Raw genomic sequence first — 492,068 nt, 5'->3', positions numbered from 1 at the left:
CTGGCCCCTGCCCTCGCGGAGCTTACAGTCTAGCATTCGGCAGTGGCTGTGGGTCCTGCCGCACCTTGTCTTTCCCACTGTGGGGAAACTGCTTTTTTCTGGGCTTGGTCTCAGCCAGCCTTTGTGAGACCGCCATCTGCCCCACATGTCTAGTCCTACTGTCTGATTCCACAGTTGGCGTGTGCCGGCCAGTGGCTGAGAGGAGGGACGTGTTAGGGCTGTGAGTCAGGAAGACTGGTATGTCTCGGGGGAGGCAGGGATGGAGGACGGAGGGAAACAATAGCAACCCCAGAGGCAGCAGCGGCAGCTCCCTCTGTTGAGGTCCTGCTGTGCCTGGCGTCAAGTCCTGTGCTTTATGGATACCCCTGTTTTTGTGTGCTGGCATTGCTGTAGCAAATCACCTCCAACTGGGTGGCTTAAGACAGAAACTTATATCTTTCACAACTCCAGAGGCCAGAAGTCCCAAATCAAGGTGTCAGCTGGGACACGCTCCCCCGAGAGGCTCTGGGGAGAATCCTTCCTGGCCTCTTCCAACTGCTGGTGGCTTCTGGCATTCCTTGGTTTGTGGCAGCGAACTCCAATCTCTGCCTATCTCAATCTCAGTCTATCTTTACATGGAATTCTCTTTGTGCATATTTGTGTTTTGTCTCTGTGTCCAAATTTCCCTCGGCTTTTATGTTTTTAATTTATTATTATTTTTTATTGAGATGGGGTCTCTCTACATTGCTCAGGCTAGTCTTGAACTCCTGGGCTCAAGCCATCCACCGTCCTCGGCTTCCCAAAGTGTTGGGATTACAGGTATGAACCACCACATCCAACCAAATTTCCCTCTTTTTGTAAGGACACCAGTCACATTGGATTTAGGGCCCACCCTAATCCAGTATGAACTAATTTTAATTGGATTACATCTACAAAACTCTGTTTCCAAATGAGGTCACATTCACAGATTCTGATGGACGTTAAGTTTTTAGGGGACACTATTCCCCACAAATCCCTTAGTCATCACTTGATCAGAATGAATTTAGTGCTGTTAATTTATCCCACTTTACAGATGAGAAAACTAAGGCACAGGCCAGCCCAACGTCACACAGCAAGCTGACGCAAACCCAGCTCTCTGACCTACAAAGGGCAGCCTTGTCCCTAACCAGACACTGTGGCGCTGGAGGAGTACATAAGCCGCACTCAGGAGGAAGAAGGAGGCAGAAACAGGAAATTCCTTCACAGGGCAGCGTCCAAGGCTGCTTATCAGTGCAGGGACTGGACTTCAGCCTCTCGTCCTTTCTCCCCTCTTTCTCTACAGACCCCAGCGCTTCCCTGTGGCAGGCAGGAAGTGGCTTAGCTTAGTGCTCTGCTGAGGCCTGTTTTGTGCTGATCTGGCCCAAATTAGCCTGCAGAGGCAGCAGCAACTCAGGAGGAAAAGCACTGGCTGGAACAAGCTGGAAAGAATGTGTATCTGGGGTCAAGCAGAGGGGAGAGGGCGACAGCCTGCAGCCAGAGGCCCATTGCCAGGGAAGGTCCTTTATCTCCTCTGAGAGGCTGGGGTCTTTCATGTATCGGGGACACGGAAGCTCAGAGTGGTGAGGCCCAGCCCTGTGGCCTGGCCAGAGGCCCTGCATTAGCTCAGAGCTGCTGACTGGGATCGGAGGGGTATATTCCTCAGGGCAGGGGGGCCCTTAGAGACCTTGTACAACTAATCGAACATCAGACTCCCTACCTCAGAATCCTCAGGACCAGGTGAGGGGTGCACACCTGTCATCCCGGCACTTTAGGAGGTCACGGTGGGAGGATCACTTGAGGCCCCGGGTTCAAGATTACAGTGAGCTATGATCGCACCATTGCACTCCAGCCCGGACGACACAGTGAGACCCTGTCTCTAAATCAATCAATCAATCAATCAATAAGTCAATCAATACAAGAATCCTCCTCAACACAGCTCTCCAGACAGCCACTATCAATCAGTTGGAGCTGGCACAAGAGTTAAAAATTACCCTGTGGTTCTAATTCCAGACCCAGAAGTCAGCCTTGGTGGCATCTCGCAGTATACCGAGGCCCAGAGAGGTCCCACGGCTGGACGAGAGAGGCAGGTTGGGACCAGGTCTCCCCATCCAGAGTCCAGGCACTGTTTCATGAAACTGGGACTTTTTTTTTCTTTTTGAGACGGAGTCTCTCTCTGTTACCCAGGCTGGAGTGCAGTGGCACGATCTTGGCTCACTGCAACCTCTGCCTCTTGGATTAGCAATTCTCTGCCTCAGCCTCCCGAGTAGCGGGGATTACAGGTGCCTGCCACCACGCCTGGCTAATTTTTGTATTTTTAGTAGAGATGGGGTTTTACCATCCTGGCCAGGCTGGTCTTGAACTCCTGACCTCGTGATCCACCTGCCTCAGCCTCCCAAAGTGCTGGGATTACAGGCGTGAGCCACCACACCCAGCGACACTGGGACTTTTTACACAGGGGCGACACCCAAACCTTCCTGCCTTCCCCCTCACTGTGAATCACTCCTGGCTGCTACCAACAGCCAGGTTTCACAGCTGCTGCAATTGCAGCCCTGGCACTGGGGTCCGAGGACAGCTGCTCCTGTTGCAGGATCCGCCCCGTCCCCGGGCTGCGTGACCTCTTTAGTCAGGAAGCTTGAAATTGTTCTGAAGTACAAGTAGAAGTTTGCCTGGGTGAAAAAGTTCAAGGAGGGAATTCTGGGCAGAAGAATCAGCATCAGCGAGGACCAGACCCAGCAGAAGGAAGAGGGGATAGAAGGGGGCTGAAGGGGCTGGGAGGCAGCAGAGACATACGAAGCCATTGCTCACAAGACCTGGGCTCTAGTCTTGGTTTAGCTACGAGCTTGCTGGGATGCTCGGAGCAAGTCCCTGCCCTTCTGGGCCTCAGTTTCCCCATTGGTACAGTAGGGAGGCAGGGCTGGATGCTTTGTCAGGGTTCCCTAGTACCCTTCTCCTCACTTTCCTGGCCAGTGCAGGGGATCCAGATAGTGATCTTCGGAGAGGCCCAGCCTCACCTGGAACTCCGCATTTCCTGGGCCTCTGCCTGGCCCAATCTGGGATTGCAGGGAAGAGAGACACTGGTGTCCTTCTCTCCTCTCTGTGCCCAGGCAAAGGGTATGAGACACACAGTGCTCTGTGACCCTGGGAGAATCATATACGCTCTCTCTGGGTCCTTTCCTCCATGGTACAGCTAGCCACTGGCTGGGACCCAAGGCTCTGACAGCTGGGAGGGTGGCTGGAGGCAGGGACGCTTGCATAGCCAAGGAATGTGTTTACTTCCCCCATGTGCTGGAAGGAAACTGAGCAAGGCCCCTGCTGGATTCCTTCCCAGCCAGGCCTGCGGGCCTCTCCACCTCCTCCCCAAGCAGGCCCCATTGTTCTAGGCAACCCCTCTTACAAGATACATTTCTGGGACCCTCTTGCCTCATTTTACCCCTCCATGGATAGAAACCCTGACACAGTTGGGGTAACCCATTGGTGTCAGGCTCTTGGCCTGGACCCAGGACCTGGGGCCCTCCCCACCAGCTTTGTATCTAACCACTGTGAGGCCCTGACAAGTTCCTTGCCTGCTACAGCCTCAGTTTCCCCTTTCTATTATGAGGGGATAGGGGGAAGTGGGCTCTAAAGGCTCCTTCGGTCCCAGGAGTCAGTGCCTCAGCGACGCCTCCTGGGAAGGCAGGGTCATCCGACAGTTGTGAGCACGGGCTGCCATTTGCCGGGAGGCTCCAGCACATGGAAGTGCCAGGCTCCATTCCAGGTGCTGCAGACACAGCAGCAAATGAGACAGTGCAGTCCGGTCCTCAGCGAGAGGGGCCATGTTGAACAAATACTTCATGGTAAACTGGGTGCATGTTCCAGAGTAGACTCGTGATGAACCAGTTATGAGAGAGGGAAGAGCCTGCTCTAGATTGGGGTCAGGGAAGGGCTGGCCGGGGAGGTGACATCTGGGTTGAGATGTGGAGGAGAGACGGTACCAGTGTCAAGAAAGGGGTGGGGGAGAGTGCTCCAGGCTGAAGGCCAGTTCGTCCAGTGGAATGAGGGGCAAAGACTGAGTGGAGAGCATGGGGGTCAAGGAAGTGGTTCCAACATTTACAGCCTGGGGGACCTGAGAAAGGGCCCTTAACCTCCCCAGTGTCATTTTCACCATCTGTAAATCAGTGATAGTATCCTGAGGCTTTAATCATGTAGCGCCCCCTGCTTGCTTCAGGGCCTCAGGAAGAAGAAGCACTAAAATGGCAGCGAAGTGTCTAGTTACGCTGTGTGCAGGTGTGATTTCTATTAGTCTGCTTATATTTTATAACCCGCTTCCCTTTGCTTGTGCATTTTTTCTGGTCTCTGGAGCTTGATTTAAGATCTTTGTTTTTTTATTCTTTTGCTCCTATTTTTTAATTTGTACTTTCATGTTACGTTTTATGCATTCCTTTACACTTCTGTTAAGGTGACATTATTAATATTATTATTACTGCTATTATTATTATTTTCCATGAGTCTATATTACAAGCAGAAAATGGAATTGTGGGAGAATGCTTCCAAGTGTGTAAGCTGCTGTGCAAATGTGAGGAATTCTTATCACATACCCAAACTGTCTTGGAGCTGCACTGATATATAACATATTGCATCATGGAATCAAAAACTCCCTGCAAACCTGCAGCCCCAGCCCTGTGCCAGGGAGAGGCAAACATGAGGCATTTTTCCCCATGTGGCTTTAGGGACTAGAGTGAAGGATGTCCCAAAAGGAGACAAGTCCCATAGGAAAGGCTGAGGAAACTGGGAAGAGAAGCTCTGGGAGCCCAGAGCACTGTCTGAAAGACTGGGTGGCCCTCCTGAGGGAGAGAACTGGGTTCGTATGCAGAGTGAATGAATGAATATGAGGCAGAATTTTCTAACACTTTTCTGGCAAATCTATTCCAAAGACAAAGTGACCTGAGAGGTAGCAAGCACCCTGTCACTCTAGCTGTGTGAACTGTACAGTTACTCTTTCTATTAATACAGTGGTTTGGAGAGGATTCAAGCGTTGGGTGGAAGATGTGTGTATTGGGGGTGGGGGATGGGAGGGTGAAGGCTATGGGAAAATGAGAAGAAATAATGTGTCATCAATTAGGATTAGATTTGACTGCAGGAAACAGAAGCCCAAAACAGTAATGGCTTATATAACATGGATACTTTTCTTTCTTACTTACGTCTTTCTCCCATGAAAGTCTGAGGATGAGTGATCCGGGCTGGTGTGGCAGCTCTTCTCTGCCTGATTGCAGGGGTAAGGGAGTGGGAGGGGGCTCATGGCTCCTGTCTTTCAAATCACATTCCCTATCGTGTGGCCTTCATCCTCATGGTCCAAAATGGTGGCCAGCATATCCACATTCCAGGGAGCAAGATGAAAGAAGGGACAGTGACAGAAGGATGAAGGGGCAAAGGTGGAAAAGGAAAAGGAAGATTCTCAGAAGCTGCCAGGGGTGTCGATGCTCTCATCTCATTGGCTAGACTTAGTCACATGGCCATGGCCAGTGGCAAAGGAGGACGGGAAATGTTGTCTTCATTCTGGGTGGCCGTGGTCGCAGCTACCAAGTCCATCTTTGTGGAAGGGGAGAACGGATGTTGAGGGACAATCAGCAGTCTCTTCCCTAGATGATATTCTTGATCTCTTTCCATTCTAAAAGTCAAGTCCATGCGTTTGTTGTTCTCAATTCTCTATCACTATAGCCAAGGTCTGAACACTTGCCGTTGGCCCAAAGCAGGGATCTGAGTGACATGGAATGGTGAGACAGGTGAGGGAGGGTAGGAGAGCTCAGAGAGATGCCGGATATTAGAGAAGGGCAGCCTCTCCATTCTTCTTGCTGACTAAGCATCTTCCCAGTGTTTGGAAGTCTGTCCCTGGGAACATGTGAGCTGAGCAACCTGAAAAATTGCCTTCCCTTGGGGCAAAAGGTGTTCTGTCCTTGGCTTTCAAAGCTGGGCAAGTTGTGAAATGGGTACTTGAAGGATGTTTCCAAATTTGTACAAAAATGGAGGTGAAGCTATTGTTCACTGTGTCAGGAAGGGCCCTGGATTTAACTGCTTCTGTGAAGGGATTCATTCTGGAATTCAGAATCAGGAAAACGCTTATCTCCAGCTGAGCTCATATGACTTTCTTAGTCTGCCGACACATCAGATAGTGCAGTGGCCCTCTGTTGTGTTTGTTTCTTAGCATTATGCCTTTCACCTCCTTTTGGTAACATCACCTGCTTTTCTTCTGTGCAACCCATCCCCTCCCCACCTCAGCTTTCAGTCCATGTGGTTCCGATGGGGCTGATTCCATCCACTCTTCTCCTCCAGGGGGTGAGCACAATGCTCAGGCCTGTCTAATTGGAGTCATGGTGATGAATCTGGATTTGTTCATGGTTCAGTTTGGGCCATTAAGAGACAGCCCTGGGACTTTTGCTAACTTAAGTGGTGGGGCGGTGGGGAGGGGTGAGGGGAAACACATCTTTTCCAGTGTGGGTGCTAAGCTGATAAGATGTAAATCTGGAGTTGCTGGTGGCTATTTTTGCACCTTATAGAAAGAGTTTTCCTGGGAATGAGGGAATAAAATCAATACACAGGACAGCAGAGCAGAGAATGGAGAGTGTGACACATTACCAGTGACATTACTGGGCCCCTGGAACCAGCCATGCCTGAAGCTGTTATACCCCTGAATTTCTTTCTTTTTTTTTTTTTTTGTTGAGATGGAGTTTCACTCTTGTTGCCCAGGCTGGAGTGCAATGGCTCCATCTCAGCTCACTGCAACATCTGCCTCCCGGGTTCAAGTGATTCTCCTGCCTCAGCCTCCCTAGTGGCTGGGATTACAGGTGCGTGCCACCACACCCGGCTAATTTTTTATTTTTAATAGGGACAGGGTTTCTCCATGTTCGTCAGGCTGGTCTCAAACTCCCGACCTCAGGTGATCCACCCACCTCAGCCTCCCAAAGTGCTGGGATTACAGGCATGAGCCACCGCACCCAGCCTACTTCTGAATTTCATAGTATATGAGTCAATGTTCTTTTTTGCATAAGCTGGTTTAAACTGAGTTTCCATCACATACAAATGAAATTATCCCCAATAATACATTAACTAAAACATAATTCTGCCAGGAAATGGAAATAAGAATTTTGTGATTAAGAATGCTAAGTCTGGCCGGGCGCAGTAGCTCACACCTGTAATCCTAGCACTTTCGGAGGCCAAGGCCAGTAGATTGCTTGAGGCCAGGAGTTCAAGACCAGTCTGGCCAACATGGTGAAACTCCTTCTCTAACTAAAAATACAAAAATTAGCTGGACATGGTGTCACTTGCCGGTAATCCCAGCTACTCAGGAGGCTGAGGCATGAGAATTGTTTGAACCTGGAGGCTGCAGTGAGCTGAGATCCTGCCACTGCATTCCAGCCTGGGTAACAGAGCAAGACTCTGTCTCCAAAAAAAAAAACAAAAAATAAAAAAAGGGCTGAGTCATCTCAGCCCGATGATATATCTGCTGTTCTGCTTCTTCTATAGACAACATGTTGGGAGTCTAATGAGCTTGGACACCGTGGCAGAGTGTCTGTGAAATGGTTGCCAACGATTCAACCCTGTGCGTGTGTGCTGTCTCCCAGTGGGAGGTGAAGTCCATTCCCCCTCCCCTTAAATCATGACTCATAGCTTGTTTTATGACCTGCTTTGACCAGTAGAGTGTGGCTTATGTGATGGTGTGCTAGTTCCAGGCTGAGGCCTTACGAGACCTAGAGCCTTGTGCTTTTACTCCCTTAGAGCTCTGAGCTGCCATGTAAACAAGTCCAGCTACCCTGTGGGAAAGATTATGAGGCCACGGGAGAGTTGAGGCCTGGGCAGACACCGATGTTTCAGCCACCATAGTGAAGGCATGACATGTGAGGGAAGTTATCTCGAACATTGCAACCCCAGCCAACACCATGCATAGCAGAAGAATGGCCCAGGTGAGCTCAGCCAACCCGTGTGTGGGATATGATGAGGTTTCCCTTGAAATAATCTGCTCAATCTTTTATTCTTTAATTCATAGTATCCCCCCACTCCTTCTCCTCCTTCTTCCCCTTTTTCCCTGTTGCCTTTTTTAGATGCTCAGGCACACCTCAGTACCAGGCGTTATCCGTTCCAGCTCACATTCCTTTCCTTATTTGGAAAGGGGACTAACTTTCTAGCTCATTACAGACACCCCTTCCCCTTCTTTTTTACTTTCTTTTACGTGCCCACCCTATCTAAAAAAAAAAAAAAAACCAACGTTTAGCCAACCAAGATTAGTTTAGATTGTAAGACCCGACCCTGGCCAATGGGGAAAGGGTACAAAGGCAGGACTTGCGTCAAGAATAAAAGCTCTCGTGACCTTTGTTCAAGTGTGATCTCAAGGCAACTAGCCGAGAAGGCACTCCCCTGCGCAGAAGTAAAATTGCTTTGCTGAGAATCCTTTGTTCGAGTGTACAATTTCCTTAGGATTTTGAGCGTTATTCTTAACACGTGGAAATCATGAGAAATAATAAATTGATATTTTAGGCCAAGTAATTCCAGCACATCGGGAGGCTGAGGTGGGAGGATTGCTCGAGCCCAGGAGTTTGAAGCCAGACTAGGCAACATAGTGAGACCTTTCTCTACAAAAAGTAAATAAGCCAGGTATGGTGGTGCATGCCTATGATCCCAGCTACTTGGGAGTCTGAGGTGGGAGGATTACTTGAACCCAGGAGGCTGAGGCTGCAGTGAACTGTGATTGTGCCACTGCACTCCAGCGTGGGTGACAGAGCAAGACCCTGTCTCAAAAAAAAAAAAAAAAAAGCTATTTTAAGCCATTAGATTTTGGGTTGGTTTGTGTTGCGGCAAACCAAATGTTACTGCATTAGCTGACTGAAACACCCACTTGAGCAATTTTGGAATATCAGGATGTGTCACTGTATTAGTTGGTTCTTGCAGAGCTGTAAAGAAATACCTGAGACTGGGTAATTTATAAAGAAAAAGAGGTTTAATTGGCTCACGGTTCTGCAGGCTGTACAGGAAGCATGATGCTGGCATCTGTTCAGCTTCTGGGGAGGCCTCAGGAAACTTACAATCATGGCAGAAGGGGAAGGGGAAGCCAGCACGTCTTACATGGCAGGAACAGGAGCAAGAGAGAGAGGGGAGGTGCTGCATACTCTTGAACAACCCAATCTCGTGAGAACTCACTTACTCTCATGAGAACAGCACCAAGGGGGATAGTGCTAAACCTTGCATGAGAAATCTCCGTGCATGATCCAATCACCTCCCACCAGGCCCCACCTCTGACACTGGGGGTTAGATTTGGGTGGGGACACAGATCCAAACCATATCATCACTCCCTGGGTGTCTTATCTGAATAAGGCCCTCACTGAGAAACTGTGCTGGGCTGTGTTGGGACTGAGGGTCAGATGGGTAGAGCATCAAGACTAGGACTCTGGAACAATGAGACAAGGAACTCTGCTTCAGCACTGGAGGGTCCTGGGTTGCTGGGAGTTCATCTCGAGGAAAGACAGAGGTAGAGCCAAGATGTTTGCTTGGCAGCCTGACCGATGTCGGGGAACACCATTTGTGAGGCAGTCATTTGAACTGCCTTCAGCCCAGCCCCCTTTCAGGCAGCTGAAGGGAGACCAGAGACTGGTGCCCTAACCCCCCAAGCAGTGGTGGGCATGGTGGCAGGGGAGAAGCCCTCTCACAGCCCGCCTTGGGACAAGTAGAGAGGCCCACAAGGGCTGAAGTGCCGTTGACAGAGGCCAGGAAAAGGTGGCCTGGGGCAGGGGCTCTGAAATCACAGACCACTGAGTACTTCTGGGCTTAGAAGGCCCTGGGCCAGGAGAAACCGGGGTTAAGATTTTAACGTCTCTACCCTCCTCTGTTTTTCTTTTTCATTATCCTGCTTCAATTGGGCTTTGCCTTTCTAAACCATCTGAAATCCTTTTCAGAAGTGGGTGGGAGGCACATCAGATGCCTGAGAGCTGGGATTATCCCTGGAACCCCGGCAGGAGGCAGCGGAGCTGACAGTGCCCCCTCGGACTGCACCCGACCCACTCCAGGAAGGCCTCGAGTGTGAGTGCATGAGTGTGTGTGTGTGTGTGCGAGCATATGGAGGGGTGTGTGTGTGACTGTGTGAACATATGTAAGTGTGTGTACACGAACACTTGTAAGAGCTGTGTGAAAAATGAATGTGTGTTAGTGTATGAGAGTATGAGTGTGTGAGTGTTGTGTGTATACATAAGTGTGGGCGAGTGTTCGCGAGTGTGCAAGCTGTGTGGAAATGGGTGAGCTCTGGTTTGTATGAGTGTGTTGGTGTGAAAGGGTATGACTGTGAGCATGAATGTGTATATGTCTGTGTTAGCATGTGAGTGTGAGTGTATCTGAGTGTGTGAGTTTGGGGTGATTTGTGTGAAACGTGTTAGCATGAGTGTGCATGAGAGTGTGCATGTGTGAGAATGAGAACATGAGCGTGTGTCTGAATGTGAGTGCTAGTCTGTCCTCCTCATGGCACCACGGTGATCTTTAGAAAACGTACTGGTATCGTTCACTACCTAGTGGAAGGCGCTGCAGGGTGCCCACTGCTCCTAGGACCAGCCCATGCCCCTGGTGGCGGGGACTTGCCGTGGCTGATGGGGCTTCTCCTCCCCAGCCTTCCTCAGTCCTCAGTACCCTCCTTCCATTCCCCAGAGCTGGCCACAGCTGGTTGAAAGCAGCCCCAGGACAACTCTTCCTGGGGGGCAGTGCACAGGCCAGGGTGTCAGGGCCGGATGCTCTGGGACTGGAGAGTGCGGGGGTGTCGGCCGCCCAGGGGTCCAGGACAAAGAGAATGCTAATGTGCCAGAGGTACCTCTGAAACTTTGTCCTGACAACAGTGAGGCTGAAAAATCCCCAGGCCTTGGCCTTGGCCTTCCACGACTGCCAAGGTCACAGGCTCCCTTTCACTGGGATTCAGCCTGGGAGGCTGGAGACGCGCTCTCTGCTGCCCTCTTCTGGGCACCTGCCGCCTTGCGGATGCAGAGGGAAGCCAAGCCCACTGGCCCTGCAGAGCAGCTTCTAGTTTTGTGCGTGGGCACAGGGCTGCAGACGAGCCAGGCTGGGTGCTTCCCAAGGCTAAGGATAGGGGTTCACTGATGCTTGATGCTTATTGCAGGTCTGACACTTGGTAGATGCCCCCACAAAGGGAAAATGAACACACGGATTGGTTGAGGTGGTAATCAGAGGGGAAACTGAGCCCCAGAGAAGGCAACTTTGAGTTTGTTCCACAGGCGGGACTGGAACCAGGCCCTCTGGGTCCCCAGGGCTTGCCCAGCTGTGGCGTCATTGGGGCGTGAGTCCTGGCCTTTTCCTGCTTGCTATGAGCAGAATTTCCCAGGTGACTGGGCTGCCCCAGGAGAAATTGGAGGCCCTCCTGTTGGGGCAACTGGGTCAGGCTGGGCAGCGAGGGGCTGGAACCCAGCCTCCCTCAGCTGGTGCCCAGGCTCGCCCTGCCAGATTGTGCTGAGTTGGCCCACGCCTGGGCGGAAGATGACACGGACGCAGACACGCCCGGGAGCCGGAGGGTAGGGGGGTGCCCCAGATCCTCCTCTGGGCCTACCCCCTCTGCCACGCCATCATTACCCCCCAACAGAGGAGGATGTCAAGGTTCATAGAGGCTGGCGTTGCCCAAAGCCGCAGCCCCGGCATGTCCAAGCCTCTCTCCCTGCATCCCAGAACTTGCCAGTGAGTCCTGCTTCCTTCCTCCAGCTGCACAGGAGCTCCTCCGTGCCCTGCGCTGAGATGCGACCCCTTGAGTCTCATCCCGGGGCTCCCAAACAACAGCTGGCCTCATCTCTTCTGGTCACTCCATGTAGAAAAACGGAAGACACAGACACGCAGAAAGAAAACAAAATCACCTGAGACGCCCCTGCAGTGATCAGCCGCACCCCCAGATAAGCTTGTTAGCCCTGCCCTTGGTTGAGTTTAAATGGATTCTTCCCCTGCTACTGACTCCAGGACCGAATCCCCTCCCTAACGTCTCTGTGTGGCCTCCCCGAGTCCACCTTCAACCCTGTCTGAGCCAAGACGCCCCCATCCTGGCCTCACAGGCCCAGTGCCTGACCCTCTTAAGCTTCCCCTTCTCCCACCACACCGTCCTCAACGATGGCTCAGGAAGCGGGTGGGCCGCAGGGACCGAGATCCCACTTCTACATGAGACGACTTGGTCAGCGACCCCTGCTCTAAGACCTTCCGTGGCTCCCAGGCCAACAGGAGAAGGTTCAGATAGCTCAGTCTGGCATTCAAGGTCTCACCTCACATGGACCCCTCCACCCTGGTGGCCTCCAGGAATGGTCTGCCTCTTTCTGGGTTGGCCTCCCTTGATCGCTTGGGAGCTGTGTGAGAGCAGAGCTCCATCTACTTTATCACAATATCCCCAGGGCTTACCCCAGGCCTGCACATAGTAGGCACTCAGTAAATGTTCGCTGAAACCAAAGGGAGCTGCTTTGATCAGATCAATTCAGTCTTGTTAATAACAAGAAGCAGCACTTATTCAGCAGGCATTATGTCCAGGTATTGTGCTAAATGCACTCTAAGGATTCCCCACTGAGTCCTTGGAACTGCTCTATAAGGTGGTGCTACTGTAATGCACGTTTTCCAGATGAGGGAACTGAGGCCCACAGACACTAAATGATTTGATCAAAGCCATATCCAGGATTCTGATCCAGCCCATACCCACTTTTTTTTTTTTTTTTTTTGAGATGGAGTTTCACTCTTGTTGCCCAGGCTGGAGTGCAGCGGCATGGTCTCGGCTCACTGCAACCTCTGCCTGCCGGGTTCAAGCAATTCTCTTGCCTCAGCCTCCCAAGCAGCTGGGAATACAGGTGCTCGCCACTACACCTGGCTAATTTTTGTATTTTTAGTAGAGACAGGGTTTCACCGTGTTAGCTGGGCTGGTCTCAAACTCCTGACCTCAGGTGATCCTCCCACCTCGGCCTAAAGTGCTGGGATTACAGGCGTAAGCCACCTTGCCTGGCCCCTACCCACTTTCCTAGACTGTAGGGTTTGCCTGCCTGTGCCCATCTGTGTGTATGCTAGGGGTCTGCCCCCTTTTTGTCTCCCTTTTACCCACGCTTCTCTGTCAGGACCCAAAGCGCCCTTCCATTCCTCTCTCTCAGGCTCAGCCCCAGGGCCAAGGCAGTGCAGGGAAGGGCTGAGTGCCTGAGGCTGCAGGGATGGGCTCTTCAGAGAACAGGCGCACATCTGCTGTTTCATGTGGCTGAACAAGATCCAACAGGCCGATTTTAGGTAGCAAACCTCAGGTTCCTGAAATGAGCTTGAACTGATGCAGCATTCAAGAAGCCTGGCCTGGGAATTTGGGCCCAGGCACAATCGCAGACATGCTATGTGACCTCTGGCAGGGAGCTTAGCTTTGCTGAGCCTCAGTTTCCATGTCTGTAGAATGGGCATGAGAATAGCTACCTCACAGCATCATGGGGAGGATTAAACATGAGCTGGCACTGGAGGCATCCCATAAACCACAAGCCACTAATAAAGGTGAGGGGGAGATATTATTGCCCTGGGATTAGCGGTGGCCCAGTTCAACCACTAGGAGGAGAGACGGGAAGGACAGACGCAGCCGGCAGGAGCCCAGGTTTTTCCAGTTAGGGTGTGTGCATGTGGGTGGGGAGAGGTGGAAAGGAGCACAGGAAGGAAGGTGGGGCCTCTGTTGCCAGCTGCTGAGTCACCCTCCTCTTTATTCTTCCTTTTACGTTAAAAAAAAAAAAGGTCTTAATTACTTTTTCTGCTTACAAAAGTGGCACATGCTCATCGTATAAAGTTCAAACAACATCAAAATATACAGTGTGGAAGGTAGCTCGTTTCCCATGCTTATGCTCCCCAGATGGAACCACAGTTGACATTTTGGTGTATGTTCTTCCAGATTTTTCTCTGGATGAACAGATGTCTATTTACTAATTAGAGAAGCAGATTCCTTGAAGATAATTTAATTTAATTTAATTAATTAATTAATTAATTTATTTTTTGAGATGGAGTCTCACTCTGTTGCCCAGACTGGAGTGCAGTGGCACGATCTCAGCTCACTGCAACCTCCATCTCCTGGGTTCAAGTGATTCTTCTGCCTCAGCCTCCAAAGTAGCTGGGATTACAGGTGTGCGTTGCCATAGCCAGCTAATTTTTGTATTTTTAGTAGAGAAGGGGTTTTGCCCTGTTGGCCAAGCGGGTCTCGAACTCCTGACCTCAGGTGATCTGCCCACCTTGGCCTCCCAAAGTGCTAGGATTACAGACCTGAGCCACTGTGCCCAGTCCTTTGAAGATAATTTAAAGTGAGGCAGAACTGTGTAATGGGTAGCCTCTCACCACCATCTCAGAACTAACCACTGTTAACAGCTTTGTAGGTATATGCTTGAATGTTTTATATGCATTTGTATCTACAAGTGGGCGTAAAGGTGGGGGGAGGCGTTAATGATTATAGACACAAAGGCCAAGACACCAGCGTACAACTCCCAATAGGTCACTAGTTTGGGCGAGTGACCTCTCTGAGTCTCATTTTCTTCCTCGGAAGATGAGAATTCCACCTTGTTTAGAGTGTGGCTGAGAAAATGAAATGAGATAAAGTATGCTGAGCTCAGCACAATGTCTGGCTCAGCCAGGATTAGCTATTGTTATAGGCCCACACAAAGAGTCTTTTCCTCCTGCAAAAATGGGATCATACTATGCATACACTCCTGCTTGGTTTGGAGGCAGAATTACGGGGAAAGATTAGTCATAGGGATCCTGAAATTTACATTGGAGATGAGAAGTCTTGCATTTAAATTCACAGAATTGGTTGTGCAAATGTAGACTGGGAGAAACCTGGATTTCACAAGCTGAATCATGGCCAACTCTGCCAGGTGGCTGCATCCCCAGATGCTGAGCTCTCTAAGGAGGGAGATGATGGGGCTTCTGTAGCCTGGGTTGCTCAGTCATCTGAGGCTTCCATTCCCCCTCCCTTGCCATGCGGTCTTCCAACTACCTACTTGAAACATTTTGAAACTTCTAAAACTTTCCTCCCTTCCCAATCCCCACCTCCTGCAAACCCGCTTTGTCCTCCAATCTCCCCAGCCACAGCAGAGGCACCAAAATGTGCCATTTGCTTAAACCAGACAGGGGAGGGGTGAGGAATGCTACATTCTGACTTTTCCCTCCCACAGATCACTTTCTCTTGGCCTTTCCTCCCACACGTGCCCACTCCGCCTCCATCCCACCACCCTATAGTTCATTCCCCACCCCACAGCTAGAAGAAATGTTTCAGTTTACTTCGGTCTTTTTGAGTAGGTAGCATGATGGGTTGAATGGTGGCATCCCAAAAGATATGTCCAAAGCTGGATTCCTAGGATCTGTGGGACTGCGACCTTGTTTGGAAAAAAGGATCTTTGCAGATGTAATTAAGTTAAGAATCTTGAGACGAAGAGATCATCCTGGATTATTTGAGTGGGTCCTAAATTCACTGACAAGTGTCTTAATCAGAGTCACATGGGGAAGATTTGACAGAAGGGGCCAGGTGTGGTGGCTCACGCCTGTAATCCCAACATTCTGGGGTGCTTTGCTTGAGCCCAGGAGTGTGAGACCAGCCGAGGCAACATGGCAGGACTTTGTCTCTACAAAAAAATATAAAAGTTAGTTGGGCACGGTGGTGCGCCTGTAATCCCAGCTACTCAGGTGGCTGAGGCATGAGAATTGCTCGAACCCAGGAGGTGAAGGTTGGAGTGATCAGAGATTGCACCACTGCACTCCAGCCTGGGCGATAGAGCCAGAACCTGTCTCAAAAAAAAAAAAAAAAAAAAAAAAAAACAGAGAGAAGGGGAGGAGGCCCTGTAACCACACAGACAGAGATTGGAGCAATGTCCTCGATGCACCAAGAAATGTGTGGCGCCCCAGAAGATGGAAGAGACAGGGAAGAGAAGCTCCCCACAGCCTTGGGAGGAAATGTGGCCCTGCCCACGCCCGGATTTGAACTTCTGGCCTCTGGAAATGTGAGAGAATAAATCGCTATTGTCTGAAGCCACCCAGTTTGTGACAGTTTGTTATGGCAGCCACAAGACAGGAATACAGATGATATCTACATATGGTTAAGATGTCAAAATGATGCAAGAGTGGGTATTGAGAAGTTTGCTTTCATAGGTAAACACTTTTATTAGGTCCTTTTGTATTTTTCCTGGGTTTCTTTATATAGATATAAAAAAGTATACAAGAGGAATACATTTGCTTTCCCTCCCTGCCCCGTTTAGGAGTGATCTTTTAATTTTACTTTTTTTTTTTTTTTTGAGACAGAGTCTTGTTCTGTTGCCCAGGCTGGAGTGCAGTGGAACAATCTTGGCTCACTGCAACCTCCCGAGTAGCTGAGATTACAGGCATGTGCCACCCTGCCTGGCTAATTTTTGTATTTTTAGTAGAGACGGGGTTTTGCCATGTTGGTCTTAAACTCCTGATATCAAGTGATCCACCTGCCTCAGCCTCCCAAAGTGTTGGGATTACGGGTGTGAGCCACCGTGCCTGGCCAGGAGTGATCTTTTAAAATGTGTATCTGACGCTGTCAGTCACGCACTTAGATGAGATCCAAACTCCTCAAGTGGGCTACGCGGCTCCACCCAACCTGGCCTCTGTGCCCCTCTGACCCCATCCCATGGTCTCCTCTTGTCCTCTAGGCTCCAGCCCCACTGTCCTCCTGCATGAAGATCCCACTCTTTTTCTTCTTCTTCTTTTTTTTTTTGAGATGGAGTCTCACTCTGTTACCCAGGCTGGAGTGCAGTGGCGTAATCTCGGCTCACTGCAACCTCTGCCTCCCGGGTTCAAGCAATTCTCCTGCCTCAGCCTCCCAAGTAGCTGGGATTACAGGCTCCCGCCACCACACCCTGCTAATTTTTGTATTTTTAGTAGAGATGGGGTTTCACCATGTTGGCCAGGCTGGTCTCGCACTCCTGACCTCAGGTGATCTGCTTGCCTTAGCCTCCCAAAGTGCTGGAATTACAGGTGTGAGCCACTGCACCCGGCCAATCCCGCCCTCCTTCTGCCAGGTCTTGGTGCCATCCTTGCTCCTGCCTGGACCCCCCAGACCCTTCAGTCCCCACTGTCTTCCTGTAATTCCTACTGAAATTTCATCTCCCCCGAGAAGTCCTCCCTGAACTCCCAATTTAAAATAGCTCCTTTGTTTTTGGCTCTTCTTATCATACCACCCTGTTTACAAAGTGTGAATTCCTGCATTTCACCGAATGTATGCCAATATAAAATTGTCTTGATGATGTTTTATGTATTTTTCCTTCTACCTAATACTATAAATACATCTGTCTCTTTGTTTGTTCCTGTTCCCCGTACCCTACTCTAGACTGTAAATTGAACTGGAATCTGTTTTGTTCACCCCTCCATCCTGGGTGCTGGAAATGGTGCCTGGAACATAGCAAGCCTTCCATAAACATTTGTCAAATACATAAACGAATACTGAAGGCCAAGTACTTTATGGAAACCATGACATACACTAAAGAAAGAGTTCTTAGGTTTTCTCTAAAATAGCTCTCAAATAGCGGGCAGCATTTTGTGTGTGCATGTGTTATTCAGGACCACGGCATCCTATTTCACCTCCTTTGTGTGGGCCATTGAGCCATACCCTGCAGCCATTTCAGGGTGCCCTTCCTGCTGTCCCCTTCTCAGAGAGGCAGCTCTCAGGGAGCCTTGGGAACCTTTCTTTCTGAAGCAGAAAAAAAGTCTCTCTCCTGAGCCAACTTCTTCAGGGCACAGAAGGAGGTGGAAGATGGTGCCTCCAGAGGGGCTGCTGGTTCCAAGGCCAATGGCATCTTGGGATCCTTGTTGGGAACCCTGAGTCAATTCTGGTGGGTGACATCTCCCAGGGCCTTCTTCCTGGCCAGAGGCAGCTGGGGGATCTCCCATAGGCTGGAGGACCAGATTGAACACTGCTCTTACCAAGCTGGTATGGAAGGTGGCACCCTGGGTTTGCTTCCTGATGTAGCTACTTACCAGTTAGGGGGCCCTGGGCATGTTTCTAACACTTTGAACTTGTCCTCCATCTATAAGGACCAGAATATATACCTCACAGGTTGTTTGTTGTTCTATAAGGACCGGAATAGCCACCTCATAGGTTGATATCACAAATGAGATAATATGTGTAAAATAAATTAACAGAGCTGGGCACAGAGTTAAGGGCCCAACAAATTATCGTTACTTTTGTTATTATTATTATTATTTTTTGAGACAGGGTCTCATTCTGTTGGCCAGGCTGGAGTGCAGTGGTGTGATCACAGCTCACTGCAGCCTCCATCTCCCAGGCTCAAGCAGTCTTCCTGCCTCAGCCTCTAGAGTAGCTGGGACCACAGGTGCATACCACCACACTCTGCTAATTTTTGCATTTTTTTGTACAGACAGGATTTTGCCGTGTTGCCCAAGCTGGTCTCGAAATACCGGGCTCAAGTGATCCACCGCCTCGGCCTCTCAAAGTGTTGGAATTAGAGGTGTGAGCCGCCGCACCTGGCCATTATTATCTTAATAACAAGTATTGTCTGACCTCTCTGGCTCTTGTAAAAGCATAATGACAATATGCCTCTCATAGCAAGGATCAAATGAGGTCATGGGATGGAAAGTGCATTTTGTGCTGGGTTTGGGTTTGGTGGCTCACACCTGCAATCCCAGCACTTTGGGAGGTCGAGGTGGGAGGATTGCTTGATTGCCCAGGAGTTTGAGACCAGCCTGGGCAACATAGTGAAACCCCATCTCTACAAAATACTCAAAAAATTAGCTGGGTGTGGTGGTGCCTGTAGTCCTAGCTATTTGGGAGGCTGAAGTGGAAGGATTACTTAAGCCCAGGGTGTGGGGGCTGCAGTGAGCCGTGATTGTGTCACTGCACTCCAGCCTGGGTGACAGAGTGAGACCCTGTCTCAAAAAAAATTAATTGAAAGTTCATTCTGAAATGCAAAATCCTACAGAAATGTGTTAGGTAATAGTCCCTGATAACATTAATCATAGAAAGTCTTTGTAAGCAAGGAAACGTGTCCTTTCAGGGAAGACCACAAGAGGGCACCCTCTCCCCCTGCCAGTGCCATGCCTCATCACCCACTACTCCAGGAGGGTCTGGTCCACCCCTCCCTGTAAGTAAAAGGAGGTACAGCTCCTCCATCTGGGAAGAGCCTGGGCCCTAGGCTCTGTCCTGGGGACTTTTCGCTGGACTTGTCACATGGGGTGCCCATTCCTTCTCTATAGAATGGAGGCCCATGTGGTGGCATTGAGGGATGTGTTTGAAAGTGTTGCTACTTATAGAGCTGTGCTCAGAAATGGTCTCAACCCTGCATTTCTGCACGTGGGGTGCAGGATCTCATATTTACATGCGATGATGGAGTTTCTTCTCCAATGCAGGAGTTCTCTGGCTGTCTTTTTCACAGCTGTCTCTCCAGCCTCAAGCACAGGTAGGCATGCGTAAGTGCTTTAGTGGCACTGGGTGAGTAAAGAGGCTGCTCCTTTACCTGGATATTTACCATTATTCCTGCCCACTTCCAACCCCGATACCCCCAGGAATCTCAAACCACAGCGTGCCACCTGTCTGTGGGATTCGAGAAGCCCCATCTGACCTGGTGATCCATTCCCCAAGCATGTGGAAAGGGAGTTCTGGAAGGAACCATGGCAAGGACAAGGACTGTGAGCTTTGAGAAAGCCCCAGTGTCTGGTTGGGTCCTGTTTCAAAGCTGAAAAAGGAAGAGGTGCAGTGGCCAGTGGATGGGGCCTGGAGTGCCCCGGTCTGTCCCTGCACTCCCTCCCTGGGCTCCTTGGTGGCCTGTGGCCTTGTGGAATCTCAGGCCCCTCAGTAGGGAAGTGCTGCTACCCAGGCCTCCTCTCAGCTCCTGGGATGCACAAGAGAGATGCGGGGACGCCCTTTGCATTTGAGGATCATCAGGTGAGAGGCAGTTGATATGGTTTGGCTCTGTGTCCCCACCCACATCTCATCTTGAATTGTAATCCCCAGGTGTCAAGGGAGGGGCCTGGTGGGAGGTGATTGGATCATGAGGGCAGTTTCCTCCATGCTGTTCTTGTGAGAGCTGGTGAGAGTGAGTTCTCATGAGAGCTGATGGTTTTAAAGTGTGGCACTTCCTCGCTCTCTCTCCCCGCTGCTGCCATGTAAGACGTGCCTTGCTTTCCCTTCCTCTTCTGCCATGACTGCAAGTTTCCTGAGGCCTCCCCAGCCATGCAGAACTGTGAGTCAATTAAACTTCCTTTCTTTATAAATTACCCAGTCTCAGGTGGTATTCTTTATAGCAGTGTGAAAACGGACTAACACAGTGGTTTTTCAGGTGGTGTTTTTTTTTCCCCTCAAAATATGGCAGTTTGGAGGATCACGCCAAGGCAGATAACCATGTGAAAAGTGTCCTCATGTGCTGGCCACGCTGCCTATGGCACAGCTAATGTCCAGTGTTACTGCAGGGCCTGGCTAATGTCCAGAGGCCACTGTGAATCCAAACACCTGTGTGAGATGTGAACTGGCTTCACATTTCACACTCTTTCTTATTTGACCTGGTCAGTCACACCATTGTGACTGACAGAGAGGGGTTGCCACATGGCTAGATCCCAAGTGCCCCAAGAAGCCCTCACTGAGCTTCAAGGGACACTCTCCATCCCCTAACCCTCCATACCAGGGAAGCATCCCCAGACATGGCTGCTTCCTGGGGCCTCCAACTGCCAGGATGTGGGTCCTGACTGCTATCTATGTGGCCTCCCAAAGTGGCTGTGTGGAGCCACTTGGGGGTGTTCAGCTGGGCCTGTCAGGTTCTTTCCCTGCCTTCGCCACCTCCCCCCTTCCCCAAATTCCCAGAAAGAAACAGGACAGGAGCCAAGGGCTGGAACTTTATTATTGTCACAGAGCACAGGAGAGACCGCTTGGGTCTCAATGAAGGTTTGCTTTTCCTCTTCTCCAGGGGAAGCTACTGCAAGAAGGCCCACCAGCCAGGCTAGGTCAAATGGGGTTGGGGCCACAACATGATAGTTAAACCCATAAACACAGACTTGATTCGATCCCAGCTTCACGACTTCTTAGCTGTGTGACCTTAGGTAAGTCTGTTAACCTCTCTCAGCCTTGGCTTTGTGGAGTGGAGTGAAGAGCAGGGCCTGCTTCACTGGGGTGTTATCAGGATGGAGGGGGACAAGGCCTATGAAAGTGTTTAGCACAGCGCCTGGCAGATCGTGACCAGTCACGGAGTGGAAGCTATCATGATCAAATCTGATTTCTCCACGGTCAGGCCAGCCCTGTCACTACGGATGAGGAAGAGGGGGTCTCATTTCATAAATGCCTTCAATGCGGCCTGTGAGAAAGACAGCTTGGGACACCTGTGTGAGCTGCCTAGTCTCTGGCAATGTGGGAGTCGGACCCAAACATGAGGGTTCTGGGGCCTTGGCACTTACTACCATTTCTACATCTCCATGAAAAGCCCTAGCAAGAGTACGGGGAAAGTTCTAATTTTTTTTTTTTTGAGACAGAGTTTCGCTTTTGTCCCCCACGCTGGAGTGCAGTGGCGCGATCTCAGCTCACTGCAACCTCTGCCTCCCGGGTCCAAGCAATTCTCCTGCCTCAGCCTCCTGAGTAGCTGAGATTATAGGTGGCCACCACCATGCCCAGCTAATTTTTTGTATTTTTAGTAGAGACGGGGTTTTGCCATGTTGGGCAGGCCGGTCTTGAACTCCTGACCTCGTGATCCACCCGCCTGGGCCTCCCAAAGTGTTGGGATTACAGGTGTGAGCCACCGCGCCCGGCCGGAAAGTTCTGATTTTGCACCTGGATTACATTAGGTCTTCTGTCATTCAGTTAGTTAGCATTCTCTATAGGCAGTCAGAGAGGCTGACTTTTAAAATTATTTAGGTATTTTTTAGAGACAGGGTCTCCCTATCTTGCTCAGGCTGGAGTGCATTGGCTATTCACAGGCACAATCATAGCTCTCTGCAGCCAGGAACTCCCAAGCTCAAGTGGTCCTCCCCCGTCGGCCTCCTCAGTAGCTGGGACTGTAGGCACTCACCACTGTGCCTGACTTTTTATTTTTGTAGATTTTGCTTTTGGCTAAGAAATTGCCATAGGCCATTGGACTTGAAATCAGCGCTGGCCCTGCCTTTTGCTGTCTGGGCGACCTTGGGCTGGCCACTTTACCTCTCTGAGCCTCACTGATCCCACAGATCTACGTAAGGAGGGCTTTGAGGATGAACCAGCCTGTGGAAGTAAATGAGAGGAAGTGATGGGGGCATTGCTGGTGGTGCAACAATGGAGAGGGTTTCAGTAGTCACTGGCTCAAAAGTGAGGGGGCAAAAGGAACCTCAGTGTGTGTGTGTGTGTGTGTGTGTGTGTGTGTGTGTCCAACGTCTTGTAGCAAGGTTAGCAATCACCATGTGTAGGGGAAGAGCCATAGTGTTCCTAGGGTGGGTAGAGATGCCACAAGAGGGCGTTCTGAGTTTTCATCTTCTCTACCTTGAAAAATTTTCCATTTGTTCTCTGGCTGCATTCCAAATCGAACGAAGACTTAAGGTTTTTAGTTTACCTAACTGATTGAATACACTTTTAAAATGAATTCATGTGTGTTTACTAGTTTATCAGTCATGTGGATGCAATACCGCAGCCCCTGTCGCAAGGCGCGTTGGGAAGTGGGTTGAGGGTGTGGTGGAGACAAGAAACGCATGCCTGATGGTGTCCTGGTTCAACCGCTGCTCAGCCGGGTGGCCTTGGACAAATTTCCCAAGAGTACGGCAGTGCTGAAGTTCCCACATCCAGCCTCACAGGGATGTTATGAAATAGACACGATGGAAAGAAAAGCAACGCAAAGGTTTGGAACATGGTTCATAAGCCCTCTTACCTCCAGGGACAGCCTTCTTCTTGAACCCTCATCCTGTGAGCCAGCCGAGGCCCCATTGGGGGGCAACTGTGGGGTGGGAAGGAGGCAAATCCAGCTGTGAAACCATGACCTCAAGAACAGTATTTCCAGGAATCCCCATCTTAGCATCTAAGGGATTCCTGGGAAAACTGGACCGTGAGGACAAGGTGGGAGCGAGTGGCCTTCAGCGCCAAGGCCGCCGTGTCCCTAAGGACCAGCTGGAGTTCTCTTCTGCATCCAGCCCCATCTGTAGCAGCCAGGGTGGGGTGCCACACGTCGCCGGATGTGGCTTATTGCTCTGGGGGGGAGTAGTGACCGGAACTTCAATTGCCCTGAAAAGTACCGGAAACCCTCTGGCGCCCCCACCCCCAGGACTGCCCTCTGCTGTCTGCACGGCTCATGTGTATTCCCCAGTCTCCTGCCAGAGGGGTGGATTTAAACCAACCATTCAGTTCCTAGCCTGGGTTTGGCAACTTCCTCTCTGATAACCTCCAGTAAGTCACTTAACCCCTGAGCCTTGGCCTTCTTTAATTATAAAATGCATGAGTCCACGACCTACTGGAGAGGTGAGATGAATAAGATTGGGGGAAGGGGGTAGGAGGAAGGAAGCCTGTAGTATTAATGGCAAGTGTCCGGGTCTGTCTTTGCTAAAAGTGACCTGAGATGTAAAGACAAGATGGGAGCAGAATTTAGAATGTTCTCCTCCTGCTCCTCGGTCCCAGGTTCCATAATCACATGCAATGGGTAAAAACATGGATTTGAAGGCAGATTAGGGTACAATCTCAGCTCAGCACAATCAATATGTGACTTTAGGTGAGCTGCTTAAATAAGCCTCAGTTTTTCTCATCTGTAAAATGGGGCTATAACACCACCCACTTCCCAAGCTTTTGGGGAGGTTAAATGAGACTGTGCTTGGCTCCATGGCTCTCCTCTGCTGCTCATTGTGCTTCTGAAGCCTCTGGGAGAAGTCAGACATTTGTGACGTGCCTGGACTGGTTTCGGCAATACCCCGGAGCCAAGGTTAGAAGTACAGAGTGAAGACCCTGACTCAAAGGCCAGAATTTTTATCTTCAGGGCTGAAAGGGTTTTTAGGAATTGTTTGATCCACAAATGATGAATGAGTTTCAGCTGTGAATCAGTACTAGTGGCTTTCCAGGGCTCATTGTTGAGGATTCTGAAGCTGCATCTGAGCACTTCAAGAATGGATGCCTGGCGGGGCGTGGAGGCTCATGCCTGTAATCCCAGCACTTTGGGAGGCCGAGGCGGGCAGATCACCTGAAGTCAGGAGTTTGAGACCAGCCTGGCCAACATAGTGAAACCCCATCTCTACTAAAAATACAAAAATTAGCCAGGTGTGGTGGCGCACACCTGTAATCTCAGCTACTTGGGAGGCTGAGGCACGAGAATTGCTTGACCCTGGGAGGAGGAGGTTGCAGTGAGCTGAGATTATGCCACTGCACTCCAGCCTGGGTGATGGAGTGAGACTGTGTCTCAAAAAAAAAAGAATATATGCCTTTACTGATTAGCTGTGTCTGCCATGGGCTCAGAAAGAGAAAGCAGAGGCAGGGTGCTGGGGAAATGCTAACGCCTCATGCTAAGATGGACACACTGGGGTACACAGAGGAGTCAGGACATGCCCAGACTCGTGAAGCAGATCGTGGCACCAGGGGAACTTGTGTAGAGGAACTTCCCCAGCATCACAAGTGGCTGATAGTATGGAGTCTGGAAACACTCTGTCCTTCCTGTTATGGCCCCCCACAACCCCCCAGCACTTACCACTTCCAGGCTGATGGCTGCAGAACAACTTCTCTCTTCCTGAGCTACAGTGCTTCATCTCAGACTCCCAACTGACCAGAGATGCAGCACTGCACCTCAGGCTGGGAGACAGGGCGCTGCGCTGCTCCGCTCTGGTGGCCTGTGGCGGGACTCCAACCTGGCCAGGAGAAGGGGTGTTAGAGGGGACCTGGGCTCCACCTCTCCAGCTCTGGCCGGGAGGCTGTTGTAATTCCTCACAACTGTGTTTCCTGTCTGTGGCCTGCCATTTGAGCACCCAGGACCAAACCTTGACCTTTTTTCTCTTCTTTTCTTTGTTTCTTTCCTTTTCTTGTCAAGAACAGCTTAATTTAGAAGGAGGACATTTAGTGAGTACAATTAACAGGTTTTTAATATATTCACAAAGTTGTGCAAACAATGGCACAATATATTTTAGGTTATTTCACCATCCAAAAAAGAAGCTCCTTATCCTTAGACAACCCCTAGTCCTGGGCAGACCAGTTTCTATCTCTATAGATCTGTCTATATATTTTCTGGATATTTCAATACATGGAATTATTTAATATGTTGACCTACCTTTTGATGCCATGCCCCACCTTTATGCTTGGCGCATTCCAGCCTAACAGCATCATTCATGGTACTTAACATTTTATATCATCGAGCAATCAATTGTCTCCAACCTATCTTTCTTCTGCCACTCCTCCTCTCTTCCCAGCCATCTTCCCATAATGATTTTTCAAGATGCAAATATGCTCATATCTTACTCAAGTTTAATATCCCAAAAGGGCTCCCCATTGCCCTCAGGCTGAATTCTGAAGCCCTTCCCAAAGCCTGCGAGGGTCTGCCGCATCTAGCCCCAGTGACCTCTTCCTCTTGGGCTACAGCTCATAGATGTCCTTCCATTCTCCTAGGGAGCCCTGTGCCCACCCACTTCGGGCTCCCAGGGACTGTGCTGCTCCCCGTCACTCTCCCTGCCCATCTCTTCCTCCTGTGCTAGGTCTCTAATCAAGTGGCCACTCTGGGAAACCCTCCTTGACTTTTTTTTTTTTTTGAGACAGAGTCTCCCTCTGTCGCCCAGGCTGGAGTGCAGTGACACGATCTCGGCTCACTGCAAACTCCACCTTCCGGGTTAAAGCAATTCTCATGCCCCAGCCTCCCAAGTAGCTGGGACTACAGGCGTGCACCACCATGCCTGGCTAATTTTTGTATTTTTAGTAGAGACAGGGTTTCACCACGTTGCCCAGGCTGGTCTAGAACTCCTGACCTCAGGTGATCCACCCGCCTTGGTCTCCCAAAGTGCTGGGATTATAGGCATGAACCACAGTGCCCAGCCCCTCCTTTACTTCTTTAGCCATCAGCACCCCCTGCTTCATGTTCTCGCCCACCCGGTGCCCTCTTTCTAACCCTTTACCATGCTGGTAATGTGGTTTTCACTTACGACCACCTCCACTTGTGGACTACATGGCTCACCTGTGAAGGGAAGGGACCCTGTCAACTGTGCTCACTACTGAAATCAGGGCCAGGTGGTGTAGATGCCACATAAGCCCAGGTTGAATGGCTGAATCATAATTCCCAATCTCATTATCTCTAGTATCAGTGTTATTTGTGTGTGGGTCTGACCTGGCTAGATCTCCACTTCCTGAGGACAGTGCCTGTGTCTTGTTAATTTGGGGGGCCCTGGGTCTGACCTGTGGCTTGGTACATGATGATGGACCTAGGTAATGCCATTTGGTGGCTGATTGGATGACCATGTAGATAATTCATTTTGTTTTCTGGGCCCGGCTTGGGTGGGAACTTTCAGGTGAGCAGGCAAAGCCCCTTCTCACTCTTCCTGCCCTGCCAAGATCTCAGGGCACCCCAGAGGACCTTCTTGCATTGCTTAGTGGTCACTGTGGTGGCCTTGATGTTGGATGACATATATTTTCAGGAATGTCTGAAGGGGATGGGTAGCCTTTCTTCAGGGCTGAGAGAGAACAGAAAAAATATACCTCCTTAAAAAAACAAAAACAGAGCTGGGAGCAGTGCTCATGCCTGTAATCCTAGCACTTTGGGAGGCTCAGGCAGGAGGATCGCTTGAGCCTAGAGTTCAAGATCAGCCTGGGCAACATGGGGAGCCCTTGTCTCTAATAAAAAAAAAAAAAAAGGCTGGGAGCAGTGGCTTACACCTGTAATCCCAACCCTTTGGGAGGCCAAGGTAGGCGGATCACCTGAGGTTGGGAGTTCGAGACCAGCCCGGCCAACATGGTGAAACCCTGTCTCTACTAAAAATACAAAAATTAGCCAGGCGTGGTGGCGGGAGCCTGTAATCCCAGCTACCTGGGAGGCTGAGGCAGGAGAATGGTTTGAACCCGGGGAGGTGGAGGTTGCAGTGAGCCGAGATCTTGCCATTGCACTCCAGCCTGGGTGACAGAGTGAGACTCCGTCTCAAAAAAAAAAAAAAAAGTCTGTCTCTTACACTCAGTCTGGGAAGAGTGGAAAGAGTGTTTCCCTCTGGTCTATCATGCCAGCAGGCAGGTCAGTAGGTCAGTTCTGACAGCCTGTGTAGAGGACAGCCTCTGTCTAAGGTATTCCCAGCCAGATAACTGCTTTCCTCTTCTGTGGAATTATCTTGCAGAAACTCTTTTCAACTGCATTTGGTGGCTGGGCACAGTGGCTCACGCCTGTAATCCTGAGCACTTTGGGAAGCCGAGGCAGGTGGATCGCTTGAGCCCAGGAGTTCAAGACCAGCCTGGGCAACACGATGAAATCCTGTCTCTATCCAAAAATACGAAAAATTAGCCAGTCTCATAGCCTGGTCTCTACATAAATAAATAAATAGATTTTTTAAAACCGTGCATTTGGCTGGGGAGTGATTCCGACATTGGACTCCCTCGCAGGTCACAGACAGCTGGTCTATTCCACTCTCCACGGCTCCCACTGCCCCTGAGAGAGAAGAGCTTAGTGTGGTCAGCAAAGAGATTTCAATAAGAATCAGGGAGGGTTATCCTGGAAAAGAGATGATTTGCTGCTGAGAACTAAGCTGACAAGGTGTGTCCTCTGCCTTCACTTGGTGCGTGATTATTTCCAAAGCCCTTTCACATAAACTACCTTTGGCTTCTCACGTGCAGCTGGTGGGTAAGTGGTTTTGGGGAGTTTGTAGTCTCTGCTGGGAGACAGGACACAACAGAATGGAAAGCGAATTGACAGGGAGCATTCTGTTGTGGAATGGATCAGTTGCTCCCTGTGAATTTGCTTTCAGTCCTATTTACCGTGGGGTACAAAGCCTCAGTTTGCTGCTATCATGTCTTTGACACCTTTCTAACTCTCACTTATTGCCCAGGCTTCAGGCCCAGGGCCTTGCAAGCCACACTATCAGGTTAAACCATAATAACATTGTTTCATTTTTACTGTATTTATGGTTACCTTTATTTCCTAATTAGGCACAGTGTTAGAGTTTGCTATTTACAGTAGCTATTTCTATGTGTAATAAAAAGGACTCATCCTACATTTAAAAATATTATAATCATTTGCAGACATGGAAGAAATAAAATAGGGGGCATCTGAATGACTGAGTTTGGAAAACAGAGTCCGATACCATTTAATCATCAGAATGGCTGGTGCTGCTGGCAAGGGAATGTTATTGCTCCTACATGGAGGACCAGGAAGGGGATTGTTCCAGGGTCACAGGGCCTGAGCTTGGACCAGAGGAGTTGAAGACCATTTCCACCAAGGCCATTTCCATTCCAAGATGTAGGCTAAGATTATTGCAGCAAAGATAGCATCTCCCCTAGGTTTAGAAACGAGAACTAGATGGGAGGTAGTCCCATGCTTCTGAAGGAGAAACTGATGCAGGGAGAAGGGCTGAGGCACAGCCTCTGACCAGGGGAAGGTGTTTGCCTCCATCTCCTCTGTGGCCCTTGAATCTGCTTGCCCCTTGCTGTTGGTGCCTCGTTCTGTTCCTTTGTGTCTGGAATAATCATCGTGATAATGAATGTAATAAGCACAATCATTTGTGGAATTTTATAGTCCTGGATATTGAATGTTTTCTTTGTGCAAGTCCTTGTGCATCCACAAAGCTCCATGGGAAGGGAATTTTCCAAGGGTACAGAGCTGAGAACTGAGCTGGGGTTCCTAACCCAGGGCCCTCGTTTTAACCTCTACGCTGAATGTCTCATGCCCTGTCCAATTGGCCAGGCCTTGGTTTGGGGGCAGGGTCTAATCATTTCACCTGTCCCTTCAGCGCACTGCCTCTTCTATGTGCCAAGGGGAAGTGGGACTGAGAGCCTCGCTGTCCTTGACCTGGAGGACCTCGGTCAGATTGAGTAGAAGGAAAATTCCCCTCACAAGGTGAATAGGGGGCAGACTCAAGTGGGATGAGGAGAGAGAGAGAGAGAGAGCCCAAGAAAGGACAGCCAAGCACACCTGGAGGACAAAAAGGTTCCCACCCCTGGGGAAGCTGAGAAGGCTTCCTGGAGGAGGAGTCAGTGCAGCTGGGCTATGAGGAGGGGCAGAGGGGCCGGGAGGGAGGTGCTTCTCCTGGCTCCAGCAGCTCTTCCCTTGAGTCTTGCATACTTAGCACTTGTCCCAACCCCTGCCTCCTTCACATGAGGGCCTTACTGAGAAGAGGGGTCTATGGCCACCCCCCACCCCGCCCCATTCCACTTACCCCACCAAAGGCTCCCTCCTACTCTGGATCCCCAGTCAGGATGAGAGACACCGCTTGGGGGTCCCAGGTTCCACTTCTTAACGAGGCCCTTCTTTCTGTGGCTGCTTCCCCTTCTGTGAAAGGTGATGTTGAACCAGGTGGCCTCAGTTTTACCTGGCGGCTCTGGGTGCCGGCTCCCGGCAGTGTGGGGGACAGCTCCTGGGTGGATGGGCTGTTTCTGCCTCTGTGTTCCCCATGTCTTCAGGAAATGTCTCTGGCTGTGGGGGACCTCTGTCTTCTGTTGGGAGGCTTGGAGAGGCGTGGGTGAGCTGGGGAGGAGAAAATAAACAGTGGCTGTCTGGGTTTTCTCGCCAGGCCTGAGCCAGGAGGCCTCCCTGAGCTCCTTCCCTTATATGGCCAGGCTGCTCTGGGCTGGGAGCTTGCTGCAGTGCACCCCCACCCTCCACCACCACTCAGAGGGCCAGGGGCCACTGCTGGTCACCCAGGACTCTGCTGCTGCAGAAGCCAGAGCAGGGCTAAAGGTGGAGGGCAGGCCCCAGGACGTGTGCCAGGAATCGCCTGGACAACCTGGGCAACTGGGGAGGATTTATGTTGAGATAAGGGATGGGGGAGAGGAACACCCAGAGAAAGAGGGGACCTACCCCATCCTGACTTAACCCCCAACTCATGGTGTGATCCTAACCAAGCCCTTTCCCTCTCTGGGCTTCTGTTTCTCCCCCTGTCAAATGAGGGTGTGGAAAATAAGAATTAATTCTCACACTCATTCTGTGAGGTGGCAGCTTGTGTAACCTCATTTTGCAGAAGGGAAAACTGGCTTGGAGAGGCTAAGTAATTTGACCACAGCTTTCCAGCTGAAAGGGAGCAAGGCAGGATTTGAACTCGGGGCCTTCCGATGTCAAGGTCTGTGTTCTGAATTGGCTGGTTGTCAAGGCTCCCGTTGCGGGTCACAGTCACTTTCATGTGCCTTATGGAAAAGGGATTCTGTGAAGTTGCAATCCTGGAAGACCAGGGAGGCCCCAGTGCCCAGTGACCCAGCCCGAAGGAGGCTGTTTCATGAAGGAAGGGGAACAGGGCCTGTAAGTATTCACCCTGGTGTCCCCGGCACATCACACAGGGCGTGGCACAGGCTCAGGGATCAGAAAGGAGTGATGTGGAATCACCAAGAAAGGAAGTTTCAGCAGTCACACCCGTCCTCTCACCCCCAGACACATTCTGAGGATGAAAGAAAACAAGGCATGAGAAAGCACCAAGATGCCACCTTTAAGACAGCATTGTCTGTTCAGAAGCTCTTTCTTCCCTCTGAAGCATGCCCCGAGTCTCATCCCCAGGCCAGTGTCTTCTGAGCTGACTCCCCGCTCAGCCCAGCTGCAGGACTGAAAGATGAGGTCAATCTGCTCAAGGACGGGGCTCTGCTCACAGCCCGCAGCAGTGGCCATGGGAGAGGCTGCCGGAGGGGAGGGTGAGGGGGGAAGTGGGGGCGGGTCTGGGAACAGCTCGGAAATGTGCCTCGCAAAAGCACTAACATCCTGTGCGCTGTTGAGCTAGCCCTGGAACCTCCCTCACCCCATCCATCACTGTGGCATCCTCTCAGACCCCAACCCCCTTCCTGAGGCCCACGGGTGGGGTGAGGGAGCCAAGGACCGACTGTCAGTGTGTCCGAGAGACCACAGCTGGCAGTTCTGCAGGTCTGTTTAGTGTCGGAGCCGGACAGTCGGGGGGAGGAGGCGCCTGTAGCCCTCCTAATCCAATTTGTTTAAACCCAGTCTCTGTGGCTTATTTGCCAGTGAGGGAGGACTGGGTGTGCGCTGTGCCGGGGTGCACGTTTGCACACATTTGTGGGGCCTGCAGGGGTGAACAGGTGGACCATGTTATGTAAGACAGGCCTGGGCCTTGTCCCACATCCCTGGATGTCAGCTCCTTTCCTGGAACCCGGCCTCCTCCTCCCTTCTCCTCTGCTCACCTCCAAATCTTCCTGCACTTTTTCCATCCACATGAGAACTGGTGCCAGAATTCTCCTTTGCAACTGACTCTACATGCAACTCTGAGTGAATGCTTTCACCTCTCCAGGCCTCAGTTTCTCCACTCATCTTATGGAGCTGGCACCTCACCCTACCTGTTCCACCATGTGCATGAACTTAAAAAATTGGCAAGTGTGGGAATAATGTGATGAATGGTAAAAACTGCTCTGTTTTCTTGAGTTTCACTATGTGCCAAGGGCTGTGCCTGGGGACACCAGCCCAACCTCACAAATCCTCTCAAAGCCCTATGAGCTGGCTCTTTATCACTAGGCTCAGAGAGGTTGAGTGACTCGTCCAAGATCACACAGCCCCAGGTCTTCCTGCTTTGGGAGCTCAACCCTGTTTACTCCTTTCTAGGGAAGATTACTATTATTTTCCACATTTCTTTCAAGTCTGTTATTCACCGAATCAAGTTGAGTAACAGAGGCTTTATGTCCAAATCACACGGGCTTTGCATTGCTATTTCGTAAGGAGGATGGGGTAGACCGGATTCTTGGCTCCTAGTTGGATTTCCCTTCTTGGGTTCCATTTCTTTTTACCTACAACCCAGACGCTGACAGCCCTGAACTGCCCGCACTGCCACCAATCAGTGGGGGGTCTTCCTTTACCAAGGCCCATTCTGCTTCTTGTCATCCTCAGGCCCAGTTTCTTGGTCATTCTGAGGTTAGGGTGGGGAGTTTATCCTGAGGGACCCAGGATACTCCAGGAGCCACCTGCAGGTGGGCTGGGGTGGGGAGCGGATGTGGGTGCCGGAAGGGTGGAGGTGGGGTGGGCTCACAGTTCTGTCTCCGGGCTGCCTGCTGCTGGCCCTCCTCTGGTCCCAGGAGGCTGCTTCTCCAGAGTTCTTGCTTCTCTGACATCAGCATGGCGGGGTGGCTCCCACCAGCTAGCGCCCTTGCCTGTAAGAAACAAAGATCCCACCTGTCAGAAGGACACCAGGGTGCCCTACGGGTACGGTCATGGCCTTTGAGGGTCCTGACCAGGCTGCCAGGCTCTGAGGGATGGAGAATGGGCCTGGGCCACTTCTGGATACTCTTGGGCTAAACCTACTGAGATCTTCCGGGCCTCAGAGATCCTGCCCCTTGGGCCCTGAGCAGCCATTATCCCTTCTTGGCCTGCCTGGCTTTTAAGGGAGAGCTTGTGAGAAACTCCAAGCTCCAAGAGCAGGAGGAGCCACCTTCCCTTCTCAGCACACCCAGGCCCCTTAACAAAAGAACTGTCCTGAAAGGAAATTTCCCAGAGGCTCCTCTGACCAATGCCCCCACCTCAGCCTCACACATAAGAAAGGAGCATGTAGGATTAAATCGAAACCTGGGGTTAACATGATGACCAAGACCAAAGGGACAGGCTTGTGGCTGTCTTTGACCCCTTCCGTGTACACAAAGCTTTCAGCCTTCAAAACACTCCCGTAACTCAAGGCACATTCGCTGATGTCGCCAGAGGCAGGAATAATTCTTCCCCTTTCTGAAGTTCCAGGAGCCTGTGCGATTTGCCCAGGGTCACCTGTGGAACAGCTTGAGAGGCAGACTTGAACCCAGGCTCCTGATGCTCAATCCAGCTTTCTCTTGGGTGTGGGCAGTGGCCGGCTGGATGACCACACGTCAAAGCTATCATCGCCACGGTCGTTGCGAAAGCCCCTGTGCCCTTTCCTGGACTTTCTCATTTCCAAGAAACACGAGGGGCTGGGAATGGGCCACATCTGCGAGCCAGATGGCACCTCAGTGAGAGAGGGCTGAGGCCAGGGCTCCAGGCAAGCTCACGAACCCATGCTCACACCCAGCTCTTTCTGGAGGGACCTCTTTGCCCACGGTTCCCCTGTCTCAGCGCACTCAAACCTGTGCACTTGTTACAGCCGTTGCTCTCCTTGGGCTCCAGGGCCGTAGGGTTTCCACCACATGTCTGGAAAGAAAAGACACAGGCCTTGGAGTCATGCAGACCTGTGTTTGAATCTCGCCTCTAGCACTTCCTGGCTGTGTGATCTAAAGCCGGTGTCTTCACCTCTCTGAGCCTGTTTCCGACCTCACAGCCTTGTTTGTGAAGGTCAAATGAGGCAGATGTCAAGTGCGAGCATATTTCCAGGCACATCATAAACCTATGATAAATGGCTGCCATTTCTATTATTAGCATGGGGCTGGGGCCATAGCAAAGCCCAACCATGGGAGGAACAGCAGAAGCAGGGAGAGAGCAAAGGTCTGAAGAGGCATCTGGGGAAGCTGTGGGAGCCCTTGCGTGGCCCTTTCCATGTCCCCTTTGTCGCACAGCTTCCCTGGGCCTCTGTTCCCAGAGTGCCCTCCCACCCCCTTGACACCCCAGCTGAGTTCACCAACCTCACACGCTCCCCACTTCCTCCCCAGGGAGGGTCGCTCTGGGGAGTTTTGAGCAAGCTCTGGGAACGCAGTTTGAGGCTGAAACAAGAGCATTGCAGGGAAAAGGGAAGAGAGGAAAAAAAAAAGACCTGCCCAGCCTAGAATCCCAAGCCTTGCCTCGAGCAGCTCAGGCCCTGCGGGCAGGTGGGGCATAGACACCAGGATCCCTGTGAGTCTCTGTCACTTGGCCCCTCGGTGAGGGCAGAAACTGGGAAAAGAGTGACAAAGGTAAGAACCATCACCTGTCCGGCTGACTGTGCAATAGGCACATTGGGACACGCTGTAATCATAATGAGAGCTCACATGTCATTGGGTGCTTCTGATGCACCCCACACTTGCCAAGTGCTTTATTTTACACAGCTTTTCTCATCTGATCCTCAAAGTCACTTATGAGTTAAGTACCAATAATTTTCTTTTCTTTTTTTTTTTTTTAAAGAGACAGGGTCTCACTCTCCAGGACCTTGCTTTCCAGGGCAACACCTATTGCCCAGGCTGGAGTGCAGTGGCACAGCCAGCTCACTGTAACCTTGAACTCCTGGCTCAAGCGATCCTCCTGCCTCAGCCTCCTGAGCAGCTGGGACCACAGTCACATGCCACCATGCCCAGCTAATTTTTTATTTGTTAATTTTTTGTAGAGATGGGGTCTTGCTATGTTGCCCAGGCTGGTCGTGAACTCCTGGCTTCAAGTGATCCTCCTGCCTTGTCCTCCTGAAGCACTGGGATTAGAGGCATGAGCCACTGTGCCTGGCTGAATTAGGTACCATTCTTTTAATTTTTCTTTTCTTTACTCAGAGATCCTTGTTTTGAAGAATTAGGTACCATTCTTATCTCCACTTTACTGAGGCGCCAGTGGTCACAGCACTCCCTCCTGGTTACACAGCTAGTAAAGATTGGCTCCAGGCAGCCCCACACACATTCTCACGGCTCCCTTGTAAGACCAACTGCTCATCGTATCATTTTTACAGAGTGATAACCGGAGTCATTATCTCTTGGCAATATTTAGGTGTGTGTTAGTCTTTCTGGAGAGGGGTTTGTGAACAGAGAAAGCATTGTTAGTATAAGTGAAGACCATCTGAACCCTGGAAAGCCATCTGTCTCCAGAAGCAAGGGGGCTTCTCCTTTTGGTGGTGGTGTTCTGCCTCTTTCCTGTGGTATTTTTCTCTTCTGTGCTGCTTGTTAAAAGAAATTCACATCATGTTAAAGGCATTGGTTCTCGGCGGGGTGCAGTGGCTGACAACTGTAATCCCAGCACTTTGGGAGGCCAAGGCTGGTGGATCACCTGAGGTCAGAAGTTTGAGACCAGCCTGGGCAACACGGCGAAACCCTATCTCTACTAAAAATACAAAAATTAGCTGGGCGCAGCGGTGCGTACCTGTAATCCCAGCTACTTGGGAGGCTGAGGCAGGAGAATTGCTTGAATCCCTGGGTTACGGAAGTTGCAGTGAGCCGAGATCACACCACTGCACTACAGACTGGGTGACAGAATGAGACTCTGTCTCAAAAAAAAAAAAAAAAAGGCATTGGTTCTCCCTCTGTCCTATAAGCTTTGCAAAGAGCATGGACCTCCAGGGTTCCAGGGGCTTCGCTGGGACTAGGCAATGCTTTCTAGAAAATACAAATGTTGGTTTCTTCTGGAATGTGTTGGGTGGGAGGAGCAGCAGGCTAGGTACCCGGTTTTCTGTAGATTTGCTGTGTGATTGTGGACAAGGGTATTCCCCTCTCTGAGCCTCAAGGGCCCACACCTACATGATGTGGTGGGGACACGACTGGACTCTAGAGTGTCCAGAGTCCTTCTAGATCAGACACGGAGGGACAATCTGACCCCACCCCATTCCTCGGTGTGAATGTGGGTGTGAATGCCGGTGAATGGCCGGCATAGATCTCCATGGAGCGAGAGAGAAACTGGTGCATCAAGGAATGAGGATGGCACTCCCTCATTGCCTCCCACTCCCTTGCCCCCATCCTACCCTTCATTTCTCAGCCCCAAAGTAGGCCCCAGTGACCTGGACCAGATGGATTTTCTGCACCAGGACTTGAAGTCTTGGAACATCAGTGCTGGAAGCACTCTAGTCTTGCACCCATTGTTCAGATGAGGAAACTGAGGCATGGAGAGGAGAAGCAAGGAACTCAAAGTGATTTAGCCAGTCACAGGTCCAGCTGGGACTCCAGCAAATGTCCTGACCTCTTCTGCTCACTGGGGGATCCTGATCGGCCAAATACTAAACAAAGGGGCCTCGGGAGGAAGGTGGAGAGAAGAGAGCCTTTAAGTTCCTTTTGCTTTGAAGATGGAATAATCATGACTTCCTTCTCCAAATATCTTTTGGCCCTTCCTAGAACCAGATGGCGGATGTTTGGAATTTATGTTGTAAATAGTGCTTAAGAAGGGGTGGGAGTGCAGATGTGTTACTTTCTTCCACCACCAGAAACGAGATCTGAGGGAGAGAAGTGGGGGAGGGAAGCTGACTATGAAAAGATTTTGGGAGAAGGAAGAAGTGAGGGGGAAGGAAGACAGAACAGCGATGTGAGATGGGAGGAGAGGGAGCGAAAATGGAAGAGAGATGGATGGAGTGAGACTGACAGCAAGACAGAGAGGAAGAGAAAGGGAAAGGAGAGAGCGATGGGAGAAGGAGGAGGAAGAAAGATGGGGAGGGGGCTCTCAGGGTGCAGGCGCAGAGACGCCCCTCTTGAGTTCAGGAGCAAACCCTTGAGTTTTCTAAAAATAGCTCAGTCTTTCCCCTAGCAGGGTTGGCAGCAGGGACCAAGAGAGGCACGCTTGCCCTTTTATGGTAAGAAAAAGTCCAGATCCTCAGAGGGGGAGCTAGGCTGGAGCCTGTAATTCTGGATGAAGTCCAGCCTCAGGGTCTGGGGTGGGACAGGGCTGAATGAGGGGGGAAGACTTAGTGGGATTTCCTGGCCTGAGTGGCCCTACCCTTGGGGAAGATAGGGCTGAGGTAGGTGTTGGCATGGGCCTCCCAGGAAAGCACTGGGGTCCTGGTAGATCCTTAGTGTTATGGCAGAAAGTCTAGAGACATTTGGTCCACGCTGTGTCTCTGTTTTATTTTGTTTTGTTTTGTTTTGTTTTCGAGACGGAGTCTCACTTTGTCCCCCAGGCTGGAGTGCAGTGGCGCGATCTCAGCTCACTGCGACCTCCGCCTCCCAGGTTCTAGCAATTCTCTTGCCTCAGCCTCCTGAGTAGTTGGCATTACAGGCGCCTGCCACCACGCCTGGCTAATTTTAGTACAGACAGGGTTTCGCCATGTTGGCCGGGCTGGTCTTGAACTCCTGACCTCAGGTGATCCGCCCTCCTTGGCCTCCCAAAGTGCTGGGATTACAAGCATGAGCCACCGCACCTGGCTGTCTCTGTTTTATAGAAGAAGAAACTGAGTCCCAGCCAGGGGAAGAGATTATAGCTCCCTGTGTGGGGGTGTAAGCCACCAAGCTAAATCGATGCCGGGGTCCACACGAGGACAGCTTATGTGCCTGTTATTCTGGAGAGCAGTGTGGTCAGTGGCAAGAACACTGTTGGGAGCCAGGAAACCCAAGGCCCATTCCCAGTTTGCTGTGTGACCTTGAGCCATCTGTGGACCCTCTCTGGTCTCAGCTTTCCTTACTGGGGTGATCTTAAGGGTTTTCTTAGCTTTTTGTCTCTCTGGGAATTTCATAGCTAGAAAGCAAAGCCTGGGCATAGAAGATGCTGCTATGAGGTGAAGGGGAATCCAAGAGCTGCTATTTTCTTTCTGTGCCTGGCTCACTTCCTGTGCTGAGCTGGGCAGGTAAAATCTAGAATGGACTGAGACTGATGGAGAGGAGTCCTTGCAGGAGACAGGAGATCATGGCTGGAATCCCCTACTGCCCAGCTGGTTGGGTCTAGACTCTTTTTTTTTTGGAAAGAGTCTTGCTCTGTCACCCAGGCTGGAGTGCAGTGGCGCGATCTTGGCTCACTGCAACCTCCACCTCCTGGGTTCAAGTGATTCTCCTGCCTTAGCCTCCTGAGTAGCTGGGATTACAGGCATGCACCACCACACCTGGCTAATTTTTTGTATTTTTAGTGGAGGGGGTTTCACCAAGTTGGTCAGGCTCGTCTCAAACTCCTGACCTCATGATCCGCCTGCCTTGGCCTCCCAAAGTGCTGGGATTATAGGAGTGAGCCACCAGGCCTGGCCGGGTCTAGCCTCTCGCTGGACACACTGAGGCCAGAGGAAGCTGCATGTTCAAGGTCGCGTTGAAGGTCATATGAAGAGTTAGGGCACAGCCAGGAATAGAACCAAGGGTTTCCATTCCCAGCCTTGGGCTCTTTCTTCTGCAGGAGGCCAACAGCATTGGAGACCATCTCTGGCCATTCAAAGGGACCTCCTGGGCAGAGCAGCCAGAACTCAAGATAGGCTGCCATCCTCTAACTATCTCTTGGAGATAGTTGCATCCTGCCTGGGCACCGCCTCTCCTCTGTCCCCTGCCCTTGGCTGTGAAGAGTGTACCATAGTCTCCATCTTTGGCTAGAAGGCAGAGAAGAAGCAAAGGATGTGGTCACTCTGGCAGCATATTTTGGCAAGTCTCTCCCTGTCATTGGGCCTCAGTTTCTGCATCTATAACATGAGGAGATAGGCCCTGATGCTCTTTAAGGTCCCTCAGCTCTAAAAGGACTATGATGCAATGAGTATGGGATTTAACACCAGGAATATTTATTAATCATCTACCAGGGGCGCCAGAGGGAATGAGATGGATATTGTATGACTGAGCTCTGCAGTCAGTGTGAGGTGGGGGCACATTGCCTGAGATTCCTGGAAGCCCCATTTCCAAGATCCTTCTGTCTTTATTCTAGAAAGCCCTGGGCTGACTCTCTGACCCCAGCTTGAACCCAGGTTCTGGCAGCTCTGGTCTTGAGCATCTAGGGAAGGCTGCTGGCCCAGGCGATGTAGTTGCCCACTGCTCCAGGACCCTCACAGGCGGTTTGGCCATGCCCTTGACTTCTTGGTCCTCTCCATCCTCTCCCACACTGCTGTCCACTGCCCCAAGCCCTGTCTGGTGGGCCTCCCAATCTACCCCATACCCTCCGTCTCTCCATGCTCTTTCTGTGACTCAGCCCAAGAGGATGCTTGCTTTCCTTTCCCAGACTTCTATGACACCCCCACCGACCATGAGGGAAAGGATGGAACAGAAGAGAAAAGGGGAAAAAAATAAAGCACTGTGGTTCTAAATCTGAAGCTTTCCTGTGACCCTCCTGGAATTTCCACGCAGACTCTCTGGAGCGTGTGAACAGGGCTCCCAGGGTCCCTGGCCCCCTTTGTCTCATTCCTGCCGGGCAGAAGGCCATCAGCTGAATGTTCCCCGGGGAACTCCATCTCACAACCAGGCTCCAAGTCTCTTTGGTCAGGCCTGGTGTCCCCTGGGAAGGCAGGAGGCAGCAGTGGAAAGGAAGTGGGAGGTAGGAGGTAGGAGGTCCAAGAGGCCCTTGTGCAAAGTCAGGGCAGAACTGATGTCATGTCTGGCTGGGAATCTGACATCCAGGCTGCAGGAAGGCTCAGCTCATGATTGTCCTAAAGCAGTTAGAGCTGGCATGTGAGATCCGAGGCTGGTGGTAGGAAAGGCCATGATGCCCAACCTTTTCTGATGTTTGGCTTCTCTCTATGGTGTCTGTACTAAGCTTACATACCTCTGGTGATGAGGAGCTCACTACAGATGTTCCTTAAGTTACTTCCTGATAAACTCATCGTCAATGGAAAATATTGTAAGTTGAATGTGCTTTTTCTGTTTATTTTTTGAGACAGAGTTTTGCCCTGTTGCCCAGGCTGGGGTGCAGTGGTGCAATCTCAGTTCACTGCAACCTCCACCTCCCAGGTTCAAGCAATTTTCATGTCTCAGCCTCCCGAGTAGCTGGGATCACAGGCGTGCGCCAGTACGCCCGGCTAATTTTTGTAATTTTTTTTTTTTTTTTAGTAGAGATGGGTATTTGCCACGTTGGCCAGGCTGGTCTTGAACTCCTGAACTCCTCAACTCCTGATCTGCTCGCCTCGGCCTCCCAAACTGCTGGGATGACAGGTGTGAGCCACCGCGCCTGGCCCGAACGTGTATTTTTGACTTGCGATATTTTCAATATAGAGTTGGTTTATCCGAAGTAACCTTATAACCCCATCACAACTGCGTCATAAGTTGAGGAGGGTACCAAATGCATATAGCTTTCATAGCATTTTAAAATAGAAAATTGTAACTCAGGATATGTCTGTACTTCCTAATCCCCTCACCCTCTTTGGACAGACTATTGGAGGTGTCTTCCTAGTATTCTGCTGCCATCTGCCTTTCTGGGCTTCATGGCCTGTCCTCTGTTCCTGCTCCCCAGGAAGCTCTGGAGTGGTCTGAAGATGGTGACTGCAGCCCTCGGGCTTCCTACCCCTCCTAGTCCCACCTGAGCTCTCCTTTCCCCATTGCCTGACATCTCAGAGTTGCCCATTATCCAAATTCCTAGGTCTCTGCCCTGCACTGGGGTTCTTGGCTGATGGTATTTTGGGGAGGGGGACAAATAGGCTAAAGAAAGGCACCCCCTCCCAGGGACAGACAGATACCAAGGAGAACTTTTCCCAAGCTCTGAGGCTTTGGTTTCTGTTGCCAAAGCCACCGCACACTCTAGGCCTTCTCTGCTTCGCCAACCTCCAGCCTCACTGAGCTTCAGACCAACTCTCGGTTCCAGCCAACTGGGCTTCTCTGCTGTTGTCTGAAAATGCCTCTGCAATCCTGCCTCCATACCTTTGTACACAGAGCTCTCCACCTGGAATGCCGTCTTCTTCTCTGTCTATCCAGGGCGCGCCCCCAGCTCCTTAGATTTTCCCTCTCTGAGAATCCAGGTGTCTACTATCACACATGGAATGACCTCAACTGTCCCCTCTGTCCCAAACCAGGGAACATTATGGCCTGAGGCCCCAGAGGAGTGGGACAGTTACCCAGTTGTGCTGGCTGCAGAGCCAGGGCCTGGTCCTAGCCAGCCTCTTTCTCCTTCACCCTGCCTTGCTCAGCTCATCGGGGTTGTTGGGTCACATGCCTGGTGGCTGGCAGGCTCTGGGCAGGCTGACCGGGGGCCTCTGAGCCCAGTAGCCCAGCCAGGGGTGGTGTCATAGCCTCTGTGGATCCCTCCCCAGGCCAGCAGGCAGCCTCCCTCTAGACACTCCACCCCCATCCCTGCCTCCTTGGAGGGACAGGAGGAGTAGAGTATGTGGCAGCAGAGCAGTTTGGAGCTTTCTTTTTTTTTTTCTTTTTGAGACAGAGTCTTGCTCTGTCGCCCAGGCTGGAGTGTAGTGGCGTGATCTTGGTTTACTGCAACCTTCGCCTCCTGGGTTCAAGCAATTCTCCTGCCTCAGCCTCCAGAGTAGCTGGGACTACAGGCACGTGTCACCATGCCTGACTAATTTTTTGTAATTTTAGTAGAGATGGGGTTTCACCTTGCTGGCCAGGCTGGTCTCGAACTCCTGACCTAATGATCTGCCAGCCTTGGTCTCCCAAAGTGCTGGGATTGCAGGTGTGAGCCACCGCACCCGGCCTGGAGCTTTCTTTTCTCCCTTGATGCACAGCTAAGGTCAGAGGAGGAGCTTTTAAGGAGGGGGCTTAGGCTTGTGGCTGGCCGGGGGTTCTTGCAGAAGAGCCATGGTGGGGTGGCTTTCTCCAGTCTGGGCCTAGCCAACTGCCCCTTCCTCAAACCTCAGGCGGGCTGTGCAGGGCATGGGGCAGCCCAAGACTGACGAGGCCCCCAAGGTTACTCAGCCCACCCTATGGGGTGCTTCTGGGTGAGAAGGACTGTTTCGGCAGGGTCTGCATTTTTGAGCCTGAGCAGGGGTGGGGGGCCAAAGGGTCTGTCTCTTCTCTTACTGCAATCATGCCTAATCTGGAAGGGGGCTTCGGACTTCCAATGGCCTCCTCCCCCAAATGCCAAAGGCCCTACTAGGCAGGTCAGAACCAGAGCTGGTTCTGGTTCACAGATCCATTGCGGGTGGTCCTAGAGTGCAGCAGTTAAACACATGATTTTAGAATCAGTCAGAACTGAGTTTGAGTCCCAGCCTGGCCTCGTACAGGCTGTGTGACTTTGGGCAAATGACTAAACCTCTCTGAGCCTCTGTGTGCCCAGAGGGATAATGGTATTTATCTCAGAGTGCTGGGTAAATCTCCAGGTACTTGAAAGGACTTGATATATGGCAAGTGTTATTTTTGAAGGTATAAGGGCAGTTTATCCTCCAAAGAGTTGGTACTCAGAAGAGCATCTCTTTGTACTGTGAAGAAGCTGTCTTTAGTAATCACATTTTAGTGGTTATTATTATTATAAAAATTTAATCTAAAAATGTATAGTAGAGACAGAGTCTGCCTATGTTGACCTTTAGGCTGGTCTTGAAATACTGGGCTCAAGGGATTCTTCCGCCTTGGCCTCCCAGAATGCTCAGATTACAGGTGTGAGCCACTGTGGCTGGTCTTAGCAGTTATTTTTTATTGAGTACTTACTATGTGTCAGTCACAGTTCCAAGGGCTTCATGAGTTTTAACTCATTTAATGAGTTAATCCGGACAACTCAGTAGACCAATGAGACAGGTACTCTTATCATCTCTATATTACAGATGAGGTCACTGAGGCATACAGCACCTATGTAAGTTACCCAAAGTCCTACTGCTGCTATGAGGCAGCTCCAGGATTCAAACCCAGCAGCCTGGCTCACATCTGGCACCTTTAACTGCCAGCCTACTACATCTGAGCCCCACTCCAGCCCTGCTCCAGACCCGCCTGGTCCCCTCATCACCTGGGCACAGGGACCCACTCCACATCTGAAAGCCCCCAGGCTTCGGAGTCAGCCTCAGTTTCCTCATCTGAACAAAAGGGGGCCTGAATGAGTCAACCTCTGTGGGCCACGAGAGTGGGTAATTCACACTGTGCGTTAAGGCATGTTTCGAATTGGAGTAAAGGTTTCTAGTGGTGAAGTGTTGCTGCCAACAGCCTCTTTTGCAAGTGGGCAGGGGGCTGGCCAGAGCTCTCGCAATGTGCGGTGAAGCCCCATGGGGCCTGTCTAGACAAGCTGTTAGCAGGCGGCAGCCACCTTGGGCTCTTTTCCCCAGATTCTTGCAACTCACCCTCCCAGGCGACCTTTGATTGGACCCGGGCCACTGCATACTGCTGGGCTGGGGGAGGGCCACATAGGCAGTGCCCATCCCACCCCAGGGCCTTCGTAAATGTCCTGATGAGGGTGCTCTGCAACTTGTGCATGGAGGGCAAAGTTCTAGACGCCCTCGTGCACAGGAGCGTAGCAGCCTACAGAAGGCACACCTACGTTTTTATTTCCATGGCTTCCTTACATTTTTTATTATATAAACTTGATACATGCAAAATGAAGTGTGCAACCCATATGCTTCAAGGAAACTGATGGCTTCAAGTGTGGTCAAGAAGATGGGGATGCTCATACACAGCTGATGGAAGCATAACCTGGTTCAGCCACTTCAGAAAGCAATCTAGTGCTCTCCTGTAAAGTTGACAGGCCTGCACTCCAGGACCCAGAACCCCTTCTAGCTATAAGCTCCAGAGAAACTCTGGCTTATGGGTCCTAGGAGATGTGGACAAAAATGGTCATCACAATTCGAACCAGCCTTCATCATGGTTCTTCGAACCACCCCATGGCGCTGAGCCCCCCCGGAGAGTTTAGTTGGAAAATTGCAGGAAGAGGCCATGCCCAGGCACGGCCCAGCAGTGAGGACCTCAGAGATTACCTCCCCGAACCCCTCAGGCTCAGCTGGGAATCAGAACAGCCACTTGAGTCAGTGATGGTGTGTGGTGTGGAGCCTGGATCTTTCTATTCCTCAAGGATAGGTGTTGGCTGAGTGCAGTGGCCCATGCCTGTAATCCTAGCACTTTGGGAGGCTGAGGCTGGGGGATCACTTGAGCCCAGGAGTTTGAGGCCAGCCTGGATAACATGGCGAAACCCTGTCTCTACAAAAAAACACAAAAAATTAGCCAGATGTGGCACACATCTGTAATCCCAGCTACTTGGGAGGCTGAGGTGGAAGGATCACTTGAGCCTGGGAAGCAGAGGTTGCAGTCAATTGAGAAGAGTCACTGCACTCCAGCCTGGTTGACAGAGGGAGACCTCATTTCAAAAAAAAAAAAAAAAATGGATAGGTGTCAGGTGTCAGGTGTCATTTTCCCCCAGAACTGGCCAGGCTGGGAAGGGGCTGATTTTGCCCAAAGGGCTGTGGTGTGGCTGTGAGGGACCAATGACAAACTTTCTGTTGCGGGGCAGCAACAGGGTTGAAGGGAGAGCAGTGGCCTCAGAGCTAGAAGGCTTGGGCTCAGGCTCCGGCAGGGCCTCACTCCTGGCCTCCGTCTCCTCTGTGAGGTGGGATTCTTCATCACTGCCCTCAGAGGTGTCGGGGTGGGCAGCCCAAGAGTGTGCGTTCTGCAGATGCATAGACTAGGTTCAAATCCCCTTCACCACTTTTTAATTGCGTGACATTGGGTAATCTGCAGTGGTTTCCTTCTCTAGAAAGTGAGGGTGATGGAATGATGCTGATTCCTGCCTCACAGGAATCCTGGGAGGATTAAATGATAATGCAAGCTGTTCAGCACAGTGTCTGACTCCCAGAAGTCTCCCATACATATTCTGCCCCCTTCCATGAGGTCTGTTGGAGGGTCTCCAGGAAGTTTTGAGGTAGCTAAGAGGCAGGGCAGGAGGTGGGAGACTCCTGGGGGAGTTAGCAGCCCCAGGGGCAGCTGGCACACACAACTTAACAACTCATGAGCTGTGTGACCTCAGGCAAGCCACCTAAACTCTCTTTGCCTCAGGTACCTCATCTGTGGAGTGGGGATAATAATTGCCCCTTCCTCACTGGCTCTTGTGAGGATTAAATGAATTAGTTCATGTGAAGATCTGAGGTAGTGCCTGGACCTCATAAGAACTCCACAAATAGTGTCATCTATTTCTCCTGATTTGCACCACCTTATGGAATCCCTGGCTGGGCAGAGAGGCAGGTTCTGTTCCACCTCTGCCATCAGCTCGCTAAATAACCTAAAGCAGTGCTTTCTCTCTGTGGATTCCGTTGCCTCGGCAGTTTGTGAGAGTCCTAGGCCGCCCTACAGCCTGGCATTTCGCAAACTTCCACATGCATGGGAATTCATGGGGTGCTTGTAATGCAGATTCCTAGGCCTCACTTGGGGTCCCCCGTCAGTGGGTGAGTGCACAGTGGTTCAGATACATTGCCCACACAATGCCCTAGAAAGGCAGGAAAGGAGATCCCCCCCAGTCCTTCAGGCATCTCAAGCTGATCACTTTCCTGTGTCCCACAGCCTCTGACTTTTGATTCCTCCTGCCTCTTTCCAGAGCCTGTTCCAGAGCTCTTCAGCAACTCTGGGCATTCCCTGGCCGGGTTTCATTCCCACTTCTCCCTCAACATAGCTCAGGGTATCTTGCCCGCAGGAGGTGTGGGCTCTGACTGCGATGTAACATCAGCCCCATTCATCCTGCTCTATGTGCCTACATCCCTCACTCCTCATGACAACCATGCAAGCTCAGAATTGTACCCATTTTACAGAGGAGGAAGCTGAGGCTCAAACAGCAAGCAACTTGCCCAGGGTCACTTGTCCAGTAAGTAAACAAGCCAGAATTGGACCCAGGCAGTTGAATTCAGAGCCTCCTTCTGAACCATGATGGCCTTGGGTCTTGTGTGACAAGAAGCGGGAAGGTGGAGGGTACAAGACAGAGGCCGGTGCTAGAGGACTGTTCTGTTCTGGGCTCCGGATGTGGCCAGAGTGTTTTCAGAGGAGCCCGACTCCATGCTGTCTGTACATCTTCAAGTTCCAATCCTAAGCCCCTGCCTCTACCCAGCCCTGCCTCCCATCACAAGCCTCCTGCATTCCTCTAAGTCCCCTGGCCCCACTGCTTCATCCCGCGAAGCCCTCTGCCATCTTTTCCATCCCTTACCTACTTCCATGTCCCACATTCCTGTGTGGTTGAATCCAGAGATCAGTCCTTTCCCCACCAGAGGCTGGTTGCAGCCAAGTTCATCTGGAGGGCTCGGGGCACCCCTCTGGCCAAGCCTTCAGTCACAGAACCTTCAGCTACTCTCCCTCACTCAGGCTCAACCTCCAAAAGCTCCCACAGGACTTCATCTGCTTGGACTCCAAGCTTGTGGTCAAAGTTCAGACTCGGCTCAGGGACCTCCTGGGGGAACTTCCCAACACTGGCTGTCCCTCAGGCACAAACAACTCAGAAGCCACATCTGCAGAGGGACCATTTTGTCCAATGGCCTTGCTATACAGATGGGAAAACTATGGCCCAGAGAAGGGAGGGGGCCAGCCCAAGACCACAGAGCCGGGCACTGAGAGCAGAGCTGGGGCCGGAGCTTAAGTGCCCCCGTCTCCTCTCACCAGCATCCCTTCCCATTGCTCCATGTGCAGTCAGCACCCAGCCTTCCCAGGATCTCTGCCTGCCTGCCAGAGCCTGAGCTTACATTGCCTCTTCCCCAGCTTTGTTTCTCGAAACCATTATTTGAAAACCATTTTCCTTGCCAGGAGCCCCAGGCTCTTGGAATTACAAAATCAAAGCCCCACACAATGAGGAAGAAGCACTGCCTATGTAGAAGCCAGGGAGACTGCCTGAGACTCGGGTGCCGAGGTGAAGCTTGGGCTGATAGGATGTTAACTCTGTGCACTCCCTCTGCACCTTCTTCCCCCAATTGACTACAACAACAAGGAATCCTAGAAGCCAACAGGACCATAGAACTAGAGCCGATCAGCTGGATGGATGCTTAGAGATCATTGACTCCAGCCCCTGTACAGATGGGGAAACTGAGACCCAGAGAATCTGTGTCCAGAAAGGGACAGAGCCAGTTAGCAAGACAGCAAGACCCCCAGATGCAGCATCCCCCTAGGGAAATTCCCAGAGGCCCCCACCCACGGATCCCAGGTCTGCCGTTGGTGCTTACCTTTCCTGGGGTCTGGTCCAGGTGTGGCTCCTTGGGGCCTGGAGACGGGAGCCAGCCTGTTTGGGGAGTGGTTGGGGGTGTCACTGCTTCTCAACTAATTAGACCCAGCCTCTGGTGCCCCTCGCTGCCACAGGGGCATTTTTAAGCAGCTGGCACTGAGCCCCCCTCCCCTTAGTCCCTTGCCTGCGGCTCCCTGGCCACAGAGGCCACTCTGCCTTTTACCTTATATGAGCTGAAGAGGCAAGCCCCGTATTGGGGCGAGGCGGGTGCTGAGCCCTCCCAGGGCCCCCCATTGGCCCAGGCACCCCCCACGTGACTACCTTGCCTTGACCTGCCCCCGGTGCTGAATGTTGCTTTTACCCCCTAAGGAAGGAGTGGTTGACAATTTTCATATTTCTTCTAAATTTGGAGATTTCAGACAATGCTGGGAGCCTTGGCTCCAGCCACCAGAGGCCCATGTGGAAGTCATTAAGCCTGAGAAGGGGGGCAGGGGAGAGAGGGAGGCAGGGAGAGGAGGAGGAGGAGGAGGAGGAGGAGGAGGAGGAGGAGGAGGAAGGGGGTGGGGAACAGAGTTCTGAGGGTTGCCAGTTGTCAGCCTGGGAACAAGAGCAAACTCCCTGGGAGAAAGCTGTGTGAGAATTTCCTTCCTCCCCCAGCCCCTGTGTCCCAGGACTGCAGTGGGAGTTCTGAGACTTTCTGGGAACCTCCAGTAGGGGAGACACCAGTCCTGGCTCCTGGAATCTGGGTGATGGGAATTGGGGGAACAGGAGAACATGGGGAAGGAGAGCCCAGACCGTGGGAAGCTACTCCCATCATCATGCAAACGAGGCCTGGGCCTGACAGGGAAGATCCTGACCCAGCCACCTGGCAGGGTCACCACAGGGCAGGGGTTTGAATGTGGAATGTCCTTCAGGGGGCTCTCTTTTCCCTGCCACCGCAGTCCTGAGAAATGCCCATCTCTTGCCGGAGTCCCTCTTTCTCCTTTTGCTTGGCCACCTTGGCCTCCTACAGATTCTTTAGTGTTTTTCATGCCTCAGGGCTTTTGCACTTGCATTGCTCGCTGCCAAAAATGCCTTCTTCCCAGAGCTCATGCTGCTCCTTCCCCTGCTCCTGTCTCCCACTCAGAAGTCTCCTCTGGAAGAGCCATTCCCTGGCCCCCTCAGTATTCTGTCACACCCTCTGCTTGCTTCCCGCTTCGGACTCGCCACGCATGTGCCTATCTTACATGTCCACGGTTCTAGTTTCTTGCTGGCTAGCTCTTTCATGAGAGTGTGACTTCCCCTGGCAGGCTCTGTGTCCCCAGGCTTCCTAGAGTGTCTGTGAAGAAAGGTCAGAAAACACAAATCAAGGGATCACGTGAACCAGGCCTCGGCTGCCAGCCTAGGAGTGTCGTGCTGAGGCCCATGGAGGTCTTCTCCCAGGGGCCAGCGGGGCCTGCTCCCAGGGCTGCCACCGGGTCCTGCCTTCCACTGCGCAGAGCTTCCCTTCTGCAGCCAGGCCTGCTGGACCCCAGCGGTCTCTGTTCACGGCCTCATTCACAGTTCCTCAGACCCCCAGCCTGGATGGGCCTGCCAATCCCTCTCTCCTCCTTCCAGGCCAGAGGCTGTGGTCTGCCTGTCACCGACCCTGGGACCCCCTCCAGCAGCACACGGGGCCTTGTGACATCCTGAGTGGGGCCAGTTGAGGGCCCGAGGGGGTGGGGTGCTGAATCAGACACTGTCCCTGACCTTGAGAGCCTCCCAGTCCAACAGGAGGATTAAAAATGCCATGTCCTTACCCCTCCACCCTCCCTCATTCCTTCTGAGGAAAGAATTCTGTTGGTGTTGAAAGGCCGGTGGGCTTCTTCCTGCCTTGGCCACTTCCTAGCTGTGAGGTCTGCCGCTCCCAGCCTCCCTTTCCCCCGGTGCCTCCCTTTCCCCTTGGGTAAAATGGCGAGAATCACACCTGCCTTCAGCATTGCCATGAGGGCTGGGCGAGGTGGCCCGTGCAGTCCTGGAGGAAGGTGTGAGCAGGACTCGAGTGAGACTGGGCTCAGCCCTGCCCCTCTGCTCCCAATGGTGGGGCTGGGGAAAGCCCTCTGGGAACTAACTTCTGTGAAGATCACTGTCTCCTCTGTAGCACAGAGTCAATGGTTGTGAAGGTTTAGCCCCGAGCCTGCTTCAGAGTGAGTGCTTGATCGATGTAAGCTATGACTCAGAGTTGCGGTGCGAGAGCTCTACACGGAGGTTTCGCCACTAATGTCACCCCCTTCTTTTCCAAACCAAGAAGATGAATTCCGTTCATGTGCATGCCCTGGGGTGCAGGTCAGAGATGGTGGGTTAGGGAAGGCTTGTGACACCACTCCCCAACCCTGCACAGTGGCCCAGTCGAATACTCCAAAGCACCACTGACAGACTCTAGAGGGAAGATAAAGCCGGCCTAACAGAAACATCGTGTTTATGTAAAGTCCACTCTGGAGGCTGTGAAACGTAAGTTATGCTTCTGTGAGTTCTGCTACTGTATAAACAGTAGAGAGTTCGTCATCAAGAACAAACAGAAAAACTAGCAGTGCAAGCTGTGGGGAGACCCCCACCATTGAAATGCCCAAAAACTCTGCACCTGGCCGAGTGCTTTAGTCGGCTACGCCCATGAGTCAATGGGCTTGGTCAGCAGAAAGCCCATTGCGAGAGGCAAGACAAGGAACTGAAGCGACCTGGAGACAGGTCCTTGAATATCAGGAGAGAGGTGTTCTGCCACCAGACTAGCTCAAAAGGCGAAGTATATGGCAGCCATTTGTGACTCAGTGTCCATAAATCTGTCTCAAATATTTGGAAGCTGTTTCTATTTCCTGCCCATACTGTCTCTTGGGAGTTATGAACACTTTACATTATGAACAACTCATTCTGTGAAGTGGCTTTTCTTTCCAGACTGGGAGAGGCAGCCTTGAAATCCCTCCATTCCTAGAGAAAACAGGTCGACAGACTGCGGCTTGGTATGTGTGAGTAAGGCTTCTTGGGAGGTGAAGGGAGGTTCCTGTTAGGAGCTGAGTATGAGAGTGAGTTTGCATCGTTGAGTCCTGTGTTTTCAGATGGTGTATTTAGTCAGGGGGAGGGGGACCCTGTCCAGGAGAATAGAGGACTCATGGGCCCTGGGAGAGCCGGCTCTACTTCTCTACAGAGTGACCAAGGAAGACCTTGAATTGGTACAGTTGGAACCTTTAGGAAGATGGAATCTAGATCCACATGGGAAATACTTTTTAAGCCAGTGGAACTAACCAAGGATGAAGTGGGCTAACAAGCTGTCTTGGTAAAGTGGTGAGTTCCCTGTTATTAAGGGAATGCAAGCAGAGGCTGGACAACTTGGCAAGTCCCTTCCCAGCCCTGAGATCGTATGGGCTTCACTTCACCCTTTCTGTTCTCACCTCCCAACCTGTCCCTAATCTCCAACCCTGAATTCACACTAATTCTACCCAGGAGGCTCAGCTCAGAGGTGGCCAGTTGGGAAACAATTTTATATTGAAAAGGCCCATAACCCCTGAGTTAAAAATCAAGCCCCATATGTTCTCTTCAATGAACATAAAACTTTTTTTTTGTTGGTAGAGTTGGTATGTGGGAGGTGGGAATATGGACAATTAGTGATGAAATGCCTATAATTATTTGCCTTGCAATCCAACCATTTTCTCAAAAGCATCATACCATGGAAAGCTGCCCACATGGCTAGGCGTGGTGGCTCACACCTGTAATCCCAGCACTTTGGGAGGCTGAGGCAGGAGGATCTCTTGAGCCCAGGAGTTTGAGACCATCCTGGGCAACACGGTGAAACCCCGTCTCTATAAAAAATACAAAAAATTAGCTGGGCATGGTGGACTGTGCCTGTAATCCCAGCTCCTTGGGAGGCTGAAGTGGGAGGATCACTTGAGCCTGGGAGGCAGAGGCTACAGTAAGCCGAGATTGCATCACTGCATTCCAGTCTGGGCTATAGAATGAGACCTTGTCTCAAAACAAAACAAAACAAAACAAAACAAAACAAAACAGAACAAAACAAACAAAAAACTGTCTACAACTTGCTATTGAGTTTTTTTTTTTTTTTTTTTTTTTGAGATGGAGTCTCACTGTGTAACCCAGGCTGGAGTGCAATGGTGCGATCCCGGCTCACTGCAACCTCTGCCTCCCGGGTTCAAGCGATTCTCCCACCTCAGCCTCCCAAGTAGCTGGGACTACAGGTATGTGCCACCACGCCTGGCTAATTTTTTGTATTTTTAATAGAGATGGGGTTTCACCGTGTTAGCCAGGATGGTCTTGATCTCCTGACCTTGTGATCCGCCCGCCTCGGCCTCTCAAAGTGCTGAGATTACAGGCATGAGCCACCGTGCCCGGCACGAGTTTTTGTTCTTTTTTTTTTTTTTTTTTTAAAAGCATGGTATTAAAGAAGATAAATTGTATAATCCCTTTTAAGTCAAATGATGTGTACGTATGTGTGTGTCAGGAGAGGGTAAGTGTGAGAGTAGCAAGGCGCCCTGCTGGAGGTTGAATTTGTGTGTTGTCTCTTCCCTAATCTACTTCACAGATAGGCCAGGACAGGAAGTCACTGTGGAGTGCCCAAAGGTAGTATCTTTGGGAATGGCAGGGGAGGGTGAATTAACTCATTGTCCTGAGAGAAGGATGTAACACACCTTTTATGTTGATCGCCAGGGAAGAATGGTTATGGGAAGGGGAACAATGGTGTAGCCCAGTCCTCCCAAATCTTTGTGGGAAAGGCTTGCATTGAAGGGCCCTGGGTGGTTGGCTTGGAGCCCTTCTCTGGTCTAGGGGGAGCACCGTCTTCCACTACCGTGGCTGCTTTGGGAGTAGTGAACCTGACTGACAACTCGAATATTACTCACCAAGATTAGCTCCTGCTCGGTTATTCATGTCCTTCCACCATGGTCAGTGCACTGATACAAGACCACATGGGTCTGGACACCTCCTTCCAAGACGCCTGTACGGGAACCCTCTGTGTGTAAGAGGGAGGCAGTGAAAACCCTGTAGAGAGCAGCTGGGCTGCATGCTGGACTTCCTGCTATCACCAGCACATGGGGCTTGAACACTTGAAGTTTCAAGGAAAACCGGGCCACACTAATTGCACCCTGAACAGTGCAGGGTAACACATGTGACCGTGCATGTAAAATGCACCGTTCGATGTGTGAAAGAACGTTCAACAAAATAAGAAGAGAAGTTATCTCTGGGTGGAGGGAATTTGGGGTGATTTGGGCTTACTTCACTATAGTTTTCTGTATTTGATTTTTGTCTTGATTTTCATTGAGCATTTCTTGTTTTTAGGCAATTATCACATTTATTTATTTATTTGAGAGGGTTTCTTCCTCTGTCACCCAGGCTGGAGTGCAGTGGTGCAATCTTGGCTCACTGTAACTTCCGCCTCCTGGGTTCAAGTGATTCTCCTCCCTCAGCCTCCCTCAGCCCCCTAAGTAGCTGGAATTACAGGCATATGCTACCACACCTGGCTAATTTTGTACTGTTAGTAGAGATGTGCTGCCACACCCGGCTAGTTTTGTACTGTTAGTAGAGATGGGGTTTCACCATGTTGGCCAGGCTGGTCTTGAACTCCTGACCTCAGGTGATCCACCCGCCTCAGCCTCCCAAAGTGCTGGGATTACAGGCATAAGCCACCATGCCCAGTCCAATTATCACTTTTAAAAAGGCATACCACGAGACCTTGACAGCTTACTTTGTTTTAGAATTTATGTATGGCAACTGTGAAAAATTGAAAATTTAATTCAGTGTCCATTGTCTAATCAAGTCTTACCAGTCAGGGTCCATGTGCAGGAAAGCAATTATTCCTGCTCATTTGAGCAGAAAGGGATTTACTACAGGGAATCGGAAGCTTATGCAATTAGGAAAATTAGAGAAGTGGGCCCTAGAAAGGACCCTTGGGAATGACTTTGAAAACCACAAAATTGTCCTGTCAAGGCAGATGCTACCTCTACTGCCATCAGAAGTGATGTGATGGTTAATTTTATGTATCAATTTGATTGGGCTATGGGATGCCCAGATAGCTGGTAAAGCATTGCTCCTGGATGTGTCTGTTGGTGTGTTTCTGGAAGAGATTGGCTTTTCAATGCAGATCGCTTTTTGCCAATGCAGAGGGGCAGCATCTAGTCCATCGAGAGCCTGACTAGAACAAAAGGGTGGAGGAGGGGTGAATTCTCTCTTCTTGAGCTGGAACATGTGTCTTCTTCTGGCTTCAGACATCAGAGCTCCTGGTTCTTGCTCCTTGGGACTCTGGGACTTACACCAGTGGCACCCCTGGCTCCAGCCCTTTGAACCTGGACTAAGTCATACCAGCAGCTTTCCTGGTCCTCCAGCTTGCAGGTGGCAAAACGTGGGACTTGCTGGCCTTTATAATCATGTAAGCCAATTTCCGAGATAACTCTCCTCTTCTGTGTCTCTATATATCCCGTTGGCTCTGTTTAGCTGGATAACTCTGACTACAGTGGACTCTGGAGGGGGAGCTCCACTGTCATGTGAAGAATACACTGCTGCAGCTGTGTCCAGGGTTAGGAGGTCACTCCTGCCTCTGCCACACCCACAAAGCCAGCGACCGGTTGTGTCAGTCAGGCAGGGCTGCTGTAACCAAACACTCCATCCAGACAGGGTGGCTTAAATGATGGGAATTTATCTCACAGCTCTGGGGGCTAGAAGTCCGAGATAAGTGTCAGCAGAACTGGCTCCTTCTAAGGCTGTGAGAGAGAATCTGTTCCAGGCCTCCTAGATTCTAGCGGCTTGCTGGCAATCTTTGGCCTTTCTTGGCTTGTAGATGTATCGCCCTGATATCTGCTTTCATCTTCTCATGGTGTTTTCCCTGTGTGTGCTGTTTCCAAAGGTACTCTTTTTATAAGTCATATTGGATTAGGGGCCCACCCTAATCCAGTCTGACCTCATATTAACTAATTACATCTGTGGCAACCCTGTTTCCAAATAAGGTCAAATTCTGAGGTGTTGAGGACTGGGAATTAAACATAGAAATTTGGGGAGGGGGGACATAGTTCAACCCTAAACATGTGTAAGGGACCACTGATGTGGACAAACCCATATAGGGGTGCTTGCCAGTAGCTACTGTGAAGAAGCAGGAAGGTAACCTCCCTCCAGAACCACTGGAAGTCTGGGAAATGTAGTTTTTAGCTTACAAGGCTCTGCAGTAATGAAGGTTGGAATGGATGCAGCACCAATCCACCAAACCCCTGACCTAAATCCAACATCCTCTGTCTGCCACCCAACCCTGGTCATTTTGCAGCTGGCAAAAATTCCTGCCACTGAGCACATGCACCTGGGGTATTAGAAACAACACTGTCCTCAGAAACCAGGAGGTGAGGACTGCGGGAGTCCCGGCCCTATTATTAACTCACAGGGTGACAGCCACAGCTAATCAAACCCACCTGACACAAAATCCCACCATCCACAATTCACTCAACAAACACAGCAGTGTTCACAGTCATTAACACACTCAGGAACCTTGTGCCACATGCTGGGAACTAACTTCGTAAATTTGTTCCACAAGGCTGTCCCACCCACCCAAATTTGTTTCTTTATTATTTCTTACAGAGATTAAAAAAAAAGATAATTGTCTTCTCCCAACCATGATCAACTTCCCGCCACTACCATTTTTCTTGTTTATGTCCAGAGTATTGTGTGCAATTGTGTGCATGCGCAGTCCAAACCCAGCATTCTTCCTGAATGATAGGTAAAGGATTTAGAAGGGAACTGAACCAGGAGGCCAAGCTTTTGGCCCAGTTGTGCCACTAACTTGCTGTGTGGCTGAGATCCCTGATGCCCCAGCTGTGAACAGGGTTGCTACTCTCTGCCCACCTGACAGCACCCGGGCAGGGCCCTGGAAAATGTTAGGGGAGTGATATGGTTTGGCTGCGTCCCCACACAAATCTCGTCTTGTAGCTCCCATAGTTCCCATGTGTTGTGGGAAGGACCTGGTGGGAGATAATTGAATCATGGGGCCAGGTCTTTCCCATGCTGTTCTCATGATAGCAAATGAGTCTCGCGAGATCTGATAGTTTTAAAAACGGGAGTTTCCCTAGACAAGCACTCTTCTCTCTTGCTGCTGCCACGTAAGAAGTGCCTTTCACCTTCTGCCATGATTGTGAGGCCTCCCCAGCCATGTGGAACTGTGAGTCCAATAACTTCTTTTTTGAGACAGAGTTTTGCTCTGTCACCCAGGCTGGAGTACAGTGGTGACATCTGGGCTGCAAACTCTGCCTCCCTGGTTCAAGAGATTCTCCTGCCTCAGCCTCCTGAGTAGCTGGGATTACAGGTGCCTGCCACCATGCCCAGCAAATTTTGTATTTTTAGTAGAGATGGGGTTTATCCATGTTGGCCATGCTGGTCTCGAACTCCTGACCTCAGATGATCTGCCCACCTCCACCTCCCAAAGTGCTGGGATTACAGGCGTGAGCCACTGGGCCCAGCCCCAATAACCTCTTTGTTTTGTAAACTGCCCAGTCTCGGGTATGTCTTTATCAGCAGTGTGAAAATGGACAAATACAGTAAAGAATTGTGCTGCCTGGGTCTGCCCTCCTCCATCACTAGCTCTGTAAGGGCTGTGTCTGTGTCTGCCGCTCTCTTTTCTCAAAAACGTATGAGTGTTTATTGTGTACAAAATGCTGTGCTCAGCACCATGGTGGCTAGGAAGGGAAATCAGACCCTTTCCGATACAGTTAAGGGGAAGTGTTAATTCACTGGAGTTTGGATCATTATCTTGCAAGATACAATCTCAAACATGATAATCCTGAATGTTAAAGTCCCAAAAGATTAAAATCCCTGAAGTCTAAATCTCTAATATCTAAAGTCCCTAAAATCACAATCATGGGATGGTTGCATTATGTTAGACAAAACTATTACCTTGTTGTTGTCTTTATTTGGAAATTAGATATGGTTTCTGGAGATGTGTCTTGGTGCCAAGTTGACAAGGGGTGGACTTATGGACTTAATTTTAGGTATCGACTTGACTGGATGAAGGGCTATCTAGAAACCTAATATAGCATTATGTCGGGTGTGTATGTGTGAGGGTGTTTCTAGAGGAGATCTGTGTGTGGGTCTGAGTGGAATAGGTAGGGAAGATCTGCCCTCAATGTTGGTGGGCATCATCTAATAGGCAGGGGGCCAGGAGAAAACAAATACAGAAGGCAAATGGTCTCTCTCTGAGAGCTGGGACAGACTTTTCTGCTGCTTTGAGCATCAGAACTCCAGGCTTGCCAGCTTTTGGACTCTAGGACTTACACCAGTGGCCCCTGGGTCCTGGGGCTTTCTGCCTGAGTCATGCTACCAGCCTCCCAGGGTCTCCAGCTTGTAGACGGCCTGTTGCAAGACTTCTCAGCCACTGTAATCATGTGAGTCAATCCGCCTAATAAATCTCTCATATATCTACATGCGCATCCAACGGGTTCTATCTCTCTAGAGAACGCTGACTAATACAGATTTGGTATTAGGGAAACAGAATAGCATTTCTTTTTATTGTGTTTCTTACAACACAATGGAAGGGATCTGTGAAATTGTTCCCTCGCAAAAAGGCCATGATAGTGAAGTGTATAAGGCTACTTAAGGTAAAAGATAAAAGTTTAAAAATGGGCCAGCCACGGTGGTTCACGCCTATAATCCTACCATTTTGGGAGGCCAAGGCGGGTGGATCACCTGAGGTCAGGAGTTTGAAACCAGCCTGGCCAACATGGCAAAACGCTGTCTCTACTAAAAATACAAAAATTAGCCGGGCCTGATGGCGGGCATCTATAATCCTGCTACTCGGGAGGCTGAGGTGGGAGAATCGCTTGAACCCAAGGGGTAGATGTTGCAGTGAGCAGAGATCGCACCACTTCACTCCAGCCTGAGTGAAAGAGCAAAACTCCATCTCAAAAGAAAAAAAAAGATTAAAAATGAGTTGTTATTGGTGCTGCAAAAGCAGAATATCACTTAATTGCAATGGCCGAGTAATAACCACTCAAATGTACAACATATACTTGCAGAATGTGTAGACCACAACCACTCTCCAAGTACAAGTGCAGAGAGTATTTCAAATATCAAAGAAGTGAAGACACAGGTGAAAAATACAAGAACCCTCTCCTGCCAAATTATTCAATTGTGTACAACTTCTGCCCCTTCCCATATAGCGCCATGCTTGCCTTAAAAAAACGCCCTTCGTCAGAGAATGAGAAGAGTTCGACCAGTTCAGCGACCTTCTGAACCAAAGGCACTTGCTGATATTGAGATGTCTTTTCCTCCAGTGTTACAAAACACATTACATGGTGAACTATTCTTACTTTTATTTTTATTTTTTTTGAGTCAGGGTTTCACTCTGTCGCCCAGGTTGGAGTGCAATGGTGCGATCATGGCACACTGCAGCCTCAACTTCCCAGGCTCAGGTGATCCTCCCGCCTCTGCCTTCCGGGACTATAGGCTGGAACTATAAGCGTACACCGCTGCGCCTGGCTATATTTTTTGTATTTTTTGTAGAGATGGGATTTCTCCATGTTGCCCAGGCTGGTCTCAAATTCCTGGACTCAAGCATTCCACCTGCCTCAGCCTCCTAAAGTGCTGAAATGACAGAGCCACTGCACCCAGCCGAGCTATTCTCAATAAGAGGTTTGACTGTCAAAGAAGATAGACTTCTTATATTAACTCTAAATCTAACAGAATACCTAGCACATGCTTCACTTTGGCCAATGAATGGCACTTTCAAAATGTCCTGACTGTTTTTTTAAAAAAGATCAACTATATACAATTCATGTCCCTGTTAGGTCTGAAATTTCTAGAATATATCTGCTTATGTGTATATTAATGACTGGAAAAAGTGAAGCACTTTATCAATGCTGATTTGAAGATTCAGTGGACTTTGCAAAAGAAAATGGATTTCAACTGAATCTTCAAACCATACTGACAGATTTGGAATTAGGTGTGATCAAGCTTCTAAAAGTGAATTTCAAGGTATTAGCAATGCAGTTTATTTTTTTTCATTCAGCCCACTGCATTTGGCAGAAAATTCAGATGAGTGGATTGGCCACAAGATATGGCAACAACGACAACTTCAGTTTAAAAATATGGGCCAGGTGTGGTGGGCCACCCAGGTGTGGTGGCCCAGTAATCCCAGTACTTGTAATCCCAGTACTCTGGGGAAGCCGAGGTGGGTGGATCACTTGAGGCCAGGAGTTCAAGACCAGCCTGGCCAACATGGTGAAACCCCATCTGTAGTAAAAATACAAAAATTAGCTGGGCATGGTGGCATGTACCTGTCGTCCCAGCTACTCAGGAGGCTGAGGTACGAGAATTGCTTGAACCTGGGAGGCAGAGGTTGCAGTGAGCCGAGATTGCACCATTGCACTCCAGCCTGGGCAACAGAGCGAGACTCCTCCTCAAAAGAATAACAATAAAAAATAATAAAAAAATAAAAATGCATCATTTGACTGCATTGGCATTCCTTCCAGTTGATGACATTTTAGGAGCGTTTCATGAATTAAAGTCGCATTTGCCTGAAGAAGCTAGTGAAATCACTGACCTGTTCAAAAGTAATTATGTGCACAGTAGGATAAGAAGACACTTACACAATGGTGTTGCTGTTCAATCACCAGCGTTATTTCTACCAAATCTGTGGTCTGTATATGAGTGGGTGTGGAATGAATTTCCGTGAGCCCAAGACACCATAAAAACATGGCACAGAAGATGGGAAAATTTGGAATATAAATAGTTCTACCATAAAGACACATGCATGTGTCATTGCAGTGTCATTGCAGCACTAGTCACAATAGCAAAGACATGGTATCAACCTAAATGCCCATCAATGGCAGACTGGATAAAGGAGATGTAGCACATATACACCATGGAATACTATGCAGCCATTAAAAAAAGAGAGAGATCATGTCCTTTGCAGCATCATGGATGGAAGCTGGAGGTCATTATCTTAAGTGAACTAATGCAGGAATAGAAAATCAAATACCACATGTTCTCACTTATAAGTGGGAGCTAAACACTGAGAACACATGGACACAAAGAAGGGAACACTAAATACTGGGGCCTGCCTGAGGGAGGAGCAAGAGGATAAAAAAATGTATCTATCAGGTATTACGTTTGTTACCTGGGTGATGAAATAATGTGCACACCAGACCCTTGTGACACAAAATTTACCTATATAACAAACCTGCACAGGTACCCTTAAACCTAAAATAAAAGTTAAAAAAAAGATGGGAACATTTAATAGGGAAGGTTCATGGCCATGTATATAGAATCACAGAAGAATTTCAGAAAGAGCAGTGCCACATAGGAAATGAGTGTGATGTATTCTCCAAGCAGAGCCATACGCTAAAAGAAAGAAAAAAACAGCTTTTCATTTTTATGCAAGACGTCAAAATATAGTGAATGATTGTGAAAGTTGGCCAGCTCTTATGGACTACCTCTGTGTAATTGCCCATAATCTATCCCTGTAATACAGTTTTCATATCATCTTCACATCATTTCCAATACTGGAATTATGTAAAGACTTTTAGAGAGTCCTAATTAGTTTCATGTGTTTTTGCAAATCTGACTCCACAGAAGTGCATTATCACAACGTGGACTTTGTAAGCATAATGCGTGTATGTAAAAGCATTGAAACTTCCTCAATAAATGAAGAGAAGTCCTTTTTGTACATGTGCATTTGTGAAAGATAAAATTTCTCAAGATCTCGGTTCTTTGGGTGACTGTATATGCAGTGGTGACCCATTGCAGTTTTTTATTGATCTTGTCAAAAGACTCAGATTGTCTGTCATGGTATTTCAGATGGCCGCAGTTAGAAAGCTGGGTGCACACAATTAACAACCATAGCGATATGCATTTGTAGATTTCCCTTTTTGACCTATTTCTTCATGAATATAGTTCATCTGCGCGTAACTGTTACACTCGTGCGACTGTCATTAGTGTACCTGAGTGTTTATGCTTGCAAAAATGTGTACGTTTTTATTGCCTATCTTACTGTGGCAAGTGACCTGTAAAGTGTCCTGACATGTTTTGATATGTCTCTCAATTAAACTCCCTTTAAATCTATAAATAAATGTCTTTTAACGAATTTTAAAATGATTTTTTCAGAATTCTATTTTCAGGATTTTGATTTTTCAGGATTTCAACATTCAGAGTTATGGCATTTGGTGTTGTGTCTTGCAGGATTATGATCAGTTCCCAATTCACTACATTCCTCAACACTCTTTTTCAGAGAAGAATGGAAACTCAACTCTTAGTGGCTTCAAAATAAAAGGGAGTTCATTGGCTCATGTGACTGAAAAGTCCACGGGTAGTTCAGCTTTAGGTATGGCTGGATCCAGGGGCTTAAATAATGTTCTCAGAATCTATGTCTGTCTGAGGATACATTGTGGAGGAAGGAAGAAAAAAAAGAAGGAAGGAAGGGAGGAAGAGAGGAAGAGAGGGAGGGAGTTAGGAAGAAGGTGTCCACTGCAAATATGCCCAAAAATAATTACACTATAAGGAAGACAGTGTTAAGTGATATGAGAGAGCTCAGTGAAACGAGGGTTTCGGAAGATGCAGGAATTAACGCACTCATGTATTTATTCATTTATTTATTCAGGTCTTAAACACTGAAGTTCTAGGCTTCACACTGAACTAGGCCTGGGGCTCTAGAGATGAAGACCAAGTCCTTGCTTTCAGGGAACGTCCACCCTCTGTTGGGGAAGGCAGGTAGGTAAAGAGCCAATTGCTAATTTGTACGGAGCCACAGGGATGCATAGGGCACACTGAAAGCTCATTTCCTACTGAGGGATCTGGGAAGCTTCTTGGAAGCGTGCACTGCGACCTGAAGAGTAAAAACGGCAGAGAAGGGCATTGAAGCAAAGGGAACAGCATAAGTCAAAGCCCAGAGGCTGGATTCAGAGCCACTCAGAGGATGACTTTCTGGGTGACATTGGGTGGGTGATTGGGCCTCAGTTTTTCTATTTGTACAATAAACGGGTTAGGTAACTTGCTGCTGAGGAAGGAAAGGGGAAAACAATCTCACACACGCAGACACACATGCGCACACACACGCACACACACGCCCACACACACGCAGACATGCACACACGCAGCACACACACGCACACACACACGCACGCGCGCACACACACGCACACACGCACGCACACACGCACGTACACACACATGCACACACACGTACACAGATGCAGAGACTGTGGTTGTTTCAGCCTTAGAGGGTAAGACATGACTCACTTCTAGATGACGTTATTGACTCAAAGGTAAGGCCTCTTGGGCCCAGCCTCCAGAGGGAGAGAAAGAGAGAGAATGAAATGATCCACAGCATACAGTAACAGCAATTTATGTTTTCATTTAAAAATAGTATTTATTGTTTGAATAGATAATATCTATACATTGTCACCATCACAGAGGTACAAAGGGTGTTCTGTGAAGAGTAACTTCCCTTCTAACCCCACTCCCTTATCAACCCATTCCCCTCCCCAGAGAAAATCACTCTAAATTTTTATATAGACTTCCAGAGAGTCTATGCAAATGCAAGCACATACACTTACAAGTATACATATGTACAGTCCCTGCATTTTTGGGGTACAGATTGGGGTGTACTATTCACATTCTTATGCACCTTACTTCATTTACTTAATAACAGCTATTGGCTATTGGAGTGTATCATTCTACAGCGGGCTGCCTCATTCTTTGAATGGTTGGATAGGGTTCCACTGCACGGAAGTGCCATAAGTCATGCAACCCATCCTATAAGGATGAGCACTTTGAGGATGCTATTGTACTAACAGATTCCTTTAACACAAATACAAGATAGAAATTAGAAAAGATAGAAGTAAAAGTCCTTTGTGATTACAAACAATGCTGCAAAGCCTGTCCTGGTCTTTGTGTCATTTCCACATGGGGCTGCCTCTGTTGGACAAAGGCGTAGAAGAGCGATTGTTGGATCAAAGTCCTTGTGCATTTGTGATTCTCATAGATATTACTCTATCCCGTTACCCACCTCCCTCATGGAGGTTGTAACCATTGTGTACTCCCACTTGCAATGTACAAGAGGCCTGTGTCACAGAAATTTTGAGTTTCTCCAGGCAGCCTGGGAGAGAGAGTAAGGGGATGAGAAGCTGGGGAAGAGGGCAGGGCATGGGGAGAAAGGAGGACATCCTTTGAAGGAGGAGGCCTGGGAACTGTAGGAGGCTGAGGACTAATGTGAGACAAGGCCGATGAGAAGTTCCTGGGGTCACGACAGTGACCTTTAGGCTTGCAGAGCTTATAGCCAATGGTGAAGTCATGCACACCAGTCAGTCACCCTCCTCTATTGCACACCGGCCAGTCGCCGTCCTCCATTGCACACAGTTCAATCACCCTCCTCCACTGACAGCTCAGTGACGGGCCTGCCATGCTTCCAGAATTGCATTCCCAGGAATGACACTTGAGAGATGAAGGAGAGGTGCTTAGGGGGCCCAGTGGTTGGAGGAATGGGTAGTAGCCTCAGAGACAGGAGCCCAAATCAGGAGCCAGCACTGTGAAACAGCAGGCTGTGCCAAGGACTAATTTAGGAGAAACTTAAGCCCCCTAAAACTCTAAAATTGGGAAGAATTCCCTGCATTCTCTGATTGTGTGGGTTGGGAACTGAAGCCATTTTATCCTGGTGTTAAAGGAAAGAGACTTTGTGCCTGGGGCAGGCAGTCACTTGGTGACACCCCCGTGGCTGAGGTTCTCCATGCCTCTAAGCCTGGGTGTCTTTCTCCCTGCTCTTCCCAGTCCCGACAGGCTGGGACCATCCCACCCAGAGTTAAGAGGCTTTGTGTTCAAAATCCTGGTCCAACGCTGGGCGCAGTGGCTCACGTCTGTAATCCCAGCAGTTTGGGAGGCCAAGACGAGCAGATCACCTGAGGTCAGGAGTTCAAGACCAGTCTGGCCAACATGGTAAAATCCCATCTCTACAAAAATACAAAAATTAGCTGGGGATGATGGCAGGTGCCTGTAATCCCAGCTACTCAGGAGGCTGAGGTGGGAGGCTTGAACCTGGGAGGTGGAGATTGCAGTGAGCTGAGATAGCGCCATTGTACTCCAGCCTGGGTGACAGAATCAGGTTCTCTCAAAACAAAACAAAACACAAAGGAAAAACTCCCCACAAAAAACCAAAATCCTGGTCCAGGGGTCCCAACCCTTTTTGACCATAAACTCCTAACAATAAATAACAGTTTATTAAAAAAATTTTAATTTAAAGTTATTTTTAAAAATAAATATTTATTTATAAATTCTATAAAGAGCTATTATACTAATATGTTCCTTTAACACAAATAAAAAATAGAAATGAGAAAAGACAGAGGTAAAAATAGAAGACCTGATAGTCTTCCTAAGCCTCAAATGACACCCTACTTTGGAAATCACTTACCTAGCTTTAAGCGTTTTCAGAGCTGGGTTGGCGAAGGGACTTGGAGGGCCTTGTGTATCTCTGTGTGTGTGTGTGTGTGTGTGTGTGTGTGTGTGTGTGTGTGTGCTAACTCAGGGATGGAGGTGCTGTGAGATTTGGAAAACTTGGGACATGATGAGGGTTTGGGGGGGTTTCCTTAAGTGGTGGGGGCCCAGGCTGAGCTTGCAACAGAGCCCTGAATGAGGAGGGGGGTGTCACTACGTGGTAGCTGGGCTGGACCTTAAGCATCTGGGCGTGGGAGAGTCTTCACAAGACCCTTGTATCCCAGATTGGCTGCATGAGACTGGGAGCCTTTCATCTTCATAATGATCCCATTCTGTCCCCGACCAGTCCCCACCTGTTGCCTCCTTAGATCATGAGCTTAACTATAGTGACGGACAAAGAGATGGAGCCAGGCCCCTGACCCATCTTTCCCCAGGGACAGGGAGGGGGGGGGTCACTAATACCAGTAATAGCAGGGGAATTCAATTTGACATGGATGACTAGAGTAACATGATAATTATTTCACCTGCCTCCTGTAGAACAAATTCATATTCACCACCCATGTATGAAAGGGTTATGGCACCAGAGACGTTATTAGAAATGATTTCCAACTGGGAGCAACTCGGTTAGTGGGACTAGGGAAAATTAAATATCCCCTTCCAGGCCTTGGCTGAAGTTGACTCTGTTTGTCCTCGTCTCCCCTCCCTGCCTTGAGGCCCCAACCCCTGCCCATGTCTCCCGGTCTGATACTCCTCAGCCATGCTCAGGGCTGCAGGCTGACTCCAAGCCTTCGTAAACCACCCAGGACCGTTAAACAAATCCTATAATTAGAAGCCAGGTTGCATTAACGAAGTGAAAAATGTAACATTACCATCTGTTTGTTCACTGGATGCTCAGCTCATGTCCCATGATCCAGAGGATTTGTGACCTTGGGTTTCTAAGAAGCCTTAATAAGGTAATGTTTATAGGACTCTTAACTTTACAGCTCTGCTGGAGTACAACTCTGTGAAATGAGGACAAGCTATAATTCCAGGAGATCCCCTCCTCCCCATCCCAGTGCTGAAGAATGTTGTCCCCTTATGTAGTACATGGAAAGCCCCATGACTGGGATTAAAGGAAGTAGATTCTGGTCCCAACTCTGACACTGAATTGCTGTGTGACACTCTATCAGTCTCTTTTCCTCTCTGGACTTCTGTTTTCCCATCTGTAAAAGAGAGGAGATGATGGCTCTTGTTCCAAAAGTCCCCTCCAATTCTGACATTCCAGTTTGATTTCTCTGTCTCTCTGCCATTGAGTTTTATATCAAGCAAAGTTTCTTTTCCAAATTTGATCTTCCTTCTTTGGACTTCTCACAAAGACTTGGTAATGAAAGTTGAACTGGATAAATCTAGTTTGGGGTTAGCAAGACACATAGACCTTTTTCTGCCTCAGCTTTGAATCTCTCTGATGGGATAAAAATGCATCAAAAATAATATGACATTGACAATTAATTAGGAAGAGACAATTCCTTAACTCTTCAAAGAAATTAAACTGGTTAAAGCAAGGAACAGTGGAAAGAACCAGGGTTGTTCTCTCTGGAGATGGTAGCCACAATTAAGTGAACAGAATATTCTGCCAACTTCCTATCAGCCGACATTTACTGAGTTCTTCCTGTGAACTAGACTTTACGTTATGGCCTTACACCCATCCTCTCAGCCTCATAGCAAACCTGTGAAGTCAGTACTTTCTCATTGTCCTCATTTAACAGATGAGGAACTGACAATTAAGGAGATGAATTTGCTCAAAGGAAATATGTGGCTGGGGCAGAGACTCCAGAACCTGATTTTTGACCTCTGCAGATCTGTTGTCTACAGACCTCTGACTCTGTTTTTGTACTTGTGGAAGCAAGTGTTGTGATGAAGTTTCCATCACCATGTCTCTGCATGATTCTGATAAGCGCAGCATGCCCTGCTAGCCTGCACAGGCTATGTAGCATAGGGATAAGGACACTTTTGCTGGGTCGAGCCTCTTAGATTTGGGGGTTGCTTGTTACTGCAGTGCAACTTGGCCTATACTGACCGATACTGCTTGCCTTGGGGCTGAGGGAACAGTTTTGCTCTGTATATTCGCAAAGAGTCAGTTTGCAGTCAGCAGATGGAAGAAGCAGGGAGACAGACATTTAAAACGCTAATAAAAGGCTGGGGAGCATATACAATAGTATCACTGAGAAGCCAGCACAATGATCCTGATGATCCTGTTGAGCTTGAGTCTAAGAAATTGACTAAAAAATGAGAAGATTTGTAGGTGATTCTGGAATGCCAGGGTCAGAGCTAGCTCTGTGGTTGAGATAATGGGATAGAATACAAGGGAATCCCAATATGGAAGACAAGAATTTATGAACATAGCCATGTGATGGCCAGACTGAAGGGCCAAACAATCCTAGGTTTTTCTAAGAGCACACTGCTGGGGAGAGAAAGATCAGGGTCAGCCTGACCCCTGAATTCTCTCCAGAGCTGACTCAGAAAACTTATCCCTCTGGCATGGAGCCCTCTCACCAGACACATTTCTCTCCAATGTAGATTTGTCCATAAAGCACAGCTGACCATGGCAGAAATAACTTGGATATCCTTCGGTGCTCTGTGTCTGCTGCCTAATGACAGGCACCCACCTCTAACTGCTGCTGGTTCCAGTGCTCATTCACTTTCCCTAAGCTGGGGCAAAGGTTAGGGTAGCTGATGGTTAAAGGGACCTCAGGGGCCCAACTTACATCCCAAGCTCTGTCCCTTTTCTCCTCACTGTATGGCCTCAATTTCTTCTTCTGTAAAATACTTACATTCACGTGTTGATCCAGCAAGTAAATAAAAGTCATGGATGTAAAAGTGTTCTTTTTCTTTCCTTTTTTTTTTTTTTTTTTTTTGAGACAGGGGCATGCTTTGTCACCCAGGCTGGAGTGCTGTGGTGTGATCTCGGCTCACTGCAGCCTTGACCTATTGGGATCAAGTGATCCTCTCGCCTCTCAGCCTCCTGAGTAGCTGGGACTACAGATGCATGCCACCACGCCTGGCTAATTTTTAAATTATTTTTTTGTAGAGACGAGGATCTCGCTATGTTGCCAGAACTCATCTTGAACTCCTGACCTCAAGCAATTCTCCTGCCTCGGCCTCTCAAAGTGTTGAAATGACAGGCATAAGCCACGGCGCCTGAGCTAAAAGTGTTTTTCAAATTGTAGAGTGCTTCAGGGGTAACCCTTTTACCATCACGCAATTGTCATCAGCATCTGCGTGGGTCCTTGGCTGGACACCTTCCATCTCCCACAGCCATAAACCTTGAAGCTGCCTTCTCACATTAGAGCAATTACCGAGGCTTCTTTCCTGGGAACCAGACTTTGGAAATGGTCAGATTCCACACTAGCCATTTCTTCCTCTTTCCTCACAGTATTTATGAGAACTGACCTTCCAATGGAAATTTGGCAAGATTTCACATTCTGGAGACATTGTACCTTCCTCCACATGCCCCGAGGGCTGAGGTCATGGGCTTCCCAGAAGATCCAGCAGTTCCCATGCATGCAGGAGGTGCACAGGACTGAGAGGAGAGGGGCCCAGCAAGAGCCCCTGAGCTGTGGGCTGGTCCTAAAATATCGATACTGTTAGATTCCTCATCCTGCATTAGAACATAAGCTCAGGAATAGGCCACGCACAGTGGCTCATGTCTGTAATCCCAGCACTTTGGGACGCTGAGGCGGGTAGATCACTTGAGTTCAGGAGTTCAAGACCAGCCTGGCCAACATGATGAAACCCTATCTGTACTAAAAATTCAAAAATTAGCCAGGCATAGTGGTGCATGCCTGTAACCTCAGCTACTTGGGAGGCTGAGGCATGAGAATCGCTTGAACCCGGGAGGCAGAGGTTGCAGTGAGCCAAGATTGCACCACCGTGCACTCCAGCCTGGTGACACAAGAACTATTTTAGTTGTTCACCACTATATCCCCAGTGCCTGGCACATAGTAGGTGTTCAATATATATTTGTGAAATGAATTGGAATGAACCCTCCTCAATAACTCTCAAAGGTCCTTCATCGTCCATAGGCTAATTCCTTGAAGGTCACAGCTCCTAGAAACTTATAGAACATCCTAGGCAAGATATTTAAACCTCCACCAGAAGCAGCTTGTCAACATTGCCTCCTAACAGTTCAGGCCACAGAGATAAGCTCCTGCAGGGAGTCCAGGGGGAGATTCACGCCTGTGAGTTTTCTAGGGGTCAGGAGGATGAGGATAGAGGCCTTGGCTACGGCCATCAAGGGTGATGTGATGTGTGTCAGAGTTGCTGCCTGTGCTCTAAGTGTTGTGTTGTGCACAGCTCTCAGGACGTTCCTCTGCTAATCCTGCCCTAATCGCAAGCCAGCCCCAAGCTCCCTGAGCCAGGTGCTGAGAGCCGCATCTGTGAGTAAGACATGCTTGCTGTCTGTGAACAGCTCCTACCTGATGGCTCTTAAAACAATAACAAAACACACACATACAAGACACCACCCACAAATTTGCACTCACACAATACACCAAAACAACCACAATAAAAACAGCACTCTCTGACCCAACAACAGAGGCCAATATGCAAGGCAGACTTTGATAAGTACCATCGGTTTGTAGCTTAATGTTCGGGGTGCAGGCCTTTGAACCCAACCTGCAAAAGAAGTCCTTTCTGCCCCACCCATGAGCCCCTGCCACCCATGAGCCCCCAGGACTCCTCTCCCTACGCAGCTGCTGGGAGATGTTGACGTTTTCTTCTCACGTCCCCACAGATGTGGCCTCTTCCTCTGCCAGGAGCGGCTCTGGGGGGCTGAAGAGGACTTTTTTTGTTCTGTACCCGTTTCCTGCTTCTGCTGAGGGCAGGGTTGGGGCCTTCCACCCAAAACAGACCCAGACCCACCCAGCCAGAGGAGACGCTGACAGCTTTGGGGGAAAAGTCAGAATTCCAGATCTTGTGAATCCAGACGTCCTGTAAACTCTGAGCAGAGGATAAACATCCCCCGGGACTGAGGGGAGGACACTCCAGTGGGCAGGGGGCCTGGCGCCTCTGTCTGCCCTGGAGACAGGCTGTTTATTCCACGTCCCCCACAGGCTCTCTCGCACTCCTTCCTGTCCCAGGTCTGGGTGAGTTACAGCAGGCCTGACAGCCCCACATGGGGGCCTGAGGCCTTGGACATCAGATCTGGACCTCTCAAGGCTAGAAGGGAACTTTAAAAGCTCAAAAACTGGCCGCGTACGGTGGCTCACGCCTGTAATGCCAGCACTTTGGGAGGCTGAGGCGGATCATGAGGTCAGGATTTTTTTTTGTTTTTTCTGAGATGGAGTTTCATTCTTGTTGCCCAGGCTAGAGTGCAATGGCACGATCTTGGCTCACTGCAACCTCTGCCTCCCAGGTTCAAGCGATTCTCCTGCCTCAGCCTCCTGAGTAGCTGGGATTACAGGCATGCGCCACCACGTCCGGCTAATTTTGTATTTTTAGTAGAGACGGAGTTTCTCCATGTTGGTCAGGCTGGTGTCGAACTCTAGGTCAGGAATTTAAGACCAGCCTGTCCAACATGGTGAAACCCTGTTTCTAATAAAAATACAAAAATTAGCTGGGCATGGTGGCGCATGCCTGTAATCCTAGCTACTTGGGAGGTTAAGGCAGGAGAATTGCTTAACAGGGACCTGGGAGGCGGAGGCTGCAGTGAGCTGAGATCATGCCACTGCACTCCAGCCTGGGCTACAGAGCGAGACTCCATCTCAAAAAAAAAAAAAAAAAGCTCAACAACCCCTCCACCCCACAACACACACCTGGGCCACTCCTTCCTCTTCTAGAATCTCCTGGCTAGTGTTCTGCTCTCTGCTGATAGAGAGATCACTCTTTTCCAGGGCAGTCCATTTTATTTCTGGGACTCTCTGGCAGTTAGAAAGTGCTAGAATTGAGCTGACTAGAATTGCTCTGTGCCACCTGATTGGGAAGAACTAAGGACAATGCATACAACAAAATAATAGCAGGGCCATTCCCTGTGCCAGGCACTTGCCACATATAATCTTGTTAACCCCCCACCTCTCTTTCAAGGACATAGGCTCAGGGAGGTTAGGTCACTTGCCCAAGGTGACTTAGCTGCTACATAGCAGGGATGAGGTTCAGAGCACTCTGGTTCATCGTCTGTGCTTTAAATATTAATCTATACTGGCTCTTCATAATCAAAAAGCAAAAATAGCACATACACCCACAAACACACTATACATCAAAATCAGGCACATATAAAACCAAACCAAATTACAAAATATCAGCCCGAACTTGCCAAATATTAAGTACCATTATGTGCCAGGCAAACAATAATTTTAATGATTAATGCATTTTAACAACCCCGTGAGGAAACGGAGGCCCACTGAAGTGAGGGGGGTGGACATGACCATATAATAAGGGGCAGGGCAAATGTCCAACCACCATTGCCTGAAGTCTGCCGTGCTTTCCCCACAGGAGGAGGGCTTCTGCAAAATAAAAAAGAAAGCTTTTATAATTATAATTATTTTCAACAACCAGAGTTTTAAAAAATGGACTGTGCATCCTCAGAGAGAAATGATATTCCTAGAGAGATGATACCCAGCAAAGGCACTTAGAAAGCGTTCCCGCTTTGCTAAGGGCTGGATGAGGTATCCCCTACCTCTGATGGCCTGTGGGTGGTGAGTGCTAACAAGAGACTTGGTACAGTGTAGAGTCAATTTGCAACCCAGAAACACAAACTTGGTGTTTTCAAGTCTGGATGCTCTGCAGAAGAGAGGCCTAGGCGACCCAGTCTCCAGTGAACAAGACCACCTCTTGGAGTCCTACCCCAACTCACATTTCTTTGACTTCCCCCTGTGGGGAGGAGACGCTGGCACCTGGCCTGGGCAGAGGGTCATGTCGACGTGGCAGCCCCTCTGCACACCCCAGAGGCCGCCCATTCACCCAGGCCTTTCCCTTTTTTGAGAACTGGGAGCTTGCTGGCTGGGGCTGTTCCCACCAACAATGTTCCCGTCCAGGGATCTTAAAATAGCACCTCTTGGCTGGGGCTCTGGAGTGAGCAGCGAGGCAAGCATTTGTGCAAATATGGGCCTGGGAGAAGGACTCCTACCAGGGAGGGAGGGGAGGGCAGCATGGCAGGAGAGCCAGGACCTCCCTAGGGGGCTGCACCCTCCTGGTCGCAGCCAGCAAAGGCGCCGACTAGCCTCTTCCCGCCTTCCCTGACCTTACTGGGTCCACTTGGGCAAGTTCTTAGACCAAATCCTTCAGGTCCCCCTGGCCTTGCCAACGCTCTAGGGTGGGCCCGCTGGAAATAGGCACCTTTGCATTCTTCTGCTGGTTCTAGCCTTGTCCCCACTTCGTAATGCCCTTCCTACCCAGGAACGTACTAGAAGCATTCTTGAAGGCCCAACTCAAAACTCATTTTAACTGTAGGAATGACAGTTGCAGCTACCATTAATGGGGTACTTACTTTTGCCAGGGACTGTGCTAAGCGCTTTAACGTGCATTATCTCATTTGATCCTCACAACAATCCACTGAGAGCCAAGTTATTATTATCTTCACTTTGCAGAAGAAACTAAGGCTCAGAGAAGTCAATTAACATTCCCAAGATGACACAGCAGTGAAGGGGCAGGGGCAGGGCTGAAACTCAGGCCAGCCCATCTGTGGAGGCTGACCTCTGCCCTCCCGGCTGCACTTCCTTCTCCAGGTCCCTCTGCTCTGGCCTCCTCCTCTGTCCCAGCATGGCCTCCCTGTATTATAGTCAGTTTGATTCAATGTATCAATATTTTAGTTCACATACCAGGAATGCTGTTGGGTGCCCCACGAGCACCCTGGGAGCTCTCGGATCCCCTTGATGACTTGGGCTTGGGCGTGGGTTTAGTGAGCACCCGAACCTACCGGGTTCAGGTTGTTTGAGGCCATGGGTCAAGGCTGAGGCCATCACAGACCGTGCTCAATGACCAGCTGACCAACTGGACATTCCCCCTCCACCCCTGGCTGCCGCCCCTCTCCTTACTCCACCGCAGGGAGCAGTGTGTGCAGGAGTCAGACAAACTTGCTGTGAATCTTCTGTGACTTTGGGCAAGTGGTTAACCACGCTGAGCCTCAGTTTCCCCATCTGTAATTCAGAATAAAACTAGGACCTCACCCAGTGTTATTTGGAGGATTTCATGAAGCATTTAGCTTATGGCCTGGCAGTCAGTAAGTGGATATTAAGTAGCAGCTATTATTGTTACTGTTATTTTCTGTGAATTAAGGTGTCCAGGTGCCAAATGCCTGAGGCCTGGCACACAGCAGGTGCTCAAAGTAAAGGCAATCACTCACTCAGCAGACAGAAGCCCTCACCCGACCCCTGGAATCGGTGACCCCGACACCTGGAATCGGTGACCCCGACACCGCCTGTGTCATTCCTGGCCGGCTCTGATGTCTCCTAGGCTCTGGTCCTCATCAACAATAGGGTCACTCTGGAAGCCAGGCACAGGCGCAGGGCCCCACCCACTCGCCCCATCCCCTCATTCTCAGTCCCGGGCCGCTCTTGGAGAAAGAGGTGGCAGAGTGCAAGTTCCCTCAGGGTCAGTACATTTTTCAGGGTTGGCTGGCTTTCTAGTGGCGCCATCTGCTGGTGAGTGCAGCACTGCTCCTGGCGGGGCCTGCTGCAGAGGGCTCTGAGCGAGACCGCGGCCACCCACTGCCCCTTCCCCTGTAGCTCATCTGCCCAGTCCTTCATTCACGCATGCTGACCACCCTCTGCGTGTTAAGACCCAAGGACCCCAGCCTCACTCGTGGGGTGGGAGCCCTGGAAGCCCAGTTCCTGCACCTCCCTCTCAGGCCTGGCACTGAGTCCTGGGGCTGGGTCCCACAGGCCTGCCTGGGTTCACACTCAGGACATCAAAAAGGACAGATGACCCTCCAGGGGTTTCTAGAAACCAAGACTGGAAGAAGGGGTCTCCCTCCTGGTCTGAGATGGTCCAGGAATGGGAAACCCAATGACTGTTGCTGGGCCCATGCCTGACTCCTCACAGCACCTGCCAGGGGACCCCAAAGCTCCCCTCCCCACTGTGAAGGATCTGGGGCCCCCACAAGGACTGGCCTGCCTCTTTGGTCTCCACCAGACCAGCAAGGAGGCCCAGCCTGGCCCAGAGCTGTTTGTATAAAGTCTGAGGGAAGAACAATGAATGACTTAGGAGACGGAGTTCTGCTCCCAGCTCTGGCACAAACGCACTGTGTGAGCTGGGGTAGGACCCTCCCTTATCCAAGTCTCCTTGTAGTAAAATGGGTGGGAGGAGGGGGCCAGATGATGGGTGAGGACCCGTGTAGCTCCCAAACTGGCCTCGTGCTAAGATGCAGATTTTTGCGCTGCTACTTCAGCATCTCTGGGGCTGGGACCCTGAAATCTAAAGTAGCAAGCACTGCAGCTGGAGCAGGGGAAGCTGACAAGTCAGTCCTGGCTTGGGGAGGCAGAAGTGAGGGGTGCGTATTTCCAGCAGGTAAGGAGAATGTGTTGGTTTCAGGGGTCCCCCATACCCCAGCATCCATCTTTCAGTTTGCCACTGTTCTGTGGATATGGGAGGGTCACCCCAGTTGCATGTCTGTGGGACCCCACTGCTAGCAGCAGCAGAGTGTGTGCAGAGAGCCAGCACAGAACACAGCCAGGCCGCCCGGCCAGTGGGGCTGGGGCTGGGACAGCCTGCGGTGGGGGCGGGGCCCTTGTTGCCTGAGGAGGTATTTTCAGAGTACCCCTCCCTCTGGAGTTTCCAACGGTAGAATAGAGCCCTGTCTAGTATTTGACCAAATATGGTGGCATCTCTCATGCTCGAGCCCCAGCCAGCATCTCAGTTATGCTGTGGAAGCCTGCCCCGGACAGATTAATCTTGTGACATTCAGGAGCGCCTCTCACCCTGCCTTCTTCCCCTCGGACGATTCCTGTAAATGGCCAAGACCGGCCCTCAGCACGACAGGGCCGTCCTCAGTATCTGTTCACAATGCCCCTCCTCTGTCCTCCTCACATTCCCTCCCGCCATTCCTGCCTCCCTGGGTGGATGTGCCCGCTTACATTGGGCTGGGCTGTTCACCTGAGGTGAGAGACATTGGCCAGAGGAGGTGGTCAGTTGAGCATGTGATTCCAGGACCTTTGGACCCTGAGGTCATCCGACCTCACAAACTTGTGGCCTGAATCTTGGAGGCCTAGACCTCTCTCAGCAGCCAGGAGGGTGGGCCTGAGGGGGTTGAAGGGAGAGTCAGTAGAGAAATGAGAACCATGCTACCTCTAATGCTAATTAGAACAACTAATGTTTATAATAATTATACAATTATTTTATAATAATCTCTATAATAAATAGCTAAGTGTTTATTGAGCACTTACTATGTGCCAGGTACTGTTGCCAGCTATTTAACATAGGTGATTTCCTTTATTCCTTATAGCAGTTTTAAGAGGGTGCCATGATTCTTCCCATTCTAGAGATGTGGGAACTGAGGCTCAGAAAGATTTCAGGAGGGAATGGGCCAGGCCACCGTCTACTTCTGGATACACCCACCATTTTATGGAGGAGGGAACTGAGGCTGACAGTAAAGCTCACATGCAGCCACACAGTCTCTGAGAGCGGAGACCACCCCAGGAGGGAGAGTGCTGTGTCAGGAAGGCCAGGACAATCAGCCGTAAGTCCTCATGGATCTGAAACTTGGCCAGAGTGAGGGCGTACAGCTTCAGAAATATGTTCACAGCAGGCTGAAATTGTGCGGAAAGTCTCCCAAGAAAAACAACATGGGGTGGTGGATAGAGCCCTGGATGGGGACAGGGTGAGAATAGCAGCTCTGACACCTCTAACTCACTGTTAATAGTGACAAGTCCCTTTCTGGCTCCAGCCTCAGTTTCCTTGACTGTGATCTAGAGGGGTGGGGCTTTGGTCTCCTAGGGCTGCTGAACTCACCTGAGGCCGGCAGAGGCTGGAGTGCCTGAGGCTGTTTCCCTGGGAGATGGGGCCTGTGTCCCACTCCTGGCCAGCACAATTTGAGAACATTTGCTCTCCTGACCAACCAACGGCCCATCCCTCCTCCACCCTCAACCCCTTGCCATCCCCTAAGCAAACGAAGCTGATTGTCTTAGCTGGCCCTGTGGGTGCTGGCTGGGCGGCCGGCCGCAGGCCACAGGCGGAGGTGCCACCGGCCAGAGCCCCACCAGACACACAGGGCATTGTCCCTCGGTCAACAGCCCCTGGGCACCTCAGCTCGGCTCCTGGCCTGCCCCCACGCCCCTCACCGCCTGCCACTGCGCTAGGCTCAGCCAGCTGGGGGCCCAAGGCTCCCAGCTGATGACGAGCCCACCCACTCACTCCCCCAGCAGCCCCCAGTTGAGCTATAATTGCTTCGCTCCATCCTGTTGCTGCCATTCTCTCGGCGGCATCTGGGGTTCCAGGCGGGCAGCAGCTGCAGGCTGACCTTGCAGCTTGGCGGAATGGACTGGCCTCACAACCTGGTACGTGGCGCTTCCCTGCCGCACCCCCACCCCTTTTTAAGAGCCCAAATATGTCAGTTTTTCTTTCCTATTTATTAATGGCTGCCTCTGTTTGGTTTAGAATCTGCAGAGGCAACTTCTCTGTCTTCTCCCCCAGGACTAGAAAGAAACAGAGACTGGTCACTGTAGCCATGGCCAGCAGTGCAGGCTCCTGAACGGGGCTCAGCCGGGGCACACTGAAGCCTTTTCAGACCAGAGGCGTCTGGGGAGATCCCGGCAAACTCAGTTATCGGGGTTTTTCCAAAGAGACCCGGCTTCTGAGGTCCTGGCTGTGTGACCTTGGGCAAGTCCTTCTGTTTCTCAGTGTCCCATCTGGAGAGTGAGGGAGGGGGACTTTGATTCTATTCTACGTTTCTCCGAGTGGAGAGCCAGAGTTTAAGAATGCCCTGTGAGAAACTCTAAAGAGAGAGCCTATTGTTAGGGAGACATTTTTTCTGCACTAGAATCTAGGACCAAAAAGGAAGAATTTAGCACTTGAATCTCTGTTGCAGATTTTGTGCCAGCAAATACCTCTGCCAAGAGGGGCTCTGCTGAAACTTGTTTCCTAGGGTCAAGACTTGCTGGGTAGCCTGGATAAAGCAGGCATGGGCCATGGGGCTGTGGGGCTGTGAGGTGAGGCATACAGGGAACATATGGAGCCTATCTCAATTTAAGAGGAGTCAGAGGTGCCTCCATCCTGGGAGCTCTGCCTCACACGCAGGCACTGTCCCTTCTCTCTGGATTCCTGGGGAGTCTGGCTTCTGCCGGGCCTGAGTCCTCTTCCTTGTGAGCCAAAGGCTTTCCTGATACTCTGGTGCTGGGAGGGAGAAGTGGATGGCAATGGGTGAGGGTGTGTGTGTGTGAGGAGGGCTTGGGGGATGGCTGGAAGAGGGAAGGCTCAGGGGAGAAGGGCAGTGCAGGCGGACAGGACATCCTTAGCCCATAACTTGCCCATCTCCCCAGCTTCATCTCATCCCCTCTTCCTCCCACCCACTCTTAATCAACATTCCATTCGATTCAGCAAAGTTCTTTTTTCTTTTTTTTGAGAGGAGTCTCGCTCTGTCGCCCAGGCTGGAGTGCAGTGGTGTGATCTCGGCTCACTGCAAGCTCCGCCTCCCGGGTTCAGGCCATTCTCCTGCCTCAGCCTCCCAAGTAGCTGGGACTACAGGCACCCGCCACCACACCCGGCTAATTTTTTTGTATTTTTAGTAGAGACGGGGTTTCACAGTGTTAGCCAGGATGGTCTCGATCTCCTGACTTTGTGATCTGCCCGCCTCGGCCTCCCAAAGTGCTGGCATTACAGGTGTGAGCCACCACGCCCGGCCACAGCAAAGTTCTTAACCAGTTCAAACCTCCTCTCTCATCTTCCCCCAACCCACCCCTCCCACACCTGCAAGACTTCAACTCCCTCAGCCCATGCCTGCCATGCCTCACCTGACATGTCCCTTCCCCAGAAAAGTTTCCCAGGCCATTGTCCCAGCACAGCTAAGCAGGAGGCCCCACTCTTCTCCAGCCACACCCTGAATGGGCCCATCCTGGACTTGTCGCTAGGGAGACTTGGGTGTTTGTCTTCTTGTTCACTGTCTTCCTTCTTAGACATAAATGACAGAAGGGCAGCGATGGGGACAGCCATTCATTTACTCAGTGAGTGTTCACTGAATGCATCACGCAGACACGGGAGATATGACAGTGTGTGGAAACTGACACGTGCCCCCACGGAGTCCATGCTGAGTTGGGGGCAGACACATAAAAGAATTGTATACACAAACTTTAAGATTGAAGTCATGCAAGAGGTGTGTGGGTTATGAGAGCCCAAGAAAGTCCAGAGGCATCCCTAAGAAAGCGATGCTAAAGCTGACACGAGGGGTGGGAAGGTGTCCAGGAGGTGAAGAGGCAGAATGCTGCAGGCAGAGGCTGTGCAAAGTCCCTGTGGCAGGAAGGAGCATGCTGAGTGTAAGACTGAGAGAAGACCAGAGGCTGGAACACACAAGAGAGAGGAAACAGGGGGTAATCTGAGGAGGGAGAGCTGGGGGATGGTAGGCAGAGTCAGACCTGAGCCTGGGAGACCCCTAAGAGCAATGGGAAAGGACCATGGACCCCAAGTCTTGGCCCAGATAGAGACTTGGCTCTCCCACCTTTGACCTGTGGCTTTCCTCCCCAGCTGTTTCTTCTTACCATTTCCATCTTCCTGGGGCTGGGCCAGCCCAGGAGCCCCAAAAGCAAGAGGAAGGGGCAAGGGCGGCCTGGGCCCCTGGCCCCTGGCCCTCACCAGGTGCCACTGGACCTGGTGTCACGGATGAAACCGTATGCCCGCATGGAGGAGTATGAGAGGAACATCGAGGAGATGGTGGCCCAGCTGAGGAACAGCTCAGAGCTGGCCCAGAGAAAGTGTGAGGTCAACTTGCAGCTGTGGATGTCCAACAAGAGGAGCCTGTCTCCCTGGGGCTACAGGTAGGCTGGGCAGTGGTGGCAAGCTGTCTTTGGGGGGTGGGGACCTTTCCTGTGCCCCAGTCATTGTAATGGTTAAGATCTCAGATTCAGAGGTCTGGGTGCTTGGGTTCGAACCCTAGCTCTGCCTCTTACTTGCCTGTGAGGCTTTGGGCAAATGGATTAGCCTTTCTGGGCCTCAGTTTCCTCAATGTAAATGGAGGCAACAGTAGTACCTCAGAGTCTTGTTAAGTGAGATATCCATGCAGAGCACTGCCCTCATTGTTCTTCAAGTCTCCATGGAAGTGCCTGCAAGGCTTTCCCCAGATGTCACTTCCTCTGCTCTGTGGGCCTCGGACGCCCTTCTCAGGTGTGGCGCTTCCATGCGGTGTTCCAGTCTGTCTCTTATGCTGGACCTGGGCCTTCCCAGTGCCGGCATCAGAATCACCTAGGGATTCCCATGCCCAATCCAAACCTCCAGCGGTGAGGCCCAGGAAGTGCTATTTCTTATAGCTCCACGTGATCAGGGCGCACAGCAGGCTGCGATTTGGGAATCAAGACCCATTGCCCTGGATAACGATGGCAGCAGCGTCCTCTCTTGGTTGTAGCTCCGCTTCCTTGCTCAGTGCCTGACCCATAGTAAGGACCAAAGATGAAGGAAAGGGCTGACCCTGAGGTCCTCACTCACAAACCCAGGCCAGAGATTTTTCAGCCACATGACATATACCCTGAGACTCTAGAATAGCACTGTTCACCAGAACTTTCTGTGATGATGTAAAGTCCAGTATGGTAGCCACTAGCCTCATGCAGCTACTGAGCACTTGACATGTGGCTACTGTGACTGAGGGATTAACTTTGATTAATTTTTTTATTTTTTGTTTGAGACAGGGTCTCACTCTGTTACCCAGGCTGGAGTACAGTGGCATGGTCTCGGCTCACTGCAGCCTCTGCCTCCTGGGCTCAAGCAATCTTTCCACCTCAGCCTCCCAGTAGCTGGGACCACAGGCATACCTGGCTGATTTTTTTTTTATTTTTTGTAGAGACAGGATCTCACTATGTTGCCCAGGCTGGTCTCACACTCCTAAGCTCAAGCAATCCACCTGCCTTGGCCTCGCAAAGTGCTGAGATTACAGGCGTAAGCCACCATGCTCAGCCCGATTAATTTGACACATGAAGCTAGTGGCTACTGCATTGGACAGTGCAGCTCCAGAATGTGACCATTGGAAGGGTCGGTAAAGATCCTCCAGAACGGAGCTTTTCACATCTGATTGTGCCAATGAATCACTCAGGGATCTGATAAAAATGCAGCTTCAGATTTAGGAGGTTCTGCATTTCTAGCAAGCTCCCAAGCATAAGGTGATGCTAATTCTACATGTCCACAGGTCCAGTTCACCCACTTCCTTGTCCCGTATTTAGCAGATGGGGAAACCGAGGTGCAGAAAAGGAGAGGTCACAAAGCAAGTCCCTGTATGCAAGGCTCCCTGAGAGCACCAGGAGGGAACTTGTCTGCTTTGTTCATCAATGAATACCTAAAATCTAGGACAGAACTGCTCATGTGGTGAGCATGTAAGTGTTGAATGAATGGAGATTAAGTCAGAATAGAACCCAGACCTCCTGACTTCTTTGCCAGTGGAAATTAGGCATCAATAAAAATAATCCACACTTTATTTCCGTGGATTAAGTTTCCCAACAATATAAACACAGTGGGGGTGGGGCAGGCAGAGGGAGGCCTTAATCACTTGAGCCTGGGGAGGCTGATGCTGCAGTAAGCTGTGACTGGGCCACTTCCACCCTGGGTGACAGAGTGAGACCCTGTCTCAAATAAAGGAAACACATGAGGGCCCTAGGTGGTAGAGGGCTACTCCACAATCCCCACAGCGCAACCTAGTACTGGGATGGGCATCTGGCTGCACGAAAGAAGGAAGCTGGGTGACTGGTGACCTTGAAGCTGGATAACCTTGGGGCTCTCGACTTGCCTTCCATGATCTTCAGTTTCCTCACGTGGAACATGGAGTTGATTACTGCCTTTCCTCCAGCCCAACACAGTCTTGCTGTGGAAATTAAAACTCTGATTAGGAAAGGCAGGGGTGTGGAGTATGGGTGCTGACTGGCCCTTTCCTGATCACCTTCCGCTCTGCTCTTTCTTCTGCTCCCTGCAGCATCAACCACGACCCCAGCCGTATCCCCGTGGACCTGCCGGAGGCACGGTGCCTGTGTCTGGGCTGTGTGAACCCCTTCACCATGCAGGAGGACCGCAGCATGGTGAGCGTGCCGGTGTTCAGCCAGGTTCCTGTGCGCCGCCGCCTCTGCCCGCCACCGCCCCGCACAGGGCCTTGCCGCCAGCGCGCAGTCATGGAGACCATCGCTGTGGGCTGCACCTGCATCTTCTGAATCACCTGGCCCAGAAGCCAGGCCAGCAGCCCGAGACCATCCTCCTTGCACCTTTGTGCCAAGAAAGGCCTATGAAAAGTAAACACTGACTTTTGAAAGCAAGACTTTGGGTTTGCTTTTTGTGGCTTCGAAGTCAAAACCAGGGTCAGGGTAGGAGGTTCCTGGGAGGTAGATTTCAGATTAATATAAAGGAGGATTTTTCATCACTCTGAGTTCTCCAATACTGAGGTGGCCTATTAGAAAATAATGTGTTCACCTCTACCACCTAGGGCCATCATGTGTTTCCTTTATTTGAGACAGGGTCTCACTCTGTCGCCCAGGGTGGAAGTGGCCCAGTCACAGCTTACTGCAGCATCAGCCTCCCCAGGCTCAAGTGATACTCGCACCTTAGCCACTCAAGTAGCTGGGATTACAGGTGTGTGCCACTACACCAAGCTAATTTTTGTATTTTTTGTAGATATGGGGTTTCACCATGTTGCCCAGGCTGATCTTCAACTCCTGGGCCTCTCTGCAGATCAGACTTCTGCCCACCTCGGCCTCCCAAAGTGTTGGGATTACAGGTGTGAGCCACCACACCCGGCCCATGTGTTTCCTTTAATCTGGGTTTATAAGTCTATATTTCAGCCATGTTAATGTAGCTTGGTTGCTATAAACCAATATAGGAGTTAACAAGAGTTAACTCTACCCACTTAAGGGTCACTGGAAACAAGCTCTTTTGAGGCGGGGAGCTCCCCATCTCTGAAAGTGTTAACTTAAAGCCAGGCTTCTCAAAGGTATTATGGAGCAGACCCCTGCTCTGGTTGGAGTAGATGATCTAAAAAGTCTTTTTCAGCTCTGAGATTCTCTGCAGATCAGACTTAGACCCAAAGAAAGGCCTCCAGGTTGCCAAAGAGCAGGTGCATCAGAGATAGTGCATCCCTGAAATTTTTATGTATGCACTTTTTCTGAGCTGAGGATTCCTGGTTTTGAACAGACACTCGTAAGTTGAGAAGTGTCAATGTAGATCATTCTTTCTTCCAGCCCTGTCCAAAAGGGGATCTTATTAGATGGTTTGCTGATATCAGTGATTCTCAAACTTTAGTGAGCATCAGAATCTCCTGGAGGGATTGTTAAAACAGCTTGCGGGGCCCCACATCTAGAGGTTCTGATTCAGGTGGAGGCTGATACTTTGCATTTTTTTGCAGTGTTTTTCTTGCATTTCTAATATATAAACAGTTGTTCCCAGGTGATGCTGGTGCTGCTGGTCTGGGCTCTGCACTTTGAGAACCACTGGCTTATATTAAGATACTTTGTTGATCAAAAATGGCAGTGTGTTGGCTTACTCCTATAACACCAGCACTTCGGGAAGCTGAGGCAGGCGGATTTCTTGAGCCTCAGGAATTTGAGACCAGGCTGAGAAACATGGCAAAACCTCATCTCTACAAACAAAATACAAAAAATAGCCCAGCATGGTGGCATGCGCCTGTAATCCCAGGTGTTAGAGAGGCTGAGGTGGAAGGATCACTTGAGCCTAGGGAGGTTAAGGCTGCAGTTAGCCATGACTGTGCCACTGCACTCCACCCTGGGTGACAGAGTGAGACTGTCAAAAAAAAAAAAAAAAAAAAAAAGCCAAAAACAGCAGTGTGGACTAATATATCCTAAAGCCCATGCTGACTCTTGATGCAAGAGTCCCCTGGATGCAACTCCCCACTTCCCATTTTGTCCCCTAGCAATTCAATCCTCCCCCTGGGCCCTCTAACCCCTGCAGCAAATCCCAAATCAGCTGTTCTAGGGTCTAAAAATACCTTCCCTCCCACAAGACAGCTGAGGGGCTAAGACTATATTCTGAGGGTAAGAATAGCTAGCACTTTAGAGTTAACTTTAATAAAAGGGCCAACCGCCCAGGACAGGAATATGTGGCTTGGCTGCTCTGACTTTAGTGCTTAAAGCAGCTTTAGCTCTGAATGTCTTAAGGGTCTAATTCATGAAAGGCCAGTGATTAGGTATGTGCCTGCCTGGGATGGTAAGTAACTTACCTTTTTTGGTATTGTTCTAGAGTGGATACTGGTTAAAATTACCCCAGGAAGCTTCGGCTGGGTTCCAGACACATGGAAAACAGACTTCCTGTGCCAGCGCATGCTGATCCCTTCAGCAGCCGCTTCTCCACCCTTGGGGCTGCTCTCCAGGTCTTAAGACTTCAGCCCCACATGAAGGGCCCACAGCTTCCAAGCCTTTTCTGTGGGGTGAGGGTGTGGGAAGAATTGAGCTGCAAGAGGGTTGCTTGTAGTCCTGGGAGACCCTAGGTGCTCTGGGGCATAGGGGCTGGTGGGGAAACCCCTCATTGTGGTAGGAGGGGGGTGTCTTACTTCTACCCAAGCATCAGGAGCCCCCAGATGCTCCATAAACACCAGCTAGTCTCATACGGATGATGCCTTCTCCTCTTTTTGGGCTTTAGATTCCTCATCCGTGAAACGAACAAATGGGATTTGGGGGCCTCTAGGGTCTTTTCCAGGCTTACCATTCTGTGACTTAGAAGCTTGGCCTTGGTGGCTGGGCTGACCACTGGCGTAGCTCCGAGTCCCAGCTGGCTCTTCCCAGGCTCCCAGTTTAAAGGCAGCAGCAGGGAGCTCAGGTCCTTTGGAGAGCTGGCTCTACACAGCACCCTGGAACTTCCTTTGGTCTGAGTCTAAGTGTGTTTCATGTTTGCCTCCTCTAGCGAGAAGCTTGCACTCCGTGGGACAGGGGCCTCATCCCTTGCTCAGCACTGCACCTCCAGCACCTGGCAGTGTCCAGAGCGGATAGGGGCGCCGTGTTTGGTGAATGAGTGCACAGACGCCTCTAGGGGGAGCCCAAGATCTGCCTCCTGCCTCCCTCTATTATGCCTTCATAGGTGGGTCAGAACAAAGAATTCCTTATCAACCTCCCGGGTCCCCCACTGCCAATCACCCACCTCCATTCTACCCTCTACAGCTGCCCCTTATCCCCCAAAGTCCTGAAATTTTGCTTGGGTCACCTGCTCCAGGAGGCAGAGTTCCCATGAAGGGTATTAAACGTCTACTACACTGCATCCAGGACTGAGGATGTGTGGCCCTTTACCTGTTTTGTTTGGCTGTCTTTGCAAATGCTCTCTTCTTCCAGGGCTCCGTGAACTGCTGGGGGCTTCTGTCCAGGCCTGAGAAGGTTGGGGTGAGCCCTGGGGCAAAGGCGTCCTGTTGGTTCTTATTTCTGGAATCTGTCCTTTCCTCCCTGCCTCCAAGGAATCAGGTTTGGGCTTGGGGAGGCAGGGATTGTGGGCATTTTGGCTGGCTTTAGTTCTGAGCTGTTTGGGCCTACCCAGGTAAAGAAGGTTTCTGAAGGACATAGCCAGTTCCAATGCAGTCATGCTTGGGCATGGAGCCAAAGCCCAGACAAGGACTGAGGATCAAATGTAACTGCCTTGGTTTGTGTCTTCTGTGCACAAATTCTCTGTAGGGATGCAAGGGAGGGGTGGTTATCAGGGATAAGTTTTGTATTGTCCAGTGCTGGGCCAATACCAATTATTAATTACACCATGACAGCGCATGCCATCTTCATTTCAAACAGACCATGAAAAGATGCCATTACACACTTCGAGTTCACTGGACTTGAGAGCCCCATTTGCATGTGGCTGACATTGTGGCTCTCTCTCCAATACCCTTTCCCCCTTTGACCTTGAAGTCTGGATGAGGCCACTTCTGCTCCAGGGATAGGACCTGACTGCTTTAAGCCAATCAGCTTAATCTCACACCCTCCCTGCCTGCATCATGGTTACTAGTCTCGTATCTGAATCCCAAGCCAATCAGCATGTGGCATTCCCTTGACCACAGGAATTGGTTCAGGGGTGGTCCAACTGGCCCAGAGTCCAAAATTTGGTTCAGTGCTTATGAGAGAAGACCTTCTCTTCCTGGGAGCTGTTGGCAGCCATCTTTGACTATGAGAGAAATCATGGAACTGTAAGACTGCACAGTGCTCTATGCCTGGACTTTAAAGCCATGATAACTAATAAAAACTTTTTATTGCTTAAGTCAATTTGAATTTGGTTTCCTACCACTTCATCAAAAGCCTTCTTACTTGGCTGGGGGCGGTGGCTCACATCTATAATCCCAGCACTTTGGGAGGCCAAGGCGGGTGGACCACCTGGGCTAGGAGTTTGAGACCAGCCCAGCCAACATGGCGAAACCCCATCTCTACAAAAAATACAAAAAACTAGCCAGGCATGGTGGCAGGTGCCTGTAATCCCGGCTACTTGGGAGGCTGAGGCACAAGAATTGCTTGAACCCAGGAGGCGAAGACTGCAGTGAGCCAAGATCATACCATTGCACTATGGCCTGGGCAACAAGAATGAAACTCTTAAAAAAAAAAAAAAAAGCCTTCTTACTGATGTGTCAGTTTCATAATTTCTATAGTTATCTATAAGTGCATGCTACTTGTACTTTCTTTCACTGCCATTACCATCACCCTGGCACAGTAAAAACCACCTCAGAGCCAGTTTGGGCCTCCACCAACTGGAAGGGTATTTTGCCCATGCATTTGGCAGTGTTGTTACTCTGGGCACCCAGGCCCTTTCCCTAAAGCCTGATTTAGCAAGGCTGGTAGGGCTTCGGCATCTGCATCTTTCTCAAGGCTCCCTCCCCTTCCCCAGAAGATACTAATGTAGTGGTTGGTCCCCGGGAACCTAAGACTTAGTTCTTCCATTACAGAAAAGAACAGGTCCAAAAGGAATGAAAAGGGCTTTTACTTTCTTTTTAAAACAAGTGATTTTTAAGGGTTTGTAGAAAAAGCAAAGAAAAGCATAATTCTCCTCTTACTTCAAGCTAGTGTCTGATGAGAAAGTACCAGGCTAACCTCTGAAGAATCCTACCCCAACACCTTCTTCTTTCTTCTGCTGGGATGAACATCTAGGGGTAAGATATGACTGCTCTCTACCATCTGGGGACTTCTCTTCTTTATATTGTTGCATTCCTCAATCTTTGCATAAGGAAGAGAATGGCTAATTCCTCTAGGTGCCAAGGAAGAGCTTCCCTCTTCCTACAGCCTCGCATGTTTCTTTTCCCACTGGTTGCCAGGAAGCTTGGAGATATGGTGACGACTATTCAGGCACACATCTCTTCCTTGGGTCCTACCACAGTCATCTCCTCCAATATGCAGTGATGTTGACAGGCTTGGAGATGGTGACTAGGGAGTTCTGAACTAGGTACTTCAAATCCATCAAGTCCACAGTAACCAGGAGCTATGATCATTTCTTAGGTTTTCTGATCTTCCCTTCTACTTTATTTGTAACCATCTGGTTGTAAATGTTTTCTTGTAGGTTGCCTCAATTGATTGTCCATTGTGGGAGTAGGTAGTGAAAAACAGTAATAAAATAAGACTCATAGTTCTCTGCCTTATATTCCCTCCCGTAGTCTTCTGGTTTCTAGCTAAGAAACCAAGTCTGAAGCACCTTGTGAAGATGAACTTTTTTCTTCTTAAAAAAAATAAATAAAACAAATATACTGGCTTGGATTTCCTTCTCTTTTCTTACTTTCCCCCTTAAAAAAAAGCAGCAGCCGCCGTGTGGACCCTTAATATAGGCAGACAGTAGGTCACCTGGAGATGCTTGATACATGAGGGGTCAGAAAGAAGCCTGGTGGGCGAGCATGGCTTATTCAGTCCTGGGCTGCTGTGGGATGATCCATCTTCAGTGGGGGATGAAAGTTCCCAGGCTCTCCCTAGAGCCCTCACAGTTCAGTCTTGACCTTGTGCATCAAATCTTTTTGATCAATCTTGTCTAGGTCCTGGTACCAGCGGTTGTAAGCCAGCAAGGCCACATTCTTGGCAGCCACGGCCATCACCTCCACGGAGCTGGCCGCCCACTCCAGGGCATTGAGGTAGAAGAGCTGGTCATGGAGTGCAAACCTCGGGAGCGTGGGGCGGGAGCCATAGAGGGGATGGGCCTGCCACTCAGCTGTCTGCACTGAGTAATAGGAACGGAACAGGGTCTTTAGCTGGGTCCGAAAGAGGGGCTTGGGGGACTGGACTCGCCAAACAGCTGCCTCCTGGGGCTGCTTTCGCCGGAAGCTGGCAGAGATGTTGACAGGGCAGATGTTGTCCAGAGTGCAGAAGAAGCTGGGGAAATCTGTGGTAAGGATGTTGGCAAAGGGGAAAAGCTTAGGGTCTGGGAAACCGAAGTAGGACGAGTTGAGGTAGCCGTGGACCAAGGAGACGACGGTGGGCTGGAAAGAGCCCTGCACGTCATCAATGGGCGGGTGGAAGCCTGCAAAGGTTAAGTTGCTGCTGCTGTTGTCCAGGTGCAGGGGGGTGGCGATGACCACGATGTCATAGAAGTCAGAGCTGTTGCCTACCTCATTCTCATACGCCACCTGGTACAGGGCTTTCCCCTCTGGAAAGAAAAGAGCACAAAAGTCAACTTTCCCTTGGCTTCTACCCACTGAACTCCCTACTGGGGTCCAGCATTGAGGTACAACGAGACCCTGGTGCTCAGGGTGCAGCAGGGCTGTCTAAATGGTGGGTCCTGGCCTCTCCATGCTGATGCGGCTGCAGAAGAAGCAAGGGGCATGGAGTCAGGAGACTCAGTTTCTGCTCTGCTTCCGCCGCTGGCCAGTTGGGGGAGCGTGGGCAAGGATGTCATTCAAAGTCCTCATCGGTCAACAGAAAAAGGCTGGGTCGATGGAAGTCTCAGCTTTCTGGCTGACATCTGAATTGGGGAAACAGCACCCTCTAGTGTCACCTGGCAGGGTTGGGGCTTCTCAATGCTTTTTCGGAAATACTCCCCAGGGGGATCACAGACCAGGGCTGAGGTACAAAGGAGGCAGAAGTGTCTGTCCACTGGCTGGGAATGGCATGCCTGCCCACTCCCGCCCTGTCTACTCACCTGTGCTGTGCAGGGTCACAGAGGTCACTGTGGCATGGATCACATTGGCCTTGGTGAGCTTCAGCAAACCGGAACAAACCAGCTTATTGCCTCCTTCCACAGACCACAGGCTGCCTTGGGCCCCGGCTAGTGACATGGCTCCTGGGCAAAGCGGGAAGTGGGTGCTGATAGGTTGTCAGGGCCGTGGGGCAGGAGGGCTGGGGAGTCCAGTACTATTCGACTGGGCCTCCCTGCCAGAGCAAAACTCTCCCAACCATGGGCATGGGGAGATGGCAAACATACAAGTAAGTACAACAAAGTGCACAATGCTATGGGGGGAAGACACTGTGCTCAACGAAAGAGCCAGCTCCCAGAGACCACATATTGTGAGGTCTATTTATGCAGAATGCCCAGACTAGGCAAATCCACAGAAACAGAAAGCAGATCTGTAGCTGCCCAGGGCTGGGAGGCCGGGGGGTGTTGGGGAGGTGAGGGCTAAAGGGCAAGGGGGTTTCTTTCTGGGGTGATAAAAATGTCCTAAAATTGATTGTGGTGATGGTTTTAGAACTCCGAATGTGCTAAAAACCACTGAATTGTGCAATTTAAATGGGCGAATTATATGGTATGTGAATTCTATATATCTCTACACAAAAATGCTATGAAGGAGACACACAAGATACTGAAAGAGTGAGCAAGGAACACTGAGGGGACACTGAGGCAGGGCCTGAAGGCTGCGAAGGAGCCAGCATGTGCAGAGCCAGATGAACAGTATCGAGGGTACGAGGGAGGTGCTTGTTATTGTAAACCTTTGCATTCATTTATTTAACAAAAATATACCCAGTGCCTAGTATGACTTAGGCACTGTTCTGTGTTTGCAATGTATCAGGGAACAATAGACAAGGATTCCTGCTCTTGTGAAGCCTACATTCTCCACTCCTGTGGTCTGTGCTAGCAGACAGTGAGCTACACACAGGCCCAGCCACTCCCGTGAAGAGCTGGGAAGAGGAGGTGCTCTCACAGTGGCTCAAAGGCCTCAACAGGGCAGTTCTTGAAACCAAAGTGTAGAGAGCAGAGCATTATCTCAGCTCTAACATTTACACACATGCAAGGGATTATGAAGCAATTGGGAGTGGTAGAAACACACTGGACCTGTGATCTGAGCCTTGCTTTCACTGTCTGTGAAGTGGGGTGATACTATCTCCTGCCAACTCATGGCCAGTCCCAGAATCAGGCAGGATGGGGCAGCAGAGTGCCTATGTGACTGCAATGAGCTGGATAAAAGTGAGGTTATTATGGGGACCCCCAGCCCATTCTGAGCACCTTGGGTGGAGGAGGGGCAGGTGGGCAGGCCAAGGGTTGGACGCTTACCTGCAAAGGCGGGCATCGCTGCTGACTGGCCATAGCTGGCCCGCAGGACAGCAGAAACGACATCATCAATAAAGCGCTGCGTGACGCCCACCTGCAGCAGGGACTCAGCCACAGAGTGCTGGGTCATGTTAACAAAGGTGGACTCCCCCAGTGAGTAGAGCAGCTCCTCCACACCCGAGAAGGCATAGCCGTGGGCCTGGTACTTATAGATCCTAGAAGACACATAGAGCTGGAGTCCTTGTGCAGGAAGGCTTTTTGCCTGACCACCTGCCCCTGGGTTATAGTGCCTGGGAGGCCCACCAGGAACCCATCACTTCCTCTACATGGAGTGGTGGCAGAAGAGGCTGGTCATGTTCCCTGGCACCTGTTCTCTGACTGTGGCGGGCCTGTCCCACCTAAAGGGAGTGTGAAGGTATGGAATCCTTCTAGGCCTGGCTTCACATCACGGCTGTGCTGAGTAACAACTGTATCACTGCTCTGAGCCACTCCCTGCCTGAGGTCATAGTTCATAACCCTTTCTTCACCCAGCTGGGGCTACGGCCCACCCCTGCTGACACATCTCCTTCTCCAACAGTGTCGGTTCTGCCACAGCTTCTAGGACCTGATGACACACTGCAACTTCATGCTGATACTGTCACCTTCTCTGCCAGTCCAGCCTGTCCTCTCCTCTCGCTTCATCTGACAGGGCTCCCACTCACCCCCAGGCTCATGTCCTGTCGCTCTATCACTCATGCAATCTCACTAGCATGGATTGGAACCATCGATGGATTTCCTGACTGGCTGGCCTTTGAAATGTTGCCCATTCTAGGGCTTCTTTTGTAAACATGTTGAGTTTGGTTATCAATAGGACACGAGATGGAGGTGTCCAGAAAGTTGAAATGTGGGTCTGGAAGTGAAGAGGAAACTAGGGCTGAGAGGGAGAAGTCATTTCCCATAAAACGTAGAAGTCAACATTATTGGTCTGGATATAATTGATAAGGGAGAAAAATATCAGAAAGAGAGGTAAGGAAATAAGCTTTGGGTGACATCTGGAGAATATAAGGAAGAAGTGCTATAAACAGCAGAGTTATAGAATGGGAAGGGAGTGGAGAAGTGCCAGGAACCAGGGCAGGAGGGCACAGGCCACACTTGAGTGACACTGAAGGGAGGCAGACAGTGATGGGGTCCGGGGAGCAGCCCCTGCGCCTTAGGCTGGAAGCAGGGAGCACCTTCAGGAGGGACTTTGGGGAAAGGTGGAGTGACAGCTTGGTGAACAGGGAGGGAACAGACCACTTGCCCTCCACATCTGGGACCAAAGGTGATGGGGAGGGGGCTGGAGCCCAGGGATAGGAGGAGTGGTGAAGAAAGGTGTTTATTCTAGATGGAAAAATGAGGACAACAAAGTTTGCAAATGAGTGGTCCACAGGCTGCATCTGCCCTGCAGAAGTGTTTCATTTGGCTTACAAGATGAATTGGTTGCAAATGTTGAAAAACTGAAAAGATTTCACACACGACTCTGGATTTCCAGCTTCTTCTGAAAAGTGAGTAGATCTAGCCACATGAGGTGGGCATTGTACACGGCTGGCTGCAGATGGCTGCGGTGGAGGGCTGGCTGCCTCCTTCAGAGGGGGCCTTGTTCTGCTCTCTTCCACCTGCTGATTCACTGACTCGCATCCCAGTTCAGCCCTTGTTAAGCGACTGAGTTTGCAACCCATGCTTTTATTAGTATCAGTGTAGTAGAGGGTAAGAAAATGAGAGTCAATGTGACAATACTAGGGAGACCATTACTGGACCAAATACGGCCATTCCTCATGCCAGGGGCTTGCTCTGAGCCTGCACTGAATTGTGCTGGCTCAATTCAGCAAGGACCTTTTCCTTTTTCACAAAGTACAGGCAAGCTGGTTCCTCCCCCACCTCTTCTCGGTTCCCCTGGAACGCCATCCCCACAGCTCTGCCAGCCCTACCTCATGAACTTCTCCATGACCTCCTCCACCCACATCTGCAGCCTCAGGAAGCTGATGCCATAGTGCCACCAGAGGCGGAAGAGGTTCAGCAGGTACCAGTCAGTCTCCTCCAGCATGAAGTGCTCCCCGCCGAAGATGGCGCTCCTGCCCACCACCTCGCGCCGGTGCCTCAGCCCTGCAGAGACAAAGAGGAGCCCCTCAGGTCCCCTCCAAGACTTGGGGCCCTCTTGATGCAAATGGACTGGTCCATTAAAGGAAACACAAATGCTATGGTTTGTTCATTTGTGCTGCTTGTTAATAAACAGTAAACAGATGCACTGGGAAAATGTTTGGACTACCAAGTCAATAAAAAAATGAAAATGAAAATAATGTAACATTTTACATTTTTTTTCCCCAGGAGGATCCACAAGTGAGGGAAATTCAGATTTTATCCCAGAATGTCCAGGGGGTGACAGCCACTGGGCTTGTTTGGAGATGGTGGCCTTGGGCACTGAGATCACTTGGAAGTTATCCTAGCTCCTTACAGCCATCCTGCACTCTGCAACTTGACAGAGCAGTGGACTCCTAAACACAGACAGAGCTGCTATGACTTGTTCCTTCCCCACCCCCACATACTACACACACTGCTCTCCACTTTAACAATACACTGTATCTTGGAGATTGCCCTGTATCTGGGCATAAAGACTTCCCCATTCTGACTGCTGAACAGCCTATTGTGTAGTTATACAATAATTTGTTTAACCCCAGGTCCTAGTGGATAGGCAGCTAGGATACTTTCAGCCTTTTGCTATTACAAACAATGCTGTAGTGAATAACTTGGTATCTATGCTACTTTGCACATCTGTAAGACCACCTGTAGCATCACTTCTGAGAAGCAGAGTTTCTGCATCAAACAGAACGTGTATTGGACAGATGCTGCTGGGTTTGAATCCCACCTCTCGCTGTAATGGCTTTAGCTTAAATCTATACATTTTCTGAGCCTCAGTTGCCTTAAGAGGAGATATAACACTCATCTTGCAGGTTGGTAGAGGGGAGCTGAGGTAATGCCTACATACCACCCAGAAGGTGCCTGGCAAGCACTAGCATGTGGAAGGTGATATAATCACGATTATTTAGAGGCAGCAAATTGAAAGGGAAAGAAACTGGCCTAGGAGTCAAACCTGAGTTCTAATCCCGGCTCTGCAACTAACTCACTGTGTAACCTCAGGCAAGTTCCTTCCCCTCTCTTGTTTCTGTTGCTCCATCTGTAAAATGAGATTGGGCCACATGACCTTCTGGCCTTGATGGTCTGGGAAGTCTGAGAAGGGCCCAGTGCTGTCACCAGCCCCAGGGCGCTGGGCACTGGAGCCCCAGGACTGACCACTCACCCAGCAGCTTGACGAAGTCCTGCATGTGCAGGCTCAGGGAGTGGAAGGAGGCAGCCCCGCTCTCATAGTGCTGCTTGTTGACTGAGATGGTGGCCAAGCGGCCACCCACGGTTCCCTTCTCGTACACGTCGATCTGCACCCGAGGTCCAAAGTGCTGCTGGAGAAAATGGGCCACAGCAGAGCCCCCAATCCCAGCCCCAACCACCGCTGTCAGCAGGCCCGGGAGGTAGGGAAGAAGAGAGACAGAACATGAGAGTGAGAGGCTGTAGTTCACACTTTGTATCCTCCTGCGCTGGTGGTTCCCAGGTGCTTAAATTTCCTAGGCTTATAACATTTCCAAAAGGAAATCTGCGGACTGAGTTGTCAGTAGAGCTATTAATAAGCAAAGGCAAACCTGAAAACTGCTGCCTACTATACTTTCGTTTCATAAAGAAAAAGGTATTTTGCAGCAAAAGACCAGCAAAGAATACTGAAAGTCAGGATGACCAATTAAAGAGAATAAATTTAGTTTTATATAAAACTCACTACCTTGCTTCTAACTTTCTTATTTCCCTATGAATTGTTAAAAGTTACTGACCAGTTCTGTTCAGTGATCAGTGTTTGGAAACCAGGCCTTAATCCAGGGATTGGCAAACTACAGCCTGCAGGCCAAATCCAGAAAGATGCCTGTTTTTGCAAACTAGAGTTTTATTGAAACACAGCCATGATGCTCTTTCTTTCAATTATTGTCTATGACTGTTTTCATTTTAGGCAGAGTTGAGTAGCTGCAACAGAGACTGCATGGCCTGAAAAGCCTAAAATATTTACTCTCTGGCCATTTACAGAAAAAAGTATGCCAACTCCTGGTCTAGTCCAACCTACTATCGGACACCTAAATCATCCTTATGTCTGTGTTTGTCAAGACTGGAATGTATCTGCCAGGCGCGGTGGCTCACGCCTGTAATCACAACACTTTGGGAGGCCTAGCGGGGGCAGATCACCTGAAGTCAGGAGTTCGAGACCAGCCTGACAAACATGGTGAAACCCTGTCTCTACTAAAAATACAAAATTAGCTGGGTGTGGTGGCGCATGCCTGCAATCCCAGCTACTCAGGAGGCTGAGGCAGGAGAATCGCTTGAACCTGGGAGGCGGAGGTTGTGGTGAGCTGAGATCGTGCCATTGCACTCCAGCCTGGGAAACAAGAGCAAAACTCCATCTCAAAAAAAAGAGACTGGAATGTACTCTATGATGGATTGTTCATTACCCTACAGGACACTATATTCCAGTTTGAAATCTTGTTACAAAGTTTCAGCTTTTTTGGGTCTTATCATACACTGTCTTTACTGTACCTCCTGCCTTCCTGTTATTTGTAAACTTGGTTTACATGCCATCACTATTCTCATCGAAGTCACTGATAAGAATGTTTCCTGGGACAGGGCTTGGAGGTGCTGCTAGGAAACCACTGCCTGGACAGACATCAATCAGTTTTTTTTCAAACAGGATCTGGCTCTGTTGCCCAGGCTGGAGTGCAGTGGCATGATATTGGCTCACTGCAAACCTCCCAGGCTCCCAAGTAGCTGAGACTACAGGCACATGCCACCATGCCCGACATATTTTTCGTAGAGATGAGGTTTCACCATGTTGCCCAGGCTGGTCTTGAACTCCTGAGCTCAAGTGATCCTCCTGCCTTGGCCTCCCCAAGTGCTGGAATTACAGGCATTAGCCACTGTGCCTCACCTGACACTAATCATTAAACAGTCCTGTGAGAGAACTATAAACCAGCTATGAAGCTACTGAACTGGACTACCACCCTACCTATAATTTTTGCTCACCATGTATCTGAAACACCACTCTCTTCTCATCAGACAGTCCAGAGGCCTTACCCCAAAAGAAAATTAAATAAATCTGGTGTAATTTGTCCTTACTGGACCCATTTGGACCCACAGAGTACCAGTTCCTGCCAGAAGTCACAGGCAATCCTCAGACAGCACCAGGTTCTCTATGATCTGGCCTCTGCTTACTTATTCCATTTCCTGCTTTACCCTCCCAAGATGCCACCTTCTTGTCTGTCTAGGCTTCTCTTATTGTGGGCACATAGCTTTGTTCTCTCATGCCTGGGCCTTTGTCCGAGCTGTTCCCTTTGATAGGAGTGCCATCACCCTGTGTCTCACTGGCTTCAACAGCCCTCAGATGTCACCTATAACTTGGCTTGACTGACCCACCTGAGGTGAGTCAGGTGTTCCTCCTGCATATTCCCACAGCACACTCTGCTTAGCCGTACTGTAGTCAAGTTATTTAAGGACAGAGAGAGAGTGCATGATCACTATGTCCCCAGATCCTGGTGGACAGTAGAGTTCATGAAGTATTTTTTCTGTGTTGAAAGAATAAACCACTTCCTCTCACAGTACTTACAAAGCCACTTCCAAGACAGCTTTGGATTTTATTTTAACCAGTGTGCTCCCATCCCCTCCATGTGCAAAGAGTCCCAAATTACCCATTTTTCCAGAGAAATTGATATTAAGGCCTAGAAGCTGCCCAAGATCAGGAAGCAGAAGACACCACTTCATTGTGAACCAGCTCATTTAACACAACTGACACCAATTCTCTAATTTACAGTAAGATGTCCTGGGGCACAAAGAAAAATCAAACAGGCTTCTGTCCCCCAGGACCCCAGCATGGAATGGGCAGACAGACTCCTGCGCAATTAGCAACGACAACCCATGATGAAGTGCAACAGGGTTCCAGGGAGTCCTGAAGGGGAAGCAGTGAATTCTGCCCCAGAGGGTGTGGGGACACAGCCTTCTTGGGGAAATAAGATTTCATGCAAGATGCTGGAGGACAATCAGCTTTGTCAGTGAGAGGACACGCACACTCTGCAAAGAGACCAGCATGAGAAGGGCAGCATATGGAACTATATGGGTGGGTTTAGAGGGTCCTGATGCCACTTGGGGGTTCTCAGATTTGGTCCTGCAGAAGCACAAGCATTAAGCCATCCTAACAGGAATCCGCATTCTTGTTGTGGGTAGAGTCCAAACCACCAAGGATGAACAGAGGCTCCCGTCAGAGGGCTGAGGAAAATCTAGAAAGCTGAAGGGCAGTGAGGCATTGCCAAGTGTCCTGCTCTGGATGACTCTTGGATGGGGCCAGAAGGGCCAGCTGGGAGGAAGGAGGCAGAGAGCTCCATGTTGCCACAATGCAGCAATTCTGCTGGGTGGAGGTCCTGCTCCTTCCCCAATGGTGAGAAATGTCCTGTCCTGTTGCCTGTTCCTAAGAAAACGGGGAGTGCCCTGCATATTCCCACAGCACACTCTGCTTACTCCTAGCCACACTGTATTCAAACGATCTAAGGACAGAGAGAGAACACATGGTCACTCATGGATACTGCCTGCCTAACTCTTCCACATCCTTCAATGCCTGGCTCAAACTCCACCTTCTCCATGAGGGCTTCTCTGGCTACTCTAGCCTCAGGATTCTCTTTTCTTGGCAAGCACTAAACTCTCAGTCTCAAACTGGTTTCTGGCATGCTTCAGTCTTCTTAACCCTGTATGGCCTGGGCTGTGGTTCTGCTACACAAGAAGCTTTAGCACTGCACTGGACCCTGTAAGTTTGTGATGCTTCTATCAGATGTTCCAGGCACTCCTGCCAACTGGGGTGCATGGAGAGTGGCCTAGCGGAATAGAGTCTTTGTCCTCCCACCCCGAAGCCCAGGATCTCTGCCTGTGGGAATATCACGTGTGAGGGACTTGAAAATCTTCACGAGTCATGTAGTTAAAATGACAGTTGTTGAGGGAGGAAAAAAAAAAGCAACTGTAAACACATATGACACTCTAGTCAATGATATGCACGATGACGTATTTAGTGAGGTGTCCTGATGTCTGCAATTTATTTGGAGATGCATCAAAATGTAGGCTGGATTCGTGGATGTCTAGAACAGTGCGTGATAGTTATGTGACACAGCAAGTATAGCAGCAGTTAATGGCAGAATGTAGGTGGTGGGTATACAGATGACCACTATAAAATTCTTGCTGTACATCTGAACATTTTCAAAATAAAGTATTGGGGAAACCACACACACAATAAACAAAAAGACTGTTGTTAAAAGTTCCCCGTTCTGTCAGCAAATCTCCAGCGGACCTAGTGTTCTGTCTCTGCCAGGACTGTCTCCTATCGACCTGGGGGTGGTTTGGCTTAGATGTTACTTCCAGGAAGCCCTCCCAGGGCCGCAAAGACAGGGTGAAGCGCCCCTCCTCTGCATGCACCGTACTTCCTCAGCTCAGCACGGACTTCCCTGTACTGTGAGGGCTCTACCCCAGCAGGAACTACAGCACCACGTCTGCTACACAGAGAGCCCTCAACCAACCTCTGTGAATGCCATCGCCCAGCCTCTCTGTCCTCTGTCACCCGGGCGCCTAGCCAACAGCCAGGACCATGGCAGATGCTCAGCGACCCTGGACCTCCCGGTGAGATCCGCGGCCAGTCCTGCCCAGGCCTCTTTTCCGTCCTAGGTGGCCCTCTTCACATGCCATGCCCCGGCCCCATCAGGACCTTCCCTGCCGCGTCCCCTTCGGCGCCTCTCCTCCACCCAGCTCCTTTTCCGAGGACCCCTCCCTCACCCAGCCGCCCTCCTATACCCCACCTAGCTGAGAACTGAGAACCCTTTACCCGCCGGCCCTCCCCAGCTGGGAACCCCACCGCGTCCTTCCCGCACCGATTTTGCCCGGCGGGGCATCTCCGCCAGCAGCGGCGGCGGCGAGGAGCGCGGTCAACGCGGCGAGCAGCGGGGCTGCGCGGGCCATGGCGGGCGGCGAGCGGGCAGCACGCCGGATTCAGGCGCTAGCGGGTTGGCGCTCGGCTCTCCGCCCCGCCCCGGCGCCCCACTGGCAGTCCCGCCTTCCTGCCGCGCCAGACCCAGCTCCGCATTGGCCAAGCCGCCGTCCCTCTCCAGCACGAGGCCCTCATTAGCTCCATCTCTCTCGGGGTAGGCTCTCTCATTGGCAGCTTCCCCGTTCCGCCCCGCCCCCCGCATGCGGGCTCCTCATTGGCTGGGTTCATTCTTGCCCGGCGCAGGTGTGCCCGCTTCGGGTCCTCAGCATCAGGACCAGGGCCCAGCTGCGGCAGAGGGATGAAACAGACCAAAGTGAAGCTTTGAAGACCTCGGTTATGTCCAGCCTCTGCGTTATTAGCTCTGTATCTTCTCTGTGTCTGTTTCCTCTATTATAACACAGACGAAGAATCCTGCTCCACCTTTCTAGGTGGTTGTAACCATCTTATGAGATAAGGGAAGCCTTTTGCAGTGTCTGCAAGTGCTGGAAATTGCTGACCAAGCATGCGGCCAGGGTGGTAAGACGCTACCTCATTCATATGCTGACACAAGCCCTATGCTTTCTATACTGCTGTTATTTATGTGTTTGCAGTTTTTATATAGTTAATATCTCTGCTTTCTGCTTCCTAAAAACCAAAAGGCGGGGGAAGGTTTCATCTACTCTCTTTTCAGAAAGGAGAAAAGGAGGGATAAACTCCCATTTTCATCCTCTAAGAAGACAAGAGCAGCAGCTCAGACTTGCTAGTTTATCACGCTGTGAAAAACAGACTTCCTCTGGCAGAAAATAAAGTTAGGGATGAGTTTCAGAATAAAGAAAATCCGGAGGCTGGGGGTGGCTCAAGCCTGTAATCCCAGCATTTTGGAAGGTCAGGCGGGAGGATCGCTTAGGCCAGCAGTTTGAGACCAGCCTGGGCAACATAATGAGACTCTGAGACCCCGTCTCTTAAAAAAAAAAAATTCGCCAGGAGTGGTGGTGCACACCTGTAGTCCTAGCTATTCAGGAGGCAGAGGTGGGAGGCTTGAGACCGGTAGTTTGAGGTTACAGTGTTCTATGATTGTGCCACTGCACTCCAGCCTGAGTGACAAGAGTCCCTGTCTTTAAAAATAAATAAATATATAAAAATAAATGAAATCCATATTTACTCAGTGAGATTATGGCTAAAATAAGAAACTGGGCCGGGCACAGTGGCTCATGCCTGTAATCCCAGCAGTTTGGGAGGCCGAGGTGGGCAGATCACTTGAGGTCAGGAGTTCGAGACCAGCTCGGCCATCATGGTGAAACCTCATCTCTGCTAAAATGCAAAAATTAGCTGGGCTTGGTGGTGTGCGCCTGTAATCCCAGCTACTCGGGAGGCTGGGGCAGGAGAATCGCTTGAACCTGGGAGGCACATGTTGCAGTGAGCCGAGATTGTACCACTGCACTCCACCGTGGGTGACAGAGCGAGACTCTGACTCAAACAAAAACAAAAACAAAAAACTGAAGTGATTCAGAGAATGGTGAAAGAGCTTATAGCTGGGGTTCTAACTCAGCACTGAGACTTAATTTACTTGGGCCAAACTGGATTACTACTAGTAAACTGGTAGATGAATAATCATGCATTTGTCATAATCTTAAACTTTTTTTTTTGGCAATGTTTGTGTCAGGATGCAACACCTTTTAAGTTCATTTCCAAAGGTTCAAGATACTCCCTTAAACAGTTTTTAAAACAAGCACTCATTGACCACTATGTGCCAAATTCTCTTATGAACTTATTCTGATTCTTGTCATTTTTTTGTAGGGTAAATCATGTTAGTGTTCAAATTCATCTTCTTGACTATACTTTGCTTGTAATTTTAGGGTCCTTTGTAACTCTTAAATCTAGAGCTGTTTTTTTCTGTTAGGAAGCCCTTCCAACCCTACTAGCCCATTGACAATGTGTGCGCTCATCAACATTGTAAGAGAGGTTCGAAAGAGCTGATAAGGGAAAAGCAAGTAGGCACAATTCTTGTGGCACAAAGGTGCCAGACTGGGAATGCAGTGGGGTGACTGTATCATTTTATCTGCTGTTGTGTAACAAACCATTAAAAAATGTAGTGGCTTAAAGTAACAGTCATCTGTTTTGCTCACACTACACCTCAGGCAGGACTCAGTGAGATCAGCTCATCTGTTCCATGTGGTATCATTTGGGGCTGCTCCACTGGGTGTGGGAGGATCCACCTTCAAGATGGCTCACTGGCTGGCAAGACAGTGCTGGCTCAGCTGAAAGCTCAACCAGGGCCCTCAGTTCCATTCCACAGGCTACTTCAGTTTGCTCTTGGCACGATGGTAAGGTTCCAGGGGTGAGCATCCCAAGACAGGAAGTGGGGATACCAGTTTCTTAAGATCTGGGTCCAGAAAATGGCAGTGTCACTTCCACTGTATTCTATTGGTCAAGCAATCACAAAGCTCCAAGGAAACTCAAGAATGGACATGGGCCCTACTCAACAAAGGTGTCAAGAAATTCTGGAGCCATGTTTTAAAACTACAGTGAACTTGAGAGCATGGACATCTGAGTGGATAGGAATAAGAATATACTCACTGACTAGCACTGGGAATATGGGACACATGGTTTATGGAGCTACAGTGTACAGACAGTATTGGAAAGATAATGAAAACGCAAGACCAAATCCCAGGGAAGGCTGGCCCAACAGAGGGCCATTCAGCCAGGAGTCTAGGTATATGGAAGCTAGCTGAGAAGCAGAGGTAAAGACAAGGCCAGGCAGTCACAAGGTGGGAAGGACATGGGGAAGCTGAAGGTCAGAACAAGGCCAAGTGTCTGTAATCTGGTTAGGAGAATAGTCAGCAGTAGTCAAAGGAAATAAGACACCTAGAACCAAAAGGCGAACCCAAGAAAACAAGTCAATGCCAGAAAAGAAGGCAGAAATAGGGCTGGGAACAGTGGCTCAGGCCTGTGAGCCCAGCACTTTGGGAAGCCGAGGCAGGTGGATCGCCTGAAGTCAGGAGTTCAAGACCAGCCTGGCCAACGTGGTGAAACTGTCTCTACTCAAAATACAAAAAATTAGGCGTGGTGGCAGGTGCCTGTAATCCCAGCTACTCGGGAGGCTGAGGCAGGAGAATTGCTTGAACCTGGGAGGCGGAGGTTGCGCTGAGCTGAGATCGCGCCATTGCACTCTAGCCTGGGCAACAAGAGCAAAACTCCATCTCAAAAAAAAAAAAAAAAAAAAAAGGCAGAAATAGGAATCCAGATCTAAGAAATATGTAGCAATCAGAAAGAGGCAAGTCAAGGAGGAATAAAACAGACAAGACTTCAACACGGAGGCAGGGTGGGGAAAGCCCACAGTGCATCCACTTGGCTATGCTGCTATGAGATCTCAAGGTACCTCTCCAGAGCATCAACAAGGCAGGTCAGCAGTCATGAAGTGACCATAATGTTCCATATACAATACGAATAGGCAGACAAAGACTCTAAACACCAGAGCTGCAGTTATTTCAATTCAGGTTTTATTAAAGTTGTTTCTGAATATTTTTTCTCAGTGATCCTTGTTCTGATGAATATTACATTTCATCCTTAGTTTTGCTCATTTGATTTTGCTTTAGTGTTTAAAGAACTTTTATTTATCAAATCCTTTGCCATGAATGAGAGCACCAAATAACATATCAATACCCAACTGCCTGATTCCTTTACAGCAGTAAGAAAAGTCAGTAAAACATTTGTACAGTCCAAGTACTACAACACCAAGATCCCCTCTTCAAGTGAGAGTGAGCCAAAGCTTCCTTAGTATCATCTCAAGTCAATGTCTTTTCACTATACCATTAAGATGAAAATAACTAAGAGCACTGACACAATTTTCTTGCTCTTTCCATCTAAAAATGTGGGTTTCCTGTGGTGTGGCTAATTTTAAAAACCAGAAAATGGAAGGAAAATAAGTCAGTGAATGATTAGCTTACAAGTTTTTTCTACTCATCATTAACCAGTCTTCCCTTTTCCCTAGACTTTAGACAGCCATAAAAAGGCAGGAAAAACAATGTGCATAATAAAAAAATAAAAATAAATATCTGAGCACCTACTGTAGTAGGCATTTAACACATTTCACTTAATCCTCACAACGCTGTGAAAGAATTATTATAATCATTTTACGAATAAAGAAACAGGCTCAGAAGGGTGAAATCACTGGTGCCTAAAGTCCTGCAGGTGACTGAGCTGAGATTTAAGTTCAAGCCTATGCTCTAATATGCTGCTTTGGCTCCCCAAAGCCCTTCAGCTTGAGATTCTTACTACTATAGCTTCATCTTCTAATTCTAAATTTACACTTTTAAGTCTGCAAAACTACTGAATAACAAAAGAACCTAAAATTATTCTGAATTTACTTGCCAAAACGGGAGGTGTAATAGACCATTAGAAAATTCTTCTAGCCTGGACAATATAGTGAGACCCCGCCTGTAAAAAACAACCAACCAACCAAAAAAAAAAAACCAAAAACCAAAAACCAAAAACCAAAAAACAAAACTAGCCAGTCATGGTGGTGCACTTGCCTGTGGTCCTGGCTACTTGGTAGGCTGAGGTGGGAGGATCACTTGAGCTCATTAGGTAGAGACATCTCTTTAGGTAATCATAACATTCCATACCTAAAATTATTGTTAATTGTAATTAATGTTAATTCTAACTGGTAATGATAGCTAGCAATAAAAAAACACACAGAGAGTAATTACAATCAGCTCATTTTCTTATTGTCACCATCTGTCAAATCTCACAGAATGGAAGGCAAAAAAAGACAACTTCCTATTGTGAACCTTGATTGTTCATTAAATTTACAATATATACTTAGTGGAATGCCAAAAGATGTTCTGGTTTTACAAGCTTAACCACCAGTCTTTTGATTGCATTTTAAAAGTGCATATTTACTTGTTTTTTAAGGGTCTAAATCTGATGAAGATGGTAAGGCCCACAAGGAGATGGCTTTATTGATAAGTTTGTGTGCTGTCTTAGAATTATCTATAATGTATAAGAGGTTAACTTTCCACCACTCCACTGAATGTCATAGAGTTCCAGTGGAAAATGAATTTTATTTTATTTTATAACTTCAACCTAAACCTATATAATCTAGACATCCAACAACATCTGATTGTCTGCTGGAGACTTCATTGCATGCCCATTAATCTTAAATGGAGACTTAATTGCATGCCCATTAATCTTAAATGATTGACATTAATATCTAGTTGTTCTTCATTCATACTCTCACTGGAATTTAGTCAATAGTTTAGAGATTATTTTCCTTGTGTCCAGTCCTAAAAAGACTAGATTTTCATACTTCAGAAGCAGAAAGGGTGAGATTTGATCATTAAGGCCTCTTCCAACATTAAAATATCCATAATTGACTGCCTTCCTAAAATCTGACTGATGTATCATTCATTAAGTCGTTTATTGGACAAATCTTTTACAGAACACCAGCTATAAGACTGAAAAAAAACCACATAGGCCCATTAATTCTAGAGGTTAATATATAAAAGGTGAGCTCAATGTTTACACAGATGTGACTTAACAGATACAAAGAATAGGAAATAGAGCTTGTCAATATAACAGAGGTAGTGATTTGTGAGTACCAACTTAAAAAAAAAAACAACAAAAAAACTTTGCGGGCGCAGTGGTGAACGCCTGTAGTCCTAGCTACTTGGCAGGCTGAGGCAGGATTGCTTGGGCCCAGGAGTTGGAGGTCAGCCTGGGCAACACAGGAAAAAAAAAAAAAATTGCCAAGAGGAGAGAATACTTATGTTAAGTGTTCTTATCGCAAAAAGTAACATAAATAGAGCCAGAGGAAACTTAAAAAAAAATTCAGCATTAACTATTAATAAATGAAATGAGAAATCATGGGAACCTAACACTTTTGTCCTGATCACCACCTCCCATCATTTAATAAAGGATTATAAGGTAAAATTGACAAAAGGGCAGAGGAGTAAAGGCTGGTGGAATAAGTTGTAGGTAAATTACCCAAATAGAGCCATCTGGGTCATTAGCTGTTAGTGTTGCCTCAGTTTGCCTGAAATGATTATATGACAAGGAGGCTGAAAATAATTTGAAGAGCAAAGACAGCACAAGGCTTTTTGGCCATTCTTGCTTGAAAGGGTCCTGGGTATCTCAAATTTCGATGCTCCTTGCCTTCCAAGTCTCATCTAGACCTTTAGCCCCTGCAAATGGGGATGAGAAAGGGGTGGGTATGGGACAATGATGTGAGCATAAAGCCTATCTAGTTGGGATTACAAGAACAAAAGATGGCTAAAAGGAAAAAAACAAAACAAAAGGTAAAGTCCTGAAAATCTATGTGTATAAAAATCAATCCAAATGATCTAAATTTATACGACCACGAAGCTTTATCCTCTAAGTACCCAAATGTTGAACCAATCCCTACCATCTCCTTTTTCCACAAAATACAAGATACTACACAATTCCTGTTATAGAGACCGCTAGGAAGAAACATGTAGTTGAAAACCCATAGTTAAAAGGATTTTGGATTCAAATTTATCACAGTACCAATTTTCCTAAACATGTTTTGATAAAGGCCATTGGAACACCTGTCACACTGTTCAAATGCCCAATGGTAAGACTTCTGATGAGACCAAACAGGTCACATTAAATCAATAGAATATCTTAGAAATAAAGCCAATATGACTAAATCCAAAACATATCACATGAAGTACCTCATGTACAATACAAACCTAGTTTAATAAATAAAAGAAACATAGGTGACTGCGCTCTGGGAGAACATCCAGTTCCTGATGGCCTCTTCACAGTCTTCTCTGAGACTCCACTGCCACTTCCACTCGGGCAAGCCTAATGGTGCGGCCATGAAGTTTGTAGCCATCTTGTCTTACTAATGCCACGGTGCCAGGCTGCACCCCAACACCAGCTGGCACATGACAGATGAGTTCATGCTCATGGGGGTCATATTTGTCACCAATGGGTGTCAGTTTCTCCAGGCCATGCTTGGCAAACACACTTTTCAGCTTTGCTTCTAAAAGCAACAACCCTCGGAAGACCTTCTCCAGAGTGAGCTTTTGGTCCTCAGGCTCCGATTCTTCAGAAATGCACTCTGTAGTCTTCTCCAAAATGTCAGCCACCTCCACCAAGTCCTTACAGAAACTCTGGATTCCTGCAGAGAAGCCAGTTATTTTTATTGTTTGTGAGGAAATCACTCTGCCCGTGGGCATAGAGTTTGGGTAAGGCCTAGATAGACGGCTAGTATGCTGAGTAGTCCAGCAAGTGGAAAGGTTGCCACACAGGACTCAGAGATCATCACTGATTACCACCCCAACCCAACTGACAAGTCAGTGTCTCTCTCAGAAGGCATATATGACTAGGAACTTGACTAGGAAATGGAAAAGACAGAACCCAAGAACTAGGTAAGACTATACACAACAGGCTTAAACCTGTTCTTTAAAAACAACTATTTTTATGTACATGAATTTTTGTTGCTATTTGCTTGTAGTATTATGTACATTTTGAAAATTCCTGCCTGTCCCAGTTGTGCTATGGCATACATTCTCAACAGGGACAAGACATTAATATTTCACGAGAAGGGCACTAACAATAAAAAAAGAAAGTCAACAACACTATGCTAAGGGGTGTCATGAATGGTTTATTCTTGAGGACTGGCTAAATAGGAACACGAAAGTAAGACACAGCCATAGATGAGGTAAGTTGGCTATGAAGTTGCTAGAGATGGACCACAAAACTTGTCTGATTTTTTAAAAGAGTCATACGAACTGTTACAAGACAAAAGTAAATTCAGTTGTTGAGAAATCCCATTACGCTCAATTCTAAAACTTGATTTTTCTTACAGAAATGAGGGCAAGAAAGTCATCATTAGAGAGGTCTATGACACGATACCAAAGCTCCAGTGGGGGCTGGTGAGAGTCAAGGACTTTGTTAATCTGACTTTAATCCAGGGACAGGCTTAAGGCCTTGTGTCAAAACAGGCTAGGTCTTTGACTTTGAAGTCAAAGACATTTTTCATTTTTTTTTTTGAGACTGAGTCTCATTCTGTTGACCAGGCTGGAGTGTAGGGGCATGATCCTGGCTTACTGCAACCTCTGCCTCCTGGGTTCAAGTGATTCTCGTGCCTCAGCCTCCAGAGTAGCTGGGATTACAGGCGCCTGCCACCATGCCTAGCTAGTTTGTATTTTCAGTAGAGACGAGGTGTCATGTTGGCCAGACTGGTCTTGAATCCTGATCTCATGTGATCTGACAGCCTTAGACTCTCAAAGTGCTGGGATTACAGGCATAAGCCACTGTGCCCAACCAAAGACATTTTTATTGTAAATAAATCTCTCACCAAATATCTTGGCGTCTTCCACACATCTCTGGGTTCGCCTCCTTATGTTTTCACAATCAGCTATAGCTCTCTGGTATCTCACCTGAATATCAAAAGCAAAATCAAAAGGATGAGAAAACAAATACTTATTGGTGGAAGAGAATGTTTTTGCTTACTTTACAAATTTCACCCTTTTGATAGGTTTTTATAAAACAAACTAGGAGTTACAGAAATCTTAGATCAGCTACTCCAAATCCCCAGTCAACGCAGAAACCCACTCTTTAGCAGCACTGCTAGGTAGTCATTTAGCCTGACAGTTCAAACTCCTAACGGTTTCAAGTTCATTATCTTGAGGAAAAGCTTTCTTTTTCACATTCAGCCAACACTGCCAACCTCCAACTTCCTTTCATTGACTTGAACTTAAGGATAACTGAGAATAAGTTTTAAAAGTATGTCATCTAGGCAGGGCACGGTGGCTCACGCCTGTAATCCCAGCACTTTGGGAGGCTGAGATGGGCGAATCACTTGAGGTCAGGAGTTTGAGACCAGCCTGGCCAACATGGTAAAACCCTGTCTCTACTAAAAATACAAAAATCAGCCTGGCATGGTGTCAGGCACCTGTAATCCCAGCTATTCGGGAGGCTGAGGCAGAAGAAGCACTTGAACCTGGGAGGCAGAGGTTGCAGTGAGCTGAGATCATGCCATTGTACTCCAGCCTGGACAACAAGAGTGAAACTACGTCTCATTTAAAAAAAAAAAAAGTATGTCATCTATTTGGAGGCAGTTATTTTACCCTCTTTAGTCCTTTTCTCTCTCATTCTTAAGACAATTCGTGGTTCTTTCAATTGCTGTCATAAGGAATGCTTTCCAGCCTCCTTACCATTCTATCTAGGTGGTTTTGCTTTGGAATTCCTCTAGTTTATCTATCTCCCTCTAAGTGTGTCTATCAACCCAGGACTGGGTCCAGTATGCCAGACATGGTCTCATCAGCAAAGAACAATGGTCAGTGACCTCACTCATTCAACAAATATTTATTGTCTACTATATTCCAGGCACTGTACACCTCCTTTAATCTGCTGAAACATCAGATATCTAAGTGCTGTGACATAACAGGAAACCGAAAAGAGATGACTATCTTTAGCCAGTGGTGTTTTTCAACTACTACAGTTTTTTTCTGCCCAGTATACCTAGCAAGGAGTGGAGGAGGGATGAGGGGTAGCAGATAAAGAGCCAATTAAAGAAAACTTCATTTTGAAAATTGACATAAAAAACTTTATGTGGATATTTAAACTAGAGAGAGGATATGAAGAAGAAATATAAAATTGACTCACTGTTAAATCTTGGACTTCTTTCTCCAGTTTAACAGCTTTTACCCTTAAGGCTCGTTCAGCAAGAGGGGGCCCAAGCTCATCAGGAGGGTCCTCAGAACGGCAGTCCTCACCAGCAGTTCTCTGGGTGGCAGTGCTGAATGGAAGCGGCCATCCCCTAAAACAGGAAGGAGGTGGCACATAATGAAGAAATGCCATCATAAGCCAAAATTACAACCAAGTTTAGAGACCAGAGATCTTCCCAGATGGAATCTCTGGAGAAAGTGTTTTCAGTTATAGTAACAAATGAACACTTACGAAGTCCTTACCATGTACCAGACACTGTTTTACTTGAGTCATCTTTTCCTCTCACAACAATATGTGAGATAAGTCCTATCATTATCCCTATTTTACAGATGAGAAAACTGATGCTGAGAGGCTTAAGGCATAATGGCCTGCTCAAGATCACATAGTTGGTATTCCGCTGGGTCAGGACACTAAGAACCAGGCAGCAGAAATAGCCAGAACTGGGTATACAAAAGTCAGCATAAGGAAACCAAATGCTAGTACCCAGAACCAGAGGAGCATTGTCAGAAGTGGGCATTCAAAAAGTCATATAGTTCTGGTTCAACCTTCTAACTTACAGATGAGGGAAATTAAGTCCAGTAAAGGGACCTTAAGGCTTAGAATTCTAAGCCTTCCTCACCACAACCTGTAAGGCTTTTAGGAGACCTGTGCTGAGAAAGAAATTCCCACCTATAAATAAGATCAAGTCAATGAAATACTTATACAATACTATATGTTACTGCCGGTGAATAGACACAGGTGAAAATAGATCTTTGCATTCAACTAGTTATGTAATCTAGAATTTTGTACAGCTAAACTGTTTTGACATTTAGTTCAGTTTACACAGAAATAAATTTAGACTAGGGGCTAGTTTACAGCAAATCTTGGGCTGTGGCAGTCCTGACCTGGCCCAGTTCAAGGAAGTTTCCACTGCAACTCCTGGATCTTCGTAATTTGACTGTAAGTAAAATTATCTTGAAAATCAATCTGTGAGTACATGAGTTCTTTAAAACAATTTTTATGGACTGGCATATACTGTAGAGTGGTCCTCACGGAGACAGCTGAGCAAAGGCTTAAAGAGGGTAAAGGAGTCAGCTTTAGAAAAGGGAAGAGCATCCTGGGCAGAGCAAATAGCTAGTTTAAAGGTGTAAGCAAGAGGACTTTTATCTCTCCTACTTTCCAAGCTGATCTTAAATTCAATTATTATAATCCGGTGTGTGATTTTATAGACAGTTCCACATTTTGGGGTCAGAAAATATGGTCACCGTAGATCTGGGGCTAATTACACACGGTGAAACATCTTCTCCCTAAAAAAACCACATTTATCCACTTGAAAAAGCAGGTCAAAATATTCTCAGGGGCCGGGCGCGGTGGCTCACGCCTGTAATCCCAGCACTTTGGGAGGCCGAGGCGTGCGGATCACGAGGTCAGGAGATCGAGACCACGGTGAAACCCCGTCTCTACTAAAAATACAAAAAATTAGCTGGGCGTAGTGGCGGGCGCCTGTAGTCCCAGCTACTCGGGAGGCTGAGGCAGGAGAATGGCGTGAACCCGGGAGGCGGAGCTTGCAGTGAGCCGAGATTGTGCCACTGCACTCCAGCCTGGGCGACAGAGTGAGACTCCGTCTCAAAAAAAAAAAAAAAAAAAAAAAAAAAAAAAAAAAAAAAATTCTCAGGGCCAGTTCAAAGGGAAAATGGCCAAAGCTTAGACCAAGAAATAGGGTTGGGGAGTTGTGGCCAATCTCAATTCCTACTGCTTCAGAACTGGAGTAGGGAGACAGCTTACCAGAAGGAACCATTTTTCTTCTGGTCATTTCCTTACATCACCAACAAGCTGCCAAAAAGACTTGAGAACGGTAAGCAAAACCAAGTCCCGAAACCCTGAATGCAACCTCTCACTTAGGTGCTAGGGTAGGATGTTGGGTCAGGTGTGTTAAGGTAAAAAGGGTGACATATGTAGTTAAGCACATTTACCAGATTCTCCCGTAGCTTACTTTACTATTCAGAGGTCCAACCCTACCTCGTACTCAACTATTTTTATTCTCTATCCCAGGAAGAAACAGTGTAGGGGCAACAGTCTCTGAGAAAATTAATTAACATCGCTCATTAAATAAGAGCGCCGATTCCAACGCCCTGACTGGTTTCCAGCCCGGGTTCCACCACTTCCCAAATATTTAAGTTTGGAAGTTACTCAACTTTTCTAAACCTCACTTTCCTTAACTACTAAATGGGTAATAATAAAAAGAACCACCCATAATTCTGCAGTCGGCCTCGTAAGCGACCAATAAAAGCTGCCGATGGAACTTGTCTTCCGAAGGCTGATGCAATGGCCGTTTGGAGAAACAAGTTCAGCGGCCTCCTTTTACTGACAGGTACAACAGTGCCCGGATAACGGAGAAAGGACTGGCCTTAGGTCACACGGAGTGAGGGGAGAGAACCCAAATTTACCCACAGGTACCACAGGCTGGGAGAAGAGGCCGGGAGAGTGGTACATCCCTCCCTTGGGGGCTTAAGAGACTTCTCACCTTCCAGGCCATGCATGACCTCGGATCTCCTTACCTTCCTCGGCCTAAGAAAGAGGCACGGCTGATGGCCTCAGTTTCCCCGTCTGTAAAATGGGGCCGTGAGTGCACGGTCGTAGAGGCCGAGAAGCTTGGTCCCCTGGCCTACGCTCAGATAGCTCTCGCCTTCCAGCCCACAACCACCCCGGCTGGCTCGCTAGCCCCTCAGAGTCCTCACGCTCCCGACTCCCCGCCTGCAATGCTTACTTGCTCTCCCACGCGGCACTCCAGGCCAGTAGGCGCTGCACCCGCAGCCGGCCCGCCCACAGCGACCGTACGGCCATGTTTCCAATTTGGGCTGAGAGGCAGCGCACGCGCACTTGCTGCGAGTGAAGAGATGCTCCCGCTTAAAAACCAGCCTTTGCGGGCGTTTCCCTCTCAGGACTTCCGGACAGGAACGCTATGCTTCCGGTTGCCCGATGGGCCGCGCCGTTCCCCATCCGGTCGTCCGGAGCTAAGGCAACACTTCCGGCTCTCAGTGTGTTCCGCGGGTAGGCGAGGTCCTAGTAGTAACTACAGTCTCCGTGCTGGGCGCAGGGTCGGCAGCAAAGAAAGCAGATCATAGCTGTGCCCGCATGGAGCTTACTTGATATTATGAGCGATAAACAGATACAAGCGGGATGTAAAGTCAGAATATGAGCGGTGTTTGAAGGTGAGGGGCAGGTGTCGCGGAAGCCTAGAATAGAAATCTAGCCTTGTGGAAAGTTTTCCCAGAGGAAGGGGGTATTTGAGCTGAGCTGAAGAAAGGGTTCAGGCAGAGGGAAACATCTGCAGAAGCCTAATAAAGAGAGAAGAGTATTGCATGTAAGGGACTGAAATATACTGAGGCGGGAGGGCAACAGGACTGGTGGTTAGGAAGGGCTAGATCACGTGAGCGGTTTAAAACATCGCAGCCTGAACCATTGCCCATCACTCCTCCCAGTCTTTTTCTCTAATGCCCTTCTTATCGACTGAATTGTTTTTTTAAATAGTGTGTATTTTCTCATTTCCTCTCACTAAAATATAAGCTCTTTTAAGGCAGAGATATTGTCTATTCATTCCCATTGAGCAGTGCCCTAATGTAGGTGTTCAAAATTATTTTTTTTGAGATGGAGTCTCACTCTGTCACCCAGGCTGGAGTGCAGTGGCACGATCTCGGCTCACTGCAACCTCTGCCTCCCAGGTTCAAGTGATTCTCCTGCCTCAGCCTCCTCAGTAGCTGGGATTACAGGCGCCCACTACACCCGGCTAATTTTTGTATTTTTAGTAGAGACAGGGTTTCACCATGTTGGTTAGGCTGGGCTTGAACTCCTGACCTCAGGTGATCTGCCTTCCTCAGCCTTCCAAAGTGCTGGGATTACAGGCATGAGCCACCGCCCCCGGCTTCAAAAAACTTTTTTGCTGAATGCAATTTAGTCTGATTCTGATTGCAATGGAATGTGAAAATAAATAAAACCTAAAAGCTGTTGGAACCTCCCAAATACTTGAAGCTTTGAGAGAGATGTGGCTGTGGTCTGAGTCCATGTAGCATGTTTTGTAGTTCTGCTTCTTAGAATTATAGCTTAATTCTCTTCCTCATTGTTCTTGTTCTGTAATGACTAGGAAAGAGCAGAGACCAGATTTCTTCCCTCTCAATTACTGATGTTTGTAATAGACAGCCTCCTTTATTGTCCTGCACCTAACTCAGACTAGATGGTGCCCTGAACTGAACTGACCCCATGACAGTTACATCTGCAGGATGTGATGTTAAATGTACCTTTCTTGAAGGAAAAAGACCACCTTAACTACTCAGATCATTGTAACTGTGCATTAAGCCTTGCATAGAAAGATGTTGAAATTCTGTTAAACCTCACTGAACCCAACCTTTCACACTTTGGAACACTGACTTCCATCTTTTTTAAGACAGACATATTTTTCCATTCTGTGCTTCCTGGGCAGGCCATCCTCAACCTTTGTGCTTGAATAAACTCTCTTTAAACTAGATTCTGACCTTTTAAATTATTTTAGATTGACAGGGAACATGTGACAAAGGCTTTCATGTTTAAAGAGTCACTTTGACTGCTGTGTGAAGCAGATTGCAAGGTGTAAGAAAAGAGGTAGGGAAGGCAATATGTTGCAGTAGCCCAGGCAAGATGGGGCTATATTCTGTCCTGGAAGAACAGAGAGAGACCTTCCTAACCACTGTAAAGTAACTGTGTCCAGCACCCTTTTAGTTTCTTAGTATTTTATTTCTTTTGCTTCCTTGTTAAGGTTTTTTCCTCCAACTAGAATGTGAGCTTCATGAGGTGTCTGTCTTGTTCACCACTGATTTCTGACATCTAGTATAGTAGGTACTCAAGTATTTGTTGAATGACTTAATTAAGTTGGATAGTGTCAGTGAAGATAGGAAGATATGGATGAATTTTAGAGATTTAGGATGGAAAGCTGACAGACTGAGAGGATGGATTGGTGACTGGGGTCCAGGGCACTTGGAGTTGCCAGCTTAGTTACTGGATAGTCCCTTAATTTTTTTTTTTAAGGGAATGGGAAGTGTTCCTTGAGCACTCTGAATCTTGTCATAACATGGGTTATTTGTACTGTAGTTATTTGGGTCACATTTTCTTTCCTGCTTGTCTCTGAGTTCCATGAGGACAGAGCTGGAGTATTTTCATCTTTTTATCTAATCCGAGGTCCAACTCAAATGTGTCATGACCAATAACTTATATTTTCTTTTTGGCCTTATGAAAAGGGTGATATGGTTTAGGGAGGTATTATGATTCTCTTTTACATATGAGAAAATTGAGGCTCAGAAAGGTTGGTAAACCTATGCAAGATCCCGCAATAAGGAAACAGTGACAGTAGAATTCTGACAGACTGAACACTTGGCAGTGTTGGGCTTAGACCTGTGGCTTACACTTTGAAAAAACACAACCAAATAAGGCATTTTTTTTTTTTTGAGATGGAGTCTTGCTATTGCCCAGGCTGGAGTGCAGTGGTGCGATCTCGGCTCACTGCAACCTCCACCTCCCGGGTTCAAGTGATTCTCCTCCCTCAGCCTCCCAAGTAGCTGGGACTACCGGCATGTGCCACCGTGCCCAGCTAACTTTTGTATTTTTGATAGAGATGGGGTTTTGCCATGTTGGCCAGGCTGGTCTTGAACTCCTGACCTCAAGTGATCCACCCGCTTCGGCCTCCCAAAGTGCTGGGATTACAGGCATGAGCCACCATACCTGGCCTAAACAAGGCATTTTAACAACCAAGAACAAGTGGCATCTGTGCCTTAGCCATTTTGCTTACATTTCTCCTAGCTGCCTAACGTTCACCAGGTTGCTGCTTGCATCCATGCATTCATTCGTCTATTTATTAAGTGCTAGTGTGCTTCTGAATGTTGCAGTACAAGGGGAGGGAGATATATGGATGACATAGAGCTTTAAAATTAAGAATAAGGCTCTAGGGTCAGACTTCTTATATTCACATGCTGGCTCCACCAGCATGTAAATATAAGAACTATGGGAGCTTGGACAAGTTACCTGACCTCTGTGAGCTTCCATTTCCTGAACTGTGAAAACTAGGGCAATATAACTTATCTCAGGGTTTCAGTGAAAACTAAAGGGATAATACCTAGAAAAGTGGTTAGTTAGCACCAGGACTGGCTATCTAATTTAAAGGGCAAAAGGAAAAGCAGAACTCCTTGTTCAAATATGATTAAGAAGGCAATAGTAGAGCATTAAACCAAGAACAGGGCCCTTCTAAGCATGGGGCCCTGTGTGACTGCACAGGTTGCATGCCTGTGAAGCTGGCCATGGCTGACACAGTGCCTGACATATGGTGAGTGCTTGATAAATGTTAATTATTAATTACCCCCAGCCACTCCTCTGAGAGTTCATCTGTTGGTGAGAAAAGACACTTAACCCCAAAATAACTGCATAAGAAAGAGTATGACAGACACTGAAGACATAGTTGGAGAGTTAGGTGACATTTCAGGATCCACGTTTTAAAAAAGAACACTGAAAAGTAATTTCCTCTTCAGTGGAAAGAACACAGGCTTGTGAGTCAGACATTTCTGATATAGCTAATAATAGCCACTTTTTTTTTTTAATAGATGGGGTCTTGCTATTTGCTTAGGCTGGAGTGCAGTGGCAATTCACAGGCGTGATCATAGTGCACTACAGTCTCAAACTCCTGGGCTCAAGCGGTCCTCCTGCCTCAGCCTCCTGAGTAGCTGGGACTACAGGCGAGTACCACCATGCCTGGCTAATGAGAGCCACTATTGACTGAGCATTTCTTATTTCTCAGACACTATGCAAGATGCCTACTATATATTATCTTATTAAATCTTCCCAACAATCTTGGGAGAAAAGTAACAATTGTTAGTCCCATTTCACAGATAAGGAAAACAAGAATCAGAGCAATCAAGTGACTTTCCCAAGGTCACCCAGCTGGTCATTAGAGGCATGGCTCAAACCTAGCCCTATCTGGATCTGGGCTTATAACCCCTAAGTCCTACGCTCTGCCACTAATCAGTGGGTGATTACTGGTCAGGTTATTTTTCCTGCTGTGGTCTCCAGCTACCTCAGAGGGTGATAAAGTTTGAGTGAGGCTAAAGTCTGTAAAACCTTAGGTGGGTTAAAATATGTAACCCCTATAGCAAAGTGGCCACGGTTATTCTGGGATTTTCCTTCTTTCCTCTTGAGCTAAGCACTGGCACTTAAGAGTTAAGTGGTTTTATCTTTATTGGAAGGAAATGTGTTAAAGACAGACTCACTACAGTGTTGAGACAGTAGTGAGTAGCACAGTAAGGAGACTGCCCAGGACTTGAGGTCCTTGGTCCCTCTATAGAAGTATCAAGTGTTTGTAAAAGGTTTAGCACCCATGTGACAGAAAGAAGCCATCATCCTCTTAATTTCTCTTGGTTTTACTTAATATATAGAAGGGCAAACTAGTGGGCCTCTGAGTGCAAGATGAGGACTTCATTAGAATAAAGACATATTGCCTCCTGGATTTCTAACCCATAGCTCCAAGAGCCTCAGTGTCAGAACATAGGTAAGGGACTTGATTTACTGAGAGACCCTACCCTACAACATCCTGTGGACATTAGAGCTCTGTGCTCCTGTCACTGAGTATCACTGTGAGCTTAAAATATGTCAGCTGCTCCATTTCTCTTTCCTTTTGTGTATTCAGAGCTCTGATTTTAAAACACTGAAATCTGGAAGATTCCAGTAGCTGCACTCTGTCTAAAGCATATGAGGAATGACTGTAGAATTTGCATGTCCTCTATAGCTTTTGTTCACATGTATGCAGGCAGGGATAATGTTATTGATTGTTCAACCTATTTACCTTGACCAGGGGTTGTTAGTAATGCCCAATATGAATCAAGTTGGCACAAGTGTGATCAGATGATCAGGTCTTGTCTCTTTACACTGCACCACCAATGCTTCAGCACTGCCTCCCTTTGCCTTAAGGACTGGGAGTGCGATGCTGTGAATGGGATGGAAGGGGTTATTCACATGTGCTTTCATTACTTCTTCCCTTCCTCAGAAGGGAAGGCAAAGACATCTATAAAACCTTTACAGCTGTGCAGACTTCTGTATCCCTCCATCCTCATTTCCACCCTTTGTAAAGTCATAAGGATGCTCTCCATTTCCCTCTTCCCTTCTACTTGTTCCCTCCCCATATCCCCTAAAATCATGCAGACAATAAAGGCTGGTATTTTGGGTGCCCTGGAGAACGAGGGCTACTTCCTAGTCTTCTCTTGGTGTCTCCTTGTGAAAAAAGCATTTCTTCCTCAGGTGGACAAGCTGGTATTTCCTTTGGAATGAAATCCTCATCCTCTTCCTAGGTCTTCTTCATTTCCCATTCCTGAAGCACAGAAAGAGAAGACAAATCAATTTGCTGAATGGTCTAGTGTGACATGGATAAAGAGATTTCACGGCACCTAGTTAGATGAAGATCTCCACTAGCCAGGTTGCGTTGGGTTCTAACCCCCTCTCTCTCTTTCTGTGGCCCTGAGTAAGTCACTTCTCCATGCTGGTATCTCTTGTCCCTTCATCCATTCTCAACATAGTTGCCTGAATGGTCTTTAAAAAATGTAATTTATATCCAAAACCCTTTGCTCAAAACCTTCCATCATGTCACAACAAGATCCATTATGTTAGAACAAGATCCATGGTTCCTCAGTGGCCTGAAAGGCTTTAGATGAAAGGCTGGTAAATGATAGTCTGTGGGCCAAGTCTGGCCTATTGTCCATTCTCATATAATCCATCAGCTCCTATTTCTAAATGTTTGGAAAAAAAAATCAAAAGAAGACGACTATCTCATGACACATGAAAATGATACGAAATTCAAATTTCAGTGCCTGTAAATAAGTTTTATTGGGCTAGGTGCCGTGGCTCATGCCTGTAATCCCAGCACTTTGGGAGGCCGAGGTGGGCGGATCACGAGGTCAGGAGTTCGAGACCAACCTGACCAACATGGTGAAACCCCCCGTCTCTACTAAAAATACAAAAAAATTAGCCGAGTGTGGTGTTGTGCACCTGTAATCCCAGCTACACAGGAGGCTAAGGCAGGAGAATTGCTTGAACCTGGGAGGTGGAGGTTGCAGTGGTTGCAGTGAGCCAAGATCATACCACTGCACTCCAGCCTGGGTGACAGAGCGAGACTCCGTCTCAAAAAAAAAAAAAAAAAAAAGCTTTATTGGGACACAGCCATTTTCATCATCATTTTCATATTGTCCATGGCTATTTTCATGCGACAATGGCAGAGTTGAGAGGCTGTGGAACAGATCATATGGTTCAGAAAGCCTAAACTATTTACTCTCTGGCCCTTTACAGAAAAAGTTTGCTGACTGCTGCTCTAGATGATCTGGCCCCTCACTGGTTACTTCTCTGATCTCATCTCCTAATGCTCACTCTTTGTTCCTTTCACTGGAATCACCTGGATCTTCTTGATGTTCCTCAAACATGCCAAGCTTTTTCCCACTTCAGGGACTTGACACTTGCTCTTCTCTCTGCCTGGTTCGTCCTTCCCTCAGCCCCCTGCATGGGTTTCTCCCTCACACTCCATTCAGGTCTCTGCCTATGTGTCACCTTCTTGAAAGGGTCTTTGCTATCACTGTGCTTAAGCCCCTTTGGGACGTTCATCTTCTCTGGCATCACATTCTTTATTTATGTGTGGTATTTAAAGTCTTGTCTTCCCAACTCTATGAGACCAGGGACTTTTTTGGGTTCCCTGTTATGTAACCAGAAACTAGAACAAGACTGGCATATGGTAGGTCTTCAACAAATATTTGTTTAATGACTAACTGTAGGAAAGAATAAAGACTCTTCCCTCTTAGGCTCTGAAATTCAATTCCAACCTGAGGATGCAGCTCCAGCCTAGACATAGAGCCATGCTTTTTTTGAGACAGGGTCTCACTTAGTGTCATCTAGGCTGGAGTGCAGTGGTGTGATCAGGGCTCACTGTAGCCTCACCCCTCCCACTGGGCTCAAGTGATCCTCCCACCTCAGCCTATGGAGTAGCTGGGACTATAGGCATGTGCCACCACACCCGGCTAATTTTTTTGTAGTTTTTGTAGACACAGGGTTTCGCCATGTTGCCCAGGCTGATCTCGAACTCCTGGGTTCAAGGATCCTCCCACCTCAGCCACCCAAAGTGCTAGGATTACAGGTGTGAGCCACTGTGCCTGGCCAAGCCATGCATTTTAAAAGTCCGTGCTGGTGTGATCCTAGACAAAATGTTGCCGATTCCCACAGCAGTGTTGATATGAAGCTAATAAACAGCTGTCCTTTAAATGTATTCTAATATGATATGCAATTTCAGCTCATAAATGATCAGGCACTGCCTGCCTCTTCCCCCTTCATGGTTTCCACGCTCGCTTTCCCTCTTTGCTCCAGCTGCTCTGGCCTCCATCTGGCCATCAGGCACGCTTGAGAGCTTTTGCACCTGCTGTCCCCTCTTGCTGGAAAGCTTCTGCTCTAGATCTTCTCATGTTCCTTTCCCATCATTTGGGTCACTGCTAGGAGAGGCCCTCTCTGACCACTGTGTATATTGCTCCAACCCTACTCCCAGTCTCTGTCCCTTTCTATATATATGTATATATATATGTATATATTTGTAGTTGTATCACTTTCTGGAATTATCTTCTTACATTAACAGGGCACTTATGTATTATCTGTCTCCTTTCACTGGCTTGGAAGTTCCTTGAAAACCAGGACCTCATCTGTCTTGTTCACTGGTTTATCTACCACTTAAACTTCAGTCTTCTCCGCTGTGAAATGGGGCTAAGAATGCCCACTTTACTTGGTTATTGCAAAGATGGAATGAAGGAACATGTTCAAGAGTGTTTAGTGAAGTGTCAAGCATTTAGCAGGTGCTTAATATGTGTTTCTTGAATGAACGAAATTGGAGTTTTCCACTACTTTAAATAGGGTGTTCCCCCTTTTATTATGTTTCTAATTTGAACTATTTTTTTGATTTGACATATTGTGAAATGATTATCACAGTCAAGTTTAGTTAACACATCTCACCTCACCTAGTTATCATTTGTGTGTGTGTGTGTGGTGAGAACAGTAAAAAGTGACTTTTTAAAACAAATTTCGAGTATGCAATATGGTATTGTTAACTGTAGCCATGATTCTGTACATTAGATCCCCAGAACTTAGTCTTCTTAAAACTGAAACTTTGTATCCTTTGACCAACATCTCCCCAGTTCCCCCAGCCCTCAGCCTCTGGCAACCACCATTCCATTCTCCCCCTTTTATTTTAAATTAATAAAGATTAATTTTATATTTTCATATTTAAAAAAGAGATTGTTCCTTGAAAACTCATCAGTCTCCACATTTCTTAGCTTGGAATTTAGGTCCTTCTATATCAAACTGTCTTTCCAGTCTCATCTCCTACCAGTTTTTCAGACATTCTGTGCTGCTGCCAGACAGGTCTAGAAAGGCTTCCTGAGCATATCTGATGTGCCTGGCATTTGTTTTTCAGGTCCTGCTATGATTGGAATGTCTGTCCCTCCAAAACTGATGTTGAAATTTAATCCCTAATGTGGCAGTATTGAGAGGTGCAGCCTTTAAGAGGTGATTGGGTCATGAGGGCTCTATCTTCATGAATATGGATTAATCCGTTCATGGATAAAGGCATTAATGAGTTAATGCATTAATGGGTTATCATGGGAGTGGAACTGGTGGCTTTATAAAAAGAGGAAGAGAGACCTGAGCTAACATGTTCAGCCCCCTCACCCTGTGATGCCCTGGGCCGCCTCCAGACTGCAGAGAGACCCCATCAGCAAGAAGGCCCTTGCCAGATATGGCCCGTCAACCTGAGACTTCTCGGCCTCCCAAACTCTTAAGAAATACATTCTGTTTCTTTATAAATGATCCAGGTTCAGGTATTCTGTTATAAGCAGCAAAAAATGGACCAGGACAGGTCCACACTTTTATCTGCAATTCTGAAATCCAGAAAGCTGTGAAACCAAAATATTTCTCCATTGTTTTGGTATAGACTCATTTGGTGGCAAAACTTGACCTGACCTGATATGACTGTTTATAATCTTTATTCACTCCATGTGCTATATATATTCCTATGTCTTGCCGTAGAATTATTAACATGTTTGCTTACATGGTACCACCTGAGGACATATTGAGGTTTTCATCATGTGTTAGTGTAGGTACCATATTACCTTTATAAAATCCAAAAAGTTCTGAAACACAGCTGACCCCCAAGAGTCACACAGAAGGGACTGTGGACCAGCATCCTGGAGGGAGCCATGGACTTAGAATTGGAAGAGGTGGGTTTGCTTCTTTGCTTTTGCAGTGATACCTTGCATAGCCCTGGGCAAGTCCCATCGTCCTCGATTTTCAGTTACCTCATCAATGAAATGGAACCTGTCCTGTCTGAAAACACATTGTAGGCTCAGAAACCAGATGATTAAGCTTGTTAGAAATATGTGTTAACAAAGAGTGAATAGGTTCTGAATAAGATCTGAGGATTACCCCTTCTGAGGAAGGTTCATGAGTTTCATTGTATAAATGCATTGGCAATTCTCTACCTTTCTCACTAGTTGATTTTTTGGTTTTGGGTGAAGTTCCATAGAAAGGGGGCTACCAGATCTCTGATTTTTGAGGAGCAGAACTATGGCTCTACCTTGGCTTTCTGTAGCACCCTTCCTTGGTTGGAGGCTACGATGGATGGGCTCCTCTTCCTCAGCTCAGAAACACAGTTGACAGGGAGAGGTTGCTCTGGAACGCTGTTCTGGGGTTTATTTGCAGTTTCCTGTTGATGGCAATAAATAATTATATAGGTGAGATCTGGTGATGGCTACCTACACACCCAGCCTGCCCTCAAAAGCATGAGGACACTTTATTATTTTTATTTTTATTTTTGAGACAGAGTCTCTGTCACCCAGGCGGGAGCGCAGTGGCACGAGCTTGGCTCACTGCAACCTCTGCCTCCTGGGTTCAAGCGATTCTTATACCTCAGCCTCTCGAGTAGCTGGGATTACAGGTGTGTACCACCAGGCCTGGCTAATTTTTGTATTTTTAGTAGAGATGGGGTTTCACTAAGTTGCCCAGGCTGGTCTCAAACTCCTGGGCTGAAGCAATCCACCCACCTTGGCCTCCCAAAGTGCTGGGATTACAGGTGTGAGCTACTGTGCCTGGCTGCATGAGGAACTTTAAAATAAAAGGCACCTGGCAAACATGACAGCATTGAACAAGGTGAGAGAAGATACTTGAGGACCTTCAGATAACGATAATGACAACTAAAATTACTGAACCTCACTACGTACAAAGCATTGTGTGAATTAGCTCCTTTAGCTTTTCAACAAGCCTATGAAGTAGGTACTATTATTAGTCATTCCATTTTATAGGTGAGGAAATGGGGAAGGTCAAATTACTGTGCAAGGTCATGTGGCTAGTGAGTGGGAGAACCAGGATTCCAATCCCATAGCCCTTTCTTTCTTTCTTTCCTTTCTTTCTTTTTTTTTTGTAAGACAGAGTCTTGCTCTCTTGCCAAGGCTGGAGGTCCACCTTCCAGGTTCAAGTGATTCTCTTGCCTCAGCCTCCGGAGTAGCTGGGACAGGCATGTGCCACCATGCCCAATTAATTTTTGCGTTTTTAGTAGAGATGGGGTTTCACCATGTTGGCCAGGCTGGTTTCGAACTCCTGGCCTCAAGTGATCTGCCCATCTCAGCCTCCCAAAGTGCTGGGATTATAGGCATGAGTTACCATGCCTGGCCCCACAGCCTGACTTTTAACCTCTCTCCTGTATTCCTTCTCATTTTTGAAATTAACTTTACCCCTTACATTTTTCCAGATAATTGCTTAGTATTAATATCTTACTAGATGTAGCTCCTTAAGGGTGACATCTTAACAGCTAAACCTGCAAGGAATTTAGAGAAAGCTTCTCTTTATCTCCAAAGAATGTTAAAAGGATCCAAAACCCAGGGAGAAGTGCTCTGGAATGGGAATATCAGGTCATGCTGGTGGGAGGAAGCAGCTGGGATGAATGAACTAGTGCTAGCTCCTCCACCAGCCCTCTGTGACTCTGGGAAGTTGTTTTGTCCTTGGCTGTCATGTTTTTCATCTATACAATGAGGTTGGAAACACCCCATGGAAAGGAAGTGTAGGGATGTAAGACACAGCACTGGCTCAATCAGGTGTGGTGTGACCAGGAAATGTGACCTGGGACAACAATAATAATGACACATTGCCTCCTGACAAGTCATACTTAACAGACAAGTTATTTCATCTCTTTGAGTCTCAATTTCCTCACCCGAAAGCAGGCAAAACATTTATTCATTTGACAAATATTTCTTATACTCCTACTATTTTTCTGTAAAGGGTCTGGAATGTAATGATAAACAAATGGATGTAGTCCAATTCTTAACAAAAATACAATCTAGTGGAGAAGACAGACATTGGACAAGCAAGGACACAAATATATATACACACACACATACACACAAATTGTGGTTAAGTGCTATGAGGAAGAATAATAGAGGCAGCTGTTGGTAATTTAGACCAACCAGGGTCAGTTTTTTGCTCTCCCGAGGGACATCTGGCAATTTCTGGAGATATTTTGGTTGTCACTGGAAGGGAGGTGCTACTGGCAACCAGTGAGTACAAGCTAGAGATGCTGCTTAACATCCTACTTGATATCCTTAGGTAGGACCTTAACATCCCTAACATCCTGCTGGTGCACAGAATAGTCCCTTATAAGAAAGAATTACTGGTCCAAAATGTCAGTAGTGTTGGGGTTGAGAAGCGCTGGTGTAGATGAGGTCAGAGAAGTTCTCTCTGAGAGAGCACCATTGGAGGTGAGCGTATCTTCCTCAGAGAGTTGCTGGGAGAATTAGAGATAATGGATGCAGAGCCCTGAGGACAGGGCCTGGTACCCTGGAGATCTCAGGAGAGGGCATGTGAGACCGCTGTATTTTTTGTAGAGACAGGGTTTTGCCATGTTGCCCTGGAGGGCTCTGGAGCAGGGCTCTGGAGTTAGACTTCCTGGGTTTGGAATCCCGTCTCCCACTTCATGGAGTGACCTTGAGCAAGTCATTCGACATCTCTGAACCTTAGCTTCCTTGTCTGTCAACCCCTAAACTACCTCATAGGACTGCCATGAAGATTGTGTGAGATAATACAGGTTAAGATGCCTATAGTAATGGATCACACATGTTTGTTATTCAATGTATGCTGGCTACTATTATCATCAATAACTCCAAGGCCATTTCTAAGATCACCTTTAGGGTAAAAAGTCAAATGGTGCTGCTGTTGTGGAGACAAGAACAGGCCAGAAACCAAGAGAAATTGCTCCAAGAGTCCTCTTCCTAGCTGTGCCACCCATGGCATGCCCTTCACCTCTTTGGACTTCAGTTTTCTTGTCTGTAAGTGGGCATAACCCCTACCTCCAAAGAATGATCATGAAGAAGAGATCTGTAGTGAGTGGAGGGACATAGGAGTAGCTGCCCCTGGCATGGAAGGGCCTGGACTCACCCCACTCTTGGGCTTGCTGCTCACGGAGAGCCCCAGGGCTGGCCCTCCTGCCAGGGACTGCTGCAAGCGCTCCTTCACAGCCACCAGCTTCAGCTCCAGGTCAATCCGGCGCTCCTCCTTTGCCCGACACTGAGCTTCCAGGGTGGCCACGGCTTCTTCCAGAGCCTTTAATTTTGCTCCTGAATCAAGAGACATTGATAAGAAAAAGCTGAACCTGACCTGAAATGTCAGGGAATCTGGCAGGGCCTCAGGCCTTTGTCTGCCCCTCCTAGAGGGCCCTTCCAGCCCCCAGTCTTGGTTAAGAGATGGACTCTGGGTTTGGGGTTCCAGCTCCATACTAGGATTCCAGCTCCATAATGAGATGAGGTCTCATTATGTTCTTCATATGTCTGGTTCCTATTTCACCATCTCCTGGAAATAGCACTCTGAGTTTTCGTTGGGAAACCACCTTCCCCCTCTCATTCTGTCTTTTTTTTTTGAGACGGAGTCTCGCTCTGTCGCCCAGGGTGGAGTGCAGTGGGTGATCTCAGCTCACTGCAACCTCCGCCTCCTGGGATCAAGTGATCCTCCTGCCTCAGCCTCCCAAGTAGCTGGGACTACAGGCACACGCCAGCACACCCAGCTAATTTTTGTATTTTTAGTAGAGATGGGGTTTTGCCATGTTGGCCAGGCTAGTCTCAAACTGCTGATCTCAAGTAATCCACCAGCCTTGGCCTCCCAAAGTGCTGGGATTACAGGCATGAGCCACTGCACCTGCCCCACTACCCCCATTCTCTTTAGTTTGAGTGGGGCTGACTCTACTTCTAGTTCCAGGGTTTGGCACATAACTTAGGTCTGCCCCATAATCACAACTCATCTTCTGGTGACAGTGATTGGATTAGGGATGAAAGTCGGACCAATCAGAGTGAATCCAGAGGGCTCTGCGGTGGTCATTGGGAGGAGAAGCTCTCTCTGCTTGGGTTGGCTGGGAGGGCTGGCACTGTGCAGCCATTGTGGCATCACAAGGGAAGAATGAAACCAAAGGAGAGAAGGGTAGAAGCATGAGTGTGAGAAATAAGCTTCCTGGTGACATCATTTAAGTCCCTGGACCCCACTACACCAGATCGCTCAATTTTCCAATTACATCTTCTTTCATTTCTCTGCCAGTTTAGCTTTGGTTTCTGTTACTTGTAAACAAGTGTCATAGCAGGGCTTTACAGACACCAGAGTTTTCAGTAGGATTTGCTGCTTATTCAATTTTTTTTTTTTTTTCTTGAGACGGAGTCTCGCTCTGTCACCCAGGCTGGAGTGCAGTGGCGTGATCTTGGCTCACTGCAAGCTCTGCCTCCTGGGTTTATGCCATTCTCCTGCCTCAGCCTCCTGAGTAGCTGGGACTACAGGCACCCGCCGCCACACCCGGCTAATGTTTTGTATTTTTAATAGAGACGGGGTTTCACCGTGTTAGCCAGGATGGTCTCGATCTCCTGACCTTGTGATCTGCCCACCTCAGCCTCCCAAAGTGCTGGGATTACAGGCGTGAGCCACCGCACCCAGCCTCAATTTATTTTTATTTTTAAATTTTCTTTAAAAATTTTTAAAAAATTTTCTTTCTTTTAGAAAAATAGAGATGAAGTCTCATTATGTTGCTCAGGCTGGTGTCGAACTCCTGCACTCAAACAGGCCTCCTGCCTCGGCTTCCCAAAGTGCCAGGATTACAGGCATGAACCACGGCACCCAGCCCACTTTTTTGATTTAATCTAACAAACCTATATTAGTACCTTTCTCATGCCAAGTGCTGTGTTGGGTCTTACCAGGTTTAAAAATCAGTTCCATTCTTTGCCCTGAGGGAGGCTGTGCCGGAGGGTTTTCCAGTAATGTTGAACTCTTTATATTCACCATTCACCATGTATTTAATGCATGGTGCAAAATTTAAAAAAAAATTTTAATGCAAAAATTAAAAAAAAATTTTTTTTAAAAATGCTTACCATGTATCAGGCATTGTCCTTGGCCCTAGATATATCAGTGAACAAAGCAGGCAAAGATCCTTGCCCTTATGGTGCTTATATTTGTGTGTCTGTGGCAAACAATAAATAATAAATATAATAAATAATCTGATATGTTACACAGTGGTAGTGCCATAGGGGAAAAAATTGAGCAGGACAAGGAGAGTCAACTTGCTCCAAATCCTGGTTCTGACTCTCAGAAAATTCTTTATATGGAAACCAAACTGCCTTCCTGTGCCTTCCTCCTATTGATTCTGGTTCTTGGCCACACAGAACAAGTCTTCTCCTTTAAACCAGAAGTTCTTAATCTGAGGTTCATGGAGTCTTAGGCAATCTATGGATAGGCTCCACAGGCAGCCACATGAGCTCCTGAACTTTTTTTTGCAGCATTGTGAACTGTGGTGTTTCTTCTTAGGAAAGCGTCCATAGGTCCACCAGATTCTCATAGGGCTACATGTTTGTGGACATGTTATATAGAAACAGGACTTCTGCTCCCTCCAGCATGTGAAGAAACCTTAGGCTTAAAGTGTGTCAAACTACAGTTAGAGAGAATGCAAAGGAAACACAGCAGAAAATAGGGTGTGGAGAAGCCCAAAGCAGGCAGGGCCTGCTGAGGTCCCTGGGTTTCAGAAGAGGATCCTGGGAAAGTGTCATGTCCATTATTCCCTGCACTAGGACCAATGTCTCACATATATCTGTGAATGAATGAAGGTGCGGTTCAAAATGACATCTCTTATTTCCTTGATTCTAAGGCACACTTCTGTGCTTCATATTTCTAAAATCAGGTTGCTTCTTACTACATTAAGTGTATACATTATTGTGATGCTTTTTCATCCTCCAAAACAAGTTATTAAATTGATGGCACTTTCTTTAATTGGGAGGAATGATGATGATAATGATGAAGAGGAGAAGAAGAGGAGGAGGAGGAGAAGGAGGAGGGGAGGAGAAGCCCACTTCTCTTGGGTAAGAAACCAGGTGACTTGTGCAAGAGACCTCCCTTTACTGTACCCAAGGATGAGCTGGCCACCCATAGGTGCTCAGGACCACACCCACATAGGTACCTGGGCTGCTCCGAATGGCTTCCTTCAGTTCCCTCTTCTCCTGTCTCAGTGCTATCAGCTCTGTCCGAATCGTCTCTTTCTCTTTCTCCAGCTTCTCTTTTTCTACCAAGTACCTCCGGGCATCCTCCTCGGCTCGGTTCTTGCCATACTTGTATTGATTGGCACCTGCAGAGATATGGGGAAGGGAAAGGCCCTCAGTTCTGACCTCTGGCAAAGGTACTTGTGTGGTGTCAGCTTCTCTTTCAGCCCCAACTTCTCCATCTATGAAATGGAAATATTTAGACCTAGTCCCTTAGATATATTTAGTGTGAATCCTCTAAGGAAATAAGAAGCAAAAGGGAGGCCACAGGGCACACGGACTAGGAGCAAGGCCTTGGAACAGACAGTCTGAGATTTGGGCATTTTTGACCTTCAGCTGGTCAAAGGTTGTGTGACATTAGGCAAAAGTGACTGGTAGTGTGACATTGGTTGTGTGACATTAGGCATAAGTGACTGGTAGTGTTCTTCTGTGCCTTTCCCCCTTGACCTTAGTTTCCTTATTTGTAAATAAGGATACAGATACAATTTACCTCATAGAGTTGTGGTAAGGGTTAAATGAGATGATTAATGAAAAGCACTTAGTATAGTACCTGGCAAATAGTAAGGGTTAGATAATAATGATAATATTATTAAAAAACAAATTTGTGATGTAGAACATACTTTGGTTTTAAAAGAGCATATTTTATAGTCAGTTTTCAGATATCTATAAGTCAAGGAGACTGTTCCATGTAACTCAGATCTCCAGAGATTCTAGACTTTGGACTACAGTCAGGCATTGTCCATTTTATTACTGGGGAAGGGGTTGGGGGAGCGAGGAACCTGGTGTTCTACTGCAGGTTCAACACTATGATGGACAATAAAAACAAATAATTATGGCAAAAATTATTTATTATTTACTACACACAAGGAACTATATGCTGAGCCATTCACTTGCATTTCCACTTAGTCATCATGAAACTTATTTTTTTTATTTATTTTGAGACAGAGTCTCGCTCTGTCACCCAGGCTGAAGTGCAGTGGCGTGATCTCAGCTCACTGCAACCTCCACCTCTGGGGTTCAAGCGATTCTCCTGCCTCAGCCTCCCGAGTAGAGTAGCTGGGACTACAGGTGCCCGCCACCATGCCTGGCTAATTTTTGTATTTTTAGTAGAGATGGGGTTTCGCCATGTTGGTCAGGCTGTTCTCGAACTCCTGACCTCAAGTGATCAGCCTGCCTCAGCCTCCCAAAGTGCTGGGATTACAGGAGTGAGCCACTGCGCCCAGCCCACAAAACTTACTGTAATTAATTTTCTTTTATTGTTGAGGAAACTGAGGCACACAGAGGTTAGGTCCCACTGCTAATGGTGGCAGAGCCGAGGTTAAACCCATGTCTCCATGTCTCTCTGACTCCAGGGTCCATGCTGTGCAATACTGCTCTAGCTGGGCCAAGGCCATAGTTCAACCTCTTAGGGAAAGTTTTACTTTTTTTTTTGTGCGCTATACAGAGGCGCACACAGCTTTATATAAGTCGGTGCAGAATAATTCCTGCAGTTTATGGATAATTGGGGGTCTTGTCTAGCCAGCTGCTGCAGGGATTGCAGTGGTCACCCAGTGACCCATGCAAAAATCTGTTCCTGACACAACTACCTGCAGTTCAAGCCTGATCATAAATACAGCATGGAGGGCCTTCTGGCTTTCATTGTTACTGATGAGAAGTCAGCTGTTAATGTTACTGGGGTTCTCTTATACATGATGACCTGATTTTCTCTTCTGCCTTCAAGATTTTTTCCTTGTCTTTGGTATTAGCATTTTTACCATGATGTCTCTTTTGTAGATCTCCTTGCCTTTATCTTACTTGGATTTCACTGAGCTTCGTGGATGTATAGATTAATGTTTTTCAATAAATTTGGCAAGTTTCAGCCATTATTTGAATATTTTTTATGCTCATCTGTCTGTCTCTCTCTCTCTTCTCCTTCTAGTACTCCCTCTACACATATGTTTGTGCACTTAATGGTGTTCCACAATCCTCTGAGGCTCTGTCATTTTTCTTCATTCTTTTTTTCTCTTTGTTCTTGGTTTGCATAATCTCTATTTTTCTGTCATCAAGTTCACTGATTCTTCTACCAGGCCAAATTTACTGTTGTGCCCATTGAGTGAGTTTTTCGTTTCAGTTATTGTACTTTTCAGCCTCATGATTTTTATTTGGTTCTTCTTTTTATAATTTCTATCTTTCTATTGGAGGCCCCATCAATATATTATCAATAATATATTCCATATGACTATACTATATAGTATAGTATAATATAGTAAGCATATAGCTATATTCCATATAACTGTAGTGTAGTTCCATATACGTATACTGTAGTGTACAGTCTAGTGTAGTGTAGTACTCAGTATAGTCTATTTCCTCCTGCAGTATGAAGCCAATTTCTCTAGAACAATGAGAAATACATTTCTGTTGTTTATAAGTTACCCAGCTTATGGAAGTTTGTTATAGCAGGAGGAATGAGCTATTATCAATAATATATTGATAGAGACTACCAATAATATAGGCTATCAATAATACAGACTATCTGTTAATACACTGTCATCTTCTGTTCCTTTATTTCTTTAAGCATGGTTTCCTTAAGTTCTTTAAATATATTTATAATGGCTGCTTTGAAATCTTTGTTAAATTCTACATTTGGGCCCTCTCTCAGGCAGTTTCTGTTGCTTGATTTTTTTCCTTCTGTATGGGTCACATTTTCCTGCTTCTTCATGTGTGTCATAAATTTTTGTTGAAAACTGGTCATTTTCGAGAATATATTGTAGTATCTTTTGATATGCATCCCCCCAACCGGGTTGTTGGGTTGTTATTTTCTTATTTGTTTAGTGACTTGTCTGAACTATTTTATTGTAGTCTACTTCCTCTTGAAGTATGAAGCCACTGATGTTGCTCCTCAGAGGCCATAGCCTTGGCATGTGTACAGTCACTCTGGGGTGACAGCGTATTAGCAGGGATTTCTGACTCTTTTCCTAATCTCCTGTTAAGCAGTCGGCCTCTGTTGCTATTACACCCAGCTCTACTAATTGTCAGGTGTTTGCTCTATTGATTTTGACAATGCATCAATTACTCCACAGCCTGATCCAATTAAATTCAGCCCCTTTACAGGATAGTTCTGGAGGCCCATCTTTGAGATTTGTTCTAACCCTAGGAGGGCTCTTTTTATTTTAAAAAATTTCTTTTTAAATATATATATATTTTTCTTTCTTTTTTTTTTTTTTTTTATTTTTGGCGACAGGGTCTCACTCTGTCGCCCAGGCTGGAGTGCAGTGGCACCATCAGGGCTCACTGCAACCTCTGCCTCTTGGGTTCAAGCGATTCTTGTGCCTCAGCCTCCCGAGTAGCTGGGATTACAGGTGCCCGCCACCATGCCTGGCTAATTTTTGTATTTTTAGTAAAGACAGGCTTTTGCCATGTTGGCTAGGCTTGTCTTGAACTCCTGGCCTCAAGTGATCCACCTGCCTCAGCCTCCCAAAGTGTTGGGATGACAAGGGTGAGCCATCACGCCCGGCTGAGGGCAATTTTAGCTGTCTCTTTCTGTGGTTCTCTCTGATAAACTAGCCTGTGGTTTAGTTTATTGTTCTCATAACCACCAAATCTCCATTGTTTTTGAGAGCACCCTTTGGTTTACACTTTCCCACACTCTGTTCCAACTAAAGTCAGTTCTTTCGAGGAAGAGCTTTGGAGTTCTCTGTTCTTATGGCCTGCCTTTCCCCACTCGGCAAAATCTCTGAGTCACTGCTCTGGATCCAGGGGTGGGAACAATGGCCTGTGCTGTGGTTTGAATGTTCGTACCCTCCAAAACTCATAATGAAATTTAACTGCAATTGTAACAGTATGAAAAGATGGGACTTTGAGAGGTGATTTAGGCCATGAGGGCTTTGCCTTCATGGATGGGATTAATGCCATTAAAAGAGAGCAAATTCAACCCCCTTTTGCCTCTTTGCCCTTCCATTTTCTGCCATGTGATGATGCAGCAAGAAGGCCCTTGCTAGATGTCAACACCTTGATCTTGGATTTTCCAGCCTCCAGACTAGGAGCTAATAATTTCTGTTCATTATAAATTACTCAGTCTCTGTTATTCTGTTATAGCAGCACAAAACAAATTAAGAGCCTGTTTCTCTTGGAGTGACATTCCTGTTATGAGCAGGGTGCTGGGTGGGGGCAGTAACCTCTGGTCTACTCTGCTTGCCTCTCCCAGCATGGAACCTCTGCCTTACAAGTGAGCTAGGATGAGGGCAATCAGGGCCCCAGTATTCTTGGCTTACCCTACCTGGGGCAAAGCCTTTGCTCTATCATCTGGGTAGAGGAAGGGAGCTTCCTACCTCTTGGCTGCAATCACCTAGAATTTAGCCTCTACAGCATGGAGCTGGGTATGACAAAAAATACTGGCAGCCTGCCCTTCCTGGGGAGATACTGTAGCCCTTGACTGGCAGCTGGGGGAAGAAGGAGCCCTGTTTTCTTGTCCAGACATGCCTGGAGTGAAGATTCTTTCAAACTGAGTTGGGGAATAAAGGGGTAGGTTGTGGCTCAAATGCCACAAACTCTCACTGTTCTTACTAAGATTTAGCAAATTTTCTAGAGTAAATGTTTCTTCATTTGCCCTTAGGAAAATTTCCAGACTTTAAGTAATTGTTTGTTTTAATAAATTTCACCAGCTACTGCTGTTTTGCTAGGGAGTGGGTCCATGCAGCTTCTCACGCCACCATTTTTCTCAGCAATCATCTACTTGGCCTCCATGATTCTTGCTTCCTGATATTCATGCCCTTTTATAGTCCCCTCCCACACTAAACAGTGCTGACCTGTGTAACCATTAGGATATTGGAGAATGACAGAGTGTAACTTCTAACCATAGGTCATAAAAGACCTTGCAGCATCAGCCTTGCTGTTCCTTCTTGGGTTGCTTGCTCTGGGGGAAGCCAGCTGTCACATCACAAGGATAAGCAACTCTATGAAGAAATCCCCATGGCAAAGAACTGAGGCCTCCTTCCAACAACCAGCACAAACTTGCCAGGCATGCAGTGAGCCATCTTAGAAGTGGATCCTTCAGCCTGTCAAGCCTTTAGGTGACTTCAGATGACCGGCCAACGTCTTGAGATCTCATGAGAGACCCCAAGCCAGAACTATCTATCCAAGCCATTTGGAGATTCTTGACCCACAGAAACCGTGTGACATAACACATGTTCCTGCTTATTGTTTAGAGGAGCTAAATTTTGGGTAATTTCTTATGTAGCAATAGGCAATTAATACATGATCGTGGGCAAAATCCTTTGGCTATAGACTAGATGTTTACATCCCCCAAAATTCATATGTTGAAACCTAATCCCCTTCGAGATGGCACTTGGAGGTGGGGCCTTTGGTAGGTGATTAGGTCACGAGGGTGGAGCCCTCATGGGTAGGATTAGTGCCCTTAGGAAAGAGACCCCAGGGAGCAAAAAGATGGTCATCACCAGGAAACAGGCCCTCACCAGACACCAAATTGGCTGCCACCTTGATCTCAGACTTCCCAGCCTCCAGAACAATGAGAAATAAATTTCTGTTATTTATAAGTTCCCCAGCTTATGGGATTTTGTTATAGCAGGAGAAATGGACTAAGATATCTTCCCTTTTATTTTCTTCAGTTTCTTCATCTAAAAAACAACCTTGTTGGAATTCATCAGTAGTTTTCCACTGTGGTTTCCCACTGCCCTTCAAGGAAGCTTATGACCCCACAGTGATGGCTAACAGGAAAAGTGGAGGCCAAGTGGGCCTCAACCAGAGTAGCTCCACTTTTATTTTTCTTTTATAAACTGGGCTTTCATATAAGATTTGATTTGAAGAAAGGGTCTGCTTTTTTGTGTGTGTTTGTTAGTTTTTTGTTGTTGTCGTTGACATTCGGTGATTTCTTTAATCTTACATGCTTTTTTCAGTTTAGATTTCCATTTTAAAATGGGCATTTCACAAGGCCCTGCATTTCCAGTGCCTCTGAGAGTAGAGTGCAAAGTTACACAACAACCTTCTGATTGTTCAGAGAGGAAACTCAGGCCCAGAGAGGGGAAAGGACTTTTCCCAGAGGTACACAGTAATTCAGTAGTCAAGGGAGGAATGAGGAATGGAATACAGATTTCCTGACCCTCAGAAGGGATGATCTATACAAATGAAATGGAGCTATAATACAGAAAAGTATTTTTTAAAAATAGGTATTAAAAAATAAAAGTAGATTTTCAAAAAGCACAGAACAGAACTTGACTCTGTTGAGATGCAGGGGGAAGAAATGTAAAGGAACAAAGAAAAAACTTTTGGAACATGCTGTCCCACAGGAAGCTGGCTTGTTCATAAAGATAAATCACACAGAAGCACAGATTACTGTTGGAAGTAAAAGAGAATTTACAACAGAGTTGCCTGGTGTACTTAGTCATTATTGTGCAGTGTGGTAATCAGGCAATTCACTGAGCTCCTGGGGGGTGCTAGGCAGAGCTAGGGTGGGACACCAAGGTGAGCTGTGGCTTTCATGGGAGCTGGCTCCAGGGTATTTGGATAGGTTCAGTTCTCCACTTACTACCCCAGTTCAGAAATCACAAATTGTTAGCCTCTGAAACAGATACAGCTTGTCATCAATCTCTCTCTCTCTATTTGGCCTCATTTGGTGCTAAATTAAAAAAAAATAGTTGCTGATATTAAAAAATAAGTAGACTTCACCTAAATTCTAGATTTCTGGCCTCTTTTAAGTAATTGGCAAATCTGGTGTTAGGGGCCTGGTACTGCTGCATAGGGATCATCTGCTGGAGCTGAGCAGCAGCCTCCCCTATAGTTGGGACCTGAGAAAACTGGGTACCGGTTTCCTACAGTACCTCCCCACCCCCCAACTCCCTGTCATTTTCCCTCTGAGGCCACATGCTAGCTGCCCTTTATCATTGTGCTTGCTCTGTGATTTTTCTTACGGTAGAGTATTTTCTTGCATCTCACTTTGCTCATTTATTTACCCACCAGGGAAACTGATTTTGAGATCCCTCCTATAGACTGCTTCCTTTCCTTCCTCCCTAGTCAGCAGGGGAGGCCCACACACAACTCACTGGAGGCGTGGCGTTTGACTTTGACCTGCGGGTCCACACGATGGGACTTCTCACTGCAGGAGGAGGCGTGACGCTTCACCTGGGCCCCTGTGGGGCGCTCGGGCTCCTCGTCCTGGTGGGAGATGGAGGAAGACAGTCAAGTTCAGGCAGGCGCAGACTCATCAATGCAGGGTGTATTGCGGTCTTTGCTCAGTATGGAGTCTTCTTGCTCTGAGATCTTGGTCTTACATTTTTAGACTTGCATAGCACTCAAAAATCATAAAGCACTTTTGCTAGCAGTATATCATTTGAACCTCATACCTTTCTGCTGGGGGGCAGCAGAAGGCAACCCTAAACTGCAGCACCTGCTGAGAGGAAAATTAGAAAGTCTCAAAAGACTGTGGGTGGCTATATTTGATTTATCATCGATACTTTTGTCTTTAGAACATTTGGAAGTATCCTGATTTTCTGAATTGCCTCAAAAAGAAAACAGTCTTCCCTCAAGAAGAAAAGTCCTGGATGAGATGAGCCAGTGATAGAAGTGACATAACTTAATAGATTAACTATACATTTGTGCATGAAGAATATTAAGAATACTAAAAATCCAGTGAAAGCTTAGGAAACCATGAGTTAAATATGATAATAATGTAATATAATAATGATGTTGTCAACAACAGTACTATCTACTTCTCTGTATAGGACCTTCCAATGTCTAGGCACTGTCCTAATTTCTTTTTTTGAGTGCAGCGGTGTGATGATGGCTGACTGCAGCCTCAACCTCCTGGACTCAAGTGATCCTCCCACCTCAGCCTCCCGAGTAGTTGGGACAACAGATGTGCATCACCATGCCCAGCTAATTTTTGTAGAGACAGGGTTTTGCCATGTTGGCCAGGCTGGTCTCAAACTCCTGGGCTTAAGTGATCCACCCACCTCAGCTTCCTATAAGTGCTAGGATTATAGGTGTGAGCCACTGCGCCCAGCCTAAACGTTGTTTTTTTTTTTTTTTTTTTTTTTTTGAGACAGAGTCTCGCTCTGTTGCCCAGGCTGGAGTTCAGTGGCATAATCTTGGCTCACTTCCACCTCCTTGGTTCAAGCGATCCTCCTGCCTCAGCCTCTCGAGTAGCTAGGACCATAGGCACATGCCACTGTGCCTGGCTAATTTTTGTAGTTTTTAAGTAGAGACGAGGTTTCACCATGTTGGCCAGGCTGGACTTGAGCTCCTGGCCTCAAGTGATCCACCCACCTCAGCCTCCCAAAGTACTGGGATTATAGGCATGAGCCACGGCACCCAGACCCCGCCTAAACTTTTTTACATAAAGTATTATTTAATTCTTGCAGTTATCCAAGAAGGTAGGTTTTATCATATCCTTTTGGAGTCAGGAAGTGAAGACCAGCAGCCCTGAGTCTGACTCAAACTTCACATCCTTAAGTGCTAAGCTGTCTTGCCACTAAACTCTGCAACTGAGAAAAACCTCAAGCTGCATCCACAGGTTTATCTGAGTCTGAAGAAAGACCATATGAACAGAAGGATGACTGGACAAATTTCTAGAAAAGAGAGTCCTAGAGGTGAAAACTCAGTGTGTCATGCAGCACTGTCCAAGACAGAGGTCCTGTCTGCAGACACATCTGTTGTCCTCGGCAGCTTAATTGCCTCTCTCTCCTGCTAACTGTGAGGCCTGACCCACCCACCAGCGTCTGATTGGAATGTGGCTCTCCTCTTGCTTTCTGAGGGAGGAGACAGCACAGGGCATGCTGCCAGGAGCATTCCAGGTCATGTGATGGCTACACAGGCCTCACTGTAAATCAGTAAGCTGGTATCTCCCTGGCTTAGCAAGCAAAACATGGAGACTGGCCTGGGAGCTGAAGCTCCCAGATCACAAAGTCACCAGGTGAAGGCTTGCGGGGTGGTCCCAGAGTCAGGACCTGCCCCAGACACCACGGAATCAGCAGGATAAGTTCACAGAGTGGTAAACAGGAGGAGGGCCCCAGCAACTTGCTCAAACCGGAGACGATGCCTCACCTTTTGGTAGTGTTTGGGAGTCTGCACAGCCCTTTCTTCCTCCCAACCTGGGTCTCTTTCCACCACACCACCCAGCCTCCTGTGCCAGGGATTCCTCATCCTGAGCCATGCTCTATGATAAGAAGGGGCTCCCCTTCTAGCTACTGCTGCTTAAATGAAAATGATCTTTCTGAGGCAGAAGGTAAAGGGAGCAGAAAGAGGGAGAGCTAATAAGTGGCCTTTGCCACATTCCTGGGCAGCCCCAAGGGACTGTACCTGCATCTTTTCATAAGGAACATCATCATAGACTCGGGGCTCAGGCCACTGATTCTGGCAGGATCTTGCATATCTAGAAAATAAAATGTACGATGACAATGACAATGACAATGATGCTTTGCAGCTTACAGTGCTTTCGTGTCCTCACTCTCATTGATTCTGGCAGAAACTCTTAAGGCAGATCAGAAGATTGGTAAAAGCAAGATGGCAGGCAGCATTGTGTCATGGGCTGTGTTAGGGCGTCACAGACAGGACCAATGTGATTCTCATAACAACCTGCAAGGCAGGTAATTCATCACCACCATTCTATGAGTCAGAAAACAGAGATCCGAGATGGCAAGCAACCAGTGCAAGCTTCCACTGCTGGTGGTGACTGAGCTGGGACTCGAACTTGGCTCTTCTAGTACCAAATGCCATATACTAGCCACGTGCCCATGCTCCAGTGTGTGAAAGCTTAAAGTCCCATGACATGAGGGCAGAGCCCAGGCCACTACTCCAAGGCTTCTCTACTTTTGCTCCTTCCATCCACAGCTTGCCTCTGACTCTGGGCTACTTCCTTCAGCCAGCTCCCCACTCTTTGCTGGAAGAGGAAGACACTCATTCCAGCTTACCAAGGAAGCGGAGCTTTCCTTAGCTCCTCCCTTCCCTCCCAGTGCCCAGGGCTGGACTCAGCCTCTGAGAGGGATGGAGACAGGAAAGGTCCTGGGCAGGTGTGGCCAGTGCAGCTGACACTTACAGGAAGGAGTTGCGCCCAGCACTGACGATGCTGGTTAAGGTCTCCACATCCACGTAGTCATAGTGCAGCGCCTCCGGAGTGACTCTGGAGCCCATCTCCACCAGCAGCAGCCCGAGCCAGCGACCCATGTCCTCTGAACAGCTTGCCTGAAGGACAGGAGGCAAAGATGGAGTTCATTTTCCTACTGTCAGGGCTCCTGGAGACCTGTTGACTTCAGCCAAACCCAGAAATATTTGTAAGTACTGACTACGTACCCGATACTCGGGTCAAAGAGGAATAAGATTATAGCACACATCCAGAAATCCAAGAGGCTCCCTTCTTCCATCTATTCAGGTTTCCAATCAAATGTCACCTCCTCAGGGAGGCCCTCCCTGATGACCTCTCTAAGACAGAGGCCTCCCTGCCCTCACTTTCCATTCTCAGAGCCTTCCCCAACCATTAGAATATAAAACCAACATTTGGGTGTTCTCTGAATTTTTTAAAAAATATTTACTTTTTATTAGAAGAGGCCATTTCTCATATAACTTAATCAAAATAGTTTCTTGTGTTATAGTTGCCAAATAAGTACAATACTGTGTATAGGAAAATCTCCAAGAAGTTGCCAGTCAGCTAAACACGGACTTATGTTAATTCTCATTTAAAGAGCATCTTATAAAATTAAATTAGCACACAAATGCTAAACTTGAATACATAAAGCACACTTTTTGCCAGAAACCTTCGTGTATAAGATAAATAAGAGACCTATCTCAAACTACCAAAAATAAAAGTGAGTTACGGAGGCGATATTTTTTGAAATTTAAGAACTGAGAGAGGCAGGGGGTCTTGGGCAGAAAACAAGACCAAGAGGTCAGATTCTAGGACAAGACTAAGAGACCACTGGCCCTCTGTGGACCCCTGGATAAAGCATGTGGCTGCCCTGGCCTCAGTTTCCTTATCTGTAATGGCAGAAGGTAGTTTTCTGTTTTCCTGTAGTGTTAACATTTTAAATTCTAAATTGCCAAAGGGTTGCCATGTGGAAGAGAGAGTCCACGTATTCTGCATGACCTCAGAGAGGAGGCTAGTGCCCGTGAGTAAGAAGGACAGTGAATCGGTGAAATGAAATCACACTTCATTCACTCATTTGTTCAACAAATATTTCTAGAGCCCATAGTATTCTAGTGCTGGACATCATGCTGAGTTCTGGAAAAACAAAAGTATGCAGAATAGGCCTAATTATTGCCTTCCTGGAGCTTAAAGATTTCAACTCAGTATGGGGAAAATCTTTCTAAAATTTGAATTGCTCAATGGGAGGGGCAGTGGACCTTCTCCTCCACCAGAGGAGGGTACTGGTGAAAAGTCTTAGAGGGGATTCCAGAATCTGAATGGTTAGACCAGACTAAATGCCTTTCAGGCTTGGGATTTTAAGGTAAGGGAGAAAAAACAAACCTTGGTTCTGGGGCTGCCAGATTTAGTGAATAAAAATACAGAATGTTTTGTTTAATTTGAATGTCAGATGAACAATGAATAATATTTTAGTATCAATAAAGCTCCAATGTTGCGTGGGACATGCCTATTTTATTATGAAAACATTTCAGGTAATGTTCGTGGCTTACCTGAAATTCAAATTAAGTGGGTGTCCTGTGTGTTGTCTTATAATCTACTTGGGTCACCTGACAGGAGTGAGGCTTGCTTTCCTTCCCCTTCAGTCCCCATGGTGTCAGTAGCAAGGGCTCCCCCAAACAAAAACATGACACTCAGGCCAGAGTCCCCAGACCAAGAGCCACCCACGTCCCACCCTCTCCTCTCACCTCCAAGATGGCCACCTCCTGCCGGTTGCGCAGGATCCTGAAGGCAAATGGGTGTCGGGGCCCAAAGCCCGGGGCCACCTCACAGCCTTGCAGGGCGATGGCGTTCACATGGGTTCGCAGGTCCATGTGATCCTTGTGGAAATACAGAGTGTTGCACTTCAGGCGGCACCAGCGTTCCTTCCAGCCCTGGTTCACCAGCACGTTCAGGTAGCCTGGAGGAGACAATGGTGTGAGGTTCCCATAGCCTGCCCTGGGACAGCATGGGGACGCAAGGCGGCTCCATGTGTCTGCTGGAAAGAAGGCCTCGGGGTCCTGGTCAGCTCTCTTTCCCCTGTGACCTCAGGGTGACCTTGGGTGTGCATTTCTCTGAGTTTGTTTCTTAGCTGTGAAACATGGACTGATAATGGCATTCCTACATCTCTGCACAGCCTTTGGGCCACACCAACCTTGATGAAAAGGGCAGGAACTACTGCATATGGTGTATAAAAAACACAACTCTTTTGCCTTTTCTCCCCAAATCAAAACTGTTACTGAAAGATGGAAAAGAATGGATGATGCTGACACCCAGTGGCAGCATGTGGGAACAAAAATGTCTCACCCACATAATCTTAAAATTGACCAAGGCACAGCTGCTGTGTAGCTAATGACCCACAGGTTTAGAATTCCCTCTTAATGTTTTAGATTTAAATTTGCCTATTTTTACCATAACGCACTCTGATTCACTAATTACAAAATATTTCTTTGTAGCCATATATTTATTTATGTATTTATTTTTTGAGACTGGGTCTCCCTCTGTCAGCCAGGCTGGAATACAGTGTCTCTATCACGGCTCACTGCAGCCTCAACCTCCTGGGCTCAAGTGTTCCTCCCACCTCAGCCTCCCAAGTAGCTGGGATTACAGGCATACACCACCATGCCTGGCTAATTTTTGTATTTTTGGTAGAGACAGAGTTTCACCATGTTACCCAGGCTGGACTCAAACTCCAGGGCTCAAGTGATCCTCCCTCCTCAGCCTCCCAAAGTGCTGGGATTACAGAGGTGAGCCTCTGTGCCTGGCCTTGCCATGTACTTTTATAATATTTTTTTCAGGGTTAGAATATTACTGCATATCCAAAATATACGATTTTTAAAAACTGGATTCCAGTACATGGAACGCTACATTTACATGAGCAAAATAATGTTTTCACCTTCAAATCACCTTTAATTCACATTGAATGCATTTTTAATAAAAAGTACCTAAATATTTTTCTCCAATAAATTTCCCTATAATATGGGTTGTTACTTATAAACCTGGCACGTTCTATGCTGGAAAATAAGATACCCCTGTCTTGTTATCGTGGAGGAAACTGAGAAACTGAGGCCCAGGGATGGGCAGTGATTTGGGCTACGGTCACAGGGAGCATAGAAATACAGTGGTCAGCTGGCTTTTCCTTTCGTTGAGTGTCAGGGCCTCTGGGAAGGAAAGTGATGGGAAGGCCTAGAGTGTTAATGGAGTGGGGCTTAGCCTCCCAGTAGGCTTGGATTCCCTCCCCTGCCCTGGGGGTGAGGTGGACGAGGCATGAGGTCTCCTGGCCTCAGCCCCCAAAGCCCGCGCACACAGGACCTGAGCACCCTTCCTCCCCGTGCCCTGGACCCACCACAGCAGGGAACCTCCTCCTCGGTGGAGGACGTCTGCAGGTCATCGGCCAGTGTCTTCTTCTTGGAGAAGCCAATGATACGGGTGATCTTGCGGCCCGCAGCCCTGCTCATTGAGCCCTTCAGTTCTGCCAGGCTGCTCTTCTTCCCTTTGCCTGTTGGGGAAATGGGTCAGGGGAGTGGAGGGAGCCCTGAGTCCCACCCATCCTTAGTCTTCCTTGTGGCCTTTTCAGCCTGCATACAGGATGGGCCTGCAGCTCCAGGGATGGCAGGCCAGGTCACCTTACCCAGGTCTACAGAATGGTCAGAACCTGCTCTGCCGCTGTGTGCCCATGGGCAAGGCCCGGCCCAGTTCCAGCATTCCCCAGCCTGAGCCCCCAGAGGCTCCTACCGTGATCACAGGTCTCCCGGCGGCCAAGGGTAGAACAGTTGTCACCCACACCCACGCTGTCAGAATCTGAGGTCTGCTTCTCTTGGGACAGCCTCTGAGGAGGGACACAGGCAGTCCCTCATCAGAGGGCACATTCAGAAGTACCCAAATTTCCCTTTATTGGTTCAATCTCCCTCCAACTCCCCCAGCACATGATAATTAGCTAACAAATGTTTGTCAGCAACTATCCTGTGCCTCATACCATACCAGGTATTGAAAAGACAACCATGACTTAGATATGGTTGTGTCTTTGGGCAATTCACAGTCCATTTGGGGAGGGAGGCAATTAATTATAACACTTTGAAATGAATGTCTTAGGAATTTGGACTGTATTTGGCAGGTGACAGGGAGCTGGGAAAGTATTTAAGTGGAACACTCATGTAATCCAAATTGGTTTAGGAAGTTACTTCCAGTGGCATTGTGGGGACAGACAAAAGCAGACAAGACTGGAAGCAGAAGAGCCACTTAAAAGAATGTCATCCTGGTCATGATGAGACTCGACAAGAGCATGAACCAAGATGACAGTGAGGATGGAGAAAAAGAGATGAGCTGGCAGACATTTTCAAAACAGTCATGGCGGGACCTGGTGACCAGCAGGAGTCCATTATGATCCTAACTCGGAGGAGAGGATGGGAAGGGGACACACACCCACACACCCACACACAACATGTCAACAATTTCATTGCCAGCCCAAATTAGTTTTACTCATGACACCAACTCTAGACCATTCATCGATTCATTCATACAAGGTCCATTAAGTGTCTATTAGGTACCACGGGATGTAGAGTGGAAGCAATGATGACTCTCTTACCACTTATTAGCTGTGGGAATGTGGGAAAGTCCTTCTGTCTCCCCAAGGCTGGGTTTTTTCACTTGAATTCCACCCACTTCAGAGGGCTGCTGTGACGGAGCCAGCTCAAGTGAAGGCCCATGGACTGTATCATTTCTAACACCTGTGTGATGTGCTGCCATCTTTCTTCAAGAAGCTGAACTGTGCCAGCCACACTTGGGCCAGGATTAAATGACATCCACCCACTTAAGAAGGTGGAATTACAGAGCTCTGAGGCCCCAAAGCCTTTCCTGCCAAGATCCTCTCAAACCAGGCTCAGCTTATGCTTCACCATAAGCATAGCACCGGGGGACGGAGAGGACAGGAGATCATGTGCACCTCTCAGTTTCCAAAGGGCTGGAAACATGACAGCTGTCAGAAAGGGGACAGAACTGTCAAGAATAAAGAATCACCTCTTCAAATGGTGAAACAGAAGTTATGGCTCTATGTGTTCTGCAATGGTGTACAGATGGTAAGTTTTTCATCAGATAGAGCAAATACAAAGAGGTAATATGAGCACTTTGGAAAGAACTCGATGGTGACACTGCAATCACATGATTCTATGGAGAACAGACCCACCAATATCACATCCTCACCCTCACTCTCCACCCAAAATACCACCCCCAACATTCTAGTTACCCTCCCTGTGGATGCTCAGCCACAGGAAAGCTCAACTCTGCAAGCTTGCTTCTTCTTCCCCTCTACACATCTTTCAAACTGCACCTCAGCATGTGCTGGCAAGTGCGTGCACACACACACACTCACACACACTGACACTGTCAACGCTGCTTTCCCTCCGGCCTCACCAATGGCAAAGGCTAAGTGAGGATAGGGTTGAGCTTCTCCTCCTGCATCCACCTGGGCACATGAGTACCCATCTTCCACTCCTGGTGACTCTGCCTCATCCCATACCTTTGCTTCTGTTCCCTCCCCTTGGCCCACCTCTGCCTCAGTGAAATCTTGCCTATGCCTTAAGGCTCAACATAGGTGCCCGTCTTCCCTCATCCTTCTTGCCCCTCCAGCCAGCGTGGGCCCCTGTTCCACTCACTGTAGCTTTCTGGGATACTCTAATAGGCTGGTGGGCTCTCCTTTCTCTCTGAGCTTAGCCATACTGGCCGTTTTCAGTTCCATGCTTCTTCCTGCTCCTGCACCTTTTCCCTCTGCTTACAATGCCTTTTCCTTCCTCTTCCCTGCTAATTTTTCATCTTCATCTGAAATGTCACTTCCTCAGAGAAGCCTTCCTGGGGTGCTGAGGCAGAGGCAGGGGCCCAGGGTACCTGGTACTTTTCCCTTCTAGCACTTACACAGCTTGGCATTTATAAGTCCGTGTGACTATTTGATTCATGTCTGCTTCTTACTGAGCTGGAAATGCTGTGAGGGCAGGGCTTGCACCTGTTTGTGTTTGGACTGCATTTCAGTGGCTAGCACAGTTCCTGGGGTGCCCCGGATATGTGTCAAGCAGGTGCTCAGGATCCTGGCCTTGAGAGGAGGGGCAGCATGGTCATCAAGAACTAGACTGTCTGGGTTCAAATCCTGGCTACGGTTCTTATTTACTATGTGACCTTGGGCAAATCTGTGTCTCAGCTTTCTCCTCTGAAAATGTACCTACCCAAAGAGTTGTTATGAAAATCACCTCAGTTAATACACATAAAGCATTTAGTACACTGCAGGGCATGCAGTCACAGTCTATAAATACTAGCCTCGATTACATCGTGCAAGGCCCATGTCTGTGGGTCTTAACCCTTCCCCTTGACTGTAATCTCCTTAAGGGGAGGACTTGGGTCTGAGGCCCTTTGTTACCCACAATACCTGGCAATGTGTAGGTACTGGGACATATTTGCTAACAGCCTGACCAACTGGCTAATGACTGCTTCTCTCATGTTCCAAACAGGCACGCTCCTTCTCTTTTTTTTTTTTTTTTAAATGAAGCTTTGCTCTTTTTGCCCAGGCTGGAGTGCAATGGCACAATCTCGGCTCACCACAACCTCTGCCTCCCGGTTCAAGCAATTCTCCTCCCTCAGCCTCCTGAGTAGCTGGGATTACAGGCATGTGCCACCATGCCTGGCTAATTTTTGTATTTTCAATAGAGATGGGGTTTCTCCATGTTGGTCAGGCTGGTCTCGAACTCCTGAACTCAGGTGATCCACCCGCCTCGGCCTCCCAAAGTGCTGGGATTACAGGCGTGAGCCACTGCGCCCGGCCTACTCCTTCTCTTTCTCTTTCTTTCTTTCTCTCTCTCTCTTTTCTTTCTTTTTTCTGAGACAGGGTCTCACTCTGTTGCCCAGGCTGGAGTGCAGTGACGCAATCGTGGCTCACTGCAGCCTCCACCTGCCAGGCTCAAGTAAGTCTCCTACCTTAGCCTCCTGAGTAGTGAGGACTACAGGCATGTGCCACCACACCTGGATAATTGTTTTGTAACTTTTTTGTTTTAGAGATGAGGTCTCACTATGTTGTCCAGGCTGGTCTTGAACTCCGGGGCTCAAGTGATGTGCCCACCTTGGCCTCCCAAAGTGCTGGGATTATACACCCTCTTTTTCTAATTGACAAATTTCAACTTATTTTTCATGGCACAATTGCAATGTGACCTCCTCCTGTCCTGGCAGGGTGCATCACTCCCTCCTCTGGCTTGTACTGCACTTTGGGCATAAGCACTCGTTTGTTCATGCATTCATGAATTCAGGAGACATTTATTAAGCACCTACTGTTGTGCCAGCTCTGTGCTGGGCACCTACAGTTTGGCAGTTGCCTGACTTTCCCCCCAGCCAGTTAGTTCCCCTGGGGTTGAGCCCGTGTTGAGTGGCCACTGCCTGGCCTGGGGAAGACTTAGTGGAGACAGATATACCTTGTCCAGGTCCAACTTGCACAGGAGGACTGGGGATCTGGGGACCTCCACTCCCTCAGCTCCCCCAACTGGCTTGCTCACTTCTCGGATGACCTGTGAAGAGGACACACAGCTGTGAACGGGTGGGCAGGGAAGCTGTTGATGCAAAGGAAGAATGGGGACTGTGTGGTGAATGCTGTAGAACAGAGGGTCAGGGCCACTGTGGGGAACAGATGGACTGACACAGCTACCTGCATATGTGTGGGGCACATGGGTTTGTAAAGGCTTTCTCCCATATCTGTCCCCTGGGCTGAAAAGATACAAGGATGGGGACCAAGAGGCTTATTGCTAATTAGTTGTGTGGTCTTGGAAGAGCCACTTCCCTGCTCTGGGCCTCAGTGTCCACATCTGCAACATGGGAATATACTAGTCCTCTGCTTCCCTCCTTGGGTTGCCTGAGGACAGTGTGACCATGGATGCGAAGAGTGATGGGAACCATAAAGCCTCACAAGCATGAGGGACCTGCTTCTGTGACCATGTGCACCTTTACAGCAACCTGTAGGGTAGCTGGAGTTATCACCTCCATCTCCTAAAGGCATCCGCTCACTTGCCAAGGCCACACAGCAATAAGCATGAGATCAGGGAATAATCACAGCTACCATTTGTTGCTCACCTAATTGGTGGCTTTCTGTGGATTATCCCATTTTATCCCCCACCAGCCTTGTAAGCCCTGAGTTACAGCTTAAGATGATGAGCCTCGCAGAGGGGAAGCCACCTGTTAGGTGGCAGCAGAGCCAGAAACTAAATGCAGGCAGTTCAGCTGCCCACTGTTAACCTCTGGGCTAACGGCCGCCCAGGATCAATGTCAAGGCAAGTCTCTTTTAACTCCAGTCTAGGGATTCGTCTGCCGACCCAACCAGCTCGTGGAGGGTACAGGCTCCCCCAACAGGCAGGTTCTCTCCCTTCTTTCCCTCCTGAGACAAAGGGGTAATGAGAAACACCAAATGTTCCATCATGGGGGCTGGTTATCACAGGAAGGAAGGGGCTGGGTAGAGAGGGAGGTGTTTGGTTTCATTGTTCCAGCAGGAAGATCAGAGGAGGAAAGGATGGTGTCAGAGTGAAGTAGAGGCGGTGCAAGGATGAGGTCTGCTGTAAAGGAATGGGGGGTGGGGCATCGCAGTCATCACAACAGTAGTTACTGACAGTTACCACACACTCACTGCCTGGCAGGCGCTGTGCCAAGTGCTCTCCAGAATCCTTCCAAGGACCATTTCACAGATGAAAAAAACAGGCACAGAGGGTCAAAGTCATTTGCAGAAGGTCACACAGCCAGTAAGTGCCCTTTAGGCCTGGGGCTTGCACTCCAGTATGGGTGCCACAAAGTCCCCTCTCCCATGTCATCACTATGTCATCCTGCCTATGGCCTTTGGAGTAGATTTACTACTTAGCTTCAAATTCTGGCTCCCACCACTTTGGTTGTGTGACGTTTGGCAAGTCACATAAGTTCTCAAAGCTGTGTCTTAGTTTCCTCATCTGCGAAATGGGAACAATAATATTTTGTCCCATTTTCAAGCAGAAATGAGGTCACGTATGTAAAGCTCTTGGCACAATGCATGGTACAAAGTAAGTGCTCATTTTGTGGTGACTCTCATTGTTCTGTGTAGCTGCAGAGGCAGAAACTGGCCCATGGGTGGTCATTATAAGGATGTACGTTTCAAGGCAAGGAAGGATTTTTCCTTTGTTGTTGTTGTTTTAAGAATTCACTGGTCTAATGATGAAATCAGCTTCCTTTGTACATACTAAGCCTCCAGTTCCAGGAGGTATACAAGTGCAGGCTGAATAAGCCCACAGTAAGGATTTGGAAAGGGAATTCAAATAACCAGAAGGGACACAGGTCTCCAGCATGAAGTCTGCCTCTTGGAGATATCCGAGGCCCATTTCCATACATAAGCCCTAGCCACGCAGAGGGCACTTGGGCTCAGGCACTGAGCAAGAGGCTCTTCCAGGGACAGGAGCCAGCTCTACTGAGGGCTGGCTTGGGGAAGAGAGAAAGGGTGAGAAGGCGGGAAGGTCAGGTGCAGGCCACGCACCTTCAGCCACTCCTCGGCCTGCTCTCGGCTCTGCAGTGCCAGCACCAAGACCTCGGTAGCCCCCTGGGTGAAACGCAGCTCGTGCCTCTTGTGCCGGCTGTCCTTGGGCACGTAGATGATGCTGCAGGTATCCAGTGCCAACCTCAGATGTGGCTGCCGATCCTTGGAGCTTTTGTAACACTGGACAGGGAGAGAAACACATCAGGATCTTCTGAAGTAGAGGGTAGAGGAGGGAGACATCCTCACACAAAGGCTCGGGGGAAGCCCGACCTCCCTTTAGAGACCTCCCCCACCCAGCCTAGCCATGGGCACTGTGTGAGGATAGCTGAAGGGTCCAGGCTGTTCACCCTGGAAGAGAAGCCTGGGAGGAGGCATCTTTGGGCAATTTTCAGTCATAACTACCTATTTAGGAAGAGGCAGAATGTAGCACAATCCTAGGAAGACCAGGTTAGCCTAAAGAACCAGAGAAGAAATGGGCTGGCTCGGGAGGAAGCCAGTTAAAAATCTATCTGGCAGGAATTTGGGAGACAATTCTAACAGCGATGGAGGGTTGGCCTTGGGAAGTCAATAGTTTACGAATAATGATTCTCACTTCCCCATTTTTTTAATGAGCCCAGTATTACCTTCATAACAGAGCCAGTCAATGATATTACGAAAAGAGAAAATTATAGGCTAATTTCTCTCATAACCCAATCGCAAAAGCCCTGAACAAAATGCTAGCAATTGGATTCCAGACGTATATAAAAAGCAGCTACATCAAGACCAAGTGGGGTTTATTCTAGGAATGCAAGAGCGGTTTACCATTCAAAGATCAACTGTATTATTAATCATATGAATAGAAAAAAAGGCCAGAAATCACATATCTGAATAGAGCTAGAAAAAGTATTTGATAAAATTCAGCATCCATTTAAGTGAACTAAGAATAGAGGGATCTCCTTAATGTAATAATAAGGAACATTTTCATCTACAAACAACCCACAGCAAATGTCATCCTGAATGGTAAATTATTATTATTATTATGTTTAGAGACTGGGTCTTGCTTTATCACCCACGCTGGAGTGCAGTGCTGTGATCATAGCTCACTGCAGCTTCAAACTCCCAGGCTCAAGCAATCTTCCTGCCTCAGACTCCTAAGTAGCTGGGACTACAGGTGCATACCACTATGCCTGGCTAATTAAAAAACATTGGTTTTTTTTTTTTTTTGGTAGAGACGGAGTCTTGCTTTGTTGCCCAGGCTGGTTTCGAACTCCTAGCTTCAAGTGATCCTCCTGCCTCAGCCTCCCAAAGTGCTGGAAAAACAGGCATGAGCCACCATACTCAGCCTTAACAGTGACTTCCCTTTTGAGCTCTAGACTGAGACAAGGATGCCTGCTCTCCCACTTCTGTTTGCATTGTGCTTGAGGTCCTAGCTACTGCAATATGTGGAGAAAAATATAGAAGGGGTAGGATTGGAAAGAGGATGGTCATGTCCCCTGGACTAGTGCCGCCCTGGAGTGAGAAAAGGTCATGTTTCAGATGCATTGATGTTGGGCAAGGCTTGTCAACAGATTTCTGGGGAGAGAAGCTATTCTTTTTCTGAAATTATGTTTATCCTCTTACTTTGTAATTAAAGGTGCTCTTTCTTTTATGAAATGATAGGATGAGAGATGGTAAATATAAAAAAATCCTTCTTAAAAAAAGCAAGTAATAGAACGATTGAGTTTTGTAGGGGATTCGTTTTATAAAAGACAGATGTAAGGAAATGAGGGTGGAAATGTGTACACTAAAGCTATTACAATAGTGGTTATCTCTTGGTCAAGGAAATTATTGATGTTTGGTCAATAGTTTTTTAAAAATCACTTTTCATTTGTTTTTCTCTAGTTTTATAAATAAGCACATTTACTTGCATAATGAAAAACAACAAAAATTTAAAAGTGATTAAAAATTCTGTTTTTTTGTCAAAACAAAAACATGGTAAAGCCTGTATCAGGTCTTTTTTTTGGTTTTTGAGATGGAATCTCTCACCGTTGCCCAAGTTGGAGTGTAGTGGTATGATCTCGGTTCACTGCAACCTCAGCCTTCTGGTTTCAAGCGATTCTCCTGACTCAGCCTCCCAAGTAGCTGGGACTACAGGCGCACACCTGGCTAATTTTTTGTATTTTTAGTAGAGATGGGGTTTCACCATGTTGGCCAGGCTGGTCTCGAACTCCTGACCTCAAGTGATCCACCTGCCTTGGCCTCTAAAAGTGCTGGGATTACAGGTGTGAGCCACCGTGCCTAGCCCAGGTCTTTAAATTTAAGAGAGAGAGAGAGAGAGAGAGAGAGAGAGAGAGAGAGAAAGAGAGGCACAGGGTGTGTGTGTGTGTGTTTAAATTCTGCTCCAGTGGGGAAAGTCCTGATCTTGGGAGCATGGGGCCTTTGAGCTTCTGTGCACACAGTCAATCCAGGTATGCCCAAGGCAGACATATCCACATGTATGTAGAGACACACCCACATGCAAGTCCATGTGAGGCCGAGGCACATGGCTGCTGCTGACCACTCACCAGGAGCTGGTCCTCCCTGATGACCGTCAGCTGCTTGGCCCACTGCCCGAAACGCTTTTTCCGCAGCAGGAAGGCACATATCCTGCATTCCCTCACCAGGTGCATGGAGGCCTCCTCTGAGGGCCACTGGTGTCGGGGCTGCGGGCTCTTCCCTTCCTCCTCCTCTTCATCGTAGGACTCATAGGAGCTGCTCATTGCGTCAGAGTCATTATCTGCAGGCGTCACGGGAAAGGATCCATCACTGTGCCATCCTGGGGAAGCACCTTCTCACCCCTCTGCAGCGATCCCTGCACTGGGGACTGAGGCTAGGAAGGCATGGGCATTAGGCATGACACTGGTAATGACTAAGGCCCCTACTTTTTTTTTGGAGACGGAATCTCGCTCTGTCACCCAGGCTGGAGTACAGTGGCGTGATCTCGGCTCGCTGCAACCTCTACCTCCCGAATTCAAGCGATTCTCCTGTCTCAGCCTCCCAAGTAGCTGAGATTATAGGCACCCACCACCACACCTGGATAATTTTTGTATTTTTAGTAGAGATGGGGTTTCACCATGTTCGCCAGGCTGGTCTCCAACTCCTGACCTCAGGGGGTCCACCTGCCTTGGCCTCCCAAAGTGCTGGGATTACAGGTGTGAGCCACCACACCTGGCTGGCCCCTACTTTTGCACTTTGTTGTACTGATTTATCCCTTGCTTTGCGATCTTGGTTACTTCCCTTCTCAGAGCTTCAGTGTCCTCATCAGTAAAATGATCATAATAAATGACAGTACCCACTTCAGCCGGCTATTTGAAGACCAATGCATGGACAGTGTTTAGCCAAGTGTTTGGCACCCAATAAATGCTCAATAAATTTATGCTATTGTCATACCCCTTCATCTTGACATCTGTTGTCTCTCGTTATTTTCAGCAATAACCCAGCAAATCTCCATTTTATAGATAAGGAAACTTGAGGCTCAGCGAAAAGAAATTACTCACCTAAGATCAGTTATCAAAAGTCAGGGAAAGGGTTAGATCCAGGCCTTCTGACTCCCATTCCAGCGGTCTTTCCACTGAGTGCTGGGGTCACCCAAAACAAGGGTGTTGGGGCCTCTCTAGTGACCATGGTCTGGGTGAGGGGCTGGTGGGCACACCCATGCTAAGGGCCAGGACAAGGCCTGCTCTTTGCAAGGGCAGAAGCCCTGCCCAGCATCTGGACGCCCACCTGGTACTTACAGGAGCTCTTAAGCTCGCCGTTCACCCTGGTTGCAGGGTAGCTGCTGTCTGCGTCCTCATAGTAGCCATCCACAATCGAGTGTGAGGGGCTGCAGCCATCTGTGGGTTGTCAGAAAGAGCTGCACTTTGGAGAAATGCAGGCAGACTCCAGGGGCCAGGACTGGGGGAGACCCTGACACCCCTGCTCCACCTCAGGGAAGAGACAGCAGGCACTCTGAGCAGCTCAGGCCAGGGTGTGAGGCCTCCTCTCTGCATCTCATCTGTTCTAGCTCTCCACAGTCCCTCTGCTCCTGTCACCAGAAACTGCCCTGCCAGGCTGTCATATCTCCCGGCCTGTATTCATGCTGTTCCCTGTGCTCTCTGTCTTCTACCAGAGGACTTCTCATCCATCAAGACCCAGATCAAAGATCTTTCCTCTGACTTTCTCAGGCAGTGAGTGGTCAGCTCCTCCTCAATGACCCCAGAGCATTGCATGTGTGCATGGTGTGTGTGTGTGTGTGTGTGTGTGTGTGTGTGTGTGTGTGTGGTGTGTTGGTCGCAGCTCTGATTTTTGCACTGCAGGGAGCAATGTACCAGTTGCTTGGGCTGAGACCTCCCTCCCTGCTCTGCCTTCTCATCTTTTTCCACCTCAGCCCTTCCTCTTACTTCCTTCTAAACCTCTGGGACTGCAAAGAAAGAATTGGACTAGAGGAGATAATAATATCGTGCATAATAGTGACTACAACTACCTGTGCAGATTTTCACAACACCTTCCCATTTGGAGCTGGGAGGTAGTACGGTGCAGTGCTGGGGTTAGTGGGATGTCTCAAACTGTATTCTGTATCAGAATCACCTGGGAGTTGTCTGAAAATGCAGACCCCTGGGCTGTATCTCCAGAGATTCTGGTTCATTGGAGTGGGCTGGGCTGAGGAATCTGCATTAAAAAATGACTATTTAATAGGAAAATTCTAAACATCCATAAAAATAGAAAATGTACTGGACTCCAATGAGTTGGGAAAAATTTATTCAATGATGTTTTTAAAAGGTTATTTTGATGCAGGCAGTCCCTGGAACATACTTTGAAGCTCAGATGGTTAAGAGCATGTGCTTTGGGATCAATCAGAGTTGAGTTCAAATCCTATCTCTATCATTTACTGAGTGACCTCAAAAAGAAAAGCCTCTCTGTATTTCAGATTCTTGATCTGGAAAGTGACATGAGCAATTCCCACCTTGGCTTAGTGATACAATGCACGTCAATTCTTAGGACAGCGCCTGGCACACACAATGTGCTAAACAAGTGCCAGCTGTTATTACTGTGATTGTCTCCTTTGATTCCCACAAGGCAGGGAGGTAGATATCAGCCCCATTTTGTAGACAAGGAAGCAAGCCACACACAGTTTGCTGGTGACAGAGCCTGGATCAGAACTGAGGGTGCCAGCTCAGGGGATGGTGCACATCCCCCTCCAGGAAGCCTTCCTTCACCCAGTCCAACTCACTCTCACAGCACACTGCTCTTCAGAATGCTGCTCTGGGCTCCTAGCCCCTCCTGTGCATCTGTTTCCTGAAGACGGCAGCACTGACATTCCCAGTGACTGGGACACCCAGTTCTATCTCCCAAGTGAGGCTCGGAGCCCGCCTTTCCAGCAGGCACCCTGAGGCCTCAGACGCTGGACATCTCCTGGGAGGTGAACGGGGGGGTCAGGTGTGAAGTAGGGAAGGGTGAGGGGGCGTGGGGACACAGTACTCAGACACCTGGCAGGGCTGGACGCTGTGAGCGAGAGGAAGGATACTCCCTGATGGGCTTGGCGTGCTCTCCCTGCACAAGGTTCCTGGCCCTTCCTGAAGCCCTCCCTTTCCTTCTGCCCCAGGATTCCAGCTGCTTCTGGGAGGTGTCTTCTCTGCCCTGTCTGAGAGGGAAGTGAGTTCCCTGGGGAGGTGAAGGAACCCCATATAGCCAATAGGCTTGACCTGGGATTCAAGGCCCAGCAGCACTTTGTTCCCTGTCCTTGAGTGTATAAAATAAAGTTGCCTGTTTCACACCCCCACAGCTGTTTGCGATAACACAGAACCTGAGACTATCAAGGCTGAAGAGGGCTGTGGATTACCTGATCCAAGCACCATAGCCAAAAGGTGCAATCAGCCCAAGGTCCATCAGCTGAGGAATGGATAAGCACAATGTGGTCTATCCGTATGGTGGGATAGTGTTCAGCCATAGAAAGGAAAGAAGTTCTGAGGCATGCTACGACATGGATGAACCTAGAAAACATGCTAAGTGAAAGAAGCCAGACACAAAAGGCCACAAATTATATGACTCCATTTATGTGAAATGTCCAGAATAGGCAAATCCATATGGACAGAAAGTGAATTGGTGGTTAGCAGGGGCTGGGGTGGGGAATGGGGAGTGACTGCTTAGTGGTATGGGCTTCCTTCTGGGGTGATGACAATGTTTGGGGACTAGATAGTTGTGATGGCTGCAAATACTGTGAATGTACTGAATGTACTAAATGCCACTTGCTGGACAGCTTGAAATGGTGGAAATGGTTAATCTTACGTGTATTTTACCACAGTAAAAAAATTCACCCATGGTAAAAAGCACAAACAGTAATAGAAAAGAGTATGAATGAAAAAAATACGTTCCCTTCACCCATATTTCTATTAATTTCCCGCAGGAAAATCCTGTTAATAGTTCCTTGCATATCCTTGAAAAATTGTTAAAACGGATGCATGTGTGTGTGTGTGTTTGTGTACACCCTATTTAAAAAAACAAATGGAATTGTTGTATGCAGTATTTTGTGTTTGACATTTTCAATGACATAATAAAACCGATCTGTCTTTGCTGATCAGAATTCATTTTAGAAATTTGATTATTTTTTGGTGGTTGGAGAGCATTCCACTGTGCTACTGAATGACAGAGCAGCATCACACAAACATTATCTTATACAAATTCAACTACTCATGCTGAGCCATCCAAACATTAGGATGTAGTTTCTTATATGTAACGTTAAGTCCTTTTACCCAAACAAGTGACTTCATCTGATCTCTTCATTCAAAAGAACGTCCATGTGTTGCAATGCTGGAGGAAGCCGATGAAAAGACCAAAGACTCTCCTTTATGGCCAGTTTAAGGGATTTTCAATGGTAACTTGTACCAGTGCCCACTAAATTATTTTACTGCACCCACCTACTAGTAAAAATATATACATATATTTATGTTTATTTTTCTATGTTATATATGTATATATAAACTTTTTTTTACAAATATGCTATTATCAGATTATAAATGCTACAAAACATTCACATGGAATTTATTAAAAGATATGTTGAATTAAATAGAAGTAAAGCTTCTGATATTTCTGCCTACATCATGTTATGAACCCCTGGGTACCCCCACTCTACTCTGACAGCCTCTGGTTTAGACCACGTGCTTTTTATTTTACGCATTGACTCGATAACCTAACCCACCTATAGGAGGTCATTCTACTGAAACAATTTCACCACCCACTCAAGAGGAGCACTTGGGTTAGCAGTTTTAGTAGGGGGAACAGTATAGTGGTGGTCATCTGTGTAGCTGCCTCCTAGCACACTGACATGGTGCGTCTGCTTCCTCTTTCTTGTTTTAAGGGTGGAAGCACAGAGATCCAGAGGGCAAGGGGATTTTCCAAGGCCACACAGATCTGGGACTAGAACCTAAGCCCCCAGCCCCTGGGGCCCCACATATTGGTCCACCCAGGCTGTCACCGAAGAGGCCAGGTGCCCAGGGTAGCTTCTCCTAAGCCAATGGTGACATGGTTGGGAGGGTGACAGGCTTGCAGTTCCAGCTCCCACAGGACACAGAGGAACTTAAATTTGGCTTCTCAGGGACAGGAAGTCCCCAGCCCCACCAAGAGGACCAGAACTTACTGTGGGAGCTGATGTACTCAGGCGACTTGCCGGGTCCCAGAGGAAGGGCCTCTTCATAGTAGTCCTCAGGGGGAGGCTTGTTGGGGAGCGGTGGAGGCAGGTCGGCCGCCTGCAAGGGGACAAAAAAGAGGGCTAGGGGAGCGGAGCAGGGTAGGGAGAGAGAGGCTGAGGGAGAGGGAGGCAGGAGCTCGCAGAAGGCAGGAGGCAGTGTGAATGTGAAGCCATACCTTTTATAGAGCCACAGAGCTGGTAAAACTCGAGGGCATATTTATCCAGTGATTCTTACCCCAATTTTTTTTAATCATCAGGGTTCCCCTGGAATGTCTGCAAGTTTTGTGGACTGCCAAACAGTAGTAGTCATACTTTTTACTGAGCACATGCAGAATTACCAGAAGCTACTGTGAGTTCTGCACTACTCTGTAACCACGTCTACACACACACGAGGTGCAGTAGGACAAGGAAGCGTGAGGCCTGTTCTTTAGTGAGGCAGGACCACCCGCAGCTGAGTGCTGAGCCACTGGGCCAGGGGAACCGTGGCTTTACAGCTAAGTTCTGCCACGTGTGAGTTGTGGGACATGGGTCATATCACTCATTCTCTCTGAGCCTCAGTTTCCTCATCTGTAAAATGGGGATAACAATTGTGCCAGCCTCATTCAGTTGCTGTCAGCATGTAAAGGACATAGTAAGTTGCTAGTGACTGGTACTGTTGCTGGTGATGATGACAATGAATTATGCAGTTGACAGACAAAGCTTGTTGTGATTATGAGCCCCTTGCTCTAATTCCATGGCCCCAAGGTTGCGCATCCTATATCTGGTCCAGTCTTTCATTCTGTAGGTGACAAACTCAGGCTCAGAGAAGAGAAGCGACTCGCCTAAGGCTACACAGCAGAGTCATGGGGGTGGGCAGAGGTCACCCAACTCCTGGTCCAGAGCTTTTTCCATAGCCTGGCTTATGTTATGCAATCGGAAGTTGGGCTGGTGACGTCCTTCGGGCCTGAGGGCACAGGTAAGTTCACCACATTCTCCCTGCTCAGCACAAACACTGTGACTTCCCAGTCAGGAAGGTGGCAAAATAAAGAATAAAAATAAAAATAAATAAGAAAAAAAACACACAGCGAGCACATCACGGGCCATTGAAATGTTCACATGGTGCTGCCTGTGCCCTCACCCACAACCCGAGAGAGACAACAGGGTCCAGAACCGCCAGGAGAGCACCCAGTGGGAAGGGGAGAGCTTCCCTTGCCTCCTCCAGAGGGACAGAGGCCCTGAGGTGTGGGAACCCAGGCCATGACTCACGTTTCTCAGGCGTGGGCTCTTGGCTAGCTCAGGGCTGGCTCCTTTGCTGGGCTCCCCATCATCCTCTGGCATGTCCCGAAGGTCACTCAGGTCACAGTCTACAGAGGGACAGGCCATTGGGCAAAGAAAGCCAAGGATGAGCAGCACAGACCAGGGGAAGAGGGCTGGATTTGGGGTCAGGAGGCCTGAGTGTGAGGTCGGGCTCCACCACCCCTCCGTTAGTAACCCTAAACAAATGACTTTTGACTCTGAAACTCATCTGTACGTGGTGGCAATGATGCCTGCCTTGTCTGTTTTCCAGGATTGTAGAGAGGATCAAATAAAATCATACTTGTTTTGGTACTTTGGAAATCTTTGAGGGTTATGCTATAAAGGCACAGTGTGCTCCCTAAGTCTATGAGTCCCCAAAACTCTCTCACCAAGGCCTGTAGCTTTCTTTCTGTGTTGAACAGAGCTGTCTTCCCTCAGGATAGGGCTAGGACGGCAGGTACTCTGCATGCAGCCAGCTCAGCTGCTCCCATGCCCGTGGCAGCCATGCAAGCTATCATTTCTGCTGAGCCACTGCATCGCTCAGCCCAGTGTCTCAAGTGGCAATCACCTGGGAGTGGCCGGTGAGGAAACACCCTAATGTGCCATGCCTTCTTTGGACTGCATGGTCATCCCTACCATTCCTCAAGTCTCTGAGCTGAATTCCTATTCCTATGCAGACTTTGATTAGACTTTCAGAGCTGGCAGAACCCAGAGGGGCCAAGGACTGGCCCAAAGCGACTTAATGATGCGATGTTAGAGCCAAGCCCAGCCCAGTCGGGGGACCCTTCTGCATACACAGGGAAAGAGGGATGGCTCCGTAGCTGAGGTTGGGAGAGGGTCACTTACCAAATTCTTCAAAGAGGGATTCCACGAAGCTGGGCCCCGAGTGGAGGTCTGCTGTGTTCACATACAGGTAGGAGACCTCCTTTGCTGTGAGGAAGAAGGGGGACATGCCAGCTGTGAAGGAGGAGGGACCAGGTCTCCCCCGTCCCACTCATACTTCTAGCCCACATGGGACACAGTGCTCACTTTGCAAAGCGCATTCAAGTCCTAAATTATTTCACTGGTTTTCAAACTTTGTTTTAGTTTTTACACTGTTATTGAGGATCTCTTTCTCCAAGTAAAAGGATGTCCAGAAGCCCAGTATGGAAACAGATTACTGGGGCTGTCAGGCGTATGCTAGGGTGTGTGCATGTCATGTGTCAGGTGTGGTGGGTGTGTGAGGGGCTGTGTGTGTTGTAGGTCAGTGTGGGGGGTATGTGGGTGTGTGTGTTCTATGTGAGTGTGTGTGTTCTGTGTGTGTGTGGAGGGCAGGGGTGAAGGAGTACAAAGAGCACAGCCAGGGCTGTCGGTGGGGAGGTGGGGCCCCAGTGGACAAGGACATTGGGCAAGAGCTCGCATGGAATGCATTGGACGCTGTGTCCAGGGCTTAGCCTTCCTCCTGCGGCAGCCCCTGGGGGTGGGGGTGGGGCGGAGGGTTCCTGCATGTTCTTGAGTCAGTGAAGGGAGGTTTTGTTGTCCTACATAAGTGGAGCTCCTCCAGGCAGGCTGCTGGCGGCTAACCTGGAAGGGGCTGCAGGCTCTGCAGGATGGAGGCCACGGCCATCTTCTTTTCCAGGGTGGTATCGCTGAGGTACTCGTGGTCCAGGAGGCTGAGCAGCCCGGTGAGCTCTGGGAGCAGCTGCTCCAGCACTGCGGAGGAAGGCAGACGGGCACAGTCACAGCTGCACAGTCACAGCTCTGTGCCCGGGAGTTCGGCCCCCCACCACCTAGAGTTGGGCGGAAGGGGTCAGAGGGCAGGTCCGGGTGTGCAAGCGGACCTGGGGGCTCTCAGCTGTCCCAGACCTGCCACGCAGCTCCCGTGAGAGGGTCCTGCTCAGTTAGTCCTGTGGTGTTTCTCCGGGTCTCCCCACTCTACCTCAGATGGCCTTGGCCCAAGGACTGGACCTCCCTGGGCTCATCTGGCAACCCTGAGCTCAGGCAGCCCCGAGCAGAGGTTCTCAGGCCTCCCTCTGTCCCAGATTGCCCTCTGCTTTGCTTGACCAGGGTCCTTTCTCACTGCAGCTCGAAGCTCAGCACAGGTCTCAGGCTGGAGCCCCTGGCCATCCAGGACACAGGCAGGAAAGAGAGCCTTCCTGTCCCATCAGTTCATGTGCTTCAATCTCTGGAACCTTCTGTTTCCGGTGCCTTGGCCACAGCCAAACTAAACATTAACCCTCCTCACTCCATGTTATCAGTGCCATTCTTTCTTTCCACGTGACACCAATGCTTCTCAAACTTGAGTGTGTGTAAGAATTACCTGGGGATCTTGTCAAAATGCAAATTCTGATTCAGGAGGTGTGCGGTGGGATCCGAGATTCTGCATTTCTGATCCGCACCAAGCTGCAGCTGATGCTGGTGGTCCTGGACCATCTGAGTTGCAAGATCCTAGAGCACAGAGTCCTTTAAGGACTTCAGTGTGCCAAGACCATGATGTCACTGATGTCTCCCTGTCCTGAAAAGTAACTTGGGACTTGGTTTGCCTTAGAGCCAAAGACCAGCTTCATCACAGTAGTATTGCCCTGCTTTGCAACCCACTAAGCATTTAGGCATGATAACAGAAGCTAACCTGTACTGAACAATCATTATCAGTTATATTCAGCCCTTTTACATTTTATTGTCTCATTTAAATCGTATATCAAGTATTTTATTATCTTCATTACATGGAGGATGAAACTAAAGCTCCAGGAGGTTAAATACCTTCTCCAGGATCACACAGCTAGCAGAGCCTAGAGTGAAGCTGCTTTCTTCATTCTCTTCTTTTAACCACAGAGATATATTGACTCACAGTATTTTCTTTGTTCCTCCCAGCAAGTTTTGAAGTAGGTCCCATGATCACCCCTACCTTTTAGATGAAGACACTAAGGCTCAGAGAAGATAAATAACTTGCTTGAAGTTACACAGAGGCAAGAAGAAAAGCCAGGACTTCAGCTCCAGCCATGACTCCTAACTCCATGTGCTGTTCCCCACCCTGGGCCCTCCTGAGGAAACAGGAGACACTGACCCGGAGCTGCAGGGCCTGGAGGTGTAGGAGGAGATACAGCACCTTGCAGAAGAGAACAGGCCCTGGAGCCAGATCACCTGGGTTCAAATTCAGGCCCTATCATTCACTAGCCAATCACTTACCCTATGGGTTCCTCAGTTTCCTCCTGTAAAGGCGGAGGATAATAACAGCACCTGCCTCATAGGGTGGCTGTGAGAATTAATGACACCAGACATGCAAAGGGCCTTGCCCAGCACAGAGTGAATGCTCACCACAAGTCAGCTATTCTTGCTGTCACTGAAGAATTTACTACACTGATCTGTGCTGATCCCTGAGTGTCTGCCTCCCTTGGCAGGCTGTGAGGCTCTAGCAGGCGTGGACTGGACTGTGACTCTCTGCTTACTTATCATCTGGTCTGGGGCCTGCTCAGTGTGGGTGCTCTTCATGTGTCTGACAAGACAGGAATGAACAGATGACCACACTAGGACCTTCTTTTAAATATAAATCTTATGTATAGATAGTGACCCTTGTTAGGAAAACATGATGCTGCAGTCTCTCTGTGGCAAAATCCATCATCACCCCAAACTCGTTGACAATGAGCTGAAGGTTGATGTGGACAGCTCCTATCTCATGTGCACTCTCAGCTGCTAGACACTGAGGGAGGGGCTTTCTGTGCGTGTTTCCATCCAATCCCCAGGGCACATCTGTGAGCAGTCCTATTGGGATGCCTTTTTTTTCAGAAGATGACGCTGAGGCTGTGGCAGCTATGGGATAGTGGCACAGCTTGAGAGGTAGAGCCAGACTGATTCTAAGTCTGTGTGATCCCTAGGGATCAGAGTGGCACAGCTCTGGGGGGTCACTGCTTGCCTCCAGAGCCCAGGCGAAAGGCGCCTGGAGGTCCTGCTGCCTCCAGGGCCTGGGCCCTGCCATATCAAATAAACACAGGTTCTGGATGAATATGTTTCCCTCTTTAAAGCAGGTAATTATTTAAAATCATTTTAGCCAAACTTTAGCTGTTTTCAAGGAAATCTTTTCAAATGGAATAACAAACCTCTCTAGCGCCCTCAACAGACACACTGATATGGCTTGGCTGTGTCCCCACCCAAATCTCACCTTGAATTGTTGCTCCCAGAATCCCCACGTATCATGGGAGAGACCCAGTGGGAGGTAACTGAATCATGGAGGTGGTTACCCCTGTGCTGCTGTTCTCGTGATAGTGAGACCTGATGGTTTTATAAGGGGCTTTTCCCCTTTTTTCTTGGCATCTCTCCTTGTTGCCACCATGTGAAGGATGTGTTTGCTTCCCCTTCTGACATGATTGTAAGTTTCCTGAGGCCTCCCCAGCCATGATGAATTGTGAGTCAATTAAGCCTCTTTCCTTTATAAATTACCCAGTCTCAGGTATTTATTTATTAGTCTTTATTAGCAGCATGAAAACAGACTAATACATACACTAAATGTTGGTTAACTCAATTCCAAAACATTTACTGAGCACTAACTATGTGTCAGCCTGGCCCCTGGGCAGGGCTTAGAAAAAATGAATAAGAGATTGTTCCAACTGTCCCAACGCGCATTCTCTCTCTGTCTCATACACACAAACATGCGTATTCCCTCATAGGTAATTACTCACAAGGGAGGCAACGGCAGATGCAAGAAGGCAGCCACAGGTGGCCTGGGAGCCCTCCTGTGGCCCTGCAGCCACGACTCACATTCAAAAGCACATGATACCTCTCTGCTCTCCCACAGGATGTTATGGCTCAGGGGTGCACTGGGCTGTTTATCCCTATACCGGTTATTCTGAAACTTTTTGGTATCAGGGTCTTTTTATACTTTTAAAAATTATTGGGCCAGGCGTGTTGGCTCACGCCTGTAATCTCAACATTTTGGGAGGCTGAGGTGGGCGAATCACTTGAGCTCAGGAATTTGAGATCAGACTGGGCAACATGGCGAAATCCCATCTACAAAAGTATACAAAAAATTAGCTGGGAGTGGTGGCATGTGCCTGTAGTCCCAGCTACTCAGGAGACTGGGGTGGGAGGATTGCTTGATCCTGGAAGGAGGAGGTTGCAGTGAGTCGTGACTGTGCCACTGCATTTCAGCCTGGGTAACAGAGCAAAACCCGTTCTTAAAAAAAATTGTTGAGGACTCCAAATTGCTTTTGTTTTATGTGGGTTGTATCTATCAATATTTATTGCATTAACATTAAAACTGAAAAATCTTTAAAACACAAGAACACAAAGATACTTATCCCACTAGCCTTCAAAGTTACCCCTTCACCACAGGTTGTGCCTGGAAAACTCCACTGTAAGCTTGTAGAGAATGGGAGTGAAAAGGTATATAATGTCTTAGTACTACACAGAAGTTGTCTGGACCTTACAAACCCCCTGAAAACATCTTGGGGACTGCCCCCAGGCAACTCCCTCATCCCTAGCTACACTTTAAAACTTTAAAAACTGCTGCCCCCGCCAATGAACGACTAAGGATTGCAAAACTTTTTGGGATTTTTAAATCTGTTCCTCCCTCCCTTCCTTCCTTCCCTCCTTCCCCACTTCCCTCCCTTCCTCTTTCTCTCCATTCTCCCTCCCTCTTTTTCTTTTTTCGTTTTATTTTTCCCTCTCTCCCTTCTTTTGTTTCTTTCTTTCCTTCTGTCTTTCTTTCTTTTTGCTGTGAGGTTCCAGCAATTTCTTGTTGCTATCAGTAAATGCCTATGGGTGGCAGCTTTCTGGCTTCTAAATGCTCTACTGCTTCTAATTTAAGGTTTGCTATAGTCGTTTCTAAAGTAAGAACAGTTTGGTTCTGCATGAGCGCTCTGCATTTAAAAACCTGAGCTCTCGCACCCAAGCTTTGTAATACCTTTTTTGTTTCCTTCCTGGTCTTTGATGGGATTCTTAACATGGGACCTTGACATCTAAGTGCTCTTCCTTTAACTGAGATTTGATCACCAAAGTTCAAACAGACCAAAGGAGAAGAAAGGGACTGAATGCATCTGAGAGAAGCAGATGGAGAATGAGGGGCTGCCAGTCCTGGTGGGGTTTCTGCGACCTGAACGGATCTGGCAGGCAGCAGGGGCAGAGGGAGGGGAACCATGGGGCAAAGCACAGCTTGCACTGAACCTGCAAGTCTTTCGCTGGAGCTGAGCAGTTACCCTGTGCTGGGCAGTTAATGCACATTATCTCATCTAATCCTCCAGCGCCCTACAAAGGAGGAAATGGAGGCTCAGAGAAGTGAAGTTACTCAGCCAGTAAGCAGTAAAGTCAGGCTTTGAACCCTGGCCTGTCTGACCCCACATCTGAATGCTCCATCAGAAGACTTCAGCCCAGCTCAGTGCAGCAGAGGCTAGGAGGCCAGGCTGGGGCTGGGGGGAGGTGGGCAGATGTGAATACTGGGCTTCCTCTCACAGCCCTCCAGTGGAGTGCTCTGGGCCATGACTTCATGGGGCTCCTGATCTGGGGATACCTTTACCTGTGGGTGGAAACCCTCACCGTGAGGCTGAAATTCCTGCGTGAAGGCCCTCTCCCCACTGGGCCTGTTTGAACTTCAGAACTTCAGCTGTGAAGATCTCATAGAAAAAAAATAGACCACTGAAAGCAAATACCTGAATTAACAGCAGGGATCTCATCCCAGAGAAAACCCGATATACATCACGGATGTAAGAAACCTTTCAGCCAGTGCTGGGCTCTTCCAGAACAATACAGAGCTCACCCTAAGAAGCTAGCTTTCAATCACAGTGAATACAGAAGTCTGATGACAGCTTCATCTTTAATTTTAGAGAATTCAAACCAAAGAGATTTAAAACATTATAGAATTTAAATTGGAGAGGTCGTATGGGTATAAGGCATATGAAAAGTGATACCAACAGGACAGTAACTTCGATTTTTAGTAAGAAAAGACTCCTCCAGCGGGATTGTTGGAAATGCACATTCCCAGACCTCCTATCCAGAAAGTCTAATTTGCTAGGCCTGTCCTGGATCCAGGAACTTGCATTTTTACAAGTACTCCAAGTGATTCTGATGGGGGCAGTCCAAGGTTCAACCTCTGCAAAATACTCCACCAGAAAAAATATGCTACAGAGGACATAAGGAATGTGGGAAAACCTCTCCTATTCCTTAAAAAAATATCATTAGTTATCCTCTTCTGAAATAACTGAGAATCAAGGTGGGAATAGGAGCCCCTGAAGATTACAAATAGCTGGAGCATGGAGTCTTGCTTAGAATAGTGCAGTGGCTAGGGCTCTGGGGTCGGACCCATGTATATTGGGATTCTTGCACTGCCACTTCTGAGCTGTGCAATGATGGGCACATTAGAAATTTTGAGCCCTGGTTTTATGACAGGCAAAATGAGAATAATAGGATCCCAACCGCATAGGGCTGGAAAACTAGGTAAGGTTATGCTTGTGAAGCACTTTGCATGGCACCGTGCTTCGAACAAACATTCACTAAATGATAGCCATATTGCATGTTGTTTTGTCATTGTTGTTATTTTCTAATACTTTCCACAACTATGGAGACTCCACAGTATTGATCAGATAGCATTAGGAACAGATTTGCTATAGTTCTAATAGGCTCCAGGAGGACAGGGTCTGTGTTTCAATCAGTACACAGTAGATGTCCAATGAACATTTACTCAATGAATACAATATTTTGATGGCCTAGTCTAATCCTCTTATATTAAACATGTAGCAAGTGAGTGTCCAAGAGGTTATTTAACTTAGTTATGGTCACACAACCAGTTGGGGGAAAAAGTATTTTGTGTTAAGTTCACACAATACTAACACAAAGCTTGATGCTTAAGATAAGTCATGGAAGAGTGGCTAAAAGCACAGGCTTGGAGAATTTGGGCTCCCCTCCCAGCTCTGTCATTTTCTAGCTGTGGGCCTCTGGGGGAAATTTCTAAACTTTCCTAAGCTTCTGATTCTTCATCTGCAAACAGTGGGGGTGATCACAGTAGCTGCTTCACAAGGTCACGGTGAAGATGAAATGAACTGATGTGTATGGTGCTCAGGCACTCGATGGCTGCTCTCTTCACTCATCTGTGATCGCCCCATGGAGTTTCAGGGGAAGTGGTAGGCACAAAGGAGGATGGTACAGGGACAAGAGGGCATGGTGGGACTCTGCAAGCCTCATCCTGTGAACTATTCATGGCTCTGGCCCTGACACTGAGCTTGGGATGGCTGTGGCACAAGGAGCTGGCGAAGCCCCTTCCCTCAGAGTGCTCACATTCCAAGGACCCCCTCCAAGCAAGGTGAGGAGACAATATCTTCTAGACAGAGGGGTAGTAACGCAACCCAGGAATCCTGGGTCCTTGCTGTCCCCGGTCAGGAAAAACTTTGTTCCCAATTCCTAAGCTGCCCCCATCTCCTGTCTTTGCTCTTGGCAGACTCGGGCATGAGGACAGAACTGTCTCTATGTCTCCAGTTTATTTAGAACCACGAATAAATTCCATCTATCTTGCTTGGTTTAGTTGAGTCTTAGGGAGGTACAGTGAATTCCAATGATGAGAAAAAGATACAACAGGAAGAAATGGACTAATCATCGTTTATAAGTTTTCAATCTTTTAAGTGAGACAGAGGCTCAGAAACCCAAGATGAAGGATAATTATTCTCTGGGTTGCAAAAAAGTTTTTCAAATAAATTTAGAAACCTATTTAAAATATATCTAAGATTAGGCTGTTAAATGCTTATTGTTCCTGGTGAGTGCCCAACTAAGAGTAAGATCACTTTTCTATCTTCTCCTCACTCCTCCCCACATGACTGAAATCAAAATAAGATGTTAGATAGCAGAAATTAAGCTACCAATAAAAAGTACTACCACTTGCTACCTGGTTCACATCCCTGATGCAGCCTGAGTGAAAAGCAAGAGGTATTTATCACAACCAGAAAGGACACTAGCGCTCAGAAGGTCAGATTTATTTAGAGATCGCAAAGATAATGAGTTCATAACAAAAGACAAGTGAGTAATTAAATATCAGCAAGTCACAAGAATAATAAACCCTGTATTGGCTCCTATCAAACTAGGCCCAGTGCTGGGCACTTGGACTCATGATCTCATTCCTGTGTACCTTTCAGACTCTGGAGCGTACAAAAATGCTTGGAAACAGCTTGCAAATTACAAATTCATTAAATGCAAAGCCATAGGAAAATATACAACTTCTCTTTTCCCCACCTCACTATTTGACCAGCCTCTTTACAGAGATCACAAAGATAACTTATCCTTCTTTGTTTTCAAAGTCAGAGTAAATGCAACTAGCACCATTTAAAAATGGAAAAAGACCACTGTGAGACTGTGGTTTTATGAAGGGCCTACAATTTTTCTTTTGATTTACTCAAATTTCCTTTCTTATGCAAAGGAAAATGACCCAATTTCCATCTCATAAAGGCTCCTGTTCTGGAGAAAGAACCAGTGCCTTACTTTGAACATTTCTGATCATGATTTTAGAGTTAACTTTCTGCATACTGTATTAACATATCAGTGGGGTATGACCCACAGTACCAGTGGGGAGGCAAGTCGCCCTGGAAAGAAAAGCAGTATGCTGATCAGATGTGAGCTCAGTGCTTGGGTAGGGTGAAGGAAAGGAAGAGCAGCCTTTTCTGTGACTTTCAAACCCTGCAGGCTTTTCTCTTCTTTCTTTCTTTTTTTTTTTTTTTTTTTTTTTTTTGAGACGGAGTCACGCTCTGTTGTCCGGCTGGAGTGCAGTGGTGCGATCTCGGCTCACTGCAACCTCCGCCTCCTGGGTTCAAGTAATTCTCCTGCCTCAGCCTCCGAGTAGCTGGGACTACAGGTGTGCGCCACCATGCCCAACTAAGTTTTGTATTTTTAGTAGAGATGGGGTTTCACCATGTTGGCCAGGATGGTGTCGGTCTGTTGACCTTATGATCTGCCCACCTCAGCCTCCCAAAGTGTTGGGATTACAGGCGTGAGGCACCCTGTAGGCTTTTCCAGAGACACCTCCTTCCAGGCTGTCCTCACGCTCTGTTCCTCACCTCTCAACTCAGGGACTTTGAAGAGCTGTTCTTTTTGCCTATCAGAACTCCCTTCCGCTGCCAGCCAGTAACATCCTCTTTAGCTCTCTACTCAATCCTGACTTCCTCAGGGATACCTTCCTTGTTCTCTTCACTGCACCTACTCCCCCCATTTTATGCCATGGTAGCATCAAGTATCTCTCCCTGTGGCACTTCACATGGCAAGATTTTGTATTTACTTATGTATTTTTTGATGATGGTCACTTTCCCCAACTTAAGCCTGAGTTCCTTGAGTGCACGAACATTGCCAGCTTTGGCTAGCGCCAAACATAGGGCAAATGTTTAAGTATACATGGAACAATAAATTCTTGGAGCAAACTTTATTTTCTTTTAAGAGTTGATAAAGTCTAACAGCTAGTTAATGTGATTTTAAAACCATGTCTGGCCTTATAGTGGCTCAGTATAGTAAAGAGATGCTTGAAAAAAAGAAAAAAAAAATCAGGCAACAAAAAGTACCCTCAGCATGTAAAAGGAAGCAAAAGACCAATTTTTCACTTGGCTAGGCTCCCAAATGCTCTATTTTGTTCAACTTATATCCCTCACATGAATACGGCTGCCAATTGATTTAGTGATGCACATTTTGTAGTTGGTGGATTTTAATTCTAACATATACATTCAGAAATAATAACAGATATTGAGCAACCTAAACCACCTGAGTTTAATTCCTGTTCCCCAATTTCCAAACTGTGTACCTCTGGGGCACTCCCGTAACTACCTGTGCCTCATGTACACCATCAGTAACGTGAGCATATCTACCTCACTAGCGGGAACAGGCCCCGACACATGTGAATGTGCCTCGAACAGAGTCTGGCACATAGTAAGCTCTCAGTAAATGTTAGCTATCTCCATTACTCTTCCATTACTACTATAAGACGTATTCTGCTTTAAGTGATTTACATGTATTATTTATATAAATTAAGTCTTATTTTTGGGGGACAGAGGCTCTGTTGCCCAGGCTGGAGTGCAGTGGCACCATTTCAGCTCACTGCAACCTCTGCCTCCCGGGTTCAAGCAATTCTCCTGCCTCAGCCTCCCGAGTAGCTTGGACTACAGGCGTGCGCTACCACGCCCGGCTAATTTTTTGTATTTTTAGTAGAGAAGGTGTTTCACCATGTTAGCCAGGATGGTCTCGATCTCCTGACCTTGTCATCCACCCGCCTCGGCCTCCCAAAGTGCTGGGATTACAGGCGTGAGCCACCGCACCCGGCCCATAAATTAAGTCTTACAATAAGGTGGATTACCCCCACTTACACATGTGGAAACTGAGGATGCTAGAATGAGAATACTGGAGGATCTAGTTGTTATGCCTCCCCCAGTTTTCCTTCAGGATGCTTTTTCTGTCTGTGTCCAGCTCTGGGTTTACTCCGCAGAGCGGTCACCAGCTCCTCAGGTGAGGCTGGCAGAACTGCCCTTCACTTCCTGGGTTGAGAAATCTCTCCTTCCCCTGCCCACAGACTCTTCCAAGTTGTTGCAAATCTACCCAGCTGGGGCTATCAGGACATCTCCCTTCCTTCCTCTGAATTTACAAGCACTTCTCTGAGTCCAAGTGAAGGCCAAACAGTGGGCAGAATGTAGAAGGAGACGGCACTGGTTGGACTCGCATTGTTTATCACTAAGACAAACACTTCCTGTTGTCCCAGCTTGGATAGGGAAGCCCACTGTACATGCGGGCTGGAAAAGAATGACAAAGGCGCAGAAAAAAAAAAACCCAGCTGCAAAGCCAATGCCTTCGTCTTAGTACTTTCCAAGAGTTAAATATAGCCCCTGTGTGAGGGACGGCAGAGGCAGTGAGGTCACCTTGGAAGACTTTTGTGTGTGTTAATTACAGCGATTGCAGGAAACTGAATATCCTTTTATGCTTAAGAGAATAGTACAAATTTGACTCCACAGGATAGAAACACAAAAGCATTCATAAGAAGGGAGAAGGCAAAAAATAGTGGGAAGAATTTGGGACTTGGAGGACTTGGTTTGGGCTCTAACTCCTCCCATTTGCCCGTACGTAATTTCGGATGAGTTATTTAACCCCCTCAGAATCATCTTCCTCTTCTGTAAGAAGGGGCTTAGAAAGCCCATGCACAGGTTTGTGTGAGGGGGAAATGAGGAATGGCTGGGAAAAGGCTGGTAAATCGTAGGGATTATTGTTAGAGATGGTAGAGTACCATTCTTTGATGCACTGTTATTTCAGGAAGACAGGGTGGTCATGGAGAGTTTCTGGGAGCCACTCTTCCCAGGAGTCAGGCTAGGGTGACAGGCTCAGGGAAGCCCCACATCCTCAATGGCCTTACTCGCATCAGCTCTGCCCAGGTTCTTGTCCTCCACCAGGAGGGCTGTCACTTGGGGCATTTTGTTTCTCAGCTCTGGGCCTCCAGGGAAGCCACAACTTCTTCTCCCCAAGGCATTTCCAGACCACACAGGAGGGGGTAGAGGAAGGCCACCCGCTTCTGAGGAAACAGCTTTTGGCTGTGGGACTGGGCTCTCCCAGAATTGTTCCTTTGTCTGCGGATTCCTCCCTGTTGAGCTCACAAAGGAAATGGGTCCAGGAGGAAGTGGAAAACTGTGACACACACGCGCACTCCTCACACAAGATGGCAGCTGTTTCCGCATCCAGCGTCCTGCACCGCCTCCTTCACCAATGGCGTGGGGAAGCAGAGTAGTCCCAGGGAGTAATCTGGGATGCCTGATGGTAAAAGCAGGTAGTATTTTCAAGTGCTAAAGTGATGTTCCAGATGTTGTGCTAAGCATTTTGCATGGATTACCTCACTTACTCCTCATAATGACCCTGTGAGGTAGGTTCTGTTTTTGCCTGCGTTTACACATGAGCCAAGTGAGGCTCAGAGAGGCACTGTCATTTGTCTAAAGGCACACAGTTGGCAGGTTAAGATTCAAACCTAGACCTCATTCCAGAGCCTAAGCTTTCAATCGCAGCACTAGCGTACCTTCTGGCCTTCTTTTCATAGGTGTCTCCTACCTGCAAAGCTTGCTGGAACCAGCAGTGAGCTCCTCTGACCATTCCCCAACTGATGTTCATTCACCAGGTCGGATGTCTGGCCTGAGGCCTAGGTGAGGCTGGGGATTTCTGCTTTTGAGATGTCTGAGTTTGGGGACCCATCTCATCAACCTCCCCGGGCTGACAGCAAAGCCTCTGACTAGGGGTATGTGGATGATATAATCAATAATAATAAAGCTATCTAATAATAACAGCCAAGATGTATTGAACACTTCCTATATGATGGGTACTGTGCCTTACACTTTTACTTCTTTTAAAAAATAGGACCTCATGGCCGGGTGAGGTGGCTCACGCCTGTAATCCCAGCACTTTGGGAGGCTGAGGTGGGCGGATCACTTGAGGTCAGGTGTTTGAGACCAGCCTGGCTAACATGTACTAAAAATACAAAAAAAAAAAAAAAACACCAAAAAAACAAAAAACCCTCATGTCTGTAGTCCCAGCTACTCAGGAGGCTGAGGCAGGAGAATCGCTTGAACCCAGGAGGTGGAGGCTGCATGAGCCAAGATTGCACCCCTGCACTCCAGCCTGGGCGACAGTGTGAGATTCCATCTCAAATAAATTAATAAATAAAAATAAATAAAAATAGAACCTCAGGTGGACAAAAATCCTAATCCTTGCTTCATGAGATACTCTCATTATAGGCCCATGCATGCCATATTTTTATTTAGTTATTTATTTATGTAGTTATTTTTGATAATGGAGTAAGCACACACAAACTTACCATTCAAAGCAAAAGCCAGGATCTTGACAGTATCTTACATCTAACTTTATGATCCCGCCCTCCTGCCTACCCTGCCCAATCTCACTATCATCCTGAATGCTGTGTTCACCATGTCCTTGCTTTCCCCTCTATATAGTTTTAGTACAACCAGATGTACTCCTGAAAATATTATTTTAAATTTTTAGTTTAAAAATTTATTAAAAGAATATACAGTGCTATAGGTACTCTTTTGTGACTTTTTCTTTAATATTATGCTGCTAAGATTTATCCATATTGCTGCTTGTCATCGTGTTCATTCATTTTGACTGTTACATGCTATTCCATTGTAGGAATATTCTCTGTGCCTAACACTCAGTGCCTTTACCTCATTTGCTCTTTGCAGCAACCCTATATGGTGGGAACTCTTATCCCAGTTTTACTGACAGGAAACTGAGGCCTAGCAAGGTTAAACTTGCCAGAGGCCATAGGAGCCAGGGTTGGAAACTTTCCACCTCCCACAGTGCGCTGTGTTTTGGTGCTCTGGAGAAAACACAGGCATTGGAGCCAGAATCTCAGGGCTCAAGCCCCAGCTCCACACTTACTGGTTGTGTGACCTTGGGCAAGTCGCTGTGTGTCTCTGACCTCAATTTCCTCAACATCAAAGTGGGGTGATCATAACTGCCCTCCCTACCTCCACAGGCCTGTTGTGAGACTCAAGGCTGATGATGCTGTTGAGAAGCAGGAGCACCCTGTATACTGAAATTTTATAAATCAGTAAATTGTGATTAATATAAATGTGCCATCCTCTTACCTCCCACTTCCAATCAAACAACGGAACTCATTTAGAATTCAGAAGAGACTGAATAGCACCTCATTCAGAAAAACAAAGCATTAGGTGGACAATCGGCTTGCAGAAAACTCAGTGTGATCAAGGAATCAGAAAATCATCAGCAGATGCCACAGGCTACACTAATAGGAGTATGTGGTTGGCTTTGTTCTATTCAATAGAGTTTAAAAATTATTTTTTACTATTTCTGACCTATTTGCAATATCTGAGACCCTACCCTGGTGCTGTTTGTTTGCGGCATTTCCTCTGCATAATCTGTTCTCCAACTGCTACCTCCTGGTAGCTGTGTGACATTGGGCAAGTGACTTCTCTGTGTCTGTTTCCACATCTGCAAAATTTGGATAATAATAATACTTATTCCTCACAGGGCTGTTGTGAGGATCCAGTGAGGTGTTACATAAAGTGCTTAGAGAAGTCCCTGATGCATGCCAAGCTGATGATATGATTATTATCTAAAATCTCCCCCACACCCCAGAAAGTGCTTGCTTATCCTCTGAGAGTTGGTTTAGATGCCACTTCCTCCGGGAGGCTGATCCAGCCTTCCTGGACAGGTGAGATTCCCCTGTTCTATGCGCCAGAGTAGATGACTTGTTCGATGTCCACTGTGAATCCATGAGGACTGAGATGATGCCTGACTTAGTATCTGCCCAGTGTTCAGCACAGTAATGGGTACACAGCAGGTGCACTGGGGAGGGGCTAAGTGACAACCTGGAATTCATAGAAAGGACCACAGACTAGGGAGGCCCCAAGAATCCTGCCTCTGACAAATGTCTCCAAGAACAGAAGGGCTCTTTGGGAGTGGGAGAAGAGAAGGGGTGGAGCAGATGTGCTACCTGGGGAGCTGGGGCCTTGGGGAGCAGACATGGATCAGGAGTGACAGTTCCAAGACCACAATATTAGGTTTGGTGTATAGAAGAACTTTCCAGCAATCTGAACTAAGAGAGGCAGATAGGTGTCCCTTTCAAGAGGGATGGAGCCCAGGTGGGATAGTCCCTCCTCAGGAAGGCTAGGGAGGAGTCAGTACAGTAGGTAGCTGTGGCATTGTGAACCCAGGTGAGATGTATCCAACATCAAACTTGGGATTTGGCTTCCCTCACCCAGGCAGGTTTCATCATTTCACCAAGCCTGTTTTCTCAATGTAAGACAGAGATAATAACAGTGCTTACCTCAAAGGGTTGTGGCAAGAAGAAAGGGAGACAATGTATGAAGACTGTATGCATCATGCCAGGTACATATGAATCATGCTTGTAAGGGTTCATTATGATTACTAATGTTGCTGCGGTTGTCAGTGATGAAAGGAAATCACCCAGGGCCTAGATTAGATATTCTAGGTGGGAGGCTGGAAGCTGAGCTCAGATGGCCACTCTGACTATCTGCCCAGGTAGGAAGTCTTCCCTCTTTTCCTTCCCTCTCACCTGCAGAAACCTTTCAGTGTTAAACCTGGATTTGGTTCTGGGCCAGGCCCCCATGAACCTGCCCCACAGGAATCCACCCCTGAATAGGCTCTAGGAGACCCCGGGGTGATTCCTGCCTCCATCATTGGGGTTGAGGATCCAAGAAAACGTTGATCAAAAGTCATGGAAATGGATGTTTTGAGTTTTGAAATGCCCCAAATATCTCTCTGCTTCTGCATTAGACTAACAATTGTGTACAATTAACCCTAACTCAAAGTGGAGAGTTTAAAGTTTTATGTATCTCTGCTTTTAAACATCAAGGTGAGTTGGTCTTACAGTCTGCTGCTCACCTGAGATATTTGCCCTACCTCCTAACTGGCCACCTCTTTCCAATCTCTCCCTTTCCATTCGAATGTGAGCTCACTGCTGGCTTTAATAATTTCCCCAAATTGCAACACATCATAATCTCTTCCTGCTCACAACTCATCCACTGCTCCCCAGGGCCCAGAACACCAGTTTTCCTTTGTGACATAGATGATGAAAGATCCTCACGTGCCCCATGCACTCCCTGTGGCTTATCTCCAACGTCTCCGTAATCCCATCCCTTCCCAGGATGGGCAGGCAAGGAGCGAGGGTGAAAGTGTCAGAGATAACTTGGATTACTTTCTAACTTATTAAGAAAGGCAGTCATTTCTAAACCTGAGTTTTAGGCATTTGCTTTCTTTTTTCAAAAAGTTGACTGCTTCTTATGTGCTGAGTGCTTTCACTATATGAATCCAATGAGCCCTCATCGTAGATAGGAGACTGTTATCTCCATTTTCAGTTGAAGAGACAAACTCAGGGGGTTAAACAAAAGGAGTAGAGCCAGGATTCAAACCCCAGGCAACTTGACACCACGGCCAGAGCCCTCAGTCGTCATACTCTCCTTTCTCTATTATTAGTTACAGATTGCAAGCCGCACAACCTGTAAGGACTGGGACACACCCAGTAAGCGACTGGGAGAATACATCCCTACTCTTTGGAAGGACATGGAGGCCCCATGTCACCTCCATCTGCTCTTTTGGGCTCTCGGCATGCTGCCCCGCTTTGCTTTCTGAGCATGCTTCTGGGCTCTTCTTTCCACGATTTTCTCCATCTGGAATGCCATCTCTACAGGGCTCCTGGCTAGGAAGTGTCCCTTGAAACTTCTGGTCCTTTATATATTCTCTTTGATGGACACTGACTAGATATGACCTCACGTTCCAGGCATCGGTGACCAAGTTTCACTTTCTCTGCCACACTGGGAGATTCAGGGACCCTGAGCTTCCTCTGTGGAACCTCTGAGAGCTGCACCTGGTTGCTGGCTGGAGGTGAGGAAAGGCCATCAGGCTCTCTGGCTTCCTGGCACACTCCCAGGAGATCAGTTTTCTTTTTGGTCCAAGTGGAGCTAAAAAAAAATCCCCCTTGGTTTTGCATCAGCAGGATCTGCTTTCAGCAAACCCTTCAACAAGAACGGGCAGGAAGAGTAAATATTTATTCTACAAATGAATAAATCTGGTTCCATCTTCAAAAGAAAACCTTAGTATAAATTATCATAATTTCTCCATTCTAAGATGCCACTGATTTGAAGATATTTTCATATTGAACAACAGCTTTTTGAAAAAAAAGAGAACAAAATGAATAAATTAAGATGTCAATTGTAAGGTATGTTCTGAGTTTTTTTTTAAAAAAATCTTTGTATCAATGAAATAAAAATACATATGGTTTAATTTAATTTTGATTTTCTTCTTTTGGCTTCGGTGCTGTCAGAAAAAAAAATTCTCCAAAACTTTGACTAGGCCACGGTGAAACATGGGCAGATATCAACAATGTGTCCCAGCCAAGTCCCACCACTGAACCTAGGTGGGCTCCAGGTCAGCAAGGACACTTCCTGGTCACCCGTGCACTAATGGCAGCCCTGAGGCCCTGCAAAGCCAATGGACAGGCTTTCTCCCCAGCAGAAATATGTCCGTGTTCTGCTGATACCTGGTAACCACGTCAATGACATGTGGAAAGCCAAACGGGAACCTGTCAGGTGACTGTAGGCAAGCCACTACTCCTTGTACCTGTTTCCCCAGTTGTAGAATCAATGAGATAGGATTAGGTAAGTGGTTTCCTAATGCTCTTCTGATGAAGCCTATGGGATCTGCATAGCTTCCTTAGGTGCTGCCCCGGTGGTAAGAGGGATGGAATGGGCTGTGCTCAGTGTTCTCATTCCCACTTCACCCATAGCAGCTCTGTTGCTTAAGATTTTGTTTGCAAAAGGTTTCTGAGGCCAAAAGTAGTTTGAAAAACACTGGTAAATGGCATTCTGGGGTCTTCCCAACACTACTCTTGAATACACACTCTCGTATGGTTTAAGGACAGTGCTTCATTCCTTGGTTTGGACACACCCTCAGAATCCTTCTCACCACAGTGCTCCAGGGAGACACTCCCAATCTCTCTACAGCCTAATCCAGGGGTTGGCCAACCTTTTCGGTAAAGGACAAGATACTACATATTTTAGGCTTTGTTGGCCTCTGTTTCAACTACCCAACTCTGTCCTTATAGTGAGAAAGTAGCCCTAGACAATATATAATGAACAGGTGTGGCTGTGTTCCAAGAAAACTTTCTTTACAAAGACAGGTAGCAGGCCAGATTTTGCCCTTGGATTGAGGTCTGCTGGTCCCTGCACTCTAATACTTCAACCTTAATGGTGAAGGAACTGAAGCCCAAGGGGGGAATTCAAGGAACTTGGTTAGGATCCTTATCTCCCGGCAGTGAATTGCTTCCACCACACTACACTACTCATTTAGCTGTGACTCTTGCCCTAAGTTGAACTGCAGGCATCTGGGGACTACATGGTTGAGGGAATGGCGCCTGGAAAAGGCACGTATTCCATTTCTCTCTCTCAGGAGATCAGTTTTCCTCTAGGTTCTTAGAGGGCTATAAAAAGCCCCCAAGCTTGCCTCCTGTGAGGCGTGCTGTCCATCAATTCCCCAGAACTGGTATGACTGCAATGTGGTGCCACATTCTGCCCCTGCCGCAGCCTGACAGCTGTGCCAGGGAGAAGAATCACGCCAGGCCAGCTCTGCACCTTCACTCCCTACTTGGGGCAAGGCTGGGATTCCCCGAATGGAATTGTAGATGGAGGATAGACCCCGGCCGGGCCCTCCCGGCTCAGCCTCCTTTGTTAATTCCGGGATAATGAGAGCTTCATGAATGCTGAATACCAGAACTCCAAGGGCCACAGCAGGAAGAGTGTGAAGGATAAGAAATAAAACCTCATGCAGGCTGCCCGGCTATACCCCCTCATCGATAAAGGATGTTCCCTAGAATTATTCAGACCTCCTTTTCCTCGTCTTCTCGGCACCCTCCTTGTCCCCACTTAGAAATCTTTACCTAGTCAGCCCATCTTAACTAGCAAGTCCCTCGTATATCTAACCTGGAGATAACCCTCCAACATTCATGGAGAAGCAGCAGAGAGCAATGGTAAAGAACTCAGGTATGGAGGTGAGTTGGGCTGCATAAATAGGCCTTTCAAAGCCTCAGTTTCTTCATGTATAAAATGGGAATATGACAGTATCTACTGAGTCATGGTGGGCTTTCAGCAATAAGTACACTTGACTGTAACTATTAAGCATTTGCTATTGTTAGACACTGGGAATATGGCACAAAAGATACTCCTAGGCCTCAGGACTCATACACACATAAAACAGATATTTCAACAAGTGTGGTGAAAACTTCCAAAAGCCCAGTCTGAGGAGGGTGGTGGTAACCCAAAGTCAGGAGAGACCTAGAGGTGGATGTGGCAGGGAGATGACGCTGAGCTGCATCTTTCAGGAAGGGGGAAGAGCAGAGTCATCTGTTTGAACCTTAGTTATTGCATCTGTCCAATGGGGAGAATGTCTCTGCTATCTACTTCATAGGGCCATCACCAGGGTCAAGAGATGCGACAGAAAAGAAACTCAGGGCTGGAAGGGTCTCCAGAAAAAAGAATTTAGTGGGTCAATTCTCTGTCTGATGAGTCCCCCATTACACAGGTTCCTTCTTGCCCATAGCAACCCCCCCACCGTGAATGACTGCTAAGTGACAGCGTGTATGATCACATGGGCAGGGGTTGCCCAGCCTCTGCACAAAGCACTCTGTGGATGATGTGCAATGTCCCTGAAGCTAAGCTGAAATGAAGATAACTGGTGAATGTCAAAGTGCTTCTAAAAGTTAAAAAAAGGTATGTTCTCATAACACGGAAGTGAGCGGCTGAGCCAGGGCTTGGATGTGGGTGTTCTGCTTCCATGTCCAGATCCATTTCCATTCTGGCACTCTGTGCTGGGATATTTATTGGAGGCTGGAGTTCACATCACCTGGGAGTCCATGGTGGAGGGCAGGGGAGGGAAGGGGAGGGAGAAGCCAAGATAAACACAATGCATCTCCGAAGGTCCATTTTGTACAAAGATATTTTGAGAGGGTGATAGAAGGGGTTAGATATATTATGGATGCTAACAAAAAATTTGCATGGCTTTTTAAAGATAAAATGAGACATTTCATGCTTTCAGAGGTTGCTTTGGGTAACAGACCCAGACCCTAGAGTCTCATTCAGTTGAAAAGTGTGAAAGACAGAACTAGAAGCAGGTATTTGAGCAAGGTCAAGGGTCAAGATAAAAGCAGTGCATGAAAACAGTAATTATCACCCTTGTGTGAACATCAGAATCACCTGGGGGATGTGCCAGGAAAAAAAAAAAAAGCAGATTCCCAAACCTCTGACCCACTGATCAAATCTTTGTGGGTGTATTTTCAGTAGGCTCCACAGGGGGTGATTCTGAGCCCAGCTGGATTTGAGAACCACTGCTTTAGATAAATAGGGAGTGGTCCTTAAGGCAGGCTGGAGAGGGCAAGAGCAGAAACAGGAAGCTCCTATCCGAGGCAACAGGATACAGAAGCCATCCAAGATATATTTCCCAATAATAGTCAACAGGATTTGGGATTTGACTGTATAAAGGATGAAGGCAAAGGAAATGATGGATAATGATGAAGTCTACATTTCTGTCCCTAAAGTGAGAATCATTGACATGGAGAATCCTGGAGTTAAAAGTGGCCATATCCAACTCCTCCTCCGTGAATTATGTACTCTCACTTTCATTTATTCATCATCTCAACAGACATTTATTGAGCACCTACTATGCATCAAGCATTACACTAGGTCCTGGGGGAAGGGCAGAGACCAAGGAGAGGAGAGCCCTGCCCCAACAGAGCTCATATGAACAGCTAATTCAAGCCCACAGTGAACTGTGATTGAGAAGTGCAGGGTGCTCTGAACATCTACAACAGGCATGTATCTTGGGAGATTGGGAAACATTGCCTTGAGGAAGTCATATTTCAGCAGTGAGCTAAGGAAGAGCAAGGGTGAACCAGGTGAAGGCACAAAATATTCAAAGCTGCAAGGAGCAGGGCCAGTGTGAGAAGAGCCCAGGGCAAGAGGTAGGTGGGGGTCCAAAGCGAGCTGGCAAAGTGTGCAGAGGGCAGACAGGGCAGACCTGAGGCACCACAAGGACAGTAGCTGATGTTTTATAAACAATGAGAAACCACTGAAGGGTTTAAGCATAATCAGACCAGTAGCTATAAATAACTGTCCTTAATTGCATCAGGCGGTCTCCCCAAATTCCATCCTTAAGCATAGATAATTCATAAGTCCTATTAAAAGCTATAATGTACTGTACATTTAAAAAAAGAATGCTTTAGGTTGAAACATACACTCCTAGAAGTCCTGTTCTCTACAGTGTGCAAAAGGGTCAAGCTGCGAAAGCTTCTTGAATTTTACGTGAGAGTAGTCCTTAAGCTACATACTAAGCCATTCCGTGGCTTCCCTGATCTGTGGTCACTCAAACTTTGACTCTTTGCATCCCTAGGCAACTTGTATTCTACCATTGAACAGTTCTTTTCATTTGTATGCTTCTCTTAGATTGAGCCCAAACTGGCCTCTGTTTAATCTCCTTCTGTAGAAACTTTCTATTACCTCTTCTACAGGACAACGAATTTGAGAACTGATTCCATGTCCCCACTTCAACTTTAGTCTTGCTCACAAACACCCCCATTTCCTTCAATAACTTCTCATGTGGTTGAGTTGCTGGCATAAAAAGAGAAACAGGAAGGGTCATCTGATTTGGTGGTGAATAAGATGAGCTCAAAATTGGGTCACCCAAAGGCGGAGTTGACCTCGGAATGGAAATGTACTATAGGCAGGAGGTCATGAGGAACTGGAGGCCAAATCGTGGCTGGTGATGGACATCTGAGAGTTACTCTCATAGAGGGGTTTAGTTCTTCACAGGAGTGAGTGTAGCAAGAGGGCTGAGGTGGTCAGGAGATCAGGGGAGAGAGGGGCAAGCACCACAAAAGACAGAGCAAGAAGATAGAGACAGAGCAAGAGGGAAGATAGAGCAAGTGGGAGAAGATGGGAAATAACAATTAGTAAGCACCTACTATGGGCCAGGCACTGGGAGCTAGGCAAATATTATTGCATTTCAGTCTCCCAACTATGGGTGTCATTCTTCTTGCTTTACAAAGACTGAGGAAACAACTTGGTTGGGTAACTTGTCTTAGTGTGGGAGAGGCCTAGAGGCTATGAGCACCTATAACATTGGGATGGGGCAGGGAGAAGGCAGAAAAGGCTTCCTGGAGGGATGAGGCAGTGGTTATTTAACCTAGACTTATTCGACCCCCAAATCCATGATTTTCACATCTCTGCAAATTAGGAGAATACATCAGAAAGGAGTAGAGGCTCAATCAACAGAGCTACAGGCCAGGAGATGGGATTTGATGGAGGTGAAAGGCTAGACTTTGGTCCAATGGAAGTGGAAGCCATTTGTGACCCGTCAGAGAGGGTTCTCAGTGGAGGGTGTGATTGGAAGCAAGGCTGCAGGAGGTGAAAGGAGTGTGCAAGAGGAGTTGCTGACCATTTGAGAAGTTTGGCCAGGAAAGGAAGGAGGAAAATGCTGGGGTTTGGTGGGGGTGTTGCACACAGATGGGTTCACTTTTTTGTTTGGTTCTGAGGTTTTCTTGAAGATTAAGAAGGGTATGAGAAGCTGATGGTATCTAAAACCAGGATTGTTTTTCTGGACCAAAGATGAGAATGGAGTAACGATATGTTCTTGGCAGAGGGTGGGAGGGAGGAACTTACTTGGCAGAATGCTTACTCATGTGAAAACGGGAGTTTGAAACTGATATTTGAGGGAGAGGCTGGCAAAACTTTGACAAAAATGGAGAAGCCAAACAGCTTCTGTGGGAGACAAAGAAATGGAAGCAGTGCCCAGTGACCAGGAGAAGCCTCCATAGGGAACAGAGTTAAGTCATACGGCCCCGTATGACTCCTTACACCCATTGCAGAGTGTGGTTAAATTCTGAGTGCTAGACTACATGTATTACTCTTGCTATGACATTCCAAATGAAGACACTGAAGGGTCAGAAAAAGTGACTGCCCAAGGTCATACAAAAAGTTGCAGTCAAAACTCAAACTCAAATTTGTCCATTCTCTGAACCACTCAGCTCCACTGGGTCCCAACACTGACAAAGATGACCCATGACATATGTTTGGATCAAAAAGATGATTCGAATATGGATAAGGGTTCCTTTCAAAAGACCATTACCATAGAAGGAGTAGGAAATGAACTTGGATGTCAGGGAAGAGGTATGTCTGCATGGAAATTCACAGCCTTGGGGACAGAAGTTGGGTCTCAGGTCACTGCAGGGGGAGGTCATCATATGGATTAGCTACAGGCTGCCTGGTCAATGGACACTGTAGGGAAGACATGGCCTTCCTAATTTGGATCTCAAAAGCTGGTTCAACGGAGGCAAGACACAGGCAGAATGGATTCTCAGATCATCTGTTGAGCAATGAAAATCTCATTTCATGAAAAGAAGAGCATCAGATTATTTCTTGAATTGCCCAGTAGACAACATGATCTCCCCAAGAACACAGAACGCAGCAAAAGAAATTCCTGTCTTGGGTTCAATTCAACTGCAGTAGTTGAAAAAGAACCAGTTGTGAAGGGGAAAGGAAAGGAACCTTGAGGGAAATAAATCACTCCACATGAGCCTGGGAGATCAGACATAATGTTGGACATTAAGAAGGCAAATTTTAAAAAATCAGAAAAAATTCAGACCATAGCCTTAAAGAGATGGTGATCCAAGAAGAATGAAAAGTTCACAAAAGCAAAACTGTGATGACATAGCCACAGTCAGTAGGCTTGAATAGAGAGACTATATAACAGAAAATGAACATTTCAGTCACTCAGCAATGTCATTTGGACAGTGGTCCAGTTATTGAAGGTCATAAGTGGATTTCCAAGAGATAAGCACCATAAGGGATCACTGTGATACAAACAAGATTATAACCTGTTCCCTGTCTTTGAGTTGTACACAAAGCTGTCTAATTCAGTATTTAAAACAGAGCAGGGACTCAAAAAGCAACATCAGAGTTGGAGTAGCTTGTGGAAGAAGCAAGTGAAGTTCTGTAAAGCAGTCTTATTAATGGTGAGTGTGGGAAAAAAAAATTGTAATTACTAAAATAGCCAGCATTTATTGAGTGGATCCCCTATGCTAGGTATTATTTGTAGGTTATTTATAACAAATCCAAGAAGTAGGTGCTATCAGTATCATAATTTATCCTCATCTGCGGGTGGTGCCATTTGCTTTAGATGTATGATGTGGTAGACAGGGACAGAGAGCTAATTAACTTGTTCTGTAGAAGGCGGTGTCCATAGACATTGGCTTTACCTGATGGTTGATTCTCTTGTGTGGTATTTGTGAATCAGAAAACCCTCTGGAAGGATTGCCATTATGATATAAGTGGTTTCTATGTTTGTTACTGTGCTTTATGAATCCTTTTCTCTCCCCATGGGAAAACACATACCCTGTTGGAAGAGAAATTCTACTTTCGGCGTTTGTTTCCATTCTCAAGTCACTTGACTTTGATGCTGAGCTTTTTATGCTCAGCAAATTCACAGCAATTGCTGTGAAATATCTGAATAGTGCAGCTTAAGTGCCATGGAGATGTCTGGGGCCTGAAACAGGAAGATTTGGCATCTAGGTTCTGCTCTAAGGCTTGGGCAGGTCACCTGCCACCAAGGAGGCAGTCAGCAGCAAGCTTAAGATCAGGACTTTGATATGGAGACAGCTGGGTTTGAACCACAGCTCTGTGTCTCATATGGAGAATGAATGAGCAAATTAATGTCAGTGACCTAAGCTTGTTGTTATGGACTGAATTTTGTCCCTCCCAAATGCATATGTTGAAGCCCTAACCCCAAGTGTGACTGTATTTGGAGACAGGGTCTTTATGGAGGTAATTAAGGTTAAATGAGGTTGCAAGGGTGGAGCTCTAATCCAATAGGACTGGTGTCCTTAGAAGAAGAAGAGACGGCCGGGCATGGTGGCTCACGCCTGTAATCCCAGCACTTTGGGAGGCTGAGGCGGGTGGATCACGAGGTCAGGAGATGGAGACCATCCTGGCTAACGTGGTGAAACCTCATCTCTACTAAAAATACAAAAAAATTAGCTGGGCATGGTGGTGCACGCCTGTAGTCCCAGCTACTCGGGAGGCTGAGGCAGGAGAATGGCATGAACCAAGGAGGCGGAGCTTGCAGTGAGCCGAGATCCCACCACTGCACTCCAGCCTGGGTGACAGAGTGAGACTCTGTCTCAAAAAAAATTAAAAAATGAAGAAAGAGGAAAGAAGGAAGAAAGAAGAAGAAGAAGAGGAAGAGGAAGAAGAAGAAGAAGAAACACCAGAGATCTTTCTCTGGATGCACAGAGAAGAGGCCACGAAGGGACATGGCAAAAAGTGTCCCTACAAGCCAGGAAGAGAGGTCCCACCCGACACTAACCCTGACTGCACCTTGATCTTAGACTTCCAGCATCTGGAACTGTGAGAAAATTAATTTCTGTTGTTGCAGCCACCCAGTCTGTGTATTCTGTTATTGCAGCCCTTGCTGGCTAATACCCTGGCTGAGCCTGCTTTCCCCTGAGGTATGATTCATGATAGTCCCAGCTCATAGGCCCCATCCTATGGGTTGTTCTGAGAGGAGCCACATAAGAAGCTGAGGACAGTGCCTGGCACATGGCAACAGTTTGATGATTTCAGTTATTATCGTGAATACCAATGTGTGGTTTTCTTCCCTAGTCAGCTGGGCATGACAGTCCCATCTCTCACATGGTAGGCAGGAGGCTGAAATGAGACCTGTGCTTCTTAAGCCTTCCCTGATGACAGAAGAGAGTGCACACCTGCCTGGGAACAGGGGTACAAGAAAGGTCTGCTGGAATACTTTTTTTTTTTTTTTTTTGAGACAGAATCTTGCTGTGTCGCCCAGGCTGGAGTGCAATGGCTCGATCTCGGCTCACTGCAACCTCCACCTCCCAGGTTCAAGCGATGCCTCCTCTCCTGTCGCAGCCTCTCGAGTAGCTGGGATTACAGGCGCCCGCCACCACACCCAGCTCATTTTTGTATTTTTAGTAGAGATGTGGTTTCACCATGTTGGGCAGGCTGGTCTCGAACTCCTGACCTCAAGTGATCCACCCACCTTGGCCTCCCAAAGTGTTGGGGTTATGGGCGTGAGCCACTGTGCCCAGCCTGGAATACTTGAAGTCTCATGTTTTATCTTAAAAATGCATGCAGATTTTTCATTCTGATTCATAAACGGTTGTGTTTGCAATTATTTATCAGAGTAGAGAACTGAGGAGCCAGACAGTTAAACTGATCTTGTGTGCCCAGCCACAAGACCACTTTACTTGAGATGGCCTTTGTAAGTCACCAAGAACTGATCTGAGTATACTTAGTACTATTCTCAAACTGATTACTTGTACAGCAATGTTGATTTTTAAAAAGAGAATACTACTAAGTATTGCTGTACAAGTAATCAATTCGAGGTGCACTATAAAGTGTGTTGTATTTTACTAATTAAACCACTGTTGGAGCTCCTCACTGTGCACTATGTGCCAGGTGCAGTGTCAGCAGATTGATCACAATAGATCCACTCCTTGCCTTCCTGAAGCTTACTTCTGGGTAGGGAGGCCGACACTAAAGAGTCAGATAACTATGTCTATAAAGTTGTGACAAGAGGTGTAAAGAAAGATAGCAGGCTAGAAAAGCCTGCAGGGAGAGAGCAGGTCAGAGCCCTCCTAGGCTCTCAGCACCAAGGGATTCCTGGGAAGTCTGACTTCCTAGGAAGAGTGCTCTGGAGGCAGCCTTCTGACGTGGAGGTTGTTGGTTACCAAGCATTTAAAGTGAAGTGAACTATTGTCACTCTGTCTTAGGATGACACAGTGCACTTTCCACAGGCCTGGGTAGGCCTAGGTATGGATTTTTGTACTGGAGATCAGACAGGTTGGTATTTAAAAACTGGTGGGGAGTGGGGGTGGTGGAGAGGTTGGGGAGGTGGCGGGCGACTAGGAGTGTGAAGGGGAGGGGGGATGGTGGTATTTGCTTTAGACGCATTATGCAGGAGGTGGGAACAGCAGGACTGAGGGGTGTGAGAGGTGCCTCTTCTCTCTGTTTTTCCTCCCTGATGTACACTCTTCACACTTGCCTAGAAATCAGTTAACAGGTGAGAACTGCTTTACAAATCTAGGCCTCAGTTGCTAAAGAACCAAACAGAAGCCCACTCTCTTTCCTGCCTGCCCTTCCCAGTCCCTGAAGGAGAAGGTGAATGCAGTATTCTCTGTTGGGGAGGGGCAAGTGAGGAGGTTGAACTGGAAGCCAGGAGTCCCCTCTGGCCCTCTGAGCTCGCCAAGCCTGACTTTCCGTTTAACAGGAGTAAGGGAGGTTACCCCACACCTGCTCCCGGCTCATCCCTGCCCCAGTGCCTGCTAATTGCTCCCATGCCCCTGTTCCCTTCTTTTTTTCCTCCCTTCGGGGGCTCAGCACAGCAAACAGGCAGATGGGGGAGAGGTGTGAGATTATCGTGGGGAGGGGAATGAATTTTCCATTATTAATAACAGCAACAACAACAACACTTCGCCTGTTGGCACAGCACTCACTAGTTTATCTAGTGCCGTCACACCTGTGATCTCTTTGGATCCCAGAGGTGCAGACTGAAACCCTGGGGTTCTGATTCCCAGCCTCTGACACTGTTCACATGTCCAAGCAGGCCACTTCTTTACAGACACACACATGCCCATCTGGCCATTGCCAAAGGCCATGTCTAGACCTTTACTTAAAATGTGCGCTGCCGGGCGCGGTGGCTCACGCCCGTAATCCCAGCACTTTGAGAGGCCGGGGCCGGCTGATCACCTGAGGTCAGGAGCTCCAGACCAGCCTGGCCAATATGGTGAAACCCCGTCTCTGTTAAAAATACAAAAATTAGCCGGGTGTGGTGGCGCATGCCTCTAATCCCAGCTATTCGGGAGGCTGAGGTAGGAGAATCGCTTGAACCCGGGAGGCGGAGGTTGCAGTGAGCCAAGATCGCGCCACTTCACTCCAGCCTGGGCAACAAGAGCGAAACTCCGTCTCAAACAAAACAAAACAAACAGAAAAAAATGTGCGCTAGCCCCCTACGAATGCTGCCCTCTCGGCTTATGTCAATCTCAATTTCAGTAAGTCCCCTCCACTTCTGTGAAACGTCTACCAAATACACTGGAAAAGGGTCGGCAAGGTGCCTTGGAGACCATCTAGTCCAACTTTGTCGCTGGTCCAGAGAGAAGGGCTGGGCCGAGGACACAGCTGGTGCGGGATAGAACCACCCCCGCCTCCTCCCTCCCTGGCGCACACATGCATGCACACGCGCGCCTGCTCACGGCGCTCCTCCTTCTCGCAATGCCCTAGGCAGCTGCAAACTTCGGTCCCCTAGAGCTTCTCCCTAGGGGCTGCCCACAGCGGGTGTTTCGGGAGTTGAACCTGTACACCTTGTTTTCCCCTTTAGAGTGGAATGAGGTGGGAGGAGCTCGCTGTCCTCCGGAAACTAGAGGGGGATCTTTTATGAAGTTACAAATCGTTAGCCTATGAAAACTCTGATTTCACACACGAGAGGCGAGTTGGCCCCAGGACACGGGCGTTGACACGCACCGGGTTGTCCCGGCAGCCGAAGGCACCTTTGCATAAGCGCCGCGTCTCCCAGTCCCCTCCGAGCGTTCCTCAGCCCCCGCCCCACCGCCCGCCTCTCTCCCTCCTCCTCTCCGGCTTCAGATCGTCCAGTCTCCCTTTCCCGCCCGGCGCCGCAACAAGTGCGGGCGTCGCGGCCCCTCTTACCCTGGCCTCGGTCCATGGCGCCGGCCCGGTCCCCGGGGAGCGGGCCGCAGGGCGCAGGGGCTCCGGCGCGGCTGGTAGCGGCCGGCGCGCTGCGCTCTCAGGCCAGCCCAGCGGCCGGCGCTCTCTGCGGTCCCCTCCCCCAGACAGGATGCTCGCCGGCAGCCCCCGCCCCGCCCGCGCCCGCGCCCGCCCCTCAGAGCCGCTCCCGGAATAGACCCGAGCACGCCTCGCCCCCTGGGCCGCAGCCCGCTGTCCCGTGGTGCCGCACACGCCCCGCCGCGCCCTGCCGCTCGCTCGCCCTCCGCGGCGCTCCCACTTGGGCTTGGAGGACCCTTTTCCCCGTCCGCACGCGTTCGTTCCCGCGCCCGCGCGGCCTGCCCCAGCCCGGACCCAGGAGGTGTGCGGCTTTGCTTGCACTCCGCTAGCGATGGGGTCTTACCACCGCACCCCTCAGCCGGCTCCATGCCGGAATGCGGAGACTGTTGGAGCGCGTTTTTATCCTAGGGAATCAAAACCCCCTTCCCTGCAGCCGCCACCCATTTCCTGGCTTTGGGCTTGTCTTCTCCATTCGCCGCGGGTCTTTCTTGAGCACCTTCTAAGCCAGACAGTGGGCCCGCGGCGATGCCGGTGCAATGTCAGTGGTGTTGCGAAAGAGGAGTTAAATAATAACAAAGATCTTCAGAAAGAAAAGCACCTGGGAAAGGGAGAAAGAGAGGCTTGCTGAAAGGTGGGCAAGGGCTTGGGACACTTTCAACTTTTGAGGTTCCTTGTGTACTAAAACGTGAAAACATAACGAGGATCTGGGAGAATTCAGAAAAAGAATAGAAAAATGAGTAACACGTGAAAACATGCAGAACAGGGTGATAAAAAATGTGGAAATGAATACTTTTAGCATACAAAATACAGTGCAATATAAGTGTACTTTTCGCAAGATTGTAGAAAATATTGCTATGACCAGTGTGGAACAGTAATGGGATCTAAGTTTAAAGCTGTATGAAGAATGTCAACTTCTTCACCTTATTAGTATATCCCTGTGAAAATAGGTCTCACTCATTTATACACAATATCAAATGTCTGACTTTAAGACCCTTCATAAAGTCCAGGACCAATTGTTCTCCTAGACACTGCTCCTCCCACCATGGGCCAGGCCATGGTTTTCAGCTTTGAGCTGACCACTGTTCCCTACTTAGAACATTCTGGAACAGGGAACAGCTACCACAGAGGTATGGAGGCAACAAAAGGCCTGGGAAAGACCCTCCTGTACTTTCCTGGACTGGGAATATTTTCTTTTCTTCTTTTTTTTTTTTCTTGAAAAGTCTCCCTTTGTCGCCGAGGCTGGAGTGCAGTGGCGCGATCTCGGCTCACTGCAACCTCTGCCTCCCGGGTTCAAGCAATTCTCCTGCCTCAGCCTCCTGAGTAGCTGGAATTACAGGCGCCCACCATCACTCCGGGCAAATTTTTGTATTTTTAGTAGAGACGACGTTTCGCCATGTTGGCCAGGCTGGTCTCGAACTCCTGACCTCAGGTGATCCACCTGCCTCGGCCTCCCAAAGTGCTGGGATTACAGGCGCCAGCCACCTAGCCTGGCCGGGAATATTTTCTCTATTGCTTTTATGGGCAAATTAAAATTAACATTTTCTTAAAATATTGCATCAGTAATTTAGTGTGTGTGTGTGTGAGCACTCAGACCAAATGTGATGTTGTGAACAGTGTATGAAAACTTGTGCATGGCTCTTGTTCTGTTAGTTTGGTGCAAAAGTAATAGTGGTTTTTGCCACTGAAAGTAATGGCAAAAAACGCTATTACTTTTGCTCCAATCTAAATACTACATAGTATAATAACTTTTCGTCAATGAGGTTTTCTTGCTCATCTGTGCTATGGGAAGCCTCATACTGTAAGTCCTCACAGGACTGTTGGTAGGGCAAATGAAATAATACAAACCCACTTTATAAACCACAAACAGCTATAAAATATGAGCCATTATTATTTTCTGAGTTCCTTTTTGTTGCTGTCCCCTTTTCCAATTTGAAAAGGTCAGTTTCAATTCTAAAGCAGCCAACCAACAATTTACCAGTGGATTAAGTTTTAAAAGTTTATTGTTTGAACTCTGAACACTTGGAAACAAGGCCATAAATTGTATTTTATTTTATTTTTTAATTATTATTATTATTATTTTTTGTATTTTAGTAGAGACGGGGTTTTACCATGTTGGCCAGGATGGCCTCGATCTCCTGACCTCGTGATCCACCCGCCTCAGCCTCCCAAAGTGCTGGGATTACAGGCGTGAGCCACCGCGCCCGGCCTCCCATAAATTGTATTTTAAGTTCTCAGGCTAGCTCACTAATTCTTCTAAAAACATAATATTTCATTTGAAATAATTTAGAAAAACAGTATGAAATGTTACTATTGCAAAAACAGACGGAGGCTTTTGTAAATATTTTTATTTTTATAATGTTTAAAAAAATATTTAAGATAGAGACAAGGTTTCACTATGTTGCCCAAGCTGGTCTCGAACTTCTGAGATCAAATGCTCCTCCGGCCTCGGCCTCCCAAAGTGCTAGGATGACAGGCATGAGCCTGTAGAGATGTTTAGAGAACTTTCAGAAACTTTCAAGGACTTTGGAGATATATTCAGAGAATTGGAACGAAAAAGTAAAAAAGGCTAAGGAAAATGGAATAATTTATGGAGTGGAATTAACTGAGCTGTGGTCTGGGAAGGATATAGAAATGGGAGAACACAGTCTGTGCACAGTTCTGAGAATCAACAAAAAATTGTTGCTGGCAAGGTATAGGGGTTCTGGTTTAAATAATTACCCATAATGTCCACTAGGTGGCAATGTTGACTAGTTGTCTACAGCTTGGTTGCTGTCAGAGTAACTGAGATGGATGAAAAAGTTATTTGCGGGTTTGGACAAGGAATAACTTTTTTTTTTTTCTGTATGTTTCCTTTAGTGAGTTCTATATTCCTCATAAAAACTAACAATCCACACTGCCCATAAATTCGCTTAGGCAATATTGATTGCACTCTGTGCAAGTTTCTATTGAGAGAAGAAATGCTAAGTAGGAATGATTCTCACCCTCAGGGAATCTACAATCTAGTAGAGGAGACAGACATGTATAAAATAATATAATATAAATTATTGTATGAAAAGTACCAGAGGAGAAATAAAGTGGTCTTGGAGTCCATCAGACAAAGTAAGACTTTTTTACTAATCATGGAGGCTGTAATGGATGACAGATATTTGGAAGGCAGGCAACTGAGAATGTGTAATGAGGAGATAACATTATGGGCAAAGAGCAGTGAGAGCAAAGACATTGAGCTCAAAGGCAGCAGGACGTGTCTGTGAAGCAGTTCAGGTTGGCTGGATCGTGGGTTATTGGGGGATAAGCATCAGGGCAAGGATAGGAATGAAGGTTGTGATACCTGCTTTTCTCTTCCCCTTTCCATTTCATTTTGAGTGCAACTCTCTGGCAAGGATTTTTAGAATCTGCCTCATATCTTCCTTTTCACTACCTACTTTGCTGACTTCCAAGTTTTCCAGGTTTGCCTGGATTTTGTCTAAAGAATGCTATGTGGGGAGCTCCAGCTCTGTAAGAAGGTATCAAATTTAGCCTTAGTGAACAATACCAGGAAGAAAGCTTTCAACTCCCTCCTGCTCCCTGTCTTGTGAAAACAAATGATACTCCCTAGTCTCATTCTTCGCTTATCAGGTGGAACTGGGAAACCCTGGGAAAGAAAAATTTGGAGGCTCAGGACTATTTGTTCCAGGGAGAGAAATATACTCTAGCCTCCTAACCTGTCACCTTACCTCTAGGGACTGTTTCCACCATGGCCAACAGAGCGACCATTCCATGATCCCAATCAGACCGTGCAACTACCCCCTTAAAAATATGTGATGGCTCCCCGGGCCCTCAGCGGAGAGTCCAGATTTCTTATTATGGTGTTTGGGGTGCCTTCTTCACTGAGCCTGCAGTGATCTCAGGAGACTTCAGGAAGAGTAAGAAAAACAACAGATGGGTGCTCAGATCTGGGTTCCTAAGTCAACTTCATTGCCGTGTGAATCTCAGTTCTTCCACTGGGTCAATAGTACATAATTTCTTATGTGCTTCTTTACCTATGCTTCCCTGTCCCCCACCAGACTGCAAATGCTGTGAGAGCGGGCGCTGTCTTACTCATTGCTAGATCCTTAGAATCTAGCACAGTGCCCAAACACCTAGTAAATGGTAATAGTATTTGTGGAATGAGTCAGTGAAAACATACTCAAGGGTGTGTAAGGCCTGCCAGTTTTGGCTTCTATTAATGCATGTGTCCTGGGGGTCCCATTTGTCCTCTGGGATTGTCGTATTTGCTTATTTATTTGCAGGGGGAAATGAACTTGTGACCAGGCCTTCTGGAGACATGCTGCTGTGCTGCCCAGCCCCTGTGTGCTGCTGTGGATGTGTGGCTTCTCCTTGGCTCAGGGCCCCTCTCCCATGCTCCTTTGTGTGGGGTGATCCCCAGAGCCCTCTGATCGGGTGTCTGCCTGATGCTGGCTGCAATGAAAACCTCTCTTGTTCCACTTAGCACAATGTTGCCATTATAGCCCCTATCCAGGGAAATGACACACGTCTGCTGGCCCACCCTGGGCCCCGGAAAGCAGATAGAGATCTCAGTGGCTGTTTCTGGGAGAAAGAGAAAGAGTTTCATGGATGGATGAAAACTCCTTCTTCCCATGCGCCTTCAGGTTTCTGCTCCAGGGCACGGGGCTCCTACTTGCATGGAGGCAACAGGGCTCAGCTTCCACAGTTGTTAAAACCAAGCCCAGTGGTTGTGTCTGAAGGAAAAGGAGCTTTTGTTTTATGCTGAAATGCTGCATGAAGCTTACTCCATCCCTTTGGATTCTTCTCCTTAAGCGAGATCTTAGGCTCCTGAAGCGAGGCTCGTGCCCTGAAGCACCTACAGGGCCGGGCAGGGAAGGGTGTGCAGGAAGCAGGCCATGCAAGTGGAGGGGCCACAGCAAAGCGGAGCCCTCTTGCTCCGTCTGAGGGGCCAGTCACCAGTCAGCTTGGAAATGGAGTGGCCAATCTTCAGCTTTTTCAGCAGAACCCAGAAATCTAGATTTCAGTGAGAAATCTCTTTTGATTTAAAAGTGTTGGTAATGAATTCCAATTGTTTTAAACATTGCAGTAGCCAACTAAAACACCCCTGTGAACTTAATCTGGACTATAGCCACCCCCAGGCCCCAATGTGGAAACTTGAGGGAAATTAGGGACCCATGAAGACATCTGGAGGGTCTGTCCAGCTGGGGGCCTCCACGCTGAGGCCTGAGGAGGGTGTGCAGCTCCTAACACTGCAGCGTGGACTAACTCTCTTCTGAAGATCTGGGCTGCACGCCCCTAGCTTCATCTGTGGCTGCAGGCTGGTGCCAGGTTGCAGAGGTCCAAAGTGGATTTTATAACCTGGAGCTAGAAAAGCTTTAAAGCCCCCCAAAACCTGAGACATTAGCCCATCTGGTCCCTTCATTTGTCAGTTGGGGAAACTGAGGCTGAGAGAAGGGGAGAAATCTTACCTGAAATCACAGAAGGCCTTAGAGCCAGAACCAGGAGCAGTGATGCCCTGATATGAGGTCACCTGAGCCACTCTGTTCAGTGTGTGGGACACAGTGGTGAAGAGCATGACTTTAGGACAAGGTGGATCTGAGTGTTACCCAGCCCCGCCCCTGCACAGTCCAGGCACGATCTTCAACCGCTCTGAACCTCAGATTCCTCATCTAAAAATTGGGGCTACAAACATCTTCCCCACACAGCAGTTGTGATGCTTCAGTGTAACTGTGCATGTAGAGTGTGGAGTGGCTGATGCCATGCCAGCACATGGTACGTTTTCTTCAAATGCCAGCTGGCAGTATATTCAGGGAGGAGATTTTGTATGATATAGCCGAGTGCACGGGCTTTGGGTGAGGCATCTCTAAGATCAAGTGCAGGCTCTGCCACATACAGCTGTGAAACACTGGATGAGTTATTTATCAAGGGCCCAATTTCCTCATCTGTAAAATAAGGATGAAAGTAGTACCAGGGGGTTAAATGAGATCTGTAAGGTGCTTAGCACAGTGTCTGAGCCATGGTCAGAAGTGTTGGTTATTATGTAATCAGTGTGGGTTTCCTCTGAAGAATTCGTCAGATGTTTATGGAAAAATATTAAGGGATGCTGAAACCGTGGCCACATACCCAGGCTGCCCCCTGCAGGGAGTTTTATATAAATCCAACCCCTGGAAATGCAACTGATTCTGCCAGGTTCCTCCTTCCCTGAAGGAGCTCCCAGTGCTCCCGGATGGGAGGACTACCAGGCCTCCAAATGCTGCTACCCACGGAGTCTGCAAAGGAGTGGTGTTTTGTATGCACATTTAAAAACGTTACATAGTCCCATTATTTTGTTACAATGACAGATTGCTAGGGCCAGATGGACAATTTGTCCTGATCCAGGTGGGCAAGACCCTGTGCCTTAGGGAGGCAGTCACGCTTCTTTTGTATGACAAGGAATTCTGTATCCATAAGGAGGTTTTGGAAAACCAGAAGGCTCTAGGTCTGGGCCCTACAAACACTTTTCAGTGACAGACTGAGGCAAGCTTTTACCCTTCCTATGTGTTCCCTAGTGATTCATGTCACACTGCGCGCTTTGATCGGAGCACATGCCTGCACTGTTTAAATTGTGGTCATTCTCCCTCACACAGACAGCAAAGGAACACATTCGGGATTCCGCTGCCAATATTCATTCACTCTGGGAGCCAGGGTATCTGTCACAACTTCTTTGGTTGCAAGTGATAGAATCACAACTCCAACCAGCTTTAATGAAAAAGCTCAAAGGGTAGCTGAGTAGCTGAAGGGGCGAAGCTGGTTTGAAGCCAAGCTTGGATCCAGGAAGGCAAACTGAGCAGTCGCTCTTTTCTCTCCATCTCCCGGCTCTGCCCTCCTCTGTTTAGTCTTCATCTTCAGGCCGTCTGTTCCAATCTGTGGCAGAGAAGGCCACACAGCTGCAAAGCCTGAATTCCTTACACCTGGAGATTCCAGGTGAGAAAGGCAGCCTCTCTCCCTGCAGTTCCAGCAGTGGCCCAGAGAGGCCCCCATACTCTAGGTAAACCACAGGCTCTAAGCCCAAGGGAGGTGTTGAGCAGTGAAACGCACGCCTCCCCTGCAGCCAGGCGCGCACCTGCAGCACACCACTTTATCAACTAAATGCCGCGACCTCTATTTTGCATATGTCATTTCATTCGTTTGCTAGGGCTGCCACAACAGAATTTCTGCCAGCAGAGCTGGTTTCCTCTGAGGCCTGTCTCCATGGCTTGTGGATGGCTACCCCTTTGCTGTCTCTTCACGTGGCCGTCCCTCCCTGCATGGGCTCCCTGGCTGTCACCACGTGTCCAAATCTTCTTATGAAGACACCAGTCAGATTGGATCAGGCCCTACCCTAACAGCCTCATCTTAACTTAGTCACCTCTTTAAAAGCCCTATGTCTAAGTAGAGTCACATTCAGAGGTACTAGGGGGTTAGGGATTCCAAATATGAAATGGGAGGGTGAGGACACCGTTCAACTAGCAAATGGCAAGGCTGAGACTGCCCTGAGGGAGGATGCGTCTAACCATGTGCCCTTACCCATGACGCTGTACTGTCCCTGCTGGAGCTCATGGCAGCATACCTGGAGGCAAAGGATTTACAACCCTCAGCAGCGGGGAATATGAGAGGCTGTATCCACTGAAAACCTTAGTGAGGTCCAGGGACCCCCTGTCTATATGATGCCCCAGCAGGATACCACTGGTATATGAGAGTCTTGGCTGTCAGGCGAGCTGTGGTTCAGCAAGCCCTGTTTGTTGTCAAAGAATTTTGGGTTATCTTCTCTCTGCAGCGTTTTCAGATGGTTTCTCTTGGGCTCCCCGAAGACCAGCTATCATGAAGATGTACAGGGAATACAAATACCTTCTCTCCTCCCTTTTCCATCAGGTAGAACAGCATTTCCAAAAGTGTGGAATTCAGACAATTGGTGAAAATGTGATATATGTTTAGATATTACACAGACCAACATATTTGGAGAGTTATGAATTTATATGAATTTGTAATAAAAACATATAACCAGGATGGGTGTGGTGGCTTATGCCTGTAATCCCAGCACTTTGGGAGGATGAGGTGGGAGGATCATTTGAGGCCAGGAGTTCGAGACCAGTTTGGGCAACATAGTGAGACCCCCCCTCATCTCTACAAAAAATTAAAAATAAAAATTAGCTGAACATGGTGGCACATGCCTGTAGTCCCATCTATTCGGGAGGCTAAGGCAGGAAAATTGCTTGAATCTAGGAGTTTGAGGTTACAGTGAACTATGATCACACCACAGGACTCCAGTCTGGGCAACACAGCAAGACCCTGTCTCTTAAAAAACAAAACTAAACAAAACAAGCTAAACCAACCAAACAAGCAAAAAACCCCATATAAACAGTCCTACAAACCTGTGCTTTTCACTGGCATTAAAATAGAAACATCAGATACATGTCAATTGAAAGAAAAATATCAAGTAAATAGTATTAAGAAAATAAATAATTTGATGAAATCATGAAGGTGATGCTTGAATGACTGAAATCCGGGAAGCACCGGGATAGTTCCCCCGAGAGGGAAATACTTCTGGCTATGGACACAGAAGTCATGCCAATTTTAAGCCTCATTTATCTGCACATTTAGCTCTAATTTTCCCTGAGGATGACCATAGATGGTGACTTCCGGCCTTTGGTTTCTCTCGTCTCTGTCTCTGGGCCAATCATATTGGACCAGGCCAAGTACAGAGGTGAAAGGCTTGTGAGTGTTGGGGAGAGGCTGACCCTCATCTGCACAGCCCCTGGACTCTATTCATTTGGAGTCTTGCTGCAGGGCTCCTGAGTGGCTTGGCGCTGCCCATAGCTGAGTATGTAGGTAGGTGTTTATCACTGTGCAGTCAAGATTTTTAGCAACTCAAAGTCCAGTGTGGAATAATGCGTTTAAAACTTAATTCCACACGGAACTGGCAAAATTCTGTGAAGGTTAATTGCTATTAATTTTAGTAGTGCTTTTGCCCCCTTGAATTTTGCTAACAGTGCTGAATAACAGCCTTCTAGTCCACGTTTGGCTCTGTGGCCAGCTGCAGCTGCTGACATCTTCCACAGCTGGTGCCCATGTCTATGAACTGGGTGCCTGGTGAGGTTGAGGGGCTGCAGGCACAGGAGAGCTGGCTTGTTCTGATCTGCTCAAACGCTCAGTCAGCCTGTATCGTGGCTGCGAATTACAACTATTGTATTATTGGCATTACCTTCTGTGGCCTCCAAAGTCACATTCTGCTTTATTGATGTAAGGTTGATCTCCAGTGTCCAAACGGGTTGCATGTGTGGGGAAAGGCCCCCTTCTAGAATTTCAGACAGTCTGACTCAAAATGTTATGTCTATTCATGAAAGGAAGATGGGTGAGAGCAACGCTTCTTACACTTCACCATGTGTATGAATCACCTGGGGATCTTATGAAAATACAGATGCTGATTGGGCAGGTTGGGGTGGGGCCTGAGGTTCTGCATTTCACAGAAGTTCCTGGGTGATGCCAATGTTCCTGGTTAGGAACATTTTGAGTGGCAACGCTTGGAACAATTCTTCCTACACCCAGCATGTTGACAACCACAGCACAAGCCAAACACCCTCTACAAAGCCTGGATGGATGAGAGGAGTCCTTTTAGACTCTGTGCATGGCTGGCCCCTGCCTGCCCTCCCACCGCTTCTAATCTCACTCTCCCCTGCATATGCCCCACTCCAGCCTCATTGGTGCTTTTTGTTCCTCCAATAAGCCAAGCTCTTGCTCAATCCAGGGCCTTTGCATCCACTGTTCTCTGTGCCAAGAATGCTGGCAACCCCACTTTTCCCCAGGTACTTAGTTTTCATCCTTTGATTAGCATACGAAGTGAGTTTCTTTCTCATGGTACCTATTTGTTGTCTCTGTAGCAGTTATCTTCATGTGCCAGCTCTTTTTCTGTTGCCTTATTTATGATTCGTTTCTCCTCTAGACCAGAGTCCATGAGGAAAGCCCATTCCTGCCTTCCACACTGTTGTATCCTCAGTGCTCCTGCCTGGCAGGAGATGCTCACTCATGAATATTTGTTGGGTGCATGTGTAGGCAGGGAGCAAAAATGCATTCTTATCTTTTTGCACATTTGAGCCACCTGTCTGGAGGGGCCATGTTGGGGCTGAAAGTTAGCATTGGTTCTTATTGAAGAATCGCAGAATGAGAGCTCAGAAGAGGAGCTACTTTTAATTCTAAGCCACATCTCATCGTCAGAGATGTCGAAACGTGAAAAAAGTGTGCATCTTTGAATAGATAAAATACAGTAAGCCAGCATGTCTTAAACAGAGGTTATGTTAAATTCATTTATAAAATATTGGATTAAACAAAGGTACTATGGTGGGACTTCTCAGGACTTTCGGCAATGTGTGTTGTGAGTCTACGAGAGAAGGGACGTGATGTGCTCTTTAACGGCACAGCAGTTGTGGCAGAGGCGCTGTGATTTCGTCACCCAGAGGCCATCCTTTTCTGCCCTGCTTCCTTCTTCTTTGTTAGTAGAGGGCCTGGTTCCCCCTGTTGAGGCTGAAAATGCCAAATGCCCAGTTTCCCAGCCTTTACTGCAGCAGGATCATGGACATATCCCTAGTTCTGGCCGGTGGGATCCAAGCAGAAGTCTACTGAGGACTTTGGAAAAGTTTTTCTGACTACAATAGACATGCAATAGACTGTCTTGTTTTTTGATGTGATTGTGTGAGGACATGGTGCCTGGAGCCACAGAAGCCTCTTGTAAACATAGAGGACACATGGCTGAGGACAAGAGCCAACATGCTGAGGATGGTGGGGTACAGAGATACAAACAACCTGGGCTCTGGACTCCATCCCTGAGCTGCTGAATGTACTAACTCTGCACCTTGGATTTCTGGTCATGCAAGACAACACATGTTCTCACTGTTGAAGCCACTTGTAATAAGATGCTCTCTTTACCTGCAGCTGGAAGGATCTTGCCTAATAAGAGTGGTAAGCTGGTCTCTCTGAGTCAGACAGGCTAGAATTCACTCCTGGCTCTACCAGCAGTAATTATGGTTCTCTTCAAAGCTATTTACTCATTTAGGAGATGGAGATGTTAATAACGGCTACCTCTTGGGTTGTTTCAGAAGCTTAAATGAGATGATGGGTGTGAAGTGCTCACATAGAACTTGGAACATTGCTGGTGCTTAGTAATAAGGAACTATTATTATTATTATTATTATTATTATTATTATTATTTTTGATCACAGAAGTTCTTTGTTGTTGGAACATCCTTTACCATCTTGAGGGATCCTGCATTCTACAGAAAAGAATCTAAGTGATGTTTACCTTTACCAAACTTTCTCATTTTACAGAAGGAGAAACTGAGGCCAAAGGAGTGGCTGCTGTTTTGGTGCTTTCATTTTGAAAAATGTGCAGGGTTCAGCCTCTTCCCATGTCAGTCATTTCCACTCCCACACAAGAAACAACAGAAGCACACAGGTTTAGGGTTGAAATGATGTGCTTTTATGGGAAACAAAAATATCCAACAACAATAACAAAAGCCCTTCAATCTCGCCAAGTTCTTAACCAGTGACAATAAGGCAACTTCCATGATTGCGTCTGGCTGGGGATGATTCTAAAGGGTCAGGAAAGTGAAAAGACATTGGCCAAAAAGAGAAGTTGCAGGGAGGGCTGACATCCTACATGAGAACACAGCAGACTTCCCTCTGGCCCCTCACCCCATCACCCCTTCAATTTAGAATCTCCCCCCAATCTACAAAGATCCTTCCTGAATTTCCTCAGATGCAATCTCTTCCAGAAAGCTTTCCTGGGTCTGCTCTAGCTGCATATGACTTTTCATTAACATCACGCACACTTTCTCATTCCTTCTCCGATCACTTTCTGCCTTACATCCGTTATGTTTGGGTACATGCCTTACGATACCCGCTATTGGTAGGCATATCCCTGAGACCGAGTCCCAGGTTGACTCACCCCGTGCTCCCCTCCCCCTCCCCCATTCAGTGCTCAGTATTCAGCAGGTGCTCAACATCAGAGGTGCTCAGTGAGGGTTTGTTCAATTTAAGTCAGTTCTACATTTGCCATGTCACATCGCCAGCCTCTTGAGAGTCATTATTGTCATTTTCACTTCTTCATCCTTCCTCCATGATCTCAAAATGGTCCGACTCAAGGCTTCTCCAAGAAGGAACAGCCCCCACCAAACATTACCCATTCAAGGTGAAAGGTTTGGAGAGGAGAAGAGAGGTTAAGCTTTCTCCCCTGTTCAGGGAGGCGAGCAGGAAGGGAAGCCACTGGGAAAATCCAGGATGGCCATGAGCGGTGTTGGCCAACACTTCATTTTGGAATCTCATAAGCAGCCACTCTTCCAAAAGTTTCCCTGTGAAACATGGCCAACTTTGCAGCAGGAGCCGAGGACTGGCGGGGGTATGGTATGGTTGCCCTGCCAGCCCACAGACCAGAGGCATAGACCAAGAACCTTTCTTTGAGACACGGCCTATTTTCTCTCTGGAGGATGATGAGAGTTGTCTGTCTGGTTGTTCAGTTGGAGCTCTGGTGGGAACATTAGCCCTGCGGTGTGTTGAGTTGTCAGGCACATAGATTGTAATAAGGCTAAAGAATACAAGCTGCAATCATGGGCTTCTCCTTGAAAGAGGGAAGGGTCAGGAGGTGCTGGGAGCAGTGAGGGAGAGAGGAGGGTCCCAAGAAATCCTGCAGCTCTGATTCTAACAGGTGCCCTGCTCCATCTCCCACTTCCGCTCCCTCTCTTTTCCTCTGGTTCTCCAAGTCCAGGTCAGGCAAAGGGGCCAGTTGGAAGTGGTGGAGGGAAGGGAAGGGCCTTTTCCTTTTCCTACCAGGAATCCTAGATTTGGACAAGGGAGAGGTTACAATCCAGGGCAGAAGGAGGAGGGTTAAGGAGCTGAGGAGAGGCCTAGGCCCTGTCCACTTCTGTTGACTGGTGTAATGACTAGATTTGAGGCTCACCCTTTTAACTGCATTGCCCCAAGAGAGCACTGAGCTCCTAATTGGGGGTGTTGAGAAAGTTCTTCGTGGGCGCTCAAAGGTGCTCACTGATTTGGGGAGACTGCTGCAGATCTTCCCATGGGAGGGCCCCTCTGGGGCCAATAAGGTGTGGAAACCACATGGTCAGCATCAGCCCTAGAAATTTAAGAAAGGGGCCACGAAGCAGAGAGAAGAGAGACTTCTTCAGGCACCTTCTTTAGGAAAGAGAGTTGGACCTTGGGGCACTCAAGTTAGGACAGATGTTTCAGTATAAAAAGGATCCCCAATAAAAGGACAGAGTCCCCTCAAATCCCTTCCCAGATCCCACAGCACTTAGAAAAGAGAAAGTAAGGAGCATAAAAATATCTCGATGACGTGGGCTTGCCTGACAGTACAGAAAAGCAAGTCTCATGGCAGGCAGTGTGTCCCATTACACAAGAGAGGATTATACCGAGCTTCAGTAGAGAGATTTTACATATATCTTTATATAAATGCATATATATTTATAGAGCCTCTGCCTAGAACAGCCGGGCTTGCTTCTTCAGTTCATTCCTCTTCCAGAGGGCCAGCCGGTCAAACTCAGAGATGGTCATGCCAAAGACTTGGTAGAACTCTTCCTGGGACAGGTGGCGCTGAAGGAGGCAGGGCAGGCGGGGGTGGGGGGACAGAGAAAGAGAGCAGCATGAGGATGCAAGATGCAGGGGTAGCTGGAGGCAGCAGTGGGTGCTGCATGTTCCCTCTGGGCACCCTGTGCCTTGCATGGTGCCTGAGCCTGGGGAATGTGTGATGAATATTTGTTGAATGAGTGAATATGGAATGAACATTTTCCCAGGGAGGACTCTGGAGCTGATTTGGCTGAAGAGGCCTCCCCTGCCTATGACTCAAGTGGGACTTCCGCTTCCACTACACACCCCTTGGAGTCCCCTGTTGACCCCTCCGCTTTCTGCATGCCTGATCCATGTATTTGCATCCAGAAGTGTGTGTGGATTCATGTTATCCCACTCCCCGTTGAGAGAAAAAGGAGCCATGTCCAAGATTTTAGGGGATATTTCCTCTTACTGATGTTTTAACAAATGATCTGGAAGGCTGTTCATCAGGCCAGTCAATGAAAAAAATTTCTGCTCTTAATTTTTGATTCACCAAAATGTCCTTTTATCTTTTTCTGATATGAAAACAAATATGCTTTATAATCAAACCCTTGTCTGCATTCTATAGTGGATTTTCCCCTCTTTCTGCCCTCCTTCCCTTCCTCCCTTCTAAGCAGCTTTAAAAGTGTGATACATTGTCAAAAGCTTTTAGAGTTAGAAATATACAGCACTTAAAATGTGGCAAAATGTTAACAATTGTTGTATTTAGTGAATGGTAGATGGATGTTCATTTTACTATTCTTGAAACTTTCCTGGATAGCTACAGTTTTTCAAAATGAAATTTAAAATTAAGTTTACAAAGAGAAATATATGGCATATATACTGCTTACAAACTTAATGGATTCACTTGAGCTGGCTTGTTGGTAGCAATTACATGAGCTAATTGGGTGCTGAAGGAGATTCAGTGAAAATTATTTATGTGACCACAGTCAGTTCTCTGGCTTGTTGTCACTGTGAACTATTTTTTTTTTTTTTTGAGACAGAGTTTTGCTTTGTCACCCAGGCTGCAGTGCATGATCTCAACTCACTGCAAACTCCACCACCCCAGTTCAAGTGATTCTCCTGCCTCAGCCTTCCAAGTAGCTGGGACTACAGGTGCACACAATCACGTTGGGCTAATTTTTTTGTATTTTAGTAGAGATGGGGTTTCACCATGTTCCCTAGGCTGGTCTTGAACTCCTGAGCTCAGGCAATCTGCCCTCCTCAGCCTCTCAAAGTGCTGGGATTACAGGCGTAAGCCACGGCGCATGGCCATGTGAACTAACATTTTCCCCATACCTTCAGAATTTCAAACAAAGGTAATATTGATAATTTTTGGTCAATAATTTTTGAAGTAGTAGAGCTGGGACCGAAGTCCAGGCAAAATGCATTACATTCTCACTGCCCCTCTTGGTCAACCCCATTAAAAAAATTCATAAGTAAGTCTATTATGAAAAATGTCAAAACTACACAAAAGAGAGAAAATAGGACAAAGCCCATGTCCACTATCCAGATCCTGTAATTGTGAGGTTTTCCACATTTGCTTCATTTACCTATTTTATTTTCTGAAATATTTTAAAGCAAAGCCTAGACATTGTGTCAGTTCATTCCTATGCACTTCAGAATGTTTCTCAAAACACACTGAATATTTTCTCACATTGTGGTTACACAATGCCATGAGTAAACTCAAGAAAATCTAACAGGAATTCTTCAGAATTCCCTGATACCTGTCCATTACAAAGTTCCTGTCTTGAAAATGTCTTTTCACAGTTGGTTTATCTGAACTAGGACCCAGGCAGTGCCTACACATCACATTTGCTTGTTAGATCCCTAAGACCCTGCCTCTTTCTTTGTACTATTGACTTGTCCATGTTTGTGCTACTCAAGTGAGTGCTGAAAGACACCTTGGATAGGAGAGTCCCCTTCTCTGCTCCTTCCATAGTAAAGACAGAGGGAAACTGCACTTTGGAATCGTTTGTTATTGTTGTTGGAGGGTGGTGGTCTGTATTGGTTCTCCAGTTGAGTTTCTCTATCATGTTAAAAAATCTTTGTTATGAGTCTTGATATAAAAGAATGGTAGACTCACCCTCAAGTAATGTGTTCACAAGCAGGACACACTGGAAGGAGACCAGGGCTTCTCTCCTCTAAGGGCCAGCTGGGGCCTCCTTTCTCCCTCCAGTTCTCAAGGCCCCTAATGCCACTACTGTCCATCTGACATTTGCCACAGAAAGGCGTTAAAGCAGGAAGGTTAACAGTGCAGCTCTTACAGCCAGGGAGAAATGGCCATGTGACCATGGACAAGTTACCTAACCCCTCCTGAACTTCAATTTCCTTTTCTGGAAAATGGGAGCATCCTAGTGTCTCCACCATGAATACCATGAGGGTGAATGAGCAGATACAGGTCATGTGCTCAACACTCAAGGGCACACAGAAAGCACTCAGTCTGGTCACTTTCACTATCATGGTGATCTTTTCATGCACCTGTTACATTGTGTGATCTGCTTCCAGTTTCCTTGGACTTCATCTTCTCCTCCTCATCTTTGTTGTGCTCCTGTGACCCTAGACACACTAACCTTCTGCTATGTTCAAACACAACAAGCTCCCTCCTGCATCAGGGTCTCAACACTGGCTGTTCCCTCTGCCCAGAAAGTTCTTCCTTCTTATAAAAGCATGCCCCACTCCCTCAACTACTTCGAGTCTTTGCTTACATGTCATGCATCCAATGAGACCAAATCTGATGATGCTATTTAAAACTGCAACTCACCTCTTCCTCTCCTAATCCCCTTCTCTTCTCTCCTTTAACTTTTTTCCTTAGCACTTATTACCTTCTAACACATGGTGTCATTTATTTTTTCTTTGTGTCAACAATATTGACACAAATAAAGGAGACACATCTTATGTCTTCTCACACAAAAATGTAAGTTCCAAGAGGGCAGCGGTCTCTGTTTTGTTCATTGATATATTGCAAGCACCTCGAACCGTACCCAGATGCTTCTGCAGACATAGGAGGAGAGCTAGATTTGCTCCCTGCCCTCAAGGGGCCCACAGTCTCAGGACTGTACATAAAACGAGTGCTTGTGATGGTGGAAGAGAGTGGAGGCAGCACTGTGTAGTTAAGCTCCCTCGGTTCAAACTCTGATTCTGTCATCACTAGGTGATCAGCTTTAGCCAAATGACAGCCTTGCTGAACCTTTATTTTCTCCTCTGTAAGGTGAGGATGATTCAATAAATATTTGTTGGATGAATGAATATCTATTCTCTGAGCTCCTTGAGGACAGGGTCATAGTCTTCCTTCTTCAGTCCCCTCCTAGAACTAGTGCAGGAGGCTGGGGCAGTGTCTTTAGCCCATGGGCCTCAGCTCAGGCTACATTTTAGCCATCCTTGGGTGCTTTTAAAAAGTTCTAGACCTGAGCTCCTTCCCCAAATTGTGATTAAATTGGTCTACTGTGGGGCCCCTGTATGGTATTTTTAAAAAGGTCCCTGGGTGATTCTGATGTCCTGGAGAATGTTTCCATCCCTAAAAACTGGCTTCACTGAGCTGCCCTGGGAGCTGTCCCCTTCAGCACTGGTGGACACTTTCATTTGGAGACAGTGAAAGGAGGAGGCCCTTGTTGAAATGTGAGGAGAATCACCCACTTCCTGGGGTGCTAACCCAGCATGCTAGAGCTGGAAGAACTCACAGAGCTTCCTGGCTAACGTACATTCCCCTCCTTCTGCCCCAACCGTCTACCCTGGGCCAATTCCACGCCATCAAGTCAAGGGCAGCTCATATGCTTTTCCTGAGGGGTGCTGAGCCTCCTATTTCAGAAGCCTGCACTCAATCCCACAAACGTTTTCTGACACCTCTCCCAGCCCAGACCCTGTGGTAGAGGGCAGACAATGTTTGTCCCTAAGAAACTCAGGGTCAGGCAGAGGAAATGGACACATCCATGATCTGATACACAGGAGAGTGAAAGGTGCTTGATGTACTTTGGATAGAAAGCTGGAGGAGGTCAGAGGACAAGGGGAGTGACCCCTCCTATAGGAGGGTTGGAGGAGGCTTTGGGGCACAGGGATTACTAGTGCGGAGCCCTGAGGAGCAAGGAGGCTGGTGAGATGCGAAGGGCATTGATATGTCTTGGCTGTGTCCCCACCCAAATCTCACCCTGAATTGTAATAATCCCCACGTGTCAAGGATGGGGCCAGGTGGAGATAATTGAATCTTGGGGGCAGTTTCCCATATACTGTTCTCCTGGTAGTGAATAAGTCTCATGAGATCTGATGGTTTTATAAAGGGCGTTCCCCTGTACAAGCTCTCTTGCCTGCTGCCATGTAAGATGTGACTTTACTCCTCCTTTGCCTTCCACCATGATTGTGAGGACTCCCCAGCCATGTGGAACTGTGAGACCATTAAACCTTTTTTTCTTTATAAATTACCCAGTCTCAGGTATATCTTCATTAGCCGCATTAGAGACTAATACAGGCATTCTGGGGAGAGGGAGAGGCAGGGAGTGGCAACAGGCTGTAAGGGGCAGAGTGTGCTCCAGCACCAGAGGAGCCCAGGAACTGGAACTCCACACCAGGTGGTCTGGACTGCTCAAATGCCCAGCACCATGTTCTGGCCCACCTCTGCACCTTTATTTATGCTGTTCTCCTCTCCATCTCTCAATCACAAACTCTACTTGTCTTTCTAGTCCGTCTACATCCTTCCTTTTTCTGCAAACCTGTGTTGACTGCCTCAGGCCTTAGTGGTCTCCCCTGCACAACAGTAATCTAATGTTCATTGGGCACTTCATACTCAATATGTTGCCAGACTCCATGCTAAGGGCTTTATGGGTACTGGCTCACTCACTTCTCTTGGCAGCATGGGGGAAGCACACCAATCACCCTCACTTTACAGAGAAGAAAACCAAGTTGCAGTGAGGTTGTCGCTTGGTTAAAGCTGCCAACCTAGTGATGGCAGAATCAGAGTTTGAACCTAGGGAGTTTGACTCAAGACTTACTTATGCTTTTTTTCCTTCCACATAGTGCTGCCTCCCCCTGTCCCCCATCACAAGCACAAGTTTTATGCACAATCCTGAGACAGAGGGCCCCTTGGGGGCAGGGAGCAAATCTAGCTCTTCTGCAATTCTGCAGAAGCATTGGCCCTAGTTGAGGACTTACTGTCCCTGTGCACCACAGACACTAACTGAATTGAAGAGGAGGCAGCAAAGAACAGCATGGGGAAGTTTTGGGGAACAGCATGGGGAAGTTTTGGGGGAACAGCATGGGGCAGTTTTGGGGGAACAGCATGGGACAGTTTTGGGGAATAGTATGGGGAAGTTTTGGGCTGAGGAAATTGGTTCAAGTCCCTGCTTTTTCAATAAGCTGTGTGATCTTAAAGCCACTCATTCCACCCAGCCCTCTTGAGCTGGATTATACCAAGCAACTTCTGAAATTTCTTCCAACCCAAGAGCTCCTGCTCAGTTTTTTAGACTTACCTCTAAACGGGTCCTGTCTACATCCTTGGGCAGTCGGTTTCTTCCTCTTGTAGTCACCAGCAGCAGTTCATAAGGGTAGATCTAAGGAGAAAGGGGGGTGGTCTCCAGCTTGGGTGAGGGTGGTGGGCTTGTTCCTTTCAGGTACATTTTGTGTCTGGGCTCTCTGTTCTATCCAGAAATGGCCAGAAATTAAGTCTGGAGGAAGAGCTGGATCTGCCCTTCTTGGGGTTGCCCAGCAGTCTTAAGATACCTTCTCTCAAAAGACAAGGCCCAAGAGAGTCCCCTAATACTACTAGGAATAAGCTTGGAGGTATTTGCCATGTGCCCATGGAATAATATGGGCACATGACCTCCCGAATGTAAGTGTCTAATATTTGGTGACTGGCAAGCCAACAGAGTGTCTCTGAAGCCCAGGGAGAGTATCTGATTTCAGTAGGCAAGAGACCTAGGGCAGGATTCAGGAAAAGTGGGCCAAGAAGGGACAGGAAATGTTGGTCTTGAAAGGACCCCTGGGGTTATTTATCTATGTTCCCTTCCCTACATAGACAGTGCTGTCATCCTCCTGGTGATCCCCAGTGTAGCGGCTCCAAGAATCCTGGAGACCCCCAGGGTCTATGCACATCCTTTACCTTGTACTCTGCAGAGAGAAAAAGAGACACACACACAGAATGGAGCCCATCAGTCTTTGCTTTGCATCACTACACAGGCCTCTGTCCTACTCTCTCAGGGGGTCTGGCCTCTATTGTCTCCTTCTCTTGACCATCAGAGACCTTGTCCTTGCTGAATTCACCCTGAAGGACAATCAAGGCTGGTATGAGCACAGTGGAAGGCTGAAGATAGGGGTTGGGCTGATCTTGAGATGGTTCTAAGGAAAAAATGGCCTTAGAGATATTTAGAATAGAAATTAGAAGAATCTGAGATCTGAAACGCATGGACAAGATCCTCTATCTTCTGTGGGGAATCCTTCAAGGTTCTGATGTGGGCCCCTTCTGCCTGAGCTTGCTCATAGGAGCTGGTCGAGTTTGGTGTGAAAGCATCACTGGCAGAGAGCAGGAAGCTCATGGAATTCTTACTGGGAACAGTGTGCAATTGGCTCTGAGTGCTTCCCTCCACTGGGGCTGGCAGGCAACCCTCGGTCCACAGTCCAGGGAGAAGAGAGCAGAACTCTGTGATGGTTCTGGGAACCCAGATGGGACAGGTGGCTTGGAGACCACCCAAGGCCAGGACTTGAGAGGATAACGGAAGAGCAGGGGAAAAGGGAGGGGGTGGGAAGTGAAAGAGAGTAAGAACTCAGGGTTGGACACAGCCCAGCGTGGGGACAGAATCTGTAGCCATCATTTGCCGAAGGTCAAGCTGCAGTTTTGAGTGGTACATCTGGAGGCACTCTCCCTGCAGACCCCCTGCAGGCCTGCACTCACCTCGCATGCCCCAGTTGACTGCGTTCATGCTGTCGTAGTGGAAGAGGTCTGCGCTGGGTGTCTGCAGAAGAGACAGAACCACGGCTGGCCTGAGATAAGCTCACCTCTGCCTCCCTGAAGCACTCACCCACCTCCAGAAAATGGACTGGCGCTTGTGGGACATAGGGCCTTCTCAGCAGCCTCTGTCTCAAGTTAGGGAAACTTAACTCGCTGCTATATCCCTGTGCTTTGTCCTGGCACATGGTGGCTACTCAATATATATCCATTTATTTGGTGAATTTCACTTCATGCTTTCTTTCATTGCTCAAACACCCCTTTTTCTAGGAGATTTGCCCTGACAACCTGGCTGGAAGTTGCAAGTCACTCCTTCCATGAACTCTCAATCCTCCTTACCCTGCTCATCACTTTTCTTTTTCCATAACAGCACGCTCAGGGAGCTCAGAAAATGTACAGGCCATGTTAGAGGCCAGTGGAGCATAGCAGTTGGGGGTGGGCTGTGGGATCAGCTGGCCTGGGCTTGAATCCTGGCTCTACTACTTCTTGTTGAAGAGTGGGGGTAAGTCACCTCACTTCTCTGTGCCTTTCTGCATGCACAAAGTAGGGTAAATGATAGTAACTGCCTCCATGGGTTGTGAAGGCAAAACAAATTAGTGCTTGCAAAGTGTTTAGCTGAGTCCCTGGCACAGGGTTATTGCCCAATAAGTACTAGTTGTTCCCAAGCCCCTCCCATGGGGGCCCCTTTTCACGAAGGGGTCACCAGGGAGGGGAGCAAGTCATTGCCATACAGTTGTGTCAGTTAACCCACCACTAGCCCCAGGACCTTTGCTCAGGTTTCACCTTACAATAAGCTAATGTTGGGTTTATTAGCATTTTGGGGACAACGTCCTCCCCCATCCTCCAGCACAGCTTCTTACCCTGTGCAGCCCATTTCTTCGGTAGGCAGGCAGGGAGGCAGATTTGGAGATGAGAGGATCTGAAAAGAAGGATCTAGAGCAATTATCAGGAGTCCCAAGCCATGAGTCCCTCTCCCTGAGGTCATCTGGCTACCAATGGCCAACACTGCTCCCAACCTAGCAGGAAGGGGTGGAGGCCAGAGGCCACCAACTCTTCCTGATGCTCTCCAGATTTGCAACTTGACCATCTCTGGGGGCATTTCACTCTAGCAGAATTCTAGGTACCTGCCCAAGGCACCCACTCATACACTCTTCTATCCTTGACCTGCACATCTCTATCTTCTTGTGATAGACCCCTGTGTCCTGGCCACAGGCTGGCTCTGGACAAAGGCCCTGGAATTGAAGTCAAGCTCAGAACTCAGGTAGGAAGGCTCCCAGGTGGTGGAAGAGGTGTGTGCACTTTTTTTCCTCTGGGACCATCTATTGGGGATGGCAATCCTAGTTCCAGAAACCCAAATGCAGACCCACAATCTGACAAATACAATGGAGTAGACTATTTGAGATCAGGAGTGGGCTGGGACATCCACATTGTATGGTCATTAGAACTATGGAGAACTGCAGCTGACACAGCTCTGTCCCTCATGGGACATGATGGGCTGAAGGTAGGGCAGGTAGAACTTACCACTGTCAGCCAGGTAGTGCGACCGAGGGGCTGCAGGAGAGAAAAGCTGAAGGTCATTGCTCATGAGGAAAGACAAACATGGTGAAGACAATTCATGGGGACAAAGAGATGTGGCTTCCATACCCGATCCCCCTGGCTGGCTGGGAAAAGGGGCCTCCTGCAGCCCCTCCTGAACTGGTCAGTTTTTAATTGTTGCACTTGCACCCCATCTCCCTTCCCTGTCCAGCTCCCAGCCTGGCACCTGGCACAGGGCAGGTGCTCTGTGATATTTGTTGCACAGATGTGGTTGAACAAGGTTGAATTGCAAACAGCACTGGTGCACTGCACAGACCCCGCAGCCAGGGCTTGGAAACAGTGGCCCTCAGTGGTCAGGCAGGAAAACAGGCTCAGCAGTTCATCCTGGCTCTGCCATTAGTAGATTTCTAACTTCAGACAATCTAATTAATCACGCTTTGGTTTTCTCATCTGCAAAATGGGGAGTGATAGTGCCTCCTTTGTAGGATTATTGTGAAGAATATGTGACACAATACAGTAAGATACTTAGCATAGTGCCTGACGCATCTATAACACTCCATAAGACTGGCTTTATCATATTGCCGCCAACACCAACATCTTCAATCTCACTGAGAGTCAAGGTGTAGTATGGGGAAGAGGGAAGAGCTCATGGCCTTGGGGCCACTCCAACTTGGGTCTGATCCTGGCTCAGTCACTTACTGGCTTTTGACTTGGAGCAAGTGGCTTAACCTCAGTTCTCTCATCTATAAAGTGGGTGATAATAATCCCTCTACATTGCAGCTCTACCAGGAGTGTAACATTCCTACAAATGCCTGGCACATAGAAGTGTAATAAATGGTGCATTTTATTATCCATAATGTATTGATCCGAGATGAGATTTCCTGGCAGGACTGCATCTCACAGGAGTAAGAAAAGGAGGAGGCAGACAGAGTGTGTGTGTGTGTGTGTGTGTGTGTGTGTGTGTGTGTGTCCAGGAATAGGAGGAGCTTGCAATGAGATTTTCAAGAAGTATTTGAATAAAGCCCCTGCTTGTATAAGTTCAAATCATGGTAGACTCACTACCTCAGGAGGCCATCCCTTACATCTTTGAGCCATTCCGATGATTATAAGACATCGTTCTTTTTTTTTTTTTTTTTTTTTGAGAGAGAGTCTCGCTCTGTTGCCCAGGCTGGAGTGCAGTGGTGCAATCTCGGCTCACTGCAAGCTCCGCCTCCTGCCTCACGCCATTCTCCTGCCTCAGCCTCCCGAGTAGTTGGGACTACAGGTGCCCACCACCATGCCCAGCTAATTTTCTGTATTTTTAGTAAAGACCGGGTTTCACCATGTTAGCCAGGATGGTCTTGATCTCCTGACCTCATGATCTGCCCGCCTCGGCCTCCTAAAGTGCTGGGATTACAGTCATGAGCCACTGCGCCCAGCCAAGCCATTTTTCTTTATACTGAATCTGACTGGAAGTCAGAGCTTCAGATGCCCCAAAGCAATGGGAGTGACTGCTCAGGGCAGCATGGTCTTACATAGTGCCCCATAGAGCGCCTTTCCAAATCTGTATTCTAGACCTCAATGAAGCTCCCAGAAGGGGCATTGCAGGGTTTGGGGCTAACCTTTGTGGCCAGCCTCTTCTGATTCTTTTGTTAGCCCAGGGGATTGAGACGGGGCTGGCTACATTCCAATAGAACCTAATTTATAAAAGCAGGCAAGGAAGCTGATGAAGTAAGCTCCATTACTGATAAATTGAGTGATCTTGGGCAAGTCACCCACCACAGGGCTGCTGTGAGGAAGAAGAGAGAGGATGCATGGGCTGTGCCTCAAGGGAGCCTGGCTCAGAGCAAACAGCTGACACTGCCAGCTAGTCACAGAGAAAGGTGTCCCCGCCCCGTTGGGCTTCCAGAGCCATGCTTACAGCCATTGAGGGACATCTCATAGCCAGCTGTGTGCAGGGCTTCCCGGCTGCTGGTGGAGCTCCGGGGAGGGGTCCAGGGATCTGCATAGGAGCTCGACCGGGCCTTCATTTCTTCCTTCAGAATCAGCCGGCCAATTCCACTTTGGAGCTGAGGGTCGGGGAAGAGCAAGATAAAGTTAGAAGGAAAACAAAGGACACTGAGATGGAACGGGCTTGGGCAAGGCTGAGGATCACATCCTCCATAGCAGCCTGCTCTCATGTTTGCCTTCCCAGCGTCCCTCCCACCTTGTGGCACCCATGTTTCCTGTTGCAATCTCATCTTGTCTTCCACAAGTTGTCCTGTGGTCTGGGTGGGGGTCTGGTGGTGGGCACAAAAAAGCAAGCCTGGCCAGTGACAGGATCCCATTGTCTTGGCACAGTGATTGATTCAACAATGGGCAGATAGCCACCTTTTTCTTTTTAACTGAGGTGAAAATTACTTAACTTCAAATTAACCATTTTAAAGGAAATGATTCAGTGGCATTCAGTGCATTCACAATGTTGTGGAACTACCACCTCTATCTCGTTTCAAAATACCATTATTTCCCCCAAAGGAGATCCCATATCCATGAAGCACTCACTCCCCATTCCCCTCTCCCCGTGCCCCTGGGAACCAGCAATCTATGTTCTGTCTCTATGGATTTGCCTATTCTGCATATTTCATGGAAATGGAATCACACAATATGCGACCTTGTGTCTGGCTTCTTTTCTTAAGCATAATGTTTTCAAGGTTCATCCACATTGTGGCATGTATCATTACTTCATTTCTTTTCATGGCTGAATAATATTCCACTGTATGGACATACCATATTTTGTCCTATTCATGAGCTGATGGACATTTGGATTATTTCCATATTTTAGCTTTCGTGAATAGTGCTGCCACGGATATGAGTATATATGTATTTGTTTAAGTCCTGTTTTTAATTCTTCTGGGTATATATCTAGGAGTGGAATTGCTGGATCATGTGGTAATTTTATGTTTAATTTTTGAGGAACCACCAAATTGTTTTCCACAGGGGCTGAAACAAGGGTTTCACCAGCAATGAACAAGGGTTGCAAGCACCTGCTTACCATTATGTGAAAATAGCTTGCCTGAGCATGAAGCCAATGCAGAGGCAAGCCCCAGAAGTGAAGAGACAAATTTCCTATGACATTTTTTTGAGCAGTTGGATCTAGTCATACTTTAAGCTAATTCCACCATTTGATTTTTCAGTTATGCAAAGCTATGCTTTTCTTTTTTCTATCATAAGTGGGCTTGAATCTGTTTTTTGTTGCTTGTAAATGAAAAGACCCTCAGTGATATACGCTCTAAGCATCATATTCAGTGCTGTGGTCTCTGCCCACCTTGTGCATGCTGCGGTCAAAATCATCCTCCTCTCCTCCAGACGAGAACCTTCTGGCTCGGGGCACTGTCAAAAGACAGAAAAGATCAGCTCCGGCATGTGCACCCCACTCAGCCTGGCTTAAGGCATTTTTTTTTTAAAAAAGAAAAGCCACTTTTCTTTCTTTTTAATCTTATTTTTCAATGGAAACAGTCTCGTTTAAGCTAAGCCCCACATCAGCTGAAAGTGGTCTCTGCTGCCTTTGTGGTCTCTGAACACTCCTCTCCTGTGGGGATGGATCACTGCCCACTTGGTTATAGTCGTATTTGTGTCTTACCTTCTTTTCTAAATGAAGACTTCTTTGAGAGTAGCGAACGAGTCATCCTTTTATTAAATTTTTAAATTTTTGAGACAGGGGCTCACTCTCACCCAGGCTAGAGTGCAGTGGTGTGATCATGGCTTGTTGCAGCCTCAAGTCCCCAGGCTCAAGGGATCCTCCTGCCTCAGGCTTGCATGTAGCTGGGACTACAGGCATACACTATCATGCCCAGATAATTTTTAAAAATTTTTTTGTAGAGAAGAAGTGCTATGTTGTCCAGGCTGGTCTCAATTTCCTGGGCTCAAGTGATCTTCCCAACTTGGCCTCCCAAAGTGCTGGGATTACGGGCGTGAGCCACTGTGCCCAGCACCAAAGAGTCATCTCTGAGCTTCTGTGAAGCTTTGCTCAGAATGGACATTGAATTAGTAAAGACATTGAATCAGAGTGGATCTTGATGGGGGGAAAAATTTCCCCCCATACTTGAAAGGAACAGCTTGGGTTGTATGATTGGGTGAGGTGGTATCTGAGGACCACTGAGACCCCTTACCAGGAGCCTTCCACCTCCCCACATCCTCTCTTTCTCCATCCTCCCAACCATTTTTTACCCTACAGCCAAAGTGGTCTCTCAAAAGCACAAATGTGATCATGCCACTACTTTCAATGTGATCATGCCACTCACTGTTTAGGATAACAACCAAAATCCTTACCTCAACCCTCAAAACCCTGGGGGACCTCCTCCCTCACCTCTACTGCTTCTCTTCCTCTCTGAGTTCAAGGTTAAGTGGACAGCCTTTTCTTTCCTCCAGTGGAATCCTCTCTCACATCCTGGGTCTTTGCAGAAGTATTTCTACACTCTCTGCTGTGTTACATCCTTGCCACCCTCCTGATGGCAGCTGAGTGGCTGCATTGAGAAACTTTTGTCATCTTCAGGCTGGACAGCAGGCCCCTGCCATCAGCTCTCCTACCTTCTGCGCATCACCTCCCTCTCATGGCTGGGGCCTATGTCTTCTCCACAAGGGCAGGGACCTGGTCTGTTTTGCTCCCCAGTGTATTGCTAGGGTCCATGGCCAGTGTTTAGTACATATTTGTTGAATGAATAAACACCCTTAGTTATAAACCCTCTAAGCACTCTTATTCAGAATGATTGTATAAAGGAGTGGGCAACTGTTCTGAACACCCGTGTCCTTGGCACAGGTGTTAGGGCCCTGGACCCAGGCTCCTATGGGGGTACTACCTTTGGGGGACCCATGGTAGGTCCAGTACTCAGACTCCGAAGCATAGTAGGGGTCTGGCGAGTAGATGGGACTGTACTTGGAGGTCTGGCTGATGTCTTCACTTGTTTTGCTCTTGGTTGCTGTAGACAAATCACCTGCAGAGGACCCAAGGAGAGCACTTCAGGAAGGCAGAGTGACCGGGATGGGACTGTGTACCCTTTTCCTATCTTTACCAGGCTCCAGCCCAGGGGAGTGAGTCCACTTCAAGATCAGGGCTCTCTGTTAGAACTGGGCCATGGAGCATCGGAGCTGGAAAAGCACTGGGGCCAAACCCTCATTTTGCATTTAGTAATTGGAGCACCAGAGAGGGGAAGGGGCTTGCTTAAGACCACATAGCATGTGAGCACCAGAACTGGACCAGATCCCAGCCCAGGGCTCTTTCCAGCACATTCCATGGATTCCCAGGTCTGTTCCAGAATGACCTCTAAGGGTGTGGCTCCTCAAATAAGACTGGACAGGTCCCAGGTGAGCCCCAGCCCTTTAGAAGCCTTCCTAGCCCTTTAGAAGCCTTCCTTGTTATAAATTTGAACTCCATCATTTCTCACAACCTGAGATGCCACATTCTGCTCAGGGACTACATAGCCTGAAGGAAGGAGTGCTAGACAGGGAGTCAGCAAACCTGGGTTCTGGTCCCAGCTCTGCCACTTTACTCAGCTGTAACACTGGGCAGGTCCTACCATCTCTGCCTTAGTTTCCTCATCTGTAAGTGTCAGAATCGGTCTGCTGGCTCAGCTGCCATCCAGCTTCAAGCTTCCACCTGAAGTAAGCCCAGGACAGGGGTGACCAAAAAGACCCACTGCAGTCACAACTACTTACAGAGCAGTGACTTCTCGTGGCCCAAACGTGGGTGACAGGCTGGTAGAGCAGAGAGAGGGGCTGGGGAAGTGTGTGTGGCTGCATGACCATTTCTCATGGTCAGCTACAGGAAGCTTTAGGGACAAGCTCTGTGCTCTGTGGAGCCAGAGTGGCAGAGCGTGGTGGATCAGCTTCAGCCAGCCCTGGGCTATGCAGCCCCCACAACAGCACTTGCTTCCAAAGCTTTCAAATTCTTCTCTTTGACTTGGGTCCTGGGCAGCCCCTCCTGGCTGACTGCATTTAGCTTTTTCCTCCGCCCTCTTTTCCAAGCAACCCACCTCCACCCCAGACTCCTCTTGAGTCTGCTTTAGTGCCACCCCTCAGGGCCCACCTGGAAAATCCCACAAAGTCCTGAGAAGCTTGTGACCTGGGGGCCTTTTCTAGGTATAAAGCCAAACTACCTTTGTCATGTTGGTGTCTTTCTATGAGTACTCAGGGGACATGGCATGTCCTTCACAAGCTGGTACAGACTTGCACATGCTCACAGACTCACCTCGGACCCCCCTGCTCAGCCCCCTCTGGAACCAAGGATGTCTGTATAAAATGTAGAATCTTAGGCACCCAGAGCCGCTGTTTAAACTCGTATTGTCCCCTCCACCAGCTAATTAGTTCAGAACCTGGTGCAGGACTGCTTCGCTCATCTCCAAGCTCCACCGATTCTGGGCCTCCTTTTGTTATCCAGCTAGACCCTTAAGCAAGTGTGGGTGCACAGGGTGGCAGCTGCTCCTCTGCAGCTTCAATGGAAGGGATGTGCTCCTTCAATCGAGGCTTAGTAAGTACTTTTTGCAAAAGTGAACAGGTGGTGTCAGTGATGAATGACTTGGTGGTTCTCATACTAAGTGCAGGGAGGAATCATGGACAAAGCCAGTTATAGTGCAGATTCTTAGTTCACACTCTCAATATTTATAATTAAGGGAGTCTGGGGCAAGGAAGGGGCCAGGGAATCTGCCTTTTAAATGTCTCTCAGGTGCAGATGGTCCATAGATCATTCTTTAAGAAACACTAAATCAATGAATGAATGAAAGAAGGAAGTCACCCTCTGCAACCTTACTCATCTACATCTCCTCTGCAAGTCTCCATCCACTCTCAGGAGACTGTGACTGAGAACAACTTACAGCAGGGGTTCCCAAGTTGGGCTGAGTATCAGAATCACTTGGAGAAACCGTGACACATACAGAATTCGAATTCAGTAAGCCTGGGGTGGGGCCCAGGAATCTGTATGCATCCCCTGTTATTCTAATGAACATTTCAAGTATTAATGCCTTGGAGTGTGACTCTCCCAGGGGCATGTGCGTTTTACAAAGGTTTTACCAATTATGGAACTTAGGATGACAGAGAGCAGGTAAGGGGGAGATTGCAAAGGTGGTGGGAAAGAACTGAGGGGACATGAGGACTTTGTTCTTTTGAAATGATACCAAACTCTGCCCTAATGTCACCCTGGGTGATGGGGCAGTCAACAAGAAGGACCAAGATGCAGCCTTGTGTTTTGTGGCTCCTGGTGGCCTGTGCAGGGCCATCTGCATAGATGGTTAACCTCCCCCCTCTCCTTGTGTGGCCAAGCCCTATCTACCTCTGACCATACCATGCCGTTTGTAGATCGGGGGTTTCCGGTAGATGTTACTGTCTCCAGCTGCCAGACAGACCAGGAAGGGACAGTGGGGAGGGGAGAGAGAGAGACAGGAGAAAAGGGAGAAAAGGAGATAGTACTTGGTCAGTTGATCTCAGAAGAGAGAGATGGGCAACAACTTTTTCCAAGGGGCCACCATCTTTTTCCCCTGGTGACTTCCTCTTCCAAAGTTGAACTTTCAACCTCGTCCCAACAGGTTCCAAGTAAGGTGCGGGAAGAGGAATGGATGGATCCAAGTGGTGCCGAGGAAGAGACCTGGGGCTTGAAGGGTGAGCATGCAGGCACAGGGGTGTGTGTGCTCAGCAGAGCCCCATGCAGGAAGGTGTCCACTGCCTCCACCAGTGGCCACACCTCATTCCATGTGAAAATTCCCAGGATGCTGCAGCCGAATTTCAGCTTACCTCCCTCCCCCTCCCTCAAAGACAGACAGGATGGGACCCCTCTAGGGCAGCTGAGGAAGGTGTAGATGAAACAGCAGCATGAGCTCTTGAGGGGAACGTGAGTGGGGAGTGAAAAACTGAGCTTGGTGTCAGGAGACTGAGGTTCAGCCCTGGCTCTGCTGTGACTCAGAGGGAGACCTTGTCCAAACTACACCCACTCAGTCCTGTAGCCCCTGTCTTCCTCTCAATTCCTGTCATGACCTGCGGTCACATGACATGATAGTGCTCTTCCCTCTGCCTGGGATGTCTTTCCTTGGCTTCTTCATAGGCTGGCTCTTCATCTTTTTTTCTTTTTGAGACAGAGTCTCACTTTGTCACCCAGGCTGGAATGCAGTGGCACGATCTTGGCTCACTGCAACCTCCGCCTCCCAGGTTCAAGTAATTCTCCTGCCTCAGCCTCCTGAGTAGCTGGAATTACAGGTACAAGCCACCATGCCCAGCTAATTTTTATATTTTTAGTAGAGACAGCGTTTCACCATGTTGGACAGGTTGGTCTCGAACTCCTGATCTCATGACCCACACGCCTCGGCCTCCCAAAGTGCTGGGATTACAGGCGTGAGCGACCACGCCAGGCCCCTTCTCATCTTTCAGCTTTAATGTTACCTCCTCCAAGAAGCTCTTCCTGACCGCCCCATCTAGCCTGGCCTCTCTCAGCCTCATCATCTCTCAGGATGGCCTGTTTTATTTATGTTTATGGCACCTATGGCTACCTGAAATTATCCTCTACCTATTTGTTTACTCATTTTTATCTCTCTTCCTACATTAGTACGTAAATACCAAATACCATGAAGGCAGGATCTGGGCTGGGTTGAGCACAGTTGCAACCTCTGAGCCCAGAACAGTGCTTAGCTGTACAGAAGGAATAACAGTGGCTTGGGAAGCCAAGTAACTGGCTCACAGTCATGAGCTTATAAGCAGCTGCATCGGATTCCATCCCAAGAGCTTTGAAGCCAAAGTGTGTAGCCTTCACCGCTGTGTGCCCCTGCTGCGCCCCTCACAGCCCTCAAGCACTCACGGTATCTCACTCGAGCTCCCTGCCTCTTTTCTTCCCGGGACTGCTTCTTTGAGGTCCTAATGGAGGCTGGTTCTGTCAAGTGGATAATCTGAAGCCCGTGGGTGTGTTGGGGTTGGAGGACAGGGTTGGTGCAGGTGCTTGGTTAGGGAGGTCCCTCAGGAACCAGCTTCTTGGTGCCTGTGTGGCATCGAGGGGGTGACTCAGGCACCTGTGACCCCATGGAGCATGCATCCATCCCAGGAATTCTGGGCTGGCAGTGCCTACCTGGGATGTGAAAGTGCTTGGGAGCCTGGTAAGAGGTTGGAGTGGAGGACCTCACATCTAACTGGCTATGGTATGGAGAGCTCCGGCCACTCTCGGGCCCTGGAGCACGCAGGAAGTGGTCGCCAAAGAAAACAGAGGCACAGAGAAAACAGGCATTAACGCGGTGGCAGTTTAGGAAGTGGTGAGGTGATGACAGCAGAGATGGGGGATGGGCTGGGGCGTCTCAGCGTGCTCAGGTTCCGGGGCGGAAGCAGCATGTGCTCTCATGCACCACGTTGGCAGAAACAAGCTTGACTTTGCTTCCTGGCTTGATCCCAAAGTCAGATTTTGTGAGATGTAAAGATCAACTCTACTGAGCTCCAGGAAGGCATGTTAGTTTGAACCTCTTATCTCCCCAACCATCCTTGAACCTCCCCCTTTTGGACGCTCCCTTAATTGCTCCTTTCCTCCATCCAAGTGCTGGCATCACCCCCAACCTGAGGGTGACTGTGGATGGTCTGACTGGATTGGCTGGGGTGGCCCTTGGGTGAAGGCCAGTTCATAGCCATATTTCTGGTCTCTTGGTTCTGCCCTCCGGATGGGGCAGGCCACGAGGATGGTGGAGTCTTCTTCCACCAGGGCCACAGGGCCACCTGCCAGCCCCCTCTCCTGGAAGTTCACCACCCACCTTCCTGCTGCTTCTCAGTGCCACACACTCCTCCATCCCCCCTGCCATCTCAGGGACTCAGAGAGGCCCAGCTGGTCACCTGGGTGGCCATAGGCCTCCAGAGGGCCACACTGTGATGGAGATCATGGGGGAGCCTTGTGCCCTCTGCAGCAGGGACCCCAAGTGACTGCATTGTCTCCCTGGCTCTTCCTCTCCCTTCAGGTCCTCCCCCTTCCTTACCAGAGCGGTAGTAGTGGTGAGGTGAGCGGGAGAAGGTGGGGGACATGCCCTGCCGGCTGTAGGTGGGGGAGTCTATGTACCCCGGGCTGGAGGCCCGTCTCTGCCGGAGGTCCAGGTTCTCGTAGATGTCCTGGGAGAGGAAATGGGGCTGTGAGCATGGCTGGCTGTTAAGTGGGCCTGTGGCCCGAGGGTCTAGCAGGCAGGTGGGCATGACATGGAATCTGGGATTCTCGGGTTTGAGGTGTGAATACAGAGACCCCCCTCCTCCCTGAGTTACACACACAGCCCGAGGAAGATGGCAGAGAATTTCCAGGGCTTTCCCCCATTACTTGCAGGCCCTTGAATGGAATCTATGGGGTCAATCCCTGGAATCCTGACCAGGGATCCCAGAAGCCTGAGGGAGGCCATCTCTGGGCAGGAAGGGCAGATTTCCATCCTGTATGCCACTACCACTTCCTCCAGGACATGCACCCGAGTCTCTCCAGCACTTCCCTGCTTGCAGGGAATACCTTGGGCAAGGGCTCAGACACCTTCGGGGGGCTGGGGATGGGTGAAGTCCACATAAAGGGGCACAATTATATATCAACTTAATTCTCTATCAGCTGAATTACCTGGGAGTAGGGAGATAATGTTCCCAGCGACTTAGAAGTGAAGAGTTTGAAGGCAGTTGTGGAACGAGCAGAAGGAATGAGAGGAGGACGAGACGAAGGACAGAGCATGGTTAGATGGCTCGGCAGAGAGGGTTTGCAGCAGTTCCTTTGTACCCCTCTCCAGATAACAGCCTCGCTGGGAATTCCAGAGGGTCAGACTACTGACAGGAGGCAGGAAACCTCGAGATTATGCCCGCCTTTTAGGAAGGGAAAAACCAAGGCCCAGAGAGAGAATACGAAGGCTCACGGCCACTCAGGGCAGAAGTGGCAGGGACTTGACTTGGACCCAGGCTTCTGTGCTGCATGCTCAGGGCTATTGTCACCACCCTTTCCTTGTCTCTCTACTGGTTCATGACCCCTCTACAGTTCATGAGGACGATGCCCAGGGCAGGGCACCCAGCAGCCAGCACCCTGGCTAAGCAGGGGCCAGGCTGGGGCCACCAACAAGGGAGTTGAGCTGGTGGCTGGTGCAGCAGCTGGAGATGGGATGTCTCGACTGAAGAGGGCAGCAGTTCCTCAGCTCCAGCAGCTGGAATGCCTGCCCAGCATTTACACAGCATCTTAATTTTCCAAGAAAGACAGAAGTGCAGATTCTTACATGAAATCTCCCAGTGTTTACTTGTTGACAACTAGTTTGCATTTTCAAAAGACACTTTGTGAGTGAAACAAAACAAATCTGAGGGCTGGCTGCAACCTGTGGGCCCTGGTTTGCCATCTCTAACTGAAGGACAAGCGGCTTCTACTAAACACTTGATCCTCCTCTCCTGGTGCATTTCAGGGGCCGGAAACCAGAGAATCTCAGCACTGGGCTCTTCAACCAAATGGAACCCAAATCCCTTAGGGAGGAAGGGAACTTGCCTGAGGTTATGAGGCTAGTTATGGTGGAGCTGGGACAAGAACCTGGGTCCCTGCCCACCAGGACAGGCTTCTGCTGCCTCAAATTAACTCAAGGGGTCTGGGATAAGGTTAGAAATCTTCTAGGATATAGACTGCCAGGACCTCCAGGGTAATTCTGCCCCCAACCCTGCTGCCATCTCCAGAAAACACTTTCTCTTGTTTAGCAACCATTTAATGATTTCAAAAGCTATCTGTTACTGAGTCTTTATAAAAGCGTCTCTTCCTTTGAAGAGACACTGGGGCTAAAGGCCAGGTGGGAAAACCAGAGAACATGTCTGATTAGACATGTTATAATCAGGGATTATAAATCTAAATGGCCACTGAGCCTGGCAGGAGATGAGCGCCTTGGGCTGAGTACATGAAAAATTCCTACAGTATAAGAAATACAACAGCTTGAGTAATAAGTGGTCACAGGCTCTTAGCTTCAATGCTGGGATTAACAGGGAGTCGGGGGACTGGGGGGAATGGAAAGCTCATGTCCTGTCTATAGGGGGTGCTGCTTCCCATCTCCAGATGGTGGAAATGTAGGTTTAAGGTTGTCGGCTCTGATTTTTCAAGAAGAGCCAGAAAGCCAAATGAAATCTCTTCATTTAAAAAACGTTGGCCATAAATCCCAGTGTAGAAGAGTCTGGGAGCCAGCATTGTGGAGGCCAAACTGTCTGTGATGGAGAGGGCTGGGGACCCCAGAGCAATCTCCTTTCCTACAATAGCCCCAGAGAGAAGGGCAAGATGCGATACCTCTCCATAGCCACATCTCTCCAGCATCTCGTCGGACATGTATCTGGAATGAGGCTCATAGGAAATGAGGTCGGGGCGTTGTACCTCGTAGATAGACTTAACCTTGGGGAGAGCCGCCAGGTCTTTGTAATTAAGGATCTCATTATCCACTTTAGCCTAGGGAAGAGGGAAATGGACAGGAAAGGAATAGAAAGATAAGAGGGAAAAGGGAATGGAGAGAGGAAACAAAAACAAGATACAGAAGGAACAAACTTCTCCAGTTTCCACCACAAACAGATTAGGATCAAATTGAAGAATAGTAGAATGTTAGAATAAAAGTGGTCTTAGAGGCCATCCATTCCAACAGGGCTAACATTTATTGAGCACATATTGTTTGTAAGCCCTGTGCTTTATAATAATTATATCCTCTAGATGTTGTAATGCCTCTGTGAAGTAAATGTCAATATCATTTCTATTTTCTAGCTGAGGAAATGGAGGCTCAAAAGGTTATACAGTTTGCACCACTAAGCTAATAGATTTGAATTCAGCCTGAACTACACAGCCTGGGTACTGACTGCCTTCCGATCCCACAGAGTGAGGACATCCCAATTCACAGCATCCTTGAAGAAGAAGATGAAGATGGTAAAGACAAAAATAATCATGATAGTAAAACACTAGCTAACATTTGGTGAGTACTTATTATAAGCCAGGCTCTGTACCAAGTCCCTTATATAGATTAACCCAGTTCATCCATACAACTCACAACTCTAGTAGTAGGCACCAACATTATCCTCCTTTTGAATAAGGAACCAGAGGCACAGAAAAATCAATTAACTTGTCCAAGTTGCAAGAGCCCAAGTTTCAACACAGGGAGCTTGCCCTCTTCAGCGGCCTCTCCTGTCTTCTCGGGATGGGGAGTTCACTGTCTTACACCGTCAGAAGGCTGCATTCAGAAAGCTGCTCTTTCCATTGAACTGAAATGAGCCTCTACCTTCTGCTTGACTTTGGCAGAGTTCATCCCTCTAGAGCTGCATGGATTGAAAGAAAGCTTCCCCTTGCATGTGACAGCCCGCATCTCATGGCCCCTGAAGCCATGCCTTTTCCACGGCCATGTCCTCCAGCTGTTCCCTCTGTGACCTGGTGTTTGCTATGATCAACCAGGATCTGTCTTGCAAGGTCCTGAGGTGCTGCAAATTACAACAGAGGCTGCTAGATAGAGAATTCAGAGACTGTATTAGTCTGATAACATTCTCCCAATGCCATAGGAGCCAAGTACAGTCTCAGGGCCAAGACTACTTTATAGGAAGCACCATTCATAAATACCTATAAGCTGTGCTATTTTGAAAACCTACCAAAGCCCTTCCACTATTGTATCCCTGCCACATCAGCACTGCAATTAGGGCAGGGTTGCTTATTCTCTGTTGCCCCTAGACCCAGTGTCCACCCTTCCTTGCCTGGATCTATGTCCTGAACACTGCCTGGGCTGTATCACAGGCTCTTTTGCTCTCTGACTTTCAGTTGGGTTTAGCCAATGGGATGCACCAGCAGAGACTAGAGGGTGAATGGAGAGAGAGGTTGGCACACTTATTCCCCTGGCAACCTTCCTGGCTGGCTGTGGGCTGGGCATGACTCTCTCTGGAGGCTGGGCTTCCCCAGCTCTTGCCAGCTTTGGTAATGCTGTTCCCTTCCCTCATCTTTTTAGGTCCAGTGTGGTAACAACATTATGTTGCTGTAGTCCCTGAATACCTCACTGTCTCCTGTGGGTCCACTTAACCCTGCCCACAACTCCGTCATGAAACCTTCCTCAGTTGAACTCTTTGAGGTAGGCCACCTGATTTCTGCCAGAGCCTGCCTGGTACAGACACTCACATCTGCACCAGTTCTGGGGGTGTGTGGGTAAAAAAAGCCTTTATTAGATGAGAGTCCACTTGCTGAAGTAATTGCTGCCTTTTGTCCTGGCTGTTAGATCTTGACCTTGAGAGCTCTTGGCATCTTCCAAACTCATCTCGACCCATAACTATTCATTTTGGCACTTTACCCCAAACCTCAAAAACACTAAATTTATATTTCTTCCTATAGCCACTTTGTTTACAGGGCTATAAATGAGCCTCAGGTCTGGACACACCAATTGATCAGAGGCATCCTAACATAATTAGCCAGGAAGGAAGGAAGAGAACACATGGGTCAAAGCCAAACCACCTGAAGATGATTCTAGAAGTCAGTGGAGATGGAGTAAAGTTTGAAAGTTTGAAAGAACCTGCTCGTTTCAGGTTCACTGATAATTCTATTTGAATCTAAAATCTCAAATGTCTATTAAAACTAAATTAAAATCCATCTTTATGCTTGTTATTGCATCTATCCAAAGCAGATGGATGAATTTTTTTCCAAATTTGAAAGCCATGCTTGGGATGGGCTCACTGAAAACAGGGCTTCTATGACATGTTCAGTCATTCCCAGGAGCAGCTGAGCATGAGGCACCATAAACGGTGAGAGCAGGAGAGGCTGGAAGGGGAGACACATGCCTCTGCTAGGATGTGAGGGACAACTGATCTCAATGTGTAAGCCCCTAGTTGGAAGGCACAAGCGCAGGTGTTCCTAGCTGCCATCATAAATTCCATTCAGTAATGGAGTTGCTCATCACAGGGGCAATTCTGGGAATCTTTCTCCAGGACTCCACGGTGAACATCATCAGGGCTTAACTTATTTCACAAAGGTTTACAAGGCCCCTCAGTAGCACCGGGAGACCAGCTTGTGATGAACAGTATTACAGTGCAGCAGCTTCCTGAGTGCTCCTATTCTAGTAACTCTCTTCTGGAAACATACTCATATTTGTCAATAACATTCTCACTGTGCATGCCTGGAAACTAAGCCCATTAATCCTGCTGTGGTCTGGCCCCATTCACAGTGCCAGGGAGACTATTACCTTTCTTGCTTTAGAAAGGAATCTTCCATGAGTACAGCCTGTGATCAAAGCAGCTTGTCTTTTTTGACAGCCACATGGTAGTATTGACCCATATTGAAATTTCAGTCAGTGATAACTCTTAAGTGTTTTTCTTTTTTTCCATTTGACCAGAGAAGAAAGGAAAGGTGCCCATAGTCCCATCAATGGGCATTATCCAGGGATCAAAGAGGAGACTGGATGTGGATTTGAAGTAATGATCTGGCAGTAGTGGACAGGGCCAGGGCTGGCTGGTTTGCTGACTCTATCTAGAGCTTCTTGTCAGGAATGGGTTTCTTGTTACAGACCATTTTCCCCACATTTCTGGTCTTCTTGGCTCCTTTGGCTTGTGGAAGGCTGGAACAGTCCAGAGTCAATCAGATTGAGGTTTTCTGCTCGTTTCAGCTCTCCCTGGCTCTGCGTTTCCCACCTCCTTTAGCTTATTTCTGTTTATCCCTCTGCTTTGAGTTTAATGTTTCTTCCTCGGGATGCCTTCTCCCAACTAGTCCTAGATTGTCAGGTCCCTCTGTTTATCTGTAGTATCATCAGAGGACCCTGTGCTTTTCTTTCCTGGAATTTATAACTGCAATTGATGATTCATGGCACTATGTCTTCAATGTCATGAGGACAGGCATCAAGTCTGTGTAGTTCATCACCATTTCCCCAGAGCAGAGCACTGTGCTTAGCAGAGTAAATGCTTGGCACATGTTTGTTGAATGAATGAATGACATATACAAGGGGCCTCTGAGGTCATTGAACTCAACTTCTGTCTCTTCTTCTACATCCCTGGCAAATGATGAGTCTCTCTGTGTTTGAATGCCTGTGGAGATGGGAGCTCAGACACATGGAGGTGGGTCTGCTCCATCCCTGGACTTCCCACATGATTAGAAACCTCTTCCTTATGTTTGCAAATTCTTTACAGCCATGTTTCCACATGTGTATGTGGCTTCCTTCTCCTTTCTGCCTCTTTATCACCCACCACTATCTCCACATCAATATTCCACCTAATACCTATTCAGAATACCACTTTGATCCTCAGTTTTTTCTTGCTCTCAGTTAAGTAGTGGGAAATGAGGCACCTTGCATTGGTTTTAGAACTCAGCAAGGGCTCTTGCTGTCATTGTACTTTCTTTCTCGTGCTCCATGGAACTCTGCATTATCCCTGAAACTCTGGGTTTACTAGACTGTTTGCTTCATGAGGGCGGGATCTATGTCCTCCCTGTACCCCACTGGATCCTCAAGACCTGGTACAGAGCCTAGCACATGAAGAGCATGCATCAAATGTCAGCTGGATGAAAACTTGAGAGCTCCCTTATCCTTAGTGACTCTTTATATACCAGGTCAGGAATAAAGAAGGCCCTTTGGTGGTAGAAAAGTGATACATACGCAGATGACTCGGTTGGGTGACCCAATGCTGGATCCAGGGGGTGAGATGGAGGTTTCAGATGTCCGTCTATGCTGTGAGAGAGATGAAGACAGAAAAGGTGAGAAGCTGCAACCTGAGCTTGGTGGGGAGGGTGAGACAGGGGGTTAAGAATGCAACATTAGCAATACCATTAAAGTACTCTCTGGCTACTTCTGTACTTCCTTTTTATTCTCTGTCTTTCAAGTCAAGGTCTGAGTATGAATGCGACCAAAAATGCAAGGACTTCAGGCTGTTAGGGGTGGAATATGGATTTATTTTCTACGTATTTGCAGCTAGCAGTCTAAATAGGAAATTACTCATAAAACTTTTCATTTTGAGTTATCCCAGTCAATAATGTATTTCTTTTAAAAAATAAAATTGGTTAGCATTCATTCCTTGGGAGTTTGTTTATTCAAAATGTAAAAGTGGGTTAAATTTCACGTAATTGCACAATATGCTGATTCTTTACAGTGTATTAATTGCAAATTGACATCAACTTAAGTGATAAACTTAAAAAAAAAACTGTCTCTGAACAATGGCAATGATGGATTAATAGCTTCCTTAGCAGAGCAGCATGATGCCAGTCTTAATGCATAAGAGGGTGCCTGCCTGATGTAAAGGGATTAGGAATCAAGGACCCACAGGTGAAGTATGTGGTCTTAGGCATCTTGGATTCTTGATCTGTGAAATGAAGAGGCTGAGCTTCAGGATCACTTGATTCTCTCCCAGTTTTCTCATCCTACAATTTAAAGCATTCTAAGTGGGGCTATAAAGTTTCCTAAATTGTGGACTGTGAACTAGCGGTGGTTCTGGGAAGATGAAGGTGGAACATTTGATAATACTGAATCATAGAGTTAGAGAGTAAAATCTAACGTTTCAATCCCCTTGATAGATCAAGGAGGCCGTCTCAGTTTGGTGCTAATTCTTTTCAACAACTCTCTCAACAATTGTCAATTTCCTATTTTATTTTATTTTTGAGACAGAGTCTCGCTCTGTCATCCAGGCTGGAGTACAGAGGCACAATTTTGACTCACTGCAACCTCTGCCTCTCATTTTCAAGTGATTCTCCTGCTTCAGCCTCCCAAGTAGCTGGGATTACAGGCACGTGCCACCACATCCAGCTAATTTTTGTATTTTTAGTAGAATTGGGGTTTCGCCATGTTGGCCAGCCTGGTCTCGAACTACTGACCTCAAGTGATTCACCCGCCTTGGCCTCCCAAAGTGTTGGGATTACAGACTTGAGCCACCACTCCCAGCCCAATTTCCCTTTTTAAACAAAGAGAGTGCAGACAACATTGTCTAGCTAGGATTTTAAACATTTATTCTTAAGAATTATTTCATTATCATTGAATTTATTTTATGATTACCTTCTATTTATAGCAAGTATTACTGGTTTTCACGTGGCAATATAAAGTTTTATTTTAAAATAAGGTTAGTTAATAAAAAGTAGTGACTTGATGTAAAGAAAAAGATTAAGCATATAATGAAACAGGTGGTGCACAGATATGGCAACAGGCATCAGGGTTGTAGACGATGACTGAAGTTTGGGAAATGCCACCAAAGGGGAGGAAAATGAAGAAAGGGACAATTAGGTCTTATACCTTAAATGGGAGAGGGTCTTGCAAGAAACAGGGAAAGAAATTCAGGGCTTAAAACATAATTATGCATCAATAAACTGGCTCTTTCAGAAAACTTTCATTAAGTGGATGAGATAGCAAGGAAGACATGTTTAACTAGCTGGTCAGAAATTGTGCACTTGCTTTTCTAGTTGGATAGACTCTAGCAGGTAACACAATAGAGTCCCAAGGGGTCAACTTGATATCCGGGGGCCAGGATGTAAAGGCCCCATTCCCCATCCCCCAACACACACCCCAGGTGTCTCCTCTACATCATCAAAGACCCAGAAGCCGGATCCTTCCTGCAGCCTGGGAGGCTCAATCCCTCTCTGCAGTATCAGGAACCCAGATTCACAAGCCTTCCTGACATTTGTCAGAACACAGTAATTCAGAGGGACACAGGACCTCAGCTGGCCCAGCGCGTACCTGGGGATGTCGGCTGTGCTTTGTTACTGCAGGCACATCATCACCTCTTTAGAACTGGTTTTCTCACAGGCAAGGCAAAGATAGAATTTCTTGCCCATCTGCCTCACAGGGTTAAAGGAGTAAAATCAGACAGTGCCTGTGAAGATGCTTTGTAAACTGTCAATTACTGTGACATTATTAACTATTATTATTAACGAGTGACCTTAGGCTGGGAAAAACCATGGCGAGAGCTTCTCAGCGAGGCTGCCATCTTGGTCAGCAATGGTAGAGTTACAGCCTCACCCCAGAAACACAAAACTCTCATGAATACAGTGCTTTACAGTTTTCAGAGTGCTTTCATATCCGATGTCTTAACCCCCTCAAAAACCCCATGGGGCAGGTGTTACCGTTAGGAAAATCCAAGGACATAGGCACACATTTGGGAGTGTGCACACTAAGGAATGCTGACCCTGTCCCAAAGCACAGCTCCCTTAGCCTGTGGCAGAAAGTAGCAAAGCAGGAGTGCTGGTCTGGAATCTACTAGCTTGCTTACCTTTAACTTCTTCTCTGCCCGGGCTGCCTGTTTGCAGATGGGGTGCCAAACCTCGGAACCTAAGGGGTCATGAAAATAACGAAGACTCAGACCTTTCAAACCCTCCAGCACTCTCCCCATGTCCCACCTTGATTCACTCCGTGGTCAGCGTATGTCCCTTACACATCTGCCAGAAGGGCCCTCTTGGCTTTCCCAGCTCCCTCCTGGCACCTCTCAGACCTATGCGACCGCTCACATCCTTTTTCTGTGTGTCCAAATCCTACCTGTTCCTAAAGGTCTAGGGCTCACATGACATCCTCTTGCAAACTTTCTTACCTGCCAGTTGGGGGTGACTTCTCTGTCCTTTGTGATCCATAGTTCTTTGTGTCTCTTTCCACACATACAGCCTTAAGGCACAGTAGCTTATGGATTTTTCATTTCCCACTAAATCAAGAGCTTCTTCTGGGCGGGAGCTGAGCTTTATTCATTGCTACATCTCCCACAGTCCCCAGCACGGGACTTTGCTCTTAGAAGAGATCCGTACATGTTTGTGGGGTGAAGAGGTGAGTGCATGATTGGCAGTCAGTGACACATAGCAGGTGGTCAATAAATATTTGTTGAATGAATAAATGACAGTGTGGATAAAAAAGAGTGACAGAGCATGGTGAACTCCAGCTTTCTTTTCTCTTAAAGACTTATGACTGTCTACCAGAGCTATCACATTTAAGGGGGAGGAGGTGTCATGGTGTATATTCCGCTTGAGAGCATTGCCTTGACCTGCTAATTCCTCAGAGACTCCAGACTCTTCAAATTTAGTATACTGCTAACGCCCACATTTTATTGTGGGTGGGGGTCCAGTTGGCCAGCCCCAAACCCGAAAGGCCAATTTGGAAAGGCATGAGCAACAGGTGGCTGCTCACATGTTGAGAAGCAGCCCCAAATATGACACATTCCCCAAAGAAGGGACAGGTGTCCTGGATTAGAAGGAAAAATAGGAACATATTATCCCTCTGGAGCCATTCCCCTTGTAACCAGCCCTAAAAGGAAAGAAGCCAGCAATGGCTGGATTCCTGAGCATCCAGATGGCATTTGTTTGTCTGACTTTGTCTCTAGGATATACTTTATATTATGCTTTGTTGCCTGGAACCCCCAGGACCGGAATACTAGCTAAGGGATGAGATGGTGGTGAAAGGTCAATAAATCGGAGTGAAAAAGAGAAGAGAGGCCTGAAGTGAGGAGGCCTGTGTTTTTTGTCTCTGCTCAGCCCCTAACACATCCTCTCTCTGGGTCCCAGTTTCCTCATCTGAAGAACAATAAGGTGGGATTTGGGTGGCCTTGAAGATTATTTTCATCTCCAAGTTTCTAATTTTACGGGCAGTTTTGTCTTTTGTGGAACAAGAATCTTTGATTTTTGTCTGCCGACATACTTGGGTATTCCTTATTATTCAACTGGGTTTAATTCTTTCTAAAGTAAAATGCAATGGTTCTCAGAGCCCAGTAGAGGGACTCTGAGTCTGTGGCTTGATCCAGCAATCACAGGGTGTGTCCACTACCAAGCTGTGTGTTGGGATTCTTACTTTAGGGAGTTATTAGAGAGAGCGTTTCCGGTTCCTCTCTGAGTTGCTTCCGAATCTATCAGGAATTGTTTATGACTGTGGCTGTGGCAGGAAACACATGTTACAGGTCACTGTAGGAAATGGATGAGATGGACACAGAGGTCTGAGGAGGTCATGAACTTAAGTTAAAGAGACATAGGAAAGATCAAGAGGGCAGAAGTCCTCATACAAGGAAATAATGTGTCAAGCGAGGGGGTCAGACTAGAGGGTCTCTTTTGCTTTCTAACCCCATAACATTGGCATTTCACTCTGAAATAAAACTGAGCCAAAAATGGCCATTAACTTCAGCACTCTGCATACCGGAAAGCATATTTACATAAGAAACAAGGAGAGGAGGATCAAACAAGAAAAAAAATATAATTAGAAATGAAAAAAATCAGAATTTAGGAGTTGGTAGTATATCTGTAAATAAAAGAGGCTAAAAAAAGTTAGTTGGTAGCTAGCAATAAACTTACATAAAGAATGCAAGAAAAGATGATTTGTTCATGAAGATCCCTGTGAAATAACGGTCTTCTGAGCTTATTCCCTAGGCCAATAGCTCAACAATGTGACATTAACAGAAGGATAACATCATGGTGAAGAAGATGGTTATTCTCTTCAGTGGACTTTATCCCCAGAGCCAAAAACAGTGCCTGGCCCATGTGTGTTTAACAAAGAAATGCATGTGAATGACTCATTGGACCCTACCTTTGTATTTTTTTTCAAAAAGATACTAGGTATAATGCACCCATGAGAGGATGGTGACTATCCTAGGAAGGGGACTCAAATGCAATTCTAAGGCTGGGTCTTTACCCTGAAGAAGAGACTTAACAGAATGGTGAAAGCTGATTTTACAGATTTTAATGACTCTCTGTAGGAAGAGGCATTCATTTGTTTTGTAGAACTAGGACTAAGGGCAGAAGGTTCAGGCAAGGAACATTTAACACCTAAGAACTGAATGGCCTTATTCAACTGACAGTAAGCCCTTGTCCCTAAAAGTGTTTAAGTACACATTGGGTATATAAATGCTCAGCAGTGATATTAGGAAGGAGACTCAGCACACAGTACTTACACTAAGGGATGTTTACCAGCCCCCAAATCCTTAGAGATTCTGTTTCCATCTTAACAGGTTTTACTGTACCGAGAAGATAATTATTTGCCCCACCCATTTATCCTGATAAGAATGTAAATTCTATGAGGAGAGGATTCATGTCTGTTATACCTACAGATATATCTGCAGGAACTGCAGATTCTCAATAAATACTCATTGAGTGAATAAATAAACAAAAGAAACATGGCATTCTATCTTAGGCAGTTGGCTTCTCTAACTTGGGCCCAGAGATTTGGACAAGTAGTACAATCTAGACTCTGATTAGACAGCCACAACTCCAGACTGAGTCTACAAACATATTCACTATATTGGGGTGTGTCAAACTGTGACCTGTGGATCACCTGTCTTGCAGTCTGGTAAAATTCAGATTCCTGGGCCCCCCTGCAGAAGCCACTGACGCCAACTCCCTGGAGGTGGGACCTGGGAATCTGTGATTTAACAAGCTCCCCAGGTGATTTTATGACTCATAATTTGAGAACCACAGGGCTAAATACCAGATAACACTCTAAATTTATTTTCTTGGAATGTTATGTGATAAAGAAACCAATTTTATAAGGCAGAGCTCTAGCTTTTTGTAAGAGTACAACATTTTCTGCTTGTTCAACTCCTGGTTCCATGAGTCACTTCCTCCTGTCCTCTGAGATTGTCACCCACAATTCCAGGCTCTGCAGTTAAAACCTACTATGAAGGTTATGGAAGTGAAGGATTAGCTATTTCTGTATCAGCTGACTCAGAGATAGAGATGTTAATCTCCAAAACTATCTGTCAGCCAGGTATTAAGGCCATTTTTAATCGTTAGCAGAGTCAGCAGTCAGTCTTATCTCTCTGATTGGTTATAGCACACTCCACACCTGTAACATTTGGGGCTGATTTAATGTTGGGGAAGCCACCCACCTCTCTGCTACACCCTGATGTTAAATTTGCCAAGGCTTTTTTTTTTTTTTTTTTTTTTGAGATGGAGTTTCGCTCTTATTGCCCAGGCTGGAGTGCAATGGCACGATCTTGGCTCATTGCAACCTCTGCCTCCTGGGTTCAAGTGATTCTCCTGCCTCAGCCTCCTGAGTAGCTGGGATTACAGACATGCACTACAACACCCGGCTAATTTTGTATTTTTAGTAGAGATGGGGTTTCTCTGTGTTGGCCAGGCTGGTCTCAAACTCCCAACCTCAGGTGATCTGCCCGCCTCGGCCTCCCAAAGTGCTGGGATTACAGGGATGAGCCACCATGCCCGGCCAATGCTTTTTGTTTTTTAATGCCAAAGCTGGAGTTGGTATCATAGTCTTCTAGAATGTTGGCATTCTAGAGGTTACAAGTACAGTGATTGAAAGTGGTCCATTGGACGGTTCTGTTTAGTAAGCATGATTTTAAACAGTTCTGAGTCTGAAGGTTTTTAGATACTGCAGGTCACCAGTGACCCTCCCTACTTTCTGACTCCCAGCCCTTCCCACTCCTTGACGTGGGCATTGGAGTTTTTGGCCTTGACCCTAGCTAGGGCATTCTCTTACGGCAGGTTTCCTCTCTGGATTTCTTTTTTTGTTTTGAGACGGAGTCTCGCTTTATCACCAGGCTGGAGGGGAGTGGTGTGATCTAGGCTCACTGCAACCTCTGCCCCCAGGTTCAAGCGATTCTCCTGCCTCAGCCTCCCGAGTAGCTGGGACTACAGGTGCATGCCACCACACTCGGCTAATTTTTTGTATTTTTAGTAGATACGGGGTTTCACCATGTTAGCCAGGATGGTCTCGATATCCTGACCTCATGATCCACCCTCCTCAGTCTTCAAACTGCTGGGATTACAGGTGTGAGCCACTGCGCCTGGCCTCTGGATTTTTTTTTCACCATAGCAGGATGAGGTTTCTCAGACCTCTGCCTTTATGACAGCAGCACTATCTTTGTGGCAATAGACTGGGAGGAACCTTGGAACTGCTCCTTTAAAATCTCCATGCACATAAACCAACCCAAATGCCCATCAATCAATGAGTAGATAAAGAAACTGTGATATATATATATATATATATATATATATATATATATATATATATACACACACACACACACACACACACATATTATATACATACATACATATATATATATATATGTATATATGATGGAATACTACTCAGCCATAAAGGAAACAAAATAATGGCATTTGCAGCAACCCAGATGAAATTGGAGGCCATTATTCTAAGTAAAGTAACTCGGGAATGGAAAACCAAACATTGTATGTTCTCATTCATAAGTGAGAGCTAAGCTATGAGGATGCAAAAGCATAAGAATGACACAATGGACTTTTGGGGCTCAGGGGGAAAGGCTGGGAAAGGGGTAGGGGATAAAAGACTACAAATTGGGTGCATTGTATACCACTCAGGTGATGGGTGCACTAAAATCTCACAAAACGTCACTGAAGAACTTCCAAACACCATCCTGTTCCCCAATTACCTATGGAAATAAAAATTTTTTTAAAAAATCTTCATCCACATAAAAAATGTGGTAGATCCAAAAATGGAATATTGTTCAGCCATAAAAGGAATGACCTGCTGATACCTGCTATTATACGGATGAACCTAGAAAGCATTATTCTCAGGGTGAGAAGCCAGTCACAAAAGAACATATATTGTATGGTTCCATCTGTAAGAGCTATACAAAATTGGCAAATCCATAGAGACAGAAAACAGATTGGTGACTGCCAGGGGTTCGGGGACAGAGGAATGGGAAATGACTGCTTAATGGCATGTATGAGGTTTCCTTTTGAAGTGATGAAAATGATTTGGAACTAGATAGAGGTGGGGGTTGTACAACATTGTGAATGCACTAAAAGCTACCGAATTGTGCGCTTTAAAATGGTTAATTTTGTGTTATGAGAATTTTACATTAACATAAAAAATTTCCCACTCCTCTCCTCCCAGCAGGTGAATTGCTTCTGTAGACCAAGGCACTCTGTTCCTCCTTTGCTACTGAAAGTGCCAAACTCGGCCAGAGAGAGGAGTGAACACTGCTGTTGAATCTGCCCTGTAATAACAACAGTGTGATCATTATAATCTTGGGTGTTAGTAAATCTTTACTGGTATCAGGCACTCTGTGCATCATTTCATGTAATATTCTTAAGGGGTTCCAATCCTGGCTACATCATTTACTAGCTGCATTGTCTAGAGCAAGTCAGTTGCCTCTCTGTGCCTTGGTTTCCCTATTTATAAAACAGGGATGACAACAGTATCTGCCTCATAGGTTTGGTTTGAGGATTAATGAGTTAATCCATGCCCAGCACTTAGAACGGTGTCCGCCTATGTCAGGGACTATATAAGTGTTGGGTATTGTTGTTCTTATTGTCTCCTCTCCTCCACCTACAAAAATAATCTGTGTGCCAGGATCTAGTTTGGGTAAGGGGAGAGCAGTAAAAGGGAGACTTGAGGGGAGCAGGGAGCTGGGGCCTGGGTGAGCGAGGGGGCTGCAGCACATGGCAGGCTGGCTATGCAGGTGGAGTCACTGAACAGAAGCCTGGCTTGGTTGCCAGCGCACCCTCCTGGGAGGTTGGGCTTGTGCCCAGGGACAAGGGCACCTCGGGAGAAGTGGGAAAGACCTACTTGCCTGGAGCTGACATGATGAAGTGGGCCTGAAGCTTAATAAAGAGGTTGGAGGGAGAAAAGTGTTTAGTTACCATGAGGCTGGTTACCATGGAGGATATCGGGCAGGATGAGAAGGGGAAAATGGCAATTCTGAGGTGCCTTGTAATTCACGAGAAATAATAGGTGCTGATAATAACAGTTGGGACAGTAATTAAAGTATATTGAGTGCTTAGTATGTGCCAGGCCCTAAGTATTCTTATTATTCCTATTGTTACTATTATAACTAATATTTATAGAGTGTCGATACCAGGCCTTGTGTCACACACTTTATAACAATAGTGCTTAAATATAAAAAATAATAACTGCCATTTATTGAGTATATATGCTGCACCTTATGCTAAGTATTCTTAAAAATGCTGATAATATTGACAACAGCAAGCACTTACTACTGCATTGCAACATGGGAATGGCCATTTCTATATAACTGGCTGATTATCATGAGCTCAGACTGGCAGAACCAGCAATGCTAGTCCCTGTGCTGAGTCTTTACCATGCATTCATTAGTTCATTTAATCTTCACAACAGCCTTGTGAGATGGAGCCTAGCCTCATCCCTCTTTACAGATGGGAAGTTGGGGGTTAGGGAGCTTGGATGTCTAACCTGCTTGTCCGTCTCTGTCTCCCCACCCTGGCCTGAGTGTGGGCAACAGGTCCTCAGACTCTCTGGAACTTCTCTGCTGAGCTTAGCGGGACATGCTGCCTCTCTGTACTGATGGTGGCAGGGGGCTGGCCAGGCCCTCTGTCCTACTGCATGGAGACAGCCAGTCTGGGCAGGAGAGCATGGGGCCAAACACAAAAAGAAACAGGGAGAAGAACCACCTGATGGTGCTCACGGGCCCCTCGACCCAGCTGTGCTGCTCCTAGACGCTTCTTAGTTCTGTGAGCTGATCAATCTTCTTTTGCCTAACATAGCTTGAGTTAGGTTTCTGTCACCTAAAATGTCTAGACTAATAAAATGTCTCATCGAGCTAAAACCTGAATATCTGACAAGTTCTTGACTTGCCCAGCAGGCAATTTTGTTTCTCAGAAAATAGAGGAAGTAAGCCGGGAAATTGCTACTCTAGACCTAATTCTGACCAACATGGACAAATTGACTGCTGAAGTCGATGTGACATGTGACAGGCGAGAAAATGGCCACATCGGCATGAGTCTGTGGTGACCTGAGAGGAGAAGCTGGAAACAAACTTTAGAAATACAAACCTTAAGCTACTACACTGTAATACTTTCTATATGATTCAAGATGCTTGGTAACCCTTAAAATCTAAATAAAAAAAAAAATGGCAGCTCGCCAAAAATTAAAATATACTCTATTTAAAATGAAATATGCTTAGTAGAGTCAGACTTCAGGAAGTATCAATTTAGTACAGTAACAGAATATGTCTGAAAAATCTAAAATTAGGTAGTAGGATTGGGGAAACATAAGATTTAAAGTTTTTAAGCATAACTCCTACAACCTAAGCTGTCAGTAGAGAGATCCAATTTAAAGTAATAATGCTAAACTACGAAATTATAGCAACCAATACTACAGTAGTGCCTTTTAGAGGGTGGTTTCATGAAATGCGTAGATGATGACTGAGGGCTGGCGTTCCACAACCCATAACAATGGGAGGCCCTCACTTGAACATCTCTCAGCTTAGTGCACCTTTTCTGAGTTACAACCCAGCCATGCCAGAAATACACAGCTCCTGAAACCAGGACCTTGTATCCTCTGAGCTAAAAAAAAAAAAAAAAAAAAAAAAGTAATCTGAAATAGATTCAGTTACACAAGAGAAGGGTTTGGGGTTTGGTGTAATTATCAAAACAAGCTTTTGAGACTCCGTTTCGGATTTGTGTTAACACAGAACCAAGTCTCTTCACTTTATTTTGGCCCATGGACACCTCTGAAAATCTGATGAAAGCTATGGACCCTCTGCCTAAAGAAACACACCTAGCATGCAAAATTTAGCAAGCAATTTCAGAAGACTCATAGAGTTCAAAAGGCTGACCATGAACCAGTTTAAGAATTCTGGTAATATAGATGTAAGAAAATTGCCTCCAAGAACCCTAGCAAGACAGGCCCACTTTGGCTAAGTGGCGTATGCTCTTGAAACTTTCATTCTCATCCTCTAAAATGAGGACATTAATAGTTTTTAGCTGACAGGGTTGTCGTGAGGATAAAATGGGATACTGTGTTTCAAACTCTTAGTACAGTACTTGGCACATAGTAAATGCTCAAAGTATACCAACAAATAATAATTATATTATTAATAATAATAATAAAATGATGGCATTTTATTATTATTAATATTTTTATTATTATCATTATTATTGGTGAGACCTATAATTTGTTATAATACTTTTCTTTAGCAGAGTGAGGTTTGTCCAGTATTTTATAAATGATTTCCTGCCTTGTGGGTTTTAGTTAAATATACAAATGATAACAGCGAATTGTTTTAAAATGTGCAGCTGAACTTACGTAATTCCAGGGTTATTGTCTCAGGTCTTAGAACAGGAGGGTATTTGGTGTAGACAGAAGGGTAGAAGAAGAGTCTATTTTCTCCCTTTTCCTGGGTACAGGCACATTTAGAACAAGAGCAAAATTTGTCTCATGAACCACATTTGGGATTTTAAAAAAACTCTCACTGATCTAGTAACTGCAACCTTTGGGATTTCAGTATAAGTTTTGCCCTGAACCTGCAGCATTTTGGCCATTATTTTGCTGCACAAAATGAGTGACCTAATTTCCTGGTGAAGCCCAAATGAAGGGTTTGGATAACAAACAGATTAGATATTTGGCATCTTTACAAACACAGTTAAAAGATTGAATACACAACAGAACTTAAAACAAATAAAACTTGCTCTTGTCTCCTGGGGCCCCAGAAGTTCTCCTCCAGACAGACGTCAGACTTCTCCCAATTAGAGCCCATCAGAAAGCCATCACATAGCAATTAAAACACAAACAAACTCACCCAAAGAATCTCCCAAGGACCATTTGCCAGTACCATGCTGTGTCCAGCTCCAGAACTGACAAGGCTGGGTTTGTAAGCTTTGCAGGCATCCCAACACTCTCTCTCTCTTATATAAGTTGCTTTATGGAGTCCCCAGTGCCTTCACATTCACTCTCTCCTCTAATGTTCATGAGGACCTTGTGGCATATGGTTGCTCTCTGTGTGCCAGGTAAGTGGGCCTGCCTCAGTTTCTCCACCTCGTTCTGCTTCCACCCACCCAGGGAGGGCCTTTGCACTCACTGTTCTCACTGCCTCCTCAATCTTCCTGCCCTTTTCAGCCTCCCACCTCCTACTCATTTTCAAGGTCTTGGCTTGAAATATCCCTTTTTAGGGGCACCTTCCCTGGCTTCCCAGACTAGAGCAGGGGCTTTATAACACATGCCCATTGTTCAAAACTTTCTCTGTGCAGCACTTGTCACAGCTTGTCATTGAATGTTTACACTTCTATTTGGCACTGTTGGTTTCTCTTTCCAGAGAGTGAACTCCACCAGGACAGCAAGCATGCTTGCCTCACTCATCTCTGAATGCCCAACATGTAGCAGAGAGCCTGGCACATAGCGTGGCCCCCAGTTTGAGTGGATCAATGAAAGACGATGATGTTATCCTCATTTTACAGGTGAAGCAAGAGATCCAGAGAAGGAAGCCACTTCTCAAGGTCACAGCCTATTAGTGGAATTGCTGACGCTTGAACCCGGGAGTCCTGGCTCTCAGCCACTTCTTTACACTCCTGAGCTACCCAGGAGCAGGGTTTTCTTGCCAATTCTGGGGGATATCATATTGAATCCTGGTGTCCCCACTTGGTGAGGGTGTCCAAGGCCCAGATCTCAGTGGTAGCAGAACCCCCACAAGACACTCACAGCCCAAGTGAGCGTGACTCTAGCACTGCTTGGCCTGGTCCCCCTCATTCCAGGATCACTTAGCATCCTTTCAGGCAGGTCCTTGAATGCCCTGCAATTACTCCCACTCTCCCAGGAGCCAGGAGAGGGATGGGGATAATTAATGAGAAGGTGACAGGCTCATCTTCATTACTAAGAATATCTCCCACCCTTGGAGGCATTTCCACTGTAGGTTTAATGGTGCATTCTCTCTCAGGATCACAAAGCTATGCACTTTACTTCCTTGCTTAACTCTTTTAGCACCTGTGGGAAGTTGGAAGAATGAAAGCACTAACCTGTGAGGCTGTGAGCTCCATGAGGGCAGGGCCTTTGACTGATTTGCTCACTGCCACACCTTCAGTTGTGAGAACAGCAGCGGGGACACAGTAGATCCTCAATAGATATTTGCTAAATGAATGATTGAAATGGGAGCTTCCCATGTGTCACGAAATTACTACACCTATATCTTATAGCAACTGTTCTCGGTCTATTTTACATATTAGACAGCCAAGTTTCAGAGAGTTACGAGACTTGCCCAAGGTCAAAAACTTAGTAATCAGTGGAGCCAGGATCCCCCCTGAGGCACTCTGGGTGAAAGCACCCAACAGGGAAAGATTAAGATTAGGAATTCAGGCAGGGAGGCAAAGACGTGGTTTATTCTAGTGATATCCAGGTAGGGATGAGAATGGGAGGGCAGTTTCAATACTAGGAGGTTTGTTCACCAGGGAAGGAGGAGAGGAATATTGTGCAACAAATTTTCAAGCCAAGTGCAAACTCCAGGTTCCCATGGTGGTCAGGATGAAGGCAGGGTGCAGGTTGCTGAGCCTCATAACACTGGTTCCTGCAGCAGGAATCACTCAAGAACCCAGGCAATGAGGGATTGGTGTGCACAGGAAGGGACAGGGACCTGAATATCAGGCAGGGCCTGGGTCCCAGGGGTAAAGTGGAAAGAACCCTGGAGGGGAGACGCAAGGCCAGGCCCTGCTCTGCCCTGACGCACTCCCATTCTCACACAAGTCTCTTCTTTTCTCTGGGTCTATTTTCCCCATCTCTACAATGAGGGTTGGCACTTTACAGTTTAGAGTGACTCTGGGATCCTTACCACTCCAGCATCAGTTCATATAAGTAAGTAGACAGCATCTTAGAAATGGTCACTTTGTTTAATCCAACATAGGAATTCCTGCTCCAGGATTCTTAGCAGATGGCACAAGTTTCTGTTGGGTAGCTCTGGGCCAGTGGTTCTCCACTGAGGATGATTTTGACCCCCTAGGGACATGTGGCAATATCTGAGACATTTTTGATTGTCAGTGGGAAGAAGCACGTGGTTGGCATCTAATGGGTAGAGACCAAGGATGGTACCAAATACCCTACAATGCACAGGACAGCCCACAGTGTCACCAGTGCTGAGGCTAAGGAACTCAGCTGTAGGCACAGGGGGACTCATTGCATCTTGAGGGAACTCATGGCTGTGGGCATTGTGGCTAGGACAAGCTGATACTGACACACTCCCTGTAACTGCTGCCCTGGCCTTAGATCTACCTGGAGGAAGGGCCCTAATTCCTTCTCAAGATGGCTATCCAATCACAGCGATTCCACCAATGACATTCACCTGTGGAGGGAGTATGCATGGGCCAGGGTCAGGGCTGAGGGACAAGTGCCAGGAGCACAGGACCTTAGGGAGGAGGCCAACAACTCTCATACAAGCTGGAGGGGACCAGGGGCAGACAGAGGGCTGTGGGGATGGGGGAAGAGAGGACTGTGTTAAATTGTGGGTGGGGTTGGGGAAATCCTGGGTGCCTATGAAGCATGTAGTGACTGAACTGGGCCTCAAATGATAGGATTTCCAAAGAAGGGCACAGGAAGACAAGGGAAAGGGCCATGAGTTCATTTTAAGTCCAAACAAAGTCTCTCCACAAGGCCCAGCCCATACACCCTGCTTGCCTCCTGGCTGCATCTCACTTCTGTCTGCGCCCTGGCCACACAGGCTCCACTTGCCCTTATGCACTCGCCATTTCTTCACCCACCTCAGAGTCTTGCAGGCTCTGTCCTCTCATTTTGGTGCATCCTATTCCACTTTTTGTTCAGTTGCTATGGTCTGGATGTTTTTGTGTCCCCCACATCCATATGCCAAAATTCGAACCCCCAAGGTGATGGTCTTAGGAGGTAGGGCTATTTGGGAGGTGATTAGGTCATGGACCAGTGTCCTTATAAAAGAGGCGCCAGAGAGCTGCCTTGCCCCTTCCACCATGTGGAGACACAGAGAGAAGGTGCCATCTCTGAGAAAGTGGGTCCACATCAGATACCAAATCTATTGGACCCTTGGTCATGGACTTCCCAGCTTCCAGAACTGTGAGAAATAGATTTCTGCTTATAAGCTGCCCTGTCTGTATCTCAGTCTGCTGAGGTTATAACAGCCCAGATGAACTACAACATCAGTTAACACCCACTCATGGTCTGGATCTCAGCTCCTGGCCCTTCGTCAGGGAGCCCTCCTGGGGCTCCTCCTACCCCGTTATGTGCTCTCAAAGGCCCACACTTCTCTCCTTCATAACACTTACCACAGCTGATGTTTATTTATGTGATTATGGATTAATGCCCATCTCCTTCAGGGGACTGTAGGGCTGGGTGAGCCTCACCATGGACGCTGGCACAGAGCCTACACATGGCAGGGCTCAAGAAACAATCATTGAGTGGATGAATAAATGATCAAAAGTTAGCTTTGGTAGCTTAGGTGTCGGGTATGTTCAAGGCTACAAAGGAAGCCTGGGACCTTGGCAAGATTTTAAATGCTAGGCTGAAGTGTTTGTAGCTAAATAGGCAGACAGGGAGGGGCTCTGAAGAGCAGGGCAGTGCCAAGAGCACGTGATGCCCTGGGATGGTGGGCTGGGCAGAGGGTAGAGGACTGAGCAGAATCTGGAGACTAATTAGGGGACTGTTGTAAGAATCCTGGGGTAAGAGGGCTGGGAAGCAGCAGATGGAAAGCAGCCCTGGTTAGCTTTGTGGGGACGACTGGCACTCCTCATTCCTCTGTGTGTTCTGAGAGTCCCTGGGAAGCCCTGAGCAGCAGCCTGGCATGATGCTCTGAGATGTGGGGAGAAGGAGGTAGAGTAGAGGCTGTGATGCTATAGACACTTTGCAACCCAGGCATCCCTCTGAGGTTCTCTGACCCCTTGGGCCTGTGCAGCTCAGCTTCCCACCCCCAAGGCAGAGCCAGGAGAGTCTGCTCAGAGCACTGCCAGGGAAGCAGTCCAGCTGGGCAGCGGGTGGAGGTGCACAGAGACGGAAGGCAGATTACATGTCACTTCATATTAGCCACACCGGCAACCTTCCCAATCCACCCAGAGAGGGGCCAATTAATTGCAATTCTGAGGACAAGGCAAAAGCCAAGATAACACTGAACCTGAAGCCAAGATAACACTGAACCTGAAGATCGCATCTCCTTTCCAGTCATGAGCAGGTCGGAAGGCCTTACAGAGGGTCAGATTTACTTACCTGTGAGGTACATTTCCTCTCCTTCGGTGAACATCTGGTGGCAGCGTACACACCTGGCACAGGTTGGGTGGTAGTGCTTCCCTCCTGCCTATGGAAATGAAAAGATGAAACAGGAGGTCAGAGCCAGGGCTGCTGTCTAGTGGGGCAGATTGGGTTTGAATCTTTCCTGGGTACATTAGTGTTGTTTGCATCTTCATGGCCCTAAAGTTGGTTGGAGCTACCCAAGGGAGTCCACAACCATCTAAAAGACCAGCCGGGAAGCTTCGTGATTCACTCCATGGATCCCTGATGGCAGTTCAGGGGACTTCCCTGAATACCTGCTCTTCTATTCTGACACTGGGAAGGACACTTGAGAGGCCACTGGTCCAACTTCCTCATTTCCAGAGGAGGAAACAGGCTTGCTTTGAGGACATCCCAGCATTTCCCCAAGTGAGAGGCCCTTACCACTAATGTTACATGAAATGATTTTAAGTGGTACATGAACTTGGGATTTAATAACATTGGACCAATGGAAAAAAAAAAAAGATCTTTTCAGTCCTCTATACATTCTTCTGATTTTGTCAAGGACGAAGTACCAGTTCGGTGCTTATGTGTCTTTAACATCTATCCAAAACCTACAAATCTGCCTTTTAAAGAATGAGAACAGGTGTGAGGCTTGGAACCTCCACATGCAATAGAATCTAGCTAGAACTCTATTTATTTTCAGGTTACATGCAATATGGCAAGTGATACTGCTTTCCTGTTATGTCGTATATAAGTTTCCTTACATATAAGGGAGCCAACCTCAAGACACTTAAAGTATTATGGAAGAATCAGCTCACGAGGTTCACAGACATGGCAAAAATTGTGAGACTGGCACACAAAGGACAGATTTTTAGGGCTCAGTGGGTGATTTAGGACCCACTGTAGAGCCCCAGATCCCCAGGCCAGTCCTGTGACTATTTTGCCCTGGTGTGTCCAGCCCTACCGCAGCTCACCCCAGTGTGACTTTGGTGAGTGCCTTCCCTATTTTCACTTTCCTTCCCCATCACTATTTAAATTAAAAATGAAAATAATTTGCAGCTGCAAAGACTTCCATGGGGGGAAGAAACAGCCCCTGAGAAGGTTGTGCCTCAAGGGTTCACTGCAAGCCAGCAGCAGTGTTGGGTCCGGATGTGTGTGAGTCAGTCACCAGCTCAGCACTTGCTTCTGGAGTCACAATTCTAACACCAAAATCCCAGCCAAGAGGGCTTGTAAAAGGGAACTTCAGCGGCGGCTCCAGCATTTGTATATGCAGGAGCTTGGTGCAGCAATTGGGTTGGCAGGTGGGCCTTGTTTGAAGAAATATTTTGCAACGTCAGGGCAGGGTTTTCTTTGGGGGAGGGTAATGCCCAGGGGAAACTGATGGATGTTAGGGGTTCTTAAAGGTCCCTGTCCAAGCCATCACTTGATCTGATGCTAATGGGTTCCTTCCAATTCAAAAATTATAATTGCATAATAAGAAGACCTATTTCCAAACTTAGTTTTTTTTTTCTTTTTTTTTTTATGTGGGGGGAGTGGAAGATTGTTGGGATGGGCTTGCCTATTCTGGAGATATTATCTCTATTCTAAAAACTTAGCAAGAATGTGGGAAAGGCAGATTTTTACAAAAAGAAAAAAATCTCCAATATTCCTTTTTCCCCCCGTTTGTTTATATGGCCTCGCACCAATGAGACAGTGTCCTTGTCATCATCAAAGCGAATATGTTCAAACTTTGGAAGGAGCCTGCTATTTTCCTAAGCTGGAATGTGTGGGACTGATTCCCTTGTACCATGACAAGGATAATCAGTTTAATTAGCAGCCTCTTCCTACTCTGTGTCTCTTTATCATTTTGATTATAGACCTGTTTTCCAGTGTGGCAACAGTGCCTTGGCAAAACTGAAGCCTAGCATTTTCCTAAATGTCATGCCCCACTACCTCACCCCAGCTGAAAGAGGCTTTGTGCCCATCTCAGCAGCCCCAGTCTTGGATGGTGTTGAAAACAGTTTGAGCAAAGGGAGGTAGGGCAGCCTGCACCCAGAGTAAGGAAAAGCCACGTCAGCTAGCTGAGATGAACCATTTTGTCTATTAACGAACTGAAATCAGGAAAATAGTAAAGAAAAATGGCAAAAAATTGGTACCCTCAAAACAGAGCCCTATTTGAGAGGACCGAAAACAGCAAACCAGGTTCAAAAATGTAGCAACAAGCAAACCAGGTTGTGGTCCTTTTTGGTGAGGAAACAGACAGGGATGGAAGGAGTGACACTGACAGCCATTGAGCTCTGTCACTGAGGAAGGGACCATGGGGTGGCCTAGGGAGGAAATGGGAAGGGACAGGATGAGAAGAGAAGGAGAAACAACTTAATTGAATGCCTGCAGTGTGCCAGACGATGTGCTTGGGCGACTGTTGTTCCTGCATGGCCATCATTCTTTCCTCCTTCTTCCAGAAACAGTCCCAAGCCTTTCCTTGGTGGGGCTACCTCTTCTCCATATCAGTCCACAGGGTTAAGTAGTGCTGACCCCACCAATGAGCATATTCCAACTTTGTGGGCACAATTAGTGGCCCAGGGATGGGCCTGAGATTGTCCAATGAGAGTCAGTCCCAGAATGCTTGCTGAGCTATTAGAAAAGAGAAGTTCTTTTTTCCACCGGGCGTGCCGGCTGATAGAATCTAAGCCTGGGGCAACTGGTGTCCAACTTTCCCATCACCAAGAACGCCCTCCTGAGAATAAACTTAACTTGGAAGAAAGTAAGCCAAGATGGCTGGGGATTCTAAATGATTTCGCTTAAGCACTGGATCCAGCTCCTGGGCTTTTTGTTATAGGAGCTGAGAAACTTCCTCTCTGTTGCAGCCCAAAAAGTCTTGACTAACGTGTTCATTAGGAATTAAATGACAGTAGTATTGTCTGTTGATAGATACAGACTAAGAGGACATATCTTGCTTAAGGCTTCAGGGCTAGAAGTGGTAAAATCTGAATCCAAGTCTGTTTTACTGCAGCCATGTCTATTTCCTGACATCATGCTACCTCAAAGACCCCCAAGTGGCTGAGAGCTGTGGGTATCGGTAGATACAGCAGCCTGGAGTCCTAGATTTTAGCTCTGTCTCTACCAGAAATGCTGCTTGTGACCTTGGAAAAACACTGCATGTCTTGGTCTCACTTTTCTCATCTGTAAAATGAAGAGGTTGAACTAGTTGATTGCTAAAAGTCTCTTCCAGCTCTAAGAAAAAAAAAAAATCAATAAGTCGAAGATGCTAATGGAGCCTTGTAGAAATGGGATCAATCGAAACTCAGTCACAACAGCTGCCTGGGAGGAACAGTCTACCGCAATGCTAAACAACGGTAACTCTCGGGGAAACGGCAGCTGCCACCAACAGGATTTCAAAGCAGCTTGGAAATGCTGAACAAATTTCCATCTGTGGCCCTGTCTGTAATCTAAGTTCTTTCTTTCTGGAAAGAAAAGTTTCCTTTTGTAATATCTCCCACCGCATTGACCCTTCAACCTACTACACTCTGGATGCCTCTTCCCCACAGTTCTGCAAAGCCAACAAACGACTCTTCTGAAGGTGACCTTTCCCACATCCAACAGCTTTTCCGCAGCCCACGCAGTCCTTCACTGCTCTACAGAGTTTGACCAACACTCTGACCTCACCATGTTTTCTGAAGCTCTGTCCTTTCACTGAATGCCCGATTCTCTTCCCATATCTTCCTCTGCTACCTCCTCAGTCTCTTTCTGAGTCGCTTTCACTGTGAGCAGCTGCTCGCCAAGGTTGGTGTCAGCCTCCTTCCTTGCTCTCTTTCCTCTGTCTTGGAAATCCTGAGGACTCTGGTGGTGCTATTATTCAAAGCCTCACGTTTTTAAGATTGGCTCCTCCAGGCCTGAGCTTTGTTCCTGAGCTCTGATCCATATTTCTTTTCTTTTCTCATTTTTCTTGCCTCGGACAGGATCTTGCTCTGTTGTCCAGGCGGGAGTGTAGTGGTGCAATCTCAACTTATTGCAACCTCCACCTCTCAGGCTCAAGTGATCCTCCGGAATGGCTAGGACTACAAGCGTGCACCACCATGCCTGGCTAGTTTTGTTTATTTTTTATAGAGATGAAGTCTCACTGTGTTGCCTAGGCTGATCTTGAACTCCTGGACTCAAGTGATCACCCTGTGTTGGCATCCCAAAGTGCTGGGATTACAGGTGTGAGCCACCACTCCCAGCCTCTGATCCGTATTTCTGACTGCCTTCTGGAAACACTCCTGGGATTTCAATCACAACTCATCCTAAATGGTACTCGCCATGTTTCTGCCAGATCAGCTTTTTCCCCTGTCATCCCCAGTTCTGCCAATGACACCAGGCTTCCTATCCCTCAGAAATAGATAATTCTTTGGTGCAACTTTTAGCTGCTTCTCCTTCAATCCCCATGTCCACAAGCTGCCCCTCAGTTGCAGAGTGATTGGAATTCTACTTCCATAGGGCTGGGCACAAGGGTGGCTTCCCTCTCCATTGCTACTGTACCTCTTGAGTCCTTCCTGCCTGGGTCACGCAGGGGCCTCCTCACTCATCCCTTCCAGCTTCCTTCCTTCAAATGTAGCCTGTGTACATTATCACGTCATCCTCCCAGAAGCCCAGCTCTAACCAGGACGTTCCTTCCCAGTCTCTCCACAATGCTCCCTTGCCCAGTGAGTCACATGCAAACTCCACCCTGGTATCCCAGGCCCTCAGAAACCCACCCCCAACAACCCTTCCTGGACTCATGCCTTGTCCTCTGCATCGCACTCCTTACAGCTCTCGAGATGCTTAAATGTTTCCCAGCTCTGCTCATTTGTTTATATCTCATTGTCTCTGACTCTCTCTGAAAATTCTCCACACAGTAACCACAGAAATCTTTTTAAAAACATGATCTTATCATGTTAGTCCTTGGCTTAAAACTCTCCAATGGCTTTCCATTGCACTGAGTATAAAACCCAAACTTCTAAACATGGTCTACAAAGTCCTACATGGTATGCCATATATGATATACTCTTATATTTCATCCTCCCCTACCCTCAATTTATAGAATTCAGCCACATTGGCAGACTGGGTCAGCTATTGTGAGCAGAATCATTAATTCAGCCAAATCTGGCCACTTGGTTGTGGTTACCATGAGTGCTTGTGTTGAGAAAAATTCTGCAGCCACAATTCTGTGTGGGTTCTCTGTTCTTTGAATGGGTCAAGCTCATTCTTCCTCTATCTTTTCCCACCTCAGGGCCCTTCAGGGATAGTTCTTTCATCCTCAGGGCTCTGCTTCAATGCATGTCCTCAGAGAGTTCCTTCCTGGTTGCTACATCCCCTCCTGCTGAGTCTACATGTGGCTGCAGACTTGTTCTCAACAAAGCACTCATGGTAACCACAACCAACTGGCCAGATTTGGCAGAATTAATGATTCTGCTGACAATACCTGATCCAATCTGATCCTCTAGCTATTGTCATATGGAAAAACTGAGGCCTAGAAAAGCAAAGATACTTACTCAAAATCTGAGCAGGAGTAGAGTCAATACTAGAACTCAATTATTCCTGTTAGGCTATTATTTTTCCTTTCCACTGAGCCCTTCCCTGTTTCTAATTCATCAAGGTGGGTGGTCCCAAAGTATAGGAAGATAGCTTCCAGGCCCACAGGGTATAGGAAGAAAGGCCGGAAAGACCAGTGCACAGGGGCTCAGCAAGGCCTCAGCAAGGGTTTTGCAGGTTGTCTGTCACTGCAGAAGGAGTCATACATCAAAGGCTGGGGAGAGGCGTTGCCATGGTGATGGACCCACCAAAGAAGGGCTTAGGGAGCAAGCTGCTAGACAAGCTGGCTCTTAAATCAGCACATTACCAAATACTAAAACAAACAAACAAACAAAATAAATAATTAAATAAATAAATAAATAAATAAATAAAAAAGACTTCCTTTCTCCGGCAGGGCTGGGAGGAAAATCCTAATGTCACTCTTTAGAAATCTGTCTGGGTCCGAATCAAAGATACAACTGATTTTCCCAGCACAGCATTTTTTGAACCAGGAAGAATTTTGTCTACCTTCTCATTTTGGGGTTTCCCAGAGATCTCAGCAAGGTTATCTGCTCAAGGTCATGTAGCAAGCAAAGGTGGAGGAGGTAAAGGCTATGGAAAAAAAGGTATGGGATGACTTTCTCCTTCTTCTGTGATGACTTTTTGGAGGCACAGATCACCCTGCCACATCTTCACGGTTACTTATACCCACTCACCTCCAAGACTCTGCCACTGATGTATCGGTCACAAGTCTCACATTTAATGCCAAACTGGGCATGGTAGTCGGACTCACAGTATGGAACACCATCCCTGCAAGAAGAAGTTCACATAGGATGAGGAAGTTAGGGAGGATCAGTGAGGGTGCACATGGCATTTAGATTCTGGACCTGCAGCCTATGTTGACTGAGCCAAAGTTCGATACTTCTCCTTTAATAAACAATTTCATCTGTATGAAAGAATCATCTGACTGTGCTCCCAGATCAGTAGATGACAGGAAGCCTCCTGGGACCACCTCCTGTGTGCTCCATTTTTTACCCAATGTTTATCACTTGGCGGACAGTGATAAGATTGTTATCCCTTATTCTTATACCACCCCCTATGACTAATAGCCACTAACATTTGTTGCTGGTGTGCGCCGGGCTCTTTGATGGTGTTTGATGGCAACCCTATGAGTCAGAATTATTAGTATCCCCATTGTGTAGGTGAGAAAACCTAAGCATAGCACACTTTAGTAACTTGTCCCAGGCCACCCAGGATGACCTAGAGCTGGAATTCAAACCCAGGTTGTCTGGTTTCTCACCCAGGTTGTCATGAGGATTAAAGGAGATGGGTCCAGTGTACCCTAGGGCTCAGGACAGTGCCTAGCCATACTGAGTACTCAGCAAATGGCAGCTGGAGGAATGGCCATGATTGCTGAGAGGAGTCTTTGAGGAGGACATTTGGTTCTCAGTTCTCTAGGACTGAGGTAGAGATAGTTGGGGGCATCGGAGAGCTTAGCTTTGCTTCGGGCTCTGCCTCGCTCTAATGACCAAGTCTGAACTCTGAGGAGAAACATTTCTTTCACTTTTGGGTGTAAGAGAACTTGGCTCAGACACTGAGAGACCTAAAGGAGAGGCACATCACTTTTCCATCTCGAAGCTGTTGCCCTGATGAGGTTGCTGGGGGCCCACCCTGGGCAGCATTTTCCTGGAGAAGCAGCAGTGAGGACCAAGGTCTGAAGATGTCCGACCAAGGTCTGGAGGTGTGACTGTGCCCACAAGGCAAGGACTTGTTTGTGAGCCCCTGAGACACACCTCCCCCAACCCTTTCAACTCCTCCCTCCTCCCCCGCTCAATCAGGTTCTCACTCTGTGGGTGCGGGAGGGTAGCTCTGCAGGGAGAAAAAGTCATTTGTCAGAAGGTGGATGTGATGAGCCAACAAGATTTGAGTATAAATGCCAACACAATCTCTTTTGGATCCATCCTTCTCTTGGGGAATTAGCGGTACACAATTCTAAAAGAGGATGGTAAAATGAGTATTTACTGGGCAGTTATTGGGTGCTAAGCACAGATCTCTGAGCCCTTACACAACCCTACAGGTAGATCATCTTCTCTCCATTTTTATAAATGAGGAAACTGAGACTCTGAGCAGTGGAGTCCCTTGCCAAGGTCACATAGGCTGCGCTTCTATCCTGGGCATCTGATGCCTGAGCCAGTGCCTCTGAGCCCCTGCCACTCTGCCAGCAGCCAGGTAAGGGGCCCAGAGCTATGCTGCAGAGGTACCAGGTGTGGTGGGCAATCTGGGCTGGGCCTCCTTGAGAGGAGCTCTGAACAATCCCTTAAGTCCCTAGAGAACTCTGATTTAGGCTTCCAGACTCAAGCACTCCTGGCTGGCAATGTACTAAGGGCACTCCTTGCTTGGTGGGCATAGAGGGGAATGCCAAACTCCTGCTAGCATGGCATCGAGAGCTCTCGGTGATGTGACCTCAGCTCACCTATGCAGCCCAGGATCTGGCTTCACCTGGGCACATGTTTGAGCTCCTATACAGGATGGAGATGTCCAACACTCCCCTACTGCCCTGGCCTTGCCCAGGCTGGCCATTCTGCCTAGAAGCTCTTCTTCTTTGCATTTTTGAATCTTACCCCCACCTTCCATGGAACTCTCAGAGATTCAAGATTCTACTTCATGCTAGTTAGCAGTCATCCTTTTTTTCTCTGAATATTCACAGCCCTTTATTTGTTATCTTGGACACAGGCAGGTGTTGTTTGGCCAGCATCCATTTCCCCTTCTGCTGATAATAGTACCTCGCCTGGATTTCCCTTTGGAAGCCACCCCTTCCCAGTTGAGGTCCCTGTGGGTCACAAGAGGCTGCTCTCTGGCTCTAGGGTTCAGATCCTCTGGGCCAGTGATTGGTCAGGAATGGGCATGTGGCCTAACAGTGGCCAAATCAGAGGCAGACCTGGGACTTTTGCTGGAGTTCCTGGGAAAGAGGCCTCTTTTTCTGCTAGGCTTGGTATGGAAGCCTGGAGTGTTGGCAATCTTCTTTGCTAGCACTTGGGGAGGGCCAGATTGAGAACTAATCCACCATGAAGACAGCAGAGAAAGACAGGGACAGAGACAGAGAGAGACAGAGAGAGAGAAAGAGAGACAGAGAGAGAGAAAGAGAAATTGAGAGAGAGAGAGAGAGAGAGAGAGAGAGAGAGAGACAAAAAGATAGATAGAGAAAGACAGAGACTTCTGAAGTACTAATGACATCCTTAAGCCCCTGGATTCCTCCATGTCTGAAGCCAGTGTGCCTCTGGCCTTCCCATTTCTGTGAGTTAATAAACTCCTATTTTTGCTTTTAATTGAGTTGGAGGTGGGTTTTCTGTCACTTAGGATCAAAAAGGTCTTAAAGAATAAAGCTTGTCTGGGCTCCTGATCACACATTTCCTGGTGTCATAATTCTTCATGAACGCAGCATATCTGTTTCCCGTATTAGACTGCAGGGTCTTGACAGCAGAAGCATGTGTGCTGCAGCTCTGTGTGCTTGCCACTGCCTGGCATCAGGCCAGAGAGTGGCACCTAGAAGGGTCTGGGGTCATATGATGTCAAAGCTGTGACAAAGGATCTGTGCTGATAATTACTTTTAGGTACTTGAGTATATAAATGTGGTCACTGGGGCCCAGCAACAAGAGGACACTTGTCTAATACTGCAGTGTGTGGGTCACTGGAGGTTGGCCCCTCTGGATAACTATGCACCCATCACCTCCTCTCATATCCATTAAATTCATTCAGCAACTATATTATTGACTGTGGGTCAGGTGTTGCTCTCAGGGCAGGGGATATAGCAGTGATTAAAACAAAGCCCCTCTCCTGGTGGGTACAGAGATTAAACACTATTACTGGAGCAAGTTATTTACTCTCTCAAGTCTGAGTATTCAGTGGGGATAAATTCCTCAAAGGGGCAGTTATGAGGATTTAAAGTGATACTTCATACAAAGTAGTGAGTTCCTTCTACATAATTAAAGCTCAATAAATGGTAGATAGTATTATTAGCATTATTACAAAGTTACCAGGGATAAATATGTAATTACCAATGGTGGTAGCCTGTGTGAAGGAAACAACAAGGTACTCTGAGGGCCCAAAACGGGGCAGTAAATGAGAGACGGCCGGAGGGGAAGGCATGGGGACCGAGACCAGAAGGGAGAGAAGGGGCAGCAGGCGTGCAAGGAACAGGGAGGGTGTCTCAGGCAGAGGGAAACCCCCCCGGGAGGGTCCAACGGGGGAAAGAGGCTGCTGGGAAAGATGCTGTTTGGCCAGAATGCAGCAGCAGACGGAAAGGAAGGGAGATGATGCTGGAGATGTAGGCATGGGCTCAATGGGGCAGGCCTCACAGAATGCAGAGGCCCAGGCAGCTGGGGCAGGAGCAGGGGGACCCACTTGCTGATATACTCCCCGGTGAGGATGACGCTGCAGGTCTGGCACTTGAAGCAGCTGACGTGCCACTGCTTGTCCAGAGCCAGGAGTGACTGGCCGTGCTTGATCTCCTCCTTGCACCCGGCACAGTCTGCAAGACAAGAGGACACTGCTGAGCAAAGCACCCTGGGCCCTTTAACCCCCGCTATCTCAGGCCCACGTCAAGGAAACCCCTCCCTGAATGCCAGTGTTCCCATAGTTGCTCCCACCTGACACTGGAAGCTTCCCAGAGGCTCTCCCAGGGGAGAGAAAAAGCCACTGGAGTCCTGGCCTCTTGACAAGGGGTCTTGGTGTAGGAGAGAAAGAAAGACCTCCCTGCTTGTCATCAAGACCACATTGTTCACTGAAAGTGGACCCTGCACTGCTTCCAGCCCTCCTCAAATTGCTAACTAAGCTCTGCTGCTGTCCGTGACCTTGCCATCTGCAGCGTCAGCATCACCTGGAAGCTGGCAGTGTGCAGCATTGCAGACCCCACCCAGACCTCTTGAATTTTAACAAGACCTCCGTGCAGAGTAAAAGTTTAAGAAGCACTGCTCCTGGGGATGGGCTAAGTATACAGTTTTTCAAACCCTTAGGCTATATACACATTGGCAAGGGCTGTGTTTATATTTTGTGGTTAAACCTATTCCTTTGCCTAGCACAGTGCTCAGCCCATAGCAGTAACTCAAAGCATATTTGCCAAATGTGTATGAATGAATGGGCCTGATGGTACCCAGGCAACAAACAGAATTACCACACCCACCCCTTCCCCATTGTGCTTCACACATCGAACATGTGCCTTCCCAAGTGGCAAGGATTACAGGGTCTGATGAGACTGTCCCAAACCAGAAAGGTGCCCTCACTCCCTGACACGGTCACCCTGGAATGTGAGTTGGGGCCAAGAGAATGTGGGACAAGCCTAGCATCAGCTTGTTGCTCAATGAATGTCTGAGGAGGGTCCGGAAATGGAGCCAACGTCCAAGGCACTTGGAAACTGCTGGGAATTCAGGCCTAGCCAACCGGATGACCCACTTTGGCGGAGGAAAGGGTCATGGGGCAAAGTTGACCAGAGGACAAACTTCCCTGTTGGCTCCATAAGACAAATGCACACTTGGGAGTAGTGAGGAGAGCAGAAACTGCATGTAAAGTTAGGGGATTCTGGCTGGACAGCCCCCACATCCAGCTGGGAGCCTGTCCTAGAAGAAAAGATGATGTGTCTGCAAATCTAGGAAGGGTGGTGGGTCCAGCCGGCTGTGGGGAGGGTCTGGGGCCTTGATGAAGTGTTTGTATGAGTCAGTTCCCACAGTACTCCGCCTCTTGGCTGTTGCGTGCCTTTCTAACATCCCTTAGTACAAGTTGGGGGCAGAAAGGTCTCTACTTGCAAAATGCTTCAAGCCCCAGGCCTTCAGATGGGGGCTGAGAGAATAAAGAGTTTCGGGATTTATCTCTCTTCCTTTCTATTCTCCTGGGGTAAGTCTATAAGTCTACTTGCACCCCCTGCCCAATAATTAGACTCCAGAATGCAATAGTTTAGAGAGGTCAGGTACCCCCTTCTCTTTTACAGATAGACAGGGGTCTGAAATGACTTGCCCAAGCTCAGTATAGAGGAACCCAAGGACTGTAGACACCTGGTCAAGCTTTCTAGGTCACTAATACTGAACTTGTATCTCTGTGGGCCTCCCCAGCAGGGCCTAAAAATTCCATAGGGGTTTGGAGTTCACAGAGTATTTGGTCAAACATCCCACCCAATGCAGTAACCTACAGCATTCTCGACAAGTGGGCACCCTCCTCTGCTTAATCACCTCCAGTAGTGGGCAGTTTAACCCCTCCTGAGGAAGGGGTGGTGAGGAAGTCCACTCTGCCCTTGGACAGGTATGATTGTCATGACTGTCTTCTTTATATGGAGCTGAGACTTGACTCCCGTGACTGCTCCCATTCTTACGCATCAAGAATAATCCACCTCTTTTCCCATACGACAGTTCTTTTAAAGAATTAAAGACAACTATAGTTTCTCTCTTCTTTATTCCTTACACTTTTTCTTGCTTGACATGATCATCCAGTGATCAAATTCACTTGTGGATTCCATGGAGAAAGACATGTAATTGGCAAACAACACAATTCTCTGTTTCTTCAACAAAACTTATTGCATAGCTGTATCCTTTCATGGCCATACTCTAGAAATGAATCCTATCTCTTCGACTTTCAGTGGTACATCTGAGATAAATTTAACCCCTTGAGTTAAGCTGTAGGAGAGAGTACAGCGCAGTGGTTAGAGGCTGGGCTGAGAGTTGGAGTGAGCAGTGGGAAATTGGCCCAGGAGAGAATCCCAGCTCCTTTTCTTATGAGTTGTATGCTCTCTAAGCCCAGACTTGCTCATCTGAATATCTTCCTTAAAACACTGGTGTGAAGGTTAATTAAAATCAGGCCCATTAGGCCTTAGCACAATGCTTGGCCCATATGAATCCAATACGTGGTTGTTGTCATTATTATTTTACATTCTCCTGTTTTTAACCCACATTCTGTGCATTACCCAATCCCTGTTCTGAAGCCAGGAGCGATAGTCCTGTTGTAGGGAAGCCTGCTGATTCCCCGTGAGAATTCTGGGACATCTTCTCCATGTGGCTTTTCTTTTTATATTATACTGCTGCTCCTCCATTATATCAGCTTCTTATTTATTAGGACCTTTTCGCCCTCTTCTTCCTCCTTTCACTCTTGACCACCAGTGGAGCCTCAGGCATGCCACCCAGGAGCCCGTGGGTCTGGTGTAATAAATAGAATCAGGAAAACCACACCCTGTTCCAAGTTGGTGTCTGCAGAGCCAGCTGTCCACTCCTCCATATGTTCCTCTCTATTCCAAAATTACAATCTTCAGCTGGCAGAATGTATGATGCTACCACCTGTCCCTCTCAGATCCCTCAGTTATAAACTGAGGCCTCCTAAAGACGCTAGACAGCCATTTTTATCCTTTTTAGACTGTGTCATTCATTCTATTTAAATCAGCAGAAATGAGTGGGTTTTGTGAGTCATAGCAAGCTCCGTACCTTGTTTTAGGCAACTAATCCAGGAAGACTAGACACTTCCCAAGTTGCAAGTCATGTCTCTGGTACAGAGTGTTAAGGGAATAGGATCTAAGGCCAGACTGGCTGGTCTCACATTCTAGTTCCATTACTCATTATCTGGGTGACTTTGGGCAAGTCATTTATGCTCACTGAGTCTCAGTTTTCTCATCTATAAAATAATTACTCTTATCTCCCTCATAGGGTTGTTGTAATGATTAAATGAAATATCTGTATAAAACACTTAGTGAGGTGCTTGACAATAGTAATAATCTATGTTAGTGGTGGTGATGCTGATATTGTTGGTGTTGACAGTGTTGGTGGTGATGATGGTGACAGTGATGATGGTGGTAATAATAATGGTGGTGATGGTGTTGATGCTGCTGGTGCTGGCGATAGTGGTAATAGTGGTGATTATGGTAGCGTTGGCGAAGGTGGTGGTGATTGTGTTGGTGGTGACAATGGTATTGATGGTGATGGTGGTGTTGTTCATAATGGTGATGAGGGTGGTGATGGTAGTGATGATGGTAGTGATCGTGTTGGAGACACAGTGTTGGTGATTGTGGTGGTGGTGTCAATGGTGTTGGTCATGATGATGGTGACGATGGTGGAGAAGGTGATGGTGATGATGGTGGTAGCAGTGGTACTGCTGCTACTGCATCTGATTGCTCTCAATGAGGTTTTTGCAGTATCTGGCAACAGTAACAGTCAATCAGTGTTAGCAATGATGGTGGTTATGGTGGTAGTAGTGATGGAGGTAGTGGTGGTGGGGATGATGGTAGTGATTGTATTGGTGGTGGCAGTGGTGTTGGTGGTGATGATGGTGGTGGCACTGATGGTATTGTTCATGATGATGGTAGTGATGGTGAAGATAGTGGTGGTGATGATTGTGGTGATGATGATAGTAGTGATGATAATGATAATGTTGGTGATGTTAGTGATGATGATGGTGAGGGTAGTGGTGCAATGGTGATGGCAATGGTAGTGATGGTGTTGATGTTAGTGATGATGATGGTTATGGTGGTGGTGTGATGGCAATGCTGGTGATGTTAGTGATGATGGTGGTGGTGGTGATAAGATGGTGATGGCGGTGGTGGTGCTGCTGCTGAGACTGCTGCTGATTCTTCTCACTGAGGTCTGTGCAGTGCCTGGAAATAGTAACAGTCAATCAATGTTTGCAATGATGATGATTATTGTGGTGATGGTGATGGTGAAGGTTGTGGTGGTGGGGTTTCTGCTGCTACTGTTGCTGATTCTTCTCAGTGAGGTCGGTGAGGAAACATTTCTTCTTCCTGTGGTAAGTAACAGAATTATTTTCTCTTGACAGTTCCTGAGTATTTTTCTTGGTCTCTTTGGAGTAGACACTGCTCCTGACTTTCCAGAATATCTTTATTTACTCTCCAGAGATGAAACATCACAATTGTAGCTTAAAAAACCCCAATTATTTTGTTCTTCTTTTCCTTTTCCATGATATGTTCTTTTTCTTAGCAATCTCTTATACCTGGCTTTGGTTTCCTGTATCCCATGGGAGCTTAGAAGACCTTCCAACACCCCATCTAGTCAGGAGCTACTTTGCATTTGCAGCATGAATAGTGACCACCTTTGGAGAAAATACCTCTATAAAACATACCACTATAGACAATCAGTGATCAATCACGGATTGATGTCTTTACTTTGTGAGTAACAAGATAAGCTATAATACTAAGTATGCCCCCACTGGAAACTGTCCATGTGCTCATTTGCTCCTCTTGACTCACTTTTTCCTCACCTTCTTCCACCTCCTAATCATCCAAATTATGGTGGACACATTTGGGAGCCTCTCTTTGAAAACATACTCACATGTGAGACTCCCACATTCAGCTGAAGAAATATCCCACCTAAAGAGTAGGTGATAGGTGTAGCACAAATGCATACAGTAACACACAATCCAAACTAGGGGAAATAACAACCGACCCAGGAGTCTCATTCTCAACCTCTTTTGGTGTGCTTTCTATATTAAACCTCCATGCCAATATCATCCCTCACTCTGTATTTATAGAGCATTTTATATAAGCAATGTATCTTAGTTTGATCCCTGAACTAATACATTTGCTTTCCCCAACGCTCCTGTGAGGAAGATAGGAAATTCCATCCCTCTTTCATAACTGGGTAAACTGAGTCTCAGGGAGGCTTCATGACTGCTTTGCAGCATGCAGAAGTTTGGCAGCCTCCCGACTCAGGCTCACTTCTCCCTCTCCTGCCTCACACATGGCCCCATCAGTCTCGGAGGTCCTCAGCAGCATTGGCCACAGGGTCGTGGTCCCATATCCCAGCCTCCTTGTTTTTCTGTCACTCTGGATGATGCTTTCAAGGAGCTGTGAAGGATAACACTGTATGCACTCAGTCACCTTGACATGGAAACCTGGTTGGAGCAGCAATCTATTCTTGAGCATCATCAAGGATGCCAAAGAAAGGGCTCCGCACATTCCAGGAACAGATCTGATTTGGCTGAAAGGAAGAGCAGGCAAGGGAGGGAGCCTTCCCACTGTCTTTCTCCTCAGCTCACCATAGCTGGATGGACTCCCGGGGAGCCCCTGGGAGCTAAGCCCTGCTGACTCGGGGTGATCTGTGCTCACTCTCTCTGGCTGGATGCAGCCCAGCATGCTGACTCTGCTGGTGCCATGGCCAACAGCACCCTGCACCCGCACAGTGATGCAGCACAGGAGGCTAATGGAATTTTCATTGATTTTCTTGTCGAGGCCAGTGAGAGTGTCATATAACATGAAAGAACACTGGAGCCTAGTGTGGCTTACCAAGACCAAGGGGGCAGGGTCTATGTGTGTGTGGGCATGTGCAGCAGCAGCCTGCCAACTGCATCTGGGAACAGTGATTTAGATATCTTATCACTAGGCACACTTGAGTGGGATGGACATCCCACAAATTAGAATGACCATTCTGAGGCGCGCTCCTGGTCCTCAGTTTCCCTCCAAATCTGTGGTTGGTGATAAAACATAACATTCATCATGGCATGACAGATGCTGCCTTTATCCCTAGACAGTGGTTCTGAATCTCAGGAACAGCAAATGAATCACCCAGGAAGCTTACTGGGAATGTTGATTCCTAGGTTCCATCCCTAGAGGTGCAGGGTGAGCCCAGACATTTGCATTTTTACAAGTCCCACAGTGAAGCTGATGCAGTGGTCTATGGAACACTCTAAGAGGCACCAACACAGCTCTTGTGGTTTGCTCCCAGGGCACCCCATACTACCTCTTCTGTAAGCCATGTCTGCCAATTCTTATTAGTGGAGTTGGTAAAAATTCAGAGCCACTGGTGAAAAAACACTTGATCAGCCCTATTGAGGCGTCCATGGGACATAAGATCAGGAACTCAGCTTGTCCCAGAGGAGACATACCATGTGGCAAATATTGGCACTGGCTACCACTGTTTATGGCCAGGCAGCCCCTCTTCCCTGCATTGTGCTTGTGAAGCTTGTGAGTCTGGGCCACATGCCAATGGGGTCATGATGCAGGAGGCCTCCAGGTTGGGAACCTCTCCCACTTCCCTCCAGGCCCGTGGGAGCAGTTGGCAGTGCTGGGAAAGGGGAGCCCAGAGAGATCACACCCATGGACAGGGAGATACCCGTGGGGAGGACTCACGGCTTGGTCCACGAATCTTGATGGGCTTACTGCTGGCCATGGACTGGGAGCACGTTTGGCACACACATTCTTTACCGCTGAAGGTCACCTTGTCTCCAATGGGGAAAGGCTTCCTGCAAGTGGGATGAGGGAGAAATTCAACACACCCTCTTCTGAGGGATTCTGTAGCTGACCACACATGTGCTCAAAGCACTTTGGTAACACATACAGCTTGACTTCTAGAGCACCACGCAAATTCAAATGCTGTTCACAGTGACAGGCCAACTAAACTGCTCAATTAGGGGCCTGGCAGCAAGAACTGGAGCCCAGTTAGGCTGTTTGTATATTTTGGGCAGATCATGATGCTTATCTGACCTTACTTGTCTAGGCTGTAAGAAGTAGAGATTACTAACGCCTCAGATACTTGTTCTCTCTTCTGGAAGGACTTTTTCCATCCCAATTTGATTTATCCCCATATGTTAAGAATTCATTCAACTCACAAACTTACCAAAATTTCTTCCTTTTACTACTCAGGCATTTTTCAAAATCCCCCTTCCCAAGAGGAAGTTTGTAAGTCTGTAAATAATCTTTTACTCTCCTCATCTGGATTTGTTCAGTTTCCACAGCTGGGGAGTCTCAAATTTGCACATGCTCTGCCTCCCCAACTAAATTATGAACCATACACAGAATCCCTGGCACCACCACGCCTACTGTTGAGCTGTTCTCGCCCATGCAGTGGGATGCCTGTTATGAGGACTCTCAGCACAGCACCTAACATTGGCTCCCAGGGGCTCCATTGCCCTTGTATTAGCACTGTGGCACGATGGAGGGAGCACCAGGGTGAGAGTCGGGGGAGCTATGTTCTTATCGTGGCTCAGCCACTAGCTTTTGGTAGAAAGACATTGCGTGATCTTGGGGAGTCACCTGGCTTGACAGAGACCTCATCTTGTACCATAGGAACCCTCTGTGCTAACCTCTGATGGGTCTGGGATTCCAGGGCTCAGGGCTCAGGTTTTAAGAGCTGGGTAGATGAATGAATTCCACGAGGGGATTATGTTTTCTTACACACTCTGTCATTAGTCTCAATCAGAAACTCTAACTAGTTATTCTAACTGGTAAGTGACTGGTGGTTATTTTATGCGGAGAATAATTAATCCATACATTCCTTTCCCAATTAAAAAATACGTATATACTCTAATCATGCTTTACTTATGATGTAATCAGAGCTGTCCATTAACATTTAATGTATTTGTGGGTAGGGCTGAGCTTTCTTCATTTTTTCATCTCCTTAATGTGTTGCTTGGCATTCAGTGGAGTCTTAACGTACACTTGCTGAATTAACAAGTGATGGTGATGCGGAAGGTAAAGCAGGAGGCAGGGATGAGCTCTCCATCCCTGGAGATGTCCTGAGAGAAGATAGATGACTATCATCATGATAATGAAAAGGATAATAAAAACAGACACTCTCACATACTGATCACTGAGCTAATGCCTTTGCATCATCATCTCATTGATCTTCGAGAAAACCCAATGAGGTTGGAATGGCTTTGACCTCCATTTTACCTGTGGAGAAACTGAGGCTTACAGAGGTGGGGGTCACTTGCCAGGGTCACTCCAACAGCATGAGGTGGTGCCAGGATGATGGAGGAAGGCTATGTACAGACATCCCTGTCCCACCTGTGGATGAGGGTGTGGGAGGATGGGCCAGATCCACAGTTTCCAAACTGAGTTCTGAGAGAATCAGTGGTTTCTTTGGGGGCCTTTTGAGAGGAATTGGGAGGCTGAGTTTAGAGGTACAGATCCTCACTCTGCCTCTATCACAGGACAAACCAGTGTTTTAGATCAGATTGTATTTTATAAGAAAGATTCAGATGCTACAGTGTTTGAAAACCACTGGCCCATCAGATCCCTCCACACCTGAGGTTCCAGAAATCTAAATGTGCAGCACAAACCTTGTAAACCCCAGAACTTCCTGGAAAAAGCCAGGTCTTCCCCTGCCCCGGGGGCTTATGCAGAGGGTCCCAGGCCCTGCTGGTCGCCCACTCACCTGCACAAGCTGCACACGAAGCACTTGGGGTGGTAAGTGCGGCCCAGGGCCGAGATGACTTCGCCTGTGATGAAGTCCCGGCAGCTGTCACAGCGGGTGCCATAGAGTTGCTGGTAGTCCTGGGTGCAGATGTACTCCTGGTTCTTGAAGAAGAAGCCTGACTGGGCCAGGCCACAGCCACATACTTGGGGAACAAGGAGGAAAACAAGGGCAGGTTGAGTCCAGGGAGGGTCTGTAAGCAGAAGGTCCTCGCTGGGGGAAAGGCTGGTGTCTCACTGTGTCATGAGTGGCCACAGAATGGTAGCATGTCAGACTTCACAGGCCTTTGGGGCCAGTATTCCTTAAAGAAGTGGCCACAGAATGGTAGCATGTCAGACTTCACAGGCCTTTGGGGCCAGTATTCCTTAAAGAATGGCCAGTAGGCCACTAGCATCAGTATCACCCCGAGAGCTTCTTATAATCCAGATGCCCGGGCCTGAATCAGACTCCATGGGACTGAGGCCTGGGCATCTGCATTTGAACAGCATTCCCTCACCCGGATAGGCTGATTCTGATGCACACTAAGAAGCACTGGTGGTGTACAATCCTCCCAATACATGAATGAAAAGTTTAATGCCATGTGGCTCACGCAAGGCCACACAGCTGGTGGAAATATGAATGTAATAAAAGAATCATTCAGTTAAACATTTCCTGGGTACTTCCTATGTGCATGATTCTGTGCCAGGTGAAGAGCAGTGTGAGGACCATATGCTCCAAATCCCAACCTGGAGACACCTTCGGATGGCAATGGGATGGATGATTTGAAGTCTAGAATCTGTGCTCACCATAGCCATAAGGAGTGGGGGGTGTCTATTCTCAGGCAGGAAGAATAAAACACAATCCCTGAATCTCAAAGAGCTAAAAATGCTGCAGAGAGAAGATCATATAGAAAAAATGTCCCATATCATCGGTGATGGTCCACGGAACCGGTGCAAGCAGTAAGGACTGTGAATGAGGTAGAAGAAGGAAGCCTTGTCAGTTGCAAGGGATCATGGGAGGCTTTTCAGAGGAGGTAGCATCTGAGTTGAACACTAAAGGAACAGAATGAATGAGCCAAAGCACAGAGGCAGGAAGGTGCAAGTGATATTTGTGTAAAGGCTAGAAGTAGGGGTGGTGTTTGTAGGAAGTGGTGGGAAGTAATGCAGGAAAAGATTGTGCAGACCAGTTGGAGGAAGGCCTGAATCCAGTTTAAGAAGATTAGGTTTTGTAGGATACTGAAGAGCCGTGGACGTTTTTTTCCCTAGTTTAGAAAAATTTAGAAAAATATCTCAAACATATACAAAAATGGGAGAAGATTGTAATAATTCTCCATCACTCAGCTGCAAAAATGATCAATTGCATCGATGGCTTTTGAACAGAGATGCAACAGGATTTTACAAGGCATTTCCTAGTCTTTTGGAATATTCTTTTGGATAATAGGGAGAAATAAATGTAGGACAAAACAGAAAAACAAGTAGATTTATAGGTGTTTCAACAATTGAATTATGTGAGATCCACCCCCACTGAAGGACTTAGAAATATGAGATTTACTTGTAAGGAGTTAAGTTGTGAAATCAACACATGATGGGCAGAGCAGAAAGATGCAAAATTTCTTCCAAGGCAATAAATGGCTCACAGGGCCACCAGAACTGTAGAAACCCACTGAATGTACCAATCAGCTAAAGCAAGGATGCACCAGCGAGGAAGGGGCCTGATTAGCAATCAGAGGAAGGCAACTGCGGTGCCCATTCAAATCCTGTCACCAGCTCCCCTGGTTCTGAGGCTGCTGTCTGATGGACTGACTTTCCACCTAGATTGCCTCTGAGAGGCCAGGTGCTGGCCAGGCCACCATGAAACAATCCAACTCAAGGTCACACCTCTCATCCACATTGATGAACAGGTATTCGGGCTTTCTACATCAGTTTTCTGAGGAGTTGGTTAGTACAAGTCAGCTTTCTCAAGGGTGATCAATGATGGGAAAACCAATAAGATAGTTAGCAAGACTGTAAGTCTGAAGAGTCAACCTGGAACTGAGTGAAAACACCCCAGCAAATACTATCTCACCTTTAACAGGGGAAGTTGTTTTGCAAAAGCAGCCAGGTTAAAAATAGGAGAGACTGCCAGGTGAATGCCAGAAATATTTCATAAATGTTTGTTCACCTTTGGGGACTGGAGGCTTAAGGGGTGAGGCTGAGTGAGGAGAAGGCAGCTTCAGAAGTCACTGCATGAGGGGAGGGAACAGCTCAGGACAGTGGGAGACACAGTGGTCTGATAGTCAGACCACCCAACCTCTGGTCTCATCACTGCCACTGAGTCTCTGGACAACAGTGAACTTTACCCTCACTTCTCTGGGGCCTCTGTTCACTTGTACGCAGAATGAAGAGGCTGAGCTTTTCTTTTAGAACTGACATGCTGTAAGTCTATGAGAAGAAAAGCTTCCTTTAGCGCTTACTATACGCCTAAACATTTTAAACTCAGTGTGGAGCATTGCTTGTGGCCCCCGACCCCACCCCTACGAAGAGGCAGGAGTGTGGTGGAGATGGTGGTGGTGGCAGAAGTCTGGGAAGGGTTCATCTTCCATCAGGCATTATGAAAATTCATCACATCAAACAATGTCTGGTCTCACGAGCAGGCAAACCAGAGCACAGGCTGTTCTGGGCCGTGCAGGTGGTGGAACAATTGACTTCATGGCTGCGGAATCAATTAGGTCATGGCCTACAACCTCATTGGAAACAGCTCCGGTTTTTTCCCTTTTTTTTTTCTCTCCTTTGTCTCCTTTGCCAACTCCACCCCCAGAGCCACCTCTCCCAGTGGAGAAATCCAGGCCACCATAGGAAAACTTGGAACAATCAGTCCTCCATTGCCCCCAAGGAGCTGAAGGAGGAAGCTTTTGGTAGAAAGGATGTAAAGGTTGATAAGCCTCTCAGGGGTTCCTGGAAATACAGTGGGGAGCACAGGGATGGAAGGCAAGCTGGACCAGCATGACAGATGGATCTGAGGCTGAGTGAAACGCAATATTGAACGTTAAAACTGCTTTGAGCAAATCCGGAATAAATGCTCAATGTAAATATAAGGCCCAGAAGGAGGACTTGCACACAGCCCCAGAATGCGTCAGTGAACAATGTGATGTTTTGTAGGTTATTGGACCTTTGTCTGTGGTCTTGTTCTAGCACTCAAGTGCTGGGAGATTTTGAAAAAGTTATCCCAGCTCTCTGGAGCTCATTTGTAAGATGAAGGGGCTGGGTGGTTAACTGAGGACACATCTAGAACAGAAAGTGCAAGACTCTGTCATACAGTTTTAGTGATTTTCAACTTTTTGAATGAGACTGGATTTTATGAAATTTCAAAATCCAAGAGTTAGAAGGGCCCCTGAGGGTGATCTAATTCATTATTCAGAACATTTCATTGTGAAATATATTATACATAGAGAAAATGTATAGAATATGTATGTATGGTTTAAAGAAGAATAATAAAATAACTCCCATGTACCCACTACCGAGTTTATGAAACAGAACATCACCAATTCCTTAGAAGCCTGTTCTCCTCTCCTTAAGAGCACCTCTGTCCCATACCGTCCCTAATTATGTGTTTATCATTCCCTTGCTTTACTTTATAGTCTTACCACCTGTGATGTATCCATAAACAATATTTTGTTTAGTTTGGCCACTTTTTGAACTTTATGTTGATGGAGTCATACTGCAATTGTCCCGTGCCTGCTTCATTCCCTGAGTATTGTGTGTTGAGATTCATCCACGTCGATGCACGTAACTGCAGTTCACTCATTTTCACTGCTGTGCTGTATTCCACTGCCTGAATACATCACAGTTGGTCTACTCCACTGCTGAAGGGCATTTGAGCTACTTGCAGTTTTTTGCTTTTATGGAAATGCTGTTCTAAACATTCTTGCATTTGTGAGGTAATGCCTCACTGTTTTCCAAAGAGCTTTTCCTATTTACCTTCCCACCAGCTGTTCCCACTGATATATATCATCAACAGTACTTAGTAATATCTGACATATTTGGTCAACATAGTGGATGTGAAATGATATCATTTATCATTTTGTGATTTTTAAATTTCATTTCCCTAATGGTTAATCAAATTGAGAATTTTTTTCAAATGTTAAAATACTTGCTAATGTTTTTTGCTCATTTTTTACATTTTAGACTTGTAGAAATTCTTAATATATTTTGGAAATCAATCCTTTTTCAGTCATTTATTACAAATATCTTCTGCAATTTGGGGCTTGCTTTTGCTCCCCTTTTCTTGTTTTTGGATGAACCAAAGTTCTCAGTTTTTACGTTGTTGAATTTGTGAATCTTTTCCTTTATGGATTGCCCTTTCTGTGTCATGTTTCAGAAATTATTCTCTACCCTGAAATCCTAAAAAGGTATCTCCTATATTGTCTTCTAAAAATTTTATTGAGCTGCCTTTCATAGTAAAGCAAATCCACCTGGAATTGACTTTAGGGAATGATATACAGTAGGGATCTGATTTTCTCCCACATGCATAATTAATCATCTCAGCATCATTTATTAAGCAGTCTAATCTTTCCCCACTGATCTGCAAAAAGCAAGTTTCCATATGTATGAAAGTTTGTGTTTGGTTCTATATTCAGTTCCATTGGTCTTTTTATCTGTCCTTAATCCAAGATCACATGGTCTTAATAGGTTTTAATAACAAATGATGATATCTGGTAGGACAGGCCCTCTTGCTTTGTTGTTCTTTAGGAATGCTTTGATTATTCCTGGCCTTTTGTCAAGAATATAATTTTAACTGATTTCTTAATTTCTATGGAAAACCTTATGGAATGTATTAGAATTGTTTTGACTATATAGTTCAACCAGAGTAGAACTGTCATCTTTTTGATATTTCTATCTTTCTATCAGAGAATTTAGCATATTAAAAAATTATTTAGGTATTTAATGTCTTTCTTATGATATTCTATAAATTTAACAATTTTATAATTTTTATCTTATACAACTTTATAAAATTTATTTCTAAATTAAACTTTTTTTCTTGTTCAGGTAAATGGCGTCTTGATTGTTAATGGTGAATACAAATGCAATTTTTTTCTATATTTATTCTGTATTTAGTAACCTTAATAAATTCTTATTGACTTTCTTTTTAGTATTATTATTTCAGAATGTATCTCTAAAATATTAGGACTCTTTAAAAAAGCCAACCACAATAATCTAAAAGCACTGAAAATAATGTCTATTAAGGCATTATCAAGTCAGTGTGTTCAAGTTTTCCAATTATCCCATCCTTTTTTTCTTTTCTTTTTTTGTTTTAGTGACCAGTTGTTTGAATAAAAATCTATCAAGGTTCATACATTGCATTTGTCTGATGTACCTCTTAAGTCCCTTAATTGCTAGTTATTTTTCCTTCTTATTTTCTCCTTGCAATGTATTTATTAAAGAGACTGAGTCATTTCTGCAGTTTGGATTTTGCTGATTGTATCCCTATGGTGTTGATTAACTTGTTCTCCTCTCTTTTACATTTTCTATAAATGGTGGTTATATCTACAGACTTGAAATTCAGGTCTGATTATTTTTTTCTTTTTAGGAATAATACTACATTGATGTTCTGCACTTCTATGATTTGGGGGGTGGTGTTGGTGAGTAGAAATGGCTATTGATGATCATTGCTAGATACACTATTTCGTTAAAGCTTTGCAAAATTAAAATATTCTAATTATTTAATTCTTCATTTATTAGGCAGAGTGTTTCTTTCTTTTTTTTTTTTTTCTTTTTTTTTTTTGAGACGGAGTCTCGCTCTGTCACCCAGGCTGGAGTGCAGTGGCCGATCTTGGCTCACTGCAAGCTCTGCCTCTCAGGTTCATGCCATTCTCCTGCCTCAGCCTCCTGAGTAGCTGGGACTACAGGCGCCCCGTAGGTGGAGTGTTTCTGTAGATAGAAACTTTCATTAACCCTTTGCTTACAGTTAAGTACTGTACAGTTTGTACAATAGGTTAAAGTTTTGATTCTTTGCCCATATTATTTGTTTCAAAATAATGATTTCACCAGCATTATCTAAAAGTGACCAATGGGTTCTTTTCCTTTCTCCTTATTATAGACTAATTTTCTTATTGATTTTACTAAATTGTAGATTCTTTTGGGTTTTCTATGCAGACAATTATATAATCTAAAAATAATAGGTTTTTTTTTTCCTTTTCAAACCATATAACTTTTATTTCTATATCTTGCTGGATTGTCTAGGACCCTCCAGGCCAAATGTTGAACAGAAGTCATGACAGTGAGCACCTCTATCTTGTTCCTGATCTTAGAGAATGCCTTCAGCATTTTACTATTAAATGTTTCCTTTATAATTTTTGTATACATAATCTATCAATTATGACAGCTTTCTTCAATTCCTCCTAGTTTTAAAAATAACTAGGTATATGGGAGGCTGAGGCAGGAGAATGTCATGAACCTGGGAGGTGGAGCTTGCAGTGAGCCGAGATCGTGCCACTGCACTCCAGCCTGGGCGACAGAGCAAGACTCCGTCTCAAAAAAATAAAAATAAAAATAACTAGGTATAAGTGGGTGTTAAATTTTATCTAGCACCTTTTCTACTCTATTAAAATAATCAAATATTTTTATCCTTTCTTATCTTTATAGCAAAATACATTAACCAGTTTTCTAATATTAAGCCAATTTCAAATTTCTAGAATAAACTCAACTTGGTCAGTTATGCTATATTTTTCACACTTTTCTAAACTTGGTTTGCTAATATTTTGTCTAAGATTTTAAAATCCATGTTCATGAATGATATGGACATATGATTATTTTTCCTTGTTTGGTATTGTGCTGGCTCAAATGAGTTAGGAAGTGTACCCTTTTCTCTTCTCTGAAAGACTTTCTATAAGACATAGATGATTTGTTTTTGAATGTTTTGTAGAACTTGATTCCAATGCTGATTTTTGTTTCTTTCGTAGAAGAGTTTTAACTACAAATTCACAAATTCAATATCTTGGATGATTATAGGACTACTCAGGTTTCAAAATTTCTTCTTGAGTAGGTTTTAATTTGCACTCAAGAATTGATAAATTTTGTTATCTAAGTTTTAAAATTTATTACTCAAATTGTTTATAATATTTCTTTTTATGTCTTTAATTTTAATAGCAACTACAGCGATGTCCCTATTTTAATTCTTAATATTGTTGATTTGTATATTTTCTCCCATTACTTGAATAATTTTGCCAGAATTTTGTCTATTTTACTTGTATTTTTAAAGAATCAACTTTTGCTAATCCTGTCCACTGTGCGTTTTTTCTTTGATTAATGTCTATTGTATTATTTCCTTCCTTCTATTTTACTTGGATTCATTCTGCTCTTCAAACTTTTTGAGTTGAACACTTAGTTCACGGTTTTTGAACTTAATTCTTTTCTATTATGATAATTTAAGGCTACACATTTTCCTCTGAGTACCACTTTAAACTACATTTTGTAATGCAAGTTTTTGATACATAGCATTTTTGTTATCTTTCGGTTTCAAGAGTTTTCTGATTTTCATTAAGATTTTGCTAACCATGCCATCTTTCATCTCAGTTCTGCCATCTGGGATCATTTTTCTTCTGCTTACAGAACATATTTTATAATTTCATTTAATGAGAGTTTGTTGTTGGTAAATTCAGTTTTAAAAAATTTAAACATGTTTTTACTTTGCTTTGGGTCTTTTATTTTAACAGTTTTTGTTTTGTTTTGAGACAGGGACTCACTCTGTCCACCAGCCTGGAGTGCAGTGGCGTGATAACAACTCACTGCAACCTCCGCCTCCTGGGCTCAAATGATCCTCTCACCTCAGCCTCCCAAGTAGCTGGGACTACAGGCATGCACCACCATGCCCGGCTAATTTTTGTATTTTTTGTAGAGAAGAGGCTTCGCTATGTTGCCCAGGCTGCTCTCAAACTCCTGGGCTCAGGTGATCCACCCGCCTCGGCCTCCCAAAGTGCTGGGATTACAGGTGTGTGCCACTGCACCCAGTTCATTTTAACAGTTTTAATGAGATACAATTCACAAGTCATATAACTCAACAATTTAAAATGTACAATTCAACCATTTTTTAGCATATTCACAAAGTTGTGCAATCATTACCACTATCTAATTCCAGAACGTTTTCATCACCTCCAAAACAAGCCACAAACCCATTACAAATCACTCCTTATCTTCCTCCAACCACCCCCAGCCCTAGATAACCATGAATCTGCTTTCTGTCTTTATATAATATGCCTGTTTTGAGCATTTCATACATATGAAATCCTGCAATGTGTAGCCTTTTGTGACTGTTTTCTTTTACGTGTTTTCAAGGTTTATTCCCATTGGAGCATTTATTAGTATTTCATTCCTTTTTATTGCTAAATAGTATCCCTCTGTGGAGATAGATCACATTTTATTTATCCATTCATTTGTTGATGAAGATTTGAGTTTTTCTACTTTTTGGCTATTACGAATAATGCTGCTATGAACATTCATGTATATATTTCTGTGTGAACATATATTTTTATTTCTCTTGAGTATATACTGAGGAGTGGAATTTGGAATTGCTGGGTCATACGGTAACTCTAATTTCATCTTTTGAGGAACTGCCAGACTATTCTCCCAAGAAGCTGCACCATTTTACATTCCTTTCCACCAGCAATGTATGAGAGTTCTAATGTCTCCACATGCTCATCAACACTAGTTATCTATCTTTTTGATTATAGCCATTCTAGTAGATGTGAAGTGGCATCTCATTGTGGTTTGATTTGCATTTCTTTGATGGCTAATGATGTCGAGCATTTTTTCATGTGCTTATTGGACATTTGTATAACTTCTCTGTATAAATGTCTATTCATATCCTTTGCCCATTTTGAAATTAGGTTATTTGTCTTCTTATTATGCAATTGTAAGAATTCTTTACATAGCTGAGACACAAATATTTTTTCAGATTTATAATTTGCAAATATTTTCTCCTATTCTATGGGTTGTCTTTTCACATTCTTGATGGTGTATTTTGAAGCACAAAAGTTTTAAATTTTGATAATATCTAATTGATATATTTTTTCTTTGTTGCTTGAGCTTTTGGTGTCATATGTAAGAAGGTTTAGCACAACTCAAGATCACAATGATTTATTCTTATATTTTTTCCTAAGAGTTTCTCAATTTTACCTTCTACATTTAGGTCTTCAATCAATTTTTAGTTAATTTTTATGTATGTGTAAAGAAAGAGTGTGAATTCATTTTTTGCATATGAATATTCAGTTTTCCAAACACCTTTTTTTGAAAAGACCATTCTTCCCCTCTTGAATTATCTCAACAGCCTTGTTGAAAATTAACCAACCATAAATATAAGTTTATGTTTATATTTTTGATTTTATTCATTTCTATGCCTATCCTTGTGCTAGTACCACCCTATCTTGTTTATTATAGCCTTGTAGCATATTTAAAAGTGGGAAGTGTGAGTTCTCCAACTTCGTTCTTTTTAAAGATTGCTTGGCTATTCTATGTCCGTCCCTTGAAATTCCATATGAATTTTAGGATCAGACCATCAATTTTGGCAAAGAAGCCAGCTGAGATTTTGATAGGGATTGCATTTTCTATGGACTGAATTCTGTCCCCACCCCCAATTCATATGTTGAAGCCCTAACCTCCAACATCCTAGTGTTTAGAGATGGGCCTTTGTGTGATAATTAGGTTTAGATGAGATCATAAGGGTGGGGCCCTCATGATGAGATTAGTACTCTTAAAACAACAGACACTAGAGAGTTTGCTGGCTGTCCCTCTCTCCCTTTCTCTCTCTGCCATGCGAAGACGCAGCAAGATGGCGGCCATCTGCAAGCCAGTGCTGCCATCTTAATAATAAATAAGTCTTTTATTTTATGAGCAAGGGACACCTTTCCATTTATTTAGGCCTTGTTTAACATTTTGTAGTTTTCATAGTACACATTTTGAACTTCTTTTGTTAAATTCATTCCTATGTATTCCTTTGATGCTATTGCCAGTGGAACTGTTTTCTCAATTTTATTTTCAGATTGTTTATTGCTATGGTATAGAAATATAATTGATTTTGGTATTTGATCTTATATCTTGAAACCTTGATAAACTTATTAGTTCTAATAATTTTTTAGTATTCCTTGGGATTTGCTATACAAGATCATGTCATGTGCAAATAGAGATTAGTTGTACTTCTTCCTTTTTAATCTGGATGCCTTTTATTTCATTTTCTTCCTTAATTAACCTAGCACAAACCTGAAATGCAATGTCAAATAGAAGTGGTGAGAGCAGAAATTCTTGTCTTGTTTTTGATCTTACAGGGAAATGTTATATATAAAATTTCGGTGCTGCAAAAGGAATAGCACTAGAATATAAAATTTTCTTTTTAATTCTCAGCAAGGCAAGTTATTACTATAGAACGGTGCGCCCTTACAGATGGAGCAAAGGTGAGGGTGCACTTGGACAAGGGAGGGGAAGAGGTTCTTATCCCTGAGGCACGTGGCCCCTGCTGCTGTGTCGTTTCCCTATTGGCTAGGGTTAGACCGCACAGGCTAAACAAATTCCGACTGGCTAATTTAAAGAGAATGACGGGGTGAGTGCTTTGGCGGGAGTCAGGGCAGAGCAGGTAGCAGGTAATCTGAATGAGTTAGGGTGGAGCATGTGATCAGAATGAGTCAGGGTGGAGTAGGTAATCAGAATGAGTCAGGGTGGGGTAGGAAATCGGAATGAGTCAGGGTGGAGTAGGTAATTGAAAAATGTTGCTTTACGAGGAAGTTAAGTTTAAAAGTAGAAGGCAAAGAATTGAACATACTAACGTATTAATTCTTTGAAAAGAAATTTAGAACTCATATCTAACAGAAACATTCGGTCTTTCACCATTAAGTATAATCTTAGTTGTAGGTTTGTCTTTGTTATAGAAAGATAGTTTTGCTGAATACATAATCTTTCCTTGACAGTTATTTCTTTCAGTACATTAAATATATTCTTCTGCTGTTTTCTAGTTTGCTTGTTGCTACTGAAAAGTCAGTTGTCTGGCCATTTACCATTTATACGCAGATGATTTGTCTTTTCTCCCTGGCTACTTTTAAGATCGGCTCTTTGATGATCTGAGGTTTTACTCTGATATTGTAGGTGGATTTCTTTTAAATTTTCCTGCAGGAATTTATTAGGTTTTCTGGATTCAAGGATATGTGTCTTTCAACAGCTCTAGATAATTCATAGCTGTTGTCTCTTCAAATATTGTCCTCCCACTCATGTTCTCTATTATCTATCCCCAGAACTCTGATTAGATATATATGTCAGGACCTCTCACTATATTCTCCATATATTAGCTTCTTTTTTATTTTTACCACCTTCTCATATTTTTGATCTATTATCTGTATAACTTTTTTTGGATGAAATCTTCTGTTTTATTAATTTTTTCTTTAGCAACATCTAATCTGCTATTTAATTGATACATTGAATTAATTTCAAAGATTATATATTTCTATTTTTAGAAGTTTTATTTGTTTCCTTTTCAAATCTTCTGCACTATTGCTTATAATGCACTGTTGTTTTTTTTTTGCTCATATTTTCTAGCTTGTTTAAATGTATCAATATAGTTATTATGTAATGACAGGAAATTTCAATATACAAAGTTGTTGAGGTTCTGATTCTGCTCGCCATTGTTTCTGCTGGCTCTCATTCCATTATAATTTGTATGTTTTTGACTGACTGTGAGTTACTCATTTTCCTGATAACACTATGTGTGGAAAGTCTTTGAGGCCTGGAATAAAGTTGAGTTCCTCCAAAGAGGAGTATCATTTGCTTTTGCCATTTGCCAAGTGGGAGACCGCTGTAACTTAAATTTTCTGCTTGACTCTATTACATATTTTATATATTGTTATAAATTTTTATTTATAACAAATATATAACACGAATATAGTCATGAATCCATGTAAAGGGTGGATTATGGACAGATATTTTCATAAGTAATTTTTCATAATTTTTTTTTTCTTTGAGATGAAGTCTCAATTTGTCACCAGGCTGGAGTGCAGTGGCGTGATCTTGACTCACTGCAACCTCCACCTCCCGGCTTCAAGCGATTCTCCTGTCTCAGCCTCCTGAGTAGCTGGGACTACAGGCACCTGCCACCACACCCAGCTAATTTTTGTATTCTTAGTAGAGGTGGGGTTTCACCATGTTGGCCAGGCTGGTCTCAAACTCCTGACCTCGTGACCCTCCCACCTCAGCCTCCCAAACTGCTGGGATTACAGGAGTGAGCCACTGTTTTATTCCCCTCTACTCAGTGCCAAAGTTGGAACAGGCAAGTTTCCTTGCTCTCTCCCTCTCCAGAGCCAGTTTATTTCTCATCCATCATATGCTGAGAATATTTTTTTCAGGGGAAACAGCTTTATACATAGGTCTCCTATTGGATTCCCACTTTGACTAGATGCTAAGCTTTGCCTCCTGTTCTCCATGATCCATTTAGACAACAGAGTAAAAGCTCAAGGTCTCCAAGGTTTAAGATAAACTATCAGGATGAAATAAGGCATTGGGAGTCACAGCAGGGTTTCTGTTTCCGTTTTTAGCCTTCGTAGATTCCTTCCTTTCATGTCAGCATGGTAGTGCATGTTAAAAGAGTCGTAAAAGAAATTCATAACAATTTTTAGATTCTTTAGATGAGAAAGCTATCTAATAGGGTACTTAATTGTCATGTTGATTGCTGTTGGAAATAAAAATCCTCTCATTTCTTTTACCTTTAAGCAAACGGACATTGAAAATATTCAGAAAAATATTGGTCTATTTTTTTCCCCTTAAAATCTCTGTTGAAAGAGATTCTACAAACTCCGTGTGGTAAATGTGAAAATGGCCAAATTATTCCGTTCTGTATTAACACCCTTGAAATCTGATGCTGCAGATCTCCCTACAAAAGGCAAAGTTTATTTCTCCGTGACCTTGAATCTGGGTTGGCCATTTGGCTTGTTTTGGCCAACAGCAGGACATTAAGCTGAGGGTTGAAAAGGTCTTACCTATTAAAGCTTGTTCTCTCATTGTACTTGGAGCTCCGAGACCACCATATGAACAAGCCCAAGCCAGCCCATTGGAGGATGAAAAGCTATGTGGAGACACTGGGGTTAGCAGCTTGCCAACCACTGCCAGCAGACCCACCCGCCAACTGCATATCATCATGATGAGGCCAGTAGAGATAAGCAGAGCTAGAAACTGGGAAACACTTCCCAGCCAACCCAGAGAATCATGAACTAAATAAACGATTGGTTTAAGCTATTAAGTTTTTGCTTAAGTAAAAGGTAACTGATACATTCTCTTAAGAATATAATCACATAATTATATCCTTTACCACTTTGTAACAATTTCCTTGTCTTTACCCTTCGTCCCGCCTCAATTTCAGAGGGTGTAAAAATAATCACTCACCAAGATATTCTTGCAATTCAACTTATACTAAAGGGGTTTGCCAATACTCAATATAAAATTCAAATCACACCAGTTAAAATGTATCCCGTATATGCATCTATAAACAAATTAGGAAATATGTATATGTAATTTGTTTGCTCAGTGCAGAGTCTAGTTAGATCATGAAGAAAGAAGTTCAGGATTTTCACAATGGCAGGGGAAGTCACTCTCAGGTGCATGAGACTGAGGCAGTTACTGAAATAAAAAGAACCGCGGGTTTCAACCGACTTTAAATTCAATATAAGCCAGTAGTGTGAAGCGGCTCCTCAGGAAGTCAGTTCAATATCAGTTACATCAACAGAAATGTAGTCCTTTGTATTTGCTAGACCTTGAAAACTGTGATCTGTTCTGAGTATCATACTTTAAGAACGACAGTGACACACTAGAATGGATCAAAGAGGAAGACTCCAGGACAATGACACTGTTGGAATCATTTAAGATGAGACCCAATTTAAGGACTTGTGATATAGTTTGACATGGGGAAAACCTGGATACAAGTATCTGAAGAGCAGTCAAAGGGAAAAGCGAATACAAAGTATTCCTCAGACTTTATGAGGACAAATATAAGATCAACAAAAAAGTTACAAATTTTGGGTCATTTTCTAAACCCACAGGGCAATCCAACATTAGAATGGCTGCTCTGTGGAGCAGGGAAGCCTGAATGAGGAGGTCAAGATGTGGAGGCTGGAGAGACATTGTGGAAGGGTGTGTTGCCCCGGGCCAGAGGGCTCTCTGTGCTCTTTCAGCCAAGTCCCTTTTCCTGCTGCTAATTATCTGTCTTCTTTAGGAACTCTTAGCTTGGTTGAGTCTAGGAGTATATAAATTAGCCCTGTGTAAGCTGTAACAATGAGAGATGACCTAACAGCTATGTGCTCCCAAATTGCAAACCTTACCAAGGTCAAGATGTCTCTTCTCCCTTGTTAAACTTAACCTTTGAAGATTGCTACATTGTCATAGAATAGCTACTCATCTCAAAAAAAAAAAAACCAAAAAACAAAAAACAAACAAAAAAAACTATCTTGAATTTTATCCAAGATAGTTTGCACTTTCATTTGCTCTCACACTGATTTATAGGCACAAACCAGGAGTCTCTTCAGATGAGTAAGTTAAACTTGCAGATTAGTCTTTTTCCTTCTGGTTCAGCACCTGCCCCTCCAAGGTTACCAGGATCCTTGTCTCCCTCACGTACCAATACACTGCCCTCATTCTAAGGGAGAATCTCATAAGAAGAGGCTCAGGGAAAGTCTCTTTAGGTCTTTATAGATATTCCAGCCACCTGTGTTTGTTCTTTCTGCCCCTGAGGCATGACCTGATGGTGCAAGAATGGTCAGGAATCTAAGAAGAGAGTGGGGGAGCTGAGCCTCCTACCTTGACAGGTGAAGCATCTGATGTGGAAGTGGTTGTTGTGCACGCGGACCACTTCCCCTTTGCAGGTGTCTCCACAGCGGTAGCACTGGATGACATTGGAGCTGCCCCGTGGATTGTAAGGATTCTGCTGATAAGGAACTGTAAAAGAAACAAAGAGATCACTATCCAGAGGCCCTGATTCTTTACAAAGTCTGCTGCAAGACATTATCATAATTGTAGCTGGAAGAAAAAGTGGAAGGGGAAGAAATGATGTGCAAAGTATCTTCAATTCATCATCAGGATGACTGCCAAGCTAAGGCAGCACTGAGTGGTATGAGACATGTCCATAGCCCTCCTTAAGCAGGCAAGGACTTTTGAGTGAGCATCACCTTTCCTTGCAAGAACACAAGCCAAATCCCTGAATGAAGACAAATAAGAGGACATAGAGTATTTCAAAGTAAGTGATCAAAAATACCATCTTTTGAGTAAGCTTTAAATTAAAATTAGGCCCCAAACTTGTCCAAGGGAATTTGGGACTTGCAATTGACTCAGAAGTTTCAAAGAAGTGGGTGGCTGACCCTGCCTCCAAATGGCTTTTGAATTAAGTGAGTTACAGCCCCTCTCTGGGCCTCAATTTTCATGTCTATCAAATGAGGGTGGTCAAAGGTAGCAAAGACTTTTATAAGGAAGGCATGAAGGGAAGGGGAGGCACTCTGGCTGGAGGGAGGCTAACAAGGGAACTTATCTCAAAGCTACCTTTGAACAGCACTTTCCATAAAACTGGGAAAATGTTACATGTATACAATTAAGAAAAAAATGCTGGTGGAGATTATGAAAGGGTTGAAGTCACTGGGAGCTGCAGGTGAGTGGCCAGCATTTGATGATGCTTAAGAGTTCTACTAGCTTATTGGGTCTGTTATTCTCTTGCTAAGACCATCTCCAATTTTAGTATATGTGCTGCCAAAGTGAGACTGCTAAGACCATTTCATGGCTACTTTTCTAGATACCCTTTTCCTGAGATACACTTGGCTTGGCTATTCTAAAATCTAGTCATCTGATATTTCATTAGGCACCTGCCTACAGCACAAAAATCTCAGGGTTGGAAGGAATGTTGGTAGCTGTCTGGTCTGATCTCATTATGCATAAGCTGTTGAGGTAACTTTGCCACTGAGAAACATACTCTTCTCTCCTATAGAAAACCCCTGTGGCACTGGGGAGAGAATTACTCATTTCTTCAATTCTCACTCAAAGTTGAAGGAATAGTCCAAAAACTTCTGCTCATACCTTATTAGGAGAAGGCTCACTCTTGTCCTGGTTATAAAGATAACCACCTGATTGAAGGGGAATTGGTACCTATCGTTTATATATGTAGACTTCCTGGATAAACTCTGAATAAGTATATCATAAATTAATCTGGACTCACAGCAACCTTGAACCACAAAGGAATTTAAAGGTCACCTACTTTGGGGATTCTTGACCCTGTGTGGTAGTTATGTCTGTTCACTGGAAATTTGAACCTTTTCTTCTAGGCACATGGAGGATTGCACATGGTGACTTGCTTGGCAGTGAAATGTGAACTGAAATTGTGCATGTCCCTTCCAATTGGAAGCCTTAGGAGCCAATATGTGATCTGCTATATTGCCTTTTCCCTAACTCAGGAATGAATGTTACCCCAGATGGTGTGCAGGATGCATCAGCTTGGATCCGGATTGAGGAGTCATGGAACAGAACTGTAAACTAACCCATCATAAACCTCTATCATGAGCAAGAACAAATCTCTGTTGTCATAGCCTCTGAGACTGTAGCATAACCTCGGATCTGACATTTCTCTTTAATTAAATTAAGTGTTACATACATTATCTTGTAGTTTTGTTCATATTCTCAAAGAGATCTATGATCTCCAAAACTGATCTCATCTGTCCTCCTCCTTTTAAAGAGGAACAGGAAATCAGGACTTCTGATCATCTCCCATTTACAGGTATCCTGAATCCCAAGGATGCTATAGAGCAAAGAGCTGATTGCTTAGCACTGAAACTGGCTTCTGACAACTTTGCTAACTGGGGTGGGAGAATAATATACTTCTCACAATCTTTCTTTCATGCAGTTTATGCACATTATTCATCTATTTTTCTCTGTCTTAAATTCAAGACAAAAATCAAACAAATCAGCTAGTTAACTAAATCATTAATTAACTCATTAAATAGGTCAATACATGCAAAATATTTCAAAAACTGCGTTAAGTGCTCCACAAATGTTCACTGGTATCATGGCCATCACATCCCCCCTACAGCTCTGAGCAATCCTTCCCCACCCCCCAGAATGTTCATAAACATTCTCTTTAATCTTATTCTCTTTTCTTTTTCTGATTCTTACTCAATGTTCCCTGGAAAATACTTCACTCTCTCTTCTGCCCTGAATTTGTGAGAAAAATATAGATTCTGTTTATATGAGCAGTGTGGTGATCTACCATTGCCAAGGGAAACAAAGCTGTGAGTCTGAAAATAAAATAAGAACGAATAGTACAATCATCATCATTAACGCTGAGTGCTCTTGGAAGTCTCCAACAGTCCCTCCAGGATCATTGCACAAACTTTCATCTACCTCCTCTAATTCAACCTGTCTTATTGTTCAAGAGCCAACTTCTAAGATCAATTTTATTTTTTCTAATTGGATTTGATTTTCTGGGAAAGTGGATTTGTGAGCATGGTCTTCCAACAGAACTCAGTCTTTGAACCACCCGGATAAAAAAGTGTAAAATCAAAGTGAGGGGAATGGATTAGGAAAATAAAATTTTCTGGGGCTGCAGTAGTGATGGGACCCCAGCCCTAACCCTGCTGCATCCCCTCAAGAGAAGGATGCTGCTTTGCTGATGCTGTGTGTGGCCAGAGCTCTGATGTTTGTAAATAGTCCCATAAGCAAAAATTCATACATTTGGTGTATTAATACATACATACACCATACAACTGTATGAAAAAATACATACAGTTGGTGTGAGTTCTTCCAGATTGCTGATGTAAGCTGTGATTATAAAAGAACAGTGGTGTAGCAAGATTTGAGCTCACAGGTGTGGCAAGACTGTTCCTCATGCAGACTGGACGTAGGAACTCTGGGTGTCAATGGAAGCTAGGCTGGGATATGCCACATCCCTGCTCCTGCCCTGGAAGCCAACTCATTTCCAGTAAGATTTTATATTCTTGGCTAATTAAATCAGAAACTTAATCTAACATTGTTCTGTGTATGTGTACATGTGTATTGGGGGTGTGTATTTACTTCTTCCTACCAATCTATAACTGCCCTGAAATGTTAAAATTTGTTGATTTTCTGCTGGTTATCATTTCCACTAATTTTTATTTCAGAAAATGCAAAGTTTCAGTCACATGATTTATAACATTTTTCTTATGGGTGAATGTCTTTTGAATTCCAAATTGACTTACACGTGAATATTTGAACTACCTCTTATGTTAGAAACTGCCTACCCTTGAGAGCAACATTTGAGACCAGTCACAAGCCTAAAAGGACATTAGCTGTGCTCACTTGTGAGATAATCCATGAAGCTGCCACATTTAGACCTTATAGATTATGTGATTGATTTCTGAAATGTATGCAGAGAACCTCTGGCTTCTTTTAACATTACTGGCCAATAAAGGGTGCCCAAGACAGACATTCCCAGTTACTAGCCCTTAGTGCTATCCACTAGAACGTTCTGAGATGATAGACATGTTCTAGACATCTATGCTGTCCAATATAATAGTCACAGGTGACCACTGGGCACTTGAAATGTAGCTAGTGTGACTGAGGAACTTAATTTTAAATTAAATTTAATTTTAATTAATATAAATCTACATCTAAATAGTCACATGTGATTAGTGGCTACCATAATGACAGTACAGCCTGATAGTTAAAAACAACAACAACAACAACAAAAGACAACAAAAACAACAAAACACCAGGCAGAGGGAAAAGAAATGAAACTTGGTTGAATCCTAGAAATAAAAAAAAAAATGTACAAATTAATTTAGGAATATCATCTCAGACTAAAATGATTCATTTTTATCCCTAAAGAGTTCTAAAGTTGTACTTAAACAATTTGCAATGGGAACCAATTACACATTCACCCATCCTGAATTTGATCTGGAAACAAAAGATCATGAGCAGTGAAATAAATGCTGATTTTTAAAGAAATCACACACTTTCAGGCACTGAAAGACTGAACAAACCTAATCTTTCCGAGAATAAAAGCAAGTAAATCAGTTGCCAATGGCTGTCGGTATAATTTTTTAAGACAAAACAAACAAACAAACAAACAAACAAACAGCTTATTAATGCCCCTGAGATTAAAAATTAGGGATCTGAAACATTAAGCCCTCTTTTATATGCATACCAAATCTTTAGAGTTCTATGAAAAAGTGCATCTTAATTCCACAACTAAATTTGTAAGTAAAGCTCTTCCCAAATTTTAGAGATAATTTCAAGTTGTTGGAGCAAAACAACATATTGGAAGGGGAGGTGTGACCGACCTCCGGGTAAATGAAAAGGAGCATGGGAGTTGAACACAACAGTAAACAAATTCAGCATCCAGTTTCTCCACCTGACTTTTCCTCCCTCTCTCATCTGTTGTTCTTTGTCTCCGTGTGGCTGGGGTAACCTGGGTTCCAATTCCCTCTCTGCTGTTACCTACTGTTCTAATTTTGGGCACGTCATCTAACCTCTTTGGCCCCAATTCCCTCTTTGGAAGAGGTTGAACAAAGTGATCCATACGAGTCCCTCTTGTTACATGATTCTGCCTTGTGTGTCCTCTTCTGTGATTTTTCCTCTCCCTCCACACTCTCTCCTCTCCAGTAACTGGTCTCACTTTTAAACTAGACTTTGCTTTAAGTTATCAGATTTATCAGTCTCTTTTAAAAACAGCGAATGACACGATTCCTCTCCTATAAAAATGTGACCTAAGTTATGTTCTTTCACTGATGTGCTGCCTGCACATGGGTTTTCCTCTCCTGAGAGTCGCTTGACCTTGTAGATAAAAATGTTCCCACATTTTAATAGAGTGTCTTTAAAGCAGTCTTTAAAAGGTAGGAGCACCTATGCTATGCTGGTGTATAATTAAAAGAGTGGGAAAACTGACTTGGAGACAGCGTAACAACTGTGAATAATTGGCTGGAAGTGTAATATAAACAGTGGAACTTCTGGTTGAAAGGTGAAACATCAAGCAGAGAATCCACTGGTTCAGCAATGAGCACACAGCAGCCCAGGGCCCAGGGGATGCCACACATAACCATGCAGGGTGCAGCCGCTTTCACTCTGGCTTCTCAATTAGAGCCCAAAACTCAGAGTGTTCACAGGCATCTGCTAAATACCAAAGAAGACCCAACTGTGGGTCCAGGCATTTTGCAGGTAGAAAGCAGCTGCCTGAAACATAAAGGTGGGGCTTGTACATGAGAGGATCTGGTACTTCACAGCAGGGGCCTCCGGTTTGATTTCAGAGTTGAGCCAGGGCCCAGGTGCCGATCCTGTTTCCTACAGTGAGGCCACAGAGTCATGGGATCGTTGCACTGAAAGGGGTGGGAAGCACACGACACAGCGGGTAAGGAATGGATGCTGGAGTCACTGGGCTGGGTTTGGATTCCAGCCCTGCCACTTGCTGGTTGTGTGATCCTGAGCAATTTACATAAACCCCGCCTCAGTTTCCTCATCTCTAGAGTAAGAATAACTGAAGCAATTTGTGAGTATTAAATTACTTAAATTATAGAAAAGTGCTTAGTGCATTGCTTGGCCTCAATAAGCAATAATTAATATTAAAGGATCTCTGAATCCATGTCTCCTCACCCCCAACCCAGTGCAGGGATTCTTTCTAAATCACCCCTATCAGCTACCCACTGAGCTTTGCTCAAATATTTCTCAGATTCATTTTCTGACAAGTCCAGCAAAGGTTTGCTAGTTTTTCCTTTTTGCTGACTGCCAAGAAAAAAACTCCTTGGCTGCAGACCATTCACCACTATAAGCAACCTCTTCTTTCTCCCCCTATCTCTGGAGGTCTCTTTGTTTATGGGTTTGTGTGGGCTGCAGAGGTAGGTGGCTGACATGCTTTTGATATATCCTGCAGAGAAATGTGTGAATTGGGCATTTCCCTGTGTGAGGAAGAGGGGTTATGATCTATGTTATCCTAGGGCATTGTATTTTGGATGCATCTGCTGTTTCCAGGGGAGGCATCAGTGTGTTTGTTGTGTGTGCTTACTTAAAATAAGTGAGTGATATGTTTTCTGAAAACTCTGATAGGGAGATTATAAGAGCTGCTTCTGGTAACTCCAAGGACCATGCAGGTGTCACCACATTGTGGCATTAATCTGCATTCATTGTATGAATACCTGGGACTAGGCTTTAGAGCAGAAAGGGCCTGGGAGGCTATTCGTATACACGAGATTGTGAGCTCCATGAGGGCAGGGACCATGTCTTTCCAGTTCACCATTACACCTCAGTGCCAGGCACACAGTGAGTGCCCATCTCATTGTGTCATTGTTTCATTCATACTTGCAGAATAAAGAAAAAGATGGCTGAATTGGTCCAGCGGTTTCACTTAACAGATGAGAAAGCTGAGACCCAGAGGACAAGACAGAAGAGGACAAGAAAAGCTCACACAGCAACTGATGCTTGCTTGCCTCAGGGCATGGAGGTATCTGTTCTTGGACCACAAAATGAGAGAGGCCAATCAGAGAGGGTGAGGTGGGAAGAGTTCATAAGAGGCTACATTATCCTAAGTCTGGAGGTCATGCTGAGGTTTAGGGTTAGAGTTAGTGGGCTGGGGGTGCATGTTCCAAGATGCAGAAGTATAGGAGAGGGTTTGGAAGTGACGCCATGCATGAAGTAATAGGAGCAGTTAATGCATAAGGAAGGGTCTTGAAAGATAATAGATAATATTTAGAGGGTGGGTCCTCTATGTCAGGCAGTGTCCTCAGCCACTTATATATGTCATCTCATTGAGCCCTCGTAACTCAAGAGGGGATACTATTATCCTCATTTTACAGGAGAATGAAACTCAGAGACCTGAGACCCCTTGTCCAAGGTCACACAGTTAGTAAACGGCAGAGGCAGAATCTGAACCCAAGCAGTCTGACTTTCAAACCCGGGCTCTTACCACTAAGCTCAACTGCCTGCAATGCAACAGTGCCAGTGGAATGGCTACCTCTGGGGAGGAAGTGGGAAGCAGGGGTAAAGGTGTATCTAACTTTTCCCCAATAGTAGTCATCCATTACCTAGTTGTTTTAAAAAATAGTTTAAGAAGATGTAAAAATAATGATTGGAGGTGACTAGAATATAGGCCAGGAAATAGGAAGAGCAATTCAGCATCCCTGGCAGGTGATGAAGAAGCAGTGATTGCTGCTCCAGGGCCAGGGATGTCAGCTTTGGGCAGCATCCCTGGCATGGGCAGGTAAAGCCTGACAGGTGTGTGTGCTGGGTCCCAGAGAGATGCAAGTGCTGCAGGTGTTGGCAGCTGCAGCAGGGTGGAAGTACGAGTCCTCTGGGAACCCCTGGGTCCTTTCACAGATGGCCCGGGCCTGGCTGCAGTTTCCCATGTCAGCAGGTCAGTAACACAGCCTGTCTTCCCAGGAGGATGTTGTAAAACCTTTGCTGCAACAGAAACTCCTCCGCAGCTTCTCTCTGCCAGGCTCATCAGCATGTTCCATGGTCATGGCGTGTTGCTGGCAACACGGCTCGTGCTGCCTTCTTCAGAAACGTGTTGTCAGGACATGTGTCAGAACGGCATGCTCTTGGCCAGCCAGACTGCTCTTGTCTGACAGCCAGCTGCCACATGGCAGCTACAGCATAAAGGGTTTGGGTTAGATAGACCTAAAGGGGTCTTCACTGCAGTGAGCTTCACAAGCAAGGAGGACTAAATGGCAGCCCATAACATCGCAGAGTTCTTTATTTCTTATATTTCAACTGGTTTCTATTCCAAGATAAGAGAAAATGAAGTTTCAGCTGCCGGATTGCCCGCCCCTCCTTCCTCTCTTCTTTCCTCCTCTGCTGTTGACTGTGCCTGTGTCCGTGGGCTCAGCACAGGGCCTCTTTCAAAGTAGTCAAGTAGATCTGTGTTCTCACTTCTTTCCCCAAGATTCTCCTCCCTACCCATGTGCCAGGGAACCATTCTTATTAGCTGGGCATAAAGAAGCCCTTTCTGCCCTCCCTAACTTATGCTTTCTCTAGAATATTTAGCTTTGTGATAAATCCTTCTGTTCTTCTAAAGGGACAGGATTTTAAAATTCAAAAGCTAGGAAGCCACCCATTTTGTCCCTGTTTTCTGCCCATCCCAGTCTGAGGCCTTGCTCACTGAATAGAGGGAAAGGCACAAGAGTGGTGGGTAAAGGAAATCCCAGTTAATATTTCAAAAATACCATCCGGCTACACTTGGTCATGGGTTTTAATGCACGGTGGTATAAAAAGTATCTGAGGAATAAAGAAGATTTGATAGAGAAGGGGAAACATCCCTAGGGTGTCTACCAGTCTGGGCATTTTTTCCACTTTGGAATGGGCTTCTGCCAATCACCACATACTCTCTTGTCACTGCTGAGTCAGTTCCTTGTGATCTTTACAAAGCCCCCAGTCAGTAACACAGAGGAGCCTGTAAAAATAGCTAAAACAACTAACATTAATGGAGCAATCACTATGTGCCAGGCATTGTGCTATGCGCTTCCTAAGCATCCTCTCATTTAATGCTCATGACTTCATGAGACAGATACTGTATGATCTCCATTTTATATGTGAGAATTTGAAGCACAGAGAGGATAATTAATTAGCCTGAAGTTACACCACATGTAAGTTTTAGAGTTAGGGTTCAGACAGGCATCAGTAGGTCTAGAAGGGGCTCAATTTCTTCTCATCTCCTCTCTTTCCAGAGGGTGTTCCATCAAGGCCTCCTTCTGCCCAGTGTATCCTGAAGGAAAGAGGAGGGACTGCCTCGACCCCAGCAGGGAGAATGGGGTTGCCTTGCACTGGAGGCCTGCGGTGCCCTTTCCAGCATCTCTCCAGCTTATCTGAAAAATACTATTTGGGTTTCGTTTGGGGACCTGGAAACTATGTTGGAAATAGAGGAACTTTAGAAAGCCAGCAATTGTCTTTGTGCTATGAGTGACTCAGTCCCCTGGTCTTTGAGCCAGAGGTTTTAATATGTACACAACATTTGCTTCCTGAGATGCTGGCAGGCCATCATGCACTGATGTATTGCGGGGAAATCCAAGGAATCTTAACTGTGAACCCGGCTTTCCTCAACATGGCAGGGAAGTATCAGAGTGGAGGGAATATAGAAAATACCTAGTCTAGAGGTTTCCAAACTTTTTTTTTTTTTTAAAGCTATGAAGACTTTCTTGAAATGAAATGATGAAATGGCCTTTAGGTTATACTGTTTCTGTTGCAAACCACGCATGGAATGCAAACCTATGACACCCTGGTCATCGTTCAGGGAAATTCCCTAGACCAGGGGTTGCTTGCATTGGATGTGGCTCCCAGACACACTTTATTTGGATGGCCCGGTGTTTGTTTTTACATCCTTGCAGATCACCATGGTTCCTACTTCTTTTTTTTTTTTTTTTTTTTTTTTGAGACGGAGTCTCGCTCTGTTGCCCAGGCTGGAGTGCAGTGGCGCGATCTCGGCTCACTGCAAGCTCCGCCTCCCGGGTTCACGCCATTCTCCTGCCTCAGCCTCCCGAGTAGCTGGGACTACAGGCACCCGCCACGACGTCCGGCTAATTTTTTTGTATTTTTATTAGAGACGGGGTTTCACCGTGTTAGCCATGATGGTCTCGATCTCCTGACCTCGTGATCCACCCGCCTCGGCCTCCCAAAGTGCTGGGATTACAGGCGTGAGCCACCGCGCCCGGCGGTTCCTACTTCTTGTTTTTGCCTTACCCCTGGCCAGCTTCTCTCCTGTACTGCCAGGCACTTTAAGGCCTTGGAGCTATGAGCCCCACCTGGAAGCCAGGCAGATGAATGCAGAGCCGCAGCGACTAAAGTGGGGTAGGGCCTGGAGTGCCACCCCTTGTGACCCCATCCCACCTCAGGGAAGCTTCCAGGTCCCCTTCTGCCCCATCTCATCCACTTTCCCATCTTGACAGATGCAGCCCTGTGGCTCAGGGTCTCTATGATGCTGGCCACACCAGGACAAGCAGGAAACATTGGGGAAGTTCCAGTTTCAGATCAGGGACACTTGCCTGAGGTCAGGCCAAAATGAAGGCTAGACAATGCAAGTCAGGAAATTCCTGAAGCCGTTGCAAGCACCCTCCATTCTTATGGGGCAGAGGTCTACTGGAGGCCCCTTTTTGTGTCCAAAGTGCTCCTCCCATTGCTCAAAGTCCTACGGGACTACCCACTGATGGCCTCCGCAGTCATCTGCTCACTAGAAGCTCATTGGAAGTGATCACGCCATGTGACAGAACCCTTCCCACAGAAATCTGAACTGCTGGCCAGGGCCCCATTCCCCAGGGCTGTGAGGACAGCCTGACCACCACTCCAACTCCGTCCCTTCCTCTTGCTCCTCTCTCTCCCTGTTCATTCACTCTCCTCCCCTCTTTCCCTTTCTGCCTTCCTTTCTTCTTTCTTCTCTGTCATACTGCAATTCTTGCTAACATCTGGTTCTTCCTTGGGAGAGAGAATCACTTCCTTGTCTGTCATTCAGTTTTTGTGAGGCCTCAGGGAGGACACTCCCCTTCTCCAGGCTCTTGTTTTCCCATTTACAAAGTACAAGAGTTGCATTCTGTCATCTCTGTTTCCTTTCGGTTATAATTTTCTATGCATGTTAAACACAGGTCACAACATGACATGTTTTTAGAGGCCAGGCAGGTAATGTAAATGGAAAAATTGACCCAAAGGGACCAATCTGGAGAATCTGGGCCACCTAAAGGGGAAAAAATTACTGGGCCTCAGGGGATTATGGCCATGCACAAATAGGTCAAAGTTCCAAGGAGGCCTATCTGTGGGGGCTGGATCCTGCCTGTGGGCCACCAATTTGGGGTCTCTGCATCCAGACAGATAGATGACCACAAAGTCACTTTTAATCACCATCTGAGGGAAGTCACATGCTCACCACATGCGTGTAGGATCTGGAAGAACAGAATATTCTGAAATGAGGTCTTGCAGAGCCCCTGGGTGGATTGGGGTGCACCACAGAAGCATGACACACTCAAGGTCTTGGTGACATTACTCAGGGGCAGGCGGTGGTTTTCAAACGTTTTTTGACCATGACCCACTGGAGGAAATTAATTTTGCATAATGACTCAGTACACGAATATGTGAAACAAAAGTTTCATAGTCAAAACTTAGTACAATCAGAATTTTGTAGTGCATATGATATGTACTGATATTTTATTTTCTTTTTTTATTCCATTCTGTTTCATTATTTTATGCCATTTCATTAAAAAATGTTATTTGCACCCCAATACATTGATTTCAGGATCTGGCAATGGGTTGCACACATAATTTAAAACTAGGGTATGTAAAAGATCACAAGTCAAAGAATGATAAAAATTCTTCTAACTTTGTGCTGTCCAAAATGGTAGCCATTAGTCATTTGTGATTATTTAAATAAAAATTAATTAAACTTAAAAATTCAGTCCCCCAGTCTAACTAGCCAATTTCAAGTACTCAGTATCCGCATGTGTCTAGTGGCTGCTCTAGTGGACAATGCAGAAATAGAATAGAATAGTGGACAATAGAAACTCATGGAGTGTTCTATTGGACATCTGGTCTATGCCAAATTTCACTGTTTGCTAATGAAGAAATTGAGGCACAAGGCCCTTCAAAGAGATATGTTTGAGATTGGGAAGGCATGGATTGGGGCCAAACTGATGAAGCCTCAAGGATGTCTGTCAGTGGTCACTAAAGCAGTCAGGATAAGATGTGGGCTTTGCAGATTTATCCTCACTACAGGACTCTCAACCCGAAGTCCACATCCTATGTTCCATACACAAGCTGTCAGATCCTAACCTTAACCTTCACAGAAAGCAGAAGCCAATTTCCATGTTTTACCAGGCATTTATGGGAAAGCTTATGTCACCTGGAGAGCAGATAGGGTATGGAACCTGTCAGATCTGGATTCAAATGCAGGCTCTGCCTCTCACAGACCTCTCAGTCTGTGTAAGTGTGAGCAAAGTGCTTTGTATCACTGATCCTTAGTTTCTCCATCTATAAAATGGGGATAGTAGTATTTTACCTTCCTTTCAAGATTTTTGAAAGAATAAGATGCAATATACATAAAGCACTTATCACATTTTCTGGCATATGGTAAGTAATAAGAAAAGGCTTACTATAATAATAATGATAATGATAGTAATACTACTAATAAAATGAGACTAAACAGTGTGGAGATGTAAAGATAAAGAAAAAACACTTTCTACCCTAAAGGAAGTTCCAGGCTAGGGTAGGGGAGATTGCTTTTTATTGCATCTCTAATGCTAAGTCCAGTACTATAGGCACTCAATTTATATGTTTCAAATAAATGACTGACTAAATGACTAAATTATACCCACAAATAGCTACAATCTAAGGTAGAACTTGGTAAAAGAATCAGAGAGGACAATACATGAAGTGAGATGATTTTTATGAATTATTCCTGATTAGGAAGGGGAGGAGAGAGAAAGAAAAATTAGGGAAAGTACCATGGAGAGATGGCATTTTAATTTTTTATGAAGTTGTTGGTACATGACACATGGGACTAAGAAGTCAAGACATAATAAGTAACCAAGAAAAATACAGAAGAAAAAGACCAAAAGACAGTAGGAGGAAAGATAAGGAATATTTTGAGACATCTTTGAGATAAGAGAATTTAAAGATCCTCCCCCCAAATCAACGGACGAACATTCCATTTTATCTTTAGGAAACAAAGCATCATTCAAAGTTTCAAACTGAATTTGTGTAGTCTGGGGGAAATATTTAATCTCTGTGAGTATCAGCAAGGAGTTCTCAATTATGGTTTGGCCCATGTATAATGCCCTGCAAACAGCGTTTTTCACCCACAAATGTAGTGGACATCTGTTGTTTTGCCTGCTCAGCATCTGCTCTCTGCTTCATCTGGCAATAGAACCTCTTTCCTGTAGGGAAACCACTCCATGGGGTTTGGGTGGGGCCTGTCCCAGTATGAGGTGGGCGAGTAGTGGTTAGGCCAATTAGAACAGCCCAATCCCCTTTCCGTATGATTGGCAGGCATATGACCTAATTCTCTCTGAGGCTTTTCTGCAAGAGCTCTTAGAAAAGCCACCTGGTTGCTAAGCCAAGAGGAGGTAGTCTGGGGCTCCTTTGCCATCTTGCTCCACATGTTGAGAGAACCTATTAGAGACGGAGAGAGAGAGAGAGAGAGGGAGAAGGAGAGAGAGAGAGAGAGAGAGAGAGAGAGAGAGAGAAACAGAACCCTGAATGAATGCATCATTTAAGTCTGTGGATCTTCCTGGATCTGAAGCCACTGTGCTTCCCAATATACAAACCAATATAGTACACTGGAGGGTGGGAGGAAGGATCAGGAAAAATAACTAGTGGGTAGTAGGCTTAATACTTGGGTGAGGAAATAATCTGTACAACGAACCCCCATGACGCAAATTTACATATATAACAAACCTGCACAAGTACCCCTGAACTTAATATAAAAGTTAAAAAAAGAGATAGGAGCTAGTTTGAGTTAGGATTTTTTCACTTGGAATAAACTAATTTATGTCCTAATTACTCACAGTTCTCCATCAAAATCACAATCTTCCATTAATTTAAATTAAACAAACATTTCAGGACCACTTCATGCTGATACACCTCCTGTATCTAACATGAGCCATAGCATCTTGTGGAAGATAGAATGGTGAACCAGGTGAACATGGCCCCTGCTCTCATGTGACTCACCCTCCAGTGGGGGAATGGTGGGAGAGGAAGAGGAGTATTGTGGCAGACACAGTTGCTTCTCAGCAGCCACTCCTTCTTCTGTGAACAGACTCTCTCTTTACTGGAGGAACCAATTTTTGTTTACTCTCCCCTGAGCAGCCATGTCTTTTGAGAAAGGTTGTGACCTTTCCTGACTTGGGGAGGGAATCTTGTTTGGCGAAAATTGATCCCAGTAATCTCGTTCCTTTGCTAATGATTTAATTTAAGCAAAGACATGTGAAATACTCCTGACTAATGAGACACCAGGGAGGTCCCCTGGTGTGGGAGAGGGTCCTGGGAAGGTTTTCTTGGATGGAGGTTGTTATCCACATGTGATGCTGGAACTGCAGCCCTGGAGTCCATGATAGATTCTGAGGGGAGATCCCCTTAAGATGGAAGGAATCTGGGTCTTGATGGTGTTGCTGAGTCTCTGAATTAGCCTACCTTGGAACTGGCCCTCTCTGGGTTTCCTGTTACGTCAAATAAATGTGTTTAGATTGTTCAAGCCAGTTTTAGCTGGGGGCTGTCGCTTGTCGCTGCAAACATTCTAGCGTCTACGCAGTTAGGAAAGCTTTCTGGACCAGCTCTGGATATGAACAAATTAGCCAAGGAGAGTTAGGGTGAGACGGGGGGTGGGGGGGTCCTACAGCAAAGTCAGTGGTGGGAAGGAACTGGAACAGATTCCTTCAAGGTGCTTTTACTGTATGAGTGTTTCTCAAAGTGGTATCACCTGCTTCAGAATCACCGGGGTGGGGAGCGGGATTGTTAAAATACAGATTCCTGGGCCCCACCCCAGACTTACTGAATTGGGCTTTACATTTTAAACAAGCTCCTCTGGAGATTCTTTTTCTCACTAAAGGTCAAGAAATCCTGGGCTAGACTAGAAAGAAGATCTTCACACAGTCTTCAGCACTGACAGAATTTTAGAAATCTTGATATCTGATACTAATGTGTATCAAAAGCGCTGTCACCATATCATGTGCCAATATCCTTCAAATATTACAAAGTATATTTTCTCTGATGTGTTTGCCAACTTTCACAAATGTTTAAAAAAGTCAACTGGCATTGAAAAAATGTCCCAATACAGCTAGATTAAACACATACTTTATGCACTCAGCCCTGGCAGATGGTTTTTCTTTTCTAAAGTTGTTGTTCCTTTTAGGAAGAGCTGTTTTTGGTCTGTTATTAAAGCCATCTCCCATCAGGCAGAGATGAACAACACAGGTGGCTATGCTGGCAGAGAGATGGGCAGATGGGCAAAGGTGTTTTTCCTCACTCCGTCGTGTCTTCCGAGCCCTGTCCCTTCAGATTTCAGAGCCAGCATGTGATGGTGTCACTTGTGCAAACCAAAGTCAGTCCTTCAACATGACAAATTAAGATTCATCATTGGCCCCTCATATTCCCCTTCCTGGCCTACTCATTACCAAGCCATATAGACCAGTCCCTTACAGAGCGCTTGAGCTCAGCCTACTGTCTTCATCTCTTCCAGCCATAGCCCAGCAACAGGCATCTTTCACCTGGGCTACCACAGTAGCCTTCTACCGCATCTCTTCTCTAGTTCACCAGTTCTCTATTGGGGACAATTCCCTGACCCCTATCTCTTGCCCAGCAGTCATTTGACAATGCCTGAAGACATTTTTGGTTGTCACAAATGGTGTGTGTGTATGTGTGCGTGTGCTATAGGCATCTAGTGGGTAGAGGCTGGGGAGGCTGCTAAACATTCTACAATGCACAAGACAGTTCTTCCTTCTCCCCTTAATGCAGAATTATCTAGTCTAAAATTCACAGTGCTAAGCTGAGAAATCCTACTTTCCATGGATCCCCTCCATCCCACAGATCTCAGGTCAAAGGCCCTTCTCTGACTTCCCTCAGGAGTATAAACCCTACTTTCATTGGTTCCCATAGTCCTGGGTACTCTCTGTTGATTGCACTGCAATCAAGGATGTGTTTGTATCATTAGTTGTGCTTATTTGCTTAATGTTTATTTCCTCCATTGGGCTCTAAGCTTGATGAGGGCAGGGACGGTATCTCTTGAGCTTATCTCTCTAGTCCTAATTCTGAGCATAATACCTAGCACACTGTGGTTTACAAGAAACATTTAAAAAATAATTTACTTTGTACAATTCATGTGCAATTAAAAAACACAATGATTAGTATAGCTCTTGTCTGTAAGAAAATGACATCCTTGTTGAGACCATCTGAAAAATCTATACCACAAGATGAGAAGTGTCTTGTAGGGTAAGAAAAGCATAGTCAGGATACTGCAATGTTAGCAGTTCTGAAACTTTTTGGTGTCAGCACTCCTCTGTACTCTTAAGTTTTATTGCAAACTCTAAAGAGCTTCTGTTTAGATGGGTTACATCTATAAATATTTATCATATTAGAAATCATATCAGATATTTTTTAAAAACAAAAATACACAAGCACAGATTCCAACAGCCATCAGGGTGATGGCTGCATCACACATCACCTCTAAAAAACTCCACTGTAGTAAAACAATGAGAATGACAGAGGCAAATAACTTCTTAGAATTATTATGCAAATAGTATTATCTTGTGGACTCCTCAAGGGGTCTCAGGGACTTTCAGGGATTCCTGGAACATCTTCAAAAGCTGTTGTACTCTAGAAATCCTGATGCTACAGACATAACACCTTGAAGAGGAATCAGAGCAAGTTGCTTGTAAATGCTCCATCTCAGCTGGCTCTTGAAAGATGGGTGGCATCAGGACACCCCACATAGACAAACACCTCTTCTGCTGGCCCACTGAATGGCTCCACAGCAAGAATAAGCAAACTATGGCTCAGGGACAATTCTGTCCCACTAACTGTCTTTGTAAATAAAGTTTTATTGGAACACAGTCTTGCTTACTCATTTACATATTATCTATGATTGCTTTCAGGCTACAATAGTGGAGTTGAGTAGTTGCAACAGAGACCACATGACTGCAAAGTCTAAGATACTCACCATGTGGTCCTTTACAGAGAAAGTTTGCCAACTTTTATTCTTTAGAATGTTTGCAAAGGCAAAGAGTTCAGTAAAAACTAAACCTGATGTCAAATGACTTCTTAAATGTACTCTTTGTCTCTAAATTAGACTGGGGGTTAAAGAGTGAGGAAGAAAGGTGGGAAAGAACATACTTCCATCAGGTGGGGTAAAAAGACCACTAGCTTGGTGAGCCATACTGAGACTTCTAATTCTCTAACATACTGGGAGACTTGGGGCAAGTCACTTACCCATTTTGGAATGCTGAAGAGGATGGAACATACAGGAGAAAATTTCCCAATGGCCAGAGCTGCCCAGGGATGAAATAACTGCTTCTCTAGGTAGTGAGCTTTCTCCATGTGGGAAGCTGGCAGAGGCTGCATGATCACTATGCCAAGACAGATGGGAATCAGACCTTTGAGAGTCAGATGCATGACTGTATTAAGTCAGGGAGCACTGACTAAGTGCTCAAGGGTAGGTCATGCAAGTAAGTGACATCAGTTGGGATAAGACAAAGGGAGTGGGAGATTGTGACTAAACAGGCACAGCCCCTACTCAGTTCCAACTGATTCCTACCAGGTGGGGACATGGGCTCAGTGAAACCAGAAATATGGATTTTAAAGTAAAACTCCCAGTTTTTATATCTTGGCTCAAATATTTAAAAAATAAACGAAAAGAATACTATGTGAGCCAACTAAAACACATTTATGGATCATTTTCTCACCCAGGCCATGAGGACAAAATAAACTTTGGTGCCATTGCCAGGTTAAATATGCTTAGATTCTAAGCAAATAAAAGCAACCCTTTGAGGGGTTTTTGATTTTCAAAGTATCTTAACATCATATCTCATATTTTTGTTATTCAATAGCATAGTCAGGACTAGCACCCGGTACTTGTGACTCTCAGCCTAGTGTTCACAGGACAGCTGCTGATGCCACCACAGCAGAAGAAAGATCTGCACTTAGAGGAGTGGATGGAATGGAATGAAATAAACATGAGTAGTGAAGGGAGGAGAAGTAATCAGAATGAGTGAGCAGGGAGAAAGGTCTTTCCAGGAGGTGCAGTAGACATGACTAGGGCAGCGTACATACAAAAGACAATCCATTTGGAACCACATGCATGATATCAAGTGAACAGCTACTTCAGGGAGATCTTCTTTTGACTTCAAAGGCTTAGGAGCCAATAGATTCCTGTTTCACTTGAGCTAGTTGGAACTGGGTTTTGGTTACTTGTACTCTAAGAGTTCTTACTAATACAAAGTCTTAAAGAGGAGATTAAAGGTTTGCACTATTATAGTGCAAGAACAACCAAAAACAATACATAAATGTATTCCAATAAAATGTATACATAAATGTATTCAATTCAATGCATAAATGTATTCCCAAAAATGTGTTCCAATAAAAATTTATATACAAAGACAGGTAGTGTGTCAGAATTGACCCTTGAGCCATAGTTTATCCACTCTTGCTACAGAATCATTCAATGGGCTAGAGAAGTATACAGAATCATTCAGTGGGCTAGAGAAGAACTGATTATACCTATTTTACAAAGCCTGCTCAGAGGTTATTTGCCTGGGTTATTAGACTAGATGACCTTGAAGGCCCCTTCCCACTGTGAGATTCAAGGATGCTTTGAATTGATTTTGTCTTAAGTATATAGAGGTAGAATCTCTACTTTCAATTCAAGCTATGTTCAGAAACTATGTTTGGAATGAAATGTGTCCTCCAACAAAAAGCCTCCAACCATAATTACCAGTTCTACAACTGAGCATATGTTGATGGAAGCCTCGATTCACAGTGAGCCAGTTAAAATGCAAGAAAGGGACAGCTAGCAGATCTTTCAAGTTAGAGTCCAGGCTGTTAATTACTTTTGTAAAAGAAATACATAAACATACAGATGGCAATTACAGTAAATATGATCATCTACATATAAATATAAAAATCCTACCCACTCCTCAAGGCCTATCTCATATGCAACATACTTCTAGAAATACTTCCTGCTTCTCCCCTCCTCCCTCTCCAAATATGAGCTTTCTTTAAAAATCTCATGTCATGCGCTTCTTATGGGTAAGCAGTGGTTCTCAAACGGATGCATTCTCAATCCTGATGCATTCTCAAACGAGTATGCATCAGAATCCTTGGATGTCTTGTTATAACACATGACCCAGGGTTTTTGACTCAGGGGGTCCAGGGTAAGGACTGAAACTGTGCATTTCCAGCAAGTTCCTAGATGATGTTCATCCTGTGGGTCTGGAGACTATATTTTGAGAACCACTGACCTACAGCATAGTTTACCTATAATGTACCTACTTTTTCATTTGTTTTATATCTTTATCAGACTTCAAATTACTTGAGGAGGGATGCTACTCAGTTCTCTGTACCCTGGAGTATTCTTGTGGGCACTCAACAAACATTTGGACACACCTATGGGGTGAGCTGAGGAGTTAAGTTTTTGGTCAGCATAAATGTGACAGCTGTTTCTCACAACAGGTATTCTTGAGCCCGCAAGGAAGGCAAATGCAACACACTCGTTCCCACGAAACAACCAGCACAGGAGATTTCTGTGGCTAAACAACGCTGTAATGGAAATCACAACACAGTCAGGCCCACCATTCTGGTGGAAGAACAAAACCCAAATGAAACCCGTCAAATGGTTATGCAACTTTTACTACATATAACATGGTTACCATGCTTTAGGGGGGTGGGCAATAAAAAATAATAGAAATATTAAAGACTATCTAAATACCCTTTATAGGAAATCCAATAAAAAAGTATGTTGGAAATACAAAATGTTGACTTGTTGTGTGACCAACAAGAAGGGCTCACCTGGGGAAAAACCATCTTCCCTAAAAGCAGCAACAAAGGAAGCAGAGACACCTCCAGACAGTGATGGATAAGCACAGACTTGAAATTAGGGGAAGAGAAAATGTGAGGAGGGACTCCATGTTGGCTGAATTGGGTCCTCCTGTCCCTGTCTCTCTCACCCCCCAAATTCACATGATGAAGTCCCTACCCTCAGTACCTCAGAATATGACTTTATTTGGCAATAGGGTTTTTAAAGAGAAAATTAAGTCAAACTGAGGTCATTAGGATAGGCTCTAATCCAATATGACTGGTGTCCTTATAAGAGGGGATGGGACACAGGCAAGCACAGAGGGACAGCCACGGGAACTCACAGGGGGAAGATGCCCACCTATGTGCCAAGGAGAGAGGACTCAGAAGAAACCAACCTTGCCCATACCTTGATCTTGGACTTCTAGAACCCAGAACTGTGAGAAAATAAATTCCTATTGTTTAAGCCACCCCGTGTGTGGTATTTTGTTATGCAGCTCTAGCTAACTAAGATAGACTGTAAATAATTATTTTAAATAGCATAAAGGATATAAAAGCTGTCAGGGAATCAGGACCATGCAATGGCCCTGGAGTAGAAGGTGCCCTGCCCTATCTTCCCAAGTCCCAGCCCCATCATCTGCTGCTTAGAGGATCCCAACATGTTGTAAGGAGTGGTCTCCTTTCCTCACTCATTCTACACACAGTAGCCAGGGGGATACATTCAAAATGCAATCTGATGATGCTTAACCCGGACTCCCACCACCTCCAGTGGCAACTTAAAACCATTCAATGACTTCACTCCACCCTTGGGATAAAGCCAGACTCCTGGCCATGGTCCACAAGGCCCTGTGTGTTCTGGCCCCTGTTGGCCTGCCCAGCCTGTCGCAGACCCTGCTCCCCTCCGGCAGGAGAAAGCAGCCTCACTGGCCTCCTTTCTTTTCCAATGCATCCTGCTCCCTCTCCACACTGGGAGATTCCCACTCCAAAACAGACACGCCAGAGATGCTTCCTGTTCAGCTGGGTTACGCGTCCTAGAAAACACATTTTGAGGCAGGTGGCTTTCAGCAGGGAGAAGTCCTGCCTGCTCATGCCCCACTGCCCTGGTCAGGTTAGCCATCAGGAGAAACTGTCTAAGCAGCAGCTGAAAAGTGTCAAAAGCATTGAGTGAGGGGACTGGCAAAAAAATGAGGCCTACGGAGGGGCACACAGGATGTTCTTCCCAATCTAGATACTGATGAATCCTGGTGACAGCACCATTCATCTGGGAGTTGTAAAAGGAACTGAAAGGTGAAATTGTGGGTCTGTCGGCCAAAATGAGTCACCTGCTCTGACGGGCATGATGAAAGGTTTCTTTCTTTCTGGTCTGGATTGCTCACGCCCTTCCAGACACAAAGAGAAGAAGCAAAGCCTCTATCCTATGGTCACTATTCTGTGTCTCTTTTGATCATCATTTAGTTGTAGAGACTATGCTTTTGGAATGAGATACTGAAACACATGAAGGGATGCATGGCCTAACAGTGGGATGAAATATTTTGAAATTAAGACAATTGTATATGAGGACACTAGACCCACAATGAACTGAGTCTTTTTACCTTGCCCCATTTACCTATAACCCCAATAAAGCTGTGTTTGTCTTGTGCTCAATTTCTGTGTCGAGTTGTATTAAATTTTAATGATTGAAAGAAACACAGCCAGCAACCAAAAGTAATAAAAAAAGCAATTCAAATCTTTTCTGGCTTTATTCTCAAAGAACAGTCAAGGGAGGAAGGCATCTGTTTAATAACCAGCAAAACAGAGGCTAACGCAAAGGCTTTCTCATTCATTGCCTCATTTGATCATCACCAACCACGAATCAGGTGAGGCAAGGATCACTCCGGCTATTTTATAGATGAGCAAACTGAGGCTTGGGGAATTGGGGAATGTGCCCAAACTTCAACACAGGTGTTCTGACTCCTAGTTCAGTAAGCTTTCTTTTCTCTATAGGCGCACACACACACACATACACATACACACACACACACAGCCCACGCATACACACACACACACAAAGTAGACCCCTTTCTACCATTCTGTGCCCTAAAATATTGGCTTTTTTCCTTGGTACTAATGGCAGAAAAAATGACTATTACAATTAAATTCAAGAAACCCCAAGAGATTCATTAACATTTGATTCCCAAACCCCAGCTAAGTGTGGCATTCAAACAGGAAAGGAAAAAATATCAAAGGAACACACAACGATTTTCACTTGCTCAGCCTCTCTAAGCTAGATTAATGCCTCAAAAAAGAAATACTGCCAGAATACCCCTCTTCTAACCAAAGAGGCACTCTGTCCCCAGTCGACTCCAGGAATCCTGGTACAATAATTAACGTGTGGGCCAGAGGCCCAAACTCACTGGCACAGGGCAGATTTTCAGATGAGAAACAGAGAAGCTCCAAATCCTACTCACATAAAGGGCTTATTGACATTATCTGCTGAAAAGAATACAGATTTCAAGAGAGACAGCCAGGCAGAGAGGGAAGGCAGAATTTTGGCCATGGAGGAAGTAGGTGGAGGGAAGGGTGGACTTCTCACCTAGCTCGGAGTCCCTAAGTCTTTCCCGGATCATTCTCTAAGTGTGTACCCTCAAGTGGACTTTGCTACTGGCTAAGGAGCATTTCCCATAGCACTGATGTCACAGACCCAAAACAATCCAGGTCAGCAAACACTTTCCACTGTAAACAGAAGGTTTCAGAGAGCTCCCGCGGGCAGATGAGCTGTGGGTGATGCCCAGGTGCCCTGGGCTAGAGGACAGGCTCCGGACCTGGGACTAACTCAAAGGACAGAAATGGCCTGGGTGAGGGCAGCCACATCCACACCCGGAAAACCCAAGAAAGAAGGTGGTCTGATTATTGGGAAGAGATAGAGGGAGGGGATTAGGGCTAAGAAGCCCCATGGCTGGCCGAGAGATGGGAAAGGAGCTGAATAAGATGATATGAACACGGGCATTCATTCTACTCGCTCTTGGGCCCACTGCTGGGCCTGGGATGAGGAGGGCCCTGGAGATGGAGGACAATTCCCCCATGTTAGACAGTTAGCCTGTGTGTACTTCAGATTCTTCCCAGCCTGGAGGTGCACACAGAACCCCCAGCTTACAGCCCAACAGATGGGCCATCAAGTATAGCCATAACTAGAAAGTGTCTCTGTCTTCCAAAGCACAGGATGTCCTAAGCCTTTCCTGAGTCCCTTGACACAAAAAGCTTTTCCTGAGTGAGCACACTACAGTGACACCAACTTTAACCTGGGGTCATTTTTTGGCACCCACCATGCCCTAGGGAAGACCTGGCTCCAAGCAGAAAGTCCCAAATCAGCACAAGTAGGTTACAAAGTTTATAAACCAAAGTTCATGTTTGTTGGCACAATTATTTATTCATCAATATTTACTGAGTAATTTCCTTCTTTTTTTTTTTTTTTGAGACGGAGTCTCACTCACTCTGTCGCCCAGACTAGAGTGCAGATGTGCAATCTTGGCTCAGTGCAACCTCCACCTCCCCAGTTTAAGTGATTCCCTGTGTCAGCCTCTTGAGTAGCTGTGATTACAGGCGTGCACCAACATGCCTGGCTAATTTTTGTAATTTTTTTTAGTAGAGACGGGGTTTTACCATGTTGGCCAGGCTGGTCTCGAACTCCTGACCTCAAGCGATCCACCCACGTTGGCCTTCCAAAGTGCTGAGATTACAAGTGTGAGCCACTGTTCCTAGCCTTACTGGGTAATTTCTATGTGCTAAGAACTGGGGATACTCCAGTGAATAAAACAGTCTTGTTTGCTAATGTTTGCTATGCTTTGGGAGTTTATCATTCTGTGGGAAGGGTCTGTGACAAGTAAACAGATATTTACAAAGTGTGACAAGTAGAATGAAGGAAATAAATAAGGGGTGGGGACAGGTAATCTAAAGGTAAAACATTTCAGCTGAGACTACAAGGATGGGAGAGGGCTGTTTGTGGAAAACCAGGGATAAGTACAAATGAGATGGAGAAACAGCATTTGCAAGGAAGGGTCCAGAGGCTAGAAAGCACATGGTGAGTTTAGGGAGGCCAGTGCAGCTAGAACATCAGGGCCAGGGAGATGCTTGCACAAAATAAGTTGGAGAGGAGGTTCTTGAGCTGTACGACGCTTAAAGGTTTACCAAAAATTTTTACAGGTGTTACATAGTTGAAACAGCTCTTTGAGGTAAGCAAGGCTGATAGGATGGAGCCATAGAACTGATAAGGATACTGGCCTCAGAGGTCACAGAGTTAGCAGGAGAGCTGAGATCTCAAGTTAGTTCTTCTGTTTGCAAGCCTATTCTATCTAAGGGAATAGGTATATACACACATACTCTGTTTAAGGGGATACACGCATATATGTTTAAATTGGGCATGATTTGCAATTAATGAAACATATAGATTTTAAATACAATAAGTTTTGACAAATGTATAGCCCACAACAGTTTAATCAAGATAAGGTATATTTCTATCACTCTAGATAATTTGCTGCAACCTTTTGCAATCAATCACCCCTCCCCCAGTCAAAGGCAAACTCTGTTATAATTTCTGTCCACATAGATTAGTTTTGCCTTCTTGAATTCCATATAAATGGAATCATACAGTATGCCCTCATTTATGTGTGATTTCTTTTACTCAGCATGTTTCTGAGATTCATTCATGTTTTGGCATGTGTCAATAGTTTGTTCCTTTTTATTGCTGAATAGTATGCCATTGTGTAAATATAATCACAGATTGTTTATCCATTTGTCTATATATAAACATTTGGGTTGTTTCCAGCTTTGGATTATTTTGAATCAAGCTGACAGCAACATTCTTGCATAAATCTTTTTGCAGATATATGTTTTTATCGTTCACAGGGAAATATCTAGGAGAGGCATTGCTGGATCATAGGTAGGTGTATGTTGAATTTTTATAAAACTGTATCAGTTTTCCATAGTTGTTGTGCCATTTTACATTTTCACCAGAATTTTAGCCATTTGGGAGGCTGTAAAAAGGTGGTTTTAATTTGCATTTAACATGACTAATGATGTTAAGCTCCTTTTTATGTGCTTATTAACCATTTGTACATGTGATGTGTCTGTTAGAATTCTTGCCCATTTTTACAAATTTTAGTGTTCTGGGAAGTCATTGCCTCCCTTGAGGTTGTAAGATATTCTCCTACATTTTCTTGCAGAAGCTGTGTAATTTTAGCTTTTGGTTTATTTAGGTCAGTGATCTATCCTGGATTAATTTTAGTGTATTGGTATTGATCTTGTAACAGTACTAGTGATGGTTGACTAGACTTGTCAAGTATAAGGACTTCTTATTTTTATTTTATTTTTTACTTTTTATTGTGGCATAACTTGCATAGAGTCAAGTATATAAATCTTAAATATACAGCTCAAAGTGTTTTACATATATATACAACCATGCAACCACATTTAGATCATTTGAGGATTCCTTTTTTAACATAAAAAATATTTGTTATCCTCTGTATATTAGTATTACATTTAAGTAATACTTACATGTTAGCTTTCTGCCATATTAACTTTTTTCAAACACATTCATTTGACAGGCATTATGCATTTGAATTAGGAGCACACATGGATTTGTAAGCTCCAGCAATAATTCCATGGCTCCACAGTGATCTTTGGCTTGCAGTTGGGGAACAAATACATTATACCCCATAGACACGTGATTTCTATCTTCAAGGAGTTTATAATCTGAAAGAGGGCACTAAGAAATGCACATGAATAAATTATGTTGACTCACAGCAAATGACCTGTAATTATAAGAATGTTTTAAACTAAGGGCCAAGGACTTCAGAGGAGGGAATAAAATCACTTCAGGAGTGAATGAGAGGTAGCAGGGTGGAAGAATATTTAAGCCTAAAGATGGCTGGGCTGTTGATAAATAAGAGGTCATTATAAGGGCAACTGCCAACTGGAAATAATGCTTTTTAAAAAGTGCCTTTGTTGGTACCCTTTCAGTTGTACTTTACAGAAACCTAGTGGAAACCAGTTTAAGCAAAAAGAGAGTTTGTTGGTTCTTGCAACTGGGAAGTCTGGGGTCTGAGGTGGCTCTGCCTTCAGGTATGGCTGGATTAGGGGCTTTCCTATACGGTCAGAGCTAAGACTTTATTTTGCAGATGGCTTCTTCATGTTTGACAATCATGGCCACTGGTATTCCCACACTCTTTTCTCCTTAGCTCAGCAATCTCAATGGAATAAACACTTCTTCTTCTGAATATCTCCCTATCCAATTCCAGGGAATACTCTGATTGGCCTGTCTTGGGTTTAATTTCCACTGATGAGCAAATCCTTGTGGCCAAGGTGGATGGGAAACTCTGATTGGCTAGCATAAGTCATATGTCATTCTCAGGGGCGGGGGGTGGGGGACAGAACACCATGGTGACAGTCCATTAGTATGACAAGGAGATGGAGAGAAATTCTTATAAAGAATCAGAAGGAGGAAGGATAAAACATGCTGAGCAGACACCCTGGCTATCATATTAGGCTACAAGGCATGTGGGCTGTGAGTAGGAAATGTGAATCGGGAGCAAAGGGGGAGGATTTGCTCCGCATACTGAAGTGTTGGCATGGAATATTGTCCTGTATGTTCCTTCCCAAATGTGAAAGTCTCTGGTCTGAGTATCATTCTCTGCCTCTGAAGAACTGTGTACTCTGCAGATCCCAGGGCAGCCTGTGCAGCTTGTCATTTAATGGCCACTTGAGAAGACTCATATAATATCAGAGTGTGAGTTAATGAGGTGTGCTGACTATGAAGGCAACACAAAGAATGGAACGCTTTCTGGTCCTCTCTGTGTCTATTCCCAATGACCTTCTCTATCTTATTTGAAGTAACACCCCTTGTGATTACAGAGATAAACTAAATTAGAAGGATTGAACATTTCTTTGTCATCATTTTGGACTAGAATCTCAGACTAGAATCTCAAAGTTGCAAAAGACCTTCGAGGTCATTTAGTATAGGGGTCAGCAAACCGGCTCACGGGCCAAATCACCCTTCACCTTTATTCTTCTAAATACATTTCGATTGGTACACAGCTCTACCCATTTCTTTACACATTGTCTATGGCTGCTTTCATGCCACAGAGACTGTGTGGCTTGCAAATCCCTTTACAGGAAAGGTTTGCCAGTCCCTGGACTAATGTGACATGTTCCCTGCTTAATCAGAATTGCCCTCTCCAACATTCATTTCACACCTGACTCATGCCAAGAACTGAAAGAGATAATACAGGCAAAATGTTTGCATAGGGTCTTACATGTAATAAGTGCTCCTTAAATGTTAGCTTAAAAAGTCCTGTGTTACCAATATATATACCACTCTTCTTTCCTAGTGGAATGACCAAGTGGTGACTACATCATAACAATAGCATGTGTTGGTTATTTTGTATCTTTAAAAGGGGTTTTCCCAAAATAGTACATTCAAATGTGTTCCATTACTTATCACTATTAATCATTACTGAGTATTTTCCATGTGCCAGGCACTGTGCTAAGCATCTCACATATATTCACTCACTTAAAGTTCACCTATCATCCCCATCTTAAGAGGAACCTGACGTTTGGGGGTCTGGTAAAAAGCAACTCTCTGAAGGCGGCACAGCTAATAAGGGTCAAGCTGGAATTTGGACCCAGGCAGTCTGATTCTATAGCTCAACTTCTTATCAAATATACGATCTAGCCTTCTCAGTTTGGTCAATAACCTAGTTTTCAAAGTACCAGTTTTCACAGTCCCAGGTATTAGAATATACAGCAAGCCCACCCATGGGCATAGTTGCAGAAATGCACAGCTTGGCTGCAGAACAACTGGGAGCTCATTCTCCCTGCATCCCCACACTCTCCCTCGCATCCACTCACAACTGCATTGCTGCACTAGGTCTGCCTCTCACTGCCTCCAGGCCCTCTGATGCATGAGGTATGTGTTGCTGGGGAGATCTTCCTAAATAATGCACAGCTCTGGGCAGGTCACTACTGGGCTCCAAACCTCTCCTGACTCCTCATTGGCTGTAGATTGTAACAAATACTGTTTAGCGTGGCATCTGACCCTCTCAAAGAGCTGATCCTCACCAACTCCCAGCGTTTTCTCAGTGTCCACATACTCATATTCTCTAGCGTATACAAACTGGACTTCCTAACAGTTCCCGATGAGGGCTTTCTGTCTTTTTATTTCGGTCTCCATCCCAGTACCCAGACAAAGGCCCAGGACTCAGGAATTGTGCATTAGGGTGTGTGGAATGCCTGCCTAGGAATGAGTAAGCCCATCTAGACTGCTCTTTCTTTTCCTTCAACCCTACACAACATAAGTTTGTTCCCTGCCCCAAGGACCAGATTGAATGGAACCTTCTCCAACAAGCATTCCCAGGCCTTCCAGAGGAATTTGGCCTGTCTTCCTCTGTACTCTTTCCTTCCCTCTCAGCACCCGCCATGGTTTATCTCACATCACAGTCATGCATGCTTCTGTCTGCCCCTCCAAGATGCTGGATGGAAGCAGTCTGAGGTCCAGTTCTCTGTCCTGTGCATCATTGATTTCATGGTGCCTAGAATATGGAATGTCACTGTCTCACAGCGTGAAGATTTGTTTCACTGCCCGAGTGAATGAGTGAATAGTGCTGGGGCATCCAACGGGAAGATCAGCCATCCCAATCCATGTTTCCCCTGGAGATCTCCATCACAGTAAAAATACAAAAAGATGGTAAAAAGGAGGAGCAGGGAGGAGGGAAAGGAGGCCTCAGGGTCAGACCAACACAGTTTAAACATCTGCTCCTCTGCTTCCTAGCTCATGTGACTTTATCCAGGCAATTTACCTTTGAATCTCATTTTCCTTTTATGTAAAATGAGGATATTGAAGTATTCCTCATTAAATGAATCCATCCACATATTCACTCAAGGCTCCATCACTTTTCTTAACTTTGTGATTTGGAGCCAAATATCTCTTCTCTGGGCTTCAATTTCCTTCTTTGTAAAATGAGAACAATGTCAGTGTCCTCTTTCTAGGACTCTTGTGAAGCGTAAGTGGGCTCATTCATGTGTCCAAGAAATGCTTTTATAAGTGATCATCACTCTGCATCAAACACCATGTTGAGTGTGCAGGACTCAGCAGTGAACAAAACAGACAGGGTTTGTCACACAATCATCATGTGGCTTATAGTCAAAGGAGGATGAGAGAAAGAAACAAAGAAAATGAGCTAATGAACAAAATAATCACTGACTATGGTAAGCTCTGTGAAGAATAGTGAGAGCAAATATAACATGGGGATATTCCCTAGACACAGAATTCAAGGAAGGCCCATGTAAGATTGTTGTAAGGATTAAATAAAATAATAGATGTAAAACATTTGCACTCAGGCTGCAGTTGGAAAAGAGTCTCTGGATTAGGAGGAGGAGGAGAAAACATTAGTCTGAGTCTAAGGAATTTCTGATGGGGATTGAGCTTCAGTTCCTGAAATGCTGCCTCTCAAGTTCCTTCTCCCTACATGTAACAGGCCCAGGCTCTGTCTCTGCCAGTTGAAAGGGGGATTTATAATCACCTGAGGTTCCTGCACCATATAATGCTAACATCACAGGCAACTCTCTTTCGAGAACAACTCATGCTGACTGTGAAAAATATCTAATTTTATGGTTGCTTTAGACTATCACCAGACGGGCAGGGCTGGGATCCCTGGGCTGTTTCCCCATATCTCAAAACATAGGAATAGACCTTGGGCTGCCCCTGCTGCTGCAAGCTGAGCGTGACTTGCAGCGGGAAGATTGGCACTTGATAGAGTGTGCTTCAGGTGCTTAAAATAGATCAGCTGTGTCATTAGACTATTGCAAAGCAGTTGCTTCATCGGCCCTGCTGGCCTGGTGAGGGCAAGAGTAACAGCCCATGGAGAAAGATCTGTGCTTTGCACAAAATTAAGCAGATGTGAGGACGAAGCTTTGGAAATGATAGAGGCACTAGAGAGTAGCATTCTGCTGCGAGAGAAGGTGGGGCTGTAGCACAGGCACACAAACAGCCACCACAGCCCCTGGGAACAGCAGGGCGGCATGTGGAGCCTGTATGTTCTCCTTGTCTGTCTGGTGACACCCTTAGAAAAAAGGCCTAAGAGATGTTTAGGGAGCCAGGTGAAACCTAATCTGAAATCACTGAGGGACCATCCATACTCTCAGGCAGACACAAAACCAACATGTGGAGCTGCCTGGCGTCTTCCTACTGTTCCTTCAACATCCTCTCCCCAGCATGTTTCAAGTCCTTCCACTGTTCCGGTCACTCATTTCTGGGAATATACGGGCTGATCACTGTCTTCCCTGAATATAATGTTTCAAACAGAGCCTGATCAGGGTCTGCAGAGTGGGACTCTCACCTCCTGTCCATATGGCCTGAAATCACATTTTTTCCTGTAGGCCGTACTGCTCAGTTGCCTCTTTCTGAACTTGAGACCAACTCCTGCTCCCCTAACCTCTTCCTCCAATGGCTGCCATGCCTGGTGTAGGAGACATTAGGGAGTGATGGTCATTGAGGAGGGGAAGAGTTCAAGTCATGTTTGGGAGGTAGAAATGACCAGATGTGGTGACAGATGGAACACAGGAGAGTGGAGGAAAGGGAAGTGTCTCAGAAGACTGCTTTCTAATCACTGACTTATGACTGGGTAGATAGAGGTTCTATAGATCAACCAGGACTGTAAGAGCTAAGGTAGGCTTTTTGCTTTTGTTTTCTTAAGAGAGTAAATTTATTAAATTTTGAAGTGCCTTGGGAATATTCTAGTAGCCATCTTAGCAGATGATCAGAAAGATGACCCTAGAGCTTAGGAAAGAGATCTTTATCTATCTTTATCCTGGGGCTTATTAGAGAGAGTGGGCTTTTCATGAATGCGTTAACTCATCAATTATCTTTTGAGTACCTACTATGTGCCAGACACTGTGCTTTGCTTTCTGTGAATTATTTGCTACCTTGATTTCTTCCTGAGGAATAAGGAAGAATCTGCCCTAAACAGAAGAAATTATGTTGGCATGATCTACTTTCTCAAGCAGGAGGACTCTATAATGACAGAGGAAAGGTTGTGAGTAGCCACATGCAATCATTGTTGTGGCCTTTCAGCAGTCATCCCTTAGCTGGGTGGGTAATCAAACTCACCCAACCCATACAGAGCTCATGCTGTTGACTAGATGTTCTCAACTGGACCAGGCATGTCCCGTATGTCAGAACATTCTCTGGAACAGTTCAGCCTCCTCAGACGCCCTCTTTTGGGCTAGAAAAGGTACCCAGATCTGGGATCAGTTATCCAGAATTGCCCTCCTTTGTTCTGTGTCCTACTCTCTTTTACTAGGTTCTCTGAAAACAAAACTGACCTCCAGGAGGTCAGGGCAGGATATTGTTTGCCCTGTTATTTGCCTAACTGTATCCAACAGGATATGACATCACCCTTCTGGGAATGGGTCAGTTGGGGGAATAAGGACATGTGGCAGGGTTTTGCTCACTTCATGAGGACATTAATATCATGGCAATGTTAATCAATTGCTAACTTCAGACAGGATTTTCTCCCATAATCATTAACAGATGTGCTGCAGCTTCCACATCTCTGTGTGAAGAATCACTTCTACATATTTGATGTTTTATGGATCATCTACTGGACTGCAGTGGCAAGGTGACATAAAAATATTAAGCTGTCACTGTGTAATTTAATAGGAAGTGATAATTGTGGCAAGCCAGAAACTAAGTATATACCCCATCCAAAGCAGGCAATCCTATTGATTGCTGTTAGGAAGAAAAATTGGGTCAGGGCTGCAAAATCCTCCGACTTCATTTTGTTTTTAAGAGAGCCAGAAATCCCACTTCTGATTTCCCAATTTCCCATTGTTGGCAAATAATTCAAATTCACTAAAAACCTGGTGTAGGGCAAATAAGACGTGTCCCTTTACATTGGCCACCAGGAGGCACATTTTGCCCAGCTGTGTGACCCATGATTTTAAAGGCCACATTGGTTCTATTTACTGTTGTATCTCCAGCATTATGCTTAGTGCAGAGCTGGTGTCCAGTAAATACCTGATGAATAAACAAATGAACAATCCAATTCTTATTCCCTGTGTTGGACAGGCCCAGGAACTAGGAAGATTGGAAACGAATGTCATGACTAACTTCCCTTACACTATTGAAACACCACAGTTGTAAGAAATGACCAGGTGGGGTGGAAAGTGTGGCAAACAGACTGGCTGTGGACATACTAAATTACTGGGGTCTTCCCATGTGGGGACCTCCTATGTAAGAGCACTTCCCTTCAGATTCTTAGGAAGAGAGGGTCTACCTCCATGGGTCAGGGATAGCAAAATGAGGGTTTAAACATCAAGACTAGATAGATAAACTTAGTGACTTGCATTTAGTAACCAACTGTTAGCATCTCACGCTAGTGTGGACAGTGGCTGACATTCAGGGGAAACCAAAACACAAGAAAATCTCCTTGAGGAGTCATTTCCTTAACAAACACTCTATTATGGATTGAATTGTGTCCCCACAAACTCATATTTGAGGCCCTACCCCTCAGTACCTCAGAATATAACCGTATTTGGCAATAGAGTCTTTACAGGGATAAACAAGTTAAAATGAAATCATTAGATGGGTCCTAATCCAATGTGACGGGTGTCCCTGTGGAAGGGGGAATCTGGACACAGAGAAACACATGGATAAAGGTGATGTGAAAAGACTCAGGGAGAAAGGCAGCCATCTCCAAGCAAAGGAGAGGCCTCGAGTAGACATTTGTCTCGCAGCTTTCAGAAGGAACCCTGCTAACACCTTCGTTTTGGACTTTTAGCCACCAGAGCTATAAAACAATACATTTCTGTTGTTTAAACCACCCGGTTTGTAGCACTTTGGTGCAGTAGCCCTAGCAAACTAATATATACTATTTATTTCAGAAACCTTTGTTATGTGCCATGCACTGTTTTAAGGAATTCACAACTAACTTATTTATTCTTTATATCTCTTCTCTGACAGAGGCACTATTATTTGCCTCCTTGTAATTATCATTAGAGATGAGGAAGTGAGGCACAGAGAAGGTAAGTGACTTGCCTAAGGATACACAGAAAGTACAAGCAGGGCTAGAATTTGAGTCCAGCAACCTAACTTCAGTCTGTGCCCTTAAGAACTGCAAAGGAAGAATTTATCTGGCAAAATACCCAGAAAGTCGAAGGTGTTCAGATACTTCTGGTTGTTTTCTGTACTTTTACAATGGTTTCTGCCTAAAGTTGGGTAATAGCCAGTTGTTGACCGTTCACCACAGCAGATGCTATCTCAGCAAGATAAAGCTTTTGCCAGATAGGAAAGCTGGAGTTCAGAATTGATATCACTTCCTTTACGCAATCCAAGTGCTCTTGAAATCACGTTGTGATTTTTCTGAGATGTGTTATAGTCATTTTGGGTGATTTTAAAATTGTTCCTTACGTTATTCCTCTAACCCCTTCTTAGCCTCAGGTAATCATCTGTCAACAACTGCTTCATTCATTTGGGAAGTACTGTTTTAAAACAATCTCTATCCTTGTGGAGTAAATAATCACTTCTACTTTATCTGTTTTGCAGATGTAGAATTTCTAGAGAGGGCATCCTACTGCGTTCTTGTGTGTCAGGATCCTGTCTTCAGGGATCCTTAGATTTCTTGATCTGGGCAATGGCATTAGCAGAGGAAGGTCATCATGCCCCGTGTGCTGGGTGTCTTCTATTCTGAACTCCCTCACCTCTCCAGATCCGTTCTGCCTGCTTCCCTACTCTGGACTGTGCCCTGGGAAGCTGCTGACCATTATGAACCTATCAAATGCCTTCCTTGCCCTCTGGCTCCTGATTGGATTTGACCAATGGGAGGTACCCATAGGAGATCTGAGGGAGAGAGAAGAGGAGGATCAGGATATTTATCCTCCTAGTTCTTTCCTTGGAACTAGGCTGGCTGCCTTCCTGGGGCCACAGCCACAGTTCCTGTCAGGCAGCCTTCACCCCATAGCCAGCTGGGTCTCTGGGTCCAGCTAGGGGCAGTTGTGGTAGCAGTGGGTCATGAGCCACAGTTACTAGGCTCCTGGTACTGGGTCATGCTTGCTTCTCTTTGTTTGTTTCTTAATGTCCTTCTCACACACTTGTGAAGAGTCCTTCCATTTAACTCCTCTCAAACTGCCAATCTGTTCTCTGCCAAGACCCTACCTAATAGAATCCTCCTTTTCCTCTTTGCCTTATAAAACAATCAGTGGCTAGGCCATGCAGTCTTTATTTTCTAAAAGATTTTTCCCCTTATTTCTAGTTTTATAACCATCCAAATTTTGGCCCGAGACGTTTTCTGAACTAGGACAATTGGGATCCTAACTTCCTGTCTTCCCTTTTTCAACCCATGCCATATACAATGCCAGGTTAATAAGCTTCCTGTAGGCTTCCCGGGAGCTATGAGTTTCCTATGTAGAAAATCCATCACCTACTGTAATACCAGAAGAACAGACTAATTTTTAATCAGAGGATTTAGTTTTAATGACACCATCTTTCCAGAACTTTGCTTTACTCAACAGTCAACTCAACTTCAGACTCAACTCCATTCACTGAGACCCAATGCCTGTGAGTTTCTAATGTTATTTCGCTGAATCCTTAGAAGAACCCTGCACCTTGGCATTTATTGCTCATATTTTATACATGGTAAAATTTAGCTCAGAGACATGATCTATTCTGTCCAAGACCACAGAGAGAGTACATGATAGATCTTGAGTTTGAACTCGAGAATCCATACCCCAAAGCTCAGGTTCTTGCTGTCCCAGCATGGTCTCTACTTATCCCATGACATCTTTGTGGGAGTTATTTGACCCTTCAATACTCTCTTCAACAGAACAAAGTCTACTCTAAAAAAGTAATTTGTTAGCATACAAATCCATGGTAAAGACCAACAAAGGGGCTAGAGGCAGGAGGAAGCCTATAAAATGAGTAGGAGCAGTATGTGGTACCATTGATCTTGGTGCACTTGATGCTCTGGAGGGTGAGGAGGCCAGCCTTGGTGAAGTGTGAAGTGTGGGGCTGGGCAGAGGGGCTGGTGCTAGTGGGGAAAGGGCTTTCTCGGCAGAAGGAACCATGCATGTAAAGTCAGCAGGAGCAAACCCTTAGAGGGAATGGGAGAAGGCACATGTGACAAGGACACTGAGAACTGTGCACTGTAGACAAGATGGGGCTGGTCAGCAAGGCCAGGAGCAGGCCACATCGGGCCTTACAGGCTTGCTGAGGAGTTTCCTTTCTCACCCTGGGAGCATGGGAGCCTCACTTTAAGCAGAGTGTGATACAGAGTAGGGATGCGGCCGATCGCTGAAGGGGGCTGGCATGGATGAAAGGAGGCCAGTTAGAGGCTGCCTCAGTAGGTCAGGAGACAAATGAGAGATCCTTGGAATAGGTTGAGAGTTCATGAGAGAAAGAAAGGCTGGATGTTGGATCTACCCTACAGAAGACAAAGTGGCAATGATTGGCCAGTTTCCCTCCTTTCCTCTGAAGTCCTTCAGCGAAGCGAGTGTACTGACTCAGTATGAGCCCAGGCCTTTCCAAGCCTGGGGTGTCCTGCTCACATGTTTGGTGTCTATTTTCTCCTGAATAAGGACCAGACCCCACCTGCTGTGCTCTACCTAGGTCTGCCCACCACCTCACTCCAGCATCTCCAAAATTACCCCTTTCTTAATATTCAGCTAGATTTCAGAAGAAAGGATTCTAATGAAACTAAAATTCACTCTGAAGAGCCACTGACTAAGCATGCTCTTGTTTTTGTAATCTAAGCATTTTTTTATTAGTAAAAACAATTTACAAATGTTTATAAAACATCTCCTCATAATCCCATTTAATCCTTAAAAAATCACACTTCAGGTGTGCTTCTCAATTCATGAGAAGGATGTGACTGAAGTCTGAGAGGTTGCGTGACCTGCTTGCTAGTGTCATAAAATCCACAATGACAGCCACAATGATGCCCACAGTGATCATGACAGTGTGACCACCCATCACTGACATGATGCCAGCTGTGCCCACAGCCAAGGTACCACACTCTGCATACTACACTAAACATTAACATTTGGTTTCCATTCCCAGCTGAGGTATGCCTCATCATTTTCATTTTTTGCTCATGAGACAACCATACTGAAGACCACACATCTAACACATAAAAAAATGAGAACTGGAACCTGGAACAGTCTGATTCCAGGGCCTGCACTCTATCAACTCTTATCACTGCTCAAAGACCACAGCCCTGTGCTCCTCTTCTCCAGATAAAGTGATTAGGAATTTCTTATACAGATGACCCTTGAACAACATAGGTTTGAATAGTGTAGGTCCACTTACACAGATCTTTTTCAACTAAAGGCAGATTGAAAATACAGTATTTACACAAAATGAAAAAAGAAAATGACAGGCTAATATTCCTGATGAACATAGATGCAAAAATCCTCAACAGAATACTACCAAATCAAATCCAGCAGAACACCAAGAAGTTAATTCACCATATCAAGTAGGGTTTATTCTCAGGATGCAAGGTTGGTTCAATATACACAAATCAATAAATTGATTCGCCACATAAACGGAATGAAAAACAAAAAAATATGATTATCTCAAAAGATATGGAAAAAGCTTTTGCTAAAATCCAACACCCCTTCATGATAAAAACTATGACTTCAGTGAAGTCTCAGGATACAAAATTAATGTACAAAAATTAGTAGCATTTCTATACACCTATAACACTGAAGCTGAGAGCCAAATCAAGAACATAATCCCATTTACAAGAGACATGCACACACACACACACACACACACATACACAGAGAGCGAGCAAGCGAGCGAGAGAGAGAGAGAGAGAGAAAGAGAGAGAGAAACCCTAGGAATATATGTAACCAAGGAGGTGAAAGATCTCTTCGAGGAGAACTACAAAACACCACTGAAATAAATCAGAGATGACACAAACAAATGAAAAAACATTCCATGCTCATGGATTGGAAGAATCAATATCATTAAAACAGCCATACTGCCCAAAGCAATTTATAGATTCAATGCTATTCCTATCAAACTAGCAACATCATTTTTTACAGAATTAGAAAAACAATTCTAAAATTCATGTGAACTCATAAAAGCGCCCAAATTATCAAAACAATCCTAAGCAAAAAGAACAAAGCTGGAGGCATCACATTACCTGACTTCAAACTATATTATAAGGCTACAGTAACCAAAACAGCATGGTACTGCTACAAAAACAGACATATAGACCAATGGAACAGAATAGAGAACCCAGAAATAAAGCCACATACCTACAGCCATCTGATCTTTGACAAAGCTGACAAAATTAAGCAATGGAGTAAAGACTCCCTATTCAATAAATGGTGCTGGGACAGTTGGCTAACCACATGCAGAAAAATGAAACTGGACCCTTACCTTTCACCATATACAAAAATTAACTCAAGATGGATGAAAGATTTAACTGTAAGACCTCAAACTATAAGAATTCTAGAAGAAAACCTAGGAAACACCATTCTGGATATTGGCTTTGGGGAAGAACTTATGACTAAGTCCTTGCAAGCAATTGTAACAAAAACAAAAATCGACAACTGGGACCTAATTAAACTAAAGAGTTTCTGCACTGCAAAAGATACTATCAACAGAGTAAACAGACAACTTACAGAATGAGAGAAAATATTTGAAAGCTATGCATCTGACAAAGGACCAATATCCAGAATCTATAAGGAACTTAAACAATTCAACAAGCAAAACAAAAACAAACCCCACGCCCCCAAAAACCATTAAAAAGTGGGCAAAAGACATGAACAGACACTTTTCAAAAGAAGACATAGAAGTGGGCTGGGCACAGTGGCTCATGCCTATAATCCCAGAACTTTAGGAGGCTGAAGCATTTGAGACCAGAAGTTTGAGATCAGCCTGGGCAACATGGCAAAACCCCATATCTACCAAAATAAACATACAAAACTTAACTGGGCCTGGTGGCACCCACCTGCGGTCCTAGCTACTCAGGAGGCTGAGGTGGGAGGATCGCTTGAGCTTGGGAGGCTGAGCCTACAGTGTTCCATGTTTGTTACACTGAACATCAGCCTGGACAACAGAGCCAGACCTTATCTCAAAAAAAAAAAGACATACACGTGGCGAATAAATATGAAAAAATAAAAATGCTCAACATCACTAATAATCAGAGAAATGCAAATCCAAACCACAATGAGATACCATCTCACACCAGTCAGAATGGCAATTATTAAAAAGTCAAAAAACAACAGATGCTGGCAAGGCTGCAAAGAAAAAGGGATGCTTTTACATTGTTGATGGGAATGTAAATTAGTTCAGCCACTGTGGAAAGCAATTTGGAGAATTCTCAAAGAACTTAAAACAGAAATACCATTTGACCTAGCAATCCCATTACTGGATATATATCCAAAAGAAAATAAGTCATCCTGCCAAAAGGATACACACACTGATATGTTCATTGCAGCACTATTCACAATAATAAAGATACGGAATCAACCTAGGTGTTTATCAACAGTGTACTGGGTAAAGAAAATGTAGTACATTTATACCATGGAATACTATGCATCCATAAAAAAGGACAAAATCATGTCCTTTGCAGCAACATAGATGCAACTGTAAGGCATTATCCTAAGCAAATTAATTCAGGAACATAAAACCAAATACTGCATATTCTCACTTATAAGTGGGAGCTAAACATTAAGTACTCATGGACATAAAGATGGCAAAAATAGACACTGGGCACTACTAGAGGGGGAAGGGAGGGAGGAGAGCAAGAGTTGAAAAACTAACTATTGGGTACTATGCTCAGTACCTGGGTCATGGAATCAAGTGTATCTCAAAGCTCAGCATCATGCAATATACCCATGTAACAAAACCTGCACATGTACCTTCTGAATCTAAAATAAAAGTTGAAATTTAAAAAAATACAGTATTTGCAGAATTTGAAACCTGCCTACACTGAGGGCTGACTCTTTGTATAAGCAGGTTCCACAGGGCTGACTGCAGGACTTAGTATGCACAGTTTTACCAATCCCCATGTGTACAAAGGGATGATTGTAATCTCATGCTTTGCCTCTATTTCAGTGTTGACATTTGAATCATTGATTAGGAGTTGTACTCAGTGTCAAATGTGTTACACATCCAAGTACCTTTCATAACCCAACAATTAACTGCATGACTTGAAGAAGCCACTGAGCATTAACTACAACGTTTCTGAACACAGCTTCAAATTTTCACCCATAAAATGAGTAAAAACACCCATCTCACAGGTTGGGTGGGACAGTCTGGTGAGCTCAATCAGGGGAGTGCTTAGCATGGTGGCTGGTGGAGAATAAGGACTAAATAAATAGAAGTGAAAGAAAAACTAAGCAAGAGTTTCTATTAGGGACAATATCAGGCATGAGGATCAAGTTAAGAATTTCACATCTCAAAGGGGAGCTTTTTTGCTTAGTCAGGTGACCCAAGGACCTCCTGCCAATGCCCTATCCATATCACCCTATGGCTCTGTTACTCCTTTTCTTGTGAGGTCTGATGTCTACTCTCTGCATTTGCAGACTCGTGGGTTTGGGAGGTACCTCCATGATGATGGAGTTAAGCCCTCAAAGCTCTGTGCTTGCTGTGTCCCCCAGGTGTCTGTTTAGAGAAGCACTTCCTCCTGGGGGGAACCCGGAGGGCTTCCAAGGCTGCTGAGCCATTCTCCTCTGTTCATTTTCCATTACTGCAAAATTCACACACTCTCCCTGCTTATAAAAAGTAGTGGCATTTTTGCCAGTCCTCATATTCTGCAGTATCCAACTCTATTGATTCTTTTTTCTTTTCTTTCTTTCTTTTTCTTAAAAGAAGGATAGTCTGTTTCCTTCTTTCAGGAATACTCAGTGTTACTAATAGGACAAGAGTTCCTTAGCATTCCAGAGAGAGAAAAGGGCAGAGTCAGTTGCCTGTTTCTTTTCTTAGTTCCTTGAAAAATAGATGAGCCATCTTTCTTTTCTGTCACTTAGTGGGAAAGGACTCTCATAAATACATTTTTTTTTCCTAGAGATAGTGAGAAGTGACAGGCAACTCACATCTTTATTTGCCTGAAAACATGCAAATGCAAACATGTGACCCACTAGCTGATAGAGGCTACAGGATTTTCCTCTTTTCCTGAGCCTGGTATGAAGCCAAAACACCATTCCAGCCTGTCAAAATCAAAAGGCAAAATTCTTTGGCTGTAAGAGGCAGAGGGAGTCCAGCCACACTCGCTAGCTTAGCATAGATATGCAATACACAAAGGAAGACAGCAGAGAGATGAATCATACAAATACGTAGTAAATAAATATATTTTATTTTCATCTCAGTAGCTTTTGCTTTTTTTTTTCTCTTCCATGCTAGGAGGTGGGGGTGGGGTGGGGTGTGTGAGGAAATAGTAGGTTTTGGCTGGATACAGCTTCAATAAGGTCTTGATAGTTCTGGCCTTGTTGCTCAGCTCTAGCTTTTTAAGAAAAAAAGTGTAGATTCTTAGATTAGAAGGCTTTCTTTTATTATTATTATTATTATTTTTTGAGACAGAGTCTCACTCTGTCGCCCAGGCTGGAGTGCAGTGGTGTGATCTCGGCTCACTGCAACCTCTGCCTCCCAGGTTCAAGCAATTCTCCTGCCTCAGCCTCTTGAGTAGCTGGGATTACAGGCCCACACCACCACACCTGGCTAATTTTTGTGTTTTTAGTAGAGACGGGGTTTCATCATGTTGGTCAGGCTGGTCTCGAACTCCTGACCTCGTGATCCACCTGCCTCTGCCTCCCAAAGTGCTGGGATTACAGGCATGGAACACGGTGCCTGGCCGATTAGAAGGCTTTCTAATTCAACCCCTCTCATCATACAGATGAGCAGTCTGAGATGCAGAGAGGGGACTGATAACAAAGTCATAGACCCAGGGAAGTGACTGTTCATAGGGGTTCTCTGGTTCAACAGCCCTATGCGATGCTGGAATAACCTAGACAGGCCAAGCTGACAAGAGGGCAGGAGAGTGAGTCTGGAACCAAGATATGCCCTCCCAGGTCACAGCGCTACATTGAAGAGAAACAGACTGTGCCTTCTTGAATTTCGGACTGCATTCTCAGTAGCTGAGGCCCTACCTGGCAGCAAAATATCTGGTCCTGGCTCTGCAAGCAGTTGTTGCCTCTGGCATGTTAGAGCCCTTGGCCAAAGGGCTGTTCCTGTCTTCTTGTTCTCAAGGATAGCTAACCAGCCTGCAGGTACATAGAGAAACCAGCCCTGGGCCCACCGGGCTGCAGGCACTCGGGAGCTGGATCTTTCACAATCTCCAGACCCAAAGGTGGCTTGGCGATTATTTGTTTATCAAACTGCGGCTTCCCAGCCCACTGCCTGCCCACACCCACCTACCCTCCCGCCTGCCCACAGGCCAGCCTCCCTGCTCTTCCCACCTCTGGGACAGGCAGGGCCCTCCATGGTTTTCCAGATGTGTGCAGGGAGTTCTCCTCAGAGCCCCCACAGTCAGACAATGGCCACACACTGCTTCCTAGGCCTTCCCAGGCAGTGCTAGAAGGAGACGAGCAGCCTTCCCAGGAGAGGCGGCCGGCGCCGCTGATAAAATATTGGCAAAATTATCACGAAAAGCCAGAGTCATGAAGCTATCCCTCTGCCAAGGAGCACGGAAAGCACCAAAAAAGAGCCTGGGGGTCATGTGTCCAGAGATGCCAGGCTTCCTTCCTCTTTCCAGGCAGCCCGAGCGCAGGCTCCCTCACCTCCCGCCCCCACCCCTGTTCCCATGGCAAAGGAGAGGAGGATCCACTTACTGCTAGTGTTCATGGTGATGTCTTTGCACTGGGTCTTTCATTCAATACGGAGGCCCCGGCTGCTTTTTAAATCTTCCGTTCTTCGAACCTCACTCATCACCTGGGGGGTGAAAAGGCAGTCCAGTGCCAGCTCTGTATCCTCAGGTGCTCTCTCTCCCTCTGCTGTCCCCTCTCTGTCTGGGCTGTAGCCCCTGGCCTTGAAGGCGCGTGGACTAATAGGCGCAGGTGAGAGCAAGGAGAAGGAGGCGGCAGGACACCGGCGCCCCGGTCCTCCTGCTCCTCAGATTGGAATCCCGGGCAGAAGTGGGGTTGGCAGCGCCTGCTCGCGCGCACCCCGGACTATTCCTGCCCAGCGGCTCCGGAGCCCAAAGGGGGTGTGGACCACAGGGAGGCAGGGCGGGGGCAGCGCGTCCCCGCCCGGCTTCAAGGAGCAGCGACCCGCCCCGGAACCCACCTCTCGGCCAGTGTCGGGAGCCAGAGGCCCCTGCCCCGGCCCCTGCGACTGATTTCATGAATCCTGGTCCTCGTCTGGGGTCTCGAATTCCAGGGCTAGCAATGCGAAATAGGGGAGCTCGACATCCATGATGCGGGCTCGCGGGTTGGCAGCGCAGGGGGCGCGGCCGCTCGCTGCTGCCACCTGCTGGACGCACCGGCGCGTGTCCGAGGCCCCGCCCCGCCGGGCTTCTGCCTGGGCCCTAGGGTGTGATGGGAGATGGACGAGGCCTTGTGAGATGGACGAGGCCTTGTGTCCTGGGACCAACGAGGGAGTGCTTGAGCGCTTGTTTTCCCTCCCTCGATCCTGGGGTTCTAAGGGCTCGACAATGATAGGAAAAGAAACATCATTAGGAGGGGCCGTGAAGGAAAACCTGGCTTTGCAGGAAGACAGTTTCCACCCGGCTCTGCTCTGGCAAGCTTGGCGCAGTCTAGGCTCAAGCCGGTCACTACCGTCTCTGCCTCATCTTTCTCAACTATGAATATGGCGTCTGGACAAGTGGATAACACGTAAGGGGCTCTTCCAGCCTCCCAGCGTTTATGTCCCCTCTTCCCTCACAGATTCCCTTTATCCTCTATCGCTGATTCATCATTAGAATTGTTTATTACCTCTTTTCCCCACGAGAATGTTAGCTCCGTGAAAGAATGGGTCTGTCCGTAGGGTTCACCTACAGGCCCCCAATACCTAGCACAGGGCCCGGCATATAGTGGCTACCAATAAATATTTGTTGACAGAGCAACCCAGACATTTTCTGGGTTTAATATTACACAGCCCTAAGAGTAGACTGCCTAGGCGCCCCACCCTGAAACACTTCCCCGTCTGAGGAGAACAGCAGGTATGTGGCCTCACAGGTCCACCCTAGTTTTCATATGGTCAACTAACTCTTCCCCCAAGTTGTTGTTGTTTTTTTTTTTTTTTTTGTAATTATGTCTTATACGTGTGTATTGTAGAAGTTTATATTCCAAAGTGTTTTAGTCACAATTGATTCAGTGGGGTAGGGCTCTTTACATTCCTGTGACTACTTACTCTGTCACTTTCTGAACCTAATTCATGATCATAGAAGCATGACTTTTGAGTGCTGAAAAACAAGACTGTGAGGGCACATGATCCTTGTCTATAGCATGACTTCAATTAGAGCATGTGCAGACTCAAAAGGCTGTGAACACTCACAGCCCCAGCTTAGACAAGGAAACAGGGTGTCAGAGAGGCTGGGCAACGTGCCCTAAGACACACAGCATCTTGTGGCAGAATCGGACCAGATCTTCTCACTTCTAGCTTGATCCTGTGTGAGAGTGGCTCAGTGCACTAAAGTCTGGGATATCAGTGTGAGATTAGATAGCTGCCCTATTAAAATTGGGGAAAGACAAATACGATGTTTTTATACAATGCTTTTAGATAAATACAACGTTTCTACCTTACACAGGGAGGAAAAAAAGGATATGGCTCATGACCCCGAGAGGTGATCAGGATTAAAGAATCTTTGGATAAACCTAAGGATCAATAGATTTGAAACACATTTGATAGATTGTTAAGAATTTTGTCCACATGTTCTCACTCATAAGTGGGAGTTGAACAATAAGAGCACATGGACACAGGGAGGGGAACATCACACACTGGGGCTTGTTGTGGGATAGGGGACTGGGGGAGGGATAGCATTAGGAGAAATACCTAATGTAAATGATGAGTTGATGGGTGCAGCAAACCAACATGGCACATGTATACCTAGGTAACAAACCTGCACGTTGTGCACATGTACCCTAGAACTTAAAGTATAATAATAATTTTTTAAAAAAGAATTTTGTCCAATGGGGTGGAGGTAAAAATAGCCCTAATGTCCTCACGGTCGTTCTTAAAATTTTGTGTCGATAACAAACGCCTGAGATACCTCCAAAAATGCAGATTCCCAGGCCCTGGACTCCCTTGCTCAGCATTTGAAACAAGCATCCCAGGTGATTCATAGACAGCTCTTTGAAAAGGGTAGAGGCCTAAAATAGCTTTGAAAACGTAAGTGATTAGTAAATATTTAAATTATTCCACTTTATGTGTCCTCTACATTTTCAGATGGGATTCCTTGTTCAGTTTCCAAGTTGCAGGTAACTTGCTAGATTCTAATGCTTGGAAAAACATTTTTCTGGGAGAAAGTTCAGATAAATTAGACATGTAAAATTAACTGTTCTATTCCATGAGCATATTTAGTTATCACCCAAGGCCTCAATGTTCAGAAAATTTCAAATTATAAGAAATAGTCAAATGAAAGCATGATATTCATTCATTAGTTCATTCACTCAGCAATTATTTATCGAGGGTATGCTTTGTGGTAGCCCCAGTGCTGGCTTCTGGGGATACCGTGGAGAACAGGACAGACAAGAGCTCTACCCAATAATGGATGATTGCAGAAAAAATAAAAAATAAAGAAATAAAAAGAACTCCAACCTCATAAGCATAAATCCAATCCTGGGACAGCGGGGAGACAATTAACTAAGCAAAATATAAATTAGCTAAACCCGATGGTGGCCTGGGGAAGAGCCCAGGTGCCGTTTCCAGCCTTCCTGACTTTTAATCTCAGCTTCATCACTTTCTAGCTGTCTCACTTTGGGGAAGATACTTAGCCTCTATAAGCCTCAAAGTTTTCATCTGTACAAGGGTACAACCACAGTGCCTACCTTTTGGATTGTCGTATATATTAAAGGACTTAGTGTAATGCATGACAAATAAAGGCTGGTTGCATACTAATTATTAATATCACCCCTCACTTATACCTGCCCTCAGTGACAATGCTGTCATTTTCTACTTATGGAAATCTGTTGGGCTTTTCCACAGAGTGGTGGCCACGAAAATATGCCTGAAAATTTTCAGGTGATTAATTAATTGATAAATTAATTGATGAATTAATGAATTAATTATTCATCAATTAATGAGATTAATTGATGAATTCTTCTTGTCTGGGGTTCTTTTCGATAATGTATCCAGCTAGATGCTGATGACTTCACCTCTTAGAAGAGATCACTGGGTCTTGGGCCACTTTTTAAGGCCCAAATAACATCTGCCGGGGGAACAATCTTATTTTCTCTGCATAGTTTATAAGGATAGGAAAAAAGGGGCTAAAATAAGCTATACAAGCTATGCCCTTGAGGATGTCCACAACAATCAGAGGCAGCGGGAAAGACGCAGGAGGAAGCTGGGGGTGGGATTCTCTGTGGACATGGCTGTGAAAGTCATCAGGGGATCGGTGTTGTTGACTCTGTCCTTGCAGGAGAATGGAGCTGAGAACCACAGAGCAGAGGATCCCTTTGTCTGGAAGTTTGTTTTGAACATTAAGACTCCAGAATGGAGATAAACAAATCTCACCGGGAAACTGGCAAAGGCTCTGGGTGTTGAAAAACCATGTGGCAAAATCATTGGGAGACAAACCTTCCAACTTCTCTGAGGGGAAAAAGGAAAGGTTTTGGGGCCAGCTTCACCCATGGCCATGGCCTTGCACCTCAGGGGCTGTTGCTGGGCTGCCGTTACTGGGCTCTTCTTCACCACAAAGAGCTCCCATCTTTCCTGACTCCCTGTCCCTAACTGGGGTCATCTCAAGCTCTCCTCCTCACTTTCTGCTCCCTGCCTCCCATTGCTGTTATTGACCAAGGCAACTCTTGGCCCCTGACTTTTCTCTCTGGTTGCCTTTCTCTCATTCCCGTCCCATTGCATCTCTGCCTCCTCCTCATCCTGCTCCTGTTCATTTACAAATAAATGCTCACTCACCCTCATCTTGAATACAAAGTCCTTTTAGTCTATAAGGTGTGGGAATGGTGGGGAGGGTGCTTGTAGTCTCATAGTTTCTACTTGCCATCCCTAGACTATCTGAATATCTTACCAAAGGTGACTATTTCTTTTCTTAGTTTTGAAAAATAATATGTTATGGTTAACAACATGAGAAAGATCTATGTATAATTGTGGGGGAGGGTTTTCATAGTATGTGATTAAATAAAAAGAAAATTACAGAAAATAGATACAGTATGTTCTTTAGGGTATTGTATATGTGATGGCAAATGCTGTTGAAGGATTAGACTGGATAATTTCTTCAGTTCCTTTCGCTCTAGTGTTCTTGGTTCTAAGCATAGAGCGGTTGAACCAAGTTTGAAGTTTGGCAGATCTGACCACATTCTCGGTTGGGGTAGGGACTTTTGTTCCCCAAGGGACACCACTGGTTTGTGCTGAGCCCCAGGCCCTGAACACAGAACAGACTTCCCACAGGGAGTGGTGCTTTGTATGAAGCTCTCTGAGCTTCTGTCCCCCTTTCCTCTCTTGGGGATCTCTGAAACCTAGGTAGAATTGATAGGATTTAGACCTGTTTTTCTGGTTGAAATAGCTTTGTGACTGGGCCATGCTTTTCCTCTTGTTCCTCACATTGTTTTGTGGGGAAATGTTAAGGAAAACAAAACCAAAATCAAAGTGGCTCCCAACATCTTTGGGAAGTTTCTTGGGGAAACAAAGGAACTGGCTTTGAGATCAGAGTGCCGGAGGCTACAGCATGGGCTCCAGGGGGGCTCCATGCAGATGGCCCCACCATAGGATTCTTCTGAGGCCTCACACTCACATGTGGCCACAGCCCAAACCTCCTTCCTGATGGTCATTCTTCCAGCAGAAGGAAGGAGCTGAGGTGGAGGCAGCTCTGGATAGGAATTTGGGAGATCTGAAAACTGGACTCAGTGCTGCCATTCCCTTGGCTAACCTTCTCTGGGCTGTTTTTTATTTTATTGGTAGAACCATCTAAAAAAGATGTCAGGGAACATTCTATCCTACGTTCCATTTTACAGATTAGGCATAGAGGGGCTTCACTCTGCTCCTGGGAGCTCCCTTGACCATTGAAAGCTTGTCCATTGCCAGGTTTTGTGGGTTACTCATTATCGACCCACATTTTCTCTTCAGCTTCAGTTCTCCTGCTTGTAGTGCCCACCTCCTCTGTTTCCCTTGAATAAAGCTGGTTATTTCCTCAAGATTCCTTTAAGTTCCATCTTCTTGACTCTGTCCTCAGAGCTCCTCTAGCACTGACTACCCAGGTCAAGCATTGAGAAGGCTCACTCTATCCCATGCCCCTACCCTATCCCCCTTTGGTTTCCTGAGCAGAGGAAATTCGCTGACCTTCCCGTGAATTTGTTCATCTTGGGAACCTTGTACTCACTGCTTCCTATACCTGGTTTGCTCTTTTGATTCTTTACACAGCTGGAACCTTGTTATGCTCTAGATATTACCTTAGTTGCCTCTGCTCTAGGAAAACCTTCCCTTCCATGACCAGTCTAGCTAAATCATCCCTAACAGCATCTTTCATTAATCCATGGAGTAAAAGCCTTTCAGACAACATGGACTTATTTATTTCAGTTTGGAGTTCAGCTAATTAACTCCCATGCCCCCTTCCCCAATGTTTGGTCCTCTTCCCTCTTTATTTCCTTGGCTCTTTGAGACCTAAATTCTGTCTCTGAATATGGTCTTCCAGTAAATGCTTTAGAATCTGCTGAGGATGCATGTCTCTTCTAGTTATTAATAATTACAAATGGGTTCACAGCCACACAACAGTGAAGTCCATTGTTGCCCTGTGCAAGAGAAAAGAACTGGGAATCAGAACATCTGGGCTCTAGTTTGCCCTCACTTCCTAGCTAGGTGACCTTGGGCAATCAATTCATTCTTTGTTTCAATCTACTAAGCTGTAATGAATAATAATATTCACTGCACATTGTTATATGTTATAATTATCCCTTCATGGAATATATCTCAGGATTGTTCAAGGAATGTCATGAGAAACTGTGTGCTTTGTAAACTAAAGTCTGTGCAGAGTAGGTTGTGGTTACATCTCATTATAAATTATGGGTTCAGGTTCAGGCATTTATACAGCATTTATACAAGGTGACATCATATCCCCTAATATCCAGAAAGGGCATGGAAAAGGAAAGGCAGAAGTCAGTGGCTATGTGTGTGCTAGTCATTTCCCCATTGACCTCTGTACAGTACGTTCTACTGCCTGGAGTGGAACACTGTGATCTTGATGTGTTGCAACCCACAGCAATGCCCTCCTGCAAGTGCCCTATAACCTTGGAATGGGAATCAAACCTCGACTTGGGAGAGAACCCCACAGGTTTGATACCCCAAATCATAGAGTTGTAGGAGGCAAGAACTGTAAGAGTTCTTAGCGTTCATCAAAACTAAGTTTCTCCTTGTACAGAGTCCCAAAGAAGTTAGGAATTGGGTAAAATCATGCAGTGAGTCCACAATGGCAGTAATAATAAAGACAAGTCTCCCGGCTCTCGACAGCCACTCAGTGTTTAGAAATTCCCATGACCAATTCAGTTTCCATTTGTGAATTACGTCTAAGAGGAAACCCTTTCATCTACTGTAGAGACATACTCACAAAAATATACCAAAAGGAAATTTTATTTCAACTTTTTTTTGTAATACAAAAAGATTGGGAACAGTCTAAACTACAGTTCACAGGGAGATAAGCTGTGGCATATCATACTGAGGAATATTACACAGCAATTTGAAAAATGGGGTGCATATTTATGTAGTAACCTGGACTATTCAAGACTTGTTGTCTGGTGAGGGATGCCTTTTATGGAATAAGAAATGGTCGGCGACAGAGTGAGTCTCTGTCTCACAAAAAAAAAAATTGTCTGGAAGGCTATTCACTGAACTACTAGTAATAGTGGGATAGAAGTTGGGGGGTGATGACAAGATGACAGGATTAGAGAGGAGTCTATGGGGACATTAGCTATAGGGACCATGTTTTAGTTTATGTATTTATTTTTTAACCAGGAAAATGTATTCATGAGTTCTTGTATAATTAAAAATTAATAATAATGATTTTAAAATTAGCCTTAGGCCTTACTGAGCCCTTCTTCTGGGCTTGTAGGGCTGATTCATGACTGACTAAGCTTGTATGAGTCATGGTGGCTAAAGGGAAGGGAGAGGGCCACTCTCCATCTCAATACTGTCTGGTCTCTCTGCTCCTGGGGACTCCTTTGGCCTTCGAGAGCTTGTCCCTTGCCAGGTTTTGAGTGTGAGGACAACGTGTCCAGGGGCCAGTGTGGCACCTCCCATAACTGACCTGGTGACTCAGCATAAGGTCTCCAGGACGGAAGAGCCTGCACACCATGGCTGGCACAGAACCATAAAACTTGTGAGCCTGGAGCCTCCAGTTCTTATCTCAGTCCTGTTTCTACCTTCCAGGGGCTCCAGGGCAAGTGCCTGCCACCTCAGCGTCCTGCCTCTGCCCACTGATCTGACCTCCCCTTCTAGCATCAACCCCTCGCCCACTCTGTTCCAGACACGGGCTTCTTTTCTGTACACACCACATCCCACGCTTGCCTAGGGTGTTCACGGGTGCTGTTCCTTCTGACCTGAAACCCCTTCCTTCTGAATTCCATGTGACTGGCTCCTTCTCATCATTCAGGTCTCAGCTCTAGTGAATGTTGCCTCTTGGAGAGGCTTTCCCAGTTGTCCTTTCTCCCTCGGTACCTCTCTGTCACAATGCTCTATTTTATTTCCCTCAGAGCACAGAACGCTATCTGAAGTTGTGCTGTACACTTTATTTGTGCACTTGTTAATTGACATCGCCTACTGGAATGAAAATGAAAAAGGAGCAGGCACCTGTTCTGTTCTCTGTCCAGAGCTTGTTGTGTGCTCAAGTACCAAGAATGGCATCTGGCACATAATAAGTGCTCAGTAACTATTACTTGAGTAAATGAATGAATTTCACAAGCCCAGAGAGAAGTGTGCCCCTGGAGAAGAACAACTCCAAGTTTCCTTCTAGCCTTACAGTCCAAGAGTCAGGAGGGATTAGACAAAAAGACAAGCCCCATGGCTCTTCTTCCTAAGTCAGCCACTACAAGGCTGACGGTGCGCAACTTGTTACTTAATCCCCAGGTGTTTCAATTTGCTTATCTGGAAGATGAAGGGATTGGACTAGATGCTTCTTTTCCACTCTAAGCTTTTACTATGCTGTAAAATATAAATGGCTTGGGTCCACCTGCTTAAATCAAGATATATGTGTGAACTTACTTTCTTGAATACTCTCCTAATATCTGTTTGAAAATTTCCCCTCATTTTCCTCTTTCTCATAAAAAATAGAACGTGAAGTGTGTGGCAGGATGGTCTCTGGTGCACTGTAATATGGAGCCCTTTATGCAAAATTCATTATTGAATCAAAGGCTGCAGTTTCCTTTCCTCACTTCTTTCTTTGCTTTCCAAACAATTGTCAGCTTTGACACCTTTATTAGTGTCCTTTGGTCTTGTAGCAGAATGAACATGCTAGGCATCTCATCATTGGGGCTGTATTCCAAATATGACAAAGCAGGCATGCAGAAGAGCATGGAATATTTATTCCCAAGCCCCTGGTGAGGAGGGTGAGCTCCTGACTTTCCATCCAGCAGAAAGGAGTTGGATCAGCTTGGTCTCTGGGGTGAGGTTCTGGTTTCAGCACTGTGTCTCTACCTCTCTTTTGAGAGGTAACTAATCAGGTGCCCTTGATTTGGAGGCTGGAGGCCAAAAGCATAATAAAGACTTCTTTTACTGAGCGTGTGCTGTGTGCCAGGCACTGTGCAAAGGGCTTTGCATACATTATCTTATTTAATTTTAATTTCTTCCAAGAGCCCCATGAGATAAGAATTGTTATAACCCCCATTTTTCAAATGAAGAAACTGAGGTGTAGAGAGGGTAAGTCAAATGTCTCAGCTCATGTAGTAGTGGGGCTAAGATTTGAAACCAGATTATACTAGAGCTTGCAATCTTTCCCACTGCTATATACTGCTGTGTGTATAGTATAAGATCCTATATATATCCTGGAGCACAAGTCCTGCTCTGCCAGGATAAGGCACAGCTAGTAACAGTAATCCCTAAAATTCAAGTCTCTAATCAAGATTTAAAAAGTAGTACTCACCATCAGATTGCAAAACTTATGTTGTAAGTCAGGCACCATTTGTTTCATTGATATATACACAAGTGCTTATTAGGTGCCAGGAGAATGTATATACTTTGCTGCCCCAGAGATGGTCCCTGCTCTTGTTGGGCTTGTAGTCATTTGATGCTTGAGGAAATAAAATCTGAGAGACCTAGAGAAACATGTCCAATTCCATCCAGCTTGTCAGTCGGAGAACTGGCACTCAAACCCAGTCACTGGGCCCCTTGACCACTAAACTTTCCTGCCCAATGGAAAGCAAGACCTCAGTGGCTTCTGTTTTGAATGGCTGTCTATAATATTTTTCTTACCTAGATTTGTTGAAGTATCTTTAAAAAGCATTCAGTAAGTTGCCAAAGATATTGATGATTATGGGTGACTACAAGACAGTAGGATTGCTCAGCAATGGCATCATTGACCTTGTGAGCAGGATACATCATTGTTATGGGTTTTGTCCTGTGCATTGCGGGATGTTTAGCAGCATCTCTGGCCTCTACCCACTAGAAGCTAGTAGTCAGTTGTGACAACCAGAATGTCTCCAGATATTGCCAAATGTCCCCAGGCAGGCAAAAATCTTTCCTGGTTGAAAACTGCTGGAAGACAGTGAAGAAAATTAAAACAAAACAAAACACAAAATCCCCTCCTCGGCTGGGTGCAGTGGCTCACGCCTGTAATCCCAGCACTTTGGGAGGCCGAGGCGGGCAGATCACGAGGTCAGGAGATTGAGACCATCCTAGCTAACACGGTGAAACCCTGTCTCTACTAAGTAAAGTACAAAAAGTTAGCCGGGCGTGGTGGCGGGCGCTTGTAGTCCCAGCTACTCAGGAGGCTGAGGCAGGAGAATGGCGTGAGGCAGGAGAATGGCGTGAACCCAGGAGGCGGAGCTTGCAGTGAGCCGAGATCATTCCACTGCACTCCAGCCTGGGCAACAGTGCAAGATTCTGTCTCAAACAAACAAACAAACAAAAAAAATACCCTCTTCATGCTCTAAGGCAATGATAGTGTTGCATATGTGAGACACACATCATATGTGATGTGTGATATATGATGAGTGGGAACTCAAAATCTCATTTAATTAAGACAATTCTTGGAATGACTTAGAAATCTGGAGCTATGGAGCGATCACTCTTCAGGTATGAGATTAAACAACAGGTATGGTTTAGGGGCCATAGATGAACAATATGTGTCTTTAAACTCTAGAATTACCCCCCATGGGGAGAGATACTCACTTAATAAAAGGCAAGAAATGGAAAGGTCAGTATTCCACTGTTCTCATCTCATGCCTGCATCCAGGGAGAGAAATAGCAGAGGCTAGATGGTGACATAGGCTCTGGACTTAGAACTCAAAGTATGGCCCATGGACCAGCTGCCATTATGTCACATGGGAGCTCGCTAAAAAATGCAGAAACTCAGGCCCTGCCCCAGTCCTGCAGAATCAGAATCTGCATTTTAATAAGATTCTCAGGCAGCTTGTTTGTACTTTGAGGTTTGAAATGTAGTAGCCTACGGTGTTAACATGCACTTCAAGAATTGAGAACTAGCCTGTGGTATTTAAACGGTTCCCTCACTTTTGCTGACTGTGCATGTAAGTGTGTGGATGACAAGTTTGCTTCACTTGTTTGCATAACCTCTATAAGAATGTGGTTCTGTGTAGGTTGGAAGCATCCTGGACTTTCTTATTAGGCAGGGTTGCCGAAGGTGGAAGTGAGGTATGGGAGTAAAGGTTGTGCTGTGGTGTGTGTGTGTGTGTGTGTGTGTGTGTGTGTGTGTGTGTTATCTCGTAAGTTTTAAAATATGAAGCTACTATGTGTAATTCTTCCTCTGTTCATTCCCCTCCTGGAATGTGTGAGAAACCCTATCACTGCCAATTATTATAAATAAGGCTTTAGAGATGTCACTTGACTGCTCTCAGACAACACATTCCTCCCGTACACGAAGGTGGACCAACACCTACTTTGCAGACATGGTGTAAGGATGCAATGAATCCATGACTTCGGACAGGGACTTTCTGTACGATTACAGGTTATTTGTTATCATCATAGACGTGAGGAATCAAAAAGGTTACTGCAGATTATGTTCTCTGTAGTCCAAATGCCCTGCAGATGCTACCCTCTGCTGGCTTGGCAGTGAAAGTTTAAAGAAGCTTCAGAGGATTAAGAAAGGAAACTCCGGCATTGAGGACCCCTAAATTCTATGCCTTATCCCTCATCCTTGTGAAAGGGAGCTTTGAGGTAGTGTTTGCCAATATTTCAGCTAATCAGAATCACCTAGGACATATGAATAAAATTTCCAGTGATCCTACCTTCAGGGATTCTGATTCACTGGTTGAGCAAGGTCTGAGAATCTGTGTTGTGTTAATGTGTCCCAGTGATTTGCAAATGCACTCGGTTTCACTGGCCCATGTGTGTTTTCAAAGTGTGGTCCTATGATCATTTCCTGACTTGCTGGCTGATGTGGATGTGGCCTAAAATAGGATAGGGAGTGAAACAAGTAAGGGACCAGTACCTTCCAGTTGTGTATTAAACACCACATACCTGGACTTCTGGATGCAGATCTGGGGATACCACTTGGCTAAGTGGGACTTAGCCAAGGTCTTCAGAGGAGCAAGACCAAAATAGTACAGGGACTCAAAGCTACATCATATAAGAAATCGGGAAGCAATCGAATGGGGAAATGTTTTATTTGCTCAAAGCATTGAAATTTATCAATAAAAACACACAGGAAAAAGAACGAGAGAGACACTATTTTTTAATTATTAAAATAGATTATTAGGCTGGGCGTGGTGGCTCATGCCTGTAATCCCAGCACTTTGGGAGGTTGAGGCTGGTGGATCACCTGAGGTCAGGAATTCTAGACCAGCCTGACTAATATGATGAAACCCCCTCTCTACTAAAAATACAAAAATTAGCCGGGTGTGGTGGCGTGCACCGGTAGTCCCAGCTACTTGGGAGGCTGAGACAGGAGAGTTGCTTCCTTGAACCTGGTAGGTGGAGGTTGGAGTGAGCCGAGATCACGTCACTGCGCGCCAGCCTGGGTGACAGAATGAGACTCCATCTCAAAAAAAAAAAAAGAAAAAAAAGAAAAAATAGATTATTAGACAATGAAGCCAAATATCATAAAGTTAAAATTAATTGAGTATGTAACTTCATTTTTTGTTCCTAAGTAAACAGCCTTTTAAAATGTAAGTCTATGAAAATGCCAGCCAGTTGAGAAGCAAGAGGCAAAAAATGTAGCCAGGCTGCTCTTGGTCTGAGGCAACTGAAAGGAATCCTTCTGATTATCTCTGAGGACAGGCAGATCTGGTTTTGCTTGGAGGTATTTCTGTGTACACTTCTTGGCTGGAACTGAGATTTTATCTCTGTTGTGGGTGGTAGGCACATTCTGCTTTCCTGGGCACCTTTTTCTATTCCTCACCTTGCAATGTCCAGATGCACGGATGGCACCTGAAACCAGCAGAATGGGATACAGTCATGCTCACACACCAATATTAATAACAAAACCCAAACACTTGTAAATGCCTCTTTTAATCCTCACAGCTATTCTGTGAGGTAGGCCTTTTAATTCCACATTTAATAGTGATATTTTTCTACATAGGAGTAAATATGCCTAAGGTAATATATCTTGAAACTTACAGAACCAGAATTTGAATGGAGAGCTCTGACTCCAAATCTAATAATCTAGTTTATTATTAAGAGGAAAGAGCACACTGAATTAAGGGCAATATTTTTGCTATCCTATCGGCCAATAGTTTATTTTATCAATTTTCCTGTGCAAACCAGAAGACAAGTCCAAGGACAGGGTGGGGGTCAGGTTGGAAGGTATGTGCCTCTGTCTGTGATCTGCCCTTGGGTAGTCTGTGTGGGCAGCAGAGTGCACCTTCAAGAAGTAAGAATCAGGAGGGGGCTCTGTAAACGGTTGACTCTCTACAGAGAACATGGGTTGGGAAGAGACGTGTGATCAGGGAGAAGATAGTGCAGAGACCATTTCTGCAGGTAATGACATTCATGGAGGATGATTCAGATAGCACCCTGTAGGGGCTGTAACCTGCCGGCAGCGCTCTATGGGGGTCACTAGGAGGCAATGGGAGATGTGGAATCTTCAGTTATTGGAATATACTTGTTGCAGAAGATATAATATCACTTGATTTCCTTCCTCTACTTTCCAAGACACTGTGGACATTTTACTTGGGGTGGGGAACTGGTGATACAGCAGCCTAGAATGAGAGGCCCCAGCCTCCCTTCCATGAGCACCTCCGATACTTTGCACTTAGCCATGCATTTCTCCTTCCCCTTCTCTGCTTCCACCTTATTCTTTTGTTTATTCACATATTTACACGTTTGTAACGACACATTCAGGAATAAATTATTGTTGTGAAAACTTTGGATAACACAGGGTACTTTAAAAAAAAGAACGTCTCTTTTCCCCTTACCGCATCTCATCGTCCTCCCTCATCCAGCCAGTAGAGGGCAGGGATGTTGCTTGCTCTGCGCCCTGCTGGGTTCCCCTCAGGCTTCCATGGAGAGGCACTCAGCGCACATTTGCTGGGGGAATAAATGCATTGAAATCACCAGGCTGAGGTGATTCCTTTTCTATACACACACAGACACATACATGTAACTGGGATGTTTTATTTTCATAAAAAGCGTCATAATGTATGCATTGCATTGCCAGTTTCTTTTGCTTCTCTGTCTTCTCCTTCCCCTTTTTCTTCTTTGTGTAATATGTCTTCAGGCTGTTTCTTTGACTCTATGAATACCTACTTCATAGAGGTAGGTCTTTTTAACTGCTGGATAATCACTCCTGTGTTGATGAGCATTTGCGTTCCTTCCACTCCTCACTATTTCTTGTGATGCTGCTGTTGGCTTCCTTGCACAGGCCTCTTGCTACACAGGTGTGAATATTTCTCCAGGAAAGACACCTGAGCAGGACTCACTGGATGGCAGGGCTCCTCTTTCCTATCTCATTTACTGGGTCAGATGCCTAAAATCTAAATTTTCCTGAAAGATAAGCTGAACTGAGGAGAAATTCCTTTCCCTGGGAGTGGTAGGGAGTGTCAGTCCTGGGCTTGTATCATGAACTTGGCACACATAGAGACACACGCACACACATACACACACACATACATACACACACACCCCCACGATCCTATCCCAGCCTGCTTGCTAGGAAACCTAGTTTTCAAACATTAACCTGTTTTGTGGAAGCACACTGATCATGAAAGTCCTGAGATTTGGGGAGTTCTATTGTAGAATTTGTCACAGACATTCCAAGAAAATGTAAAACAAGTAACAAAGCCTCCATGGTCTTTAGTTTCCTCATCTCTAAAATGGGTTTGGAGCAGACGAGGAGTAGAAGAGTAGACACATTACTGTTCAAGGACACTTTCAATGCTACCCTTCCAGGGTAAGGCTTCGGTTGCCTGCCCTTGACCTTAGGTTTGCTGTGGAAGCCAAGAAAAGGGGAGCTGGTGCTTTGGAAAGAGCAGTTGGCTTTTCCGGGTGAGTCAGACCCAGCAGCTTGGTGACCTCTGCCCGGGTCAGCAGTCCCACCTCCTCTTCTGGAGCTGCTGCTGCTGGTTCCTTGGCTGACTCTTGGAGAGAGCACGTTTCACATCCTACACAGAAGAAAGTCTGGAGAACATCTCCCCCATGGCTTACTAATCTGCATTTCTGACGGCCGCCAGGCTACTCTCCCACAGATGCCTGGTTTGGTGTTTCTGACAAAGCAGCAGAGCAGAGTGATGAGGACAAAGGCCCTGGGGTCACACTGCCTGGGTTCCAATCCTGCCACTGACAGAGCCAGAGCAAACCACTCAGACTCTTAGTTTCCTTATCTTTAAACTGGGGATCATGTTAGTATAGCTCTTATGGGGCATTGTAAGGATTAAATAAGTTTTTACTCATGGAGTGCATAATTTGTGTCCAATAAATGCTTTTATTATTAATGTTCAGAAAGGGGCATAGCCCCTAGACCAAGTAAGTGGTCAGTAAATGCATGCGGAATAAATGACAAATGCTTGAATGAACTGGAAGACAGGCCCATGTTCTGGTTCTATTTCCATGTCTGACTTCTGACACCAAGCTTACAGCTCCTCCCAACTCTACTGACCTCCCTGAAACATTCCTCCAATTTCCTATTCTAGCACTTTTACTAGTGGTTTCTCTTCCATTTGGAATATTCTCCTCAGTTGTTTCTGCTGTCAAAAACTCCACCCTTTAAAATGCAAATTACATGTCACCTCCTCCATGAAGCTTTCTTTGTTTTTCCCATTTGGAAGTGACATATTCCTTCTCATATTTCCAATATATTTCTCTGTTAATGATACCCACATTTATATTTTAAATCCCTATCATTCTTATGAATTCCAAGTTAGTGCATCTAACTGTCTATTTGGTATCTTCAGTATCAAGTACTGAATAGACCCAAACTTAATATGTCCACACCCCACCAACCCACTGCACTAAGTCATCTCCATCTGCAGGCTTTCCCATCTCAGTTAAAGACAACTCCATCTTTCCAGGTATTCAGGCCAAAACATTTGGAATTTGCCTTGATGTTTCTGTATCTCTCACAACCTTCTATCTAATCCATCCAGAAATCCTGCTGATCTACCTGGATGTAGCCAGAATCAGAATACTTCTCATGACCACTGCTACCATTGTGGGCCAAGTCAGGGCCAATAGACTCCACTCCTGCTCTTCCCTCACCCACAGTCGCTTTCCCTGGAGTGGCCAGAGTGTTCTTTGTAAAATATAAGTCGAGTCCTATCAATCTCTGCTCAAGATCCTGCTGTGGAGCACATTTCACTTAGAGTAAAAGCTGGGCTCTGAACGCAGCCAAACAGGTTTTACAAACCACATACCTCTCTCTCTGACTCGTTTCCCACTACTCTTCCTGTCCCGGACGTTCTCCGTTTGTCCCTCCAGATCCATGTTCCAGCTTTCCTCACAGTGCTCACATTCCTAGGAGACTGGCCACAGAAATCTTCAAACATTCCCTGCTGCCTTTTGCTTGCAGTTAGATCACCCGACGGCAGGCACTGGTATGGGATGGGGAGATGGTTGCTGAGAAAGGTCGGGATATTTGCTTCTCTAGTCCCTTCCCTGGCAAGCCGTGGCTGTGTTCCTTTACCGGTAGAGATGCATCCCTGTCCGCAGCCCTCTCTGTCAGCCAGCTCTCTCCAGGTTCCAGTAATCTTGCTCTCTCCTGGCCCCTTCTGGCCTACTTGTGCTGAAGGCATTTAGCTATTGCCAACTCGCAGGTGCCTGACCTTGCTGATTTACCTTAACTTTGCCCAGAGCTTTGCAAATAGTCTCTCTCTCTCTTGCTCTTTGATTACTCCTTTTTTTTTTTTTTTTGAGATGGAGTCTCACTCTCTTGCCCAGGTTCGAGTGCAGTGGCACGATCTCCGGTCACTGCAACCTCTGCCCCCTAGGTTCAAGTGATTCTCCTGCCTCAGCCTCCCAAGTAGCTGGTATTACAGGTGTGCACCATCCTGCCCGGCTAATTTTTGTATTTGTAGTAGAGACGGGGTTTCACCATGTTGGCCAGGCTGGTCTTGAACTCCTGACCTTAAGTGATCCGCCCGCCTCGGCCTTCCAAAGTGCTGGGATTACAGGCATGATGATTACTCTTTTTTAAAAGGTACCCTCTGTTTCCTGTATAACTTGGATCAATCCACTCACCCCAGCTCACTCTGTTCAATCAGCACTCTCTACCCTGGCCTTCCTCCAACATGCTGGGCATACTCCCGCCTCTGTGTCTTTGCACTGCTCTCCTATTTCCCTAGCATGCTTTTCTCCTGAGGTCCGTGGTGGTCTTTTTCTCTCATGTTCTTAAGCCTTTGCCCAGTTGTCCCTTCTCAGTGATCACATATCTCTTTGAACTAATAAAAATGTAGCTCTTTAAGGAATCTCCAGTCTGTTATCCATAGTGGTTTTACTAGCTTACATTCCCACCAGCAGTGTAGAAGTGTTCCCTTTTCATCGCATCCATGCCAACATGTATTATTTTTTGATTTTTTGATTATGGTCATTCTTGCAGAGTAAGGTGGTATCACATTATGGTTTTGATTTGCATTTCCCTGATCATTTGTGATGTTGAGCATTTTTTCATATGTTTGTTGGCCATTTGTGTATCTTCTTTTGAGAATTGTCTATTCATATTCTTAACCCACTTTTTGTTGGGATTGTTTGTTTTTCTTGCTAATTTGTTTGAGTTCTTTATAGATCCTAGATATCAGTCTTTTGTCGGATATATAGACTGTAAGGACGTAGATTTGGTCTTTTAACATAGTCCCATATTTTTTGGAGGCTTTGTTTGTTTCTTTTTACTCTCTTTCCTGTAAACTTCTCTTCTCACTTTATTTCATTAATTTGATCTTCAATCACTGATACCTTTTCTTTCACTTGATCGAATCAGCTACTGAAGCTTGTGCATGCATCACGTAGTTCTCGTGCCATGGTTTTTGGCTCCATCAGGTCATTTAAGGTCTATTCTACACTGTTTATTCTAGTTAGCCATTCATCTAATCTTTTTTCAAGGTTTTTAGCTTCCTTGCGATGGGTTCAAACATCCTCCTTTAGATCAGAAAAGTTTGCTATTACCGGCCTTCTGAAGCCTACTTCTGTCAATTTGTCAAAGTCATTCTCCGTCCAGCTTTGTTCCATTGCTGGTGAGGAGCTGTGATCCTTTGGAGAAGAAGAGGCGCTCTGGTTTTTAGAATTTTCAGCTTTTCTGCTCTGGTTTCTCCCCATCTTTATGGTTTTATCTGCCTTTGGTCTTTGATGTTGGTGACTTACAGATGGGGTTTTGGTGTGGATGTCCTTTTTGTTGATGTTGATGCTATTCCCTTCTGTTTGGTAGTTTTCCTTCTAACAGTCAGGTCCCTCAGCTACAGGTCTGTTGGAGTTTGCCAGACTTCCACTTCAGACCCTGTTTTCCTGGGTATCACCAGTGGAGGCTGCAGAAAAGCAAATATTGCAGAACAGAAAATATTGCCTGATCCTTCCTCTGGAAGCTTTGTTCCAGAGGGGCACTTGCCTGTACGAGGTATCAGTCGGCCCCTACTGGGAGGTATCTCCCATTTAGACTACACGGGGGTCAGGGACCCACTTGAGGAGGCAGCCTGTCCGTTCTCAGAGCTCAAACGCCATGCTGGGAGAAGTTTCTGCTGCCTTTTGTTCAGCTGTGCCCTGCCCTCAGAGGTGGAGTCAACAGAGGCAGCAGGCCTTGCTGAGCTGCGGCGGGCTCTGCCCAGTTCGAGCTTCCCAGGTTGCCTTGTTTACCTACTCAAGCCTCAGCAATGGCAGACACCCATCCCCCTGCCAGGCTGCTGCCTTTCAGGTCATCTCAGACTGCTGTGCTAGCAGTGAGCAAGGCTCTGTGGGCGTGGGATCCACCGAGTCAGGTGCAGGATATAATCTCCTGCTGTGCCATTTGGTGAGACCATTGGAAAAGCGCACTATTTAGGTGGGAATGTCCTGTTTTTCCAGGTACAGTCTGTCATGGCTTCCCTTGGCTAGGAAAGGGAAATCCCCTGACCCCTTGCACTTCCTGGGTGAGGCGATGCCCTGCCCGGCTTCGGCTGCACCCACTATCCAACCAGTCTCAGTGAGATGAACCAGGTACCTCAGCTGAACATGCAGAAATCACCTGTCTTCTGCATCGATCATGCTAGGAGCTGCAGACCGGAGCTGTTCCTATTCGGCCATCTTGGAATGGACCCCTGTTATTTTTGTTTTTTTTTTTTAATCTATCTCTTTAGTAAAATTTTCCTTCACATCCTGTATTGCTTTCTGATTTCTTTGTGTTGGTTTTCAACTTTTTCTTGGATCTCACTGAGCTGCTTTAAAATAAATATTTTTGAATTCCTTATCTGGTATTTCAGAGACTTTTTTGTTGTTGTTAGGATCCATTGTGGGATGGTTAGTGTGACCCTTTGCGGGTATTGTAGCACTGTACAATTTCATATATCCAGAATTGTTTCTCTGGTTCCTTCTCATCTGGGTAAATGATCTCTTCTTATTTTTGAACTTACTTTTGTTTAGAGGAGATTGTTTTCCTCTTGAGGATGTGACTATAATATGTGTTGTGTATGATCATTTGGCTTTGGTTCTCGGTACTTTCAGTGTCAAAGCCTCTGTAACAGCTCCTTGGCTTTAGATAGTATTTGTATGGTGGCTTTCTCAAATTCTGGTTGTAGCAGTGATGTACCGAGTCTGTGAGAAGGCTTGCCGTCTCCTGCATGGCTGGGATAGTGAAGGTCTCAGGAAGCTTATCTCATTCTTCGGCACCATGCACTTCTGTTAGCAGATCTTTCTTTAAAAAATTACATTGTGTATTTCAACCTGTAGATCAGTAGATGACACTTATAGGTAAGAGCTGGCTGCAGCAGCAGAAGATGGCGTATGTGTCACCTTTCTTTACCAGGAGAAGATTTCTCTGGTACCTCAGATGATGGGCTGGTCTGTGGAATGCATGGTGGCCTTAGCTTCCTGCTTAGTCACTAATGGGGGGACGGAGCTGGGCAAAGCTGAACTTCCAGTCCTGCTCTCAGATACCCCAATGGCAGGCACAAGCACCAGTCCTGACAGAGGTGGTGAGGGGAGCTCCCAATGAAATGCGCTGAAGGCTCCGTAGTGAGGTAGGTGGCTGCCGCAGCTCCTGCCTCCCTGTCATGCCCCCTCCTGGCACTCAGGACACTCAGATCAGACAGACACTGCTGTCTATCTCCAAGCTGCAATGTAGTCGAGCACCATGAAAGACATTTGTCCCATGGCTCACCTCAGATGTCTTCTGTGTGGAGCCTCCTCCCTCAGCCTCAAACGTGCAGCTTTGTGGCTCTCTTGCTGTCTGCTGCAGGAATGCTGCCACTTCATGTAGAGAGAAGGAGGGGCCCCATCTTTTGTGCAAACCTAGGCCAGGTATGTACACCACCAGTGGGGGTGCAGCCACCCCTATAACCCTAGAATGTTCATTCTCCACACATCTGCACCAACTTCCCAAGACAGCAGCCATCGCTGTTCCCACAGCAGTGGGAGTTAGGGGGAGGAGAAGTCCTCCTCTTCACATCCATGCCAGAGGACCGCAACCACCTATCTGCTGGAACAAAACCATACTCCTCCCTTGCAGAATTTCTTTCTGTGGAGAACTGGTATCTGATATCTCTAGTGAGCCCAGTGCCTGCCTCTCCACTGGAGGTAGTGCAGTTGCTCTCAGCCCAAGGGAGCTCTTGGGCACAGGAAAGTGCATGCTCTGGTCTCCTGGTCCCCAGGGGTTCCCCCTTGGTGTGCTGCACTCCCTTCTCTTAGGAGCAGCATTTCTCAAGGGCTAGACCACTGGGGACCCTGAAGCTCCCCTGGCCCAGGCAGCCCTGTGTGGCTGCCACAATCTAAGTAGGTGCCAAGGAATGTCTGCAGGGGCTCCAGTGATGTGGAAACACAGGGACTGATGTTCCCTTGGAAGGACACAGTCGTCCAATGGGTGTGCCCCAAGTATGGCACCTGCTGTTGCTGCTCAGGTCACGGGGAGGGCAGGCAACTCAGGGTGAGCTGGTGGTCTAGTGTGATGCCCTTAAGAAGTCCCCAGATCACTGTCAACACCAGTGTTTGGGTTCATGCGGGTGGAAGAGCTCTCCAACAGTTCAGATACCAGAGGTCTCCTGCAGGGATAAGGGGAGCCAAAACCACTTCCACCTATCCTTTTTGTATGTAATACCAAATCCCTTGGGGTTCCTAGCTGATCTCTGCCAGCCTCTTGCTTTCTTCTTTTTCTGTGCCCTAGCTTCTTCCCATGAGTTCTCTGCTAGGCTCCAGAACTTTCTACTTGATACTTCATTCAAGTTATGATTATTCACCTGTAACTTTGGTTCTTCTTTCTGCAGAGAACTGGTGTCTAAGATCTCTAGTAATCTATCTTGGAAAAAAAAAAAGAAAATAAGAACCCCCAACCCCCCTGAAGTTTACTTTAACTGTTAGTAATATAGTCTTGCCAGCTTTCCTTTTACTGGCATTTGAATGGCATTCCTTATTTCATTCTTTTAATTTTAACCTAGTTATATGTATCTTTATATCTATGTATTTGAATTTTCTTATTCAATCTGGAAATCCCTGAATTTTAAATGGAGAGTTTAGGCCCATATTTATTTATTTAAACTTTTATTTTAAGTTCACAGTACAAATGCAGGTTTGCTACATAGGAAAATACGTGTCATGGGGGTTTGTTGTTCAGATTATTTCATCACCCAGGTATTAAACCTAGTACCCATTAGTTATTTTTCCGATCCTCTCCCACCTCCCACCTTCCACCCTCCAATATGACCCAGTGTGTGTTGTTCCCCTCTATGTGTCCATGTGTTCTCATTATTTAGCTCTCACTTACAAGAGAGAATGTGTGATATTTGGTTTTCTGTTCCTGCATTAGTTTGCTAAGGATAATGCAGGACATTTTTATTTAATGTAATTTATCATTTGGTTGCGTTTAAATCTACCATCTTGTCATTATTTCTTTGTTCTATTTGCTCTTTGTTTTTTCCCTGTTTTCCTGTCTTCTTTTGCTTTGAGCATTTTTTAATGATTACATTTAATTTTAGAAGTACTTTTTGGTTTATGGTATTTTCAGTTGGTTGCCATATAATTTAACATCTAACTTATCAGAGGCTGCCTTTACATATAATACAGGCACCTTATAAGAGTATTTCCTTTTTGTTTCTCCTGTCTTTTGTGTTATTGTTATAATACATTTTACTGCTAAGTCTGTTTTAAACCCACATTTTTTGGCCTTAGAAAGACAATTTGAAAAGTAGCTTTATTGCATTATAATTATTATACCATACAATTTACCCTTTTAAAGCATAAAATTGAATGAATTTTAGTATATTCACAGAGTTGGGCATCCATCACCACAATTAATTTTAGAGTATTTTCATTACTGCAGAAGGAAACCTTTCACCTACTAGCTGTCACTCCCCAAATCCCCCATCCTCTCCAGCCCTAGGCAGCACTAATCTACTTTCTGTCTCTATGGATTTGACTATGTTGGATGTTTCATATAAGTGGAATTACACAATATGTGTTATTTATGTCTGGCTTCTCTTATTTTGCATAATGTTTTCCAGGTTCATCCATATTGCAGCATGTATCAGTACTTTATTTATTTTTATTGGTGAATAATATTCCATTCCCATGCTGTGTCACATTTTGTTTATCCATTTGTTGATTGATGAACATTTGGGCTTATCAGTTTTGGGCTATTATGAATAATGCTGCTATGAACATTTATGTACAGGTTTTTATGTGGACAGAATGCTTTTATTTCTCTTGAATACACATACCTAGGTTTATATACATACCTAGGTCAATGCCTACTTTTGGAGCTAGAGATGGTGTTAGCCCCACATGAACCACATATACTGAGAATGGTTAAGGATTGGCTTCTATAGGGAAATCGGGGTATTGTTTTTATAAGAAAAGGAATACTGAAAAAGGGAAAAAAATCCAATAGATGTTGACTACAAATAACTAATATTTATTCAACATTTTATATGGGCTGCAAACAGTGCTGCCTTACCTATAATATCTCACTTCATTCTCAGAACAACCCTGTAGTATATGTTCTCTCATGATGTTTACCTTCTCTGCTCACGGAATCCTATGCTAGAATCCTAAACTCAAAGCCTGCAGGGGGCATATGCAAATAAGTGCTATAAACAGGGTGGGGACTTGGAAACATAGAGAGTATCATCCTGTGTGAAGTGTAGCAAACACTTGGTGTCATCTGCTATTTTCACATGGGAATGAAGGTTCAGGGCTACAGATATTCAGAAAATCACTGTGTGGGAAAAAAGTCATGGTTTTGGAAAGGTATGGTTTACTGTTTACCTATTTTCAACCATTGTTCTAGGATATAAGAGTTCAGTAGCATCTTGCCACTCAGAATGTGTCCTCAGGCAAGTGACATTATTATTGCCTGGGACCTAGTTAGAAATGGACAGCTTGAGGCCTCCCTCAGGGCTATGAGTCAGAATCAGTGTGTAACAAGATCCCCAGGTGATTTGTGTGCCCAATAAAGTTTAAAAAGTGCCTATCTTCAAGAGTGGGGATGAACTCAGATAGCATATTAGAATCATAAGAAAAAAACAAAAACAAACAAGCAAAAAACTCAAACTCTTGCCCAAACCCCATTCTGGAAACTTAAATCAGAATTTTAGGGATGGGGTATAGGCAGCATTCCTAAAAGGTTAGTACCTTCATTTAACTATAAAGCCAGGGTTGAGAATTGCTCTTTTAGAGCAATCCTTCATTTTAGGGAGAAAAAATAAAAATCTCAAGAGGTGACAAGGTGAGGATTTCTGGTTTTGTTAATGCCCAAGTAAGTTCATATTGGTTAAACCAAAACCAAACTAAAACAAAACTATGATCTGTAGGCATTAGAGCAATAACAAAAGCAGACAGATTGCAGAGGGGAGTTGAAACTTGAAAGAAGGGCAAGTGAGAGGTGTGTTTCATTTTCTTTTTGAATTTTGATGGACAGCCGGCTATCAAACTCATTGCCTCACACAGGGTGACTAAAATTCTGACAGAACAGCTGCAGTGATTATGATCTAAAATATCAGAGGAGAGAGTTTGGAGCAATCAGTCATTAGAAAGTGAGGAGTAAACTATAGAAAGCAGAGAACCAGAGAAGGACAGCTCTAAATTCTGTGTATAAACTCTTCCTGTCTCTGGTTGACCCCTCTCCCCCAAATTCATATGGAGGGATGCTCCTAGTGCCTTACCCATGGGGAAAAACCCTGAGCTTAAATTTGAATTAATACTCCTGAGGCAGAGCTTACAGTGTGAGTCTAAACAAACTGTAATATTATAGCAAAAGAAAAACACAAACACCTTTTCAGATGAATATAACAGAATCATCAGTCTTTACAACATAATATCCATAATATCCAGAAAACAATCCAAAATTATTTGACATATGAAGGTCAGGAAAATCTTAAGAGAAGAGGAAATCAACTGAGACCAATCCTGATATAATCCATAAGCTACAACTAACAGATAGGAATTTGAAAAACAGCTATTGTAATTATTCTGGTTGAAGTGAAGAAAAATATACTTTCAACAAATAAAAATATATTCAAAATAATAGTAGACAAACATAAACCAAAAAACTATAAAAATAAACGAAGTGGAGGCTTTAGAATGTAAAATACAATCTCTAAAATCAAAATTTGCCAGGTCATTTATGAGCAGAATAGAAATAATAGAAGAAAGATTCAGTGAACTTGAAGATGGATCAATAGAAATTATCCAATCTGAAGAGGAAAAGAAAAATTTTTAAACAATGAATACAGCCTCAGGGATATGTGAGAAAATAATGAAAGATCTAACATTGTGTAACTGGAACCCCAAGGTAAGAGGAGAGATAGAATTGAGTAGTTTTTTTTTTTTTTTTTTTTGAGACGGAGTTTCACTCTTGTTTCCCAGGCTGGAGTACAATGGCATGATTTCGGCTCACTGCAACCTGTGACTCCCGGGTTCAAGCGATTCTCTAGCCTCAGCCTCCCAAAGTAGCTGGGATTACAGGTGCCTGCCTCTACACCCAGCGAATTTTTGTATTTTTAGTAGAGATGGAGTTTCACCATGTTGGCCAGGCCGGTCTTGAACTCCTGACCTCAGGTGATCCGCCCGCCTCAGTCTCTCAAAATGCTGGGATTACAGGCGTGAGCCACCGTGCCCAGGAGATATTTTTTTGAAAGGTACAAATTCTTAAGAATCTCAATAAACCATAACTTAGGATAAATGAGAAGAAGAGTGCACCTTGTCACATCATAGTCAAAGTGTTGAAATCTAAAGGTAAAGAGAAAATATTGAAAAAGCCAGAGAAAAAGACACATTACATTAAATAGAATATCAATTCCAAAGATCTCTGACTTCTCATCAGAAATCATGGAGGCCAGAAGAGTGTGAAACAGCACTCTAATTAAAATGGACAGTCTATCAGAATTTATTTTTAAAAAGTAAGATTCAATTATATACTATTCAGAAGTTATAATTTAAGTATAAAGAGAGGTTAAAAGCAAATGGATTGAAAAAGATATATCATGTAAACTGCAGAGCACAAGAAGTTTAAAGTGGCTATATTAATACCCCAAAAGACATATAATCATGAAGGCGTGTGCTGAATAATAGACGTTCAAAATATACAAGAAGATGTGAGGGCAAGCTGGCTGCAACATCCGTCACCCCATTGATCTTCAGGGTTGATTTGGCTGATCTGGCTGGCTAGGTGGGTGTCCTCTTCCTCCCTCACCACTCCACATGCATCCCTCCCGGAGCTGTGTGCTTGGTAGTAGAGGATGACCATCCCCAATAGAGAAGGACCAGTCTTGGGTCAAGGGTATACCAGTAGCTGTGCTGATAGGACCTCCAAACAAGCTCTCAAAATATACAAAGAAGCAATTGAGAAAATTAAAGGAAGAAATAGAAATTCCACAATCAGAGGCTGTCATCTAAATGGCCTGTGAGGCCAGGACAGCAATAATGATAAAAGCTCCCGAGGTGGGGCTGGTGGGCAGCCAAGGTGAGAACATTGCTCTGAACCACCCCATCATGTTACCGCAGGGGGAAATGAGGACCCCAGGGGTGAAGAGGCTGAACCCAAGGCCTTCCCTCTGGAACCTCAGAATCCTGACATCAAATCCAGTGAGCTTTGGTTAAATGCCCTGGTGATTTTAAATCCTGACATTAAATCCGATGAGTTCTGGTGAGAGGTTCCAGTGCAAGAGAGAGAGAACAAAGATAATGGAAAACAGGAAGGAGGAAGAACCATGGAGGATGCCTCCATTTACAGAGTGAAGGAAGAGAGAATGCAGAGAGGAGACAGAGGAGCCACAGAGAGGAAGAAATAAGCCACGGGGGAGATGGGGGCTGACACTGCTGCTGTCCTCAGAGAGGCACAGCAGGGCCAACTGAGGAAAGACCTTCAGGGCCAGCCATTAGGAGGTCATCCAGAAGCACAGTAGCTAAATGGCTTACAGAGTTCTGGAGTAAGGCTGCCCAAAAAGCATTCGTGACCATGTGAGTGCAGCTGGTGCTTCCACTGGCTTACCAGCTCTGTGACTTTGGACACATACATTTATCTCTCCATGCCTCAGTTTTCTCATCTGTAAAATGCGTAGAATGTTAGCACTTGTCATGAGTTTAAATGAGTTAATAATACACACAAAGCCCTCAGAATGGTGCCTGGCACAGTGTGTGTGTGTATGATTCACAGGCACTTGTTCTTATTGTTGTTTGTGCCATTGCATTGTTGTGGGTGGTGATCTTGAGAGGCAGTTTTAACAGGATATTGGAGACAGCTGTCATTTTCATAACTTATATTTGGACTTCTGGACCTCACGCTAATTTACCTCAAATGACAGTAAGTCAGCACTACTGAATTAATTCATTCATCACATTTCACTTGCTTAGTTTTAAGGGGTCCTCTCACACTGAAGAACAGCGTCCTCTGTGCTGTGTGAGGTGGACTACAACATTCTCCTGTGCCTGGTCAGCTGTGGGACCCAATGCACCAGAGATTGCACAATTGGTACAGAAGGGGGAAATGAGCCAGAAAACAGGGACGGGTGGCACAAGGAGAAGAGGGGAACTGGCTCCTTGCATATCCCCCAAAGCACTATCCAGATATCGGAGCTCCTTGAATCACAGCAACCGAAGGCTGGATTTTGAGCTCAGAGGAATGACCCAGCTCCACACAAGCAAGCAGCCAAGGAGCTGAAGTCTCTGCACTCTGCCTTCTGTCTGGCCACTGGGTGTCACTCTTCATCTATGTTCCTTTGGTGTCAGGGTTCTGAGAAGAAATTCAGCCTTTGCTGTTCTCTCCCTGTGCTGATATTTACCCCTAGAAGCTTCTACTGGCCAGACAGGCAGTATATTGAGAGTGAAATCGCATCAGGAAGCTGACTTCTGATCCACACATGGGAAACCAGCCTGCTTGTCATGAAAGTAAGGAGATTCCAGCCTCAGTAACTAATTCTACAGCAATAGCAGTTGAAAACAAGTCTTAGAAGCATTGAGCAGACATTCTAATGAAGTAGATATGTTACTGAGCTTGGCCAAGGTGGCTATGGGAATCTTACATCTGTGAAGGTGACAGGACTTGCTTTTTCATATTGACATTTAAGAATATTTTGTATCCAAATGTGTTTGTGTGTCTCTGTGTATGTGCGTGTGAGTGTGTGTACTTATTTAAAGGAAATAGCAGGTTTCAGATACAGTTGAGGTCTCCTTTATAGCCCTCCTTAATCACATTCCCCTTCCTTCCACCCTAGAGGCATTCTCTCTTCTGATGTAAGTGGTCTTTCTCCTGTCCATATTCTGATGCTCTTATTAAATCTGTACATGTTCATAAATATTTAACAGTATGGCTTTGTACATTTAAAAGTTTATACAAATTGTTGCCCAATACCATTTACTTGTGCTGTCTGTATAATTCCATTTTCTTTTTGTTTCTAATTTTATTAGAATTTTGCTGTCAGTTTAATAGTCATTTCTTTGCAGTTTAGTCTGTGTTTTTTCTCCCTTTTTAAAAAAAGTTGTGATAAGAACACTTACTATGAAGTCTACCTTTTAACATGCTTATTCTATCTCTTTCATTCATAGTTTTTTAATTTCTCATTCTTGCAGTGCTGGTTCACTGATCAGTTGCATCTGTTGTTTTTTTTCTCTTGGTGTTCAATTTCCTTATTTGATTTGTATCTGTTTTAACTATGAACTACTTTGAACTATAGTCATGCATTGCTTAACTCTGGATTCATTCTTGAGAAACGAGTCATTAGATGATTTTCTTGTTGTGTGAACATCATAGAGTGTACTTTCGCAAACCTAGGTGGTATAGCCTACTGCATACCTAGAGTATAATATTGCCTAATGCTCCTAAGCTACAATCCTATACAACATGTTACTTTCCTGAATACTGTAGGCAATTGTAACACAATGGTATTTATTTGTCTAAACATAGAAAAGGTACAGCAAAAATACAGTATAAAAGATAAAAAATGGTACATTTGTATAGAGCATTTACCATGAATAGATATTGCAGGAATGGAAGTTGCTCTGGGTGAGTTAGTGAATATGAAGGCTTAGAACATTACTGTATACTACTGCAGAAAAAATTAGCCGGGCATGGTGGTGGACGCCTGCAATTTCAGCTACTCGGGAGGCTGAGGCAGGAGAATTGCTTGAACCCAGAAGGCGGAGGTTGCAGTGAGCTGAGATCAACACTGTACAGTTAGGCTACACTAAATTTATATAAAAAAAATTCTTCCTTCAATAATTAATTAACTTTAGCTTACTATAGCTTCTTAACTTTATAATCTTTAATTTTTTAAAACTTCTTGATTCTTTTGTAATAACACCTAGCTGAATGCACAAACACATTGTAAGCAGTACAAAACTTTTTTTTTATTTATATCCTTATGGATATGGTTTGGCTCCGTGTCCCCTCCCAAATCTTGTGTTCAATTGTAATCCTCAGTGTTGGGGGAGGCATCTGCTGGGAGGTGATTAGATCATGGGGGTGGATTTCCTCTTACTGTTCTCATGATAGTGAGTGAGTTCTCACAAGATCTGATGGTTTAAAAGTCTGTGGCACTTCTCCCTGTTGCTCTTTCTCTCTCCTGTCACCTTGTGAAGAAGGTGCTTTCTTACACTTTGCCTTCTGCCATGATTGTAAGTTTCCTGAGGACTCCCAGTCATGCTTCGTGTTAAGCGTGTGGAACTGTGAGTCAATTAAACTTCTTTTCTTCATAAATCATCCAGTCTCAGGTAGTTCTTTATAGCAGTGTGGAAATGGACTAATACACTTATTCTGTAAGACTTTTTTTCTATTTTTAAAATTATTTACTTTTTTTTAACTTTTGAAACTTTTTTGTTAAAAAATGAAGATACAAACACACACATTAGCCTAGGCCTACACAGGGTCAGGATCATCAAGATGTCACTAGGTGATAGGAATTTTTCAGCTCCATTTGTAATCTTATGGGATCACTGTCATATATGTGGCCTGTCATTGACCAAAATGTCATTATGCAGTGCATGACTGTATTCTTCAGCGTTTTAAGAAAATGGGCTTCATGTGAACCCCGCACTATGAAAATATCCTTAAGGAGTTGTTTTTGCCATTGTTTCTGTTGTATTCTTAGAGAATCAACATCCAGAAACCAGTTTTTGTCACTAACTCCTCTGAATGGGGTTCCTGCACAATGCATGGTACTTTCTCAAGGTGCAGGCCTGGGTGTTTGACTTTTCCTTGTAAGGCCTCTAACAGATGCAAAGCTTCTTCAGGGTCTTCTCCTGTCAAAGGAAGTTTTCCAATTCCTTTTTGATGGAACATCAACCCTTCCAGCCTGCAGGCTTTCTGTAGGGAGCAAATTTCCCACTCCCTGGCTTCACATGGGCTCAAGGTCATTGTTAACAGGTGGGGGCAACAGAAGGCTAGCCCCCAGCTCTGTGGACCAGTGTAGGCTGAGAAACTCCAGGATCTCCATGGCATCTATTTTCACCTCCTGATCGGGCTCTGATCACCGATTTCTGCTTTTGTTTCTGGCTCCCGGGTCTGTCTGTTCTGTTTCTTTCTTTCTTTCTTTCTTTCTTTCTTTCTTTCTTTCTTTCTTTCTTTCTTTCTTTCTTTCTTTCTTTCTTTCTTTCTTTCTTTCTCTTTCTTTCTCTTTCTCTCTCTCTCTTTTTCTCTTTCTTTCTGTCTCTCTCTCTTTCCTTCCTTCCTTTCTTTTTCTCTCTCTTTCTCTCTCTCTCTTTCTTTCTCTTTTCTCTCTCCTTTCTGTCTCTCCTTTCTTTCTCTCTTTTCTTTCTTTCTCTTTCTTCTGTCTTTCTCTCTCTCCTCTTCTCTCCTCTTCTCTTCTCTTCTCTTCTCTTCTCTTCTCTTCTCTTCTCTTCTCTTCTCTTCTCTTCCTCCTCCTCCTCCTCCTCTCTCTCTCTCTCTTGTTCTTTCTCTCTTTTTTATTCTCAGAATCTTGCAGTGGCATGATCATGGCTCACTGCAGCCTTCACTTCCTGGCTCAAGTGATTCTCCCGCCTCAGCCTCCCAAGCACCTGGGGCTACAGGTGAACATTATCATGCCCAGCTAAGTTTTTGATTTTTTGTAGAAATGGGGTCTCCCTATGTTGCCTAGGCTAATCTCAAACTTCTGGGGTCAAGCAACCCTCCCTGCCTCAGCCTCCCAAAGTGCTGGGATTACAAGCATGAGCCACTGTCCCTGCCAACCCTTTTTTTTCTTAAAGCTAAATATGCATTAAAATATTTATGTTTGTCACACTTTATCCTGGCTTGACCTTAAGCAATTCTATTTCTTTTCTGTTTTTCTTATCAGTGGTTTTCAAGCAGGGTCACCTGTGCTGTGGGAAGGATCAGTGGCAGGACTGCAGACCCCTGCCCTCTCCTCTGCTTTAAACAGGGCAGTTCTTCCTGTGTCCTGCTCCATGACAGACCAGCTGTGTGACCCTGGCAAGTACTTCATCTCTTTATGCCTGTTTCTACACCTGTAAAAAGGGGACAGTGGTAATGCCTGCCTCACAGGAATGTTATGAGGATTAAGTGAGATAATACATAGAAAGCACTCAGATTAGTGCCTGGTTCGAAGTAATCACTCAGTAGGTGATCCTTATGGTTATTGAGCTCCAAGTTTTATTATTTTTAAATAATTATTCTGAATGAAAAAACAATGTGTTTTTAGATCTAGAAATGGCTTTAAAAGCACTGCACTTTCTAGACTGGCTATTGTACTTTTTAAGGACATTCTGGTTTGAAAATTCTTTACTTCTATGTCAACTCTATAGTAGGAAAGTTAGTTTTAGCCAAGTTTGAAGCCTACCAGAGTGGGTATAAAGATCTCTATTGTTTATAATTATTTTTTTTTCCAGCCCCCTGACATCTTTCAACCCCACTTTCCATCCTTTAGCAATTATACTTTTTCTTAGTGATTCACAGTGAATTTGTCCTAAGTCATGGAATCAAGTTTTAATGGTTATGCAAGCTTCTATCTGACCGAAGCCAGCCTTGCTTCCTGGTTCTTCAACTTTGTGTCACCTCTGTTTAGATTTTATGCTGAAATCACCTAACCACAAAGGAATCTTATTTAATGGTCCCTCTCTAACCCTTACGTTTATGGCAACTTCTTCTACATTTCCCATGCAAGCAGGGTCTATGTCGTCTCACCGAAAGGATAGGAGTTAAGGAAAGGGCTTTGCTTTGTTTCATGAGAGAAGGTGCTATTGGGAGAGGCATTTTTATTCCCACACAGCAATTATTCAGCACAATTTTCCATTGATGAGCTGGTGGTAGCTCTTCTTATTTGGCAGTGTGACTGCATTATGGGCTAGTGAGAGCATGAGTTGGGGTTTGGCGGTGAGCAATGAAGGTTGAGGATCTCCCCAGGATTTTCACCACATCACAGTGTGATGCGCAGATGGTGGAAGGTCTCAGACCTTGCACCTTTATTTTTCCCCTTGGCCTTAATTCAGGTGCAGAAACTCTACATTTTCAGTGACAAGTGAGATGCTCTCTTTGGATCATGGAAGTGACAAGAAGTCAGAGTGTGCCGCCTACCTAGCATGATGCTCATGGACTGATATAACATCTGCCTACCAGCTGACTCTATATTCCTAATATCTTCTGGAGATCCAGGCTCATCAGGATTAATTGAGTTTTTCTAACTGGGAATAGGGTGGTTCAGTCTGGATTAGAGTTCAGGGCATCCATGAATTTGGGGTTATAGTCACTATTCAGCTTGATGACTTTCATAGTATTTGATTGGTGTAAAAATTCCAGGATTACATAAAACATGTCTTATGTCCAGTGGAAGTAGGTAGAATAATAGGCCAGGCCTGCCCAATCTCTTAACTCTATTTAAGATTTGAGGATATAAGGTGCCTGAGAGTAGGACAGGGGTCACTAAGAAAAAAAGTCTGTGATTATTTTAGCTCAGGGAGGCTGGTGATCACCTCGGCTTACTATAAAGCTTTTCTACTCACAGCATAATCTCTGCAGTCATCTTGACATTCCGTTACTTGGGAGAGGATGGTCAGTGCCAGTCCTGGGATGTTATAAATATGTCAAGGGCAGGCAACGGGGAAAATGTATGCTCTTTCTTCCCAGTCCTTGTAAGGGACAAATGCTTGACACTTTCTTCAGAAAGCTGACATCTGTCTTCCTGTCAAAATGAATCAGGGTCTCATTAGTCAAAGACAATGCTATGCTTCCATCACTGTGCACAAGGTGGCATGGGCACTGGGTTGTCCATGATGAGATGATAACCACATTAGATAAGGTCCTTCTGTTGGTTCATAGCATCAACTCATGACTATCCAGGGTACCTATGAGACTGCTGCATTATTCCATGCAGCATGGTGCTCCAACTTTGGCTTGTATGAGTTTTATCAAGGTTGTTTCTTAGAAAGTCAGACTTCTGGGTTGCAACTATAATAATTTGGATTGAGTCAGTCTCAGATAGAGCTAGGGTTTCTGATGTAATACTGATGCAGATGGGTGATGGTCACAGTAGTGTTCTGGAGCCAGCATGTACCAGCCCTTGAGACCTGATTATTAAATACACAGGAATTTTGTGAGCTGGTTATTTAACATTGGTAGCATGAAATTAACCATGCTGGTAGTATTTATACCATGGAAACTGGCAAATAATACAAATCAGAGCCTTTTTTTTTCTGGATTGCTGGTTTACCAGCACACCATTAATCATGACAACTGTTTCAGTGTTGTGAGACCAGAGCTGGACTGTGACTTGGGAGAAGAAAATGTTTGCTTTGGAAAGTCCTCTAATGTGCTTCACCATCTTATGCAAGTCCATTTTCATCTCTGGGCCCAAGGTTTCCTTTATAAAATAAGAGCATTAGACTAGATCAATTTTCAACCCGGGTTGTACAATAGTCATTTGGAGCTGTCTGATCAAGACTGAAATCTGGGCCTCGCTCCCAGAAGTCTGGAGCCTCAGACTAGCATGGGATTTCAGCACACTGCACGTGTATGTATAAAATATTTTTGGGAGAGTGTACTTGCCACCACGGTTGAGAACTATTAATCTAGATGATGTCCACTGTTCCTTGAAGTTCTAGATTCTCAGCCTGTGCAATACTATGTTGCCTTATATTTCATTTTTGCCTTAATCCCTATCATGAAAGAAGAGTTCTTCTGCATAAGAGCATTTTACAGACAATTAAAGAATACACTAATAAATATCAGTCTTTTTTTTTTTTTGTGATGGAGTTTTACTCTTATTGCCCAGGCTGGAGTGTAGCGGCGTGATCTCACCTCACAGTAACCTCTGCCTCCCGGATTGAAGCGATTCTCCTGCCTCAGCCTCCCGAGTAGCTGAGATTACAGGTGTCCACCACCATGCCCGGCTGACTTTTTGTATTTTTAATAGAGATGGGTTTTTAAAAACTTTTTTTTATTATACTTTAAGTTCTAGGGTACATGTGCACAATGTGCAGGTTTGTTACATATGTATACATGTGCCATGTTGGTGTGCTGCACCCATTAACTCGTCATTTACGTTAGGTATATCTCCAAATGCTATCCCTCCCACCTCCCCTGATCCCATGGCAGGCCCTGGTGTGTGGTGTTCCCCACCCTGTGTCCAAGTGTTCTCATTGTTCATTTCCCACCTGCGAGTGAGAACATGCGGTGTTTGGTTTTCTGTCCTTGTGATAGTTTGCTGAGAATGATGGTTTCCAGCTTCATCCATGTCCCTACAAAGGACAGGAACTCATCCTTTTTTATGGCTGCATAGTATTCCATGGTGTATATGTGCCACATTTTCTTAATCCAGTCTATCATTGTTGGACATTTGGGTTGGTTCCAAGTCTTTGCTATTGTGAATAGTGCCACAATAAACATATGTGTGCATGTGTCTTTATAGCAGCATGATTTATAATCCTTTGGGTATATACCCAGTAATGGGATGGCTGGGTCAAATGGTATTTCTAGTTCTAGATCCTTGAGGAATTGCCACACTGTCTTCCACAATGGTTGAACTAGTTTACAGTCCCACCAACAGTGTAAAAGTGTTCCTATTTCTCCACATCCTCTCCAGCACCTGTTGTTTCCTGACTTTTTAATGATCGCCATTCTAACTGGTGTGAGATGGTATCTCATTGTGGTTTTGATTTGCATTTAGAGACGGGGTTTTACCATGTTGGCCAGGCTGGTCTTGAATTCCTGACCTCAGGTGATCCACCTGCCTCGGCTTCCCAAAGTGCTGGGATTACAGGTATGAGCCACCATGCCCAATCTAAATGCCATTCTTTTAAAACATTTGCTCTATTTATTTATTTTTCTTAAGCAGAAGAATCAGAAGAAAATTTTTTTTTTATATTTTAGAGTCACCATTATGGATGAGCATTGTTCATTTATATAACAAATATTTATTTGGCATCTATTGTGTGTTAGGCGTCTATTATAGAAGTGACATAGAGAAGTAGAAAGATTGCTGGACTAGAGTTCAGGGCAAAATAATATTAATAATGGCTAATATTTATTAATATTATATTACATACAATTTACTGTCCTAAACATTATAGTTTTATCACCTCATTTAATCCTCACTACAATCTTCTGAGGCAGGTAAAATTAAATCCCTATTTTACAGATGAGGAAACCAATGAACAAAAAAGATCTTCACTTTCTCAAGGTCACACAACTGGTTGGGGCAGAGGTAAGATTCAAACCAGGCCCTGATATTTCTGTGTGATCTGCGACAAGATTTTTCCCTCCAAATCCTTGGTTTCCTGTTATGCTAGGTGATCTCTGAGGATTCTTCAAGCCTCACAATTCTCAAGTCCATGTCCTCCCTCATGTGCGCCATGGAAAGCCTGTGTATCTTCATTGGCCTGGGGGAGAAAAACAAGGCTGCTGATGCCTGGCTCAGGGATGAATTATGCAATTTACAGTCACCAACACTAGATTACAAAATATATGCCCTGAAGTCCATGTTCACTAACATATTTCTTTTTTCAGTAAATATTGTAGATATGTAGTATGTTTAAGCACTAAAGATTCACTGTTATAAAGAGACCAGCTTACCATTCATTAAGTAAATGAATAAATAGATAATTGCAAAGTAAGACAGTAGAATGAAGGAAATGTACAAGGGGGTAGGGACAAGTAATCTGAAGATAAAATATTTCAGTTATAAGACTGGAAGGATGAGTGAGACCCAGCCATGGAAAACCAGAGGCAAGAACCAATCCAGATGTAGCAATAGCACATTCAAGGGTCCTGAGGCTGGAAAGCACATGGTGAGTTCAGGGAGGCCAGTGCAGCTGGAACATCAGGGCCAGGGAAAGGCTTGCACAAAATAAGTTGGAGAGGAGGCTCCTGAACTGTAAAGCATTTAATCATAAAATAACAGGTGCTGTTTTATTTGATACCAATCTGTTGACATAAGTGAGATAGATTGGATGGAGCCATTGAACAGCGGAAAGGGTTCTCATACATAGAGTACACAGATCTCAAGTGTATATCTCCATATTTCAACAGCACAGTCAAGATAGAGGACAGCTTTTATCACTGGAGAGTCCCCTTATGTCCTTTCCCAATGAATATCATCCCCAGTGTACATCCCCACTCCAGAGACAACCAAGCATTCGTTCAGTCTGTTGGACTTCATACAAATGGATTCATGTAGTATGTATTCTTTTGTGGTTGGCTACGTCCCCTTTGCATAATAGTTTTGAGATTTATCCATGTTGTTGGTTGTATTAGTAATTGATTCCTTTTTATCCATAGGCTACATGACGTGAGATATCACAAATATTTGATTTTTACTCTTAACAGTTTTGGAAGGAACTTCAATGATCCAGCCACAGAGCCCTGTGATTAACCCCCCTGCAGTATTCCACCAAGTATTCATGAATGGAAACACTTCCCTTGATGGAGGGGTTAGGGTCTCCCAAGGCCATTCATCCTGCTCTCTTTGCTTAACTCTTAAAATGAGGTCAATGCATATTCCAGTGCCTCTAGGACACAAAATAATTGGCCCTGCATATCTGTGGGTTCTGCATCCATAGATTCAACCAACAGCAGATTGAGAATATTCAGGAAAAAAAGGGTGGTCATGTTTATGCTGAATACGTATATAGACTTTTTTCTTGTTATTATTCCCTAAAGAATACAGTGTAACAACTATTTGCATGGCATTTATATTTATTAGGTATTATAAGTAACCTAGAGATGATTTAAAGCATACAGAAAGATGTGCATAGGTTATATGTAAACACTACACCATTTTATATCAGGGACTTGAGCATCTGTGGATTTTGGTATCTGTAGGGGTCCTGGAACCAACCCTCTACAGATACTGAAGGACAACTGTACTCACACCCTCTGATTATTTGAAAAAAAGATGTGAGCCTAGAGTGGCATTTTTCTTACTATTTGTGTTTTTAGTATTCAATATTATAGGCCATATTTTCTTAAAAAAAATTAAAAGTATTTTTCCTTTGTTTCAGGAATACTCAGTGTTATGGTATTAACAAGCCTAGAGTTCCTGAGGATTCCAGAGAGATGAAGCCCAGAGCTGGTCACCTGTCCTCTTATTTCTTACTAACTGGGAAAATAGTTGACCACTGCTCATTTCTGTCCTCTTTGAGAGAGACAGGGGCTCCCAAGGTAGTATTTTTCTGGCAAAATTGAGAAGCAACAGGCAAAGTACAGCCTACATGTATCTGAATGTATGCAGATGAAAAGATGTGACATGACCATTGACTAAAGAAAAACACAAGCAAGCTTTTAAAGAATTAAAGTTAGTTTTATTTAGAAGTCTTACTGAGGCCTATGGAGGCCTATGGACTGAGGCATATATGCTGGGAGGAGACTTTTAGAGAGGTTCTGTTAGACACCTCCAAAGCAGTGTTTAGTCCATTGCTTATACAGGTGTTGGGGATTCGGCACATGCAAAATCACATCAAATGAGTACAAGAGCACATCTGATTACGGTTTGCAGGGGCATAATGCCTAATCTTGGCAGGTGTTATCTTATGTGTAAGTAAAGACAGGGGCCAGAGTCATTTCTTTTTTAAGAAATATAGTGACTCAAGCAAGAGTTATGGAGGCTGTGTGTGTTCTATCCCGTTTTGTCTTCAAAGCATCTTCCGGAGAGCTGCATTTCATCACAGATAGGGGTTTAAGCAAAAATGAGCAAATATTACTTCTTATGTTTGCTACTTTGCCTCAACACAGCATGATAGAGTCTGAAGAATTTTGCTCTTTTCAAAGTTCTTTGGCTGTATGAGGCTGTCGTGTTATGAAATACATATTTGGTGTTGGTCCCCAAGTCCAGACATACTATTCCTAAACCCCTTGGAATCTCCAGAGTGATAAAAGTGTCTTAAATCCCTAGATAGTTTCAGGGTGGGGGCTGGTTGGCAAAAGGACATGAAGGCATGACTAGAGGGTTGGGACTTTCAGCTCCAGCTCCCCACTTTTAGGGAGAAGCGAGGGGCAAAGGGCTGAGAGTTGAGTTGATCACCAATGGTGATTTAATCAATTATGCCTATAGAATGAAGCTTTCATAAAAACCTTAAAGGATTAGGCTCAGGAGCTTCTGGATAGCTGAGCATGAGGAGGTTCCTAGAGGGTGGTATGCCTAGAAAGGACATGAAGGCTTCATGCCCCTTCAACATGCCTTGCCCTATCCATCTCTTCATCTGTCCATTTATGTGTATCATTTATTATATGTTTTATTAATAAACTAGTAGACATAAGCAAAGTGTTTCCCTGAATGCTGTGAGCCACTATAGAAAATTAATGAAATCCAAGCAGGAGGTCCTAGGAACTGTGACTTGTGTCTGAAGTGGACACAGTCTTGTAAAACTGAGCCCTTACCCTATGGGAGCTGGTGCAATCTATGAGTAGATAGTGTCAGAATTGAATTGAATAAGAGGACACCTAACTGAATAATCTGCTGGAAAATTGACTGACTGCTGGTGGGAAGAAATCCCCACACATGTGCCTGTTGGCCCTTTGTATGTCTTCTTTTGAGAAATGTCTATTCATGCCTTTTACCCACTTTGTAATGGGATTATTGTTATTATTTTTTAACTATTGAGTTGTTTGAGTTCTTTGTATATGCTGGATGGTAGTCCCTAGTTAGATGAATAGTTTGCAGATATTTTCTCCCATTAGCAGGTTGTCTCTTCACTCTGTTGATTGTTTTCTTTGCTGTGCAGAAGCTTTTTAGTTTAGTATAGTCCCATTTGATGCATTTTGAGACAGTGTCTCAAATGTCTTGCTCTGTCACTCAGGCTGGAGTTCCACGGTGCTGTCATAGCACACTGCAGCCTTGACCTCCTAGGCTCAAGCGATACTCCCACCTCAGTCTTCTGAGTAGCTAGAACTGCAAGTTCATGACACCAGCTTGCCTGGCTAATTAAATTTTATTTTTATTTTTTTTGTAGAGATGGCACCTCTGTATGTTGGCCAGGTTGGTCTTGAATTTCTGCCCACAAGCAATCCTTTTTGGCTTCTCAAAGTGCTGGAATTACAAGTGTGAACCACCATGACTGGCCTTTATTTTATTTTTTGTGTAGCCATTGTAAGTGGAATTGCCTTCTTTATTTTATTCTCAAGTATTTCGTTATTGGTGTGTAGAATTGCTACTGATTTTTGTATGCTAATTTTGTATTCTGTAACTTTATCAAATTTATTTATATCTAAGAGTTTTTTGGTGGAGTCTTCAGGATTTTCTAGACATAAGATTGTATTATCTGCAAAGAGAAACAATTTGATTTCCTCTTTTGCAATTTGGATGCTTTTTCTTTCCCTTGTCTGATTGTTCTGAGCAGGACTTGCAGTACTATGTTGAATAGGAGTGGTAAAAGTGGACATTCTTGTCTTGTTCCAGTTCTTAGAAGAAAGGCTTTCAGCTTTTTCCCACTTAGTATAATGTTAGCTGTGGGTTTGTTATATGTGGCCTTTATTATGTTGGGGAATGTTCTTTTAATGCCTGGTTTACTGAGAGTTTTTATAAGAAAGTCATGTTGAATTTTGTCAAATGCTTTTTCTGCATCCATTAAGATGATCATATGAGTTTTGTTCTTCATTCTGTTGATGTGATAGATCATGTTTATTGATTTATATATATTGATCCATCCTTGCATCCTTGGGACAAATCCCACTTGATCGTGGTGTTTATCTTTTTGTTGTGTTGTTGGATTCAATTTGCTAGTATTTTGCTGAGGATTTTGCATCTATGTTCCTCAAGGGTATTGGCCTGTAGTTTTTGTTGTTGTTGCATCCTTATCTGTTTTTGATATCAGGTTAATGCTGATCTCGTAGAATGAGTTAGAAAGAGTTCCGTCCTCTTCAAGTTTTTGGAATAGTTTGAGGAGAATGGTGTGAGTTCTCCTTTGAAAGTTTGGTAGTATTCAGCAGTGAAGCCATCATTCCTGAACTTTTCTTTGTTGGAAGGTTTTTATCACTGATTCAATCTCATTACTTGTTATTGGTCTGTTCAAGTTTTTAATTTCTTTCTAATTTAATATTGGTAGGTTTTATGTGTCCAGAATTTATCCATTTCTTGTAGGTTTTCCAGTTTGTCAGCATATAGTTGTTCATAACAGTCTTTGATGATTTTTTGTATCTCTTTGGTATCAGTTGTAATGTTTCCTTTCCATTTCTGATTTTGTTTATTTGGGACTTTTGCCTTTTTTTCTTGGTTGGTCTAGCTAGCGGTTTATTGATTTTGTTTATCTTTCCAAAAAATAACTTTTGATATCATTGACTCTTTGTAGCTTTTTCGCCTCTATTTCATTTAGTTCTGTTCTGATTTTTTTTTTTTTTACTTCTACTAATTTTTGGTTGGTTTATTCTTGCTTTTCTAATTCCTTGAGTGCATCCTTTAGATTGTTTGTTTGGAATCTTTCTATTTTTTTGATGTAGGTATTTAGTGCTAGAAGCTTCCCTCTTAGCACTACTTTTGCTGTGTTTCATAGGTTTTGGTATGACAATTTTTGCTTTTCATTTGTTTCAAGGAATCTTCTTACTTCCTCATTAACTTCTTCCTTGACCCAGTGGTAGTTCAGGAGCATATTGTTTAATTCTTATGTATTTGTAGTTTTCCAAGTTCCCTTTATTATTGATTTCTAGTTTTATTCCACTGTGATCTTAGCAGATAGTTGATATAATTTTAATTTTAAAAAATTTGTTGAGACTTGTTTTGTGTCCTAATATATGGTCTGTCCTAGAGGATGTTCTGTGTGCTAATGAGAAGAATGTGTATTTTGTAGCTGCAGTTGAAACGTTCTGTAAATGTCTGTTAGGAAAATTTGGTCTAATGTGCAGTTTAAATCCATTTTTTTTGTTAATTTTCTATCTAGATGATCTGTCTACTGATGAGAGTGGGGTGTGTTGAAGTCCTCAACTATTGTTGCATTGAAGCCTATCTCTCCCTTTAGATCTAATAGTATTTACCTTATATATCTTGGTGCTCTGGTGTTGGGTGAATGTATGTTTACAATTGTCATATTCTCTTGCTGGATTGATTCCTTTATCATTACATAATGATCTTCTTTGTCTCTTTCTACTGTTTTTGATTTAAACTCTGTTTTATCTAAGTATAGCTATTCCTGCTCACTTTTGGTTTCCATTTGCATGGAATATCATTTTCTGTCCCTTCACTTTCAGTCTACATGTCTTTACAGGTGAGATGATTTTCTTGTAGGCAGCCAATAGTTGGGTCATGTTTTTTAAAATCCATTCAGCCAGGCTATCTAGTTTAAGTGGAAAGTTCAATTTGTTTACATTCAAGGTTATTATTGATATGTGAGGGCTTATTTCTGTCATTTTATTAATTGATTTCTGATTATTTTGTGTATCCTTTGTTCGTTTCTTTCACTCTTATTATCATTGTGTTTTTGTGGTTTTCTATAGTGGTAACATTTGAGTCCTTTCTTTTTCTTATTTGTGTTTTCATTCTACCAGTGGGTTTCATACTTTTGTACATTTTTTTGAAGGCAGATATCATCCCTTTGCTTCCAGGTGCAGGATTCCCTAAAACATTTTTTTTTAGGGATGGTCTAGTGGTGATGAATTCCTTCATTCTTTGCTTGTCTGGGAAAGACTATTCCTCCTTCATGTATAAAGTATAACTTTGCTGGGAATAGTATCCTTGACTGACAGTTTTTTTTTTCTTTCAGCACTTTGAATATATTATCTCAAATATATTACCTCATTCTCTTCTGGCCTGTAAGGTTTCTTCTGAAAAGTCCATTGTTAGTCTGATGGGGGTTCCCTTATAAGTGACTAAACATTTTTCTCTCTCTTTAGAATTCTTTCTGTCTTTGACTTTTGACAATTAGATTATAATATGCTGTGGAAAGATCTTTCTGCATTGTATCTGTCTGGGGATTTCTGACCTTTCTGTGTCTGGATGTCTAAATCTCTTGCTAGACTTGGGCTGTTTTCAGCTACTGGTTTGTTAAATAGGGTTTCTAACCCTTTCACTTTCTCTTTCCTCCAGAATACTGAAAATTTGAGTATTTAGTCATGTGACAGTGTTCCATATGTCACATAAGCTTTGTTCACTCTTTTTAATTCTTTTTTCTGTATTTTTGTCTGCCTGGTTTATTTCAAATGACTTATCTTCAAGTTCTGAAATTTTTTCTTCTGCTTGGTTAAGTCTAATATTGAAGCTTTCAAATGTGTTTCATGTTGCATTTAATGAATTCTTCAGTTCCAGAATTTACACTTGACTCTTTTGTATGCTATCTATTTGGAAAATTTCTCATTCATATCCTGAATTTATTTTGATTTTTTATATTATTGTTCTGTATTCTCTTGTATCTCAATGAGCTTTCTTAATATCATTATTTTGTTTTTTAAATTAAAAAAATAATTTGTTATTATTTCAATAGTTTTTTTGGGAACAGGTGATTTTTGGTTACATGCATAAGCTCTTTAGTGGTGATTTCTGTGATTTTGGTGCACCCATCACCCAAGCAGTATACACTGTACCTGATGTGCCGTCTCTTATCCTTCAACCACCCCCGCTCTTCCCACTGTGTCCCCAAAGTCCATTGTATCATTGTTATGCCTTTGCATCCTCATAGCTTAGCTCCCACTTGTAAGTGAGAACATACAATGTTTGGTTTTCCATTCATGAGTTACTTCACTTAGAATAATGGTCTCTAATTCCATCCAGGTTGTGACAAATGCCATTATTTTATTCCTTTTTATGACTGAGTAGTATTTCATGGTCTATTTATCTATCTATCTATCTATCACATTTTCTTTATCCATTCATTGAGTGATGGGCATTCGCTTTTTTGTTTTGTGATTGCAAATTGTGCTGCTATAAACATGCATGTACAAGTATCATTTACATATAATGACTTCTATCCCTCTGGGTAGATACCCAGTAGTGGGATTGCTAGATCAAATGGCAGATCTACTTTTAGTTCTTTAAGGAATCTCCACATTGTTTTCCATAGTGGTTGTACTAGTTTACATTCCCACCAGCAGTACAAAAGTGTTCCCTTTTCATTACATCCATGGCAACATCTATTATTTTTTGATTTTTTAATTATGGCCATTCTTGCACGAGTAAGGTGGTATCACACTGTGGTTTTGATTTGCATTTCCTTGATCATTAGAGATGTTGAGCATTTTTTCCTATGTTTGTTGGCCATTTGTATATCTTCTTTTGAGAATTGTCTATTCATGTCCTTAGCTTACTTTTTGATTGGATTGTGGTTTTTTTGCTGATTTGTTTAAGTTCCTTATAGATTCTAGGTAATAGTCCTTTGTCAGATGCAGTTTGTGAAGATTTTCTCCCACTCTGTGGGTTGTCTGTTTACTCTGCTAATTATGTCTTTTGCTGCGCAGATGCTTTTTAGTTTAATTAGGTCTCATCTATTTATCTTTGTTTTTGTTGCATTTGCTTTTGGATTCTTGGTGATGAAGTCTTTGCTTAAGCCAATGTCTAGAAGGGTTATATTATAGAATTTTTATGGCTTCAGATCTTAGATTTAAGTCTTTGATCCATCTTGAGTTGATTTTTATATAAGTTGACAGATGAGGATCCGGTTTTATTCTTCTACATGTGGCTTGCCAATTATCCCAGCAGCATTTGTTGAATAGGGTGTCGTTTCCCCACTTTATGTTTTTTTTTGCTTTGTCGAAGATCAGTTGACTGTAGGTATTTGGTTTTATTTCTGGGTTCTCTATTCTCTTTTATTGCTCTATATGCCTATTTTAATACCACTACCATGCTGTTTTGGTGACTATAGCCTTATAGTATAGTTTGAAGTCAGATAATGTGGTGCCTCCAGATTTGTTCTTTTTGCTTAGTCTTGCTTTGGCTACATGGGATCTTTTTTAGTTTCATATGAATTTTAGGATTGTTTTTTCTAGTTTTTTGAAGAATGATGATAGTATTTTGATGAATATTCAACAACAAATTTTGTTGAATTTGTCAGCTGCTTTTGGCAGTGTGTTCATTTTCACAATATTGGTTATATGATATTGATTATACCCATTCATGAGCATGGGTGTGTTTTTATTTGCGTGTGTCATCTATGATTTCTTTCAGTAGTGTTTTGTAGTTTTCCTTGTAGAAGTCTTTCACCTCCTTGGTTAGGCATATTCTGAAGTATTTCATTTATTTTTTGCAGCTTTTGTATAAGGGGTTGAGTTATTTATTTGATTCTCATCTTGGTTGCTGTTGGTGTATAGCAGTGCTACTGGTTTATGTACATTGATTTTGTATCCTGATACTTTACTGAATTCATCAGATCTAGGAGCTCTTTGGATGAGTACTTAGGGTTTTCTAGGTGTACAATCATATCATTGGTGAACAGCAACAGTTTTCCACCCCTTTACCTTAAGTTTATGTGAGTCCTTAATGTTGGATGAGTCTCTTGAAGACAGCAGATACGTGGTTGGTGAATTCTTATCCATTCCACTGTTTTGTATCTTTTAAGTGGAGCATTTAGGCCATTTATATTTAGTGTTAGTATTGAGATGTGAGGTACTATTCTATTCCTAGTGCTAGTTATTACCTGAATACATTTTCCCATTGTGTTATTGTTTTATAGGCCCTGCAATATTTATGCTTTCAGAAGGTTCTATTTTGGTGTGTTTTGAAGTTTTGTTTCACGATTTAGAACTCTTTTTAGCAGTTCTTGTCATGCTGGCTTGGTAGTGGTGAATTATCTCAGGATTTGTTTGTCTGAAAAAGACTTTATCTTTCCTTCATTTATAAAGCTTTCATTCATTTATAGATTAACTTGGCTGATAATTATTTTGTTTAAAAGGCTAAAGATAGGACCCCAATCGCTTCTAGCTTGTAGGGTTTTTGCTGATAAATCTGTTGTTTATCTGATAGATTTTCCTTAATAGGTTACCTAATGCTTTTGCCTTACAGCTCTTAAGATTTGTTTTTTTTGTCTTGACTTTAGATAACCTGATGACTATGTGTTTAGGTGATGACCTTTATTCTTATTATTACTATTATTATTATTATTTATTATTATTATTTTTGAAGACAGCGTCTTGCTCTGTCACCCAGGCTGGAGTGCAGTGGTGTGATCTTGGCTCACTGCAACTTCTGCCTCCCAGGTTCAAGCGATTCTTATGCCTCAGCCTCCCTAGTAGCTAGGATTACAGATGTGCACCACCATGCATGGCTGATTTTTGTATTTTTAATAGGGATGGGGTTTCACCATGTTAGCCAGGCTAGTCTTGAACTCCTGAGCTCAGGTGATACACCTGCCTGGGCCTCCCCAAATGCTGGGATTACAGGCATGAGCCACTGCCCCTGGCCTAGGTGATAATCTTTTTGTGATGAATTTTTTGAGTGTTCTTTGAGCTTCTTTTATTTAAATGTCTAGGTCTCTAGCAAGGCCAGGGAAGTTTTCTTCAATTATTCCCTCAAATAAGTTTTCCAAACTTTTAGATTTCTCTTCTTACTCAGGGAAACCAATTATTCTTAAGTTTGGTCATTTCACATAATCCCCAACTTCTTGGAGGCTTTGTTCATTTTTACTTATTCTTTTTTCTTTGTCTTTGTTGGATTGGGTTAATTTGAAAGCCTTGTCTTTGAGCTCTGAAGTTTTTTCTCCTACTTTTTCTAGTCTATTGTTGAAACTTTCCAATGTATTTTGTATTTCTCTAAGTGTGTCTTTCATTTCCAGAAGTTGTAATTGCTTTTTGTTTATGATGTCTATTTCTCTGAAAGCATTGTGGTTCATATCCTGTATTATTTTTAAAATTTATTTAAGTTGGTTTTCACTTTTCTCTGGTGCCTACTTGTGTAACTTAATAATCAACTTTCTGAATTCTTTTTCTAGCAATTCAAAGATTTCTTCTTTGTTTGGATTCATTGCTGTTGAGCTAGTGTGATCTTTTGGGGGTGTTAAACTTGTTTTGTCATATTACCAGAATTGTTTTTCTGGTTCCTTCTCATTTGGGTGGACCATGTCAGAGGAAAGATCTGGGGCTCAAGGTCTGCTGTTCAGATTCTTTTGTCCTAGGGGGTGATGCCTTGATGTGGTGCTTTCCCCCTTCCCTTAGGGATGGGGCTTCTTGAGAGCTGGACTGCAGTGACTACTATTGCTTTTCTGGGTCTAGCCACCCAGTGGAGCTACCAGGCTCTGGGCAGGTGCTAGGGTGTGTCTGCAAAGAGTCCTGTGATGTGATCTATCTTCAGATCTCCCAGCCATGGAGACCAGCACCTGCTCTGGTGGAAGTAGTAGGGGAGTAAGTGGATTCTGTGATGGTCCTTGGTTGTAGTTTTGTTTAGTGCACTTTTTTTTTTTTTTTTTGTATGCTGGTTATGCTAGCAGTAAAGTTGTAATGTGGACAGACTCAAGACCTCTGGGTAGCCAGGATGTTTTAGGTGGTGGAATTGGCTGTTGTCTTCTCCTTCCTTGGAGTAGGGTTGTTCTGTTATGGGTTGCTGTAATGGCTTGAGTTGATTGGTTTCCAGCCAGGAGGTGGCACTTTCAAGAGAGCACCAGCTGTGCTAGTAGAAGGAGGATACGAACTTGTCCTAAGGTCACCTGGATAAGTATTGGGTTTCTCTGGTGATGGTTGGGGCCATGGAGCTCCCATAAGCTTATGTCTTTTGTCTTTGACTACCAGGGTGGGTAGAGAAAGACCATAAGGTTGGGGCAGGGTTAGGTGTGTCTGAGTGCAGACTCTTTTTGGGCAGGGCTTGCCATGGCCACTGTGGGGGATGGGAGTGTATTTTTCAGGCCAATGGAGTTATGTTCCAAGGGGGATTATGGCTGCCTCTGTTGCTTTGTACAGTTGGCCAAGAAAGTGGGGGAAAGCTGGCAGTGACAGGCCTCACCCAGCTCCTGTGCAGACAGCAAGGCCAGTCTCACTCCCGCCATGCTCTCCATAGAGCTAAATTTATATCCAGGCCTCTGGTGTGCAGGGCTGAGATCTTGCCTCAGGCTACAAGCCTCCTTGCTGAGAAAGCAAGCAGGTCTTTCAGGTCTTGACTCTCCCTGCCTGCCATGGCTTCTGTGCTCCTCTCTACACTTTCTGTTCACCCTGCTAGCCCACAGATGCTGCCCAAGAAAATTCGCACTTTGTTGAAATTATTACATAGTTCAGCTGGAAGCCTCCTTTACCCTGTGGCCCTTCCCTAATTCCACTGTCTGCCTTCCCCCAAGGACCCCTGTGAGATAAATTCAGAAATGGCTTCCTTGGGGACTGGGAGTGCCTACAGGCTCTTCCTGCTGCTTCTTCTACTTTTTTATTTCACTTGGCTCTCTAAATTTGCTTCAGCTCTAGGTAAGGTTAAATCCTTCTTCAATGATCTGTGTTTTCAGGTTCCCCAGTAAGGATGTGTGTTTGGAGGCAGACTTTCTCCTCTCACAGTTTGCAGCAGCAAGCTGCTTCCTTCAAAGGGTCTGTGAATTATTTTGGTTTTCCTGGTTGTTCTTTTGGTGGTTCTTGGAGCAAACATTCACTGTGTAAGTCTCCACATGCTGCTCTGCCAATCCAAGTAGGAACTGCAAGTTAGTCCTTCCTCCTAGCTGCCATTTTCCCTCCTACTCTAACATCATTATTTTGAGTATTTTATCTGGGATTTCATAGATTTCCTTTTGACTGAACTCTATTGCTGGAGAATTACTGTGTTCTCTTGGAGGTGTCATATTCTCTTGCTTTTTCATGTTTCATATGTTTTTACATTGATGTCTATGCATCTGGTGTAACAGTTGTTTCTTTCAATTTTTGAAATTTGCTTTCATAGGGGAGGGTACTTTTTTGAAGATGTATCTATGGTGTTGGTTGGGTCGGGCACTTTGCCATTGATTTTGGATGTGTGCAGCAGTGTGGTCTCCATATGATTTCTTCAGCTGTAAACATCGTCAGTGGTGTCTGTGATTTCCTGAGTGGCTTAGGGTGCAATTGTTAGTGGAGTGGAGACTGTGGCAAAGTTTTGCTGGATACAGCAATGCCAGGTGGTCCTATCTTCAGACCTCTGTGGTGGCAGCAGTGGGCTGAGCATGCCTGCCCTTGGGCTCCAGGGTGGCATATATTGGCACTGGTTTCAGTGGTTCCAGGCAGTCCAATTCTTGGATCCCCAGGTGGCTTTCTCAGGTGCTGGTAGTAGCAGAGTTGGGCTAGGCAAGCGGGTGGGTTTTCAGGCCCCTGGGCAATGGTCATGGCATGGATGATTGTAGTAGCAGTAGATGGACTAATCTCTGGGTCCTACATGGTCTGTACTTGTGTTGACAGTGGCTGTGATGTGCTGGGTGGGCCAGTCCGTAGGCCTATAGGTGTGTGCCCACTGTGGTGGTAATGGCAGGTTGGGTGGGCTTGAACTCAAGCTTCCAGGAGGAGTGCTCAGGTGCCAACAATGGTGGACTGGGCTGGGTGGTCCCCAGGTCTCTGGACCACATGCTCTGGTACTGGTGGTGGGGGAGCAGAGCAAGGCTGGGCAAACTGGTCCTTAGTCCTCCCAGGGGTACTTGCAGGTACTAGCTGTGGTAGGCAGAGGCAGGGTGAGCCTTAGGCCCACTGGTAGCATGTGTGGGTGAGTATCAACTGCAGTGGCAGTGGCAGGCCGAATGAGCCTCACCTCAGGCCCCTGGGAGAAGGGCTCAAGTGCCAATGGTGATGGACTGGACTAAGCAGTCTCCAGGTCCCTGCACTGTGTGCTCTGGCACTAGGAGGTTTGGGTGGTGGAGTGAGCCACGCAATTGTGTCCTTTAGGTCTGCTAGTGGGGCTTGCAGGTGCTGGCTATGGTTGGCAGGGGTGGGGTGATCTCCAGGCCCAAGGCAGAATGTTCAGGTGGGGACTGCAGTGGCTGCACTCCAGGCCTGCTCAGGGCTTGTGGGAAGGGCAGGGTTGCTTTTAGTGGCAGGAGCCATATGCAGGTGGCTGGGGAGTATGCATTTTGCTCATGCTTGAATCCTGGCAGTGGCAGCCATAAGCAGCTGTTGAGGGTAGGGGGGTTTGTCATTGCGATGCATGAAAATATGCAGTGGCTTCATTGTGGGGGGCAGTGGGGTTTTGCTAATGGCTTACTCTTCTGCCTTGGAGTCTGTGGTCTCTTGGAAGCTGGGCTCTCAATATGGCATTTTGCTGTAGCTGCTTAGGGCTTGGGGTGTGTGGGGCCCAGCATGAGCTCTCTTTCTGGAACAATGCCTTTGATCTTCAGGCAGCTTTTGATATTAGTCTTGAAGACTGCAAGGGTCTAGGGCTTTCCCATGCAGAGGATGCAGGAGTCTATAGTGGAAATGTTAATCTCTGGGAATCACTCACTCATTCTTTCGCTGCATTGTGGAGCCTCTCCAGGCTCCCAGCCAATCCTGGCCAAGCAGACTGCCTGACTTCCCTCTGCTTCCTTGCTTTGGATTTTCCTGTCATTTCTCAGTTGAATTCCAGTGTAGTTTCTTAGATGATATATTCAAAGTGTTCTACTCTATTTAGATTCTTCTTTGTGGAGGAGGCAAGCACCAGATGCCTTTAGTCAGCCATCTTGAAGCCTCGCAATTCACCTATTTAAATTGTACAGTTCAGTGATTTTTAGTATAATCACATAGTTGTGCAACCATCATCACAATCAATTTTAGAACATTTGTGACATGTCATAAAGAAAGCTTGTGCCCTTTAGCTATTACTCTTCAATTCCCCCATACCTCCCAGCCCCAAGCAACTACTTACTGTGTGTATAGATCTGCCTATTCTGGACATTTCAAAGAAGTAGAATCATACATGCAGCATGTGGTCTTTTGTAATTGGCTTCTTTCATTTAGCATAATGTTTTTAAGGTTTATCTATGTTGTACCATGTATTGGTATTTCATTTATTTTTATTGGGGAATAATATTCTATTGTATGCATATACCACATTTGTATTCATTCATTAATTACCAGGCATTTGGATTGTTTCTACCTTTTGGCTATTATGAATAATGTAACCATAAACATTCATGTGCAAGTTTCTGTGTGAACATAACTTTTCATTTTTCTTGGGGATACAAAACTAGCAGTAGAGTTGCTGGATCAAATAATAACTCTTATGTTTAACATGACTGTATTAGTCCATTTTCATGCTGTTGACTGATAAAGGCATACTCGAGACTGGAAAGAAATAGATACTTAATTGGACTTACAGTTCCATATGGCTAGAAGGCCTCAGAATCATGGCAGGAAGCGAAAGGCACTTTTTACATGGTGGTGGCAAGAGAAAATGAGGAAGATGCAAAAGTAGAAATCCCTGATAAAACCATCAGATCTTGTGAGACTGATTCACTACCACGAGAACAGTATGGGGGACTCCACCACTCTGATTCAAATTATCTCCCACTGGGTCCCTCCCACAACATATGGGAATTGTGGGAGTACAACTCGAGATGAGATTTGGGTGGGGACACAGAGCCAAGCCATATCATTCCACCCCTGGCCCCTCCAAATCTCATGTCTTCACATTTCAAAACTAATCATGCCTTCCCAACAGTCCCCCAAAGTCTTAACTCATTTCAACATTAACTCAAAAGTCCACAGTTCAAAGTCTCATCTGAGACAAGGCAAGTCCCTTCTCTCAATGAGCCTGTAAAATCAAAAGCAAGCTAGTTACTTCCTAGATACAACGCGGGTACAGGTATTGGGTAAATACAGCCATTCCAAATGAGATAAATGGGCCAAAACAAAGGAGTTACAGGGCCCATGGAAGTCTGAAATCCAGTGGGGCAGTCAAATTTTAAAGCTCCAAAATGATCTCCTTTGAATTCAGGTCTCACATCCAGGTCATGCTGATGCAAGAGGTGGGTTCCCATGGTCTTGGGCAGCTCCACCCTTGTGATTTTGCAGGGTACAGCCTCCCTCCCAGCTGCTTTCACAGGCTGGTGTTGAGTGTCTGTGTCTTTTCCAGGCACATGGTGCAAGCTGTAGGTTGATCTACTATTCTAGGATCTGGAGGATGGGGGCCCTCTTCTCACAGCTCCACTAGGCAGTGCCCCAGTAGAGACTCTTTGTGGGAGCTCTAACCCCACATTTCCCTTCTGCACTGCCCTAGCAAAAGTTCCTCATGAGAGCCCTATTTCTGCAGCAAACTTCTGCCTAGGCATCCAGGCATTTCCATACATCTTCTGAAATCCAGGCCAAACCATAATTCTTGACTTCCATGCACTCGTAGCCTCAACACCACGTGGCAGCTGCCAAGGCTTGGGGCTTGCACCCTCTGAAACCATGGCCTGAGCTCTGTGTTGGCCCCTTTCAGTGGCTGGAACACAGAGCCCAAGTCCCTAGGCTGCACACAGCATGGGGACCCTGGCCCTGTCCCACAAAACCATTTTTTCTTCCTAGACCTGCAGGTCTGTGATGGGAGAGGCTGTCATAAAGATCTCTGATATACCCTGGAGACATTTTCCCCATTATCTTGAGGATTAACATTCAGCTCCCTGTTACTTATGCAAATATCTGCAGCCAGCTTGAATTTCTCCTCAGAAAATGGGATTTTCTTTTCTACCACATTGCCAGGCTGCAAATTTTCCAAATTTTTATGCTCTGCTTCCCTTTTAAAATGGAATGCTTTTAGCAGCACCCAAGTCACCTCTTGAATGCTTTGTTGCTCAGAAATTTCTTCCACGAGATACCCTAAATCATCTCTCTGAAGTTCAAAGTTCCACAAATCTCTAGAGCAGGGACAGAATGCTGCCAGTCTCTTTGCTAAAACATAACAAGAGTCACCTTTGCTCCAGCTCCCAACAAGTTCCTCATCTCCATCTGAGACCACCTCAGCCTGGATTTCATTGTCCATATCATTATCAGTATTTTTGTCAAAGCTATTCGACAAGTCTCTAGAAAGTTCCAAACTGTCCCACATTTTCCTGTTTTCTTCTGAGCCCTCCAAACTGTTCCAACCTCTGCCTGTTACCCAGTTCCAAAGTTGCTTCCACATTTTTGGGTATTTTTTCAGCAATGCCTCACTCTACTGGTACCAATTTACTGTATTACTCTGTTTCATGCTGCTGATAAAGACATACCAGAGACTGGGAAGATAAAGAGGTTTAATTGGACTTACACCTCCACATGGTTGGGGAGGCCTCAGAATTATGGCAGGAGGGGAAAGACATTTTTTATGTGGTGGCAGCAAGAGAAAATGAGGAAGATGAAAAAGCAGAAACCCCTGATAAAATTATCAGATCTTGTGAGACTTATTCACTACCACAAGAACAGTATGGGAGAATCCACCACGATGATTCAAATTATCTCCCAGTGGGTCCCTCCTACAACACGTGGGAATTATGGGAGTACAATTCAAGATGAGTTTTGGGTGGGGACACAGAGTCAAACCATATCAATGATGAAGAACTAACAGACTGGATTTTAAAAGTGGCTGCACCATTATACATCCCCACCACCATTGTATTAAGGTTCTGATTGCTCCACATCCTTGCCAATACTTGTTATTTTCTGGCCTTTTGATTGTAGCCATCTTAGTGGGTATAAAGTGGTATCTCATTGTGGTTTGGATTTGGCTTTCCCTGAGGACTAATGATGTCAATCATCTTTCCATGAGCTTATTGGCCATTTATATATCTTCTTTGGAGAAACATTTGTTCAGTTCTTTTGTTTATTTTTAAATTGGTTTATTTTACTTTGATTTTTAAATTGTAAGAATTCTTTATATGTTATAGATATGTGTATATATATATTTATTTATATATTCTATATTATATCAGATATAAGATTTGCAAATTTTGTCTTCTTGGGTTGTCTTTTCAGTTTCTTGATGGTGTTCTTTGAGGCACAAAAGTTTTTCATTTTGATGATGTCCCCAGCATCTCAAAATTAACAAAATGCTTCCAAAGATACTTCTGAATTTCCTCTCACAGCCACTCTGTAAAGCACATAGGGCAGAGATTATGTTTCAATTTCATAATTGATGAATGCACCCTTGGACAAGCTGCTCAGCCTCTCAGCCTCGTGATGAGGCAGAGGGGCAGAATCAGGACTTAAATGGGGGCCTCTCACCATCCTTTGTCTAGGATTCATTTTATCTCATCCAGCTTAATGGTGATCAATTTGTCTTAGGCAAGACCATTCATTGAACCTCGGGTCATCGAAAGTCCCCAAATAGCTTCTATCAGGAAAACAATCTTCTTTTCCCTGCATAATTATGACAGCATAAATAAAGGGTGTAAAATGCTACACCCATAAGGATGTTCATAACAATTGGTGGCCACTGGCAAGGTGCAAGAGGAAGGCCTGGTGTGGGATTCTCTGTGGGGCTTGCCTGGGAAAGTAATCAGAAGAGTAGAATCTCAGCTTGTGCCTCTCAAGGGAATGGAGTTGAGAACCATGGAGCAGAGAGTCCCTTTGTTTAGGAGTTTGTTTTGAACTTGTTTAGATTCCAGGAAGGGAGATACAACTCCCACCGGAAAGAGGAAAATATTCCTAGATGTTGGAAAACCATGTGCCAAAAACACTGAGACACAACTTTACTGCCTCTAGCAGGAGGAAAGAGAAAACCTTTCTGGGCCAGCTTTACCCATGGACCTCACCCTTCACAGGCTGCCATCTGGGCTGCCCTCAGTAAAATTCTTTTTTCCACGAAGAGCACCCATCTTTCTTACTTGAAAGACCCAGTGACAAGTCAAGTTAAAGAGGCAAAGTCAGAGTTGCCATTTTCACAATGTGGGGCAATTCCAGTGAAATCAAGCATGAAGCGGTGTGCAAATTAATATACATTATATAATAATATAATATACTATCTTGTAATTATATAATAGATTTTCAATTATATAATACTATATATGGTATGAATATATATGGATATGTTTATTATGTGATTAATATTATCTTAAGGGTGTGTGTGTATATATTTTTTTATGTATATATATAATATATATATATAATCTTCCTTCCAGAAATGGGAGCACATATGCCTGTGTCTAGAATACAGAGCCAAAGATCTGGAAAGTCACTCCAAAATACCAGTGGTTGCCTTTGGAGAAGGGGCTAAGCTTGGGTTAGGGCTGAAGTTGTTTGAAAGGGGACTAGCTTTTTTGTTCACTATATAGTTTGAACTTTTTAATGCACATGAACCTACTGTAATAACATCATTTTAAGCAGAATACATTGGGTGGTTTTGGGACCTGACTTATCTGCAGGATGGCACTTCCATCATCACCCTCAGCAGGGACTAGGACTCCTTCTTACTCTCCAGCATTACAAACATGATCTCTGACGTGCCCCTCTTCACCATCCACTTTGTCTGCTGTCCTACTCTGTGTTAGGCTGTTCTTGAATTGCTGTAAAAATAATACCTGAGACTGGGTACTTTATAAAGAAAAGAAGTTTAATTGGCTCACAGTTCTGCAGGCTGTACAAGCATGGTGCTGGCATCTGCTCAGGTTCTGGGAGGGCCTCAGGAAGCTTTTACTTGTAGAAGAAGGTGAAGCACAAGCAGGCACATCACATGGTGAAAGCAGGAGCAAAAGAGAGAGAAAGGGGAGGCGCTACACCTTTTTTTTTTTTTAAATAGAGACAGAGTCTCGCTCTGTTGCCCAGGCTGGAGTGCAGTAGTGCAGTCTCAGCTCATTGCCAACCTCCGCTGCCCAGGTTCAAGCGATTCTCGTGCCTCAGCCTCTAGAGTAGCTAGGACTACAGTCATGTACCACAATGTCTGGCTAATTTTTTTTGTATTTTTATTTAGTAGAGATGGGGTTTCTCCATGTTGGCCAGGCTAGTCTCAAACTCCTGACCTCAGGTGATCTGCCCGCCTTGGCCTCCCAAAGTGCTGGGATTACAGGCATGAGCCACTGTGCCCGGCCCACCACACACTTTTAAATGACCAGATCTCATGGGAATTACTTACTATAACAAGGACAGCACCAAGGGGGTGACACTAAATAACTCATGAGAAATCTGCCCCCACAATCCAATCACTTCCCACTAGGCTCCACCTCCAACATTGGGGATTAAATTTCAACATGAGATTTGGATAGGGAAAATATACAAACTGACTCCTGAACCAGCTGGACAGTCTTCTCATGACCTTATGTCATGGACCATTCTTGCTCTCATTTCCCTTGCCACCCACCTTGGCCTCCCCATCCAGCCTGACTCCAAGGTCATCTATTTCAGTGACTCTCTCACCAGTTCCCGGGATTCTGTCACCCCATTTCCCCCTGGCCACCCCTACATTGCCAGCTCAGAACCATCTGCTGTCCCTGCTGTGTTTCAAGACGGCTGGAGGGGTGCCATAAATTCCCATGACTGGGTCCCCTGAAAACTCCTAACAGCCAGCCTGGCTTGCCCCTCACTGCCCCAAGCAATCATCTTATTCCTTTCTGTTGACTTCTTATTACACTGCCCTCCCATGTAGACCTTTCCTCTTCTCCTGGTTTATATTGAGAACACTGAGACCTCCACCCATGAACTGCCCCAAATGCTCCCCTCCTTCCCTCAAACTCTTAACATTTTTGTGTATCACATTTTCCTTGTGGCCCATCTCAGAAGAACTCTGTCTCCGAGACAGGCTGTTTGTATATAACCTCAAGTCCATCCTAGTTTCTTTTGGTGCTGTCCTTGTTATAGTGAGTGAATTCTTATGAGAGCTAGTCATTTAAAAGTGTGTGTACAAGAACCTCCCTCCAGAAAAAAAAAACGGTGTTTTTCTTCTCCTTTGCATCATTAGTCTGTTTCTCTTTTGTTCGTATCAGTGTGCCACACATCTCTATTCTGGACTTATTTAATAGTTTCCCCCCACAAAATGGCTGAAAAAACAGGCATGCATACAGAATGTTGTGGAGGCTGCCTACATTCCCACCACATCAGGATGGACCCACTTATCCCCTAGTTGCTGGAAGCTTTCAAGGTTGACGGCTCTCAGCCGAGTCCCTCTCTAGGGCTTGCTTAGAATTGAAGAGAACAATCTCATGGGCGTGGTCCCTTCTGAAGCAGCCTGACTCCAATGATAGGCTGTTATAGGTGTGAAAAGGTCGGGCCCCCTGACCTCAATTCAGGAACTCTGAAGGACCCACCCACTCTAGAGCACTCTGTAGGAACCAGTCCAGGCCTCTGTTGGATCTGTATTGCTGCCCAGCAACTCCTCCTGCCCGATCTTGTTTCTCTCGCTCTACCCACTGGTGTGGATCCCAAGAGCACATCCCCATAAATTTCCTGCCTGCCATTCTTCTTCTCAGAGTCTGCTTCTAGGAAACTAACCTACTACAGCAGGCTTTTTAAATCTGGGAAGAAATCTTGAACATGGATGGGAAGAATCAATACTCAAATACTCAGAGCCCAGTCTGAGCAGATAAAGCTCCTTGGATCAATGTAAACTTTTGAATTATGTAGCTTAAAGAAAAATCCAGTTGTACAAATATAAGATGTAGGCTGGGAGTGGTGGCTCATGCCTGTAATCCCAGCACTTTGGGAGGCTGATGTAGGAGGATCACTTGAGTTCAGGAGTTTGAGACCAGACTGGGAAACATAGAGAGACCCCATCTCTACAAAGAATGTAAAAAGTGTGGTGGTGTGCACCTGTGATTCTAGCTACTCTGGAGACTGAGGCAGGAGGATTGCTTGAGCCTGGGAGGCCGAGGCTGCAATGAACTGTGATCATGCCACTGTACTCCAACCTGGGCAACAGAGCAAGACCTTTTCTCAAAATAAAAACAAAACCAAAAACCAAATATAAGTTGTGAGGGATTTTGGCACACATTTATTTGAAAAAAACCTAAGGGACCCCTTCAGTCTTTCATCCACGTATTTATTTATTTATTTACGTAGAAGTACGTATTCTGTGCTAGGCTCTTGCTGCACAGAGTGGGTGGGGGCAGAAATATGAGGAGGGGGAAAATAAACAAAAACTCAGATTTATGATTATCGTCCATGAAGTAAATAAACAGAGGGCAACAAAAGGGAATAAAAGGAGTATCTCTTAGGCGAGGTGACATTAAAAGCCTGGTGAGAGATCCATGCCAGTTTCAATGGGACAGATGCTCAGGGCTCAGGCAGTCAAAGGTAAGGAACTATGGACTCTGCAGGGTCCCTGCTCCCATGCCATGCTAACTGGAGGCTCCAGTCACTGAAGGAAGGGCTGCAGGTGGAGTTGTCTGTGGTCTTGCTGCTCAAAGTATGGTCTGCAGACCAGTGGAACAGGTACCACAGGCAAGCTCCCATTAGAAATGTAGATCTTCCGGCCCCTTCCCACCTATTAGGATCAGAATCTGCATCTTACTGGTTCCCAGGTATATTAATTTCCCATGGCTGCTGTAATGAATTACCACAAACTTAATGCTTAAAACAACACAAATTTTATTTTCTTACAGTTACAGATGTTAGGAATCTGAAAAGAATCTTTCTGATTATCTTTGAGGACAGGTGGATGCGGTTTTGCTTAGTAGTGTTTCTGGATATGCCTTCTGATTGAAACTGAGATTTTGTTTCTATCGTGACTGCTTGGCATATTCTGCTCACCTGGATCCCCTTCCTCCCCATAGACCTATATGTTCCAGATACTTGAAGAACACACCTAAGACAAGTACAACAGTGTTTGCACGTGTACACCTATGCACACGAGCTTTGCACAAGTAAAAAAAATCTTTTCAATTTCTCACCGTTATTTAGTGAGGTATAACCTTTTTTGTTATCTTTCTTTAATTATTATTATTATTGTTATTTACAAAGGGGGATATATGCCAAAGAGCATACAACTCAAACCGGTAGAGTCAGGATATAATTCAAGTCTTCTGACCACAAATCTAATGCCCAGATTGACCGCTGAGAGGTACAAACACATCCAAGTACTGGTAAGATTTCTGTTACCCTCTTGGATAGTAGCTTGTCTGGCTGATTTCTCCACCCAGGGAAGACAAGCCCAAGGACCGGGAAGTGCTGTGGTAGAAGGGTATGTTATTCCGTGTAATCCATGTAACTCTTCAGCCTGCTCTCAGTTAGACTGGATGAAAAGAGGTGTGTCATCTTCAAGAAGAGAAGAGGCTTCCTCTGCTATTACCCAAGGCTCCCAGCAAGAGTGGGGGCCCTCTGAGCAGATTGCGGGTCGAATGGAGGCACTTCATCAGGTAGGGGAGAGTGTAGAGGTCATACTTGGAGGGTGGCTACATTCATGCAGATGGTGTAACTCCTGCATGACGTCTGTCCCAGAAGAAGATACTGGTAGTATAAAGTTGCTTTCCCCAGGGCGCTGTAATCAGCTACAGGCAGCGCTCTATGAAGGCCATCAAAAAACTGGGGAGTTGAGGGACCTTCAGTTACTGGAATATGCCTGTTACAGAAAATGCTTCTTGATTTTGCTTCTTCTTCCTTCTGAGTTGCTGTGGAGATTGTGTTTGGCATGGAGATCTGGTATCTTCTGTGATGCTCAGTATGAGGGACCATCTTTCAAGTCAGGTCAAGAGTATAACAGCCTAGGAGACACCTTGGACCTTTCTTCTAAGAGCACCCCTTATACACCATGCTTACATTAGAATTTCTCCTCCTCTTTTTCTTTTGCCTTCTTCATCTCTTTTTTTCATATTTTTTTAAAAAATACATTTTATTGCATATATTTGAGGTTTACAGCATGATGTTATGGGATATATACAGATAGTAAAATGGTTACTATAGTGAGGCAGCTTAACATATCTATCATTTCATATAGTTATTTTTTGTGTATGTGTGACAAGAGCAGCTAAAATCTATTTAACAAAAAATCCTAATACAGTATTACTTTTATTTTATTACTACAGTCATGTTGTACATGAGATCTCTAGACTTGTTCATTCTACATATCTGCTACTTTGTATCCTTTGACATCTCCCCATACTTCTCACCATGGTAACCACTGAGACAAATGACAATGTTGATTCTGTAGCTCTGCATATTTGGCCTTTTTTTTTTTTTTTTCAGTTTCCACATATAAGTAAGATCATACAATTTTTTTCTTTGTGTGTCTGGTTTATTTCACTTATCAAAATGTCCTCCTGATCCATCTATGTTGTGGCAAATAGCAGAATAATCTCTTCTTTCCTCAGACTGAATAATATTAATATACATATATATTTACATTTTCTATATCCATTCGTCCATTGATGGACATTTAGGTTGTTTATCTTAGCTGCTGTGAATAAGGCTGCAATGAACATGTGGGTGCAAATATTTTTATGAGGTGGCTATTTCTTTTTTGTTCTTTTTTTTTTCAGACAGCATCTTGCTCTGTTGCCCAGGCTGGAGAGCAGTGGTGTTATCATAGCTCACTGCAGACTCACTCCTGGATTCAAGTTGATCCTTCTGTCTCAGCCTCCAGAGTACTTGGGACTACAAGCAGGCACTACCACACCTGGCTAATTTTTTATTTTTTGTAGAGAAAGGGTCTTGTTATGTTTCCCAGGCTGGTTTTGAACTTCTGGGCTCAAGTGATCCTTCTGCCTCAGCCTCCCAAAGTGCTAGGATTACAGGCATGAGCTAACACACTCAGCAGCGGAAGTGGTAATTTCATTTTCTTTGGATATATACCCAGAAGAAGGGTTGCTGAGTTATATGGAAGTTTTATTTTTAATTTCTTTAGAAACCTCCATACTGTGTTCCATAATGGCTCTACCAATCTACATTCCCAACAGTAGTATACTAGGCTTCCCTTTTCTTGACACTCTTACCAACATTTGTTATCTCTTATCTTTTTGGTAATAGCCTTTCTAACAGGTGTGAGGTGATATCTCATAGTGGTTTTAATTTGCATTTCCCTTGTGATTAGTGATGTTGAGTGTCTCTTAATATACATTTTGGCCATTTTTATGTCTTCTTTAGAGAAATGTCTGTTCATATCCTTTGCCTGTTTTTAAATCAAGTTATTTGTTTTTTGCTGTTTAGTTATAAGAGTTCTTTATAAATTTTGGATATTAACCCCTTATCAGGCACACAGTTTGCAAATATCTTTTCCCAGTCTATAGCTTGCCTTTTCATTTTGTTGATTGTTTCCTTCACTATAATGAAGCTTTTCAGTTTGATGTAATACCATTCATTTAGTTTTGCTTTTGTAGCCTGAGCTTTTGGTGCGATATCCAAAAATTCATTGCCAAGACCAATGTCAAGGGGCTTTTTCCCTGTGTTCTCTTCTAAAATTTTATGGTATCAGATCTTACATTTTGGTCTTTTATTCATTGTGAGTTGATTTTTATGTATGGTGTAAGATAAGGGTCCAATTCCATTTTTTTTGCATGTTAAAATTTGTTTTCCCAGCACCCTTGTTGAAGAGACCATCCTTCCCTCCTTGTGTCCTCTTGGTGCCCTTGTTAAAAATTAGTTGAAAGAATTTAAGAGGTATTGACATTAATTCTTCTCTGACTGTTTGGTATAATTCAGCTGTGAAGCTCTTTTGGTCCTAGGCTTTTCTTTGTTGGAAGGCTTTTAATTGCTTCTTCAATCAATTTATTTGTTATTGGTATGTTCAATCTCTCTATTTCTTCCAATTCAATCTTGGTAGTTTATTTATTTCTAAGAATTTATTGATTTCTTTAAAGTTAACCAATTTGTTGGCATATAACTGTTCATAATAGTCTCTACGATCCTTTGAATTTCGGAAGCTTTTGTTGTAATGTCTTCACTTTTCTTTTTCTTTAAGTCTTTTTTTTCTTAGTCTACCTAAGGGTTTGTCAATTTTATCTATTTTTTTAAAGAACCAACTCTTAGTTTTATGGATTATTTTCCTATAGTTTTTCTGTTCTTTCTTTGACTTATTTCTATTCTGAACTTTATTATTATTTTTCCTTCTACTAACTTTGAATTTGGTTTGTTTTTCTTTTTCTGGATAATTGAGGTATAATGTTAGGCTATTTATTTGGAATCTTTCTTCTTTTTTAATACAAGCATTTATTGCTAAACTTTCCTCTTAGAACTTCATTTGCTGCATTCCATAAGTTTTGATATGTTGTGTTTCCATTGTCATTTGTCTCAAGACATTTTTGAATTTCCCTTTTGATTTTTTTCTTTGAACCAATGGTTGTTCAGGAGCATGTTGTTTAGTTTCCACATATTTGTGAATTGTCAAGATCCTTCCTGTTACTGATTTCTAGTTTCATACAATTTTGATCAGAAGCAGTACTAGATATAATTTTAATCATCCTTAATTTGTTAAGACTTATTCTGTGGCCTAGCATATGGTCTATCCTGGAGAATGTTCCATGTGCACTAGAGAAGAATGTATATTCTCCCGCTGTTAGGATGGAAAGTTTTATATATGTCTATTAGATCCATTTTGGTCTCGTGTGCAGTTCAAGTCCAGTATTTTCTGGTTAATTTTCTGTCTGGTTGATTATCCATTATTGAAAATGAGGTATTAAAGTTCCCTAATTTTTTTGTATTGCTATCTATTTCTTCCTTCATGTCCATTAATTTTTGCTTTATATATTTATGTGCACCAATGGTAGATGCGTATATATTTATAATTGTTATGACCTCTTGATGAATTGACTCCTTTCTCATTTAATAATGATCTTTGTTTTTTGCAACAGTTTTTGACTTACAGTCTACTTTATCTGATATAAACATAGCAAGCTGTCTCTCTTTTGGTTGCTATCTGCATGGAATATCTTCTGTCATTCCTTTACTTTCAGCCTATGTATGTCTCTACAGCTAGAATAGGTCTCTTGCAGACAGCATATAGTTGGAATTTTATTTATTTATTTATTTATTTATTTATTTATTTATTTATTTTTTTACCCGCTCTATGTCAGCCACTTAATGTCTTATTTTTTCTTGAGATGGGGGTCTTACTGTGTTGTCCAGGCTGGTCTCAAACTTCTGTGCTCAAGGAATCTTCTCGCATCAGTCTCCTGAGTAGTTGGAATTATGGGTTTGCGCCGCCACATCCAGCTTAATGTTTAATCTATTTACATTCAAAGTTATTACTGATAAATAAGGACTTACTCCTGCCATTTTTTAAATTGTTTTCTGGTTGTTTTGTAGATCCTTTGTTTCTTTCTTCCTCTCTTACTGTCTTAGTGATTTGGTGATTTTCTGTAGTGTTAAGTTTTTATTTCTTTCTCTTTCTCATTTGTGTATCTGCTGTGGCTTTTTGTTTTGTGGTTACCATGGAGCTTATCTAAAACATCTTGTAGTTGTAATAGACTGTGTTAAACAGATAACAACTTAACTTTAGTTGCATGTGAATACTCTAGACTTTTATATTCCCCCCATTTATATTTTTGCTGTCACAATTTACATCATTTTATATTGTATCTTCCTTTGTACTTTATTGTAGCTATAGTTATTTTGACCATTTTAAGTTTGAATCTTCATACTAGCAATTTGAAAGATTTACATACTACCATTATAGTAATGAAGTGGGGAATACTTTATTTCTTTTTTATTTCTGAGGGATAACTTTGTGGTTATAGTATTCCAGGCTGGCATTTTTTTCTTTCAGTACTTTGAATATATTATCCCACTTTTCTCCTGACTTTCAAGGTTTCTGCTAAGGTATTCACTGATAGTCTAATGGGGATTCCCTTTACGGCACTTGCTGCTTTTAAGATTCTGCCTTTGTATTTTGACATTTTGATAAAAATGTGCCTTTGGAATAAATTTGGTAACTTTTGAGCTTCATGGATCTGAATGTCCATATCTCTCCCAAGACTTAAGAAGCTTTCAGCAGTTATTTCATTAAATAAACTTTGCGTGTCTTTTTCTCTTTTCTTCCTTTGAAGTTCATAATGTGAGCATTTGCTCATTTAATGGTGTTCCATAAATCCTGTAGGCTTTCTTCACTCTTTAAAATTTTTCCCCTTTTTCTTCTAACTAGGTTTTTTCAAGAGACTTATCTTCTTTTTTTTTTTTTTTGTCTTGTAGGCCCTTTTCTTTTTTTTATTATTATTATACTTTAAGTTTTAGGGTACATGTGCACAACGTGCAGGTTTGTTACATATGTATACATGTGCCATGTTGGTGTGCTGCACCCATTAACTTGTCATTCAATATTAGGTATATCTCCTAATGCTATCCCTCCCCTCTCCCCCCACCCCACAACAGGCCCCGGTGTGTGATGTTCCCCTTCCTGTGTCCATGTGTTCTCATTGTTCAATTCCCATCTATGAGTGAGAACATGTAGTGTTTGGTTTTTTGTCCTTGCGATAGTTTGCTGAGAATGACGGTTTCCAGCTTCATCCATGTCCCTACAAAGGACATGAACTCATCCTTTTTTATGGCTGCATAGTATTCCATGGTGTATATGTGCCACATTTTCTTAATCCAGTCTATCATTGTTGGACATTTGGGTTGGTTCCAAGTCTTTGCTATTGTGAATAGTACTGCAATAAACATATGTGTGCATGTGTCTTTATAGCAGCATGATTTATAATCCTTTGGATATATACCCAGTAATGGGATGGCTGGGTCAAATGGTATTTCTAGTTCTAGATCCCTGAGGAATCACCACACTGACTTCCACAATGGTTGAACTAGTTTACAGTCCCACCAACAGTGTAAAAGTGTTCCTATTTCTCCACATCCTCTCCAGCACCTGTTGTTTCCTGACTTTTTAATGATCGCCATTCTAACTGGTGTGAGATGGTATCTCATTGTGGTTTTGACTTGCATTTCTCTGATGGCCAGTGATGATGAGCATTTTTTCATGTGTCTTTTGGCTGCATAAATGTCTTCTTTTGAGAAATGTCTGTTCATATCCTTCGCCCACTTGTTGATGGGGTTGTTTTTTTCTTGTAAATTTGTTTGAGTTCATTGTAGATTCTGGATATTAGCCCTTTGTCAGATGAGTAGATTGCAAAAATTTTCTCCCATTCTGTAGGTTGCCTGTTCACTCTGATGGTAGTTTCTTTTGCTGTGCAGAAGCTCTTTAATTTAATTAGATCCCATTTGTCAATTTTGGCTTTCGTTGCCATTGCTTTTGGTGTTTTAGACAAGAAGTCCTTGCCTATGCCTATGTCCTGAATGGTATTGCCTAGGTTTTTTTCTAGGGTTTTTATGGTTTTAGGTCTAACATTTAAGTCTTTAATCCATCTTGAATTAATTTTTGTATAAGGTGTAAGGAAGGGATCCAGTTTCAGCTTTCTACATATGGCTAGCCAGTTTTCTCAGCACCGTTTATTAAATAGGGAATCCTTTCCCCATTTCTGCTTTTTGTCAGGTTTGTCAAAGATCAGATAGTTGTAGATATGCAGCATTATTTCTGAGGGCTCTGTTCTGTTCCATTGGTCTTTTTCTCTGTTTTGGTACCAGTACCATCCTGTTTTGGTTACTGTAGCCTGGTAGTATAGTTTGAAGTCAGGTAGTGTGATGCCTGCAGCTTTGTACTTTTGGCTTAGGAATGACTTGGCAATGCGGGCTCTTTTATGGATCCATATGAACTTTAAAGTAGTTTTTTCCAATTCTGTAAAGAAAGTCATTGGTAGCTTGATGAGGATGGCATTGAATCTATAAATTACCTTGGGCAGTATGGCTATTTTCACGATACTGATTCTTCCTACCCCTGAGCATGGAATGTTCTTCCATTTCTTTGTATCCTCTTTTATTTCATTGAGCAGTGCTTTGTAGTTCTCCTTGAAGAGGTCCTTCACATCCCTTGTGAGTTGGATTCCTAGGTATTTTATTCTCTTTGAAGCAATTGTGAATGGGAGTTCACTCATGATTTGGCTCTCTGTTTGTCTGTTATTGGTGTATAAGAATGCTTGTGATTTTTGCACATTGATTTTTTATCCTGAGACTTTACTGAAGTTGCTTATCAGCTTAAGGAGATTTTGGGCTGAGACGATGGGGTTTGCTAGATATACAGTCATGTCATCTGCAAACAGGGACAATTTGACTTCCTCTTTTTCTAATTGAATACCCTTTATTTCCTTCTCCTGCCTGATTTTCCTGGCCAGAACTTCCAACATTATGTTGAATAGGAGTGGTGAGAGAGCGCATCCCTGTCTTGTGCCAGTTTTCAAAGGGAATGCTTCCAGTTTGTGCCCATTCAGTATGATATTGGCTGCTGGTTTGTCATAGATAGCTCTTATTATTTTGAGATACGTCCCATCAATACCTAATTTATTGAGAGTTTTTAGCATGAAGTGTTGTTGAATTTTGTCAAAGGCCTTTTCTGCATCTATTGAGATAATCATGTGGTTTTTGTCGTTGGTTCTGTTTATATGCTGGATTATGTTTATTGATTTGCATATGTTGAACCAGCCTTGCATCCCAGGGATGAAGCCCACTTGATCATGGTGGATAAGCTTTTTGATGTGCTGCTGGATTCGTTTTGCCAGTATTTTATTGAGGATTTTTTCATCGATGCTCATCGGGGATATTGGTCTAAAATTCTCTTTTTTTGTTGTGTCTCTGCCAGGCTTTGGTATCAGTATGATGCTGGCCTCATAAAATGAGTTAGGGAGGATTCTCTCTTTTTTTATTGATTGGAATAGTTTCAGAAGGAATGGTACCAGCTCCCCTTTGTACCTCTGGTAGAATTTGGCTGTGAATCCGTCTGGTCCTGGACTTTTTTTGGTTGGTAAGCTATTAATTATTGCCTCAATTTCAGAGCCTGTTATTGGTCTATTCAGAGATTCGACTTCTTCCTGGTTTAGTCTTGGGAGGGTGTATGTGTCGAGGAATGTATCCATTTCTTCTAGATTTTCTAGTTTATTTGCGTAGAGGTGTTTATAGCATTCTCTGATGGTAGTTTGTATTTCTGTGGGATCGGTGGTGATATCCCATTTATTATTTTTTATTGCGTCTATTTGATTCTTCTCTCAAGAGGCTTATCTTTAAGTTCAGAGACGTTTTCTTCTGCTTGATCTATTCTGTTGAAGTTCTCAACTGTATTTTTTTTTTTATTTCATACATTGAATTCTTCAGCTCCAAGATTTCTGTTTGGTTCTTTTTAAATTATATCTATCTTTTTGTTGAATTTGTCAGTCAGATCATGAGTTGTTCTCCTGATTTCATTGAATTTTCTATCTGTATTCTATTGTATCTCACTGAGTTTCCTTAAGATCATTGTTTTGATTACTTTTTGGGAAATTTGTGAAGTTTAATTTCTTTAGGGTCAGTTAATGGAGAATTATGTTCCTTTGATCATGTCATATTTTCTTACTTTTCCATGCTTCTTGTGTCCCTGTGTTGATGTCTGTGCCTCTGATGAAATAGTCATCTCCAATTTTAGAGTAGCTTTCATAGGGAAAGATTTTTACTGGCATATGAGTCCTAGGTTGGTTGTGTGTTGGCTCTGGTTCCAGGTGGGTGCAGTAGAGCAGTCTCCATGAGGTTTTTTTCAGTTGTGATTGACATCATTGATAACTGCAGCTGAATCAGTGGCTGAGGCTCCAAGAGTTTGTAGCAGCAGTGGTGGCAGGGTCGGTTGTTAGAGCTCTCAGTGGAAAAGTCTTTGCGGGGGGGGTCCTCTTGTTTTTTTTTTTCCCACAGTGGGAAGAAGTAGCTGAGGGGATCCCTCTTGGTGTTGGGTCTGACACAGGCCACAGGCAGCCACAGTGGTTCTGTGTTCCAGACTACAGCTGCTTGGAGTAGCTGTGGAGTTTGGGTCCTGGCTTCAATGTCTTGTTGTACTGTTGTAGAACCTGTAAGGTGGGTGTTCACTCTCTGTGACAAGTGGATGAAGCTCCTGCACTAAACAGAGGACTGTTACTCTGAGCCACTCCCCAGTAGCTTGGGCCCAGGGGTCAGGTGTGTAGCTGTGACTCTGATGCTGGGGGTCAGGGCACAGCACTGGTATGGCTCTGGGGAGGAAGGAGTGTTCCAGAAACTTGGGCCTAGAGCCGATAGGGTACAGTGGCAACTCAGGCATCAGGAGAGGAAGTAGCACATCATGGTGACTCTGGACTCTGCAGAGGTGGAACACGACAGTGGCCCAGGGTGTGTAAGTCCAGGTGCAGTGGCAGAGAATTCCTAGAATGGAGGTGCACAGCTGTGGCTTGGGCTCTAGGAGGTGGGGAGCAGGGCAATGATAGCTCAATACCTTGGGGAGGTGCAACACCTCAGCAGCTCAGACTCCAGAGGGCTGGTTCAGATCCGAGAAGATGGAGCTCTGCAGTTGCACAGCCCAAAGGGTAGGGTGAAATAGAACAGCCAAGACTCTGTTTCCCTAGGGGGTAGGGCACCACATCTGCTCAGGCATCAGAGGTGCAGCTGCTCTGGTGAGACCATCTCTGGATCCCCAAGGGGCTTGGTGACACATGGGCTTGAATGCTGGGGTTGTGGCTACTCTCCTGGGCTGACACTGATTCTGAGGGGTGAGGTATGGGGTTGGTTATGGCTCTGGGGGCTCAGGTATGCTCTGCTGGCTCAGGCATGATTTACCCCTCCCTTATCCAGCTACTAGAGGGCAGGGATGTTGCCTACACTTCTCCCTGCTAGATGATTTCCTTATGGATTACAAGGCCTGCACAAAGAGGGCACTCGGTGCACAATTGTGGAATTAAATCCATTGAAATTATCAGGCAAGAGGATCTACTTTCTACATACACACATATGGTTGGGATGTTCTTTCTTTTTCACAAATGGGATCATATTGTATGCATTGTATTGCCAACTTTCTTTTCTTCTCCTTCTTCCTTGTGTAATAATGTCTTAGGGATCTTTCCTTGACTCTGTGAAGACCCACTTCATTCATTTTAACTGCTGGATAATCACTCCTGTATTGATGGGCATTTGAGTTCCTTCCACTCCTCACTATTTCTTGTGATGCTGCTGTTGGCTTTCTTGCACAGGCCTCTTGCTACACAGGTGTGAGTGTTTCTCCAGGAAAGACACCTGAGCAGGACTCACTGGATGGCAGGGCTCCTCTTTCCTGTCCCATTTACTGGGTCAGATGCTTAAAATCTAAATTTTCCTGAAAGACAAGTTGAACTTAGGAGAAATTCCTTTCCCTGGGAGTGGTAGGGAGTGTCAGTCCTGGGCTTGTATCATGAACTTGGCACACACACAGATACACACACACACACATGCATGCACACACACACACTTGATTCTATTCCAGCCTGCTCACCAGGAAACCTAATTTTAAAACAGGAACTAATTCATGTGTTTTTCAGCTGCATCAGGTCATTTATATTCTTCTCTAAACTGGTTATTCTAGTTAGCATTTTGTCTAACCTTTTTTCAAGGTTCCTAGCTTCCCTGCATTGGGTTAGAGCATGCTCCTTTAGCTCGGAGGAGTTTGTTATTACCCACCTTCTGAAGCCTACTTCTGTCAATTCGTCAAACTCATTCTCTGTCCAGTTTTGTTCCCTTGCTGGTGAGGAGTTGTGAACCTTTGGAGTAGAAGAGGCATTCTGGTTTTTGGAATTTTCAGGCTTTTTGAGCTGGTTTCTCCCCATCTTCGTGAATTTATCTACCTTTGGTCTTTGATGTTGGTGACCTTCAGATGGGGTCTCTGAGTGGACGCCCTTTTTGTTGTTGATACTATTCCTTTCAAACCAGGAACTAATTCATGTTAGCATCTTTTGTGGAAGCACACTGAACATGAAAGTCCTCATATTTGAGCTCTAGTATAGGATTTGTCACAAACCTTCCAAGACAATGTAGGACAAGGAACATAGCCTCTATGGTCTTAAATGGGTTTGGAGGAGATAAGGAGTAGAGGAATAGACACATTACTGTTCAAGGGCACTTTCGGTGCTAACCTTCCAGGGTGATGCTTTGGTTTTCTGCCCTTGACCTCAGGTTTGCCCATAGGAGACACAAAATGGGGAGTGGATGCTTTAAAAGCCAGTCAGCTTTCCCAGGTGAGTCAGAGTCAGCAGCTTGGTGACCTAAGCCCTGGTCAGCAGCCCTACCTTCTTTCCTGGAGCTACCACTGCTGGTTCCTCAGCTGACCCCTGGAGAGGGCAGGTTTCACATCTCATACAGAAGAAAGTCAGGAGGAAGCCTTGCCCAAGACTTAGTAGTCTATATTTCTGGTGGCTGCCAGGCCCCACCACCACAGATGCCTGGTTTGGTGTTTCTGACAAAGAAGTAGAGCTGAGTGGTAAGGCAAAGGCTCTGGGGTCACACTGCCTTTGTTCCAATCTGACCGGCAGACAGAACTGGAGAAAATCACTCAGACTCTTACTTTCCTTATTTTTAGTTGGGGGTGAATATTAAGTGAGGAATTTTCACATGAGCACATGATAAGGGCTCAATATGCATTTATGATTGTTGTTGTTAATGTCCACAACAAACACAGCTTTTAAGGTAACCAGTGGTGTCTGATGAATTCGTAGATAGATGCATGAGTGTACAGCAAGTCACAAGGCTAATATTCTGCTCATATTTCTGCCACTGGCTCCCTCCAAAATCAGTCCTCTGCTCATTCAAACTGAAAAAATGTTCCCTAAACTAGCCTCAATGTGAATCCTAGCATTGATAATGGCTCTTTCTTAATCTGGGATTGTCTTCCCACCTATTTCTGACTATGAAAATCCCATCTTTCAAGGTCCCCAATCACATGCCACCTCCTCCAAAAAACTTTGTTTTTCCTGTTGAGAAGTGTTAACTTCATTTTCATATCGAATATATATCTATATACTGATGGTTCCCAAGTTTGTATTTTCCATAGAGACCTTTCCCCTAAATACCAGACTTGTGAACAGTTCCACCTCACCTACCCACTCAGCCAAGCCTGCTCTCCTGGCAGGCCTCCTCCTGTCCCCTATATGAGATAGATCCAGTGCCAATTGTAACAATAGGAAAAACAAGCTGTTATTCCTACTGGGGCACATGATACAACACTCAACACAGCATGTAGAGTATTTTATTGCTTCTCACCAAAATGTGTCTGTTTTTTTCCTCACATACCAAGCAATTCTCCAGCAGACACCAACTGGGTGTCCTATAATTCAGTTCAGTTATGACACCATCTACCTGAAGATAGTGTCAGATCCCACGGTTTAAGAGCCCAGTCCCACAAAATTGCCCTCCACTTCAGGTGTCAGTCACAAGCCCCTGGTTGTGATCTGTATTTCTGACCAGCTAGCTATAAATCAAGGGTTCCCATGATCCTTTCTTTGTGTTTGATTAATTTGTTAGAGCATCTCACAGAACTCAGACTAACACTTGACTTACATTTACCCATTTATTATAAAGGATATTACAAAAGGATGTGGATGAACGCCAGATGGAAGAGAGGCATAATGTAAGGTATGTGGGAAGGGGCACAGAGTGCCATGCCCTCTCCAGGTGTGCCATCCTCCCAGCACCTCTACTGATTCATCAACCAGGAAGCTCTCTGAACCCTGTCCTTTTGGGGTTTTATAGAGGCTTCATTGTGTAGCATGACTGATTAAATCATTGACCATTGGTGATTAGCTCATCTTTAGCACCCCCTCTCTTCCCCAGAGGTCAGGTCAGTGGGGTTTGAAAGTTCTACTGTAATCACACGGTTGATTCCCCTGGCTACCAGCCCCCATCATGAGGCTATTGAGGAGTCCACCAAGAGTGACCTTTAGAACAAAAGATGCTCCTGTCCTCCAGGAAATTCCAAGGGATTTAGGAGCTCTGCATCAGGTGATCTTGTCACTTAGGGAATCATAAAAGTTTTAGGAGCTCTGTCTCAAGAACCAGGGGCAGAGATCAAATATGTATTTCCTCTTCTTCTTCTTTTTTTTTTTTTGAGGTGAGGTCTCACTATATTGTCCAGGTTGGTCTCAAACTCCTGAACTCAAGCAATGGTCCTGCAGTGGTGGCCAAGGTGCTGGGATTACAGGCTTGAGCCACCATGCCCACCATGTATTTCTTATTATATCACACTATTACACAACCTCTGTCAGTTCATGGCATCCCAATCCTTCTAGGTACTCAGGCCTTCTCTCATACCCCACATCTCATGCAACAGTTAATTCTGCGTCAACCTGCAAAATAAACCAGAATCTCACCACTTCTCATCACCTCCACTGCTTCTACTGTTAAAAGAAAAAACTTTAGAAAAATTAAACTTAAGAGCATTTAATTGAGCAAAGAATGATTCACAAATTGGGCACCCCCACCCTTGCCCCACCCCCACCAGAACAAGAACAGTTTCAGAGAGCTCCAGGCTGCAACTTGAGCAGGCAGCATTTACAGACAGAAAACAGAAGTGAGGTACAGAGGCTGCTTGATTGGTTACAGCTCAGTATTTGCCTTATTTGATCATAGTTTGATCAGTTGGCCACCTTTAATTGACTGAAGCTCTGCTGCTGTGATGGGCTGAGACTCAGCTTTTGTTACAAAAGTATACACCCAAGTTAGTTTCAGTTAGTTTATGTACTAAATTAGGTTATAGTTTGTAACATAAGAAATCAAATATGGAGGCGTCCTTAGGCCAAATTTAGTTTAACATTATTTTTAAGAAAAGAAAAATAGCTCAGAACAATCTGAGCTGTGCGAGGTATGCAAAATTTATCAGGCTCAGAGTCATGAATATGGGACTTCAGTAATGTCTCCTGCACCCATACCATGGGTCCGTTATTAAAGGCATTTTTTTCCTGACTAGCTGCCTCACTCATAATCTTCATTTTCCTGGAATTTAATAACAATGTATAGCCAATCAATAGCTTATGTTATTTTAATGTAAATTATTGGTAAATAACTTAGGAACTGCTTCTTCTTTTCCTTTAAAAACCCACCTGTAATTGTGGCTAATCCAAGCTCATATTCAGGGCAACTTGAATCTATAATTCTGGGTTGCAGTCCTCAAACTTGGCTCAAATAAACTCTACTTATATTAAGTTTGCCTCAGTTTTGTTTTCCTTTAGGCCAACCCCCTGGTCCAGCCACACTTTTGCTTGCATTACTGCAATAGCCTCTTGCCAGTCTTCTTGCTTCACTCTTGTCCTTTTCCACCCTGTCTATTCTCAACACAGCAGCTGGAGTGATTCTTTCAAATCATAAGTCATATCACTCTTCCACCGAAAATTCTCCAATGGTTGCCATTTCACTCAGATGAAAGCCACCATCCTTAAAATGATCTAGCAAGCTCTACATACCCAGGCCCCTGTTACCTCTCTGACTTCATCTCCTGCTAATCTCCCTATGCTGCCGAATCTTCAGTCATCCTTTGGAACCCACTCTGCACTCTTCTCTACCCTGTGCTGTGCCCCCAGGAGGCTGGCCTCTATGGGCTTCCTCCACAAAGCTCTCTCAATCTTTGGCTTCCAATTATATTCAGTCATGGGAAGATGGAAGGTGAGAAGATGGAGTATTTATTCTGCTGGCCCCTTTCCATTCATGACCTTGGCTAGGCCATAACTATGTTTCTCTATCAAAGACACAGCCCCTGGCACTGGGCCCTGGCTGCAGCCAGCTCTTGCTAGATTCCACTAGCTACCTCTCCTTTTGTGCCTTCAGGCCTAAGGATGTTATCGTTTCTTTTTATTTCTAGCCCTGGAGTGCGTCATCATACTTGCTGGTTTGCCTTAAGCCTGCCTACACTTTTGTAATGAAGATCTTTCTTCATTCTTTCTTTAATTATGACCTTGAAGGTGTCTGCTTCCTACCTCTTTCTCACCATGTTCAAGTCACACTCTCTTCTGCCCTTCCTCTATCATGATGGGCACGCTTCTGCCCCAGGGCCTTTGCACTGGCTCTTCCCTTTTCCTGGCATGCTTTTCCCCTGGCTGCCCCTGGATCCTTCCCTCATGTCCTTTCGGTCTTTGCTCAGTTGTCGTTTTCTCAGTGATGACTTCTGTCTCTCTGCCCTTCTGAAAACTGCAGCCCCTCTACTGTGGCAGACCCTTTTTTTTTCCATAACACTTTCCGCCATCTAACACACTGTATAATTTACTTATTTATTATGTTTCTTGCCTTTCTCCTTTCACTAGAATGTGAAAGCTACATGAGGGCGATATGTTGTCTTTTTTCCTTGCTGATTATCCTCTAGACTTAGATAAATGCCTAGGTGTAGAAGGTGCTCAATAAATATTTGTTCACTGAACAATTTGTTGAGAAATGACATATTCTTGTCTCTTATGGGATCTGTATTAGTTTCCTAGGACTACTCTAACAAAGTACCACAAACTGGGTTGAAACAATAGAAATGGATTGTCTTACAGTTCTGGAAACTAGAAGTCCAAAATCAAGGCATCAGCATGGCTGTACTCCCCCTGAAACCTGTAGGGGGAATCTTTCCTTGTCTTTTTCTAGTTTCTGGTGGTTTGCAGGCAATGCTTGGTATTCTTTGGTTTGTGGCTACGTAACTCCAATCTCTGCCTTCATTGTCACATGGAGCGCTCCTTGTGTGTCCTTGTCTATTCACAGGTTTTTTTTTTTTTTTGAGATGGAGTCTTGCGCTGTCACGGAGGCTGGATTGCCGTGGCGCGATCTTGGCTCACTGCAAGCTCTGCCTCCCGGGTTCACGCCATTCTCCTGCCTCAGCCTCCCGCGTAGCTGGGACTACAGGCCACCACGCCCGGCTAATTTTTTTTGTATTTTTAGTAGAGGCAGAGTTTCGCCATGTTAGCCAGGATGGTCTCGATCCCCTGATCTTGTGATCCACCTGCCTTGGCCTCCCAAAGTGCTGGGATTACAGGCGTGAGCTACCACGCCTGGCCCACAGGTTGTTTTTTTATAAGGACATTTTTATAAGATCATATTGGATTAGGGACCTACCCTCCTCTAGTATAACCTTGTCTTAAATAATTATATCTACAACAAGCCTATTTCTGAATAAAGTCAGATTCAGAGGGTGAGGACTTCAACCTATCTTTTTCAGGGGGACACAATTCAACTGATAATGGGATCTTTTCAGTTTTTCCCTGGAATTATAGTACCTAAGTTATGATTGCTCCAACTAGATTACAATTTTTCTAAGAAAAAGGTTCAATTTTATGTCTGAAATGGCATACTGGTGGGTGGCTCTTGGGTTGGATTTGGTCTGCAGGCAAGTTTGTCTGTCCTGAGGTATTGGACCACATAGTGCTCTGAAAGATTTTTTGAAATAATTTATAAATATTTATTTATTTATTTTTAGCATTTTCTTAGAGATAGGGTATTTATATGTTGCCCAGGCTGGTCTTGGACTCCTAGCCTCAAGTAATTCTCCTGCCTTAGCCTCCTATAGCTTATAAACATTTAAACGTTAGGAAGCTTCACTTACAAATCTGGATTTTTGGTTTCCATGACAAAAGAGAATGTGTGGTTGCACAGGCCTGTCTTGCACCATGTTCCTCAATGCCCAAAGCCTAGCAGGGGCTTCTTCTTAGACAGAGCAGTGCCCTCCATGCCCCACAGGTACACCTCTCCCTGTTGTTGCCCCAACCTTGACACCAGTGAAACTTCTTTTGCAAAGATTATGACAGTGAGAGGAGTTTAATGTGACTGATTTCATCTTGCTTCTAGCCTCACAGGCTGGCTGTCTTTGCTCATCCCTAGGTGTAGGCCAAGCTAACCATGGGAGGAACTTAGTTTGTAGTCTAACTTTGAAGCAAGGATGATAACAGTCCCTCTCTAAAACGAATTCCCTTGTTGTTTGGGGGCTGAAACTGCCTTTGTAAGGCTAATGAAAAGCCATAAGATTAAGATTATGGGAGGGACCTGAATTCTGCTAAAATGTAGATATAGTTTCTATAATCCCTTATTGTTCAGGAGTCATGTGGTCAGAGGTCACAAGATTTGTGACTTCCCCAATTGCTTCTGTAGGTAACACCACTATTGTAGAACCTAAAATTGGTCTTTTGAGATGTCTTTCAGACTTTTACATTCTGGCAACTGACTGAGCCCACCCAGACTCATTACTCATGACTTCACCTGTCCTGTGTTTCCCATCTAGAAACAAACTCAGTGCATGAGGACTATTTTCCACATTCCTATGATTGCACCCCCAACCAATCAGCAGCACCCAACCCCTCCCTGCCTGCCCACCAAACTATCCTTGAAAAACCCTAAACTCTGAGTCTTCAGGGAGATTGACTGGAGTGATAACCCTGGTTGTTCTGCATGGCTGGCCTCACATTAATGAAAGGTTTTCTCTGCTGCAATACCAGTCTCAGTGAACTGGTTTTGTCTGTGCAGCAGGCAGAAAGAATCCATTAGGCAATTACAGTGGGATCAGCTGCCACTTATCTCCTGGCCAGTTCACTCATTTCTATCAGCTGCGTGGCTCTTGTAGCCATATGAGCTTGTAACCCCTGAACACCAAACAAATATTAAGGGAATAACAGGTATTCCATAATGATGGCAATGATGGTGATGGTGGTGAGTTGAAGGTGGGTTGGAGCTCCACTTTTTTTTTTTTTTTACCGTATACTCTTGAAGCTTTCTCAATCTAGCTTTTATCTCCACTGCTCCACCAAGATGTCCAGTGGTAAATTCTCTGTGCACATCTTACTTATTAGCAGCATTTGACATAGTTAATCACCTTCTGCTCTTGAAACACTTTCTTCACTTGAATTCTGTACCATCTTATGCTCTTGGTGCATATCGTCTCACTGGCCACTATTTCTCTATCGCTTTTGCTGGTTTCTACTCCTTTCTTATTCATATAAAAATTAATGTGCTTGTAGGGCTCATTCTTGATATATCCTCTGTATTCTATCCTCCACTTTCTGCCTTAAGAGATCTTGCTTGGTCTTCTAACTTTACATACCCTCTACACAGTGACAACTCCCAAATACTTACCTTCAGCTTTTAACTTCTCCATGAACTCCAGATTGCTTTGTCTACATTTGCTTGGATATACTAAAGGACTATTAAATATTACATATACAAAACCAAACTCCTGGTTTCAATTCACAAAGCTTCTTTTCTCCTAGCATTTAACATTTCAATAATTATTAAATTATTTCAGTTGTTCAGATAAAAAAAATCAGAACTACTCTAAAGTAGATTTTTTTTTTTCCTCTCATACATTCAATGTATCAACACATCCTCATGGGTCTCTGTGATGGTTAATTTCATGTGTTCTCTTGGCTAGGTTATGGTGGCCAGTTGTTTGACCAAAGAACAAAATAGATGTTGAAGGTATTTTTTTTTAAAGATAATTAACATTGACATCAGTAGACAGTGAACAAAGCAGATTACCCTCTCTAATGTGCATGGGTCTTCCCACTAGCTGACTGGGGGCCTTCCAATCAGTTGAAGGCCTTAAGACTGAAGACTGAAGTTTCCTGAAAAAGAAGAAATTCTTCTCAAGAATTCTTGACTGCAACATGGGAAACTTATATGAGTCTCTAGTCTGCTGCTCTGTGGAATTTTGACTAAAGACTGCAATAGCAACTCTTACTTGAGTCTCCAGACTGCTGGCCTGCCCTATGGATTTCAGATTTGCCAACCCTCACAGGAGCCAATTTGTTAATTTTTTTTTTTCTCAACTTTTATTGGTCCTGTTTCTCTGGAGTACCTTGACTAATACACCCTTATTTCAAAATGTGTCTAATACCTAAACCCTTTTCATCACCTCTACCAATAGCACTTTGGTTCAAGACATTATCATCTCTCTGCTGGATGTTACAATTGCTGCATATCTGGAGTTCCATCTATAGCCCATGAGCCAGGCTGACCCTTTAAAACCGTAAGTCATGCATGTTACTCTTCTCTTTAGTGTCCTCCATTGGCTCTTACCTCATTCAGAGTAAAAACTGGAGTCCTTAGATGACCTCTAAGGCCCTACACTGTTTGGTCTCCTGCTGCTTTCTCTGACTTCATCTCTGTGCCCTCACCTACCTCACTAGCCTTCAGCCACACTTCCTTTAACATGCTAAGCAAGTTCCTACTTCAGGGCCTTTGCTCCTGCTGGAAGTCTCTTTGCTCTAGTCAATTCATCAGGCTACCCAGGAGCAGAACAGCACAGTTTCTTGCATCTCAAGGGAAGCAATGACTTTATCCAGAATGGACTATTCATTTAAGACCTGCTGCAATGTGTGTGTTAGCCAACTGCCTAGGGTGTCATCTCTGACACATGGCCTGGGATCCTTTCAATAGTTGATTTTGATCATTTATAGTCTGATTGTTGTTGTACCTGTGTAAGAGTGGTTGGTGTGCAGACCAGCCAAGGAGCAATGATAAGTCTGCGCATCTGTCAGCGTGTGTAAGTTAGAGCATGGGGCTTCTTGTCACTGCCTGACTTTCAAGTACATCCCAGTTTTAAGTGGCTGTTTTCTAAAGAAACTCTTGTCCTTTCATTGTGGGCCCAAGAAAACATTTGAATTCATATTCAAAAACACTGTACTTCAGTAAGGGAAACACATGAGAAACGTATGGGAAGTAGATACTTTAAATAGACCTGCACAGAGAAAACATCCTCCCCGGTGGCAATGTGATCAGAGAGACCCCATCCCTCCTGCGCTCTACTCCCTGCCCCAGCTCTCATCTCCTGGGCTTTGTGTAAATGGTTAGCTGGCTCCAGAGGTTTCAGTCCTTCCTAGGCCTTTCTCATTGTGTGTCCTAGTAGTCATGGGAGAACCCACAATGTATCCCATGTATCAGAAACGTGATTCTTCTGGGCTGTGGAATCAACTAGACCTTGCTCAGTCTTGACTCTGACATTCATAAATGGTGGGAGAAGGGAGGGAGTTGGACAAGTTATACACTCCTCTTTATCCGTTTCCTCACTTACAAAGTAGAAATGATGCCTACATTATGGGGCTGTTATGGGATTTGAATAGAATAATGTACAGTGAGAGCCTGGCCCACAGTAAACATTCAGTAACTGTGTCTCAGGATGAGTCAGGATGGAGACGGGAGCAGTGCTTCAGAGACAGGCTCAAGACCCTGTCCTCTGGGGCTAGGCTGGTGTGTGAGGTGGATACTCCTGATCTCTGGTGGGACTGACCCCTAGGCCATTCTTCACCTGGTCACCCAAGTGCTCCTCTCAGAATATAAACTTGATCAGGCCACTGCCGTCCTAAAAATGCTGGTGATACTGACCTCAAGTTCAGCCTCCAAATAGCCTGCAACATAGGCCTGGCAGGACCTTCTCTTGGCTCACACCTCCTGTTCTTTGGGCCTCTCACCAGGGTCCTTTCACCACTTTGCTCTAGTCATGAAGGAAACATTGGGTGAGCAGTGCTCTTTGAGCTTGGTTGTTAGAGCAGTCATGCTTCCGTCCTACCTTGCTGGCATTCAGCCATATTTTCTCCATCTCCTTTGCAAGATCTCATGGGAGGTTTTCTGAAATTTAGCCACAGTGTCAACTGGATTCCCCTGCTCCACTGCCTATCTGAAACAGGAAAGAGGTTAGTCTTGTGGGACCAGTTTTGCTTGCATACCTGTAGACTTGCTGTATTTTTTCTTTTAGTTTTATTTTTAATTGACACATAATAATTCTACACATTTATGGGCTAGAATGTGATGTTTCAATATATCTATGTATTGTGTAATGAACAAATCAAGGTAATTATCATATCCATCATCTCAAACATCATTGTTTTTTTGTGGTGAGAACATTCAAAATCCTCTCTTCTATGTTGAAATATACAATACGTTATTAACTGTAGTCCCCCTACTGTGCAATAGAACACTAGAACTTACTCCTCCTATGTAACTCTAACCTTTTACCTATTGACCAACCTCTCCCCATCCTTTGATGTATTTGGTTCTCCATCCCCTCACCTGTAAAATGCTGGGCTTCATCAGGTGATCTCCTGGATTCTTTTCCTGCACACCAGCAGCTGGGGGTTTGCATGTTCCCCAGTGAGGAGCTGGCTCATTGATGCTGCTAGGTCCAAGTGAAATGCTGCACCCACAGCTCCAACTTTATCAGAGAGCCAAGGGAGGCCTTTGCAGAGAGAGACTGGGTGGAGATCACTGTAAAGGGGTGGCAGGCCAGTCAGTGTGGGCCAAGTCAGTCGGGGAGGGAGCAAGAAGAGCAGTCTTGATCTCTGGGATGTTCTCTGCCCTCCTCCCCAGCCCTGGCTGCCCTCACAAGAACCAAACTGTGTATCTCAATCCTAGAATGCGAGGAATGTGCTGCAGGCTGATAGGCATGAAGCGATCTGCTGAGAGGCAGGGAGGAGCCCTGTTCCCCAGGCCTGACAGTGCAGGAGCTGTGGGCCTGCAGGCTGGGCTGGGCTGCCCCTCCCACCCTCCCTGGGCCTCCTGCTGTAGCCGGGATATCAAAGGCTGCATTGTGCATTGAGCAGGCCTCGGTCCCTCGTGTGCCAGGGAGGAGGCGGGAGGAGGGACACCGTTGGGAGGCTGTCCCTTGCAGCACTCTTCTGGCCTGTGTTCCCAAGGGCCTCGGCCAGGGTAGGATGGTACACACATGGGTGGCTGCTTCTGCATCCCCAGGGAGCGGAGTCTGACCCGGGGCCCAGGTGAGTTTCCCAGGGGGCCCTTGGCCTGTGGCTTGGCCAAAGTGGATGGTCCAGTAGAGGCTCAGGGACCTGCTGGGTTGGAGAAACTTTTCTCCCAAAGATGGGGAGATGATTGTGCTTTCTGGCTGCCTCTCCTTCCTCCCTGGGTAAGTGTTTGTCATGCTGGCTCTGTAAAAAGGGAGCAAAGCCTGGAAGCATCTATTTTTTCCTGAAGAAAGAGCCTTTGAGTTTACTCTGTCAGGAGCTGAGCAGCACTGCTCCTGGCTGCCACTCCCAGGGTGTGACTAAGCCCTTCCTTCCTTTCTTCCCGAGATCCCCCCAGGACAGGAAGAAAGTTCAGGCAGTGAGTTCCTCTGTGGCCTATGGGTGGCCATAAACTTGGCCTTAGTCATTCAAGCCTATTTTTGTCAGGGTTGCTGTTACTGGAGAAAAACAGGCAGTTTCCTGCCTCCACCTATTACAGAGTGATTTGTGTGTGAGTGCATGTGTGAGTGTGTGCATCAAGTTGAGGCAATGGAGAGTTGTTGCTCTAAGAAATTGTCAACTCATGGGAGAGTGACTTAGGGTGACCAGCCATTATGGTTTGCCTGGGACTGAGGAATTTGCTGGGATATGTCAGTTCCAGGCCAACCAGGCTGGTTGGTCTCCCTGAAGCAACCTTCTTGCTTTTTTTCAGAGGAGAATCAAGGTAGGGCCCTGTGTTCTCTTGTGTGGTGTTTATCAGGATGAGTGGTGGCTTTGGGGAAATGTGGGGTTAGATTGGTGGGGGGAGGCTTGCTTGGGAGATAGGGGAACATTGCTCCAAGGAATCATTCCTAACCCTTGTTAGAACTCTGTGTCTTCCTGGAGCTCCACCATGGTTCCTGAGAGAAGGAGCTAAGGAGCATCCCCTAGCTGAGGGCTTTCTACTCTCTGACAGACAACTTTCTTCTTTAGTCTTATGACTTGGGCTTGTAGAAGGCACTTGAGGTCATTAAAGTGAACCCAAAACAACCATATTCTGCTTCCTCTGCTTGAAGTCTTGATCTAGGCACCTTGGCACCTACAGCAGGGAGTGTCCCCCCAAATGATGCCCTTGGCACAAAAGGCACGACTTTAGCTATGAACAATTTCGCTTCTCCAGATTTCTCAGATGTAAACACTTTTCAGTCCCTCCCCCTAAGTCCTATTGTCATTGTGCCCCATGAGAGTAGAAACAGCATGGAGGGAGACGTGCAGGACCACTGGTCGGAGATCGGGGTTCTAGATCTGACTTCCTCTAGCTCTAGTTATGCAGTTGTCATCTTGGCTACTCACTTGGTCTTTGAGGCCAAAGTGTCTGGATTTTATCTTGGTTCTTTTACTTGCCTCGACAACTTATTTAACTTCTCTGTGTTTCAGTTTCCTTATCTGTAGCTTTTATGACATGATTATGTCTTCTTCATAGAGCTGTGGTGGAGATTAAGTCTACATGTGAAATGGTGAAACAGTCTGGTGCACAGTTAGTTGAGCACAATAAAATTCACCATTGTTAATTCCATTTTGATGACCCCAGTATAACTCGCGCTCTCCCTGGGCCTCCATTTAATCATATATACAATTTTAGGGTTGTAAACTGCTGTGTAGAGGTGCCTCAGAGAGCTCTGCTCATGTTCCCTCATTCCTACCTAGAGCGGCTCTGCTTCTAGTTGACATCGTCCTTCAGCCAAAGATTTCCTGTAGAACAGAGTTACGCAGCTGAAAACAAACAAACAAACAAACAAAATATTGAAAAAGGTCAAAATCATAATAACACTATCATTCAATTACTTTATTCTTTCACCTTCTTTTTGCCATTGATTACTGGCTGGCACCCCGCATTCACCTTTTCACCAAGAGTTAGCCTGCTATGTATCTCCCTCGAGACTTTTCATGCCATTCCCCCATATTATTCCCTGTATGTGTCAGGGCCTTTCCCTAGCGAGGTTGATATTGGTGTTGTAGGTCCAAGTCCAGTCGATCTGGATATTCCCATTCCAGATTCCCCTATTTATCCTAGAGAAAAGGAACAAAGTATGAGACCCATCCTGGAGCAACTTAATAGTTGTGTGACCTTGGGCAAGTCCCTCATGTTTTTTGAACCTCAGTTTTCCTGGCTGTAAACTGTATCTAATGGTGGTACTTATCCCATGGAACTTTTGTGAGGATTAAATTTAATAATTCCTCTCATGGACTTAGCACAAGGTCTGGCTTTTGATAACCCTTCAGTAACTACAGGCTGTTTTATCGTTAGTTAATATGGGCCACTCCTACATCACTTCCTCCTAATTCCTTACTGGTCTGGAGAAGTCTGTACTTATGTTTCCTGGGGTGCTTCTGCCTTGTGTCTGTTTAAGTGAGAGTTAACAGCAGACACCAAAACAGTGAGTCCTCAGGGCTAATGGACACAGGAAAGGAGAAGGCTCTTGATAGCACTGAGCACTGGACAGCTGCCAGACTAGTTTGTGTGGAGTGACACAATAATGAACGTTGACTCTGACTACTCCAGGCACCTGCATTCTTACATGTGGACTCTGCCTGCAGCATCTGTTCCCTGGGATGGCTCTCAACTGCTCACAGAACTCCCCTAATCAGGGGGGACTGCACATGGTGAGAGGATAGGTTCTGATCAGTTGCTATCATCTCTGACTTCCCCACCCTATCTATGAGTTGTTTCTTGCCATTGCTTAATAAGCTACAGTTGCTCACTTTGGATCACAGAGAAAGCCATGTCAAAGTTTGTTGATCAAAAAACTTCTAGCACTTCACCCTTATTTTCAATGCCTGTTTGAAGAAATTTGGCAGATTTATGCCCTTAAATAGAAGATGTGGAAGAGATACATTCGCCTCTGTTGATCACTGGTGCTTGTAACTTTCCTTTCAACCTTTTTGATAAATGTGAATCATCAGTATAATAACAGGAGATCAAGGGTGAATGCTGATAATAGTAAATGATGCTTCACTTTTGAATTTTAAATGACTTGTAAAGCATTTAAAACTACTGATAATAGAGGATATTAGAATAGTTAGCCCACCATCTAGCTGTAACAAATTTTTGCATTATGCCATGTTATCTTCAGAACTTTACCTTTTTCTTTCTCTTACTTTTTGAAGAAATAAAACATCATAAACATACTTAGGGGCCCCTGGATATCTCTTTCCAATCTCATTCTCCTTCTCTCTCCATGTAGTTAATAACTTTCATGAATTCAATGGTTATGTGCTTTCACTACATATTCATGAACTCACAATCATTCCAAAGAATTGTTTTGCAGACTTTAAAACTTAAACAAAATGATATCATGATGCAACTTTTTTTTTTTTTTTGCTAAACATTATCATCTAAGATATATTCATGTGGGTAGATGTAGCTGTACTTCTAACATGCTATTCGTCCCAACAAGGAGAAAGTGGGTTTACATCATAAAAACTGCTGATGGTAGGTCTGTTAGGTCAAAAAAGAAAAGAAAATGTGGGTACAGGAAAAAAAAAACATGCAGATAAATGTTTACTGTTTAGTCTTCTTTTTAAAGTTGAGCATGGTGGTGGGTGGGTAGGAGCAAAGAGAGGCTGAGAGAGGAGAAATGAAGGTGAATTCTCATTTTCGGCAAGTTGTTGTGAGATGTTTCCCTGATCAGAGGCCCGAGACTTTAGAGTTCTGAGGTCAGGTTAATGTAGAGAAAATGGCAAGGTCCCTACCCATTCCTACCCATTGATTTGGATGGCCTCTGGCGCTTTTGTTAATTTGCTGTGTGATCTCAGTAAAATCATGACTCCTCTCTGGGCCTTTAGTTTCTCAACAGTAAAATTGGGAGTGGAGCTAGGTGATCTTTTAAATCCCTTCCTTCATTCATTTTCTGCAATTCTTGCCTCTTCCCCATGTTTATCCCTCATATTCAATATGTCAAGATGCCTTCTCTTTTCTTGTTTAAAAATATAGCCTCATTCACTCTATGCCCTCACTTCTCATTGCCAGGGCCACAGCCCACATTCTTACACTCACCTCCCTGGATTTTCACAGCACCTCTTCAGCTGGTCTCTCTGCCTATTGTGCTTTTCTCTCCTTATCCTTCCCAGGTTACCCAAGTAGAATTTTCACTTTTGTTATGCCATTGCCATGCTCAAGAATATTTCACACCTCACCATCGCTTACTGTATCCATTCTAAACACCCCTGCCTGCCTTAAAGTGCTCTGCCATCTTGAACCTACCATACTTATCCATTTTAGTCCCACAACTACCCACCTCCCCAGCATGCGCAGGCTGGCTTCTAGCATCCCATGTATGTACAAAGCTCATTCCCACCCCATCCTGCTTTCCTCCCACTTACATACATCTGCTAAGAACACAAAAAGCAAGCCATCAACTGGGGAGTAATATCCAGAACAAGTATATTAAAAAAAAAAAAGCTCTTTCAACTCAATAATGATAAGATAAATAACCCAATAACAATTGCAAAATGTTGGAATGGACACTTCCATATAAAAAGTATGTAGATGACTAATAAGCATGTGAAAAAGTGATTAACATCGTAAGTCATTAGGGAAATGCACATTGAAACAATCAGATAAAATGGCCTACCTACTTAGAATGGCCCAAATTAAAAAGACTGATAACATCAAGTGTTAGTGAGGATGTGGAGCAACTAGAACTCTCACACATTGCTGGTGGGAATACAAAATGTTACAGCCTCTTTGGAAAACAGTTTGGCAGTTTACAAATAAATCTCAGTGTTTTTCTGAATTGAGGGTTAGTAACTTTTTCTGATCAATAATAATAAAAATAAAACTAGCTTATATCAAAAGCAATTTATTGATTAATAACTGAAAATCTAGGTTTTTTTCTTCAGATATTGCTAAATCAAGGTGTTCAGATGATGTTATCAGAAAGCTATCTTTCCTAAGCTCTGTTTTTATGGGTTGGACTCAATGTCAGGTGGGCTTTCTCCTTGTGGTGGGTGCCACAGCTCCAGGCTGTCATATTCATAGCTTCTAGTCCAGTGAAAAGAAATCACTAAGTGTGCTGATGAGGGTCCTAGAACTAATTCTCATTGGCTTAACTTTGATCATGTGGCCATGGCACTGCATAACCCAGTTGGATTATGCCTGAATTATGTGCTCACTTTTGGAGCTAGGGAGAGAGTCAGCTCCATATAGACTACATAGACTGGGTTCACATGGGTCACATGGCTAATGAAGAAGCCAGGGTTTGAGTCCAGGACTGTCTGATTGCCACTTGTTCTTAGCCACTTCTCTACCTGCCTTCAGTGTTAGAAAACAAATGCATACCGATCACAGAATATTTGAAAAATAGAGAGCTTGCTTTGGCAGCATGTATGCTAAAATCGGAAGGATACAGAGAAGATTAGCATGGCCCCTGTGCAAGGATGACATGCAAATTTGTGAAGTGTTCCATATTTTTGAATAGATAATGAATGGATGCTGGGCTAAATACCTAGGTGATGGGATGATCTGTGCAGCAAATCACCAGGGCACACGTTTACCTATATAATAAACCTGCATATCCTGCACAGGTACCCCTGAACTTAAAATAAAAGTTGAAGAAAAACTAAAAGAAGGATGGAGGAGGGACTTTATCATTCAAAAATATCAATGTCATCAGAGAAAAAAAAAGTCATAAAAAAAGCGTATGGAAATGTTCCCAATGAAAGCAGGCTAAAGACATTTGACAACTAAATGTAGTACTGACCCTAGACTGCATTCTATACTGAAGAAGAAAAGAAGATAAAAAGGATATTACTGATATTACTGGGGCAATTGACAAAGCTGGAATTTAAATAGTAGATTAAAGTATTAATATTAAAACAATTGTTAATCAGCAGCCTGTATTATTAGCAGATTGTGTTGTCTTTAACATACAAAACTTTTATTTTTCAAAAAATTAATATTTCAGTTAAATAATATTTAAATGTGCCTATAAAAAAAGAAAAATTAGAATTTTGGAAAGTAGATGAAAGTATCAAAAAGATTGTTAAAATGACTCAGCAATAACTACCATAGACCTTTTGGTTTATTTTCTTTCAGTTATAAAAATCATACATTTTTTTCGAAGGTAATTTATTCTATATGACAGTTTTTTGTTGCCTTGAATCATCTCTGGTTCTTTTCCAAGGCCCAGCTCAAGTTTTCAAACTTCTTCATGTTGAAATATAACACCATGTGTAAAAGAATGCTGTAAACGGTCAATCCATGTGTAACTATTAGCTGTTTTTCCTATTATAGAATGCATTCTAATTTTCCAGCTTCCTTATTGTTTCTCAGAGAGGTGCCCTTCTGGCTCATGGGATCCGAGGCCTCTGGTGAATTGGCTTGAGCATTCTCACACTCTAGAAGACATCAGAAATACCCAAAGTGCTAATTAAAAACACACACCTCAGAACTCTACTCCTAGATATTTCAAGGTAGAGTAAGTAGAGAGGGGCTCCAGGAATATTATAAAATTCAGCTTTTCATAAAAATGTACCATTAACACATATACACCATAGAATACTATACAGCCATAAAAAAGAATGAGAGCATGTCTTTCATGAGACATGGATGGAGCTGGAGGCCATTATTCTTAGCAAACTAATGCAGGAACAGAAAACAAAATGCCACATGTTCTCACTTATAAGTGGGAGCTAAATGATAAGAACTTATAAACACAAAGAGGAAAACAACAGACACTGGGATCTACTTGAGGGTGGAGGTTGGGAGGAGGGAGAGAAGCAGAAAAGATCACTATTGGGTACTGAGCTTCATACCTGGCTGATGAAATAATCTGTATAACAAACCTCCATGATATAAGTTTACCTAAGAACCAAACCTTCACATGTACCCCGAAACCTAAAATAAAAGTTAAAAAAAAAAGAATGTTGAGGTCAGTAAAGGCTTTAAGAGGATTAAAAAAAATTTACCATTTATATAGAATTGTGCATGAAATCATGTGTACAGTGTGGTGACTTTTCACAAGTGAATATACTCATCGATATTGTTTTATACAGTGGCAATTCATTCATTCTCATTGTTGTATTGGATTTATTTATTTATTTAATTTTTGGGGGATGGGTCTTGCTATGTTGTCCAGGCTGGGCTTGAACTCCTGGGCTGAAACGATCCTCTAGACTCGGCCTCCCAAATAGCTGAGATTGCAGGCATGTGCCACCATGCCCGGTTTGCTGTGTTAAGATTTAATTATATATTATATATACATCATTTACTTGTCCATTCTAGTGTAAATTGACATTTGAATTGTAGCCAAGTTTGGGTTCTTATAAATAGTGCTGTTCTGAATATTTTAGTGGATGTCTTTTGGTCTTAGTGCATGCATATTTTCAGCTTGAATTGACACTGTCAGCTTTCCAAGGATAGAACTTCAGTTTATCTTCACACTTGCAGTATATTCTAGTTGCAGTATATTCTAGGTATTCTACTTGCTCTATATCCTCACAAACACTTGGCTTTATCTGTCTTTTTTTTTTCATTTTAGCCAGTCTGTGTAGTTGTGTTCCATTGTGGTTTTAATTTTCATTTCCCTGATGAGGTGAAACAATTTTCATATATTTATTAGCTGTTTGAATATTGTCATTGGTGAAAAGTTTATTCAAGCCTTTTGCCCATTTTTCTGGTGGGCTGGCTACCTATTTCTCAAAGATTTTTGGCATTCCTTATATATTCTATGTTTGAATTATTTGATAACTATACATACGTATGATCAATATTTTCTTGTACTCTGTCACTTGCTTTTCAGTCTCTTAATTGCATCTTTTGATTAATAGAAGTTTCTAATTTTAATGTATTACTATTTATCCATTATTCCTTTTGAGGGTAGCACTTTTTCCATCCTGTTTAGGAAATCACTGTCAACATCAAGTCATGCAGATATTCTTCTATATTTTCTATAAGTTTTTTTTTGCATAGATATCTTTTTAAAAACAATTATCTAAAAAATTCTGATACAGACAGTTCACATATCACATTTTGCAAAACCTTGCAATTTTCTGCCCTAAGCCTCACAAATCCTTAAAAAGCTGTGCACCCTTTCCCCAAGCCAGGGTCCCCATCCTTGACTTCCCTTCTTCAAGGTGGGCTCACCTCACAAGCCCTCATTGTCAGGCTATTGTATTTTCTTGGAGAATTCTACAGCAGGGATACACTCACAAACTTGCCAGGGTCAGGTGTAAATGAGTGATGGAATAGGGTGGGCACCATGGTGGCTGGAGAACAAATGCCCTGCAGAGCGACAGCAACCACTTGGCCCCAGCTGACTGTTGCCATATGACAATGAGGCTCCTGGGCTACAGATCTTCCATGTTTCAAAACAAACTCAAGCATCTGGGTTATGTGAAACATTTCAATTTCTAAATGATGTCAAGCAGTTCAAACTAAAAATTCACTGTGTGGGCCAGAAAAAAATAAAGAAGATGTTTGTGGGTTTGCTGTAGTCTACGGTCAAACTTTGTCCCAGGGAAGCAGGCTGCTACTCCAAGTGTGGTCCTGGGAGCAGCAGGAGGAGCATCACCTGTGAAAACATCAGAAATGCAGAACCTCAGCTTTCAAATACTGAAGCAGAATCAGCATTTTATCAATATCCATAGGTGATTCATAGGTAAAATAAAGTTTCAAAAGCACCAATCTAGACATATGGTTCTCAACACTGGCTCAAATTAGAATCATTTGAAGAACTTATTATTAAAAAAAATCTATGGCTGTACTATGGACCACAAAAATCTGAATCTCTAAGGATGAAGCAATATTTTTTCTTTTTATTCCTTTATTATTTTTAATTTTTGTGGGTACATATTAGGTGTATATATTTATGGAATACATGAGATATTTTGATATAGGTGTATACAATGGGTAATAATCACATCAGGGTAAATCACATCGCCTCAAACATTTATCTTTTCTTTTTGTTGCAAGCAATCCAATTATACTCTTTTAGTTATTTTTAAATGTACAATAAATTATTGTTGACTACAGTCACCCCATTGTATTATCAAACATTAGATCTTATTTATTCTATCTAGCTGCATTTTTGTACCCATTAACATCCCTACTTCTCCCTAGCGCACACACCCTTCTCTGCCTCTAGTAACCATCATTCTACTCTTTATCTTCATGAGTCCAATTGTTTTAATTTTTTTTTTAGCTGGGATGAAGCAATATTTTTAAAAGGCAACCTAGATGATTCAAATAGGCAGCTGGGGTTCAAAGGCACTAATTTAGATCAGTCCTTCATTTATAAGTGGGGAAAGTGAAAACTCACAAAGTGGACAGGTGAAGTGTCTTGCCCAAGGTCATTGAACTCATGTATGGGAAGATTTGATTTGTGCTCATTCTCATTTCTCATTATTCCCAAGCCAGTGCCTTTTTGCTGCAGTTGCTTTTGGTTCCTCGGGGCAGAACTGAAAAATGATCCTGTTCAACTATATAGCTCATTGCTGCCAGGTTTCCAGCTAAGCTGCTTAGCTTTCAGCACTGAACAGCTAACAAGATTTACTGGATGAAGAGCTGACAGGCCCCTGCTTCTGCCTATTCCAGCTGAAATCCACTTCATTCTTCATGTACATCACCCAAAACAGTGCTAACTGCTCCCACTGCGAATAAATGGAAGGTCCTCAACTTGGGTGTCAAAATCCCCCTCCATAGGCACAGAGTGGAGACACAGGCTATTAGCAGCAATATGAGAATTTAGGTTCAACATTAACCAGAAGTGAGTGTGACTGCTCCACCCCTGTTGCATTCTTGAGCTGTATCATTAGAGGCACAGATCCAGTATGCAAAACTTGGTAGGCCTCTTTGGCTCTGATGCACAATTTTATAAGCACATTAAAGGAGTGACTCACAAATAGTGGTTGAGCCAAGGTTCCCTAACTCTGCTTTTCAGGACCAGGTAATACTTATCACATTCTGACTCCATGGTACAGTTCTTGAACAGTTTTATGGAAAAAAGGACAGAATCCATCAACTAAAATTAATGTGTGAAGGACTTGAGTTTCCTTGTTGTGTTTTGGGGATGCCATAAAGGAGACCCATGTTCTACAGCAATGTTTTTGACATTTCCTTCTGTAACTACTTCATTATGCTTTATAGGTGCACCATCTTCTTTCTTTTCAACTTTCTGCTATCAAAGTTTCCTCCTCCCCAGCCCTAGCCTGTGTCTTGATCTTCTTTCTTCTTCTTTTTACTCCACTTCTACCGTTGTGAAGACAGTAACTTTTCAGAGTTGGGAAGAAAGACAGGCCTGACAGGACCCTATTTAAGGGGCAGACAGGACAGCTGGGGACAATTATACATTTCAGGGCCATTATAACCACACCCCAATTGTCTCCCTAATGATGCCAATGTCTGTCTCCACTCCAGCCCTTCCATTATCTGCCCCTATTGAACCTTAAGCCTTGCTGTAGTCAGATCTGTGATGACCTGTGTAGGCTCAATGTATATTGAGCACCTTCAGTGTTCTAAGCCATGAGACGTAGTTCGATATGTGAATGGGGATCTGCTTTTTAATAAGATGGGCATACCCAGGCTGCTGCTGGATTGAGATGGCATGTATGACAGTTCTTTGATAACAGCTTAGATAATTACAAGGCAATGGTGATAACAATTAGAATTCTTCCATGCCACTAATCCTGGAAAAAATTTGTCACTTGACCAAAACTACAGCCTTGCTTATAACTTGCTTTCAACTTCCTTACACTCTTAAGATGACCTTTTATTTCATCTTCTCCAGGTAAAGAAACTCCTTCCAAGGATCCAACTGTATCGAGTGAGTGTATAGCCTCATCTGAATACAAGGAAAAATGTTTTCTGCCACAGAACATTAATCCAGGTATCCAAATGCCAAAGACAAGCCCTATTCTTCCATGTTGAGTATTGCGATAACCTCTTTATCTTTCCCATCTAAAGAGCCCCTCCCTCTTTCCCTCTTGATGAAAAGATTTTGACTATGCTATTTGCTTGCTCACAAATCTTCTGTTGCACTCCACTGCCTACAAAATTAATTTTAACTTTCTCAAGCTGTCACTCAAAGCTCTTCACAATCTGGCACTTATTAGGAGCTCCATACTTATTTGCTTTGTTGAAGAAAGTATATCATAAATTAGATTTGAAGGTGTTGAGAGATGGGGTAATTAAAAATATTTATATTCAACATGGTACCTCAAAGAGTTGTTCATACGTTGTTGCTGCTCAGAAAATCTTTGATGAATAAATACATGGGCTGCACGTGATGGCTCTCACCTGTAATCCCAGCACTTTGGGAAGCTGAGATGGGAGGATCACTTGAGCCCAGGAGTTGGGGCCCAGCCTGGGCAACAGAGTGAGACCTGATCCCTAAACAAAAAATCAAAAAATTAGTCAGACACAGTGGCATATGCTTGCAGTCCCAGCTACTTGAGAGGTTGAGATGGGAGGACTGCCTGAGCCTGGGACGTCGAGGCTGCAGTAAGCTGTAATTGCACCATTGCACTCCAGCCTGGGTAACAGAGTGAGACCCTGCCTCAAAATAAATAAATAAATGAATACATGAATGGTTGAATGAATATGTGGAGGTCACTTTTACATACTATATGATACCCAACATAGTACTTTATATGTAGTAGGTTCTGCGTAAATATTTGTTAAATAAGTGAATAACTAAATGAATATGTGAAGTGAGATTGGCTTGAGCAGAAGGGCATCTGTACGAATCTTTCAGAAGCAGAAAAAGTTTTGAAATTAATGTGAAACAAATCTTATTCTTAATACACATCTCTCACAAAATCCTTTTTAAAAGACATCGATGAAGCCCGCAAAGAGAAAATTGTTATCAGAGGAAAGGTGCACCTGGGCAGAACTCTGTAACAGAAACTCTGAGGACAAACCTGTAGAAGACTTGATTTCTGTTGTACGGTAGATGGGACCATTTTAGAGGGCAATTTGTGTGCCAAATGATCCTCACATGTTTTTCTCATTTTTGCTTGCCCATCGCTAGGTGGAAGCACCCAAATCTCCATTTAGCTGATGAGAAACAGAATGTCAGCGAGGGAAACGACTTCACCACGACACAGTTAACACGTGATGAGGAAGGGCCTTGTTCAAAACTACAATGCTCCTTCACCCTCCAAAAATATAGCTCTCCCTGTAATACAAAATATAGACTTGTGAAAAAGATTATAAATATTTAAAGGATCTAGACTACGTAAATAGATATTGTATACATGTCATACCAGGTTCTTTCTTTTCCCAATTTCAGATGAGATCGGGCATGTTCAGGGTGGTATAGCCATAAGCCCAATTTCAAATTCTGTCAAACTTCTTGGTTGACAATGAGAAAAACTTTGCCCTTTGTTTCTTGATATTGTGTCAATCTGCTTATCTGTCTGTCAGCTTGGACCACCCCTGAAAAAACCTGAATTACCATCTGTTGTTTCATGAATGCAGTAGAGTCAGCATTTTGCCTTATCAATGCATGAAGGCCAGTGAACAAAGGGTATCTGTAGGTGAAACTGAACTGACCTCGGGCTGAACTTGTCCATCTTTCAGCATTTTCCACCCTGATGCTGTTTCCAGGAAGGTCATGGAGTGAGAAGGGGAGATGGCTGTAGCTGCCAACCTCTCCTTAATGAGTACAGTTGCAGACAGAATCAGTCAGACATATTATCACAATTACAGAACTGACTTTGAGAAGGATTAATCTGTGACACAATACACTTCATGAAAATGATATTGAGCTTGACTTCTTCCCTGCTCTAGTGATGCAGAGGGTACTGTAGGATCCCACTGTGGGCACAGGGGTTCTGCTCTAAGTATCAGTTCTCACGGTTGAGATCTCAAGAGCAGTCTGCTTATTTAAGTCCAGGTCTTTTGAGTTCCATATACATAGATTCATGTGCATGGTAAGGAGATTCACACCAAATGCCCTGTTTGTCAGTCAGCAGGGGCTACGAATGGGGGATTTTGGATCAGATGTTGGAAGGATGGATGAGATGGGTTTGGTAGAAAGGAATCATAGAATCAGTTATTGCCAAGGTTAATAGTCATGATCACCTGAGGGCAGCCAGCCATGAGCAGTACTTGCTGGTAGTGGGGAGGTGAGGAGGGGAACAGCTAATGCTTAATGTGTTTACTGAATCTTTGATACATACCAGGCACTGAGTAAAAAGTTTTATATCCACGATGTTATTTAGGAAGCTTTTTTTTTTTTCCTTGAGACAGGGTCTTGCTCCGTTGCCCAGGCTGGAGTGCAGTGGTGTGATGTTGACTCACTGTGACCTCAGCCTCCTGTGCTCAAGCCATCCTCCTATCTCAGCCTCTGAGTAACTGGGCTACAGGCATGCACCACCATGCCCAGGCCACCATGTCTGGCTAATTTTTTTTTCTTTTTTGTCAGAAGACAGGGTTTTGGCATGTTGCCCAGGCTGGTCTTGAACTCCTGAGCTTAAGTGCTCCTCCTCCCTTGACCTCCCAAACCGCTAGGATTACAGGCATGAGCCACTGCGCCCAGTCTAGTAAACATCTTAAAACCCCTGTGGGATAGGTACTATAAAAGTCATTTTGCTAAAGGGAAAAGCCATGCATAGAGAGGTGATTAATTGTTTAGGGTGGCACATTTATTGAGGGGCAGAGCCAAGTCTTGAGCTGGAGACTGCGTGACCCCTCCCTGGGCTTCATCTTTGCACTGTGCCTCCTCCTAGAGCTCAGCATGCCATGAGGCTACCAGATGGAGGCCTGGATGGATGCGGGGTGCTGAAGTGAAAGGGGTTGCATGAGATTGGAGCATAAGCCTAGGAGGAACTGCATGGAACAAACACCCACGTGAAGTTTACATCAAAGTCAGGTTATATGGGAATGTCATAGAAGAGCTCATTTGCAGCCACAGCATTTTCAGGTTAAAGACAGGCCTTTTAAAGGTAGAAGTCCACAGCTGTCTTGTGGACTCAGGCCAGCATGATAGGGGTCATCTCTAATGTGCTGAGGAATTTGCAGAGGTCCTGGCAAGTTGAGGCTGCAAGTGAGACCTCTGTGATGATCCATTCCAACGCCTTCTCAGTTTATTGTGTTGAATAATTATTAACAGGATTGCTACTTACTGTCTAAAGAAGACACATTGCAAAGTGCAATTATACGATGAACCTCCTCAGTATGGCCTTTCTCGACAACACTATCCAAAGGTATCCCCTGCCTTCAAGCACTCCATCTCTCTGTCTCTTGACCCCATTAATTTTTTTTCATAGCGCTCTTCTCCATCTGAAACTATTATGTTTGTGGAATTTCTTGCCTAGTTACTCACTTACCAAGAAGAATACAAGCTCCATCAGAACAGGGACTGCCTGTTTTGTTCTTTGCTGAGGAGCCCATAAAACAGCTTCTGGCTTATAGAAAGCTCTTGATAAGTATCTGTTACATGAATGTACATTTTGGAGAAATTAAAGGTAGACTTTAATACATTAACTAATTACCCTGATAAACATTAATAATTGCAGTATCAGAAAAGACAGGTTAGAGAAAATGTGTTTATGTGTAATGTGTTCATGTTTATGTGTATGTGTTAATGTGTAATGCACAAAGTATATGTCTATTACATATGATAACTTTGACACATAAGTACATTTCCTTAAATATGGATAAAGTCCTATTGATTCTAAACTTTCACAAGTCATTCACAGGGAGTGATGTATGTCCTAGCTGGTCCTGTGTCAGCACCATTACATCAGTGCCAGGCAGTGTAGGAATAAACCCCGTACAAAGCAGAAATAAACAACGTGAGTGCATCAACTCCTGCGATTCCAGAGCCCTCCTGGGTTCAGTATGTGTTTTTCCTCAAGGGAGGACCATTTAAAGGAGTGCTCCGAGAAGTGTTAAGACCACTCTAATCTGTAACTAATGAGGACACCAGTTGAGGGTTCAGGTATACATGTAGGGGAAACTGTGGGCTAATCTAACTCTTTCTTCCTTTTTATTCTATTTTCAGCCTGATCCTTCTCTCTCTGTTCTCTTTAAGACCTGACACTCTCCTTCTGTGTAAAGAGCCGCTCCAGGAGGTGTGTAAATGGACCCCTACAGGAAGCTGCTCGGAGGCGGCTCTGGGCACTGGAGAATGAGGACCAGGAGGTGCGCATGCTGTTTAAGGTGAGCATGAAGGAAACAGGTGAATGCTGAGTACTGACTTGTGTCAGTCTGCTACAGGATCCCTAGCATCTAAGACAGCATCTGGAACAAAGTAGGTCCTCGGAAAAAACATCTAATAGGTAGACTGAATGAATGAAAGATTCCGTGCACATTCTCTGCACAGGAGTGGAGAGGAGTGGGCAGGAACTCTGAATGAGGCAACTTGGAGTTGCTGAGTCAGAGAAAATTTGGTTTCAAATATTCTATTAGTTGTGATCTTTGACAAGTTACTTAACCTATATAGAATGGGAGTTGTTATAATACCTACCTCATTAAGTATACTTTTTTTCTAATGCGGTAATTTCAAATTCTTTTTTTTTACTGTGATACAATATACATAACATAAAATTTTCCATTTTAATCATTTTTTAAGTGTATGATTCTCTATGACACTAAGTACATTCACAACCTATCCACCTCCAGAACTTTTTCATCATCTCAAACTGAAATTCCATATCTATTAAACAATAACTCCCATTATCCCCATGTCTCAGCTCCTGGTAACCGCTAAGTATATATTTTTAAAGTACCAAGATTGCCAATCAAAAAACAATACCTTATAAATACTTGGGTGAGAGGAGGAAAAAAACAATAAAGTAAATAAACCAATTTCTCATCTTTCATAGTAGGTAGATAATATCTTCATTTGTTAAAACCAAGGAAGAATGGTATGATCAAATTATTTACAGTTTAGGATGTATTAAGTAGGAGAACTAAAGTCAGAAATGGAAAAAAGTTGTTTCAACTAGAGGTAGGGAAAGGATAATATTACTTTACATAAACTAATATGTTCTAGTTACTTTTTACAGTTTCTGCATGAATCTGGTACAAACTGAAGGAGAAAAGTGTTCTAAATGTCATGCAGCAAAAAAAGATAATGTCTGGTTTTTCAGGGGGAAAACGAGATTGTATGAGTAGAGAGCTTGGCATTGTGTTTGGTGATATGTGTTCCATAAACAGTAGCTACATTTTTTTGAATTTTATTTTATTTTTTTTAATATCTGGAATTCAGGAACTGGGAGACACTGGCTGCTATTGGTACTGTAGATTTTCCTTTATTTTGAGTCTCATTTGGTATGGCAGGAGCAGGGTTGATTGAGAGAGCTGGTCTGCTGGGCTGAAGCTTGAGTCAGACATACTTGTGGGCTACAGTTGAGGCCTGGAGTCAGCTAGATCTGAAATCTAATCAAGGCTCCGCAGCTTACTCCCTGAAGGTGACCTTGGACAATTTACTTAACCTCTCTGTGCCTTGGCCCCCTTGAATATGCAACAGGGATAATGCCATTTTTCATTAGATCTAAGATGCCATTGATTATAAAATGCACTGTTATTTTATGTACTTCCAAGAAAGAAAACAAATGCTGCCAATTATGGTTGATGACATACTTCCTTATCTTTTAGTTCAGAAGTGGTTAAATGTGATAAAAGCACATTTTGGAATGGCCCAAATACTGTCATTGCATTCTCTTCATAGCGCTTTTGTGGGAGTTAAATGACATATTGCTCATAAAGCTCTGGGTGAAGTGCCAGGGATGTAGTAAATTCTCTGTAAGTTGATTTTTACCTAGCACCCCTTCCCTAATGATGGATCTGGGGCCTCCTGGGGTTTGGTATGGCAGAAGGAACCCCAGAGTTCTGATTTTACTGAACTGGGGCTTTTCTTCTGGATTCTTCTATCTTCTTCTTCCTCTAAGTTTCCCTCATGATAGAGCTCCTGGAGTTGGTACTGATGACAGGACCTGGCCTGGTGGAGGGATGTTCTGACCGTCACTTGTTACAGTCAACTCCGGAGGCTTGGACAAACAACAGATTTAAGGGAAAACTAAGTCTGGGCAGTGATTCAGACCTGCTTTTTTTTTAGGTATTATAAAAAAACCAGGCCGGGTGCGGTGGCTCACGCCTGTAATCCCAGCACTTTGGGAGGCCAAGGTGGGTGGATCATGAGGTCAAGAGATCGAGACCATCCTGGCCAACATGGTGAAACCCCATCTCTACTAAAATACAAAAAATTAGCCAAGCGTGGTGGCAGGTGCCTGTAGTCCCAGCTACTCGAGAGGCTGAGGCAGGGGAATCGCTTGAACCTGGGAGGCGGAGGTTGCAGTGAGCCGAGATTGCGCCACTGCACTGCACTCCAGCCTGGCGACAGAGCGAGACTCCGTCTAAAAAAACAAAACAAAAGAAAACAAAAAAACCCCCAAGAGGCTTATAGTCTTCCTGTCACTCTCCTTGTGAGCATGTAAATTGGAAAGCCTTCCTGGGGGACAGTTGGGTGACTGCATTTTAGGATTGAAAATGTGCATATCCTTGCATTTCCAATTGCACCTCTTAGAAATACATGTGTTAAAACAATTAAGAATGTGCACAAAGATTTAGCTATAAAGATGTTTATCACAGTACCATTTAGGATTTTAAAAAATGTAAAACAATCCAAACATGAAACCATAAGAAAATGATAATAATTCATTATGTTAATGCAACAATGGCACATGTAACCATTAAGAATGGTGTAAACTTTGTGATGACATAGAAGATGCTTTGCAAAATATTGCTTAGCAGCAAAAGAAGATTGCAAAATAATTTATGCAATGTGATTCTATATATGTGAAATAGTTATATGGAAACTTGTGTAGGAAAAAAGATGCAAATTTATTACATGAAGATGTTAACACTGATGATCTTTAGGAGTAGGGACTAGGGATGATTATTTTTGTGTGTTTTGGTTTTTCTGTTTTCAGCTTTGTATTAATAAAAATAATCATTAGACATAGACTCATAATCAAATTTGCTTTCAAGATGCCTTCTATGAATCAGCGTCCTTTATCCTCCCACATACACTTTTTTTTTTAAACACAAAAAGTAGCATTCTTTGCCCATAGTTCTATTCCCTGGCTTCTTTTGCTGCTGCCGCTGTATAGCAGTATTATATCTGGAGCCTATATCAGTACACAAAGAGCTTCTTTCTTCTTTTCTGTGGCTGCATAATACAATATTTCACTTTATGGATAAATTGTACTCCATTTTAACCAATCTCTTATTGATGAATATTTAAGTTGTTTCCATTTTTTGGTGACGTAAAAATCAATGCCATAATCAAGAAGTTCATACAGAGTATTTGGTCTATATAAGAGCTTGCTAATGGGACACTTCTGTCATCCCAGGCTGACTCATTGTTTCCTTTACGTAGGACCTCTCAGCAAGGTTGGTCAGTATCCAGTCTCAGAGGGCCCAGTTTCTCATCACCTTCAAGACCATGGAGGAAATCTGGAAGTTCTCCACCTACCTTAATTTAGGTATGGTACAAGGCAAGCAGGTGGAGGATGACCTCCTCCACAATTTAGCCAATTTGTAGGGCTTGACATGAAGGAATTGGCCTGGCTCTGGTAATTAAGAGAAATAGAGCCTTAAAAAAGATGGTTAACTTTTGAAATTTCACAAAGTGCCTCAAACTAAATCTAAGGCAAATATTAACTATTATTCTAAAATGCCGTATGAAGAAGTTTGCTTTTTTGTGTCCAGGGAGATCTTTTTTTATTAGATAACCAATCAATTGGAAAACAGTTATTGGTCATCTACTAAGTTCAAAGTACTGAAATAGATGTGAACTTGGTGCTAGTGTGTGTGTTTTAAACTATAGGGAACTAATCTTGAGTAAGATCGAAGTAGCTGCTCAACATAGTCAATAGCAAAGTTCCAGATGTTTTATTGCATGTATTTGGAAAAGAGTTAAAGAAAGAAATAGAGAAATTATCTGCTTATAGCAACCTAAGGCTGCAGCGTTTTCTAGAAGGTAAAGAAGGACATTGGGATGCAGCGTCAGTTCCACTGTGGTGGGAAATGGTTCACCTGCCTTCTCCAGACAGAACAACTTATAATGGGGAAGTTAAAGTGAAGCCAAACAAAACAACAGGCCACCTAATTTGATGGATGTTTTATATCTCCCAGAAAATGCTGGGCTCCATGCCGACATACACAAGGACAGATTTTGTGCAGGGGTGGAGGGTCAAGATGACTCATGACTGGAAAACATAAGGTGTATCTTCTCCTCTTATGGTCTGGAGATCTGATCTCCACACTACACATCTCCTTCCTGACCATCAGACATCCTCACTATTCAAACTGTGCTCCATAGACCGGCTCGTTGGCAGCACATAGAGTCTGTTAAAAAAAAAAAAAAAAAGGAGAAGCTCAACCCTATCTCAGACCTTTACTAAGCATTTGTAGTTTAATAAGATCCCCATGTGATTTGTGTGCACATTAAAATTCAAAAGTGCAATTATAGAAGATACATAAGGCCTAGATCAGCACAATGGACAGTCAGGATAGAAACAGACAGGCTTTTGCATCTTAGGAAACAGAAGAAGCCTCAAGAGAAGCAATACGAGTAGTTCATGTTTATAGCCATGTTTAAAATACTATATATAATTATTAGAGTTTTACAATTTACATAGTTTTTAGTCTGCTTTTACCAGAGAGATCTTCTGGGCATTGGAGGAGGGGCAGGGTCAGAGCTGGTGGGTGGAAGGAAATCCTGACTCCTGAAATTCACTGAGGGGGAGCCATGTAGAACCTCCTCAGCCACTGCATCATCAGGGACACAGTAGTTTGAACCTCAGGTCAGGAGAACTTTAAGGGGGCACTAGGAACCCCCATAGTCAACACTGTAAACTTGGAGACCTCCGTGGCTGTATTAGAAAAAGGCAGTTGGTTTTGGTCATCTCATTATGCATTTATGGAAACTCACAATATGTTGAAATGGTAAATAACATTTAGAAATGACTTGTATTTCCCAATAGATGTTGAGAAGACTCAACTCATTCTAGAAAATGTCTGGCTTTGCCTCTTATGTTGTTTTAATTCCAGTTAAATGGCAGGTTGGGGCTTGTGGTCTGGGAATCAAGCTCAGGAGGGAATTTTCTCACTCTCTTCTGTGCTCAGCTATGTCAGAAATCATTTTGTTCAGAAATCTTGTTGGCTTGACTTCTTAGGCTACGTATCCATGTGTCTAGAACATCTCCTCTTTGACCACAAGTACTGGCTCAACTGCATATTGGTGGAGGATACAGAGATCCAAGTGTCTGTAGATGATAAACACCTGGAAACAATATACCTGGGACTCCTGATACAGGAAGGTGAGTGTGGCATAGGGGTAGAGATGGGATCTTATTCAGATATTTGCTACCAGAGGCCATGAAATAAGCAGGATGCAAAGGGAGGGAAAAATCATTCAAACATGGAATATTCACAAATGAACCCACCTGTTATAATAGTACTTTGAACATTCCTCTGAGTTCAACACTGACATTACACGAACAGCTGTGCTGGTCAGTCTCACTGATTGATGTTAGAACTGCTTGGAGAGTTTTACTAAGATACCCAAGCCAGGGCTCCACTTAGGCCCATTAAATCTCTGAAGGTGAAGGCCCAAGTATTGGCATATTTTGGAAAGTTTTCCACATAAGTCTAATGTCTACCCAAAATCGAGAAACCCTTTTCCAAACGTGATAAAATTTGATTGTAAAATAAAGTTGCAAATGTTGCAAAACTTGAAGTTTTTTATGAAAGTGAGGAAAGTGATGTTGAGGAACCTCTTGGAGCACCTCTTGATCTGTTTATAGGTGAGAGTCCCATCAAGGTTATCATCTACCAATTAACAACTATGAGGTGGATAAGCCTGATGACATCACAGACACGTGGAAAGAGCCAGATTTGCATATGATATTTTTGCAAAAAGGACTCTTATGATTGCATTGCAGAAATATTGCATGAAGGAAAGAATTTAATATCATGCTATTATAAAACTTATTGGAGTAATTATATTCACCCAAACTAATTTAATCAATTCTTTTTTGGTTCTAATTTTAATCATGAGGTTGCAACAATAAATGAAATTCTATTAAATATAAATATATTTTCACAAGTTTTCATCTCTTTTTCAAGATAAAGTCCCAATTAAGCCTTTTTCTCATAGATTATTAGAAATGTTGGTGTCTGTTTTAACTGAATTCCCTCTCAATGGCTTTTTTCTTCCTGGTATCAGTGTTCCTGGGATCATAAGGCCTCTTTTAGTGTCTCCCCTGTGAAACGTCTACTTTACTTCCAGGAAGAAAAGTACTCCAGCTCTGAATAGAAGCATTACTTTGTGTGATAATCCGTTTTCACTTCCTGCTACTCCTTAGAAAGCCATTGCTTTTCTCATTATCCACAGGCCACTTCTTCTGCAGAGCCCTGTGCTCCGTGACTCCACCAGCCGAGAAGGAAGGGGAATGCTTGACACTTTGCAAGAATGAGTTAATCTCAGTGAAGATGGCAGAAGCTGGCTCCGAGTTGGAAGGCGTGTCTTTGGTGACAGGTCAGCGGGGCCTGGTACTGGTGTCAGCCTTGGAGCCTCTGCCTCTCCCTTTCCACCAGTGAGTAGCCATCTGCCTCCTGGGAGCAAGTCCCAGAGCAGACTGAGGTTTGCACAGAACAGAGTAGGCATGCTTTCAGATATGGGCATCCATAGTGTGGAGGAGAGAACAGATTCTGGGTGGGTCTTTATCTTTCTGTCTTTTTCTTTTCTTTTTTAACAACCAAGAATTTTAACAATCTGATGAAATTGGAGACAACTCTAAATTTCAGATGGGCATTGTACCTAGCAGCAAATATACCACACGACCGCCAATGTAGTGTTTCTCCATGTATGGACTGGGGACCACTTGTCTGGGCCTCCTTAGACTTTCTTGGGGTTGAGTCTAGGAATCTTCATTTTAAATAAACTTCCTAGGAGATGCTTTTCACACTAAAGTTTAAGAAATCCTGCTGGAAGATATGATTAAACTTAAATATACAGATTGACAGTAAACATTACCCCACACCATGGACCTGTGTGGCTCTGGCAGAGATCTGACAGTTCAAGTGTAAAGGGATTGTTTGTTAGTTATTTAACTGACAAACTACTTTCGGAGCCACAAAATATCCCAGGTCTACTAACTTCTCACCTTTTCACAGGTCCTGGTAGAAAGTAAGTTCTCAATAAACTTTTGCCATCATTTAAATAAGAGAAAAAACAATACTCATCATCATCATCATTATTCTGATAGACTGTTCTGTTCATTGTTGCAATTTTTTGAAATCTGTGTTTGCAAACCCCATGTTTTCATTGGCAGGTGGTTCCTAAAGAATTATCCAGGAAGCTGTGGCCTTTCCAGGAAGAGGGATTGGACAGGCTCCTATCAGATTGGTATGGCTGAGTCAAAAACATAGTATTGTTAGGGAGATAATGTTGTCCTGCCTCTCAATTTTATCTGCAGGTTTGGAGTCAGTTGATGTGAATTTTTGTCTCGTCTCTGCTAGGAACTGGATTTAGGGAAGCCAGTTTCTGTCTGTGCACATGGTTTTCCCTGCCTGTGAAATGAGAGGTCTCAATCCAGGGGGCAGCTACAAATGCCTGCAGGTGTGGGCAGGACACACAGATGCTAGGGGGCCTGGATGGAAGGTATTAGGGAATGGCAGGAATAATTAGGGATTTTAAGATATATGAGTGAAAAAACAGGGCCAAATTAAATGTTTCGTGAGCCAAATGCGGCCTGTGGGCTGCCTGTTTCAATCTCTGGTCAAAACATTTTCTAATTTCCCTTAGAGTTTTGTAAAATTAACTTTGAATTTAGGAAGAGTAGAAATGCCTGGCACATAAGGGTACTCAGTAAAAATTTGTTGAATAAATGAATTATATACACACACACACACAATTTAAGTAATCTGTATGTGTGTATACACACATATCTGTAAGTACTGTAGATCCATATCTACTGGATAATGAAGTCCAACACTTTTTAGACATCTAGAAATACCTTCTGTTCATCTTCATCTTTAGAACTCCCCTTCACCTCCCTCCCACACACTCCTACCACAAAGTACAATTTTATAAGTGCTGAGCCCAAATAACACAAAAAAAGAAATAGGATTATGGAACCCAGACATCAGATCTAATAAATTACTGATGACAAACAAGATTTTTAGCTTCCTAAAGCAGTACAGCCTTGTAGTTAGAACGCAAGGCTTTGAAGTCTATTCTGGTTCAAATTCTGGCTCCTTGACTTAAAACCAGTGTGATCTTGGCCAATCCACCTGCCCTATGTTGCAACTTCCTCATTAGTAAAATGATACAATAAAACCAACTTAAATGTTGTTATGAGAACCAAACAAAATGACATCCATAAATCACTTTGCACAGTTTCTCTTACAATGTAGATATTTAACACATGGTAGATCCCATCGACCCACAAAATAGTGAGAATTTCTGATCTTGAAAACACAATCTAGAAACTTGACCAAAAATGTCAGAAAAAATAGGCTAGTAGCTTTAGCAGAGAAGCTAAAGCAAATATGGAAACTGAGGCACATAAAAGCCTTTATCTCCACCAGGATTAATGGAGAGGCTAACCAGCAGCCTGAAGACTTAAGCTCTAGACTCAGTTTTGCCATGCATAAGATCCTTAGACAAATCTCATACCCTCTCTCTCCCTCCGTAACCTGGGAAAAGGGGATTCTGATAGTTTCCGTGCCCTTTGAAGCTCTTGAGAAGACCTGAGAAAGTGAGTGCAAATTGTACTTTGTAAACTGGACAGAAAAACATTCATCAAAAGGTCATTGCTAGATCCTAGGTAGGCAATTTATCAGATTGAGTACCATAGTCTGAAAGGGAGTCTTTTAGATCCTTCTAAGTCATTAGCAGCTTTCTATTCCACCAGTGGTAATAAGGCTAATGTTTATTGAGGGTTGACCAGGTACCAGGCATTGTGCACTGTATCTCTTTGATTCTCTTTAATATTTATAAGCAGCAGGTATTCCTATTATCCCCATTTTCCAGTTGGGGAGACTGAGGGTCATAGAGGCCAAAGGAGCTGGAAGGACATGGAGAGCTTCTCTGGTCGAGTGGTTCTCACACACTGGTCTGTGGATTTGTGCCAACCATGACAAAGCATTTACATTACAGTGGCAAAATCAGACAAACCAGGACAATACAGTGAGCTTTCCAGTTTCCCATAAGCTATGTTTATTCATTTTTAAGGCATATCCGCTATCTGAGAATCTTTTTTTGTGTTTGTTAAAACATTTTTTCTTTGGTGAAAGTGGATTGTAGTTCTTTTAAAAATATGTCCTAGTTTGGCAAAATGAAAAGCAAATTGTCCTGTGTCATTCCTGCCAATTTTTGGGTGGGGAGGGGAGTGAAATGTTACTGGTCCTTGACATTCTAAAGTCTGGGAACCCCTCATTTTCTATTGCATTGGAAGGTGATGGGAGGCTCAGCTGTTCATGTCTTCTGTAGCTGATCTGTGTGCTATTTTCCACAGGCAGAGGACGCTGTAAGGCCTTGACGGGTTATGAGCCAGGAGAAAAGGATGAACTGAATTTCTACCAGGGAGAAAGCATTGAGATCATCGGCTTTGTCATACCTGGGCTTCAGTGGTTCATTGGAAAGTCGACAAGTTCAGGACAAGTGGGCTTTGTCCCCACCAGGAACATAGATCCTGATTCTTATTCCCCAATGTGAGTATTGACAGTGAGCATGTCCTGGAGCTGGGCTCCCTTTCCCAGGGTTCCCTCCCCTCTTTGAGCAGATTTGCAGTTGAGCTTCGAGGGTGCCCTGGTGACATGGAGCCAGAAAAGCACATGCTGACACCAAGGTTGATACAGAGAGTGATAGAAAGGAGAGAATGCGTCAGTTCAGTTTATTTTAACAGGTGGTCACTGAGGACTTCCTCTGTGCAAGGAGGGAAGCAAAACTCCAAGACAAAGGGCATGCTGTTAGGCACTGAGGGTGTGGTTTTGGTACTTGGATCCTGCTACCCACACTGTCTAACCACAGGGCCCCTTCAGAGGAAGGGCACACACGGGGAGAAATAGATTAGCAGCATGCTGATCCCACATAGGGCTGGGAGGTGGGTCCCATGTAGATCTTCACTCATTCAGCTTTCAAGCTGAATGCCAATGTGTGACTTCAGCATTGGCTAGGAGGGCAGAGTGTTTCTCTTACTCTTTTCTGCCTTGAATCCAGAAAGGCTGGTTCTGAGGAGCAGACCCATCTGCCTGGCCAATCAGGAGAAGGTGATCAGCCTGCTCCACCCACCCTGTCATGGAAGGACAGAGATATCGGGTATTGCTCCATCTTTTTGGAGTGGGCTTCCTATGTGGGGATAGGAAACAGTAGAAAGCCTGGGCGCAGGAAGTACACGAGGAAAGGGAGAGTTGGCTCCTAACACTGACACAACATAGCGCCCTACACTGGGAAAATGTGGCCCCAGAAATGTCTAACGATCTGAACAGAGACTTAAATTCTTTCTCTTGTGGGAAATAGCCAATGAAGAGAGCAGACCAAGGGGCAGAAGCTCCCTGTAAGCCCTGCCCTTCGTGGGGAGAGGAGGAGACAGAAGGTTATTTTTTTTCTATGTAGAAATGTGGGAGTCCAAATAACTATAAACAAGGAAGACCACTCACTGAGCTCCTGGAGAGGTATGGAGAACTATCGGGACTTGTAAGGAAGAAAAGGATATCAAGAGAACTTCATGAAGAAGGGGACATGTGAATTAAGCTTTGCACAATGTAAAATATTTCAACAGATGTTGATGGGAAAAGAGGTCATAGGTAGGAAAGTGAGTCAGTGCTTGAAGAACGACTCATGTAGTTTGGAGGAAGTTACCAGAAGGTCACTGGTGCAGCAAAGGTGGGTCCATGCTCTGGAAACCTGGGAATGCCTGTGTGAGGGCCCTTTCCTTAACCTGGCAGAGAATGGGGAGCTACTGCATGTCTCTGAGCAAGGGTGACATATTATATGACTGGACCTTTTCTCTAGGAAATGAAACCTGGCTTTGGGGGAGGCATGCATCATCAGGGGGAATCTGGAGGCAGGAGACCAGCGAGAAGCCCACGGTGGCACTTAGAAAAGGGTGAGAATGGAGAGGAAGGCCACTGCTGAGGACCAATGGACAGGAAGTCAAAGATTCCAGGAGCTTTACAAATATGGACACCTGTGTTCTGCCTCCAGAGGCTGTTGTGTAACTGGTCTGGATGGAGGCTGGGCAATTATATTGATAAAAGCTCCCCAGGTGGGGCTGGTGGGCAACCAAGGTGAGAACATTGCTCTGAACCACCCCTTCATGTTACCACAGGGGGAACAGAGGACCCCAGGGATGAAGGAGCTGAACCCAAGGCCTTCCCTCTGGAACTTTAGAATCCTGACATTAAATCCAGTGAGCTCTCATTAAATGTCCTGGTGATTTTAAATCCTGACATGAAATCCAATACATTCTGGTGAGAAGTCCCAGTGAAAGGGAGAAAGAAAAAAGAGGATGGAAAATAGGAATGGGGGAAGAACCCTGGAGGATGCCTCCATTTACAGAGCAGAGGAAGAGAGAACGCAGAGAGGAAACAGAGGAGCCACAGAGAGGAAGAAACAAGCTGCGGGGGAGGCGGGGCTGACACCTGTGCTGTCATCAGAGAGGTACAGCAGGGCCAAGTGAGGAAAGAAAGGCCTTTGGGACTGGCCATTGGTAGGTCTTCTGGAAGCACAGTAGCTACATGGCTTACAGAGTTGTGGAGTCAGGGTCCCCAAAAGGCATTCATGACCATGTGAGTGCAGCTTGTGCCTCCACTGGCTTACCAGCTCCTTGTCTTTGGACATATTCATTTATCTCTCCATGCCTCAGTTTTCTCATCTGTAAAATGTGTAGAATGTTAGCACTTGCCTAATAGGATTGCCGTGACTTTAAATGAGCTAATAATACACACAAAGCCCTTAGAATGGTGCCTGGCACAGTGTGTGTGTGTGTATGATCCACAGGCACTTGTTCTTATTGTTGTTTGTGTCATTGCCGTTGTTGTGGGTGGTGATCTTGAGAGGCAGTTTTAATAGGATATTGGGGACAGATGTCATTTTCATAACTTATATTTGGACTTCTGCACCTCACGCTAATTTACCTCAAATGACAGTAAGTCAGCACTACTGAATTAATTCAGTCATCATATTTTCACTGGCTTAGTTGTAAGGGGTCCTCTCACACTGAAGAGCAGCGTCCTCTGTGCTGTGTGAGGTGGACTATGACATTCTCCTGTGCCTGGTCAGTTGTGGGACCCAATGCACCAGAGATTGCACAATTGGTACCGAAGGGGAAAATGAGTCAGAAAACAGGGAGGGGTGGCACAAGGAGAAGAGGGGAACTGGCTCCTTGCATATCCCCCAAAGCACTCTCCAGATATCAGAGCTCCTTGAATCACAGCAACAGAGGGATGGGTTTTGAGCTCAGAGGAATGACCCAACTCCACGCAAGCAAGCCGCTGAAGTCTCTGCACGCTGCCGTCCGACTGGCCACTGGGTGTCACTCTTGTCTATGTTTGCTGGGTGTCAGGGTCTGAGAAGAAATTCAGCCTTTGCTGAAGTCTCCATCTTCTCCGTGTAGGTTTTCTTTTTGTGCTTGTGTATTACTCCCTAAAGTATGTGTGTATACTTAAGTGCCTAAATTAAAAAAATAAGTCAGATTGATAAATTAATGTACTCAAAACCAGAAAAAAGAACATAGGAAAAAAGCTAGTATTTTATAGTATTACAGTTAGAAAACATTCTTTTGTTACATTCCTTCTTTTATTCTTCATATTGCCTGTGTCTTTATAATTCAATTTCTTGTGGAATCTATTTTTGACACTAATAATTTTGCCATTGGTCTCATAGCCATTTATTTGCATGATGTGTCTACGTGTAATATATTTTATTACATATTGACAGCAAGTTGTCCACTTCTTCTTCATAGAGTATCTATTTTAGTAGCTATTTTCAGTGAAGATCTGTGGGTTATAAATACTCTCAGTCCTGAGTCTTGGCCTGTCTTAAATATATATAACACTTAACATATACTCTTGAATTATAATTTAGCTAGGTATAGCATAACATCTTCAAAGTTTGCAGGAAAAAATAACTTTAACTATAAAATTGCAAATCCATGTTGCCAGGGCCTTGTCCATTTTGCTTGTCTTTTCAGAGAATCATTTTTTCTTTTGTTGACCATCTTTATTGATTTTTGTTTTTATAATGATACTTCATTAATGACAGCATTTGCTTTGATTATTTTTGTCTACTTTCTTTGTTTTTATTTCATTAATTTATGATCTTATCTTTCATATTCAATTCATTCATTCTATAAAGTTGAACTGTCAATAGTAATTAAACCAAGAAAGGAGGCGTAGGAGAAATAGAGAACTTAAAAAGACCTGTAAGCATAAAGAAATGGACATCATGTTAAAAATGATATTATATTTATTTATTTTGCTCAGGACTTGGTGTGTTTCTTCAATATGAAGATTCATGTCTTTCTTCAATTCTGGAAAATTTTCAGTCCTTCTTCCTTTGAATATTGCCTCTCTCTCGTTCTTTTTAGTCTCTCTTCTGGAATTCCTATTAGAGGTACGTTGGACTTACTCTATCCTCATTCTTGCTTAATCAGTTCTTTTATATTTTTTATCTTTTTGTCACACCAGGCTAAATTCTGATTGATTTTCTTGACATAATCTTCAGTTTCACTAATTCTCACCTCTGCTATGACTAAACTTGCTGTTTAACCCACCCATGTAGTTCTTAATTTCTGTGCCTTTATTTTCCATTTTCTACGATTTATATTTTGCTATTTTTCATATATGGCTGTTTCTTCTCACAGTGCTCCATCTTTTCATTGTAGCTTCTATTTTTTCTTATTATTTCACCTTTTTAATCATTCATATAAATTCTTCTTCAGATTATTGTCATTTCTAGTTTTTTGTAGTGTTAATATAGTTATTTGTGTATCTGCTGGCTCTCGTTGTGAATAGTTCATTTTATTGCATGGTTTGTATTTTTTGTTACATGAACTAATTTTCAACATTTTAAAAGATGGGTTTTATATGGATCCTGGACTGAAGAAAACCTTGCTGACTAGGTTTTGCATTTGCTTCTCCTGGAACCTTAGGGAGTAATGATCCAGGACTGATTTTTTACTATTAATTCTTGGATCGTGGTACCAACACCAGGTAGTGTAAATTCAGATCCCACACGTCCCAGTGGCATAAGCCTAGGTGTTTGATGTTTTCCAGGGACTCAAATAGATGAAAAGTGTGTTCTCGGCAGGTAGGAAGAAATTTTTCAATCTGCTCTTTGCTCTTTACAGAAGTTGAACTCTTTCAGACTCCAGGGAGTTTAATGGGCTCCCTGCTTCAGGCAGGTCTAAATCACATCTCCTGTCCTTGGGGTGGGCATTAGAAGGTCAACCCCAGTTCTGAAGGCCAGAGTCCCAGCTGAAACCACCAGGAGCTCTGGGCCATCTGCTTTCACCTGCCAATCTGGGTTTGGTTTTTGCTTTTGTTACTGGCTTCCAGTGATTTCCCTTTCTTTCTTTAAATAATGTACTAAAATATTCATCTTTGTTACAGATTTTTCTATAGATATGGGGGAGAGTGGCCCTTTTAGAGCCCTTTAACCTGCCATATTGCCAGAAGCTTTGCCATGTTCTTCTAACCCAGTTTTCATGTTTGGAAATATCTAATGCAATTTGTCAAGCTTCTTGGCCTTTCCCTAAATTCTAAATTCTCGTAAGTTGTCCTGGAACTCAGGACTTTAGCAGATGTTGTGAGGCAATGCACGCAGAGGTAGAAGACCTCAGTTTTAGTTTCAGCTTTACCACTTTCTAGCCATGCAATTCTTAGCATGTCACTGAACAGTTCTGAATCCTTTTCTTAATCTACAAACATGGATTAAAAAAACCTGCACCATAAAGTTGTTATAAACAGTAAATGAAATAGTAAATTTAGGAATACATTGTAAAATTTAAGAGATCTATAAAACTTTGGGATCAATTTATCCCAGTTGAATTTAGTTGTAGATTTCAATTACATGCTGTTTTGAGATTAGAAGCTTCCGTGGTGTTGGGGGGAATCTGGCGATCAGCCCAGGGAGATGGGGGCCCAGTCAGTGTGGTACTATTAATAGTGTTCTCATCATGGGCTTTCAAACTACATTTACCTGAGTTATGGGGACAAATGGTAATGGCTGATTACAGTACCCCCATCCCATCCCCTCCTTGAACACTGCTTTAATTAGAGAAGTTCTTATGTCCTGCTCTACCACTCCCTAACCACCAACTTCATTTTGCTGTGCCTCAGTTTATTCGTCTGTAAAAAGGATAAGAGTAGTACGTGCCTTGTATGGCAAATGTGTGGATTAAATAAAATAACAGTATCTGGTTCTTCATACCACTTCCTCCCAAAGTATTAGCTATTATTAACTCCTGGGCTTCCAAGTTAATTTTGTTTTCAAAATGGGTTCTGACATTAAAACATTCTCTATTTAGAACTAAAAGTGGCCTAAAAAATTGTTTAGATAGATGCAACCCAGTAGCTTCTAAGGCACTTCTAGTTTTTTATTATTTAATTCTATAACAAATCTCTAGTAAGCAAATTAGGCTTAACAGTTAGTTTACACAACAGCATGAGTATCAAGATCTTTATTGCTTATAATGATTTCTTTCAGCTCCCCTAATCTTCCTTTTACCCACTTCTTTCCCTTAGCGATTCCAATCCTCTTAATGTTGACTAAACTGTTGTTCTATGCCATGGAATCAGACCTTAACAATGGTGAAAGATTCCTCTGACCATGGTCAGATTTTCTTCATTGTTCTTCTAGATTGTGTCACTTGTCCCTTGCTTTTTCTTGAAGTAACCTAAGGACAAATAAAATTTTTAATGGTCCCTTTTCAACCCTTCCATTTAGGGCAATTGATTCCTCTTTCTTCCATTAAAAATGGGTACCATGGTGTCTCAAAGAATGGGTAGAGGTTGAGAGAAGGGGCTTTGTTTTTCTTGGGAGATGGGGTTTTAAGAGAAGGGGTGTTTTCATCCCCACTTTGACCTACTGGACAACCACACCCCTCAGTTCTCCCAGCATGATGTGCTAGTAGCTCTTCTTTTTTGGCAGTATAAATACAGTATGCAATGGTGAGATGAGGAATCTAATTTCATTTGCGGGAAGTTGGTTTGATGACTTTTCTGCATCCTCCACTACATCCTAGTGTGGAGAGAAGAGGAGATGGAGTCTGAAGCCTTGCAGTAATCTGTCTCTGTGTTTTTTGCCCCGATGCAGGAGCAGGAACTCTGCCTTTCTCAGTGATGAGGAGAGATGCTCCCTGTTGGCCCTGGGAAGTGATAAGCAGACTGAGTGTTCCAGCTTCCTCCACACTCTTGCTCGCACTGACATCACATCTGTCTACCGGCTCAGTGAGTGTTGGTCCTCAGACACCTTCAAAAGCCTGGGGTCCTCAAGAATAAGATAGTGTCCCTAACCAGGAATAGAATACCCCTAAATTCTAATCCTATTCATGAATTTGGGTGGCCATGACCACTATTCTGTTGACGACCTGAATCATATTTGATTAGCAGCATTTCACTTTAGATTTCAGGTAATTCTGGGGTTTCAGGGGAACTATGAGACATGATGAAACCAACTCACCTATACCGTGGGTGACTGGCTGTACTGGGTCTTCCCTCCTAATCTTGGGGGAGGAGAACTTCCTGAGTCCTGGCTGAGGTACCTTCTAGGACTGAAGTAAGCCCCCAGTGAGATGGGTGGGGCTGTAAATGTTACCGCTGTGAAAAGGCCTTAAGAGATGATTTCTTGTCTCACATTACAGATTGGGAAACAGGCCTAAACGAATTAGTGCCTGAGCTAGGATAAGAACTGCTAGTCAGAGCAATCCACTTTACCACACTGCCCCTGACACAAAATGACTTTGAGTTGTTGGGTGTGTTAGTCTTGGATGTTTTCTGTGTCATGGGATCAGATCTCAACAATTGTGAAAGATTCCTCTGACAAACTGACTGGTTTTGAGCAGTGTCTGAAGGACTGACTGACTGAATGAATGATACTCTTACTTTGAGAAAGGCCTACTGTTGTGTGTCAGGGAGTACATTTTCTCATTGATGGTGACTTGAGGAAGAATTTTTGTTTCTCCCATCTCTTCATTGATGGTGACATTGTGTCCGCTCTTGTGTAGCCAGATTAGATGATCCATATTTTATGGATACAGCTAGAGATTCTGCTGAAGGGGCCCTCAGGCCATCTCCCAGGAGTAGAGCAGGGAGTTGAGAGCTATGTCCGTGCATAAAGAGTGTTTGTGAAAGCACATGCCTCAGGCATAAGCACCCTGCCCTAGCAGAGCTTTCTTGCCACAAGCCACAAGCAGATCATATTGCCTTATGAGGTTGAGCAGGAAGCTAGAGTTGTAAACACTGCCCAGTAGGCGGGAGCCTGATGTCTGAAAATTGAGGTGTACTAGCAGTGTTCCTTGGGGAGAAGGCCTGGGCACAGACTTGGATCATGATTTCTGCCAGCTGTTGGTCCAGTGGTGGGGAGGATGTAAGAGGAGGCCCCAGACAGCACTTGACTCTCACTCAAAGATCAGGAGTGCAGCTCTGCGGCGTGCAGTCCGCACCTTATGGTTGTGCAGGCTGCCCCAGCACCAAGACAAGCAGCAGGAGAACATCTTGTTGGTAAATTGCAGCTTCCCCAAGGCGTATACCATAGGGAAGGATGGCCCTTTGTAATTCTTCCTCCTAGAGAGGGGACACCATTTTGTAACTTGCGCATCACTCATACTCTTGGCCAGAAGAGAAGAGGTGGCCCAAGAGGGGCGTGTACCCCTCCACATCAGAGAGGCCAGGGCATTTGAACAGCTCTCCTTAGCCAAGCTCTATAGCTCTTCATCTTTAGCTGCGGGGCTTTCTACCCTCTGGGGGTTACAGATCTGGAGGTTCTGCAATGACAATCTCTGGAGATGCCATCCTGGAGAACAGCAGGAAAAGGTTTGACTTGGTGAGGGGCTTGCTGGTCCTCAAAGTTCACTAGAGAACTCAGGGTGGTGGCACAGACAGTTGTTACTTCTCTGCTAAGAAGAGGTAGAATCTTCCCTCTAGCAGCTACCATCCTGTGGAGTGTGAAGCTAGCCTTCACCTCCACAGTTCCACTGTGGTTGCTTTAGCCAACAGTGGTCACTTCTTCACTGCCAAACCCAAGGTGTCTTCTTGGTTCTTACCTAGTCCGGTTGCACTTGGTGGCAATAGGTGGTTATGTTTTAAGTCACCTTGGCCTCTGTAACCCCCTTTTCTCTCTGACTGTGCCTTTTCAGTCTCCCTCACTGGCTACTGGCTGCCAGTGAGTTGCCCAGGCTTATTAACAAACTCCCCCTACTCCCTCACTCCCTCACTCCCCTGCTGCTTTTCTTTTCCCCCAGATGCCTCACCTGTGTGATTACATTTAGTCCTGGGACTCTGGCCAGCAATTTGTGACCTGCTTTGGGTCACAAACCTGTGTTTGCAAAGTCTCAGTTTTTCTCCTTGGCTCCAGACCTACATCATTATCTGCCTAGAGCTCCTGCAGCTACCTCAAACCCCAAAGGTCTAAAACTGCACTCCAGATTCTCCCATCCTCTACTTCAGTCTCAGATGCATCCTTGCTCCTTTTTATTCGCCCTTCACTTCTGGCCCCTCGCCCCTGCCACTTTTACAAACACAGTGTCCAGCCCAGTGGACACATGGAACCAATGTCTGCCAAGTGGATGAATCATGAATGAATGGAGGAGGCAAGAAGGAAGGATGTGATACATTTAGAAGTGGGAGGCAGCACCATGTGCTCCCACGTGTTCTGTGCTGGGAGTTGTGTCCTGGCTCCATCGTGAACTCGCTGAGAGATTTGGGAGCTGCATCTCTCTGATCTTCAGATTCTATCAGGACCCCCACTGTCCCCACCCCCCACCCCCCTACAGTACCCATACCTCTTGACATAGAGCCTGTGTTTCCAGGTTTTCTTCTCGGACTCTGAGTTTCACGTATACCTTGGTTCCCAACTGTAAAGTGCATGGGTTAAACAAGATGATTAGGCCCCTACAGCTCTTAAGATGATGGGTGAAAGGATAATTCTGCCCTGTTCCTTAATGATGACTGAAGGTCTTGAATGCCAAGGCTCCTAAGAGGCCACTGATCTGGGGTACACCTGGAGGCATGGGCATGGTGGCCCATCCTGACCTAACACCAGACCTGTTCTTCATCTCTACTTAGGTGGGTTTGAATCCATCCAGAATCCTCCAAATGATCTGAGTGGTGAGTAGCGATCATGCTGAACCTGACATTCATCCTTGAGGACAGCACTTCTGTCCTCTTGCCAAGAGCGGCCACCTTAGGTGCAGGTGCCCAAGGTTGCTCAACTTTGCCTGTCCTTACAGCATCCCAGCCTGAAGGTTTCAAGGAGGTCAGGCCTGGCAGAGCCTGGGAGGAGCATCAGGCCGTGGGGTCCAGACAGTCCAGCAGCTCTGAGGACTCCAGCCTGGAGGAGGAGCTCCTCTCGGCCACCTCAGACAGCTATCGCCTGCCGGAGCCTGATGACCTTGATGACCCGGAACTGCTCATGGACCTAAGCACTGGTCAGGAGGAGGAGGCTGAGAACTTCGCCCCCATATTGGCTTTTCTGGATCATGAGGGTTATGCTGACCACTTTAAGAGTCTCTATGACTTCTCCTTCTCTTTCCTCACTTCTTCCTTTTATAGCTTCTCTGAGGAGGATGAGTTTGTGGCCTACCTGGAGGCATCAAGAAAGTGGGCCAAGAAGAGCCACATGACCTGGGCCCATGCCCGTCTCTGCTTCCTCCTGGGCCGGCTGAGCATCAGGAAGGTCAAACTCTCTCAGGCCAGGGTGTACTTCGAGGAGGCCATCCACATTCTCAATGGAGCATTTGAGGACCTATCCTTGGTGGCCACTCTGTACATCAATTTGGCTGCCATCTACCTGAAACAGAGGCTGAGACATAAAGGCTCCGCCCTGTTGGAAAAGGCAGGTGCCCTGCTGGCCTGCCTGCCTGACCGTGAGTCTAGTGCCAAGCATGAACTCGACGTGGTGGCCTACGTGCTGCGCCAGGGGATTGTGGTGGGCAGCAGCCCGCTGGAGGCCAGGGCCTGCTTTCTGGCCATCCGCTTGCTCCTGAGCCTAGGCCGGCACGAGGAGGTCCTGCCCTTTGCCGAGCGCCTGCAGCTCCTCTCTGGACACCCTCCTGCCTCTGAGGCTGTGGCCAGTGTTTTGAGTTTTCTGTATGACAAGAAATATCTTCCACACCTTGCAGTGGCCTCTGTCCAGCAACATGGTATCCAGAGTGCCCAAGGGATGTCTCTTCCTATTTGGCAGGTCCACCTTGTCCTCCAGAACACAACCAAGCTCCTTGGCTTTCCTTCCCCAGGCTGGGGTGAAGTTTCTGCCTTGGCCTGCCCAATGCTCAGACAGGCCCTGGCTGCCTGTGAGGAACTAGCAGACCGGAGCACCCAGAGGGCCCTGTGTCTCATCCTTTCCAAAGTGTACCTCGAGCACAGGTCTCCTGACGGTGCCATCCACTACCTGAGCCAGGCCTTGGTGCTAGGGCAGCTGCTGGGTGAGCAGGAATCCTTTGAGTCTTCTCTCTGCCTGGCATGGGCCTATCTCTTAGCCAGCCAGGCCAAGAAGGCTTTGGATGTGCTTGAGCCACTGCTATGCTCCCTGAAGGAGACAGAGAGTCTCACTCAAAGGGGAGTCATCTATAACCTCCTGGGACTTGCACTCCAAGGTGAAGGCCGGGTGAACAGGGCAGCCAAGAGCTATCTTCGGGCCTTGAACAGAGCCCAGGAGGTGGGAGATGTGCATAACCAGGCAGTGGCTATGGCCAATCTTGGCCACCTGAGCCTTAAGTCCTGGGCTCAGCATCCAGCCAGAAACTATCTCCTGCAGGCTGTACGACTCTATTGTGAACTTCAGGCCAGTAAGGAGACAGACATGGAATTAGTACAGGTGTTTCTCTGGTTGGCCCAAGTTCTGGTGTCTGGACACCAGCTGACCCATGGCCTTCTTTGTTATGAAATGGCATTGCTGTTTGGCTTAAGGCATCGACATCTAAAGAGTAAGTATGTCCCATGCTGCTGGGAAGCTATAGAGAAAAGTGTTGGATCAAGTTTTATCCATTTCCTATCTCAAGTCATCTCATTCATGTCCCTGCTTTGTGTTCAGGTCAGCTTCAGGCCACCAAATCCCTCTGCCATTTCTACAGCTCTGTGTCCCCAAACCCTGAGGCATGCATCACCTACCATGAGCACTGGCTGGCCCTGGCTCAGCAACTCAGGGACCGGGAGATGGAAGGGAGGCTGCTGGAGTCCCTGGGGCAGCTTTATCGGAACCTAAATACCGCCAGGTGAGTCAGGGTCAGGAACTGTCCTAGAAGCAGCTTTCCTTCCTTAAGGAGAAACAGTGTTCTTTCCCACAGGAAGCAAGTCCAAATGTACATGGTATAGGCGGGGCTTTGTGCAAAAGAGCAAGGGCTCTGCAGCCACCACAATGCATCCATCACTTATTAGTGGTGTAGCCTTGGGCAAGCTATTTAATTTCTCCATGTCTCAGTTTCCTCATCAGCCAAAGGAAGATAATAATGGCATCTATCTTATAGTGTTATTGTGAAGGATAAATGAGTTAATGCTCATAAAACACTCATAACTGTGCCTGATACATAGATAGGTCTCAGTAATGCCACTGTTACTTGTGTGTTTCTATAACCACCTGTCACAGGATCATGACTGAGGCTGCATAATTCAGAGAAGTGGCAGTTATACCAAGGACAGAAGAACCTTCAGGAGGTCTTCATTGCCAAGGGCAACTGGTTTTAAAGAAAGGTCACCCCCACTGAAAGCAGGGGTGTAAAATGTCATGGTAAAAAAAAGTTTTATCGGGAACTTACCTTTAAAATGAAATTGTAGATTATGAAATGAAGTGTGTTTTCACCTTTTAGTTAAGAATATTTAGATTACAATTTCAACTTTGCATTAAGTCTTAGAATAAACATGGAATAAAAGGAGTGTTGACTTTTTGGCTTAATTGTGCTGACAAAATGATGTAACAGCACAATGGAGCATTCTTTGTTTTGTGATTGATTTTTTAGGACTACCTTAAAAATCCTCATTTTTGTAAAAATAAATCAAAACTTAACAGTTTAACCCAAATACCTCCTTTAACCCTTTGGTATTCACATTATTATCACTTGAAGATTTTGCCATCTTCTGTTGGTTTTCTCTTCATTGTTTCTTCACTGGTCTAATGCTGCTTCATCCTCATTTGCCAGAGGGCAGACTGAAGTTCTGTTCTGTAACAAGCCTTAAATTGATTCCATTAAATCCTGTGTGGTTTGCAAGATCTTCAAGTTCACTTTGCAACAGATTTGCTTTGCAGTATTGCATTCATAATTATAAATGACTTCTAAAATAGAGCATTCAGAATAGCTTCTAAAATCGCTACTGTTAAGCAGAGAGAGAGGTTGTTGAGGAGAGGGTAATTAAATGACTATATATATATTTTTTTGCATTTCTAAGCAACATGGTAACTGTGTGCACCTGGACAATCAGATAAGGAATAATCAGATAATGAATTCCACTCCCCCTTCTCTTTCTCTTCCAGTCTGTCTTCCTCTCACTCTCCCTCATTCTTTCCCTGTCTTGTAAGAATCAGGTGTCCTCCAAACCTCCTGCTGTCTTTGCCTTCAGTCCCAGGGAGGGAGCTTTGGATCCATGCAGCATGTGAGGAGTCAGGAGGCCCCAGCTCCACCCTGCTTTCATTCTAGGACACCCTAGGAGTCTGGATGCTTCTGGAGAAGATCCAGAAGGCAGGCTTGAATTAACTATTGAGATGACATAGTCATATGCTCATGGTGAGGTATTGTAGGACTGGGCTCTGGAAAAGTTGGATTCTAAGGAACAGGAGCAAGAGTGCCAAATATGTGTCAGGCTATTGGCACCTCTGGCTACTGGGCAAGCTCAGTCTTAAATATTCCCAGACATCACCTACTCCACTGCCATCCTTTACTCACCAGCTCCCCACTCCAGATGCCTAAACCCACTGAAATATTAAGGGGGAAGCCAGAGAGAAGGCCCTGGATGCTGTCAGCATGGACCACAGAGGCCTTAGTTAAGACAGGATGCAGAATCACTGACCTGATGTGATGGGGATGGTGGAGAGGAGGTCAGGGGTGGGTCTACAGATGGCCCAAGAAGTTACTGGAGGGAGTCAGAAGCCACAGAGCTGGGAGGAAAGCAATCAAAACTGGATTAGGGCCAGGAAACCTGATCCTGCCATGACCTAATAATGTGTCCTTAAATAAGTCACTTTTCCTCTTGGTCTCTTTCCATCTGTAAAGATAAGTTGAATCAGATACCTTCCAGTAAAACGTTGAGTCTGGGACCAGCTAGCTATGCTATTCTGACACTGAATATTCATACTAGAATTCCTGCTGCCTCCAAAGTGTATTGAATTTTTGGTGCAGATTCTTAAAGTTGTGGGCTTTCTAGGGTGCCTCTGAAATCAGAGACCTAAGCTTTTAGGGCTTGAAAGACTTTGTAGTATGTTCAGAAGGTCTTGTGGGCAGACATTATGTCTAGCACAGAGCTTGGCATGGAGGAGACATACGGTGCATGTGTGTTTGGGGTAGCCAAGTCATTAGAGAGTAACTTAGTTCACTAGCTCACAGCCCTTGAGCTGAAGCTATATGCTGACATGGCTACTGATGATTATGACAGAGAATGGTGGAGCTTTGTGTGGAGGAGTCCCTGGCTCCTTTGCTCAGGGCTCAGGTAAGGAAAGAAAGGTGTTTGCAGCTTGGAGGCAGGCTTTTTGGTCTTTAGTGACAAGCACAGTAGTCACAGTGCCGTGAGTGGAACCTCAGCTTCCCATTCCAACAGCCCTTTGAGAACACTGGCCTATATAGTATTAGCCACAGAACACAGTGCATCTTTTCTTAAGGATTCTCCTCTGATAAAGAACCAAATTACATATAGTGAAGTAGAATATCAGAGATTTGATGTTCTACTTCATGAGGAACATAGTTTTTTCTAAAATTATGTAGTTGCTTAAGATTAAAAAGCATTACACCTTTTTAACCAGGCTGAGGCAGGTGAATCACTTGAGATCAGGAGTTCAAAACCAGCCTGGCCAACATGGTGAAACCCCATCTCTACCAAAGATACAAAAAAGTTAGCCAGGCATGGTGGTGGGTGCCTGTAATCCCAGCTACTTGGGAAGCTGAGGCAGGAGAATCGCTTGAACCCAGGAGGTGAGGTTGCAGTGAGCCGAGGTCACACCACAGCACTCCAGCCTGGGTGACAGAGTGAGACTGTCTCTCAAAAAAAAAAAAAAAAAAGGATTACACTATTATTGAAGGTTATAGGTGAAAAATAAAGGTCCCCTTCCAACTTCCCTTTCCTTGATACTTTCCTGAAGTAACTACTTAAAGATTTTTAAATACCCATCAAGGAATATTTCATGCATTTTAAAGTTTATATATGATACATATTTTCTATCTTAAATAAATATTAGATATTAAATATAATATGCACGTTTTAGTTACATAAATGGAATCATGATAAAATGTCTATTACATAATATACTGTTCTGTTCTTTGCTTTTCTCGTTTAAAAATATCACTGTGAAATGTCAATCCAACATTTTATCACACTATGGGAGCCCTTCCATTGTGTCAGGCACTGTGGTAGTTATTGGGGAATTCAGTGGTTAGAAAAAACAATCCAAATACCCACAAACAGAACAGTCTGCCCTACATAAGAGTGAGCTTGTTGCCTTTACAAGTATTCAAACAGAGACCGACTATTCAAAAATTTTACAAAAGAGTTTCCTGAATTGAGCTGGATCTGGAACTACTTACTAACAGTTTTATTGAGGTTTAATTACACACCATAAAATTCAGCCTTTTGAAGTATGAAATTTAGTTTTCAGTATATTCACACAGTTGTGTAACCATCACTGCTATTTAATTTCAGAACATTTTCATGGCCCCTGAAAGAAAGCCTCCTCATTACCCACTCCTCATTACCCAACCTCACTCCAACCCTGGAAACCACTAATCTACTTTCTGTCACTATGGATTTGCCTATTCTGGACATTTGATATAAATGGTATCATACAGTATTTGTCCTTTTGTGTCTGGCTTCTTTCACTTAGCATAGTGTTTTCAAGGTTCATCCATGTTGTCACATGTATCAATACTACATTACTTTTTATGGCCGAATAATATTTTGTTGTACTGATATACTACATTTGTTTATTCATTCATCAGTTGATGGACATTTGAATTGTTTCCACTTTGTGGCTATTATGAATAATGCTGCTGTGAACATTCATGAACAAATTTTTGTGTGAAGAAGTGTTTTCAGTTCTCTTGCATAGACCTAGGAGCAAAATTACAGAGTCACACCATAATTCTATATTTAAACTTTTGGGGAACTGCTAGGTTGTTTTTAAAAGTGGCTGCACTATTTTTCTTTCCCATTAGCAAGGCATAAGGGTTCCAATGTCTCCCATCTTCACCACCACTTGTTAGTGTCTGTCTTTTTTTTATTTTAGCCATTCCTAGTGGGAGTGATATTGTATCTCATTGTGGTTTTGATTTACATTTTCTTAATGACTAAAGATATTGAGCATCATTTCATTTGCTTCTAGCCCTTTGTGTATCTTTGGAGAAATGTCTATTCACGTGTCCATTTTTTAAATTGGGTTGTTTGTCTTTTGATTTTTGAGTTGTAAACATTCTTTATATATTCTGGATACAAGTCCCTTATCAGATATATGATTTACAAATATTTCTTCCCAGCCCATGGGTTGTCATTTCACTTCTTGATCCCTCATAGAGTGAGTTGGGAAATATTCCTTCCTCTTCAATTTCTTGAAAGAGTTTGTGAGGCAGGAGAATGGCGTGAACCCGGGAGGCGGAGCTTGCAGTGAGCCGAGATCCCGCCACTGCACTCCAGCCTGGGCGACAGAGCGAGACTCCGTCTCAAAAAAAAAAAAAAAAAAAAAAAAAAAAAAAAAAAAAAAAAAAAAAAGAAAGAGTTTGTGAAGGATTGGTGTTAATTCTCCTTTAAACATTTGATGAAATTCACCAGTGAAGACTTCTAAATCTTGACTTACCTTTGTAAGGAGTTTTTTTGTTTTGTTTTTGAAAATTGCTAATTCAATATCATTAGTTGTTATAGGTTTATTTAGATTTTCTGTTTCTTCTTGAGCAGTTTTGGTAGTTTTTGTCTTTCTTGGAATTTGTCCATTTCATCTAAATTAACTAATTTGTTGGTATACAATTGTTCATATTATTCTTTTATAATCCTTTTTATAATTTCTATAAAGTTGATAGTAATGTCCACTTTAATTCCTGAGACTCTTCTCTCTTTTTATTCTTGATCAGACTAGCCAGAGATCTGTCATTAAAAAAACATTTTAAACAAATTAAATTTTGGCTTTATTGATTTTTTTCTATTCTCTATATCATTTATTTTTGCTCTCATCTTTATTAATTCCTTTCCTCTGTTTGCTTTGGGTTTACTTTGCTCTTTTTGTCTAGTGTCTTAAGGTGGAATATTAGGTATTGATTTGAGATTTTTTTCTCTTTTAATACAAGCATTTACAGCCATAAATGTTCCTCTGAGTATTGTGCCTACGCCATTTTATATATTTCAGTATGCTGTGTTTATTTTCATTCATCTCAAAGTAGTTTCTAATATCCTTTGTGATTCTTACTCAGTTCATTGGTTATTTAGGAGTATGTTGTTTAATTTCCACATATTTGTGAATTTTCCAAATTTCCTTCTGTTACTGATTTCTAATTTCATTTCTTTGTGGTGGGAAAACAAACTTTGCATGATTTTATTCTTTTTACATTTGCTGAGATTTGTTTGGTGGCCCAACATATGGTCTATTCTGAAGGATGTTCAATGTAAACTTGAGAAGAATGTGTATTCTGTTGTTGTTTGGTGTAGTCTATAAATATCTTTTAGGTCTAATTATAATTTTTTATTTCCTTGGTGTTCTTATGTCTAGTTCTTCTATCCATTATTGAAAGTGTGTTATTAAAACCTCTAGTTGTTGTTGAGTTGTCTATCTCTCCCTTCCATTCTGTCAGCTTTTTCTACATGTATTTTGGGGCATTGTTATTAGGTGCTGCATATATATTTATAATTATGCCTTTCTGATGGATTGAGTCTATTATCATTATAAAATGTCCTTCATTGTCTTTAATGACAATTTTGGTCTTTTTATCTGATATTAGCATAGCCACTCTAGCTCTCTTTGGTTACTGTTAATGTGGTCTATACTTTTAGTCTATTTGTGTCTTTGAATCTAAAGTATGTCTCTTGTAGGCAGCATGTAGTAGAAACATTTTCTTTCTTCTCCATTCTTCAATGTTTGTCTTTTAACTAGAGTGTTTAATACGTTTACATTTAATTACAGGTAAGGTAGGATTTTTGTCTGCAATTTTGCTATTTTTTCTCTGTATTAATAGCTTATATCTTTTTGTTTTTCTATTTCTCCATTACTGCATTCTTTTGTGTTAAATAGATTTTTTCTTGTATACTATTTTAATTTCCTTGTTATTTCTTGTCCTGTATTTCTTTCAGTTATTTTCTTAATGGTTACCCTGGGGTAATAATTAACATTTTTTAAAAATAAAAATCTTAGCAGTTTCCTGATCATGCTCACAGCCCTGTACATGCATGTGGTCTTCTAGATTCCCAGGAATATGTCAGAACTTTTAAAACTTTTTATGGACATCTCATTTCCCAACTTTTCCTAGTGTGTGTGTGTGTGTGTGTGTGTGTGTGTTTGACCTTTTCTTGTTTGCTCCACATGTTTTCACCACCTAAGGCAGTGATCATATTAAACAATTGCTACTAATTATTTTTGACATATGCCTCAGGGAAAAGGCTGTTCTGCGCTGAGTGAGCTCTGAGTGAGGTTAAAGGAAAACAAGCCCTGTGAGCAGAGGCTTCCAGGGAACTTCCAAACAGATCAAACAGTAACAGTTCTCTGGGGATGGAACTTTGGGGTATTTCAAGCTCATTGTCTCCTTCAGTGGTTGCTAGGTTGCTGGTTTTTCCAGCTACCATTATTGTGAGGCTGTTGGTTTTTAAGTGTACCACAGAGCTAGGGACAAGCAGGATGTCTCTAAGGCAAGTTGAAAAGCAATGAAGCTCACTTTCGTAACAAGATTCCGCCGTTTTCCTAAATAAACACTCCTTGCAAACCTTTGGTTAATATCCAGAGTTCTGAAACATTTTATTTGGATAATTTTTGCCTGTTTTCATTGCTTTTATGGAGGAGTAAACTTTTGGAAATTTTTATTCCATTGTTCTGTAAATTGATCTAGATTAGGATTTTTAATTTGAATAGTTTATAGTTTTAAACTCTGAGATTCCTATTTGTACAATTGGGAGGAAATAAATATCCACTTTTGCTTTACCACTAATATAAGTGATATTGAATGGAAGATTGGGAAATATTTTAGGTGTCAGAGGAAACCCCTGTACACATAAGGTCATTGTCCCTTTGCAGAATGACCAGTTCAACAAAGAGAACATGCTGTAATGCTATATTTATTTAGCATGTATAAATCACCTTCTCCTACAGAACATTAAAAAAAATACAAGAACAAAGACCAACTACAGACACAGATAAACGGGTGTTTCTATGCACCCGGGGGTGGTTACTGTAATTTAGTACTAAGCTTCCTGGTAGCTGAGTAAAAAGGGGAAAGCTGTATGAGGTTCTCACTGTCTGACAAAAGAACATAAACACATGTATCTGTTGGAGCAATTTTTTTCCTGGCACAGATTGCTTAGGAGGAATTTATTAAGTGGGTCTTGATGTAATGGACAGATTTCTTCAACTAAATTCCCCTCTAGGGATTTGCATTCTCACAAAGCTCAAAGCCACAGCAAGCAAAGGCAGGAAGTGTTCATGGAAGAAGTGGCAGGCTTCTGTAGGGGGAGGTTTGTAGGGAAAGGAGACAATGCTTTCAGCAAAGGATGGGGGTGATCTGTCAGGGAAGACTTTATCAAGGTGGTAGCATTTGAGGAGGCCCTTGAAGGATAAGTAATATCTTGAAAAGTGGAGAAGGGTAGGTTTTAGGTGGAGGGAATAGCAGTAGCCATGGAGAGGTCAGGACACATTTGAAAGACATTTTGTAGATTTAACAGACAGGTTTTGGTGATCAGCTGGCTATGAGTAGTGACATGGTTTGGCTGTATCCCCATCCAAATCTTACCTTGAATTATTGCTCCCATAATTCCCATGTGTTGTGGGAGGGACCTGGTGGGAGGTAATTGAATCATGGCACGGTTTCCCCCATACTCTTCTCATGGTAGTGAATAAGTCTCATGCGATCTGATGGTTTTATAACAGGAAACCCTTTTTGCTTGGCTCTCCTTCTCTCTCTTGCCTTCTGCCATGTAAGACGTGCTTTTCACCTTCTGCCATGATTGTGAGGCCTTCCCAGCCACATGGAACTGTGAGTCCATTAAACCTCTTTTTCTTTATAATTTACCCAATCTTGGGTATGTCTTTATCAGCAGTGGGAAAATGGACTAATATAGGTGCAAAGAAGACTCAACTTCTTCCCTAGAAGGAGATATGGAGGTTGGTGGGCATGGGGGCGGGGGGTTGCAATGGGTATCCAGACCTGTACAGTGAACATCCATAGTGAAAATTATGGCCATAATAGCCTTCAGTGAGCATGCATTGTTTACTAAGCCATATATAAATCTCAGGACCACCCTCTGACGTAGAAAGAATTGTGGAAATTGAGAACTAAAGAAGCCAAACAACTTGCATGAGCCTTCCCAGCAGGGATTGATATCCAAACAGTGTGTATCTAGAGCAGGGTTAGCAAGCTTTTCAAATAAAGAATCATATAGTAAGTGTTTTAGGCCTTGTGGGCCATATGATCTCTGCCACAAGTACTCCACTCTGCAGTTGTAGTATGAAAATAGATAATACATAAGTGAATAAATGTGGCTGTGTTGCAATAACACTTTATTTACAAAAGCAGATTGAAAGCTGTATTTGGCTCATGGGCCATAGTTTAACAACTCCTGATCTAAAATGCATAGTCTTAAGCACTCTATGTATTCTGTCCACCCAGCTATTAATTTTTGCCCTAGGCAAAAGAAATAGGTGTGGAAGGCTATAGAGTGAAACCTTGTAGAATTGTATGGAGGGGCCTCGTTTTTCATCAGTCTGTTCCCTGCCTGCCACAGAGAGTCCAGACAATTTCACCACTTGGTTTCACTGGTACTAGCTCAGATCCTTGACTTCTCAATTTATGATCTTATGCTGCCTTTTTACTGATTTTAATTTCTTTTATTTGAAAGATTTTCTCTAGGGTTTAGAAGTGGGTTATGGTGTGTGTGTGTGGGGCGGGGGGCACACAGGTAGATAGTGAAAACTTTGTCCCAGCCTTCAGGTTTTTACTCTGGGACACTTTTCTGTCCCTTTGTCTAATATCTGCAGGATCATGCCTTCTCTGCCTTCCAGGGGACAACTACAGAATTTAGTTTGATAAAGGTTTGCAGTCTCTCAATGGGAGGGATCTTAGGGAGTCTTGTCTTCTGTCTTGAGGTGACACAACACAGACTGGCCATAGAACTGAGCCGGATGGGGTCCATGAGAACTCTGTGGCTCTATTAAATCTATTAAATCAATTCAACAAATATTTACCGAGCATTTACTATGGCCCAGGCACTGTGCTAAAAACTGAACAAGGGTGATAATAGTCCATGAGCTCACAATGATAACAGAATAGTACAGAAAATAAACGTATAAATAGCCACTAAAGTTATCGTATAAATTGTGGTAAGTGCCACAAAGGATGTGCATATTATTATTTTTAGAAAGAAGGGATGCCTTGCATATAATAGGTCCTCTCAAAATAATGATTAATTCTTTGCATGTGAATACAACAGTAGCCTAGCAGTCATTGCTCCTGGCTTTTATTCTTTTTTTTTTTTTTTTTTTGAGACGGAGTCTCGCCCTGTTACCCAGGCTGGAGTGCAGTGGCGTGATCTCGGCTCACTGCAACCTCCGCCTCCTGGGTTCATGCCATTCTCCTGCCTCAGCCTCCCAAGTAGCTGGGACTACAGGCGCCCGCCACCACGCCCGGCTAATTTTTTGTATTTTTAGTAGAGACGGGGTTTCACCGTGTTAGCCAGGATGGTCTCGATCTCCTGACCTCGTGATCCGCCCGCCTCGGCCTTCCAAAGTGCTGGGATTACAGGCATGAGCCACCGCGCCAGCCGTCTGGCTTTTATTCTTACATTTATGCTTCTTATTTTTCTGGAACTGAAAAAAGTGCTACGTTTTAAAATATATAATTAATATGTTAATCCCTAACACAGAAGCAATTCTTTTCTCATTTTTGTTGTAAATAAGGAAAGAATTGCTTTTCCTGAAATGTCATCATCTGATCACAAGGCTATAATGCACACTACCACCCCAGTTTCACACATGAGAAAACTTTGTTCAAGGTTTAAAATAGCTTATGTCTTTTAAAACTTCAGGACTTTTAAAGTGGTAAATGAAACAAAAGTCTTCCCAAGTGCTAATATCTGAGCCAGAAATTCGGCACTGCTGGAGGGTGTAAATGTAAGGGTTCTGGGTCAGACTCTGAAAGTTAGATCCTGGTTTAAACAGGGCTTATTACTTGGTCCAAGATAGTTACCCTTACCAAGCCTTATTTTTTTTCTATTAGTAAAATGAATATGATAATAGTACTGATCTCTTGGGGCTGTTGTGATGATTACATGAGATTTTGCGTGTAAAGCACCTAGTACATACTAAGTGCTCAATAGATGTCAGGTAATAATACTACCATTGTTACTTTTATAAGACAAAGCAGCTGAGAGCTCAAAATAAGGCTTTAGAAATGTGCAGGAAAACTTAGATACGTTTCAAAAAACAAATCAAAACAACAACATCCTACTGGATTTCTTTATTTGCAAAATGGGCTAAGAATTCTAATGGCTTGGGATTTCTATGGGGATTAAATGAGAAAATGTATACTGAAAGTACACATCCAACACCTCACACAGAGTCAGCCCTCAGTTTTTGGCCATCTTTGTCATCAAAACAGGACATGACCAATTAGTGGAGGCTGGGCTTTGGCCAGAGGTTAGACAGACTCATCCAGGCAGGGCAGGGACCTGGGAAGCCCCAGCAGCGGGTGGTAAGAGGAAGTCTGGAAATGCAGGTGTATTGGGGTCACTTGGCCATGGGCTTATGGCTGATGTTCAGGCAGGGAAGAAGAAACAAAGACTTAACCCCAGAGACTGAACTTGAGGACAGGAAAAATGAGAGAAAGAGAAGAGTCAAGATTGGAAAGGACAGGAGATAACATGCCGGAACACAGGCACAGGAGAACCAGAAATACACAAGGCTGATGCAGTGCTGGCCCACCAGCAGTGCTCCATGCTTCTTTGGCTTTGGAAGCCAAACCAAACCTAGAGTCTGTGGGTGGCGGCTGGAGGAATTGGCATTCTGGGCCATCTGGTGCTCAACTGGTAGGTGACACTGCTTGGCCACTGGCAGATGTAAAGTAATGGGGGTGAGTGGTGATAGGAAGGAACCAAGGAAGCTGGACTACTGCCCAGTTTTAGACCACAGAAGCACTTGTTTTTTTACTGGAGATCATAGATCATGTGCAAGTCTTGGTGAGAGTCAGTTGTCTTTGGAAAATCTTCCATTTGCAAGGAGTCTCAATGGTGCTGTGTGAGCCACTAGGTCTCTGTAAGTCTTGTCTTCCCCTGATGGGGCATTTCTTGGAAAGAAATAGAGATCTCCTCTCTTCCACAGTCATAATGAACTCAGAGGGAGAAAGTGCCAGAAGCAAATGCTGGCTCTGTCAGTTGGCCTGTCTGTAATAACCTAAATCTTGTTCCCTGAAGGTCTGGAGAAAACAACTATAGTAGCCCAAGGGCATCCCAGGACAGTAAATGGGAACATAAAAAAACAGAGCAGGAAATAGGATGAGGATGAGATTTATGGGTCTTGTCTTCATCAACTGCTCTAGTGAGAGTGAGGAGAGTTGTGGAGGCCAGGCCTGCTGAATCTCAACCCGGCTTGAGTTTGCAGGGTACAGAGTGGGGAGAGAAAGGCAGGGCTTCCTATAGTGAAAGATGCCTGTGGTTACTGTAGCTGAGCTGAGGAGGTTGGTGATCACTGCAGCATGGTGTGGAGTTTTTCAGCTCATTGTATTCTCAGAGGAAGTTTCACATTTTAAAACTTGAGAAAGAGTGGCCAGCGCCCATTGGGATGTCAATAAATCTCATGTTAAGAGCAGGGAGGAAGAGAAAGCTTGGGTTTTTTCTTTCTTACAAGGGCCAAATGCCTGGCACTCTCTCCAGAAGGCCAACAGCTGCCTCATTGCCAATAAGGATCCGGGCCTTAGGAGTTGAGAGCAATGCTTGTTTCCCTCATGGTGCACAAAGGGGCCTGGTGGCTGAGAGGTCCATAATCAAGTGGTAACCACGTTTGTTGAGGACTTTCTACTTAAGTGTCCATAGATGTGATTGATGATGATCGGTATTTCTGGGAAGAGTTGCATGGTTTACTGCAGTGGTTCTCAAACTTTGGTGTGCAGGAGTGTAACCTGGATGTGTCTTAGGAATTCAGGTTCCTGGATTGCAACTGTAATGAATCTTTTTCAGTCAATTTGAGGTAGCTCTGGGGGATCTGTGCTTTGAATAAGCTCCCTATGAAATGCTGATGCAGGTGGGCCACAAATCATGTTTTGGGAAGTATGAGTGTTATGGGACAAGTCCTAGGTTGCTACTCAGAAGAAGGGAGTTCTGGCCTTGGATCTCCCCCTAATGTACTGTGCAAACATATGTAAGTTATTTCCAGTTTCTGGGCTTGTTTCCTCTATAAAATAAGAAGATTGGACTAGATCAGCAAGTCTCAAGCCAAGCTGCATGACAGAATTACATGGAGAGCTTAGACACAGTGCTTGTGCCTGAGCCATATTCCGAGACCCTGGTGCTCAGGCTATCATAAAGTTGCAACACACTGGGAAATAGTGTGGCAGTGTACACGTTTAAAATGCTTCCAGGTGACTCTAGTTGTTGCCAGGACTGAGAACTACTATCTAGATGATGCACAGTGTTCCTTCCTTGTTTTTGAATACTGAATCGTCTGTGAGAAAATATATTACCTATGTCTCATTTCTTCATTGGTCCCTCCATTGACATGGAGGGAGAGTTTTCTACAAAATACAATTTTCCAAATAATTAAAGGGCACCCCATTAAGCACCAACCTGTTAAAACTTTCACTCTACTTTGATTTTTCTTTATAAACAAAACATCAAAATCTTTTCGATGATTTAAAGTTACCACTGTTGTCACTCATTCATGCATTCACTCAATAGGTATGCATTTGGTGTCTATTTTGTATTAGTAACTGTAATAGTTCATTCTCATGCTGCTAATAAAGACATACCTGAGACTGGGTAATCTATAAAGGGAAGGATGTTTAATGGACTCACAGTTCCATATGGCTGGGGAGGCCTCACAATCATGGCTGAAGGCAAAGGAGGAGCAAAGGCACATCTTAAATGGCAGGGGAACTACCCTTGATACAACCATCAGATCTCATGAGACTCACTGTCATGAGAACAGCAGCATGGGGGTAACGGCCCCATGATTCAATTACCTCCCACTGAGTCCCTCCCACGACATATGGGGATTATGGGAGCTACAATTCAAGATGAGATTTAGGTGGGGACACAGCCAAACCATTTCAATAGCATAACACCAAAAAAGGTTATAGAGCAGTAAAAGGGTTGATGGACCATGCATCAGTAATAATAATAATAATTATAAGTGATCTTTAAACATTCATCAGGTGCCAAGGACGTAATAGGCACTGTTCTAAGCACTTAGTTGTATCTCAATTTCATCCTCACAACAATCCGCTCAGGTGGGCACAATTATAGGTCTGTTTTACAGATAAGGAAACCAAGGCACAGAAGGATCCTGTACGTTCTCAAAGTCACACAGCTGATTGGGGTAGAGCTGGCATTCAATCAGGCCCACCTCCCTGTGTGATGTGGGACATGGCTGTTCCTGCTCAGAGCTTCTGTTTCATCCTGTGCTGAGTGGACCCTAAGGCCCCTTTGAGCCTTCACACCTCACAAGTTCATGTCTGTCCCCAGGTCCCTCAGGAGGTCACTCACATGCATCAAGGAGAGCCTGCGTATCTTCATTGACCTGGGGGAGACAGACAAGGCTGCTGAGGCCTGGCTTGGGGCGGGGCGACTCCACTACCTCATGCAGGAAGACGAGCTGGTGGAGCTGTGCCTGCAGGTAGGCCTCCTGCAGAGCTCTCTGGGAGTTGTTGACTTGGATCATTTGGGGAGGCAGCTGTACCCTCCAAATCAACCAGGGGGAACCAGAGAGGGATGATGTTCACCCTAAGCCTGTGGAGAAAGGGTCAACACTGGGCTGCTCCCTGAACACATGGTGGAAACCAGGGTGGTCTGACAAGCTGAATACAGGGAGCAAAGGGCCAGTCGCTGAGACCCATACACATGTGTGCACCCTGGGAGGATGTGAGGGGAGTCTCACATACCATCTGTAACGTCACTTGTCCCGTTAACTATACCTGTCTTTCCAAAGCTCAACATACACCTTGACTTTAGGGTTTTGCTGCAGTTTGAGGCAAGGTTGGTGTGTATGTGGGGTATTAACAATATTATTCTCTTATTTTTTTGTTTGTTTGCATACTTTTAATATCAGAGATGTGGTACAGTGTAGTGGTTAAAAGCCTGGGCTTTGAAGAGAGAAAAGCCTAGAGTCAAATCCCAGGGCCATCACATATGGACTGACTGTGTGACTTTGGGCTTGCCATATGACATCTCTGGGATTCAGTTTCTTCATGGGGGAACTGAACTCTATCTTTTAGCATAAGGATTAGTAAAACAAAAATTATATATCTCACTTGCATAGTAGTAAATGCATAGTAAGCATTTATTAAGTGCTCAGAACTTAGTAAATGTTTAATACATTATATTTTAGTGTTTTATTACTATCTGTACAATATCGATGTTAAATACTGTGGTGATATGTAAGATGTTTAATTCTACAAAAATATACCGGTTTTTTTCTTTCCCATGTTTTATTTTCTCTCTTTTTACTTCTCCTTATACTAGCACATAAACTTGCACAAATTCACTTCTACTGAGACTTAATAGCTGCATAACCCTGATTGCATGCTTCCTATGTACAGGAGACTTTGCCAAACACTTCACTTGCATGACGTAGTTTAACCCTCATTATAAACGCAGTAGGATTTTCCATTATAATTTCCATTTTACAGAGGAAGCTCAGAGAGGCTGAGTAATTTGCCCAAGGTGATACAACTGGTAAGTGGTGGAGCTGAGAACTGCACACAGTGTGACTTAGAGCCTTCACTCTCAGCCTCTACGCCATCTGCCTTGCGATTTTTGGGCTGAAAGGGTTTCCAGAGAGCAGACAATTCAGTCTTCTCCTTTCATGTTGTGGGAGACTGAAGCCCAGAGGGCACTGTTCCGATTGTGCATTGTTTTGGTGGCAAAGCCTCCTGACTCCAGGATTCCATCTCACTGCCCCTCTCTCTCTCTGTAGCTGCCCATGCAATAACACAGCAACTGCAGCATCTTGCCCCAGTGATGAAATGTTCACTGGCCAGAACTGGTCCCAGGCCTCACCCAACCCCAGGCTGCCACCTAACTGATGTTGTGCAGGGTCAATTCCATGGAAGTGAATCATTCTGGACCTGAGGCTATTTGAGGTCCTGTAACTGTGCTGCAGGTGCAGTGGTATATTCTTTACTCTTCAACTTCCTTAGCACATTTTGTGTAGATGAAATCCAAAATAGCTTGCTAGAGATAAAGAAGCTGTGGAGGTTAGGGTACTGGGATGGAAGACACCAACATTTGTTTGCCACTGACTATTGGCATGAAGCTGGGGAGGTTCTGTTTTCTTTTGAGCCACACTATCTCCATCTGGAAAGTGTAAGATGTTGAAGTGGATCACTATTTTTCCATTTCAGTTATTTACATATTAAATTCATAGTTTTGCTATATACATGTACCTTCTATACCATTGTTTACTTCTTTTTCTTTGACTCAACATCAAATCAACGTAGCTTTTTCTACACTTAGCCTTATTCTACACAATACTATCTAAAGTTGCAGGTTGGATGCATTATTAGTTTTTTTTTTCTAAAACACATTAAAATAAATACTTAACTAGTAAAACAAAATGTTTTTCTATATACTGTTAAAAATAATCTAGCACCACCAAAAGCAATCTCTCATAACAGGATGGGGAAATGCCAGACTGGAGAATGTCTAAAGTCCTCTTACCAGCCCTAGGAGTGTGAAGACATTTAGGATTTGGGGGACTTTAGCAGAGGATTAGTTGATTTAGGTGGTCTGCGTCTTAGCTCTGCCAGTCCTGTGGAGGTCAGGAAGCCCTCCTCTCTGCCTTTAACAGCTGTCTCTGTCCCACCTAGGCAGCCATCCAGACAGCCCTGAAGTCAGAGGAGCCTTTGCTGGCTCTCAAACTTTATGAAGAAGCAGGTGATGTGTTCTTCAATGGGACCCGCCACAGGCATCATGCAGTGGAGTACTACCGAGTAAGTCCAAGCTGTGCAGTTTGCTGAGACAGGTCCTGGCACGGGCATGGGAAGGGTCAGGCTGGACTTCGGCCTGAGTCCCTCTTCTCCTCTCTTGCTTGTATTTCATTTTTCTCTCTTTCTTGTCCAGTGCCCACCTACTCACTCTCTCTTCAACCTAGTGGGAGCTCAGGGAAGGTTCTGATAAACTTAGTCATTCTCAGGCTTGATAAGTTATCCTTCTTCGGATAATACATCAAAATAATTGAGTCCAGGAGATCAAGACCATCTCAGACTCTTGGGTGCATGGTACTTTATGGTCTGCAGCACACTTTTGAGTTTACCAGTGTTTCCCATTTACTACTGGGGGTGTGGTGGGAGATTATTTAAAGGGTTATGTAGATGAATGCTTTTGTTTGATCATATTTTTAATAAGCATGTATTAAAATATATTTTTTAAAATTAAAAATATATAATACAAGCTCATCAAACCTATGACTTCACAGATATTATTGCGAAGGATGAGGCAAGAAAAAGAGTTGATGTTAAGAATAACACAAATTAAATGAATGTCCAGATATTAAGCAGATATGTCAAAAATTGTGATTGTTGTTCATCACCAACTGAAGTTTAGGAAGCCTCATTATCTAATTTGATCGTAAAATTTTATTCATTCAGATATTCATTTATTTATTTGTTCAGTTGTTTATTCAGTCATCAAATGCTAGCAAATACCCAGTCTGTGCCAGGCACTGAGCTAGGGGTGGGGAAGAACAGGGAACGCGTCTCTGACTGTTGAGGGGCTTATTTTCATATGCATTTTGTAGATGAGAAAACTAAGGTTCAGAAAGATGAAGTGATTTGCCTAAAATTCTATCATGATAAAAACATAGAAATGACCACTTTTTGAGATATTCCCACACTATGCGTGTACTCATGTGTGCTTCATAGATAGCACCATGGATGCTAGGGGAGCACACAGCTGAGAAGGGAACGACTTTCCACGTGACCTTGGGAAAAGCCGCTTCCCTTTCCTACTCCAGGTTTCCCCAATTATAGGAAGCCCAATGCCCTCTACTTCTTCTACTTTAAGATCTGGGCAAAACATCATGAGCAAGGATCAGGAGAGAGAGGGTTGAGTAAAGGCACACAGGGAAACATGGCTGACTCCCCTTTGTTTTAGTCCACTGCCGTTCCCCAACCCCTGCCTGTAGAAGATAAGTCTCCTAGCTATGGTATGCACTGAGGATTCCTAGCTAGACTAAGGTTCCTTGGGCTTCTGTTCCTAGGCTGGAGCTGTTCCTTTAGCAAGGAGGTTGAAGGCGGTGAGAACTGAGCTCCGGATTTTCAATAAGCTGACAGAGCTGCAGATTAGCCTCGAAGGCTATGAGAAGGCTTTGGAATTTGCCACCCTGGCCGCCAGGCTCAGCACAGTCACAGGTGGGTGGTCTTCACTATTGGGTGTGTTGAATGAGAGGGGTGATTAGTCAAGGATAGACAGCAAAGCAATAACACCGCAGGCCCTGGAGTCAGACTGTGTGGGTTCAAATCCCAGGTCCAACTGTCAGAGAGACCTTAGTTAAGCAAGTTGCTTAACTTCTATAAGCCTCAAGCTTGTCATCACCAAATCAGGATTAAAAATAGTGCCCACCTCATGGTAGTTGTTATGAAGACCAGTGATTATCCATGTAACAGCCATAGCACAATCCTGGGTACATGGTAAGTCCTTGGTAAGTGTTGCCTGTGCCACACTATTATTATATTACAGGTGCTGTTGTTCCCCAAGTGTAAAGTAAATGATATTTTATTCTCTTCATAAGCTATGTTCCCATTGCAAAAGGACTGTGCCCTGAATTTTAAATTAGTTAATTTTTAGTTAAAAGTGCATTTTCCCATGAAGCTAAAATGTAAATGAAGGTCAGGTTCCCATTACCCTAACTCAGAACATAGCTGAATATCTTGTGTTTATGTCAAAAGCTAGTGGGAAACAATAATAGTCATCAGAACAGATAAATGGCAGAATAAAAAAGATTTAAAAACCCCTCATCTTGAATGTTGGTGTTTGAAGAAAAGCAGGTTTGATAGAGAAGCCTTGATTAGATGTAAGGGTAAATGTAATATTCTGTGATGATTCCAGGAGGGTCTTCTGGGCATTTTCAAGGGCATCGGGTGTGGATGATACCGGACTTTATTTTGTCTAATTGCATTCTTGAGAGAGCCTTCCCTCTTTTCCCTACCTTTTTCCTTATTGCATAGGATCTCATCTGAGTGACTGTGTGCTAATCTCAGGAAAGGCCTTGGAGGCCCCAGGCAGTTCCTCTGAGCACTCTTTATCCCTCACTGGATGGGAGCTGAAGGGAGGTTGTATGCATCCTTTATATAAGTACTTCCCCTGTGGCTGATTTTTCCATATCAGAGAATTTTCTCTCTCTTAGATTTTCTTTTTTAATTTTGGCTTTTGGCTCTTTGAAGCTTAAAAGTGATGTTTTTAGATGGTATCCCACAGCCACCTTGCAAATATTCCAAAGACATGATTGTAAGCCTTTGTTCCCTGTAAAAGATTGCTCTGTATTAAAACAAATCCACCAAACAACAAGTCATAGACCCGTTAGAAACCAGCATTCTAAAGCATGGTTTAAGTGTGAACAGGTGTTTGTAGCTTATCTGAGACTGACAGTAGGTAAAGGGGCCAAGGAGAGACTGCTACATGGTGGTACCCAAGATAATTCTCTGAAGAGAGAGACTTTTGTGTGAGGAAGACATTTATTATACAGAGTGATTTATTGCAATTCTTAGCTACTCCATCAAGCTAGACTTGTCACCATGTCCCATTAAAAGGGTTTAAGAAGAATTCTTTCTCAGAATCCTGCATTACAGTAGCATCTGCAATAAGGAGAAAATTTTCTTCTGGGAATCACTCCAGGAAACCTTGACCCATCCTCTACTTAGTCACTCTTATAGAGCCCTGCATTTTCTTTTGTAGCATTTATGACATGTGTAATGTTACATTTGTTTGTGGGATTATTTAAGGAATGTCTGTCATGTGAGACAATAAGCTTTATGAGTACAGGCACCTCTTCTGTCTTATTTCCTATGCCCCAGCACAGTCCCTGACATCTAGTAGACCTTCAAAAAGTTTTATGGAATGAATGAGTGAACAAATGATGCAAAGTGTTGGTTGCAGGATATCTCTCTCAGTCTTCCAATTCTTAGGAGATCAGAGGCAAGAGCTGGTGGCCTTTCACCGCCTGGCTACAGTGTACTACTCCCTGCACATGTATGAGATGGCTGAGGACTGCTACCTGAAGACCCTGTCCCTCTGTCCACCATGGCTGCAGAGTCCCAAGGAGGCCCTGTACTATGCCAAGGTGTATTATCGCCTGGGCAGACTCACCTTCTGCCAGCTGAAGGTAAGAGCCAGACTTCCCAGATTTCCTGACAGCCACCACCCAACCATTCTCCTTCCTGACTCAAAGACAATGAGGAGCCTTTGTGGTGGAGCTGAGAAAACCAGAGTGCCAAGATGAGAAGTCTTGTCTCATAGGGTGAGGAGTGGCTTTACAGGGGACATGGAAGCTCTTTCCACTTAACCCTGCTGAAGATCTCAAAGGTGCTCCCATCTTCGCTGAGGAGTAGACCATGGTTCCTCTTTCTCCTTGCCTTGCCACCATGTCTGTGGCTTCTTTATCTGTCAGATACTACAGGCACATTGCCTGTAAGTCTCTCAAGGGCCTATGGAAATATACAAGACCCCAAAACAAAAGAACTATAAGGTCTAAAATGAAGATCAAAATGAATACTTAAGAGTTTGTCCATAAAATGTTACAGACCAACTAGTCAACTGCAACTCATTTCTTATAAAGTAATGTAAAGCTACATTTTATGAGAAATGTGGGTGCATATTAACATGTTTGAGATAACGAGGTATGGGGCCTTTAAACTAAGTATACTTAGATCTTAAGAAGGTTTTATCCCTGCTTCTCTTGCTTGCTGAATCTAGAACTTCTTTTTTTGCTTGCTTGCTTTTTTTTTGGGACAGGGTCTTGCTGTGTAGCCCAGGCTGGAGTAGCATGGCTCAATCTTGGCTCACTACAGCCTCTGCATCTGGGGCTCAAGCAATCCTTCTACTTCAGCCTCCTCAGAAGCTGGGACCACAGGTGCACACCACCACACCTGGCTAATTTTTGTATTTTTTGTAAAGATGGGGTTTCATCATGTTGCCTGTCTCGAACTGCTGGACTCAAGCAATCTGCCAATCTTGGCCTCCCAAAATGGTGGGATTACAGGTGTAGTAGGCCATTATGCCCACCCCAGAACTTCTTATTATTTTGGTGACTTCTAGAGTTGTGTTGGTTGCAAATCTCTGTTACAACCCTGACCCCCAAACTGTGTCCCTAGGATTGGCTTCCTTTTACTAGAGGTCCCTGTCCCCTGAAGCACAACCCTTAATCTCTTAATATAGTGGCTTCTGAGTCACTCCTGTGTTTGGCCCCCAGGGAACCCTCAGGGCAGCTCTGCTGTCCTTTTCTTATTTGCCAGGCTTTGCTTCTGGCCTGAATTAATTACTGACTTATGAGGGTTAATGGAAACCAGGCAGCCTTTTTGAGTCTCACCCAAAGAAGCATCTGTTTCTCATCTTTACCATGTAGGGAGGGCCGGGGGTAGTGAAGCACCCTCTAGCCATCTTGCCTCTGCCCCATAGCTCCCAGTAAGTGGTTCAGGGACAAAGTGTGTGATCTGATCATGTCAACCAAGAACTCCACGGATTGTAAAGGGAAAAACTCAGTTCAAACTTCCTTAAGCAAAAAAGGCAACTTACTGGCTCAAAGAATGTGAAGGCTGAGCTACAAATTTAACTGCAGATAGCTCTGGATCCTGTTTCTCAATCATCATCAGGGATTTCCCCACCTCTCATTGTATTCCTTGACTCTGTATGTTTCTACTTTGCTTTGTTTCTTGGCCTTTTCCCCTTCTAGCTACTGGCAGGTTCAAGTCCACCTCTGAACCTGCCACTTCAGAGGGACTATTTTCCTTATTGAGACACAGTGGAAAGTCCCAGGGAGTGGCAGATGTAGGCCAAGTTTGGGTCATGTACACATCCCTGAAGCACTGTGCCCAGGGCAATGATGTTTCATGATTGGCTGAGCCTCAGTAAGGGACCACCTCTGTGCCTGGAGTGCAGGGCACTGTGATTAGCAATGTCCCAAGGACCACAGTGGAGGGAGAGAGGGGCTCCCTAAGGACTCAGGAGATGGGGATTGGATGTTGGGCAAACAAACAAACAAACAAACAAACAAAAAAAACTAGAGTGGCCAGCACAGCCTCCTAGCCTGTCCTGGAAGTGTTTGCTAATGCTGTCTCTTCTTTGCCCCCATACCACGGGGTTAGGATGCCCATGATGCCACTGAGTACTTCCTTCTGGCCCTGGCAGCAGCGGTCCTGCTGGGTGATGAGGAGCTTCAGGACACCATTAGGAGCAGGCTGGACAACATCTGCCAGAGCCCCCTGTGGCACAGCAGGCCCTCCGGGTGCTCCTCAGAGAGGGCGCGGTGGCTGAGTGGTGGTGGCCTGGCCCTCTGAGGAAAGCTGTCCTGTCTCTGGACATTTGGCATGGCCAGACTCTGACCCCACTGCCCTAGGCTCTTAAATACTCATTGGGAGGGTCCGAGTCCTTACCTGGCCTAGCCCCCTCATTTCACAAGAAGAAGAATGAAGTCCAGGAGGAGAAGGGCTCATTGCAGGCCACAGAAAGATTTGATGGTGCAGCGATGAGAATTCCTGGTTCCAGGCTTTGCATCTGGAGCCTTTACCGGTTGACTGTTGCCTTCCACACAAACAGCCTCTGAAAAGCACTTTCTCCATACATAATTCTGGAGAAGATGAGGGATCTTGCCCTCCAGGAGCCTTCCTTCCTCCCCCAATGAGGAAATCAGTCACTGCACTGGTGCAAAGGCAAGCAGATTGGAATTTGTGCTCTTCACCGATTTTCTCAGGGAAAGACCCCTTCCCCTTGCCAGCAGAGGAACCTGTAGTTTTTTCCATTTCTTTCTTCAGAACCAAAGTATGTATCACTCCTCATGCTCACAGGGATTGACAGGAGAGAATTCACCAGGATCTTAGCTCAAAAGACACAGCCTCAGAATGGCCAGATGGATTGCACGAAACCTGACTTGGATTCACCATCTTCCTCCTGCCATAAGGCTGTGCTCCCACATAACCTCCCAGAAGCTCCAGGGAAGCTTTCCAAGAGCAAAGGCTTGGAAATTGAATGTTAAGAAAATTATGACATAAATTACATGTAAATAGTGTATATGATTAAATATTGTCCAGTTACATTTACACACACATTTTGTCTCATCCACAATGGGGGCAGATGAGATGGAGGACTTGATGGATGGGAGAGAATACCAATACATGTCTTTTTTTTTTTTTTTTTTTTTTGAGACAGTTTCTCCTCTGTTGCCCAGGCTGGAGTTCAGTGGTACAGTCAGGGCTTCCTGCGACCTCAGACTCCGGGGCTCAAGTGATCCTCCAGTGTCAACCTCCTGAGTAGCTGGAACTACAGGCATGTGCCATACCCAACTACAAGGCATCTTATTGATTTCAGGGCAGCTGCTTTACAAAGCATCTCTATTAATAACATCACTGCATAGCACACTGAGTGGCCTAAAACACTTATAATCTCATGGTTTCTGAAGGGCAGGAATCCAAGCATGACTTAGCTGAGCCCACCAGCTTAGGGTGGTTCACAGGCTGCAATCAGCTGGGGCTGCAGTTATCTCAACTTCAACTAGAGAAGGATGGGCTTCCAAGCTCACCCACACAGCTGTTGTTAGGAGTCAGTTTTTTGCTAGCTGTTGGCCAGAGGCTTCCTGCAGCCACTTGCCACGTGGGCCTCTCCACAGGGCAGTCACAACATGGCACCATGCTTCACTAGAGGGAGCAAACAAGAGGAGCAAGAACCAGAGTGAGCAGGAGAAAAGGGAGTGACTCTTTCTATAACCTGATCACAGAAGTGACATCTCCTTAGTCTTGCCTATTCAATTCATAATAAATGAGTCACTAGGTCTAGCTCCCACAAGAGGGGAGTGTTTACCAACAGCTTGAATACCAGATGGTGAGGAATCATTGGGGATCATTTCAGAAGTGACCTACCACAGTATCTGAGTTCTTTGATAATGAAATTGGGAATTCTCTAATTTCAGCAAACTGAAAATATGGTCCACTAACCAGCAGCATCAGCATCACCTGTGAGATTGTTTGAAATGAAAATCTGTGGCCCCACCTATGATCTCTGAATCAGAATCTCTGGATCCCAGAACGCTGACTCGTCCAAGCTTTCCTGGTGATTTTAATGCACCCTAAAGTATGGGAAGCACCACTGCAGGGCAAGAGCCCTCAGATAGTGTGCATAACTATTACCTGGTGAGGTTGTGGAACATGAACTTCTTGGTTTCTATCTCTAATAATTCTGATTCAGTAGATCTGGGATGTATCCCAGGAACATGCATTTTTAGAAAGCAACTCAAGCAAGCCTGATGCAGGTGGTTCACCCTTGCTCCTTTTCTGTGAACCACAAGGATACCAGCCATAATTCCCTGCATCTGATGCCCATCAGCTTAGCTTTTATTATCAGACCATCTGCCCTTAATTTCTAGCTTCTTGGGCTGACCAGATGATTGGTTGTATGAAAGGGTGAGATGGGAGTGGTGAGTTGAGCCGCCATTGCATCTTCTAGTCATCAAGGTTGTCTACTAATTGGCACACATTTTCTCTTAGAGATGTGGTTGGTTGTCAAAAGGCTGTCTACTCTAGAGAGTATTCTCCAGGAAGGAGAAGCTTCCAGTTGTCTAATTAGTAAAGTTATCTAATCTACTACCATGGAGAATAGATGTGGTTTTGCCCCCACCACAAGCTGTAAAAGCCCCAAGCTGGGAGGGACGTTGCGGTTGAGGCTATTCAGTCTAATCTCCCGTGCATAGTCCTTTCAACAACATTCCTGGGAGACAGTCAGGGGCACACACATTCCAGAACAGTTACATATCGTGTATTTGAAGAAGGCTCACACAGCCCTGGAAACCATGCCACTGGCCATTCCCCATCTGACTCAGGTTACAGATCCCCTCCCTTTTCCCACTGACCACTCACTCTCCTCTGGCCAGATTTGTTTCTGTTTCTCTGAAAGAGCAGTTCCCACAACTGCATGAGGCTTTTGATATTGGCCGGTGGGTGAAGAGTACAGAGGGATGTTACTATACTTAATTTGATTCTTCCTCTCCCCAGCAGCCACATCTGTCCTTGGCTTCCATTGAGCTTTATAATCAGTTGAAACTTCTGTGTCTTCTGACTTGAACTTCTGTTTGGACAGATCTTTCTCAATTGCTGCAAATATGCACATGCATTTGCATATGCATACACATACACACACATACGTGAAGAGCGTTGTTTCTATCCATGTTACATCTCCTTGGAAATTTTAGCTAAAATTTCCCAATTCTGTGCACTTTGATTTACCTATAAATCTGATGAATTTACCCATAACCAGGTCAGTTATAAAAATGTTTAGCATGTTTCCAAAGACAAGGGTAAGACTATTTTTTTAAAATAAGAAAAACATTGTGCTATATAATTGCAATTACTACATTCTATATGTAAACCGCTTGCTAAAACTCTTTTAAAAAGTGTTTAAAATTTTCATTTTTGAAATGTGGGCCAGCTATTCCCTTTGGAAACATGTTGATGCTGTCTTTTTTTCATGATCCACAGAGAGTAAAGTGGTGATTGGATTTGGTCTCTACTTAAACATTTAAAAAAATAAGTGTATCATAGCCAAACATGATCTAGTTACCCTCTTTATTCTAATTGTTCCCTCAAATCTTATATGGGCTGTGTGACTGCTGGCTCCTTACATCTAATCTAAATAAAGAACAAGAAGGGCATTGCAACATTGTGGAAAACCCTGTAACATGTTTTCTCAGCTTTCAGGTATACTAGTTCCCTGTCCAACAGTATTAACATTCTGAAATCCAATATTGCTTTTGTCCTTTTCTTATTTGCTTTTCCATTATTTTAAGATGCCTTTATATTGTGCATGTGTATATATATGTATGTGTGTGTGTGTGTGTTCATTTTCTTCCTCTTTGTAAATATAATGCACCTCATTTGGCAGAAGTTTATTTGGGGAAGGGAATATGCAGGAATGGAGGGTGTTAGGATGAGGGATCAGGAAGCCTATCACTAAAGGGAACCTGTATTTTGGTCTTGATTTTGATATTAAATTGCAGTGCGACCTTGGGCAAGTCACTTAACCTCTACACATCTCAGATATTTGTCCTCTGATAAAAGAACCTCACCTCTGGGTTTTTCAGCAGTGCTATTTTTATACTGTATGAATAGGATGAGAAATAGTATTGGAGAGATGAAATAATATATTTTTATAGCTCAATTATATTATCTTCTTTTTACAGGTGAGTAAACTGAGGAACAGAAGGGTAACTTTCTCCCAGACACATTGGTAGTTAGTGGCAAAGACAGTGGTACTTGAGGCGGGGGTCTCATGACTCAAGGACTTAGTTGCACAAATGACAGGATTTCTGCTGTTCAGGGCTTCCTTCACAGTTGTGTGTGTATATGTACACGTGTGTGTATGTATGCATGCATTTATCACGATATGCACCAAAGAGCCTTTACAAAACATTTTCTAAATTGATTTACTTCTTTTACTCATATTAACTTATTTTTATAAGGGATGACTAGTCTATATAGAAGAAAAACTTGTATTGTTTTCCATAAACAGAATTATGTAAATAATGGCAAATACAATGAAAATAAAATAATGCATTAACTTCAAGCTAGGTCCTGTTGCTCATTGCAAGCACCCAGCCTAGGCCTTATCTGGCATTGTTTGAAAACAGAGAGATTAATAAGTGGCAGAGAGTGTAGATGACAGACTAGCAACAACCACTTTTTCCTTGCACACTCAGAGAAATGGAGTAAGCAGGGAAGAGGACTGAGCTCCTTCTGAGGAGGGTCAGTGTCATTCAATGCCAGGTTTGGGCACACATTTCAGGGAAGTGGGGATTCAGCTGGGTGACAGGAAAGGGGCAAATGATATATTATGTAATATGATTCAGTATCAGAAGCATTGTGATTGGTGTTAGTTACAGGATGTTACAGGCACTGCGGGGAAGGGATTTTACCCAGACAGGGTTACGGGCATCAGGAAGGGCTTTCTGGAGGACGTGATATCCAAACTGAGTTCTGAAAGGGACACTTACTTAATTCTAACTGCAGACCAGCAGGTTGGTATTGACAGACAGTGCATGTGTCAAGCAAAGGTCCAGAGGGTGGACAGGGGGTGATGTTTTCTGAGAACAGGTCACTCTGAGTGCAGTGAGGCTGGAGCAGATTCAGGGAAGCAAAGAGGGTTTGGATTCTACCTGGAGGTTGAGGGGAAGGTATAGAAGGATTATAAGCAGTTGAAAGAAACATGGTCAGATTTGTGCTTTGGAAAGATGATTCTAGAAGCAGCATGAGACTAGATTAGGGCAGCAGTGGAGAAGGTAGAAAACACATTAGGACTTGGCGATTGCAACACAACACTCCAGCCTTGATTCAGATATCAACAGTTTTCCCCACTAATGTTCTTCTGATCCCACATTGGATTTAGTTGCCATATTTCCCTATGCATCTCTGGTCTATGACGGTTTCTGCCTTTCCTTGTTTTTCATGACCTTGTCAGTTTTGGTCTCTTTTCCTCTTTTAATTGCTCCCATTGAGATGTGTGGACAAGCGGCAAAGAAGGAAGAAATTCAAGGGAATGGGCTCTGCACTCACTCAGGTGGCAGCTCAGGTGGGGGCAATGTAATGTGTTTTGGAGTTGGGCATACTTAGGTTAGAATCTGTTTCTTACTAGCTGTGTGACCTTCTGCAAATTAATTAACTTCCCTGAGCCCAGGGCTGTCAGAATTATATCAGACTTACTTATGTCATAGACAAGGAAATGGCTAAAAAGGAAATCCATCTTTGGAGGCATGTAAGCCTTGACATTGAGAAGTGCAGCCAAACCTGGAGGTGTGGCCAGGCACCCTGGTCCTGCATTCAGGGACACTTGGGTCTGAAGCTCTTTCTCCTTTTCATCACTGAGTGACCTGAGCAACTTACTTTACCTCTTTAAGCTTCAATTATTCCTCTGCTCAGACTTTTAATTGAGACGAGATGTATGGATGGCTTGGTATGAATGTCAATTGGTGGTAGCTGTCACAATGAAGCAGAACTGAGTAGATTCTTAATAAGCACATCTATTCCTGGGTCCCACACCGTTAAGCGGGAGGGTGTGTATGTTAGGGGTGCTCTTTGCTACTGGGCCTCTCACTTGGCGGTCTTCCCTCTTCGGTGGGACAGCATATATTTCCTGATATGTACCCCCTCACTCTCCCAACTCTGTCTGATTATTCCAGAACTCAGGGGACTTGAGGATGGAGGCTGCTGGAAGTGCTGGCTCTGGGAATGTGCACTTCGTTCACCCTCCTCTAAGGGGTGTCTTCTCCCCAGAGAAGCAGAGACAAGTGACTGCTTAGGGGGTGGGGATTCTCCCCAGCTGCCATGGTGCAGGATCAAGAATAACTTGCGTGGCCAGGACTGCACAGTGGGGCTGCTTGGCTTGGCTTCCCAGTACAGACTGCGAGGCAGGTGAGAGGGAAGGATGCTGTGCTTTCAAAACGATTTCAAAGGTGAGAACCCAGCTGCCACTTCTAGTGCTGCCTTTGACTCCTTATCCAGGGCATCACACTAGCTTGAGGGATGAGGCTCTTTGAGATGAACTTCCAGACAGGGTAGGTGAGAGGATGGTTGAAGTCACATGGCTAATGAGAAGACAGGCTAATCCATTGCTGTCCTTTTCTGTGAGAAATCCAAGAGTTCCAGTAGGGGGCAGTGATGTCTTCCTAAATAGTGTATCATTGGTAAAGAACGTATTTAATATTAATAGTTCTGAATCAGACTAGGGTAGTGGCTGTCAAATCCTTTTTTGTTGTTATGTTGTTGTTGTTGTGGCCCACAGTAAGAAATGCATTTTATGGTTTATCCTCGTGTGCATATGTTTGTGCATATGCAACAACATAGAGAAATGCACTCATACATTCTGTTTTGTTCTATTCATTTTTAAAAACATTCTATTCTAGTTAAAAAATATCAAATTTATGACTCACCAAATGAATTTCTCACTCATTAACCTGTAGTTTGAAAAGTGCTGACCTGGAGGGTGGTCTCTAAAAAAGTGCAGGAGGGCTCCAGCCTTTGTTCTTTTCTATGTATTATTTGATGGATATCTTACTTCTTTTTGAGACCAGAGAGTGTGTACATCTCAAAATAAAAATAACAGTTGAGGTTAATGTGTTTTATGCATTAAGTCTCATGCAAAACCTTTGTGATGACTCTCATGTAATCACACAACATTTTGGTGTAGTTACTATTATTTTTATCTCCACTGAGGTTTAGAGAATTGATGTGGCTTGTCTAAGTCCACAGTTAGTGGTGATCGAGGTGAAATTTGAAGTCATGTCCTCTGATGCTGGAGCTAGGAAATGAAACCATTATATTATATTGTGTTTCTGTCAGGTGACACATCTCTGAGAGAAATGCTATCACTAATATGATCATGAATAGAAGCATTAGATTAAAACTTGTTTCATCAGCCTGAAATACTGGGCTGAAATCAACACAATCATTCTGGTGTAATTGAATCAATCAAAATTGGTTACTTTAGAACAGGATTGGAGAGAACTGACTTTCCAGGAGGTCTTGAAAAAGAAATACTGGTGTTATTGTTGACCACAGTCAGGTAACTTAGCCTAGAAAAAAAGAGAGACTGCATTTCCCAAATGGAAAATAGAAGGAGGAACAGAAAGCTTTGACCTATAGTAGTGATTGGTCAAAACAAATTATAAGATCAGTAAGTTATGTTTTGAAGAAGATTCCAGGTTGGGAGTGAGGTGAATGAGGGAAACTTGCAAGAGACTCCAGAGCCAATCGTAGAAGACTATGGACATCTGAGGAAGGGAAGCAGCCAGGTGGAGTTTCGTGGGTCTCACCCATCATAGTACCCGTAGCTCCAATGGTGGTAGCAGAAGGAAGATCATGAACATGAGAGAATAGCCTACTTTTGACATCATGGAAAAAGCTATTAGGAACATCCTTCTCATCCAAATATGTGTTGCAAAACAAATAGCCTGGGAAGAGCCCATGTTCATGTACAGATGCTTTGTTTCTTATGCATAAATGTTGGTAGTAGCACTTTTTTTACTCACTTAGTATTCAGGAATGCTTAATTATCTACTTCCCTAACCTTCCATTTTACTGTATTTTTATTTAGGGTCACACATTTTACTGTTATCTATGAAAAGGATTTTGAAAATAGATACCTCGCTTCTGTCTTTTATTTTAACCTTCCAAATCTAGCGGACCATAGTTAAACATGATCTGTATGACTCTCAGCTACTTGATCTTCCTTGCACGGGCCAAATATGTGTGAAGGTGACTTTTTTGGTTATTGAACTTTCTTGCACATAGAGAACTTCTGATGTTTGTTCATCTGGGGATATATCTGACATCTACTTCATAGAGACATTCATAGGAATGCCCCTGAATTCTTTGAACATTGTACCAGACAGCAAGCAGTGACAATGGCTACATCTGCTTTCCTCCTCAGGGGAGCTGCCACGGGCTAGGCTGAAATAACAGCTGCGTGGTAATCCTGGTGACCAAAAAGCTACTTATTCATAAAACAAAACAAAACTAACTTTTGTCTGTTCTAGAACATGTAGCTTTGGGGCTGTAGTGGGTGGAGGGAAAGGATAGCAAACAGAAAGATTACTTGGAGGATTTTCATTTCCGGTTGTTTTACAGTCCTAAGAGCTTATATAAACTGATATTCTGATCCTCTTCCAAGTCCTGTGGCATTCTTTTCTTTCTTTCCAAGTTGTATAAAGTCCATCTGTCTGTTTCTCTCTCTCTCTCTCTTTCTCTCTTATTTAGGCAGGGTCTCACTCTGTTGCCCAGGCTGGAGTGCAGTGGGGTGGCCATGGTTCACTGCTACCTCGACCTTCTAGACTCAGGTGCTTGGGTGATCCTCCCACTTCAGCCTCCCGAGTAGCTGGGACTACAGGCATGTACAACCACTCCCAGCTAATTTTTTTTTTTTTTGGTAGTTTTTGTAGAGATGGGTTTCCACCATGTTGCCCATGCTAGTCTCAAACTCCTGGGCTCAAATCATCCACCCACCTCAGCCTTCCAAAGTGCTGGGGTAACAGGTGTGAGCCATGGCACCCGGCCAGTTGGTCTCTTTTTTCTTTTTCCTCATGTCCTTAGCATCTCCCTTTTGCTTGTGCTCATTTGTCCCTGTACTTTTCCTTCAAAGCACTTATCATAGTTTAAAAGTGTACTTTATGTGAGTTTTTTTATTTTAATAATCCATGTGCACCACCTAGATTAGAAGTTCCATGAAAACAGGAATCTTATTTGGGTCACTCAGCTCTGTATTTCTGGAGCCCAGCCCAGTGTCTGATGCATGGCAGGCTCTCAATAAAGATTTGTTGAATGGGTGAATAAAAAAATAAAGGAATGAAATGTTGGACTTGGGTTTTGACCTTCAGGGAGAAAGTTTTAAAACTATAATATAACTACTTATTGCTCATGAGTGATTGAGAAATCAGGTGATAGGGCTGCTCACATATATAGCAGGTATTCAGCAAAAGTTTATTGAGAATAATAAGCATAATTTTTGTTTGTTTAGAATAAGTTGCTATAGCTGTGGTAGGTCTTTTCTTAATTTTCAAACAGATAGTAGTTTGACCAGGGATAATCATGGTCTTTTACTGAAGCTGTAATGATGGTTGTGCTAAGTAATTTACCCACAGTATAGGATTTGATCCTCCAAATGATCCTCCAAAGAAGGTGACCTTATCTCCCCTTTTCAGGTGATAGAATCAAGGTTTAAAGTATTTCAGATGTTTGCAGAGATTCAAAATCACTTTTGTCTGACCTGGAAAATCAGTGCTTTATATAATTATGTAATTCTGATACACGTTTTCTCTTTCAGAACTTAGGATCTTCAAGATAAATATTTCTCTTTTGAACATTTGAATGTTTCCCTTTGTCTTAAGGAGGAGGGATGATAGAAAATCTAGGGAGCAGGGACCTTGGCTTATATAAGCCTTATTGCACCAAATACCACAGGAAATCCCTTCAGTGATGAATGTTCTATGGAATAAAGATCCAGGGGATAGGCAGTACCTTTAAGGTATTTTGAGGCCTGAGTGGTCCAGAGTATTGTTTCATAATCCCAAGTCTCTTTCCTTGGGAAATCATAAGTTCATGGTATTGTGGGATGTGGATAAAAACCTCATCCTTGCCCTTGAGTATCTGTCAGTCTGTTTGGGGGAGATTGGATGCATATATGCAAAGGACTAGGAAGAAAAGTCTGAGTTTAGCTCCTTTGGGACAGAGGATGCAGACGGTTATCCATCTATTCATCCATCTATTCATCCATCTATTCATCCATCCATCCATCCATCCATCCATCCATCCATCCATCCTTCCATCCATCCATTCATTTATCCAACCAGCCAATTAACCAACCAACCAACCAACCAACCAACCAACCAACCAACCAACCAACCAACCAACCAACCATCTAACCACCCAACCACCCACATACCCAACCAATGAAACAACCAACTAACCAATATTCAACACCTCTCATGTGCTAAACTCACAATCCAGTGAGCAAGATAATGACAGTCCCTGTCTTCATAAGTCCTATGGGCTCCAGGGCAAGTCAGAGTCCTCTGATAAACTTACCTATTATTCTTACCATCACAGCTTAGATTTGAGCACTTTTACCTCAAACACTGTACTAAAGGTTATACTCTTATTATATCATTGACTTCTCTTAATTTCTCCTACCTGCAAGAAGTAATTGCATTGTATAGTTATTCACATAACACATGTGAAGAAATGAGTTCAAAGAGGTTAAGAGATTAATCTTACCCAAAGTCCTGTAGATAGAGAGTGGCAGCTTCAGGACACCAGTCCAAGCCTTATCTATATTGCAAGTATTGCATAAAACCTCAGCTGAAATTTTGATAAATTTTATGGAACTTAAGCTAGATAGATCTTGTTCACCTGAACATCCTGTCTGGGATGCATGGTAGTAGACTGAACAGCTCCACTGCTTATGAAATGTGTGACCTCAGGCAAGTTGTTAAGCTCTTGGTGCTTCATGTTTATCATTGGCAAATGGAGATGATAATAGTACTTATCTCATGGGATTGTTGTGTGGATCAAATGTGTGAATATATGTAAAGTGCCTGGCCCATGTTATATAAGTGTTGGCTATTATTGTTATTGTGTTGACAGACATTTCAGAAGAGTACTTGTTTGGGCGAAGAAGTTAATGAACACTTCTTTGTTGAACCTGTGGGGTTAAGGCATGCTTAGAGGAATGTAATCTGGGCTAGATGCTTGGCTATTCAAGTGAGCATGTGACAGTGATGGTCTCAGTCTGCCTCCCTTGTCAGAGCATCATCTGTAAATGATTGCCTCCATCACTTACCAAGCACAGTCACAGGAAGTTGTGACCTCCCTTTATTGGAACTGTCATTTTGAACCTATGTTTAGTCTGGCAGACGTTTTGACCTCCGTGATATATTGCTGAGGGTGTTTTGACTCCATGCTTATAACTACAACATTAAAAACACCAATAATGGCTGAATTTTTATCAAGAAAGTATTTTCTTAATTAATGCTTACTCAATCATTTTTACTCCAAGATAAATGTTCAATACAGAGCAGTTAAACAATTTCTACCTTTTTCCATCTTCTATTTTATCAAAATCATTTTATGGAGATGAATTCTTTTGCATTTGGAATTTTACAATGATGGCTTATAATTTATTGACAATAATTTATTTAGGTCAAATTTTAGCTTCTGCCACTGAATTTTCCATCGTAGTTTTATTTCTACTAAGTCAAATTTTCCTGGTTTAAATTTGATTGATTTGAATTTTATTGGGATAATTTGATTCCCCTGTGAATGTTTGCTCATTAACACATTCTTTGTGTAGGTTAGCTGTTGTCAGTTTTATTTTGAACTGATTATTTCAATCGAAACGGTGAGGGACAAATGCCTAATCACCTTAAGCGTCTATGGAAGCCAGGAGTGAGGCCAGGTAAAGGCAGCCCAGACCAGATCTAAATGAAACGCTGTGGGCTAAGTTTTCATTCACAGAAGATGGGCAGAGTGGCAGATCAGAGGTAACTATCAATGATACAAACTTCAAGGAAATGATGAGATACAGAGGACCAAAGTTAAAGTCAATGATATATGTGAAGCATGATGATTTTCCAAGCCATACCCAAACCCTATGAGCTGTGCATGTTATACCCAGCAGTTTAATCCTGGAAGACTCTTGGTGCATGTTGCAGGGATGAGTTAGCTCAGTGTGATGTAGTTAAAGAGCAGTGGGATTGGGGTCAGGTGATCTGGGGTCTGAACCTAGTTCTGTCACTCCTTGTGTATACTGGGACAAGTCCATCTCCCACCTGAGGTCTCAGTTTTACCAACTGTCAAAAGATTGCCCTAAAAGTTCATAGACCCCTTCGAAAATCTGAAAAAAAAAAAAAAAAAAAAAACCAATGAAATCTCTTCTTGGAATTATGTATACACACCCATACACATACTTTCAAAGGCCTCATGGACCCTTTAATGCACGCCCAAGGATGATGAGTTAAAAACCTCAGTCTCGGTAATCTGTCAGGACCTGTCCAGGGTTGACATGCTAGGGCTTAGGTAGGTGTTATATATGTATCCTCCAGGTGATGCCTGAGAACTGACATACATACTGCTTATGGATAAAAATGGAGACATCCAGAAAAGCAGGATCTGGAACCCTTTGTATGCATTGTTGGTTTCTTAGTGTTTTCATTAATATTATGAATGGTTAAGAGCATAAACCTTGGGATTATGCTACCTGGGTAAAAATCCCCACTGTGTGCATGACCTTGGGCAAGGCACTTAACCATTCTGGGCCTCCATTTCTGCATCTGTAATATGGAAGTATTAATGATATCAACTTCATAGGGCTGTTGGATGAAACAGCTAAATGTTCAATTGTTACCTCTTATTACCTAGTGATTGAATTCATGTTCTGATAATTTTATGTCATACAAAGTGGCAGCTGGTGGGCTTTGGAGACCCTCTAGCTCAGCTCTGTTGTTATTATATGAAAAGTGAACCAGAAAAGGGAAAGCCTTACCCATGGTCACCCAACACATGTTAGGGTTGCTCTCTGACACTCCCCTTAGACACCAGGAAAGTTGAGCCACCATGACATCATCAGCATACCAGCTTCCAGTGCAAGAGGAGGCTCACCTCCATGGATAAAGTCCCATGTGATGATCTGCCATATTTGTAGAGTTCTCTGACACCAGCTGTTTCTGTTGTGAGTATAGAGTGATTCAGGGCAGGTTGGACACCAGTGAGTATAATTTCTACAAAAGCAGTTTGCAAGAGCCTCTCATTCTACCTGGAAATTAGTCACACTGATTCTAATTACAAGGCTTTTGTGACCCCAGCTGACTGGCCACCCCTCCCAGAGCAAGCATTTCAACCACCCAGCTGCAATGTCTGGAGACTACTTGATGTTACTACCACTAAAAGAACTGGAGCTCCTGGGGGAAACCCTTCAGATATAACCACTGTATTATCTGACAGAAAGCAAAAGCTAAGGTGGAAGCCCACTCAAGAAACTTCCAAAGACTCCTGGGTCCTGGGAAATACAGGATGAGCCCATATGGCTAAAGTTAGCTTTGTTGTTGAGGGAACTGTAGATTTAATTGCTGGCTGGATGGTTTGTGTTGCTACTCCCCACAAAGAAATTGACCCTCTTCTTCAGAGCACAGCAAGGGGTACACATTACCCTAGTGAAAGCACCTTCTTTGCCCTGCTGGTTTCAGCTGCAGGAAGTACATTCTTGCAGTATATTCACTCTCACATCCAATGTGGTATATGGGTAAAAGCTTTTGTATAGAGAAGAAAAAGTCCTCTACATATGTTAATTTCTACCCCATGTGTAGTTATTGGTCTTTTGCTGTGAATGTTCCTGGTGTTTTAAAGGGTCATATTAAACGTTTTGGGGCTTCTGAGGGATTGGGGTTTTGAAAGTCCCCTGGAAAGTGTCAACAGATGTTCAACAAGTGATCTAATTCTGGGTTTTGGGAAATGAAGTTTGTGAACTTGGCTGGGACCTCAGGGCTTGGAGTCAGATAGCTTTGGGACCTTGGAGACATGACTTAACCTCTCTGGGTCTCAGTTTTCTCACCTGTCAAATGGGTTATCCCAGAACTTGCCTTATAGAATTGCTGTGAAAATTAAAAGAGATAATGTACTTAGAATACTTAACTCAGGGCCTTGCTTATTGCAAATATTTAATATATAATTGCTATTATATTTTGTATCCTGTATACTCTATAATAAATAACACAGCTAATGTTTACTGAGCATTTATGGTGTATAAAGCATTGGATTAAATTCTTTGAATGCATGATTTCATTTTCTGTGTTCACAACAACCTCAAGGGTGGTATTATTAACATGCCCATTTTATAGGTGAGGAAACAAGGTCTTGGAGAAGTTCAGTAACTTGTTTGAGGTCCAATAGCTTGTGAGTAGCAGGGGCAGAATTTGCATTCAATTGATCTGGTCCAAGGGCCCATGCTGTTCGCCACCAAGCTGCTCTGATCTCCTTTTGCTCCTGACTTGGCTTCATCAGCATGGTTGTCTTTAGGTTAACCTGGTCTTCCCCTCAAATCCTCTCCTGTGAACCACTTGGCAGCACAACATTGTGTGGGTATGTGTGTTTGTTGACAAAGGCCAGCTTGCTTATGATGGGAGGTGTGAACATTTACAGCAAACTAAGGAAACTAAGGCTCAGAGAGGCATATATCTGTACTTCTAAAGAGGAACAGTTTGTCATCTTACTATGAATATATTTTAAATGACCAATGTCCTAGTAGGAGAAAGGAACTGCAAGTGCAAGCAGAGACAGGAATAAATCAGAGAAAGAACAAAACAGAGTAGCCTAGCGCACCCAGAGCATACCATCATGAAACCTACTTTGGGGCTATCTCAGTTTCCCCAGGATGGTTCACCCATGAGAGAAAGCAGGGAAAACTGGCTTAAGGGAGCTATATTTTGAGTGAGAGGAGAGGTTGCTTGGAAATGACTCCTAGAAAAGAAGCAGCCCCCACCCCATCAAACACACACACATACACACAAACATGCACACACTTGTGTATCCCCACACCCCAAGAACTCATTCTTTTCTGTTATGTATCTCATTTTTCCCCAGTGCAGGTGGATTGATTCATAGGGACATTTCCCAAATGTCCTGGTTGCTATATAGTTCTTCTCTCTCCGTTCATTCCAGCTGCTTCTGAATACCAGATTGTTGAAGCTCTTGGGTCCCTGTGACTCACTCTATCCTGGGTCACTCTCCAGATCCCCTTGAATGAGTGGTTCCAGTATTCATGTTCTGGAAGAATGGCATAAGATTTTATCAGACTGTTTTATTATCAGTGCAAACCGGACAATACAGAATTGTACCAACATCTGCAGCAATATACATAGGTGGTCTGAAAATGTCAACACTTTGCAATCCCCAAAACTCACATGTAAGTCCTTCCTTCAGAGTGATTTTCCAAGGTACACAGTTCTGCTGACCAAGGTATAGCTCCTGCCAAAGGATTCAACAACTACAATGTGATTTCTGGATGTGAATGAATTCAGATATTCCTCAGCCATATTTATGCTGGTTAAGGTAGACCTAGGTTCAAATCTTGTCTCAAAGTGCTTAGTATCTGTGTAGCATTAACAAATCACTTTATCTTTCTGAGCTATGGCTCTTTCAACTGTAAAATGGGGATAATAAATACCTATATAGCAAAGTTATTGTAAAATTAATGAATTAATATGTCTAAAGCAGTTAGCATGGTGGCTGGAATGTAATAGGTCGTTAATAGATTATGGCTATTTTTAAAACCCATGACTTGAGCCTGTAATCTTGGAAAAAAGACTCAAAAAGGGAATTCAATGACTCCAAAAGGAACTCAAGGAAATATAAAGAAAATACGTTAAAAAACAATGACAATAGCAAATTCTTCCACAATCCAAGACATTGTTTTGTGTGTGTTGTGTGTGTTATATGAGTGTGTGGTTGGTGGTTGTTTTTTTATTTCCTTCATGTCTGGGCTCAGTAGGGCACAACTAGACCAGATAAGGGAAACATTTTGAGTGAGAGAGAAGGTTGCTTGCAAATGACATCTCAAATCCAAAGAAGAAAGCAAAGTGATAACCCTTAAACATTAAAGTTATGGGGATCGTGTTTTTGAACCATGAGGTGGAACAAGTGACATAACAAACCACCCCAAAAGTTTCTGATTTAAAACAGCTTATCATCATCTGTTGGTCTGATGGATTGACTGGGCTCACCCGGGCAATTCTCGCTTGGGTTCTCTACTGTTGTTGCAGTCCAATAGTGGCCAGAGCTGGAGTCATCAAAGGCTCCTCTGGGCTGGGCATCGAAGATGGCTTCCTCACGGGGCTAACAGTTGATGCTTGCAGTTGGTTGGGAGCTCAGCTGGGGCTGTGATCAACTGGAGCCGTGAGCCATGTCGACTCCATGTGGCTTGGCCGTCTTACAGCATGGTGGCTGGTTCCAAGAGAGTGCATTCCAAGAGCTAGCATTCCAGGAGATTAAACGGGGAGCTGCAAAGCTTCCTATGACCTGGCCTCAGAAGTCACACAGTGTCACATCTGCTATATTTTATTGGTTATACAAAGCCAGCCTAGAGCTGGTATAGGAGGGGATTACTCAATGGCATGAGCACTGGGAAGCCTGGTTCACTTGGGGCTATCTTGGGGACTAGATAGTAAGGCAGCTTTACAAGACCAGATAACATTCCCATCTGGGGTAGGATTTTTGATAATGATTTTCATGTCCATGGGAGAAGGAGTAAAGATGCTTTGTTACCCACTTTTCATAAAATCTAGCTTGTTCTCTTGAATCTTCCACCACTCAACTTCTAGCCTGTGTGCATAGAGTTTTTATTACCCAGTAAGGCCAAAAGAACCCAGCCTTGTCCTTAAGACATGCAGGAAAAATATTAGGTAAGTCACCTTCTCTGTCTCCAAGTGGGCAGATGATATGACTCTCTGTCCTTGGCCAGAGGAGGTGCAACAGCATTCTCGGCACTTCCTTGTGGGTATCTGGAGAAGTGGCCAAAGTGGAGATGGCTCACCTTTAGGTGCACTCACTATGTAAGCTTACTCTGGGCCACAGAGTGGAGATTTTCAGATGAGAAGTTTCATGATCTAAAGAACACACACACACACACACACACACACACACACACACACACACACACAGATTTTGAATGAGGCCTCGAGTGAGGACATGACTTGGTGAGCTTCCCATGCTTGTTAAGTGGTGGGAGAGTGACCACAGCTTTGTTCTTCTCAGTCTTAATCTGATGATCTTCACTGAATCACTCCACCACACTCGTTATAAGGTTTCCCTTTGTTTCTGTAGTCATTCCTGGCACTTAGTTATTTCAGTGTTTATATATAGTGAGACTCTTTGAAAATGCTATAGGTGAGAAACCCAGCCAAATATGTGGAAGTCTTATGGAATATGCCCAAGACTATAGATGTAAAGACCATGCAGGTCTGCTGTGGGATAGAAATGTTAGCTGGAAGCTCAGCCTGATCTCTCATGAATAAGGCCTGGGAGAGTTTCAACACCTTATCTCCTCAAGTTTACTTACATACTCAATAAATAGTTGTTAGATTCCTTCTATGTGCCTGGCACTGCCCCAGGCTGTAGCAATAGATCAATGAAAAAAACTTATAAAGTTCTTGTCCTCTTGGCACTTGCAATCCAATGAGAATATTCCTGAACATTCCCAATGGTGACAGATAGAACCAATCTTTGTTCAGAACAAAGACCATTGGCAAAAATGTGCTTTTTCTCCTCTCCCCACAGAGGGGTTACAGTGGTTAAAATAATTTAAATCAAATTAAATTTAGAAGCATTTGATTTACACATTTCTTCTAAAGTGTGAGACTAATAAGATGATTTTGGAATGGATCTAAAATAAAGAATTTCAGATTAGAGAATTAAGCACAATGAACTACCATGAAATACATTAGCTGGGGAATTAATATTTCATTTTCCAAAAATCATTTTAGAAACAATAGCTCCCTGGCATTGAACTGGAGTCTTTGAAAACTCTGCCTCTCCTTGGAATTCTTGATATGACCTCATATTATTGCATTGTTAAATAATCTCAGCATTTTTTGGGTGTAACTGTTTTAACAAGTTAACACTTGATGCTGTTTATACAACGTGTCCCTTGGAGGAGCAAGACAGAACAGGACTGGGAGATTACAGCATGGGAATGGGATTTAGGCTCGTCACATTTGGTTGACTGAGCAATTCTTATGCTCTGATTTGGCTTATTATGATGCCTACAAGTCACCCTAACAAGTGGCTTAATAATTTGTCAAAAAAGGTATCTGTCATGTACTCAAACCTGTTGTGTATGAATAATCTAATTGAAGTTCACTTTTAAAATGATAATTCAACAAGCATTTATTAAGAACTTACTGCATTCTAAGCAATGTAGTTGATGGAGGTTGCTACCCTGGCAGATCTTAACTCACAAAGGGTCAGAGAAACAGCAGAAAAATGAGTGCTATGATAAAAGTAAGACAAGGAGATGTAATAGGGAGTGAGTGGGGTTACCTTGGCTTTCCAGGGCTTCCGTTTTCTCACTAAGTCTATCATTTAGAGCTGGGACCTAATGGAAGATCTCTAAGGTTCTTTTAGTTCTAACATTTAGTAATCACATGATTTGTGCTATTAGGTTTTTAGAACAGTCACTAGCAATGTCTGTTTTTTAATTAGCACAATATTTAATTGCTTTCTGATTTCAGATACATTTTTTTTCTCTTGTTCTTACAAAAACCCTGCAGAGATGAAGAAGCTGTGGTTTAAGGCAGTTATGTAACATACCCAAGTTCACACGGGCAGTAAAATAGGCTATTAAGCAGGGCCTTAGTGAGTGAAAATTGATTATAATTGGATCAAAACAGCCTTACTTAAAGAAGTTGAACTAATGAGTTCTAATTTCCTTTTAAACACCAAGATTCTGCATTTATGTGTTTTTCAAAAATCACCCTAGAGATGATACTCTGTAAGTCTCATGTCAGAAAAATGATCGAGTGGTATCTATAGGTTACTTTGCTCCCAGCACAGACATGAAGTCTTTTGAGCCCTAATGGAGATATGATAGTGGGCCAAATCTATATAAAAATGACATTCCACACATTGAAAAATAAAAGTGGCTATTGCTGCTGGGAATGCAAAATGAAACAGCTGTTTTGGAAAATGCTTTGATAGTTTCTTATAAATTAAACATACACTTACAAAGTGATCCAGAATTGCTACTCCTAGGTATTTATATCAAAGAAATGAAAACTTATGTATACAAAAGCCTATACACAAATGTTTAGAGTGGATTTATTCATAGTTGCCAGAAATTGGAACAACCCAATGTCTTCAAACTGGGAAATGGATAAACAAACTATGGTGTATTCATACAGTGGAATACTACTCAGTAATAAAAAGAAATGAGCACCCAATACATGCAACAACTTGGAGTTACATCAAATGCATTATGCTAATTAGAGGAAGTCAGACTTAAAATGCTACATACTGTATATAATCCATATGGCATTTTAAAAACTACAGGATCAGCAAACAGATCTGTGCTGTGAGTTGGAGGAAGAATTGATGAAAAAAGACACAAGAAAATTGTTTGAAGTGATGGAGCTGTTCTATATCTTGATTGTAGTAGTGATGGCATTGAATGCATTTGCCAAAACTCATAGAACTCTGTAACTAAAAAATAATGAATTTTATTATATATAAATTATACCTTCATAACAGGGTACCCTCAAATGAGTAGTAATATATTTTTGCGTGTGTTTTGATTTTAAGTGCTTTGAGTGAATAGTTTTTTTTTTTTCCAGAAAAGTAGCTCATTCTTATTCAGTGTTTGTTTTCTGAGGATGTCAAGTGGAGTCAGAACCAATAAAAGTTCTATCAAGAAGAGTCTCAGTTAACCAGATTAGCTTGCCCAGGTTGGTGGAACCATGAAAACCAGATTAAAAATAATGGGAGTAATCTTCCATTGCTTCCATCCCTAGGATTCACTTCCTGTCCTGTTTTATACACTTTGTAAATGGTACCTCTATAACCCATTATGCTTTTTGGCATCATTGCTCACTTTGACTATTTGCAGATTACAAATTATTTGAGGTCAAAGAAGTGAGTGGAGTACATAACCTTCAAGGTGAAGCAGGAAGCAGATGCCTCCTTCTGAGTATAAGTTCTCTTAGGTCAGATACTGGGAACAAATTTGTTTACAGCACCAAGCACAGCTCTTTGAGGGTTGGAATACCCACTAAACATCTAAGCAAATGTGGACATTTACCCTTCAGGGATACATGCTGACAAATTCCTTCCTATATGCCAACCTGAAAGACCAACCTTGGAGATATATGAAGCATTGCCTAGTCCAGAGTGAGGCAGAAGACTGAGTCAGGGGTTTCGACTTAGTCAAGGAATGCTCAATTTTCACCTTTTCCCTCTTCCTGCATACCTTCCTCATGAGTCATGAGCCCAGACAAGGCCCCAGGGTTTTTCCCAATATAGTTCTTCAGGAAGTCACTATAAGTCAAGTGGAGTTGGTATTTATATGGCATTTGTTCCTTTTAAAATGTATTTTTAATTGATAAATAATAATTGTATATATTTATAATGTATAATGAATAAACTGAAAAATTCAATAGAAAGCTTCAACAGTAGGTTCAATTAAGCAGAAGAAAGAATAAGTGAACTCAAAGACAGGACACTTGAAATTATCCAGTCGAAGGAACAAAAAGAAAAAAGAATAAAAGAAGTCTATGGGATCTATGGGAAACCATCAAGAGAACTAATATTTACATAATGCAATTTCAGAAAGAGAAGAGAGAGATAAAGGGACACAAAGCCTATCTAAAGAAATAATAGCTGAAAACGTCCCAAATCTGGGAAGTGATATCAATATTCATGTACAAGAAGTTGTATGCAGGTTCTTTTCACTTTGAGAAACAGAAGGTGAAACTCAAACTGGCTTAAGTAATTTTAAAAAAATGTATTGGTTCAAGTGACTTAAAAACCACACTGGTTCCAGGAGCAGGTTGATAGTACCTCAAAGATGTCACCATCTCTTGGATGTGCTTTCCCTGTTCATTCCTAAGCTTCATGCAGTTTCAGGGTGGTGACCAGAAGTTTACATCTTATCTTCCCTCTCCCCTGTGTTTGACTGGAACAGAAAAAAGAGTGTCTTATTCCCTAGCACTTTGGACAAAAGCTCTGGACATGATGGCCATTTGTGACAGGGAAGTAGAATACCATTATTTGACCAGTCTGGGACATCTGAATTCAGGGCTAGAGAACACAGACAGGGGCTAATGGGGTGCGGGGTAGGGGGAAGGAAACCCCAAAATAGGAAGCTAGATTGCTGTTACTGGAAGGGGAATGTGCACTTCAGCAAGATGAAATCAGTATGCAATTCAGCTCCCACATATGCAGAACTGTAAAAAAGGGAGCTGCATTTGGTTTCTTGGGACCTCCACCTGGATAAACTGAGTTCGGGGGTTCAGCATGCATCTAACAAGATGCTCCTATTCCCAGCAAATTTTTTCTTGGTGCTCCTTGCTATCTCCTTTTGAGCTATTTTCATCCACTCAGAACCTGGTCTGTTCCCTCCATTACCATATCTTAGGCCACAGGTGTATTCATGACACCCAGGTGCCCCTCTTCAGAGAGATGGAGAGAGTGGGAGCTTTTCAAAAGGAATTTGTACTAAAAATGGTAAGTGGCAATTTGAAAAACAAACAAACGAATGAAGCAAAGTAACAAAAAATACTGTACTCAAAATGCTTTTAACAGGACATGTTTTATACAGCATGTGCTTTAAGCCAAATTAAGTAAAGCCTAGCCACAGATTAGATCCCAGAAGGTGAGACTAGCAGGAGGTATTTAAAACACCTGCTAGTTCTCCCTCTTTATCCCATAGATGGGACACTGAGGCCCAGGAAAGGGAACACCTTGACATCAGCATCAATGTCAATGCCAATGTCAATGTCAGAGCTGGGCCTGAGACCAACATCTTCTACTTGCAGACATGATGCCTCTGCTGCGTCAGTCTCCTAAAGTTATCTTTCACAAGGTCCACTGGTGTTAAAACAGCTCATTTTTTATTTTAAAAGTATTTTTAAGTAATCTATATGAACAAATAATGAATTCTCATGATTCCCAAATGAAAAATTAAACAAGGAATAGCATGCCCCCATTTCCCTACCATAGGCCACATTTAAAAAATTAGTTTCTTGTGTATTCTTCCAGGGATATTTTGTGTGTATAAAAACAATTCAGTGACATACTCTCCCGCCATTTTAAATATTATAGCATACTATACACTCTGCTTTGTACCTTGCTTATTTCAAAATGTAAATCTTGGAAAATCTTTCATATGACTCTACAAACAGTATCCTCATTCATTTTTACAGCTGTAAAGTATCTCCTTGCATGATGGGAATAACAGTTTATTTAGCTGGTTCTCTAGTGGTGTCAATTTGGTTATTTTTGATACTGTGCTACTGTAAACAATGCTGCAATCAATAACTTTATACACATGTCATTTCATGTGATTGTGATTATATATGTAGGAAAAATTCCACAAAAGTGAAATAGCAGAATACTAAGGGCATATGCATTTGTTGTTTTGATAGACGCTGAATGGCCCTTCATGATGCTCTTGTCAATGTATTCTCCTACAATGCGGAGAGTGCCTTTTTCCTCAGGCCCTCCCCAACACAGCCAGTTACTAATGTTGTCTTTGAGTGTTTAATAGTTGTGAGGTGGTATCTCAATGTTTTAAAATTTAAACTACAGAAATAAAAAAAAAATACTGGAATCCTGTTTCCAGAGACATTTTTATTATCACTCAAATGATAGTAATATCCTCGCACATATTTCCACCTTTTTTTCACCCCAAATTCATTATTGACATCATTCAGCACATACAATATCTATTTCCTGAGCATTTATCAGATTTTAGGCACTGGAGATAAAGCCCTACCCAAGAAAGACACACTCCCTGTCTTGTGGGGCTTATAGTCTAGTTGGAAGGCATTTAAAAATAGACTATTAGCTTAAAGAGTGTTAAGTGCTTTGAAGAGTACCACAGGGTGATGTAGCAGAGGGAAATCCTAAAGTGAGGTGGGAGCACGTTAGCCTGTCCCTCTGCTTCCTCCCCAAGATCGGTGATCTTTAGGAGCAAGTAGGATAAAGTGCAAAGTGAGCAGAGTGCTCTCACAAGCTTACTATTAATAGTAGTGATTTTTATTTATTATTTTTGGCCTGAACTGACCTGTAGCTTTGGTATTATGTAGACGGAACTTTAAGATCACCATTAAGACCGCCCCGGAGATGCTCAGCTACAGGCAGAAAAAGCCATTCCAGTTCCCCTAATGGGCTGGTGCTAAAACATAAATGTCAGTCTGGTTCCTGAGGACATGAGCCAGAACTCAGCTAAGAGTAAATTATCTTCTCCCTTTCACTAAGCACTCAATAAACAACTCATTGTCTAGTGCAGGCTTAGAAAATCCTATTTGGATTTGGAACGTAGTCCAGTTTGCATCGCATGGGTTAGGTAGTGGGAAAAACACGGCTCAAGGGATCAGGTAAAGGGAGCTGTGTTTCTGCTTCTTCCCTCTTGCTGTCCGGGAGACTTTGGACAAGCAGTAGTGGGAGACTTAGAGACTTCTGGGCAGGAAGCTTGATTAGAAGCATAAATCAGCTTGCTGCAGTTCCAACTCTGACCTGATTTGTGGGTCATGGTGCCCCTCTCAGAAACCAACCGGGTCCCCACCATGGGCTTTGGTTCTGATTTAAGTCTTGTCTCTTTGTATTTAGGTCTCAGCTTCTTTGAGACTGGAATCTTGCTTACCTGTTACCCCTATCTCTCCCTTAGGCTCTGGTCCTATTGCTCTCAGAACTCCCAGAACCTTCATTTTTCTTGCCGAGACCTCTGACCACTGTCAGTGACCAGGCATTCAGTTCCATGTGCTCAAGACCCAGGGAGTGCCCGTCTCCGTCCCATCTTGCTGGATCTCTGTTGGATTGCTCTCTCTCTCTCTCTCTGGCTGGCACTCCATCTGTGTATTTCCTTGGACACCATCTTCTGTTTCCCAGAAAGTCATTCCCCCATGCACATCTGGCTAGCTTCTCCTGACCCCATCTTGGAGGCACTGAGAGTTTCTACCTTCCTCAACTCTGGCCCATACCATGTGCAGACTTAGCAAGTGGCTTCCAACTCTTTCTTGAGCAGTGGAACCTACTTTACATGTGAACTTTTCAGTGGAACTCCATAACAGAAAATGGCAAAACAACAACAACAACAACAACAACAACAACAACAAATAGCTTATTTAGGCCATTGAATTCTTCCTGGAAAGAAACATCACTGTTTGCTGAACCTAGGAAGCACTACAGAACCCCAGGATTCCTCAAAATGTAGTTGGAAACTCTAAATTAGGCAATTCAGTCTGTCTCTATTTTCTAGGCAGCTCAGACAATTAGGTGCCTTGCTAAGGTCACACACTGAGACTAATAGAATCCAGTTTCTAGAATGTGTTACCCCCAATACAATGTGAGCTCCTCAAAGGGCAGAGACCTTCCGTGCATGTGTCACTCCTGTATCTTCCCTGTGCAGCACAATGGCTGGTCCATAGTAGGTGCATGAGCAACAGTGGCGAATGAATGAACGAGTCTTATGGGCCATGACCTAAGGAACAGTCAACAAATGTTTATTGAGGACATTTTATGTGCCATGCTCCCTGTCCTTGGCTCTGGGAATGGAATAGAAAAGGCTGATGAATGTGGTTTCTTCCCATTTGGACTTAGAAATAAGCATGGACCTGAAACAAATGATCACAAGTGGTTTATGAAATAATTGCAATGTGCCAAGCTCTGTAAAGAGAGAATATGTGGGCACCTGAGAGGGCCTGGCATCTGGAGCATCTGAAAAGTTCCCTTGAGAGAGTGATGTGACTGGTAAGTGAGGACAAGTCAGGGTTTCAAAGGCACAACTGGAGACAGAAAAGGAACTCCACAGGGAGCAGGAAGCCAGGTGTGAAGGAGCACAGGTGAGAAAGAGATAGAGAAGGGGAGAGAGAGAAAGAGAGAGAGAGGGAGAGGGAGACAGAGAGACAGAGACAGAGAGAGAGAACCACGTGTTTGCAGAAGCCCTTAGAGATCCAGGTGCCTGGGTGGGAAGAACCAAGGGGGCAATGAGAGGAGGCTGTAGACTGTAGAGGTGGGATTAGGCCAGAAGGCAGACGGCACAGGGCATTTGGGGTCTCAAAAGTGGCAGGAGATCCATAAATCAAAACATAGGCCTCCCAGCTGTCTTAGTAAATAAAGTCTTGTTGGAACCACCATTTGCTTATGTCTTGTCTGTGGCAGGCTTCATGCCACAGCAGCAGAGCTGAGTAGTTGCAACAGAGACTATCTGACCCACAGTCCCAAAATATTTACCAGCTGGCCTTTTACAGAAAGTTTGCTCACCCTTGGACTGAAGGAACCATAGAGACAAGAGGGCAGAAGCCAGATGGGCCTCGGAGCTGCCTGCTAGAGTGAGGTGGGGAGTAGGATGGAGGTGGGTCCCGATCCCCAGACCCACTTGTCCCCTCCTAATGCCTCATCTGTCATCTAGGTTATGGGTGTGGCCGAGGCTTGGTGAGGAGAGGCTCTGACCTCAGCTGCTCAGCTGCAGGACTCCTGCCAGACTCTGTCACTCCTGCAGGGAGGGCTGTCTCTGCCTGGAGCCATGGGTTGGGCAGGAACGGGGCAAATTCTCAGCCTCCACCCGTCAGTTGTATGCACTGTTCCCTAAGCCCTCCGCCCTTGCCAGCTTCTGAGCCTCTGTACAAACTGTTCTCTCTGCCTGGAGTGGCTGTTTCCACCTACCATTGCCTGTCAAAATCCTTTCCACCCTTCCAGGTGAAGTTTAAAACCACTTCTTTCAGGGAGCTGGCCCTGATTATGGCCCCTCCTCCCCGTCCCTGCCTCCTCCTCATCCAGGAGGAATGCTCGCTCCTCTTCTGGCCTCCCATAGCCCATCTTCCCCTCCTTTGTTGTAGCGACAGGAGCAAATTATGAGTTCCTGGAGATGTGTTAGTCCATTCATCCGTTCACTCCACAGCTATTTATTGAGCACCTACTGTGCACCAGAAGTTGTGGACAAAGTCTCTGCTTTCATAAGAATCAGAGAGAAAAAGCAACTACCAATAAGTAAATAAACAAATGAAACATTTTCAGGCTGATAAGGGCTAAGCAAGAAAAAAAAATCTCATGTTTGAGAGTTTTGGGGTGGGGTGTGGGTACACCAGGTTAGGCAGGTCAGTCAGGGACGGCCTCGCTGAGGAGGTGAAATTTGAGCTGAGGTATGAATCAGCTATGGAAAGAGCTGGAGGGAGGGCATTCCAGGTCGAGGGGAGAGCAGGTGCCAAGACCCTGAGGCAGGAAAAAGCTTGGTGTGTTTGAGAAACAGAAAAAAGTCTGGTGTGGTGGGACTTCAGTGGAGGAGGAGAGGTATGAAGGGGTCAGGGAGGCCAGTGGGGCAAGGTTGGGTCAGGCTTTGTGAGCTCTGGTGAGCAGTGTGGGGTTTTGTGTGTATAGGAAGCCACTGGACACTGTTAAGCAGGGGAGTAATGCCCATTCTTTCAGCTAAGTGCTGAGAATGCAAGGAAGACTGGAGATGCTCCCTTCCCTCTAGACGTGTATGCCCTGGTGGAGGTGCCTTTCCTTGATGAATGTCATTCAAGCACAAAGCCTGGTTTCCACTTTGCAGATGCAGATATTTGATTTGCCAGGTTCCTCTCACCCCTCATTATTGAGAGTGTAGTTCAAAGTCTTCTGTGGCATCAGCTGGGAACATGTGAGAAGCACAGACTCTGGGGCCTCACCTCAGACCCCCTGGATGAGAATCTGCAGTTATCAACAGCCCCCACTGATTTGTGTTCACGTTAAACTGTCCTAGAAGCAATCAAGGTACAGAGTGATAGATTCTCACTAACCAAATTGAGAAGGCAGTAATGAGTCGGATGCTAGCTCAAGAGTTTATAGTGGGGGCTAATAACCTTACATCTGAGCTTCTCAAAACTTTAAAGTGCATATACGTCACCTTCGAATCATGTTAAAATGCAGACTTTGGGTCAGTAGTTTGGAATGATACCACAAACTCCGCATTTGTAACAAGCTTGAAGGTGATGTTGATGCTGCTGATCCCAAAATCTAAGCCTCATGTGACACTCAACGCCATCAGTCCACTTGATTTTTATTCTTATCCTGTGATGAGTTGCTTTGTCTCATTATGTGAATCAGGAAACTGAGCCGTAGGAAGCTTATGTTTGAGCTGTGTGACCTTGGGCAGGCAGCTAGGCTCATTTCCTCATCTGTAAAATGGGGTTGGGGGTACTTCTGCCTGCATTAGAGGACTGCTGGGGAGAGCAAATGAACTAAAGCACATCCTGTTCTTAGCACAGCGCCTGGCACACAGCAGGGACTCAGTATTTGGTCATTTGTTTATTTTCTAGGACTTGATCTAGGTTTTCAGCCTCCAAAGCTGTGGTTCTCTCTCCCAGGTTAGTAGAAACTAGGGGTCAGCTCAGCTAGAGGATGAGGTTAGGAATGAAAATACTTAGCAATAATTGAATATGGGGGCCGTCGGCTGGCAGAGTTTCCTCAGAAGTGTGGTGAGTTCACGTCTCCAATTCTGAGGATATTTGTACTGGAGCTTTGCCCATCAAAGCTTCTTCTTTCTCAGACTATGCTGGAGACACACAGGCATGTCTTTTGGTCTCTTCTTTTTGCCCTCTAGACCACACACTCACACAGCTGTCCTGACAACAACCATGACCTCAGACCCATCAGAGTTCAATTGCAAAGACCACAGTACCCTGTGCTATTCCAGGCATGGCTTCTGGAGGAGAGGCCCAGATTTCCAGTTGGCCTCAGGTGACACAATGATGACTGAGTTTACAAGCTTCTGTGGCCATTTCCATTTAAACAAAGGAACAGCATGTCGTGCCTCTATTCACTGTCCTCTCAGCTCCAGTTTTTGAGGCTGACATTCCTGAAAGTGCTCCAAATCCTGGGGATAGACTCAGTCTGTAGTTCCTTAGTAGAAATAATCTGTACAGCACTTAATAATTTATTAAGCACTTAATTTTATTTCATGGCTTTCAAAAGGACATAGAGCAGATATTATCCAAATTGCAAATGAGAAAATTAAAGAGATTAAGTAATGCCCTCAATCACTCATGCAGTAACTGCCTTCCAACTCTGAGTTCATTTAATCAACCTATATTTATTGAGCAGCCAGTATGAAGAGGCCCTGTGCTGGGCCCTGGAGAGAGAATATTGAGGAAAAGCAGGCAAGTCCTTGCGTTCATGGTGCTCACATTCTAGTGGGGAAGACTTATGTTAAACAAATAATCACCCATATAAATACAACAGTGCCTCTATGATAAGAGCCAAGGAAAACAGGTGGTGTTGCTTTGACAGCCTAATAGAGAGGGGTTTGACATAAAAGAGAAGGCTTCCCTGAAGCTACTGAGCTGGGATTGTTTTTTTTTTCTTTAAGTCTTCTTTGCTATTTATTTTATTTTATTATTATTACACTTTAAGTTTTAGGATACATGTGCACAACGTCAGGTTTGTTACATATGTATACATGTGCCATGTTGGTGTGCTGCACCCATTACCTCGTCATTTAGCATTAGATATATCTCCTAATGCTATCCCTCCCCCACCGCACCACCCCACAACAGTCCCTGGTGTGTGATGTTCCCCTTCCTGTGTCCATGTGTTCTCATTGTTCAATTCCCACCTATGAGTGAGAACATGCAGTGTTTGGTTTTTTGTTCTTGTGATAGTTTGCTGAGAATGATGGTTTCCAGCTTCATCCATGTCCCTACAAAGGACATGAACTCATCATTTTTTATGGCTGCATAGTATTCCATGGTATATATGTGCCACATTTTCTTAATCCAGTCTATCATTGTTGGACATTTGGGTTGGTTCCAAGTCTTTGCTATTGTGAATGGTGCCACAATAAACATACGTGTGCATGTGTCTTTATAGCAGCCTGATTTATAATCCTTTGGGTATATACCCAGTAATGGGATGGCTGGGTCAAATGGTATTTCTAGTTCTAGATCCCTGAGGAATCGCCACACTGTCTTCCACAATGGTTAAACTAGTTTACAGTCCCACCAACAGTGTAAAAGTTTTCCTGTTTCTCCACATCCTCTGCAGCACCTGTTGTTTCCTGACTTTTTAATGATTGCCATTCTAACTGGTGTGAGATGGTATCTCATTGTGGTTTTGATTTGCATTTCTCTGATGGCCAGTGATGATGAGCATTTTTTCATGTGTTTTTTGGCTGCATAAATGTCTTCTTTTGAGAAGTGTCTGTTCATATCCTTTGCCCACTTTTTGATGGGGTTGTTTGTTTTTTTCTTGTAAATTTGTTTGAGTTCATTGTAGATTCTGGATATTAGCCCTTCGTCAGATGAGTAGGTTGCAAAAATTTTCTCCCACTGAGCTGGGATTTGAAGAATAACCAGGCAGGGCCCTGACAAAGACTTTTGTTTTTACCCTAAGAGTACTGTCCAGCCAACTGAGGGGCTCGAAGATGGATGTTTTGCACAGAAACTCCCTTAGCACTAATCTTAGTCCACTTTTTTTATCCTTGCCTTAGTCTCCTACTTCCCTGGGACATGCTTGAAGACAGAAATTAGCTCTTAAGTGGTGAGACCCAAAGAGACTAAATCTGAGCTAAGTAACTCAGTCAAGGCCCTGGCCACACATGCCATCCTCAGTGAATGTCCGAAGAATGTAGGCAGCAGGGGATTGAAGGCAAAATGCCAACATTCCGAACAGGCAGGAAGGTGAATGATTTATATCATGAACATGCAGGTCGGTGCCTGAAAATGAGGACAGCAAGGAATCTAGAATGTTCCATCTTGGGCACCCTTTCATGCAAAATCAGAAAAACTTTTCCATTCCCAAGGAATAGAAGCTGGTAAGGTATGTACTCTGGGGTCTGAATGCCTGGGTTCAAATCCCAGCTCTTCTAGTTAGCAGATTCTAAGCAAATCACTTCTCCTCTTTTCCTCTTTATCTGCCAAATGGGGAAGATAAGATCTCTTCTAAGGATGTTGTGAGGATTAAATAAGATGATGTCAGTGAAGCGCTTGACACATGGTGAGTTTTAGTAAGCAGTCGTGATAGCATTATTAGGGGTGCTGGCAAAGAGCCTGGGCAATTTCACAGCGTGAGCCCCTAGTCTCTCACTTGTATGGGTGAAGACCTCCTGTGAAATATGATTAGCTGCTTCCTTCAGGTTTAGCTGATGAGTGACCTTGTCACTGCCCTAGTGGAAAAAAATAAAAACTCCTGAGATTGACATCCACAGATCGTCACCATGGGGGCCCTGCCTGATTTTTCACCCTCCTTCGAGATCACTTGCGTGGCCTGCAGTACCTGCTGCTATTCCCCTAAAGCATCATGCCTTTCTATGGGAGATGCTCACCTGTATAACTGGTCACCTGGCTACCTCCTAAAGTCACATCCTTATGAATCCTTTCCCAATTTCCCCACAGAAAGTATTATTCATTCAATCATCAAGTATTTACTGTTGGCACATCTAATGTGTGCCAAGACTATTGGAGGTATTAAGGACATAGTGATAAACACAGGTTCAAAATTCCTGCCCCTGTGGAGACTCCGTTTTGTTTTGGAGAAACAGGCAATATGCAATATGCAAATAAATAAACAAGGTAGTGTCAGATACTGAAAGAATGTTTCCAGGGAGAAAACAGAGGTGACATGATAGAGACTGCTGGGGTGCATGTGGAGAAGCTACAGGGGATGATGAGATGACTGGGGAAGACCCGTTTGAGGAGGATGCATAAACTGAGACTGACTGATGAGCAGGAGCTAGCCAAGTGAAGTGACGGGAAAAGATGGTTCTAGGCAGAGGGACGAGCAGGGCAACCCGAAGCAGAATGAAGGGCAGTGGGACCAAGCAGAGTGAAGATGGTGAGGATGCTGTGAGTGCAGCTGGAGAGGCAGGCAGGGTCCAGGTCACACCTCGCTCTGAGACTCCCCCCATGCTTTGAGATAACTCCGTTGCAGTCTTTTCCACATTGGCATATAATGTGGGCATTAGGGACCAGGCTTTTTTTTATGTCTGTACCCCAAGCACAATGCGTCGTTCATAGTCAGGACTCACTAAATGTTGATTGAATAAGAGCCAATTTGAGACAGGGCCTCAAAGTCTGGAATGGATTTTGGGTGATGCAGCATGTCTAAGGCAGTCTTTGCTGAATCACCACCCTTGTTACACTTCTCTCCAAGTAATTTTGGTAGTAACTGGGCAAATGCCCAAAATTTGAAAACAGTTCCAAATTACAGATTTGGAAGACTTGCTTCTGACTGAGATAAGCATAAATCATCATCTCTTCTGGAAGGAGGCAGAGCCAGACAGGAGGTGTTCTGGAAACAAACATAAACTGTTGATCAAATTCTAATCAATTTCATAAAAGAAATTGTAGCTGAGTATAAGTGACATAAAAGGTAAGACAGAGACGTGACCTCCCCAGAACTAGAATAGGCTGGTGGGACGATAAACACTGGCAAAAGGGGACCCTGGGAGAGGGAATCTGAGGGCTGAGCGCGATAATTGGAAAACAGACCCAACCAGGATGAGACAGCAGCCAGGAGCGAGGGTCTGAGTCACCACTAAGGAAATATCGAGCCACACGCAGCTTTTCCTACCCGCCTAGTGAAAACTATTTGCTCAAATCCTGTTCTATTTCAGGAAGTGCCAGCTGCATCATAGGAAGTTCTGCTCTTTCCACATTAGGAACAAGAGTCACTTCTCTTTGCTTTTGGGTGTTCACAGGGCACCAGTTCTGGAGGGCACAGGGTTATTCTGCCACTCAAATAAGGTAGATCAGTACAGTCTAATCTGGGCAGTTAAGCAGGCTGCCTTCCCTCAGACAGAGAAAAGCTGAGCTTGAGTTACCTCCATAAAGGATGGCTTTCAGTCCCTCTGAGCAGCCCTAAAGTGTTCCTGTGTCAGCTCAAAGAGAAAAAGTGGCCAGATGTCATTCACTGTCATCTTCTCCTCTTTCTCCATTCTGGCCTGGGAGAAGAACATGGAAACCCTGGCCTCACCTTCCTGGAGAGGAAACCATGTGCAAGGACTCCAGAATGTGCCTCCTTTGCAGGCTGAGGCTTCTGTGTGTTCTCACAGCCAACTATTTCCCGGGGACATTGCTGAAAGCTGCCTTCTGAGGGGGATTAGGGGCAGGCAAGTTGCAGGTGACCTTAGTGGGTGAGAGAGGGTTTCTTCTCATTTATCTCCAGGCCTGATTTAAAGAGTTATAGTTGGTATGTGGTGAAGTTTGCCAAGTATGGGCTGTACACACTGAGGATTTTATAGGACAAGGAGTTCTTGTCGGGTGGCGCTGGGGATTTTTTTCTTCCTGAATTCCATATTACAGCAGGTTATCTAAGGATTATATTTGAATTTTGGGGTGTTCGGAGGTTTCCACAAAATTTTCTAGGTTTTATTAGAAATCTCAGCATATTTCTGTTATAAGACCCATGACACATGGAAAATGAGTGGATAGATAAAACAGAGAAAAAGGAAAATTGAGAGGGATCACTATATCTGCCACTTTGAGATGGGTTACAGTTGTTTTTCATCCAAAAGTTAAGTGGATCAAATCAGTCTTCGATTGTGGTAAAGAGCAAATCCAAGAGTTTATTCAGATGTTAGTTTGCTGATCTGCAGTCTACTGTAGGAACAGAGACTGGGTGTTTTTTCTGCCATTCATTTGCTATGTGACCTTGGTCCAGTAGCTGCCTGTCTCTGGGTTTTAGAGTTGGACTAGATAATGATTTCCTAAATGTCATGACTGTTTAACACAACATTAAAAACAATTAAATCATAGAAAGTTGTGCCTGATTGAATTCTCCTTTAATCTTCTTGATAAAGGAAAGAAGAAAGTCTCAGTGTAGAGTTAAAATATCTTCAACACTTCCTGAGCTTATGTTTTTACAAAATGAGAACAGCCTTCAAGCTCAATCTTACTTGGACTTCAAGTGTCTTTCTAGATGATATATATATATTTTTTGAGACGTTATTTTGCTCTTGTCGCCCAGACTGGAGTGCAATGTTGCGATCTCTGCTCACTTCAACCTCCGCCTCCTGGGTTCAAGCTATTCTCCTGCCTCAGCCTCCCGAGTACCTGGGATTACAGGCACCCGCCACTACGTCCAGCTAATTTTTGTATTTTTGGTAGAGACGGGGTTTCATCATGTTGGCCAGGCTAGTCTCGAACTCCTGATCTCAGGTGATCCACCCGCCTCTGCCTCCCAAAGTGCTGGGATTACAGGCAGGAGCCACTGTGCTTAGCTGATAATTTAATCATATTGTTTTGTCTTTGTTTTACTTATTTTTATGGTTACCTTTTATTTTAGACAAGTGATTCCAGTTTTCTGTTTACAGCAGTGATAGAGGGCTTTCTCTGAAAACAGATGTGTTTATGTAGATGAGAACACTTGAAGACATATATGAAAGTGTTATTGACATATGACAAAAACTGTGGGGTTGGTACCTGAATGGTTGGACTTTGGGAAACCCTGGTCTAGGTGACCTCTAAATGTTTTTCTGGCTCAGAGGGCTTATAAATATGAATGCCCCAGTTTCAGTACAGAGCACACGCTGCTGGCTTCCAAGCTGTCTTAAATGTAAGCTCTGTGTGCACAGCAATTGTATGTGGCTTTTTGGCCACTGTATCCCAAATGTCCAGTTCAGTGGGTGGCATGTGGCTGGACTTCAATAAATGATTCTGAAGGAATAAATGCATGACTCAGGTGAAAATGAGATATGACATCCCTTTTATGTTTGGGAGCAAAAGAGAAGAAAAACCCTTATATTCCAGACCCTGTTGGGCCTGAAACAAGAGTGTGGCCTCAGCAAGTATAGGTAGGTGCGTGCGCATCCATACACATAGCAGAGGACTTGGGACAGTCCTTATGTTACCATTCACTGCTGTGTGACTCTGGCAAGGGCCTTAATCTCCCTGAGCTTCAATTTCCTCATCTGTTAAAACACACGCACATACATGCACACACACACACGTGCACACACACACACACACTTTGTGTTTTAAATGTTTACCCAAGTTGAATTTTTGTGATATCATTGAAATTTACAGAACATATCTAGTACTGTTTTATTTTAAAAAACAACTTGGCCTTTGACATCTTAGATTCTCTCTGGAAAAAGGCAATGTTTAACTAATAAATAAATGAGTACATACATAAATTCATATATTTCCCTTTTATTTTCATTTTCAGTTTTTCTTGTTTTCAAATCTCATTGGCTTTTGGCTTGGAGTATTTTTAAATTGACTGGCTGTTTGGTTCAAATGATGTTTAAACAAGCTTTGGCGCGAGCTGCAGACCTGTTGTGCTTGCTGGGTTGAAGTTGGGTGTGCCAGCAAACTGCCTTGGCTAAATGACAGTTTAAATACAGCCAAACAGTTGGTCCTGCTGGGAGATTCATTGGTGGGAAGATTCCACAGAAACAATGCCCTGGCTCAGACATTCCTGCCCCTGCAGGGGGATCTGAGGGACCAGGTGGTCTCCTCAGGTCCAGGAGAGATTGCCAGACTCAGGGGGAGCCATCACTGACCTTCATTCAGGTGAATCTGTGTTCTCTTTCCTTCTTCCCCTGGGGCCCTAGTTGGCTCTGATTTCCAGCAGTAGTTTGAAGCTGCTGCCTCTGAAACTGGAGATGGTGAAACACAGGCAGAGACTGGACTTTCTCATCAGCCTCACTTCATATTTCAGGTGAAGGCTTGTCTTTGGATAGAGGCAGGAGAAGGGGTTTGAGACCATCTTTCAGACAAGGTCATCCCTGCTTCCTCCCTCCAACTCCAGCCATTTGGTTGAATTTATTAGCCTTTTCTGAGGGCAAAAGACAAACAAAAAAAGCAAAAAGGAAAACAGAATTCTGTGCAATGCAATGAAAAACCTCCCAGTGATTCAAACAGCATGAATAGTTATTACAGAAAGAGGAAAGTAACAGGGCCATTGTGATGATGAATTGAGACAATGTGGGTAAAGCATTGGAAGCTGTGTCCCACCTGTAGGAGACAGTCCATAAACTATAGCTATTATTATTTAACCCCTCACATGGCAACTGGCTTCTAGTGGGTCTTAGTGTATGTTTGTTGATGAGCTCATGTTAGGATTGGCTGCCTTAGCGGGAGGGAGCTAGAGGAGTCCAGGCTGAAGATGAGCGTTGTTGAGCTATGATATTGATACTCCCATCTAACATCAGAATAGAGATGGAAATAAGCTCAGAGACAATGCTGTAGCTCTGCCCCCGTCAGGCCAGCTGATGTCCTTCAGGGCAGGGTGGCATTGACTTGCTAGACAGCAGCTGACTGACTTTCCATTGGCCCTCCCTTTTCTGCACAATTGATTTTGAACTTAGGATATGCCTCAGGCTAAGCAAACATGGCTTCAGACCCCAGATATTTGCAGCAGCCCTTTAATAGGGCCATAGTTGGAAATGTGAAGCAAGAGACTGTCCCCCTATTTGGCACGCATTTTTAGAGTTTTTGAGGTTTGGCATGAGCATCCAAGGAGGCTCCTCCTGACCTAGTGGAATATTAAGACAAAATATTAGGTCTCTGAGGCTGTGTTGCCTTTATTTTCTCTCCTGACCTAAGAGTGTGTGTGAAGCTAAACTGCCAGAACCCAACACTTCACTCAGTCTAATGAACCTGGAGGGGGACACTACTTAGGTTACTGGAATAGGGAATGTATTCCCTATTCCAATCAAAAAAGACCCCCTCCGTTGGGACTCAGAAAAAGACTTTCCTTCCCTTATGATATTGTAATAGGGAAGTGAATACATTCCCTATACCAATATCCTAAAGGAGGATATTGGAATCCTAAGGGAGGATGAGGGAAGGAGAGTCTTTTTCTGAGTCCCAGTGGAGGGAGCCTTTTTCTGAGCCAGGTTTGGTCCAATATATTTACTGTTGGACTCTCAGTGGCATGGGCCATCCACATGATGAATAAAATCTCTTAAAGTTCTCCAAGCAAATGGCCTCTGCATTCAGGGTAACTTAGGCGACATGATTACAAAGGGGAAGGAGTCTCAGTTAGTGGCAATTGCTTCAACAGGTGTGCTCTAGAGGGGATCTAGCTCCATGCAGGAGCATGAGTTGTAAATGAAGGCACTCATGTTTATGGAGGCCCTTTTTTTGTGTCCCAAAGTATGCTAAGGCCGTGGTGTGGAGCATTTCTGTCTGTCCTCTGAGCAACACTGTGGCAGGTGCAGGATAGTAGATCTCTGTTGTTTATGCTCCCAGGCAGCCATTCTCACCTCCCCACAGCCCCTGGCTTTCCTTTGGGAGCCTCACCCTTAGTGTTTATGGTTTTGTTGGCATGGTAAACCAAGATGTTTTCCCCTCCCATTATGATGCCTGAAACTTTCTTCAAACCTCCCTGGGGAGACAAGGGAAAAGATTGGAATCTTTTGCCCAGGACTTGGAATCCTGAACCTATGTGTGAGAGCTGATGAAATGCTCAGGATGAATTGATTACAGCCCTGGTTCGTGGGCCAGTTTGCTGCAACTTCTGCTGCCTGCTTTGAGTTTGTTTTACACCTTATCTTCCTTATTGCGAGTTGTCCCATGTCCTCTAGTAAATTTCCTTTTAGGTAGAGTCCTTGAGTGGTCTCAAGTTCAGGTCTATCTGACTCAAAGCTGGTGAACTTAACCATTATGCAATATTGGAGCCTCTCTGCTTTCTCCCGGGCCTGAGGTTCTAAGAGGCTCTGATTCTGAGAGTCTGAGAATGCACAGCTCTAAAATGATATGATTAATTACTTTTCTATTCTTTTAGAGCTGGTCAGTGTTCACAACTGCAAATCTCCTTCCCGAATGAGCTGTCACTGCCTGAACTGTCAGCTGAGGGTGTGCGAGGGCTTTTAGACTTTGAGCTCAGCTGACAGAACACAACTCTCCCTGCAGGCTCCGTATTGTTTGGCCACTGCTAGCCTAGTCTGCTCACTTGTCCATAAGACTCATTGGGACTTACCAACCCCTAGGAGGTATCTACAAACCACATGGGAGAAATATGAATTTGAACAATGAAGTGAAGAAAACAGGAGCTTGGGCACTGCTTTAAGAGGTTTTGCCCTGTTGGCAATCCTCTGGAGATGCCCCCAAGGGTCTATGCACTAAGCAAGTGATGAGCAGGCCCTCATGACACCTCTGAGAAATGCTTCATTGTCTAAATTCAGAAGGAAAGATTAGAAATTTCCCCCCATATCACCACTGGGAAAATGGAAACAGACATTCATACTTAAGCATATAAAAAGTAATACTTCCTTGATGTTATTCTTCTATTCAACAAAGTAGATAACTTAAATTGTGGGAACAGACACACCTAATGTGAGACTCAATAAGTTACTTTTCATTATAAACAAAAATTTAGCCCAATACTTTCCAAATTGCCCTATGCCAAAAATATTGCTTACCTCAAGTTTATCCTATGGGCTTCTTCAGTAAGGGAGCTTGCCTTGCTCCATCTGCTCCTGGTCACAGTGGCTAACACAGAAATTTTAATTTTTTAGTGGTGGAATAAGTTTTTCAAACAATAGTTTCATGCAGGACTATGGTATACAAAACAGATCCGATGGAGCTGTTCTGCTGAAGTCACCTCTGATATGCAGCATCCCCCTTAACCCTCCTACCTGGGTCCCTGAAAAACCTGAAAAAAATCACAAGACTTGAGGAGCCATTAGAAAACTGCTGGCTCAGCACCCAATTTGAACAGAATAGGATTCAGTGGACATGGGGTGAACATCATTTGTGGTAGGAAGTTTGCATTGTTTTTTTCTCTCTCTCTTTCTTTCTCTCATCCCTCCCTTTCTCCACCCCCAATATATAGCTGAGGGAATCAAAAGAGTGGTTTTCAGTGATCTTCAGAGATGAGGTGAGAGGGAATCTTTGCGACCCAAATAGGTGGCACCTAGGTTGATGTCTTCACTAGCAAGTTATGGATGTGGGTGTAGGGCCCTTGGTAAGATGAGCAGACATCAAACTAGCTCCTTAAAAAAGGGGAGGCCTTGCACAGGATGGGCTGGAGCCTGATGCTGGTGGTCTCGGTGGAGCTGAGGGTCTGAAGGTGGAGCATGTCCAGAGACATCAGAAAAGGCAGGTCAGTGCAACCTTTGAAGTGGAGGACCTAGGCAAATAGGGCAGAAGGCAGGAAGGTATAGAGCTGAACCAAGTGAGAGAGAAGCTCAAGGCAAATACTGAGGATGCTGTAGATTTACAGGAACTGGAGGGAGAGGCAAAGAAGTCAGTGAACAGGTGAGAACACAGGCTGAAATACAGCCAAGGACAGAATGTCCCAAGCTGAGCTGTCTGCAGCCCGGGGCCTTTCAGTGGCGCCTGGGCTTCCGCAGGGCAGCGTTGGACACAGCTTAAGGGCCTTTGTACCAGGAGGAAATCTGGTTGAGAGTCCTTCTGCTTTGTGTCTGTCCTGTTTGTCATGCTTCTGGGGTTTTTTGGATCTCTCTAAAGAATATACTCATTATTGGAAGATTTGAATTTATGCTTGGGGCTGGGGAAGCCAGAAACCAATCCATTTGATGTCTGTGTGGTTTCATGGCTTGTTAAGTCCCTTTCATATGATCTCATTGCTTCTCTGAAGTATGTCAGGAGGGTCCGTATGATGAATATTACATGGCATCTGATGTCACAGGGCACTGATTATGCCAACACTGCTTATAGAAAGCAGAAGACTAGTGAGGCAGGGAGAGAATTACGGTCCAGACTTGGAGTAGCTGTGCACGTGCAGCTCATTGCAGTCATGCATGCGAATGGTCTCCCACATGCCCGGCCACTGGGCAGGACGGCGGCAGTTATGCATTCCATTAGCAATAGGTCAGACTGGCGTTGGGCTAAGTTTCCTGGATCATGCCACTCAAATGTGTCATGTGTACTCCGTTGTCATAGCACATTGCTCAGGAAGGGTGATCTGGGCCAGAGGACACACACTGGCTGCCGCTAAACTGTGCTGGCCCCCAGATTTTTTTTTTCAATTAGGTCTGCACCAGGTTTAAAATTTTGAATGCGTGCCAATATTTAAAAATGAGAAGATGCCCTTAATATTTGCATTTCTGGTTTTCCTAAAATACTGGAGGGTCTTATTACATTGGTTTTTGCAACTGCCTCCTTTCCATGAGTCATATGTTCTCCACATGTCACAGTCCCCACCCAGCCTGCTTTACTTCTTTACCTCTCCAGCCCCATGGGCACTAGAGTTTGAGTCCCTTGGCTTAGGTTGTTGTCTTACGTAACTTGTCATGTAGAACCAGGGTTGGCAAACTGCTGTCCGTGGGCCAAATGTGGCCCTCCACCTGTTTCTATAAATAAAGTTTTATGGCCGGGCATGGTGGCTCATGCCTGTAATCCCAGCACTTTGGGAGGCCGAGGCGGGTGGATCACGAGGTCAGGAGTTCGAGACTAGCCTGACCATCATGGTGAAACCCCATCTCTACTAAAAATACAAAAATCAGGGAGCGGTTGAGAAGTGGGGTGACAAACAGGGGAAAGTGGGAAGGGAGCATGCCTGTAGTCCCAGCTACTCGGGAGGCTGAGGCAGGAGAATCGCTTGAACCCGGGAGATGGAGGTTGCAGTGAGCTGAGATCATGCCACTGCACTCCGGCCTGGGTGACAGAGTGAGACTCCTTCTCAAAAGTAAAAAGTGAAAAATTAAAAAAATAAAGTTTTACTGGAATGCAGCCACACTCATTTGTTGACACATTGTCATTGCCTATACTACCCAGAGTAGAGTAGTTGTGGCAGGGGCCATATTGCCTGAAAATTCTACAGTATTTATTATGTGGCCCTTTAGAGAAAATGTTTGCCGAGCTCAGATCTAGACTATGGGCAGAGGGCTGACTTTTCACTACAGAATGGCCCACAAGGTATTTTCTAAATAAAGGTTTTCTGCTTTCAGAGGAATCCTTTTTTTTTTTTTTTTGAGACAGAGTCTGGCTCTTTCGCCCAGGCCAGACTGCAGTGGCACTATCTCGGCTCACTGCAAGCTCTGCCTCCCGGGTTCACACCCTTCTCCTGCCTCAGCCTCCCAAGTAGCTGGGACTACAGGCGCCCGCCACAGCACCCAGCTAATTTTTTGTATTTTTAGTAGAGACGGGGTTTCACCGTGTTAGCCAGGATGGTCTCGATCTCCTGACCTTGTGATCCGCCCGCCTCGGCCTCCCAAAGTGCTGGGATTACAGGCGTGAGCCACTGCACCTGGCCAGAGGAATCCTATCACTGTTCTTAAACTAATTTCATTACTTTCCCTCCAGGCTTTATTTATAATCCACCAAAATGAGAGGGGAAGTTGGTGGTCTATTGTTTTCCAGGCCTGGGTTATTATGAGGCCATACAACGTCAGTTTTAGTGTCAGGGCAGTCGGTTTCCTTTTATTTTTCCCTTGCCTGCCATATCCATGGGGAAAGAACAGGACAACCTAGAATTATTGGCATCCTGCATTTCTATTTTTGTTTGTTTGAGACGGAGTCTTTCTCTGTCACCCAGGCTGGAGTGCAATGGTGCGATCTCGGCTCATTGCAACCTCCACCTCCCAGGTTCAAGCAATTCTCCTACCTCAGCCTCCCAAGTAACTGGGATTACAGGTGCATGCCGCCACGCCCAGCTAATTTTTGTGTATTTTAGTAGAGATGGGGCATCCTGCATTTCTATAGACTCTACCTCTAACCCACAGGGAGAAGCATTGCTATTGATATGATTATTTCTGAGAACAATGTCTTACATAGGTACAGTGGAAGTGGTTAACTCTTTCACAGTGTTCCTGCACTTTTCCCCACATTTCCTTCTCAAGACTATCTTGCAAGGCTTGCTGATTGCCTATTCAACTACTCTTCTTCCTCCCATCTTCTTTGCTGTGGAGCCCAGCTCTATATTGTGACAGAAATGCCAGGATATTGCTTTGCTAGCCTTCTACAGGGCCTGGAGGTGGTCACATGACCCTGTTCTGGCTAATGACAGAAAAAGGAAGTCTTCAGAGAGGCTTCTAGGAAATAGTTTCTCTTTCATAAGACAGCAATAGTGCAAGAGAGATTCCCTATTCCTTACTTTCTGTTTCTAGATGTAGCTTTGTGACATTTGGATGTGATACTTGGCTTTGTGGTAATGGGATGTGATATTTGGAGCTGTGGCAGCCATCTTGGGCCAGGATGGGAAATGACTTGTGGAAGACAGTCAAAGGGAGGGTGAGAGATAAGAAGATCCTGAGCTCCTGGGACATCCCTGAGCCTGGAACCATCTCCATTTGGACGATTCTCATTATACTAATGAGAAACTAATACTAATAAAAACTTTCTGTTAAAACCACTTAGGATCAGATATTCCGTTACTTTGCAGCCAAAAGCATCTTAATTCAAACAGTTGGGTACTATAACCTCTAGTTTACATAATTTTTAAACATTTAGCAAAAATGCATATAGTTCTTACTGTGTGTTAGGTACTGTCCTGAGGGCATTCTGTGTATTAACTCATTTAGTTTTCATAATGATACTATGAGACAGGTATTATTATGCCCATTTTACAGAAGAGGAAGCTAACGCCCAGTATGCTAAATACTGTATGAAGTCACACACCTGGTAAGAGACAGAGCTAGGGTTTCATCCTAGGTTGTCTGGCTTCAGAGGCTACAGGCTTAATTGTTATCCTGTGCTCCCTCTCTAGTAGATAGGAAATGGTTTGCCCCAGGTCACATGACACAGGTATTCTTCCAGCACCTGGTGCCACCCTTCACCTGGAGCAGACACTGGAACAGTCTGTAGACCCACCCATCCATCTCCTCACCAGTGTGCTCTCCACTGCTGTCTTTCTTCATCATCCTTAAGCTCGTTATAGTCCTGGATTTTAGTGGGTGCTAAAGCCAAGGACTAGATTTGAAGCCTCTTTTCTGCCCACCTGCTGCTCTTTCTTCCTCCCTCCTAGCTGCAGACATCAAACTGTTGCTGGCCAGGTAAGCACAGGAGGAGGATACAGGAGGGCAGGTCCCTTGTGCTGTGCATCCCACTGAGGGGATATTGTGTGGTGGCGGTGTGCACTGGGTTTGGAGTCAGATGAAGTTAAGTTCTGCAACTTCTAGCTGTGTTAACATAGGAAAATCCCTTCTCCTCTCTGAACCTCAGTGTCCTCTTCTGTACAATGGGATAATAATGACCTAACCAATAATGTTCTTTGAATGTTAGATGAGGCATACCATATAAAATGTTTAACGAAGAATCTGACACCCAGAAATCACCCAGTAAGTGAAAGATACTGTTACGAGTGGTATTACTTTTTCAATTCTCATTACCACTATGTTTGAAGTCGTTTGTGAGCTAAAATGTCTGGAGACCGCCTGCTCTGTATGAAGTGGAGGAAATCTTGGGGCATCTAGGAGGGAGGGAGAGGTGCTGATCTAGGAGTCAGAATAGCAGGATCTTAGCTCAGCTGTGAGATCTCAGTGGCTGTAAAGGGTGTGTGTTGCCTGAGATGATCCCCAAGTGCCTTTCCCAGCTGGAACAGACCACATTGTGATATGCACCAAACAGATGGCCTGCATTCTCTGTAGGAGCCTGCACAGCCCAGGTGCAGCTACCATCATTGAGGGCCCTGATTCGGTTGTTTCTCCAAAATTGGCCAAAGCTGCTAGCAGGTTTCTGTCCCATTAGCCACCAGCATGACCAGTGCCTGGTGTCTGGCATGAGGTGAATGGTTAATAAGCCTGAGTTGGATGAATGAATGAACTCCAGTATGTGAGGGAGTGGTGCCTGTGACCCCTAAAGGTGGAGCAGGTTTGGTTTCTTTTAGTATAAATATTTAGAATATGACCATGATTGCAGTTTTTGGCAAGAGTGAATCACTTACTCATGGTCATGGCCTTGAACCTAACCAAACCGCCAGCCAGCACCAGAATAAACTGCACAGAATCGCTGGCCTCAGCCAAAAGGAAATTGACTTTCTATTGACCCATGAGACAGGTCCGGTTTTTTTTTTTCTTTTAAATTTTTTACAAACAGTACAATGTCTAGTAAATCTGACCAAACCAGATACCTCTATTTATTTTTTTCTAAAACCTTGAACTGGAACAAAATTAGACCCCACATAATCCTTATTTATAATATTACTCAATGTGTGCAAATAGTAATGATGTTAACTAACATTCATAGGGCAATGCTATGTGTATTATCTCATGTATTCCTCAAACACACCTATGAAGTAGGTGCTATTTTAATTCCTATTTTACAAGCAAGGAAAAGTTGACAGCTA

The 492,068-nt window shown here is 44.9% G+C and overlaps 6 protein-coding genes, 6 long non-coding RNA genes, 3 other non-coding genes and 2 pseudogenes across 42 annotated transcripts, besides 55 other annotated features; 7 read left to right on the top strand and 10 right to left on the bottom strand.

Moving 5' to 3' along the window:
* Positions 7,520 to 7,814: an enhancer, noted in NCBI's record as "tiled region #14097; HepG2 Activating non-DNase unmatched - State 5:Enh, and K562 Activating DNase unmatched - State 5:Enh". NCBI's record gives its function as "activates a minimal TATA promoter and a strong SV40 promoter by Sharpr-MPRA in HepG2 and K562 cells {active_cell/tissue: HepG2 | K562}" and the evidence as "EXISTENCE:reporter gene assay evidence [ECO:0000049][PMID:27701403]".
* Positions 7,520 to 8,289: a biological region, named in NCBI's record as "Sharpr-MPRA regulatory region 14097".
* Positions 7,525 to 8,289: an enhancer, noted in NCBI's record as "H3K27ac hESC enhancer chr5:148824934-148825698 (GRCh37/hg19 assembly coordinates)". NCBI's record gives its function as "activates a minimal SCP1, AML or CMV promoter by ChIP-STARR-seq in naive H9 embryonic stem cells {active_cell/tissue: H9 hESC(naive)}" and the evidence as "EXISTENCE:reporter gene assay evidence [ECO:0000049][PMID:30033119]".
* Positions 10,831 to 11,648: an enhancer, noted in NCBI's record as "H3K27ac-H3K4me1 hESC enhancer chr5:148821575-148822392 (GRCh37/hg19 assembly coordinates)". NCBI's record gives its function as "activates a minimal SCP1, AML or CMV promoter by ChIP-STARR-seq in primed H9 embryonic stem cells {active_cell/tissue: H9 hESC(primed)}" and the evidence as "EXISTENCE:reporter gene assay evidence [ECO:0000049][PMID:30033119]".
* Positions 11,649 to 12,466: an enhancer, noted in NCBI's record as "H3K27ac-H3K4me1 hESC enhancer chr5:148820757-148821574 (GRCh37/hg19 assembly coordinates)". NCBI's record gives its function as "activates a minimal SCP1, AML or CMV promoter by ChIP-STARR-seq in primed H9 embryonic stem cells {active_cell/tissue: H9 hESC(primed)}" and the evidence as "EXISTENCE:reporter gene assay evidence [ECO:0000049][PMID:30033119]".
* Positions 19,863 to 20,363: an enhancer, noted in NCBI's record as "H3K27ac hESC enhancer chr5:148812860-148813360 (GRCh37/hg19 assembly coordinates)". NCBI's record gives its function as "activates a minimal SCP1, AML or CMV promoter by ChIP-STARR-seq in naive H9 embryonic stem cells {active_cell/tissue: H9 hESC(naive)}" and the evidence as "EXISTENCE:reporter gene assay evidence [ECO:0000049][PMID:30033119]".
* CARMN (cardiac mesoderm enhancer-associated non-coding RNA) lies at positions 20,824 to 46,815 on the bottom strand. Of its 2 annotated transcripts, NR_105059.1 has the most exons (6): positions 46,582 to 46,815; positions 33,116 to 33,179; positions 32,059 to 32,179; positions 29,263 to 29,570; positions 24,621 to 24,777; positions 20,824 to 20,942 (listed from the first exon to the last, which is right to left on the bottom strand). It is a non-coding gene; the product is annotated as a cardiac mesoderm enhancer-associated non-coding RNA (long non-coding RNA). The 2 variants fall into 2 exon arrangements; NR_105060.1 differs by lacking the exon at positions 33,116 to 33,179.
* Positions 22,380 to 22,674: an enhancer, noted in NCBI's record as "tiled region #1487; HepG2 Activating non-DNase unmatched - State 1:Tss". NCBI's record gives its function as "activates a minimal TATA promoter and a strong SV40 promoter by Sharpr-MPRA in HepG2 cells {active_cell/tissue: HepG2}" and the evidence as "EXISTENCE:reporter gene assay evidence [ECO:0000049][PMID:27701403]".
* Positions 22,927 to 23,014, bottom strand: MIR145 (microRNA 145). The gene has a single exon (NR_029686.1). It is a non-coding gene; the product is annotated as a microRNA 145 (primary transcript).
* MIR143 (microRNA 143) lies at positions 24,637 to 24,742 on the bottom strand. Its single transcript, NR_029684.1, has one exon. It is a non-coding gene; the product is annotated as a microRNA 143 (primary transcript).
* Positions 28,147 to 31,530: an enhancer, noted in NCBI's record as "VISTA enhancer hs1752". NCBI's record gives its function as "enhancer in: heart[5/6] | other[4/6] | liver[4/6]" and the evidence as "EXISTENCE:transgenic organism evidence [ECO:0001131][PMID:17130149]".
* Positions 30,688 to 31,479: an enhancer, noted in NCBI's record as "H3K27ac-H3K4me1 hESC enhancer chr5:148801744-148802535 (GRCh37/hg19 assembly coordinates)". NCBI's record gives its function as "activates a minimal SCP1, AML or CMV promoter by ChIP-STARR-seq in naive H9 embryonic stem cells {active_cell/tissue: H9 hESC(naive)}" and the evidence as "EXISTENCE:reporter gene assay evidence [ECO:0000049][PMID:30033119]".
* Positions 36,462 to 36,631: an enhancer, noted in NCBI's record as "experimental_82107 CRE fragment used in MPRA reporter constructs". NCBI's record gives its function as "activates a minimal promoter by MPRAs in K562 erythroleukemia cells, with activity observed for both the introgressed and non-introgressed 5:148796677 or rs76903304 variant alleles {active_cell/tissue: K562}" and the evidence as "EXISTENCE:reporter gene assay evidence [ECO:0000049][PMID:34662402]".
* Position 36,546: a transcriptional cis regulatory region, noted in NCBI's record as "Neanderthal adaptively introgressed variant 5:148796677 (GRCh37/hg19 assembly coordinates) or rs76903304 in the experimental_82107 CRE". NCBI's record gives its function as "modulates activity of the experimental_82107 enhancer by MPRAs in K562 erythroleukemia cells {active_cell/tissue: K562}" and the evidence as "EXISTENCE:reporter gene assay evidence [ECO:0000049][PMID:34662402]".
* Positions 37,008 to 37,177: an enhancer, noted in NCBI's record as "experimental_82102 CRE fragment used in MPRA reporter constructs". NCBI's record gives its function as "activates a minimal promoter by MPRAs in K562 erythroleukemia cells, with activity observed for both the introgressed and non-introgressed 5:148796131 variant alleles {active_cell/tissue: K562}" and the evidence as "EXISTENCE:reporter gene assay evidence [ECO:0000049][PMID:34662402]".
* Positions 42,129 to 42,668: an enhancer, noted in NCBI's record as "H3K4me1 hESC enhancer chr5:148790555-148791094 (GRCh37/hg19 assembly coordinates)". NCBI's record gives its function as "activates a minimal SCP1, AML or CMV promoter by ChIP-STARR-seq in naive H9 embryonic stem cells {active_cell/tissue: H9 hESC(naive)}" and the evidence as "EXISTENCE:reporter gene assay evidence [ECO:0000049][PMID:30033119]".
* Positions 42,669 to 43,209: an enhancer, noted in NCBI's record as "H3K4me1 hESC enhancer chr5:148790014-148790554 (GRCh37/hg19 assembly coordinates)". NCBI's record gives its function as "activates a minimal SCP1, AML or CMV promoter by ChIP-STARR-seq in naive H9 embryonic stem cells {active_cell/tissue: H9 hESC(naive)}" and the evidence as "EXISTENCE:reporter gene assay evidence [ECO:0000049][PMID:30033119]".
* Positions 45,326 to 46,326: an enhancer, noted in NCBI's record as "H3K27ac-H3K4me1 hESC enhancer chr5:148786897-148787897 (GRCh37/hg19 assembly coordinates)". NCBI's record gives its function as "activates a minimal SCP1, AML or CMV promoter by ChIP-STARR-seq in naive H9 embryonic stem cells {active_cell/tissue: H9 hESC(naive)}" and the evidence as "EXISTENCE:reporter gene assay evidence [ECO:0000049][PMID:30033119]".
* Positions 48,177 to 48,767: an enhancer, noted in NCBI's record as "H3K4me1 hESC enhancer chr5:148784456-148785046 (GRCh37/hg19 assembly coordinates)". NCBI's record gives its function as "activates a minimal SCP1, AML or CMV promoter by ChIP-STARR-seq in primed H9 embryonic stem cells {active_cell/tissue: H9 hESC(primed)}" and the evidence as "EXISTENCE:reporter gene assay evidence [ECO:0000049][PMID:30033119]".
* Positions 49,458 to 79,393, top strand: IL17B (interleukin 17B). Of its 6 annotated transcripts, XM_017009347.2 has the most exons (5): positions 49,458 to 49,552; positions 52,805 to 52,965; positions 60,166 to 60,275; positions 76,635 to 76,924; positions 79,060 to 79,393. In XM_017009347.2, exons 4-5 carry the CDS (start codon positions 76,770 to 76,772, stop codon positions 79,289 to 79,291), a joined length of 387 nt encoding a protein of 128 aa, XP_016864836.1. In that variant the 5' UTR covers positions 49,458 to 49,552; positions 52,805 to 52,965; positions 60,166 to 60,275; positions 76,635 to 76,769; the 3' UTR covers positions 79,292 to 79,393. The 6 variants fall into 6 exon arrangements, with proteins under 6 accessions (XP_016864836.1, XP_016864837.1, NP_001304916.1 ...); XM_017009348.2 differs by lacking the exon at positions 52,805 to 52,965; NM_001317987.2 differs by lacking the exons at positions 52,805 to 52,965; positions 60,166 to 60,275.
* Positions 53,724 to 53,893: an enhancer, noted in NCBI's record as "experimental_82075 CRE fragment used in MPRA reporter constructs". NCBI's record gives its function as "activates a minimal promoter by MPRAs in K562 erythroleukemia cells, with activity observed for both the introgressed and non-introgressed 5:148779415 variant alleles {active_cell/tissue: K562}" and the evidence as "EXISTENCE:reporter gene assay evidence [ECO:0000049][PMID:34662402]".
* Positions 67,997 to 68,497: an enhancer, noted in NCBI's record as "H3K4me1 hESC enhancer chr5:148764726-148765226 (GRCh37/hg19 assembly coordinates)". NCBI's record gives its function as "activates a minimal SCP1, AML or CMV promoter by ChIP-STARR-seq in primed H9 embryonic stem cells {active_cell/tissue: H9 hESC(primed)}" and the evidence as "EXISTENCE:reporter gene assay evidence [ECO:0000049][PMID:30033119]".
* LOC101927046 (uncharacterized) lies at positions 69,301 to 71,424 on the bottom strand. 2 transcript variants are annotated; one of them, XR_245875.4, is made up of 2 exons: positions 71,308 to 71,424; positions 69,301 to 69,469 (listed from the first exon to the last, which is right to left on the bottom strand). It is a non-coding gene; the product is annotated as an uncharacterized LOC101927046 (long non-coding RNA). The 2 variants fall into 2 exon arrangements; XR_944402.3 differs by lacking the exon at positions 71,308 to 71,424 and adding an exon at positions 70,453 to 71,295.
* Positions 70,383 to 71,094: an enhancer, noted in NCBI's record as "H3K4me1 hESC enhancer chr5:148762129-148762840 (GRCh37/hg19 assembly coordinates)". NCBI's record gives its function as "activates a minimal SCP1, AML or CMV promoter by ChIP-STARR-seq in primed H9 embryonic stem cells {active_cell/tissue: H9 hESC(primed)}" and the evidence as "EXISTENCE:reporter gene assay evidence [ECO:0000049][PMID:30033119]".
* Positions 72,521 to 73,233: an enhancer, noted in NCBI's record as "H3K4me1 hESC enhancer chr5:148759990-148760702 (GRCh37/hg19 assembly coordinates)". NCBI's record gives its function as "activates a minimal SCP1, AML or CMV promoter by ChIP-STARR-seq in naive H9 embryonic stem cells {active_cell/tissue: H9 hESC(naive)}" and the evidence as "EXISTENCE:reporter gene assay evidence [ECO:0000049][PMID:30033119]".
* Positions 73,586 to 74,120: an enhancer, noted in NCBI's record as "H3K4me1 hESC enhancer chr5:148759103-148759637 (GRCh37/hg19 assembly coordinates)". NCBI's record gives its function as "activates a minimal SCP1, AML or CMV promoter by ChIP-STARR-seq in naive H9 embryonic stem cells {active_cell/tissue: H9 hESC(naive)}" and the evidence as "EXISTENCE:reporter gene assay evidence [ECO:0000049][PMID:30033119]".
* Positions 82,046 to 82,195: a silencer, noted in NCBI's record as "silent region_16497". NCBI's record gives its function as "represses an Ori minimal core promoter by ATAC-STARR-seq in GM12878 lymphoblastoid cells {active_cell/tissue: GM12878}" and the evidence as "EXISTENCE:reporter gene assay evidence [ECO:0000049][PMID:35858748]".
* On the bottom strand, positions 84,007 to 95,614 carry PCYOX1L (prenylcysteine oxidase 1 like). Of its 3 annotated transcripts, none has more exons than NM_001301054.2 (6): positions 95,488 to 95,614; positions 90,817 to 91,023; positions 89,450 to 89,624; positions 87,507 to 87,718; positions 86,160 to 86,300; positions 84,007 to 85,667 (listed from the first exon to the last, which is right to left on the bottom strand). In NM_001301054.2, exons 1-6 carry the CDS (start codon positions 95,522 to 95,524, stop codon positions 85,006 to 85,008), a joined length of 1,434 nt encoding a protein of 477 aa, NP_001287983.1. In that variant the 5' UTR covers positions 95,525 to 95,614; the 3' UTR covers positions 84,007 to 85,005. The 3 variants fall into 3 exon arrangements, with proteins under 3 accessions (NP_001287983.1, NP_001287986.1, NP_076933.3); NM_001301057.2 differs by having other exon boundaries at positions 87,507 to 87,541; NM_024028.4 differs by having other exon boundaries at positions 95,504 to 95,614.
* Positions 85,078 to 85,941: an enhancer, noted in NCBI's record as "H3K27ac-H3K4me1 hESC enhancer chr5:148747282-148748145 (GRCh37/hg19 assembly coordinates)". NCBI's record gives its function as "activates a minimal SCP1, AML or CMV promoter by ChIP-STARR-seq in primed H9 embryonic stem cells {active_cell/tissue: H9 hESC(primed)}" and the evidence as "EXISTENCE:reporter gene assay evidence [ECO:0000049][PMID:30033119]".
* Positions 85,942 to 86,806: an enhancer, noted in NCBI's record as "H3K27ac-H3K4me1 hESC enhancer chr5:148746417-148747281 (GRCh37/hg19 assembly coordinates)". NCBI's record gives its function as "activates a minimal SCP1, AML or CMV promoter by ChIP-STARR-seq in naive H9 embryonic stem cells {active_cell/tissue: H9 hESC(naive)}" and the evidence as "EXISTENCE:reporter gene assay evidence [ECO:0000049][PMID:30033119]".
* Positions 86,098 to 86,177: an enhancer, noted in NCBI's record as "active region_23371". NCBI's record gives its function as "activates an Ori minimal core promoter by ATAC-STARR-seq in GM12878 lymphoblastoid cells {active_cell/tissue: GM12878}" and the evidence as "EXISTENCE:reporter gene assay evidence [ECO:0000049][PMID:35858748]".
* Positions 86,268 to 86,317: an enhancer, noted in NCBI's record as "active region_23370". NCBI's record gives its function as "activates an Ori minimal core promoter by ATAC-STARR-seq in GM12878 lymphoblastoid cells {active_cell/tissue: GM12878}" and the evidence as "EXISTENCE:reporter gene assay evidence [ECO:0000049][PMID:35858748]".
* Positions 87,060 to 87,354: a silencer, noted in NCBI's record as "tiled region #12528; HepG2 Repressive non-DNase unmatched - State 8:EnhW". NCBI's record gives its function as "represses a minimal TATA promoter and a strong SV40 promoter by Sharpr-MPRA in HepG2 cells {active_cell/tissue: HepG2}" and the evidence as "EXISTENCE:reporter gene assay evidence [ECO:0000049][PMID:27701403]".
* Positions 95,375 to 95,584: a silencer, noted in NCBI's record as "silent region_16496". NCBI's record gives its function as "represses an Ori minimal core promoter by ATAC-STARR-seq in GM12878 lymphoblastoid cells {active_cell/tissue: GM12878}" and the evidence as "EXISTENCE:reporter gene assay evidence [ECO:0000049][PMID:35858748]".
* Positions 95,560 to 95,854: an enhancer, noted in NCBI's record as "tiled region #10017; HepG2 Activating DNase matched - State 4:PromP, and K562 Activating DNase unmatched - State 1:Tss". NCBI's record gives its function as "activates a minimal TATA promoter and a strong SV40 promoter by Sharpr-MPRA in HepG2 and K562 cells {active_cell/tissue: HepG2 | K562}" and the evidence as "EXISTENCE:reporter gene assay evidence [ECO:0000049][PMID:27701403]".
* Positions 95,605 to 95,764: a silencer, noted in NCBI's record as "silent region_16495". NCBI's record gives its function as "represses an Ori minimal core promoter by ATAC-STARR-seq in GM12878 lymphoblastoid cells {active_cell/tissue: GM12878}" and the evidence as "EXISTENCE:reporter gene assay evidence [ECO:0000049][PMID:35858748]".
* Positions 95,785 to 95,834: a silencer, noted in NCBI's record as "silent region_16494". NCBI's record gives its function as "represses an Ori minimal core promoter by ATAC-STARR-seq in GM12878 lymphoblastoid cells {active_cell/tissue: GM12878}" and the evidence as "EXISTENCE:reporter gene assay evidence [ECO:0000049][PMID:35858748]".
* On the top strand, positions 96,018 to 105,544 carry GRPEL2-AS1 (GRPEL2 antisense RNA 1). Its single transcript, NR_132366.1, has 2 exons — positions 96,018 to 96,135; positions 105,262 to 105,544. It is a non-coding gene; the product is annotated as a GRPEL2 antisense RNA 1 (long non-coding RNA).
* Positions 99,077 to 108,161, bottom strand: GRPEL2 (GrpE like 2, mitochondrial). The gene is made up of 4 exons (NM_152407.4): positions 108,044 to 108,161; positions 105,235 to 105,388; positions 103,925 to 104,006; positions 99,077 to 102,742 (listed from the first exon to the last, which is right to left on the bottom strand). Exons 1-4 carry the CDS (start codon positions 108,118 to 108,120, stop codon positions 102,378 to 102,380), a joined length of 678 nt encoding a protein of 225 aa, NP_689620.2. The 5' UTR covers positions 108,121 to 108,161; the 3' UTR covers positions 99,077 to 102,377.
* Positions 106,204 to 106,704: an enhancer, noted in NCBI's record as "H3K4me1 hESC enhancer chr5:148726519-148727019 (GRCh37/hg19 assembly coordinates)". NCBI's record gives its function as "activates a minimal SCP1, AML or CMV promoter by ChIP-STARR-seq in naive H9 embryonic stem cells {active_cell/tissue: H9 hESC(naive)}" and the evidence as "EXISTENCE:reporter gene assay evidence [ECO:0000049][PMID:30033119]".
* Positions 107,229 to 107,852: an enhancer, noted in NCBI's record as "H3K27ac hESC enhancer chr5:148725371-148725994 (GRCh37/hg19 assembly coordinates)". NCBI's record gives its function as "activates a minimal SCP1, AML or CMV promoter by ChIP-STARR-seq in primed H9 embryonic stem cells {active_cell/tissue: H9 hESC(primed)}" and the evidence as "EXISTENCE:reporter gene assay evidence [ECO:0000049][PMID:30033119]".
* Positions 107,853 to 108,478: an enhancer, noted in NCBI's record as "H3K27ac hESC enhancer chr5:148724745-148725370 (GRCh37/hg19 assembly coordinates)". NCBI's record gives its function as "activates a minimal SCP1, AML or CMV promoter by ChIP-STARR-seq in primed H9 embryonic stem cells {active_cell/tissue: H9 hESC(primed)}" and the evidence as "EXISTENCE:reporter gene assay evidence [ECO:0000049][PMID:30033119]".
* AFAP1L1 (actin filament associated protein 1 like 1) lies at positions 110,023 to 181,801 on the bottom strand. Of its 6 annotated transcripts, XM_047416723.1 has the most exons (20): positions 181,676 to 181,801; positions 154,759 to 154,886; positions 154,023 to 154,151; positions 153,306 to 153,389; positions 152,430 to 152,527; positions 151,134 to 151,242; positions 147,256 to 147,354; positions 146,047 to 146,258; positions 143,525 to 143,704; positions 141,456 to 141,548; positions 137,746 to 137,839; positions 137,357 to 137,509; positions 135,720 to 135,931; positions 133,933 to 134,078; positions 133,197 to 133,269; positions 130,943 to 131,054; positions 123,830 to 123,994; positions 120,787 to 120,965; positions 117,938 to 118,066; positions 110,023 to 113,653 (listed from the first exon to the last, which is right to left on the bottom strand). In XM_047416723.1, the coding sequence occupies exons 3-20, from the start codon at positions 154,063 to 154,065 to the stop codon at positions 113,630 to 113,632; spliced, it is 2,205 nt and encodes a 734-aa protein (XP_047272679.1). In that variant the 5' UTR covers positions 154,066 to 154,151; positions 154,759 to 154,886; positions 181,676 to 181,801; the 3' UTR covers positions 110,023 to 113,629. The 6 variants fall into 6 exon arrangements, with proteins under 6 accessions (XP_047272679.1, NP_689619.1, NP_001139809.1 ...); NM_152406.4 differs by lacking the exon at positions 154,759 to 154,886; NM_001146337.3 differs by lacking the exons at positions 117,938 to 118,066; positions 154,759 to 154,886.
* LOC124901103 (uncharacterized) lies at positions 123,518 to 129,439 on the top strand. Its single transcript, XR_007058989.1, has 2 exons — positions 123,518 to 123,731; positions 128,746 to 129,439. It is a non-coding gene; the product is annotated as an uncharacterized LOC124901103 (long non-coding RNA).
* Positions 130,494 to 131,019: an enhancer, noted in NCBI's record as "H3K4me1 hESC enhancer chr5:148702204-148702729 (GRCh37/hg19 assembly coordinates)". NCBI's record gives its function as "activates a minimal SCP1, AML or CMV promoter by ChIP-STARR-seq in primed H9 embryonic stem cells {active_cell/tissue: H9 hESC(primed)}" and the evidence as "EXISTENCE:reporter gene assay evidence [ECO:0000049][PMID:30033119]".
* Positions 131,020 to 131,546: an enhancer, noted in NCBI's record as "H3K4me1 hESC enhancer chr5:148701677-148702203 (GRCh37/hg19 assembly coordinates)". NCBI's record gives its function as "activates a minimal SCP1, AML or CMV promoter by ChIP-STARR-seq in primed H9 embryonic stem cells {active_cell/tissue: H9 hESC(primed)}" and the evidence as "EXISTENCE:reporter gene assay evidence [ECO:0000049][PMID:30033119]".
* Positions 135,336 to 135,888: an enhancer, noted in NCBI's record as "H3K27ac-H3K4me1 hESC enhancer chr5:148697335-148697887 (GRCh37/hg19 assembly coordinates)". NCBI's record gives its function as "activates a minimal SCP1, AML or CMV promoter by ChIP-STARR-seq in naive and primed H9 embryonic stem cells {active_cell/tissue: H9 hESC(naive and primed)}" and the evidence as "EXISTENCE:reporter gene assay evidence [ECO:0000049][PMID:30033119]".
* Positions 135,889 to 136,443: an enhancer, noted in NCBI's record as "H3K27ac-H3K4me1 hESC enhancer chr5:148696780-148697334 (GRCh37/hg19 assembly coordinates)". NCBI's record gives its function as "activates a minimal SCP1, AML or CMV promoter by ChIP-STARR-seq in primed H9 embryonic stem cells {active_cell/tissue: H9 hESC(primed)}" and the evidence as "EXISTENCE:reporter gene assay evidence [ECO:0000049][PMID:30033119]".
* Positions 163,983 to 164,484: an enhancer, noted in NCBI's record as "H3K27ac hESC enhancer chr5:148668739-148669240 (GRCh37/hg19 assembly coordinates)". NCBI's record gives its function as "activates a minimal SCP1, AML or CMV promoter by ChIP-STARR-seq in primed H9 embryonic stem cells {active_cell/tissue: H9 hESC(primed)}" and the evidence as "EXISTENCE:reporter gene assay evidence [ECO:0000049][PMID:30033119]".
* Positions 180,201 to 180,740: an enhancer, noted in NCBI's record as "H3K4me1 hESC enhancer chr5:148652483-148653022 (GRCh37/hg19 assembly coordinates)". NCBI's record gives its function as "activates a minimal SCP1, AML or CMV promoter by ChIP-STARR-seq in primed H9 embryonic stem cells {active_cell/tissue: H9 hESC(primed)}" and the evidence as "EXISTENCE:reporter gene assay evidence [ECO:0000049][PMID:30033119]".
* Positions 180,741 to 181,282: an enhancer, noted in NCBI's record as "H3K4me1 hESC enhancer chr5:148651941-148652482 (GRCh37/hg19 assembly coordinates)". NCBI's record gives its function as "activates a minimal SCP1, AML or CMV promoter by ChIP-STARR-seq in primed H9 embryonic stem cells {active_cell/tissue: H9 hESC(primed)}" and the evidence as "EXISTENCE:reporter gene assay evidence [ECO:0000049][PMID:30033119]".
* Positions 181,283 to 181,822: an enhancer, noted in NCBI's record as "H3K27ac-H3K4me1 hESC enhancer chr5:148651401-148651940 (GRCh37/hg19 assembly coordinates)". NCBI's record gives its function as "activates a minimal SCP1, AML or CMV promoter by ChIP-STARR-seq in primed H9 embryonic stem cells {active_cell/tissue: H9 hESC(primed)}" and the evidence as "EXISTENCE:reporter gene assay evidence [ECO:0000049][PMID:30033119]".
* ABLIM3 (actin binding LIM protein family member 3) lies at positions 193,118 to 312,167 on the bottom strand. Of its 14 annotated transcripts, NM_014945.5 has the most exons (24): positions 312,006 to 312,167; positions 311,552 to 311,651; positions 270,071 to 270,208; positions 255,258 to 255,441; positions 253,232 to 253,344; positions 246,526 to 246,652; positions 242,841 to 242,934; positions 236,614 to 236,701; positions 222,953 to 223,011; positions 220,360 to 220,431; positions 216,057 to 216,212; positions 214,383 to 214,412; positions 213,772 to 213,901; positions 212,886 to 212,984; positions 211,122 to 211,169; positions 208,645 to 208,779; positions 207,114 to 207,178; positions 205,731 to 205,878; positions 203,816 to 203,845; positions 203,155 to 203,213; positions 202,241 to 202,301; positions 201,452 to 201,459; positions 200,823 to 200,903; positions 193,118 to 195,369 (listed from the first exon to the last, which is right to left on the bottom strand). In NM_014945.5, exons 2-24 carry the CDS (start codon positions 311,562 to 311,564, stop codon positions 195,256 to 195,258), a joined length of 2,052 nt encoding a protein of 683 aa, NP_055760.1. In that variant the 5' UTR covers positions 311,565 to 311,651; positions 312,006 to 312,167; the 3' UTR covers positions 193,118 to 195,255. The 14 variants fall into 14 exon arrangements, with proteins under 14 accessions (NP_055760.1, NP_001287947.1, NP_001332787.1 ...); NM_001301018.3 differs by lacking the exon at positions 212,886 to 212,984; NM_001301015.3 differs by lacking the exon at positions 312,006 to 312,167 and having other exon boundaries at positions 193,221 to 195,369; positions 311,552 to 311,929.
* Positions 265,232 to 266,431: an enhancer, noted in NCBI's record as "BRD4-independent group 4 enhancer chr5:148566792-148567991 (GRCh37/hg19 assembly coordinates)". NCBI's record gives its function as "activates an origin of replication core promoter dependent on BRD2, P300/CBP, MED14 and CDK7 cofactors, and independent of BRD4, by STARR-seq in HCT116 cells {active_cell/tissue: HCT116}" and the evidence as "EXISTENCE:reporter gene assay evidence [ECO:0000049][PMID:35650434]".
* Positions 306,236 to 306,405: an enhancer, noted in NCBI's record as "experimental_82053 CRE fragment used in MPRA reporter constructs". NCBI's record gives its function as "activates a minimal promoter by MPRAs in K562 erythroleukemia cells, with activity observed for the non-introgressed 5:148526903 variant allele {active_cell/tissue: K562}" and the evidence as "EXISTENCE:reporter gene assay evidence [ECO:0000049][PMID:34662402]".
* Positions 307,499 to 307,668: an enhancer, noted in NCBI's record as "experimental_82052 CRE fragment used in MPRA reporter constructs". NCBI's record gives its function as "activates a minimal promoter by MPRAs in K562 erythroleukemia cells, with activity observed for the introgressed 5:148525640 variant allele {active_cell/tissue: K562}" and the evidence as "EXISTENCE:reporter gene assay evidence [ECO:0000049][PMID:34662402]".
* On the bottom strand, positions 310,062 to 311,544 carry LOC124901102 (uncharacterized). Its single transcript, XR_007058988.1, has 2 exons — positions 310,871 to 311,544; positions 310,062 to 310,227 (listed from the first exon to the last, which is right to left on the bottom strand). It is a non-coding gene; the product is annotated as an uncharacterized LOC124901102 (long non-coding RNA).
* Positions 310,745 to 311,244: an enhancer, noted in NCBI's record as "H3K4me1 hESC enhancer chr5:148521979-148522478 (GRCh37/hg19 assembly coordinates)". NCBI's record gives its function as "activates a minimal SCP1, AML or CMV promoter by ChIP-STARR-seq in primed H9 embryonic stem cells {active_cell/tissue: H9 hESC(primed)}" and the evidence as "EXISTENCE:reporter gene assay evidence [ECO:0000049][PMID:30033119]".
* Positions 311,245 to 311,746: an enhancer, noted in NCBI's record as "H3K4me1 hESC enhancer chr5:148521477-148521978 (GRCh37/hg19 assembly coordinates)". NCBI's record gives its function as "activates a minimal SCP1, AML or CMV promoter by ChIP-STARR-seq in primed H9 embryonic stem cells {active_cell/tissue: H9 hESC(primed)}" and the evidence as "EXISTENCE:reporter gene assay evidence [ECO:0000049][PMID:30033119]".
* Positions 312,052 to 312,301: a silencer, noted in NCBI's record as "silent region_16493". NCBI's record gives its function as "represses an Ori minimal core promoter by ATAC-STARR-seq in GM12878 lymphoblastoid cells {active_cell/tissue: GM12878}" and the evidence as "EXISTENCE:reporter gene assay evidence [ECO:0000049][PMID:35858748]".
* On the top strand, positions 337,180 to 337,482 carry RN7SKP145 (RN7SK pseudogene 145; annotated as a pseudogene).
* Positions 343,873 to 390,343, bottom strand: SH3TC2-DT (SH3TC2 divergent transcript). The gene is made up of 3 exons (NR_122044.1): positions 389,986 to 390,343; positions 389,302 to 389,410; positions 343,873 to 344,197 (listed from the first exon to the last, which is right to left on the bottom strand). It is a non-coding gene; the product is annotated as an SH3TC2 divergent transcript (long non-coding RNA).
* Positions 379,461 to 380,660: an enhancer, noted in NCBI's record as "P300/CBP strongly-dependent group 1 enhancer chr5:148452563-148453762 (GRCh37/hg19 assembly coordinates)". NCBI's record gives its function as "activates an origin of replication core promoter dependent on BRD2, BRD4, P300/CBP, MED14 and CDK7 cofactors, with strong dependence on P300/CBP, by STARR-seq in HCT116 cells {active_cell/tissue: HCT116}" and the evidence as "EXISTENCE:reporter gene assay evidence [ECO:0000049][PMID:35650434]".
* Positions 390,340 to 390,634: a silencer, noted in NCBI's record as "tiled region #10809; K562 Repressive non-DNase unmatched - State 8:EnhW". NCBI's record gives its function as "represses a minimal TATA promoter and a strong SV40 promoter by Sharpr-MPRA in K562 cells {active_cell/tissue: K562}" and the evidence as "EXISTENCE:reporter gene assay evidence [ECO:0000049][PMID:27701403]".
* On the top strand, positions 390,598 to 471,510 carry SH3TC2 (SH3 domain and tetratricopeptide repeats 2). Its single transcript, NM_024577.4, has 17 exons — positions 390,598 to 390,689; positions 401,420 to 401,518; positions 405,671 to 405,798; positions 409,022 to 409,127; positions 410,823 to 410,966; positions 412,043 to 412,244; positions 412,983 to 413,056; positions 415,170 to 415,365; positions 421,973 to 422,106; positions 424,942 to 424,983; positions 425,106 to 426,800; positions 426,908 to 427,088; positions 440,926 to 441,076; positions 443,268 to 443,390; positions 444,659 to 444,809; positions 446,583 to 446,779; positions 448,758 to 471,510. The coding sequence occupies exons 1-17, from the start codon at positions 390,638 to 390,640 to the stop codon at positions 448,947 to 448,949; spliced, it is 3,867 nt and encodes a 1,288-aa protein (NP_078853.2). The 5' UTR covers positions 390,598 to 390,637; the 3' UTR covers positions 448,950 to 471,510.
* On the top strand, positions 391,251 to 391,347 carry MIR584 (microRNA 584). Its single transcript, NR_030310.1, has one exon. It is a non-coding gene; the product is annotated as a microRNA 584 (primary transcript).
* RNU6-732P (RNA, U6 small nuclear 732, pseudogene) lies at positions 396,002 to 396,105 on the top strand (annotated as a pseudogene).
* Positions 422,370 to 422,539: an enhancer, noted in NCBI's record as "experimental_82036 CRE fragment used in MPRA reporter constructs". NCBI's record gives its function as "activates a minimal promoter by MPRAs in K562 erythroleukemia cells, with activity observed for both the introgressed and non-introgressed 5:148410769 or rs79031600 variant alleles {active_cell/tissue: K562}" and the evidence as "EXISTENCE:reporter gene assay evidence [ECO:0000049][PMID:34662402]".
* Position 422,454: a transcriptional cis regulatory region, noted in NCBI's record as "Neanderthal adaptively introgressed variant 5:148410769 (GRCh37/hg19 assembly coordinates) or rs79031600 in the experimental_82036 CRE". NCBI's record gives its function as "modulates activity of the experimental_82036 enhancer by MPRAs in K562 erythroleukemia cells {active_cell/tissue: K562}" and the evidence as "EXISTENCE:reporter gene assay evidence [ECO:0000049][PMID:34662402]".
* Positions 468,484 to 469,683: an enhancer, noted in NCBI's record as "P300/CBP strongly-dependent group 1 enhancer chr5:148363540-148364739 (GRCh37/hg19 assembly coordinates)". NCBI's record gives its function as "activates an origin of replication core promoter dependent on BRD2, BRD4, P300/CBP, MED14 and CDK7 cofactors, with strong dependence on P300/CBP, by STARR-seq in HCT116 cells {active_cell/tissue: HCT116}" and the evidence as "EXISTENCE:reporter gene assay evidence [ECO:0000049][PMID:35650434]".
* Positions 474,399 to 474,918: an enhancer, noted in NCBI's record as "H3K4me1 hESC enhancer chr5:148358305-148358824 (GRCh37/hg19 assembly coordinates)". NCBI's record gives its function as "activates a minimal SCP1, AML or CMV promoter by ChIP-STARR-seq in naive H9 embryonic stem cells {active_cell/tissue: H9 hESC(naive)}" and the evidence as "EXISTENCE:reporter gene assay evidence [ECO:0000049][PMID:30033119]".
* Positions 483,013 to 483,594: an enhancer, noted in NCBI's record as "OCT4-NANOG hESC enhancer chr5:148349629-148350210 (GRCh37/hg19 assembly coordinates)". NCBI's record gives its function as "activates a minimal SCP1, AML or CMV promoter by ChIP-STARR-seq in naive H9 embryonic stem cells {active_cell/tissue: H9 hESC(naive)}" and the evidence as "EXISTENCE:reporter gene assay evidence [ECO:0000049][PMID:30033119]".

Source organism: Homo sapiens, chromosome 5 (assembly GCF_000001405.40).
Source record: "Homo sapiens chromosome 5, GRCh38.p14 Primary Assembly".
Lineage (NCBI taxonomy): Eukaryota > Metazoa > Chordata > Mammalia > Primates > Hominidae > Homo > Homo sapiens.
This window is presented reverse-complemented; position numbering and strand designations above follow the sequence as displayed.

Bases quoted from the DNA above. Each gene is read 5' to 3' on its own strand.
- IL17B (XM_017009346.2), top strand. From the start codon at position 73,423: ATGATTCTTCCCATTCTAGAGATGTGGGAACTGAGGCTCAGAAAGATT. The intron at 73,639-76,634 runs GTAAGTCCTCAT...TTTCCTCCCCAG, and splicing joins GAAGGCCAGGACAATCAGCC to CTGTTTCTTCTTACCATTTC. The intron at 76,925-79,059 runs GTAGGCTGGGCA...TGCTCCCTGCAG, and splicing joins CTGTCTCCCTGGGGCTACAG to CATCAACCACGACCCCAGCC.
- PCYOX1L (NM_024028.4), bottom strand. From the start codon at position 95,591: ATGGCCCGCGCAGCCCCGCTGCTCGCCGCGTTGACCGCGCTCCTCGCC. The intron at 91,024-95,503 runs GTGCGGGAAGGA...GCCTGCTGACAG, and splicing joins TGCCCCGCCGGGCAAAATCG to CGGTGGTTGGGGCTGGGATT. The intron at 89,625-90,816 runs GTGAGTGGTCAG...TTGTCTCTGCAG, and splicing joins GGACTTCGTCAAGCTGCTGG to GGCTGAGGCACCGGCGCGAG.
- GRPEL2 (NM_152407.4), bottom strand. From the start codon at position 108,120: ATGGCCGTACGGTCGCTGTGGGCGGGCCGGCTGCGGGTGCAGCGCCTA. The intron at 105,389-108,043 runs GTAAGCATTGCA...TTCCTGTTTTAG, and splicing joins AGTGCCGCGTGGGAGAGCAA to GGGATGGCCGCTTCCATTCA. The intron at 104,007-105,234 runs GTGAGTCAATTT...TTTGATATTCAG, and splicing joins AAGAAGTCCAAGATTTAACA to GTGAGATACCAGAGAGCTAT.
- AFAP1L1 (NM_152406.4), bottom strand. The intron at 134,079-135,719 runs GTGAGAGGAGAG...CCTGTCCTTCAG, and splicing joins AGGAGGTGGCCATCTTGGAG to GCAAGCTGTTCAGAGGACAT. The intron at 118,067-120,786 runs GTGAGTCCAGGC...TGCCATCAACAG, and splicing joins GCAGCAAGCCCAAGAGTGGG to GAAACTGCAAATAAACCCCA.
- ABLIM3 (NM_014945.5), bottom strand. The intron at 253,345-255,257 runs GTGAGTGGGCGA...TCCCACTTGCAG, and splicing joins TTCGTGTGCAGCTTGTGCAG to GAAGCCTTTCCCCATTGGAG. The intron at 246,653-253,231 runs GTGAGTCCTCCC...CTTGTCTTGCAG, and splicing joins CAAGATTCGTGGACCAAGCC to ACTGTGCCGGGTGCAAGGAG.
- SH3TC2 (NM_024577.4), top strand. From the start codon at position 390,638: ATGGGTGGCTGCTTCTGCATCCCCAGGGAGCGGAGTCTGACCCGGGGC. The intron at 390,690-401,419 runs GTGAGTTTCCCA...CATCTTCTCCAG, and splicing joins GAGTCTGACCCGGGGCCCAG to GTAAAGAAACTCCTTCCAAG. The intron at 446,780-448,757 runs GTAAGAGCCAGA...CCACGGGGTTAG, and splicing joins TCACCTTCTGCCAGCTGAAG to GATGCCCATGATGCCACTGA.